This window comes from Neofelis nebulosa, chromosome 8 (genome assembly GCF_028018385.1).
Source record: "Neofelis nebulosa isolate mNeoNeb1 chromosome 8, mNeoNeb1.pri, whole genome shotgun sequence".
In the NCBI taxonomy this organism is placed as follows: Eukaryota; Metazoa; Chordata; class Mammalia; order Carnivora; family Felidae; genus Neofelis; species Neofelis nebulosa.
Genome location: NC_080789.1, coordinates 94,780,408 through 95,357,123, shown reverse-complemented (window position 1 = coordinate 95,357,123; position 576,716 = coordinate 94,780,408). Strand labels below are relative to the sequence as shown.

The 576,716-nt window shown below is 42.6% G+C and overlaps 1 protein-coding gene across 4 annotated transcripts; it reads right to left on the bottom strand.

The window, feature by feature from the left end:
- Nucleotides 1–117,921: 117,921 nt before the first annotated feature.
- On the bottom strand, nt 117,922–534,512 carry GRIN2B (glutamate ionotropic receptor NMDA type subunit 2B). 4 transcript variants are annotated; one of them, XM_058743608.1, is made up of 15 exons: nt 534,402–534,512; nt 533,817–534,053; nt 532,382–532,809; nt 410,660–411,088; nt 302,346–302,944; nt 230,035–230,149; nt 173,322–173,524; nt 172,382–172,553; nt 172,010–172,163; nt 168,502–168,627; nt 165,742–165,971; nt 131,071–131,231; nt 129,029–129,216; nt 125,841–126,079; nt 117,922–123,481 (listed from the first exon to the last, which is right to left on the bottom strand). In XM_058743608.1, the coding sequence occupies exons 4-15, from the start codon at nt 411,068–411,070 to the stop codon at nt 121,622–121,624; spliced, it is 4,458 nt and encodes a 1,485-aa protein (XP_058599591.1). In that variant the 5' UTR covers nt 411,071–411,088; nt 532,382–532,809; nt 533,817–534,053; nt 534,402–534,512; the 3' UTR covers nt 117,922–121,621. The 4 variants fall into 4 exon arrangements, with proteins under 4 accessions (XP_058599591.1, XP_058599590.1, XP_058599593.1 ...); XM_058743607.1 differs by lacking the exon at nt 534,402–534,512 and having other exon boundaries at nt 533,817–534,122; XM_058743610.1 differs by lacking the exons at nt 533,817–534,053; nt 534,402–534,512 and adding an exon at nt 533,486–533,587.
- Nucleotides 534,513–576,716: the final 42,204 nt, after the last annotated feature.

Genomic DNA, 576,716 nt, shown 5'->3' with positions numbered 1-576,716 from the left:
GCACTAATTATTTTTCTCTGTGCAGAACACTTCTTTCACCCTCGTCTCAACCCGGTGAATTTCAGCTCCTCCTTCCAGTGTGGGTGTAAACATCAGTTTCTCAGCTAGGCTTTATCTGTCCCCTAGATAAGATTAATCATGCCTAATCTCTCTGTACTCCCCTTATCATAACACTAATGACTCTTATTGTTACCACTTGTTCAATTATCTGTAAGTTTCATAAAGACAGAGATCATGACTAGCTTATATCCTGCAAGCCTAAGTAGCAATTAGCAAGCGCTCAAATATTTATTGAGTAGATAAATAAAGGCTTGAATGAATGTATGAGTGCGTAAATAAATGATCTAGTAGCTTTCCTATACTATTCCTTATTCCCTCAGTTCTCATCTAACTGGTAACTAAATCTGGGGCATTCTAATTTTCATTATCTCTCATATGTCTCCTCCTTTCAATCTTATACCTGAACTGTGACTATAATCTCCTATTTCCCTGCAGTATGGTGACTTATTTAATCTCCACAGAGATATCTGTAATAGATATCTACATATTTTCCTTTCCGGCCCACAGTGTAAACTCAAAATCTTTTCATTTGTTTGATCAATTTCTGGAGTCCCATTTCTTTTTTCAAGTTTTTTTTTTTTTTTTTTTTTTTTACGTTTATTTATTTTTGAGACAGAGCATGAATGGAGGAGGGTCAGAGAGAGAGGGAGACACAGAATCTGAAACAGGCTCCAGGCTCTGAGCTGTCAGCACAGGGGCCCGACGCGGGGCTCGAACTCACGGACCGCGAGATCATGACCTGAGCCGAAGTCGGACGCCCAACTGACTGAGCCACCCAGGCACCCCTCTGTAGTCCCATTTCTTGCCTATCCCTCCTCATAACTCTAGCAACACTGAATTACTCAGAGTTCTTTAGAATATGGTAGGATATTTCATGCCTTCCAACTTTTCCTCAGCTTCCTTCTGTATTTAGCACATCCCACCCCATTTTGCGCACCTAGAGAAAACTTGTGTACTTTTTAAGACTTAGTTCAAGGTATATCTTCTGTGCAGCTCATCTGAACTCACCTTTCTCTGTTCCCAGATGAACAAATGTCTATCACAGCACAAATACTACTTTTTTGTATGCATTTGTTTCTTCTGGCGTTTCCCACTCTTGGGGATAGAGCTCATATCTGATTCATGTTTATAATCCCAGCAACTAGCCCAAGGTTGGCACTTTTTGCCGATAAGTGAGACGAATGAAGATGATCTCTAACATGCCTGCTACCTGCAGCATTCCATGCATTGAGGAACCTGTCCAAGATTTTCAGCACATTGAATCAGCATCCTGGGGGACTTTTCTATAATCGCTATGAACTCTTTCCCTGTGTTCAAAGCCTAGGTTTGAGCTCAGCACAGCATATATTACTATTGTGAATACTGCAACCTATTTGATAGGGCCTTGCTTCCTGGTGACTCTTGCTAGTGCCTTGTCTGGAAGGTACAGTCTGGAGCCCGTTTCTACCTTTTGATAATACACACCTTCTCCCCTTGTTTCCTCTCGACCCCCTGGAAGGGGGAAACTAAGGAGTGGAGGGTTTCAAAAGGAGCCAAGCATGGTGAGGAAGGAGACTTCTGTGTGTTGGATGAATCACATCAGTTTAGCTGTAGCAAAGATGAAAGGTGCAACGCAATGGTGGACTGGAGGGGGTTAGAAGTAATCAAGGGTCATGAGGGCAATTCTAGAGAGACTGCCCTGGCTATAGAACTGCCCTTGCAAGCAGTCAAATTATGTCATGAGCACCGGTCCAGTCTGAGATGTAGAAATGGCATTTTAGGAAGCTCAGGGTACAAGGAGAGGGCACAGTGTTGGTTCTCAGGGCACAGCAATCCAGGACCTTGGTAGAAGAGCGCTTCTTTCCCGCTTCAGCAAAAGCACTGTGACTGAAATGTGGTGCTGGGGTTTAGCCAGATACCCCTCCTAGTTGGAGGAGAATATCAGAGTTCCAATCCTAATGGGGCATTAAAAGGCAAGCTAGGAACTGGGGCTGGAATGAGGGGAGAATTGCTTTCCTAGAAGCATAGCAGATAATATGAGCACCCGGGTGCTCACTGAGGGAACGTTAGGAGCTAGAGACTAAACTTCGCCTCCACTCACTGGTGGAGACAGCACCCAGATATTACAATCTTTGTTACTCAATGCTTAGGGATGGGGTAGGTCAGCCTTAAGCTTGGAGTGTTTATAATCAGAATTTAACTTTTAAGGTTTTGAAATCTTAAATGGCCACAGGCACGTAATAATAAGCAATCATATAAATTTACGTAGGGATGCAATAATTATTTGGGTCTATCAAATTGGAATGAAGTCGTTTTAAAATATTTTAAGATAAAATCATCGGTGCTGGTGAGGGTATGGTTATACAGACCTTCTAATATACTGCTGATTTTACATTGGTATAACCCTTATGGAAAATAATTTGAAAATTCATGTCAAGCCCCTTAAAAAATGTCTGTTGGTGCTAATTCAGCCCTCATTTTTGCCTTTCTCCTCTTCCTACTGTTAAGGTTTTTATTTGATCATTCATTTTTCTCCAAGGACCCGTATGTTTCAGGGAAACTGACCACTTCCCTGTCTCCCTCCCATCACGGATAGGCTCTGGTGGACTTAACCCAATCAGAGCATCCGAACTCCTGGTCCACGGTCACTGGTTTGTGGACAGGCTTAGGGCCTATATTCCAATCAGGATGGATTGCAAAACTCTGGCTTGAAATGCAGGGACAGAAATGTACTCTCTCCCACTAGATGTAAGTGAGAACATCTGTAGCCTTAACTGTGGCTGGTAGCCATCCTATAACCATGAGGGAAGTCAGCCGAGGACAGAGTTGCCTTTGTGGTTGACAGATGAGAGAGGAAGAAAATGGATCCCTGACTACATCTCCGAATCACTGGATCAGTCAACCTGAAATTGGTCTGCTTCTGGAATTCTAATTAACATGTGACAACAAAATGGCTTTATTTTTAAGCCGATTTGAGTTTTGTTTTCTGCTATTTGCCATTGAAAGTCTGCTAACTTTGACTCAGGAATTTCACTTCTAGGAATCTATTCCTATGAAATAATCATAAATTCATATAAAATACTTAAGTTATACCATTATTTATAAGAGAGAAAAATAGGAAACAGCATGCATAAATGTCCCCAAATGGGTGAAGGTTAAATAAATTATATTGTACTCATAGGAAGGAATTTTATGAAACCATTACAAATCATGTTTCTGAAGCATATTTAATGACCCTGGAAAATGCTCACAGTATAAAGTATAAAAAGTAAGATGTAAAATTGGATTCACATAATGCATTCCCATTATCTTATTTACATATAGAGAGATTGAAACCAAAATATTGACCATTGTTTATGGGTAATTTTTATTACCCTCTTTATGGGTTTTGAACATTTAATGTTTTTGAAATGTGCACATATCACTTTTATAATCAGAAAAAATTTAATAAACATTACCAATATTTTTATAGTTTTGACTCTTTGTCAGAGACCCTAAAGGTTATTAACATATGCTAATTTCCCGTTTTGTTGAGGCATATATTTGAGTCATGCCCTGGGAGGCTAGTATGAGGAAATGCTTTTCTAAACTCTGCTACCCTTCCAAAGGCCAGACCTTTTATAGCCCTCAGCCCTGGAGAAAAATTAAGCTTAGGTGGAACTGGGGAAACATCTGTCACCCAACATAGAAGCAAGCGTCCTTCTCAACCAAAGGAAAGCAGTGCCTTGCTTCCTTCTCGAAGCCAAGCTGAATCTGAAGTTATATTTACTCCTTCTGGACTCTTCCTTCTCCCTCCCCTCCCCCTTGCCCAAGTTTGGGACTATCAGGGCATTTTGCAGATGGGAAACCAAAATGCTCCGGGAAATGACTCACCCCCAGCCAGACTGTGATACAGCCACAAAGAAACAGTTTGGAAGCAGGGCCATCTGCCTCTTCAGTTAGGGGCTTAATCCCCAAGGTAGCTTATTATCATCAATAGTAGAACTATTTCCCCCCAGACTGGTGTTGGGGGCACCATCCTGCACCTAGATGGCCCTGCTACCATTGTTTATCTAGCACAACCCCAGTGGGGAAAGTTCTAGTACTTGAAGTCTGGGAACAACCAGCCCTATTTCTCCATTCTTATCCAGAAATGATCATGTGAACAGGCAATACTTCCTCCCTTAAAGATTCCGGATCCTGGGGCTTGTGTGTGAGAAGCAGGATCCCCTCCTCTCTTCCCCTTCCCCCCTTCCCTTCCTCTTTTTTTCAACATCTTTAATGGCTCAGGTTCCTTAAGGCTTGCCTGCTGGCCTTCAAGATCATTCCATTGCAAAGTAAGATGTCCGCCTTGTCCATTATTCCCTACAGCATAGGCATCTGGCTGACCCAGTCCCTCCTCACTGTTGGACTTCCGGCTTTGGCACTGATGCATCTTCTTAGTAATCATTCCCTCACTGGGGCATAGGCATTTGGAGCCTCCCTTCTCATTTTGGCTCCTCCTAGATGAGGAGCTTTTTCCAGATGAGGCTACCTTCAGCTAAAACGTACCTTGAGATCAGGGCTAATGATGCTGTTAGGTGCTGGGCCTTCTCAGAGCCAACGCCTTCATGTCTCCACAGTTTCTTTCTCTTTCAGAACTGTGATGTACAAAAATCATCCCCCTGCTTATTCTCCAGCAGGAGAGAGTTGTGCCAAGAGATCACCTCACCAACCGCATCTCCCTTGCTTACACGAAATTCTCTCTGTATTAGCAGCATTCCTTAGCGAGGAGACCACATTTTAGCCAGGACCAAGATAATAGATCATTTATCTTACAGGCTCAGAGACTTCATTCCTGAGACAACACTCTTCTGGGAGGAAGAGGAGTCCTGGAGGAATAGAAACCTGGAGCACACAGCTGTAGAGTGCCCTCATGGAGGGCACTGGAACAGAGCAGGAGCCAGCCTCCCGGAGAACCAGGGACAGGTCTGGCTCATCTCGCTTTTTAACGTGGCACCAAGCGCAGAGCTGGGTGCACTGAAGTTAGCCCAATTCAGCCCCCATCTAGCACCCCTTTTAAGAAGAGGTCGTTTGTAGACTGAACAGACACACTTGCGTGTGTGTGCCTTTGTGAATGGTATCTTTGAGAAGCTGCCCTAGAAAAGTGAATCCTGCCTGACTGCCCCATGGACATTGTTAGCCTATCTCTGACCTCAGCTAAAGTAAATGTCAATGCTTTTACCTTTGGGCCCTTACTGTCCTTCAGTCTCTCCCTTTAAGATCAGGCCCAACCACACGCATTGCCTTTGCATCACCTTATCTCTGTGTGCCTGAGGATCTGGTTTCTGCGTGCGGGAGCCATGTGGGCCATAGATGGGGGCTTACAGCATATTGTATTCCCCTCCCTTGTGGAGAGTCCCCATGTCCCTGTGTGCCATGTAACTCATCACACCCCATAGTTATATAACTGCTGCCACCCCTGTTTGCCGTCCCTTCCCTCCACCAGACCTGCTGACAGTGTGGGACCATTTCTACTACTGTGAATGGGTCACCACACCCTTGATGCCTAGCTTCTCCAGATCTCAAAGACGGAACAGAACTTCTGAGGCTTTGAAACCTCCTACTCTCAAGGATTCAATTCTGCATTTACTGAGTGCCTCCACGTTCCAGGCTCAGTGCGAGATGTTGTTCAGCAGCTGTTATCATTATCCCTTGTATAGATGAACAAAATGAGGACTCGAAAAGTTAATAGACTTGGTACAAAATCACCTGGCTAATGGTGGAATGTGATTCAAATGAAGATCGACTTGACCTTAGCACAGTATGCTTCCTAGAGCATAACATGGGTCTATAGTCCTATGAAAAAGCATGATGTCATATTTGAACTTTTCCTACATGATAAGATTTTATGCCTCATCTTCCAGTAGATGGAGTCCCAAGAATGTCTGGATGAGAAGGGAAGTGGTGGTGATGGGGGTGGAGGCCACACATCTGAGTCTCATTTCTACCTTGTCTCTCCCTCCCTTCTTGCAGCTTGTCTCATTTTCCCTGGGGGAAAGGGAGTTGGTGTTGTGTAGTGATCAAGAGCAAATTCTGTGGATTCAGGTCAACGGACTGAAATCCTGGTTCTGTTACTAACTATGTGACTTTAGGAAAGATACTTATCCTTTCTGAGTCTCAGTTTTCTCATTGGTAAAGTAGGTATAATAATGATACCTAGTTCATAAGTTCATGATTACAAAATATAACACTATGTGTACAGAGATTATTACACGTTGCATAAAGAATGCACCGAAAGTTGGTCATTTGTATCACTAGTAACCAGCAGCTGGAATGAGTGTGCCAACTGGTGTACCCACTTTGGAGAACAATTTGGTCATGTCTGGATAAGTCAAAGGTGTGCATGCATAACCCTATGTCCCAGCCACTGTTCTCCTGGGTATACATTTGCATACGTATAGGAAACCCATGGAACAATGCTTGTAGCAGCAGCATCTGTTATCACAAAGATGGTAATATAATCTGTATGTCTGTTAGTAGGAGAATGAATAAATCATGATATAGTCATACAATGAAATATTTTACGTCGGTGAAAATAAATGAGCGGACATTGTGCAGGTCAACACGGATGCATTTCATGAATGCAGTAAAACAGAGAGTTGCAGGAGAATGCGTTGGGTTAAAAACATGTAAAACAATGACTCTGTATTGATTAGGGATACATACATATGTAAAAGAAAAGTGTGGAGGAATGGAAAACACTACATTCAGCATGGTGGGGAGTGGAGGGGTACATAGGGGCGTCCATTTATTAGAATAGGTTCTTTCTCAAACTGAGCGGTGGATTCACGGTGTGGTAGGCAGAATTCTAAGAGGGTCCTCAAGATTCTCGCCACCTGGTGTACACGTACCTTTTCCCAGATATTCAATCAAACACTAATTGCAGTTCCGCTGAGAAGAGATTTTGTAAATGTAATTAAGGTCCCAAATCAGTTGACTTTAAGATAGGCCTTAAAATAAGATTATGCTAAATGGGCCTGAGGTAATCAGCTGAACTCATCCTGGTGCGAAAGATTTGAAGCACGGAAGGGATTTGACGTGACAGGAAGTCTTTGTTGCTGGATTGAAGATGGAGGGGGCCGGGTGGCAACAAGCTGAGAGTGGCCTCTATTGGCTGAGGGTGGTCGCAGTTGACAGCCAGCACGGAAATGGGGTCCTCTGTCCTACAACTGCGAGGAGCGGAATTCTGTTAACAATCTGAATGAGCCTGGTCCAGGAGAAGGACCCTGAGGCACAGAGGAGAGGAACAGTGACGAGTGCGCCGATGCTTTGATTTCAGCGTGGGACCCTAAGCAGAGCACCCAGCCACGCGGTGCCTAGACTGCCGTCCCACAGAACTGTGAGCTCACTAACGAGTGTCGTTTTCAACTGCTGAGTGTCTCATGGGTAACGTAAAACTAACACACACAATCTCATAGTCTTCTTCTTCGTATAATTTTTGCACATCTGAGATATTTCATAATATTTTTCAAAAGCAGCTAGAATGGATTTGGAGCCTCGTAGTATTGTCGAGTTCTGGACCTGACCAGAAAGTAGCCTGGTGTGTTTGGCATACGGTAAAAGGCCTCCAAAATGCCGAATCAGAGGCAATGCATGTCAGCAAGACCCTGCTGAGATGAATTCCACAGCCAGCCAAGGGGTGGTCCACCAAGAAGGAACTGGGCATACACAATGATATTAAACCAGATGAGTAGGGCTCTGTGATATATATTTTTTTAAAGTTCGTGGGATCCAAGCAAATGTTCTATCACGTTGGTCAGAATCTATTTGTCTGTCTGACAGACCTTGGGCTTTTAGGTCTAGTTTTTCCTCCTGAGTGGAGGTTGGGGAGGGGGTCAGATGAGACGTGAGAGATGAAGAAGAGGAGAGGTCTCCCAGAAGTAGCTGTGTCACGACAGCCCGTACTAGTCCCTCATGAGGAAATGAACTCCATGGTGGACCTGCTGTACCAACCAGCACCCCCTCTTGCCCCATCAATCGTCAAGTCCTTGTCTTCCTCAAAGCCCTCCTGATTTCAGAAAGTGATCACTGGAGTTACAGTCTAGGCACGTGCCCTGGAATGTCCGAGTCAGGCTAGAGTAAATGGACTAAAGTGAGCATGCTATTTGAGGCTCTCTCTTCTTCCCAACTTCAGGGATTATTGAGCCACATAGGATCGTTGTACGAAGGAGCCCCAGACCAGTACACCATCTGCCTGCTGCATAGTTCAAACCAGGTGACCCTCTAGCAACGAAACTCAATACTGCCTACAAATGATCTCATTATCTCACCACCCGCCCAGACACTTCCCGTCCGCCATGGGAACGCTTTCATTTGTAACAACACTATTCATCTAGTTTCTCCATTAGAAACTTACAAGTAACCCAATCATTTCAATTCTTTTCCATAGTCTGTTCCATCCCCATTACACCTCTCTAAAAGTTATCACTTTTTTTTTTCTTCCTGGTCTTGATTTAGACTTATTTTATTTACATATAATTTCAAGCTTTCCAGAAAAGTTGTAACCCTTGAATAATTCTCGTATGTCCCGTGCCCAAACTAATCAGTTGTTTCTATTTTTCTCTATCTCTCTCATTCCTTACATGTGTGTGCTTTTCATCTGTAAACCATTCCAGAGTAAGTTGAGGCATCATGACCTTCTACAACTAAATACTTCATTGTGCCTTTCCATATTTCCTAAGAAAAAGAACATTCTTTTATATAACTGTAGTAGAATAATCAAAATTTGGAAATTTAACATTGATATAATAGTTACATTTAACCCACAGTCCGTATTCAAGTGCTATCAATCCTCCCAATAACGTTTTTTGTAAGATTTGTTTCCTTTGGTCTAAGGTGTAGCCCGGGATTATACATTGCATTCAGTTTGTCATGCCTCTTTAGTTTTTTTTCTTTTTTTTCTTTAATCTGAAATAGTTCCCCTGCTTTCCTTTGCCTTGCTTGACCTTGACAGTTTTTCAGAGTACAGGCTAGTTATTTCGTGGAATGTGACACAGTCCGGATTTGTCTGATGTTTCCTTGTAAGTAAATTCAGGCTTGGCCATTTTGGCAGGAATTTCGCTTTGGCAGGTCTGTGATGTCAGTTCGTCCCAATACTAGTGATATTAACTTTGATTATTTGGTTAAGGTGGCATCTACCAGTTTTCATTTCTGTTAAGTTATTGCTTCTTGTCTTGTAACTAGTAAGTAATTTATGGGGAAATAATTTGAGAATATGGCAACTACCATGTCTTTCGTCAAATTTTCACCCAGTGGTTTTAACATCCATTGATGGTTTTCTAGCTCCTTCATTCCTTTCATGTTTACTCACTGGGGCTGTTTAATAATAATCTATTTATATCTGTAAAAACTTATAGATTCTTATTTTATTCAATAGGTTGTAGTCAATTGCAATCATTCGATGCTCAAATTGCCCTGATTTAGCAAGTGGGAGTCCCTTTTAGCTGACTCCTGTGTCCTTTTGGTGTCTCTCCACCAGTCTTTGACAATTTTCTTTCTTACACAACAAGATGTGTCAGGTTCATCTTGTCCTTTGAGCCTTTTCTCCAAGGGACACTTGTTCCTTTTAATGGTGAATAGTATTTAGAAACCAGTATCTGGGTTCTGTATACACTTAATGGTCCTAAAGTGGTCATTGTTTCCAGGCTTTCTCAAGAGACAGAACTAAAATATATGCATGTATATGACAGATAGATTGATATATACATGTATAGTAAAATTACGTGTGCAATAGGACACATTCTTTCTCCTTTTTTTGTATGTCTGATTCTTTCCTCCAAGAGTAAGAAGCCTGACTCTCATGATCTCCGATATATTTACTCATTTTTTTCCAAGCCTAGAGTAAACAGAAAATAACTCCAGAATTCCTAATATGTACAACTGCTAAAACTAAGTTTACAAAGTTGAATTTAACATCTGTTTATAATTTTTTTCAGGTAAAATATGTAAACAGTGAAAATGTGCAGATCTTAAGTGTACGATTCATTAAGTGTTGTCAAATGCTTATGTCTATACCTATAGATATCCTACACCTCTATCAAGAGATATATATCTATCACCCCAGAATTCTCTTAGGCTCTTTCCTAGTCAATTCTGCCATCTCCCATTAGCCATCATTTTTTTCTGATCTGTTTTTTCATCAAGGATTAGTTTTGCCTATTCTAGAACTTAATAAAAATGGAATAATATAGAAATACTCTTTCATTATTTTGCTTAGAATAATATCTATGAAAATCATTCAGAATATTGTGTGTGTCCATAATCCATTCCTTTTTCTTGCTGAATTGTATTCCATTGTATGAATATACTTCAATTTATTTCTCTATGTTCCTGCCAAGGGACATTTGGATCAAATGCAAATATTATAAATAATGCTGCTATGAATATTCATATACAAGTATTTTTGTGGACATTTATTTTTTCTTGGGTAGATACCTTAGAGTAGGATTTCTGGGTCACAGGGTAGGTATGACAGATTGCATTTCCCAAATGTGGCCACAAGAATATCTTCAGTCCCACATCCTTTTCTGGAACTTCCCCTCTTCTCTATCTAGAGATAGAGTCTATGTCTTCACTACTTGAACCTAGACAGACCGGTGTGACAGCAAAACCAAAAAACACCATGTGGCTTCTAATGCTGGATCATAAGATACCATGCACTGCCCTATGTGTATTTTCCTTTTCTCAATGGTCTTGTACGTCCTATTTTTCAATGCCTGAAAAAAAAGTCACTTCACGTATTTTACAGTTGATGGTATTTTTATAATGAGAGAGAAAGTCTAGTAACTGTTACACCATCAGAATGGAAGTCTAAATTCAGTGGCTTAAAAAAATTACTTCTCTGTATGAGAATATCTGAAGGTAAGAAGTACAGGTAAAGAGGGTCACTTCAGGAAATGTAGTTCCTTCCATCCTGCTTCTTTGCCATCCCCCGGGACGTTGTTTCCATTTGCATGGTTGAAGCTGAACACAGTCTAATCTGAGTACCAGTTCAAAGGAAGATAAATTCCTTGTCTTTGAACTTGGAAATGACCTGGAAGACTCATGCATAACTTTTATTTACATCGATCTCATTAGCCTACTAAGCCACAAAACCATGTATCACTGAAAGGGGAATATACTCTCTGGCTAGCTACATGACCATGGGACAAGACTAAAGTTTATTACTTTGAAGAAGAGAAGAACAGAGTTTGGTGGGTTCCTAGTAATCTTTGCCCATTCCTTCAGAAAGATCATTCTAAAATATTTAATGATTGTGTAACTGCTATGCCTAAAATCCTTCAGTGGCTCCCTACTTCAAAATCTTTAGCTGGACATATAAGAAGCAATATGATCTGGGAAAACCCATTCTTCTTTTTTCTTTAAGTATTTACTTTGAGAGAGAGACAGAGTGTGCAGGCATGAGGGGAGGAGGGGCAGAAAAAGAGGGAGAGAGAGAGAATTCCAACTAGACTCTGTGCTGTCAGCACAGATCCCAACATGGGGCTTGAACTCACAAACCATGAGATCTTGGGCCCGAGCTGAGAGCAAGAGTTGGACGCAGAACGACTGAGCCACTCGGGCACCCCAAAGCCCATTCTTCTTTTCAGGCTCAGGATTTCCCTTAGCCCTTCGCACTTCACCACTTAATGTCTCCGCTAGAGTTGATGCTTCCCCACCCCTGTATCTCAGGCTGTTTCCACCAGTTACAGACTCCTCCCCTTTTTCTTTGCCATCAAATTCCTGCCTATTTGTCAAGACCCTTCCCATTCCCCAGGAAGTGGGCTTTCCCCCAGCCCATTATTCTGCCATTTCATTCACTTTTGCCATATCCGGTGACTCGCTGGTGAATGTTTAACAACCGTCTCTCTGGGAGAAAAAAATAATGATTGCCATTTGTGTAAATGGCAATTCCCATTGTGTAAATACTTCCACGATAGCTGGTTTCAAGCTACCAACTTAACGTCACGGAATGCAGAGGTGGGAATGAGCTAGTATGAGCCAGCTCAAGTCACCACTGACTATATAGAGAGAGACTTTATAGCATTTATCCCATTGCCTTTCAACTGTTTGTTTATGGATAAAGGCTGTATCTTATTTATCATACTTTCCCCAACATCTAGAACCTTAGTACAGTAGCTGACACACAGTAGGAGGTAAATAATAAATGCATGCCTATGTGTTTTAGGAGAGGTTGCAACAGGATGGAAGGAACTAAGAAAGAGGGAATACATACTACTCATTAATCTAGTGGACTTTGCAGAGCTGATAGAACACTAGCCACCCCATAGTGCCTCTAGTAAATGAAGGATCCCACCCTTGTCCCTACCTCGGTCTTTCCTTCCCTTCTTACCCTAACTTCCAGACAATTTAGTCTAGACTTACAGTTTCTATCTTCTTCATAACTCTCTCTCCTCATCCAGTCCCCATTTGGTCTCTTCCTGATGACAACATACAATAACAGCCCTCTCTTACTACGCTTCTCTGTGCTGTTTGGATTTGCCCACCACTCCCTTCTAGCCGACACTGTCTCCTTTTTGGCTCCTTGAGTCACAGTCTTCTTGTTCTTCCTTTAACTCACTAGCCCTTCTTTCTCAGTCTTTTTCCTTGTATCCGTGTCATCTCCTGTAGGTTGACTATTCCCAGATTCTGTCCTTGAGGCTTCTCTCTTCTCACTCTTCATGTTTTGCTGAAGAATGGTATGAATTCTGTGGTTTTAATTCCATGCTTAATGTTCAGCTCTAAATTTGCTCCTATGTGTCAGACATATATACATCTAGCCACCTACTGGACAGCGATACCTGGATGGCTTCACCCAAAGATTTTTTTGTTTTTATTTTTTTTAATGTTTATTCATTTTTGAAACAGAGACAGAGACAGAGGGCGAGCGGGGGAGGGGCAGAGAGAAAGAGGGAGACACAGAATCCGAAGCACGCTCCAGTCTCTGAGCTGTCAGCACAGAGCCCGACATGGGGCTCGAACTCACAAACCGTGACATCGTGACCTGAGCTGAAGTCGGATGCCCAACTGACCGAGCCACCCAGGCGCCCCTTCACCCAAAGATATTTAATTCAACACACCCAAATCCTAAGTCAAAATTTGTTTTTGCTTCAAAATGTTTCTGCTCCTATGATTTTCTTTTCTATAGTTCAAATCATCATTCCACAATCTAAGATCTATCCTAAGACTTCTCTCTTTGCTTAATCAACAAGTCCAGTGGATTTTGTCTCCTAAAACCATCTTTTATGTTTTAATCTTGCCTCTGTATCTCCATTGACCTTTACCGTCTGTCACTGGACTGTGACAATACCTCTAACTGCTGTCCTCTCCCCATCTCACATCCTCATCCCTTTAAGACATTCTCTATGGTGCTGCCACAGTGACCCATCCAGAGTGCTGGTCTAACCACCTCATTAAAACAAAGTCTGTGTCCCTCAGCATTTGACATATGTAATGGCCCTTCTTGATGTGGCCTCCGATTCTCTTTTTTGTCTCTCTCCTTCTTTCCACTCAACCTCTACCAACAATTGTCTCCATTTTCTTCATCTCCTATCTTTATGTAGAACAATTTCCCATCATTGTTCCACAATAGTCTTCCAAATCCATTGTCTAGTGTCACCTCGTCTACAAAGTCTTCTCCACTTCCTTCTCTGAAGATAGAATAAATAACTCTCAAATTTCTTGCCTACTTACATTTCTATTCTGGCACGTCCTGTGCTGTATGTGCTCATTGTTTTTATTTGTTTATCCCTTTCACTAGACTGTGGCTTCCTCTTTCCAACACTATCTTTGCAGTTCCTGGTATGGTACCAGTCCATAGGGAGTGCTCCTTCATTCTTCTTTTGTTGTCGAAATAGAGTGTTAAAACCACAGTCAAATGCTGCTCCTATGCAATATTTAAAAACTGGAAATTCTGGCTTTATAAAATGAAAGTGACTGACTGGTAGGGAAGATCTGAAGGATGCTTACAAGCCTTTTATGTGCTTTTTTATTAGGTCTGAGTATCTCCTAATTCATTAATAATGAGGGAAAGGAAGAACGCTGGCAGGTTTTTATCTCAAATCATTATTAATACAGAATATTTTTTTCCCCAAAATTTCTCTGTGTAAAGCACCATTAGATTCTGTTGGCAAAATCAGCATTCAGGAAATGACTTGGGTCTTGACCCAGTCCCTAAATATGGGCCGATGCTGCCGCTTGCCTGGGGAGCCCATTCACCACTCTCATGTATTTTCCCAGTAAAGAGTTGATTCATGTTACAGGTAGAAAAGAAAGCGTCTCCACATCTCAGCGTGTGCAGAACAGAACTCGTCATCTGCCCTCTTAACCCCGCATCCCCTCCTGTGTTGTCTATTTTCGTTAATACATCACCATCCTCCCTGCCACCCAGGCTCAAAATCTCCCCGTTATCTTTGCTTCCCTTTCCCCCTCCCCTGCCCCCAACGGCTTGGCTGTTGTCAATTCTGCCTTCCCGTTACCTCTCACACCTGTCCCCTCCTCTGTTCCCATCGCTGTTGCCCTAATTCGGATGCTTATTACCTCTTGCCTGGACTGCAGCATTAACCGGCTGAATGGTCTCTGCCTCACTCAGATCAGTCTTACATATCAGGTCAATCAGCCTGCAACAGAGCTTTCATCACGCCCTACCCCTGTTAAAAACCATTCAGTGGCTTCTCTATTCCCCGCAGAATAAAGTCCACATTCATTCAAGGTGTGGCCTTTGCAACATGATTTCTCATTACTCCTTTCGTGCTCCCTATGCTTCAACTAAATCAAACTACTTTCTCTTTATTCACTCACTCATTCATTTATTTAATAGCTATTTATTGAACCACTGCGCAAGGCACTGAGGATACGGAAATGAAAGGCAACATTTCTGATCTCAAGCAGCTTACCAGTTCTGCCTCCTTCCCACCTCTGGGCTGTTAACCTTTCTGTCTCTATCGCCTAGAATGCTCCCCCTGCCCCCATCTACACCTGCCCAGATTCCACCCTTGCCGCAACGCTTCCTTTCCCCTGATTCAAATATCACCTTCTTCCTGAAGCCTCCTCCTGCCCCACCTCTTTCTCTCTCCAAGCTGGAAGAAATCAATTCCTCCTCTCAGAGTTTATAGCACGTCACCTGCATTCTCTGAAGGCTATGTCTCATTTTCTAACGAAAACTATATGTTCCTGAGAGAAGGCTCCGTGTCAGCTTCACCTCTGCATCTGAAAGAACATTCAATACAGTTCTGAGCAAATATTAATTACTCAGTTAAATTTAGTTGAGTGAACCAATATCTCACAGATGCACCACGTAAATGAGGCCTCTAAGTCTTAGATTTTAGAACCGGAAAATGGTCCTTTTCTGTTCTTTGCTCCTGATTGTCAAAAAGATTCTGGCTTTTTCACTACCCATGCTTTCTGTCCCGGGCAGAATGCCCAATGCCACGTGGATTGGAGAGTCAATACAAAGGGCCCCTGGCTAGGTTCCTTAAGAGGCCTCCTGACTTTGCATTCCTGGGATCGTGCTCTTTCAGGGCCACACGGCAGCTCCCAGCTCCGTTCCTTGGTAACCTAGATTATTCAGGGTTTACTCCACCTCCTCCTGGAGACAAGGTAGGCTCAGTCATCTAGGGGTCTGCACCACTGCGGGGTCACAAAGGCAAGACTGGCTCGGAACCAGGAGTTTGGGTGCAAAACACAGCTTGGGCAGGTGCTCCGTCCGGGCTTGTGCACGAGGGCAAGGGGCAGTGGCTGTGTGGTCAGAGCCAGAGGCTGCAATTGCTCTGGGACACTCCAGATCCTGGTGGGGGTCCCAGCGAGAATCACAGCTTGTGGGCAAATGGGATGCTGGAAGCGAGTCCCCTCTAAGTCCAGGGCTCCCAAGGGGTGGGGGAACTTCTTTGGCTCCTTCGGTAGCCCTCCACGGATGCCAAGCTCAGATTCACGCCCCTTGGCATTGATTGATAATCTCTGACCTGGCCCCACCTACTTTCCTTAATTTAGCATCCACCACATCTCTGGGAACAGCTTCTAGTACCCTCACAACATACAGCTCTCGGCTACTCAAGCACGGCCTGCTTGTTCGCGCCCCTGGGTCTTTGCCTAAACCGGCTGCCCTAGTACCCACCACCTGCTCCATTCTCGGTCCGTTGAAATCCTCTGCCGCCAAAGCCCTACTCAAATACCACACCCGTTCAGACTCTTGTGTCGACTGCCCCAGTCAAATGCACCACTCTACTTTTAGCACTGATTTCATTGTGCTCTCTCTTGCAGATAGACAGTTGTTGGTAAGTCTGTCTCCTTAAACGGATTATACGATTTTTTTTAAAAGAGCCACATTTTATTCAGATGTGTACCTAAAAGCCTAGCACGGCTCCCAGAATGCAGAAGCCCTGTGGCTGTCTAAGAAATGTTTGCTAAATGGTATCCAAATGAAACATTATCATGCTGTTCAATAGGATTAATATACTTCCGGACAGTTTCTACCTTGTAGGAGGGGTGAGGCCAACACGGATGCCTGTTTCCCCCGGAGCATCTTGCCCATGCCTTGGCCCCGAGGGTGTTTTCTGTCCTGTTTAGTGCAATTCTAGGTCTGAGACCCAATTCTGTGAGCTGTCTTTCTCCTCTGATTCCCTCAGCTTATCCCTCCCCCTGACAGTTTGGGGCTCACCTATTCCCCATCACTAATTTCTTGGGACTGGGTAGGTAGTGGGCATGGGCAAGGGCAGGCACCCAGGCCCCAGGGGAGGTAAGAACACCAAGAAAGCAGACACTGCGTTTCATCCTCTCTGTCTACCTTCCAATCACCTCCCTTGACTTTCACCTTTTCGAAGTGCTCAGGGCCTTTTGTGTCTATGCTGTATGAGGATATTTTACTGCACCTTCTTCTATAGCTTCCATGGTCCCATGCTCATTTACCCCATTCCCAGCAAAGCTGTGAGTTTCCTGAAGGAGAGAATTGGGTCTTGCAATATTCTAGTATCCACAACACAACATCAAGCATAGGTTTCTATACAATGAACATTGTTGAATTTTACAAATCAAGCTTCCTATCTGGGCATCCTGATGAGTCATGGGCATCAAAGCGAAACACTGTGGTCTGTAATTAAAATATCTTCACTGCAATGTTATCATAATAACACATAACTGGAGATAACTTAATGCCTAACAATGAGGTACAAGATTCAGTAAATCACGGTGCATCACTATGGTGGCATATTATGCAGTTATTAAAATGGTAGTTATAATGTGAATGGAGCTATATGGAAAATATAATAGACTGGTAACTGATTTAAAAAGCTTAAAAAAGAGTCCAAAACTAGCATCTTAACTATCAAGTTGCTCGACAACAAACCTGGGAAGGTGATATGGGGAGATGAAGCTGATATTAATGCCGTCAGACTTTAAGTGATTTTTCGATGTCTTTAAGGTTGTGGCTATATTATCTTTTGAATAAAAATGTGGGCATAAATATAATTAACATAAAGAATATATAAACCATTTCACTTGAAGTTTAGGGCCATCAGTAGTGGGAAGTCCATATGGTCAAAGAATGGAAGTGCAAAAAGGTGATTTTGATCAATGCAAGTGTCCTATGCCTTTTTGCCATATACTCTTACCAAATGAGTTTTGGTAACTATGGTGATGATACTGATAACCAAAAGAAAATGTTTCCTTTGATTGTTATCCCGAAACCTGAAAATCAGTATGGAAACTGAAAATAATCATGGCGTCCCTAGGAAAAATATGCCAACTGCAGTAAGGTCAAATAGTTCAGGGCAGAGGGCTAGTCCCACCTGGGGACTGGCTGATCCCTGACTATGTGGCACATGGTGACAGAGTGGACATTCTGGTCCAGTTCTGGTATTAAAGACCCGTGGCATTTTGGGAGAGTCACTTAACCTAAATAGGTAATTTCCTTCATCCAGCTGGCCAGCCAACCCCATTCAACAAAACCCGGTGAGTTTCTACTGGGTGGCAACATTGAGCTCAGCACTGGGCCATCCGTACTTTCTGCCAGAGCAAGTTCACAGGGATAGTGGGAGGATAAAATGAAATAATGCATGTAGAGGCTGTGTGGGAAAGCTGCACGAAATAAATGTGAGCTATTATTAAGAAGAATGTAGAGGCATAGCTGGTCTAGTTAGTTCCACAATGCTAACAGCTGATTCAGATCCCAACAAAATTGAGACAATCAGCTACTAACAAAGCTGGGAAAAACAAAGCCCTGATTAAAATGGGCTGCAGCTGACTTTTCCAAGCGTCCCAGCTGGCCTCATTCGGGTTCTCACAGCAAACCGTTGTACCTCCAGCAGAGTACTGATCACCCTGCCTAGGGCACAGTTCTCTCCTGTGCACCTGTCTCTTTACCTAAACTGTCACCTCATCCTCAAGAGCTGGTTTAAAAATGTTTGTTAAATCTGAAGGCCTGGTGTGTGCGTGCGTGTGTATACAAGAGATAGAAGATTTTCAATCTTGATGAGTAATTTCTGACTTAACACCAAGGATGGGCAGTGTTTCTCCTCTGAGCCAGCTACTTGAAAGGCTGCTACCACTCTCTTGCAAGCTCCGAAATGCCTTTATAAGGAATTTTAAATGGACCTGACCTTTTCCTTAAAATTGTTCCTCTTCTCATTCAGGAAGAAATGAGATGAATTAGTCTAACACCTCACTGAGGGAATGGGGAGAGAGTATGAAGGGGCAATCCGCAGTCAGGAAAAAGAAATAGACAAGAAACATTGGAAAGGCAATCTGGCCCAAGTTAGCAGAGAATCTCGTTTGTAGATGAGGCACTGACCTCAGAGATGTGCCCCCCGTCTCTGAAAAGTGCCCCAATAGGGAAGTGAAGGTGGCATCTGAGGTCAGGTGCTTGGCCCTTCCTTCCCGAAGACAGAGGGCTTAGAAACATTAGTCACAGCTAATGAAGTTTGATTTAATGAATCAATACTAACAATTCCAGCTCTTTCTTCATTGCTGAGTCACATATTGGCATGCCGGTCATTTATAAACTTGCCACCTTCATTGCAACCCCACCGTTAGCATTGTGTAGGGGCAGAAACAGAAGGGTGCTGACTGCGGAATGTCAGGGCCTTTGCAGTTCACCCATTGTGTGCTGCTGTTTGAAGTGGCCAAAGAGGTTCTCCGTCTCTATGACTAGCCTATAGAGACATCAGGTGTTTCTTTTTTTTTACTAAATTCCAAGTGAGGATAATAATTCTATGAACAGAGCTCGTAAATTGACAGCTTACTCTGTCCAGGTAGAGTGCCAAAATCTGTTCCTATAAATTCTGTGGGGTCACAGAGCTAATAAGTTGCGGAGTGAGGATTCAGTTCCTAAGCATGGAGCTGTGAGGTTGATAGGAAATGATCATACTGAATATCTGTCCAATTGTCAGATCTCGACTTAGAATCTACTATAGGAAGTGTCCTGGGCCAGACGTTAGAAGGGACATTAGAAGTTCTACAGCCTGACTCCACCTGTCACCAGATTTCAGGCTCCTGTGACACTCACTAAAGCTATAGATTAAGATACTACATTTCCTACCATTGCTGTCACCATTACTATGACCATCACCTCCAGAATGTTCTACCTGCATCACCAGCACTTCCATCAGCACCATCGCTGATGCCAAAAACATCTGCAAAGCATCCGTTGTTTGCACATGGCCATGTGGCCCTTCTCAAAAGTGGCAGCTGGGTCACAGCTGGGGCAAGCTAAAGGATTATGTGGTGCCTGAGTGAAGGTGACATGTGACAAACTCTCCTCTTAGCCTTGAGCAGACTGCAGAGGCCGCTCTCCCAGGAGTTGTCAATCCAGGACAGAAGACCATGCTTGCAGAATGGAAAATGAGTTTACATAATGTTTTAGGAGGAGTTGATGGCTGAGACTTCAATCTCTTTTTCCGAGAGCCCATCTGTGCTGACTTCTCTCTTCTTGATCAAAGGCCCCACCAACCTGTCACAAAGGGCACCCTATCACATCAGGCAGCGCCTCACCTCTGCAAAACCGGAGGAGGTACTGAACACACCAAGATGGCACCGTCGCGCCAACTACAACCGCTCGAAACACACACAACATGGCAAATGGCAGAACCAGAGCGATAAAGTGAATTCTACGCGGGGAATCAATATATAAAAACATTTCATGCACACAGCCACACTATCCAGATGCATTTATATTCATTACATTACCTTAATCATGGAGCCAAATGAAAACATAGGTGGAACACCATCTGGAAGCCCGTGAATGCCGGAGACTCCCGGAAGCTGGGACAGAGGCCTGGAACCGATTCTGCCTCACGGCGTCAGAAGGAGCCAACAAAGTGATTTGGATTTCTGGCCTCCAGAGCTGTGGGACAATACGTTTCTGCCTTTTAAGTCACCCAGTTTATCATACTTTGTTAGGGCAGCCCCAGGAAACGAGCGCATTAGTCAAACCCTGGGAGGAAACTACTTCCCATGGAACGTCTCTGAGTGTAGCACGCTCCTGGCATTTAACACTCGACCGTAACTCTTTGTTGGCTGACCTGCTATTTGACTATTACTTGATGAGTGGCACTATACTAAGCTCTGTGATGTTACAGATGTGACATGATTTTACGCGCGAGACTCTTTTAGTCTTCGTGGGTGACAACACATCAACTATATGAAACTCTAAGGTGGGATGGAAAGGTGTTAAATAGAGGTTCAAAAACAGTACGGAGAAAGGAACTATCACAGGGAAAGTCTTGTGGACAAGGTGGCAGGTTGTGAAGTGACACAGGTAAAGGTTATCTTTTGCTGCTTGATAGAACATGGGACCCCACTAATAATCTGAGGGCTCCTGCCTGTGCTGCTGTGCTTTACGTGTGCTCAGTCTGGGGTCCTGGGATGCTGTTGATAGGCAGGAAGCTGTAGGTGAGAGAATCCCAGACAGCGTCTCTGTGTTGCTTCCCCTTCTAGAGACTTCTCTGGTGCTAACATGGGATTCTGAGAAAGCTGAGTGTCGGAGCAGACCTGGAGGCTTCCTGCATAGAGTGTGGAAGCTACACAGTACGCCCATCACTTGCTTTCTTTGCTGCAGTGAAAACTCAGTAGGGTCTAGGCTGGGAGAGGAAGTGGAGGCCACCGCTGGCCCTCCACCTAGTGCTGAATCCCAGTGATGTTTGTCATCAAGGGCTTTGGGGATCCTTACGAATCTGCCTTGGTTCGTTTCCCAGTCTCACAAGCTTCGAATGGCCCAGGATGTGTTTCTCTGGAACACAAGATAGAATATGACAAGTATCACAGGATGGGAAGGAAAGTACTAAGAAGCAGAGACAACCGTGCTCCCAGGTGGCTGGTGGGGGGAAAGAGGGGAAGAGAAGGAGTCTCTCTCTCTTGTTTGCCAGACTTTCCCCTGTGACTCCGCCTACCCCAGAGCAAGTCCCACCCTGACCTCCGGTGCTAGTATCTCAGGAAGCACAGGTTCCGAATATTAGTGAGGCCCCTGACGCTGTCATCGTCATGACAATGACAAGGACATGACAGTGACAACAAGCCTGACTCGTCCCACCTGAAGCCTTCCTTGACAATCTCATGCAGAGCTCATGGCTCCACCCTGGCACTTTAAGCTCTGCTTAGCATAATGCCATCCTGCTTTATATTGTAGTTAAATGTTGATCTCAACCCCTAAATATAAGTGCCCTGAGGTTAGGAAACAGGTACAATCCATGTTTTTATCATTCTAAAGGCTGGCATAGTCCCATTTATTTAATAAGAGGTAGCAAATAAATCAACAGGCATTTACTGAGTGCCTATGAAGTGCTGGGTATTGTGCTATGCTCTGGAGATCAGTACTTTGAACAGAAAGTGTCGACAGATACAATAGGATCTGCTCTTGTTGTTGACCCCTATTTCTCTTCAGCCTCCAGCTCTCTGACGTTACTTATCGGCCACATCGGTGGGCTCATGCCCCCTCAGCAGATGGCAAGTAAGATGCTCCCTGATTGTACTGGGAGTTGCCTCAATTTGTAGATTGTGATGCCTTATACCTGTGCTCAGGACCACTTGCTGGGTCCTCCCTGTCCCTTGCTTGCCCCAGTCCCTGGTTCCCAACTGCTCGCCTAAAATTTGGCTCCTCTCATTAGACTTCCTGGCTTCTGTCTTCTCTCCTAACTCTGACCAGAGCTCTGCCTTGACCATCAGCTCTCAGATGGTCCCATGAATCTGGCTGCATCAATCAGAGCCAGCGCCTGGTGTTCACCGTGAGGCTTGTCTCACCATCCATTCCGGGTTTCCAGTCTTTACGACACACATCTGCCTTCAGGCAGGTCTTCTTCTCAAAGGAAGAAAGGAAGGACTAAATTATGAATATGCATTCCATTATAAGTATACTCGATTGCTGAAACAATAGTAACGTAAGTCTGATCAAGTTGAAAAGAGAAAAAAAGAATGAAAACATCCACCAAAAAAACCATATAAGTTGGTGGGAGAAAATGAAGTTAAGTGTTCTAGGGTCTTTATACTATCTGTAATAGACAGGAGTATTGGTTAATTTTAAAAATTATATAAATTATGCATATTGTGTTTTTTATTTAAAAAAAAATTTAACATGTATTTATTTATTTAGACAGAGACCGAGAGCAAGTGGGGAAGAGAGGGAGAGAGAGGGAGTCACAGGCTCCGGGCTCTGAGCTGTCGGCACAGAGCCTGACGCTGGGCTCGAACACACAAACCGCGAGATCATGACCTGAGCCGAAGTCTGAGGCTTAACTGACTGAGCCCCCCGGGTGCCCCTGTACAGTGTATTTTTTAGAGTAAATAGTAGAATAGAAATAGAGTGTATAACTCCCTAACAAATGAAAATAAATACATTCAAAGGAAGGCAATAAAGGAAAGAAAAAGAAACATATTAGTAGGGCAAATACAAGCAGATTTTTAACCCCAAAATATTAGAACTTACACAAATTTAAATGGGTTAAGGGCTCTAGCAAACAACAACAACAACAAAGCTCAAAGATTTTCTGGCTAGATTATATATGACATATATTCCTGTATATATTATTTTCGAGAGACATGTCTGAAAGATAAGGATACCAAAAAGTGAAAGATAAAAGGATGGGAAACATATAGCAGGAAAATACTAATTGACAGTTATCTTGGAAGGCTTCATTCACTGTGAAGCAAAATAGACTAAACATTTTTAGAGATAAAGAGTATAATTTCACAAATGGCATGTTTTAATTAACAAAAATATTATAATTTAAAATATGTAAAAAACCTAAAAAATAAAGCTTCAGAATATATAAACTTAAAATCAACAGAAGTATATGAAGGAAAAAATAACAGTCAGAATGGGAGATTTTAATACACCTCTTTCAGTCATAGATACATCTTACAGAAAAACTCATAATGATAAATTTAAACCAGATAAAATGTCGACCTAATGGCTGGATATAGAGCATTGCATTAAACTATTACAGAAAACATATTCCTTTCAGGCACACATATAATATTTATAAGAATCAACTATTTCTGGATGTTGATTCAATCTCAAATTTTATCGAATTGAAATCATATTAAACATGACCTCCAATAAAAATGCAATTAAGATAGAAATAAAAACACAAAAGTTAACTAGAATATTCTCATTTGATTAGCAATTTAGACACTTCTAAATAATCAAAGAAGTATAGCCAAAAAGAAAGTTTAGTGTTAATTAGAACATATTTTGAACTAAACAATTGTGAAAATGCTATTTAAAATCTGAGACATACAGCCAGTAGCATGCTGGAGCTGGAGCCAATTGTTAAATATTCAAGAAATTTCTAAAAATTCTAGAAATAGCTGGTTGTTAACTCACTAGTAGCTTGAAATCAGTCATGGTGGAGTACTTACAACACAGATACATGGACCTGGCATGCTACATATCAGGATTTTTCCTTTTTTCTTCCTCCCCTCTCCACTACTCTCCTCCCCTCCCTTCCCCTCCCCTCCCCTCCCCTCTCCCTCCCCTCCCCTCTCCTCTCCCTCCCTTCCCCTCCCTTTTCCTTTTCTTTCTTGTAGTTCTTTCTTTCTTCTTTCTTTCTTTCTTTCTTTCTTTCTTTCTTTCTTTCTTTCTTTCTTCACAAGTTAGTTACAGTACACCAAGAGATGCAGTTAAAACATTATATTGAGGGAAATTTATAGCTTCAAAAGGATGAATTAGAAAAAAAAGAAAGGCTAGAAATTCTAATTTCAGGAACTAGATAAAACAAAGCAATACAAAAAAAAAGAAAATACAAGAAAGAAAACAAGAAAGAAATTGATGGAATAGAAAATTATTATACCAAATAGAAATATAATCAAGAAAACAAACAAAACCAATAGTTCTTCAAAAATATGAATAAAATTGACAACTTCTGGTGCAATTGATTAAAAAAAAGAGAAAAAATTCACAAATAATACCAGGAATGAAAAAGTATATATTACTACTGTTACTACACACATTGAGAAGATAATAATAGGCTATATGAACAACTTAATGCCAATATGTTTGAAGATAAATACAAAATGTATACATTCTTGGAAAAATATATATAATATACAAAACCCTTCTCATGAAGAAATAAGAATTTTGAATTTTTCTCTAACCAGTAAAACAAAACCTTCTTATCCAGAACTCTCTAAGCCCAGATAGTTTTACCAAAAAGTTCTATAAATGTTCATGGGAGAAAGATGTCCAATTTATACCCATTCCTTCAGATAATTGAGTTAATGGGGCAAATCTTTCATTATGCTTTATGACACTACCCGTAATCTTGATTCTAACACTCAACTAAGACAAAACGAGAAAGGAAAATTAGAGCCCAGTCTCACTCATGAATGTAAATGCAAAACATAAACTGCAATTAGTAAACTGAATCCAGCAACATGCATAAAAAATACACCATGACTAATTTGGGTTTATCTTAGGCATGCAAGATTAGTGTAACTTTGGAAAAGTGATTCATGTAATTCATCACATTAAAAGAAAAAGTGGGGAAAATGGCATATCACAGAGATGCAGAGAAAGTATTTGGTAAAAGTCAACATCCATTCATAATGAAACTCTTATGAAAATAGAAATAAAATGAAATGTCCTTAATTTTACAAAGGCTATCTACTACAATTTTATTGCAAACATCGCACTAAATGTTAAAACTTTGATAATTCTCATTTGGAAATTTGAAACAAAAAAAGAATTCCCACTTGTGCTCCTTCTATTTAACCTTGTCCTGGAGTTGCTTGCCGGCTCATTAATACAATACAAAGAAATAAAAGGTATAAGAATTAAAAAGTTGAGGAAAATAACTGTCACTATTCACAGATGATATAATTACACATAGAAAATCCAAAGAAACTCATAGATAGATCACTATAATTATTATGAGGGTTTGACATGGTTATAGTACTCATATTCAATACCTAAGCAATAAATTTAATTCATATAATCAAGCGGCAAATTGCAAATGAAATAAAAGAGCGACCATCTACAATCACATAAAGCAAGATGATATCCTTGGGAATAACGCTAACAAAATATTTTTGTCTAAGATGTCTACCAAGAAAATTATAAAATGTTATTGAGAGTCATTAAAAAAGAAAATGAACTTAAGTGGAGAGATAGCACCAAGTTTATGAATCAGATTAGTCAGTTTTTTTTTTTTTTTTTTTTTTTTTTTTGGGACAGAGAGAGACAGAGCATGAACGGGGGAGGGGCAGAGAGAGAGGGAGACACAGAATCGGAAGCAGGCTCCAGGCTCCGAGCCATCAGCCCAGAGCCGGACGCGGGGCTCGAACTCACGGACCGCGAGATCGTGACCTGGCTGAAGTCGGACGCTCAACCGACTGCGCCACCCAGGCGCCCCAGATTAGTCAGTTTTTTGAAAGATGTCACTTGTTCTCAAAAGGTTATAAATTTAATGCAAACCCAAGTAAAACTTCATAAACTTCTGTTGTTGGTGTTGTGGTTTTAACTTAGCAGGCTCATTTTAAAATTCAGATCGATATGCAAAGAGTTCATAAGAATATCCCAGACACTCTTGAAAAAGTAGAACTCACTGGCTTTCCCAGACATCAAGATCCATCGGGAAAGCAAGGATTTTTCAGCAAATTGCTGGGGCAATGGGGTATCCACATGGAAAAAATAAAGTTGGATTTTATACCTCATACCTTACTATAAAAGTTGGTTTCCCTGGGTTGAGAGGTGGAGGGGAGAAGGAAAATCGATAAGGAAAGATACTGTTATGATCTTGGGGTGAGGATTTCCTAAATGAGCCGCACAAAAAACATGAAGTACAAAGAAAAACATTTGTAAATTTTCTCTACATTAAAATCAAGACATTCTCTTCAACAAATGGCAACATAAAAAAAGATAAAAGTATAAACCACACTGCAACACACACAGCAAACAACAGATTGGTACTCAAAATATTTAAAGAAACCCCCCCAAATCATCCATAAGAGGCAGAGAACCCATAGGAAGAATGGGCAAAAGTCTTAAACAGACACTTCACCAAAAGGAAGTATGATTGCCACTTAGCTATAAGGTAAATTTTCGGTGAAATCAAATAGGATCAGGATGGGATTCCTTCCATACTCACTAGATGGACAAAAGCTCTTCAAATCAGACAGGCAAGAGATGATAGAACATTGGGAACTTTCCTGACTGCTGATCAGAGCGTCAGTGCACCCACCTAGAAATCAGTTATGCATTATTTAACGTATTACCAAGAAATAGAAATACCCAGAAATAGAATCCCTAGGTGTATACCCTACCAAATTTTGTTCAGATGCACCGAGAAACACAAGCATATTTATAACAGCACTGTTTGTGGCACCTACCACTTTGATACGACGTAAATACCCACGGACAAAAGAACAGATGAATTACTTTGTAGTTTATTCACGGAATGGAACACTACACAGCAATGACAGTACTCCAACACGTGCAGGTACGTGGATGAATCCCACCAACCCAATGTCAGATGAAAGAGTAGGGAGAGAATAGTCCCATTTATATAAACTTCAAAAATGGGAAGCAAAATTTTATTGTTTACAGTTATGCATACATGAGTGGTAAAGCCCTAGAAAAAGGCAAGGAAATATGGTCATGAAAGCACAGTGGTCATCTCTAGGGAGAAAGGGCAACGGTGTCATCAGGAAGAGGCCCATGGGATCTTCTGTGATGCTGACAGTGTTCCTTTTGTCCTGGCTGGTGGATATTTGGGCGTTCTTTTTATTCATTTACTTGTTAAACATATATGTGTGGTTTACGTACTTTTCTGCGTGTGTACTCGTACATCAGGACTTGTTTAAAATAAGCGCTGGGGGGAGATGAAATTATCACCACTGGATGGTGAGTTCCATTTGCTGGTAGCTGTGGAAGACACCTGACCCACCAAAGCTGTTGAATGGCCTGGCTAAACTTCCTGGTGAGGAATACACGGAAGTACTCCAGGACTATCCATTCGGGAGCTGAAGCAAGACTTTGGGAGACAATGACTTGAATTGGCATTTCCATTCCTCATTCCAGCCTCTTTTGCAAAAGCTCTTGGCACCAGTCATTTAACATTGAGCACCACTAATGTGCCAGGCACTGGGTCAGGTGCTGGGAGACAAAGCCCGATAAATTGTGAGCTTCAAAGAGTTTACCACCCATAGAGGAAATGCAGATCACTGATTACAGCGGGGTGCTAGCTCCTCTAAGCGTGGAAATGCAGTTAGGAGTTAGGTGGGTCTTAGGTAGAGACACCTTTCCAGAAGGTGATGCCTGAGGTCTGTTTCGGAGGACAATTGCCAGGCAAACGTGGAGTAGTGAAGGGAGAATGCGTGGGCAAGTAAGAAACAGCAGCTGCATTCTAGAAAAAGCAAATGGCTCTGCATGTCTCGAGTTGCCCTGGAGCGCATAGGTGGAGTTGATCTTAAAAGGTTTACTGCAGGAACCCCATCCGTTCCTAGCCTGCTGCAGTTATGGGTTAGGTACAATCTTTTCAGCTTTTAGAAAGTATTCCTAGAAGGGATATCCTTAAGGTATAAAAATCAATAGTAACATCAGTACGTTTTTACTGAGAGCCTACTATATGCAAAATAGGGGCTGGGCTGGTGAATATGGAAGGCGGGATGTGGGGAAGTAAGATAAAAAGTATTTCTGTGGGGGCTCACAAAATTTGAAGGTGACAATAATACTTTATGCTTATGTAGCGTTTGGCCATTTACAAACTTTTTCACAAAGATCTCATTTGGTTTGAGGGGGAGAGGAGCCCTGATAAGGGGTTTACCTGATGGTTTTGCCTATGATCAACACCATGTCCTACATGGCATCAGCAACGCATCTGTGGTCATGGGCTGCTGACCTGTATTCTGGGACTTACCGGAGGATGGACGAACATAAGTCACTGTATATTAGCTAACTTGACAATAAATTATATTTAAAGAAAACCCAAACCCCCCCAGAAGCCCCAAAAAACAATGGCCAAATTATGGAAAGAGCTCAAATGTGCATTCACTGATGCATGGATAAAGAAGATGTGGTATGTATATATATGTATGTTTATATATATATATATGTATATATATATATACACACACACACACACATATACACACACACATATATACATACACACACACACACACACACAGCGGAATATTACTCAAGCATAAAACAGAATCAAATCCTGCCATTTGCAATGACATGGATGGAGTGCGAGAGTATTATGCTAAGTGAAGTAAGTCAGTCAGAGAAAGACAAATACCATATGATTTCATATGTGGAATTTAAGAAACAAAACAAATGAACATAGGGAGAAAAAAAAATAGAGGAAAACCAACAGACAGACTCTTGGTCTGAACCAAGAAACAAACTGATCGTTCCCAGAGGGGAGGTGGGTGGAGAAATGGGTGAAATAGGTGATGGGCACTAAGGAGCACACCTGTTGGGATGAGCATTGGGTGTTGTATGGTAGTATTGAATCACTAAATTCTATACCTGAAAAAAAAAAAAAGGAAGAAAGAAAAGATGCTTACCATCACTAATCATCAGGGAAATGCAAATCAAAGCCATAATGAGATGTCACCTCACATCTGCCAGAATGACTATTACCAAAAAGACAAAAAATGTCAAGTGTTGATGAGGATGTGGAGAAAAGGAACCCTCGTGCATTGTTGGTGGGAATGAAAGCTGGTGCAGTCACTACGGAAAACAGTATGGAGGTTTCACACACACACACACACACACACACACACACACACACGCGTGCATGCACGCACACACACACACACACATTAAAAATAAAAATATCATGTGATCCAGCAATTCTGCTCCTGAAGAAAATGAAAACATTAATCTGAAGACCTATGTGCACTCTTACGTTCATTGCAGCATAATTTACAAAGCCAAGATACAGAGACAACCTAAGTGTCCACGGATGGAGGAATGCATAGAGAAGTGATCTATATATGCAACGGAATATTACTCAGCCATGAAAAAGAATGAGATCTTGCCATTTGTGACAACATGGATGGACCTTATTATGCTGAGTGAAATAAGTCAGAGACAAGGTTATATGACTTCACTTATATCTGGAACCTAAAAAATAAAACAAATGAACAAACAAAACAGAAACGGATTCATAGATGCAGGAAACATAAACTGTTGGTTACCACAGTGGGAAAGTGTTGGGGGATGAGTGAAATAGGTGAGGGAGATTAAGAGGTACAAATTTCCAGTTAGAAAAGAAATAATAAGTCATGGGGACAACAAGTATAGAACGGGGAATATAGCCAAGAATATTGTAATAACTTTTTATAGTGACAGATGATGACTAAACTTACTGTGGGGATCACTTTGTAATGCATAAAAACACCAAATCACTATAATGTAAACCTGAAGCTAATAGGAATTGTGTGTCAATTACATTTCAATAAACAACAACAACAAAAGAAGCAAAACAACAGATGTCTGATACTCTATCATACCCACAAGAATGGCCATTATAAGAAGCACAGGTAATACAAAAGTGTTGCTGAGGATTGTTGTGGACGAACTGGAACTCTCATACATTGCTGGTGGGACAGTAAAATGGTACAGCCGCTTTGGAGAACAGTTTGATACGTCCTCGAAATGTTAAACACGGAGTCGCCTTATGACCTAGTATTTCTACTTCTCGCTATATAGCCAAGGGAAAAGAAAACACACAAAAAAGAAAAGAAGTACCCAGGAGAAAAGAAGACCCAAAAGCTTGTACACAAATGTTTGTAGCAGCATTATTCATAATCGGCCAAAAGGTGGAAACAGCCCAAATGTTCATCAAGTGATGAATGAATAAACAAATTGTGGTAAATTTTTACAACGGAATATTTTTCCACAGTAAAAGGGAACAAAGTACTTATACATGCTACACAGAGATGAACTTTGAAAACATGATGCTAAGTGAAAAGAAGCCAGATATAAAAGGCCACAAACTGTATGATTCCATTTCTATACAATGTCCAAAACAGACAATCCATAGAAACATAAAATAGATTAGAAGTTGCCTGGGGCTGGTGGAGAGAAGGGGTTTGTGATGGGGGTGGGGGAAATGGGGAGTGACAGCTAACGGCTACAGGATTCTTTGCAGGGTGATGAAAATCTAAAATTGATTATGGTGATGATTGCACAACTAAAAATCATTAAATTGTGCACTTTAACTGCATGAATTGTATGGTATGTTAATTACATCTAAGTAAAACTGTTAAAAAAAAAAAAGGGCAACAGATATTCCACTAGGTTTATCTAGAAGCAAAGGATGATTGGAGGTAGGCAATGCCTTCTACATGCGGCATGGTACCCTGAAAATAGCACTGATTGGCATTGGTTCAATCACCACGTAGCTGTGTGGCTTTAGGCAAGCTGTTGAACCTCTCTGAGATTCAATCGTCTCACCTGTAAAATGGGGTCATAACCTCTGCCCATCTCAGTGATATGGCATGAAATGAGATTACTGTCTGAAAGGCGTTTCCAATGAAAAATCAGCTTGTCTCAGCGTGTTGTTACTCTGCCCTTTTGCAGGACCTGCTTGGTAGGCCTATTGTCAGGCAGTATTTATTTTTTATTTTGTTGTCTCCTGCCAGGTAGCTCTATATTCTGTCTACCAAATAGCAAATCGCTACATCGGTTTTCTGTTGTTTGACACTCAGGTTCTCAACCTAATCGTTTGTTTACATAAATATTTCAGTCTCTTAGCATTTCAAAAGAGTATTTTTAAACATTAGCTATGGAAAAAAAAAGAAGAGGAAATGGAGGCACAATTGCTCACTTTTCTAGGCTCAGCAGTTACCTATTGAATTATGCACATTTACAGGCAGAGAGAAGAAAAGAACAACAAAAATAAGACGCTTTCATTTGAGAACAGAAATACAGATTATCTATAAATTTGCTAAACTGTGCCTGGCCTTGGTGGTTAATCTTACATACATAATTTCACCCCCACATGAAAGCCAGGAGTGAAAATGACAGTTCCCAAGGAAAGCTTTTGTTACCCTAAACATTGGTTCGGAAGAAGTTTCTGCTTCGTTCTGATGGTCAGTCTTGTTATGAGTGACAAGAGCCCCTACAACTTTGAGAACCGGAACCCAAGAGGTTCTAACTGACCTTGAATTCTAGATCTTGACTTCCTTGTCGTGTCTTTTGTAGTATCACAGCCCCGCTGCGGTTCGGTTCTAGAGGACGTTTGATTAAAATGTTATTTTTAGCTAATACATAATTTCCTACATTAAAATTCGAAAACCCAAGAGGCCCGCTTAGGCTTGTAAATGTGTGACGCGATCGGCCACTGGTGTCCAAGAAAATCTGAGCAAGAGGGGAAGAGCGGAAGAGTCTGCACACGAAAGATGCCCCAGCCTTGAGAGTCCCCGCCTCCAAACACGCCCCCTTGCCCGGTGCTCACCAGAGTTTGTAACCTCGTCTGTGGGAACCCACTGTCCAAGGGACAGCTCCTTTTCCAGGGCAGGGAGCAGCGCTGATGAAGGGCAGTGGCCCAGATGTCAGGCATGGGGCAGGCGGTGGGGAGAGGGGAGGTGGCGAGGTTCCTGCCTCGCTTGGCACAAGGCATCGATTTGCTGCGATAGGATTCAGACAGTGCGCCGCCCAGGACACTGAATATAGCTGCAGCTCGAGTCAGCCTCAGGCCCCGCTTCTTCCTGGCTTTCGAAGCTGTGCGGGGCTGGGTAGCAGCCACGGACACAAGTGTCTCACCAGGGCTCGCGTGCTCCTCATGTGAGATCAAGGTCCTCCTTATGCCTCACCTCTTGTTCCTAATGCGTGCTTTCAAAGAGACATTGGCCCGCTTGGCAGAAACCCAAAAAAGTCTGCTGTCTGTGAAGTTTGAGTAATGGAGAGTTCTCTCTGGTTAATTTAGATTAATAGGGGCTTGGCCTCACCCACTAATAGATGTTATTGTATATAGCATTTGTGTATTTCCAGTTTTCAAGGGACTGAAATTTACTTGCAGTTCGCTTACTATGTTTCTAGCGTTTAAGCTGGTGTCTGAAAGATGTTGAAAATCTAGTTGATAAACAACCCAAAGCACATGAAACAATTAAGAAGGCTTGATCATGAGGGAAACTGGGATTCAGAGAAAAACAGCAATTAGGAGGTAGTTGTGGTCAGAGAGGAGTTTCTGGAAGAGGTGAGGTATCCCCTGGGCTTTGAAGGACCTGCAGGATTTACCTGGCCACGAAGGAAAACACATAGGAAGCACAGGGGGCTGAGAGTAAGAGCATAGTTAATACCAAACCAAGAGGGAAAATAATTTAATCTTTCTTTGCCTGCTCAGAAGGCTCATTTAAGACTTTACAGAACTCCAGAATGCTTCTAGATCACAAGGCGCAGTGTGCAGAAGCGTTGACTAATAGAATGTGCCAGCTGATGGGCGAGCCTCTGAGAGAGGAGAGTGCTGACAGCCTTCATTTCGGTTCCTGAGTCTCCTTTTGGAGACACGAAACTAGGATATTTTAAAAAGCAAATAAAAGAAGCTTTATTTGCTGGCCTAGTGAAAGGACGGGGTATATACATCCGGTTGGGGAACCAGCCTCTTACCCCAGAGCTATCCTCACTCACTTGGTAACCATGGGTCACACAGGAAACAGCTTCATGCCTTAGTGTGAAAAATGGAACTAATAACAGGTCCCCCTGTGTGTAAATAAAACTGCAGCAGGGGTAAGCAGTGTGCATATTAGTCCTTATGCTCTCTGGAAGAAAAGATTAAAGCAGGTTCACAGAATTATTATGATGATTACATACGCCTGGAGACCGGAGGTTGATTTTTCAATTCATTGATTTCATAAGTCATTCGTGTTGTTGGGCTATGGAATCAGAAAGGCTTGGCTTTGAATCCCAGAGCAATCACTTACCGCCTGCACCACCTCTCCTTCCTTCATTAAAGAAACATGTATGAACCTCCTGTTACGTGTAATTCTGATGAATTACCTAAGTTCTTGGAGCCTCAGTTTCCTCATCCATGAGGTAAAGTACAAATCTCTTAGGGTTATGATAGTGCCTGGCACATGGCAGATCTTTAATTCATTTTAGTTCTCCTTTAATTAATGAATGAGGGAATTAAATAAAACGTGGTTACTTAAGGAGCTTAAAGCATGTGATAGGAGGAAAGATGGGGCGGTGAGCGGCTGGTAATAACACAAGGCAGAATGCAGCTGGTGTTCGCGCTGGGATACGAGTGAGCAGAGACTGTCTGGACGGACGGGACAGAATTTATCAAAGGGCTGGGCTGTGGTGGTTGAATGGGGCACGTGGATCCTGACCCTGCTGCTGGTCACTAAGCAAACGGCATGGTGGGAGGTGATTTGAGACGTCCCAAGTCAAACTTCATGTTGTTTCTGCTTAGTTTAACATTGGCCTTTGAGGAAAGATGCTTTCATATTTCCATCTTTTCCTTCATTCAGGTATTCATCCACTGACAACGCGTTTATTACCCCACTTTCCTGTGTCAGGCATTTCCCTAGCACTGGAGATACAACCAAGGAATTTTCAGAAGAAGGGAGAAGAAAGGCAAGTAAAGAGACAGTTATATAAGTCATTGTGATGGACACGAAGATGATCATTGCCCGACTACCTCCTGAGGGTCACACAGAACTGGGTGTTGGCTCTGTGTTCTCCATTTCTGGCTGGGGCATCGTAAGGAAGAGAATCAACTGGTTTTCTCTCCATGTCCTCTCTGCCCTCTAGTTTATTGGTTTGAGGATCAACTGAAATCATGTACTTAAAAGCTCTTTGGAATCTGTATTATGCCATGTACTTGTGTATTTTAATATATTAACCATCAATGAACCCATCATCTTCTATTACCCTACCGGATCTGGCCAGCATTTTAATTTTCTTGTAATAGCAGCAGATTTCATTATCTGTTTTGTTTCTTGAGGTTGCTTCTTTTTGATGTGAATCTCTGTAAACCCTTATGTTCTAGTTCTTTCTACTAATGTAGTGTGTGTCCTGCGTCAAATAGAATTTTAGGAAGGACTAATAAGGTTTTAAACTGTCTTTGGAAAGGGGCGAGGAGACTGATAATTAATGAGGAAAAGATGAAGGCATAAGGATTAGAGGAGGGTCCAGCATTACAGAAAGCTCACAGTAAGAACACAGAGGGTGGGGCTTAGCAGCGTAAGGGGGACAGAGATGCGAATAAAACCTAGAAGAATAGGAGTTGAGAGCAAAAGGCGGAGGAAGAGACAGGTGCAGCCATCCAGCTGGTGGAGGAGAGAAAAAGGTGCCTCCCAGTTTGAATAGCTTATGTTCTCTAGCTGCAATATTTCTGCTGATGTCTGAATAGAGAGAAAAATGTGTGTGTATGTGTTTGTTAATAACAGTCATCTATTTATAGGCCTTAAATTATACGCCATGAAAGCCTCTCTGAGACAAGATGTGTTATTTGGCTGCCAGAAGGAGAAGTTAAAGAAAAAAAAAAAAACGACCAGAAAGGAGGGGGGGGGTCTTCTAGATGTCCTTCTTCCTTTTCCTCATCCTCTCTGTCCCTCTTCTTATGGTTAATGACAACTGTCCCTCTTCTTCTGTGGTTTGGGGTCAAAATCCAAAGAGGTGAAGAGGAGATTATTAAGATCTTCCTCCAGGAGGAGGGGCCTCCAGGGTTTCTTGAGAATGACGTGACACCCAAATCACATCATTTTCCAGCAGAATCCAAAGGGAAATGAAACAGCATCATTTCTAAGATCCTCATTTTTCAGAGGATTAGACTGAGGCCCAGATGGCTTGTCCTGCACAAGGCCTCCTGGCAAGTTAGCAATGGAAGAGTATTTGCTAGTTCATTCTAGTGCTCCTCCTACTAGGGTGCCCATCAAGTCCTTGCTCCTTTTTCAATTCCAGTTTTCTCACTCATACGGGAAACACGAAGGCTCAGTGTCCTTTTTCCTCTGATTTCACCTTTCCAGAGAACAGCCCGAATCCCCTAATGAACTCAAGGTGTCCTTCAGGTAGCAGGACTTCCATACTTGATTCTAACTTCATAGTCACAAGAGGGTGGTTAAGAGCATGGTTTTTGGTGTGAGGTCTTATAGTTGCTGTGGGACTTCAGGGAGGTCACTCAATCTTGACACCTCAGTTTTCCTCATCAGTTCAATGAGGATAATAATAGAACTTCTCTCATGGGACTATTGTGGAGATTGAGTGAGGTAATATATGTAGAGTACTTAGCAAACAGGCAGATACGCAATTTTCTAATTAGTGTCATAATATCCTAATGGGCTAGAAAAGCTAAGATTCCAAGCTAAGAGCTTTCAATGTGAAACCCAAATGCAATGACCACCCCCTCTGGAAGGCCCTTCATGTTCAAGTTGATGATGGAGAAGAGGATGCCGGTCAGTAGCCCACCAAGTCATGTCCAGATGGTCTTATTGAGGATGTCAGTTACTAGGAAGAAGGACAATGGTGGTTGTTGGGTTGGGGGAAGGGAAGTGGGAAGAGCCAGTCCCTGAGTATTGTGGGTTGGACCTCTTCATTTGAGAGGAAAGAACCCATATCTTCTGTCTTCCTTCTCTCTTTACAGGCCCTCAGAGTGGGTCAACTTGGGTGTCAGGAGGAGAGATCTTTGTTGGGGGTGGGGGGGGGTGGTCAGGAAAAGAGACCACTTGCCAAGTTCCTCAGTCTGAAATACTTCCCTCATCTCACATACCTGCCCTCCAACCTCCACCCATTTAAAGTTTGGCTTATGTCCAACTTCTCAATCATCTTTTGCTAAAGATTTAATGTTTTCTTTTGTGAAATATTTATGGCTATTTTTTTATTGGATTCAATGACTCTTCCATGATTTGAGAGAAGATTATAATGGCCATTGGCAGAGAAGTCAAATGCTTTGCCCCAAATCCTGTGTTCAGTAATTGTTCTCTTAGTGCTAAGGAGGGAGGTTATCTTCCTGCCACATCACCTGATGGCCCTTTACAAAAACTTTAACCTTTCTTCAGCTCTCATATTTACATTTGGATGCACATGCACCCATGGTTTTAAAATTAAATCATCAAAGCATTTTATATTAAGAATTTCTGGCTTAGGGTTAAGCTGAACAATCATTCTTTTCTTTCCTTTCCCCTTAGGGGAATACAGCCCTAAAACACGAGTCTGAGAAGATCTATTAAGGGAGGTATAAATGAAACCTACTATTAAAATCTAGCTCTAAGCAAAACATTCCATTCTGACATCTCTTGTAAACAATTCAAGGATGGGGTTATTGTCCTCTATATCTTATCTCCTATGGTATTTGTGACAGGGCTCTGAATTTAGCAGGGTTTCAACAGTGATATCTTAGGCGGGGAGGGAGGGAGTCTCTTGGGAGGCTTCAAATGCTGATATGGGCAGGAATGATAATGGCATTAATAATTACTCACCTGATCTCATAACTCTATGCAAGTAAGGCACATTACAGACACTCTCTCTAATTCTTTTTTTTAAGTTTATTTATTTATTTATTTTGAGAGAGAGAGAGAGAGAGAGAGAACACAAGCAAGGAAGGGGCAGAAGAGAGGGAGAAAATCCCAAGCAGTGGGCACTGTCAGCACAGAGCCCGATGCAGGGCTTGAACTGATGAACCGTGAGATCATAATATCCTAATGGGCTAGAGAAGCTAGCCGAAACAGAGTGAGATGCCCAAATGCCTGAGCCACCCAGGTGCCCCTATCTCTAATTCTTAAAATAACCCCAAAAGGTAGGGATTGTTCCTATTTTACAGTTAGGAAAACTGAGGCTCAGAGAGGTTAAATAATCAGCCAAACTCACCAAATAAGTATGAGGCAGAGTAGGAATCTAGAATTCCCTAGTTTGGTGTGGCTTCAGTGCCACTGGGCCACTGACTGTCATCGCATCGGGTCCATGAAGTCCCTGGCATTTCTCTCCACTGGCAGAGTCGTTTTTCCTCTGTGTGTGTGTGTGTGTGTGTGTGTGTGTGTGTGTGTCTCAGGGAGTGTTCAAGGGGCCCTTGCTGAGACTCCCTTCTGCAGCCTCAGTAGGGGGTGCCATTGGCAGGCTGAGAGCCGTGGGGCCCGCGTGGGCGCCACTGTTGGGAGCACTTGAAAAGTGGGAGGGGGAATCTTCTGTTACTAAGCAAGGACCTAGGAGCTGTTGTCAAGGAAGAATCCCAGGCCTTCCATAAAAGGAAGGTCTCCTTTCCCCTGCTGGCAGGGGAAGTGCTGCCTCAAGCAGTGAGTCTGACAATTTTCCCAGCCCACCTGCATTTGGGCAGCTATGGAAAGGAGGCCCAGGGTGCGGGGGTGGGGAAGTGACCTGGAACGAGAAGGTGGGATCTTTGCTGGAAGGGGTCTGGCAGAGAGCAGCAGGGGAGGCGATGCTCAGAAGGGCACCAGCACTGAGTCCATCAGCTGGGCCAGGTGACCTGGTCTCCTGCCCTCCAATCTCGTCCCCTTTGCTCTGTCCTCCAAGATCTACCTGGGAGATTTCCCCAATATGCCGCAATTCTGCCTCAATGTCCTTTGGTTGCTCCCCTCATCACTGGATAAAACCCAGCTTATTTGGCCAGGCAAGAGAGGGCTTTTTCCTGATCTGACCTTTGCCTACTTTGCCAGCCCATCGTCCCAGTACCCCTTTAGCCATTCCCAAGAGTGCCTCTGCCTCGGAGCAGAGCAGCCTTTCCGTGCCTCTGTGCCTTTGCACATGCTACTTCCGGTCTGGAACGCAACCCCCCCACCCCCCCCACTTACATACACCAAAGCCCTTCTCGTCCTGGAAGTCACACTCACAGCTTCAGCACGGGCATTTCCGGTCAACACCGGGCCCGCCTCTGTCACCAGCTTGTCAGTTACAACACCGTGTTTGGCACTACTTTCTGCTTTCTGAGAGCCTGGCTCAGCACAGCCCCGGGGGAGCTAGACCTTGAAGACAGAGGTGGAACAGGCATGTGCCTGGTTTAGACAGTGCCTCTCTCCACTCCCAAACTGCTGATGAAAAGTGCAAGGTACCAGGGTAACGTCTCTCAACCTCCCTCTGTCATTGCCCCCCCCATCTTTTTGCTGTGTCCCCACAGAGCTGAAGCAAACAAGGGAGGTCTCTGGGGTCTCTTCTGTGAGGGTCCCAATCCCGTTTGTGAGGGCTCTGCCCTCATGACCCAACCACCTCCTGATAGCCCCACCACTTTAGGTGTTAGGATTTAAGGACTGAATTGTTGCGGTGGGGGGGGGGGGGGGGGCGGCGCACAAACATTCAGCCTATAGCATCCCTTACCTCACCTCACCCTGCACCTCCTGGGAAGAGTGGAGGCTATGAGATTTAAATCAAGTTTGAGATCCAAGTTTAAAGCATCAGTGATTTTTTTTAAACCTGAGAATGATGAAGCCCAACCCACAATGTTACCGAAGGAAAGAGAAAAGGAGGTTGGAAGGCAGTTTATATCCGGCAGGGTTGAGACATCCCCCCCCCAGCTGCATCTGATTCTCACTCCTGATTGTGACCCACAGTCAGCTCCTCTGTCCCTTCCACCCCTCTCCCAAATGTACACGGAGAGATGTTCTCCGAGGCGGCGTGTAAATAGCACACATATTTGCGGGGCTGATGATTCATCTGAAGCTCTCACCATAGGTTTCCCTTTACGGACAGCCAGGGAACACCTGTGCTAACTGAAGTATCTTCTTTATGCCGTGAAATCCTCCCAGCCGCCGAGGTTTGATTATGCCTGTTTTTTGCTGATGAGGCTCAGAGTTACACTGTTTGCGCGAAGTCACAAAGCTGGCAATTGGGAGGCATTCAGTCAGAGCCGCATCTGGTTCTCAAGTCCACCCTCGTTCTCAGCTCAAAGGAAGTATTTATTAAGCGCCCACGGGGTACCGGGCACCGCGCTCAGAGCCAGGAAACGTAGCTGAAGAACGCTCAGCTCTTGCCTGTGTGCCGCTCAGGTTATACCGGGGGAGCCATACCGTGGAGAATTCGGTCAATGTGGTGCGGTCAGGGTGGTGGCAGCAGGATGCATTGGGAGCCCAGAGGAGAGACCCTTAAATCTACCACGGGAGGGTGATACTTGAATACAAAGCTGAGTTTTCTGTATGAATTGACCTGGGGGAGGGGGAGGAGATGCGTTGCACTGGAACATGAGCGAGGAGCCCAGGCGGATCTCTCCGTGGGTGCAGACCGTGTGGCTTGCTTTTAAGTCCACCTTCCCTTCCCTACTCTGAGGGCATTATTGTTTGTTCGCTCTTTAGTCCCAATCTGGGTCCATGCCAGGTAGTTTTATTTTTTAAGCTCTATCCCAAAGTAAGGACCATGGCAGGTTGTCCAGAAGAAATTGAAAGACCTCCCGGAGGCTGGGTGCAGGTGGGGAAAGCTTATTTTTAGGGCCAAAAGGCCCATTTCCTGGATTCTAGAAATTATATCCCATACAGCAATACCTGCTGAGCCCGCCGTAAGGCTGGCTCTGTAAGGTGTCATGGGAGAAACACAGATGGTCACCGTGTAAGACTGTGTTAGGGATCATGTGTCTGAATGAAGGAAAAGGCTGGCCTTGTCTCTTTAGAAAAAGCGCTATATAATCAGAAGTTGGATTTACTCAGCGATATTTGGGTTTTATAGCTACCAACTTACAGCTATCAGAAAGGATTTACTTTTGAAATTCCTGTTGGAAAGAACTCTTTTATTAAAAGAGTCTTTTTATTAAAGAGTCTAGTCTTTAACCTGTCTTTCCCATTGAAACAATTGCTCATTCGATACACTTTCTGAACTCAAGGTTTCTTAACCACATGAATAAAATACCATAACTGAAGAGACTTTATGTGATAGAGCCCAATCCTGGAATAGCTTACACATTCACTGAGAAGGCAGAATACACATGAAATACTTAAAATTGCCTAACATTGTTCACTAAGTGCTGCAGCATAAAACCACGTTCGCCCCTGGTCACCGAAGCGCTGTATGCCCATACACGTGAATCTGGTGTTTTCCGCAAGTGGAGTACACGTGTCACCGCGGTGGGACAGTGCTGTCCTGAGGCGGCCTGTCTGGGACCCTTCCTTTAACCGTCTTGGCCGCCTCTCAGGTCCCCGCCCCCCTGGGCGGGAGCAGGTTGCTCTACAGGGCATCGGCAGGGCAGGAGGCAGAACGATCACAGCGTTCACCTCCAGGAGGCGCTATTCACATAGAACACAACGGATGCCTGCGATTGATGCCCCCAGGGCAGCTTACAGGGCGCACACTGTGGGACTGAACGGGAGGAGGATGACGAAGACCAAGGAGAGGAAGCAAATGTGACTGCATCTGGGAACACTTTAGTATCAACTGTCCTCTTTTTTTTTCTGTCTCTGCCTCTCTTGGAGTCTCAGTAAGCTGCCTCTTCCTCTCACCACTCCAGTTATTTCGTTTATTTCTCTCTTTCTTGACTTAATCCATGGAGGAGTCTCTCCCTGATTCCTCAGCGATCACCTATCTCTGGTCCCCCTTTGTCTAGTGTGTTTTCCCCTCTCCTTCTGTTGCCTTTAGCTTTTGTCTCCCTCCCCCCAATATAGTTTCAAATCTTGGCTAATAATTTCAGGCCTTACTGCAAAAGAAGGACATATGTTGTGAAATTTTTGGCAAAAATTTCTATCAGGAGTACTCGTAAATACCGAACTCCTCTATCTAAGAGAATTTCTCTTAGACACATCCATCTCTGGTTCACATCTCTAAATCCCTTGCCGGGCCACCTGGGATGGTCAAGGAAACATTCAAACGTCTGGACCTGTGTACCTTCTCCCCAGACTGTCCCCTGTGTCACCCTGGGTCCTGTGTGCCTCTCTTGCTGACCCAGGCTCTCTGGGATGGATTAAATATCCCCTCGTCCCTGCCCATCTTTCCGCCACAGCCCTCTCTCGCTGTGTCCATGAGAGGTCAGGTTCCTGTGCCAGCGGTCCACAGCCAGTCTTACGACACAGTCAGTTCCTGCTGACGTCTCATGCTTCCTGGTGATTCTTATTCAGAAGCATCAGTCACACCCACAGGAGCAAAGCCTCATGCGGGGTTTCCAAACAGGCCTAATCATGAAAGTCAGAGGAATGTCCGAACAGACCTAAGGAATGTAATGTTAATGCCACTGTGAAAAATCCCAACCTGGTTTAAAGTCACCAGGACACTGGGGGGCAGCAGGAGTTGGGGACAGAGTTAAGGGGCTGGTCTGCAGCACAATGCAAAGTCGCATCCTTCCACATCTACCCCTCCTGGCAGGGTAGAGGGAGGCTTGCCCCCAACCAAAGCCCAGCTGAATGGTTCATGAGATCTGAATCAGCCGGAAGCAGCCGCTCTGGTCCCCAGAACCCATGTCTCAGTTCCACCTGGCATCACCAATTATCTGTGCCTCTGACATAGGGTTTTTTTTTTTTATTCCCTCGAAATAGGGCTGTAATTAAATCCAAAATTGTACTGGAGACTTTATAGTCATGGCAAAAGCAGAACATAATGTCTGCAGACAAAAAAAAAAAAAACCCTCTTTCAATAAAAATTAATTATGCGCAGCTCGTGTCCCAGCCCTGGTGGCGATGTGGGGAATGCATATGAAGGCATGGGGAGGACTGGCCAGAGGCATGGAAGTACGGGAGGAGGATGGCTCCTGCCTACTCCCCGGCCCGGCCGCTGCAGCCCAGCCCTCCCCGCCCCCCCCCCCCCCCCCCCCCCGGTTCCGTTCATGCAAACCCTCACTGCACCTCCTTCCTTTTCTGGGAGTAACTGCTTGTTCTCTGCAGCCTTGTGGATTGCTGGGATTTTTTTTCCCCCTTCAGGGATGAGAAATTGAAAGCAGCTGTAGAAAGGGCTGGGAGAGGTGAGAGAGAGACAAACACAAAAGGAGAGAGAGAACCTGTGATCTGTCATTCCCATTCAATCTCTTTTTCTTTCAAGAGGAAAAATTCTCACTTACAGGGAATATAAGAATCCTGCTGGCAGCGTATGCCTTATGCTTCCCGCCACAGGGGCTGCGCAGGCCCCAGCTCTGGCTCCCACAGTGAGCTCTGGGGGAAGAGGGGTGAGCGGGAGCCGGTGCCACATAATAGCCACGCGACAGAGCCTGCTACAGACCAGATCCCGGGACGTGGCCTTTCCTCATGTCCAGAGTGGGAGTCCAAATGGGCACTAGATTCGTGTACAAGCCTCCTGGGGAGTAAGTACAGTAAGAAATCAGAGAGACAAGGACATGAAAGGGGAGGCAGGGTGGGAGGGTCTCACACTGTAAACCAGTCACCAGATTTGACAGGAAAAAGGAGAAGGATTTGCAAAAGCCAATGTGGGCATACAGCAGGGTTGGATACATTGTGATTTATCTGAGGAGGTAATGACAGAGGAGTGGGAACAGGGCATACGTTGCCCTGTCAGTATCTAGGGTTTCTTCCTGCTTTAGTTTAGGTCTTCGCCACCCACTCTGCCAGCAGGAGGGGTCCCACCAGGTCTCACTGAAACCGGAGATAAGAGTGCCCAGGGATGCACATCATCTAAACTTGCTGATTCGCAGGGGTGCCTGGGTGTCTCAGCCGGTTACGCCTCAGACTTTGGCTCAGGTCGTGATCTTGCGGTTCGTGAGTCGAGCCCCACGTCGGGCTCTGTGGTGACAGCTCAGGGCCTGGAGCCTGCTTCAGATTCCGTCTCTCCCTCTCTCCCTGCCCGTCCCCTGCTCATGCTCTGTCTCTGTCTTTCAAAAATGAATAAACATTAAAAAAATAAATAAAGTTGCTAAGTCGCACAGAGGGGAAGGGGCTCTCCCAACAGGGCACAGCAGCAGGAGGCAGTCCTGGGGTCCGGGCTCAGACACTGCTGGGCGCTCATGAAGGGCAGCTCACTTGGGGCATGCTCACTTAGAGCTCTGTAAATGGCAGGTCCACATTTAACCCAGAAGAGTGGCAGCCAAGAGAACCACGCCTGGCCCGGTAAGGGGTGAGGGCAGGGAACTCTGAAGCTGTGAAAAGGAACGGGCACAGGCTGTGGAAGGGCTGGTGGGATGGTAACCAAGACGCTATTGGATGTGGGGGTGACCACGGTTATCTGCCAACCCCAAGTTTTTCAAGATAGTCTCAGCAACTCATGCCTTGGGTAGAAGATTGAATGAGATGCTCCCCAAGTCCAAGATGTGGTGATTCTGTTGAGTCAGCCAGATTCTCCCCATGTTGGGGGGATTACAGGGCCTCACGCAGGCCAGCACATCCTTATTTCCCACTGACAAGACTTCGTCTCCTCTCCTGATGCAGCAGCCCTCCACGCATAGACACGCACCTTACATCGGCTGTACTACCAGTGGGTGAAGCATGGGCACAGCAGGTCTTCCCTGTGTTCCATTTATGTCAGTGCAAATTCTCCCCTTCTCCCCTTCTCACTCAACCTCGCTCACTCCCCTCCCCGCCTTCCTCAACTCCCTTGCCCAGTTTCAAAGCTTATCAAAGCTCAGTTTTCTTGACCTGGGGAGAGGGGAGGCCCTGCTTTAACTCAGGTGGCTGACAGCTTTGCCAATGCTCCCTGATCCTGGTCATTACACAATGACTCACTCTTCCTGCGTATGGTCAACACTGTATCACAGGTCCCAGCCAGGGCAATAAGACAAGAAAATAAGGTATAAGGGTTGAAAGGAAGAAATAAAGCTATCATTAATTACAGATGGCATAATAACTTACATAGAAAATCCAAAAAGTCTATAGATAAACTATTTGCATTAATGAGTTAAACTCCCAAGAAGGCTGAACTCAGGATCAATACAACATCTTTGTATTTTATGTGTTTGCAACACATTTTTATTTTTTAAAAAAATTTTTTTTTAACGTTTATTTATTTTTGAGACAGAGAGAGACAGAGCATGAACGGGGGAGGGGCAGAGAGAGAGGGAGACACAGAATCGGAAGCAGGCTCCAGGCTCTGAGCCATCAGCCCAGAGCCTGACGTGGGGCTCGAACTCACGGACCGTGAGATCGTGACCTGAGCTGAAGTCGGACGCTTAACTGACTGAGCCACCCAGGCGCCCCTGCAACACATTTTTAAATGGAAATGTATTTAACAGTTACAGTGTAAAAGCATCAAAAACGTGAAATACCTCTGAATGCATCATACAAAGTTGTGCAATTCCACTATGCTGCAGACCATAAAACATTACTGAGGCAAATTAAGAAACCCAACACATGAAGGAATATATTCCAGGTTAATGTACTGAAATGTTGTAAAGATTCAAATTCTCCCTAAATTGGGGGCATCTGGGTGGTACAGTCGGTTAAGCGTCCAACTCTTGATCTTGGCTCAGGTCATGACCTCATGGTCCATGAGTTTGTCCCCCATGTTGGGCTCTGCACTGATGGTGTGGAGGCTGCTTGGGATTCCGTCTCTCCTCTCTGCCCCTACCCTGCTTGTGCTCATTCTCTCTCTCTCTCAAAATAAATAAACTTAAAAATAAATTTTCTCTAAATTGATCTATAGATTCAACATAATCATAGTAAAAATTCTAGCAGGGGTGTGTGTGTGTATGTGTGTGTGTGTGTAAACTGGAAAGCTGATTCTAAAATTTATATAGCTATGCAAAAGGATGAGGAAAGCAAGACATTCTTGAAGAACAAAGCTGGAGCTCTCATACCACTGCACATTGAGTCTTATTATAAAGTACTAGTAATTAAGACAATGTGGTATGGACACAAAGATCAACAAATATACAAACAGAACAGAAAAGAGTCCAGAAAGAGACCACATATATGAGGTCGCATGGCTTACGACAGCTGGGGAGAAGAGAATCCTTGAAGTAGGTGGTGGTAGCTTGATTGGGTATCTAAATGGGGAAAATGAGTTTTATCCTACTTTTCACCATACACAAAAATCAAAAACAGATGGATTATAGATCTAAACATGAAAGGCAAAACTATAAAACATCTAGAAGAAAACATAGGAAAATATCTGCATAAGCAGATAGCTACCAGATGGAAAATGAAAAGCACAAATCATAAAGGGGGAGTAGCATACATTAGAATTCATAAAAAGTAAGACCTGTTTATCAGAAATACTCTTAAGAGAAAGAAAAAATGCAAAACACAATGTGAGAACATATTTACAGTATATTTTTGTATCTTTTCTACATCCAAGATCTACCAAAGACCCCTAAAAATCAATAATAAAAAAGACAACTATTAACCCAGAAAAAAATGGGTAAAAGACACGAAGAGTATTTTTCAAGGATGTCCAAATGGCCCGTTAATCATTTACAAAGGAGCGTTGCCTCAACAATCATCAGGGGAATGCAGCTCAAAACCACGATAAAATCCCACCATATACCCCCAGAACGGCTAAGATGAAAAGTCTTGTGAGTATGTGGCGCCATTGAACTTTCAAAGACTGCGGGTGGTAGTGTACATTTATATGACCACTTGTAAAACTGTTTACTAGTGTCTCCTAAAGTGAAACACGATCTACTTTAGAACCCAGCAATTCGCTCTTAGAGATATACCCAACAAAATATAACCCTACGGTACCAAGAGACATGTGTAAGAAAGTTTGTAGCATTCCCAAACTAGAAACAAATCCAAACGTCCATACACAGTAGAATGGATAAATATTGTTATGTTGTTATGTTCATATAATGGAATATTACCCAAACTTCTGCCCTTCACAACAAACGAATGCATCTCCAATGTACTATTTAGCGAAAGAAGCCAGGCACAAAAGAACACACAGTATACAGTTCTACTTGTACAATGTTAACATAGGCAAACTCGACCTAAGCTATTGCAAGTCAGGATAGTGGTTACCAAGTGGGGTTGGAGTGGGGCTTCCATGGTGCTGGTGAGCTCTGTTTCTGGATCTAAGTGTTCGGTATTCTGGTGGGGCCTCTTTGTGAAAATTCATTGAGCTTGACTCATGACCTGTATACTCTTCTGTAAGTAAGTATGTTATAATTCAATAAAAAGTTGACTTAAAAAATAAAGAACGTTGGTGGGTCTGGGTGGCTCAGTTGGTGAGCGTCTGACTCTTGACTTTGGCTCAGGTCATAATCTCACGGTTTGTAGGTTCGAGCCCCACGTTGGGCTCTGCGATGATAGCACAGAGACTGCTTGGGATTCTCTCTCTCTGCCCCTCTGCCACGTGCACGGTGGCTCTCTTTCTCTCAAAACAAATAAATAAGCTTGAAAGAAAGAAAAGAAGGGAGGGAGGAAGGAAGGAAAAAACAACTGTTGAGGGAAGTCCTCAGAAGAGCATAATTTAGGGAAAAAGAAGAAGAAAGAACTGAAGCTCGAGGAGGTCAGAGGTTCAGGCTAGCATTAGAAGGCAGAAGGGTGGAGACCCCCATGGTGTGATCTGAGAATCATTCTCACATTATGGTCATACCACCAGAAGTCCCAGAACCAAAAATATACCCAATCCTTTGAACTTTCCAGAATCCCGTGGACAGCTTAGACTTTATGCCTGGTCATCAGCTAAAATGTCAGGGAGATTTACTGACTGTTAGCTTTGAAGGCCCAAGCTTCCTGGACGTAGACTTGGCCCCCTTCTAGGGCCCAGGAGTGGGGACCGTATGTGTGAATGGGAGGCAGAGGTGTCCAGGCTCGGGGTGCCTGGGTGGCTCAGTTGGTTGAGTGTCCGACTCTTGATCTCAGCTCAGGTCATGATCTTGCGGTTCACGAGTTCAGGGTCCATGTCTGGCCCCACGATGACAGTGTGGAGCCTGCTTGGGATTCTGTCTCTCTCCATCTCTTTCTGCCCCTCCCTTGCTCCTGCATGCTCTCTCTCTCAAAAGAAATAAATAAATAAAACTTAAAAAAAAAAAAAAGAAGTGTTCAGACTAACATTCTATCATCCACTCAGCACAGCCCCTTACTATGGTCTTCCAGATCAGTCTTTGTTTATTTGCATTCTGTAAATAATTATGTGTCGGCACTGTAGCAAATTACAAATATGAACCAGACAGGTGTTTCCTTGCCCTCTCGGAGCGTGCAGTCTGGTTTATGGGCACACAAAGCTGAATTCCTAGTAGGTGGATCAGCTGACTACTCTGCATGGCAAGAGCCAACCTGGGGCCTCAGTTCCCAGTCCTCTGAGCACCTAACAAGGTGGCCTGCAGGGGCAGGGGCTGGCTGGAACCCCACCCCTAGCATGCTGTTCAAGGGGAGCAGGCTTGATCTCCTTGGGTGCGACTCGGAACATGAAAGGTTACTTTGAAATGGTTGAGGAGACACAGGCACGTCGTCGTATCTGCAAATGGATTCCAGCCAACATTATGAAATTTTCATAATCTCGCTTTATGTCATAATTATAGTGTGCTTGCTCTTTACTGTCATCAGCCAAAAGGGGTTTTTATCAGCGTATTTGTCATTGTAAATTTATGTATATAATCATGGAAGCGTGTCACAGAAGGTAGAGCGATCGTATTCAGGAGAGACACATTACCTGCTATGAAACACAGGACGCGCCACTTAATATGGGAAGGATATACCACAAACCCAGGGCTACAAAGTGCCTTGTCTCATCAAGGCTTTCATGGCCACCTTGGAGCCCACTGCCAGCGCTGCAGCCTAATTTGTCTTCTTAGAAATTGAAGAGAGCCCAATTACCAGGGAGGAGTTCCATCAAAAGAACCAGACTACACCGTGCACGGGAAGGATTCACACTTAACCGCTGACGTATGTGCATTTTGGTTCCATTTTATTTATAATACGTGTAAAGTTCTTATGCTTTAATTAAGAAAACTTAATCATCCTTTCATTAGAAAGCAATTCTATGGGATTGTTTTTTTTTTTTTTTTTTTTTTGGAGAGAGAGAGAGCGGGAGCGAGAGCGAGAGAGCACAAGCAGGGCAGAGGGGCAGAAAGAGAGGATCTTAAGCAGGTTCCACACTCAGCACAGAGCCCACATGGGGCTCCTTCCCACAGCCCTGGAATCATGACCTGAGCTGAAACCCAGAGTCGATGCTTGACCGACTGAGCCGCCCAGGCGCCCCTCTAATGGCCTTTTTTCTATATGAAGGCAAGCGTGACCTCTTTTTATCAACAAACCAAGTATCCCGCACACTATACAGGTGGTAGAGGATGCGAAATAGTTTAGTACGGCATTGTTACCGCCTCACCCTCTAGGCTGCCTCCCGTAGCATCACTGAGCGAAGCTGATCACTCACTGGGCTACAACACACTCTTTTATCATAGTTTGAGGCACTCTGTCTGCTATCATTTCTTCCTTCCCTGTGTCGGGCATCATGCCTAGGGCCAGGGGCCACCCTCCCATGCCACCCACCACTACAGTGAGGGCAATCTCCAAACAATCCCGAACGTGGGCCCCTCCTTCCGGACGCGTTCTCCTCTCGATGATGTTCGTTCTGAATTGTGCACACATACGAGTCTAGAAGCGGCACTCTGCCATTCACCAACCCTGCCCTCTCTCATACATCACACTGATTCTCATTCGCATGGTGCTGTGCCAATAGCCCCTCGGGACATGTTTCCTGGGTTGTTCTTTGTAGTGGCCAGATCCAGACACAGCTCATTTTATGAAGATTTTGTGCTATTAACGTGTGTGCGTGCCTTTCTTGGCCGTGCGGGTAGGCTGTCCACAGTGGATCTCCCTCGTAATTCGGGCCAAATTTAGTCGAGACTTTGCTTTGGGGGAGTAGGTACAAATGCCACAGGACCTGCACATTGTTAAATTAGTACCTTACAAAGGCACGCTGTGCTCCCAGTAACACATCCGGATTCGCGGGGAAAGAGTCCACAGCCTGTAATTCAAGGATCACAACAATGTCATTTCTATTAACACCACCTGAGCAGTTTAATTCTCAACCCTCAGGAGGCAGCTGGGGCAGGTGAGGTACTTGGGGGTTTCCTAAAGCATCCTGGCTTTTTTTGTGAGATGAAGAATCCCAAGATGCCTCAATGATTGGTGCAATGAAGAAGGTGAAGAGAGAGGGCTGTGTGCCCACAGACAGATAAAGGCAGAAAAAAAAAAAAAACCAATGGAAACACAGTGAATCTTCCCCTGATTCCTGAGAAGAGGCCTGATACAAGGCACACGGGCAGCCTTCAATCTTGAGACAGACTTACAAGTGTTCAGTGGGATTGTTGGAGTCTGGGCGGTAGCTACTTTGAGTCTCTACAAATTCATCTGGTGAAATTCTAAATAAAAACAAGAATTGGGTGGACTATAGATGGATGAGGTAGGAAGAGACTTAATTTTAAAGTTAATGTAATCTAGCATCGCTATAAACAAAAGGCCACACAAGTTCAAAGAATAGATGATAGAAATAGCAGGTATAATGTTTTGGAAATGACCAAGGTGATTCAGGCTGCTGGAGTTCACTGCTGCATATAAATTTTATAATCAGCTTAAACACATACTAGAGGCTCAAGAGCTCATGATTTCAGTCTCAACCTACTGAATAACCTTAACCAAATAACCCCCAAAGATAAAAATTTTTTAGTTATGCGTGCAGAGAAAAATGTTGGCTGAGAATCATAGCGACAGACAGTGATGTGGGTCCTGTGAGAGGTGTGCAATGGAGGAGATGCACTGCTGGCCCCAAGGAGAGAAGAGAGAAAACGCTTCACGACTGGACCAAGTAGGAGAACATTTACCCCCAACTGTCCTCTGAGATTAAGCATGGGCTGGATGCCAGTTGCCTACTGCAGGGAAATCAAGCGAGCATTAAGAACCCAAAAGAAGATGCCCAAAGCAAATATCTGGGAGGTGACTGAAAGCAAGACATTTAGCTGAGCTGGCAAGGTTGAGAGCAAAGTAGATGAATACACTTGAACTCTGAAAGTAGCTCTGGGCTACAGTCTGGATGTGCCAAGACAGAAAGACCCCCTAGCTCTACTTCTCCTTCTCTTGGCCCTAAGACTTGAATATTAATTGGAATTTTAAAAAACCCTGAGACAACAACCCCTGAGAGTTCCTGGAAGGATTCTTAGTCTCCATATTCAATGGATAAAATATGTGATTTAAGAATGTATGTATTACAGACATATATACGCACATACACACAGCATATATATGGCTACCTGTGGCTCCATTTATGGTTTTGATTAGCATTGAGGCAAAACTCACCAGGTAATGGGTTAAATGATTATATTGGATCAGTCAAAAAGACCCCGCTGTGTGTTCCACATCTCCTCAGATACACTCCACTAAGCAAAAAAAAAAAAAAAAAAAAAAAAAAAAAAGCCATCCAAGCAAACGTCAGAAGGATCTCCAGTGTGAAGTCCAATTTACCAAAATGTGGCCGCTTCAAAAATGCCTTCTTTTCACTAGATTAAAAGTGGCATTAGGTTAACCAGTGGCATATACATGTGTACACATTTTTACTCATTAGTCTTGAATACATGTAAAACTAAACACTCATCATTAAAAGGAACAAGGGCAACATGAAGTAATGACCAGGTGACTGCAGTTCTGGGGCATGGGAAGTTCAGGTTCTGAAACATCTTGTACCAGAAAGCAAGGAATTGCTCAAAACCTGATGGCATTGTGTTAAAAGTACACAGGAGGCAACTTAAAGGTGGTCATGATGGGCCAAAGTTTGATAACATTAGAGCATCAAGAAGAATAATAGTGACAGATTATAATAATATACTTAATAAAACAAAGAATCCTTGAGCCCAAAATACTGCCTCAAAAAAAGGGAAGTGGTCTCTTCTAATAGAAGAATGTCACCTAATAGATATAGAAAGAATGATAGAATTATAACGTAGCCATTTTATAATCACCTAAGTAAGTTATGCAGGTATCATCAATGGATAATAAAAACACTGGGTGAATGTTAGTGGAATAGGATATTCACAGAGTCTCAAAGTGTTGCTCTACAGATTATATATTAATGACAAATATAAACACGTGGCACCTTGCAATGGGGAAATCCAGAAGGCACCTCCTCAACCAACTGAACCTATTCAGCATCACCAGTAAAGGGGCAAGCTGACGTTCTCTATCTCCTGACTTGAGGTACTAAGAGGTCACGACATCACCTTTGTAGTATTCTTGGGGAAAACATTTAATCTAATCATGAGAAAATTATCACATAAACCTAAATTTGGGGACACTGTATGAAATAATTAACTTGAACTCTTTAAAATGCCATGTGATGAAAGATTTTTTAAAAGGAAGGGGACTAACCTTAACGAAAAGAGGTTATAGAGATACGTCAAGTAAATACAATGTATGAATTTGATTAGATATTCTGGATCAAATAAAAGAAAAAAAGCTATATAAAACATGGGAGAATAGAAGAATTGAATATGAACTATAGATGAGAAGATATTCTTGTATTAGTACTACCTTTTTTTTTTTTAAATAGGCTCCACACCCAATATGTGGCTTGAAGTCACCACTCTGAGATCGAGTCGCATTCTCCACTGACTGAGCCAGCCATGCGTCCCTTAACTTTCTTGAGAACTAACATGGTTGCTTTTAGGGGATAGTTGTTAAAATATTTGAGGGTAAATTTTAATCATGATACCTGCAATCTACTCTCAAATAGTTTGGTGGGGGACAGAGAGAGAGAGGATGGGGATGGGGAGAAAGCAATCATGCATTGTAAAACGTTAACAACTGGCAACTGAGCAACTCAGTTGCAACTCAAGAGTTGCAACAACTGGGCAACTCTGAGCAACTCAGAGTTAACAACTGAGCAAAACAGAGATGGGTCTCCATTGTCAGGCTTTCCATTGTTTTGTAGGCTTGGGATTTTTCAAAATAGAAAGGTGGGGGAACTTTGCTTGCAAGGCTACAGAGTAAACATGAGGACATGCCATTTCAATATAATTTACATCCTTCAGTGTACCGAATAAAATGCTAGCCAAGCAATCAAACACAAGTGTGTGGCCAAAAGGAAAATATTTCTTCTTAATATTCCTAAAATAATAATATCTCACACTGGGGTATTTACATACATGCCAGGCACTGGGTTAAGTGCTTCAAGTTTTGTCTCATTTGACTCTACAAAAACCTTATGGGATGGGCACTCCACTGCAAATGAGGGAACTAAGGCTCAGAGTGGTTCAAAACATGGCAATGTCGGGGCACCTGGGTGGCTCAGTCGGGTAAGTGTCCAACTCCTTCTTGATTGTGGCTTAGGTCATGATCTCACAATTTGGGAGTTTGAGCCCTATGTCGCAACAGTCAGGACCCTGCTTGGGATTCTCGCTCTCCCTCTCTTTTTCCCCCTCCCCAGCTCAGGCCTTCTCATTCTCTCTCTCTCTCTCTCTCTCTCTCTCTCTCTCAAAATAAATAGATAAAAAAATATGCCAAAGTCAAACAGTAAGTGGAGGGGTCAGAACAGAACCACCTGCCTGACCCCAAAGGTTGGCTTTCAACCTCTCTTTCTCACACACTCTGTGGCCGGTACTGGAGGCCTCGACCCTGTGCAGAAAATCAAGTGACATGAGTCTTATAGGTCTATTTGTATGTATAGGTATTCCTAGAAATATACATGAATTTGATAGAAACTGGAAAGAAAGTTACATAATTTTATAAAATTGCGTTCAGAATACCATTAATCTGGGTAGTCATCAGTTATGAAAGAGATTGGCAAGTTATTTAAAAACCGTTATTCAGTATTACCAGTTAAATGCATTATGCTAATTCAGTACTCTGGTCAACAGAGTTACCATATATAACATGGGCTGCCAGTTTTGAAACAAAAAAGATCATTTTGAAATTACATGTGTAAAACTCTCCCAAATAAAAAAGTCCCTTGTAATAGCAGCAATATAAATAACAAGACCATCATTCACTGGCATGTCCCTTTTAGCTTTTCAAAAATGATTTCACAGTTGTTATCCAATTTTTTTTAATCAGCTCTGGAATGTCATTAACATAGATGGAGACAGGTGTCAGTGCCGTAGGAATAGAGCTCTAAACTGATTTTAAGATATCTCCCAAGATTTTCTTTTAAAAAATACACTGCTGTACCTTGTTTGCATAAATGTTGAGGAGGGAATGTGCATCTCTGTCTCTGCTGGTGAGTAGAAAATTTCATTTTTAAGAAACCAGAAAAAGTAATCTTAATATATCAAGAATCTACAAAAATTGAAAGCATTTTGGCCGATGGCTGAGAAAAAGTAAATATAGAATAATTCCAACCAAGTTTTCAGAGAGCACCGGGGCAGACATTTTAGATCTTTAGATTACCTGGGACAAAGGACTTCGACACCAACAAGGCCAAATCTGGCATTCTAGGAGATCGGGCCGCGGTGTAGTTAAGAAAATGGTCCCAGGAGTTAATCTGTCCGATTAAAATTTTGGCTTGGCGATTTTCTAGCTGCATGAACTTACGTAAATTATTTGACTTCCTTATCCCTCTATTTCCTCGTCTAAAAAGTGGGAAAAGTAGGAGCACCCACCTCAGTGCCACTTGAGTTAACACTTCGATGACAAAAAGCCCAGGAATGAGACAAGGGAAGTCGATGCCAAGAAACAAGAACCTCAGAAATATTTCCTTCCACCCAAGGTTATGACATACCACTGTGAGTCCCAACAGTATAGTACAAATGGCTCAGTATGCCTGGCATATCCATGAAGCCAACGTTGGGAAAGTCTTTTGACAGTCGTTGGATGGCAGCATATAAAACATTCTAGACAAAGATTTGGAATAACTGAGAGACTTCAGCCAGATTTACCGTCCTTTGATCATAATTAATTGCAAAGTTATGATGTTTTGCTGAGATATGCTGTAGCCACCCGGGCATGGCATCTCATATGACAAAGTGCCCTATAGGAAGCTTGCAGGAAAAATTCCTATAATTCATAGCTGGTGGTAGCATTTTCAGGAAGTAACAGCCACGTCTTCCCAGGAGACCAAACAATACCAGTAGGGGTTATGAAACAAACAAGCAAACAAAATAAGGGGCTTACAATCCAGTATAAATATCAGAACTTAAATGAAACTGAAAAGTAGGCAAAGTCTGTCTCTGATAATTGCCTTACTCTCCCCCCTCCCCTGTTCAGTCCCGGTGCCCGTGCTGTCTTGTTGCTCTGTAAATATCTGAGAGCCCCAATCTGAGCAACGCTCCCAGGCCGGTCCTACCAGGCAAAACCTGGCGACTCAATAGATAATAGTCTCCTACCTAGTAGGGAACTAATTACATCAAAGTTATTCAGAAGGAGTTGCAAGTAATTGATGACTTTGAAGTTCAATAATTTTGAATTTTAAAGGGAAGAAGTTTCCCTAACGGGGTTAAGATGTGAAGGAGATATTTTGAGAAAGGCACCTACTGGGGACTGCTACAGGCCTCTATAGCTCATACACGTATGACCTCATACATAGAAGAATAGGTTTAGCTTACTCCTCAGCGTTGCCAGACCAATGCCCAAATGATGAGCCAGGGCCACAAGGGAGTCAAAATAACTCAACAGAGATACAGCATCCAAGAGCGATTGTACTTATAGGCAGCTATGGCCACAAAGAGGTCAAATGACTTGCAACCGGCGAATCATGCTGTGTTGTGTTTGGTTCATTTCTTCTGTGTCACCAATCGGTAGGCTGGTAGGTCTGCAGCTAAGACTTCTCCCAGAGTGGTGCAGGACCCTGGATACATCATCCTGCACTTGATCTTAGCCCAAAGGCTGGGAAGCGATGAACACATCATCCCGAATGCTCATCCCTAAACCCCAGTGTTTCTACATCGGTAACAATTAGGTACCGATGAACATTAAGGACAGGCTGGAAGAGGGCTCTGAAGTGACAAAATGGCAGATGAGAAAGGTAGTGGTTGGGAGCAGGGACAGTTCTGCCTCTTTTGCCTTGGTGATAGCAGTTGCATTTATAAACCGATAACATGCCTTTCTCTTCTTTAATGTGCCCTTGTTCCTTACCTCCTGCTTCCTTGAGTCCCTGCCCACCTTATAGTCTGAGCTGAAGGATCTCTGTGCCCTGATGACAAAGGCGGAGGGCACTGTGACATACTTCTATCTCTATCGATGGTCTGGAAAGTTAACCGTGGGTTCCAACTTGCTTAGCATTTTCTCAGCTGTGGCACGATGCATTTGGATTTCATTTGTGATAGGCCCCTCATTGAGCAAGAAAGCTGGTTTCCTTTTTCCTGCCAGAAAATCTGGCTCTCTCATTCGCCATATTTTCTGGGTCTGCTGGACTCAGCTCAAAAACGCCCCAGCAAAGTCTGTCTCTAGGGAAAAAGCAGTCCCCGAGAAAGGACAATTAAAGGTAGGCTTTGTCTTTGATTTTTACTGGCAGTTGTGTGCAGGTGAAGTCCTAGAAAAGGCCACGGCCCACGGCCCACGGCCCACACACAACCCGATTGTGCAACTGAGCAACTTCCCACAAGCGCTTCCAGTTGGAATGGGGGCGTTTAAGGGAGACTCCCTCATGGCATAAGCTGAGGGAGGAAGATATAGGCCATTTACCTACACAATGAGGCAAATGTCCTACTTGCTAAGTCTGGAAAAGTGGGTGGCAAGAGTGGTGGCTCCCATTTTCCTGAGAACACAGTTTGTCTCTTTGGTTCCACTTCCTGGTGTCACCCCTAGACAGGACCAACCTGGAATTAAGGGTCACGACCGAAATCATAGCAGTCAAAGAATGTTCCACAGAAGGCAACTAGTAATATATTCAGTGATGTTTTCTCAGCAAACAGCATCATTGACTTCATTGCTACTGTGTAGCTTAGAAATTCAGATTTGGTTCAGAAAACCCAGAGAAACAAAAGGAAAAGGGTGATTCCTTTGACTACTCACTGAGAGTTAGATAGGGGTTATCGTGGAAAATATTGCCTGGGTGGCTTATTAACAGAAGAGGCTTTGACATCTTTTTATTGTTGTTGCTTACCAGACTCTGAGCCAGAAAGCCCTGAGCACCACTCAAATTTCACATTTAATATAGAAAAGGTATTAAAAAAAAAAACCTCAACACATCAGAACATATGAGTCATTTATCCCGGGCTGATGCCAAGAATTAGTTGTAAGAATAGCATAATCTCGGGGCGCCTGGGTGGCGCAGTCGGTTAAGCGTCCGACTTCAGCCAGGTCATGATCTCGCGGTCCGTGAGTTCGAGCCCCGCGTCGGGCTCTGGGCTGATGGCTCGGAGCCTGGAGCCTGTTTCCGATTCTGTGTCTCCCTCTCTCTCTGCCCCTCCCCCGTTCATGCTCTGTCTCTCTCTGTCCCAAAAATAAATAAAAAATGTTGAAAAAAAAAAATTTAAAAAAAAAAAAAAAAAAAAAAAAAAAAAAAAAGAATAGCATAATCTCTGACATGAAATGTAAAGCCAAAATAAAGATATCAATGAAATTTTCAGCATTTCTTGAGTTGGCAACAAAATAAATACAGGGAAAAATAAAGGTAAAATAAATAAAGGTGAAGAAAACAGTGACCTTTATTATGGGTGGAAAGCATGGGTATCTAGTCCCAAAGTATCAGACACTATTTATTACTTCAAATGTACATTCAAGAATATTAAATCTATGTAGTAGCTATCACATCCCTCTATTAAAGACACTCAAGAGCTGGAGATACACGATTATTTCTGGGAAAGGTATCCTCTTCTCACTTGGTAAACATATTCCTGATTTTGACCTTCAGCATCCCCAAATCATATTGTCTAGCTTTCCAGTGAAATTGTTGACAGATCCATTGGCTTATGGTGAATGCATAAGATAGATACGTTTCCAATGGGGAGGCTTTCTATTTTCTTGGTGCTGTTGAGAAATACAGGGGATCCTAGGGCAGTTCTCCCACATTCCTGTTCTTTGTCCAGAACTTTGCAGCCAAAGCATTCAAAAAACACCAGCTTTCAGGACTCTTCCTCTTTGGCGATACATATCCAAATCCTGCCTACTGTCTCTGTTGATTCGGAAGGTCTTCCCTTCTTTTTCGTTTCCTCTGCCACCATCCGAGGTCCTCGTCACTTCCATCCTGGACAGCAGTGACAGTCTCCTGACTTATGTCCCCATTCCAAGGGTGGTAGACATTACTACTGTTCACTAGTGTCATGCTCCCCTGCACTCAATGTGTCCTTGAAGTAAGGTGTGAACACAGAACTTTCCCTGGCTGGTGAAATAGGAACAGAGATAGGAGTAGATGTGAACAGTATCTCCCGCTCTCCCTCCTATTGTGGAGAATTCTATCATTCCAGAGAACGGAGCCTTTTGCCAGTGGGGTCCCTGATGAGGATGTGGTGCAGCAGAGTCCTCGCCAATGTGATGCGGATGTGTCTAGAGATGAGAAAGAAACTACATCTGTTTAAGCCACCGAGATGTTGAGTTCTGTGTGTTTGTTTTGTTATTTAGCTTAAGCTGACTAATGCATCCAGTCTCTTCCTCCTCTAATTCTCTTTGTAAACTCTTGGCACGATGATCTGAAATCACAGGCTTGATTATTCCTTCATCAGAAGCGATCAGCACTTTACCATTTTCCACAGGTATAAAACGTCAATTTCTGGCTTTGAAGAAACCGTGAGCTTGGTTTTCAGTCTCCTTTCCTAACTTCTCCACCACAGCCATGTCCCAGCCCAATGGGAAGATTCACCGTTGCCTTCAGATTCTCATGTCTTGGCTTGGCATGTTACCGTTCCAGGGTGTTTTGGTTCTGATGGCATTTTCTTGACATGGTATCCCTCTTTAAGCACAGGCTCAAATGGTAAGACTTATCTAATTCCCAAAAGTGGGTAAGTACTCTCTCTTCCTCCTGGGATCTCTCAGCAAATTGTATCTAATATATAGTATTTACTCCTTTCTATTGCATAATGCAGTTATTTGTGTATACATCTCACGTCCCCATTAGATGATAAGCCACATTAAGGAAGATAAAAGTATCATTTATTTTTGCAGTTCTCTGCAATACCAAGCTGTGTGGCTGCTGAATAAATAATTCATGAATTAAATATTAATCTTCAGGGGAGGACTATGGAGTTCTGTTTAAATGACCACAGTTCAGAAAGTGACTGGAAAAGCCACCTGTAGAGCAACCGTGCATTTTCCTGGTGAGCCTCCTTCTTTGGTGGGAGATCTTGCAAGACTACCTCTGGGTGAGCCATCAGAGAGAGCCTGGTTCCCAGGGAGGACTGATTAGGCTTTAGGCCCATGTAGGTTAGGCATCTCGACCTTTCAAAGAAGTTAAAAACTCAAGGAAACCCTAAGGCAATAAAGGAGAAACCTATTTAAAGAACCAAAAAAGGTCTTTGAAAAAAGAATTGGTAATTCCTAGGTTCCGAGGAACCTGCTGTATTGAAGAAAGTTTCTCCAAGGAACACAGCCCTGGCCACTGAAGCCTTGTAGTCACGTGTTAGGATTAAGACAAAGGAAAAAGTAGGAAGGAGAGGCTAAGAAGAGGCAAGCCTGGAACAACTGGTGACCCTAAACAAGGGCAGCTTGAATGGTCAGCTGGGGGAATCTTCAGCCTGATGGCACAGGGCCGGGAGATACACATCAGACAGCCGTCTGGAGAGCTGCAGATGGGGAAAGGTGGTGCCCATGAGGGAGCATTTGTAACTTTGGTGCCATTGGGATGGAATCTTGGTAGTTACAGCTTGAATTGGGAAGGGCCTTTCCCAACTAGAAGATCAGGCACCAGTTCAAGATCCAGGGGGAGCATGTTCCTGAGATGGTGAAGAGAGGCAGAGAGAAACAGGAGGGGTTCACCTGGTCTGGAAGCTGTGCCAGCCTGGATCCACCATCAGTTTGATTATTTTTACCAACTGGCCCCAAAGAAATCCCACAAAACCAAGGATCCCACAGGCAAGGCCAACCCAGCTATGTGTTTTCAAAAGTTAGTTGAAACAAACAGACAAAAATACTACCCAGTTTTAGAAAGTATACATTTATGTTCATTTACAAAATACCATTTTCTGATTATGGTTTTGTTTTCCTAAGAAATGTTTTTCTTAAGGTAGCCAGACTCTGTTCTTCCTGAATTTTGGAAAGGGCTGGACTCTACCGCCCCCTCCCCCAATATACATACCGTGACAGGTGTGCGAATAGTGGAGTGTTTAGAGACACCTAGATTTCAACGTGGTGAAAGCAGACATTACACAGGCTCAAATGGCCTAGAAATGGCAAAGAAAACAGGGAAGCAGTGGGTCGGATCCCTTCTCCCACCGTCTACTTCCTTCCATCTTCATTTCTTAGAGCTGCTCATGCTCTCATGTCTCAGGGAGAACTTTTTTTTTTTTTTTTTTTTTGGTAAACAGGATATTAAGAGATGTTGAAACAATACCTTGAGTCATCTTTGAGTTCTTAAAAAAATTTGACCTTTCTTTGGCCTTGTCAATAAATTTTCAAAGTTGCAGAAAGAAGGAGAAAGGAAGATACAGGCAGGGACATGTGAATAACTAATATATTCTTAGTCAAATCACTGAGATTTTACACGTGTTTGTGTCAGTGGTTATGTTGGGGGTCAGGCTGGACTTCGGGCTCAAAAGGCATTGGAGATATAAATATAGAACATGATAGCCAGAGTTTAAGGAATTCAAGAGGCCAGACCAAGCAAGCAAGCAAACAAACAAACATACAAGCAAACAAACAGAAAACACCAGGACTGAAGTATTTAGAATCCACCACCAGGAGGGGAACAGAAATTAAAGTCACAACAGCACAGGGACTTTGACAGAGCAGTGTGGGGCAATGAAAAGAGGATGGACCTTGAAGTCAGCTTAACCTGGTCCTGGATTCCAGATCCTCCACTTACCTTGAGCAAGTGGCTTAACCTCTGCTACCCATTAGGAGGTACTTGAATCACGAGGACATAAAAGAAGGTCAGAAGTGGATCCATCAGACAGCCACTAACATTCTGAGTTCTCTCTCTACACCAGGTGCTCAAGAAATAGTGATGAAAAAACCAGGAGCCCGCCTTAAAGGAACTCTTAATCTACAGAGAGAGAGAATGACAGTGTAGTACAAAGACAGATGTGCACAAAATATGTGGGGCCACGCTAGGAAAGAAGATGACAGAGAGATTTTGAAGCTTGCTGGAGTACCTCATGACAGAACAAAGTCAGTTTGTTGTTCATAGTTGTCCCAGTCTATTCAAGTTGCTGTATCAGACTACTATCGACTGGGCGGTTTAAACAACAAACATTTATTTCTCACAGTTTTCGAGGCTGGGAAGCCCAAGATCAAGGTGCTGACAGATTTGGTGTCTGGGGAGAGCCTACTTCCTGGTTCACAGACTGCTATTTTGTTGCTGTGTCTTCACATGTGGAAGGGGATGAGGGAGCTCTCTGGGGTCTCTTCTATACGGTCAGTAAGCCCATTCAGTAGGGTTTTACCCTCTTGGCTAATCACCTCCCAAAGGCCCACGTCTAATCCATCACATTGAGGGTTAGGATCTCTTGTGAAGTTAAGGGGGTGGGGGGTGGGGGAGCACAAAAGTTCATTCGGTTCATAACAACATTGTTCAGCATGATTGCTCTCTTTTACCATGCTGGAGCTGTGCAGAGATACAAAATGGTGGATGGCGTGGAGCTAACATCTGTTGACTGGAGTTCCCAAGCTTAAGGGTTGTCCGTGGCTTGAATATCCAGGTCAACTCATTCATTTAAAGGTGCAAAAACTGAGGAAGGAGGTTGCTCAGCTGTTGTTCAAGGCAGACCTAAGACACAGATCTTCCCAAATAGTGCTCTTTCCAGCTCATCGTATTGTCTTCTACTGACAGTATTTCTCAGACACCAGAACTGGTTACCGAAAGATGGTAGGAACCAAGAAATTCCACAAGCATTTTTGTGGTTGGTAACAATTCCCATGGATAGCAAGACTTTTTAGAGACTATGGTCTAAAGCAATGCTGTCCAGTGGAAATTTCTGCAATGATAGAATATTCTATAGCTGTGCTGTCTAATATGCTGGCACCTAGCCTCATGTGGTCACTAACACTTGGGCTAGTGTAGCTGAGAATCTGAACTTTGAGTTGTATTTAATTTTAATTAATTAAAACTTCAAGTTCCTACGTCGCTGTGGCTACCATATTGGACAGTGCAAGTCTTAAGCATTACCTATACCTTTAATCAGTGTGTCACTGGGCACATGACCGTCTTTTTCTAGTTGCCCATCTTTGTACCCTGCAAGCTCACCCTTTTCAGTCTTTAAGCCCTAACAATATATAAAGAACTCCATCATCACTGGTAGGTCTAGTATGATTAGTGTTCTGTAATTAGCCCATTTTACCTACGCTGTATTTCTAAAACAATACTTACCACATTCAATAATAATAAGAATAATAAAATATTTGTTAGTATATTCTATACATCCTTCACTCACCCTAAGTGCAGTATAGGTATTACATCAATTTATCTCTGCAATAGCCCAGTAAGTATGCTCTATTACTCTTAACAAGTGGCCAGAAGGCAAATCCATCCTTCTTCCAAAATCCATGCTCTTTTCTCTATCCCACACTGTGTCTCTAAGAACTGAGGATTGGTGTGTAATCCCCTGTAGCCTGAGCAGGGGTGACTTTTATTCACTCATTCAAAAATATTTATGGACTGCTTTTTAAGTGCCAGGCACCATGCCAGGTAAAGTACATAGTGAGGAATCGAATTATCCCAGCTGACACCAAGTTTGCCTCCCAGTAATAAAATGCTGGTTTTCTGAGAAAGAAATTCGGTAGGTTTTTCTAGGTAGCTAAGAATTCAGTGCTGACGTGCTGTGGACAACACGGAAACTGGAGGCCATTTCTTTGATGTTTGAAATGTGTGGTAATACTCTCTCATGGCTATGATTTTTTCCCCCATTAATATATGATGTTTCAGTCACTCAAGTGTTAAACTCCTAGGATTTCGTTATGACCTCCACATAAAAGCCAGGTTTACAACAGGTCACCATAGAAATCCTCCAAATTAGTGCTGAAGCAGTTGACCACAGTTCTGTGACAATTTTGCTAAACTCTTTTATTTGTAAAATTTAAATGCATGAACGAAGTGTGGATATTGTTTAAGAATCTAAAAATGTTATTGAAGGGGTGCCTGGGTGGCTCAGTCGGTTAAGCGTCCGACTTCGGCTCAGGTCACGATCTCGCGGTCCGTGAGTTCGAGCCCCGCGTCGGGCTCTGGGCTGACGGCTCGGAGCCTGGAGCCTGCTTCCGATTCTGTGTCTCCCTCTCTCTCTGCCCCTCCCCCGTTCATGCTCTGTCTCTCTCTGTCTCAAAAATAAATAAACGTTAAAAAAAAAATTAAAAAAAAATGTTATTGAATAATTAATTCAGACAATGAGGATGGTGAGAGTCCAAAATATGATATGCCATATTTTATCAGATCTAGTGTATCATAAGATTTAAGATATAATGTGATTTTATGTACTAGAAAAAATGCTGACAAATGCATTCGTACTTTTAATTTTTATTTAATACTTTTTAAAAAAAAGCTCTTTTAGCCTATTTAAACATAATTAGAAGGGGTTTTTTTACATTACTGATGTGCATTAGTACACATTTAAATATATATTTAATATACACCAAAAAGAAAAATGTAAGCCAAATAATTTGGTGAGGGAATTCCTAAACCTGTTACACACTGAGAATTTGATTTTTGTTTTCAACTCAGAGTTATCAACATCTATGTTTTTCCACACAAAGACAGCTCTTGCACCATCAGGATAGTTGGGATGCAGAATTTCTTACAAGATTTTCTTCTGGGATTTTCTTCTAAGTTGCTAAAACCCTTCTGCAGATTTTGAAAATGGCACCTCCTGTTTGGTGTATGTCGATCTGGGGGCACACACCAATGACTCCATATAACAGAACTTCGTCTATTACTGGCACCTTCCTTCCTTATGTCTTGTAAAGCACGTGGTGTTGCGTTGCAAGAAAATCAAGAATTGTCATTCTGCCAGTATCAAACATTTGCTTTAATATTATCAAATTTGTGCTCTGTCCTGTCTCTGTACCTTTCTGTGCATACATAAACATTTTTTTTTCAAAGCCAAATCACAGTGTACTCTGAGTAAACAAAGAGTAACTATAACCAGTGAGATAGCAGTGATGCAAATAGCCAAGAGGGACTTAGCAAGGGCACAGAGAATGATAATGAGGTCATAGGCACTGCTGGCCCCACAGACCCGTGAGTTTGTTGATAAGATGCAACATAGTTTCAGATATTGTAGAGTATGGAGAAACAAACAAACAAACAAACCTGTCTTAGAACCAATTCGCTGTGGATCTTTGGATTCCAGTGCTAATGATCAAGCTTATCTATCTTGTTTAACATAGAAAAAAACTTCCCAGCTATGAATCTTTGGAAGCAGAGACAGTGCGTCAAATTCCTTGTGTTCCTAGAAGTAGTGGTCTGTGAAGCAGAATGACTCTTCTCCTTTCAGGGGAAACGTTGAATTTAGTTACTTTGAGCGCTGGAAAACAAAGTCACAATCTGCTTTTCTGGCTTTTTTTTCTGTATTTAAAGCGCTCTTATCCTTGTCACCAAATACCAGTGAGTTAGTAAAGCAATCACAGATCATCCGATACTTAACTATGTTTTGCTGAAAAATGTGATTTCTAGTGTTTTCCAGTTATAGGTATCTTGGTATCTTTTATTCATTTATTTTTTTTAATATATATTTTTTTAACATTTATTTATTCTCGAGACAGAGAGAGACAGAGCATGAACGGGGGAGGGGCAGAGAGAGAGGGAGACACAGAATCGGAAGCAGGCTCCAGGCTCTGAGCCATCAGCCCAGAGCCCGACGCGGGGCTCGAACCCACGGACCGCGAGATCGTGACCTGAGCCGAAGTCGGACGCTCAACCGACTGAGCCACCCAGGCGCCCCTCATTTATTTAATCATACATTCCGAATGTATTTATTGAGTATCCACTCTGTGCTGGGCACTGGAACAAAATGCATCAAATGCACCAAAACCCTGCTTTTTTTTTTTTTTTTAATAATTTATTGTCCAGTTAGCTAACATATGGTGTATACAGTCCAGTCTCGGCTTCCGGAGGAGGTAGAGCCCCATCACTGACTTACAATACCCAGTCCTCATCCCAACAAGTGCCCTCCTCAATGCTCATCTCCCATTTTCCCCGTCCTCCCCCAATCCCCCGTCCCCATCAATGCTCTGCACACAGTTTGTTCTCTGCATTTAAGAGTCTTTTACGGCTTGCCTCCCTCTCTGTATGCAACTTATTTTTCCTTCCCTTCCCCTATTGTCTTCTGTCAAGTTTCTCATACTCTACAAATGAGTGAAAACATATGGTATGTATCTTTTTCTAACCGATTTATTTCACTTAGCGTAGTTCCCCTCAATCCCATCCACGCTGTTGCAGATGGCGAGATTTCATTATTTTTCATTGCTGAGTAGTATCTCATTGCATCTATGTGCACCTACCTACATACATATACCACGTCTCTGCCCGTTCATCAGTTGATGAACATTTGGGCTCTTTCCACAATTTGGCTACTGTTGATAGTGCTGCTATAGACACTGGGGCTCCTTTGATGGATTTTCCAGTACGGTGTGTGTGGAGGCAGAATGACGAGTGAACAAGTCAAATCTATACTCTGCCATAGATGCAGAGTCTGAGAAAGCAAAGCTGAGAGGGATGTGTGGTGTCTACAAATCCCTTTAAGCCTGTCACACTGGAAGGTGACTCAGCCTGGGTTGTCCCTGGCCAGTCTCATAGCTCAGTGAGTCTTCTCCATGAGCCCTGACACCTGAAGGGCAAGTGTGGACTCTGCCTTCCTTCCCAGTCCCTGTGCTGTAAAGGTATCGGGTCTCTTGTCAGCCACCACGTGAGCTTGCTAAGCCCTTTTTTTGTCTGTCTGTTGGAGCCCGCCTGTCCCAGAGCTGTGGTGACCTGCTTGCTGGGGTCTTTCCCGGCTGCCTCACCCTAGCTTCCGAGCATGTCCAGCCTCCAGGGATGAGACCTGCAGCTTGTGCAGTTGGTGACGGAGTCTTTGCAACTTACGGCACGTGCTGAGGATGAATTTCTGCATCTTGGTCCCTCCTGCTGAGCTCTGCTTCCTCCTCTGCCCAACAACCTGGTCTCTACACAATCGTCATTTTTCTTCTTAAACGTTTCTTCTCTCTCTCTCTCTCTCTCTCTCTCTCTCAAAAACTGAGTAAAATCCTCTCCTTGTGTGGCTACAGGAAAGCCTGACATTTTAGCTTGGACTGACTTCACGGCTGTGAGACTGAGAGCCACGAGCAGGCGGTCCGGGCACACCCCTTACTGCACTGTTCATGCCTCCTGCAAGCTGGCCCCAGCCCTCCAAGCCTGTGTTTCCTGGAGAAACTGCTTCGGTGTGGACCGTGTGCAATGAAGAGTGTCAGCTTCCCAGACCCTCTACTGGACCCAGAACAGAAATTGTCCCTCGTCCTCTGAGAAGATCCAAGTTCTTTAGGTAGATTTTGGGCCCCCTCTAAAATTGGGTCTCAAAGCACTTTTCAATTCATAGACGGGACTTAGAGTTCAGTCTTGCCCTTCCCAGAGCTCCCGTCTCATTAGAGTAAGAGGTGGGGTTCTCCCTGCAGGCTCTGGGCGATGGGCCTGAGGTTTCAGAAGCATGAGAAGGAAAGAGGTACAGGGGTTTGCCTGGTGTACTGTCTTCCCGTCTTATATTTACCTGGAATTACCAGAGACCAATAATAGAACTGGGAATCCCGTGGTGCCTGGCCTTCCAAGGGAACGGGCCACACTCCTTGCTTCCCTGAGGCTTCCAGGCTGGAACTGTGTGCTCAGGTTCAGACCTGTTCCTCCGAGAGGGAAGCATGCGGGGAGGATCTTGCAGGCAGAGGAATTCTCAGCTGTGCAGGCTTTGGCCGCCTGCACAAGCCGGGCTGGGCCGCACAGCCCCCCAGCATGCTCTCTGCTCCGTGGCTGGGCCGTGATGAACTTTCTTGAAGCCCACACAGCCTCAGCAGCCCTCTGCTTAAGACACACCATGCCTTGTGGGAGGACGGCGGTGAGGTGAGGAACATGACAGGGAATGCTGAGAGAGGCTGAGGGAGCCTGTAGCTCGGTGCCTTTCGGGAAGGAAAGGGGAGGCTGACAAGCCAAGAGTTAGAATAACGGGGAGATAGTTCCTGGCTGTGTGCTCCCTCGACATGGATGTCATGGCCTTCCCGTGGGGGGGACCCATGCTGGTACTAGAGGCTTTACTGTCACCACATCGATGTCGGGATGATGGGATCACAGTTCTGCCAGGAGCCTTGGGTGTGCTTCCCAGGATCTGGCCAAACAGGAGCGGACACTGGAAACTGAGATAGAGGCATCTGGAAGGTTAAGATACCAAAGTCAATAATACGAATCTGTTGAAGGGAAAGAAGAGGCAAATACCGAATGATACGTTGCCAGCTTCTTCAATCATATCTGTGGCATTAGAGTTCAAGGGACTGTGTGTACCCAATATATCGCTTCTTGATAGCGGGCACAGATGGCTGTTGCCTGGCCTCTTATAGGTGGGAGAAAAAGATAATCCAGGAGGTTAAAACCACACCATAGCCACTGAGCCTAGAGCCAGATCCTCATTCTCCCCAGTCTCAGACCAGAGCTTTGTCCGCTGGCTACTCTGTGGCTCTGGAAGGAGTTGGGGAGAGCAGGTAAGCAGAGGTCAGAGAAATGCAAGCTGAGTCTGTGGAGGGGTCAGACAGCACTGCCACACTCACGGACCAGAGTTACCCAGAATAGATGGCAAGGAGGAGACGTATTTGAGAACTGGATCACACCTGGTGTACTGGGCTGAATGATGTCCCCCCCTGCCCAAAGTCACGTCCATGTGAAACCTGTGAATGTGATCTTTGGCAATAGGGTCTCTGCAGATATGACTAAGTTAAGACAAGATGGGTCCTAAATACTGCTTGACCGATGTCCTCGTAAGAACAGGGACACGGGACACAGAGATGCAGACACAGGAGAATGCCACGTGAAAACAGCAGCAGAGATTGGGGTCACGGTCTACGAGGCAAACAACGCCAAAGACAGCTGCTGGTAACTAGCAGAAGCTAGGAGAGAATTCTTCCCTAGAGCCTTTGTGGGGAGCGTGGCCCTGCTGACACCTTGATTTTGGACTTCTGGCCTCCAGAACTGTGAGACAATAAATTTTTTGTTGTTTTAAGCTACCTAGCTTGTGCTACTTTGTTACAGCAGCCCTAGGACACTAATACACCTGGGCTCAGGGCCCTCTGCAAGGTGCAACGGTGCCGGTTCTCACTAAACTCTTCCTCTGGGGTAAACCAAGGTGTGGGTGATCTTGACGCGAGACCCGTTTCTCTAGATGGCCCGGAAACCCTTCAGCTGCTCCGTCATGCACTAGAGTTTCAGTTCTAACTGTGGGACTGTGGAAGGCTGGCAAGTCACTGGCGCCTTCTCCAGATACCGCAGGGAGGCCTCCCTAATCAAAGCCTGGCTTATTCCCATGGGCTGCGGGGCTTCGTGCCCCAACATGGAGCATTTTGCAAAGGGGAGAAGCCGGAGAGGCACCTGCAGGGCTCACCACGTGCCTTAGCGGGTTCCTCAGAGAAACCTACACCCCATTCCCACGGGGCACATGTTGCCTCTCGGTTTCCCATCAATGCTGATTTGCATGGAGCACCCCCACCCACCTTCATTCTTGATTGCAGACCCACACAAATAGAAACTTCTGAACAGCAAAGCCACACTTCTGCAATCAAATACTCATTTCCTCACTCAGATCGTGGAGATCATCTTTCCCCATCCCCCACCCTGGGGTCTGCCCCCTCCTCTCTCCTATCCTAGCCTAATGTAGTCTTCTCCCTCAAGACTCGTGTATTACAGTATCCCCCACCCCCCACCCCCCACCCCCGTCCGTTGGGATATGCTCCAAGACCCCTAATGGATGCCTGAACCCACAGGTAGTACTGAATCCTATGTATACTATGTTTTTACCTAGACATACACACCTGTGATAGAGTTTCATTTATAAACTAGGCACAGTAAGAGATTAACAACAATAACTAATAAAACAACAATGATAACAATACACTGCAGGACAAGTTTCGGGAATGCAGTCTCTCTCTTGCAGTGTCTCATTGTCCTGCATTCACCCTTCTCCTGATGATGAGACAGAGTGAGGGGAATGGCATAGGCATCGTGAGGTATGTTAGGCTACTGTTGACCTTATGAAGAGACTCGGGATGGTCATTGACTGCTGGTGACTAAAACCATGATAAGTGAACCGTGGATAAGCCAGGGAGGCTATGGTAGCTACCTACCGCTACAAAACAAATTATCCCAGAAGTTAGCAGCTGAAAACAACAAACATTTATTTTTTTTTAAATTTTTTTAAGGTTTATTCATTTTTCAGAGACAGAGAGAGACAAAGCGTGAGTGGGGAGGGGCAGAGAGAGAGAGGGAGGGAATCTGAAACAGGCTCCAGGCTTGAGCTGTCAGCACAGAGCCCGACATGGGGCTCGAACCCCCAAACCGCAAGATCACGACCTGAGCTGAAGTCGGACGCTTAACCGAGTGAGCCACCCAGGCGCCCCAGTAAACGTTTATCTCACAACGTTTCTAATGTTCCGGAGTCTAGGAGCGGATTAGCTGGGCGGTTCTGGCTAATCAGGTTATCAGCCAGGCTGCAATCCTTGCAAGGTTTGACTGGAACTAGAGAGTCTGCTCCAAAGCTCACTACGATGGTAGTAGGCAGGATCTCAGCTCCTTGCTAGCTAGTGACTAGAGATCTGAGTTCCTCACCGCTATGGCGATTCCAGTCTTCTGAATGTCCTCATCACGTGGTAGCCGGCTTCCACCCGGCGCCCACGATCTGAGAGTACCTACAAGAGAGCAACCAGGACGGAAGCCACATTCCTGTATAACCTGTCTTAGAAACGATGTGCTATACTTCTACCTTTTGCCATTGGTCACGCAGACCAACCCTGGGATAAGATGAGAAAGACTCCACAAGAGTCTTTAGACTCTTTAGAGATGAGGATCTCTAGGGGCCATCTTGAAGGCTGGCTACCACACCCACATAAAAATATTTCCTGTTTTCCAAGCATGGAGCAGCAGACAGATTATGGCCCCCACAGTCTGCGAACATTAACAATTCTGCCGTCTTGTCCCACCTGGAGGATCAAATGTCCCCATTTTCCTGTCAGTCTGAGGAGATCACTACAACAGGGTTAGGAAAAGGTAGTGCTTCGTTCATTTCTCTTTGGTCAGAGAATGAACCAAAAGAGATTCAAGTCTGGGATCAAGTCTGGATCGGGATTCAAGTCTGGCCTCCTTCACTTGTTAGCTATGTGATCGTGGGCAAGTTACTCAACTTCTTTGTGCCTCGGTTTTATTATATGAAAATGGGGCTAAACTCCATAAGATTATTGTATGACTTCAATGGGATAATACGTATAGAATGAAGAGCAATCCTAAGTGCTCCTTAAATTATAGTTATTGTCATCATTGTTGAGATATATCCTGTGTTAGGAATCAGAAAAGAAGGAGAAGGGATTACAGAGGGGTGGAACAGTAAAATGTCAAAGATACTTCCTTGAATGGTCTATTGTGTTCTATGTAGCCTTTTGTAGGACTTTGGGAGGCAGCTGTTACTCCAAGAAAGTGTTCTTATCTTCCTCTGCTCCTTCCTCCCATGAACACAATGACATTGATTCATGTGTTTTTTACCGGCCCAATTGTAGCCTGACCTGTGTGTCTATAATTTGGTGAGGGTGATCTATGCCAATGCACACAGAAACCTAATGTGAACCTTTCCGGAACTCAATGGAATTAATTTAAAAGGAAACAAATTAAAAACCAATGAAGTCAATAAAAATTTTTTTGAATTAAAATAAAACTTCTTTATTAAATTCATTATTTTTTAATATCTCTTTGCTGAGTTTGGGATAGTCACATCTGCCAAATTTCAAGTAGGTCAGCCCAAACGCTTTTTATTTGCGATGTAAATAAATAAATGTAAAAATACCCATACCCTGCTGTTTAGAAACCCTTGCTGAGTGGATTGGGTGCTGCTGGTATAAACTCTTTGACATTCACATCCACAGAAACCCTAGTGATTTGGATCAATGGCTTAAAAGCCAGACAGCACTAAATCCTTGATTGGACATTTCCTCATTCATATTTGCAAATCTAGATTTAGAAAGGGAGACTATCACAAACAGGAGTTACGGGACTCCAGGCTTGGTTGGGGGAGAGGGGAAAATGGGTGATAGGCATTGAGGAGAGCACTTGTTGGGATGACCGCTGAGTGTTGTGTGTCAGTGAAGAATGATGGGAATCTACCCAAAAAACCAAGAGCACACTATATGTTAGCCAATTTGACAATAAATTATATTAAAAAAAATAATAATATTTTAAAAAAGAAAGAAAGAAAATGAAACAAAAGGGGGCTCCTGGGTGGCTCAGTTGGTTAAGCATCCGACTCGGGTCTTGATCTCACGGGTGGTTGCTGGGCTCAAGCCCCACAGTGGGCTCCGTGCTGGCAGCCTGCTTGGGATTCTCTGTCTCCCTCTCTCTCTGCCCCTTCCCCGCTCGTGTGCACGTTGTCTCTCCCAAAATAAATAAAATAAACTTAAAAAAAATGTTAATTCTAAAAGGGCCAAAAAACAATGGTCAAGAACCAATCATCCTGCTGGTAAAGTATATTCCCCAGGACGCAATTAACAGTTCTCTCAAGAGTGCTTGAGGAAGGCTATGCCATACCAGTAAAGCGGGCCACTGTGTCACTCCTTGAGTGAGTTTCTGTCAACATTTCAAGGCAACAGCCATAACCACCCCTCAGCAAGTTGTTAGGACAAAGAACCCAGAGCTTCCCTCTGTCTGATGCTTATAGATCAGGGCAGTTGCTGCTGGCAAGAATCCGTGAGTATCTTGGTTAGTCTCCCGACATTCTGACAACCTAGTGCAGAAAACAACGACTGTTTCTCAGAAATGGAAGGTATGGGACAGGTGGTTCGGACTATTAATGGCCAAAAGATTCAGCGGTCAGGCCAGAGAAGCTCTGATAATAAACAAGGTTTGTTTCCAACCAGTTGTCTGCATCATTTACCCTTTTCCTTTCAGAGGCTGCGGCTGCCTGACAGAGAAACTCATGATGGTGGAAAATGGCCAAACTCAGCAAATTTCTCTGAGCAAATAATGATTCCAATAAAGCGTGTTCAAGTTTGCAATAATACTAATAATGAAAATAGTAATATTTTGTACACCTAAAGCGTTTCTCATCCCCTTGCCTACTACTTAATATGCAAGGCTTATGCATTTGCATATGCCCATGGGAGAATGTGCCCCGTGTATACTGGGTACATAAAATGATTCATTGACACATTGTCAGTTGTTTAATTTTCAAAATTTATTCACTTTGCCTATGTTGAAACTTTCATCCCAGATATTAAATTAGCCTCCACTTAATCTCATCAATTTCCCCCGTTTATATTCTTAGCGTCACGGTTGTTACCTATTATTACCAGATAGATGGCTAAGGAGTTGCGGGCATCTTCCCCTGAGTATGTAATGTCTTATCCAGGAGGCTAAAACAGAAGACAGGAACAAACATTGTCCCCTCGTCTCTGTTATCTCTACCCACTCTCTCAGAGGTCAGAAGCACTTGTCTGGCTTTATTCAAATTTAAAAATGAAACCCTAGAAATACCGAGTTCTACAGAGCTGAAGATTCCTGCAGCCACGGTGACTCATGAACACAGCAAAAGAAATGTATTTGATTTGAGTTTTGGCCTTTCAGCGTGCCACATGAATCCCTTTTTTGGCCTCGCCCCGCCTGACAGGGTTCCACTTACGGTATCAGAGCCAGAGCCCTAAAGCTCCGTGAGCTCTTTGAAGAGAAAGGCTGATTCTGTGCAGAGTAGAGGTGTTGTTTTACTAAGGATCCATGAGAAAGGAAAACTCAGCTTCACAGAGGGACTGGGAAGGGCCACTGGTGGTGAGTTGAAACTTAGTCATTATTGGCCCTTCTAAGATCTTTGATCTCTTCTGTGCCAGTTAAGGGAAGTAGGGGTAGGAGATTAGGACAGGGCCCATCAGGAGGAGGAGAGAAAAATCAGAGGGAAGAAATTCGGCTCAGCAGGGGTCCATTGACCTAAGCGCGAGAGACCAAACTCCGTAAATTTCCTACCACAAGAGGACATGCAAATAGAACATTTTAATAAAATGTGCTAAGAAATAGTGTATAGATTTGCTAGGGAACCCTGGGAGAGCGGCGTGGGGCCACCGAGGTCATCATGGGGGTTTTATAAAGAAGGTTTCTGGGACAACTGAAGCCAGAGCTGAGAGTCAAGATGCATAGATGGGAAGAGTGGTCCCGAAAAAGTGACAGCATCTAAGAGAAACGAAAACCTCAGAGTATGCGCTTGCAATATTCTTTTTTTTTTTTAATTTTTTTTAACGTTTATTTATTTTTGAGACAGAGAGAGACAGAGCATGAACAGGGGAGGGGCAGAGAGAGAGGGAGACACAGAATCTGAAACAGGCTCCAGGCTCTGAGCCGTCAGCACAGAGCCCGACGCGGGGCTCGAACTCACGGGCCGTGAGATCGTGACCTGAGCCGAAGTCGGATGCTTAACCGACCAAGCCACCCAGGCGCCCCATCGCTTGCAATATTCTACCGTTTCGTTACTATCAGCAGTGTTGGCGAATGGAGAGGTAGCCGGGGCCAGCTCACATGCCATGCTGAAGACGCTAATCACTCTTCTGTCGCTAGGGCCGTGGCCACTGCAGGTTTTAATCAGAGGAGACACGGGTCTGAACTGTGTTTTTGATAGGCCATTTCACTAGCAGTAGGTGCAGAAGAGGTAAGAGTGGAGGTAGAGAGTCCAGCTTGCAGGCGATTGTAATAGTTCAAGGAAGAGTGGCAAAAGCTGGAACTAGAAAGGGAGTGGCAGAGGGGGATAAATGAATTTGGAGGCCAAGAGCAATGGGTAATCCATCAACCAGTTATTTGTCAGATGGAAGGAAAGGGGAACGCAAGACAGAGGAAGTTTCTGGAGCAGCGGTTCTCAAAGAGTAATAGCTGGACCAGCAGCATCGGCATCACCTAAGAACTCATTAGAAGGGCACCTTTTGGGGCCTTCAGCTGTCCCGGGCCTTCTAAGCCAATAATTACATCACAAACACTGAGGCTGGAACCAGGCAACCTATATATTAACAAATCTGCAAGTGATTCCGGTGGAGCTCAAGTTCAAGAACCAGCCATCCAGAATAACCTCCAGGATTTTGCCTCCAATTCCTGGGTAAATAAAATTGCCATTTGCTGAGATAGGGACTGCTCTAAAAAGAAAGAGAGTGTTTTTGCTTTGTTTGGGGGTGAGAAGAGGGCAGGAAGTATGAAAAAAAAGGGAAAGAAGTGGTGTGATACACTGTGAGGAAAAACAGAAAGAGAGAGAAAAACAGGAAGAGAGGGAAGGGAAACAGAGGTGAGTTGGGTCCCTGCTTGAGGTTAGCAGTCAGCAGAAGGAAAATTTTAAAACTGATTTGTGGCTCCTGGGAGAGCAGTGGAAGGGAGAATGCAGCCTGCATGGTGAGTTAGCAATTTTTTCGAATCATTAAAAAAAAATCTGTTTTCCCAAACTATTGATGGTAACATATCCTGTTTTCTGTGGCATAGGAGCCACAATAGCATGACTTGAGTGAGGACTTCCCCACCTTATTTGGCTGAAGAGATGGAAAGAATATGCAGAAACACAGTACCCAGGTTCCCAGGTACCTTGGTCTGGGTCTCTCTTGTGCCCGAGCATGATTAACACCGCTTGCAGGCAGCAGAGATGATGGGACCTGTAGACCATGGCAAGACTTGGCCAAGTGATCAGAAAAGCCCCTCTTAAGGGACAAGCTATTGGCCCCTGAATTTGTCTGTCACTGTGCCAGGTCAGAGCTCAAAGTACAGCCTGATGTGCCCCCTTAACGAATGCTTAGGTTGACATGGGGAGGATAGTGGGCATGATGGAGGTTGATGGGCAGAGAGGAAGGGTGTTTCTCCTGATCTATGGAGTGCCCTGGACCGGGGTCAGAGATGGATAAAGCCACCGAAGAGAGAGAAGAACCAATGCTTGGGCAGAGCGGTGAAAGAAGAAAGTTCTGCCTGCCTTCAGCCCTGCATAACGTACAGATGAAATAGCGTTCTTATACCTTGGAAATAGAGTTGCTTGCCCAGGACATTCATGTCTGGAAATAGAAGCTTTAATGCACCAAGGAGGCCACTAACTCAGTAATGACAGATGTATGGAAGCTTTTTCTTTTCTTTTTTTTTTTTTTTTTAATTTTTTTTTTCAACGTTTTTTATTTATTTTTGGGACAGAGAGAGACAGAGCATGAACGGGGGAGGGGCAGAGAGAGAGGGAGATACAGAATTGGAAACAGGCTCCAGGCTCCGAGCCATCAGCCCAGAGCCTGACGCGGGGCTCGAACTCACGTTCCGCGAGATCGTGACCTGGCTGAAGTCGGACGCTTAACCGACTGCGCCACCCAGGCGCCCTGGAAGCTTTTTCTTAATATGGTATCTGAAGATACAAGCAGCTCAGAGTAGACACATATTTTAAGTGCTGTCCTCCTAATACAAATCCATCATCAGTTAGCTGTGCTCTTTGACCGGCTTTTTAGCAGCGAGAATGGTTTGTGCTGATGAATCCACATGTTCTGTGCCAACATTTCCAAGGCCTTGGCTTTGTAACACCATGTTCCAACCAACTGTTCCTTTCCCCGCTCTAATTTATTCTCCATATCACTGCCAGAGTGATTTTCAAAAGTAGGTCCCATGTTACTCTTCTGCTTAAAAACCTGCGAAGGCCCCTTCTTACCTCCAAAGTGAATACAAACTTTTCAACTCGGCCAAGTTAGCTGAAATTCCCATCATCAATGCCTCCTTTTCCTCCCAAAGCCATTGTCATCAGGGAACTATTCTAACTTCTGGGAAGGAGAGCATATGCGCTCGTTAGACCAAATGATAATTCAGTAGTGGGTGCATTTAACAGGTGAACAGAAAGCAGGCTCCTGGTGGACACAGGAAGAACATTTTCAAATTAAGCTTTCTTCATGCATTGAGGCATTTCTCGGGATAGAAGTTTCCGGTGGTACATATTCATGGACAGGGAAGAAGGGAAAAGGTCTGGTCTAGGGCATGGTGTGCTGTTTAGGGTCACGAGCCCTGATGAACAGTATGAACAACCTGCTGCTCTAAAGCGTACGTGGACCCTCCACCCAGAATGGGGGTGGATGGAGAAGCAGCAGGAGGGGCCTCCTAAGGGCCCAGGATATTTTCTTTTTCTTTAAAAAATTTTTTTTAATACGTATTTATTTTTGAGAGAGAGAGAGAGAAACAGAGAGAGAATGAGCAGGGGAGGGGCAGAGAGAGAGGGAGACACAGAATCTGAAGCAGGCTCCAGGCTCTGAGCGGTCAGCAGCGCAGGGCTCAAACTCATGGACTGCGAGATCATGACCTGAGCGGAAGTTGGACGCTTAACTGAGCCAGCCGGTCGTCCCAGGGCCCAGGATATTTTCAAGTGAAGTAGATGTATCCTAGCTCCTTATATAGAGAAGATCAAGTTGGGAATTTCCTACTGCAGAAACCCTCTGCGAAGGGACGAGGGGACCCTGCCTCCACCCAATTAGTTGTCTGTCTGCAGCGGGCTCCCCATTGCCTTCATGGACAGACTTCTAGGCTAACTTTTAAATAATAAATATGGCACTGCCAAGAAGCTGTCAGGCACTTTCTTGAAAAAGACCAAACCGGGGCGCCTGGGTGGCTCAGTTGGTTAAGCGGCGGACTTCGGCTCAGGTCATGATCTCGCGGTCCGTGAGTTCGAGCCCCACGTCGGGCTCTGTGCGGACCGCTCAGAGCCTGGAGCCCGTTTCAGATTCTGTGTCTCCCTCTCTCTCTGACCCTCCCCTGTCATACTGTCTCTCCCTGTCTCAAAATAAATAAATAAATAAATAAAACGTTAAAAAAAAAGAAAATGGCCAAACCATGAGTGCACATGCCTTGTCTCCAGGAGGAGGCCAGCAGAAGCATGGTTCTCTGAGAAGACAACAGAGGATGTTCTTATCTCCCGCTCCTGGAGGAGTGCCCTGTGGTCTTGGTGGAGTCACTTACCAGCCTGTGCCTCAGTTGCCTCACCTGGGGACTGGAGATAATGTGATAATAGAGCTCACCGATTGTAGTGCTATAATATATGTGAAATGCTTAGAACGGTGCCTTGTGCACAATAAAGCCTATGTAAGTAGGCTTGCTGTTGTTGCTGCTGTTGCTATGGGTGGTAGATAAGACTGGGTTCTGGATTCTGGGTTCAGATCCCATATTTACCTTGCTGATTTGGGGCAATTACTCAATCTTCTGATTCTTCATCTGTAAGATGGGGATAATAATACTTTTCTCATAAGATTGCAGCAGAGGTAAGTTAGTGCACTTTGAGCAGAGCCACCTCGAATATATTAACTGTCAAATATTAGCTATTATTCAAATTACCTTAATCCTCAATATGCCTGAGTCCTTTGCCCATTATCTCTCTCTGCCACCCCTTCCCTGCACTCATGTGGTTTTTAAAACTCTGGTACTTGTTGTTTTAGAAAGTTTCAGGACTCCCTGAAGACTTCCTTCCCACAAGCCCATTCTGTTTCATTTCTTAGTCAGCGGGTCATAGATTCAGGATTGTACAACCTTGATGCTTGGTTCTGATTCACTTCAAATGTAGTAGGGCCTGGTCATTTTTTTTTTTTTTTAAGGTGCCGGTCTTATTCTAATATGCAGTTAGGACCCACTGGTCCAGACAGATTTGAATCAAAAGAAAGAGAGGAGGGGAGGTGACATATGAGACCACGCCACAAAGTCACAAAAGCCTTTTTCAAAGGAAGTGATCATAGAACCTTGGAAAATACTCCAGGTTGATTTTGGAAGAACTGTGTGTTTGCAGAACTCTTAAATCCTATCAGAGTGCTCTTGGCCTCGGCTCAGGTACCCGGGTAATGCTTGCTGTGAACTTTGCTCAGGTGTTCTGGTGTGGTGGGCAGCAGATACGATGCTTGGGATATTTGGCATTGAATTTTCAGCTGCACTTTTTAAGGGAGAATAGGGAAGGGAGAATAACTCATCTCAGAAGTATTCCAGCTGCTGGACTAGAGACACTCAGTATTTCCTTCTCTATCCAGAGACTGCTTTCACAGTCATTGCAAAAAGTTCTTTGGCACAGGCTAAGGATTTTGAACTCTATTCTGTAAACTTGGAAAACCTACAAGATTTGGGCTAAGAAGACAATAGAAAGAAGCAGAATTTTAAGAGGATGGATGGTGTATGTACAATGGATTGGATCAGGAATGGTGGTATGGAGAATAAATGAAGGCAGGGAATGTCATTAGAAAGCAATCGAAGTTGCCTAGGAAGGAAGACTGGACAATGGGATGCAAGGACTGGGTTCTGTGCGTTTGGTCTGTGGGCGATGAGGCTGGAGCTTGAAGGGTGGGAGAATGGTACTCCTTTTAACTGTCTGTGGCCCCCTTGGAACCTAAATTACAAAGCTCAAAAGCCATTGCTCATTGCTCACGCAGTAAGAAATTTACTTAAGCCCTAGAATGTGCCCTAGTTGTAGGCACTGGTGGCACAGTGAGCAGTGAATAGACAGACGAGCTTGCACAGAGCTAGCTTTCAAGTGGGGAGGAGAAGTGGGGCAGACATAACAAAAATACACTGGATTTAAGTGCCATAAAGAGCATTAAAATAAAGCGGAATGACAGAATAACTTGGTGACCTCAATGGTGGCAGTTATGCTGGGACCTGAAGGACAAGAAGGAGCCAGCTCTGTGATAATTGCTGGAAAAGCATTTCAGAGAGAACAGCAAGTACAAAGGTGGCCATGACCTTGAAAAACCTGAGAAACAAAACAAGGGCTGGCACCAGTAGAGTGTAAGAGCTGGGGGACAAGTGCTCTCAGATGAGGTTGGAGGGAGAGGCAGGGGCTGGGTTAGTTAGGGAACTGAAAATCAGTCTACTGAGTTAATGTATAGGTGATTCCAAGTGTGGTTATGATGGAGAAAAACTGGAGGAGTTTTTAAAAGAGATGTAACATGATCTGATTTGTGTATTTAAAAATTGCGTTGGCTGCTCTGTGGAGAATACACTGTAGGCAGGGCAAAAATGCCAAGAATGACATTGGCTTATATTAGGGTGGGAAGGGTAGAGACAGAGGGGTTGGGCTGATTTAGAATATCTACTAATGATAGATATGACAGGACTGGGTGGTTTAGATGTAGTGGTGAAGGGTAGAAAGAAATCAAAGATACTTGATAGATGTTTTGTTTTTGTTTCATTTTGGTTTTGGCATGAGCAACTACGTGCAATTTGTTGAAGTAAATAAGTTTCAAGCAGTAGCAGGGGATGGGGTAGGTAATCTGAGGTTCTCTTTCCACCATTTTAGGTTGAAGATAATTATTAAACTTCCAAGCGAAGTAGCCAAATAAATAAATATAAGGATTTCACATAGACATGTAGGTTTGGAAAAAATTCAAGATAGCAAGCAATAAAGTTTACGATACAGTGGATATGCAGAGTAGGTAATGGCAGGAGACAGGGTGAAGTCACTTAGGAAGAGTATGTACATAGAACAGAGAAGGGGGTGTGGGACCAAGAGTCTGGACGTATTAATATTTCAAACTGAACACAGGAAAAAGAGTTGACATAGCTGTCTGTGAGGAAGTGGCCAGTGAAGAAGGAAAGGGATACCAAGAGAGGGAGGTATCACAGAAGCCAAGAAAAGAACGCGTTTTCAAATGGAGAAAATCATCAACTGTGTGGATCGCTGAGGAGAGAAATAACAGGCACAGAGGCAACATGGGAGTCATGGCAACTTAGTCAAATGTAATCTCAATGGAGTAGTAGGACTGGAAGTCTGACCGGGGAGGGCTAAAGAAAGAATATGACATCAGGAAGTGGAGAGAGTGGCCTTGAAAACTCTTTCGAGAAGTTTTGCTATAAGGAAGAGCAGTGAGAGTAGTTGATGAGGCTACGGTGCTCGAGAGGGAGTTGTGCTTTATCTCAAAGCTAAGTGCTACTACAGCAGGTCTGTGTATGAACGGTGTGATTCAGTGGAGAGGGAAGAGTAATGAATGTAGGAGAGAGGGGAAAGAGTTGCAGGGCTGGAGTCGTTGAAGGTGAGAGCAGATGGGTCCAGAGCACAAGAGAAGGGGTGGCTCCGGAGAAGACCGGGAGGGAGGGTGAAGGGCAAGGGTAGTGATGCCAGAAGGGTGGTAGACTTGGGGGAAGGCAGATAGAGTTGCTGTCCCATTGCTTTTATGTCCAAATAAAGTATGAGGGAAAGTCATTAATTAAGGGAATTAATAGGGACAGACCTAAGGGTATAGGGTCTTTAAGAAGAGAGGAGAACCATAATCCTAGCAATTATTTCCATTGAGCTTATATGTGCCAGGTGGTACACAGATGCTTTCCTTATCACCTCATTTAATCCTCCTTAAAAAGCCTGGATGCTTCATTGTTAACCTCATTATACAGATGAGGAAACCGAGGCACAGTGAGATTAAATTAACACAACTAGCAAGCGAAAGAACAATCATTTGATCTGGCTCCTAAGACCAAGTATGAAATAGTAATTTTGGGGCGGCTGTGTGAGTAGAGATACTTTGGAAGTGATGTAAGTTTGCCCGTTATCGATGTGTAGTGCCGTTTGAAATGTGTGCTCACGAATTTAAGGTGAGATGGTACAATATATCATTGTTTTTAAGATCTCGCCGGACAGGAAGCAGGCGCAGAGTAGGCGAACGATTTGGTTTAACTAGGCTCAGGCTTTGGCTGGCAAGTTGCCTGGAGAGAGAAGAGGCCAAAGGAGTTACCGGTGTTTGTGAGGGGATGAGGGATGATGCTCAGGCATAGGCTGGATGGAGATGCGTGGGAGTAATGGAGAGCGGGAGAAGGGGCAGTTTCAGCGGGAAGACTCCTCTAGGTCAAAGCCTTGCCTCAATGGCAACAGAAAAGAAGTTCACCAGGAAGTATGGGAGGAGGTGCTCAGATGCTGGAAAACGAATTCCTGAAGAAGATGCACTATTGGTGGCAACAAAGTCTAAGGCAGAAAATCCAGTTGTCCCTATTTCCATTCTTACTTCCTATAATCCTCCTGTTGACTTGAGGCTCTTTCTTTAAATTAGCATTTCAATCTGTCATCTCCATACCTTTGATTGTGTCCTTTCCTGGCCTGGGATACTTTTCCATGAATGGATAAAGAAGATGTGATATATATCCACACACTTGGCAATCAAAAAAGAACGAAATCTTGCCATTTGCAACAACATGGATGGACATAGAAGGTATTATGCTAAGTGAAATCAGTCAGAGAAAGACAAATATATAACTTCACTCGCGTGTGGAGTTTAAGATGCAAAACAGATGAAGATAAGGAAAGGGAAGCAAAATAATATAAAAACAGGGAGGGGGATAAAACGTAAGAGACTCTTAAGTATAGAGAACAAACTGAGGGTAGCTGGAGGGGCTGTGGGTAGGGGGATGGGCTAAAAGGGCATAAAGGAGAACACACGTTGGGATGAGCACTGGGTGTTATATGTAGGGGATGAATCCGTGGATTCTACTCCTGAAATCATTATTGCACTATATGCTAACCAACTTGGTTGTAAATTTTAAGAATTAAAAAAAATAGAAAAAAAAGATTATCCATAAACAAAATCAATCTAAGAAAAAAACAAACACAAACAAACCACAATAGTACTAATTCTTCAAGTCCTTTTTCAAAAGGAATCTTTCTTATTGCTCTCCTCTTCCTACACCCTGATGTCTTCAGCCCGCAGTTACCTTCTTTGTTCTCTGCTGGCGCCATTTAGACCCTCAGTAGGGTATTTATTATATATCGCCTTCTAGTGAGACATTTGTTCTGGTGTCTTTGCTTCTCGACTAGAGTTTAAGTGCTGAAGGGCAAGGACCAGACCTTCACAACTTGGTATTCTGGTCCAGGCTTGGCTGCGTGCCTCGCTACTGGTAGGAGCAGTACAAATATAGAATCTAATCTCTGAAGTACAGAGACTGTGTAGTAAATGCTCAATAAATGTCTGTTTGATTGAATGAATGACTCACCACACGAGGAGCATCATTTTCTGCTTCTCACGTAGGATTTGTGCTCATGTGAATCTATGAACCAGCATTCTGCAAATCCATTCTCTCTTCTTTATGAAGTTAACAGTTCACACCTGGTCTAGTTCTTCCTTATAGACTGTAATAATAATATCATTAGAACTCATACGCTTCTCTGTGACAAGCACTATTCTAAGTACTTGCTTTCTGCGTTTTTAATACGTTGAATTCTCATGATAATGCTAAGAGCTGAGTGCTATTATTCTCTTTGATAGAAGAGAAAACCAAATTTTAGAGAGGTTAAGCAATTGTCCAAAGTCACCCAGGGCGTTGTCAACAAAGCTCATTATCAGTAATATCCAGTAAATTTCACTCTGTTACTCAGTGTTTTCTGACTTTCTAATGGTGACCCATGTTACAGTGTGACCTATGACACATGTACACACACTTCCACATGCACATTCATATGCACACACACATGCATGCACACACTCACACACACGTGTGCACACCCACACACACACTCACACACACGCACTTACACAAATGTGCACACACATGCACACACAGACATACATGCACACACACTCACACGCACGCACACACTCACATGCATGTGCACACAATGTACCTGAAACGAGTTACACAAACTAATCCTTATCTTGGCTGTGTGGAATGTTCTTTGGTATTTTCGGTTTGACTTTGTTCTATTTCATTTCACTAAAAAGGCTAGACAGAACTCCCTAAACTTATTTCACAACTTACTACTGGGTTGAGACACACAAGCTAAAAAACAGTGCCCTAACGTGCCCTCACCGATGTGTTTCACGGCATTTCCTTGGCTGGAATATATGGATGACTCAGTTCTCCAGTTCTCCCCAGCCCCTGGCCCAAGTTTCATTTTTTTAAACACGAAAGTATCATAACTGGAATACACGAGAAATAACATGCACTGAAGCTGCTGTTTAATTACACAGCGTTGAGCATAAGTTAAATGATATATTCCCTTCTGAGTTTCGTGAGTAACCCAGCTACAGAATTGCTGGAGGATTAGTTAAGACAATCCTAATTGGAAAAGAAATATAATTAAGTTCAGAGAAGTCAACGGTCTCTGAGCCAAATCATTCTCCTACCTAAGGATCTTTTCTCATTTGTATCACACTGACTAAGCAACTTCTCGGCGGCTGGAGCCTGAATTCAGTCTTTCTCATTCATTCCTTTGCTTATTTACTGACTCTCCAATTCATTTATTTGCAAAAGATTCACTGAAAGTGAAAGCTAAGTACTATGCTTAGTGTTCATGATGGGCCCTATTCATACAAAGATGTCTGGTCCCTGCCTTTGATTTAAAATTCAGTGTCCTAGTGCTGAAAAGGAAAATGTCCTGGCCACTGTGGGAGGACAAAAGGAGGCAGAAAGGGATCAAGGAAGACATCAACAGGAGAGACAGTGTTGGGACCTTGGACCTCGTTCTTGCCGAGTAATAAGGATATGATAGGGAGGGAGGAGAGAAAGATGGGGGGTAGGATGGAGAGAAAGGTGAGAATGTCCCACGTAGAAGGAAACGTGCGAAGGAAAGATCATGGCACCTGTAATAATACGCAGTTCCACGGAGCGTATGGAGCTTGCTGGAAGTTGACGGTTCACCAGGCAGAGAAAGTGGACCGGACTTGATTGTGAAGAGTCCGTGCTATACAGGGAGTTTAGACTCTATCTTGTAGGTGACAGGGAGCTGGAATTAATGAATGTTTGGCTCTTGAATGACAACAGCGCAGCGTTTCAAAGAGATAGCAGAGAGGCTGTGTGGGAATGGTGGGGAAATGGGGTTACTTTGGAAGACGGGTGAGGATGAGGGGTAGGTTTGAGAGCCACGAGCCAGTCAAGTGGACAGGAGTGGTTGACAGTTCGGTGTGGGCAGTGGCACCTGGATTTGCTTTGGGCGGCCGGCAGATGGTAGTGCCATCTGCCAAGATAGAGGCTACAGGAGGAAGAGCAGGTACAGAGAACAAACTAGTGAGTTCTATTTTAGAGAGGACACATTTGAGGCCACCAAGAGACCTCCAGGTGTAGCACATAACAGACAGGCAGAAGTGTTACCCTGGAGCTCGAACATAGGTTTGCTCACAGGTATAGATTTGGAAACTACAGGTTTGGGTTAGCAATGCAAGCATTAGGTGTAAATGAGTGTGTGTGTGTGTGTGTGTGTGTGTGAACATAAGGGGGCTAAAGGCAGAACCTACCAGTATTTAAGAGGTGGGCTGCAGAGAAGAAACATAGTTGAAAAAATTCCCGAAAGCAGCCCTAATGGCAGGAAGACAATTTCAAGGGATGGCCATTACTGACCCAACAAAGGAAAGGGACTTTGAACAAGGAACGTTCAATAGTCACATAACATGGAGGAATCCTAGAAGGTGTTCACTGGCTTTCTCAGAGCAAGTTCAGGGATGAGGCCAAGGGTAGGGAGGTGGGGAAGAGGTCAGGTGGCAAGAAAGGGCAGCCCAGCATTGCAGCAGGAGAAAGGCAGCGGGGACAGCATAGCACGGTGACTCCAATGACAGATTCACGCACTCAGCTAATACTGATTGAACAGCCACTCTGTATGGAGCATCTGTGTAAGTCCTAGATACATCAGTAAATAAGAAAAAGGGGACAATCTCTTTTCATAAAACTTGCATTCTCAGATGACTTGAGTCTGAAGCCTCACTCTGACACTTCTTGCTTGTGTGGTCTTGGTACGTTATTTAATCTTAGTTTATCGGTCCACAGAATGGGTATGATGATAGGACCTATCTATTGGGTAGTTGTGAGACAAGGACCATAAACCACCTGGCCCATGAATGGTGCCTAGTTATCTCTCAATAAGTGTCAGCTATGGTAAGTGGGGTAATGGCAACTTCTTCCAGAGACTTGTCTATGGTGGGAATTCAGAGAGATTATAGCTAAAAGTGGACCCAGAAATGGGACAAGGCATTTGTCTGCACAGGAGAGGCCTGGCTTGTTTATGTACCTGGGGAAAGAGTAAGTCAGGTTGCAGAAAAACATAATTTGTGGCCTGAGAATCTGGAGGAAACTCCAAGGCCATGTGCTGCCATCCACATCGAATCCAGCACACCACCCCAAGGCTCAGTTAAGGGAAACTGAACGACCCAGCCTTTTGAGCGAATGACCTTGATCATGAACTCCTACGGTTCTTTATTTTTCCCTCTGGGTCTGGATTCTGAGCCGCTTTGTCCACATCGGGAATGAGCCCCCCGTGGGCCGTTGGCACACGCAGCAGGAAGCTGCCCCGTTGCTAGGGTGACCATTCGCCCAAGGTTCCAACACGCTGTTTTTCATATCAACTTGGAATTTCAGCGATTGGTACATTGTGGGGTTTCTTCCTTCTCCAGATTCAGGAGCAGTGGGGGTTGTAGGAGCACGTGAGCTGTGGAATCAGATGGACCTCACAGCTGTCACCAAAGCTGTGGGGAAGAAAAAGGTTCCTTACCATCTCCGAACTTATGTTTCCTCCATGATGGACCCAGGAATAGTAATACCTACCTCACAGTGTGACTGCCTCATTAAACCTGAAAATGGAAAGTACATGACCCACGGCTCGGCACTCAGAAAGTGCTCAAAAAAGATCTGTGTTTCTCATCTCAATTAGCCCTTGAAACACACAGTAATTTAATAATAATAGAAATGATAAACACGAAGACCCGAAGGATATTACGTGGTCATTCAGTTAACAATTTCTCACCTGTGGAACAGAAATAACAATAGCTACGCCCTGACCCCAGCACGGTAAGGATTACATGCCACAGGTCTGTGGTGTCACAGCTTTGTGCTTAGTTTGACTCTTGCTACCACGAAGATAAACATGAAAATGCCCCTGGGTGCTTTCCATCAGCTGAGAAATCTTGATACTAGAGGCTGCAGAGAGGTGGAAAACTGAGATGTGTTCTCTGTTAAAGTCTGGATCAGAATGTTTGAAACGAAGGGACCATGCGTACCTTAAATATCAAGCAGGGCTCGTTGCAGACCAGGGAGCATTTCCAGGAGTGCTGATTTGCACACACTAGACCCCAAGACGTGATCCTCAGCTTTGTGCCATTAGAACTTTCTAGGCTGAGATGTATGGTTTTGTAGCCAAACCATCGGCGTGAAAGAAGTTGGGAGTGTAGCCACATCGAGACAAGTCGAAGGTCAAAGAAACATGGGCAGGCCAGGCTACCTGTGAGACCTTCCCTCATATTGTAAAGCGGGAACCCAAGATTTAGCACCTGGCAAATGTCACCATCGAAGTCCAGCAGCATGGATCCCACTGGCCCGGTGTTGCCGGCATGGCCCTCCCTCCTCCGTCACACCTCCTGCTCCACACTGTCTTGTGTTTACAGGCATGCTCACGGCCCCTCGCTAGGCCAGGCCGCAGGATTTCCGGCCACTCCCTTCGGTTTCTCTGTTCCTATCTGATTTCCATTCACATCCAGATCCTCTGCACCTGGGAATCCGTCACAGGGCCGGGATGCTGAAATGATGGAACTACAGAAAGCCAGGCGGCCATCCAAATGCTATGTTAGCAATACAATTAACTGGTAAATGAGGATTTTTTTTTTTTTCAGAGAAAATAGGCCTTTTATTATATGAGCCAGAACTCTGGTGTGCCTTCCACGACTGGGACCCAGGGAGGGCGACCCAGGGTTTGATCCCTCTGAGTCCTAGACACTGCTCATGTTGATTCTGTCTGCCATGATGGTGAACCTGTCTTAGAAGTCAGTGAAGGTCAAAGGGAGAAAGAGAGAATATTGCATATACTGTTCTTCCTTAATGCCCCCTTCACCCAGTTGTTTCCCCAACACATTGATACACCATCCACTGAGCCTTTGCTGTGGCCATTCCTTCTGCAGAGAATGCTTTTCCCTGCATTCTTCAGGGCACGACCCTGCTGTCTTCAAGGATGCTTTAGGGCTCACTCCCTCTCTGTGTGCCTGGTACCCTCTCAGGGAGGTCTCCCTGATCACTGCACCCAGACTCTCTCCTTTTCCTCCTTCACTTTTCCTCGGAGCATTAATTCCCATCAGGTGCCCTAACTCTCTCTTACATGTTTAAGGGTCATCTCCCAGATGTGAATGAAGTTCCACTAGCGAAGGGAAATCGGTCAGGTGTCATCACTGCTATCTGGTCAGTAACAAGCATTTACCTGGCCTAGCGCGGATGCTCAAATCCTTGTTGGAAGGAAGAAAAGGAGACGAAGGAAAGGGAAATAAAGATATAAAGAAAGGCAGAGTTGCATTTTCTTGCCCCAATCTCTCCATTTCATGTAGCAAGCATCGTTCCAACTTGTACTCTAGGCTGAGCCCCTGCTCACGCCTCCGAGTGTAAAGAAGCATTTAGCAGTGGTCTCTCTCACTGGAACCTGCCAATCTAGCTGTGATCTTGGGACCAGGCAGAAAAAATTGGCATGTGAGAGACGTGGGCATCACGAGAAGAAGGGGCCACACGTGTTGAAGTAACTGGAAAAGACTTCAAGGAAGAGCTAATGTTTGAGGTGGCATTTGATGGGGGTAGATGAAGTGGGATGATATTGTGATTTTTAATAAGAAATAGATATTTGGTCTTTATCCCCATACCTTCACAGAGCTTCTAAAACTCTTGGAATTTCCTAAGGGGTGAGAGAGATAAAGGTATCTTTTGTTATTCGTAACAAGCCCCTTTCTACTGCACCTGAACTGATGTAAATGAGGTGCCTTTTGGAAAGACCCAGAATAACCACGGGGTGGGTGGGGGCTGGTTGCCAGGGGAGCCAACCTTGTGACTGGAGGGCTGGATCTTTCAGACCCACCTTCCTCCCACCTCCATCTCTGGGAAGAGGAGAGGGGCCAGAGATGGACTTAATCACCCGTGGCCAAAAATGTAATCAGTTACGTCTACATGACGAAGCCTCCCCAAAGCCTGAGACAATGGTGTTTGGAGAGCTTCTGGGATGGTGAACACCTGGGGGTGCCTGGAGAGGGCAGAGGAGCTCCGCGCCCTTCCGCACAGCTGGCCCCACACATCTCCTCCATCTGACTGTTCCTGACTTACACCTTTCTATAATAAACTGTCAACAGAGTAGGTAAAATGTTGAGTTCTGTGAGCTGCTTTAGCACATTAATGGAACCCGAGGAAAAGGTCACAGGAAATGCCGGTTCCTAGCCAGTCATTTTCAGGAGCACAGGCTACTACATGGACTTGTTATTGGCCTGGTGGGGGCAGTCTTGTGGGACTGAGCCCCTAACCTATGGGATCTGATGCTCTCTCCAGATACATCGTATCAGAACGAAACTGAATTGTGGTATTCCACAGCTGGTGTCACAGAATTGCTTGATGAGTGGAGACCCACACCTCTGGTCACAGAAGTGTTTTGTGTTGTAGTAGAGGAGAAACACAGGAGTGTTTTTCCTAAACGGGAGAGGTGGGGGTGGGGTTAAATAGGAATATCTGCCTGAAAGTGGGACCTTATCTGCTGTGACTGGGGAATAGTGGATAAATCAAATAGGCTTCAGCTCAGACTGTGTAAGGGAACACTAGACAAGGAGGCTGGAAAGTAAAGCCAGACCATAATGTCAGGGGAAGTGCTCCCATTTCATGCATAGGCAGTAGGGAACCATAGCAGGCTTATGGTGGGGAATGGCCAAGGTTGTGTGGCATTGTGAGGTCAGCCTAGCAGGTCGGTCTGAAGGAGGGATTGGAGTGAGGAGCTCTGAGGCGAGAGGATCCTTCAGGACGCCATTGCCAGTGTCCCAAGGAGATCAGAGGGCAGCGCGGGGTGCATTCAGACAGTGTTCACAAGCAGATTTGCTAGAATTCAGCAACTGATCCGTGTTGGGTAGGGACTCGGGAAGATGACCCAGGCTTTGGGGCCAGAGGCTCAGGAGAATAGAAAGGTGCTTAAGGAGTGAGAGCTCACAGGGAAGGGGGATGCGTTTTTTTCAAGGAGCCTGTTTGCAAGCTGCCGTCAGCTGCCCTCCTCGTTGTGAGGGACAGCCTCAGGAGGAGGCTGCTAAAGTAAGTAATTTTTCCGGTTTTGCCCATCCCATGATGTTGCAGACCACCTGGGATACAGAGCTACACAAAATGGGATGCTAGGCAGCAGAACATGGGTCGCCTCGGGCAAGTCCTTGTACCAACGAATGCCTCAGTTTTTCCCCTTTCTGCTGGAATCCGGTGAGGCTGACTTTCACCAGCCCACTCTGCAGCATGCACGTCTGAAAACAAAATGCTTGTTATGTGCATTGAACTCCTGGCCTAAAAGGAACTGTGGTGGAAACAGTTGGCCTGTCCACACAAAAGGTTACATTAGATGCGGTAGTAAATGTCCTGCTGGGCTATTCATACCGTGAGGAAGTGCAGGGGTGGGGTGGGGATATCTCCGAATAAGGCTGCATTCCAGCCCATGGAATCAAGCTCACCCCAGGGATGGTGCTTCTGCTGCCCTTCTGGTCCTTTGTGTGCAGCTGCCCTTTTGCTGTTGGCCCTCAGCGGCTCTGCTCTGTTCCTGTGCAGATGGCTCGGGCCCACCCTCACCCCCCAGGCTCCATCAGGGAAGGGTCACATTCGTGAGAGGACCGGAGGGGCACTCAGTGGGTCTGAGAGACGCAGGCTGGAAAGCGCTGGGACACTGGGGCATTGCAGGGACCTGAGCAAGGCAAAGTTACTATTTTTCCTTCCTTGAACATCCAAACACAAAGCTACCTGTGGCATCTAGATTGCAAAGGCTAACTGGACCTATTGGCTTTGGGTAGCTGGGGACAGAACGGGGATTGTTATGGGTTGAATGTCACCTGTCTGGACCCAGGCCCACGTGAGTGCAGTAGCCACTGTGCAATGGAGGCTCATGGGACAGTGCCTATTACTTTCCCACGTGATACAGGAGAGTAGAGATTTTTGCCCTCCACCACGGAGGTGGCAAAAAAACTGGAAACATTAACAGTAGCCTGAAAACCAGGGCTCTAATCTCACTGGAAGAGTGGCTGAGGAAGCTCCTGCAGACCGAAGGGATCATGGGTCCAGGCTGCAGGTGCAGAAGCCAGTGTGAGAGGTGGCTGTGGTCTTTCCTGAAGCATCCATGTGGTTGACGCGACTCCAGGCTTAGGATATGGCTCTCTGTTTTTATGGGCCAGCAGTCCCAGGGCAAGAAGTTGGCGGGGAGAGCCGGGTTGGCCTCCTGGAAGTCACGCAGGGGTGACAGCCTGCACTAACATGGAAAACATTCCCTTGAGGTCATGGTGCCTGCCAGTCTGGAGAACTGCCGTCATCTTCTTTTCCAGGGCTCCTCATGGTGAAGCTAAGCCTGGAGCACATCAAAGAAGCAAATTAAGGAGGGAGAGGAAGGTTTGGATTGAAAATAGAAACTTGACCCATGTCTGACATTCACCTTCATGTGGAAAAGGAGAGGGAGATTTGGCTTTCTGTGTTTCTGTTTTGTTTTGTTTCGTTACTGGGAAGGGCGACTTAATCATAGGGAAGGGTGTGTGTCTGTGTCTATATTTGGTTTCACTCTGCCCTCCCTTCTGCCAATCCTCACAAAATCGTGTAGTGAAGCATTCGATCTTTTTTCCAAGCTCTCTTGAGAAGGTCTCTTCCCAAGTGAGTTGTTCCCTCTGCCTCTCCCCTCCTCTCAACTATTTTTGCAATCTGTCCCTTGCAACCTGCTTCTCTGATGTTCACCCTGGCAGGTAAAAGCTCCATGGCTCTGAGCCCACAGAAGACATAGCGGGGTGCAAGAGCAATGGTGGTGGGTGAAGCAGGGACCTTCATCTTCTGAGCATTAGGGGCCGAGGGCTTGGCACCCATGACAGTGCACCGTGGGAGCATCTCCATGGTCAAAGCTGGGTTTGGGGAGGGTGATGTGAATTCCTCCAGTGGCTACGTGGCAGCCTAGAGGTTTCCTCATCCATTTTTCTTTACCACTTAGATAGTCACAGCAGCGAGTTGTGGTATGATGTGGGAGAGAGAAGATTGCCACCCTATAGACTCTAGAGGATGGTTCAGAACCAGTGTAGAGCCTGAAATACCAGAGATTAAAGCAAGGCAGTGCCTCAGCAAGAACCTGGTACGTTTTCCTGCCTGTAAGGGAAACATCTGTACTTGACTTAGCAGGATGGCGAGGGAGCGACACTGCAGTCAGGGGCTCTGGTACAGGCTCAGCTTTGTGGGAAATCAGATCGCAGACCCTCGGAAGTGTGGCTAAAAGGCAGCCTTTGCTTTGGAATTTCCTCAGATGTATCTGTGAACGAGAGAGCAGCACCGTGACACCACGGCGGCGTGGATGAAGAGCCAATCATCAAGTTTTGTGGGTTCATCCAATTCAGTTCTTGGTGGTAAATGTTTAGAAAGGATCTGCCAAGTTGTTTTCTTCATGTGAAGGTAAAAGTGAGTAAACCAGAGTCATAAGGAAGGCTGTGCATCTGTCTCTATATTTGGTTCCATTTTACCTTCACTTCTGTCACATCAGTCTCGTCACCTTATGTTACATTTTTCTCTCCATAAATGTCTGCAATTATCTGTGCCAATCACCACGAAAGTAGCAGGGTGCAGTGGAGAGAGTGCTGGGCTTGGAAAACCCGGAATCTACTTTTTACTCACTTCATGACCTTGGGAAGGTCACTTTCCCCACAGTGTTCTCATCTGTAACATGATAATAATACTATCTGCCTCCCTACTTGTCAGAGATGGTATGAGACTCAAAAAGGCAACTACATGGAAACACTTTCTCTTCCCAAGACACCTACTTCTATCCTCCTCTCTACCCTTATCAACCTCCCAATTCCAGAGTTCTCTCCATGATTACATATGAATGCATCTATTTCTCACTTCAACTCAGGTACGGTTTTCACAATCTGTTGTGGAGGCATTCTTCAAAATGAGTCTCTCTGGAAGAGAACCTCTTCTCTGAAATTAATGCATCCATTCCAGACTCAAAGGCTCATCTGTTTGGGGCCAAATGCAGAGGGCACAGGTAGCATCCTGCCTGGAAGTCAATCCCCAGGTTTGCTGGGGCCACATATGACTTTTCAAGACTCCACCCAAACAAGTACTAACACAGGAGTTCCTTGAGGGCAGGACCTTCTTTTCTGTTTTGCAAGCTCCTGTATCTTTCACTCCTAGAACATTGTCCAGCACATAGTCGACACTCAGTAAATATTTGGACGAATGAATGAAAATAAGTAGAAGCAGAGGAAGCTCTGCCTTTCCCCTATCATCTTCACATAGGACTTGCCCAGGAATCATCTCCACAGCCCCAAAACCATGTTTGTAATCATTGTTAACTTGGAGCAGACCAGCCTTACCAAAATCTGCCAAGTTTACCCTAATCAAAAGAGACACAGACAAAATAAATACGATTTCCTTTTCTCTCCCCCCACCACCACAATCATCAGAATAAATATAACGCATAAAAACATGTAAGCAGCTACTCATATAAATTATATTATTATTGAATAAGTTACATAGAAAATTAATTATAAATTATATATTATGTAACTAATGTTATGTAAATATAATTATATAAAGTTGTCAGGGCGTATGTCTCCTAATTATATGCAGTTTGCAAATTAATTAACTTGAATTCTCCTACCGTTGTGATACAGCAATGAAAGCAAAACTAAAGTCCAACATTAACTGTGATAGAACAAATAAGTCTAGCTCAGGAGGTCTTTTCTTAAAGGCATCAATTGAAATGGAGGTCCATATTTGTTCCACACCCATGAGGTCTGTTTCCTGAAACATGACATCTGTTATTTGTATAACACAGACATGCTTATCTCGGCTTCACGGGGAAGCCTGTGCAAAGCTTTTCCTCCATCCCCATGTTGTGATCTGGCAGCTGGGCTAGAAAGAGAGTGAGTGCTTGGTGCTGAAAACAAATTTTTCAGGTAACCCAATGTGGTCATCGGGGTTCAGTTAGGAAACAGAAACCACAGCAATAAACGGAATTGGGAAACTTTCAGTTGAAGAATTGTTTGCGGAGTAATCGTTTACTGGAAAGGTTGAAAGACAACTCTGCAGAGAAGGACGTCCACCTCTTGCACGAGGGAAGAGTGCACAAGGAAATGACTCTGTAGTTAGAGGAGAGCCCTGCAAGGCTGAATCAGCCGCTGTGGTGGGAACATGGCTGCTGCAGGAGCACACACTGGCTGACTGTGAAGGAACTGGCTGGAGGAAGTTCTGGAACCCTGGGAACTGGCCACCAGTGTGGGACGCATTTAAGGGCCAGTTGCAGGAAGAGAAGCTGGTCCACCAGCCTCCCAGTGTCCCTCTAGCGCCCTCTATCGGCAGAGCCTAATGTCAAGGGGCTGGCAAAGGAGAAAGGGAGCTTGCAGAGACCAACTCTAGTATCACAAAGCCGGGCAAGCAAGGGTCCATGGGGAACCTGGGGGCCCAACTTAATAACTGACACCTCCCCAAAAGACATATGGGGCAAAAACTATTTCTTGGTTTTATATATTCTGGCCACTAATCTTTTTTGTATTCACTGCGCCATAGAAGTTTTGTTCCATTCTCTCCCCCATCTGATGGCTCTGATTTTATATTTTATGGCATTAAATGAAATCACCTTGGAACCTTGGCTCCGTATTAGCATCATCCAATGAGCTGAGAACTTAGCAACTGTATTTTAAAAATCTTCTCAGGTAACTCTGATTTGCAGCCAGAGTTGAACATCTCTGGACTAGGTGTGTCAAGAAGGCAGGTTGGCACACAGATAATATGACTTGGGGTCAGTGTAGGCCTTCAAAGGCTCTCTAGTGGAAAGGTTCTGGGGTAAGATGGATCTGTTCCACCTGTGCAACTCCAGGCAAATTAAATACCCTCCCTAAACCCCAATTTCCTTCTCTGTGAAATAAGAGATGGGGAGGGAAATGTGACCTGTCTCCGCATTCGCATGAAGAGCAAATGAAATAATCTATGCGACATATTTAGCACAGGGCTGGTAATTATTAAGTATTCAATAAATGATATTTATAGTGACAGAGATGATGACTGTTTTCACTTGCAAAGATCATTTGTGTATGACTTTCTCTGAATGGCAACCAACTGTGACACTTTGGACAAAGCAGGATGTTACAGTGTCTAAAGGGACCAGTTTTGCGAAGATGGGTGCCTTAGTGAGTATAAGTAGCTAATTGTAGGGTATCAGAAACAGACAAGTGATTACCAAGCTGCTACTAGACATAATGAGATGGTGTTACATACTCCACAGTTTCCAGAATCACTTTTGCTTATTTTCATTTCATTTCCCGAATTCACTCCTGTTAATAGCTTAGTAAAGCTGTTTGACTTCATGGTGAAAGTGGGGTGTCTGGGATGGGTTTTGTTGGTTTTAAACTGATGATCTTTTACTTAAGAGTGCTGAGATAAATTTCTTGGCCTAAGAGGGAGTCTCTCCTGCCTGGGATGCCACGAAAGCAAACCAAAACTCAGATAAAACTTTGTGTCCCTGTAAATGCTCTGCTTGACCAGAAACACAGCATATCCAGTCAGCCAACCCCCAAATGCCATGCCAGTTCTGGGCTCTGTACTTACCCCTTTGCTCCTTACTCTTTGTCCTGTACAAGCTTCCTGTCTTCTGCCCCAGTTTGCAGGCCTCTGGACCCTTGGGAATGGAGACTGCCCACTTCACAAAGTGTTAAGTTTGTATCACCTACATTGTCTTCTTTAAATTTTTTATTTTTTTAAAGTTTATTTATTTTTGGGACAGAGACAGATAGCATGAACGGGGGAGGGGCAGAGAGAGAGGAAGACACAGAATCGGAAGCAGGCTCCAGGCTCCGAGCCATCAGCCCAGAGCCTGACACGGGGCTCGAACTCAGGGACCGCGAGATCGTGACCTGAGCTGAAGTCGGACGCCTAACTGACTGAGCCACCCAGGCGCCCCTACATTGTCTTCTTTAATCATTTTAAACAACAACTGTGTGGTTTTGGGCAAATTGATGGATCTCTACAAACATCAATAGCAACATTTATGAAATGGAGTTATTAAGAGGATTACATGAGGTCATGAATGAATAGGCCTGGAAGATAATAGGTACACATTAAATGATAGTTTATTTCAGGTGTAACTTGAAGGAAAAATACCCTCTCCTTTGGCATCTGAGGGGTTTCTTGGATAGGCTAAAACTTGCGCTGCTGTGTGCTTTGGGATGAAGAAAGGATATACCCAAATATTAAATTTAATATCAAAAAAAAAAAAAAAGGAAAAGGGAGAGAGAGAGAAACTTGACATTCAAAGCTTTTGTGGCTGTGTGTATTTAAACGATGTAGGTGGGACGCCTGGGTGGCTCAGTCGGTTGAGCGTCCGACTTCGGCTCAGGTCACGACCTCGCGGTCCGTGAGTTCGAGCCCCGCGTCAGGCTCTGGGCTGATGGCTCGGAGCCTGGAGCCTGCTTCCGATTCTGTGTCTCCCTCTCTCTCTGCCCCTCCCCCATTCATGCTCTGTCTCTTTCTGTCTCAAAAATAAATAAATGAAAAAAAAAATAAACGATGTAGGTGGTCTACATGTGTAGAGGGCCCTTCTATTAGTCATTGGTGGGAGAGAGCAGGAGAAAAATCACAACACTGCCACTGCTTTGCTCTGAAACGAGAAATGCTATATCCATGATAGAAACACAACTTCTTTGAGTATGCTGCAGCAGTTAGGAGGAAGGACTAGTATATGCATGTGCATCAAGGGGAGGTGTTAGGGAAGGGGCGGGGAGTGTTGCAGAATTAACTAGCTTTTAAGGTGTGACACGTGATGAGAAATGACGAGGATCATGCTAAACTCAAGAGCTAATACTATCCAGAGGCATCCAAGTTTCAATATTCAAAAGCTGTGCCAATAAAAAAAAAAAAAATCCAGTTTCCTGCTGGAATCAGCCTGCAGGGCTCCTAGTTTTGACCTTCAATTTAGACTCCATTATCTGTGGGATGATAATGGGGGTTCCTACTGGTCAACCTGAAAAACCATCCCCCTATTCTAGTGGGGAAAAGGACGATTGGCTTTGGAGAACTGAGGCCCACCTTCGGTTGTCCTGATGAAGCTCCCTGTGAGGTCAGACTGGTTGAATTACTATGATCATAAGCATGTTCTGGGGGGATTACAATGCCCTAGGGATTGTCCAGCAGATGGGAAGGGGCTAATTCCTAGGTAAAGAACATCATCAGTTAGGATAAGTTTCCCAAACCGAGGGGATGCAGAATCAGAACTCCAGCTATGAAAGGTTGAAAAAAGAGGTGCGTCCTTAGAAGGTCATTGTGGAGTAAACCCAGGAATTATGATATACCCATAGTCTCTTATTATAGGTTTAGCTTTTTTAGTTTCCTTCTATGATCATGGGAGGAGTCATATTTAATGTCCGTTTCAAATTTAAAAATTTGTATGTAGAGTTTCCTTTAGATAGACTAACTTTTCAGTATAGCTACATGTAGCCATGTATTGTGACAGGATGTACTGTTACTGGATTGTAACAGTACACTGAACCTTCCCTATACTCATTCTGCAACTCCAAAAGAAGAGGAAAGAGGTCCAGGAGTTCCAGAGAGTGACCATCTGTGGGGTGGTGGTCTAGAGTGAGGTTGAGAGTGACCACAGACGATAGCTGCAGCATTGAGTTGAATGAGACTATGAAAACTCCTTTCTCCAAAATACACTGACAGTGGTAGTGGTTCTCATTCTGGCTGCATATTAAAATCACCGGGGTGGGGGGTGGTTTTATTTCTTTATTTTATGTTTTATTTTTTATATTGAATAGAATTTATTGTCAAATTGGTTTCCGTACAACACCCAGTGCTCATCCCAACAGGTGCCCTCCTCCGTGCCCATCACCTACATTCCCCTCCTGCCCACCCCCCATCAACCCTCAGTTCTCAATATTTAAGAGTCTCTTATGGTTTGCCTCCATCCCTCTCTGTAACTTTCCCCCCCTTCCCCTCCCCCATGGACTGCTGCCAAGTTTCTCAGATCCACATGTGAGTGAAAACATATGATATCTGTCTTTCTCTGCCTGACTTAGTTCACTTAGCAGAATACTCTCCAGTTCCATCCACGTTGCTACAAATGGCCGGATTTCATTCTTTCTCATTGCCAAGTCGTGTTCCATTGTATATACAAACCACATCTTCTTTATCTGGGGGGTGGTTTTAAAATGCTCAATGCCCAAGCTGCATCCTAGAATAACTGAACAGAATCTTCGGAGGATGAGACCCGGGCATCAACATTTCAAAAGCATCCGGATGACTCCAATATGCAACCAACATTGAGAACTCTAGGTAACCTTTGTCAGGGGACAAGCAGGCAAGTTGACATCAGGGTTTAGAGGTAAGACAACTGAAGTCCGCTGAAGTTGAAAAATCTGTTAAAGACCGCAAACGATAGCTTTGGCATAAGTTTTCTGACAGGCTCCGAGACTCTGTGTCAGAACTGCCTTTCTGGTGGTCTTTCCTGTTCTCTTGTTTCATTCTAGAATTTTGCAAGAAGTTGCTTCCTGGGAATAATTTATATTTTTGAAAGGATTATTTGGGGTTTGTAAAAGGATGAGAATAGAAACATTTAAGCCAAAGGATCAGGGTAAATATTCAAGTGACAAATGCAGAGAAATATCAATCCTGGAGTAGTCTGGGAAGCCTGTCTTTCAGGGACAGTTAGTTGGCTGAGGAGGACATGACTGGGTGTCCCTTTAGCTTGCTTTTGCTAATAGTTCCTTACAGTGGCACTCACGGTGGCATAGGGATGTGAAGAATACAGGTGCTCTGAGCTGTTTTAAGAGCCCCAGGTGGTGGGTGAGGCAGGTAGCATAAAGAACAGACACCTGCCACAGTTTTGAATATTCCTACAGGGTGATCTGATCAGGTGAGTCTATCTGTTTTGTTTTGTGTTGTTTTTTTGAGATGCTCTGATCATGATCAAAGCTTTAACTATGTCCTTACTGGGGGTTCCCGCCAGGATTCAGATACCTTACTCTCCAGCTTCCCTCATTTAAAACCAGAGTCAAGATTTGAGTGGAAGTCTTGTCTCTCCCAACTTGTTTTAAAAACAAGTCTCAGATTTTTAAGTTGAACCTACTGTACAACTTTCATATTCTTGTTAAAGCAATTCTATGGCCCAAGGACAGCTTGGGATTTAAAGAAATATCTCTGTAAGTGAAGAGAATTACTATATCTGGGAGGAACTCTGGATTTATGTTAATGTTTGTCTACTTCCAGGTATGTTGAGAAAGAAAGGAAACTTTTGTTGTTGTTGTTTCAGTAGAAAGGAAAATATAGGAGGAGCCCTTACAGAGAATCCCCCTGAGACAATAGCTCTGAAAAGACAATACATCATCCTGGAAGATGCCCTGAACCAGGGATCAGAAGTGTTGGATTCCAGCTGGCACTTGGCCACACATGAGTTCATTGAGGCTCCTTAGCCATAAAATAGGGTTCTCTGCAAAGTCCTTCCAGGTACTAGGATTATAGGAGGAACACATGACTCTTAACAAAGTGATGCTGGAATGTGCCTTATGATTTCCATTTGCAAAACTAAATATATCTATGCTATTTTCTTTTATTATCAGAAATATCACTTAACTTGAATAACTCAGAAATCAAGAAGAGAAATAATCTGGCACCTATATATACAGTCAGTAACAGAGTTGGGACTAGAGGAAAAAAAGAAGGCTATTCAGGTACATGTAATAGCTCAAAGGACAGGTTAGAAAGCTAGACCAAGTCTTTGTTTCTTGTCTTGGCTGTGGGAAGAGCTGAGTCACCTTGTGACTAGATCCATATTGCTTTGTCCATATGGAAGATGTATGTGACTAGCTAATTCTTTTAAATGTACTGCACATTGGTTACAATGAGGTCCAATTTGCTCTCTTGATACTTCTAAGCAATGGAAGAAGAATGCATTAAAGAGTAAGACAATTATCAATTTACAGGAAATACATAGGACAGAGGAACATGTTAATCATTACCATGAGGATACCACCAGCAAAAACCAACTGTGGGAACCTCTACGGGATAAAAGACTCCTTTTGTTCAACAAATAAATTTCAGGATAAAAATAGAGAATTGAGGGGTAAACATATAGATTCAAACTGAAGTTGAGAAATAGCAACGAATTGTTTGGACCTTATTTAGCTTATGATGAAATAAAAACAACTATAAAACAGTGTTAAATTTGAGACAATTAGAAATTTGAACAGCAACTAGATATTTGCTATCACAGAATTATTGCTAAGGTTTGATGTCATACTGGTACCGTGGTTACTCTAGAGTCCTTGATTTTTAGAGATATATAGTGAAATATTTATAGAGTGAATTATACAATTATGGAACTTGCTTCTAAATAATATGGAGGAAAGGGATAGGATATGGTTGAAACAGGACCAGCATAACTTGGTAATTGTTGAAGCTGGGCAATGGACACAGGGAGTTCATTATACCATTTGGTCTACTTTTGAATATGCTTAACACTTTCCATGCTGAAAAGACAAAAAAGGTAGATGACAGTTATTACGGAGGGAAGAGTCTTCCAGAAACTAAAAAATGGCGCTACGATTACAATCATTTAATTTCGCCCAACCCCCTACCAAGAGAGCACAGCATCAGCTAGCAGAAACAGATTCCCAACTCAACCAGAGTCATGAGTCCAGACTACTACTGACAACCAGAAACTGACTAGAAAATAAATTTTTCCCCACCAACATCTTGTTATAATACATTTTTCTAAGCCAAGTAAAGAAAGCACAAAGACTACCCCCGCCCTCCCAAAAAAAACTCTGATTCTGGATTTTTTTTACCCTGATAATTTGTGGTAGGTTTCTTTATTTTTTGAATATAAAGTGACAGAAATAATTTGCCATTAGAAAAGAGAAAGAATCTTTGACTATTTACAGCTTTTATACATCACAAAGTTTTTCTTGTTTTTATGTTGTGTCTTTTTTTTTTTAAATTCATTTTAATTTTTGTTCCTGCATCATTTGAACAAGCCCAAACTGGAAATCTATACAGCTCACAAAAAAGCCCTCCACCCAAAAGACCCCCCACCCCCACCCAACCCCAATGAGAAACAAGATAAATCAAAAGAATGAAATCAACTTATTTCTTTTTTTTAAGGTAAGTCATTTGCTTATATATATACTTGTAATTATTTTTTTTCAAGTTCAAACACCAAAACCCAAGAGAGAAAGGAAAAAATAAAAAGACCCAGTCATCCGCCCCCTCCCCCCACTCCAGAATCTCAATTGATCCCTGCACGTCCAAAATAAGAAATATATATTTACAGAAAACAAACAAACAAACAAAAAAGAACTTGGAGGTGGATGGGCTGGGGATCTGAGAGTCAAGAGGAAGGAGAGCCGGCCCCAGGGAGGGGGGCGCAGATCTGGGCCTCACAGAGTCAAGGCAAGCCTGAATCTTCTGTGTTTTCCCTGGGGAGCCTACTGCACTGGGGAAACTATGAACGTGTCCCCTCTGCTGTGTGACCTCAGGAGGGGGGCGACTCTGAGTTTGCAACCCAACCCTACAGTGGATTCATATTTTGTGGTTTCCATCATCATCACCCCCTCACAAATACATGTGTACGCACATACTCACGGGCACACACGCACGCCAGTCATTGTGGCTAATGTAATTATGACGCTGATGGAGCACTGAATCCTGTCAAGTGGAAGAAAAGAGATGTGCCCTTAGGGACGAGAGCTCATTGCCCTGTCCCGTCCCTTCTCTGTTCTCCACTGCAATATGCCGCATAGCTCCCTGAAATGTTTCCACAAGCATCAGGGCTACTCTGAAGTATTAACGCTGGGATGGTCATTGGGTAACAAAGCTCCTATGAAGATTTGCCCCTCACTTCCTGCAAATTTCCGTAACAAACAGGCGCGCACAATTAACCAGGTGCGGCAGGCAACCTGAACTAGGGGAAATCTGAGGCAGATAGATGGAAGCCATGCTGTTTTCCGCTCAACTTTGGAAGGTTGCACTCCCAGAGGCCAGAAAGCAGAGAGAGGGCATGATGAAACCATCCCTGGCTAGCTTCACTTGTTTCCTCCTCCCTCCTAAATGGGTTTCTATAAGTCTTCAGTGCATAAAGACCAGATAACCCCTTAAGTTGATTGCAATATCTTTTCAACACAAGAGCCAAGCATGGCATTCAACAAGCCAGGATGAACACAATTTAATCTTTTGGGGGAAAATGCCAGGCAGGAACAAGACTAAGCCAAGGGGTCCTTTTCCTGGTGACAGAGAAGCTGCACCAGTAGCAGCCATCACCGTGACCAAATTCCTGCCCTGTTCCCGAATCTGTGGAGGCTTGGAGAACTAATGCACTAGAAATGGCTGAACAGCTTCTGTATCTTTTTGAATTATGAGAGGTACCCTGTGCAAAGAGCGCGGGAAATGAAATAGAATGAGCACACCATCTGTGTTAGAAGTTTGTGGAATGTTCCTGGGGGTAGACTCTAGGTTGCTCTTGCTCAATCTCCAAAAGCCAATATGGTGGATTTTTGTTCTTGCCTCCTTTCGTGAAATTTCTGATTTTTTCAGGCCCTTCCTATAAGCCTTCACTTATTCCCTTCACGCAGCCCCACTCAAAGTCTTTTTCCTAACTCTCTCTTGCTCTTTCAAACCTTTCCTTCAGGTCTTTAAAAGACTTTCAATCATCTTCTATGCTACTGTCCCCCTGGTCCTCTCTAACACAAGAAAATACTAAATAACAATGATCAGCCAGAGAACACTTTAATTTAGCAAAACTGAACAGAAGGAGATCTGCTTTCCGATCCTTTTACTTTGATTTTTTTTTTAAAAGATAAATGAGGAGAAAGGTGAACAAAGAATTATGATTCCCTTAGGAAAACTACCTTAGTTGGGAGCCTTGAAAATAGGACAAGATTTACTGTAAAAATATGCTCTTTCCAGGGCAAAGAGTCAAAATGTGGCCTCAACCCACAATCACATCTGCTTATGTCTAAAAAATATGCTACGGCCTACCAAAGAGGGCAATAGAGCTTTTAGTGTAAGTTAAAAAACAAAAAAACAAAAGCAAAACAAAAACAAAAACAAAAACAAAAACACAACAACCCAGACATCAGGATTGAAGAAGAGAAGCCAGAATTCCCTGTGCTGCTGGCAAGACCCTATCTCCATCACTTGGAATCTTACCACTTCAGTCTGACAAAGGGACCATCAAGATTGATCCAAAATACCTGTAAGCCTTGCTTGGGACAGTCACCATGAGAAGCCCAAGTCTCATCACTCAGACATTCATTCCCAGATGACCAGCCATTTCCCATCTGAGCTCATCTCCCATCCTTTACGAGCTCCCTGTATCCTTCCATGAATCAGTGGTTCATCATTGGCCACAACCTTGACAACTGCTCTCAGCTTGCTCTCACAGAAACTCGGCTTTTCCTTGAGGGCCTTGTAGCCCTCTCAAGGGGAGACATTTCTTCTCCCACGTTTCCCATACCACTTAGAACCTTCCTTTCTCCTCATTGCTATGGCTGGACCACCACCCCCCTCTCTTCTTTAAAAATCAAAAGAAAACAAGATGAAAAACCAGCTTCGAGGCACATTAGACTATACCAGCTGCTTTTCCTACTTGAAGCAGTTGTTTAAATACTCTAGGATCACCCTCATTCCAGTCTCTGTCTTCAATACCATTCCTGCCATAATTTGTGTTGCCTTCCATAGCCACATAAACCATTGTTGCCACCTCCTGGCCGCTCAGTTCCTTGGCCTCTGCTCCTTCAGTAACCTTTCCCTCCACCTAACCTCTGCCCACAGCCCCACACCAGCCCAGACCATGTCACTACAAATAATTGCAACATCCCTATAGTGGAAGCCTCGAGCATCCACTCTGACTCATCTCCTAATTTCCAGATGAGCCCTCCTAGAACATGATTCAATAATTTGGTGACTCCAGTCTGCATCTCAGTCTCCTCCCCTGACCACACCTCATTGTTTCTGATTCCCTAAAAATCCTCACTTTTCTCCTCACCCAACTTGGACTCCATGGCCAATCATCATCCCTACTTCACAATTGCCCTTAACTGTGTCTTACTGTCTTCACTGCATTCACCCGGTTAAACCCCAGCCCTGCTTAAATTTAACTCTCTAAGCTGGATGGAGCTGAAGAAAATTTCTTAAATTTCTTTTGAACTCACGACTTGAAGAAACTCAAGTCAGTCCTTTCTGTCACCCAGCATGTCTCCTACACTTTCTTTGTTGCTTTACTCTTCTGCTACATGGCTATATAAAGTAATTCCGATCTTTTTCTCTTCCCAAACCTCTAATACTCCTGATATTCAGTCTTAGCTGATCAACTTCCTTTGTATTTCACTAAAAAGACATCAATCAGAAAAGATGTACTCCCACCATCACATTTACCAACCAATTTAGGCATGTGTCCAAGTTCACTACTCTATTACTCTAACAACCTGGTTAGTCTCCTAAAGTCACTGCCCACCTGTGCCCTGGATCTCACCCGCTCTCATTTCATCAAAGACATCATTCCAGCAAGTGTCCCCTCCCCTGGGTCATTCTGGTCAGCCATATACAGGCTGTTATTTCTCCCATCTTAAAAAAAAAAATCCCTTCTTGGACCTCACAGCCTTTACCACCTCCTGCTATTTCTGTGTTCTCTTTACTCCTAAGAGAGTTGGTAGTTCTTTTTGTCTCCATTTCCTCTCCTCCCATTCTTTCATGAACCCACCACTTTCGTGCCTATGTCCCCACCTGTCCACTGATACAGCTTTTTCTCAGCTTATCAGTAAAATGACCTCCATGTTCCCAGATAATCTTATTCTACTCCTTGATTTGCTCCTGGCCGGTCCTCCCAGTACTGCTTTCTCTTCATCTCTGAAGGCTCTGGCCCAGGGACTCTCTTCTGTTTAGTCACTCCCTGGATCCAGTCTCATGGCTTCAAATACCATCCAAATGCCTACGAATTCCAAATTTATATCTTTAGGCTCTACTTCATCCCTAAACTCCAGACTCATATATCCACTAGCCTAACCAGCATTTCTACTTAGGTGTCTGATGGACATTTTAAACCTACTATAGGGCTCTCTTCCCCAATCTGCATTATCTATAGGATTTCCATTTGATTAATGGTGACTCCAAACGTTCCAAACAGGTAGTTGACTCCAAAAATTCTAGGGTCATTTTTGATTTTTTTTTTCTCTCTCTTACTTAATGTCTAATACAACAAAACTTTCAAAATATTTTCAGAACCCGACCAATTTTTCACCACCTCTGCTAACACTATGGTCCAAGCCACTGTCATCTTTTACCTGGATTAATGCAATAGCTTCTTAACTGGTCTCACTGCTTCTCTTGTTGCCTATGCTCTCATGGTATACTCTCAACACAACTATCACCGTGCTTCTTTTAAAATGGAAGTCGGGTCATATCAGTTTCAACTCAGAATCCTCTAGTGACTTCTCAGCTTGCTCTTGGTAAAAGCCCTTAACACTGGCCTACAAGTCCTGTGTGTCAATACCACCCCTCTGACCTCTTCTCTCATATTCTCCTCACTCATTGGCATCCCGGCTCTTCCTCAAGGATGCCAAGCATGTGGTTTGACCTCATGGCCTCTGCAATTGCTTTCTCTTTGTCTGAAAAACTCTTCATATAGAAAGCCCCACAGTTTACTCCCATTGGGGCCATTGCTCAAATGTTACCTTTTTATAGAAACTTTTTCTGTCCATCCTACAGAAAGTAGCAACCCATACCCATATCCTACCCCCCTTAATCTGCGTTGTTTTTCCTCTGTGGCACTTTGAAGTATCTGACATGAAATTTATGTATTTATTGTCTATGTCCTCTCATAAATACGTAAGCTTCATGAGGGTATGGACTTCGTGTTGTTCACTTCTGTATCCCTGGCATGTGCTTTTTATTCAATAAATAGCAGTGCGTGAATAAACCATCTTTGTAAAACATGCTCCTACAGGCCAAATCTCCCAAAAAGAAGACTTTGAGGAAAAAAAAAATCTGAATATTTATTTTAAACTTTAACCAGATTCCTAAATGACAAGAGTAGAATTTACATTCTGACTTGAGAACTCTCCTTGGGTTTGCTACTTTTTTTTTTTTTAATAACTAAGAAATGAAATGACCTTGAGTCTCACTCAATGGCTCTCTCCCCCTCTCCTTCTGTTTTCTAAGTCCTAAATCCATTGTGGGTACAATAGCATTTATAGAGATTCTAATATTTGGGAAGATTACTTAACATCTTGGCCTTTCTGGTTTGCTTAGACCATATGATCTATTGCCCTTTAATAATATTTTATAGCTTAAAAGATCATGTGTCTGAGTTGGTAAAATCCATGTTAATATGTGTAAGACTCAGGATTAAATCAATCCATAAAATGCCTATTTGTAATCTAATCTACCAATTTCCTTCCTGAGGTAAATAGTAATCAGATTAGAAACCTGGTGTTTTCACTGGGGAAGAGAAGAAATAATTTTATTTAAAAGATTTTCTCTCTCAGAGGTGACCTAACTTCGTGATCCAAAATCATTCCAAAATTGAAAAAAAGGTTCCGCTAACTCTATTCCCCTGATATATTTTGTTCTTCACAGTGCCCTTTGGCTTCCCAATTTAAGTAAATGTAATCATAATGGGTCTAAGGCTCTTCTACTCAAAATATTCTTGACTGGAGAATGAAAATCACTTGAGAGAAGCTGCCCTAAAGGTCTGTAGATGAATTTTTGAAAAGTTAAGGTGCAATGTTTATCAATGTCTTCCTGGAAGGAAGCCTATGCCTCTTTCTAAAGTTATTCTGTTGCCGATGTTTTGCACAATCAATAGCAGCAAAGCTTCTCCTTCTGCCAGAGCTCATAGGGAGCAGCAAACACATCATTTATGGAATAGACCACAGCACCTGGATGTTGGTGTCATCATCTCTTCACCCCCAAACCATTCTACCCTGAGTTCTCCCTTCATTGCGTTTAAAAATTTCTAAGCTCAGCGAGGAGCATTTTTTTCAGAGTAAAGCTCTTTGTCTACTTGTTACTGAATCTGTTTCCTATTTTACTTTTCTCTCTCTCATTCCAAAGGAGACACAATATAAATGCTTAAAAATATAATGTACAACAGCTCATTGGGTGAGAGACTTAGAAACTCTGTGACGTTAGGGTACTGTCACATCACCAGCACGTTCAGACTGACACCTGAACATCCCACATCACACAGGGGTTGTGCTTTGAAACAATAAAAAAGAGAGAAGACAGTAACAACCACAAAATGCCTCCATACACACGACAGGCACCTCAATCAAAGCCCTGGTGCACATTCTCACGGAGAATGCTTAAAATTCCAAAGCACACCCCTCTCCACTGGTAGAACTGCAGGCTATCACTGAGGGCACACCATTTCCCAGCACTTGACCTTGAGTTGAAGCACCTGGTAATATGGCCTTTCTTGTTTGCTTATCATTCTCCTTTTTACCTTCTCTATCTTCCCAAGTTAAAATGCTGAGAAAACCGTGAGAAATTACCAAGAGTTGCTTTAACAATCTAATAGTTTAGATAATACTGCATCTTAAGGAACACATCCCTCCGTCATAGGAAAGGAGGAGAGGAGGGAAACAAAATCATGACAAGGAACCAGGAGAGCTGCCAGGAAGACCGAGAGGCGAGAAGAGTTTCCATGTAAGGAACCTGGAAGGTTCAATGCTAAAACTTACACTGAAGTTGCCAAAGACATAGGTATTTTGGCCTATTTCCTGTTACAGCTATTATTCTCTTTGTTCAGTACCAAGCACTAAAACTTGTTTTGGAATCATGGCTGCCAGGAAAGGAAGAAGAGGTGACTCTAGGGGACAGAACAGAACTCCCCAAGTGGCGAGGATTAAATTTCTTTATGAACTTCCATAGCAAACTTTGCCAGTAGGATGTGTGATTGGTGATGGCCAAGTAGATTTCCCCCATGATGTGACAAAGGAAGCGAAAAAGAAACGAAGGTTACCAGAAAACAATAACGGCCCCAGAAGATAGTAGCTTTGTTCTTGGTCTCATTTATCTTTCTGTCTACCAGGCCTTACCCAAACAGGGTTACGCAGATTATTCTTTCATGTAAGCAACAGAAAGCAAGAGGTCAAGGAGAGGTGTGGGCTGCCCAGGTGCCAATGATCAAATGGACAAGCCCGGCTTGGAGAGAAATCAAAGTCACAATATGAGAGGAATTACATCTTGCTCCCATCTCAGTGAGAAAGAGTTTCATGCAGAGGCTGCTGCTCAGTAAGAATTCCTAGGGTCTGAAATTGACTTAACTTTTGTCTGCCTCTCCATAAAACACCTAGCACCCAGGACCACTAAAATCTACCACAAATGGGAAAGTACCCTCATGTTCTGTATACAGTCAGCAGCTTCAGTCTTACGCAGATATGGATTTTATCAAGCTATCCTTTCAAGCTATGCTTCAGGTTATCTTCTTCATTTCTATTATAATCTTGATACTGAGCACAATAGCTCATTGAATAATTCTGTTATTTTATGCCTTTATGCCCCCATGAATCCTCTTATCTCCCCCCACCCCAAAGAATATCGCTGTAGCGTAACAGGGAATGGTCATCTCATGGGATTATGATGCTCTACATGCTCACCAGCGGTTAGCCACGTTACACCATTGATGTTACAGGCACCACAACCCACGTATCTGTAATGGCACTCATGTGAAGGATGACGTCACTGGGGAGTCAAGATAGAATGACCCTGACCCCTCTCTTAGTTTACTATGATACCATCATGATTTCATGCGGCATATGGAGAATCGAGAAGTAGAGAAAGGATATTTGTAATTGGCTGAATTCTAAACTTTGACCTTAAGGAAGATTCTAGTACCCTCCTCTACATCATCCCTCTACATGAGAATAAAACTTACGTCCTCTCTAAGCCCATATTCTTTCCTGAAACCAGGTTCCTGAAGCTGCCTCTGGGAATGACTACACTGTATAATTGACTATATAGAGGATTCCCCACTCACCCATTTAAGGACCTTTCCATCTTCCTACTTCCTGTCCTGTCTTCCCTCTGGGGACAGGATGATCTAACGAAGTTAAAAAAAATCCACATCGAGGTAAGAAACTTTGAGCTCTTTTACTGTTCTTGCTATAAGCAGAATGCTCTCCGTACATGAACTAAAACCAGTTCTGTGGCAAGATTAAACTAAAGACACTATCCTCTTTGGAAAGACTAATAATAACTTCCTGAGCTTGGTATCATTCATCAGTGAACAAGTAAACTGCAGGAGAAATGGTTGCAGGGTTCCCTGGGTTCTGGATGCTAAAGAATTAACTATTATAATCTTGGGGCAAAATCAAGATTTTGTAATAATTCTCAGGAGACCTTTATTGGTCTTTGCAATGCCCACACTTCCCTTCTTCATGATTTAGGCAAGCAATAATGATTGCGCGTCTAGGGGATATAGGGCCTTCCTTCTGAATTCATTGTATATGTGAACTTCCATATACTTCTACTTCTGTTTCCTGAACAAATTCATGCCTTAATATTGGAATCAGGCTTGCTGTGTTTGGCTAAATTATAGGGGTACCCAGAAGAAGGCTCTTGGGGGCTCTCCCCTGAGGTTCCCTCCTGTGGGCTGACCAAAACTGCTGATATCTTTAGAGTATTTTGATTTCCTCACACACACATTCCTGAAAACTTTCTTCCCCATGTTAACACTTTGCAAGAAATCCTCTGCCTCAGTTTTCCTTAAGCTTTTTATTTATGTGGGTTACATGCCACATAAAACATGTTTAATAATAATAAAATTATTCACATTGCCTTACTCTACAAAATTCAAAGACATTTGTCTCGTTTGGCCTTCAACTTTTCCTCGTTACAGAAACTTTTCTACCTCTCTCTCATTTTCAAAGTTCTTGCCCTGTTCTTACCTCTTTGACTTGTCTCTGTAGACTCATGTGGACTCTGGACTCTGTGTGTGTGTAAGGGTCTACAAAGAAGATAAATTTCCATGGGAAAGATCTGGATAAATCAGCTGCCTGGCTTTAATGATTTTTCTCCACTGTTAGATGCTTAACAAAGGGTGAGGGTGGACAATTCAGGTAGCATTACCCAGTGAGCTAGGATGAGGGTTGGAATTTCAGACAACCTTTGGTTCTGCCGAAGAATTTCCTAAATAACCTTAGTTTTGACTAATCATAAAATGTTGCTGTGCTTCAAACTTTTCATCTGTAAAATATTTTCATGCCAAAGGAGGCTATGTGGAAAAAGGGGTTATGGTAAATTATCCCACATTCACAAACCAAGGAAATTTGATTTACTCAGAATGTACCATAGGCTAAATATGGTGGCCAACTAAGTGGGTTGCTGGTGACCCTAGAAACTCTATCCCCCAAGGAGCGGGTAGCAGGCTAGAAACTGCCATAGCTGAGGTCATTTTTACATAATTAAGAATGATCAAGCAAAGACTCTTCAAATTTCTGCTGCTCCATTTCTTGTGCCTGTTACCAAGAAATAACCAAGGTAATTGCCCTGATCAGTGGAGCAATGTAGTAACAAAGTTGTTCTCTCTTCTGGGATCCAAAGTACCCAGGATGCACAAGCAGACTCTGTCCTCCGTCATTAAAGGACAGTGGGGCTGACGGAGCTAGGCTTTTTGGACTCTGGCTTGGAAACATTAAACACTATGCACATGTTCAAGCTCTGTGCCCTCTGAGTGTTATGTGTGCATCATTCAGGACATAGAATACTTCCGGATCTCTAGACTGAGAAAGAACAGTAAGAGAATGTCAGAGATAGTAAGTGGATGAGGGAAACAAAGCTGTAGGAGTCCTGGTTGTCTTCCAATGACATTTGCATCAAAGAAAGGGTATTGTCAATATTTCATGTTTTTCTCAGTAAGAATTCTATCTGGATGCTTCTCTAGTCTCCTTTCTTCCTACGGACACGAAGTCTTGGTATTTTCCCTGCTCCTGACCCTGGAAGAAGAAAAATTTGTGAATCTCCCAAGGCACATATTGCTATTCCTGTCCCCAGTGAGGATAGACCTCTCTACCCTGCTCATAGTGTTGTCAAGAAGAGATGTGGGCACATATGGGTAAGTACGTATCTATGTAACAGGACTATCTGTCCTTGGGGAGACTGGCTTCTGCTTCTCCATCTTCCTAGCACCGATCCATCAACAGGACATCAGAGTTCCACACGAATTCCACAGGGTAAAACAGGGACAAACAACAGGTTATTCCATCACAAACAGAATGCTCCTTTCACATAAAGTCTGGATATTCTGTCAAACCTTGAGCTGTCAGTGGATCCACAGGCTAGGTAGAACAAGAGAGAAAACTCTAGCTTGATAAAGCAGAATATGTCCACCCAGTTCTAAATGAGCGCTTTTATCTCCCAAGGATGTATCCCTGTTCCTCCGTAAGGCGATTGAAATTGGCGATTTGGAATCTGTTAGAAGTGTGCGCACACAAGCAGTGTGTGTGAACTGGGGAGGTGCACACGCATTAAGGGAGCTCATGGCAAAGAGATTGGATCAGGTCCAGTTGTGCTGTCCAGGTCACCATGTGGAAGCAATGCAGAAGTTACTGAGGGCACAGCTCAGACAGAGGCAGCACTATGGCCCAGACCGTGGTTTGCACATGGTTCTTGTTGCAGCCAAAGGGAATATTAAAATAGCCCTTGAATTCAAAAGAAAATGATAAATTACAATGTGACAGTGACATTGGGAGTTAACTACACAGACTATTCTGAGTACGACTGAGGTTTCAGGTAGGCATGCTTTATTTATTTTTTTAAACGTCCCCTTTGGAAGTAGATAACAACCTTATCTAAGAGAAAAGGCAGCTCAACACATTTCACATTCCTGTGGCCACATTCCCTGAAGCTCAACTCCTGTCAGATCTCAGAGACTGCGAGTCTCTTAATATGAGGACAGACAGAATCACAGCCTGGTGGCTTAGATTCTGTGGGGAAGGGTGGTGTGACGGGGTCGCTTCCTCTCTACTCAGGTGAGGATCGGGGGCTCTCTGGGTGCTGTAGTCTGAGGGACACGCCTAAGCACTGGCTCAGGCCTGACATGTGGCCTGACTGCCTGTGGACATTCAGGATCTCATGGATGTGGTTGGATCCAGGTTCCGCACTCACCACTGGTGGGCACAGTTACAGCTGAAGGCAGGTATGATGTGGTTCTTGCTTTCCTGGCAGTGCCCTGGGCAGCTGTTACCTTTCCTGGTATTTTTGACATTGGAGCAAACAACTTCCAGTCCACACATGAGCATGAAGGTGGTCCCCAGAAGGGGCTTTTAAAATTTTTCTTAAAAATTTATTTCCTTTTCTGCTGCATCTCAGGTTACAAGTGAAAATGGGGAACGGTAGGTGTAACTCTGCCCTCAGTCCAATACTGCCCTGGAAATAAGCTCCAAGTTTGCGTCAGCTTTCACTCCCGGGGACTAAAGGAACAGACATCTGGAAGGTCATCAGCTTTTGGTCTTGCCCTTTTCTGAAGCTAGCATCAAAACCAGTAATCAAGGGAGACCCAAGAGACTTGGGTGCAGGCTCCTGGCTTTGTGACATGAAGGGAAACTCCACTGTAGACTTCCTATCCTTTTCCTTCCTCCTATCCTCCCTTAATGTCTCAGATATTTCCAGGGAAAAAAATTGACACAAATATCTCTTGGGTAAAATTGCCTCCTGGATATATTATGACGTCCTGGATTTGTTTTCATTCCATTGGTCTAACAACAATTTATGAATGTCCATTATGAGGATCGCGTCTTCCTACCCTTCTACCTATTATCAGACAATTTGTTTCACTGGTGTGAGTGTGTGTGTGTAAATTTTTTAGATGAGAAATGAAATACACACACACACACACACACACACAGAGGGGGATTTTGCTCTAAAATGTTAACTACCCCATTTCTAGGAGCAGGACTATCTAGACCTAACAGGACTTTCAAGAAGAAAAATTCTCCCTCGAGACTTACATTTTAATTTTCATCAGGGTGCCTCCCAAGTTGCCACACTTTGCCCCATCTTGCCAACCACAATGCCTCTACCTCCCTCCTGTCTCAATGAAGAATGGACTTTGTTCACTTTTTTGAAGAAGAGACTTGTCAGACCTGTAACTTATTTGAGTCCAGTTCTCTATAGTATGCTTTAAACTAGCACACAATGGCAGAAGATGCCTCCCAAAGGAGATTAATTCATGATCAATGACATAATGAGATTTGCAGACGAAGCTGGCCAGGGGAAGGAAACATTATAAGTGAAAGAAAGGACAGTACCAGCTCCAAGAGGTTCTTTTGGGGAATAAACACAGGCTCGCACAGACTACAAGGAATAAGACAGACTGCTTAGTGGCATACCACAGAGGCAGGGGGGGACGTGAATAGGGCTCTGGGAATAAAGGAACAAGAGAGTCATATGGTTAGGGGTGATGTTGTCTTCCTCTAATGCAATGAATCCCTTCACATTTAGAGAGAAAGGATTGCGTTAGAATTCTAAGTCAGCTCATTCAAATTCTAGCCTGCTTTCACTTGCAGTACACAGATCAGAAACAAAGTGCTCAATTATTTCAACACTCAACTTCCCTTTGAGGGAAGTAGTCCTATAGACAAAGCCTCAGATATGGTAAGAAGACAAAGAGTGCAGGAAAGAGAGATCACCACAACAGGTCATGAGCAGCACAGTTTCCCTAAGTCCTACTGGACCTACTTAGGGTCCTACTGGACCACACTTAGGGTCCATAAAACCGTGTGATTACTGAGCCTGAATTGTGACAAGATCCTTCTGGTACGCAAGTTTAAAAAAAAAAAATGGCTACAGATTGCATGAAAACCACATCAATGCCAGCATAGGTCAGGTTGTAAGAGACTCAGTCCAGGAGTGAAGTATCTGGAGACAAGCCCCACTCAAAGCATCTGAAAGCTCCTGATACCTGACATGTGATCAATATCCTCCATAATCTCTCCCTCTGCCACTTATTTCGTTGGTATACATGTAGTATTCCAAGTACTACTAACCATAAAACAGCCACAGAATAACTTCACAGAACAAGGCAGAGCCTCAAAGAATCCAAATTCCCATTTGAAATAATAGTTAACATGAACATGTATACATTCAGCATATTGCTGTAATTGTAGGTAGGCGCAGAAATACAGAAATGTGGAGGGACTGATCCTTAGGTTTCACTGCAGATTCAAGTATCCTGTGGGCAAAATAAAGTGACTTCTTTTCAATTATAATTTATAATACCAAATATTTACAAGTACTTTCCATTTGGAAGATACACTGGTAGGTGCTACAGGAGATAAAAAGATGAATAAATGCATGCCCCCTGACCACCACAGGGAGTTTATAATCTAGCAGGAGAGATGGGATGTATAATTAAGTAACCATAAAATAAGACGGTCTGCAACAGATATCACTAGAGAGATACAATTAAAGTGCTATGGACATTCACGAAAGGCATATTTGTAAGTTTTTCTGGATGAAGGAAGGTAGACATGTGGTACATTTGTTCTGTTCTTTGAAGATCTGTATATAGAGAGATGGATATTATGCAAGAAGGGAGTGAGATGGGAGAGAGGGAGGAGAGAATTTGGGGCAAAGGAAGCAGTTCAAGAAAAAATACGTGGGGGAAAAAGTCAGTATCGGAAAGGTAAGACAAAAATGTGTGATTCAGCTTATCTGCTGCATAGGCACACACACTGGCAAATTACAAGAAGTTATTCTTCCTGCTGGATTGTGGCAAGTATAGCCCATTGGATTTTTTTTTTTTCACTTGGAGAATGGCATGATTTAATAGGAAGTGAATACTGAGAAGAGTAGATTCAAATATAAAAACTTAGAAAATGCTAAAAGATATTGAAATCATCCCAACTAGATGGAAGGACCTGAATGAAATGGGGAGATTGGGAAATCCTTAGGGGCAGGAATTTACAGGCTTTCCAGATGATTAGCTGTGTAAGATGAGGGAAACGGAGGAGGCAAAGTGTCTGGAAAGCTTTAGTTTGGTGACAGAAGGAACAGTGGAACCATTAACCAGAAGGGGGAATCTGGTGATTATGTTCGTTTGCAGGGATTGCCTTGGATATTTGACTCAACAAGAAATCGTCCAGGAGGTGAACGGAAATATCTGCATTAAGAGGAAATGAAAAGGAAAGTGTAGGTGAGAAGATTTGGAATTCATCCCCGGAGAGTCGTCAAAGTGGTGAAAGAAAGAAACATTGCTACAGAAGCATGGCGATAAAGAGGGCGAGAGGGTCAAGCTCAGAACACCATGGCAAGTCAACGCTGAGGGCATAGGAGGAAGATCAGGAACCAGCAAGAGAACATAGAGAGAGGACCAGAGGGCTAGGATTAAAGCCAGAACATGCTGCTTCCCAATGGTAAATTTAGGTTAGCGGTGGGGGGACAGGGTCATTGGATTCTGTAACAAGAAGTTCACTGGAATGTTGCCAGAGCAGTTTCAGTAGAGTGGCAGAGTGTAGCCCACTTTTAAAAATTAAGCCATGAGCATTATTAGGTGAGGAAGTGAAGAAAGACAGGCTACATTTTTGGGATGTTTGGAAAGTGAAAAGGTAAAACGGAGGACAGGAATCCAAGAGTTTAAATAGATGGAGAGATTTGCTTTTAGAGATGGTGGTAGGACGGGGAGACTGTTAGAGATGGTGGTAGGCACGTGTGGAAGAGATGAAAAGCCCATAAGGGAAGTACTGCTGGCTGGAGTGGACCTCAGGACGGGTCAGAGGGTAGGCATCGGAGCACCGGGGTGAGGAGCACTGGGCTGAGAGGGAGGATGGAAAAGACGAACGAAAGACAGCAGGAATTTAGAAATGGAGAGGACTGGTCATGTGAGGACTCAAGAAATCAGGTGTCTTTTCTCAGCAATGCAGTAGGAAAGACCGCGTGTTGGGAGACAGGAGTTAAGGATGAAAGGAAAAATGGAAACCAAGTTTCACAACCACTTGGCAGATGGGACACGGAGTCAACACTGGAGAAATAAAAAAAAGATGTTCAAGCGGGGTAGGGTTCAGGGGGCACCAAACGGATGGCATCTGTGCCCTCAGCACAGGTGGAAGACCCTCCGTTCTCTCAGGGGGAATGGATGACGGGGATGGGGGCGGGGATGCAGAGTTGGAAAAGCAACCGGGTGTCACAAGGCGGCAAGAGGCAGAAGCCAGTGCTGCGGAGAGCATGGGGCGATACCAAAGAGGTGAGGAACTTCAGCCAGGGCGGTTGATGGAGCAGAACAGCACAGGGAGCGTGAAGGGAAGTAGGTAAGATACAGAAACTGCAAGGTTGTGGTCAGAGAGAGAATTCAGAGCTTCAGACCAGGAGGTGGAATGATTCAAAAAAAAAGAAAAAAAAAGAAAGAAAGAAAAAAAAAAAAAAAGATCCAGGCCTGGCTGTGAGAGGAAAAACTGAATCTCTGCGGTGTTTTGTTTTTTTTTTTTTAAATCACATAATGGAGAATATCTTTGACTCACACCCTGACACCAGAAAAAATTAAAACTTGCATGTATAAATATACTGATTTATGCATATCTATTTATACAAACATAATACATACATTTAAATATTTGATACTTTTGCATTCATATATTATATGCGAGTATAATATATTCCATTTGGAAATCTTTTATATTCGTCACAGTACCAGCCCAGGGGCATCGTTTGTACTGCTCAATAGATACTGGCTTAATTGAAATTAACATATTTAATTAGAGCTTTTATTTTTGTCTCCTGCATAGTACTGGAATCTGCGTCACCCCCTACATCATAACGCTATTAAAATAATTAAAAATAAAGAGAGTTCAGGTTTGAAATGTGGAAACCAAACCAAATCTTGAAAATAACCGTTTTAAATTGGGCTTCGCATTGTGCTTTTACCCTCAATCCTTGCGTTGAGTTTCCATTTGTTTCCATTGCCAGAACACGGATTCTACACACCAGAGTCCCAAGGCTATGGGGGATTCTACTCATCCACTCTGCTTGCCACCTTCGGTTCTCATCAGGAGTCCTCACCCCTGTAATCACACCAGCAATTATGTTTTAAAGCACAGAACAGTGCCAGAAACTCCCTGTGATGAGCTGTGAGATGGATGCAAATGGACATCCTGGCAGAGAAATAGGGATGGTTTCTAACTTTTCCCACTTATTCCCAGTACTGCTGTCCTAACCCATCATTCTTTGGACAAAATTCTTTTTCCTTGCAAATTATTTTCCTTGCAATTGGAAATTTGCAATTTCCTTGCAAATTATTCTTATTGCAAATTAGAGTCTTCAGACTTCACTAATGTCTCCAAGGCATGGAAATACCATTGGCTTCCTTTTTTTTTTTTTTTTTTTTTTGGCAGGGGATAGTTTTTTGTCATGAGAATAGATAGGTGTAGATACTTTAAGTGATAGAATCCACAGGGCTCTGGTGTGGTTGAGTCAATGCGGTTGGCATGGGATAGAGGTGGGATGCATTCAGATATCCTGTGATGTTATATCCTATATCGGGACCCCAAATTAGCATGGAACCCTAGGTCTAGACTGGCGTTAGACATTTTCAGACTGATGAATCTACATCTTAGTGATGTCCCAAATATCTGATACGTCTAGGAAAGAACTGCCCACTGGTTAAGTAGCACTTGGTGGTATGGTGGCTCCTTAAGAGTTAGCGTGCGTAGATATCACTGGGCACCCCCTATGGCAGTGAGGACACACAGAACATAGAGCAAGTGCTACATTGGAAGAGTCATTGAACCGGGACAGAGGACAGATAAGGGCAGTACTTCTGTCATCTTAACACTGATTCGACTTGATCGTTCTAGCTGCCTACTCAGTCACCTATACAGGAGGAGAAGCGCCAGCCTTCCATTTTCTATGGGAAGACTCACAGTTCTTCATCTGCCCAACAAGATAATGAATTTAGAGATTCACAAACTACACGCTCATGTGACCACTTATTAAAAACAATTCCTAGCTAGGAGTCCTGTTCTTACCACACATGAGCCTGAAATAAAAGCAGGTGGAAGATGAGATGGTTCCAATGTCTTTATATTCTGGAACCTGTGTTTTGACTCCCTTCTCTGTTACTCTCTGTGTTCTTTGCTCTCTCCCCCTTCTCTTGTATCTTACTATCTTCTCCTGTATTATCATCCCAGGAAAAGAGATGAGACTCCTAATGTAAACTAGGTGTTTAAATGTGTAAATCCCTAATATGGCTTAATATGTCACCCTTCCTGGGACTGTTTTCATTTAAATGACAGACGAGCAGCTCAGTGCTAGAAGAGTACGTCTGTGTAGGAAGCCAGTAGTTGAAAGTGGGGTGGGCAATGAAAAGGAAAGGTCCTCTCAGGACCTCTGAAGCCACGCCATGGATTATATGCCATTTGTAAGGCCAGACCCATTCCATTAGAACTGTCCACTTTTAGCTGTTCATCATCCACAATCAGTTCCTTAGACAGAACGAAGAGTCCCTGACACTCAGGTGAAGAAAGCAAATGCTCTACCGAAGTGTCTGGCGGTCTACTGAGCACACATTTCTTATATGGCTTTGGGCTCAGAAAGCACAGAAGTTATGGCCACAATGGCTGGAAATGCCCAATGCATTCACCAATGATGCAGCTGCATCATGTATGCACACACGGGAATCACTCCTAACACACCAGACACACACACACAGGGCGTCAAGCAACGACAGGGCTTTCTTAAAGAGAAGGGGGTTAAAAGAATACAGTGAGTTCTGGAATAGCTTTTTCCAAAGGCCGTTGCCCAAACCATCTGGTTACTCTGTCCCTAAATCTGGAACTAACTAAACACCAAACAAAGAAACAAACAAACAAACAAACAAACAAAAACAGAAACAAAGAAACCCTAGCTCTTAAGTGAGATGTGCAGGTGACCAGCACGCTGCAGTTTTGGTAATAGTTTCTTCACCTCCCATGCGGAGAATTCCCCCCTTGGGCAACTCCCGATGGCCACGGAAGACTGGGCGGGTGATATTCACCTAATTGTATAGAAGACTCCTATTTTATCACATTACACATGCGTTTGGGCACTACTGACACCACCAACACTTAATGGAATCACTTGGGATTCTTTTTCCCCCAATCACAACATGGCTGTGGCCAGGACGGAGGAATCCACATCAAGGAGGTTTCCCACGTTCTGGCTGAGGATACACAGTGACATACTTTGAAATTACGAGATCCACTGCACATGCATCACTCTGAAGGGTGTGCGCATTCTTGACTCGGGCAAATTCAAGGGGCACATTAACTGAGGTTGGTGGAAATGCTAAGATTTAAGCATTGCCACTGAGAGGATACAGGATCAGAGCCACCAACCCACTTTCTGGTGGAAGGGAATGACAGAGGACAGCAAAGATAGAAAGCATGGATTCTGAGGAAAATTGGAACAATTGGTGCTCTCGAGGGTGTCTATGGAATCTCAGTTTTGGGCAGATTGGGTCTTTGTCCAGGCCCAGTGTGGAATGGATGGGGCTTACTGCTGAATTCATCCTCATGCATTTTACTGGCTTGTTATTTTGGAATGAAGTAATATCTAGAACTCGACACTGCTTGGCCTTCCTTTCTTTAAGCTTTCTTGAGCAGGCCACGAATACTTTATTTGGTCCCAATTCAAACATCCAGCTGAAGAGAAGTGACCAAGGGGCCCAACGAAAAGGTTTAGAAAAATGAAACGATCCAGCTGACAGCTTTCAATGATGGGAGGATAGGACCAAATAGGATGTAACGTCTTGCGTAAACGGATTTGGACATTTCATCCCGTGGTAGATAGAGAGAGGCTGCCACCCTTCACAAAACAAATAATCCAGTGAAAGAAACTCTGTTTGTCTGGTTAATAACCCAAGGTCAGGTTATGAATCCCTGGCTCAAGGCAAATAGCACCTTCCTGAGGGCAGAAACGAGGACAGGACAAAATAAAGTCACTATCGGCACCGTCCCTCACATACCCACCCTTCTACGTCTAAAACCAACTTCTGCAATCTTTCTATGGGCAGATCTGGTCTTTTTTTTTTTTTTTTTCTTTTTTTTTTTTTTTTTTTTTTTGGAGCAGATCTGGTCATCTTTTCTAGAAAAGCATGCATATTTGTAAGACATGTATCCAGTGCTACCTCCCTGTCACCAGATATCACATGCTTCAGAAAGTAGACTTTGTGGGAATTTTCTGCGTGTGCTTGCAGTGCTGACACCTAAGGAGTGAGGGAGGGCGTAGGGAGGTGGCCAGCACTCAGGTACTAGGAAGAAAAGAATTGGCTTTGATATGGTTGTTAAACATCACAAGGGGGCTTCTGGGAGATTTCTCAGGACTGAGCTTCCTGAAACCTCTCGGCCACATCAGGATTGAGGGTCAATTTGACCTCAATTCTGATTTAAGCCCTTTTTTGGAATCTTTCCTACCCTAGGTGCTGACAGGGCAAATGTGGTGTCACCAGCTTGACTCTGCATGGAATGCTGGTCATCCGCGGTCTACCTAGGAGACAGGAGCAGGACCTGGGTTCTGCTTAGGGCCAAGCCGGACCCAGTGCCAAGCCCAGGCTTATGGGCACGGACACTTCTCACAGACCAAGAAGATTGGTGAGGTGGGGAGGCGCGGGCACAGATTACTTTTCCCTGGCATTTTCGCCACAGTGGCCTCCATTCACATACACTTTTCCCCAGACGCCCTGAAGCAAAAGCCATACAAAACAATTCCCCCAATGGAAAATGAAAACCCATAACAAAACACTTTTCCCCTCTTCATTCCCATCCCCACCCCACTCCCTCCAGCCCGACACCCTGAATACTCACAAGAGAACACTTTATCTATACAAAATTAATTAGAAAACAAAATATTTACATATGAAATAAACACCATCTTGATTTCTGTCACCAGTGGAGACCGACAGAGCCCCCTTTGTTCTAGATTGCTGTTCGCTAGGTTAGTTGGTTTGGTTTTTTTATTTGAAAGGGGTGAGGTAAGAGGAAGAGTGAGGGGAGGATCCCCTGACCTCAGACAGAGTCAGGGTGAAGCGATGTTTATATGGCCCTTCTCCTTCTTCCTCCTGGAGACGCCTCACGCCCTCTGTCCTCTCTCTCAAAGTCTTTCCTTGAATCTAAGGTAAAGCACTCCGTGCTCCTCTCTCCAAATCTGTGAGAGGTTCAGCCCCTTGCCCCCAGGTTCATTTTAGAAAGAAAACATAGCTTTACAAGGCCTTCAGTTGGCTTTAAAATGAAAGATACTGAGGTAAAAATCCAGGAGGAGGACAGGGGACAGCAGTCAAGGGCAGGGAAGGAGGAAGGGTGGTGAGTCAGGGCAAAACAGGAAGGCAAAGAGCAGCCCTGGAGGGTGTGACTTGAAGAGGCATGGCAGCTTCCTTCCAGAGGAGGATGAGCACCTTTCTGGTTTATGTGTCCTGTGTGCAACATGGAGATCCTGCAGTCAAGCTTCCAAACAGACCCGGGGCTCTTTGGCTGCCAGCCTGGGTAAGGGGAGGAAGGCAGGACAGTGGAATGGACCCACAGGACAACCCCTCCCTAAGTTTCAGGACCGGCAGTGACGAATATTCATTTCCCTTCTCAAGTTTCCAAGTGAAGGGGGGCATTGCATCTGCCAGTACCCTCATCCCTGGAGTTTTAAATATATATATATATATATGTGTGTGTGTGTATATATATACACACATATATATACACACACACATATATATATATATATTTACATATATATTTTTATTCTTGAATGGTACACCTGGGAGGGAAAGAAGGTTCTGTAGGAAGGTGGAAGGGCCTCTACTGAGAGTGTTCACATTGAGCTCAATGCCACATTCTCAGGGAGCCAGACCCAGTGGGGCAGTGGGGGAGTCCCTCCCCTCCTACCCTCTCCACTTCCAAATCTCTTCCCTTCCCTCCACGTTTCCTGAGCTGTACTCACAGAGCAAGCTCATGCCATTGGACTGTCTGTTCCAGATCAGTTGTGATCAGTTCTGGTGGAGCAAGCTCTCCTAGCTCCAGGTGAAGTAAGAAGGGATCAAAGCATTGAAAACATCCCCCTCTCTCACTTACCCGACCGTAAACAACTCCCCTATACTTCAAAGCTTTACGTAGCTCCTCCCCAAACATTGGCCAGCATCTAAAAAGCTCAAGAAAGCTTTTATAGAATCTTTTGCTCTCGAGTGTGGGCAAAAGAGCCGTGGCTGCTTCCCGTTCCCTTCAGCCTTCCTGGAAAGTTCTCGTTCAAAACTGGTTGAACCGCAGAGGAGTGACTTTTGCACCTTGCTCTCGTAGGATCGTTCGTCACCTTTTTGTCTAGACCGCATCATCGTCCATGTCAAGAACTTCCATTCTCCTCACTCAGGAAGGGTGGAGGGGAGAGACAGCCAACCTTCAGGTAGCATCGGACCATCTCTGTTTGTATATAAGCCAAAAGAGGCACACCGCTTCGAGATGTTGGAAGAAACAGTTTTAGGAGTCCAGGTTGCCCTCTCTACATTTCTAGGCCCCTGACCACATGCCCGTGTAGACTACATGCACGTACAAGTGTACATGGCCATACATGCACATGTCGTCCACCTTCTCTTGCCTCTAGTGCACCATGGAACGTGGCTATGACGTGCTTTCCGTCACCTACCAAAGACCCTTGGTTCCAGTTCACCACCACGGAGTCTCGTGGAATTGAAACATTCTTTTGGCTTATACATAAACACACATGGCCTCCTGCCCTCTGCTTGGCACGTGATCCCTACACAGATGCCACCTAAGTGACAAGAATTTAGCAAAAGCCTCTTTGCATTCACGGGCAGTATGGCAAATGGTCTCATTTGGGTGCTTTTGCCTTCTCACCTAACCATCCACATCAGTTTGGGAAGAGCTATCCTGCGCTCACGTGGCCTCCTTGTATCTCTCTCCCTGCTGCACTCCAAGTTGGGTGGCAAACAGTCCTTCCATGCTCCGAGGAAGCCTGCACGCAGCCACCTCCTTTCTCCACTCTGCCCTCCCGTGCTGAGCGAGCCCACCGGATTCCCTCCCGGGAACGGGAACGACTGACAGATGGAGAGGGAGGAGAGCACTGGAGAGGCGGGGGAGGGCTGGGGCTGGTCACCAGGGTTGCCCTCTTAGAAGGAATCAGAACTCCAGGATTCCGTCAATAAATGAAAACAACAAGAAAGGAGCAAATGGGAACCAAGTTCACCCCCGTCACCCTCCGTGACATGCGCACCACACGCCCACGGCCCCACCCTCCCGTACCCACCTTAAAACCTCTCTCTTCCCTCACTCAGACATCAGACTCAATACTAGAAAGTTTCTCATAAACATGCCCATTGCTGGAGCCATTGAAAGCCCTGGGGTTTTTGTTGTTAGGCACACAGGGGTTGGACTGGTTCCCTATACAGATGTCTTTCTGGAAACGGCCTGGCACAGCCCCGTGAAGGGCCGAGACCACCGGCTTGTTGGTGACAAGGGCCCGGAAGTCTGGCCTGGCTTTCGGCGCCCCCGCCACCGTGGGCTGCCTGAAGAAGTAGGATTTGCTGCCATGGAGCAAGCACTGGTCGTCCCCAAAAGTGGGGATGAAAGGGTTTTGCGTGACCCGGTCAGGGTAGAGCGACTTGCTGAGCATGTAGCCGCCGCTGGGGTTGTTGTGGTGGTGGTGTCCAGCAGTGGGCACTGAGGACTTGTTGTTGGCAAAGGTGCTCTCGCCAGCTGGCATCTCAAACATGTGGGCGTAGGGACTCCCATCCAGGAAGCGGCCCTTGTCTTTCAGGCTCACGCTGCGCGGGGCCAAGGCGGCTTCTTCCTTCTGCAGGTCCACGAAGGTGTCGTAGGAGTGCTGCCGACGCAGCTTGTTCCGGGTCTTCTTCTGGGCCTTGGAGTTGGTCGGGCTCTGGGGGTACTTGGTGGTGGAGGCATTGGACGTCACCGCCACAGGGGCAGCCGGCTGGTCCAGCTCCTGCAGGGAGTTGTCCTCGCTGATGTCATAGAGGTTGCCTGCCTTCTTGCAAGCCTCGCAGCGGATGCACGCCTGCCTGCCCGAGTTCTGCCCGGCCACTGATGCGGAGTAGTTGTGCAGCTTCGACGGGCAGCTGCGGCAGAAGTTGCCGCCGCCCGAGCGGTCCTCCCAGTCCACGTTGGCCAGGTTCTTCTCCCAGGGAGCCGGGACCCCGCTGACCACGCCGTGTTTGTCGCCCGCCCCGTGTTTGAGGTGAGACCTGTTGGTACAGGGCCCTCCTCCGCTGACCGAGTCGCGCTTAAAGTCATCGCCCTGCTCCTTGTAGATATCCGTCAGGTCCACGTGCTCCCAGTGCGGGGAGTTCTCCTTGGTGCGGAACTGGTCCAGGTAGAAGTCCCGTAGCCCTTCCTTGTCCCTGAAGTAGCGCTTGTGGTCCGGGGAGCGGGGTGGCCGGCGGCGGTAGGCCAGCTCGATCTCGTCAAATTCCCGGCGGGACTTGGCCGAGGCCGGCCGCTTCTTCAGGCTGTCCTTGTATTGCTGCTTGCGCCGCTTGGCGGCATTGCCCTCGATGTTTCCGTAGGTGACCGTGTGGGTGGAGATGTCAGACACGTCGGAGCGGATCAAGTCATCGTGGCCACTGTAGCGGTCGCTCTTGAAGGAGAATTTGCCGTACAGGTCGCTCAGCTGGCTGTGCTTGGAGGAGGGGAGGCCAATGTCCAGGGGCTTCTTGCTGATGGACCTCGGCTGCGTGGTGAAAGGCGGGTTGTCACAGTCGTAGAGCCCATCGATGGAGCTGGCACTGCCGATGCTGTGGGGGCGGTGGTGGTGGTGATAGTGATCCTGGTACACGTTGCTGTCCTTCAGCTGCAGGTTGCCAAAAGTTCTCTCCACCTCGCTGATGTAGTCGCTGAAGAGGTTCTCCTCGCACGGCGGGTTGTTGTAGGATTTGCAGTCAGAGTGTGTGAAGCTGCGGCGGTGCTCGGAGATGTCGTAGACCGATGACTCACGCCGGATGAAGTCCAGGGCGCTCTGGGGGGAGCCGTTCACACCAGACAGGTTGGCCATGTTCTTGGCCGTGCGGAGCAGGCGCAGGATGTTGGAGTGCGTGTTGTTCATGGTTGCGGTGGGGGAGTTCATCACGGACTGGCGCTCCTCGATAGCCACCCCGTGGATGCAGCTGTAGATACCCTGCAGCAAGGAGAGGATGACATGCATCAGGTCTCCGGCGAGGCTAGAAATGCCCACGTGGAGGACGCTCTCCCCTCCACCGCTACTAACTGCCTCGCTGGATTAAGAAAAGTCAGGCATGAAACGTGGCACGGTCTTAAAACTCACAGAATGCTGTGGCCAGAAGCTTGCCTGATTTATCACCTTGCATTTGCACAAGATGAGCCAAGCTCAGTGGTCTGGCTCTCTGAGAGGGGACACGGTCACTCCAAGTGACTTGAGTAAATAGATTGGAATCGTAAGACATGACATTCTATGCCTCGACTCCACCATTGCGTTGCACTGACTTTCCTTCCTGTGCCTACGTTTTCCCATCCTAAAAATGAGGTCATGATATCAGCTGATTGCAAAAATGATTGTCAGCTTCCTGGAAATCGATAGCAATACTCCCCAGGTGCTGGGGCTGTTGTGCCCAGGCTGGCCACCCTTGACTGGTGGTATAGCACAGGGGAGCTCAGAGCTCATAACAGCCACTTTTTTTTTCCAGTGGCTTTTAGGATTTTGGTCACCAAATAACAGCTGAGCAGTTCTATTCTTGAGCCAAGCATGAACCAAATTCACAGAGAGAGTTAGGGAGCCCTGGGGTCAAAGAAGGATTTTTCTCCTGCTGTGTCCTACACCGTGGGAGGGCAGAATTGGGACAGACAGCAAGTACTAAGTAGGGACAAATAATTCCCTTGTTGAATCCTCTCACTTATTCTCTCTTTAGCTCCTAGTCTCCTTCTTACACTTTGTCACTCACTTAATCTTATCATACATAATTAATACTGTAACAAATTAGTATTGATTGAGAACTCCCTGTGTACAGCTCCTTGTTCCAGGCCTTGAAAAACACCACCCAGCCCAGGTAATGGGTTGGGTTCAAGTCCCAAGTCAGGGAAACCTGCTAATGTCTCGCTCCCTGCCTTGGAAGGTGGACACGTTTGAGACCTTTTTCCCTGGCAAGGGAAGTATGTGAAGAGGAGGTGGTTTGAATTGGGTCTTGAAAACAAAGGGGATTAATTTGGGAAGGGCAGTTGCCCCAACAGATGGGGATGAGAGCAGAGAAGATTAGAATAGAGAATCACAGCTAAGTGGGGGAGAAGAAGGGGTTAGAGGAAGTGAGCCTCACCATCCCAGAGGGCCATATCAAGACCTAAGATCTTCAAAGTAAGGTTACTGTCCTTACTTTTCTTCTTTCTAACCCTCCTTGGTTGGGGCCAAGAGAAAGCGCCAAGCAGTTTCTTCTGCGGGGGCCTTCATTATGCTTCCGGGTCGTGAGTGGGATTCCTGTTACAGGCCACCAGCTCCCCCGTTCCTTCTGCCATCACCCTATGTTGGACCTCAGACAGGGCTGTACGGTGCAATAATGTGATTCAGGGACCACGCATCCCCCCTCTCCTGCGTACAGGTTCCTGAATGGCCTTGAATCAGCTCACAGCCAGAGAGGAAATTGTTCTGTAGCACTAAAACACTACAGGAAAATGATGAGAAGACAGGACGACTTAATGAGAAATCCATTTTCTTACATAACTCCATTAGAGCCCAAGTTAGTTAGATCTGAAATCTAGCCCTCTATTCTATAAAGGACATCTGAGGTCACTTCTCACGAATGAGTCCCAAAACTTTACCGACAAGAATGAAAAGAAGCCTGCCTTCCCCCCACCCCGCTTCGCTGTGATCCTGTGTTCATATTTAAAACTGAGTTCTGAATCCTCACTTTGGACCAGAAACGGAGAAGAGACCTAGATAAAGAATGACTTAAGAGTTGTACTCTTGTTTCAGTGAAGAAAGTTTCTGGAATGTAAATTTCTTATGGGTCAGTACTTATTTCTGAAGGTTCTGTTAAGCTCTTCAACTCTGCATAACTCACACATGGTTAAAACAGAGTGGAACCGTGGAGCTACCAATAATTTATCTCTGTATGTCAGAACAAGAGAGCCACATTATATTTCACTATTTGAACCGACATGTGATTTTTTTTTTTTAAAGAGAGATTAAATGATTAATACAGCCTATACACAATTAACTAACGGTGACGGAAAGCATTTGGTAGAAGGCCAAAATTTTCGTTTTGACAGATCCGCCAGTTCTTCGTGAGAGCCAAATGCCCAGGCCCCACACACGAAGCTGCCGCTTCTTGAAGGAAAACCAGCACCCCCTGTTGTTTAGGGCCACCTGAAATCCCGTCACCCGACCCGCGGGGGAAAGGTGCACGATGCGGTTTCTTGCTGCAGCTGCACGGGGCTGGAATTAGTGCCCGCCTGGGTCTCTGTGCTTTGCACGGCCCTAGACTGAGCTGTCCCCCGCAAGCTCCCGACACCTCAATCGAGCCACTCACTCTGCTGATGGAGAAGACCATGCCAGGCTTGCCGGAACAGACGCCCATAAAGCAATGCCGGAACTGCCAATAGAAAAGGTGTTCGCAGATGAAGGTGATGAGGCTGAGAGCCATGGCTGCCCCCAGCATGTAGAAGACTCCCGCCATGTTGTCGATGTCCAGCTGGCTGCTCATGACTTCGTTCTTTTCATTGTGGCAGATGCCAGTGAGCCAGAGAGCCTCCAGCTCCTCCATCTCCCCTGGAGACGGGCCGGCAAGGGGAGCGGGGAACGGGGGGCCGAGAGCAGGCAGAGGGGACAAGAAGGGTATTGGGGAAGAGAGAGAAGGACACGAGAGAGAAAGAGACAAGGAGACGGAAAGAAAGAAAAATCAATAGAGAAAATCACGGTAATTTGATGAATACCGCCGTGTATCAATTCATCAACGTATTCAATAAGTATTCGGCGACAACTTAATGTGGGTACTGCAGTGACACAAAGGTATGGGGCATTGCCTCCGCTCTCCATGATCTGTCAGTCCAAACTGTCTACAGATAATCAATATGACCGGCAATGTGCAGGTAACGCGAGAGTTCAAATTCACGGGAGTAATTTTGTGGATGGCGTGACCGGTCAGTTCTCCTGAGGAAGGTAGGACTTGGAGGTGGGCATAGAAAATGGGTGCGTTTTAATTTATATTGCATGAAAAGGCACTCGAGGCAGCAGAAATAGCATGATCAAGGGGAGAGAGGTGGGAGTACACAAGCCTTTGTTTGGGAAAGACACGCAGAACAGCTCAAGCAGAGAAAAAGGGGGCACAGGAAGCTGAACAAAAAAGGTTCATGCAAGGTGCTCAGGGCCTGAGACTAGGTGCTTTGTACCTTCATTTGTAGACAGTAAGAAATCACATAATCAAATAAGAGATTCAGAAAACTGGCTCTTAAAATATGTGCAAATCAGGGGCACCTGGGTGGCTCAGTCAACTGAGTGTCCGACTTCGGCTCAGGTCATGATCTCAAGATTCCTGAGTTCGAGCTCCGCATCGGGCTCACTGCTGTCAGCGCAGAGCCTGCTTCGGATCCTCAGTCCCCTTTTCTCTCTGCCCCTCCCCACTCTCAGAAAAAAAATTTTTTAAGTGTGCAAATCAGATTGGGCTGGGGAAGGAGGGATGGAGAGAGAGAAGCAGAGATTGACTGATCCCCCACTGACCCTCGCACTATCTGATCTCTTGTTGCAGAGGGAAATATTAAGAGTAAAGGGGAGTGAACTTGAATCAAATGAAACCACCAAATTTAGAACTGCCTCCTTGTAACATCGCTTCGAGAAGCTCTGCTTGATTTAATTCATGCCAGAGACAAATAACCTTTATCCACTCCCCTGGATACTAGAAATTAGGAAGGTACAAACCTTAGACAAAAGGAAAATGAAAAAATTCACGTGCCCTTGAATGCATCTAATTCTAGGCAAACAAAATTCTGAAAATCTCATGAAGAAAGCTACCTGTTCTAATAATTTCAGTTTGGTTAAAAATTTGAACTTTGAGTAAACTGACTGGAGCTTTGGTAACTTCTGCAAACAATCTCTACTGCTTCCCTTCCTCATAGACAGAAGCTCTGTTATTGCTTTTAAGTGACAGCTACATGAAAATTATAGAAGCCCTTATACCAACATGGCTTATATGCTTCAGCTATAAGCCTTGAGTCTTTCCAGTGTTAATCAACTCACTTTAAAACATTTTTTGAATGTTTATTTATTTTTGGGAGAGAGAGAGAGACAGAGAGCAAACAGGGGAGGGACAGAGAGAGAGAGGGAAAGACAGAATCAGAAGCAGGCTCTAAGCTCTGAGCTGTCCACACAGAGCCCGATGCAGGGCTCAAACTCACGAACTGTGAGATCATGGCCTAAGCTGAAGTCGGACACTTAAGCGACTGTGCCACCCAGGTGCCCCAAATCAAATCACATTTTACTCATTTCTTTGATCAAACTATGATTTTCCTAACTAGTGGAACAACGGACTTCACCTGGAGTCTGAAAATCCAGCTGTGTTCCTCTGCCTCGAATCTCATCCCTAACAGCAAAGGTTCTGCAGACATAATTTAGACAACCTCCTGGCTGATGGCCTGTGGGGCCAAGCAGAGTCAGGCTGCCCTCCCATAACTGGATTAGTTTCTGGGAGACTAACAGGAAGAGTAGGTACTTTAAAAAACAAAGTGGAGAGGAATGCCGAAGGCTGGAGTGTAATGAAATTGGAGATCTTCTCAAAGCAAGATGGCTGCCTCGGTCTCCTGCCAGAATGACACTGGGGAGTGCCTTATGAGTTTCTGCCTCAGAGGACCCTGTCCCTGCTTCCTATCTCTTCCAGCTTAAAGAGCAAGATGGGAGAGAGGGAAGAATGAATAGATGGCCACAAGTGTACTGGCCTTTCTCTGGACACACAAAAAGCAGAAGCCTTTCCGAAGCTCTCTCTACTGCTCCGGCCACATGTGAAAAGACTGTCTGGAACATCTAATACTAGCCCCTCTTACTTGATCCCTGAAGGTCTAATCATACCCTACAATCCTGAAATGTACCTCCTTGATCAACTACATTAATCCTCCCAAATTTCACCCAGTTATGGGTTGAACTGTGCACCCACCCCGTGACCACCGCCAAATTCCTGTGTTGATGTCCTAATCCTCAGTACCTTGACTTTATTTGGAAATGAGGTAGTTGCAGATGTAATTAGACAAGAGGATATCATGTTGGAGTAGGGTAGGCCCCTATCCATTACACTTGGCATCTTTAAAAATGGGGGGAAATCAGGCATCTACATAGGGAAAATGGTGTGTGATCATGAGGGCAGAGATGGGGCGATGTGTCTACAAGTGAAGGAACGCTAAAGGCTGCCAGAAAACCACCATGAGCCAGGGGAGGGGCATGGAAGAGATTCTCCCTTGATGTCTTCCAAAGGAATCGATGCTGACACTTTATCTTGGATTTCTGGCCTCCAGAACTGTGAGACAAATTTCTATTCTTTAAGTCACTCAGCGAGGGTACTTTGTTATGGCAGCTGTAGGAAACTAATACCTACCCCCCAAAAACTTCACAGTATACCGTGAGATAACTGTCTGGAAGTGCAAGGGTTACAGGAATGGAGAAGAAAGAAAGGTTGGTGTTTTGGACTAGCCGTGAGAAGAGCCCAAATAAGCATTTCCCCTTTCTTTGACTTACCATCTCCAAATAGCTGCAGGATAGCAAGGTCCACCTGGCGCTTCCACCCAGAATCTTTTTGGATGGCAATGCCATAACCCGTGGAAGCAAAGACCTTCCCACTGCCAATGGTCACCAGCTTGCAGCCTTCATCTCTGCCTGCCATGTAGTTCAGCACTGCTGCATCATAGATGAAGGCATCCAGTTTCCTGTGCAAAGAAGAAGCAAACAAACAATCCAATGGAGGAATTTTAGCCCAAAACTACCTATGGGGCCATTAATATGAAGCAATAGGGTTCCAGCCAACTATGCGGAGGACTGGTTCAAAGTAAGGCTCGAGTTGGAACTCAGCCAGAATCTAAAGCCTAAATCGCGGGCTGTTCTTTATGTGATTTCAGGTTGAAAGGAGGAGTTCTTTCCCTCCCACTGGGAATGATGAGAATGTAAGTTGGGCCTGAAGCCAACTCATAAGCTGTGTCTGAAAGGAGAAGGAGTAAAAAGGAATCAATAAAAATAATAACAGAAATAATGAAAAGTAACCATCACAATGATAACAACAAATAGCACAGGGTAGATTTATATAACATTTTTCATTTCTCAGTTCATTACAGTCCAGAGTGGGGATAAGTGTAGGTGTGTGTGTTTCGATAGATGTGCAGTGCTATTTTTGTGGTCAGAAAGGTTTCAATATTCTGTTTTGCAGCACAAGGAGAGAAAGGAGTAGTCGGGGTTGTAGCGGCACAGGCTTACGTTAAGAGCGAATGTGCGCAACGACGGGAAAACCCAACGTATAGAAGAATTCAGGTCTTTCAAGTTCCCAACATAGAAGAATCTCATATTATGTATTGTGCTTCCCAAGGGAGGAATATGTAGGGAAGGGAGTAAGACCACGGGTAAAGGCAGGAAGGCATGGACCGATATTTCAAACCAATCTTTAGACACATCGAAGGTAGAGAAAGAAATTCAAATACAGCCATATAGGTAGGTACTAGAGAGGTCTGCAAGAAAGAAAAGCATGCATCATCTCCTTCAATTGTACAAGGTGAGTTAGCTTTATCCCTCCTTAAGAAAAAATAAGCCCTTTCCGGTATGATAAGATAACAAAAATTTTTAAAAGGCCCACGAGGACCCTATAGAAAAGTGACACACCAAAAAACCAAAACTCTGATATGACGGACAGCTGTGGTTGTACCAGGGGCCAGGCTACCTACCGAAGTGGTCCTACACCCAAGTTCAAGTCTCATCTCCTGTAATCTGCTGTGATGTCATGGTGATAAGACAGAGTCTAACAGTAGTTAAGGAAACATGCATCTGAGTAGCTTTTCCAAAACTGGAGCCACCGGGAGGTCCAGGTGCTGCTAGTTATCATACAACACAGGAAATCAGCTACAAGACCCCTTGACCCCAAAGTTCCAACATCTATAATGCTCAATTGTCTATCTATCTTATCCCACAGCCGTGGCTTTCAGAGGCCAAATGAATAAAGGGACCAATGTGGCTGGGATTATGCAAGCCAAGGTGTTTCCAGTTCATGAGCTCTTCTTAACACACAAATAACTTTCTAGTGTATAAAGCTGGATCAAAGAACACCAATAAAAGCGGGAATTGGAGATCAGTTAACACAGTCTCACTGTTTGTGGTCTAAAAACCTTCACCCTTTTCTTCCTTTATTCCTCCCTTGTCCAAAAGACACCAGAATCATCATGTTCACCTTTTAGTCAACAGGTCTTCATGTCACATGTAATACATGAACCTTAGCCTTGACGTTTCTCTTTTACTTTTACAGCTATTTTATTTATTCCTGGTTCACGGTTACATTGATGCAAGTAGAACATAATTTGTAAAAAAAAAAAAAAAAGTATACATAGAAGTATGTAATAGCATAGGAGTCTTTGTGCACTGGCCTGAATTATATTGTCAAATTCAACTTGGAAATCCACAGAAAGCAAATGCAGTCTTGTTTGCTTTAAGTTTGGCACCCAAGCATGATATAGCTGATTCAGTGTACATTTAATAAATGTGAGAAACATATCAAAGACTCTGAGCTTGGAAGCAGTTCTTACCCTGTTTTCAGGGAGAGCAATGCATCATCTACACCCCTCTGGTTGAACTTTCCCATGTAGGCATGCATTTCTGCATAGTTATTGCGAATATTCCTCTCTGTGCTGCCGTTGGGCACAGTCCCAAAGCGAAAAGGGGGTGAGAAGTCATTGGGTCTCTGGAACTGGAGAGAGAGAAAGAAAGAGAGAGAAAGAGAGAGAGACAGACAGAGAAAGAAAGAAAATGCTTCAGAAAACGTGAAGAGATATTAAGTTAGCATTTAGTGGATTTATAATGGAAGGGACCCAACTACAGTTCACCAAATACAATAGCCCTCACTTAGGAACAGCGGTTGCTAACTGAAAGAGGACTTCAATTCCATGCAATTTAATACATATTGTTGAGAGCTTTCTATTTTCCCAATCCTGAATTTAATCTATAACCTTTGCATGTTCCATTTGTGCATACTGTACAATATCAGTGATGATGGGGATGTGCTGTTAGCTTAACTGCACAGGCTTAGTCACCTTTACACCTGAAAATTATGTAAAATATGGTTACAGGTCTCTTAATTTAGGGGTCTAAATACATTGTCATTGCACCATTTAAGGCTATAGAACTTCAGTGGGATGAACTACATTGTACTCCTGAAAACAATTTGTTGGATATCAAATATATTTTGCTAAGAAATTTTCTTGACCTTCCTTGATGCATTAAAAGCCTATATTTATTCTACATGAGTTGTTGAACAAACTGTAAAATCAAATACAGTTTTCACTATGTTCCTTCCCTTGCTTAAGAACTAAGAGTAGATCTCCAGTGCCTATCATAACAAAGTGAAATTTCTTAGCTTAGATGTGTGGCATCAGCTTATTTCTGGTATTGCCCTGCAATTAATAAGACTGTATGTTGCTTCCTGAACAAATTATTCATTTGTATCTTCATGGCCTCATATAGTCTGTCCCCTCAGCATGAACTCACTTTTCTCTTGAGGCCAATTCATGTCCTTCATCTCAAAATGTAACTCAAAGCAATTTCTTCAGGACACCTTCTGTGAATTCTTTCCTCCATCACGTCTACCCCGAAGTATTTGATGTTCTGGGTTTCTATCATGTTACAAATGCAATTACTCTCTGAATGAACTGGTTAAGTTCTGAGAGCTACTCTTTGATATAGTCATTAGAAGTTTAAGGTCTTAATTGAGACAGATACGGATTGAAGATCAGTTCTGCCACTTACGACCGTGTGATCTTGGGCAAGTGACATGAACTCCATGCATCATTTCCTCATTTGCAAGAAGGAGACAATGATGTCTCGTTTTCAAGGCTCTCGTGTGGATTAGATGCTATAATGTATAAGACGTGACTGGCACAGCACCCTTGCACGCAGTAAGTGCTCAATAAAGATTATATTATTTTAAACTCATGTCTATATTCTGCATTCCCCAGTAAACTTCACACTCTCCAACCTCCCCATTCTAATAGTACAGCAGTGATCAGCTAGAACGTGGCCAGAGTAGCTCCCCGTAGCTTGGCACAGGAAAGACGATATAGATATTTCAAGTCCTCTTGGCTTCAATACTATGGGGATATATTTACTTCAGAGATATATTTGGAATACTCAGGAGTACTCTGAACCTCTGGACTTGTGTGGGCTTAAAGACATTCTCCTTTCTCTTTCCCTTGACCTGAAAAGCTCAAGAGCTTCTCTGAATATAGGGATTTCATAAACCACAAAATGTCACAGCACCAGGAACCACAAATACCGTCTTCAGTGTGCAGAGTTGGCCATAGTTAAGAGCAGAGTCATGCAGTGGGGTTAGGCAATCTGTGATGCATCAAAAGACCACTATTTCTTGACTCAAGAGGCTTCCCGTCTGACTTATCACGGTGCTTTTCTCCATTAAGAGTTTTTGTTTCATTGGTTTTGAAAGCGTTGTGATTTTTAAGTGAATAAAAGAGTCCTAGAATTTTAGAGTTGTATAAAGCCACTCCAGGTTAACCAGTCCACACCCTGCATTTCACAGATGAAGACCAAGGCAAAGAGGACAAGTAATCTGCTCACTGACACACAGTGGTAGTGAAGGCTAACACTATCAGGAATGAATTGGCTTAATTAATAGCACTCTTCTTTGTCCCCAGCGGAGAGTAAGTTTAAGGGGACAGAGACATGTTTTTTTAAAGTTTATTTATTAATTTTTGATAGAGATAGAGAGTGTAAGTGGGTGAGGGGCAGACAGAGAGGGAGACAGAATACCGAGCGGGCTCCGTGCTGTCATCGCAGAGCCTGATGCAGGGCTCAAACTCACGAACTGTGAGATCATGACCTGAGCTGAAATCGGGAGTTGGATACTTAACCGACTGGACCACCCAGATGCCCCAACAGGGATATGTTTTATGGAAGAGACAGAATGCTATGCATATCACAGTCAATGACAATACTTCATTTGTTCGAAAACAGGTAGCCCCCAAATCAAATGCAGAATACATTCTATAGCAGGCAGCAATGTATAAACAAACTCCTTTTGATCAGCGACTCCCCACTTTGCTAGAACGATGACAACTGAGCCTCACAGTGACCAAGATATCCGAGGGCCCAGCATATTTTCTGAAACATCCGTGAAAGTTGAAATCGTGTCAGGTACAATTCTGGTGTAGGTCATTATATGTGTGGTCTTTTTTTTTTTTTTTTTTTAAATTAGCAATCCATGTAAGGTATATGGAATAATTTTGATTCACCAGATAGAATCTGATGTCCAGGGTGCCTCACTTCCTGATGAAGCCAGATTATGGAAAGTTTCTGCACTACTCTTTTGTAACTTTAATTTTTAAATTATCTTCAGATTTCCAGATGTTGTTTATAACCATGTCCTTGAACAAAAACTAAAGAAAGGAGCAAGGACCTAACATAGCCAAGATGACTGCAAAAGAAGAAAAAAAGTTGAAGGACTTATAATACCTGACTTTAAGACTTGTTACAAAGTGACAGAGATTGTGACAGTGTGATAATAGCACGGAGAAAATAAGGAGATCATCTGAACAGAATAGAGTGCCCACCAACAGACTAACACATATATGGTCACAAAGGCAATTAAGCAGAGATAGGAGCGTCTTCAACAAATGGTACAGGAACAATTAGATATCCACATGCAAAAAAAAAAAAAAAAAAAAAAGAACTTCATCCCACACCTCATGAGATATATAGAAATTAACACAAAGTGAATCACATGCCTAAATATACATTATAATATTTCCAGGAGAAAATACAGGACACAGTCTTTGTAACCTTGAGTAAGACAAAGATTGATTTCTAGAGATATGACACCAAAGCACAATCCACCAATAAAGGGAAAAAAAATCAGGCTTCATCAAAATTAAGTACTCTTTGAAAGAAAGTTAAGATCACGAAGAGAGAAGCCACCAAGGGAGAGAAAATATTTGAAAATAGAGTCATTAAAAATCTAAAGGAAATAAATGATAACAGAGCCAGATTCTTAAACACTGAAAGGTGAAAGCATCTTCCGTAAGAAAACAATCAGAGAAACCAGCCAGCACTGAAAGAATGGAAAGGCACAGTCCTTGGAATGCACTGGTCTTAGAGGCAGATAATTTGTATTGGCTTCTAGTTCCTTCTCTGACCAGCTGTGTGAACATGGGCAAGTTATTTAAATTCACAGAGCCCCATTTTTCTGGAAGTATTATTTTTAGTAATAATATATAGGAAACCACTTAACACAGTATCTGGCACATGGTGGATTCTCAAAATTATTGACTGCTTCTCTGAGGATGAAGTTCTAACATCTAAAATTGTCTCGTGTTAGCCAATGTTCCCTAAGATGGAAAACTCTTGTTCTCTCATTTGTTCCTTAAACTAGGCCAGTTCTGGGGACCAAGAGGGTGAGCGCACTGCCCCAGAATTAGCCAAAGCAGAGGCAGAAGTGAGCTTGCCTTTTCCTTTGAAAATTCTTGTCCCAGCTTGAGAGGTTTAAATAAAACTCGAATTTAAAAAAAAAATATCCATCATTGGACATTGAACTTGGCTAAAATTCATGGCCATAGAGAACTGCATGTTCAGTGAGGCCTGTGGGGAAGAAGGAAAGAATAATCTCCCAAATACTTTGACACTTCCACTAAATGCCCTGTAACAAAATTTACCCCAAGCTGTGAGGCATTATATGGCATTTGTTTAACCTGAATAGCAATCAATGCTCTCTGGGGTTTGGGGAAGGAGTATCATTTTGTACTGCCAGGAACCACAAGTCTTAAAATCCACAGAACGGGGTGGGGGATCCCAAGAAACAATTAAAAAGGATTTAACCCCCCCCCCCCCCCCCAATACACCAAGGAGATCAACACTGGATTAAAGAGCTCTGTCTGATTTTTAAGTAGGGAATTGTACACAGTATTCCTTATTGGTCACCTTTGGCCATCACAGGGTTTCCTTGAATTTGGAATCTTTTTCCCGAGTTACCCAGATTGGGATTATAGAAACAGATTTCCCCATATCACAAGTGAGGAAGCTGAAGGCCTAAAGAGACCAAGTAAGTTGTTCTAGGCCACATGGCAAAGCTGGAGGACAAGCTGAGGCTTGACCTCTGGGAGCTGAGCCTTCCCACTGCCGGCTCGTATGCTGGCTGACTAGTCCCTACTACTGCTTACTGGGAATGAAGCCCCACACGGCAAGTGGGGCCACCTGTGAGGGTGTCCTTCCCTTTCTGGCACGTCTAATGCTGACTTGCATTCACCCTCTGGATTCAACACGTGGCTTCCAGCAATTACTGTAAGCACACCTTTGCACAAGGGCAAAACAATGCCGAATGTTAAGAGAACTGTAATCTCACTTGATCCTCCTGGACAGCTGTGGGGAATCAGAAATCAACCCTCTTAGCTGTTTAGACCATCATCTCAGCCCCTGTGTTAAGAACCTCAAAGTGAATTAGTCTTGGCAAGCCATGCCAGGAGAGAGGTGCTAGAAGGCTGGAGTAAAGGTCCCTGCCTCACCCAAAGATGATTGGACTGGAGGGTCGTGGGGCTGAATGGAGAGCCTCTCATACAGCCTGTTGCAGAGAAGGGTAAGGGAAGTGTGGATCTGATCCATTTTGTCTTATTTATTAAATAAATATATAAACTTATTTTCCTATGTATAAGGCATTACTAATTCATTCGTAGCGGTTACTCATATCCAACACCTATGTAATAACTCACATTATCTCCTTTAACTATAGTAATTAAAATGCATCAATTCATTTGGTAAATATTTGCCAAGCATCTCTTAGTGTAGAGGGCTGTATTAAGAACTAAGGGTACGAAGAAGAAGAAAAAAATCAGGCTCTGTTTTCAAAAGGTTTACATATTAAACAGTCAGAGATGTAAACATTCATTCGATTTTCTATTCATTTTCTTTTTCATTCATTCCTTTATTCTTTCATTCATACAGCTATTCAGCAAAGATCTATGGGCATCTGTCATGTGTAGATGTTATTCTCGGTGCTGGGGATACAGTATTACAGAAGAATAAGATCCTGCTTTGAAAGAGTTCACATTATAAAGAAGGGAGGCAAATAATAAGTGACCCCTGCCTGTTAAAGGTGGTGGACTGAGAGCCACCAATTCTTCCACTCCTTCCACCAAAGGATGAGGTCTATGTTCTCTCCCTTTGATTCTGGCCTGTGCTTGGTGACTTGCTTGGCCAATAAGATGTGCAGAAGTAACTACACATTTACTTCTGTGCCTTTTTCTTTTTTAATGTTTATTTAGTTTTGAGAGAGAGAGAGAGAGAGAGAGAGACAGAGAGAGAGACAGAGAGACAGAGAGAGAGACAGAGAGACAGAACACAAATGGGGGAGGGCCAGAAAGAGAGGGAGACACAGAATCTGAAGCAGGCTCTGAGCTGTCTGCACAGAGCCTGCTGTGGGGCTGAGATCCACAAGCTCTGAGATCATGACCTGAACTGAAGTCAGACACTTAACTGACTGGGCCATGTAGGTGCCCCTGCATTCTGGGACTTCTGAGGCTGGGTTATAAGAATCTTTCCAGCTTCCACCTGGACCTCTTGGAACCTCGCTTCAGGGGAAGCAGTCCACTCTGTAAAAAGTCCAACAACCCTGAGGCCACCACGCTGGAGCCATCACAGTCCTGTTTACAGTCCCAGCCTAGCCCAGGCTTCCAATTGTTCCAGTAAGAGTACCAGGTATTAGAGTAAAGCCATCTTGGACCCTTCAGCTGAGCCCAGCTACCAGAAGACTACCACATGACCTCAGCTGATGCCACATGAAGCAGAAGAATCGCCAGTGAAGCCCTGAGCAAATATATGACCCCCAAATTAGTCAAATACCTGAAATGGTTCTTGCTTCAAGCCGCTAAGTGTTAGGGTGGTCTACTGTGCAGCAGTAGACAACTGGAACGTGGACGGTTTCAAATAGTGACAATGAAGTGCTACGAAGAAGCTAGAAACAGCTATCAGACAAGAAAAAGAGTGATCAGTAGAAGAACAAGTTCAGATCAGCTGTCCTGCAAAGGCCTCTCCGAGAAGGTGGCATCTGAATGGAAACCCGCGTGACAAGAAGGATCCAGGCCTGCAAAGACCTGGGGAACGCATACTGGGCCCAGGGAACAGCAGACACAAAGCCCTGACCAGGGGACAAGCCTGGCGTGGTGAAGGGACAGTGAGCAACATGATGGGTGCTAGGAGTAATGTGCCTATGCAGCGGTGGGAGCACAGAGCACGGGGCATCATCCTCAACAGCCTTACAGAAGCGGCAGCATGGGGGTCAAGACCGGAAGGAAGCGTTTTCCAGTTGGACAAGAGGAGCAAAGGGGCTTCTAGGTAGTGACAACGGGGTGCAGTGACATCCGATGGGGAGAGAGTTTGGGCATGACTAGAGATCATGAGCTGCTTGTCACTGTCTGAGCCTCGCAGATGTGGCCGTGATAACTGGAGGCTGACATGGCTGAAGACGGAGACAGAGCCGGGATCACAAAGGGACTCGAATGCCGCGCAAGGAAGTTCAGAGTGCATGCTCTAAGGGAGAAGAAACAGCAGAGCCTCTGGAGCCAAACTGTCTGAATTCAAATCCCAGCTCTGCTGCTTGATAGCTGTGTGACCTGGAGCACCTCACTTAACTTCTCTGTGCCCCGGTTTCCACTTTTGTGCAGTGGGGCTAATAACAGTACCTACCTCATAAGCCTTCTTAGTATTCAGCCAATTAATCTCAGCAAAATATTAGCACTGTGCCTGGCACATGATAAATATACCATATTAGCTATTATTGCTGTCATTATTATTACTGTCAGCATCATCATTATCAGAGGCAACTGAGTCTCAAGAGTGGGTTTCTGTGTTAGAAAGAGCCCAGAGGTGCCAGCACGAAGGACAGGTTGGAGGACTAAGATAGAGAGGAGCTGAGCAGGACTTGAGCTCCCATGATGATCTGGAACCAGGCGGTGGGGGTGGGGGTGGGGGTGGTAAAGAGGAACGGAAACATCATCAGCTACCACCCTCCCTTCTGAGAATATGGAAGATGGCATGTGCACAGCTAGCTAAAATACAAGACCGCCCCGGCATGTACCAGGCATGTTCTCTTCAAAAGAGAAAGACCGGAATCAGCCTGGAAGGCTTCTTGGAGGAGGCTGGGTGTAAGCTGGCGGGGTGAATGGGCTGGGTTTGGAAGGATAGAGATGGGAAGCTAACGTGGGTTTACACCGGAAGACCCCCCTCTGCTTTAAGAGTCCTCCTCCAACACTGCTTAGTTTCCATGGTGAGTGAGGAAATACGTCTGCAGAGAAGTCTTTGCGGCCATGACGCCCGGAGAAAGAGCAGGTTCTGAAAACAAAAGAAAAACCCTCCTAAATACTGACTGGGTCCAGGCTTCTGTGCTGACCACCAGACAAAGCCCGATGAGGTTAATTAGAGCTAGATCCTGTGAATGAGGGCACACAAATGACAGCAGCTCTACTAACATGAAGAGGGTGGGGAGGAAATGCCTTCCTGGGCACTTGGCTGCCTGAAAATGGCTCTTCTCATTCAGCGGGAGTCTGACCAGCATGTGCGGATTGGGACCGGCCAGCACAATGACCTTGCAGAGACGGATACTGTACGTTCTGCTTGCAGGGTCCATCCACACGGACACGGAATCTGGGGGCTTTTGTCCTCAGAGCTTAACAATCCTCCACATAAATATTCATCCCATTATGCCTGCTTTTACATTTGAATCACAAAAAGAATCAATGCCCAAATGCCACTCAGCCTTCCAAGGCACCCGAGGGAAAAGGTGGGAAGGCTTCAGACACAAGGGTGGCTTTTGTGAGGATGTGGCAGAGCAGCAGAATCCTAAAGGGGCCGCTTTTTTTTTTTTTTTTTACCTACCCAGGACCCTCCCGTTATCATTATTATTACCATGGATACCCTGCTTCACTACTAGTTTTATTATCGATATTTATTTATTTATTTATTTATTTATTTATTTATTTATTTATTTTAATGTTTATTTTTGAGAGACAGAGACAGAGTGCAAGCAGGGGAGGGGCGGAGAGAAAGAGAAGGAGACAGAATCCGAAGCACGTTCCAGGCTCTGAGCTATCAGCACAGAGCCTGAGGCAGGGCTCGAACCCATGAACCATGAGATCATGACCTGAGCCAAAGTCGGATGCTCAACCGACTGAGTCACCCAGGCGCCCCGACTTGTATTATTTTAATGAAATGTGTTATTCTTTCATGCATGCATTTTAAATTGTGGTAAAGTGTAACTGACGTAAAACGTAGCATTAATTTTTTTTTTCATTTAAAATTTTTTTAGGTGTACCGTACTGTGGCATGAAGTATATTCACACTGTTGTGCAGCCATCCCCACCATGAAACTACGAACCTGTGAAACACTATATCCCCATTAGTTCTATGCATTTTGACCATACACAGAATCTTGTAACCCCAGGCACAATCAGGACATAGAACAATCCCATCACCTGCTGAAACACCCCCCACCTTTAACCTCTGGTGACCACTGATCTGTTCTCTATCCCCGTTAAGTTTTGTCTTTTCCAGAATGTCATTTAAATGGAATCATACAGCACGTAACCTTCTGAGATGGGTTTTTGCACTTCTAATAATGCCCTTGCGATGCATCCAGGAGGATCTGTAGGTCATTCCTTTTTATTGCTGAGTAGAATTGCGTCGTACGGATGTATCGGCTTGTTTATCCATTTACCCATGTAAGGACATTTAGGTTACTTTCGGTTTGGGGTAGTTACAAATAGAGCAGCTGTAACATTCATGTGCAGGTTTCTGCATGAGCATAAATTTTCATTTCTCTAAGGTAAACACCCAGGAGTGGGAGTGCTGGTTCGCATCTCCACCCCCTGCCCAAAGGGCAACTCCTTTTGCATCTCATTTTTCTTTTGATCTTCCCAATTTCCCCATGAGCTATAAAGGAAGTACTGCAACTGTTCCTGTCTTATTGTTGTCTGCTACTGAATTCTCCCCTCATAATATCCTACGGCCTGACCAGAATGAAGCAGGGGTGTGTCAGGGGTGTGTGTGTGTGTGTGTGTGTGTGTGTGTGTGTGTGTGTGTGTCTGACTTCAGACTCTGAGCCATGTTTGAAGCCAGGAGGAGGTGGTTGGAGAAATCAGCCTCCCCCCCCCCCCCCCACTATGGTCCCTGTTTGACCAAAGGGGGAAGACAGGCAGATGGTAATCTATACATTAGGCTTTCTGAAGGCATGGTCTTCCTCACTGTTCCATGGCCCATAAATGCTTAGGACAGACAGGACAACGAGGCTGTCTCTGCTTACACTGAAGGACAATTTAATGGTAAAACAGTAAGTGTTACCTGTGGGTTACGGGCTCTAGAGACTGAAGTTCAAATCTGTGCTCCATCATTTATTAACTGAGTGACTTAATACACAAGCCAATTGGCTTTGAAACTGAACGGCAACAATGTTCTAAGAGGAGAAGTAAGGCCTAACATCCCATTACAAATCCTCCCCTTCAAAACCTGGGGCCCAGGATGGCCACTCGGGACCCTCCCCATGGAACCACCCGGCTGTGGATATAGTGACAGATTAGAGTATAAGATTCTTCATGAATTATAACCTTCATGAAAGTTATAATCTGGGACGGAGGCGGAAGAAATAAATAATTATTCTACATTTCATTATAAATTATTCATTGGAGAGAATATTGTTCAAATTCACTCAGCAGAGGAGACTGAACTGCAATAACAATAACATCACAGAATGTACTTAGAAGACACAGGTATATAATAAAAGGGCCGAAATTAATTCAGTTCACTTCCTGGGCCCCTGGAGAGCCGGATACCATTCTGTTACTGCCAGAAAGTGAGTTAGCACATACTAAACACTCAACATCTTAGTCACTTCTATTCTTTTTTTCTCTTATTAATATCAGCGTTGTGGTTGTCCATCGTGGGAAACACACAAAGTCTGCATATGAAGGAATGTGCACTTGGATAGGAGAAGCCTGGCAAGTACAGCTTCACAATTCTGGATGCTATGCTGCTGGAGAAGCAGCCCTTTGCCTCTCTGGGCTCAGCATGGAACTGGGACTCTGGACGGGAGGAGGTGGTGGAGGGAACAGCATGCCCTCCGCTGTCACCACCCTCCTGCTGTGCCCCCAGAAAGAGCGTATAGAAAATACAATGTACCAGTTCTTCAGATTCCTGGAATTCGGTTAATTATTAGTTTTCCTCCTAGCAAAACAGTCACCTCTTTTGCAGTTTACAAAATTTAGATATATGAACCTTAATAAATATTTCCTAAAATAGTTCATAAAATCAGGTAATGGCTTTAGAGTTTATGTAAGCTCTCTGAGGTCTGGCCCTGAGCTAGGAGAGCTGAGCAGATGACACAGAAGCTACTACTCCTGTATTAGCTTTGCCAAGTCATACCTGTGCCCCGAAGTCTTACATGTTTGGCCAAGTCTTATGTCTGGCCATAGAGTATCATCATCGGCACACATTCAATGGCTATAATCCATGCATTAAGTCACTAAGCTCTGAAATGAAATAAAGCAACAGATACAATCCCTCCATGACTGTTCAGCTGGAAATTAAAATGGGAAGCAGCTAACGCTTCCATGTTAACGTATCACACAACCGACAGAGAGTAACTCAATCTTTCCATCGACCCTACAAGCTGGAATGGTTATCCCCACTCAGCGGACAAGGAAACTGATGAACAGTAAGTGGTAAGTCATTTGAATAAGGCTACACAGCCAGAAACCAGTGGAACAAAGGTTCAAACCCAGGGTCCTCACGTGACCATAAAAGATACCACAGAGTTCTATCCACACCGAACAGATGCTTGGCAAACACGTGTCGGGTAGGAGAATCCAATGACTAGAGGACTGTGCCAAGTTCCAAACGAGACGTAAGGCAGGCGAGGGCTCTGCGAGTTCAGAGGGAGCAGGGATCATCACGAGGGTGTGGGGTGGGGCGCTAACGAGAGGAGGCAGAGACGGAGCTCTTATAGGTTGGCCAACTTACATCGGCGGAGGTGTGGGGAGGGCCCTCAGGGCAAGAGGAGGGACTCAAGTACTGTGACGTCACTGAAGTTGGAAAGAACATACATGGGAACGTGGAGCAGTGAGTTGGCGCACAGACGGACGCTGTGCAGCAGCACCCGCTGCACGGTCAAGCTGCAGAAGGATGCCACAGTACTTAGGTAGCACTATTCAGCTACAGCAATGTGGCTAGAAAAGCAGAGAGGCTGGAGCAGAGACATTCACTGCAAAATGACTAAGGGTCTGGACTATTTTCAGGGGGAACATCATGGGAGGAATATATGAGAGAGATCTAGAACATAAGCCCTGACAGGATCCAAGTCAGCCTGGATATTCAGGAGGACAAAGGAAGGGAAAAGCGGTGGAGTCCACATCATCCCACCCCCTCATCTGCCACCACGCTCATCCCTCAGCAGCCATACTGGCCTCTGAGCCATTCCTAGAATATACCAGGCATTCCCTAGCACGCTTGTCTCTCTGCTCAGAAAGCCCCGGCTAGTCATCACTCCCTTACTCGGTGGTCTTCTCACCGAGGCCTTCTCTGACCGCTCGACTTAAAATTGCAACTCATCTGCCAATACCATCTCCCTTTTCTGCCTGATGTTAGCAGTTAACGCCTAATATTGTAAATAATTGCTTTTTCAATTCATTTTCCTTTTTCTCCTTTTAGAATGCAAGTGACATGAGGGAGAAGATTTTGTCTATGTTGATCACTGCTGTCTCACTAGTGCCTAGAACAGTACCTGGCATTTAAGAGGCTCTTGGTGCGAATGAATGAATGAATCAATAGCACACTCCTTACTGGTGAGTGCGTTATCATGCAACACAAAGAACACAAAGTTGCACGGCAGTGTTTCTTAGATCCAGTGCTACTGTGGCATAGCTAGTGAATAAGGAGTTAATTTGTCCTCATGCTAGCTGAGGACATCTTTTCTGGCACCTTCTCCATCTTCCCTTCAAAAAAAATATGTCAGATCTGAGATCCCACAAGAGCTTGTCAAATTTAGGACTTGACAATGCATATGAGTATTTCTTTGGCACCAAAAATGTGACAGAATTGGAGATTATTATGGTAACATGCAGATGAAGTGAAACAGAGGTGTAAGGACAATGGCATTTGGTTTTTATCCCGAAGTCATCCCGTGTGTGACAGGTGGCCTTGGTCATGCTCCCTCAACCTACCCTTAGGTGAGACTTACAAAGAGGTGTTACTGCCATCCACCCCCTTTCTCATACCGACCGGGGAGAGTGCAGGGACTGTTGCAGATATATTATAAAAGCTGTGGGTGCTAGCAAAGAGAAGTGGCCTTTAAAGATTTCAAGTAAAGGGTACAGATGGATTCACCATGGAAACTGGGATTCTGGAACTTCAGGAGCAGCCCTAGCAGCTCATACACAGTTTGGGGGAGAAAACCGAAGGTTACTATCGGGACTTTCATATGCCAGATTCCCCAGTGAATTTAGGGGGTGCTCCAGTTGTTAGCATGCTAAGCTGAGGTTCCTAACACGAAGCTGGGGCAGGGGTAGGGCAGGGGTAGGGCTGTCAATGGACTATGCCAGGCAGGGCCGAGGGCAAGTAAGGATCCAGGGAGAGGCACGTCAGGGGGGACAGACACACCTCTGCTTTCCGGGCAATCAATCAGATCCATCAGTTCCAAACCGAGAAATGGAAATGCCAGCATGTGCACACACGGTCACATTGTGACCCATTTACAGCACAGCAGAACTTACGGCTTTGGTCAATAGTCAGCCTTATGCGGGGGGCACTCCAGCTTATAGAATGTCAGTGCTGGGAGGGGGCCTTAGTGAGCCCACAGTGCCTACTGCCTCCCTTTCTGGGGCTCACAGTGGACCCTCTCAGAGGAGGGTTCTGATGAGTCCTTTGGTAAAGAAACTTATTAAACCTGACACAGAACTTTCCCAAACATATTCTGCCATGGATTTTTAAAAAAAAATACCCATTATGTTTCCCAGAACATTAGTGGGCTGTGAAACAGAGTTTGAGAAATGCCCACTGAGAGACTTCTTCCCTGTTTGCAGCCAGAAACAGAGGCCTGGACAGTTTATTAACTCTCCAAGACCAAATAGCCATTCCGTGCTCCTGTCCCCTCCTTTCCTTCTTTCCTCCTGTTACCACACACGTACTGAGTGCCCAGTGGGCATCTGCAATGCGGCTAGAGCCACACCATGCTTTAACATGTAATAGGTCAATGTGCCTACGACATCCTTAATGGGCCTCCAATTACAATGGTAACACAATTATTCTAAGGTGATGGCTACAAAAGTAAAAGATCAACAGCCATAGGGCAGAGGAATGGAATTTAATTTTGCCAGCTGACTGAGGGTAAGCCAAAAAGCCCTTTTACTTTCAACCATTGCGTTGAAAATCATTCTGAACTATGTTAATTCGCGTTCCTTTCTCGGGTTACTCTCCATTCAGACATATTCAGTAAGTATCTGCTTTGTGTCCTGGTACTGGGATGTGGATGCTTATGCAGGGATTTAGACGCAGAAGATCACAGATGGTTTAAGAGGTGACATTTAACATATATTTACTCCAGGAAAATCTCAGAAACTATTTTTATCTCTTAAAAAATTTTTTTTGATGTTTTTTTTTGAGACAGAGAGACAGAACATGTGTGGGGGAGGGGCAGAGAGAGAGGGAGACACAGAATCTGAAGCAGGCTCCAGGCTGCGAGCGGTCAGCACAAAGCCCAATGTGGGGCTCGAACTTGCGAACTGCGAGATCATGACCTGAGTCGAAGTTGGACGCTTAACCAACTGAGCCACCCAGACGCCCCATCAGAAACTATTTTTACTTTTAATAATTCCTTTATATGAGCCTGTTTGGTTATCATTTCTCTCTTTGCCCCTGTGAAAGTGGAAAATGGCGTGGCGGCCATATTTCAGGGTTGGCCACTTCTTGTTAAAGAAGTCATGGGGAAGCAGAAACGTCCAGTGGAAAGCTGGATGATTGTGAAGGCAAAGTCTCACCACTGAGACAACCGTGTAGATATGGCACATGGACCCACTGAGGGGCCACTGTACCCCTCTCCCATGGGACATGGAGAGCAATCGGGGCTTCAAAGAAGACAAGTCCTGAAATCACTTTATAATTTAAGAGCTGACAAACCACAATAGCAGTGCGGTTGGAGACCCCCATTTATTCACCATGCTTCTTCAATACTGCCTGCTCAATTTGGATGACTTGGGAGTAGAAACCACAAGATGAGCAAACCCTGTCTGCTACTATAAATGTCAAATATTTCTTATCTACATTACCTACCCCCAATCCATTAGTTTACGAAACTACCTTCCACTGTTTCTCAAATCCAAATGGCTAATAAAGAAAGAAACACACTGGCTAATCCTGTGAACACTATACGAATTATGTAACTATCTGAGGCATACATTCATTCATTGACTAAATGATTATTCAATCTGTTCTTCAACAAATATTTGAGCACCTATATTTGCAAGGCTCTATATAGTTACTGTGGAAGTACCAGTGAACAGAGACAAAACATCTTGTCCTCAGAGAGATTATAGTATAGTAGGGAGAGGCGAACATTATAAATATGCTAAATACCATTAGTATGTCACATCATGTAACATATAATTTCTATTAAGGAAAAAAAAAAGATAGCAAACCAGAGAGATAAATAAACTTATTTTAGAGCCTCTTCCAGATGTTAGATCAGATGCTTCGGTGGCCTGCCTACAGGATATCCTGAGCTCAGACTGCCTTTAAGGGACACAGTGTCACTGTTTCCTGGGAACTTTTGCCTCCAACAATATACAGTTTATAAGTGCCTTCCTCTTTGAATGTAACCCCACCATCTTGGTCTGATGTGAACTTTCAGAGGGACAATTTCAAGTTTTAATCAGATATACTTTTCTACTTAAAATGAAACCCAAGGTGTATTTCATTCCAGGATGGGAGAAGATACTTTTTGTAGAATAAACGAATGGGCTGAAAGGACAGGATTACTGGCAGGACAGCTCGCCTATGAATTGCAACACATTATCTGGGAAAATAATACAGATGAGTCCATTTCACACTTATATTAGTAAAATCCTGTCCGAGTGGATATCATTAGAGGGAATGTGTGCACTCCCGGGGATACTGTCTCACCCACTTGGAAGCTAAAAGTTTCATTACTGAGTTTCACAACGATTCATTTAAGATACCAGGGAACTGGGTCCTTTGAATGGTTCCAAGTACATGTGTCACGTTCCCTTGGTCAATGGTTTACAGAGAAGATAGCCTACTTTAAAATTATTCTATAAATTCCAAATCAGGAGTCAATTAACAGAATGGGAAAAAATCTTAGCCAATGCCGAAGTAAGCTGTCAAGAAAGAAGTTTTTCTTTATCAAACAAGAGGCCCCTGTGACTGGGCAGGTGGGATTCTTGCTAAAAGGGTAGGCATGGTCAGCTTGAGTTGAGAGTGGGAGATAACTTACTGTTCACACATGGGAGGGTCTCATTTTCCTTAAGAAGTTCAATGATGGGATGGAAAACTTGCTCTTTAAATCTGCTATGACACTAAATTGGACTGGATGGCTGGCCATTTGGGACAGAGAATTAAATAGCAAAACAATAAGTGTGGCATGATGAAAGAGGATATTAAAAGGATGAAGTTCAATTAGGAAGCATACAAAGTAAGTCTCACAGGATGTAAAACCATAGTGCCCTCCAGTGAGAAGGGACAGGAACCGGCTTTGTCAAAAGCATGGTCAAAAAGATTGTGACGCCCTAGCAGACCACAAGCTGCACGGGTTGACAACACAGTGCTGCTATTTAAATAGGGAGCCTATAAAGGGAAGTATGGTAGGTGGGAAGGAGAATATCAGGACCACGGTGTATCACTAGGAGGGCATTATGGTCTCGGTGTGCTCTTTTCTAGAACTCACAATGGAAATTTGAGGAGGTTCAGAAAGTGATGGAAGGCAATGGGAGCAAGTTTTAAGATAAAAAGTTAGGGGCGCCTGGGTGGCTCAGTCGGTTAAGCGTCCGACTTCGGCTCACGTCGTGATCTCGCGGTTCGTGAGTTCAAGCCCCGTGTCGGGCTCTGTGCTGACAGCTCAGAGCCTGGAGCCTGTTTCAGATTCTGTGTCTCCCTCTCTCGCTCTGACCCTCCCCCATTGATGCTCTGTCTCTCTCTGTCTCAAAAATAAATAAATGTTAAAAAAATTTAAAAAAAAGATAAAAAGTTAAAAGATTGGGTTTATTTAACCTTGAAATGAGCACCCAAGGACATTGCACTGTACTTACTACCTTCTGTTTTAAGAATTGGTTGAGTGTCTGCCTCCCTCACTGGACTATGAGACCAGGGCTATCTCGGCAGGTCCCTAATACTTCACAGGTAGGGTCTCCATGACATTTGGCCATACTTCTACTAACATCACATGTGTCATTTATCAGAAATTCTAATTTAACTGGATGTCCTGTATTTTTATTTGCTAAATCTGGCAATCCTGCTCCTAGGGTAATTGGTAGCCATCCAATAAATACTTGTTAATTTCTATCAGGTACTAGGTATTATGTGAAGTGCAGAGAATAGAATAACTTACATTAAGAAAAAACACACAGATGATACAACAGAGGACGCAGTCAACCCAAAGAACAGTGGAAAGGGGTGGGATCCTGGTAAGAGGCAGAATCCAGGTTGAACAAGGAGCTGATCAAGGGTAGGAGGGGTTTCTGGAGAGACCCTTTGAGAGGAAGCAGCCCCACTTATTGCAGAACAAGCCTCTAGGCTTTAGCCATGAGCAGCATGGCAGCTGCGAGGACTCCTGAGACAGACTGTGTGGTTAGGCCCTGAGCTCAGGGCTTGGGCAACAAAGGTTAGCAAGAGCATACCTGCATAGAGCTGTTTGGATCTTTACCCTGTTCCAGTAAGGGGTTTATGGCAGATATACAGGGTCTATCTGTTGAATAAATAAAGATGAGATCGTGAGACTGGAAAGCAATGAAACTGATTAGAGCGCGCTTACATTATAGTTGCATTGTGCACATATGCAGGATAAGGTATGTGTTAAGTGGGAATTGGCTGGCAGGGACCCTCGATAGTTTGGGGGATGGGAAGAGGATGGGAAGAGTTGGGAACTGAGAGGAGGAGCTGTAGGGACTGAAACCGTTGGGTCTCAGGCTCTCCCAAACTCACATCTAACCCGACCTTCTGGGAATTTTCCAAATGGCAAGGGGTCACTGGCAAGCATCAGTATTTCCTTCATTAGTGGGCAAATTATGATAGCATAGCAACTATTTATGACGGTAAGAACATAATTTCTACTACTAAATTAGTCAAAATGGATAATAACGATAAATTAGGAATACTATAAAATTCTCCGGTTTCATCAATAATTTGCAGTGAAGCTAACTAAAGTTCTTTTCCGAGTCTCCAAGACAGCTGAGCTGGGAACAGTTAGGTTTACTTTTTCTGAGCATCTGAAAGGAAAGACAATTCTTTGGCAATACAGACCATGCAAGTAGGGAAGGTTTTGAGAGAAACCCAGTTTTTTTTTTTTTTTTTAAATTTTTTTTTCAACGTTTTTTATTTATTTTTGGGACAGAGAGAGACAGAGCACGAACGGGGGAGGGGCAGAGAGAGAGGGAGACACAGAATCGGAAACAGGCTCCAGGCTCCGAGCCATCAGCCCAGAGCCTGACGCGGGGCTCGAACTCACGGACCGCGAGATCGTGACCTGGCTGAAGTCGGACGCTTAACCGACTGCGCCACCCAGGCGCCCCGAGAAACCCAGTTTTATAATCTGTCCACTCCCATAAGAAATTGTTTGGGGTAGGGCCCAGTAGTCAAATGAAATTGTATTTTTTTTTTTTTTAATGTTTATTTATTTTTGAGACAGGGAGAGACAGAGCATGAATGGGGGAGGGTCAGAGAGAGAGGGAGACACAGAATCTGAAACAGGCTCCAGGCTCTGAGCCATCAGCCCAGAGCCCAATGCGGGGCTCGAACTCACGGACCGCGAGATCATGACCTGAGCCGAAGTCGGACGCTCAACCGACTGAGCCACCCAGGTGCCCCAAACGAAATCGTATTTGAAGTAACTGTTTTCTATCACAGCGACAGGTGACAGATGTAGATTTGGAAACAGTCACTGAATTCTTACTCTGCGCCTTGGAGTGCGCTAAGTGCTTTCTCTCAAAAGACCCAGAAGGATGGCTGAAAAAAGGACGAATGGGCATCTCTTGCCTATGGCAGATAACCTTCTTCCAGGCAGCCTTGGCTCCAGAGCTATTTTCTGGGACCTGAGCAGTGAGGAGTGACCCCTCCATTCTCCCTTGCACACCTTTACAGCCCTGACGTATGACTTGCCCCCCATCAACACCCCCACCCTGAATCTCACTGAAATATGCAAGTGCAGGGAGCCGGGAGGGTGGCGGCAGGACCACAGAGTGGGCTCTGGAGTGGATTAGCAGCAGTTTGTGTCTTTCAAGGCATATGTTAATCATCTACTGGAAACAGCATGGACTTTGTGAGATGGGTTTAGGCACAAAACAGGGTCTGCCATAGGAATCGAGCCCTAACCTTAATTGAGGGATTAGTAGACACCATTCTGAGCACTTTAGAGGTATTTTAAGTCTTTGATAGTACAAAAGCTATAACGTAGGCAACACTCTCATCCTCATTTTATGATTAGGAAACTGAGACACTAAAGGGGTTTGGGAGCCCAGCCATATCGCCTACTTTGCAGTGGCTGAGTCTCAGTTTCCTCTTCTGTAAAACCGAGGTAGCATCCGCCTAAAAGGTTTGGCAGGGTAAGCAAATGAGATAGAATGTAAAGCGCCCAGCCCAGCAAATGCTGCCCATGGTCACTTAAGACTGGCCCATCCTCTGAGGCTGTAGCTACAGACGTAGCTTTACGTAGCGATTAATATGGACAAGGGCCACAGTTGCTAACATCGCGAAAGAACACATAATCCGAAGATCAATTTATTTTTGGCTTTGGAAATGCAACTGTTAAGAGGTCGGCTCCAACCTATGAACAGGTTGTCCTCAACAGTTCATTTATAAATCAGCCGTTCAGAAACAGAAATACATTTCCCCAGAGAAACAATATTGTAAATGGGTAGCTCATTAAAGGCAATTTAATCCATAAGAGAGTGGAATTTTAGTGTTAATCTTATTAGCGTATGTTCTCGGAACATTCATTCACGTAACACGCTTCCAAGACGCAGCAAGCACTGGTCCCAGGAGCTGAACAGTGTGTCTGTTGCCTTAAGGATGTTACAGGGCAGTGCAGGAAACAGGCATCTGATCACTGATTCCAGGGGAGGGTAAAAAGGATGGCTTCCGGCTATTGTAGGAGAAAGGGGTAGGCTATCTGGGGATGTGCAGGGGCAGGAGATGGGTGATGAAGTGTAGAGAAAAGGACAGGAGACTTCCCTCACTTGAATTCAGGGCTCACCCTTGTACTTCACTTTGAATATTCAGATCCTACTTTCTGGGCCCGGTGCTCTCCTAAGCTCTCCTCCAGGGCATCCACACCTGGCAGTCCCTATTTTCCTACATGATCCACAAAATTAAACCTACTGCCTTTTTTCAGTCCAAATAGGCCATGTCTAGCTGCTAAGAGGGAGACAGTCTAAAAAAAAGAAAAAAAAAAAGTGATTAAATCATCACTCAAGCTCCCGAAGATATCTGCATTTTAAGAAGCTGATTGTATAAAACTTTTTGTTTTCTATATAAATGTTTAAACTACAAATATAAGCACATGAAACCATTCCATTAGAAGGTAGTGGTCACTCAGACCGATTGGCCCAGCTCATGCACTGCCTTAGGAACTACTTTCTTTCAGGGGCTTTTGACAAGTGAACCACACATCCTTAGCTGTTGTGAGGATGTCATGGTTGTTTTGTTTTGTTTTGTTTTTGAGAGAGAGAGAGTAGAGGATAGGGGCAGGCGTGGGGGGGGGGGAGAGAGAGAGAGAGAGAGAGAGAGAGAGAGAGAGAGAGAGAGAATCTTAAGCAGGCTCCATGCTCAGTGCTGAGCCTGACCTGACACGGGGCTTGATCCCACAACCCTGGGATCATGACCTGAGCCGAAATCAAGAGTCAGATGCCCCAGCGACTGAGCCACCCAGGCGCCCCCAGACGTCACGTTATTTTCATGTGCACACGGCTGCTCTCATAGAGTCCTGTAGCGTCAAAGGAGGGGGTGGTAGTGGCAGAATGGCTGCGTGTCTGGGTCATCTGTAACCTGGGGGGGGGACTTATCCTGGAACATGGGTGTACAGGATGATGTGTGATTTCATGACACTTCAAATCAAAAAACTGAAGTCGCGTTATGAAGACTATTCCAGGGAGCTAGAAAGCCGCCCGGCTTCGCAGCACCAAACTCCTAGCCCAGCCCAGGTCGGCGAAACCACAGCCGCCGAGCAGAATGCCCCGCTCTGCCGTGCGCTGTGTGTGGCTCTACCATATCCCCAGCAGAGGGGACCAGAGTGACGATCACGTACTTGTGTTAAAAGCCTCTTTTCCGGGGCGCCTGGGTGGCTCAGTCGGTTGGGCGTCCGACTTCAGCTCAGGTCACGATCTCGCGGTCCGTGAGTTCGAGCCCCGCGTCGGGCTCTGGGCTGACGGCTCGGAGCCTGGAGCCTGTTCCAGATTCTGTGTCTCCCTCTCTCTCTGCCCCTCCCCTGTTCATGCTCTGTGTCTCTCTGTCTCAAAAATAAATAAACGTTAAAAAAAAATTTAAAAAAAAGCCTCTTTTCCACGACTTGGGGTGGAGAGGAGAGATTGCAATTCCAACTCAAGAGGAGATTCCGAGGTGCGGAATATTAGAGGCAGCTATTAGAGAAGTTCTCACAACCGTCATTAGTGGGGAATAAAGTATCCCTTTCTCTGCATATGGTGGCTCCTGAATGAACGAATGGCTGAACGGCACAGGCCTTTTCCAAATAAATTAATCTCGCAACGTGAGACCTCAGTGTTCACTGACTTCTTCCTCTGGGTGTGTGGATCGTTTTTTCTGTGTGCTCTGCATGGTGGACTTGCCCCTGACCGCAGGCATTCTGAGTATTGGTACTTTTAGGGCCACACCTGACCCCATGCTTACAGATGCCCACCATGTCCTGTGCCATGTATTTATGGCTGTCAGACCACAGGGGTATTTAAGGAAATCAGGCTGCTCGGTCTACACTGTTTGGACTCCAAATCACCCCGAATCTTGTCAGACCTAGTGGTGACCCTCTGCGTGGGGGCCTGAGTTGCACGGGGGTAACAGGTGCTCTGGGAGCCGGTGCTGACTTTGACTCTGCCCCATCTCCACGGGAAGCCTTCTCAGCCTTCTCCTGTCAGCAGCAGAGGATTAGAACAGACTCCTCTGGCAGCAGCCTCTTCTCATTAGCAACCTGGAATCACTGCTGTGCTGAAGGCTGCATTGTTCTTCCACGTTTGAATATCAATTTGCATAATGAAGCAGGTGAGAGCGCCTCTTGCCCGTTCAGGCAGCCCTGATTGGCAGAGAGAAAGGGATTTGTACATAATTGGCCGCAATTAATTTGACGCGCTTTTATAAGGAGAAAAGGAAAAAGCAGAAAATTGCTCAGTGCTCCAAGTCAAAGCGGCATCTGCACCCTCTGTGGTGTGTGCGTGTGTCTGCAGCGATGGGTGGGTGTGTCATGTACAGGCATGTGAGGGGGAACCTTGTGTGCTCAGCTGCAATTTTTTTTTTTTCTGGGAGCAAGAAAAGGCTCATTCCCCGGAGGTTCCTGTGCCCGGGAGGTCCACGGCTGCAGTGTCCTCCATAACGCAATGCTGTTAGCCATCTTGTTCAATTTGTGTTTGAGGCCACTAGGAGACATCATTAGACATCCTAGCATTCTTTCTTTAGTACCACAATGACACCCAGCTCAACATCTCTTTTGTACTCAGTCCAAAAAAGGCTGAGTCCCAGCTGTCTCGGGGTCTGTTGGCAATCAGTTCTTGCAAGAAACTGAACTGGCTTGTACTTAACTCAGAACACGCTGTAGTGCTAGTGATAAGCTAGGAGATGTGTGAGCAAGTGTTAGGGAATTAAGCATTTGGCAGTTTTAATATCAAGGTGGTTTGTAGAACTTAAGCTACTCATGGTCTACCCCGAGGCCACAGATGCCTCAGAAACAGTCAATAGTGTTCTTGCCTTATTTCCGTCCTAAGATGAAGACAGAGGGACACAGCAGGGCACATTTCCCTCCTCTCCAATTCTTTCCTCTCTGCCTTCCTTTCCGCTGAAGGGAAGGTTCCTGAGAGTGAGATCTTTTCCTTTCTGGCTGGCTTAGGTAAGTCCATTGGTTTCTTCCTAAAAGAGAGAAACTCCGCATCCAAGAACATTCTATGTCTGTTTGATTCGTTCATCTAGTCAACCCTCAATAAGTAAGTGGCTTTTAAATGTGTAAGAAATGAGTTCAGAAACAAAGGCAACAGAGCCTGTGCTGAACAATCTCTTAGATTCGAGTGAACAGAGTCCCTTCTATGTTCCTGTGCACTTACAGCTGGGTCGAGAGTGGTCTAGCCACCCTCTGTGGTCCAATCACCCTCTCGAGAATCCGAGAGGTCAGGGCAGAAAGGGCCCCCGTGACCGGGGGTTTGACGGTCTTCTGCCACCTCAGGCCAACACCTCTAGAGGCACACCCAGGCACACGGGGCTCGGTCAGTGCAGTTAAATGGGACTGCTGCAGGTTTATGGGGTCAGTTCTCCCTAGATCAAATCCCGATGCCCTCACTTCCTAGTTGTAGGATGTCAGTGAATTTGCTTAACTGTTACATGATTCTCATCTGTAAAATAATGTTAATGATATCTAGCTTAAAGGGTGGGTATGATGATTAAAAATATAAACAAATGTGAAGAGTCTCACAACAGACACATTCAATAAATGTTCAATAGGTGTTGAGAAACTCATGCAGATTTGGCCCCAGGAATCTCAGTGACTATCAGCTAGCCAAGATAAAGGGCAAAGTGAAGCCCACTGCTATAGATTTTGTATTCTAGCTGTTCTAGAAGAAGGGGATAAAGGCAGGGGAGCTAGGAAAGGTCCTGGGAGGCAGGAAAGCATTCACTTGATGGGCACTGTGCTGATCTAGCGCTGATGGTCTCTATGCGTGGCCAGAGTTCAAAGCAGACTCTTCTCCTTGTCAGGCAAGTTCATGGGTTCCTCAGAGAGTCTTTCAGAGTGAGAACATTGGTCAGCAACTCCCTGATTGCAGCTGGCTGTTTACATCAGTCCCTCCGGCTTCTCCATCAGATGACACCCCTCCTGTGTATTTCTGTTTCGATTGCCTCATCCTAAGCAGGAAGCCCTTTGAGCAGGGTATCTTTAAAAACACCCCCCTCCGCTCCTGGCCCAGACTGACTCCCTCCTGCCCATGTGGCCTAATCTAGACTTGAGGAACAAAGGCCTACCTCATCACTGGTGGGGATCTGGACCACCCACCAGGCCACTGGCTCAAGCCAAGACCCGTCATCCTCGATCTTCTCAGCTACAGGTCAAATGCCACTGTTTCTCCATTTGAACTGCAGGGGGTGAATGCCAAGCTCTCCAAATGATCCCTTCAAAACCCTTTTAGTGGGTTTGAGGGGAGTGGGAGGATAGGAGGGGATGCCACGGACCTCTAATAACTTCCCCCAAAGTAATGTGCTCTCATGACCCGTCTTACAGTTGTGGTTTCCTGGCCGCCTGCTGGCAGGTCCTGTTAGGTGGGAGCTTTTGCACCTGTACGTTACTTCTACCTGGATGGACAGGGTCCTATTCATTTGAAAAGGTTCCCCAAGTGACTTTGATATTCGTGCTCTGCTCCACCCTGCCCCTTCCCAGGCAGCTACTTCTCCTGTGTCCCCACAACAGAAAGAGCTACTCAAACAGACTAGCCATATAATTTTTCAAGTGAGGACCTGAAGCTCTCATCTTCCTCCTCCTGACTGCCTCCTGCACGCACCGTGATGGAGCTTCTCGCCTGCTTGTTTCCTTCTCTCCGTTCGGGCAGCTCTCAGGATCACACCGGCCTGGAGACAATGCCCCTGATAGTCTGAATCAAAGCCCTCCAGACAGGACTGCATAAAATACCAGAGCAAATACAGAGCATGAGTGGTCTCTTAATGGCTCTGTGTGAGCCATGCTGGAGAAGAAAAACCAATACCGAATTATGAATGAAATGGTTGGGCTTCCCCGGCCTCTGGCGGTCTCAGATCCCTACTGGCCCCAGCACATGCCCAGCTCTGCAGAAAGCTTCCAAAAACATAACAGGTGTTACACAGTCTACTAGGACCCTTGTCTACTCTTGCCATCATGATGGCAAGGAAGGGCACTGGAAGGGCAAAAAAGGCTGAAGCATCCACAGAGCCCAGAGCTCGCCCAGGCTACAATGTTCACTGTGGACACAACTGGAACCTCTCTAAAGCCTAATTAATTTTAGGCCTGATGCCTTTGGCCACATATAAATTGTGATGGCTGCACTAATTTGTCTCAAAGGACTTGCATTTAGTTGCCCAGCAAGAAACACTACTTCTTAATAAATTCTCAACCCACAAGCCGAGATTTAGTGAGCATATAAAAGTTTAGCCCCCTTATACTAAAACACTTATTTCTACTTTGTGTTTTTGATGAGAGAGAAAAGGATGTTGAGGAATTCTCTTATTTTTCTTTGGAGGAAATAAATTTCAAAATGAAGAAACTGCCTTCAGTAGTCAGCTAACCAGAACAGCTCTTCTCCTAGGACCAGAGACCTGGCTGTAAGTACATTCCATCACCCCTGGGAGTCCCCAGAGCGACTTGCCCTTCCCAGCCTGGGAGAGATGGCCTGACAGAGAGAGACCTGAGATGGAAGTCACACAGATAAATTCGGTGATCTGACCAGTTCGAAGAAGTAATCGGCTCCTCCCACTCTTAGAGCACCCAAAGCTTAGGTACGGCCTGCCATGCTATATGCTTTGATTTTTGTTAACTGAAATCATGTGTTGTTTATTGCAAACTGCAAATTTATTTGGGGCCCAGTTCAATTCAACAGAGGTGGGGAAACTGTGAATTCATACTCATGTTAGCTTGTATAGTTGCATTTTTAAAAATGTTATGGCTCCAGGAAGGCTCTGTTCCTCTAATATCTTACATAGGGACATATTTCTAAGAAGAGTTATACAGAGTCCAAGATTGGTTCTGATGCTTTTCTTTGACCTTTCTTCCTTCTTTTCTTTTCCTTCTTTCCTTCTTTCCTTCTTTCCTTCTTTCCTTCCTTCCTTCCTTCCTTCCTTCCTTCCTTCCTTCCTTCCTCCTTTCTTCCTTCTTCCTTCCTACCTTCCCTCCTTCCTTTGTTTCTTTCCTTCCTCCTTCCTTCTTGCCTTCATTTCGTTTTATTTTTACTCATTTCACAGAAAGATGGTTCCGCTCATCAACAGAATGAGACAAACTTTCTTCTTTTGCCAGGTAAGAAAGACAACCTTTCTCAGATCTACATTGTAAAACTTATGGTCTATGTACATGGGAAACATATGTTCCTTATGTAGCTTTGTGTTAAGTTCCTAGCTACCCAGTTATCTTGTTATCCATATGTACTCTTTTTTTTTTTAAATATAATTTATCATCAAGTTGGCTAACGTATAGTGTATACAGTGTGCTCTTGGTTTTGGGGGTAGATTCCCATGATTCATCGCTTACATACAACACCCAGTGCTCATCCCAACAAGTGTCCATATGTACTTTTGGAGGATAGATATACAGTTGACCCTTGGACAACATGGGTTTGAACTGCCCAGGTCCATTTATATGAGGATTTTCTTCTATAAATACAATCTAGTAGTGTAAGTGTATTTTCTCTTCCTTATGATTTCCTTAATAGCATTTTCTTTTCTCTACCTTTTAAAAAATATTTATTTATTTTGAGAGACAGAGAGAGAGCGAGCGAGCAGGGGAGAGGCAGAGAAAGCGGGAGAAAGAGAATCCAAGAAGGCACCACACTGTTAGCAGGAAGCCTGATGTGGGGCTTGAACCCATGAACCGTGAGATCATAACCTGAGTTGAAACCAAGAGTCAGATGCTTAACTGACTGAGCCACCCAGGCACCCCTTCTTTCTTCTTACCTTTATTGTAAGAAGGCAGTATGTAATACATATAAACATACAAAATATATGTTAATTGGGTATTTATGTAAGCATAAGGCTTCCAGTCAACATTAGGCCACTAGCAGTTAAGTTTTGGGAGAGTCAAAACTTATACTCAGATTTTTGACTGTGCAAGGGATTGGTGTTCCTACCCCCACGTTGCTCAAGTGTCAACTGTATATATATATATATATATATATATATATATATATATATATATGTGTGTGTGTGTGTGTGTGTGTATGTGTGTTCATGTGTGTATATATGTATACACACATGAACACACATACACACACACACACACACACACACACACACACACATATATATATATGAGTATGCATTCCTGTGTAGCAAAGAATCTAACAAGGAAGATCCGCTCATCTACATGAAGAGAGAGGACACCTGTTTACCTTTGTTAAGAAAAATGTCACCTGTGCCTTTTGATCAAATCAAGTCCCTTCTAGTTCTGTGATTTGAACAACGCAACACAATCCAGAACATGAGAGGGGTGCATTAATCATATTTTTCCCTAGAAAGGAGTTATGGAAATGATACATCATACAAAAACAGGTTCTCAATCCCCTTTGATAATGTTACTATAAAGAGGTCTAGTAGAAGGTTGTGTGGGAAGTGTGCACACACAATATACTGTGAGGAGCTGACCGAAATCAGGCTGAAGGACCGAGCGAACGGGAGCACACAATGACACTTAGGTTTTTTACTGTCTCCCTAAATAAAATCCACCAGCACGGAGAAGACTTCCGTCACATGTAAAACATGTCTCTGCAAATCTTCAGTGTGATGTAGATCAATTCTTTGAAGCAAAGGAGCTGAACTGGATCCTGCTGTAAGAAATACCCACGTTGGAAGGATGGGGCCGGGTGCTGACAGAGGAGACTGAGACGAGTAAGAGGAACTCCGAAGTTTAACGTCTGCAAGGAGCTCAGAGTGCAGGTGGTAAGAGAGTCACAGAGGCCCTGTAGGAGTTTCCTGTGGCTGCCTTTACAAATTACCATTAAAACAACACACAGTTATTTTCACACAGCTCTGGAGGCCAGAGGTCCAAAATCAAAGTGCCAGCGCTGTGCTTCCTCCAGAGGCTCTAGGGGAGAACCTATTCCTTGCCTCTTCCAGCTTCCAGGTGGTTCTTGTGGCTGTAACACTCCAATCTCTGCTTCTGCCTTCTCCTGATACTCTCTTCTGTGTCAAATCTCTACCTTTCTCTCTTGTCCAAGAACACTTGTCATTGGATTTAGCACCAACTTGGATAATCCAGGATGATCTTATCTTGAGATCCTTAACTTAATTACATCTGCAAAGATGTTTTTTTTTTTTTCTCCAAATACAGTTATTACTCACAGAATCCAGGGCTTAGGATGTGGATGTATCTTTTAGGAGGTGGCCCATTCAACCCACTATAAGCCCCAACAGTATAGCAGAGGTCAGAAGTAAGGAATCCTATGTGGGAAGCCATGGAATGTCAGGAAGCAGGTGGCCAAGGGGACAGGGGGCCAAGGTGAAGCCTGATTCTGTGGAGAGGCACCCAGAAAGTAGAGAAAGGACACTCTGGGCTCCCCTTGGGAGCCCAGCAGTCAACACCAAGCCATGTGCACCCTGGAACTAGGGTGACCACTGCAAAGTCCCACTGGATGCCTTGGTCAAGTCAAAACTGGACTCAGGAATTAGGGTTCGAGTAAAAAATGGACACAGGAATTAGCAAGAGGCAGAAGTAGTCCCATTCTCAAATAAAATTAGAAAAGTGGTGATAGCTGATGCTGATCAACAGAACTGGGGCTGGGCAAGCCCCAAGCTTTGTTCTGGATCTATCTTGACGAAGGCCACCCTGGAAAGAATGAGGGATATTCAGTACTTGGGGTGACAGCCCATGTACAATGTCATATTGGTTCTGGTAATGGAGCGACAAAGGGGCAGGTGCCCCTTCCCCTACGCATGCATGCCGTGTGCCCTGTATTCGCCCAGGGTCTGAGTTTTCTTTTCTTACCACATCCTCCAGAATTGCTCTCGACCAGCTGTTACAAGAGGACCAGTTGCTTGACAGCTCCACAGGACTCCCACGCAAGAAATCACACCCTATTTTGCTCAGCTACCTGAAGGTCCGGCACAGGCCCTCGTTTCTAACTCCCTGGCTAGTTAGTCATGCCTGCCACTTCCCCAAGTAAACTATTTTTGGCTCAGTGTTCCGTGATCTGACCAAGAGGGTCAGGCCCAAGGTGTGACAGATCCTGCTTGAGGTCAGCTGTCTCTCACTGGCTTTCGGCCTAAAATTAATAGGACAAGGAAGACACCTCTGCACAGCGGACGGCACAGCCCATTTTCCTCATGTGCTCAAATACCATCCAAACATTACAAGTTCGTGTACTGTGGTGTAAATATGCTTATCGCTAGGCTGGTTTTCTTCCAGAATGCATATCGAACCTGTGTGCATGTGGATTTAAAAATCCTATACTGTCTGTATTCCAAAAGGATAGGAGATGACTTCAAGATCCTATGAGGCTTCACAGAAACTCAGAATAATCATTATCTAGAAAAGCCATAGGCCCTCCCCCAGTGGTTAGAAGGCTGTCCTGATTATACCTTCCATGCTGCAAGCAAAGGAGGTTGTCCTTGTTAACCAGACAAGCACCTTTTGGACATTTTACAGTTAATAAAAAATTCCTAGGGGCGCCTGGGTGGCGCAGTCGGTTAAGCGTCCGACTTCAGCCAGGTCACGATCTCGCGGTCCGTGAGTTCGAGCCCCGCGTCAGGCTCTGGGCTGATGGCTCAGAGCCTGGAGCCTGTTTCCGCTTCTGTGCCTCCCTCTCTCTCTGCCCCTCCCCCGTTCATGCTCTGTCTCTCTCTGTCCCAAAAATAAATAAAAAACGTTGAAAAAAAATTAAAAAAAAAAAAATTCCTAGGGTTCCTGGAAGAAAAAAACCGCAAAAAACAACGTGGGTGCACATCACATTGGTGGTGAGAATGCGTGAAGCAGGACGCAGCCAAACATGCTTGGAAACCCAATGGTCGGATGGCAGTTTCCAGCGACCTTCAAAGTCTCTGCCTCCTTGCGGGCTTTCTTCACCCCATGACTCCGTAACTGTCCCTTCTCTCTCCTGCTGCCACCCCTCTCCCCTCCTCCAGCAGGGGCTGAAAGTTCAGGGTCACACTGGGCTCAAGCTAAAGTCAATTTGTGGGCCATTAACCTGCACAAGTACTGGAAATCACCATTATTCTCGATTTAAAGTAATGCCTCTGAAAGCCTTCTTAAATAAAGTGCAAATGTTAAGATACTGTCTAATTACTGTGGATCAGTTCATCAGATAGCTGCTTTTTGGTAGAGGAAAGGGATCTAACGTGTTATGCTTTGACAAGGTAGATGGGAGGATAGGAAGAAGGAGGATTAACGGAAACAAAGCACTGGGGTCTAACCAGGATGGAACACTGTTTAAGGGCCCTAGGCAGCGAAGAACATCAAAAGGGAAATTACTTAACCTTTCCCACTTCAGTTGCCTCATCCACAAATGAAAACATTAACAGTGTCATTACATGAGATAATCTAGGTAACATAACTGGCATTCTGCCTGGTTTGTGAGAGCTGAAAAAAACGTTCGCAGAGATATTATTGTTGAAGTTATATTAATAATAACGATGACTGTTATTACCATTATCCGGAACAGAAGTAGGAACAGTAGTCCTGGGGGTGGCGGTGTATGGTGACCTGAGGGTTAAGTGGAACCGATACAGAAAGTCATTAAGTTAGAGAACAGAAAATGAGATGAAAAAGCGGGGGCAGGGTGTCAATACCAATCCTTAGCTACATCGTAACTTGGTCTGGGATGAGCTACGAGGGAGAAATCCTGGCAAAGTGATTTTAGAGCCAAACACCCAGGGACTCAAACCTTGGCTCTGTCACTTGCGAATGTGGGACTTTAGGGAAGTCAGTAAACTTCCCAGAGTCTCAGTGTCGTATTTGTAAAGTGAGAATGATCGTACCTACGTGAAGAATACGCATATAAGATATAGGTAACGTACATAATGGGCCCGGTAAATATGTCCCTTCCTTCACCTGGTGGTCAGGCTCTTTCCCCTCCTTTCTGTGGCCGGCGGGCTGCAAAATGAGAAATCCATCTGGATAGGTGAGAAACAGTAGAAGAAGTAGCATGGTGGGCTCTTTGTTAAGAGGAGAAAGATGTCACCAGCTTCCTTACATTTTCCTCCCACTGGGGGAGCCAAGGGAATGTACAGTAGGGCTGCTAAATGTTAGAACTTGCACCCATATTTAGTTACAGCATGTAGTGGGATAATTCTGAATTCACTGATGTAATGTGCTAGTGCACAGTGGAAGCCATCCAGTGAAAAGGAGCCCCAAAATAGGTTTTCATGGAAACTTAACTCTGAACACTCTGATTTTGTGCCTTACCATAAATGAGATCTGGGAACATTTCTCCGCCAAAAAATTGAAGATAATTTCCTAAAGATATATAAATTTAATGGCTATAAATGTCATCTCCTCATCACCGCAAGATATTCACCATTTGATTTGAGTTGTATGGAAGATACGCCATCCGTGACAGTGAAAACAAGTTTAAGAAATCTCTTCCATTTCAAGTGTTACTTTCCTTGATGAAAATTTAACTTCACTGAAAGAAGAATCTTCAAAATCACCTCATTTCTATTCTCACTGCTGCTGTCTTGACAACTTCATTCTTTACATTCTCTTTTTCTAAATTCACAGAATACACTTGCTGTCATGCAAAGTCAGGCCCAAGACGTTGTTTTCCAAAGGTGTTGGGAAGGAAAACTAATACCAATTTGGGGATTATAAGCGCACTTTCAGAAAACACTCTTTCTGATTTGTATTAGCATTCCTGACACTGATATGCGTTATATGTCATTAGTTACTTAAATGTTTTCTATAATTATGTAAATTATGTCACAATGTCTGGCAGGATGCTTACACTTTACTATTTTGTCATTTGCAAAGTTCTGAAATGTATCTGATAACCATTTTCATGTATTTTCAAATTACACAGTTGTGAAAGGGTTCTTGCTCTCTTGTTGTTTTACCTTTGCCTATAATGCTTAGTCTGGTGTTCTGTGCGAGAGCCTCTTACGTAAATATATCCCATCTCCCCCTCTCCTCACGGACTTTTTTAAAATAAGGATAACCAAGTTATTGCCACTGCCCTTATGGAAGTCATGGTCAAATGGGGGAGATACAGTTAGGTAGAGGCCTATAGATTATTACATGATAATGTGGAAGACAGGTGTTATTAATAAAGGTATGGATGACTGCCACGTCAGTGGAGAGTATGACTCACCAGCCAGATGACCCAAGGAAAGCTCTACAAATGAAGTGACCTCTAATCTGGGTCTGGAAATTTCAGTAGGAGTTTAGTGAGTGAAGTCAAGAGAAGAACATCCCAGGAAGACGCACACACAGAGGCATGGCTGGCAAAGATAAGAAGTCTAGGAGGCCTAGCGGGTAGGCCGCAAGACACTAAGCACTGGCTGACGAGACTGAAGAGCTGGAATACACTGGAATCATATGTAAAGGCCCTGAGAATAACAGTCCGTATTCTACAAGCAAGGGAGCCACTGACGTTCTTTAAGCAAAGAACTGATGGGATCCAACTTTTCAGAACACAGCCAACGTGTTGTGGAGGACAGACAGGTGCACAACCTCTTTGGTTTAAGCAGCCTAGAACGATATGTTCTTTCAAAACCACCGAAGGGAAAACCGTCTCCTTGCACCTTAATTATGCTTAATTCACATAGAAAATCGTATGGTTGCTGCCAGGTGGCTCGTGAATGTATGGGAAAGATAAAGACAGTGCCCTAAGCAATTCTCAGAGATACTTGAAGAAAACCAAATGATAAATATGGTGGATCCCTCACTTAGTAGCCCAGAGCTCCAAGAGGGACTGTGGTCCACGTACCTCTGCCATACTACTGACCGCATGGCGATATGGTCCCACCATATTCCGCGTGGGGACATGATCGACCAAGCCTCCACAGAGCCTGATGAGAAGACACGGTCGGCCACACCTCTGGCAAATCCACATGTGAGGACACGGCCCACCATGCTGCTGCCACATCCATCCGTGTTTTAGGACGGGCACAGTTCACCTCATCTATGCTACATTCAAGCGAGGAGCCCTGAGGAACTAGCTGTTCTTAGCCCTACTGCTGCCCCTGTCACAGAAACAGGCACGAAAATTAGTGTAACAGGAGGTGAAGGGAGGTATGTAATTCAACTTTTCTGAGTCAGGATCATAATGATGAAAGATGTTGACGAAGGACCAAAGAGAAATGTTTAAAATGAACTAAGTAATAAATTCATGAATATATGAATAATAAATCATGCGTTAGAAGAGCGAAGTAAATAAAAACTTAAAAACAAGGAAGAAGAACTACAAAAGAGGTATTATTTTTTAAAATGAAGAAAATAAAGGGGGTGCCTGGGTGGCTCAGTCGGTTAAGCATCCGACTTTGGCTCAGGTCATGATCTCGCGGCTGGTGAGTTCAAGCCCCGTATCGGGCTCTGTGCTGACCAAGCTCAGAGCCCGAGCCTGCTTCGGAATCTGTGACTCCCTCTCTCTTTGCCCCTCCCCTGCTCAGGCTCTGTCTCCTCTGTCTCTCAAAAATTAAATTAATGTTAAATTTTTTTTTAAATGAAGAAAACAAAGGAAGACAAGTCAGAGAAAGAGCTAATATGACAAGGTAAACACAGGGAATGAGCCTCATATGTACATATATATATATATTTTTCCATTCCCTTTCTCACATGCTTTTGAGTGTTCTTGGTGAGCAGAGGTGAGTAGATGGAGAAGTCAGAACCTATGCCCTTCCTTTTAACTCTTCTCAAACCATTTGCCAAGTGTTTAAAATTTTATTTTGGGGAAACCTGCCCTATGTTAGAAATCATTGACTCTCTGACCTATCTGTTCCAAACACAGATCTGTCTATATCTTGTAGTTTCATCCTGGGGAAAGGGGTGGGAAATCACATCCTCTAAATCTTTTTTTTTTTAAGTTTATTCTATTTATTTTGAGACAGAAAGGGGGGAGGCAGAGAGAGAGGAAGAGAGAGAATCCCAAGCAGACTCCGCAGGGTCAGTGCAGAGCCTGACATGGGGCCCGATCTCCCGAACTGTGAGGTCATGACCTGAGCTGAGATCAAGAGTCACACGCTTGACCGACTGAGTCACCTGGGTGCCCTTCACATTTTCTCACTCTTGAGGAAACACAGGGTGGGAAATCTGTTGTGGGTGAGTCTCCGGAATGATGCAGGGGCATCCCCGAGTCTTACTGGCCATTCCGTGGAGGTAGCTCCTATCCCTAGTCTTGGACCCTCCCAGCTATCATGGCCTCAGGGGACAGATGGCCCACAGAAACCGTGAAGCTTCAGGCAGACCTGGAGAGTACCGTGTGTAGGACAGGTTTGGCACATCCTCCTCCAGGAAAGATGCAAACCAGCAGAGACTCTCATTCCTTTCTCGACTGCACAGCCTGGCAGGGGGCCTGCCATGGGTATGGGGGCCACCTATTCACCAGCACCACATGGGGCAATCGTCGAGTTCAACAGCAGTTCCTTCTCTTCGGGAGCAATGTGTACCACCCTCCTGCTGCTTAGCCCTGGGAACACACGGGTGTGCAGATGAACAAACGGAGAGCCCACTGGGCGGAAAATGAAGGCCACAATGGGCCAGCACCCTCAGTGTGGGTCGCCGGGGGCGACCTTCTAATAACACACCGAACAGGCAGCCCTGTGCTGACGGGCCACCCAAGCACATCCGGTAGGAAGTACCATATACTCAGAAAGCCGTGACCACACCAAGCCGCTTATTTGCAGCCCAGGGTGTGCTTTTGCCAACCTTTCACAAATCAGAAGGCGAATGTGAAGTACTATTATTTCAGTAGGGACCCTGATTTTTGCTCCCATATCCCCACGTAAGGAAACACACGAAAGAACTGCCCCGATTCCAAAGGTGGAGAAAATTAACAGGTATGTGAGAACTTTCGAGTATGGCTCAGAATAGGACTGAGGGCAAGATGGGCAGTTTCAAATGGTTCTCTTACCTTTTTGTCACTCAGGCCAGAAACCTGGTCCACATACTCCTCTTGGATCATGAAGGCAGCTAAGTTGGCAGTGTAGCTGGCCAGGAAGATGACGGCAAAGAAGGCCCACACCGACACCATGATCTTGGAGGTGGTCCCCTTTGGGTTCTGCACGGGGACGGAGTTGTTAAACACCAGACCCCAGAGTAACCAAATAGCTTTGCCGATGGTAAAAGATGGGCCACCTGGCTCTGTCATGACGAAAAGACAAGGGCAGAACGTCAAGACAGAATCACTGATTTTATTTACACCTACAAATACACAGAGCTGGTGAGTTCCTGCTCAGAGCAGGAAATACCCCAACTAAGATACAGACTCTTTTAAGTTGACAGCTTGTGCCTCTCTTCTCCCGGGACCCTCAGGAAGGCAGAAGAGGGCTCTTTAGAAGAAAATCCAGGGGTCTGGGGTGTGCATGAGATCCTCCTTCAACTAATGTTCGTGATTCAGCCCGGGCACCGGCTTCCTGCCCCCGTGTATATGAGACCCTCAAGATCACATCAAAACTGAATAATAACAAAGGCAGCTACCCCACTACTGTCACACTTGTGCCCTTATTACTGTTGTTCCTAAAATTTATATTTGTACCAACCAAGAAAGGATTTCAACCTTAAAAAAAAGGTCCACAAGAATTGTGTGGACTCTTCTACCACTGTCATGGACCTTCTAGAATTTTATTCACACTGATGCTAGATGACTTTGAATGTCCTTTATTCTAATTCTTCTTTCGCTTCTAGAGCTTCGCAGTAAATGTTTCAAAGATAACCTTGACCCCAGTCCAATGCCAACACATCCCAATTGTTTCCTATCATGGTAGCTTCTGTGTAAAAGAGTATCAGGAAGCCCAGGGAGGAAGTCACAGACACCTGGCTTTTGCCACACTATCTGAGGGCAGAAAAGTAGACTGTCTTTGACCTCTTCCCCCTCAACCTTTACGCACACCGTGCCAGGGCTTCTGCCCATAGATTTATTGTGGCCTCCTTGCTTTTAGGGCTTGGCGATGGCAAAATCTTGCCATGATGTAGCCCCTCCACTGCAGAAATGAACATCTGCCTGCACAGTTTCACAACACATTAGCACACGTCTTATGATGCTATCTGTGATCCTGATGGCATCTGCTCTGACAACTAAATCAGTGACTACACATGTCAAGTCCAGTGTCTCACTGTGCACACACATCTGTGCATGTGGACCTTATTTCATGGAGCAGATGTATAACTAAAAAGTTGTTCATAAATCAAAGTGTTGTACATTGTAAAATGCCCCAAGGAGACTTGATATTTAAAGTGATCCCGTGTTGAGTTCCTTCGCGAAGACAAGCGTCCTTTGGTAAAATAAGTAATCATAAGCCCTTGCTTTGAATTTTGTGGCTGGATTTTTTGCCTCTTTGATTTCTTCAAGGTGAAGGGACAGCATCCACTAACCTCAGTTCTGGGCACTGTCAACATATGTACGTCCTTGTGTGTTTCTCAGAGGTTTCACTTGTTACTAATGCCCTCGGGATGGGGAGTAGGTTCTGGTTCTGGAAGACCCTTGGGCACAGGCACAAAGTCCCCTGACTGGACCCTATTGTGGAGACATTCAGACCTCCGCTCCAGAATGCATGAGCCAAATAAGAAGGAGGGTCTGCACCCAGAAATACCTCAGGTAGGAGTGGTTTACCTCCTGGACTGTGAAGTCAACAGACTGCCGCCTAGCACCCCAACCCCAAAGGTTCTTATTAAATTGCTGTGGGGTGGGTGGTTATTCTATTATGCAACCAAGGTAGAAAACCACTATTTTGGAATATAGTAGTGGTCCAAGCTCCACACTGGACTTAGTGAATCAGAATATTAGAAAATCAGGTCCAAGCACCTTTGTGTTTTAAGTGCCCACTGATGATTCTTTGTGTGGTGCAGGTTAAAAAAAAAGTCTTTTCTCTTGGAGGCATAATTTCAGAATAAAGCTCACATTCTGGAAGGGAGTAGACTCAGAAAAAAGTGTACTATTTCCTAATTCTGGGGTTTTCAGAAAGTTTTAGAGGATGTATTCACAAGGGTCCCATGGCCCCCTTCAGAAATCTAGTAAATGTTTTGTGAGGTCTCATAAATGCCTCACACACATGGGCAGCCCTCATATCTCTTGACCCACTTAGCCAGAAAATTGGACTGCCCCCGACAGTAGCTATGGGTCAGAATTGCTATCCGTTGGCCATTTTATTTCAAACACCCAATGTCTGTACCCCCTGGAAGAGGGATCTGAGTCAGGGTCACATGCTTTGGAGATCTTGTACCTCGGCGGTGGAGAACTCTTTCAGCCACAGCTACCCTGCATGTACCCTGGGGCAGTCTAAAGTTTTTATTCTTAATATATGGGTATATCTGCCTTGTTAGTCCATCTGTTCAGACAGACTGCTCACCACCTAAGGTTATCAAAATAGTTTCCTCTGACATGTTTATGCCATGCGGATCTCCTGCTAGCTTTCCTCTTGTTTACCCCCGGGGGGGAACTGGGCTTGCTGGGTGAGGCTTCTGCCAGCGAGGGGACATACCGATTCAGACTAACCTCTTAATTGGGGTATTTCTAATGAGTTGCCAAGCTGTTGACATAGAAGGCTGAGGGTTCGTTTTCGGAAACGGATGAGTTAGGGAAGGGGCAGACACCACATGAGGCGTACAGAAGCCCGGAAGTGACAACGAGAAAAAAACAGAACGCAGAAATGCCAACGGCTACAGCTGGCCTTACCTCTGCCATCAGCGAGGCACCTGTTATAACCCACAGGGCTGAAGTACTCGAAGACAAAGACAGCCACGGCTGAGACGATGAGCAGCATCACGAACATCATAACCCATACGTCAGCACTGAATGGCTCTGGGGAAGGAAAGAAAAAATCAGTGCTCAGAATTAAAACAGAGCAAAAACAGATTCTGACTTATTTGCATATCCATTTGCTCAGGCAACATGTGTTTTCTGAGGGGAGAACAAACCACAGTTGTGTTGTGTCCCTTCAGAGAGCCAGGGCCTGGGCGGGGGAGAGGTGAGAGGCTATGTCTGGGTGTCTCCATTCCCCTGTTTCTTTTCTTCCAGAGAAGGAGAGCTTCTTGCCTCTGAACTTTTTGAGATAGTTTCTGCCATGGCCAGCAAATGCACAACTACAAGAATAACTAGATCTGGAGTAAATGAATCATATGGGTGTGGTTCATGGCTTATGGTCTCACCCATATGGCTGGCCACACCACATGACGGAGACCTGGACAAGCTTTCACCAATGCTTCCCAGGCTTGTGTGCAAATTCATTCTCAACAGGCACGGTCACTACTTCCGGTAGTGACTTAACTTGGTTCAGTAATAATTACATCCAACGAACAACTCTTTTGCCCCCTTGCCTCACCTCCTCTAAACTTCCCAGCCTATAGTTACTTTTCAACCCTCTTTATTGTGGTGGATTTTATTAAACATCGTTAGGGTATGAGAATAGAAGTCAACGTCCAAAAAAAAAAAAAAATCCATCCACGTTGACAATCCGTGACTGTCACGGGGGGGATGCAGCAGGTGACAAGGAAACTTGTTTCAGCTGTAATTAACAAAACAACTACAAGCTATTCCCTAACAGTGAGTGAAAGGGGTTGATAGGATAGGACCAGGTAAAACAGCAAGAGAGTGCTTTCTTTCATTTCTTTAATCATTCTTGCTGAATCCCTTCCAGCTGATCCAAACCTCTCTGGCTTAGACGCATTTAGAAATTGAACACCATATTCCAAGAGCCACCTCACTGAAGGCCTACAAAAAGGGACAATTGCTATTCTTTCCCATGATATGATGTTCCCTCAATTGTGTCTCAAAATAGTTCTGGCCTTTTTAGCTGTCACATCGCATTGTAAACTCATAACTAAGTGAATTAACATACTGTTTTTTCCATTTTCCAAATCATTAATAAAGATGAAGTTGAAAAAAGGGAAAAACTGGCTAGAAATTAGGAAATATCTTCTTACTTGAAATCTCTGCTTTACTTTTGGACTTTTGAAGGGAATTATACAAACCCGGTCACTTAACAATTTAAAAAGGACCTCGATAAGACACACATCCACTGTGAAATGTGAAACCTTTCAGTGGCAGCCAGAGATGTGAGGGTAACAGGTTTAATTCAAAGCCTCTATATGGTGGAGTACGGAAGGCCCCTCCCCTCGGCTCTCATGGACTGCGGTCCTATCCAGATTAAAGACATCCTCTCTGAGCTTCCTTCTCCCCCACTGAGGCGAGGGCAAGTTTCTGTGTACAAAATACAACAAGCATTTGTATTGGTCTTTACAATTTAGAAGGTACTTTCACCGTATAGTTTATATAATCCTTATAATGGCCCTTTCATTATGGTATCACCATTTCTATTTTACAGAATGGCAGGGCCAGGTTATAACCTGAGGTACTCTGGGGCAAAGTGTATCTCTGCCCACCACACTGGTTCCTGATTTAGGAGTTGCACTCTGAAATGGCTCCACGACTATTGGAACACAGGCTCTGAAGGCAGCCACCTCTGGGCTTTAATCCTCGATTTGCCAGCTATGAACTGACAGATTGTTGGAAAATTGCTTAACAGATCTAAGATTCAGCTTCCCAAGACATAAAATGTGTATAATGATGGTATCAAGGAGATAATATACCAAAAGGATGTACAGTATTGCTTGGAAAACCACATAATAGGTGTTCAATAAATGTTGGCTTCTTTTACTCTTGTAATTAATTGCTTCTCCTCCGAACACACACACACACACACACACACACACACACACACACCCTGCTTGGCACTACTATGTCATTTTAGGGCTTTGCTGATATATCACTGGCTCTTCCAGTTCAGAAGCTGAGGTTAATGCTATATTGTGGTTAGAATTAGAATGCACTTTTGTCTGTGTCTCTTAATGTTCCAATTATCCTTGCAAAGTAAAAAAGCAAATAAAATACATAAAGCTGCTATGAGGATTAATGCATATGGTGTGTGCTATCTAATAGTATTTCACATGAAATTGGCAGGTCCAGAATTTGCTCTACTCTAAGAAGCCTAGCTGAGAAACTCGAGTAATTTATGGAAAAATTCTATGGAACCTATAACTCTATTTTATAGTGCATTAATTAAAAACTTCCCCTTTCCCCCACTGCCTACCAGATAGAGCTTAAAGAAGTATCAGTCAAGGTCTATTCCAATATCCTCATGAAAAAAAAAAAAGTTGAAGTCCTTCAGAGAGTTTGTGACTCGTCCAAGGGCTTACAGCTTGTTTATGTCCAAGCCAGGCCTCCTGCCTCTTAGCCCAATGTCCTGTTTTCAAGGTGACATTTTATTTTCCAACCCCTTGCTCTCACGGCCTCTGCAAAAAATATGGGGTATGAGCTCACAAAGGACCTCATCTAATTGAAATCTTGGCCTTATCTCACCAGGTCTTATATCACATCTGAGGTTTTGACACATAAGCGATGCTGGAGAGCAGCAAAGTACAGAACGACATGAGGAAGGGCGGGGTAAAATGGGAGCGAGCATCCGATCAGCTGTATCTCTCAAAGCTCTGAAAAATGTATGTGAAAAAAAAGCCTCTTTTGGTAGCACCGACTTCAATCTCTGAAGATAATTAAAAAGGCATTTCAATGATATCTAGAATTAGAAATTATTTTTTCAGATTTTTTTTTTTAATGTTTTATTTAATTTTGAGAGAGAGAAAGACACACAGAGTGTGAGCCAGGGAGGGGCAGAAAGACAGAATCTAAAGCAGGCTTCTGGCTCTGAGCTGTCAGCACAGAGCCAGATGTGGGGCTCGAACTCACAAACTGTGAGATCATGACCTGAGCCGAAGTTGGACGTCCCTAGAATTAGAAAGTATTAAAGCAGGGAGAAGTACCCTCTGAGATCAGCTAGTTGAGATGCCTTCTTCTACAGGCGAGGAAACTGAGTCCCAGGATGGAGCACATTTGCTCAGGGTCAAGTGTTGAGTAAGTTGCAGGAATGAGACCAGAGTAGGAACCCTGATTACTAGCCTAAGGCTGTTTTCTTCCAGGGTCCTACGCTGTCCTATCAATTGTTTTTGGGTATTCTTCAGTGTTTGTATTTGAGAATAATCAATATTTAAGTCCCCCAAATTAAATGGGCTCCTAGCAAACCACCTCCTGACTGAAGAGCTTGGCCACGTGCTCGCTCCTTCACTTAATCCTCATACCAAGTATCTGTCCTTACGTCCATGTCCTTCACACCAGTGAGCATATCACTTACCTAAGAAGGCAGAAGGTGAGACAGTCCCATTGCTGCGTGACACCATGACACTGATGCCGGTCTCTATGAAGGGCACAGAGAAGTCGACCACCTCGGATCGCTCCTCATTGATGGTGAGTGATCCCACGGCCATATAGGCCCTCTTCATGACCACCTGGGAGAAAGGCACAGTGCTTCAGGTAGGGCACTCAGGAAGGCCAGGGGCCACTGCGAGGAAAATACAGCCAGGCAGTGGTTTCCTTAGTATAGTGGGAACAGGAGAGCCTGTTCACGGTTTTGTATTTTCTAAAATTTATAAATGAGCATTTTTTTATATTAACATGACACAAAACCCATGAAAAATGGAAACGGCCCTTACTTTCTGACACTCACCTCTCCAATCATACCATTCCAGGTTCCATTGATTTTCTTCCCATGCTTGCCATTGGTAACCAGGTAAAGATCATAGGTGAACTTCACAGATTTGGAAATTTTCTTAAGGATGTCAATACAGAACCCCTTGCAGCACTTTTTGATGTAACCTGGCTCCTCATCTGTTTTGTTCCTAACCGGTTGAAGAAACGAACAAACGAACAAACAAACAAACAAACAAAACAAGGCTTTATACAAGAGGCAGCTTTTATCCTTTACCATTCAAACTCCAACCCCGAAGCAGGGCCTCCCTTTCACAGCTCAGCACAATGTGTATCAGACCCGAGTGAGGAAATCGATAGACGACAGAACTGCAATTCTTTCATTAGCTCATCATGGTGGACAACGTTTCCTCACAGTTTTTAGTGCTCCTTTGAAGTATAATGTACATTAGGAAAGTGCGCCTGTCCTAAGGGTTCAGTTGGAAAAATCTGTATACATTCAACCTGCCCATTTAACCAGCACCAAATCCAGGTACAGAAAAGTTACCCTCTTCTTCTCTCTTCCAGGCACTTCCCACTCTCACCAAAGAGAACCATTATCCTGACTTCTAACAGTATAAATTAGTTTTACCCATTTCCAAAAATGTTCCTAAATCTCAAAATTTTGGGGCATGATGGCACGAACAACCAATGCAAATTTACATCTCCTAAATTTCAGGTCCCGGGCAAGGCCAAAGACACGTTAGCAGAGTTAGCAGTAGTTCTCCCAGGTCATGATCTGGACAGACCCAGGCATCGCACCACAGGTCTGCTAGTAATTCCACGGCTCAGTAGTAACTGACAATTGAACGTGGTGCCCAATTCATTCTATGCCTCAAGTCCCAGCCCAGGCAGGTGCTGACAGCTGTATGAAATCGGACTATCCCATGCCACCCGGAGCACTGGGGAAGGGGCCGTACTCAGAGACTATGCGTTTTTGGCAGGGGACTGTGTTCCTCATGCAGGTTCCACTCAGAGGGTCCACACTTTCCACAATGACAAAGGGGGCCTCCTCCAGGGTTACAATGCTCAGATGGTCATCCTCCTGTTCTTCTGTCTCAGGACACATTCGGGGCCACACGTAGTACTTCATCTGCAGGGACTTGTCTTTCCACTTCCCCACCTGCACAGGGGTAAACAAAAGACTCAGAAACCACTGGCAGAGACCTAAGCAACTTCTCCTTAGCATCACCCAGGAGGCTGTTAAACAAATAGAAACAGACACAGGCATTGTATGTAACAGAGAGAAAATTCTTTTTAACCTATAACCCAAACGAGACTACCATGTCCATACCTAAGAAAGGTAATATATTCATTTGCTCACTCACTTACCAAACATTAGAAGAGGATCTACTATGTGCTGGGCATCCTTCTCAATAAACCCTGAGGCTCAAAGAAGCATGATTCTGCCCTTTGTCAAGCTCACACTGAATGAAGGAGTCAGAAATGTAAACAAATGTTTACAGTGATAGATGGTAAGTGCTCAAACTGAAGCCTGTATCAAGGGCTGGGAAGATGCCAGAGTTTCCTGACTTGTGCGGCTGGCGCTTTTTTCTACTTAACTGTAACAAGGAGCATGATAGTGAGAGCAGCAAATAGCTCCAGAAAGGTCAACAGAATGACTGGAGCAAATGAGCCAGAAGGATGTGTTTTGGCTTGTAACAGAGGTCCAGTGGGAAGCCATGTGGAGAACTGGGTAAATCTGAACTGGAATAAAATGATAAGTCAGGATTAAAGAACACAGCTCCGCTGGGGAAGGAAGTGTGGTTGGGCTGGTGGCGAACGCCATGGGTCAGTGCAGATATGCACCTGCTGGGTTGGGTGGGGGCACCAGGATCAATCATACAGGTCTTCCTGTGTACACAGGCTGTGTACCCCCACTTCAGGGCGCACCATTCAAACATACTCCAGCGTGAGAGGTGGGTGCCCCCTGGAATCATTCACAGGGTGGCCCTGCTACCAATCATCAGGAGAAATGTGTGAGTTCCATTATCTTTTAGAAGAGCCATTCATTCCTGTTTTTATAATAGAATCTGCATGACTTTGTTGGTGGGTGCCTGTTCTCACTCTGCCCTTGAGTTTCCTGAAGAGGGAATACCTTTTCATCTTCTATAACCAGACATCCTCAATTACCACAGGAATTATGGACTGTAAGCTCCTGCATTTTCCCAATCTATAATTTCCTCCATGCAGCAATGCAAATTAGTAGCATAAGTGAGGCACCAGGACTACAAAACTACTTAATCATTAACTACGTAAATCAACAAGGAACAACAAATGGGCAGTACTTCATGAATTTTCAAGCAAACGGGCTTAGATTTCCATATTCTTACAAAACCAAAATTCCTTTGTTCCTGCTTTTGTCTGCCTAGGTGTCTACCTAGTACCTCCCTAGGGGTGGTTTGTATCTCCCTCCAACCTGTGTAGCAGGGGCTGCTTACGTTCATGCCCGTATTAGGCCTGCACAGCCACTGCCCCGGTTTTACTGCATCACTACAACAACGGACAGCGGTTTGGTGTCCTGGGCCAACCTGTTGGGCATTAGCCTTGGCGCTAGTTTTCTTCCAAGTGCGTAAACCATATTTCGCTTTTGCATTCAGAGTTATGCACTGGACCTAGAGTTGGCTTTCCTTTATGTATGTAGTCTTCTCTGTAGTGAAGGGCCCATTTTGGTGCAAGTCTGTTTTTCTTCATATTGCTAAGAGTACTTATTTCTAAAGCAGAAATATCCAAATAGCTTCTCAGCCACGTGGGGATATGGATGTCTTCAGCTAGTGGTTACAGGGGCGGCGGGACTCGGGGGCAGGGAGAACCCATCGTGGAAGCCCATGATGTCGGGTCACCTCCAAGTCCAAGTAGCCCTACGTATCGCATTGGCCAAACTGGGATCATTTTCTGTGTTCAACGATGGGGAAAAGTTGGGAACCTCTAATGTACCTATTTTTATTTATTTTGTCACTCTTACCATCTTCCCCCAATAGTCCCTGTCAAGTTTTTTCTTTTGAATCCACATTTATTCTCTTCTATCTTTACTACTTATTAGCCTAGTCCCATGGTGCAGCAGCCCATTCTGGGATTACTGCAGGCCACTGCAAACTTCACGCAGGGAACCCCCTAGAGTGCACTGTGGACACTGCTCCCAGGTGATTCTTCCTAAAACATCACTATTCAAGAATTGGAATATCCATCCCTATCCAAGATTTTCAACAGCCTCTCACTGCCCTTGGGATGTGTCCAAACTTCTCACCTAGATGGTCAAGGTGTGTGTGCTGAGCCTAATGTATCTTGACAGAGTTCACTATTTTGAAACATGAATCCTTTGTTCATATTGGAAAAGGAAGTTACTGATATTGACAGCCAAAACAGATTAATCAGGTAGAGGTTTTAACAAGTAAGCTGTGTGTTGTTGACTAAGAGACTTATTCTATTTGTAAAACAAAAATGTTGCAGGCGTAGCATTCTGGCAAAGTTTCAGGACATCCCTGTGGATGGCATGCGATATAATATAGATTATTGTATACTTTGATAGATTTAAAAGGCGTTTAAAATCTATACCCAAAAAGAAAAAGAAAATATTGTTTAATGAATCAAGGTCATCACGGAAAGAGGTCTTTAGTGACACGTCAGGAGATTCTGTACTTGCAAGTGGCCTGAACAATGTTTCATAAAACCAAACAGAAGTAATGCTTACAAAACTGCAGACAACACAAAGCTAAATGGGATAGAAGATATACCGCATTGCAGAATCAAGGTTGGAAGTGATATGAATTAATTGGAATGGACTAAACCAAATGGGATGAGATTTAATAGTATCTATACATAAAGTCTAGCGTTTAGATTTTTTAAAAAGCAACTGCACAGTATTTAAAAGGCCATATTTCAATTAACAGCAGTCTATAAAAGCTATTGCACTAACAAATGGGGTATTTACGGCTTTACAGAATCCAGCACACGTGGTGAGGAAAGGGCACAGACGATCCCACTCGGCACTGTGTTCATCATACCACAGCTGGAAAATTAGATTCTGTTTCTATAATTCTATGACCAAATGATCATATTTACTAAATCATTCTCACCTATCCAATAATAACCTGCACATGGAGTCCCCTCTAGCACACCTTTTCCCAACTTCCTGAAAAAGCTAGCCAGGTCATTCCTTGCTTCACATTAGTTAAATTCAACCAGAAGCAATTGCATGCCAATTTTGTGCCAGGGACGGGGCTGTGTGTTACAGATAACAGCACCAGGTGGCGTTTAGCAAGGCCTTAGTATATGGTAGGCACTGAACATTCCAGTAATCTCATTGATCATCACAGCAAGCTTGTGAGAAACTGAGCCGTCTGGCTCCTGAGTTTGGGCTGTTTCCTCTGCACTGCACTGCTTCTCTGTCAATGAAAGGATAAAACATGACTCCTGTCCTCTGATGACAGTCTAGTGGGGGAAAGACACACTCTATTGACAATAATATCAAATTTTTTAGGCTTTGGTAATTACCCTAATAAAAGGTATAAATAAAGTACTCTGGGATTCAGAATAGAAGTAATTACTTCTGAAAGGGTTGGGGTGATGGGAAAAAAGCTTGATGAAGACACGTCTCTTTGAGCGGGGTACTGAAATGTGACAGTGCATTTGGTGAAGAGTACTTGATCCACTGAGGCAATAGCAAGAACAAAGGGTCAAGTCCTACAGTTGCTCAAAAGAAACATCAAGGATAGTCCTTCACAGCTGAAAGGGTTGATGGGGCGGGGAGAGGGGGGGCGGGAATGGTCTAGCTCAGTTCTCCTCCTGTTTAGAGACCTGTTCATTCCAGCCGGACAGTCTCTATTCTGCAGACAGCCAACTGGATAACACTCGTCTCTCCCTAACTCCTTGTTCAATGGCCTCACACTGGTAGCTTGAAATTGGCTTCAAATGGCATCCACGAAGTTGTCAAACACAGTAATTCAAGGCTTCCTCTGCCCACCCCCACCCCCCGTTGTTAAATATTTACCAGCTCACAAATGGCCAGAGTAACCAAATCATTCATTATGTCATGCTATTTACTGCCTTGGGGACTAACTTTTCAGGTGTCTTGTCTCCTACACTAAATTCTGAATGTAACCCTAAGTATTTTTGTGACCATGGACAAATGTTTAAAACTCTGAGTCTCAGTTCCCATATCGGCAGAATAAGGGAATGATTTCTAAGGTGCCTTGCATAAAATCTCATGGTCCCAGGATCTTTTTAGGATGAAGTTCTCTACCATACTTCCATCTGATCAGAAGCCAGTGAAAAAGTATTCTACATGGTTATTTTCTGAAGCGAGGGAAGGATCTAATTTATTTATACAAAAAGAATAGCTTGTCTTAAAGTCCTGACTGTTTTGTATTGTTTCTTTAAGGATGACTGCAGTGAAGAAGAAAAGTTAACAAATTCCTTGAGGGCTGAAAGAGAAATAATTTTAGGAAAAAAATATCCCTCTGCTATAAATACCAGATTCAAAATGCTGTGCAGTGCCCATGTTAAAGAACACGTTTAGTAACCTCGAATTAGCTACCCCTAGGCAAAAGAGAGCAGGGCAGTTAGAAACAAGTGAACTAAAATTAAGTAAAATAGGAATTGTTTGTGTAGAAAAATAAGGTATGTTTCAATAATTGTTTTAAGGGGGAGGAAGTATGCTGGCGATGTAGATAGGATTGCTTGTCAAGAGTGAGAAAGAATTGGGGTGCCTGGGTGGCTCAGTCGGGGATATGTCTGACTTCGGCTCAGGTCATGATCTCGCAGTTCACGAGTTCAAGCCCTGCGTCGGGCTCTGTGCTGACAGTTCAGAGCCTGGAGCCTGCTTCGAATTCTGTGTGTGTGTGTGTGTGTATGTCTGCCCCTACCCCACTCGTGCTCTGTCTCTCTCTCTCTCTCTCTCTCTCTCTCTCTCTCTCTCAAAAATAAATAAAAACATTAAAAAATTTTATAAAAAAAAGAGTGAGAAAGAATAGCAGATAGAAGCCTGAGACACCAAAAGGGAAGATTCTGAATGCTTTCCTAGAATATCTGAACTGGCGTGAGTTTGTAATACCGGAAATGCAGAGAGTAGTAGGAAATGAGGTCAACAGGAGGTACTTCAGGGAAGATACAGTGAGAAACACTGAATGAAGAATTTACAGCTGAGATTATAGCATGATCAGAAAAAGAAAAACGAAAAACCTTGAGGAAATAATGAAGAAAACATCTATAAAGTGCTCTGAATTCCTCAGAGATAAGCACTAAACAAACATCATTACCGTGAGCACGTTTAACAACATCTGTCTATAAAAAATGCCATTCTCCGCCATGCTAACATTTAAAAAGAGCTCTTGAGGACTGAAGTCATCTTTTTCAAGAGAAAAAAAAAAAGTCTCTGATTAGTTTTCTCAGAAAAAATGGAGTCATTTTTAGGGGTTCTGGTTTGGCACTCTTGGCACAAGCTGAACACCTGTTCAGCTGGGAATCTCTCCTCAAAAGGACGTTTACCTCACAAACCTACAGAATATTATTCCTTAAGCCCTTGCTCATGAAAATTCTAGGGAACCAATCTATGCTGATTTTAGACTTCAAAGTCTTCCTTCTGCTAACAGATTTCTTCCATGACCACTAGTGAAACTGGCACTAATTTGCACCCTGACAAGGCCACGCATGAAAAAAAGACCACGGGGACCATGCTCCCACTGAAGCCCCTGCCTTCATCTCTCTGGTGAATGTGTCATCACGGAGAAGGGAGAGGGGCCTGGGCAGGGCATGGCGGCCGTGAGAGCTGCTGCAGTCCTTGCCCACACAGCAAAGGACATCCGTCTCCCTGGGCTGCCTCTCTCAGCTGCACAGAAAGTCATTTCTTAAGATCCTGGAACAAAAGCACTTATTAGAGCCTCTTTAGGTGTCAAAGGTTACTTTTTGAAAATGGAAGTGTTTTTGTTTCTTGTTGGAGATGGCATCTGGCTCGAATACGAAGCGCTGCTTATTTTACGCCTTCTACTGCCTTTAAAAATGCAAAATGTAAAACTATGTGATCTCCCCGAGCAAGCGAAAGGAACGGGCACAGCGTCTGCAAGTGTCTAACATGCCTCCTATTCTGTCCCCAAGCGGTGGTCCATCAGGCACTGGCTCCTGGCCGTGTGCTGGTGTTGATGCTGCCCCCCGGGCAGGCCCGAGACTCCTAACAGAGCAAAACTCTGAGGTTGGGGAGGCACTCCCAGCTCTCCTCCCCCAAAGCCACCCATCTTGGCTCTGAGGACTGTTAAAGGTTGAGTGTCTGAGAGTACTTCATTTTGTCCAATCTTAATGTTTCCGTACCTGCCCCTCCTACCCTTACCCCCACCATTTGTAACCCAGTGGATATTCTGGTGTATGGCCACTAATTCTCTATATTCATACAAAGTACATATACCTATGTATGAAAAACGGGATAAGCGAGGGTAGACATGTGTGTGTTTGCCAAAATTGTATCACGATATACACAGGTCTCTGCAGCTTGCTTTTCTCGCTTAAGTATATATACATCGTGGACTGACTTCCAATTCAGTAGATAGTAGATCTAACTCCTTTTGTTTATTTAAAATGTATTAATTTGAAAGAGGGAGAGAGAGAAAGACAGCACCTGTGTGTGCCTGAGTGGGGAAGGGGCAGAGAGAGGGGCAGAGAGAATCCCAAGCATGGTCCTTGCGGGCAGCCTAGAGCCCTACATGGGGCCTGATCCTATGAACTGTGAGATCATGACGTGAGCTGAAACCAAGAGTCTGATGCTCAACTGACTGAGCCACCCAGGAACCCCAAATCTAACTCCTTTTAACAGCTGCATAGTAGTCCATAATAATGGACATGGCTCAGTTTATTTAGTCATACCCCTATTGATACATATTCAGGATATTTCCCAAAAAATTTTAACCAAGATATATGATACAGATCTTGATATTTCCAAAGCATTAATTCCCAGGGATGAAAAAAAAAAACAGAATAAAAGGATATTTATGTTTTTAAGTGTTCTGGATGTTGCCAGAATACTGTACCAAAGGTATGTAGTGACTAAACTTCTTGTCAGCAACACACTCGAGGACTCCTTGCTCACGTTGTCACCAGCGCTAGGTTTTTATCACTATTAACGTCTGCCACTCTAAGGGGTGAAAAACGGTATCTAATTGCTTGCATTTCCATCTCCCTGGTTCGCAGTGAGCGAGAGCACCGTGGCACATCTGTGAGCATTTAGATTTTCCTCTTTTACCCTCTAGTCTTATCCTTCACCCATTTTCCGTTGAGCTGTTTGTCTCTCTTATCTATTTGTAGGGAGCTCCTGGTGTAGCAGGATAGTAATCCTTTACCTGTCAGATAGGCTTGAAATGTTGTTCTCCCTCTGAGATCTGTCTTCTGTTTTTGCTATATTTTTTTATGCACAGAATTTTACCGTTACCTTTCTTTTGTAGTATAATGTGCGTGTGTGTGTGTGTGTGTGTGTGTGTGTGTGTGTAGAGAGAGAATGTTTGGTTTTACCTAAGGAAAAAAGATCTACTCTCAAAGTGTTACTTGTTCATCCTTTTTTTTTTTTTGATTAAAAAAAGATGTTTATTTATTTTTGAGAGAGACAGACAGTGCACATGGGGGAGGGGCAGAGAGAGAGGGACAGGGGATCCAAAGCAGGCGTTGCTCCGATAGCAGAGAGCCTGATGCGGGGCTTGAACTCATGAACCGTGAGATCATGACCTGCGCAGAAGTCAGATGCTTCACCCACTGAGCCACCCAGGCGCCCCACTTGTTCCTCCTTTTGCACGGAGCTTGTCCTATACTGTGTGTGCAGACACAGTCCTCCCTCTGTCGGTCTTTCCATGTCTCTCCAATGCTTTGCATCCTTCTCAGGCCTCATCGTTTCCACAATGCTGTCTCCGGTCACCCTTGCTCAGAGAAAAAGCTCCATTTGATCTTCTGCAATAATTTTGTGGGTCAACCACTCCCTTCTGCTGTTACATTAGAACGCTAAGCTATAGTCTGACATACAAATCCCTGTCTGTGAATGTGTCTTGAAGCATCCTAGGGCAGAGACTATATTATTTTACTTCTTTTTGTCCCTTAGACCGGCTTGAACAAGTGTGCTCTTAGTAAATCACTGAGTGATGGCACTAGAGGAAAAAAATACATCGATACCCTCTGAAGGCTCCGCTAGGTATAATTCCAGCGTTCTTCCACAAAAAGGCCTTAGGAGGTAAAGGCTGCCGCACTTACTGCTTCTCTTCAGCCATCCTGATTACAGAGTTGCCCTGGATGGACTCAGTTCCGGGTGGACTGCTGTAAGGGTAATGGCGAAATCTGCTGCACTGAGCATCTAACGAGCTTGACACCCCTTCTCCTAATCATTTGCATACTCAGTGACGTCTAGGTTTAGAAACCCAGCATTTGAAACGTGCATTACAAAGTAATTTCCATATCTAAATTGGATCCATGGCTGCCTTGGCCTGTTACTGCTTCGGCACTTAGTAAGCTGAGGACCGGCAGCCCGGGACACACGGGCCAAAGGGAGGGCCGTCCAGCCATTCTTGCCTGGCACCTGTGTGGGTCTCCCAGGGAGACTGAGACATCAGTTGTCATCCCAGCCTCAGCTGCTTTCCCTGTCTGACGCCTGCCTCTCCAAGAGGGCCGGGGGCTCCCTGGGGACTGTGCATACCCACTGCTGCTGCCAGCCATCCCCCCGTGAGTGATCCTGGTTCTCCGCATCTCCTGCTCTGCAGAGTGAAGGGATGGGAAAGTGGCGAGCTAGAGCGGGAGCTGGGGCCGGAAATGGAAGCTGCAGATTCAGAGAAACAGTTATGGTCATTTCAGATAACTCCACCAACAGATGTGATGAGAAGACTGGCCTAGCAACAGAGAGAGAGAGAGAGAGAGAGAGAGAGAGAATGAAGCCAGTGATAGATACATGAATGAAGCTGGTGACAATATTAGAGTAATTGTAGCTGTTATGGGCTGGACACATGGAGGCACTGCATCCTTTTGTCACTAATTCCCCCAATGGTGGATGTTGTACCCGTGGTAGACAAACAGCAGCCTCACTGAGGGTCCAGGGTTTTATCCCCGATCGTTTTGACTCTACAAGTCCATGTTTCTTTCACTCTGCCCTGTTGCCAAGAGAATATTCCTGACCTCTTCTTCATTGCTCGCTTTACTGAGATCTGAGAGAGAGGAGTGTGCTTCAGCCCTGCAGCGCCCCCACCCTCACCTCTGCTTCCCAGCAGCGATGGTTGTATGTAAAGGCTTTGTGGCAAGTGGCAGCTGAGGTCTGTGGTGTGGGCCTGACAGGCAGGACGCTGGCAGGTGCCAGGAGGAGGCGTGGTGCTGACAAGCTGTGTGACCTTTGGTGAGTTATTTCATCTCTCTGTGCCTGGCACATCTTAGCTCTATGCGAGTATCTGCTATTTTCCCTCCTCCTTCTCCTCCCTCCTCATTATGACTATTACTCCTACGAGTGAAACATGGGTACAACTCTTCAATGTGCCTAACTTCCTCCCAGAAACAGGTTTTTTTTTTTTTTTTTTTTGCTTGCAAGTGGCAACGGAGAAATACTGAACAAACTCCAACTTCTCAAACTTTAACTCAATTTGATAAAAAAAAAAAGTGTCAGGGTAAACTCCACGCAATTCTTTTGGCTTTCTGCACTACCTTCATGTGAAGAAAAGTAGAAATCACAAGGATTAAAGATGCTATGATTCTTCCAGATTGACCAAGGGCCTTGAACCCAAAGAGTCCCATTGAGCCAGGTGCTCCCTCTTTATAAACCCTGACCTGGGATGAGATGAATATTTTAGAAAGGGCATTAATTCTTTCAGGTCAGAACATTTTGTTCATAGTTTGCCACATGGACTCAAACAGGCTTAAAGGTTCAGCGTGTTGTCCTGAAGTATCAGAAAGGGTTTGAGATCTTCTAAGCGTAAGTCCCCGTCCTTGAACACCAACCTCAGAGCCCCATTCTGGAACTCAGGAGGGCTCAGTCACCAATAGCTGAGGTCTACCATCTCCTCTGAATTCCCTTTTGCCAAAAAAGGCCCGTCCTCTGAAGCACCAACACTGAGCCCCGAACCACCCTCTAGGACATGTGGGAGCCAATTAGGGATATGCATTAAACAGCACCAACACTAGTCCCACCTCCCTGAGTCAACTTCCTCCTACATCACAGGGCTCTAGATGGGTGTGCAACACCCCCAAGGCTTTGGCTTGCTCCAGAACACGGCTCAGCAGGGATGCTGGCTGGTAGATGTGGGTGGACTCCAAGGGTGCTGCTTTAATCTGCTTTCGGGGTCTGGGCCACAGGCTTCAGTCATGAACACTGCTTCTCATCAGCTTAGCTTCTCATTACTCTCCACCTTTATCCTCCACTGACAAGCTGTGAGGGTAGAGCAGACGTGCATGTCGTCTGACCACACTGGATTTGAGCACTGGCTTCACAAGTATTTGTTTACATATGTGTGGATGCATGGATGCATGAATGTATATATGTATTCATTCATCATTCATTCATTCATTTCACTACTTCGTTTCATTTGACCATATTAGTTAAGCGCCATAGGCTTTGAAGTCAGAAAGGCCTAATTTGAGTCCTGGTTTTGCTTGTGTGTGACTTGGGAGAAGTTGCCTAACCCCCCTTTTTTTAATATTTATTTTTGACAGAGCGAGAGCGAGAGCGAGAGTGCATGCAAGCAGGGAGGGGCAGAGAGAGAAGGAGACAGGGGATCTGAAGCAGGCTCCACACTGACAGCAGAGAGCCTAATGTGGGTCTCGAACTCACGAACCATCATGATCGATGAGATCACGACCTGAGCTGAAGTCAGATGCTCAACTGACTGAGCCACCCGGTGCCCAAGTTACTTAACCTTTTAAACTCTGCGCTGTGGATGCCTGCTGTTACGTCTACCAACCTGCCATCTTCCGCCTGACTCTTCTAGCTCACTCTCTCCCCCGACCCCTTTTCTTAGTTCAGTCTCCCCTTCTTTTGTGAAACATTCCTTCCTCAACTCCAACTGCATGGTCCTGTGGAAGCTGCCTTGTTGCACCTCCCAGTCTATCCTCTGACCAGAGAGGCGGAGCAGCTGACTGGCTGGATAAAATCCTTGGGGTTTTTAACCTCCGGACCCAAAAGAGTACCAAGTCAGTCTCATAATCTATGATATATAAAATTCAGAAGAGGTAGGCAGCCATGTTTTGTACCCTATGAAGAAAACTGGCCTATGGAGAGAGAAGAATGAAGCCAGTGGCCCGAGAAAAGTAGATACACGTGAGAGAGGGCAAGATACATGACCGCATCAGAGTCCCGGCTTGCAGCTACTCTGGATGCCTAGCCACAGTTCTGGTGAGAAAATCTGGTGTATCCTTTATGATAAATTTGCCTTTTGCTTTTAAGCTAGTTCAAACTGGGTGTCTATCCTTTATAATCAAAGCCAAGTTCTCATCACACACTGTTTATCTCACCTAAGCAAGGCAGTAGATAGTAACTATATCCTTCTGGGGTTTCGGTAAAAATTCAATAAAGTAATGTACATCCCTGCTTTGTGGAATGCCTGGAACATGGAGTGCCCTGAGAAAAGGACAGTAGTGGTGGTATTATTCATCAACTTTTTGCGAACACCTCAAGAGCCAAGTAGTAGGTTGGCTCGCCAGTGACAGGTCCCACCACCATCCTTTTATTTTATTTATTTATTTTTTATTGTTCAGTTACTTTTGGGAGACAGAGACAGAGCATGAGCAGGGAAGGGGCAGAGAGAGAGAGGGAGACACAGAATCTGAAGCAGGTCCCAGGCTCTGAGCTGTCAGCACAGAGCCTGACGCGGGGCTCGAACCCATGAACCATGAGATCATGACCTGAGCTGAAGTCAGACGCTTAACCGACTGAGCCACCCAGGCTCCCCGGGCCCACCACTATTCTTAAGCAAGTGCTTCCCTGCCTGGGGCCAAGGGAGGGAGAAACAGGAGGCCCTCGCTCAAGCTCAGAGTTTTGAATTTAGGTAGGGCCAACCAGCTAGATGGCTTATGACCGAATCCCTTCCATGGCCCCCGATCCTCAGGGGGGTTCCTTGGACAGTCACGGGGTCTACAGTTTCAGTCAATCACACTCAACAGGTCATTTGGCGTCTCTTCCCAACTGGCTTACCTGCCAAACCCTGCTGCCAGGTCCAGTCATTTTCCAGGCCTCCCATCCCCCTTTTTACTCTCCATGCGCCCCTTCCACAAATCCTTCTCCAGGAGGAACAGCTCGTAAGCACAGGGGTTCCGTAAGATCCCTACAGAGGGCTTCCCCAGGCCAAGCAAGTGGTAGAATGGGATCTGAACCCAGGCAGTCTGACATCCGAACCTTTGCTTTTCACCACTACTCTGTATTGCCTCAAGTATTAGAGAAGATGCATAAGAATGATATCAAGCACACAGTCATAACAATGCTCAACAAATGGCCCTCACTGACTCAGGATAGCCCATCAGTCCTGTTCTCCTCAGGCAGCCCCGCATGCCTCTGGCCTGCCATAGCATTAGGGGCTCTCGGAGTCGAGGGCAGCTGGAGGATGAAATGCACTGAGTGGAAGCAGTGCCACCATCTAGAAGGCACGGAGATCTCATGGGAGACCAGTGGGAGCCAGAGATGATTATAGGCTCTTCAAACACTGCTTACTGGCCTGATCCCAGCGTGTTCTGTGCTTTGCCTCCCAATACGTTTCATCACATCCTCCATCATGATCCTCCTTTGAATTACAAATGTGTTCAAGATGTTCAAAGAAAAGGTTATTTGCAAATACACAGGCATCGACGATAGATCTTAGACACACTGGGCTAGCTCCCCTCTGGAGTGTATATCTCAGGACGCTAAGAAAGATGAGGAAATTGTTGCACAAACAAGCCAAATCAGGTTCTCATGCAAAATTTCAAGAGCTAGAAAAGGTGGCCAGGACTGGAGCAGGACCTCATCAGGTGAGACCGTGGAGAGCTGTTTTTAGTGCTACAGGGTGCTCGTGCACAAGGGCCAAAAAGGAAGGAACAGGAGGAATTCTGGAAAAGAAACATATTGCGGAAGTATAATGAGAATGTTTTCCAGACCACAAATCTGAATGTAAACTCCGATAATTATGAATGTGTTTTCAGGGACAATGAAGCAGCACAGTTGAAAATGTGGTCATCCGGGAAATCCACGGCATAAGGTTGTGAATATATATGAAAAGAAACAAGGCATGAACATTGAAAAGACACATAAAAATCACCGAGGCGATGAGGGAGCACAAATGGAAGAGGTCAAAGTCATAGAAAATACATTACAATTTTAAAAGACTAGACCACAAAGAAGAAAAAAGTCATGAAAGATACGTTTCTAGGAAGGTGCCTTGTAGAATTCTTTGAGCAGTTTACTCGCACCTCACGCTAAGGTCACGGACAAGACTCAATCCTCAGCAATATCACTCATTCTTTGTTCTAAAATTTTTTTAATGTTTATTTATTTTTGAGAGAGAGAGACAGAGCACAAACAGTGAAGGGGCAGAGAGAGAGGGAGACACAGAATGCGAAGCAGGCTCCAGCCTCTGCGCTGTCAGCATGGAGCCCGACGCGGGGCTTGAACTCACGAGCCACGAGATCATGACCTGAGCCAAAGTTGGGTGCTAACCGGCTGAGCCACCCAGGCATCCCCAGTATCACTCATTCTAAGATGGTCTGGGCCCTACCAGCCCTCGATAGGCAGGATTGTCCAACTTTGAGGACAAACATACCTGCTAAGTATTTAGAAAATAGTCTTTCTGAAATATTCTGGACTATGCTATCCAAAGTCATTCCTTTTCTCCCCTGAGATGGCTTCCCCAAGCTTCGGAGGATACAAATGGCAGGAAAAGGGTGCGTGGGTGGCTCAGTTGGTTAAGTGTCTGACTCTTGACCTCAGCTCAGGTCATGATCTCATGGTTTATGGGTTCAAGCCCCGCATTGGGCTCTGCGCCTTCAGAGAGACAGAGATTTTCTGTCTCTCCCTCTCTCTCTGCCCCTTCCCTGCTAGTTCTCTCTCTCTCTGTCTCTCTGTCTCTCAAAATAAATAAATAAACTTTAAAAAAATTAGAAGGAAATGGCGGGAAAGGATCTCACACTGGCTTTAATTCTCAGACACTCTGCCTCCTGTCTGGATTCCTAAGTTACTCCTAACTGGTTTCCCCTCCTCCAGTCTTATCTTCTCCAGTTAATCCTCTACCTGGCCCCCAGCATGATCTAAAATTCAGATGTGACCCCATCCTTACCCTTTCCAAAGACTGTCATTATCTTCTCCTTCACCTACAGAATGACATCCACCCTCCTTGGATGCGTACACAGTTATTCCCCAACCTTTCCCTTTATCTCTCTCCTTACCTCTTTCTCTCCCTCCCTCCCTCTCTCTTCCTCTCTCTCTCTCTCTTCTTTCTGGCCTTTCTGCTTTCTTTTTGGCTTATCTCTTCAGGGTTCCTAGCCTTTGCTTTCATCTGACAATAACACGCTATGCTGTTTCTTATCAGAATGCCTTTGCTCTTATTGGGATTCCCTAATTTTAAATCTCTTCTCTTCTGGATGATATCCACTCAACCTTTAGGGTTCAGCTCAGGTAGTATTTACTCTAAGGAGCCTTTCCTCACCACACCCCCAGGCAGGGTTGAGGGGTTAGGTATCCTTTTATTTTCCCCAAATACCTTGTGCTTATCTCAATCATTGAACTTGCCATAGTATACATATTTCGTTGCTTAGATGCCTGATCTCCTCTCCTAGACTATAATTTCCTCAAAGGCGGGGAATGAATATTACGTAGATATGTATATATGTATGTATCTGCAATGTCTAGCAGAAGGAATAGCACCACAGTGGGCACTTAGTAAATGTTAGTTGAACAAATGAGTAGGACTTTAAAAGGAGAACTTGCTCTTGGGAGCTAAGAGTCAGTGATGGTGATTCTGCTAATAATATTAGCTAATATTTGTCGAGCATTCACTGTGTGTCAGGGACCCTGCTAAGAAAGGTACATGCATTACTGAATTGAATTCTCAGAATAGTCTTATAAGCTAGGTATTATCTTTATATCTATTTATGGTAGATCATGATATTAGTGGTGCCCAAGGAATCATGTCCCAATCAATATCTGTACTTGTGTAGTCCCCTCTCTCACTGACTCTAGATTTGGCCTTGTGACTTGCTTTGACCAGCAGGATAGCAAAAAATGTAACACACATAGACACTTGGCGAGTGACAGTGCAATGGGCCTTGCCTTCTTGGAATATTGCTGATGACTCTCAAGAAGCTTGGGCCAGCCTCCTTCAGGACGGGCAGACATGCAGAATGGGGCCCACCTGACAGCCCGTAGCAACAGCTAGATATGCAAGTGAGGCCATTTTGGATTATCCAGATCACCACAACAGACGAGTGACCCCACGTTAGACGAACCCAAGAACCACCCAGCTTATCCCCAACTGAAGTTGCTGCCCCCCGAAACGGTGAGTAATATAATGGTAGTTGTTTCAAGCCACTAAGTTTTGGGGTGTTGCGACACAGCAGAGGTTAACTGAAACATATCCACCTTGGAAAAGGCTACACATATCAGGCAAACATAAGAAGAACATAGAAACAAGAAGACAGAGATAGGATTAAATGACCAACAGCACAAAGTTCTTTAGAGCTCTTTAATATAAATAAGTACCATGCTGCATAAGTCTTTCTTAATTGTAGAACTGTTGGAAGATCATTGAACACAGAGTCGAGTTTCAGGCCCAGCCCTACCACTGACAGGCCTTGTGAATGTGGTAAATCACTGAATCTCTGGGGATCTGAGTTTCTGTACCAGCAGAGTAGGGAGAGATGTAGGTATGTATATGCTACTCATTTCACAGGGCCGGTAGAAGAATCAAATGTACATCAAACTGTCCAAATGTGGGTATTAATATTATTGAAATCAGTTCATAACTTTGGATCACCGTAATTACTAACAACTCATCTGCAAACCAGCAAAAAAAATGCTGGCGGGACAGAGGAGGGCGCTAAGGAATGGGAAATTCAGAAGGTAAAGTGTCAATATCCTTCCACGGACTAAATAATATTTCTCCAGTAGATATTTCAGCACCTTGAGTATCAGTGGTTTCTAATCATTTTCTTTACAAGACACTCCTTGAGATACCTTATGTAACTCCTCCCCCCTTCCCCCCCAGTGTTCATAATCTAGTTTCACACAATCTATTAAAGGTCAGGAGAACACCTGATCTCAGAGCAAAAGCATTAGGCCAGGATTGTGGAGATTTATTTGTCAGGCTCTGCCTCCCACCAGCCATGGGAACTTGTCCCTTAACCTTGCTGAGCCTAATTCTCTGTTAAATATGAGGGTAACAACATTTACCAAAACTCCCCCCAGGGATTCGAGAGCAACACATGTGATGATGCGTGTGTGGAAGTGTCTTGAAAATGGCCACTCCCTGCACAAAGTCAAGGTGTTAGGAGTGCCCCATTGAGCAGAAAGTACCCGGTGCTTAGAAGTGTTTATTTATTTAGAGGTATTTATGCCAATGACGTGCCAGACACTGAGCTAAGCGGTAGGTGTGGTAGGGAAAAAAATAGGGCAACTGACATTTGAGGTGAAAGGTAATTTGCCTGTGGTCACATAATTAAGAAATGGCTAAGTTGGACAGAAATCCTTATCTGTTTCCCTCCAAAGCCTGGGCTTCTTGTATAGTGCTGGGCAGACTCCAAATGGAACTTCCTCAGTCTGCAGGAGAGCGGAATTATTGGCCAGGTAGCTTACCATTAAATGGGGTCACCAGCTTGTGGCTAAAGAAACAGATGATGAAAAAAGTGCTGAGGGAGAAAATGCCCATTTACAAACACAGCTTAATTAATTAGTCAACTCAGATGAGGCAGAAGAGGCGGGTTTCCAGATGCCTGACATGGAGAATTAATTAGGAGAAAGGCGCCAGGCTTGGATTCCTGTCCAGAGCACACAGTAGAATTAAATTACTAAATTGCCTCAGTGTCCCTTACCTTAACTCAATTGCTCCTCAGCTTAACTAAAGCTATCTGACTGGGAAAGAAAACAAAACGCCTCACTCAGAATGACAAGGGAACTGAAAAGGTACCCTCAACTGAAGCTTCAGGTGCCATCCAGAAAAGAAAGTTGTTTCTAGAGTTTCTAGTTTTTCTTTTTAAGAGAGAGACAGAGAGATAGAGAGACAGAGACAGAGAATGAATGGCAGAGGCGCAGATAGAGAGGAAGAGAGAGAATCCCAAGCAGGTTCTGAGCTATCAGCACAGAGCCCAACACAGGGCTTGAACTCAGAAAGTGTGAGATCATGACCTGAGCCGAAATCAAGAGTCTGACGCTAACCGACTGAGCCCCTCTAAGTGTTTCTAGTTTGAGTCACAGAAGGTCAAAATAAAATTAAAGTGAAGTAAAGTTACACCCCACCAGCACTTGGAAATTCCAAAGCTGTACCTAAATAAAATGGAAAACTGGCAAAACACTCAAACTCCTACCAGGTAAAGCCACCACCTTCGTTTCTGTCATCTTCATGGTTGTAGAAGAAGTGAGTCTGGGAAAAGCCAAAGTACACTGGCCACTGCCTCAATTTTCTGTGCCGTTTTGCTTACAGGATAAAAGATTATTTAGGAAAGAGAAGTTCTGTCACCTGAGTGACTTGTTGTAAATATAAAGTATGTGTGAAATCTGTACAAATCACAACAAAAGGGGGTTGGGCCGGCTCAGGAGAATAAATAATACGGAGCTAAGTGTACTGAACTCTCTGTGACTTTATGAATCAAAGTCACTTTTCAGGAATGGGTCCCTTCCCTTCTCTGCTTCTATAGTTCACATTTCCTGGGGGTTCTGAAAGTGCTCCTACTTTGTTTATATTTTTATCAGTGAATTTCCATGTATTCTGCACTTGTTCGGGACTTGTCCTCTGCCTAATTAAGCAGAGGAAGTTAATGAGGTATGAAGTGACTTTGTGTCACAGAGTAAATAGAATATAATGTGCAGAGAGAGAAGCAAGCAATGGGTCAGGGCAAAGAGTCAAGTGAGGCTGGAGACTTGGGGTCTGGGCAGAGGGGGGAAGGGATGGACAGACAGGGTGGGATTCCATGAGAGGGAGGCATAGATGTCAACTCTTCAATCTGGAATTGATCTAGAGAGAATCAATAGTTTTCAACCAGGCTCTCTAGTAGAATCACCTGTAAAGCTTTTAAAATGCTGATTCCTGGGCCCTCTCCCAGACCAATTCTCTTGGAATCTCTAAGTGGGATCAAATCATAAATTTATATAAAGGAGACAACAATATTATTTAAAAACTTCCCAGGTGATTCTAATGCACAGCAGGATTGAGGACCACTCATCCATGGCGACCTCTTCATTTTACTAATAGGGAAATGAGGGAATGAATTTGGAGACGAGAACGAGACAGTGTGGGTCCATGGTGTTGACATTTCACTGAGTTGCCCCGAACAACTTCACTCTTCATGCACGGCTTCAATTACAGCTTTAGTCTCACTTTATGGGAAAGGGAGCACTCCTTGCTGGGGATCCTTTCCCTTGTCAGGCTGTCACACTTGGGCACGTTTGTATGAGGTTGAAGGAGGTTGGACTAGCGGTGCTCAGTGTGGTCTGCAGACCAGGAGCATCAGTATTACCTGGGACCTTGTTAGAAATGCAACTTCTCAGGCTTCACTCCAGACCTACTGAATCAGCAGCTGAAGGAATGGAATCCAAAAATCTGGGTTTTAACAAGCCTGATACATGCTGAAGTTTGAGAACCTCTGGTTTAGACTACCATTTTCCTTCCTTCCTTCCTTCCTTCCTTCCTTCCTTCCTTCCTTCCTTCCTTCCTTCCTCCCTCCCTCCCTCCCTCCCTCCCTCCCTTCCTTCCTTCCTCCCTTCCTCCCTTCCTCCCTTCCTTTTTAAAGGCGCATTTAATTTTTTTTCACTGTTTGTTTTTGAGAAAGACAGAGTGTTAGCGGGGGAGGGACAGGGAGAGAGGGAGATACAGATTCCGAAACAGCTCCAGGCTCTGAGCTGTCAGCACAGAGCCCGACGCGGGGCTCAAACCCACAAACTGTGAGATCACAACCTGAGCCGAAGTCGGACGCTCAACTGACTGAGCCACCAGGCGCCCCTAGAAAACCATTTTTTAATGGATCTTCAGTGGCAGGAAGCAGAGTGGGAGGTAATGGTAGCAGGAGGTTCATGAGGACACTGGCCCCTCCAACTGAGGATAAAGGCTGGCAGAGATTTCTCTGGATTAATCAAGGACTGCAGGGTAAAATTTATCATTGTATACAACAAGGATTTTAATATTTACCATGCGTCACCTGCCTGACTACAGCTAGCTGGTGAAAATAAAATGCCTTTTGTTCCCTCAAAGATATCTGATGCCAAACTGATAAATCCCTGCTTTTGAAAAAGTTCCATTTTTGCCTATGATGGGAGTTTATTCAATACTCTACCCTGGTTTTAACTTAAATATTCCTATTTTGAACTCTTGATTATGTCTCACAATAGCGAATAAGAAAGATGAATATAATAGTAAAAAGAAAATCAGCATTTTTTTTTGCCTGAAGAATGCATTCACAACTCATAACCCAGTCACTGACACAAACACCCACACCCCCCAAACCTACCCCAACTCGTTTCTCATTCTTTCTTGGCTCAGGGCCCTTCTCAGCGCCTACCACACAGCTGTTGATTTGAGGAATGTGCCGAAATGGTAGAAGAGCTAGGTCACAGCAGATAATCCACTTGTGGATAATAAAAAATGTGTGTCACACTTCGCTGACCATGTCAGTTCTGAGCTGCTCTACATACATAAGAGATCCTTCATACCCAAGATGGATTTCAAAGCAAAATGAAAAACCCAGATGAAGTGGCCATGTTCCGACTCATGTTTTTTACATATACTTTTTTGTTTTGTTTTGTTTTCTTCATAAAGTTCATGCTTTTGTTTTACTTTTATTTTTTAATATAATTTATTGTCAAATGGGTTTCCACACAACACCCAGTGCTCATATATAATTTTTTGAAGTTTATTTATTTATTTTGAGCGAAAAAGAGGGAGCATGAGCAAGGGAGGGGTAGAGAGGGAGGGAGAGAGGGAATCACAAGCAGGCTCTGCACTGTGAGTTCGGAGCCTGATGCAGGGCTCCATCCCACAACAGGCGATCATGGCTTGAGGTGAAATCAGCAGTTGGGATTCTTAACAGACTGAGCCACCCAGGCGCCCCATTCCTACTCCTGTTTTAAATCACCCTAGGATAATGGGTAAAAATAAACTCTCTGACCAATAACTAGTTACTGATCACATGTCCTATGCCAGGCTCCCTGTGAGACCCTCCAGGGGGTACAGAAGGTAATAACACAGATTTTGCTTTCAAGGAGCTTATAATCAAATGGGGAAGAAAGAAATATACGTATTAAAAAACAACCTGTAATATCCAGTATATTAGTTGTGGTAGGCTAACTAGTACACCAAATAACTCATGAAATGTAATCCTAATTAGGGGTGTCTGGGTGGCTCAGTCGGTTGAAGCATCTGACTTCGGCTCAGGTCATGATCTCGGGGTTTGTGGGTTCAAGCCCCGCGTTGGGCTCTGTGCTGACAGCTCAGAGACTGGAGCCTCCTTCGGATTCTGTGTCTCCTTCTCTCTCTGTCCCTCCCCTGCTCACCCTGCATCTCACTCTGTCTCTCAAAAATAAATAAGTGTAAAAAATATTTAAAAAAAAGAAATGTAATCATAATTATAACACAACTGAATTTCATTTCTAGTTCATGTTAGTGTACTGATCTTGGTAGGGCAGCTTCCTTTATGCAATTATTTGGGAACCTAGGCCAATGGAGACTTTGGCATCTTCAACATGAGGCTTTCAGGCCCCCATGGAGAGGTCTCCATCCCAGCTAGCCAGAGACGAAAGGAGCATAGCTGAGCTTATGTGGGAGGACTTTATGGGCCAGTCCTGGAATGACACCTGTCATTTCTGCTCACATTGCATTGACCAGACATCAGTCACATGGCCACACCTGATCGCAAGAGAAGCTAGGAAATAGAGTCCAGCTGTATACTTTGGATGAAGGACAAACATAATTTGGTAAATGGCTACAGTCTCTGCCGTGTTAGGCATGACTGGGGAGGATGTGAGAGGCTGGAGGGAGGTTAGTAACAGTTCTCTCTTTTTTTTTTTTAATTTTTTAATGTTTACTTATTTTTGAGAGAGAGAGAGAGAGAGAGAGAGAGAGAGAGAGAGACAGAATCCAAAAGAGGCTCCAGGCTCTGGGCTGTCAGCACAGAGCCCGACATGGGGCTAGAACTCACGAACCACGAGATCATGACCTGAGCCGAAATCAGACACTTAACTGACTGAGCCACCAGGCACCCCAGTGTTTTCTTTATATATGTTTGCCTTGTTTCATTGTTTCCCATTATCAGGTGTTACTTTTGTAATTTCTGAAGATTCCATACTCATGAGACTCCCTTGATTTTTCCTAGAGTCAGTGGAATCCTATACACTGTAGTCCATTCCAGGAATGAGTGTTACTGGGAAACTATGGAAGAATTCCGTGAAAGAGGGATGGCAAATTTCAAATGATGCTACTTTGACCTCTTTCTGTCCCTCCTTTTAGCCAACACCTCACTGCTCAAATGCCAATGCACGGAATCCACTTTAGTGCTGGCACTTATCAGGAAGTGACATCCTTCAGGTGTCTGGGCCAAGAGAAGACCCAGTAAGGCAGGACACCAACTGTTTTACTCAACATGAACATTGGCTCTGGGGTCTGATGAGATGTCACTGTCAAAAGAAGGTCTTAAAATATACAATGCAAAGGAATATGGGGGAAAATCTCTTCACATTGAGAAGAACCAGATGGTAAAACAGGGCACTAAACCGGGATTGAAAGTGGAGAGAGGGTCATTTGCATTTTTTTTTATGATTTCTATAAAGAAGGGAAATCGATAGAGCTTCCTTAAGAGCTCCTTCTGGGTAAAGAGGATTACCTATCTCATTTCTCCCACTCTCTACCCTGCCAGCACTTTCCCAGACACCTTGAGTTCAGGGTACTGAGAGGTGCAGAGGAGCATGGGTGGAAAAGAAGCACACAACCGGATTTGTACCTCCCTTCCCTCACCCCACTTTTCTGCAGAGATAATTTGCTACATGGAATCTGTTGGCAACAGCAGACCTAAGTAGGAATCAAATGATTGAGGGGGAGCACAGAAGATTTAGCAAATATATGAACCTGGGCCCTATACGTCAGTGCCCTGAATCTAGCCATTTATTTGCTTTAACTAAGGCATTCTGCTTCATTTAGGCAATTAGCAGCAGTGAGGAAATGGGTAAGTGTTTGAGTTCCTGTACATTATGCTGGGAAAGGTATTTTATATCTCTGGCATTAGTCATAAGCTTAGGAATAACTTTCCTGTATTGATACCTATAATTAGAAGACAAGTGTTTGTTCATTCATTCATTCATTCATTCATTCAACAAATATTATACATCTATTACGAGACAAGCACTTAGGAATCCCTGCCCTCCAGAAGTTTACATTCTAAGAATGGAGAAAGACAGTAAGTGGATATATAATAAAATGTCAGCTAGAGAGAACTGCTATTAAGAAAATAAAGCCTAGGAAAGAGGATGGTGTATGATGGGATTTACATAACGTAGTCAGGGAAGTCCTCTCTAAAGAGGTGACGTGTAAGCAGAGACCTGAATGAAGGGAGAGTCACGTGACTCTCTGAAGGAGGAGGATTTCAGGCAGAAAACTCTGCGAGGGCAAAGTTCTTGTGATGGGATGTTCCTTGGATTGGGATGTTCCTTGGATGGGATGTTCCGTCTAAGAAACAGCAGGTCAACCGCTTTGGCTGGAGCTGGGAATCCAAGGGAAGGGTGGCAGGAAATGAGTCTGGTGGGGTCTGGAGGAGGTAGATCACATACTGAGGATGTGGATCGTCTATGTTTGATGGAAAGCCATTGCAGGGTTTTGAAGAAACAACTGACATGAACTGTTATGTTTTGAAAGGACTCCTCTGGCTGTGACATAGAGAACTGTACAAGAGTAGGAAGTAGAAGGTGAGTAGGGAGATGAGGGCGATCTGACCACGGTGGTGACAACAGAGAATTGGTTAGTTTCACGATATGTTCAGAAGGCAGAGATGACCAGATGGATGATGAGTTTTACAGTAGGTGGAGAGAAAGAGGACTCTGAGGTTTGGGGCTTTAGCAATGGGTGATGCCATCTACTGAGACCCTGCACAGAGCAGTGACTAGGCTGATATGGACATGGATGTCACATGGCCTCGGACTGATGCCCGATCTGCCCTATGACCACAGGCAAGTTCGCTCTGTATCTGTCTCTATATCTCAGTTTCATCTTCTGTAAAATGGGGATATTAATAATACCTATCTCATGGGGTTGTTATGAAGATGAAATTAGGGAATGCTTGTAAAGCCCTTAGAGCAGGGTCTGGGGTAAAAGAAGCTCTCAATAAATATCAGCTAACATGAGGACTATGGAGAGTGGGAAATAGAAATGCAGAGAAAAACAAGAGTTTGATCTGGGACAGGGGCAGTCTGAGTCACCCTCCAGATGTCCCAGGAGAAATGTCAGTAGGGTATGCACAAGTGTCTGAGTCCAGGTGAGAGTTCCAGACTGGAGATAAATTTGGGGGACATATACACTCAGAAGAAGACTTTGCACGTGAAGGGATCAGAGAGTATCATCTTGCTGTTATCAAGCAAACACAGGCAATGGAAAAGAAACAAATATGTCCTGGAAGCTAACACAGAAAAGGCAGGGTGACAGAGTTATGTACAAGAGGAGGAGCTAACCTAGGCTTGGGGGACAGGCAAGATTTCCAGAGCAAGTGAGGTTTAAGTTGAACCTGGAGGAAGAACTTCCATTCTTAATTATGCTCACTGCTCCTCTCTGTATATTTTTAGCCACAATACTCATGGCCCCTAAAAAATAAAAGTACAGAAAAGGACAATGAGAAAATTAGCTGTGCACCTATGTACATTTCCTTAAGAAAACATCAACTGGTCTTCTTAAATGAGATGTTCTGTCTTCTGTAAAGTTTTGGCATCTACCAGAGAATGGAAATGTCAGAATTTCCATACATTTTGCTTCTGCCGCAAGAAATAGTTCATGGCTTAGTCAGCATTTTCTCAAAATGAGAACAATAATCACGACACAGGGCTTTACCTTAGCTATCAAATCATTACCCTTCCTAACCTATGTGTAAACAGGACCCTGAAGAAAAGGTTTGCTAGTTCTCTTCCCTGTTCAGGACATTAGACCCTCAACACACACACACAGAAGCTATCCAGATGAAGAAGCCTACTCAGACGGTCCACCAAATATTTCAACACTGTTTTCCCTTTCCCTTCTGCCTGTATACCAAATAGGTAAAATCCATTCTGCATCGGGAAATTGTTTCACTAACTCAAACAGAGCTTTGTTAAGAGTCTAGGCCAAAATGATGTCACTGAGCTGTAAATAAGTGTGCAGGTCTGACTGGCAAAGGGGATTTAAAAGACGTGAGATTAGATTTCCCACTGAAGTGGAAAGAAAGGTTTCTACTCTTCAGAAAGACCTGCTGTCATCTTTCTACTGTCCCAGATGGTGAAAGTTATGCACTCCTTGACCTGAGCCAAAGCCGATGTAAGAGAAAATAGACAAACAGACCTGCTCGAAGATACTGAGCGAGGGCCCATCTGCGATGGCTTTAAGCACACGAGCCACAACTTCCCAGACAAGGACACCTTCCCTGACCCTGTTTTCTACACCGTGGTTTACAAGCTAACTAAAAAAAGTCTCGTAAAAGACTAGTCCAAGGTATCCCACAATTCCTGGAGATGACAAGAACAGATTTAAAGGACTTTGAACTCAGGTGTTTTGTTTTGTTTTTTTTTCCCCTGCAAGGAGTAAACCAAGGCCAAGGTATGCCCACGCGCATGCATACGTACGTGCTGAATGAACGTGGATGGACGTGCATTCACAGGCACAGGAGGGTACTGGCAGAGGCAGTGAGGCGGCACTGACCGCTCATCACAGAAAATGACTTCTGGGAAAACCACGCCTTCTGAACAGAACCAGAGCTGCGGTTTGTGGTTTTCAACCTGCCCCCCTGACCCCATCATAACACAGGGAAGCGTCTTCCGAACTTGCAAGTTAAACATCTTGCACTTGAACCCTCATTTCAAAATGGTTCTGTCTCAGAAATGCAAGAATTGGATCACAGATGCCAGCTTTTAACACTGAAGAACCCCTTGGCAGATGGGGGTGGAGGGAGCTTCTAGTAAGTAATGTTACCCAGAGAACATGCACTCATGGTGACCTCAGTACAGCAAGCCCCATCCTGCCCCTATCTATGGAAATGGAATGGATCTGAACTTTCTGGACATAGAACATAACCCCTCTTTTTACCCCAATTACGCTATTCCTGTCTCTTCTGCATAGCACAGCCCAGGATGGGATGAGGTCTTCTCTTCACCTTTGTTGTACCCCAGGGGGAGGGGGAAGGAAGAGAAAGATATCGTTTATGGAATACCTATCATCACCTAAGCCCCGAGGAAGGTCTCTAAATGCAGGGAGGTAAGTTACATTTGCACCATTTTATTGAGAAGGGAACTGACGGTCAGGAAAATGGAATAACTCACCCAAAGTCATCAAGCCAATAAGCTTCAGTGCTAACATTCAAACTCAGCTTTCTCCCACAAAGCCTATTCATTCCAGAGAAGGCTATCTGGTTCTGATCGTGCCTATCCTACTAAAGGTCCCAGTAAAATTTTAGGAACAGTGCTTCTTGATTCATACACTGTAGTGACCAGTCAGCAGCAGACCTCAGTGCCAGACAGCACTTTGGAAATATCATAAAAATGAAAAGATTCTGCAGCGGGAAAGGCAGTAAAAGCTGTCAGTGTTCACAGACACTCAGGTCTGCTCTAATACCAGATAAATCCTGCCGTTTTCAGCAGTCACAGTGTTAATAGCCTTTTCATACCTGAAGACCGTTAATAGGTCACTTATCAACATTCAATGTCCCATTTCCTTTAAAGTTCCCACATGTATTCCATTCACTGCCCTTTTAATCATTCTCCCATTTTGCAATAGACTGCTCGGGTCCTCTTTAACTCCTATAAATTCTGTGGGTCTCAACAGGATCCAATACTCCAGGAAGACTGGAGAAGCACAGTGCATCTTGGAAGAAAGATGTCTCGATCAACACTCGGAATGCTGTTATGAGGATACTGTCCTCTGCTGGGGTTGCACACTTTCCTTCACTTTCCTGCAGATTTTCATTTCCTGTCGTTTACCGATTTCTTCCTATCACCGCTCCTTCTTTTCTCTCCTCTTCTCCTTTCCCTATTCCTTCTCTCTTCATTTCTCTCGCTCCCTTTCAGTTCTTAAATTTAGCCACGTTCTTTTCCTTTGCATTATCCACCTCTTCTTCCTCTTCTCTGCCTCTATTTTGAAAGTCAGTTTAGTTAAAGTGAAAAAACAACAACAGGTATTGAAGCCACACGCACCTGTTTCAAATGCTACTTCTTCCACTTAGTATGCCCTAGGACGAATAACCATCCTGCCCCCTCCCTCAGCATGTGGATATCAACGGTATGCATGTGTAGGTCTGGATAATAAATGACAGAACTTGTGTATATTCAGTTCAGGCCTTTGAATGCAAGTTGGACACTAAAAATCATCAGCAAAACCGCTATCTGTGTCCTGTCTCCTGTCTGGCTGGTGTTAATCCCACCTTCTCTCCCACAACTCCACCTTCCCTCTGTTCCTTCCCAGAGGCACTGGCAGTTAGGGCTCAGCATTCAGCTCGTTTCCCTTCACTTTGCAACAGTTTCTCTTTGGCTGAATTCTCCTCCTGGTCTATGTTCCTCTAGTCTGAGTCGACCGTCAGGTGGAAATAATTAGGAGACAATTAGATATTATAGAACGTTGCATGTAGACAAAATGTTCAAGCATCTCATTGGCATGCTTCTTTTAAAGAAGGGCAGTAGCAACAATATTAAACATCCCTGGACCATTCTGACCTAACTATTAAGAATAATGAGCTTAGAGCCAAGGAATGGCTCTAAGGAATGAAATGTACCTCCAGGAATGAAATGTATGACTAAGGAGGAGCCTATCCGTGTAGTCAGTAGGTTGAGTAGGTAACGACCATACTCATTTCCTACCCTGAGAGTCAGAAGATAACAAAGTTTTTTTTTTTCTAATCGGAAGTTTTTTTAAGTTTATTTATTTTGAGAGAGAGAGAGAGAACGAGAATGTGTACACACAAACACACCCACACGAGTGGGGAAGGGGCAGAGAGACAGGGAGGGAGAGAATCCCAAGAAGACTCCATGCTGCCAGAACAGAGCCCAATGTGGGACTCGATCTCACAAACCCTTGAGATCATGACCTGAGCTGAAATCAACAGACAGACACTTAACTGACTGAGCCACCCAGACACTCGTCCAATTGGAAGTTTAAAAAATTTGTGAGCAATATTAACCACTAGTCCTTATAGCGGGTTACTTCTTGGTGGACATAATCCTATTGCAAGGAGAAGCATTTAGCAGGTAAACCTGCCACAGAAGCTTTAGAATCATAGTTCTTTCCGTAAAATGTAGGACCCTAAACACACCTGACTTGTATCACGGCAAATGGCGGCCCCCTGCTACGTAACCCACATATCTTTTGGTAGCTCTCAGCCTGACCTGCCATTTCCACGCGTCAGACGTTTTTTGTCTTTATTTTCTTTGAGTTCTCGACTCCCTTTTGCCCTTGTCTTTACTGAGCTTCGTCCTGTTAGTTTCTGATTACTTGTCCAATTTGTTGAGGTCATTTCCAATTCTAATCGCATCCCCCAAGGCTTTAGCCTCCACTTTAAATTCAGTCTCATCTGTGAACTTAATGAGTGTGCTACGGCAGCATCCAAGTCACTGATGACAGTCTTAACTAGAAGTGGATCCAGGACGGAGCCCTGTGCGACACCACATTTATGTGTTTACCTGTCAAAAGAAATGGATGTGCATGGGCTTTAATAAGTTCAGTTTAGAAAACAGAAGCCTCTCTCTTCAGAATCTGGGATCATTCAGGTAGAATTTGTGACACTTTTGGCAATTCAAGGCTGTAGCTCCATACGAGTGAAATTAAATAACCAAAGTCATTGCTCAAAAGGGAAATTTCTTTTCAAAACGTCTCATTGTTTTGAATATAAAAGTCACTGCTTGTTTTCACCATTCTTCCCTGGAATCACTCAGAGGCACACTCTGGCCTACTGACGGGGCCCTGGGCAGGGAGGGCACGGCCTTGGCTTTTCGCTCCATCTCTGGCATTCAGCATATGACCTTGGGTGAACCACCTAACCTCTCAGCCTAGACCTTATGCTCATCAGTAAATGAGGGGCTCCGATCAGATGACTGCAAACGTGCTTTCCAGATCCGAGAGGCTGGGGTTCTCTCTTGATGAGGGACTAATTATTCTCAGTGGCATATTACTATACACATTCTTTGCTGTAAGCTTTTCCTATGACATTTCTATATAACATTGTAACTTTGAACACATTTAAGAAGGGTTAGACTAGCTCTGCACATAGTCTAGAATTTATTTGCCAAAATACATATTTATTTGCTTATGGATTCCTTCTACGTGTATTCTCAAATACTTGAATGCTAGCTATGTGTGAGATGGCATTTCCTGGTGATACCCAATATTCTAACAACTAGTATTCTATTTCAGAATTCTTACTTAAAAAATGATAAAATTGAGGCCCAGACTGGTTTCGTGACTGTGCAGAGTCACAGAGCTTGCCTGCGGGGTGACAGAGTTAGGGCTTGACCTTGGTTTCTGGGCACAGAGCTCTGAACTCTTTCTGTAGGTCACCCTCCTCTGGCCACTTAACTTACTGTTCACTCATTAGAGGTTATGTTATAAAAGAAAGTACTCTCAATTATATCAGCAATCAACTAAAATGCCTCGCCACACTGTGTAAGAGCATCTGTTTTTCAATGATGAACGACCATCAACTCAGCTCCTGAAGATAAAAGTAAATTTTCTTACACTGTGGATATGTAAATAATTTTCTTTAGGAACAGTGTAAGGCTATTTTCTAAATATATTTGGCTCCAAGTCTGGAAAGCAATCATAATTTTTAAAAAGACTGGAGGAGAGATTCTGCCACCAGTCTTAAAGAAGCAAACAGTTGTCAACTGCCTACCAATGGGGTCACATGGTCAGGAGCTCCATGTGGCCTTTAAAAGCTGAATGTAGCCTCTAGCCAATACTCAGTAAGAACCTCAGTTGAATAGCCACAAGCAAGTGAATTCTGCCAAAAGAGCAGAATAAGCTTGGAAGTGGCATCGTCCTCACTCGAGCCTCCAGATGAGAACACAGCATGGCCAACCCTTTGACTGCAGGGTTGTAAGACACTGAGTAGAAGACTTAAAGACATGCCTGGCCTCCTGACCCCCAGAAACTGAGATCACAAGTGTGTGTTGTTGATAAGCCACCAGTTTTTGGGAATTTGTTATGCAGCAACAGAAAACCAATATAAGAGTTATCTATATTTCATGGAAAAAGAAAACAAGTTTTGAAGAACTTAGGTGTGTGAGTTTTTGAGAACTTCAGTAACTTTGTTCAAGGTTACATAACCGGCAAGCAATAGAACTCATGTTTAAACTTAGGTCTCCTCAAAGCTCAAAGGTCAAATGGTCAATACATCATGTTGCCTTTCCATGCTTTTCTTTCCATTAAGTGGCATTACTACTGGGATATTAACACATAGAGAGTTGTAATATGACTTCTTGCAGTTAGGGACCAATAATGTACGTGGTCTTGAAGTTACAAACTAAAGAACTCAAACAGGTTTTTCCCTTTCCCCATCTGCCCCTCCCTGGTCATCATGTTGAGGAATGCTGCCCACTCCTCACTCCTGAGAGAGAAAGAGAAAGAGAAAGAGAAAGAGAAAGAGAAAGAGAAAAGAAAGAGAGAGGGAGAGGGAGAGGAAGAGGGAGAGGGAGAGGGAGGAGACAGAAGAGGTAAAAGTGGGATGGAGGGGGCTGCCTTACTAGCATTGGAGAGAGGTTCTCATCCACTCAGAGGGGGAACCGAAGAAATGTCCTCCAAAAAAGAACTGTTCCAATTAGGAAAAAGCTCTTAGGGTCACAATAATGAGCCTCCCACCAGGAATACTCCAGAGGCAGGAGCCTGCAGCTGATGAATAGGGTTCCATACTTTGGGTTAATACGGTGGTAACAATGAAACCTACAGCTTCGTTTCAATACAATTGGTTTGGGTTGGATGAAAGAAAGCTAGCAGTGGGCTGACTGAGTTTGACAAGTCAAGGAGCATTGGTTCAGATATCTTAGGGGCTGTTTGTTTGATGTAGATTATAAAGGCTGAAATTTCACTGGGTAGGCTTGGCTGGGTCTCTCTACTGTTGGGCAGAGTTGGACTGTACTTTATACGTGCCTCAGTTAAATTACTGGAACAGTAATAAACTAGGTGTATCAAAATTTTGACGTGCCAAATGACATGGGAGCATATAGGGAGTAGCATAAACCTTAGCTCTCTCTAGTCCATCACAATGTCAATTTCTAAAGCACGGCTTCAGAGAGAGCTCAGCAAACAGTGGAGAACGTATTCCATGCCCGGCCCAGGGCTGAGTGCTATAAGGAAAGCAGGGGTGAGAGAGACATATAATCCTCACTCTCCCAGAGTCTGTAATCTGGTAAGACAGAAAAGCATGTACATCAATAACTAAATAACCGTCTAGACATTTGGAATTTGCCATCTTTAGAGCAGGCAATAGTGAAAGACACAGCCAGCCCCTGACTTAATGCAGTCAATTAGATGACATTAAGTCATGGAAGACCAGGTGGCAGGTGTGAAAGGCCTAAGGGAACAGACTGTCATTTGCTGTAAGAATTTCTAGAATTTCAAGTTCCCTCCCACTGTCACAAAGAAAATAACTTCTCCTTTGATGAAAGATGTTATTGCAGTTACCTCCTATGATAACAGGTAAGTTCTAGTTGAAAAGGGGGATGACATCAGTGAATACTTCTGGACTTCATCATCTTCACCTTCCAAGTAAAAGGCATGCAGAAAAGATGTGGAATGAAGACCAGAGAGTATGCATAACAAATCTCTGCCCTGGAGGATCTTCCGATCTAGTTAAGGAAAACTAAATTACATGCTAAATTAAGTACCTAAGAGGCATAACAGATATAGGAACCTTGAGAGTCCAGTATCTTCTTTAACTTGTTAGGAGGTTGGTTTTGACATTTACGCATTGTGTGGTTAACAGCAGAGTGGAGAGAAAAACAGAGAGGGGGATAAGAAGAAAGGACCAGGGAAGAACAACACGATAAGTAAAAACACTAGCTTTAATTAAATGCTAGTTTGACTCTGGGCTCTGCCATTAGTTTAAATTGTATGATGATGAGCATGTTACCCACTATCTTGGAACTTGGTTTCCTCATTTGGAGAGGCTATTGCTAACAGACAGAGGGTAATTAGGAACAAGCAAGATAATCTATGCATAGTCTGTAGCACGATGGTTTGCAGATAGTGGACTCTCAGAAGTTATTTTTTGAAGAAAGGAGTGAAGGCATAAAGACAGGCAGAGAAGACAGAAAACAGAAGGAGGAGCACCAGCTTTTCTTTAATTGCCTAATTTCCCTTGATGTTTTTAAGGCTTTCTTCTTCTCAGATTTATCTACCTTCCTCTTTTGCTATAAGAGGCTCTTTTAGTAAGAGGCCAGCTGGTACTGAGGACCGAGTGCTCATGATTACTAGGAGAGTTCCACAGGATTATAGGGACTTAGTAACAAAACAAAAAACGAACGAACAAACAAACAAAAACACCCCACGAAAATTCACGGTAAAAGATGTTTGGAGAAATATTACAGCAAAATTAAACAATTTTCTTCACTATAGGAATTTTAGAGCCTATATTTTTCCCATATGCATTTTAATTTTTTCAAGACTTTGATATATAGTGGACAGCCTCTCCCAAGTTAATTTAAAAGGAACCAATTTTTCACAGTGGATCACGTGAGGCCAGGGTTCCATGGAATGTCCATTTGAGGAATACTGATTTAGATCAAGAGAGCGTACTGTCTGTATGGAGGAAAGGTAGACCTGTTTGGGGGCGGTGCGGAGAAAGCCCCCAGAAGAGGTGGTTGAACAAATAATCTTGAAGAATCCCATCTTCCCCATCAACCACGCTGAACTAATCCTTCAGACCCCTAGCTTTCTGTTTTTTCATTTGTAAAATGAAGGGCTGGAGATGTATATTTTACATACCCTTCTAGCTCTAACAGTTTACTATTCCCACGTGGATGTGAGCTACATGATTAAGCATTCAAAAATTACACGTGTTACAATGCCCCTTCTTAGACAACAAGCAATCCACTTCAACATAACCTTCGCTGACCACCCACCACATGCCATGCTCTGTGAGAGACGCTCTACATTCTCTGGTTCTATCAACCGAATGTTAACGCAAGGACTCTCCTTACGAACAACATAGAAATGGAAAGAAATCACTTTGGCCTGGCAGTCAAGGCCCTCCAGAGTCTAGCCACTGGTACTCTTCATCTCTCAGTAATCCCAGGCCAACTTCACGCTCTTACTCCTTCCACTGTTTCGTGTGGAAGCTCCCCTCCTAACGCCATCATTCTGCTTGTCCTCTCACTACGCCGTCCCTGTGCTCTTTGCCTTCTTTCACAGTGTTATCTTTCCTGCAATCCCCTAACCCTTCCTCTGCCAACATAAATTCTGTTCCTCCTTTAGGACACCAGTCAGAGCACAAGAAGTCTCCCTTGATCCCACAGGAGGGACCCTTTTTTCTCACTTAAAATTCAACAGATCTGAACGTGGGCACTCTTACTAAGATGATGGAAAAGCCCCTTTACGTGCATGTCGACTATCTTTCCAATGAAATCTGAAGGGTTGCAGATTCAGACCTTTCCTCTGGAGTTCTGAACAAGGAAACATATCGCATAACCATCAACTGGCAAACGGGAAAAAAAGTGCCTCTTCATTCAGTTTAGTACCTCCCAATCTATCCCCTCCATCCCTCACGGATGCTTCAGTTTCCTTCTCAATGAGGTCCTCTTTGGCTACTTATCTACCTTCTTTATCTCTTTAGCATTTATCACTATTGGTCATTTTGTATAATTTACTTATTTCCAATGTTTTCTGTCTCTCCATAAAAACACAGTTTTTTTTTTGTTTTTTGTTTTTTTTTTGTTTTTTTTTGAGTCTCCGTGCTAGAGTACTAGATAAGTGCCTGGTGCATAGTAGGTGCTCAGGAAATATTTTTTTTTAGTGAATAAATGCATACAGGAAGTGTCATTTAATGTCATGGGCTTAACACGGCCTCTTACTCTCTGTTTTATCTCCCAGATCTTTCCATTAAGAGCCAAAGCACGTAATGGTAGCTCAGTGAATGTGAGCAAACTGGTGGGCCGGTGCTGATTTTATTGGCATTACTAGAAATTCTGGGACTAAACTAGAGGCCAGCATAAAATCTATCTGTTTCACTGGGCTTCAGGATCTATTGCTGATTTTTCTCACGCAGCCTAACTCTGATACTAGATCATTAGGATGAACTCCCCCCTCCCCGTCTCCTAATCAAGCTAGAAGCATTCTGGATTGAAAGTTGTTTCAGAATGCCAGTAGACAGAAATCAGTCCACTGGCCCACGCAGAATATCTGCAAGGTCTGGACAGATTCCCATCGCTCCATGACTTGATATCTGTGTGATCCTGAGAAAGTGACCTGTTTCCCACAGATCTTGCTTTCCTCATCGATAAGACTGGGACACTATTAAGCAGGTGGGAGGTTGTGAGATTAAATGAGATAATTTAGGATTTTATTCTTTCCTTTAACATTTATTGAGCTTTTACCATGTTCCAGGCTGCATTACGTACTAAGAATGTAGAGATTAAAGGCTCCGTTTCTGCTCTTCAGGAACTTAAAGTCTGGAGAGAGGAGATACGTACAAATGAACAAGGAAATACAGTGTGATAAGTGTATGGGTGAAGGTATACGTCAGTTAGTTCAAGAATGCACATGCACAGTTTTCTAACCAAGCCTGAAGCGACGTCAGGAAAAGCCCGCCAAGGGTGGCAACAATCGAATGGAGCACTGAAGTGTCATTAAGAGTTAGCCAAGTGGAAAAGGTCTGACGTAGAAGAGGAAAAGTCTACCCTTCCAGATAAAGGGAAAAGCACATGGAAGTGTATGGTAGATTCGAAGAGCCACAATCAGTTTCTTGTGGGTGGCACTTTGGGTTTAAGTTGAGGAATCCTAGAAAATGAGAATGAAGAGGCCTGTAGGAGTTTGGAGCCAGACAATAAAAGTTAAACTCCCTAGCGCGGCTTTTGAGTTTTTATCTGGATGCCACTGGAGAGCTATTGCTGAGTTTTAGTCAGGGAACCGACCTGAATAATTTTATGTTCTAGGAGGATCCTTCTGACACTGTGTGAAGGATACATTGGAATAAGACTAGATCAGAGCCACGGAAAAAGCAATTGCAGTGATTCAATGCAATAAATGACAAAGGCAATTAAGAGAGGAAATAAAGAGTAGCAGATCGATAGGAGGCAGATAGATGAGAAAAGAGGAATCATCTAGAATGATTCCCAGGGTTCTACCTTGGGTAATTGGGCAGACTGTGGCACCAAAGTTAATATAAGAAGAGAAGCACACTGGAAAGAGAGAAAGAAGATGGGGAATTTAGTTTTGAGTCTGGTGGATTTGGAGTCTCTGTGGTTCATAAAAGTAAAGGTTTTAAGAATGTCTCTGAGGGCCCAGGAGAAAAAAATCTGGGTATACAGGTTTGGAAGTCATCACTTTTAGGTATGGATTGTCTGTGAAGTCTATGTAGATAGATCTGTGAGAAAATGAAGGAATCAAGAACGGGAGCCCTGGAGCATCCCAATAAATAAGGTCAGCGGGGAGTAAGAGCTAGGACAGAAGGGGCAGAAGGAGAGCCGGTAAGGGAAGGAGACAAACAAACCAGAGAGGAAGTCATGAGAAGGAAAGGGGGGGGGGGGGTCACCAGTGTCAACTATCAAAGAGCGGCCAGGAAACTAGTAGGTCGATTTGTTGGGCTGCGTGCTAAGAAGTCTGTGGCATCAGGAAGGAGAATCGTAACAGAGGCACACAGTACGCTGTTAACTCAATAGACAGCTTTGACTCTGTTCATCAAGTATACACAGTGGGAACTCAAGAACACTGTGACTTTACCTGAACCATGGGAAGTAGGTTTGTCTCAATTTTTTAAATTTTATTTTTAAACGTAAAAATACCATTTTATTGTGCTAAGAACACTTACATGAGATCTACCCTTTTAGCAATTTTTTACATGCGCCATATGTACTGCTGACAACAGGCAGAAGGAGGTTGTACAGGAGATATCTAGGGCTCATTTGTCCTGCATGATGGAAATTTTACGCCCATGGATTAGCAACTCCCATTTCCCCCTACCCCATTCCACTCTCTGATTCTATGAATTTGACTCTTTTATATACCTCATATATGTGGAATGTTTGTCCTTCTGTGACTGGCCGCTTTCACTTAGCATATATCCTCAAGGTTCACCCACATTGTCAAATATTGCAGAATTTCCTTCTTTTGTAAGGCTGAATAATATTCCACTGTTTCAAATAAGTACGTCAATGTCCACTTTCAGGAGGCGTGTTTTGTCTATAACCAATTAAATGGTCACATCAGTTGTTCATCTTTTGTCTCTTCTGCAGTATAGGCCTTGTGAACTGAGTATATGATTTTCAAAAACCACCCAAAAAAAGGGGGTCACCCAACTCTGCTACCGCCTTCCTGCACTCCCCCTGACTCTGAAAGAGAAAAGGCTATGCCCGTGCTTCCAGCACTTTCACCCAAAGGCAGAGGAATGCCACACCAGATGTGGGCTGCTGAACAGCCCTCACCGCTAGAGTGGCTCAACAGGAATCCTGGGTTAAAAGGCATGACAGAAAAGGCAGAGGTTATTTCTGGAATTATCATGATAAGAGACGTAATGAGAAACTCACTGTGGGGCTGGATAGAAAAAAAAAAAAAGAGGGAGGAGCTGACAAAGGAGAGAAAAGCTTCCCTGGTTTCCTTGCAAAGAAGCTGGAGGAAAATACCTGAAAATGTGTGAAAGTCGAGAAGCAGGAAAATGAAGAACGAGAGACATCAGCTACGGTTAGCTAATCCCATTTGCCTGTTTGTACATGAAAGACCAAAGCGAGAATCCTGACATAAAGCACATCTCAAGAAATCTGCAGGTGATGCACTGTATCCTGCGGTCTCTGCTTAAACTGTCCGGGAACAGCCTTGTGGGGCGGTGTTGCCACATATGTGCACAAGGCGCTCTGGGCACTGGCTCTCCAAACTGCTTGCTACCAATGAGGCAACCGGCTCTGTGGCTGACAGTCAATTATCATTTTCACCAAGATGCTGTGCACAAGTGCTGACTCTGTTCTCTTTCGTAACTGGAACTGCTAAGAGCCCTGGAGTCCAGTTCTGGCCGCTCGGCTGGTGTGTGTTTTGCGCCTCTGGGCTGGTATTGTCCAGATAACTAAGGCCCAGGCATCCCCGTCCACCCATTACAATGGCAATTACAATGCAGTAAAGCTAGACTGGCCGTCTGTTTTACAGAGTACGCAGGCTGAGGCTTACGAATAGTTGTTAGGTTGGGGAGGACGCTCTGCCCCAACTTCTGGCTGCCGCCCTGAAGGTCTACAAACGAGAGAAAGAGAAGCTCCCAGCTTCGAGAGAGGGTGGGAACAACAAGAAATAATATTTCAACGGAAGAAATGGAACTGAAAATGCCAGGTGTCTACAGCTTTCGGAGCGAAACAAAACAAAACAATTAGTAATTACCTAAGTGGGCCAGTTGTTTTCCTTGCACAGTTGAAACCTGGAGAGGCTAGACATTAGTGGGGTATTAGCTGCATATCATGTTGAGGGAATCGCCATTCAAACAGGAAAAAGCATCAAGCACAAGACATTCATGGTATCCAAGAGCCACAGAAGTTTCATGTCTCTGGTTACCAGCAAACCTGTGGGCCAAAATGTCCTGTCTTTTCTCAGGCTTATTCCCCTAACCTGGCTCTGCCCAGAATAGAACCACGTCGCCCGACCAGTGGTAATAGGCAAAAGCAAGAATGCTGGATACCTTTGGCAAACACTGAGCATGAGGCTTGGGTTTCAGGGCAGGAAGAACGGATGGGGAAGGGAATCAGGCATCAGAAGACTTAGAAGTTCGTGTGCGTTAATCCATACTGCACTCCCAAGAGCGTGAGAGTGGGGCCATATCTCCCCCTATGCTACGTACGCGGTATTCAGTGTAGTCTCTGGGGTCCAACTGCAAGGCCCAAATCCTAGTTCCTCTATCCACTAGCTGTGTAACCTTCAGAAAGCCACTAAACCTCTCTGGGCCTCATGATTTTTTGGTCTGTTTTTTTCACCTTAAATACTGATTCCATAGGGATGTTGTGAGCTTTAGCATGAGTTAATAAGTAATCTGCTTAGAACAGTGTCTGGTCTATAAGTGCCAATTTATTATAGAAGTGTTAGCTATTACTAATAGTTTATTGTCTGTCAGCCAGGGTGCCTATCACTTTAGACAATCTTCTTTAGAAGAAGAGTTGGCACACACTGGAATTTTGGCTTGCTAAATCTTCTGATTTCCTTCCCCTCATTTCCCCTGCTTCCTGCCCTGGGTGGAGTCTACACTGTCCCACCTCCTTTTTTAGCTTCTCTTGCAATGTCTTCCCTTTTCCTTACCGTCTCTCTTACTTTCTCCACCTATATGTCGATCTTCTCATCTTCCTCACACTCATTTCTTCGAGAACAGCGTTCAACACATTGCAGGCAAAGATGAGCACATTGTTGAATAAACAGTAATCCAAAGCATGAACAGGCAGTTTGGTCCCAGAACACGACAGTGACTTCAAAATATAAAAAGGGGAAAAAAAAGTATGACCAGGCCCTATAAGTTGTTTCTAATTTTAAAGACAGGGATCACAGAGAAAGAGGGAAGCAGTCACTTGCGAAGCAATATCCAGGAATACAGAATAAAAAATAAAAAAGAGGAAGAGCCTGCTTTACAGTGGGAAGTGAGGTAGGAAACTCTGGTGGTCTGTGTGTTCAACTGTGACACACGGATGTGCAGGTGGCACTGCCTGACCCTAAGCACCAATGTCTCTTTTGTGAAGGATACAGAGACGGCCCAACTGCATAAGGCTAAGACAGTCAAAGGCTGTTCCCTGACTTCTTGGTAGCAAGGTTCCAAAGAAGTCTGCTCTACATTGTGATTCCTGCAGATTACTACAAAGGCAAGAGAAGGAGGCCAGTGTAAAACATTCAACCTCCCTTCCCGGAAGGTAGCTGCTCACAAAAGCCCATGAAGCCAAATGACCAGGCTGCCCAGTGTAGGAAATGAAGTTTAAAAATAAACAATTCTTATAGCTAGTTCATGAACAAATAGTTGCCCCTGAAAATATGCCATAGTCAGAACACCGTGGCAAATCCAAACATGTGTTTGAAACCACAGATTGTCTGAACTATAAGGGACCTTAGGGACTTAATGTGACCCTCCTGATTCACAGAGGTGGAAAGAGAAGCCAGAGACATTAAGTGACTTGCTCAAGGTCACCCACTAATTGGTGGCAGAGCCAAGACTTGATAAGCCAAAGGGAGTGGATGCACCTGTTTCTGGGATACTAGGACCCAGTCAAGTAGTAGGCATCCTGCTTGAGTCACGGTAGCAGTGGGGAGAGACTGAGCAGAGAAAGAAATTAAGAATGGGGACGGGGAACATCCATGTCAAACAACTGGTTATAAAGATTCAGTGAAAGTTGAGTCTAGGATTGAAAAACTAATTCAAAGAACAAATAGAGCAACAAAACCCACCAGGCAAACCACTTGCTGTCCTGGAGCGAGTGGTTATTAAATGGTGTCCTGGGGAACTGGGGACGTTCCAAGTATCTGCTCTAAAGGGCCAAATAGCTTTTTCATGTTCTAAAAACTGCTTGAGCTCTCCTTTGTGAAGAAAGGCCCAGGTGCTCATCTATTATTGAGCATGTTTAAAAAGGCATTTAGAGAAGAGCACCAAGAGGCAGATTTGCAACTCCAACGTCAGTCCCAGGAGGGCTGTGCTTGCTTAGAGAAGAAGCAGGGTTCACGTTCAGCAATAAGGAAGAAGCCAACACAGCCAGGTGTTCTAGCTTTCTCCAAAACACCTGTTGGTGTTCTCTCCTCCAGCAGTTCGCCAGAAAGTGAGTGATGCAGAGGGCAAATGCCAACAAGGAAGGGATCTTGCTACTGTCAACACATGCAGACCAACGAGCTACGGCCAAGATTTTACCCCACGTGTGTGGGGAGGCACATAGGGGTGTAGGAATTTTGTGATATAGATACTTAGGTACAGAGTGCTTAAAGAATGTAATATGTGGAGCTAAAAAATTACATGATATATAGATGAACATAAATAGGTAATAGCTACATGGATACTTAATGATATAGTTGACATTGTATTTTATCTTTTCAATGTTTATTTATTTTGGGGAAAGACAGAGTGTAAGCGGGAGAGGGGCAAAGAGAGAGAGAAACACACACACACACACACACACACACACACACACACACACACAGAATATGAAGCAGGCACCAGACTCCGAGCTGTCAGCACAGAGCCTAATGCGGGGCTTGAACCCAAGAACCATGAGATCATGACTTGAGCCAAAGTCGGATGCTTAACTGACTGAGCCACCAAGGTGCCCTAGTTTATACCATATTTTAATATATCAATAATATATATTTGACATACTATTCACAAAGCATCATTAAAAATGTAGATTACAAAACAGGATATATAATACCATCCCAATTTTATAAAAATATGCCCTTATATTTCTAAAGCACATTTATAATATATAAGAACACAGAGGAAAAAAGACTGGAATGACAGAAACAAAATGTAAACAGAAATTATCTCTGGGAGGTAGAATTTGAGGTGCGCTTTATTTTCTTTTCATGCTTTTCTCTATTCTTTTTAGCTTTCCTCTGATGGACCATTACTGTTACTTTTGGATTCAGACACAAATAAATACTGTTGCAGAAAAAGAGAGGTTATCACTCAAGACGGGACGGGATTCCTCCAGTTCTGAAAAAGAAATCCTAACTTTGTGTACAATATGTTTATACCCACATTTTAGGGTGTTTTCCTCCTTTAGTCTCTAAGTGGCCAGTGGTTCAACTGGAGAATATAAATACGGGTGGGGATCCTTGGGGGTTGCCTTAGTGGTTGCCTACCACAGTCATATTCGTCCCTGTATTTTATCTGTATAACATTCTTAAGAGGGTACATTTCTTGAGAACAGGGCATCTTATTTACCTTTCTTTCCTTTCAGCATCTAGCATAGGATCCTTCATAGAGAAGCCCTTCAGTATGTTTATTGAATGGAACTGAATCGGCCTGGAAAAAGAAGTGATAACTCTAAACACGGGAGGTAAAAGCAACACTTTTCTTCCACTGGACTTTGAGATCCTGCTTTCACATGAAAAACAGCAATGCCAGTGGAGATCAAAGAAGAAAGGTTTATCTGAGCTTTGCAGAGTCGGAGAAAATGCTATACACTCACTGTAGTTCTTTGGATACTAGAAAGCTCCATCTTGAGATAGAATGTTTCTAACTTTTGAGCTGGGGTGGGGGAATCTAAAGTACCCTGTAGAGAGACCAAGCCCTCCCCTTACATCCTTATTCAGCACTCAACGCACAGTAAAGATACATGTGCCATTACTTTCATCATTAACGCATTTTTCTTTCTATTCTGCATGCTCAAAATCTCTGAGTGTGGATCTTCTCCTGCCAAGACAATTTCAACCTCTTTTCTTGACTCTGCTTTTTTTTTTTTTTCCTTTCTGTTTCTTGGCTTTGGTTTCATCAGAATAGCATGACAGAAGCCTTCTTGCTTTCTCACTACACTCAGACTCTATCACTCTCTAATTGCTATCGGTTTTCTGTTCCTTCGTTAAGATGTGACATTTGCCCACCCCCCCACCCCCCCAGCCCGCCACTTCATTTCTAATTTCAGCTTTTCCTATTCCACATTCTTTCATTTGCCCACCCCCTTCCTTCATTCTCCTGGTCTCCCGGCTGAGTTTTTCCTCTGCCTGAAGCCTTCATTTCTCCACTAGGAAATGCCCCTGGATCATTCAAATTCCCCTTGAATGCTCACACCTATGAAGCCTTTCCAGGTTATTCATCCAGTTGGGATTATCTGTTACTTTGCCAAGTAAAAAAGACAAATACACACCCTTTATAAGACTAACACTTTTTAAGGCATCAAAAGTTTGTATTTCTGTATTTCACTGTCTCACAAATAGAAAGCCCGTCAGAATAGGTAATTTCTTTTTCCTTCTACAATTGTAAGGTGGATTTGGAAAATCGGTACAATATAGAACTATAATTGCCCAGGACAGGGAGGCATTTTTAGACTGTACTCAGAATTCTCAGCTGCCCCCTAGAGACTCCAAGGTGAACTGCAGCCAGCCATCAAAAGCGCTCCATAAATCCCCAATTCCTTAAAACTTGAATGTACCCATTCTCAAGGTATACATTCTAGATCTTAAGCTGGGACTGAATGTTTTCTGAATTCATTTCTGCTCTGTGAGTTGCAAACTCCCATATCCCAATCAGGTAGGTCATAAATAAAAGCGATGGGACATGGTGGGAGGCTGTATTGAACTGGAGAGCAGGAGAACGTGTATGCCATCCAAAGGAGGCTACACCCCTCAGCTCCAGCCGAATGTGAGCCCGGTGTTGCCACTCTCCTGATTCTTCAGGAAATCCAGAAATCTGGAGATCGAAGGGGAATCTCTAAATATTTAAGTACCCAAAGCAATTTAACCTCAAATACACCTCTCTTAAGCCACATAGAACATGTCTGTGATCCAAAAGCAGTCTCTGGACTGCTAGCTTGTCACCTTTCCTCAAGATCCTCAATAGGTCCTCCTATAGTGTCACATCATGACCTCCAGGGTCAAATGGAGAAAATGGAGGAAGCAATTGCCACAAAAGGTGCAAAAGAGTGGAGCACCTGCACCCCTTGGAGCAGGTGAGGGTAGGCAACTTCCTAAATACAGTTCTTACTAAACAATGAGGCCTAGTAGGTCTTGATTATTTGGAAAAATCAAACATCAATACTGGAATGTTTATAGCCTGATGTGTCAAGTTACAAAGTTCACATCCCAATTCTCCGAAACCTAGAAACAAATGGAAGACCAAATACTACCCACATTCCTCTGCGGCTCAGAAGGGGGTCTATAGTCTCGACACAGTATCTACATACAGTTTAAGCGGAGGTCTTATGGGCATAATATGAAATACTTTTACATCAAGTTGCCAGTTAAATTTCTTACAACTGCCATTGGACGTATTCCTTAGGAATTAAACTGGCAACTTATTTAAGATAATAAAGCCATTTCCAAAAGCCCCTTTGGGGGATGACATCATGTGGCTGAGAGCCATTGCACCCTATCTCGCCACCTCAATAGCACTTGGTATCATCTGAAATGATCCTGTTTATTTGTTACTGTGTTTGTTGTGTGACCTTCCTTAACAAGACATAAACGCCTCCAGGGCAGAGAACTTGTTGGTCTCATTACTGTTTACCCTATGCCCAGAACAGTGCCTGGCACTTGGTAAGGGTTCTGGAGATATTTGCTGAATGGATAAACCCAGACTTCCAGCCTAATATCAGGGAGTTTCTGTAGCGGTGATCAAAGATGACAAGTAATTCAGAATCTCCCGGAGTGAGCGGCACAGGCCTTAACTCTTTCTTGCCATGCTTCTGGATCTGTCCCTCACTTTATGAAGGGGTAAAGATTTTTTACTTCGCAGTTAATGGCTGGAAAATAAAATGAGAACAGAGGACAGTGACAGAGTGGCAGTCTTAAATACCCATTAAACAAATAACTTCTCTCGTTCTCTTGTCCTTGTGAATAGGAAATGTCGGTGATAAACTATCCCTGCATTTTATAGGTCAAAATTCAGATGGTCGGGCCTCATTTTGGGGGCTTCTGAGGTAGGACCTGAGAATCTGCATTTCAAGTAAGTTACTAGGTATGCGGATGCTATTGGTCCAGGGACTGCACTGAGGACCAGCGGCGCAAAGTGTAAAACACTACTCAGGTGTCAGTACTATCACTCCCTTTATAGCCAACCCTGACTAGGACTGTCTTCTGTGGACGGAAACCACTTTCCTCTGTGGCGGGAATTCCTTGAAGGGTTGTGGGCCAATTACTCGCCACACGAGGAGGCCATAAAGGAGGGATTGGCAGTTCTTTATTGTCAACCACAAAGTGGTGGCTGATTACAGTGAAAACAAAACCCAAGGAGATCAAATGGCACAAGGACACACTACAAGCTTTCCTAAACTGTCATCACCGTTTAATGCATTTCGGTTGTTATTCAATAGTTACAGACAACCCACAACAGGATAAGTCTAAGCTGAGGAGGTTTTAAACTCACTGATGTCCCGGTGGCAGGCCCAGTGTGGACTTCTGTGCCATGTTGTGGACTGCGCTGTGTTATTGCCATTATTTTAAGACTCAATTTTTAGAAAATCCTTGTGCAGGGGCGCCTGGGTGGCTCAGTCGGTTGGGCGTCCGACTTCAGCTCGGGTCACGATCTCGCGGTCCATGGGTTTGAGCCCCGCGTTGGGCTCTGGGCTGATGGCTCAGAGCCTGGAGCCTGCTTCTGATTCTGTGTCTCCCTCTCTCTCTGCCCCTCCCCCGTTCATGCTCTGTCTCTCTCTGTCTCAAAAATAAATAAACGTTAGAAAAATTAAAAAAAATTCTTAAAAAAGAAAATCCTTGTGCAAAAAGTTGTTTAACAATAAAGGAAGAAAGCTTGCTCATTACCAATTTATCTTCGAGCAAGTCAAGAATTCTATGTATTTCCTAGCTCCTTCCTTTCAGCGACTAAGGCCAAAATCCAACTGTGTCCTGTGGGTATGTGTTGTCATTTTCCTTCGTGTTCTTGTTTTCTAGAAGCCGGTTTCAACTGTGCTACATGGGTTTTACACTACGTTCAAGTAAAGTAACTGAACATTTGCACAACACTTGCCCCGTGCCAGATATTGTACTAAGAATTTGACATGAATTAAAACTTATTTGATCCTGACGGCAACAGTTTGAGATAGGCACTATACTTCCCATTTTATAGATGAGAAAACTGAGGAACAGAAAGGTGGAGCACCATTGTTGATACTTCTGTGGATAAATTACTGTGCAATGCGGAGGTAAGATATGATGCCTCTTGGGTTTTAAACTGTGCCTCAAAGGTCAAGCTTAATAATCCAAGGTCAAGGGGAGAGCACAAGCAAAGACATGTGGGCATAAAAGTACAAGAGGTTTTGAAGAAAGGTCAGTGGCAATTATGCTGCCGTGCAGACTAAATGCAGAGGGGTGGAGGGCGGAGAAGATGGGAAAGTTGAATGCTGTGACTTGGGGGCTGGTGCAGGGAGCACATTTTGCCCCGAAGACGCACTTTGCAAATTTCACTCACTCAGGTACCACTGCAGCAATTTTCTCCACATCCGTGTATCATGCCGATGGTACTTTTAATTTAATATATGAAATAACCTTCCTTTTAAAATGTATTTTAAAAGTTCACATTACTGTAAATGTGAGGCAACTGTCACTTGCCAAAGACAGACAACTATAAAAATAAACACATGATTAGTTAAATAAAAAAAATACTCATCGCTCTTAAATTAACTCATGTATCACAGTGAAACCCACAATCACATTTGGGGCAACATTTAAGTGGCAGAGATGAATCACAGAAGATTGGTGTTCCTGTTCACTGAAGTCTGCTCTTCCCTTCTCTTTCACATATATATGGATTATATATATTTCATATAAGATACAATGTAATCTTAATGAACCTTCATCTAGTTTTACATGAGATCCCTAAACTCTACTACTCCTCTCTCTTAGCTAGTCGAGTTCATAAAATATTTGGTTGATTGTGTTTTATGTAAAGCTAAGTTAAAATTTCATGTTACTCTCCTACAAAGGTTTAAGGGCTGTTTTGTAGGTCAGCTATTTTAAATTCCCCTTGGTGTTTCAACATTTCTCTACACCTTCAGCGGATGTCTGATCAATGGGGGCTGCATGGCCACAGTGCCACAGCCATGGTGGCTGCATTTGAGAAAATCTTTGAATGCAGAAGAGCACGGGTTCCTAGAAAATCCCCTCTACGCGATCAGAATTGGACAGCTGCTTCTGTAGGTAGTTATGCCTTTGTTATTGAAACATGTTCATCGACACAGTTTTGAGGAGACAGGTTCTTGCAGTCGACTGAAAAGAGGATACATGTATGATTGCGTGTGTGTGTGTGTGTGTGTGTGTGCATGCACATGTATGTGTGTGTAATAACAGTGAGGAGGTAGAGGGAGGTAGAGGAAGGTACGGATGCAGAAAAGCCTTTTTTGTTACTGTTCTTATCTTTCTTTGCTCTCTCCCTCCCTCTCTCTCTTCTTTTTTCATTTTTGCTCGTCTCAGGAAAATGTTACACTGAAATAGCCAGTCACAGTCTGGGCTAACTACTAACTATTCCCCCCTCTCAAGGGTTTCCATGGTGTGATATGTCCTCTGGTCTACACAACTGTTTCCAAGGATATCGCTACACTCTGATCCCATTAGTTGTATTGTTATACTCTTCTGTGTGTTAAGGCACAAAGCATGCTGGATTAAAATGGAGCTGGATGTAAATGCCGACACCTAGTTCTGCCACTCATCTGTGTGGCTTTGGGCAAATCCTGTCACCTCTCTGAGTCTCAGTTTATTTATCTGTACAACTATTTGCCAAAAGTTTAATAGGAGTCAGAATGAGATCATATGCACTAAAGCTCTTCATAAGCCACATTGTTAATAAAATGCTATATAAGTATCAGATGCGCCTGTGGCCAAACCTTAATTCTAGGCTAGACTGTTCTAGAATTGTACATCTTTCCCAGCTCCTATAGGGAAAATAAAGGTTCTGTTTGTTTTAACGTTTCTATAAAGAGAATGCTGAGGTGGCTTAACTACCCACCAGAAATTCTACTTGAGAAGTACTATTCTGTTCCTTTGCCAGCAAGTGCCTTTCCCTAGGGGATGAGTGAAAAAAAAAAAATGGTACATATTAGAGGAATAGCCAAAGACACTGATTTTAGAAGATATCCCACACCAAACCCTTGGAATAGACAAATGTGAAAGGATATCTAGAGGGGTTTGGTGTAAACACGGAATGCTGAACCCCTGGAAAATATAGCCAAGGAGAATGGTTTTCTTCCTCTCAATGTCCATTACTCTCCCCGTGACTCGTGTACATGTGTGTTCTTCTCCTAACTTGCCTCTCCAAATCACACTCGTCCTCTCACCTTCCCCCCCGCCCCCCCCCCCCCACACGCTTAAGTTTAAACCTTCAGAACATTTAGCTGGCAGAGCTAAGACCTGAAAAACCTGTTGAGTCAGCAGTGGGCAGCCCTTACAGAAAGCAGAGAAAACCCGGATTACATGAGGTGAGAGCCTCCAAGCCATCTGAAGTCCTCTTTCTCTCCTCCCACCTTTCTGTCTCTATATAGATACGTAATAGATAAATGTGTATGTATATATACACAGAGAGAGAGAGATGCATATGTGCATATATAACTGTTCCACATATCATGAACTAGATATACAAATACACTAATACTAATATGCTAATTAACTAGAATTAGAATGTTCACCAAATTATGAACAGAGATAATTCTAATAGACAAAATAATAAAACCACCCCAAATAATTGGAGTTCCATGGCTACTGTGAGAGATTAGTATCCATATTTCTTTTATTATTAATAGCTTTCATTCTTTTGTAAAAAAATTTTAATGTTTGTTTATTATTTTTGAGAGAGAGAGACAGAGCATGAGCAGGGGAGGGCAGAGAGAGAGGGAGAAATGGAATCTGAAGCAGACTCCAGGCTGCTGGCAGCACAGAGCCTGATGTGGGACTCAAACTCACAAACCGCGAGATCGTGACCTGAGCTGAAGTCGGACGCCTAACCGACTGAGCCACCCAGGTGCCCCAATAGCTTTCATTCTTAAAGATAATTTATTTTCTTAATGGGCCTACACTTCCTTTCAAATCTTTGTACTGCAGGCTGATTAGCAGCGTTAACATGTCAAGGTCAGAGCTTTTCTCCCCGTGTACATGGATTATGTTTACCCTGCTCCGGGCCAGCTCTCATAAATAGGTATTACAGACAGAGAGGTTGTGTACGGACTAGTACAAATCCATCATCATTGCAGGAAAAACTCAAAGCAGATGATCTTGTCATGCTAGGTCAATAGAGCTTGTTTGTATATGAAGGACATTCAGATATTATAGTTTTGATGTCAAACTTCAGATCTCAGCTAAAGTCAACATGCTGTGAATGCATGCAGAAAGTATTTTCTTTGGTGGAAAATACATAAAAGTATAAAGAGAATAGCACCCTGCTATAGAGGCCTGGGCAGTCTTGAGGCATATCCGCCTACAAATAACAAGTGAGTTTAGCCAGGTGCTGCCCCTACTGGTGAAAGAAGGGGATTCTCCTCCCTTCCTCCTAGTCACTTGTGCCACAGAGAACAGAAATAGCACTAGAAAGTCTGACATACCCAAGAGTTCCTTGGGAAAAGGGGTCTGAATTTTACAAGCTTCCAACTCTCAAGAAAATGATCCCCGTATGATGAAAACTGCAGACAGACACAGACCACACGGCCAACCCCATTCTTTGTATGCTGTATCAAAGAAAAATCTTCATCAGCAAAGTTAGAGGGCTACACACTCAATCAGAAGATCAAAAAGGAAAAAAAAAAAAACCTCCATGAGTCCTGACCGACCAGGAATCACAAAGTAGAGCCTTCCATTCCAACTGGATATGTGTCCATTGGTTATTAGCGAATTAATATAAATAACCCAAGCAATTCTCAATTTAAGGGCTTTCCTTTTTAATGTTTAGCACATTAGATAACAAAAAAAAAAAAGTGGTCAAACCTTGTTACCTTGAAAAGCAGTCTTTATGGCGTCACAGCTGGATTATCAAAAACTCTGAAATTATTTTCATATGAGCATTGCATGAAATATGATATGAATAGTTTCATTTCAGTCTCTATTTAATACACGTATGTTTAGTTATGAGTGACCAGTTTAAAGAAGTGGGATACAACCTTACAATGGAATATTAAACAGTCATTAAGTTTCGCGCTTTGGATATCAGGAAAACAGAAAAAAACATCTACAATATTATAGTAAGAGACAGTAAGAGAAGAAAGTAGATTGTAAGCTGTTGTAAGTTGTATTAGCGATTCTGCCATATCTCATTGCATTGTGTGATAACATGCACACGTAGAACACCCACGGAGAAGAAGCATCAGCAAGAAACAGAGAAATATAAATGCTAATTCTTTGAATGTATATTGTATGTATATTGTGTCTTATCTCCCCCACATGTCTTTTTAAAAAGAAAAATTTTTTAATGTTTTTATTTATTTTTGAGACAGAGACAGCAGGGGAGGGGCAGAGAGAGAGGGAGACACAGAATCTGAAGCAGGCTCCAGGCTCTGAGCTGTTAGCCCAGAGCCCGACGCAGGGCTCGAACTCACGGACCGTGAGATCATGACCTGAGCCGAAGTCGGACGCTCAACCGACTGAGCCACCCAGGCGCCCCTCCCTCAAATTTCTTTAATAAGCATCAATTACCTTCATAATAAGAAAACCATAAATGTTTTTAACCTACATAACCTAGATAAGCACAAAAGTCTTCTAACCAGTATACCACTATTTCTTCTCCATATCACTAATGGAAAAAACGCTATAACCTAGAAATCAGACAGATAGTTCAGGGGACTCAGGAGCCAACCATAAGATAATGGTCATGAAATAAAAATAAAACGTAAACAAGATGGACGTAAGCCGTATTTTAGTTTTGGGGACACATTCCTCACTGCCTTTTGTTAAGCCAGCACTTCAGTCTCCAAGTTCAATTCTGCTTTTTCTTCCCCATCAGCATGGATAGGTTTCAGAAGTAAAGTCAACCAAGGTTATCTTGTTCTTTTATCCCATTCATTCAGTGGCTGATGACAAACACACGGAGACAACCGGCCTTTATGAAATGACATTTCTGAAGTCTCTTCCCTCACTACATCCTGCTCTTCTCTTCAAATTATTTTAGAAACGTACACTGGGTTGCAGTTTGGCATTGTGGACTGAGTCTACTAACACGCGTTGAGACACTGGTGGTTAAGAGTACACTTTCTGCTCCTCGGGGCTGGCCCCCAGTAGTCTCTTTCTGGAACCCCAGAAAAGGGGTTAATGAATAGGGTGGACCATGACTCTGGGAGATCAGTGGATAAGAAGGGAGCACTTGGATGTGAGAGTCCAAAATAATCACAACTCAGAAAGGCAGCCAAAAACATGTAATCCAGCCACCCTCTTTGTAAGCCATGGTCATAAATATATATCAGCAGAGTCTTTACCAACCAAGCAACATGAAAGAAACATCCACCCCATTATTCGACCATATCAAAGAGTAAGATTTAAAAACCACCTTAGGTTACAGAATTTTAAGTGTCACAATGAGCAATACCTTCCTCTTTCTCTTTGCAATACCTTTGTGGGTATGTATACCGGTAAATTTTACCTTATCCTCCACCCCCACATAAATTTAATAAGCAAAATGTCTTGGGGCGCCTGGGTGGCTCAGTAGGTTAAGCGTCCGACTTCGGCTCAGGTCATGATCTCACGGTTCATGGGTTCGTCGGGCTCTGTACTGACAGTTCGGAGCCTGGAGCCTGCTTCAGAGTCTGTGTCTCCCTCTCTCTCTGGCTCTCCCCTGCTTGTGCTCTCTCTCTCTCTCTCTCTCTCTCTCTCTCTCTCTCTCTCAAAACTAAATAAACATGAAAAAAATTTAAAAAATAATCAAAATGTCTTTAGTAAGTATCTCAATAAATTATCTTTGTAAGAAAACCATAAATGTTGTTCTCCTTTTTCCCCCACCCACTAGGAAAACTACGACACTAATTTGGTGGGGTTAATGCTTGGTTCATGGTAGATGCTCAATAATTATGTGTGGGAGAGAAGGGAAGGACAGGGAAGAAGGGGGGTGGGAAGGAGAATGGAAGGAAAACTCACAACCATGTATTTCATGTATTGTTTTTTGGGCTGCACGCTGCAGAGTGATGAGGACATATCCCATTTTTAAGACTTCCAAAGTCATCCCCTGGTGTCATTAACAGTCCTGGTACTCAAAACTTCTATCAAGAAGTTCTCCCTACAGCTAATATAAATCCTCTCTGCTTGATCTTAAGCCCACTTACTCCGGTTCTGTCTCGGAGGAGAAAAACGGAACAGCTGATCTCAACACTTGGTACAATAAGTCTTCATATATATAAAGAGAGTAAGTCATCACTTCATTGCCTTTTCTTCCTCCCCTTAACAGCCCCAATTCCCATAGCCTTTCTCCATGGATCCCGTGTTCTAATCCCTTAATCCAATGATGCATATTAGTACTCAGTTCAAAGTCGGTAAAAATAGCATGTTGTCAAATGGCAGTATCGAGAGGTCCAGAACAAACACCCCCAACGTGAGGAGCTTCTGTTTCACCTCCTCAGACAACCTCTGTAAAGTCTGAAGAGAGCAGGGATGCTCCCTGGCCTCTCCTCCAAAGATGGGTGGTAGAACACAGTTTGTACAGGCATGTTGGGGCTGTCACCAGACATTTACTGGCCTGTTCAGGAATGTCTCGCGCTGTGCTGGGCACAGGCATACGGTGAATAACCAAACGGATGCGGCTCCTATGTCATGAGCAATCTGCCAGTTTGGATGTGAATGTGCCTATGTGTTTGTATGCACACACGCAAGGGAGGAAGTGGAGTGGCTGTTTATTTTGTCTGTCAACAGCTTTTAAGTGGCACCTGCCACAGCAGCAATCAACCTCTGCTGCATCATCACCAAACTGATCATTCTGGAATATGATCACTGGAGTCGTTAGGTGCTCATCACACAGGGCATCCACAGCCTCGAGTTGCCGCTGTCTCCTGGATACGAAGCTATCGGAGGCATATAGCATCTCTTAACCTCTTTCATTCATCCCAGGCTTCAGATGCCAGTAGAACATTCTGTCTTATTATGTTGTTGCTGTTGTGGCTCTTGGGGGATCTTCCTTCTACCAGTTTAGTACCCTTCCTCCTCTCCCACTGTTCCATCCATTAATTCATAAATACTATTATAGGCCCAGCAGTGTGGGCTAAGTACTTTCATTTCTAGCACTCCGTTCAGTGGTGGATGTGGCTGTAATGTCTCAGTATTGCAAGCCTAAGGTGATAACTGGGATTTGGGGAGCCAAAACAATGACCCAGACAAATGGAGAGTGTTTTAGTCTACATAAGGAAGGGCAATTTTCCAGTAGATGGAGGCAGAGAAGAGGGAATGCGGGCTTATAAAATACACCTGTTGTCCCCGGGGAAATGGTTTGCATCTCTGCTTGCCTTACGTCTCCTCCTGTAATTCGGACCCAGACAGTCCCTTTAAGGTCTGTTTACATCTTACAGCCTGAAAATGCACCATCATCATTTCTTGAAGTCATTACTCAGAACACACCCCCACTGCATTTCATTTTTATTATCCCCATTTTAGGAACGATTAAATGGAAGCAGAGAGCGGTAGCAATGAAGCAAATCATGAGAGGCTCTGATAAAGACAGAAGCTTGAATGCTTGCTGGAACTGCTTCTCTGTGCCAGACTATTTTTAATGCAAGTTTATGCAGCTGTCCCCCACTTAGACAGAAGACTTACAAATGAACCCATTCTGCATGCATTTTTCCACCACCATCCCCTACCCTTTCCAACCTATCATGCTATCCCTGCATGCATGCACGTGTGGGAAATGTTCTCCTCCACATTCCCACATACCAAAGACATTACTTGGCTTTCTGTGACTGTAATTCTGATCCAGAGATCTCTGTGCTATTCTAGCTGCCCCCATGCCTCCTTAGTGGCTATTTATACAGGATCCCATTACAAGTTCACAAGAGCAGGTGCTATTTTAAAAAAAAATAGGAGGTTGAGTAAATATATAGAATTTTTATATGCTTGCAGTATGTTCAGAGAAATACATAAGACCCTGGAAATAAGGATTTCTCTGGGGAGGGGCCTGGGAGAACTGAAGATCACAGATAAGAGGATGTTCTTTTTACTGGATACCCTTTTGTACCATTTGACTTATTACCATGTGCAAATGTTACCTTAAAAAAAGGGGGGGGGAGGGCACTGACTGACATTTGTTGAATACTGGCTATGTTTCAGTCACTATTAACTGGTATTTTATTATAAAACCTCCTTTAATCTTTATAACAGCCTTATGTAAAACCCTATTTTACAAAAGGGGAACGGACTCAGGTAGTATGGCCGCTTGGTTTATGCAGCTGATAGACGGCAACAAGGGGCATTCATCTCTGCTCTTTCTGAGTCCAAAACCATGCTCAGTCCCAGATTACGCTGCCTTGACTTCAAGTCTTTCAGAAGGAGCCAGATTTATGAGACAGTAGCTTTGAGACTATGTTTTAAAACCTGAGAGGGTATTCACATGGTTCACACCAGCATCTGAATGAGTCTTCGTCAACCTGAGGCTCCTCGTTGAAAAGTGTAAGGCCTGCCTCCTCTGGGAGGTTGGGCCTCACTGAAAATGGCGCCCACCCCGCCCGCCAGACCCTTGCTAGCACTTGGCCTGCTCACACTAGCAGTGGAGAATGTGCCTGCTCTCCCACTCTCTTCAGTAAACCACTCCGTCCACCTGGAGGCATTTCAGGCAGAAGTGAAATGCCTGGTCAATATACTGACTCTCCTAAACATATGAATTCTTCATTTATTTAACAGCTATCTTTTGAGCCGTCACTCTAAGCCAGATACTCTTCTAGAGTATTCGGCTTATAGAGGTGAACAACGTCCTTGCTCCCAGGAAGCATCTGTCCTGGTGTGAAGAGACAGGTGATAATCAGGCAAATAGGCAAAACATCAGATAAAAAAGTATCCTGAAGAAAATTAAAACGAACTGTTGTGATAGGGTGGCTCAAGCTCTACGTTAGCTTGAGTCACCAAGGAAGGCCTTCTGAGGAGATGATATCTATCTAAATGACAAGAATGACAAATATTGCCTGGAAGCTACTGTCCTTAGAAACAAACTCAGGTTCCTTTTGTATGCTTCAGCTCCCACCCCAGTTCCATTCCAAGTGCTTACTTATTTACAACGTGAATTTTGTAATCCAAGAAGCTAGAGCCAGAAAGGGCCCTAGAAGTCGTCTTAATCTCATGCCATGATTTCAGACATGAAGAAAGAAAGATCCAGGAAAGTGAAAAGAGCAGGTCACACAGCTAGTTAAGGGCATGACCAGAAGCTGTGGGTCTTGTCTGTTGCCTCATTTTCCCCACAAATCCAGATTCCTTCCCCATTTATCTTCCCAGCTTCCATCTCCTCCCTGTCAAATATTCACCCTGGTGCCTGCCTCTCTGGAGTCCACAGACACGAAATCTTCCCCAGAGGGCACATGGGACCCTCTGGAGTGGTATTAGAAATCCTGAGAATACAGAGGGTCCTGGGGGTCAGGGTAACAGTGGAAAAAAAGGTTTGACTTCCCATGGTACAACTTCAGCACATCCCAGATATGCACTAGAGCTGTGCCTGGCTCCTGCCACCCGTCTCTGCCCACAAGGGAGCCCTAACAAGGGGTTCCACACTGGGGAGCCTCCTGGATCTGTGAATTCAACGAACAGTAAAGACCACTCTTCAGCAATGTTCCCTGATCGAACCAAACCGTATGAATATGTGATATTCTATGACCTCCTACCCCCTCCCAAAATGCTTTACAAAAAGATTAACCACAGAATTTCTTTAAATAACAAGCTCCCTTGTTTAAAGTACATTTAAAGTATGATCTATGAAAACTCAATCTACATAACGGTTTTATCTCCCCTCTGCCCCCCAAAAGAGGTATTACATCAAGGGCAATAACGTAAACTTGGATTCTTAATGATGGATTTTCGACTCTTGTATTATGCAATGGTTCTCATTCACCTGACACATACTTATTGAACTGCTCTATGCAACACACTTTTCCAGGTTGCTGGGAGGACAAGACGATATAAAGACACAGCCTCTGCCATCTGGAAGCACGCATCCACACAACTCTAAAACAGGCAGATGGGACGGTGCTACAACAGAGGTAGGGACAACGGTTACAGGGGGCAAGGGAGCGTGACAGATTATATTTTGGTCAAAGACGAGAGAAGAAGACAGTAACAGTTTCATTGGGCTTCAAAGGATGGTTATTATTTGTATAACTGGACAACTCATTTCAGAAAAAGGAAACATGATACATGCTGTACAGGAAGCAAGACATACAGGGAAATATCTTAGAACAGAGAGAGCCCAATGTAGCTTGATGGTGAGACGGGAAACAGCAAGGGAGAGAAGACGGGCTTGGAAAGGTAGACAGGAGCCTTGAACACCAGAATAAAGTTTGGACCCAGTGCATAAACTATAGAAGCTTTGAACAAGGTTTGGGCAGAGAAAGAACATGATCAGAGTTGTGCCTTAGCAAACTCATTCTAGCAGCCATGTCCAGGACTGATCTGAATGGATAAAGGTAGGCATTTATTTAAAAAATTATCACATGCTTCCTGGATCATATAAGGAGGAATAAACTCAAGAGCTACAGCAAAGGTAGAACTGATGAGAAGGGAAGGGATGCAAATCCGAGGGAGGGTGACTAGTTTGGGAAAGGGCAGTAGTGGGAGTGGTCACAGGCCTCAGATTCCAGCCTAGAGAAGTCAGCACGAGTGACGGTTAGATCTCTTTAAGGAAGGAGAGGTGTGAGATGCCCCATCCTTGAGGCAGTAATCGTGAGTCTACTGCGTAAAAGCTACCCAACTGGACATCTCTGATCCATGTACGAAGCCTCAGTTATTAATAACTCCTCTTCTGGAGATATACAGAGGTGCCTATCATACATGAGTTCCAAGAACACTTCTTAAATTATTATGTCTCTATAGCAGCAGTGAAAAGCAGCTTGATTGGAGTGCAGGGCAGGAGCCCAGGGGAAAACCATTTCTGAACAAATGATAACTCAGTAGAGGGAGAGCAACTTTAATCAAGAACACAAGGAATAATCTAAGTCTTATGGCTGTGCCATGATATAAGGAACTCCATGACAGATTGAAGTCTTTCAAGTTTAAGAATAAGGCCCCAGGTTCCCACTACGTGAGCCACACATGCTGTTTCACAGATGAGCATTCACCTAACTACCCTTCTAGGGTTCACGGACAAGACTGTGAATTTCAAGACATTTATCTCTGGTCTCTTTTCCTGGCCCTTCTTTCTGGAAATATATAATGTGGGTTTCATTCCAGTCAGAGTCATGCTGACATCTTGAAGCCTGTTCTCAGCCAACTGAGTGAGTCCATAGAAATTGCTTTAAATTGGTGTTTCCCAACATGTTTTACAGACTATGAATTTCATGAACAAAGGGGTCTAATAATAAAATAAATTTTGAAAATATCAGAGTAAGTAAAGTTAAAGATGGCCCTTTGCTATAGACAGTATTCCTCTGAGCTTCCAAATGTTACTATGCTCTGGGAACCTCCCAGAAGGAGAGCCTGGAGTTATGTCTCCCAACCTTATTTATCTTCAGAACCATTTTTCAGCAAAGAATCTCGAGGGACAAATGACACCTGAAGAATATATACCAGAGAAACACCAGTGCTGACATTGCTCTGGGGAGCATTTGTATTTAAGTAGGAATCGGGGATAAAATCAAAAGCGAATACCTGTTAAGTTTTTACTGTGTGCCAGGCACCTAAGTCCTTTGCATATATTAATCTATTTAATCCTCATAACAACCCTGTGATCTCAGTACTTTTATTTTTATTCTCATTTTATAGATGGAGACACTTGAGGCACAGAGTACTTAAGAGATTTGTACAAGGTCCTAAGTAGACAAGTTTGTGAGTAGAAGAGCTAGGAAGTGAATCTACGTAGTCTGGCAATCACAGAAATTAATTTCTAATGGTAGAGTTTCAGATACTGTGGTCAGCTGTCAGCGGGAGAGATCCTGAGGAGAGCCTTGCATGGCAAGCCTCTGATCACAGTAAATTCAAACCCATGTGCTTGCAAATTACGTTTCATCGGCCTCCCCAGTACACTGTGTAGGACACAACTTCTGAATTATACCACTGATTTGATTTCTTCACTGAATTATGTTACATTATACATGTACACTCTTCCATTAGAATAAAGTCATGATTCACACAGCACCATAACCAATAAAAATGATAATGCATAAAGAAAATAATCTCTTGATTAACCAAAGGACAAGAACACGAAGATGCAAGTTGGAGAAACTTTGAGTTTGAGCTTCTCCTGTACTCTCAAAGTATTGCACTCTAACTTCACAGCTCAGAGACCAAAACTGAGGTTGGGTTTGGTTTTCTTTTAATGTGTCGCAAAATTTTATGTCCCTACCCCATCTGCTTTGCTTGAGAATTGACAAAAGATATGTCCTACCCTCTCCCACTTCCTCTCCTTGTTCAGAAGGATTATCACCAGTTTCGGGTGCATCTGGTAACCATCTTCACTGAAGGACAGATTTCTTCCCTCAAAAGTGACATTGATCAGATATCTGTAAAGATAAAAGAAAACAAAGATTAAAAGTATGAAGAAGGTATGCCAAGAATAAGACAGGAAGACAGAGGGAAAGGTGAATGGAGACAGACACCTAGATAGACATACAAATATCACTGTGAAACTGTTAAGCATAGAGACATTCAAGTTTTCATTTAATAGGAATAATATGGAAAGATAAGAAACCTACTTCATTAGGTTTGTAAGGCTTAAATGAGATAACTTCCCACCGAGGCCTGGGACATAGTAAACCCTCCTTAAACATTAATGGTTATTATTCACAAAGGGAGGCCAATTAAAGGGTGGAGTCGGTAGAGAGAAGAAAGGGGGAGTGTACCAAGACAGCTTTCTGCTAAGAAAGGTGGCACACTGGAGCACAGGGTCTCTTTGCCTCTCAGAGATATGTACACACTTTTGAACTCTTGCCAAGATCCAGGCCATGCTTCTAAGAGCTGTGAGAGGAGTCCAGCAGTCAGGGGTCTGGTTCCTCAGGATACATCTGGAAACTGGGGCTATTGCATTGTGTATAGTGAACAGAAAATACCAGGGGGTGGAGGGGGCTGGAGGAAGGAGGGAGAGATATCTCAGAAAGTATTCCAGGCACAGGCACGTAAATTAGCAGTAACTCTGGAAGTAACTGGAGTCAAACCAATGAACTTATCTTCCCCCTCAACACCTGCACCTCCAGCTCACCCTTGTTCCTCTGCTGGCTGCTCCGATCTGATGAAGAGCTCCCTCACTAGGAATTCCCACAGGCGTGCTCATTACAACCGCATTAGTGCAACTGTGCTGATGGTAATTAATGTCCCTTTACCATAATGGCCCAAGGAGTCAATAATGATTAGCTCAGTGTTCACATGACATGCTACTCTAGAGCCTTGGGTCTGGTGCCGTCGTGAGGTGTCTCTGCTGAGAAGCAAAAAAGGTATCTTGTAATTGCCACCAGGGTTCTAGGGGCTTCGAATTTGTGACCAACAACAGTTTCCTAACACACTGAAGGGAAGAAGAATGTATCAGGAGGCAGCTTAAAGGATCCTGTTTTAAGTCTTCTCATTCAATGAAACTGTGAGGCTCTTTGTTCTTCCAGGTAACATTAGGTTAACTAACAAGGTTGCTAAGATGCAGATCCTTCAGGCACTTATAAAAAGAATACTAGACGTCATGAACCAAACCCGGATGGACCACTTATTATTTCAAGAGCTGCCTGGGCTTTTTCAGCCTGTCATTCTCTGGTCTTACGGTCTTCACAAATGCAATCAAAAACACAGAAGGCCTCAAAAGAATAGAGGCCTCTAGAATCTCAGAATTGAAAGAGACTTTCGTAGTCAACTGGTCCACCACTTCTTACAGTTTATGCTTTCCCTCTCCAACAGAAAATTGGCTCTCTCAGCCCTTCTTGTTATCACTGCACCCTCTATCATCCAGAGTGCCATCTCACTGTTGGGCAGGGTGCCTTTTTTTATTTTTTGTTTTGTTTCGTTTTGTTTTGTTTTCTACTTAAAGTTGAAATCTGCTCAGGGCACCTTGGTGGCTCAGTGGGTTGAGTGCCTGACTTTGGCTCAGTGAGTTCGTGAGTTCGAGCCCCACATCAGGCATGCTGCTGTCAGCACAGAGCCCACTTTGGATCCTCTGTCCCGCCCCCCCCCCCCCCGTCCCTCCCCAGCTGCGCTGTCTCAAAAATAAACAAATATTAAAAAAAAAGCAATTTACTTTCCTGAAACCCCTGGATACTGGCTCCTTCTTAGATATTATTCAGTCTTAGTCTACTCCTTCTTCCACATGAAAGCTCTTCAACTATTCAAAGACAATTATCATGCCTACCTTGTAAAGTAAATGTTAATCTTTGAAGAAAACTTAAGCTCACTTAGTTCTACAATTTTATTTTATGTTTTTAAACATTAAAACAAATTTTTTATTATTTATTTTTGACAGACAGAGCAGGAGTGGGGGGAGGGGCAGAGAGAGACAGGGAGACACAGAATCCGAAGCAGCCTCCAGACTCTGAGCTGTCAGCACAGAGCCTGATGCGGGGCTCGATTTCACAAACTGTGAGATCATGACCTGAGCCAAACGAAGTCGGGCGCCCAACCGACTGAGCTACCCAGGTGCCCCTAGTTCTATAATTTTTACCTGATAGGAAACCGAAGCACTGAGAAGTCAAATTATTTGCCCAATGTCCTACAACTAATTTAGAGCAGAAATTACATTTTAAGCCATATTTCTAGTCCCATGATCTCTAACGCACCAGCCTGACATATGCCACATCAGGTTTTAACATCACCAGTTTCTTCACGTAATTATCATATGCCATGACTTCAAGCCCCCATTCTCCTTATCCCCTGGCTGCTCTTTCTGGACACTTCCAACTGGTAAAAGTGTAGTGCCTCCTAATTCAACTCAACACTCCACACAGCATTTCCTCCATCCCTTGTACTGCCCCTCATCTCTCGGGTCCGTGCTGCTTGCTCAAGCCCATCACTAGTTAGAAAATAATAATCAGGTCTCCTATACTTTACAACTTCAACACTCCAGCCAAAGCCCTATATAATTCATTCCAAGGAACAGAATTACAAAACCACAAAACACTTCAAACTAACAAACCAGAATTTAGGCACCCAACGTAATTAACTTGGAAAATATATTCTTATTGTAATAATACTGCATTGCTTAGAATAATTTCTGGAATTCTTCAGAGAAGGTTAATGAGACATGCAAAAAAATTTAGTTTTCTTTCTCTCTCTCTCTCTCTCTCTCTCTCTCTCTCTCTCTCTCTCTCTCTTTTTAGAGGAAAGGGAGGAGGAGAAAGGGAGAAAGAGGAAGGGAAAGAGAGAGAAATTAGTTACCTAGCTTAAGCACGCTCCTTTTTCACCTGACATGGCTCTGAATAATTCTGACTTTATCTAAAAGACCTTTACAATGTTTTTTAAGAAATGTCCATTTCAGAAAGCAATTATGAGAAAAGTTCCAAAAATAAGTAATAAGAAGCATAAATGCTTCTCAAGATGACTTCTTTGAAGGGGACAGCATTGAATTGGGTGTATAAGTTTTAAAATTCAAACTGTCAGAAAATAAACTACATTCATGGGTAATGTAATCGCTCTGTAGTTAAATTTTTCTAGTTATTCCTGTTGCACATCCTTTTGATTTTTTAAATGAACTCCCTCTGGGATGTTCACTCTCTTCCAGCTCTACGGGTCCATTTTATTCTACCTAGACACTTCTCATGTATTTTACACTTATCAAAAATATTGATACATTTTATGACAATATGCAAAATATTCTTCTCAAAGTATCCCTTAATTATTCATATCCTTCAGCAGTATGCAGATTAATCATTCACATTGTGTTTTTCTGAGTAATTCCCTCTAACGTGCCAACATTTGGCCATTAGTGAGGAGCTTGCAAATACACACCCGCCCTGAACAAGGATGCCCTTTGAATAGCAGAACAAAGCAGTCCATTCACTAGGGACAGCAAGTGTGATAAAATAATCAGGAGTGCGGTCACTTCTAGGCATGGGACTTTGGCATTTCTTCTTCAAAATGGAAACACCATTCTACCTCCTGCTTATCAGAGAAGCCCAATGTGCTAATCAAATGAAATAATGAATTAAAAAAAATCAAATGAAATAATGGATAGGAAAACTACAGAAAACAGGATACAAACATAAGGTTATTTAATGGGAAGAAATCAGAAAAAGAAATATCTTAGTGTCATTTGAATATATAAAGGGAAGAAACTTGCCTCATTTTGGATCTTGTGAGTTAAAGTGTGATAACTACATTTTAACGAGACCCAATTATCAATGGAATACACATTGGAGGAATGGAGATTGCACTCCACGTAGGGAGGGATAAACTAGGTCAAATGGTCACATTCGTCAATTTAACTTTCCATAAGGCCTGAAAATATCCAACCACCTTTGGATATGGCTGCACTTTGCCAATTTTGAGCATTAATTAAAACCCCAAAGCTTCCATGTGTAAATCCTTGGTAAAGGATTAAACTATAATTAAGATGCGACAGACATTCTGTTTTCCTCTAAACGTGTCATCCTCAAGCAGACAGTCAGAAAGCCTAGCTCAAGTGGCAGTCAGATTCAGAAACTCTTCCTGGAAGATTCTAGGCCCCTGGAAATCCCAGCAAGGTTTGATATATATATACATATATATATATATATATATATATATATATATGTATACATATGTGTATATATATACATATATATATATGTATACATATGTATATATATACATATATATATGTATACATATGTGTATATATGTGTGTGTATATATATATGTATACATATATATACATATATATATGTATACATATATATACATATATATATATATATATATTGCTTGATTTGTCTCCAGGATGCAGATGGACCCTAATGAACCTCCTTGTGTCTCATAAAGTTCTAATACTACACAGAACCTTAAACTGTTAGAACCAGAAGAAAATTTAGAAACTACCCATTGAGGGAAGGGGAAAACAGGTCCCAAGATGCTACCCTTATTTTCCAAGGTGACCTGCCCATTCAGGACTGGAGTTCAAGTCTTCTGGTTTTCAGTTCAGTGTTCTTTTCGTTATAACACCGAGTGAAGGTGAAAGCAGTTTTGTGAGCCCCAGATGTGCATTTTAGCACTCTCATGTCACGTGTCATGCCTTGGACTATGTAGATCCCTAATACAGACTGCATGAAATAAAATACATCTCATTTCCTGCTTGATTCCTTGTTGAGAAAGAGCCTCAGAACCCCGATGGGCTCAGAGCCAATACATTTGCTTTATATGGCTAAAGTCATACTCCAGTGGGTTTAATGAGGTCAAGCTGAGGTAAAAAAGCCCTTGTGCCTCTTTGACATTGACCATGCCACTCAGAGCTCATCCACTGCACCACAATGATACCTAAAGCAATGATTTAGCAGGATGCCCTGTGTGGGAGGCATCCAGAAGAGCTCTGCTAGAATTTTCCCAGCAAACCAAGAGCCCTGGCACTGTAATTCTCATTCTGCCCTCCATACTTTTACAAGGCACTCAATTTTTAAAATTAATGTCTGTTAATAAGAAATATAAGTGGTAATGAGAAAGATAAGTCTCTCCCTTCATCCAATCCTTAATTTCTAGATGAAGCGGATGATGGAAGTCCAGAAGGATTTGTGGCTTTACCAAGATCACATGGCGGGGCTGGAAGCAGGATCCAGGTACCCCTACCCAGGGTCCAGCACATCTCAAAAAACAGTAGAATTTTTCATAGCTCTCAGTTTCCATTCTCCAGCTATTTTTTTTTTTTAATTTTTGTTTAACCTTTGTTTATTTTTTTTTTGAGACAGAGAGAGACAGAGCATGAATGGGGGAGGGTCAGAGAGAGGGAGATACAGAATCTGAAACAGGCTCCAGGCTCCGAGCCATCAGCCCAGAGCCCGACGCGGGGCTCGAACTCACGGACCGCGAGATCATGACCTGAGCCGAAGTCGGACACCCAACCGACTGAGCCACCCAGGCGCCCCCATTCTCCAGCTATTAAGAGTGAAGCAATAAAGGAACAAAATTCCAGGCACAAAACTTGAATTCTTGATCCCTTGTTTACAATTTCTAACTCCAAAATTCTGTAACTCTATAACTGAATCTTTGGTGTGTTACTTACTTTCCAAGGCCTTCAGCTCCCTCATCTATAAGACTGACTGGTTCACACTGTCTTCCTTGCCTGATGAGGGAAGTACAGGGCTGCTCCCCTGACATGAAATAGATGATCTATTTCATCTGTTACATTACATTATTATACTCTATAATCTGAACGGCAAAACCACAAATCTTTCTGTCTTTCTCTTGTCTCTCTTAACCACTTTACTATTTCACTTCGTATTCTTTCATACACACATTTCCTCTCGAAATAGTGGAAACAATTTCTCATAGGATTAGAAATAGCAGACTCTAAAACATTTAAAAGCTATCTGATTAGAGACTGGTATTAGGGAAAGGAGGCAAGGATATTGAAAAGTTGGACAGTCAGTGTTATGGTTTGGTAAACTAAATAGAAAACTTCTGACTTTTCCCCACCTTAGAAATTCACAGTTATCAACGTAAATCCAAAATGACCAGTACAGCGCTGTCTACATGGCAAGCCATGGCCAGGGAAATAATTGTCCACTGGACTCACCAATGGGTTCTTCTGAGATTAAGCCCAGGAGAAATATATCATTAGTAAGATATCCTACAAAGCGAAGATTTAGACAATGTCCCAAAATGCTAATGGAAAATAAAGAGAAACAAAAAAGAAACTGAAGAGGAAAGGACTGTGGTGCACATTCTCCATAACCACCTATCACCACTACTAGGCAGTGTAGCATGGAAAGTGTTTTAAGAGCAAGGATCATGCAGTCAGACAACCTCTGTTCAAATTCTAGACCCATCAGTTCCTAAACTGTGTGGCCATCGTTTCAAGACTCACGAATTATTTTATTCTTGCCAGTAATGGTTTTCTTTTTATGGAAAAGGTATTTGAAGAAGTTTTAAAGGTTTCCTCTGACATATAATGTCATATATAGAAATATATTACACCACGCTGTTGAACGGAATAATTAGAAATACCAGTTTCCTAAGCTGTCAAATACAATTCTTTTCTCTTATTTCCGTATAACGACACTTAATAGAGAACCTCAGGAAAAACTAATTTAAAGACTGCATTGTCATATTAATTTAATAATTGCTTGAAAAAGATTAAAAAATAGTTTGTCTTCCAGTAAATTAAACATTTTCTCTGAAATGGTGTTTATATCATTAATCTATTTTGCAAACCATTCTTCACAAATCACAAAAGGTTCAAGTTTGGGTTAGTCCATATTTTAGTGATTTAAATTCTAAATTCCCAGTGTTAAATTAATGAGATAGTAAAGTATCTTGAGGACTGACTGATATAAGTGTAATATACTTCCTCTCACCTGCTGGTGGTGAAGATTGTGCTCTGGCCCCTTAGCAGCCTGGGCTGAACTGAGTTCATTTGAGGAGTAAATGGTGATGTATCAATTCACCATCTATTGCAACCAAGAGGCTTCTCAGGCCCCTTGGCCTAATAGAGGGAAAAAGTGCTGCTTCATGAATGAATGCCATGAATTATTTTCATGTGAAATCAAAGTGGAGAGGCATTGCTGGAAGTTGCTCAACAATCCCTGCTTGAATATAAGAAGACAGAGAACATTAACGTTCCTCCAGAAAGATGTTAAAGCAACGAGCCTATTCTGAGTGGCTATGCCACGAGCTGCAATGACTTCATGCCTACCCACCAGTAGTACCCTTTCACCAAGTCGGGTCGATGTGGCAGGCCATAGCCAGAAAACAACTCTCCTCTGGACTTCCTAATGGGTCCATCTGGATCAAACCCAGGAACTTGTCCTCATTAATAAAATAGCCTATCTTCAAATGAATGACAAAGCCTGGGCAATGCCTCAAAATGCTTTAGTGGTGAGGAGTAGAAAGAAAACAAAAGGGAGAAACAGAATAGGTTAAGCAAAGAGGAAAGGAATGTGGTATGCATTAAATACACACATACACAACAACAACAACCAACAACAACGGGCCCTGCAGTGGGGTGTGTAAGAGCAAGGACACTGGGGTCAGACGAGTTCTGCCCAAGTCTTTGATCCGCCAGTTCTGAAGCTGTGTGATCTCACAAATTATTTAACTTCTGTCTCCATTTCTTCCTCATTAAGGATGTGAATAAAAACAGTACCTACCTCATAGGACTGTTGTGAGGATCAAGTAATTCAATACACAGATCGGACTTAGAAATGCACCTGTCCCCCAGTGAACATTATGTGTTAGCTGCATCTCTTACTGTAATTACCTTTTTTTTTTTTTTTGGTTGCTTAATTATCAGAGAATGTAAGTTTGCAGGGACTTTGGGAATCAGTCTAACTTTTCATATTTAGAACCAAACGCACCAAGGCCTGGGGAAATGTTGCTATTCTTTGGCATGTTAAATTCAGAATCTGAGTCTCCTAATTCCTAGGTCTCTGCTTTTTCCCAATACCACCAGTCCAGAACATTTCCTCTCATTCCGACAATACCCCAAACTCTGAAGGCTCTGGACCATTTGGTTTCTTACTACGATCAGTAACCCTCGTGAGGGTCTGTGTAGTGGGGAATCACTCAAATATACTTCAATATAAAGTTCACTTCCTGAGAAAGGCAAAAGATGAGCTCATATCCCCATAATTTTGGCCTAGAAAAAGTGACTCCTCAAAATGACCCCCATTCTGATCTCCTAGAGCCCTGCTTTCAACACTCTGTAATTCTCTTTAAAATTCCTTTGGAGGGGGGCACATCCTTGTTTGTGTATTCCTTGGAAACTAGTGAGGCCACCCCCCCCCTTTTTTTTTTATTGCTACACCACTTCATTTAATGCTTTATTAGACACACAGTAGGGAAAACAGGTATACCTAATCACAACAGTGAAGTTTACCCCATTTTTTAAAGTTTTTATTTAAATTCCAGTTAGTTAACATACAGTGTAATATTAGTTTCAGGTGTACAATATAGTTATTCAACCTTCTGATGTCAATTAACAAAGTGTGCTGAACAGCAAAGCTGTTTCCCACTCAGGAAACTGTGCACAGAACTCAGTAATGGAAAAGGAATCCCTCCTTGCTCTCATGCCCATAAACTTTAGTCACCTCCACTATAGCTGAGACCTGCTAAAGTGCTAGGGAAATTCAGAGTTACTAGAGGCAGTCGGAAAGGTGGAACTTCCCAGTGGGAAGGAATCAAGTAACTCTTCTGGATACTGTTATTGCCACCTATCTCTTTTTGAGTTCATATTTCCATTATGTACATAAGTTAAACTCATTTTCCTTTTAAAAAGTCCTGAATAAAAGATTTCTTTCCTGTTCCATACATGAGGTGCTCAATATGTTGGAATATAGACCTATAGGCTATCAAAGCTAAGTGGTTGGACCTTCCCAGAGAAAACACCAAGACAGGTCAAAGGCGAGCTGATCTCTGAGTACACTGATATTTCTTTTTTATGCCCACTAATAATTTTAAGGTGAAGACTTGCCTCTCTGACACCCATTTTAGCCCATCAGCTGGCAATACTGCTCAGGGGCTATGCCAAGACCAGCCAAACAATGACTGGCAAAGATTTCTCTAGGACATTCACCTTTGACCGGAAGCCCTTTTCTTCCTGTGAACTTTCAGACTGAATTATAAGAAACCCTGGGCATATATATACCCAAGAAGCCCTTGGTCAAAAATTCAAAGTGACCTGGGAATGGTATCAGGGGAAAAAAATAAGGAGGCGCTTCTTTTCGTTTTTGAGCTTTCTCCATTTCCTCAATTCGTTCTTCTCTATTCTGGAGCCCCTCTCTACTCTCTATTATACTTCAGGTGGTCAACAAAATTAACACATCGGCAGTACCTCCATACACAATGGCTCCCACCGCCTCTGTAGCTACCATAAGCTTAATTTCACAACTCCCTCCAATAGTTCTAATAAGGGGTAGCAAAAAGGGTGAAAAAATGAATTATTGAGGTGGCTTCAGTTCCAGGGATTAGGAGTGGAGGTTATGAGTTGCTGTCATCCATGGGAAAAGGGGGTTATCATTTAGTCTCCCAGTAATGGTTGTCAGATGTCTTCAAATGGATATTTCTAGAAGCAATTATATTGAATGGCAGGGAAAGAGGGTCAAAAGAGGGAGAATATTCCAGGGTCAGGTGATGGTTTCCAACAGACAGAGGAGTCAAGATGCCTGGGTGAAGATTAAGTCTTAGGGGAGATAGGTGTTCCATAATTACATCATGCTGCACATGCCATACGAAAACAGCAGTATTCAAAAACATTTCTCTGTCTTCAGAAAACCCAGGGAGCCATACCTACCCCATGGAGAAAGCCCTTTCACATAGAAGATAAAATGATTTTTTGAGTCTAGGGTCCAGGGAAAGACCAGGGGAACAAAAGAGATGCTAAGTTCAATATAAAATGGGAATGGAGAAAGTGAACCATCAGGAAAGTTGGTCAGCAACTTGGTTAATGTGGCTCCCCCAGCACAGTGTGGAGAAATGGCTTTCCGGGACTACAGTTGAGTGGGAGGACCCATCCCCAAAAGTATGATTGGATTTGAAGGTACAGGAAATGCATACCAGGCAATAGTGAAAGGGATCTCACAGAGTTGAAAACAGTGAGATGAAATGTATATCTAATCAACGAGAACACACCAAGATGGAAACCACAACACCAAGGTGCTGGTCAAAGGTTACTAGCCAAACACACATCCTATGTTTCTAGAGTTTTTGCAAGTGCTGCTCTACATCACAGTACTTTATGGCACTGTTTTCAGATCAGGTTAGGATAGAGAGGTCAGGGAAAGATTAAAGTTTTTGTTTATTTAATTTTAGTTAGCTACTTAAGGCACCCGTTGATCTTTTCCAATATTCTAAAATAAGCCTGACCCTTGAGTCAGAATTTAAAGCAAGGTGAGGGCAAGCATTTATTTAAAACAAACTCTATTTCCCTCTTTGCTTGTCCTCAAAAGGACAGCACCATGAACCCCAACTGTATCCTTCACAGGGAAGCTAAAAGAAACGTGTAATCATTTCTCCCTGCTGTACTGTGTGGGGGCTAGAACTCTGCTGTTCCTTCTTTGTCAGGGGATCCTAGCTCTTTCTCTTCCTCTGTAGGTTGATGTTTCCATGGAAACATGCTCTTTAATGCTTCTGAAATTACTGTGCATTTATACCATTAACTCTTTGTTGACCAAGGCAGGTCATAAAGTGATTTGTTTTCCGATCTCTGAAAAGTAATTCCATTTCCTATCTCATTTTACTTCAAACTGTTTAAAAAAGTTAACTGACACCTGATTGTCCCTTTTCCCCTATCAGACCTCACTCCTTAACCCTTGCAATCTTGGCTTTTGCCTCTATCATTCTACCAGAACTCTTCAATTTACAAGGTTATCAATAATTGAAGGTCAACAAAAATAAAAGCAGTAGGCTTTGCTTCATCATCATTCTCCTAGACATTATACAACTTCTAACAGTTGACACTCCCAAATTTTCAGCAGCTATCCTTTCCCTTGTTTATTTGTTGTTTAAAATAGAATAATTTTTTGATTCTCCTCACACTTCTTAAGTTAGTTCTCTTTCCTTTTCTGTCCATTTTCACTTGAAACCCCCTAGCTTGGGGGTACCCCAAGACTGTCACCCCTGCTCTCTATTCTCTCCCCGAGACTCATTCATAGCCATCATATCAGCAATCACTTCTACACCAAGGCCTCCAAAATCTCCATCAGAGGTCCCATCTCCTTCCTGACCTTCAGTTTGATATCTCTGATTGGACCACTCTACCTGAGTGTTCTGATATCAGGTCAAACATAACAAAGCCAAGTCCAAGTCAAGTTCCTGCCTTTTGGCAACAAGACCACTACACATACAGTGTTAAAATTCTGGCACAGCTTTGACTTCTCTCTTTCTGTTATAATTTCATCTTTGCAACATGAATGAAGAGAAAAATAAGCCGACCGCTCTTATTAGCTGCATTCTCAGAAGCAATAAAATCAGTTAAAATGTCAGCTGTAGTTTAGCATTATGTATAAAATAAGTTGATTGATATTTTTCCCCTTCTCAGAATTTTGTCTCCCCAAGGTAAATGAATCTCATGGATGTCTAGCCTATAAGTGAAATTGCTTGGAAGTTGTATTTCTGTTCTGGTCATTCAATTAAAAAAAACCCCTCTAATAATGCTACTATTTATTGAGTACATGCCAAGCTCTGTTCTGGATGCCTTGCATTATTTTAAATTCTCACAGACATGCTATAAAATAATAGATCACATTATAATGGAGGTCCAAGGTTGGTGGCACTGGCAGTTGATCTCACTTAATTCTGTGCGATTCTAAAACCCATACTCCTTCCATTGCCTCATACTAAGAATAATGTTGTCAAGAGAAGCAACGGGCAGGAGAAAATTTCTAACATGGCAGGACTAAAATCCAAACCCAGATCTGAATGGCTTCACAGCCGGGGCTCTTAATCATTATTTAAACCACCACCAAGCGTCAGTTGCCTTTAATTGTCCCTCGTGCCAGCCTCATAAGGGAGGTCAACAGGGAAGAGGGTGAAACACACTGCCTCTGTACAGCTCTAAGAAAGACTGGAGGCACACTGCTGGTCAGGACACACATACAGAATAACAAGAGAACTCCAGACTCTAGGACTGTCAATCTATCATATTTTACACGCACTAAGCTAAAAAAGTGAAGAAATGGAATTAATTTTCCTTATAGGAAAACAGGAAACAAACCACAAAGTAGTAAGCTTGACTAGACTTACAGAGGAATTAATTCTCAGATCACACTCTGGGAAGAAGTAACTTATGAAAGTCTAGGGCTATATTCTTGGTGTTCTTGTTAGAGACACACAACAAGAGCTAGAATATTTATTTACTTGGCGTGGTTAAGAATTGAAAAAGTTTATCTTGCTTTGGCACAGAATATCTAACCTCTCTCTGGACTTAAAGTACAATATTAAAATACTTATTTGGAGCTACAATCAACTCTCAGTTACCTTCAGTAACGGAGGCAGAACCATACTCATGATCTGAATAATCAAATACGTAGCGTATTCTCGGTACTTAGCTTGCTTCTTCCTTCTTTGCCTTCTTTCCTGTATGCTTTTCTTTATCTTTTCCTTTATTTGAGGTTTTTTTTGGGGGGGGGAATTCAGTAATGGTCTCCGTTCATTTTAGACATTTTCAGGACACGAATTCTTCCTCTAAGTGCATGAATCCCAGTTCTATCCCTGTGGTCCTGACCTCTTTCTCATCTCCCATTTCTATGTCTTGTTGGCCATTTCCGCCTGATTCCCCATTACAAACTCCAAGTGTAACAGATGGGTTTGTTTTATCTTCCCCCTCAAAATAGCTAACTTCCTAATTCCCCTCTCTCATTAGCATTTACCAAGCACTTGGAATATTGCATGACACACAGTAGGCACTCAGCAAATATTAGCTATTAATATACAAATATTTGTTTATCTTGAAACCTCCCAGGTGTTTCTGACTGCTTCCTTTTCTTAGTTTTCCATGCCCAGTGAGTACCCTAAAACATTCCTGTTTTTACAAAATAATTATTGCATTTGTCTCTTCCTTCTTATCCCCACAATTTTCATCCTAGACCAGGCCTTTATCATATCACACCCAGTCCCCTCCTGGGCCCTCTGCCCAAATGCCACTTGAACTTAATCTTGCTAGACTTTTTAGTGCTATGTCACTCCTGCTCAAAACTCTCCAATGGCTTCCCATTCCCCAGAGCAAAAAGGTACCCTCAGTCAAGGCTCTCTACCTCCTGGCCCTATCTATCTATTTAGAGTTCTCTCATCCTCTATATGAACTCTTGCTGAAGCTAAGTGGCAGCTTTACTGTCCCCTGAATGTTTTGTCAACTTTCTTACCTCTCTTCTATTTTCACTCAATTGAGTAATCCAAATCTTGCTCATGCTTATGGACTCAGGTCAAGTCTTACCCTCTCTCTACACCTCCCTGACATTCAAGGTCTCTCTCTCTCTCTCTCTCTCTCTCCCTCTTTTCTCTCCTCCTGCCCTTTCTAGCTGCCAGTCTACATTTCAGTACTTCATCATTACCAACATGACCTGTTTTGTTCCTTTTTATTACTTAACTTTTCATATGTCTGTATCTTGTTTTCCATGATAGACAATACACTATTGGAAGGTAAGAATCAAATCTTGTCCTTTTACTATCCTTTTCAGAATTCAAATTAGTGCCTTGCTTGTGTTAAGTATTCGATAAATATTTATTGATTTGTGTTGAACTTCCAGAAGACTTCTCTTGAAAGTCTCCCTTGTTACTTTTCACTTCCCAGCCCCTCAACATGTACTGCTTCTATCTCTCTCTCTCTCTCTCTCTCTCTCTCTCTCACACACACACACACACACACACACACACACTTAACACTGAGTAAAAATTCATGTGGAAGAAAGTGACTGTCCAATTATCGATTAAAAAAAAAGGTATAACTACAACCTATCTAACTTTTCTGAAAACATGGAGACAAAAAGTGGAGTTGATTTCATTCTTGCTGCATGGGTCCTTTAAAAAATTTCCCCCTTCGGGAACACCTGGGTGGCTCAGTTGGTTAAGCGTCTGACTGGATTTTAGCTAAGGTCATGATCTCATGGTGGGATTGCAGGATCGAGCCCTGTACAGGGCTCTGTGCTGACAGGAGGGGGCCTGCTTGAGATTCTCTCTCTTGGACCCTCCCCCTTCCTCACACTATCTTTCTCTCTCTAAAATAAACTTTAAGGGCACCTGGTGGCCAGTCAGCCAAGCATCCAACTCTTGATCTCGGCTCAGGTTGTGATATCACAGTTAGTGAGTTTGAGTCCCACATGGGGCTCTGTGCTGGTAGCACAGAGCCTGCTTGGAATTCTCTCTCTCCCTCTCTCTGCCCCTCTCCTGCTCATGCCCTCTCTCTCAAAATAAATAAACTTAAAACATTTTAAAATAAACTTTAAAAGAAATTTTCCCCTTTGAATGTTCTCCCCTTTATACTGTCCATGAAAACATCTGTCTGCCCATGAGAATCACAAATGTTATTTCATAAGAAAGAAAAAGAAATAAAACTTTTAGATATTACTGTGCTGGCAATGATTTTTCTTTTCAGTTTAGAAAAGAAAAACATTGGGGAAACCTGAAACATATGTAAAAAATAATATTTGCATGTTCTTTATCAATGTAAATTCACTTTGTTAGTTTAGGGACAGAGAAAAATAAAACTCATTTTGCTGATAACATTGAGATGATAAGGTCTTTATGCTAGTGAAATAAGTCAGGCAGAGAAAGACAGATACCATGTTTTCACTCATATGTGGATCCTAAGAAACTTAACAGAAGACCATGGGGGAGGGGCAGGGGGGAAAAAAGTTACAGAGAGGGAGGGAGGCAAACCATAAGAGACTCTTAAATACTGAGAACAAACTGAGGGTTGATGGGGGTGTGGGGGAGAGGGGAAAGTGTGTGATGGGCATTGAGGAGGGCACCTGTTGGGATGAGCACTGGGTGCCGTATGGAAACCAATTTGATAATAAATTATATTTAATTAAAAAAACAGATAAGAAGATGTGGTGTGTGTGTGTGTGTGTGTGTGTGTATATATACGTACATATATATGTGTATATATATATACGTATACATATATATGTGTATATATATATATATACGTATATATGTATATATATATATATATAATGGATAAGAAGATGTGTGTGTGTGTGTGTGTATATATATATATATATATATATATATATATAATGGATAAGAAGATGTGGTGTGTGTGTGTGTGTGTGTGTATATATATATATATACGTATGTATATGTATACATATATATACATATATATGTATATATATACGTATATATATATATACATATATATGTATATATATGTGTATATATATATATACGTATATATATACATATATATGTATATATATGTATACATATACATACGTATATATATATATAATGGAATATTACTCAACAATCAAAAAGAATGAAATCTTGCTATTTGTAACAATGTGGATAGAACTAGAGTGTATTATGCGAAGCGAAATAAGTTAATCAGAGAAAGACATATGATTTCACTCATATATGGAATTTAAGAAACAACACATGAACACAGGGGAAGGGAAGGAAAACTAAGATAAAAACAGAGAGGGAGGCAAACCATCTGAAACTCTTATTAAACACAGAGAACAAACTGAGGGTTGCTGGAGGGGGGCTGGGTTGGGGATGGGCTAAATGGGTGATGGGCATTAAGGGGGGCAACTGTTGGGATGAGCACTGGGTGTTACATGTAAGTGATGAATCACTAAGTTCTACTCCTGAAACCAATACTACACTGTATGTTAACTAACTTGAATTGAAATTAAAAACAAAAACAAAAACAAAAACAGAAAAACAAAAGGGGGATTTGTTTTTTGTTTTGTAGTATTTTTCAATTTTTGAGAAAAATTAAATATTCTCACTGGGGAAAGGAGATTAAGTTTTTTTTCAATGTTCACAATAACTACAAAATTCATCCATTACCTCTCCTCCCTGCCTGCCCTTCCCCAACTAATCCATCCCATAAGATCAGAAGAGAAACTGAGGGTGAATATTCCTAGTAAGATCTTCTCTACATTTGGCTCAACTCTTGATAACCCAGGATATATCTGCAGAGATGCCTATGGGTCAATGCAGAAAATGCACAAAGTGAATATTTCACAGGTGGGAAATTAAGAGCTGAGGATAGTTCAGACTTTCTCTTTTGTAGATAACACCAGGATGCGAAGTAGTAGTCCAGGTGGAAATCAGAAAGTTATTATTAATAAGTCTCTCTGAACCTTAGCAAAGGTTTAATCCCTGTGAAAGCAGAGGGAAGTTAATTTGATTAACACTTGCCTGAATTCCCTCCTACTTGGGCATCCTACCATAACCTAGAGGAATTTAGCATTTGAGTCAATTTCCTTCTCTCTCTTCCAGTCACTACCGGGTCGCTTTGATTATATAAAGTTAAAACACATTCGATGTGATTGGGGGAGAGGAGAAAAACAGCCTGAAGAAATGCAGTGTTTGATGTGTTTAATTACAAAGGGGGTTAGGGTGGGTGTCAAGAGAAAGAGAATGTGAGGGCGCAGGCACACACTGGAGAGGAAAGAAGAGATGGAGAGAAGATGAAGCGGCACGTAGCATGCTGGATAACATTTCCATGGCAACCACATCACATGCACAGAGAACTGCCAGAATAAGTCAAGATCCAAGTAAGTAGGTGTTGGTGGAAGAGGAGATTAGAACTCGGCAGTGGACAAAAACCACTAGAGGAGATGAATGATCTTGGTGCGTTCAACTCTCCTTCCCATTTCTTCTTCTAACCATACTCAAAGCTCCAGTTTGAGTGAGAAGGCAAGTGCAGTGTGACTGCTGCCCAGTCAAAATTTCATCCAGGAAGGTATCAGGATGATAAGAAAGAAGCTTAAGAGTCCACAGTAAAGCCCAAAGTGAGGTAAATAATTTCCTTATAGCTGTTAGCTTGATTTGACAACTTTTTTTTCAGCCATTTGAACAGGAGGAATAAATTTGTTTTCATTTTTCAGGTGGCTTAAGGAAGGGAAACAACATTAATGAAAATATTATTGGGCATGAAAAGATAGGCAAAGTTCCTGCATGAGTGGTCTAGGCTGCCTGCCCATTGGTGAAATCTACCCCGTAATATAGGGAGAAGGCTGTTCAAAAATATAGTCAAGATGACCCTGGAAAAATTAGGTGCTTGCAAAGATGTTTTTTCTTTTTCCTGAGACATTTAAAATTACCCAGAAAATAATAGCTTTTCCTTTCTAACTTTAGGGCATCACACAGAAGAACCATCAAGAGTGTTAGAGTTTTTGTGCTTTCCCACAGCATTCATGGAGAGCCCAAAGAGAGCATGTTACATGATGCTCCTTCACACAGCGTTATACCGAGAGGCTGAGCTATGTCTCTGATGCTCACCTGGGGAGCCTGTCAAAAATATGGATTCCTGGGCCGACCCCAAAGACAGGGATTCAATACGCCTGGGATAGAGCCTGAAAATATGTATTTCAAAGCTCCCTGACAGTTCTGCTGTATAGACAGGTTTGGAAACCATCCACTGAAGCATACTTCCTTCCTCTCACTTCCCTACTCTCTGCAAAGAGTCAGTAGGCAAGCCTTACCTCACCCCCAGGAGTGGTAGAATCATCAAACCTAGCAGGAGTTGCCCTTCACACACTCACCAGGCCAGAAAAACATCATTCTGCATTAAAAAATTAATCTTAGAATAGCACAGGTCGCCAACTACTCCTGTCTGGGAGAGTCTGCTTTTGGAACCACTCTCCTATAAATGTTGGTGGGTAAGGGGTGAACTAGGGAGAAAAGAGAACAGTTTACACTGAAGAGCTTAGACAGTAAGCACGAATAATTAGGTCTTAAAGTAAAATAAATAGCTAAATTTTGAATGAGAAGTGAAAGCACTCTTTATTGTCCTATCAATCCACAGAGGTACTTCCCTGAATCATATAACCTTGCCATAAAAATCACAGGCAATTCAAATGATCCCTTGATATCACTCATCTCAAAATTCAATTCTTCTACCTTTTAATAACACCATCCTCTGATTCAGATTTACACAACCGAACATTTGAGGAACCTCTTCCCAAACTAACTGATGTCTACCCAAAGTGATATTTACTAGGTGAGGCATCTGACAAGAGCAATATCATGTTATTCAACAAATGATCATTGAGCCCTAACATATGTCAGTCACTGTGAATAGTGAGGAGTAAAAGACGTTACCTGCATCTCCCAAGCACTTACTCTATTAGGTATTTTGCATATGTTATTGCATGTAATCCCATATCACAGATGAGGAAACTAAGTCTCAGAAAGGTGACTCATTTTGCCAAAGTCATACACCTAGTAAATTACAGGATGGAATTAAAATTGACATTTGTCTGATCCCCAAATTATACTTTTGTAACCTGCCACACTAGCTCTTTCCTACAGTTGGGGATACAAACAAACATATATATATAAATTAATATTGCTGACCATATGTCCACTCTTCCCCTCTACTTCAATCCCCAAACTGATACCAAGAACACATGAATTTATCAAGGGAAAAAAAAAAGAATGCCCTTTTTTGAGAAGAGATGAGAAACTTCTGTTCCTTTGTCCAGGGCTGGGGAAAGTGAAGATAGCCTTTCCATGAGTGGAGTAAATACATATATCTATATATAAATATCTATATCTTTGTCTTTCCTTTCATTTCTCCCCTTTGATAAGGCTTGAGACTTTGCCTTTCTTCTACTTGAGAGGCGACAGACTCTGATGAATAATGAGGATTTGATAGATCAAAGACAAGGAAAAAGGAGCTTGTTGTTTTATGGAAAGCTGCAAAGGGATCCCTAAGGATGCCCCACTCAATTATCCAAAGACAGAAAACACACAAGAAGCAGCATTTATCAAGGAAATAAAAGAATTTGTATTTTGGGGTGTGTCCCAACAGTCATATATATGTGTACGGTAACACCAGGAAGTGAGAGCACAGGGGAGGACACACAGAAGCTGTGTGAGAAGGAGCTTATGGCTTCACAAGGAGAAGCTAGTTTAGCTGGGTCTTAAAGAATGAGTTCACCTGGAAGACAAGAGAGGGATGGAGAGCCTAGAGGATACATCATGTGCAAAGGCAAATGTCTGCAGGAATGGTGATAGTGTGATTGAAGGAATAGGATGGAGGAAAGGGAATACCGTCACTATAATCAGGAAAAGCAGTGGCAAGATTTTAGCCTAGAAAGAGAGAGACTGAGGTCATTTATGAAGGTCTTGAACATGATGCTGTATCTGTATAAATAAATATACATGAAAAGTTTCAAACAAGGCAGATAAGTGGATCCAATTAGTTTTTCTAATTAATATTTCTGTTCACCAAAATAATGCTTGGCATGAAGACAAGTTAAGGGGCTTGGAGTCTAGATAAGAGAAACAATGTGATTTTGAAACACAGTAGTGGAAACGGTGATTGAGTACTGGAAGACAATCTAAGAGACTATTGTGAACCAAGCAGATGGATGTGGAATGTGAAATGTAATGATTTAACTGCACCAATTGTTCCTTCTCATTACAGGGAGAAAAAGCACAGCTCTGAGCTCTGCAGGCCACTCTCAAGGTAAGACACCTTGCATTTATGACCTTTATTATTCAAACTGTTACCTTCTTAGGACTTCAAGGTCAGTGATGAACTGACTGGTTCTTATTCAAATTAGAAGAGGAAGGAGAAGGAAGGCTGGGAGAGTCAAGAAGGACAGGGAGCTTGGGGTATTTAATAAAGACCTAAGAGAGGGGGCAGCATATGCATTTTCAGGTTGGAAGGTCACACTGGCAGTAGTGTGGAGACTGACCCGAAGGTGCCAGAACTCCCCAAGTATCCTTTGGTAGGTCCAACAAAAGGAGTCCTTCTTTCTTCAGGTTTGAGAATTCTGCTTTCTTGCCCCTTTGTGGAGACCCTTTACCCATGTTCATTATTCTTGCTCGGGCCCTCTCAAAATCACCGGCAACTCTTTTACATGGAGAGAGAAGATTCTATGATTAACTCAGTAATTTTTCTAAAGTCCACACCCTCAAATGTTAGCATGCAGAGATACCAGTGCACACAATTTGAAAAAGTTGCCCCAGGTGATTCTAGAATCTGCTTCCACCACATAGTCTCACCCCCACTGGAAACTTCTGCTTTAATGTCTGCCTGACCTATGCTGAGTGAGAAGAAAGACTGCACACCAATTTGATACTTCAATGAACTCACATGGACTCAGGCTTCCTCTCATTACAGCATCATATTACAGGACCATGTTTAAGTCATGGCTCACCGCAATTCTGGCTTTATTTTGCAGTCCCCTTCCATTCTATTTTTCTGCAAGTCAACTCTTCATTACCAGCACTAAATGGAGGACAGGGAGGGCATACGTAACCAAAATCAACAGATAACTACAAACCCATATTGAAGGCAAAAGGTTCAAAATTCTCTCCCACTGAGTCTTTTGCAGAGCTCCTATCATGAAGCAAAACTTAATAATGCTTTAGCTGTTCTCTTTGCTTCTCCACACCTGCTAGTGGATGTCCTAACAAGCAGCAAAATGACCAAATCCCAGCAGGAGGGGTAAGGGTGAAAAGCAAAAGACCTAAAAAATTCACAAAGTGGATCATAAGTGCCTGAATGATGGGCTCTTGGAAAATCAGGTCCTGGTTGATGAGGCTTCTTTTTTCCCCTACATGCAATGAAGACAAATCATCAAGCAAGTTTGCTCCAAGATGTAAATTCTGAGTTGCCATGAATTACTCCCACAACTCAGGAGAGAAGCAAAGAATGGGAAAAGCCTCAATTTTCACTTTTTAAATGTGTAACCATAACCTTAAAATTCATCCAATTCAGGAAGCAGCTTGTCTCTGAATGTGATGAAAAAAAAAGTCTATTGAGTCTATCAGGGCTTCTGACACACTCACAGATGGTGCAATTAACATCTAGCTCTGCCTATATTCCAATCCTACCCTTTTCCCCCTTGTCACTGAGCACCACCTGATTTCATCTTTCCTTTTGTTCTGTCCCTTGTTTTCTCTTCTGTGGGTGCTGCCTCATTGGGGGTGGGGGACTTAATTTCTTTTGCCAGTGACATTCCGAGAGCAGGGACCACAGTGGAAAGGCTAGAATGATGGCCCAGCCCCCCATGCTCCTTATCCCTGAAGCTCTTTTCATTCCCCCCAAGATTGTTGGGGGAAGCACAGTCTTTCAAAGAGATCTGAAGCAAATATGGCCCATGGTAACATTAAGTCTGGGTGGTGAATGCATGGTATCTGAGACAGTACTTTCGGCACTTCCCTGTGCATTTAAAGAATTTCGTATTTTAAAAACGTTTCACTGTACGGAACAAAGACAGCAAATCTGTAACAATTCTACTGTTCCACGGTTAATTAAAAGCAGGGAATGTTGATCCTAAGGAAAGTATTTTGCTGTTACGTGGTAGTTACTCTTGTTGGAAACTAGGCTTCCATATCCAACTCAACATGCGCCTCTGAAACATGCACCAAAGTAAGAGATAAGGTTCACTTTTCCATCTCACCTATATCGGGTGATAAATCGACCACTCTCCTCTATTATAGGTCTGTAGCATTCCTAAGTGAGAGGCTGGGACCTTATTCAGATGTAACCATGGTTGCACAGAACAGGATGGTTTCTTCCAGCTTCAACATTTAGCTGGAGGTCACCTCTCCACATCATTATCGGCCTTCTTCCATGGTTTATGAGGCAATGAACGCATAACACACGCTGCTAATGGAGCCACGTGCATGCTGGTCTGTACTGATGCAGCCTGATGTGGGAAGACATAATTTTACATTTAAGAATGTCTCAAGTTCCCAGCAAATTCTTGCCTTGTGAGAACAGTGAAACCCCCCAAATGGAGAGTCCCTAGGAAAAACAAAGCATTAGGAAAAAAAAATCCTTTTGTGGAGGCATGCAAATATTAACTGAAGTTGCTCTGATAGCATAAATTTTTTTTTGTATACACCAAATGATATAGGTGTGTCTGTATACACAAAATATGTTTATATCATTTTTTAAAGTCTGGAGGAAAATACCGAAAATATAATAGTATTAGCTCTGTGTGTGATAAAAATCTTTGTATTCTTCTCATACTTATGTAAATTTTCAAATGTTTATAGATATCTCTATATATTATATATACATTCACATTTTAAAAACCAAAAAGGATTTACTTTGGTCATGTGCCTAGCCTATTACATAGTAACTAAACGCTATTATTGTAATATGTAGAAACTTGGGGAAAAGTCCATCCATCGAAAGATCACCTGAAACACACAGTGAAAAATTGGGTGCACACTGTGGCTTTTTGTACAGAAATAGGTACTCATGAGGTCAAAGGCTATAATAAAAGTACTTGTGTTACAGTGGTGGGAATATAGTGAGTTTTCTTTTGCTTCCAATTTCCCTATTGCTCCTATCAATCTATCAATCTAGACATCATCTTAAAAATACGCAATCATGAGGCACCCGGGTGGCTCAGTTGGCTAAGTGTCTGACTCTTGATTTTGGCCACAGGTCACAATCTCACAGTTCATGGGACCGAACCCTGCACTGGGCTCTGCGCTGACAGTGCGGAACTTACTTTGGATTCTCTCTCTCTCTCTCTCTCTCTCTCTCTCTCTCTTCCCCATCCCTGCTTGCGCTCTGTCTCTCAAAATAAACAAATAAATAAACTTGAGAAAATGGAATCACTACCACAGCTTTCTATGTCAGTTGATTACAGGTTAGGACCAAGTACCTCAAGAAATGGAGAGAAGCTGGCTCCGAGAGTAAACTGGTAAAGTTCAACCTATCATGGCGGATACAGGCTTGCATACAATATCACAAAGGCTGTGCAGTTAGGGAAACCTGAGCTGATGTCCCATCTGCGGTGGCACTTACTATGCAGACTGTGGGCAAGTTGGCCTCTTGGAGGCCCCCTTTCCCCAAATACCCATGGTGTGATGATGTTTATGGGGGGCGGGGACACAGAGTAACACATCTATACTGCCTAGTACTAACAGGTAATTAATAACTGGTTGCTACTTGAGCCTCCTAAGTCAAATACACTAAGCGGAGCCTGGAACTTTTACCAAACTCACCCTAATGGTATAAGAAATCCGTAAAAGAATCAAACAAATTAACATATGCAAATGGTTTAATAGGAATTTCTGAAGAAAGACTGAATTGACAAAAGAAGCTTGCCAGTCTGAAACATAAAAGAACCAATGCATATGAATTTGCCAGTGACTCTTCCAGCGCTGTAGAGAAATGCACCTGGAAAGACACAAAATGTTTTTTTCTTATCCAAATCACATTTGGCAGGTAACACTGGGATTGAGACAGGTACATCCTAACTTTAGTGACACCAGCCCCTCAGACCATGTAATTTGCTTCTTTTCCTATGGTCAACCCCGGGGAAATCTGGTCTACCAGGGAATCTTGTTATAACTCAGCAGTGGTAACTCCAGCATTTCAGTAGAACAGAAGTTCTTTGAAGAGCAGTAACATGCAGTCTGTGTGTGGGGAGATGGGGTGGGAGATGTGAGCACGCTGGACTTTTAAAACATCATGTGCATAATAAACATACAATCTGAGTAAAGCCAGTGTATTTATTTGCCAGAGTTTGGAAAGGGGAATTAATAGGAACTTTAAGGAAGCCAAGTACTATCCCTCTCCCACTGGCCTATGTAATTTAGCTAACTGTAGAACTTTTCTATAAGAAGAGAATACAGCGAGCAATCAACTTCAACAGAAAATCTCTAATGTATTTTTAGTGAATATTGGAAGTTCATTAAAAATGGCTACAGGGCACCTGGTGACTCAGTGGGTGAAGCGACCAACTCTTGATTTCTGCTTAGGTCATAATCTCATGGTTGGGAGATCAAGCCCCATGTCGGGCTCTGTGCTGAGCATGGAGCCTGCTTAAGATTCTCTCTCTCCCTCTCTCTCTGCCCCTCCCCTGTTTGTGCATGTGCACATACTCTCCTCTCTCTCTTTCTCTCTCTCAAAATAAATAAATAGGGCACCTGGGTGGCTCAGTCAGTTAAGTGTCCAACTTTGGCTCAGGTCATGATCTCGTGGTTCATGAATTCGAGCCCCATGTCGGGCTCTGTGCTGACAGCTCAGAGCCTGGAGCCTGCTTTGGCTTCTGTGTCTCCCTCTCTCTCTGCCCTTTTCCTGCTCACTCTCAAAAATAAAGAAACATTAAAAAAATTTTTTTCTAATATAAAATAAATAAATAAATAAATAAATAAATAAATACATACAAATTCTTTGTCACTTGCTCTTTCAAGAGGTAGTCTATGTCTCCCCTCCTCCCCTTTTCTCCAAATTGAGTTAGGCTTGTGCCTGCTTTGACCAAGACAATACAAAAGTAACACTGTGCCAGGTAGAACTAGCCACCATGTCTTGAGGAAGCCCAAGTAGTCAAATGGAGAGGCCCTCATGGAGGAGACTGAGTCCCATCTGACAGCCATCACTGATGGGCTAACTATGAGTATGCCATCTTGAAATTAGATACTCCAGCTCCAGTCATTCTAACTGATGCCACTTGGAACTAAAATCAGCTGTCCCTATTGAGTCCTTCCCAAACTGCAAAACTATCAGCCAAATGACTGTTACTTTAAACTAGTAAGGTGAACTATCTCAGTCTATCATGAGTTTGGTTAGGATGGATTATTGCCCTGATACTGACCAACTCAGAGAATAAAATTGAGATTGGGAGACCAGAAATTCAGTCATATAATCCTATCAAAGTAGAAAGTTCTCTTCAGCTTCTGCTCAAGTACTCCACTGGCCTCCCTCTGCAATTCATTTATTATTCACTTACCTAATATTCACCTAACTAATATCAAACAAATATTATGTGTTAGGCTCTGGGGATCCAGTGGCAAACAATTTAGACCCAGTCCCTGGTTTCACAGTGTTCTTGTTCTCGTAGACCTCAAAGTTCACCTCACCAACTGCAACAGCAGTATCTGCTCTAAGTGAATTTACTACCACTGCATGATCCAGGCCAGATCACAGCAGAGGTTCTGTTCTGGTGGTGAAAGCTGGCCACAGAATGGCACAGCTGAAATATGCATATTGAACTGCTGTGACCAGTTCCTGTGGCTTTTCCTCCAGGCTGGTGCTCAAAGATCCAGGTGAGAACTGTACCCATCCTTCCTGCACACCACCTCAGCTCAGGGTTCTTTGGATGAACAACCAATGCAAAGTAAAGCAGAGGTTTAGAGTTATGGTGAGAAGAATCCTTGAAGGCCTCTTGAAAAATCCACATGCAACTCCTCTACCAAAGAAGTGTAGCATCTTTGCTATACAAATCAATAGTAGTCAATTTGAACTCCAAAAAGTTTTTTTTTTTGATTTGGATAACCTCAGCAATAACAGAACCTTAGCAATTTGTCAACTAATAGTCACTTTAATCAAGATTTGTATCATGAATGTTTTATGATTCATGGATCTCTTCCACATACCCCACAGTTCTTCCAGTATCATTCTCAGGAACTGTTTTCCAGGGGGCATTAGATGAGCCATCATTCCCACAGTAACAGAATTGTAGTTGTTAAACATGTCTAATATAGGGGCGCCTGAGTGGCTCAATCAGTTGAGTATCCGACTCTTGATTTCAGCTTAGGTCATGATCTTGGAGTCATGGGATTGAGCTTTGCATCAGGTTCCACACTTCATGGAGCCTGCTTAAGATTCTCTTAAGACTCTCTCTCTCTCCCTTTGCCCCACCATACTCACTCTCCCTCTAAAACAATAAATAAATAAAAAATGTTAAAAACAAAGTTTAAAGACCTCTACTATATATATATATATATATATATATATATATATATATATATATATAAAATTTCTTAAAAAATGTCTAATTTGATTAGTTCAAAAATATGCTTGCCAGGATCTTTCCCTTGAACAGGGAATCCCAAGTATTCACTTTTTAGCTGATAACTTCTTGGATGCACGCTCTGTCAATCAAAACCACTTGGATCCAAGGAGCACTTCATCACCTGACAAAATAGCCAGAGCACGCACATGGCATCTGTTTGCTCAGAGATCTACTGGTTTCCTTGTGTGCTCTCAGGCTCCTGACTTTGGTGGATCAGTGATAGATGAAAAAAATTTAGAATGAAAATTGTCCTAAGAGGCTATGAAATAGACCAAGCAGCACAGCTGTTAAATGAGCATTAGGATGTGAAAACAGGAATAGATCCCATTAATCTGCCCTCCATAGAGGTCCGCACACCAATAGGACAAGTCTATCCATCCCTGGGACACGATTTTCATTATAAACCACGAAGGCAGTTCCCTTCCGAGGCCCCATGAGGAGGGGCTCCATGAGAATGAACAGACTGCTTCCCATGCACCCATGAACACAGGAGCACACAGACCAAGATTAAGAATCTGAAGTATAGTTTTACATTCCCATCTCCTTCCTTTCTGTTCTCTCAGGCCCTGGCCTCCCAGGTTCCTTTTTTCCCTTAGTTTGATGTCCCATGTTGTTTCAGGCTGTCTAAAGTTTCCAGATTCAGCGCTCTCTCAGGTGTCTTTTGCAAGGTGCAAAATATTCAGTTTGTTCCTCCCTTCCGTTCATACCAGGTGCTCATCAGATCTCCCTGCTTAGAGCCAAGGTCTCAGCCAGACTAGGAGGAAAGCAACCTCCACATTACTGATTCACACCATGGTGGGGGAATGTTGCTTACAAGTGTGCAGCAATGTCCCCGTACAAATGCAGGAAGGTCATCAGGACATGAATGTGGCCAATTAGTGCTTTCATTATGATGGTTTACCAGCACACGGCAGTAAGGGGTTTTGAGGAATGAATACCTTTTTCTAGTTTGCACTAATGTGACCTGTGGGCAAATCGCTGATAAATGCTTGAACTCCCAGGGGTACTGATTTATTCAAATGAATCTCTAATTGGGCAGAACTTTTAGGAGGAGATTTTATGCAGTGGGTGGGCTTTTCTTTTTTTTTTTTTAATTTTTATTTTTGGGACAGAGAGAGGCAGAGCATGAACGGGGGAGGGGCAGAGAGAGAGGGAGACACAGAATCGGAAACAGGCTCCAGGCTCCGAGCCATCAGCCCAGAGCCTGACGCGGGGCTCGAACTCACGGACCGCGAGATCGTGACCTGGCTGAAGTCGGACGCTTAACCGACTGCGCCACCCAGGCGCCCCAAGTGGTGGGCTTTTCTTTAAGTGATTCCACTCATATAATGTGAGCTGGAGGAGGAGGGAAAGACAGGCTACCGGGCCTCAGTTGGCTGTAACAGTGGACCTCTTCCTGGGTGCCCACTCTTCGTTTTAGTGTTGGTCCAAAAATACTGCTGCCCTCTCACAACTTTATGTGTATATTTTATTGTTCATGTATTACATGTTCACTGCAACAAATCAGAAGATGCAGTTAACATATGTGGAATTTAGGAAACAAAACAGATGAACATAGGGGAACGGAAGCAAAAATAAGATAAACACAGAGAGGGGGGCAAACCATAAGAGACTTAAATGCAGAGAACAAACTGAGGGTTGCTGGAGGGGTGTTGCTTGGGAGATGAGCTAGATGGGGGATAGGCATTACAGAGGGCACTTGTGATGAGCACTGGGTGTTATATGGAAGTGATGAATCACTAAATTCTACTCCTGAAACCATTATTACGCTATATAGTAACTAGCTTGGATTTAAAAGAAAAAAGAAAATGCAGTTAAGAGAAAAATGTCACCCTCCAGAGGTAACCACATTATTATTTTAACAATTTTCTCATTTTCATTTTTACATATTTTCCCAGAATATGTAAATGCAATAGAAATATATATCACATTACACACAAGTGCTCTAACCTTCTATTTTTTACATTAATGCTCTCATCTCTCTTTCTTTTTTTTTATTTTTTTTAATGTTTATTTTATTTTCGAGAGAGAGAGAGAGAGAGAGACAGAGTGTGAGCAGGAGAGGAGCAGAGAGAGGGGGAAACATGGAATCCGAAGCAGGTTCCAGGCTCTGAGCTGTCAGCACAGATCCTGATGCAGGGCTCGAACCCATGAACTGTGAGATCATGATCTGAGCCGAAGTCAGACGCTTAACTGACTGATCCACCCAGGCACCCCTCTCATCTCTCTTTCTAGTCACACACACATACACACACACACACACACACACACACACGCACGCACACACACACAAATGTGTAATATTTTTAAAAACCCATAATATCTCATTAACTAAAATTTGATCAATCCCTTCATAATGGAAATCTAGCTTGTTTTCAATTTGTAACTGCTAGATGATCACCCTCCTCTGCATATCTTTGTGCAGTTAACCTTTTCTCTATTTTAAGTAAGGCTGACCACAGCCTCAATCAATTTACTCCCAGCTACCTCTTCCCACCCAGGGAACATATATACATATATACAAAGGGGCACAAACACACCCTTTACTGTGTATACACCTCTATATAGTCACTTTCATTCATAATCATACTCAGATTCAAACTTAAACTTATGAAGAAACCCAGCCAGTATACAGATTCAGGTATTTAGCTTGCCTCTGTGATCCAAAGTGAGGGAGAGGCTGTGGTGGGGGGCAAGGGGTGAGCAAGGATGGAGACAGGGTGGGAGGGGAGTTCTGAAGGTGTGGGATAAACGAAGCCAGGCAGGGATTGTCAGAGACATAAGAACAGTCATGTGAAGAGAAGGCATTGCGGGCCCCAGTTAGGAAAAGGTCTGATGCTGAGACTGGGAGCCCAACAGTGAGGTCTATGCTTAAAGGGCACAATGCAGTGAGAAAGACCTCACCAGATAGCCAGCCACTCACTCCCTAGCTGCGTAGGGCCAAGGCTAGGGCCAGGTGAAAATGGCCTCAGAGAACAGAACCACAGGTGAGAAAAGAGAGGGAATGGAGAAGGGCTGACAAGGAGAGGAAGGATGTCATCCTTGTGAAACACACTGCTCAACTGGCCAATCCCTGACCATGCAGTCTCCCAGCATCTCTGAATGACTCAAACCAAATCCTGCCACAACCTACAGATAACCTCTTATCCTGTATTCATCTATGTTCAGAAATATGCTGAAGTAGTGCTTGTAAGCATTACATATGTCCTTCTTGGTCACCACACCATCCCTCGGTGATACTCCAGCCTGAAAGTATCCATATACCCACCTAATCTGGAGCACTCCCCCTCCCTCAATCCTATTGGTACCATCTCTAAGTAAACTCCTTGTCTGATACTCAGACCCCCCTCCCCCACCAACTGCATCTATTCCCGTGCGATTTCTTCTTAGTCATTTCCATATCTGTCTCTGTCAAATGGAGAAAGAACAGCATGTGCCTCATAACGCTGCTGTGAGGGTTAAATGCAGTCATATGTGTAGAAAGACTGAGAACTTTGCCTGGGATGTTGGAAAAGCTCAAAAATGTAACTATTGTTACAATTATTTCCTTGTTTATAAATAAAATTCATGTCACTGGTACTCGCCATTCCTCATCTTTCACCTAGCACCAAATTTCGAGAAGCCAGTTTGTTCTTGTCTGACAAATCAGTGCCAAATGACTAACATCAGCGGAATATTCCCAGAACTGATACTTCCTCAGATCCTCCTTCTTCAATGCCCAGGTGTCATCCATCACACCAACGTATCTCAACTGGACCATTCTATCCGTCCTCTTCCCTTTCCTCTGATGGTACTATGCCATCTAGACACATCTCTGAATACCCACAGTACAGTGTTTTACACATAGGAGGTATTTAATGAACGCTGAATTTTATTCCCCTGCTCTCCCACCTTAGACAATCCCCATAACCTACGATCTCCTTAACCTCTCCATAAACCACAAAGCCATTTCACGAGAAAAATAAATGTCATACACTCTCTAATTGTTTGTAATAATCATTATGTCTATTATCTCAGATTTTTTGGACAAGGTACTCTTAAATACACGAGAGAGAACACTTCCAAATTGATCGGACAAAAAGGGAATGGCCAATATAGAGCATAGTGCCTTATCTTCTCTAGGTTTATAATTCAGAAGTAATTTCATGACAGGAAGGCACATGACCATGTCCGCAAGGATTTCAAAGAAACATAGGTATAGTATATCACAATGAGATTAGGTCTGTCAAAACAATAAAACATTTTTAAAAAATGCATTGTGCTACCAACATCCCTACCTAAAACCTGGTCCTAGAACCAATTTTACTTCCGTTGAAAATGGCCCATGAACTTCTTCACATTGAAAGCCACCTATGAGATCTCCCAAACAGTTATTTTGCACTCAGTCAAAAATTCTGTTCACTATAGTAATTATTTTCAAATAATGTAGAGAAACTCAATAGTTCAGAAAACTTCAATAAAGATAGATAAAGGGGGAGCCTGGGTGGCTCAGCAGGTTAAACGTCCGACTTCTGCTCAGGTCATGATCTCACAGTTTGTGGGTTCGAGTCCCACGTCAGGCTCTGTGCTGACAGCTTGGAGCCTGGAGCCCGCTTCAGATTCTGTTCCTCCCTCTCTCACTCTGTCCCTCCCCCACTCACACTCTGTCTCTCTGTCTCTCAAAAATAAACAAACATTTAAAAAAAATTTAGGGGTAGCTGGGTTGCTGAGTTCGTTGTGCATCTGACTTTGGCTCAGGTCATGATCTCACAGTCCAGGGGTTCAGGCCCTGCATAGGGCTCTGCACTGACAGCTCAGAGCCTGTAGCGTACTTCAGATTCTGTGTCTTCCTCTCTCTATGCCCCTCCCCCTGCTAGCACTTGATGTCTCTCTCTCTCTCTCTCAAAAGTAAATAAACATTAAAAAATAATGAATGAATGAATGAATGAATGAATGAATGAATGAATATTTCAAAGGGGTGCCTGGGTGGCTCAGTCGGCTAAGCATCCGACTTTAGCTCAGGTCATGATCTTGCAGTTTGTGAGTTTGAGCCCCCCGTCGGGCTCTGTGCTGACAACTCAGAGCCTGAAGCCTGTTTTTGATTCTGTGTCTCCCTCTCTCTCTCTGTCCCTGCCCCCACTCACACTCAGTGTCTCTCTCTCTCTCTCTCTCTCTCTCAAAAATAAACATTAAATTTTTTAATTAAAAAAAAGATAGCTAAAGACATAGAAATAAACCCTTTGATGAACAGTGCAAGAAATTGGAGTTGTATAATGTAGAGAGAAGGGGTAGAAGGTGATGAGATTTTGTCTTCAAGTTCATGAAGTGCTGTTTCTAGCACTCTAGTAATAATTTTCTATCTATGCCCACAATGGGCAAAACAGGAGAAAATAAATTAACTTGCATCAGGAAAGACTTCAATTAGACATAAGGAAGAACCTTCCAGCTGATTAATTACTAGGATGAACTACCTGGGGGAGGCTGTCAGTCTCCATCTCCAGTGTTCTCCAAAGAGAAAGTTAAAAAAAACTCCATCTTGGCAGGCTTTGGAAGTCATCTACCTATAGGCACAATGACCTCTAGAGGTCCTCTCCAATTATTTGATTTGAGGACTCTCACAGTGTTTACTGATCGTATAAATATATTGGAACTGGCAAGGGGCTGAGGATCAATAAAGCTGAAGAAAAGCGAGGATTAGTGGTAGAACTAAGTGCTGAATAGATATCAGAAGTGCCATCCTCCAATATAATCACATTCTAGGGCTGTCAAGATCAAAAGGAAAATGCATCAACCCATACTTTCCCCGTGGGAGACTAAATGGTTAGAAACACAATAAAGTTTCCTCCAGTGACCTAAGCAGAACTCAATCAGCAGAGAAAATTTAAAAAAAGCCAAAGTAGACTCGTTACGTACCACATTTTCTAGTACACCAACATACCTCCGATAGACCTAAAACCCCAGCTTTGTGCTGTACCACCTCGTGGACAGCAGTATTCGGCAAATGAGTCTTCCATGTTTCCTCCTCTAACTTGAGCTTATAATCCACCTCCCCTTCCTCCAGTCGTGTCTGACCATCAAAGTCTTCACTGCTTTTACAATCTCCACTCAGATGCCACTTTCTCTATAAAGATATTTCTCAAATCCCCCAAGCTGGAGTCACATCTCCTTCGCCACATCACTGCATTTGTACCTCTGTCACTGCACCCATCGGTGCTCTGTGAACCCTACTTGCTTTGGTCCTCTATAGCTACAGAAACAGATGACTGGCAGTCAAGTACAGGAGAAATGCTGGCCTGCCTCATCCCAGGCCCAGGTAGCTCCCATGGCTGTCTTCCCTCCCTTTGCTGCAGGCTCCCTGGACACGGTCTCCTTTCCCCTCCACTTAGGAACTTGTAGCACATTCAGTTATCCCTTGTCAAACCTCTTGTTGAGCCTGGCTACGGAAAGGAAATCAGTCTCTCCAACCCTTCACTTCTTGCTGCCCATAAAGGCAGCATATAAGCCCCTTTTTGTTCAAAAATCTTTTCCTTAATCACAATGGGCTTATAAATAAGTGGGAATGAATTTTTTAAAACATCGATTATAATAAAAATGAAAATGTTCTTATGGTTTTGGTTTGGCTCCTTAGCCGTAATTCCCTCCTGAGATGGTAAATGGAAGTCTCATTTGGCTTTCATTCCTAGAGAACCTACCAAATAGCAATCCTGTCACCTCTCAGCCTGTTGATGAAGGCCTTGAGGTCCTTTTCACCCTAAAGAGATTTATTCAAAGGAGAAGAGCAGATCTACCCTAGCATCATTTGGCATCTTGGAAGACCTCCACACTGGACAACACCCAGTTAAGTAGGTCTCCTTACACTCTGTAAAGAACATATTTTAAATGATGGTCTATGACTCTGAAGAAGCTTCTGTCTCCCTTTCCATATTCAATCCCTACATCTTCTCCTTGAATTCAACAGCTATGATACCAAAGAGTAATGAGAGCTGACGACACTCAGAGAGGTCCATTTGCTGTGTATTTATACAGTTTCGAAGACATTAACAGCATCTTCCCAAAGTCTTTAGAATGTTGCAGGCATCTAAAGAAAAATTAAATTGTGTTGTATCAATGAACAATTAAATCAAGGCAGTCAAGGCATATTTTTCAACACTTACCAGATCTCTTGCATGAATATGTGGCAGTCTTAAAGTCTGAAATTTTCATCAAGCATCTATTTGGTGCAGGGCATGGGTGAGTTGGAGAATGTGAGAATATATAAAATGTAGATGCTTGGTGGGCATTAGCGTGAAAGATTTGACTAGTTTAGTTTTTTGTAAATGTTTTTGGGGATACTTCGATGCCTGAAAAGAAAGAATGAAAAAGATAAAACTCTTTGGTTGAGAAATGATGCACTGAGAATCCGTAACGAGTGAAATGCTAAGCAAGGTTATTGGGTAAGAGGAACAGGCTTCTAGGTCCCCCACAGAGCTCTGGTAGAGAGTTGCTCTGGTGTGGATCCAAGCTGAGTCTGCAAGCAAAGCTGGATGACGGATGAATGTGCCATTTTGGTCTGCAGGCACCAAGGAAGTCCCAGGCTTTATACAGTAGGAGTAAGTCACAGTAGGCTGAGATTCATCAGGCAGAGAGTTGTGTCAAACTTAGCCTAGCTATACCAGACCAAAAGGTCAATAGCAGCAAAACTAGTAAGGTTGTCAATTTACCACTGCCCATCAGAATTGGTTTTGGAATTGAGCTGGCAATTATAAGATTCTCCTTGACAGGCTGGGGAATGAGAAGAATGTGTCCTCTCATTACCCCCAATCCCCCACGATTTTTATCCTGCCACACTTAAAACAGCTCTGTGGGAGTAGTATTACTCCCACTTTACAGAGAGAACTGGGCTCAACCTGAGGGAGGTTAAGAAGAGTCACCTATGAAGCCCATATAACTTCAAAGTCTGTGATATTATCCGTTTCCATTTGAAGAGCATTTTCGTTAATAGAGAAGATGGAAGGAAAATAGGAATGGAACAGTTCTGCTTTCACTTGTCAACCATTCACACAAAACCAACAGCCCTGGGACATGATCCCTTCTTTTGGGATCTTTTTTCTCCAAAATCTTCTTTTTTCTCCAAATCTTTTTTTTTTAATTTTTTTTCAATGTTTATTTATTTTTGAGAGACAGAGACAGAGCAGGAGTGGGGGGAGGGGCAGAGAGAGAGGGAGACACAGGATCCGAAGCAGGCTCCAGGCTCTGAGCTGTCGGCACAGAGCCCGACGCGGGGCTCGAACCCACGACCCATGAGATCATGACCTGAGCTGAAGTTGGACGCTTAACCAACTGAGCCACCCAGGCGCCCCTCTCCAAATCTTAAGTTGCCTTCATTGTCGCTGCTTCTGAAGAGGAGTGGAGAGAAAATATGTTTTTGAGCACCTACAATGTGCTCAACACTTTCTACATTTCCCCCTATTAAATATTTTCCCATTATATAAAAGAAGACCCTGATACAAACAGAGAGGTTAATCAACTTACATAAGGTCACAAGTATTGGTCATTCTAATTATCTTCTTGCAATACTGCTATTAGTCCTTGTTTACTAGCTTATTTTTCATTCATTCTAAAATATTTATTGAATGCTTTTGAAAAGTATTTAGTTCCAGACACTGTTCTGAGTACTTGGCATACGTGATAATAGAACAAATAATCCTTGCTCTTGTGAAGCTTGAATTCTAACGGTGGTAACCAGACAATAAGTAACAAAGCCAGGTACATAAATGAATAAGTGGGTTTTCTTTTATCTTGTGAACGCATGCTTTTGAAATTCAAGTTTAGTGGTTCTGGTTCCAGGTAAAATGGAGCAAACGCCAACTTTTCTCTGCTGTGGAACACAGCTATAAAACCTGGACAGAAGGCATGAAACAGATACTTGAGGTTTCTGAAAAGCAAATATCAACAGGCATATTGGGAAGGACACCAAGATTCAAAGTAACACCAAACTTAATGGCTTTAAATGAGGCTCAGAATCTCATAACAACAAAATTCAAAATATTTAAAATGCAATCTAAAGTTACTCATAATACTCAAAACCATGAAGATCTCAACTTGTATGGGGAAAGGTAACCAGCGGACACCAACAATGTGATGACACAGATGTGGAAAGCTTTTAGAACAGCTGTTCTAAAAGATACTCAAACAAGCAATCATGAACACTCTTTGAGACAAAAGTTAAAACAGAAATCAAACGGAAATTTTAGAACTGAAAGATATAATAGCCAAAACAAAAAATGCCCACCAAATGGAAGCAGTGACCCGAATGTCAGTGGCAGAAGACAGAGTCAGTGACTTAAAGGTAACAAGAATATCTGGGGAGTACTTCCTCCTTGGAACTCTAAGTCCCATACCAGATTCATGTGGCACCATGAATATGTCCTTCTCTAAGCTTCTGAATTCTGAAAACCACAACCCTAGCTCCAGGAGTAATAGCTGTTTCTAAAAGTATCACTTCCCAGTAGTCCCTTTTTGTTCCTTCAGCCCTCCAATTTCCTGTATTACATTCCCTCTGTTGACTGCAACACTCGTACATTTATGGTGGGAATGTAAAATTATAGAACCATCTTGAAAAACGGTTTGGTCATATCTTACTAAGTTAAACATATACCTATCCCATGACCTAACAATTCTCTCCCTGGGTATTTACCCAAGAGAAAGGAAAACACATGTCCACGAAAGGATATGAACAAAAATATTTAGAACATTTTTACTCATGATATCCAAAAATTGGAAACAACTCAGATGTTCATTAACAGAAAACAACATACTCTAATATACTTACACAATGCACAATTCACTTAAAAACAGAACTACTGATAAATGTAATAACATGGCTGAATCTCAAAACATTATGTTGAAAGGAACTCAGACACAAAACAATACATATCATATGACCGCATTTATATGAAGTTCTGAAACAGGAAAAATTAATTGATAGTGAAAGAAATCAGATAATGGTTACCTTTGTGTGTTGGGGTGAGGGTAGTAGTGGTAGGTAGGAAATAGACTAGAAAGGGGCATGAGGCAAATCTGGCAATGAAAATACTCTGTATCTTGATAGACACGTGGGTTATACCCATGAAGGCATTTGTCAAAACTCAATACACATCTAAAATACATGTTGAGATAACTAGTTGCTTTGTTTTCATTAGAATCTTATCTTTAGATGGTATTTTCATCTCTGGACGTCAAGTCAAGCCAGTGTTTTCTATCATCGTCTGAAATATCTTTCCATAAAGTATAGGGCATATGTCTTCTAACTTCACAATTTTAAACCCTAAGTTAACAGGATCATTATCTCCCAAGATTCTAGCCACCTTCACATCTTCAAACAGCTCTTGGACACAGCTTCTCTTGGTGCTTAATTTATACTCAGGGTATGTTGTACTATAGATATTTCTTCATTTCAATTTACTTCACTTCAGTAAGTATTTATTGGCCATAGTTGTGTGCAAGGCAAGGTGCTAAGCAATGTAAGAAATCCAAAATAGCATACAGTCCTCTCTTCAATATGCTTATCATCCAGAGTAAGGTAGAATGTAGTTTTTAAAAGCATAACGGGGGATCAACAAGATATAAAACTTTCACAATAAATATGAGAAATGTTAGGTACTTCTTTTAACATCCTTGGTTGAAAGGCATTCTACATTAATAACATGATTTTTTCACTCCCACTCTCAGTCCATTTGATGTGCTACTTTTACGCTTGTAGCAAACATAATTAGCAGACATTGATGATTTCATTCCACCAGATCTCCATTCCTATTAGTCCTAATAATTTTAGCAAGTGATCTTCAAAGAACATTGACCTTAATGGCTTAGACCTCACATATTCAGGAGGTCCCCAGTATGATCATACAACCAGTATGATCTCCCCGCCCCAAAGGGGCACAACTTCTTTCCAACAAAATCACAGAATCTAATTATCCTGAGAATTATCTAAGCAGTATCCATAGCTTTCCAATAAAAAGTCGGCCAAGAACTACTTCTTTCCTAGGAATGAGCCATCAGTGTTTGTAACATACTCTTAATAGAACAAGAAGTCACACGCATCAATATTTCATTCCACACGTAAAATGAAAATTCTGTAAGTGAACAACTCAGAATCTGGCTGTATTTTTTGCTACTTTTTTTTTTTTTTAATCAATGTCACCAACGTTTAAGAAAGAAAAGTACGAAGAGGATGGGACAAAAGTTGGTGCTATACAGCTTACACATTTGGAAATCTGGGTTTGCAAGATCTTTCCTTTTTCTGAACAAAAGCTTGACATCATTACCAATCACACAGAGCTGTTAGGCTGCCTGGCTGGAGAACAATGCAGTGTTTAAGATGCTCTGTCACTAGAGTCTTGTAAGGATTTTTTCCTTCCTCCAAAGGACTCATTCTTATTGCTCCTTTATGACCTAAAGGGTATGTAATTTTCAGCTTCTGTTTAGAACTGACAAGATGGGTAGTGTTTCTAGCCCTATGTTCCATAAACAAAATCTCCAAAACTCCAACTCAGAAATTAAATAGATTTCTAAAAATGGACCCTCTATCACGCAACCAAAGTCTGTCTCTCAGAAAGTAGGTGGGAGTAAGATTCTCTCCTTCCTGTTGTCCCTCCCCCACCCATCCTTGTTGATGGATAAGAGATGTCAGCTTGTCAAGTCTTATTGGGTGCTACCTGATGTCAGTCCACACTCAGGCAGGAAAAATCTGTTTGCAGTCAGCTCTTTTAATAACTCCCAGCAAATAGGAGGAAAGCAGATCTATTCATAAGATACTTCCTCTGATATGGTGGGGGAAAAACAGTCCATGACAGAGGCTTGATATGGAGAAGATTTTTAAACAAAGAACAATTCTTTCTTTAGAGAAACTGGAGAGAAATAGTTTCCCCAGGGATTTGGGGATTGTAAGAAATACTACGTTTCTATGCTTATGATTTAAGGTCACCTAGACTTGAAGCTCTTCGAAAAGGAGGTCATATCTTCTCCATAAAATATCCCCACTCCACAGAGTCCTGCTGAGTTCCAAGCATTCTATGGATTCTGAACTTTGATGGATAGTATTGATGCTGCCCCTTAATCTCAAGCCCAAGGGAAAACTCTGGGAGGGTGCCCAGCGTTCCATCTATCCCAGAATGGATAAGAAAGACTAGAAGATCAAATGTTCTGATGGTATATTTTATGACATAAAGCACCTAATTCTTTAGAGAACCAAATTAAACAGGTTTCTCTGACAGATTTTAGAATTCTAAGAAATATATTTCTATGCACCGTGACCGTATTATTAAGGTTAAATTAGGTGCCAAGCTCCTGAAGACGGTGGTCCATTCTTTCTGGTAAATATTCTCATGTGTAGTGTCTAGAGCACTGCTGGTGGACCATGGGTCTTACGGTGCTAAATACTGAGTGGTAGCGGTGGGTATGATGGTGATAGTAATGAAGACAATCATGTGCACTAAAAAGACTGAGCCAAAATTAAAAAAAAAAAAAAAAGACCAGAGTGCACTGAGAATTATACTGAGTACAATTACTATGTATGTATTCATTCATTCACTTTTCTGAAGCCTCTCAGCTATCATCCTCCAGGTAATATTCACTTCTCCTAGAATAATATAGATGTGGCAGAAAGTGAATTCCTAGAGTCTAGTTAACAGCATTCCAGTTAAACAGAGAAATATTTTTCTTTCTGGTTAGAATTAATAAAACAACTACCAAAGTTCTCAATATCAAGCTATTCAGAAATAGTTTTGCATAGAAGGTTAAAGAGCTGTCCTTGTTCCTCATCCTCCAAGGCAAAAAACATGCAGTCAACACTTAGTAAATGTTTTGAATGAATGCATGCATGACTGTAAATTGAATTAATACATGAATAAGTGAGAAAATGAATGAATGGCTCCTTGCACTGTATTTCTCTGCCTATTAGAATACTTATTGTGTGGGTAAAGTTGCGTTCTAAGAATCTAGCACTTAGGCTCTAAAAGAATGGTCCCAGGGAAAACTGAATGCTGATCTTTGAAGTGAGCAACACAAGATTCTATGAGCTCCAGAAGCATGTTGCAGAAATGACCCCTTGGTGACAAAGGAAAACAAATTGATCATAAGGATGTCATAAGAGCAATTTTTTTTAAGCCAGCATAATTTTTCATGTCTATTTTAGTCAGAAGATTTGTGGAAGCAGAAGGATTTGATCCCTAGACAAAGTGGTGATGGAGGTGTGTTTCTTCCAGTGTTTACTTCCCCTATAGTATCTACTCCCAAATCATTAACCTGTCCATAATGATTTGAGTCCAAACTGAGGTAGCTAACAGCCACAAAATCCCCTCTATAGGGTTAAAAGAACTCTGAAACTGCAACCAAAGTATCAATGGACAGCTGGTCACCTAAACCACTGCCAGGTTGAAAACCCCCAGGAATAAGAATATCTAATTTACTTCAGCATCTACAGCAAACTGAATATAAAGTTGTGAATGGATCAACCTCCTAATAAACATCCACTGATTAAACGAAGAAATGAGCCTAGGGTGATGCAACAGGCAATAAATACTCTAAGTTTAGAGACAAAAGAGCACAGTGTGGGGAGGTGAAGTCAGAATAGACTTCACAGAGGACATGGGACTTAAATAACATGATTTCATTCATAGGTGGAATTTAAGAAATAAAACGAATGAATGAAGAGGAAAAGGGGAGACAAACCAAAAAGCAGACTCTTAACTACAGAGAACTGATGGTTACCAGAGGGGAGGTGGGGTCAGGGGGAAGGGTGAAATAGCTGATGGGGATGAAGTGTGTACTCATCTGGAGGCACCTGGGTGGCTCAGTTGGTTAAGTATCCAACTTCGGTTCAGGTCACGATCTCATGGTTCATGGGTTCGAGCCCCATGTCGGGCTCTGTGCTGACAGCCCAGAGCCTGGAGCCTGCTGCAGATTCTGTGTCTCCCTCTTTCTCTCTGGCCCTCCCCCATTCGTGTTCTGTCTGTCTCTGTCTCTTTCTCTCTCTCTCAAAAATAGATAAATATTATTTTTTAAAAAGCGTACACTTATCTGGATACACACTGAGTAACAGATGGAATTGCTGAGTTGCTATATTGTACACCGGAAACTAATATAACACTGTAGGAATTAAATATTACACTGGGGCTAAAAGAAAAAAAAAATTAAATAGTATATTGAAAGAATGGTCACATTATGAGCCAATACTGAGCTAAGCGCCCAATACGAAAAAGTCCTAAGCTCCTAGGGTCCCTAGTAATCATAGCAGCACCTGACCCCAGGTTTTTCTGACATTCAGTATCTTACTCTTTCAGAGGGACCATGGCTGAACAGGCCACACACTTTGTCACAGTGGATGAAGGCAGATGAAATAGCACAGGCTTTGGAAGGCAACACAGTAACAGCTCAACGCTGAAATTTCAAGGATGAAAGACAGGGGGAGGGAATGAAAGTGAAAAAGAGAGGTAGAAAGAAAGAAGCGGTTTCGATGAGAGAAATCCTCCGTTCTCAAAGTTTCAGGTGAAGGATTCGTCTGTCCTGTGGGAATGAATGCCACGGAATAGTCTTCAAGAAAACAGGAAACAGAGGGGGATTTAGAGCGATCCAGTATCCCTATCATTCGATTCCTGTTCTGTCCACACACGGTGGTGTTGGTTTTTTCATCTTTGGTCTTCAGGACCGAGACAGTCCTTCCTATTCATCACCTCAGAACACTGTGAGTACCCCAGTGGGACTAAACACACAAGGGCTTGGTTCTTTGATCACGAGAATAAGAACTGCAGAAAACTACTAAATTTTATGCAACCACAGAAGAGAAGAGTAAATTCTTATCAGAAGAGGGGATGAGGGAAAGGGGACTGGCATTTCTTATCAAAAAAGTGTATTATACATTCTATTAGGCTATATACATGTACACCCATAAATACCTATATCCGTATATATTTGTATATGTGCATAATAACCACCACAGAAATCCTTAAAAAAATTAATATCCCTTTTTTTTTTAAAATGGTAAAGCTGAGGTGCAGATAGTTTTATACAAGCTGAATAGACAGTAGGGAGATCTGGGATTCCTAATGAGGTCTGACTGACTCTAAAACATACCACAGCTCAGAAAATAGGCAGAGAGCATGGCAATTCCTGGTAATAAAACAAAATTCTGATTTAAAATAAACGCAAAGCAGAAAAGATCATTAGAATTATACTCAGAAGGCCTTACTAGGAATGCCCTTGCCACCGCCAGCCCTTGGACAAGTTTCTCTGAGTTAGCCTCGGTTTTCTCCTCTGTACAATGGTATCACAACAACCGTCCGACAATGCAGCATCACAAACTAGATATGGTCTCTTTCTCAACGTGCCCAACACCGTAGCTACTACGGTAATGCTCCTGGCACATAATCTGAACCTGGTAGTCATTCCATAAATCTGTGCTGGACGATAATGAAGTAGAAGTGAGAAAACCCACAAGAACCACTCCTGTTTTCGAAACTATGACAGATGGTCAACTTATTCTTCAGGATTTCCGATCTCTCAGAAACCACTCGACCTATGCCTTTGCTGTTATAAATCAAAAGTGAAAAATACAAAAACACAGGAGGTGGAGGTGAAAGCATAGCCTGGCAGTGGTTGGGGGTCCAAAGTGGAAAACAAACTCGTCCTTTTTCAACAAATCACAAAGCATCTCTTTGTCCCTGGAGGTAGCTTCCCCTATGACCACAGTTTCCCTTTGAGTGAAAAACAGGCGAATCCCAGAGGGAGCACAGGGGCGGACCCCGAGGCACAGTCCTTAACCAGGAGAGATACTCTCTGGGGCCCTTCCCTCCCATTTTTTTTTTTTTTTCTGTTCCATCTTTCCTCTTCTCTCTTCCATGGCCAGCCTTATTTCTTGAATCTATAATGATGGTTTCCTGCTTCTCCTTATGGAAGGAAAGTCTGGTGGCTCTCATGGGAAATCACCGTCTCTCCTCCCCACCCCCCTCACCCACAATATTCCTCTGTCTCCCTCTGGGTGGGGTTTCAGCTGTGGCAGCTCCTGTGGTCTTCTCTGTAGAAAAGTTTAGGGGGGGGGGGACTTCAGTTCCCAGAACAACACCTCTGTCACCTGCAGGCCACATAGACCGTTCTCCCTCCTCGTCGTCACTCTTAAGGAGAGGGGACAAAGCCTCTCAGGCTCATCATTCAAGAAACTCAACCGACAGTATTTGAAGGAGAGAACCACAGCTGTGAAAGCCCACGGAAGCCTTCAAGTGCTAAGCAAGAAGTACCAGGGAAAAAGGGCAGACACCTGGACCAGGGCAATTTCACAGATGAATGGGTGAGGTGAGGGGGGAGAAGCAGGAGCTGTTGCTGGCTTATACCCAAGTGTAAATTGCTTGTTTTGCCCTACAGCATTTTATGGTGCTGGGAAGCTTCTCTAGGAATCTCCTGTGGGACTAGACATGATAAAAATGTAAATAAGAGAAGCTATAATGCCACCTTGCACTCCAACTTCTGAAGAGCATCCGGAAGCCCCTTTCTTCAACTGCGTGACACCCCTGGGAGTCTAACTCTGTCACATGAGGTTCAGTGTAGTAGAGAGGAGAAAGTTAAGGCAACACAGGGCTATCACTGAAGATGTGGCTTCGGTGTATTTAATTTTAAAAGGGGGTACACTCACTGGTTCCCTTTGTGCCATAAGTGGAAACAGAAGAAAACAGGCTTCGATAAGTACCCACCTCTCTCCAATTCAGCCACACGCATAATGACCAAAGATGCCCTTATCTACCAAGACTCCCACTCCAGAATACAAAAGAGCAGTGCCCTGCCTGCTTGGCTCAGACACATGCTCAGTCACAACTACTCATGGGGTTAGAGGCCACCATCCACCCATACACCTGCTCTCACATGCACGAATCCTCCCCAACAGTCCCTTGACACACTGAAATCCCTTACACATGCACTTTCTCCCGTCACCACTCACCTTCTTCCCTTTCCAGAACCAAAAGCTGACCTACACCCGCCACTCAACGGAGGAGACTGGCACTCCTGTGCACAACCCACCCCACCTCTCTCTCTCCTGCGTACTGATCCACTCGCTTCTTCAATCAATCCCCGGCATAAATACATGCACAGTGCATCCTGTCACTCATTCATGTTATTTGTGTTTGCTTTTTCCCATTCGAATGAACTCGGGTGTAGATCTACTCCTTAATTCACTCATCCATGCTAATCAGACAAGTATCAACAAATCACCCCAGTACTCTGCTATAAATTCCAAAGCTTAGACATAGCTCCTTTTCAGGAAAAAGTGTCTAAGTTCCCCAATAAATTTTAACAACTCTTTGTTTTCATATGGCACTTCGGCCAAGAGAAACCCTTCTTAACAACCCAATGACAGTAACACTCTGGTTTACCACCACATCACTGTAAGAAGCGGCATAGAGTTAGACAAATATCGTATGATCTCACCCATATGTGGAATTTAAGAAGCAAAACAAATGAACGCAGGGGCAAAAAGAGGCAAACCAAGAGGTGGGCTCTTAACTCTAGAGAAAAAAAACTGAGGGTAAATCAGGGGGGAAGCTGTTGGGGGGAAACAGGGGACGGGGATGAAAGAGGATACTTATCATGATGAAAAAAAGAAAATTAAAAGACAAAGCTTTTTTTTTTTATGTTTATTTTTGAGACAGAGAGAGACAGAGCATGAATGGGGGGAGGGTCAGAGAGAGGAGACACAGAATCAGAAGCAGGCTCCAGGTTCTGAGCTGTCAGCACAGAGCCCGACGCGGGGCTCGAACTCACGGACCGCGAGATCACGACCTGGGCCGACGGGACGCTTAACCGACTGAGCCACCCAGGCGCCCCAAGACAAAGCTTTTTACAAAAGGTGACACGGTGGCACCTGATCAGGAGACCATCACACCGCAAAGCTGAGGTTTCTAGCAAAGCCACGCCGACATTTCTGTTCATTATGTGCAGGCTACTGATGCGGGTAGGCTAGGAGATTCAGCAGCATAAAAAATGAGGACGTTCCTGGAAAAATAATTGCATTTTCTCAATGAATTAGAAGGCAGATTTTACCAGCAGTGAGTGCTAGTTAGAGGAAAAGAGACTTAGGTTTGAGGTGAGAAAAGAGAGTGTGAAGTTATTTTGGAGTGGGAGAAAGTGAACGTAGTAGGAAATGCAGCAGGAGCTGGGCGGGACCAAGTCACAACTCGAGATCCGGGGCCGTGTCCTCACGGCTTGCGCGCCTGCAGCCTGGAGAAGAACGGGAGTTGTTGGACTGCCTCGAGGAAGGCGGGACGTAGGTGGCTGCTTTCACTAAGGCTGGGCCCAGGCACCGCCGGGGGTCCCCTTCGCGTCCCTTCACCTCCCCCCCACTCTGCCAAACGTGGACGAGGCGACCATTTGTGCCCGGGCTTCAGCCAGCTTCGGGCGGCGCCTCCTTGCGAGCACATCCTGTCCCTGCTGCGCCGACGCGGTGGTCCACGAGCCAAGAATGACTTGCAACCCGGCAGGGCGGAAGACTAAATGGGGGCAGGAAAATAAAGGTTCCCCCCTGTTGTCTTTCAGCCCACAGTTCTAAGATACTTTTCAAGGCTCCTTAGAGGATTCTGGCATGATGAAGGATCACTCGCCCTCAGCAGCACTCAACCCAATAACGTATCCTTGTATCCATTTTCCCTCCCTCCCTGTCCAATTCTCCTGGTCCCCAACTCCTGCTTCCCTTGGAGTCGCTTTCAAAACCGGAAACCAACAACAAACCAACCAACCGACCTCCACAGAAGTCTTTCCCTAAGGCTCTGCCTTCACGAGAGCTCGGCGTAAGATGACTGGTGACAGCAGCGGCTACAGCCGGGATTACGGATTTCAGCAAGGACCCCACTGCTGGGTGTGAGTGGGGTGGTCACACCTCCTGGCGTGTACCGGCACCACAAAGACTAAGACTCTCTCGCCTGTGATGGACTGGGGGGGGGGGGGCAGGGGTGGAGGCAGCGGGTGAATGTATCAGGTCGAGTGGTGCCTCTGTCAAATATGTGTAAGTCTTGGAAAAAGAAACCGGAAGGGTCAAGTCGGCCAACTATCAACTTGAGATATCCTGTGAAATCCAGAAGGTCTGCTAGGACATATTTAAGGAGACGAGCGTCTCCTGCAGCCATAGGGCAGACTGCTGGAAACCAGACCCAGGAACTAACTGTAACAGTAGCAATGCTACAGAAGAGACTTAAGGCGCAATGTTGGAATGTCCTCTATGGGAAAACCCTAATAAAAAAAAAAAAAAAAAAAGATCGGGGGCGGGGAGGCACCTGGGTGGCTCAGTCGGTTAAGCGTCTGACTTCAGCTCAGGTCACAATCTCACGGTTTGTGAGTTTGAGCCCCACGTCAGGTTCTGTGCTGACAGCCCGGGGCCTGGAGCCTGCTTCAGATTCTGTATCACCTTCTCTCTCTGCCCCTCCCCAACTTGTGCTCTGTCTCTCTATATCTCTCAAAAAGAAGTAAATGTAAAAAAAAAAAAAAAAAAAGCATGGGATCCTGAGACCCACAGGGGAAAGTCTGGGTACACAGCAAGGGAAGATTTTTCCTACGATCTCCAAGGTGGCAAGACAAGCTTCTCTCCCATTGCCAGAGGAAACAAACTTGACCTTAGAGACCTTATCTGAAGCAGATGCCTTTCAACAGGACTCCTGTCCTCCCAGATATACGCCCCTACCTCCCTCCACTCCCTCCAGGCCAATAACAAAAGTCAGGTCATGCACAAGTAGAGCTGGAAAACACAGCTCCTAGCAGGAGGCAAATAGCTAAGAAGAAACAGCTTACATACTGAAGGAAATGCAATGGAAAGACCTGGCCTATATAGATCTTCAGAAAGCAGGGAGCACATGTGGAAGTGGATTTTGAGGGAGTAAGAGGGGGATACAGAATTTATTGGCTCGGGAGCACTTTCTTGTGAATTATAGGTCAAAGGTCTGGCAAAGACTCCTGGAGGCACTCCTGACATGCTCCTGCATGGGTGGCTTAGTGAATGAGGCAGTAGATGATGGGATGACCTTGGCAAAATATTGCAAAAGGGGCCAAAAGATGAGGGAGGTGGGAAAGTTAGGCTGGAAGGATTCTGTGAGACTGAGGATTGGTTACCCGATGTTCTGAGATGCATTTCGTAAGTAAGACTCTCCTAGAAAGGCCCAGTGGGATTAAGCACCAGCCCCCACCCAGGTCTATCAGCTCAATAATGCTCCTTTCATTGGCCTTCCTCTTCCCCTGCCTCAGCCTCCTTGTCCCTAATTTCTGCTCCCAAAGGTTGTTTCCCACAGAAAGTCCTTGTGCAAAAGACTAAGACAAGCTATTTCTGAGGAAACGAAATTATAAGCAAGCTAAAAAATCCTGAGACTGCTCCTGGACCTACCACGGACTCCAAAAATTACTGTCTAAATTAGTGCATTCTAGTAGAGTGTCTAAGTGGGTCCTCCAGAGACAATAAGTTCCTCCTCTCCTCTTCTCCCTTCACCTGAATCTGTAAATTAAGGTGGCAGTTAAGGGCAAACGACTCCTTGAAACGGAACAATAACGCAAATATAACCACTGCAATCTCTTTCGCTCTGCGCAGACCAGAAGCCCCTGTGAACACGCTTTTCCTTGGGCGTGACTCGGCTTCTCATTTCTCAGTACACTGTTTCCTCCATTGTCACTATCTAGCCTCAGGACAGCAGTGTCCCCTGGAGGGTTCAGATCCCCTTCTGGGGAAATCAAAGAGCCGATCAGGAATTAGTCACCAAACTGTGCCACTTTAGATACAAGGAAGAGAGGAAGAAGGAGGGGAAAGGAGCTGGGAGGGGAGGGGAGAGAGAGGGAGAGAGGGGAGAGGAGGGTGGGCAGGTGACTGGGAAGGGGAGGAGTAAGGCAGGAGGGGGAAGTGCTGTAGTTGAGGGGAGTTCACACTTTTATTTAATTATCACAAGACATGTGCAAGTGTTCTCCTGTCACAGAGATGAGGAAGCCAAGGCTTAGGGTCCCTGTTTTAAATAATGGATTCTTAGACTACACGGACAGCTAGGGGCTGTAGGTTGAGCCCCAGCATAAGCAAGAGACAAGACTTGACAGAGAAGGAGGGAAACCGATCAGATCAGATACACAGACGCCTGCAGGCTTCTGCCTTCTTATAGCTGGGATTTATTTTGATACACCAATTTATGGGGAAAAAAAAAAAAAACTTCACAGAACTGGAATGCAGGCAACCAGAATATTTTCATTTTCCCTCTATTTAACAAGCAATGTCTGCCAAGCAAGCGCATGTGAAGCAATTTCCTGGGAGGAGGACCCGAAGGCTTGAGGAAAAGCACCAACCTCACTGGACCCTGAGTTCTGACAGTCCCCAGGATGAGGGAGCCGAGAGCCAGAGTGGCCCTCTGGAATGGGAAGAGGCAGATCAGCAAGCCAGCTGCTGTTAACTACAAAATGAACTTAACAATGACACCCTCAGGCAGCTGGACCAGACCTGAGCTTCTTGTAAATCTTCCAATCGCTCTGCTTTGTGTCTGGAAGGTCCAAAGCGTGACAGCACCTCCCTCCGTTTCCCTAAGATCTTTGCCCATGCATATCCACCTATGCCAATGCAATAGCTAATGTTTTATTACACTATATCCCTTTCTTGAGTTTCCTGCTGAAGTCATCATAACGCTGTGCCATTTCAGCATTCTCCTTTTCAACCAGCCCTTTGTAAATTGTACATTCTTTCTCCATTTCCAGTAATAACTAAGCTTCAAAGGCTTATAATACCACGGAGCTGGGGGCGCCTGGGTGGCACAGTCGGTTAAGCGTCCGACTTCAGCCAGGTCACGATCTCGCGGTCCGTGAGTTGGAGCCCCGCGTCAGGCTCTGGGCTGATGGCCCGGGGCCTGGAGCCTGTTTCCGATTCTGTGTCTCCCTCTCTCTCTGCCCCTCCCCAGTTCATGCTCTGTCTCTCTCTGTCCCAAAAATAAAATAAAAAACGTTGGAAAAAAAAATAATACCACGGAGCTGAAGGGACCTTTTTTTTTCTTTTTTTTAAATTCAAGAAACAATTATATAGCATTTATCCTAAGCCACACACTGCTTCTTTACTTAAAATTATTAACTTATTGAATACTCATAACAATTCTAGAAGTTAGGTACAGTCATCCCCATTTTCTGGGAAAAGACCCCTGAGGCTCAAAAAAGACTAGATAACTCGATTCGGGTCAACAATTAAGTAGAAAGTAGAAGAGCCAGGATTTGAACCAGGCAACCTAGCTCCAAAGTCTGTGCTCTGAACCTCGGGGATCATTTTATTTTACTCTATTTTCATTCCTTTCATTTCATAGAAGAGGAAACTAAGACACAAAGCAGCTAAGTGGCTTGTGCAAGGAGAAGGTGGCGTGTGGGCTGGCTGCAGGGCTTCTGACGTCCAGTTCGACGTTGCTGGCCGCGGTTCCAGCCGTATTCACCTGTAGGCTGCCTTCCAGTGGTGGTTCCCCATGAGTTCTTCAACTGATCTGTAGATGTACAATATCGCAGTGGAGCTTTATTTTACCAAGACTGCGTAGAAAAACATTTGGAATTGTGAGGATTTGCACCTAGTCTTTAGGGGCTTTAGAATTGGGTAACACAGGTTCCAGAGCTTCCATAATTAGCCGTGAGACCACAGTATGCTCCTTTACCTTTCTGTGAGGTCTAGCCGGTATATGGGATGGTGCCCTACAACCTGTCAGAAGCATATCAATCCGGTTCTTACAATAAGAATGGTGATCAGTCCTGTTAACAGCATAATGTTTTACCTATTATTTCTGCAGTTTGTGAAATGGTGACAAGGATATACACTCGGATGGTCATTGTTTCTCAACGAGGGAGGGTCTGGTGCAGAGATGACTGCTGGGGATGGGGAGGCTGTGGCTCAAAGCTGGGAAAGGCAAACCATGTTCCTGTTAACAGCTCTGAGTAATAGTGTTGTGAGGCAAAATGCAAAGCTGTTAATAAGGGAGAAACCGGGGCTCTATAGAAACATACCTCTGCATGTTCTCCTTCCCCTGGGCATGGGGTAGCATGCCTTCACCTACCCTTCGTATAAGCCCTTACTGTCACTTCACAGAAAAGCCTCATGTAAAGCTGACTGCATCTGGTATATTGGCTGTTTCCTCAACCACGTCTGTCACTGGAGATTGTGTGTCCTTCAAGGACAGAAAACCCTGTCTTTTATTTCTATCTACAAAGCTAGTAGCATGGTTGGCCCTCAGTAAACACGAGTTGAATGGTTAATGAGTGAATGATTTTTCAACTTGATTGAAATGCAACCATTTTGTTTTCATTCAGCAGCCCGGGACTCAAGTTGTCTTCTAAGAACAATGCACTAAGTAGTGCCCCCGCCCCCCCCCCCCCCCCCTTGACTATGTGTTGGGTAGGAGTAATACTGAAGCATGAGAGTCAATGCACTTTTCCTGAGTGGGAAGACATGTTGAGGTCTGGAACATTTTTAGATCCAGGTTTTGAGAACAGCGGTCCGATACTTTTCCAAGATGTTGTCAACCAATCACCAAAGGGTGCCCATAACTCCCTATGCATCAGAATGTGTCCTATACTCATTACAAAGCAAAACCAAAATCAAGTTTTTTAAAAATCTCAAGCTAGCATTTTGTCTTGTTAACACTTTAATCTCTAAGGAGACACTTAGAGCTGTGTTTTTTGGTTTCAGAGACAATTTTAAGAAAGGAAATGTGGAGCAAAGGCCCAGAGAGGGAGGATGCCAATTCATATATTTTTTGTGTGTGCTTTAATATTGAGAATATTGAGGATTCTTTAATGGCAGAACGCAAGTTGAAACTTGGTAGGTCTCCCACAGCACCTCGCACTGCCTATGCACACAGCCTATGCTCAATTAAAATGGGATGGATGGGTGGATAGATGGACAGAATATAATTTTCTATTGCTACCATTACCAACAATCCCCTGTAAACTAGCATAACTCTGGTCAGTATATCCAAATATCCTACCTCTTTCTTACCCATCATTTCTCTTTCTTGACTTTCTTTGCACATAACTGATAGCTGATATTGTCAGTTCTTTATTCAAGCATTCAGGAAAAAACAAAAACAAAAAACCAAAAAACCCTGTCTCCCTCATCAGCCAACAGTAAAACCTCTACATACATAAGGGTCTTCTCACACAAATCAAAGAACAAAACGCAGTGCTATTTTCATTGGGGTACTGGTCTCCATCTGAGTAAGAGGTGAAGTCAGCAATGTGGTTAAAGTCTAAGACTGATGCTTTGGTTTTCCCGTCATTTATTTGGCACTAGCTATCCTGTGCTTCAAAACAAGAGACCGAAACATGCTAACAATAACCTAACATTCACTCCCTGCATGGCAGTGAGGGCTCATGTAAACCATTCCCAGTGAGTCATGTCATAACTCTTCGTCCCAAATAATTCACTGCCATCCCTACAGCTGCTTCTGGCTGCTCAGGTCACCTTTACCCATGTCCAAACTCAATCTCCGAGACCTTCTTTCCTTCTGTCCCTCCCATTTTTGGGTGGTTCTCTGTCTGCCCTCAATTATCAATCACGAAGATTTCCAAGGCCAGATTAATTCTTGGGCCGGAACTAGCCAATTCGTGGAGAGACCATCTTGGAGGAAGAGGAGAGGAAGAGATTTAAGGGGAGACACTTGAAGAGGCCAGGGAAAGAGAACAGTGCCACATGAATTATCAGAGGAAAAAGAAACATGGGAGAAGTACAACAGAACATGTTAGAAAGGACTATTTCCCAGATCTCTTGCTCATTCCAGAACTTTTCAGAAAATAAATAGCTGAAGACAGGGAGAATGTGTTTGGGGAAAGTAATCCTATCTTCTGTGACAGGATTCATTTTGTTACTGAAGGGAAATAACCTATGAGGAGGGAGAGACAGAAAGAAACCAGGAGTAGGGTGGGCGAGACAAAGAGGAAGACATATGGGGAGGGGGGTGGGAGGAGAGAACATGGTATGCAGTGGGAACACTGTTGGAAACATGAGAACCGCCCCCAGAAAGAAAATGCCAGTATCTCTGGGCAAAAATCTAAATTGTCAGCACATGCATCTTTGCTCTCAGAAAGATACACTTTTTTTTTTTTCTCTCTCTCTCTCTCAGGATGACTCCCCATTCCGACATCAGTAGAACAGTTCACATCAAGAAACTAAGATCATTTCATTCCTCTCATCGTATAGCATTTCTAGGCCCATCCCTCAGCTTTCCTCACAAATGTGCAGTCGCCATGCTTTAGGCTAACCAATGCTGGGAGCCTGTGGCGAGGAAGATTCAAGAGCAAGTAGCTGTCCACATTTCATCGAGATTTAGGTCTTACAAAACTTTAGTGGAAGAAATATGTCCCTCTTGGAAGGAAAATACAATCTTCAATGCATACACCTTATAAATACAGTTTTCCATTTAATTCTCAGTTGTTAATGTCAATATGAGCAGGGAGAGCAAAAAACAAGAACAAAAACAAAAGGTAATAAACAATGAGCACTTTCTTTGTATCCGGCCTCTGCTAAGAACTTTGCATACATTCTCATTTGACCAGCACAAAAATAACAGGTAGCCTTTGGTGTTAACTCTGTTTTCACAGCTGGAGATGCTCAGAGGGATTAGGTAACTTGGCCAAAGCCACTAGGCTGACAGGTATAGCGGCCAAGATACCAAGAGACCCCTCTGGCTTCTGATATTGTACAAAGGGCCCTAATTTCACTTTACTGACAGTGAGCATTAATAAGCACCTTCCCCACCAACCTTTTCCCATACCTGGTAATAGAGGACAATGCTTACATCCTTCCCTTCCCTTTAATTCTTTCCCTAGGCTGTTTAAAAAACAATACAATGATTTAAAAAAAAAATTAGGCAATGGACCTGAATAGTCCAAAAACAAATCAATCCTCGATTGCTGGTAGTTGATGGTATAAAAGAGGAAATAAAAGGTACGGATAGTCCACAAATGTCGGCCCTCTCTACCCCATTTGACACTATTGACCCCCTTTCCTTTCTTAAAAGTTATTTCTTTGGACTTCAGTAACCTGCCCCTTACAGAGCTGACCACGATCCTCCCTCTACCTCCACCAGGCCGGTGACCTTTGTTGAATATTCTGCCCCCTCCTCCCTTCCAACTGTTGTGGGTGGCTCAGGAGGAATCTCACTTTGCTCTTCTCTGTATACTCCTCTCCTGAGAGAACTGATCTTTTCTCAGCTGGCCACTGGCAGTCACATCAACACTATGCTGATGAATTTCAAACCCATAACTTCACATTCCAGGCCATACAGCCGGAGGCACTTTGAGATCTCCTCACATGGCCAGCCCTCAGCTCAGAATTTAACACATCTTCTGTGAAAAACGAGTTCCCACTTCAACTTATCAAATTCCATTGATCCATCACCATCCTTTCTATCTCAAAACTGAAAAGCCAGCTTTGACTATCTTATCTCCTCTATTATCTCTATATAGGATACTACCAGATCCTGAAGAAGCAGACTTCAAAATTCTTTTGCAATCCCTGAGACCACCAACACCCTGGCCCTTGTCACCTTGCATTTGGTGACCCACCTTTGGGTAACTCTTCCCATTCCTTCATATAGTGGTACACGATTAATCTTCTTAAAAATGACCATTTCATCAGGTCTTTCCTATGGCTACCTCCCAGGATAAGGTTAAATGACATTAACCTACCTTTCATGGTTTTCCGTGACTTACCAGTTAGTAGTGACACTCATTTAGTCCAAGCCAGGGATTCAAGAACTAAGTATGCTGTTTTCATAGAGAGAAGAATCTAAAGGGGACAGATATGCCAGTGGTGGCTATTTCAAATCCTTTACAAAAACATAACATAGAATAATAGCTAAAAGCTGATGTAATCCTACCTTTTACTGATGCTTGCTCTTTACCACACTTTTGGGGGGGGGTGGGGTGAGGATGACATTTAGAGATTACAAATGACTAGATTAAGGTCACACGATGAGATGCCAACTCCCGATATGGTGCTTTTCCAACTATAGGATGTTGCCTTTCAAAAAATCAACTCTGTCCCACTGTAACCCCCACACTTATTTTTCATTACCTGTCTGTAATTCCATTCAGGTTAAGCTGATCTCCCCATAACCCTCATATGATCATTCAGTGTCAAGTGTCAAATCCAAATCTTCGTTCACGCGATCATTCTCACTTAGAAAAATGTCACCTTGCTTGGATCTCTACATTCCACATTCCTCAAAGCCTAGGTCAAGTTCCACTGTCTCCAATTCCTCCACAATGTTTCAGGGCTGCAACTTCAGCCCGCATAGACAACATTCCTTGACTATGGCATATGAACCGTACTGTCCATTTGAGTCATTTTGTCATATTCTGTCTTGCACTTTTACTCAACATTTTTGTGTGTGCAGGCTTTGCTTCAACTAAAATCAAATTCTGAAGAGAATCAGAACATGTCTTTTCTGCTGTGTTGTCCTTCACACTGAGTACAGCTCTGTGCACAGAGTAGGTGCTGCACTATTTGTTGAAAATCTAAGGAATCTAAGAATAGAACCTGAAACAAAGTCTGAAATAGATAATCCAAAGGCCCAGAGGAAATCAAGTCTTATATAATCCAAAGCTTAATTTTACAATTAGCTTAAGTTAATTTACTCATTCAACGAATATTTAATGAGTGCCTGCTCTGAGCCAATTAAAGTGCTAAGCATTAAAATGCAACGGTGTGTGAGACTGATGCATTGCTGCCAACATGGAGCTAATAGTCTAGTCAGAGGAAGACACAAACATCAAACAAATAATTGTGTGTGTGTGCATGTATGTGTGTCTGTATAATTTATCTGGAGCACTGAGTAGACAGAAATATATTTTACTATAGAATCAGTAAAATCAGAAAATTGATTAGATTAAGGGGTGAGGGACAGGAAAGAATCAAAGAGTACTTGTTAATTTCTAATACATGTAACTGGAAAGATACACATACCATTCCCCTGAGATGGAGAAAAGTACTGGAGGGCAGGGTTTATGTGGTTATATCACAAAATTCAACTCTGGCATGGGGAACAGTTCCATTAGGAGAACCCGATCAAATAAGAACAGCTGACAAGAAGTAGTCTGAGGCCCATATCCTGACCTTGACCCCACTCATCTTCAGGTGGATTTCTTAAAAACGTAAACACTCTACCAAAAATTAGTCCTGAGAAGAGGAAGGCAGATCCCAGAAACTCAACCTAGAATTGGGTAACTAGACTGTGAATACCTGCAGGTTAGTGTTTGCTGAGGCAGGGAGAATAGAAAATAAATCTTTTGAATCAAAGAAAATCAAATCTGGCCCATTTATTTTCTTTATCAAGTGAATCAAAAGCTTGGCTGAACGAAAAACTACAAGTAATCTGTAAAAGGACTGCTCCCAGTATTTTGTGTGTCCGTGCAAAACCATTCCCTTTCTGGTGCTGTCGGCTGGTGTAGAACAGTGTGCTGGGAAAGACGCCAAAGTTCTGGATTCAAAACCTATTCAAACTACTTCATTGATCAGAGGGTTGGAAGGAAACCTATAAGTTCAATACCTCATAAAATCAAAGAATCAAAGGACTCTGGAATCAGAAGGAACATAGGGCTCATCTCTTCCAAATTCTTTCCAAGAAAGCACCCATCCTAAGACCTTATTTTACAAATGAGAACACAGAAGTCTGGAAAGGTAAAATGACTTGTTACACAGCTAATGAGTAGCAAAGCTGGGAACGGAGAACCATGTTTTCCTGCCTCCCAGCAGATTACCTCTTCCAGTCTATGGACCACAGTGGCTGGATGGGAAAGAGAAGGGTTTGGTCTAGAAAAGTCATCCCTTTTGGAAAGTAACAGGAGAACAGGTTTGGAGGTCAGGAATTTGATATCTGGGGAGGTGGACTGCCATGCCAAATTTCAATTTGGCTAAAAGAAGTCCCCACAGGACACTAATTACATGAGTAAAATGATCCTAATGAAATCTGAAAATTATAAATGTGATAGGGAGTAAAATACTTTTTGTGACATTAGAGAGACACAGAGCAGCTTGTTCTAGGAATCCGGGCACAAGCTAACGAGGCCAGTGGATATGGAAGCAGAGAGGACAGATGGACGTAACTTAGAGGCCATGCAGGAGTTACCGGGGTTTGACTGATGGCATAAAGAAAGGGAGTAAAGGGCACTGAGGAATCATCTCCAAGTATGTCACCGATTATAGGGCAAAAGACCATGTGAGTGCTCTCTGCACATAAAGCAGATGTTGAAAACTGGTTCAAAGCCTACTTTTTACTGCCAATGAATCAGAAAAATCACCTTCACGTGAAGGATAGCATACTTAATTTTTAAAAACGAATATTCGGGGCGCCTGGGTGGCGCAGTCGGTTAAGCGTCCGACTTCAGCCAGGTCACGATCTCGCTGTCCGTGAGTTCGAGCCCCGCGTCAGGCTCTGGGCTGATGGCTCGGAGCCTGGAGCCTGTTTCCGATTCTGTGTCTCCCTCTCTCTCTGCCCCTCCCCCGTTCATGCTCTGTCTCTCTCTGTCTCAAAAATAAATAAAAAACGTTGAAAAAAAAATTTAAAAAACGAATATTCACTTTTTCACTCCCTGTGCACAAGCCCCACCTTTCATCTTTATTGATTCATTCACATTTTCATTCAATAAAACATGTAGAAGCCTTCTGCACAACGAGTCCTGGGGTAGCTACAAAAGACATTCCCAACCTTAGACGCTCCCCGATATACTTTTAAAGTTGAGCCGCTTGCACATCTAAGTGTTATAACAGAGGTATGAACACGGGGCTACGGGAGCACAAGAAAAGAATGACTAATTCTGCCTAGAATTGTTAAGAAAAGGCTCCATAGGAGAGAGGACACTTGAGTCTGAACTTTAAGGACATTCATGTATTCACCTGGGGAACTGAAAGAGGAGCATTGGTGAGAATAGCCCATGCAGATACATAAAGTAGTAGAAAATGGTCACATTTAGAGAATGGCCAGTTATGTTTTCCGAAACTGTTGCTGGATCACAGCAGAGTATGTTGGGGCACGGTAGAGAGTTGCAAGAGGGACACAGATAAGCCCGATCATGAAAGCTGGGCCCAGATATTCAAAGGACTTTTATGGCTTGCTAAGGAATACACAGCTCATCCAGTGGATAAAAAGGAGCCATCGGAGATTTGTGGGAAAATGAGCTTTCTGCTCTAGATATCCGCTTCTTCATTCTTCATGGCATACTAAAATCTATTTAATTCAGTAAGCCATGGGCTACAACTCCTTCCTCATTCCCATTTTGATTTGAGAAAGACTGCATTAGCCACTTTCGGGTCTTCAAGGACAATGTCTCCATCCAAAAAATACAGATGCCCAGGTGATGGGTTTTTCATCATCCAAGGCAACCACCAGACATCCTCTTCCTGGAAGATGCTGGCTGGGGCTGTTGTCATGCTTTTGGAACCGATGTCTGATCAGGCCCTGGTTCTTTCTCCTTTGTAAAGGAAAGCACAATATGTTTGAGGGATCTTGAGCACGCACCCCTCCTTCACCCTGAATTAAATTCACAAAAGCAGAGTTTTCATTTTCTTATCAAGGCACGACACTGCTACGTTAGGGCAGATCGTCCTCCTGTTGTAATGCCGTTCTTCCATCCACAGTATCTGTACTCTGTTAGGATGGACCACCTGCATGTTCTGGGGCTCTGACCGGGGGCTCAGCACCTAGGCATTTCAGGATCATGCCCTGCTCTTTATTCATTTCTGCAGGGTCTCCTTCCCCTCAGATAGGCCCCATTCCTTCTTTAGGTCTCCTGTCAATTTCTGTTTTTCATTTTTTTTTTTTTTTTTATAGACACATTTCCCTGCTGCTTACTAATAACCAGAGTGACTGATTGGACAGCTGGTACAATCAAGTGTGGAGAAGCAGGATCCTTTCCCAGTGCTCAGAAGGAATGGAAGAGCTAGGCATTTCTTTTTTTTTAGAAAAAAAAATATAAGCTCGAAATCTGAAGCACGTGTCACGGCTAGGGCTGACAGACTTAGCATGTGTGTCCTTTAAACGGGACCCAAAGGATTTCAAAGGCTGAATCAAATGCTGTACTTGCTTTCTTTTCCCACTTTCCAATTTTACCTTTGTGACAGAAAAAGAAATATGCCTCAGTCTTCCTGATGACACTGAGATACATGAACTATCATCTCCCACAGAAAAGGGGGGAAAAAGCCACCAGGTGACCACTCAACTCTCGGATGTACCCTCGGCTCCTCCAGGAAAGCACGTGGATTTTCGGGGTCACCCCTTTGACTTATCGCAAGAAGCATGGTGGGAAACACAGTGAGATGCTCTGGAGAGATCAACTATCGTGTCCCTTCCCTTCACTGCCGGGTTCTTAACACAACACCAAACAGCCAGGAGGAAATGGAGTTGACATCACTTGAGGTGAGATGAAAACAATGCCAGGAAGGGAAAGAAAATCCGTGTAAAGAAAAGGGACACTAAGAACGGCCATGCCTCTCAGGCACTAAGATTCACAGGTCCGTAATTGTTTGAGGTCTGCAGTATAGTAGTGATGCCTTTCATCCATCCTTCACCTCCAATGCAAGACCGAATATGGCCTTGTGTGCCCCTGATATGAAATCTAGAAAAATCTCTATATGCTTTGAAACAAACAGCTAAACATGTGATCTGACTTACGGCGCCAGTCATTGGGCATATGCAAAACAAGGATTCGACTGTCTGCATAAGACATTTTCAATTCAACCTTGAGGAGCCAGCTCAATATTAGAACATGCCTTGTTGAGCCCAAAAGAGGAAAATGCATTGTGCAGCAATTAAAAAATGTTTCTTAATAGTGATTAGTTCCTCTCTCATGTTATGCTATTGTGAAGAGACGCCAGAAAGCTCCATATAACAGCTCAGATCTGGAATCTGGAGTCTGGGGAAGAACAAATGTTTGGGACTCATTCTCTCCTGCTCACTCAAGGAAGCTCAAGTCTGATGGCCGTAAGGACAGGAGGCAAAAGGCCACCTGTTCAGCCAGGAAGGCTAAACTGTGGGATAACTCTTCCCACAGTTATAACTGTGGGAGAGATGGCTGGGTAGGTGGAAGACAGGGGTTAAAAACAATGATAAGAATCATCTAATAATCACCTACTTGGAAAGTGTGTCTGCAGATTGTGCCATGGTTCTTACAAATCACAAAGAGCTTTAATAACGATAACGGGGTACTTCTCTCTTATTTCTTTGGACAAACAGGAAGTTTCCTATGCCATGCAAAGTCTTTAATCAGATAGATGGCATTGCTCTCTTATACAAAATTATGCCCTTCCTTAATACAATTCCAAAGCTATGCTTTGGCCTACCCTCTCTTGCTTGTTCACAGCAGCCAGAACCCCAATAATGCCGCACGTTATCAAACCACCTGCAACCCCCTGCCAGAACATTATCAAGCCCAATTCAATTGGTTCCCCTGAAGGAGGGCTCTCCCGGACTCCAGGTAAGGGTTGTGAGACGGAGGCGGCCCACCGTTTCTTTTCTCACCTTGGCCCTCATCCTGCGTCTTCCTCATTCTAAACTGTTTTCCCTTTTATTTCATTCTGTGGCACTTTAGGGAGCAATTGCATTAACTGTAATAACAGTGTAGTAATATAAAGAACATTATTTTCTAGTGTTAATAACTTTCATTTTCAAACCACTTGTACGCTCTAAAATTTAGCAAAGCATAAATTTCTCAAGGCTAGCAGGCACCAAATTTGGAGCTTTAAAGTTCTGTTTCCTTGGGGTTTGTAATCAATCTATGTACAGAAGAATTGGAATGCCATTTAAAGTCAGATTTGATGCTCACGCTGCTAGCTTTACTAATGGAAACTCATCTCTGTGCATAAAATAGGCACATGGAGCGTTGGCAAAAGGACCAAAAACCATATTAGGAAATCATGACCACCTGGAAGAGGATCACCACTGGTGAGATGTCTATATCCTATCCCTTTCCAGAATTTGAATTTCATAGCACTAACAGGGATCCCAACTTTAGATTGGTCATCAGGAAAGAACCAAAGGAAAGAATTCTTTCATTAGTATCACGTTCAAATTTATGCAGAACTATCACTGCGTTCCATCTTATTCTGGTCACTGGGACCACAAAAATGACAGCGGGGTCGAGAATGGTGATCTGCAACCCTGGCTACCCCTTTACTATCAACTTGGGAGCTTTTAATAGATGTCACTTCCCAGGCCCCTACCCACCTCCCATCCCACCAAATCAGAATTTTGCAGGGTGGGGCCATAAGATCTGCATAGTTTCTTAAAGTTCCCCAGGAAATTCTAACCACATGGTCAGGACTGAGATGCACGGACACTGGGAACTGAAGACAGCACGGGAGTAGTCAGCACATTCACACTTCCCTGAGGTTGTTGAATCAGTGATACATTTTAGAAGGCTTCTTTATCTGAAAAAGGAAAATGTTAACTTCTGACGATCAGAGCAAACACTTTGTTTGAATTACCTCATTTGTCATCACTACCTCTCCCACCCAGTTTCCCTGCAGCAGCTAAGTGTTCGTGGGATGCGGATCTTATTTCCCCGGCAAGACCGTGAACTATTAGACGGTTCTCCACAGTCTTGGGCACACAGTAGGTGCCACCTGGTTTGTTACTGGTAGCCAATGAGAAAGATTCTGCAGAAAGCTGACCATGTGGAGAACGTTTCAGAGCACACAAGTGTTCAACTCTTCTAGCAGGGGTTAATTTTGGACTTGGGCTGAATGATCGGAGAAGGAAGCACTTCCCTAAGGATTGTGCCGCTAGAGGCCGCTCTGAACCAGATCCTTGCTAAGTGGCTTTCCGAAGTACAAGCACATCCAAGGGAAAGAAGGCTGCTGAGTAGCACAGGGAGTCATGGCAACATCAGGGTTCCTATTTTTAAACTTGTAGGTAAGCAAGCACACAAAGTGCGTGTGTATACCTGTGGGGGAGGGGATTCTGGTATATTTCCAAAGAATATTCTTTTGAGGTTTTGAGTTTGCAGGTGGCTAACAACCTATGACCATCAGGTCAAAGAACTAAACTAGAATCTGTTCTATTAAAATGGTTTTTTTCTCTTCCTTAACTCCGTTATCTTGTTCTCCACCAGAAGGGACCATTTATGGCCTCGTGTCCAGAAGTACCGGGGGATTTTTGATACTTTTAACCACCATATTCTGAAATTCTGATCTTTGTTTCTTAGACTTGTTCTGCTAGCCTCTTCGACAACTCATATGGTATTACAAGAAAAATAGGTCCAAATCAGCAAGTTAAAAGAAGTTTCTCTGGATGTCCACACTCCTCATGAGGCCAAATGGATGATATATATTGTCTGTATCCCCACCATCTAGCACAGGATCCAGAACATGGAGTCAACATATCTAGTGAACGTGTCACTAATTCAACTACCAGTGGATGGAATATTGTGAGGCACAGAAGAGCAGCGCCCCCCGCCCCCAGTATATTTTTTTCACTCCCAAGAGCATCATTTTTACTTTTCTCCAATCACTGGCTACGTTTCAGCCTTACACAAATCCAAACTTCTCCCACTTGTCAAAAATGAATAGTGGCCCTGGAGGACATTTGTAAATCATGACAGAGGCCAAGGTCTTGTTTTGTTTTATTACATGTCCTTGACAGTATTTTCAATGGGTCTGTAACCTCCAGGCACTTCAGCAGATCTTAGAACAGAAAGTCAGCTCTCCCTTCAGTTCCAAGGAGCTTTCAGGTCTACAAAGACTACAAGTTGCTGTTGTCCCAGATGTGGGCTAGAGGACTTCGGAATATACGGGAATAACGAAAAACTAAGCATCCTTTCCAATCCGGAAAGCAAGGCAGAAGCAAGATACAGCAAGGCCGGTAAACAGAGATGCGACGTGCTTCAGGACAGATGGAGAAATAAGCAGGCTCAGACTGGGACACCCCTACCACGCGTGCACTGGACGCTGTTCCCAGAGTGATTCTGGATTTATCATGGCTTCGGGACGGAAATTCAGCAGAGGCCAAGAAGGGAAACTTTATTACAAAACCACCCTGTCTCTCTGGCTAATGGTGTGTTCACATAGGTCCCAGTCCTGCCTAACGGACTCCACCTCCCATCTCTCTCCTTCTGAGAGATGGCTCTCAGAAGGGTGGACAACATGGGGCAAAGTACACCGGGAATCCATAAACACGTGAGTTTGAAACCCAAGTAAAATGGGCGAGTGACTTAAACTTCCTGGATCTCAGTTTCTTCCTCTGAAAAATGGAAGTGATAATGCCTCCGTACAGTACATTTTAAGATTCAATAAGGCCTTATAAAGCACTTGGCACATAGTATTCACTCAATAACCTTTTTTAAAGTAAATTTTCTAAATTGCTGAAGCTTAGTATTTTTAAGTACCAAGCTTTTTCTTGATTATAGGAAGCCGTTTAAATGGAAAATTTTAGAAAGGTATTATAGAGTTCTCTGACTTCTTAAACCAAAGATAATCAATATAATTTAAAGCTCTTAATAATGACCTAACAATGACTATGCTATTCTTTATACAGGGCTGCCTTAAAGGGGGTATATGCTTCCTGGGGAGTACGCGGCAGTTTGCCCCCAGTGGTCTTAGACAAGTGTTCCTTTCACGGTCTTCTGCTGGGGTTTTCTAGTACTTTATGCGCTTTATCGTTCTGTTTGTTATTTCTTAATGCTGCCAGCTGGCCTGAATGATTCCCATCATGTTCATCATTTCTAAGCTGTTGTCATCTGGGAGATCAGATAAGCAAATATCTCAGATAGCACTGGTTGCCTACCGAAGTTATATCCTTGACCACCTCTCTGGTTAACAGAACTTTGATTTTTAACTGGGCGTCTTACTGCCCAGGTAAAAAACTAAACTTGTCAGCTTCCCTTGCAGCTAGCTGTGGCCATTGACTGATTTCTGTGGACAGTCCCATACAGCAAAGTATGGGACTTCTGGGTAACTTCCTTCAAAAGAGCTTAGCCTCCTTCCTAGCTGTAATCTGTTGCTTGAAACTGGAGTTCGGCAGCCATATTGGGCATGGGGGTGAAGGCCACACCCTACAAACAAAAACGTTGAAAGGTAGCAGGGATCCGGGTCCCAGCAATCATGCAGCTACCATACCAGCTCTGGACAGACTGCCTAATTATGTTTAGTAACCTGTTTCAACTTGGGTAGTGACACTGCATGCCATGTCTAATGTAACTGACTCCACAAGCTGCTTCTTAGAAGTACGTACAAAGGTAGAGTAAGTGAACGTTAAGTTAACATAAACCACGTTTACTTTAGGACAAGAATTTCGTGCCAGTGATTTCAGTCCAAAGCCCTTTTCTGCTTTCTTCATGGTTCTTGGTTATGCTCTGGATACATAAGGCTGCTGCCTGGGTCACCTCTCCTCTCCCAGGTAGCAGAGGGAAGACTGTGCATGGACGCACATGCAGTGGGTAACAGAACAGTGAGAATAAAGACCCTGGGTAGCCTATGGGGTCATGATTTTACATCCCAGGCTATAACACACGCACGTACACAGATATCTGGCTTTTTCTCTAGTCAATAACGAGAGCAATTTGACATATTAAAATTTATGTAGTAAACCACATTATCACATTCTATTGTGCTTTTTTTTTTTTTTTTTTTTTTTTTTTTTTTTTTTTTTTGCCTAAACAAAAACCCTCGGTAGAGGTTTGTTCAAGGGTGGGGGGGGGGAGTGGGGGAGAGTGTCTGGAAATACCCCTGAAGAAAATGGAAAGGAAGTTAAGTATCTGAGTCTTCTCTATGCAGTGAATATAAGAAGCCCTCACATGTTTGTAGTGATGATTCAGTGAGATTATATAGACGAAGATTCTCTGTAGGAAAATGGTCACTTTTATGATCCTCCCGATTAGCCAGTGTAATGAACTTGAAGTTTGTGATCATCAGCCCTTAAGTCAAACACGAAGTGTATTTTGACACACATCCTCATCTGGACTCCTTCTGGGAGCTCTTTCAGGGAATTGTGAAAAGAACTGCTTAGCAGGAATATAACATCGTCACAGCGCGGCTGCCATGGCTTTTTCCTGTTGCTTCGTCAGGAAGAATCTTTCATTTAGAAAAAGACGACATTTACGGATTTCTTAAAAGTATGTAGAACCACTTGACGACGGAGCGTAACTCCTTTGCCCAAACAATGAACGTGCTGGGATTCTTAGCACCCATCCTTACGCTCATAGGGACTTCAAAAATGGAATTTAGACTGGAAGGAAATACCTTGTTGGTATTCACAGAGCCAACTCCAGGCAAGCCATTTCAAAAGGTTCCTCCCAACTTCTATCCCATACACAACCCTTCTCAGGTGATCAACTAAACAGTCTCGGTGGTAAGAAGAACTGGGGAATCTGGTACGTAAAAGCGTTTTTATCTAGTTCTTCTGATACGCTCCTCCATCCGACAGATGTAAACGTACACGCGTGAATAGGTGCTCTGTGGATGGAGAACACACGCACGTGAATGTATATGCATGTGCATGCGAGCACTCCACATATGGTCCTTGGTGAACGTTGGCAGTTAAAGGCAGGAAAGGCTTTAAAGCTTTTAAAGGAAAGCTGGTGAGAAGAGAGGGACAGCGAAAGATCAATGAACAGAACAACCCATCGAGAAAGAGATGGGAAAGAAAGAAAAAAAGAAGGAAGGAAAGATGGGGGGTGGAGTGAAGCAGTGATGAATGAGGAGAAGAGAAAGCCCGAGCAGCGATGGAGGCAGCAGGCAGCCCCCGGCCGGCTGCTGCTGCTGGAAACCGGACAAGGGGGAACAGATTTCAGCAGCGGGGAGCTCTAATCTGTCAGCAGCGGCTCCTTCATGTGTGACCAGCCAGCCCAGCTCGGGGACTGGTGCCAGTCTGGGCACGCTAACGCTAACCCCACCAGGCCCTCCCGGAAGAGAAGGAGCCACTGGGAAAAACCGTGAAAGTCGAGGGAAGGTTCCTCTGCCTCGGCTGCTGCCGCCACCACCCTCCTGGCTTCTCCACAGGCCCCTGTCTGTGGGGCTGGTTCAGACCCCTCAGCAGCCCCTCGTGAAGGTCAGTCATGCTGAACAGCCCACTCCTTCCAAATCCTCATCAGCCACATCAGGTCCTGGAGAACTCCCTCCCCAGGAGATGACCACCTATGTACGCCCGACAGCTCCACTGGAGAGGAAACAAGAGATGGGCTCCAACCTGGATCTGTTTGAAATGCGTGAGGTCTTCTATAGAGGCAAAAGCCACTATCTCTGCTCTCAAGAAGCTCATGTTAGGCTGACCTTGGCCGGCTACGGTCCAGCCTCCACTCAGGCTTCCAGCCCATATCTGTAACCATAAATGACAGCACTCTAGCTTTCTGGCAACTCGCCTCCATCCTTACCTCCACCCGGCCAGCCTTTATTCTCTGGTGGGAAGAGAGAGCAGATGGAGAAATGACTCCCACTCAATTCCTAAATAACGCCAGCTTCAATTCCCATTAACTGTGAATTTGCACCCTTGTCTGGGTGAGAACCAGGGGAGCAGGAATCGTGGGGCTATTGCCAGCCCAGGGCAAAGGCTAACGGGATAGGCCTGGCTGCCTGCCAGCCCTTCTGAGGACCCAGTCAAACAGGCAGCGTGCTCTGTGAAGAGTGTGGCTCCTCCCTTCAGGACACCTGGGTCCTGTCCTCACCCCACCTCCAACAGACAAGCGACCGCCCTAAGCCTCTGATCCCACATTTGTAAAATCATTCATCATTCTACCATCTATTCTGTGAGAATACATGTATTAAAAGGGTTGGATTAGAGGAGCACCGAGGACCTTTCCAATTTTGATTTTTAAGGGAAGCAAAGGGCTCTTTGAGCTTGGTTAATGTGCAGCAGAAGGAGAGGCTGAAGCCCGATCCCTGAGGCAGGGCCAAGCCAGATCCTGACATCACATAGCCTAAGCTGGGGGGGGGTCCCTGGGCGTCATGTCTCTTAAGAACATAAAATGAGGACATTGCTTCTTATCTTCATTCGTGCTTTTATCTGCCAAATATTTATCAAGCGCCTATAATGTATCAGGCATTGTGCTGGGAACACGGAGGTTAAAAAACAAAATCCTGCTCTCATGAAGACTGAATTCAACTAGGAGGACGAAGACAACAAAAATACTTAAGAATAAAACGTATATGTCAGATAAGGGCTACCAAGAAAAATGAAGCAGGGGACAGTGAGCTCTTGGGAGGGTGGGCATACAGCTGTCCTTTTAACGGAGGGATAAGGAACATCTCCTGGAGACATGTGCATGGGTCAGGATTTTTGCAAGGATCGTATCAGGTAATCGCACAAGGTCTGGTGCGCAGGACGTACTCAGAAAGACACCAATGCCGGACTTACTAACCCCCACAGGCTGGCTGCCAGGGGAGCTACTTTTGAGCACAGACTTATGACTCCTTAACCCTTATCATTGCCACCAACCCACATCCTTTCTGAGGCAGAATCTGCTATTCAGAATGGGGCCCGTTTTCTCCACTGAGAGCCTCTGCCCTCTTCTCTTTCTTCTTTCCTCTCTGAGACCATCCTATTCCTTCCCATAGACCATGTACCGCCCGTGTCTTCTCTCCCAGCACAGACGTGATCTTCTCCCACCTCACACTTGTCCTCCAGGAAATGGGATTCTTCTCCCATTCACTCTCGCTTTACCCCCGGCCCTCTCCTCCTCCAACTGTAAACAGTTTTTTGTTTTTTTGTTTTTTTTTTAAAGGAGGAAGAAGAAGAAGAGCTGGGCGGAAGGGGATGAGGAAGAAAACAGAAGAAAGAGGAAAGAAATACCAACTAGGTCACGGGTATGTTTTAAATTTTACAAGCCAGCCTCAGAATTAAACAGTGATTGTGGGAAGAATCACGTAGCGGTCCGCAGGTTAAGTATTTGCGAATGCTCTTCACAGGTTTGAATTTCAGGGAAGGAAGCAAAGATCACTTACTGAACTGACTATACATCTGATAGGAGAATATGGAGGATGAGAAGAAAACGGAAGAGTCTGAATAATCCTCAATTTAGTCATTCTTCCATGGACAGTTATAGCACTGAATAGATCTTTTGGGAGGGTTATTACATTCCTCAGTTATTCCTCCTGCCCCCCAATTTCTATCTCCATCTATACCACTGAGCAGATATAATCTCTCTCTTGCTTTGCTACATATTCCATATGAAAATGTAGCTTTCCTTAGATGCCAGTCAATTTCTTTAATCGGGGGAAGGTCCACTATGCCTGACAGCCTACTTCTAACTATGCTTTTGCAGAACCTTTTGACTGTTCACACATAAATTATATTAAATAATTACATTTAATACATATTTGCCTTACCAGAAATCTGCCTACGCTTGGCACTCCATGAACATTTACTAAAAGATGGGTAATAACCAAGCATCTCTTGCCCGCAGTTGTCTAAAAACTAACAGACTCAATTTCCTGTTTATTTCTTAACTTCTCAGTGCTTTTCAGGCCAAGAGAGTCAAGTGGGCATCCCAGCTACTACAGTGGGTCCAAGGATAGGGAGTCTGCCCCAAAGTTAGAGGAGGATAGTGTTTACCACGGTTCTTTTAGGAAGAACTTAACAGAGCCCCTTTCTTCATATCAGCTATCCTTGCTTCTCAAAGGCTGGGCCAGGAGGAGGATTCTGGCCTTTTGAGACAGCAACTTTCACGGGGAAAGAGGCTACAAAAACAGGTGTTGGGTAGGAAAACTGAGGACACCAGGGGGAAATAATTAGGCAAGATTCGTAAGAGGTTTGCTTTGTTGAGATCCAGCCATCTCCAAGAACATCTACTTTTTTCCAAAAGTGGGGAACATGAGTCCTCAGGACAGACAGCAAGCCCGGAGGTCAGTGGCCAGTATGCCATCACCTGAGTGACAGAAACAGACTTAGCAGAGTATTGGAGCGCACATTCCAAAGGAAAATAACCATTAACTGCTCCCCTGGGGAAGTGATAAAAGAAAAATCTAGACATGTGCCTACTAATAGCTAGCAATTCTTCTCTAGCTCAGGGGAATAAAGACAGGTTTAGACAACTAGCCTAATCACTTTCTAAACACTTTCAGATCATCTGGTACCAAAACGTTACGACTTTTCTCAGGAACTAAGAAGATCCTTCACTTAGACAATACATGACAGAAGAAATTATTCAATTCTTTCAATCAAATAAAGTTCCCAGTTGGAATAAAATTCTCTCTCAGCATGTCTTGGGCAACAGTATGAGGCACTGTACTACATTTACTAATAAGGCATATATGAATGCTACGAAGTCCCAAAAGAAAATTAATTCTTATTAGTGTACAAGAAAGAAAGAAAGAAAGAAAGAAAGAAAGAAAGAAGAAAGAAAGAAGAAAGAAAGAAAGAACGAAAGAAAGAAAGAAAGAAAGAAAGAAAGAAAGAAAGAAAGAAAGAAAGAAAGAAAGAAAGAAAGAAAGAAAAATACAGGAGCCCCTTTTAGAATCAGTATGTCCCATGCAATATTTGGGAACAGATTTTTGCTAAGAGAATTAGCTGCTGTTTATCTAAAATTCCAATTTAACTGTGTTTCTGTACTTCTCTCGCAACCTGTTAAAAAGCCTTGTCCAGCAGCCTAGAATCCATCTGGAGATAGTCACCCAAACCGTATCTGGCCAAGTTCCAAGGAGCTAAGAAGTTATCAGTAAGGAATTTGGATTGACACCTGATAAATAATGTTCATTTCAAGGATCCTCTCTGAGAATGCTTACAACACTTCCTTCGGTAACTAACAAGTGAATCACTTCCAACGTGTGTCTCTCTTTGGGTTTCGGCACTTAACACAGAACCTCCGCCCCCTGTCCCCTAAATCTAGATTTATCAACCTCCCTCACATGGAAAGAAAGCCAGTTTGGTCAGGTATAAAGGAGAGCTTCACCTCCCCTTAGGAGGACAGGGCCTATTCATGTTTCTGGGTTTTCAGGAAAGTGACAGGAGAAGCCATTTCCTGACTGTGTATGCCTGGTGTCATCCTGGGGCTGGGTCGTTCCCAGATACCTCCTGAGGAGGCTTCTTCCCACTGCTGCTGCTGCAGAGACATGAGCAGCAGGCCAAGGAAAAAGTCATCCTCATAAAACAACCAACCATTTGCAACAATTTTATTTGCAAAGATTTCCTGCTGTGGCTAAATGATGTGGCTGCTTGGTTTGTTATTTAAAAGAGTGACCCTAGTGAGCCCAGAGCTCTGAAGGGGGGAAAGAAGCTGATTTCAGACCAGGATAAGTAAGAGGAGCTGGGACTGAGCGTGCCTAATTGAATTCCACTGATGATTCTGAGCACCGTGCCACATGATAATAGCTTAGACTTTGAGGACAGCTCCTTATAGTCCCTGTTAGGCAACCCCAATCCTTTCGGGGTCCTGATAGAGAAGGTTATTAAAATATTCCCAAGAGAGGTTAGAGATTGGATTCAAGAGCCCTGAGGAGCTGCAGTTGAGAGGATGGAGGGAAATGATGGGGTGCACAAGGGATGGAGGTATATGGGCAGGGGAGACAGCCAAGAGAAGAGGTCTCGCAGGCAGTAGATACAGAACCCCAGGAAAAAAAAAATCTGGGAATTGGGGCGGAAGAGAAAGTTCAGAGAGGAAAGATCTTAGTGGAGAAGCACTCTGATGAGTCTGAAGACACTGTGTACAGTAGGGGAAAGTGGGAAATCACGGTGGACTTTTTCCCGGACTCTGGTCCTCAAGGAATTTATGAATAATCTGTGTTCCCCCTGTTCTTTTTAGGAGTCCAGGGGGACTGTGTCCCCCCTGTTCTTTTTAGGGGGGCTACACTTTCAAAGATGGAGGCGGGTATTCGTGGCCATCTTGACAAGAATATCTGAGGAAGGAGAAGAGAGGGCTGAGGAGGGCTCCCTTTCTGAGCGGCCACAAGACATGGTAACAAAAGTTAGAACCAAGCGTGACTCTTAAAGGTGCAGTGGTCAGAGACCAAACTTCAGAGAGACTGCTTGCATTCTAATGTAAAGTAAGCCAAAGGGGAAATGATAATATCCGCAGATGACTGTGTACCCAGAGGAGTTTTAAGATCAAAGCAGGCATTCCTGAACCAAAATTTATGGACTTTAACATCCATTTGATTTCCTTGTGTGGTTTGGCAGACATTTTGGCCTAAATATTTTTCATTGTTAGCATTGGTTTTAATGGAGAAATATTTGGTGATCTGCATCAGATTTTAACTTAACACTAAAGACAGTGGGAGAAAACATGAATGTAGAGAACTGAATAAATAGTAAGTTTTTTTTTTATCTTTAGGAATTTATTTATTTATTTAATTTATTGAGAGAGAATGAAAGAGAGAGAGAGAGAAGAGAGTGAGAGAGCAAGAGAGAGCGAGAGAGAGAGCGAGAGACAAAGAGAACACGAACAGAGTAGGGGCAGAAAGAGAAGGGAGAGAGAATCCCAAGCAGGCTCCACACTGTCAGCACAAGGCCCGATGCAGGGCTTGAACTCATGAGCCATGAGATCATGACCTGAGCGGAGATCGAGTCGGACGCTTAACCACCTAAGATACCCAGGTGTCCCATGAATAAACAGTAAGGTTTTAAAGGAAATCTCCATGATCTCGCAGAGAGGAGCAGAACAAGAAAGGTCCTGTGGAATAGGTGTGCACTAGGCAGCTCAGCATCTTGGAGGAGGTCATTCATGAACTCCAGGTGTCCTTCTTCCCTCTGCCACACAGGACACTAAGAGTGGGGGGACGTGGAACTAAGGACAGAAAGGTCACTGCTTTCACTGAACTTACAGGGACAACGGATAACAAAGCATAGAACTAGAACTGTTTGAAGAACTGGAACTGGCTGTATTGGGGGAAACAAAAGTTGCACTGAAGGCAGGTAACAGGGCCCCATTAGTCCAGGGTCCAGGAAAGCTGCCTCCATGAAAGTGATGTCAGGACCGAAGCCTAGGGAATGAAAATGAGGCAGGTGAAGAAGCTTCTGCATTTATGTTCTGGTGGGAAGGGGCTCCTGGGGAATATATTCAAGGCAGAGAAGAGAGCTAGAAGCAAGAGAAAGAACATGGCATTTTCAGAGAACCAAAGCAGGTTCAGTATTGCAGGAATGGAGTGTTTGAGGGACAGCATGGCACCAGACAATTTTGGAAAGACAGGCAGGCCTGTGCAGTGGAAGACTTTATAAACCATATCAAGGAGATGGGACTTTATTACAGGAGCAATGAAAAGCCGTTGAAAGGCATTATGCAGGAGACTGATGAAATCACATTTTCATTTTAGATCACTCTGGGTGCGGTGTAGATTGGAAGGAAGCAGTACTGGGAGCCAGAAGATATTTACGAGGCCCTGCAGCAATGCAGGTAAGAAGAGCCGAACTGGGACGTGGCGCAGGGATGCAGACAGCGAGAGCACTCCAGAGGAGATCTGTGGGGAAGGCCATGGTCAGCAAGGAGATGGCGGGAATGTGAAAGCCAGGACACCTTTGGAATTTTTATGTTAGCTAACTGGGTACTAGGACGTACCCTTTGTAGGTGTACAGATTTGTCTGCAAGACGATGGAAGAGTAACAGGAGAGAAAGCAGTTCAGCTTTGCATATGGTATGTTCTAAGGCTCCGTGGCATCCAAAGGAACATATCCACTCAGTTGGCAATACAGACTGGGGGCTCAAGGGAGAGGTTTCAGCCAGAGAGGTCATTTGGGAGAACTTAGTTGTATACTTAGTTTGGGAGAACTTAGTTGTATACTTGGCAATGGAGGACAGAAAAGGAGGGTCTAGGACAAACCCTGAGAAGCACCACCATTGAAGAAGAGCCTGCCAAGGACCTGGAACGGAAAGACTAGAGAGGTCGGAAGAAAATCAAGACAGTCTGTACCAAATAAGCAGTGACAACTAGGGATGGCAGAAAGCATAGATGAAGGTGGGATAATATTAGGATTGGATCACAGATTGCGTTAAAAGTAGCTTTAGTTTCAACTCTGAGTTAACAGCTTAGCTGAGAGGCTTTAGTCCGGCTCCCTTCCAGAGGTTAAACTAGTAGGTACACCTTCAACCTCCACTAAATGTATTTCAACCTTCCCAGAGTATACTTTGGTATTTTATGTAAGCTGAATGGTATCCGAATAGGTGTTTTCTGCATACGTTTCTATCTGTTGGATGGAATTCATAACGAATTTAAAACGGATGCCCAAAACATACTGTTGAGTAAAAGAAAGCTGGGTCATCAAACAGCAGGGGTAGTTATATTTCCATTTATATAAAATGATAGATTTATATGGATGTAGGCATACACGCACAGGGAAATACCTAGATGTTTCTACAATGATTCTCTCTGGTTGGTTGTAGCGAAGGTCATTTTTTCTTTCTCTTCCGGGCTCTTCTGCATTGTTTGAGTTTTGACAATGTTCTTGTGCAGCAGTTTTATACAAATCACGGAACTACAGAAGCCTAGTATAGAATCTTCTGCCCTTCGTGGTCACACAATACCCGCAAGAGGAAGTGCTGGAGGTGTGGCTGGATTAGGAGGTGAGGTCAGGGGAGCCGAACTCCACCTAGATCTTCTTCCTACTGAAGAAATCAGACTAAGAGCAACTATGGAAGCTGCCTCTACAGCACCACCTTCGTGCTTAAGGGCAGAGAGGAGAAGCGCAGGAGACAAAATCCAAGGAAAGGACCCTCTTCATGTGCCTACAGACCCACGTCACCTGTTCTCCATTCCTTCCCAGTACGGCATCATTTCTAAGGTAAGGGGATTGGTAGGTCCTCATGCCTACGTGCATGGTGTCTTTTATAGTGATCAAGTACGCAGGGCCCACAGAGGCCCGTGTACAGCTCCAAACTGAACCCCTTACTTGCAGAGTGACCATGGACAGTATACTCCTACGAACCTTATTCTCTTGTATCATAAAATGGAAACGGCTCTTAACACCTGCCTAATAGAGTATTGCTTTGAGGTTAAGGAGGTCAAACACCCATAAACACTTAGAGGAACACCTAGCACACGGTAAGTGAACAATAAGTGGGAACCATTTTGTATTTCTTAGAACAGGAACCCAGCACAGCGAGCTTTGGATCTGAAACACTCCCACCATCACAAGCCATGGCCATCCCAGTGGCCAGCCTTCAACCTCTGACATCTTGAACTGCCCTTCCCATAGTTTCAGAACCTCCTCCAACCCCAGTCCTAAAAGCCCTCCTCGGACCTCTACCATCAGTGTTCCACACTCACCTATTCAGCATGTTGGACTGGTAGATTCTCTTCTCATGGGTGTTGTAACAACTGCTCTTGGGCTCAGGGATGAAGCTGTGTTCAGACAGCATATCGGAAGCAGCGGTGGTGATTATGGCAATTCCATCCCTCACTCTGGCAGGGAGGCCATAGTCCCATTCATCATAGGACACAGAGATGAGCCCAGTGGGGAACTCCGAGGGCACTGTGTCTGTATCCCCTGCCACCAGACTAGGCACAATCCACGTGTAGCCGTAGCCAGTCAGCCCTACTGAGTTAGCTACTTCAAAGATATAAGTGGCTTCTTCCTTCGTACAATAAAGAAGAATGATGGGGCTCTGAAGTTTCTTGAGCTGGTTCTGGATCTTAGAATCTCCATCATCCAGGGACATGTCCAGCAGGAGGACTTCCTCTAACTCCCAGCCCACGAAGCTGTTCTCGATGGTGCTGCGAATCTTGTTTACAAAGTCCTGGTAGCCAGGGAAGTAGGTGGTGACGATAGAAAAGATGTACCAGTCATACTCTTCCATGATGTTGAGCATTACGGAAGCTTGCTGCTCAATTGATGGGCCAAACTGGAAGAACATGGAGGATTCATCCTAGAATAGTAAAATGTAAAAAAAAGAAAAAACCAACGATGGTAAGGGAGAGTTGGAATCAATTGGGTACAGAGGTTTGTGTTCATTGTTTACTTTTTCACATGATGCCTTTTAAAATGGGATGTTTGCATTGCAAACATTTGTAATACCTCTCTTCCTAAAACTACCTCCCAGATTCTCTGGAAAATCAACATAGGTGTATATATTCTCATTGTCTGAAATCCTTGGAGCATAGGGCAGCTTCCTATCATCAAATACGTTAGTATTTCTATTGCAAAACACATAAAGAGTTGTATTAGATGGGACAGAGACTCTAAATGGCCTCACATCAGCTCAGGTCAGGTGTCACTGTCAAATTGAGTTCTAGGAACACACACACTTTTCATTTTGTGAGCCTTCTGAACTTATCACAACGGTGGATGTACATCACTCAATCAGAGTGAATAAATGGAAATGCCATCAATCTGTCCTTAAACCTATTGGTGGAGGCAGTAGAAACGCACTGGCCTAACAGGTGGGTGGTACTCAGGTATGGATGGCCAGAGAAAAGCACATGGTAGCAGAAGATTTAATCAGTCTATTTTCTAGAAAAATATAATGGATGAATTAATAGCACATTTAGTATTCCATCTTGCGCTGTGACTATGAGATCTGCAAGTTAGAGTAAGGCACACGTAGTGTATCTGAGCTACATGTTAGAAGGAAGGACTTGGACTCAGGCTCATGTATGATTAAGGTTTATTTCAGAGCAGCACACAGAAGACTGTTCTTTCTCTTACTTGTTTAATACCATGGGTCTCGGTCTGACCAGTGCATTATACACATAATCTTCTGTCAATTCTGAGAATCTTCTGTTTTCTCCCTCCTTTTGAGGGAGAAGCCATTTTAAATTTCTCCCATTTTATTTCACCTGCTGCTCTGAGATGTCAAGCCCTGCATTTTATCTCTGCCTTACAGCTAAAAAAAAAATCTAAGACCACAAAATGAAGACCCTCTCGGCCTTGTCCTTCTCCCTCAATCCACCTTCCCCTGACTTCCTCCTGGGTAATGGCATCTCTTTTCTTGGTCAGTGCCCCCTATCTTTTATCTGATGGTTCATCTCCATTTTAGAACAATCCAGGCTAACAAAATTGTGTCCTTCTAAAAGGGGCAGTTCTTTCTCATCCCCAAACGAGAGCTTCAAAGTACAGTCACAAGAGACCAGGCTTTTAAACGAAATTATATGGTGATTTCTTAGTTCACGAACATAGTTGTGTATAGCTGAGAAATTGCTGCATATTTTTTGGGTACCCACTATTGAAAAAAAAAAATACAGGTTGGGAAATATCCAGCTGGTATCCAAAGACCCTGATTCGGCAATGAAAGCTGCCAGCCCCTTGGCTCTGCCAGAGCTATGATTGCTTCATGTGGCTTGAACTTTTCACATTTCCCACAGGCAATCCAGAATGAAACAGTAGAGGCTTTGTCATTGGAGGGCAATTCTTTCTGCTAAGGGTGAAATGGTGCTTATCATAGCTCCCTCCTCTGGCTTAAACATACAGTCAAAGAGGAGCTTCACAGGACCAGAGAATTCGGGGAAGCAGAGAAGGTAAGGCAACAAGAATGGGCAGGAAGGAGTGGGATTTGATTCAGAACACAGTAAGGGCTTCATGTGTGTTTCCTCCAAACTGTAACTGGCCCCTGCCCGTGGTCTCCTACTACAAAACAAGTACTATTCTTCAGGTAACATTGATTTTGTCCTCAGGTTATAGGATTACAGTGGGAATCTTGGTTAAAAGTTTATTCCAAGATTTGTCAGGGAACCACAACAGGGAAGGAAGGCCAGTGACAGAACCTCCCACCCAGAATGGCTTTAGAGAAATGGCTATTTGTTTTCCTTGTTACTGCCAGATAATGTTTCATTTGAAGATTCCCAAAATTCCCCTTTTCACTTGAGTTTTCACAAAGCCTAGTGGATATAACAAAATGACAAAATCTTCCAGATATACCGTAAAATGTATAGACTAAGAGGGCACCTGGGTAGATCAGTCGGTTAAGCATCCGACTGTTGATCTTGGCCCAGGTCATGATCTTACAGTTCATGGGGTCGAGCACCACAGTGGGCTCTTTGCTGTCAGTGTGGAGCCTGTTTGGGATTCTCTCTCTCCTTCTTTCCATGCCCCCCCCCTCTCTCTCAAAATAAATAAACTTAAAAAATATTAAAATAAAATAAAATGTATAGGCTGAGGATAAAAGGGATCCCAATTGTAAACAAAGTAACTCAACCCATTCTATGATAAGGGAACCTCTCATCACAAGGGAGTTCTTAACACCCACAACTCTCCATCTATCATGAGACCACTGGCTGGTTCAAATAGACAGAGAGCATGCCCTGAGAGATAACCCATGAGGGTCCATAGTAAATGAGTCCATGCTAATGAAAATAAATTAAAAAAAAATTCTAAAATACCAACTCTACCCTCTCCTCTCTTAGTCTTTTCTCTCCCACCCTTTTATAAGCTTATTTATTTTGAGGGAGCAGGGAAGCAGAGGGAGAGAATCCCAAGCAGGCTCCTTGTTGTCATCAGGGTTCAATCTTACAAACCATGAGATCAGATGAAATCAAGAGTTAGATGCTTAACTGACTGAGTCACCCAGGCGCCCCATCTCTTAATCTTCTCTTAAAACTTGCTCACAATTACATATGAGCTCCTAAAGAAACCATCAGCTACTATGTGAAGAAATCCAAGAATATAAGATGAAAGTAAGGAGAGAGAAAAACTAATATGGCTCTATCTCACCCCCACCATATCCTCCTCTTACCTAATTCTATCATCCTCCACAACCATCCTTTCTGGCTCCTCTCTCCCATCAATGCCCAGTTCAACTGTTTTGTCTTGCCAATCCTTCATTAAATAAAGGATGCCTTACATGACCATTTTATTGTGGCACCAAGAAGAGGTTAATGAAGCCAAACAGAAATCAAGAGACAGAGTTATAGCTTGGGCAAATGTTTTCTGGGATAATGAGCAGTCCAGTGTTATTAATTTAGTTGACACAGCAATCTGGTATACAGCAGTTGGGAATGGGACAGCTCTTTTTCAACAAAGCTTTGGGCTAACTATAAGTTGCAAGCAGTGACAGGCTTTGCAAATTATGGCTGAAGCCACAAATCAAAGAGCAATCTTCATGTGTGCATGGAGTGGAAAGGACTGGTGGCCACACATCCATCTTTACAGGCACCCAGCATGCATTGTGATCACCACAAGAAGTATCATCTTCTAGGATGAAGGACAGGGATATAATTCAGTTTGCAGCTCACTATGCTTCCCCACTTACATTTTTATCTCCTAATGAAGATTCCCAGCCACATTTATTGCATGAATGTACTTCTTCACCTTGCCTTTCGAGCAGTTTTGAAGCATTCACATATAAAGGGCCACCATGACTGAGATAATTAACACAGGGAAGGTACAATTGTACATTAGATTCCATCAGTCTAGAACCATTATGTTGAACCTCTATCACTGTGATGTTCATGGTGTTTATTTGCTAATAAAAAACAAAAACAAGTACTTTTTCATTCTATTATTGGTCTCCAAAATAACTGCTGAAACAATTAGCAGTGTGTGAGATTCCTCTTCTGTATCACCCTGATGCCCTACAGATACACTTCAGAAATAAAAAATTAGGAGTACCTGGGTGGCCCCGTTGGTTGGGCATCCAACTCTTGATTTCGGCTCAGGTCATGCCCTCATAGTTCCTGAGTTTGAGGCCCACATCAGGCTCCATGCTGACAGTGCAGAGCCTGCTTGGGATTCCCTCTCTCTCTCTGCCTCTTCCCTGCTCGTGTGTGTGTGTGTGTGTGTGTGTGTGTGTGTGTGTATGTGTGTGTGTGTGTGTGTGTGTGTGTACGCGTGCGTGTGTGTGCGCACACACACGCGTGCACTCTCTCTCTCTCACAATAAATAAATAAACTGGAAAAAAATGATGAGAAATAAAGGATTAACTACTGCAGCTGTTGCTGCTAATGCCCCTGCCAATAGGTTTCAGCTATCGGCCCACTTTGGGAATTGCATCAGCTGAAGAGAACCATCTTGCCCAAAGTCATGCCCCTTCCCAGGATAAACTGCCCTGAATGACTGGCCATCCTGGAGCATAAAGACCTGGCCCTCTTGCCCTGACTCTAGACAACTCTGAAGGATCAATCGATTTTCAAAACTTCCCAAAGGGTCAGCTGGAGCTCCCTTTCAAAGTGCCTGGGTGACTCGGTGAAGCGTCAGACTTTGGCGCAGGTAATGATCTCACAGTTCATGGGTTTGAGTCCCGCACTAGGCTCTCTGCTGTCAGCACAGAGCCCACTTCGGATCCTCTGTCCCACTTCTCTCTCTGCACCCCCTACTGCATGCATGGGTGCACTCATTCTCTCTTGCTCTCCCTCACTCTCAAAAATAAATATTAAAAAAAAAACTGCATCACACCTCGGGGCACATGGGTGGCTCAGTAGGTTGAGTGTCCTACTCTTGATTTCAGCTCAGGTCACGATCCCAGGGTCTTGGGATCAAGCCTGTTGTCAGGCTCCAAACTGAGTGTGGAGAGAGATTCTCTTCCCCTACCACCATTCACTCTAAAATAAAATTTAAAAAAAATGCGTCACATCTCTACTTCTCCCTCTGCCCAATCTTCTCTTTTCATGGCAATGATCTCAAGAACGCTCTCTGAAGAACCTCCTGTATGTTAACCTTGGTTTCAGTGTCTGCTTCCCAGGGAACCCAACCTGAAACTATTCAGTCCCCTTTTTCAACATGGAAAATAGATGGCCTAAAAGAGAACATAATATCTATTTTCAAATACAGAAATGACCTATATGTGAGAAAGACAAGTCTTTGCCCATTAGCTCCAGAAGAGAAAACTGGGACTAATGAGTAGAAATATTAAACATCATTATTCAGTTCAATGTAAGAAATAGATGTGCAAAAATTACAACTATTTAGAAGAGAATGAAACTCACAAGGTTTCTTCGAACTCACGTGAGTTCTCTGTTGCTATACGCATTTGAACAGGAGCCAATTTTTATTTTAAGTTTATTTATTTATTTTGAGAGACAGAGAACATGTGAGCAAGGGAGGGCCAGAGAGAGAATCCTAAGCAGGCTCTGCACTATCAGTAAAAACTCACAGACCTGTGAGATCATGACTGAGTCAAAATCAAGAGTTGGACACTTAACCAACTGAGCCACCCAGGCGCCCCAGAGGCTGATTATTTGATAAAGGGATTCTCCCCAGTACTCGGCCTGGAAAACACATGCTGACCTTTAAGGCCTAGTTCAAGTGTTAGCTTTTCATGCATAACATCTTTCCTAAGTTCCCCAGGTAAGTTAGTTCTCTTTGCCCTCTGCTTTTACAATATTTTGTATGTGCCTCTATCTTAATATTTATCACACAGGAAGGATATATCCCTCTTCCCATAAAAAACATCTTTCTCAAGAGCAGGAACTGTGCCTTATTCATCTCGGTGTATCTAGGTAGCATATGAAAAAAAATGTTTTTGTATGAATAATAAAATGATTTATTGGGTATGAGATTAACTGAACTCTGACAGTCTAATTTGGTTCCAAAGTTCTATGTTGATATCACATATTGACCTCATAGTCAGCAGCTATGCTTAAATAGTTATATAAACTGCACTTTTATAAAATGTGATGGGATTCCCTCTTGGAACCAGGCAGAGAGGCAGAAAATACTAGTGGTCACTTCCTTGCCCCTCTGTGACAAATTCCTTGAAAACATCACCTATACTCCCTTCCTCTAAATCCTCTTCTCACATTCTCTATCACACTGACTCCAACCAGACTTTTGACTTCATTGAAACTCCTCTTGTGAGGCACAGAGGTGACCCTGATATTGCCAACTCTAACATCCACTCACACTTACTGTTAGAGTCACTAATGTACCGTCCAGACTGAGAAGACCCTTTGACACCAAAAAATGAAACAAACCACTCTCTACTGTTTACACAGAGTTTTGTTCATAGTAACTCACTGAGAGGAGTGGACAGTCCACAGCAGTACACAGCTATTCTCCAGCCCTATCCAGACCTTAATCCCTAGCTTTTGTGGAGTGAGAAGCATGGTGGTGAGGTCACAGGGTAGTTATCTAAAGTGGCGACGTCTGTGCGCAAGAGGATCTTTACTAGTTATCCAAAGTGGTGCCACCTGTGCGCCAGAGGGGACCATAAATGTAGGGCCAAAGATGGAGTTGGTGTAGGAGTCAGCATTCCTACAATCCATCCTTACCTATGAGCAGCATTTGACATGGTTGATAATTTGGCTCCTACCTATGCCTTCCTTGGTTTCCGGGGCTTCACATTCTCTTGACCTTCCTTCTACCTTACTGGCTGTTATTCCTCTGGCTCCTCTGCTGGCTCCTCCTCTTCCTTCTGACCTTTTAAAGCTTTGTGTCCCAGGGTTAATCTTTGGTCCTCATGCCTCTTCTATCAACATTCACCGCTGCTGAGATCTCACCCAATATCCTGATTTAAATCCTATTTATATGCCAATCACTCTCACACTTCTTTCTCCAACACTTCAAACTTCTGTATCAAACTACCTGTTCTATATGTCCACTTGGATATCTTAGAAACGTGGCCAACATTTCCAAAACTGAACTCACCCTTTCCCATTTCAGCTAAAGGCAGGTCAGTCCCTCCAGTTCCAACTCCTCTCTTTCTCTGGAGCTCTACATCCAATCAATCAACCTTACTGCCAACCTTCATAATGTATCTAGAACACAGCCTATTTTCACCAGCTCTGTTTGAGCCACTATCATCCTTCACCCAGTCACTGCAAGAGCCTGCTAACTGGTCTCCCTGCTCTGCCCCCCACCCCAAACCCTCTATAGTCTGAGCTCAACAAAGAAGCAGGATTATCCTTTTAAAACTTAAATCATAAGATGTTATTCTCTGCCCCAAATCCTCAATGGCTTCCCAAGCCACTAAAAAGAAAAAGCCAACACCCTTGCTTTGGACCCCAGTCGCCCCATGGACCCCACACCCTCCCACCCTCCCTCTCACTCTATCCATGCACTCTAACCTTTCTTGAGCACACACACTCCTGCTCCAGTTGTTTTAGCTATTTTCTCTGCCTGGAACACTCTTCTTCCAGCTATCCACAGGGCTAACACGCACCTATTTCAAGTCTTTGCTAAACCTCAACTTCTCAATAAAGCCCAATCCTGATCCTGTAGTAAAATACTAACACCTGCCCAATCCTATCATCCTGCTCCATTTTTTTCTTGTTGCCATAGCATTTATCACCATCTAACAGACTTCATGAGTACTTATTTGATATATTTATTATAACTCACTGCCTCTTCCCAATTAGAGTATAAACACCAGGAGGGCAGGGACCACTGTTCATTGCTGCCTTTTGGTACCTGAAATGGGGTCTCAGTAGATGTTTGTTGAATTTAAAAATGTAGAAACTGATGTTACAACCAGATAATCCTCAAATCCTCAGTTTATCTTTGTTGGCTTTCCAATAGAAATTTTGTTTTCCTAGTATCACAAAGCCTTTCACATTATTCAAATCTGATTGCTTCATAACATCATAGGGATTATGATCCTGCTAGAACATTAACATAGAATCAGAGTAAATAAATCTGATTTTCCTCCTAGTCCCTCCTCCTATTATAGGAGTAAAGAAAATCTTTCTGTTCTCCTTCTCACTTCAGTTCTTAAGGAGGATCTGTGTCTGATAAAAGGCTAGGACCGCTAGAGTGTCACTGAAAACTCCACTACCACCAGATTTAGAAAACAAGTGTGCAGATGATGGGGTCAGGGTTACCCAGCTGCCTAACAGAAGTGCTGGCCATTTCCTCTTTACTTCTTCCACAGTAAGCAAAGTAGAAGCAGAACATGAAGGACAAAAATCTCTTTTCTCTCCCAAAGTAAGGGAAGGATTTTCTCTCCCCACCTAACTCCGACCCCCACCCCGACCCCACCTTTGAGGGCTAGAAATTCTGATTCCACACTATCAGTTTTTCAGGTGACTAAGGCTGCTGGTGTTAGCTACTGCGGGTGAATTTCAATAGTGTCAGAGTTTTGTGAGCAATGCCTTGCAAGATAGGGAAAATGCCTGATGTTCTCCAGCCTTGCTATTAGTCAGAAATATCATGACTGAACCACATGCTGGAAGCTCACTAGCGGAGAATCATGATCTCTCCTGCCCATTAAACGCCAGATCCATTCTTTGTTAAACCTTTGCACACAAAGGAGAACACTCTGGGTTTTCAAAAGCCCATGAACAAAAATCCAAGCAGATTTCGGTTAGTGTAAGAGCCATTCTAGATAACTAAACAACTCCCGAAGAAGCCAGCATTCTTTTTCTTATTTGTTTGTTTTTTTTTTTTCAGAAGATAATTTGGCTTTCTCCTTGAATTCTGTCCCATTTTCCTCCCTGAGTCTTCTTGGATGCGCTTCAATTACAAAATCGAAGTCACAGCTGAGAAGCAAACGGCAGGTATTCACTTTGAGAATGCCTACAAGGTTCTTTCTAGTCCAGGTCTCAGAGACAACATAATAGCAAGAAGAAAGCTTACGACATAGAGGGGGCAATAAGAGGGGAAGAATAAAAAGGCAGATTTCCTCTCACTAGAATACTCAAACGAATTACAGAATTAAGGAAAGGAGCAGAGGGCTTGGCGAGGACTAAGAGAACTTCTAGAATGTGTTTGTGCTCCCCTGTAAGGTATCAGGACTGCCAAAACCTTAGCAAGGCTATTTCATTTCATCTTAAATTAAAATTCCTCTCTATGGCCTACTCCATTATGCACATCAAAACAACTCTCAGATGGATGGGCTTGTATTTTTATTAAGATGTTCTTTTCTATAAAAGAGCAAGCTGACAAGTTCAGCAACAATGAAGTTTGGCGACTGAATAAAAGTACTTTTAAATAAATGCAAGGGAAGAAGGTGGAGGAGAGGAGAAGTTGGAAAAGAAAATGAAATGGATAGAGAAAAAATAGTGTAAATATTAAACTAAGAGTATTAGGCAATAGGATTATCAGTGCCAGACACAATTTATTTAGGTGAATTTATAAAATCAGGTGTGGAGGCAACTGGCTGGCTCAGTTGGTGGGGCATGCAACTCTTGATCTTAGAGTTGTGAGTTGAGACCTCACATTGGGTGGGGAGCCTACTTAAAAAAAAGCATGTGTTCAACACTAATATTGATCTGGGAATTTTATAGGATAAAAAGAAAGGCAGCGTAAGACTAAACAATATAACCAAGGGAAAAACAGAAAAGTATTAGGTATGAAATACTACATCCCAAACTGTCTATGCCTCCAAAGTGCTCCCACCTCACTTAAGCCAAGGGGGTAGAGTTTACAGAAGAATTGTGATTAATTTTTTAAATTTGTTCTATTATTATGTTTATTTACTTTGGGGGGGGGAGGGGCAGAAAGAAAGGGAGACACAGAATCAGAAGAAGCGGGGCTCAAACCCACAAGCCGTGAGAACATAACTTGAGCCAAAGTTGGATGCTCAGCTGACCGAGCCACTCAGGCGCCCCAGAAGAACTGTGGATTATTAATGAAAGGACAGGGTTAAATACAAGTGGGTCATACTACCTGACATACTAGCAGTTTTCTTTTCTTTTTTTTTTTAATTTTTTTTTTTAACGTTTATTTATCTTTGAGACAGAGAGAGACAGAGCATGAATGGGGGAGGGTCAGACAGAGGGAGACACAGAATTGAAACAGGCTCCGGGCTCTGAGCTGTCAGCACAGGGGCCCGATGCGGGGCTCGAACTCACGGACTGCGAGATCGTGACCTGAGCTGAAGTCGGCGCTCAACCGACTGAGCCACCCAGGCGCCCCTAGCAGTTTTCAAAATAAAGATGTTGACATGTGTCTCAAATAAATTAACATTCCCATCTCTTCATACATATTTGATCATAACATCACATTCACATACCAATGGGAGCAGAGAAGTGGGAAGGTTCTCACAGGAAGAGAAGGATAGAAAAGGCATTTTATATTTGATCAAGCGACGAGTGTTAGCACTTCATTTATTGCTGAAAATAACAAAAGCACCAGTTCTAGATACAGTGGTTATGTCCATACACATGTGTCTTTTCAAGACATCTCTGGAAAACAGAGACTTATTTGTGCTTCTGTCCCTGCTCCATATAGAAAGACAAAGCATCGGTGAATTTAGAATTGGGACCGGTCATTTGGAATAAATTAACAAGCCACTGTCTCCAATGGTGGAAAGAAGTTTTCTGAGAAAGTTTTTCACACCAAACATCCAGTGATAGGTATTCCTAAGTCCCTGGATTGGAAAACTGATCACTGCTTCCTCACATCAGCAAAGTACGGCTGTTCACAATCAACGCGGCTTTGAATTTATTCACATCTCCCAAACCAATTTGGTCCTCCATCTAAAAGAGGCAACGCATCTTGAAGGGCTCCAGAAATGAAAATAAAATTGCATACAGGCATTTTAAAAATATATATATACATATCCTCAACAGCTTGTCAGCACCTGCCTGTCTCAGGCTCTCTCAATTGTAGGACTTAGAACGTAAGCCACCCAGGCATGCCTTCCACATTTTGACTGGGACTGGCCAAGGATTATCCTCACCTACAATATCTTCTAGAGCTGACTGGGCTCCTCTAGACCCAGAATTTGGTGAACCTGATGGGAGCCTGGCTTAGTACAGACATATCCACTCAGAAGAAGCCTTCCTTCCTAACAGCCTCACCATGGGTCCAATCCAAAGGACTAAGTGTCTTCCTCATGTACTGAAATTTATTCCATCTCTTTTGGATGAGGCTCCCTACTCAGAACCTCCAACTGTTCTGCACAATCCCTGACAAACTGCCAACACCCCCAATGTTGGCCTTTGCTCCCTGTACCTCCAGATGCCAGCTGAGGTCTGATGCCCCTTTCCTGACTTTAACAGAGAGATGATTAGCACATTAGTTGTGCCAAAGGTTGCTACTTTGTCCACCAGTAGATCAAATCCCTGCATACCCACACCAGTCTGAATCACACCAAGTGGGTTATTTGGTCTAAAAGAGGTTTCTTGGAGCTTCTTGGCCCCCTATGCTGTGATAGGCAGCCCCCTGAAAAGGATTAGTCCAGTATTCCCAGATCTCTGACCTTCCCTAGACTTACTATTCAGTTTCCAGTATGCATGGCCTCAGTAGAGTGAAATTGATGTCCAGTATGTGAGTGGGTGCATCCAAGTTTACTTGAGATTTTCTTCATTTTATACTGAAAATTGCTTGCCTTTTCCAGAATTATTCAACTCCTACATTTGCTATGCCTCATTTATGCCTGCTGTTTATTAGCACCAAAAATGGAACCTTAAGAGTCTAGAGTTCCTAATTGCTTACTTTTCATTTTCTTTTCCTCATGCTCTTGATGGCATGGGTATATAAAGCCTCACTGAGAGTACAACACAATCTATTAGAATCAAATCCAGCTCCTAAACTGCTACAGGGAGAACCATACTAAAACTATTTTTCTAACCATACAATCTTGTCCATATTCCTTGAAAACAACATATTCAATTTTTTATCTATATAAGAAAAGGAATATTTGATTTAGAAGGCACAGAATACTTCAGATTCAGCTTCTAATCCAGTCAAGGGTCACTCTGTCCCAGCCTGTGCCCTCTGACTCAGTGGTACCAACTCAGCCAACCTTTCCAAAAACGATTTTATCACTGCTATAGTCAGCACTGAAGTCAAGTCTGAGGCTTTTTCCTTCTTTGCCGCCTTTTCCCCATAGTCCTAGTTCAACAGATAAAGACCCCATTAGAATGTCCTACGTGGCTTATCCCCTTAGTCCAATCAGTGTTTCTATTCTCTCTGGAGCCTTGGGGAAGTGAAATGCTGTCAATATCTCGACCCTATTCTGGAAGATTCGCCAAGCAAGGACAAGCAGCAGCCTTACCTCAAAAGAGATATCAAATTGGCAAGATCTTTCCTGCAAACAAGAATTCTGCAAGCAAACAGATGGCCCATTTATGCATTTTTATTTTGAAGTTTGTTGATTTGTTTTTAAACCACGTTTCCTGGTCTCCAACATTTCTATAGCTCATAGCATTCCACCTGAATACTTTTCCTGCGATGGGAGCGTGCAAGCAGAAAAAAAAAGAGAACTCTTTAAAAGAAGATGCCAGTTGGCATATCAAACTGCAAGAAGCTCAGAGCTCTCTGGAGAAGAGTCATTGTCACAATCAGATGCAGCATTTATTAATCTCTAATCTGGATCCTTCACAGAGGGGCCTCTGCCCATGGATGAATCATCCCAGACAAGTATGAGTCTTACATACAGTCTCATTATCTTTAGAACTGGCAGTAAAGCAACTCACCTGAAGCTATCAGGTTCACATTAGCTGGCTGTGAATCCTGACCCATGCTAACAAAACAAAATGGGGGCAGCCTTATGGCTCAGCAATGACATTTTAATGTTAATTCAGCATTGCTAAAAGGTGTCAATATGCTTATCTTTTATAAGTACAGCTTAAACTCTCTGTTAAATAATGCCAGCCCAAGATCTCAAAGAACAGACATCAAGCAGAGTGGCTTGAGAAGACACAGGCCATCTTAGGAAAGAACTTCAATTAAACCAGTTTAGGTGAATGTGAGGTGGAACTAGAGTATTTTCCAAGTCTTCAAAGAAAATTCCACAATTTTCCTCAGTTACATAGGCCAATGGCAATCCTGACTTTCAGAAATTCTTCTGTACGTCTATCTTGATTCCATCATGCTGCAGATTAAGCCTTTTGGCTCTCATGCTTTCCTTGATGAAAGATAATATGAGAGGCCTTCGAAATTTTTATGGAACTAAATCAAACTGATTTCAAGACAGATGATGGTTTGGTTCAAGAAGGATAGGGTTCCTATTATAATATGTGAGTGGCTTATAGTGTTCTAGAGGCTGTACATGCACTGTATCAATTAATACTCACATTCTTATGAACTAAGCCCTATTACTCTCCATTTCACCAATAGAGAAAGTGAGCTTTAGAGAAGTGAAGTAACTCACCCAAGGTTACTGTTGGTTTGAGAATCCAGCTAGGTCTGACTTCAGAATGCAAACCACAACATGATGCATCTTCAAGCTTCCTTTAGTCATCTCTATGGCTCCATCTGAACCATCTACATCTCCTATATTAATTGTGAACCACAGAATGATCACAGTTATCTAGTTAAATTCTACCCCTGCCTAGTAGTACGGCTTTTTCTCATGAGGTCTTTAAGCTTCATTCCTGTGCATCCATTCACTAGCACATGGGTACTGCTAACCAGTGATGGATTTGGTGTATGTTATTACCCTACAGTATTCTTCTAGTGGACATCATACAACCTGTTATTTATGATCTTATTGTTTTTTGTCAATCCAACATTTATTAATACCTATCAGGTGCTATGGGAGGTAGACATGAAGTGTAAGTCATTATCCTCATCCTTAGGGTGAGCTAACTAGAAGATAAGATGAAAATGTACAAAATAATTGATGATTTTCCTAAGTTAAATGATAACATGAGGTTTAGAATATGTCATAGGAATGATGAGAACAGAGGGCAGTACGGCTGGATGGCTATATTTTGTAAACTTCTTTTTACTTATCTCCGTCCTTGACAGTTCTCCCACTATCAGCAAATTAAACAGCCATATATTTCAATCCAAATATGACTGTAGGTAGAAATATAAGTAACACTGGCTTTGAACCTTAGATTTGTCTTCAGGTGTATGATGAGCCTCTGATGCCCACCATCTCAGGCAACAGTGTAGGGGTTGATGGACATACCATACTGTGTCATATCCACAGCACTCTACAGTCTAAACGAATTATATATAAATCTTTCTCCTTGATCTCTCCAGCCTTTCATTTTCATCTCAGAATATTAGATTAGTATGACAGGACTTGTCCTTTATGAAGCTAGCCTATCCAGTTAAAAAACTTTCTTCTCTCCAAATAATTGCAAATTGATTTTGTTAAGATTTCTTTTCAGTGTTCCTTCAGAAAAGCTAAGGGAATGATAATTCCTAGTCTTTCCTCTCTCTCAATGTATTTGTTTTCTTTACACTGGTTTTTTCCCTTTGGCTCTCCAACAGTTTTCAATAATTGTACACATTGGGCAAGAGATCAATCATTTCAGTGTTTCTTACATAGAGATGACCTAGGAATGCAAATTTATATCCAAGCAACTCACCAAAGTAGCCGATACCAAATTTCCTCCAGTTCAGTTTGTTAGTCCCTGTGCCCATTCACTTAAAAATAGATGACCACCTAAAGGCTATCAGTTCTCAAAACTGCCCCAAAACTTATTAAGAAAACATGATATTTTTTATTACCTTCTTACTGATAAAGCAAATGTATATTCTAAGATATTTTACTCTTGGCCTCATGAAATTAAATGAATATAAGTAGCAATGACATCCCTGAGAAATGACATAGTGACACAGTTTGCCACCTTTTTTTTCAAAAAAAAAAAAAAAAAAAAAAAGAGGACACGATCTGAACCAGAGGTTCTTCCAGGTATAAATGAGGTGGCATACAATGTCCTTGGGAGCTCAATAAGGGCTGAAGTTCAGTAAGGGACTTTGATGATAAAGGGTAAATCTCTGGTGATGAAGGATAAATTCATCTCTCCTTAATTCTCTCAACTTCTTAATCCTTTCCTACTGTAAGGTAGAGTAACTTCCAGATTCCCCTCTCATTTCCTTCTCATAAAGGCAGAGATCTGCTTTGGTCACAGTAAAACTTTTCAAATACTTAATTGGCTCTATTTATTAAATATATTCTAGAAGAGGGTTTTCATGTTGCTCAGTGAGTAACTTCTAGAGGCAGAATCAGTTAGGACTCTTTCTTTGATATGTCAAGTAATATATCAGTCATGCCTAATTTTTCTTTTAGATCAACCTCCCTTGCCCACAGGCTCAGTCAGCTTCTTTTTGCACAGCACAAGTACTATTAACCAGAAGTGGGTGCCTGGCCAAAGCAGGCTGTCCTTAAGCAGTCTGGGTCTGATCTGAAACAAAGAGCCCAGCTCATCAGACTCTCTGTCTCTCTCATGAATCTGAACCAAAAACCGTGAAAGAATGGTCAGGTCTTTTATCTATAACATGAACTAGATGGGGGTCCATGATAAACCATGGTCAGGAGCACCGTGAAATGGTGAGAAAACAGAAACTATGGGATGGCAGAGGAAGCCTGAAGTAGAAGTCTTAAGATGCATGTGAGAATCAGAAAGACTTTAAAATACAGACCACAACAGTTCTTGAGAGATCCAGTAGGTAGCCGGTCGTGGATGGTCTTAGTTCCTTATAGCTTTCCAGCTCTCTCCACATAAATCTCATGATAAATTTCCCAGTATTTTGTTTTTGTTTGGTTTAATTTTTTTTAATGGGATAACTTAGTTGGTCTTTTCTCCTACTAATCAAAAGAGCTACCATGAATTACTATTTTCTTGCTTTTTAGCAACATCCTTCGAATATTCTATAGTTTCCCATTTTCATGAGGAAAATATCCTCCTAGATGACCTTCACCTTGATGAGAATCAGGCTTAGTCTCTAGCCTGATACTGCTGGAGCATAAAGGGTGGCTAGACAGAGTCCCCTTTAGTAATCCAAGGTCATTCACATAAAACCCTGGCCCCAAGGTTCTATGTTATGGCTAACATAGAACTAGGCATAGCAAGTAGGTACAACTCACTTGGAGATAAAGTAAAATAATGTACTTGATGACTTAGAGTTTCCTTGGAAATAAAGACTCTCTGATTTAGCAAGCTATGTTAGATGCTAACAAAACCGCGTCCCTTTTACAGACATTGAGAGTTAAGAAGTTCATTGCAAACATGCCCCCCAAATACATACATACATACATACATACATACATACATACATACATACAGCTGGCAGGTGGCATCAAGTACCACAGATTATATGCAGATTATATATATAATGAAAAATAAGCAGCAGAACCACATAACACACAGTGATGAGATCACGACTTCTGTGTACTCCTGCAACATCAGGCCAACTTCTAACAGTTCAGAAATTGAGCTATTTATTTTGCCTGAATTTCTGTTTTGCTTGAATTTCTTTTTTTTTTTTTCAATATAATTTATTGTCAAATTGGCCAACATACAACATGTATAGTGTGCTTTTGGTTTTGGGGGTAGATTCCCATGGTTCATTGCTTACATACAACACCCAGTGCTCATCCCAACAAGCACCCTCCTCAATGCCCATCACCCATTTTCCCCCTCCCCACCTCCCCCAACAACCCTCAGTTTGTTCTCTGTATTTAAGAGTCCCTTACGGTTTGCCTCCCTCTCTGTTTGTAACTATTCCCCATCCCTTCCCCTATGGTCTTCTGTTAAGTTTCTCAAGTTCCACACATGAGTCAAAACATATGGTATCCGTCTTTCTCTGACTGACTTATTTCACTTAGCATAATACCTTCCAGTTCCATCCGTGTTGCTGCAGATGGCAAGATTTTATTCTTTCTCATTGTCAAGTAGTATTCCATTGTATATATAAACCACATCTTCTTTATCTATTCATCAGCTGATGGACATTTAGGCTGTTTCCATAATTTGGCTATTGTTGAAAGCGCTGCTATAAACATTGGGGTACATGCGTCCCTATGAATCAGCTATTTTGTTTGAATTTCTGCATATGGCTCCTGGCTTCTAAAATATTAACTACATCTCATCCTCCACAGTTTTAAGAAATGAAACTTCTCCCACCTTGTCCTTCAGTACCGTATCGATATACCCTGAACAAAATTAAATTGATCCCAGTCTTCAACTTTTTCCTCATTGTACCTACAGCTGTCCTGCACTCTGTTCAAATCAATTCATTTTCCACTTCCTTTGAGATGGTTTGACTAACCATCAAACTTGGAGTCCTGTTTCTTCTGAACTCCTGGGCATTCCATACTGACCTGTCTGTCCATGATCACTTCAAAAGAACTCAATGTTCTTTGACTTTGACCACATTTGGCTCATTGTAAGGGCACCAGAAATAAGGCAAAATATTAAGTTTATCCTCTGTAAAATGGTGGCTGAGTAACTGTCAAAAAGACTAATTTCTGAAATATTTAATAGATTTCACTGAAATTTCTTGTGTAGGAGGAGGTTACAGTGCTGTTAGCATTGAGACCAAAGGTCAAATAACTGTACCTTAGCCCTCAGGATTACCACTTCAACACAAAGCTGGCAACTGGAGCTTTATGCACAGCCCCCAATTTATCAGGCTCACCTCTTGACAGCATTCTTCTATCTTTCTTTCATCTATCCAGCCATTGGTGTTTATTCAGTACGTAAGACTTGGCTAACAGAGAACTGGGCACAGCAAGTAGGTACAATGTAGTTGGACAAAAAGCCAAATAATTTACTTGATGGTTTATAGTCTACTTGGAGATTAAAAACTATTTGCTTTAGCAACCTATGCAATAGATGCTAACAAAACTACATCCCTTTGTTTAGGCATGAACTTACATGGTTTTAAAAGGAAGGTTTACTAAATAGCCAAGGTGAAAAAGCAGCAAGTAAGGGAAGATGCATACTAGGGCTATGGAAAAGAATCGGATTTGGAAAAACAAAACAAACAAACAAAAAATCTCACAGTCAAATCTTGATACTTCTTAGGTGTGTGATCTTAGATGGTTATTTCACTCATACGACCATTATTTATTTTCCTCTAAAAAATAAAAGTACTAATTCTTAATTTATAGATTTGAAACAAGGATCAAATGAGGCAATACACACGAAGCTGCCTAGCACAGTGCCTGGCACACAGTCAATTTTCAGACACATTAAGTGTGACTATATTCACAACATGCCATGGCCAAAAACATAAGCAAGGAAAACTTTTGTTTTATACATATTTACAAACTGGTTGACAAATTCATCATTATTTTTATGATCTTCATTGTCTAAACATCCATTCTATGTGATCAAAGATAACTTTCGAGTTTGACTGGACCTTTAATATAACCCAGAACAACATGGGCTCCTGGTTGTCCCTTTCCAAATATATGAGAACACTCTATACACAGAATACCTCAACTAAGAGTAGAAAGAGACATGAAGAAGTAATCAATCAAAATTCTAAATATCCAGATCATTTAAGACAGTACACTTTCATCATAGGTAATGGAGCAGCGTTGTAACAGGTTTTTTTTTTTTCTTTTACAAATCAACTAACTTCTAAATATCTTCACAGGTCTATAAAAATAATCACATTCTCCAACAATATTCCTCGTCATCCAAAGCACCTCCAGCTCTCTACCTAATGTATTCTCATTTAGCAAAGTCTCAACCTCCATTCTTACCAACACCCTCAATGGTAAAATAAATTATCTGAAGTCCATTCCCTGGAAGGGCCCAGCGATGTCACTGACTCTAGTTGTGAGTAAATTTCATACTCAAAGACTAGCACAGTAGGAACTCTTGAACAGCTGGAGTACAGTGGAGGTATTGGGTTGGAAATGGATGGTTAGAACTGCAGAAGTGACCAGTGTTTCCATACATGCATCCTCAGGCACACACTCACAGGCATAGACTTCATAAATTCCTTCCCATCCAGCCATACTGAAACTGAAAGTCTCTATGAAAGACAGAAAATTTTATCGATTCAGAGGCCTACATTTTCCTTGTTTTTTCCCTAATTCAATTTTTACATTGTCTGAAATAGCTAATGCTCTCAGTTGTGAGTTTATACATTCATACACCTGCATAATACTGTGTGTGCATGTGGGAACAAGGCAGAAGTGAATCAACACAGAAAGATCTGTATATAAGGAAGACACATCTGTTAAATACACATGAAGCAGGTCATTGTGAGATAGAACATGGCATGGTTTAGTAAAAGCTGTTGGCTGCTTCTTCAGCAAGGTGGACACGGAGAATCACTTTGGAAAAGAAGTCTGCATCTTCCCAAAAGCACCCAAAGACTAACAAACACATCCTTTCCTTGGGAAGGAGTAAAAGACTTTTTTCGAGCATAACAAAAGTATCATTCTTGGTATGGACAACAGTGATCTCTGGAGAAGAGGTGGGTCAAAGATCCTATTGGACCCTATTGGGAGGGGTCAAAGGTCCTATTGGGAGAAAAGAGATTGTTGACACCTTCAAACTTCTTCAAACTTCTTCAAAGTTACTAGAAACTCTTCTCTAGATTAATATAGTTCAGACTGAAACCACTGACAGAAAAGGAAAGTTGTGGAATCTTCTATAAGATAATGGGGCTTCTGCAATATGAACCCAGATCCACATAAAGAATTAGCGGTTCATGGAGGAGGACCAGTTTCAACACAGCCTAAGGCTGATTTTGGAAATCCTTCCAGACATAAACATCCCAGAAGAGTGAACCTATCTTGGAGTCAGTGAAAGAGAAAACAATTACACCATGAAATGCTGCAAGCCAAAGACAAACTAGGAGAGAAAAAAAAAAAAAAAAAAAAAAAAAGGTCAGGGTCTACTAGTAGATTATTCAGAATGTCCAGTTCTCTTTCCATCTGAGGTCTAGAATCAGGCTGAACCACGACCTGAGTAAACTCTCAGGATTCTTGAGAAATCTGGCATGCATATTAGGGAGACCTTCAAAGGTGAAATTGTTTTCCTGTTAACGTAAAAAGGAATTTTAACAGTAAATCCAAAAACAAAAGATGTGACCCTTCTTTTTACCCAAGCTGACGACTGATACAAATGACTACAAAACCAGTTACAGATAAAGACAGAACATCTTGGGGTGCAAAATTTAGTTAATTTTGCAGATGAGTTTTTATCAAAAAGTGAAAAACCAGAAGTATAATGAGTTGAAAGGTAAACATCCAGGAGGGTTAACTACAGCTCATTAGCCCACTGTGGTTCCAAGCCAACTTGATCAGAAAACTCATCCCTTGGGTGGAAACTGGGAGTTATGTGGATGGGAATAATGGAATTGTTGAGTCTAGAACAGGCATTTAGTCTGATCTTTTAGGCCTTAATTGGGGCACAGGGGCACAGCAGAAGGGATTAGCACCCATTTGGCTACGAATCTTACAAGGTCAAATGTACAAAGTAAGAGTACAGAGAATTTAGAAATTTTAAATTTATACAATGGTGCCAATAATGCAGTGCTTTGCTGATGTCTTTTTACCAAGAGCTCTAGTTGGGGAATGGGTTTTATGAATTGTCTAACCTTATATATTTACTTCTAAAGACATAACATGCATTTAATTATTCCTGAACATGCACTACTTGGAAGACCCTCTCCTAAGCACGAAGGAGGATACAGATGTACGGGAAACTCTCCCTGATGGAAAGGATTTTGTAGGTCTGACACCTGGAATATGCAAGCAACAATAATGCAAAGTGTAACATCATTATCACAAAGTGAATGAAAACAAATGTCACGGGGCTTACAAAATGAAACGATCACACATGATCAAGAACCAGGAACATCTTCCCAGAGGACAGGGAAGATGGTGGTGGTGGCGGTGGTGATTACCAGTTATTAGTAGGGTGAGAGGCGAGGGTGGGAACAGTTTACGTGTAAGTGAGGAGTTAGCTCTGAGGACAATAAAGGTTCTGTTATAGTCTGTTCCTCTAGCAGATATTTATCAAGGACCTCATAAACATGAGACACTAGAATTGAGGCTGGGGACAGAGATAGGAGCTTCTTGTTGAAGCTTTCATGGTCTCACAGAGGAACAAAGAGTAAACAGAAAAATAATGTAATAGGTAAGCACTATCCTGCATTACAGCCTAGCGGTTGAGAGCAGGAACTCTGCGGTAAGACTGCCTAGGTTGGAACAGAACTCAACCACCTTATGCAAATTTGTTACCTATTTGTTATCTTCTGCAAATTACTCAGCCTCTCTTGCCATGGCTTCCTTACCTATGAATGGGTCAGCCATGGCACCTGCCTCACAGGGTAAATGAGATGATACCTGTAAAGCACTTAGCGTAGTGGTGGACACAGTAAGTACTTAGTAAACAGTACTGGGAGGTATATACTTGTTTCTGCTTCTCTGCATATCTGATGTTACAATGACAGTCTCTTAGAAGTAGAATTAGGGAAGAATCAGTCAGGGATATTAAGTTTTTAAAAATCATTAATCCATTTTTACACAGTGTTTTCCAAAATTGTCCTATTGTTTCACACTCTCGTAAGCACTGTATGAAAGTGCTGATCTCACTATACTCCACAGTTAATACAGTCTTTAAAATTCTTGCCAATTCGGTCGGTGAAAAATGAGATGTCATTGTTGTTTTACTTTCCATATTTTTCATTAGACTGAGGCTAAACATTTTTCATGTTTATTAGTCACATATATTTTTTCTTTACATAAATGGTATTCCCATTTTACAAGTGGGAAAACTGGGAATTCTGACTGCAGAATTTGGACTTAACGAGGTAGGAAATGAGGAGTCCTTGAAAATTAAACAGGAGAAGGTGCCACATCATTTGGTGCCTTTCCATCACTGGCACCTGGGGAAATTTCTCCTCCAAAGTCTGGTTAGCTTTTCTCCTTTGTTGCCCTTCCTCAAAGAACACGGATATTCAGAATATATGCAACAGATATTTAAGGAGCAAAGTATGTGCTTGTAGCCCACATGTCAGGTGGTGCCTCCTACTCTTGGGCAGTCTTATTGACTTTGGTCCAGATATCAATTCTCGGGCCAGAACAGTCAAAAAATCTTTCCTAACTTCTTACAACTCCTGTGGGCTTACGCTCTCTCAGTCTCCCTTCAAGTTGCTACATCTGTCCTGATTCCAGACATAGAATACCCTTCCATGCAGCCAACTGAAATATGAAGTCCAGACTTAACTGGTTTCTACATAAAGGGGAAAAAAAATCTACCTCTTTCATCCATCGTGTGAGCTTAGTGCTTTCATGTAAGGTTTGGGGGAACCTAGGGAAGGGCCACATTAATTGTCAGGGTGGACTTGTATCATCTCCGTGACTGTTCCACACCCTTGCTCTCCCATCTCTTCCTCTCTCACCCTCCTCTTCTTGGGAGATTTTGTATATATGTTTTCATTTATACTTTACTCCTGAAATTCTTATCAAATCAAGCAGAAGTTTCTTCAATTTTGGAGTCCCCGAAACTCCGCTTCTAGCCCAGGTGGATTTTTCAAGTCGTTTCTGGTGAAGAATAGAATCTATTATTCTCTCTGAAAAATATTCTGGAGGATACATCTTTCTCCGATCATGAGAATACAACTTTCTCTGATACGTGATGGTGCAAACTATATGAAAGTAGAGATGTCACAGGTTATAGTTTCTCTTAAGCATGGATGAGGTTCAAAATATGTAACAACCGGTATTTTCACCTACCAATCAGCATTAAAGGTGGCCTTAGGGACAGAGTAGGGTCTTGGACCCCTGGTCTGCCAGGCATTAGCCCTTTATGCTGAATGTGGGAAAGCCCGGAGGAAGGACTGGTACACTAGCAGGCTTCAGAGCAGCGATACCACGACCATATATCACCTGTTACCAACTAGAACAGAAGTAGTTCCATAGTTTAATGACTATACAGCCACCCTGGCACTCCCCAGCTGAACCTTGGTCTGGCAGCTCATCAAGGACCATCCACTTGATCCTGATCCCACTTTATTCAACTGAAAATACGGCTCCATCTCTCCTCAGGCCTCCCTGTTGTAAAATCACCCCCAAACCCACTCTTTTGGGCCATCCTGCCCTTAACTTGATTGTTTACTTTGGTTGAATGTATTTTGGTCCAAGACCAGTGCCCTGAGGTTTTCTGGTTTCTAGGAAACCAGTTCATTCTTGACCAAATATTTTCTTTTAATTTCAGGGAGAAATAAACCCCTTCACTGTTACCCCAAATTGTCTCTGTGTCCTTTTCAGTTTCCAAGATAATATATCCTCCCTTCTTTACAGGACCCGATACAACTGCTCTGCTCTGTAGCTTTCTTCATTCCTCGTTAACTTTGTGGATATTATAAAACTCAAGTTTGTTTATCGGGTTGTTGCTAAACAGCAGTCCTTGAGAGTTAAGTTCCAGCAGGGCACCATCCAACAGAAATATAACCTGAGCCACATATATAATTTTAAGCTGTCAAGTAAACGCATTAAAAAGTAACAAGAAGCAGGTAAACATGGTTTTTATATTTTATTTAACTCAATATATCCAAAACAATATTTTAATATATAATCAATATAAAAATTATTAATGGGATGGGGTGCCCGGGGGGCTCAGTCAGTTAAGCGTCCAATTTCGGCTCAGGTCATGATCTTGCGGTCCATGGGTTCGAGCCCCACTTCAGGCTCTGTGCGGACAGCTCAGAGCCTGGAGCCTGCTTCACATTCTGTGTCTCCCTCTCTCTCTCTCTGCTCCTCCCCTGCTCTTGCTCTCTCTCTCTCAAAAATAAATAAACATTAAAAAATTTAATAAAAAAATTATTAATGGGGTAACTCACATTCTTTCGTTTATATGAAGTCTTCAGTTCCAGTGTACCTTTTGTACTTACAACACATCTCCATTCAGACAAGCCACATTTAAAATGGTCACCTGAGGGGCGCCTGGGTGGCTCAATCGGTTAAGCCTCCGACTTCAGCTCAGGTCACGATCTCACGGTCCGTGAGTCCAAGCCCCGCGTCGGGCTCTGGGCTGATGGCTCGGAGCCTGGAGCCTGCTTCCGATTCTGTGTCTCCCTCTCTCTCTGCCCCTCCCCCGTTCATGCTCTGTCTCTCTCTGTCTCAAAAATGAATAAACGTTAAAAAAAATTAAAAAAATAAATAAAAAAATAAAATGGTCACCTGAGACATGTAGTTACTGGCTACTGTTTGGGACAGTGAGGCTCTATAGCCAGGCTGCCTAACGCAGCTACTTAGAGCCCCACCACGTCTTGGCTGTTTCATCTTGGGTAAAAAAAAATGTCGCTGTGTCTCAATTTTTCACCTGTCAAAAGGTGATAATAATAGTACACATCTCTTAAGATCGCTATGAGAATTCAGTGGGAAGGTACAACTCCTGAAACATAATAAGACTTCAATAAATGTTAGCTATTGTTACCACCGGCATGCCTTTTGCTATTTCATCTCCCCATACTACCATCCATTTTCCAACTCTGTATTCAAGATCCAAGAGAACTGGTGTCACCACATCAAGAAACTCCTCTCTCCCAAAGCATAAGAGACTCTTAAAAACTGAGAACAAACTGAGGGTTGATGGGGGGTGGGAGGGAGGGGAGGGTGGGGGATGGGTATTGAGGAGGGCACCTTTTGGGATGAGCACTGGGTGTTGTATGGAAACCAATTTGACAGTAAACTTCATATATTGAAAAAAATAAATTAAAAAAAAAATAAAAAAAAAAAAAAAAAGAAAGAAACTTGTCTCTCCAAGAACTTGCTGCCCAGCCATCGCCTTTTTCCAGTTGGAGAAATGACTTAGAACAGTCCCATGTCTTTAACTATTTAGATGATGTCTATCCTGGCCTCGATAGACCAAGGGTAACCCAAAAGTGAATTCAGCGCAGTACGGCCCAAGCACAGAGACAGCGAGAAGAACAATTTTTATTTATCTGGTGTCTGAATACTTACTCACCATAGAGCTACTTTTTAAACCAGTCTCCTCATTTATGTAAGCAGCTTCTATCTCTATGCCTGAATTCGAGCCAGTATTTCATGACAGTTCATCCAAAGAAAAGCATTTACCATGGTTTACCTTCCCAAATATTACAGAATGTTATTTATGTGGCCTTTAAGCAGGTGCCATATCCATCCTCAGTCATGGCTTCATTTCAACAATAAATGGCAGATGCGCCATGTTTCCCAAAAGTCTTTTAAAAACAACTCTGTGGGTGCCAAGAGATACAAGAATATTAATGACTGGAAAGTTGGGATTTAAGGGATGTATGTAGAATGGAGGGAAGGGAAGCTAAAGGACCCCGTTTTATTAAGAGTGAAACTGGTAACAGAGAGGAAGAGTTCATAAAACTATAGGACAGGAAAATTCATTGAGGGGAAAGTCAAAAACCAAGAGTCAGAAATAATCTAACAGCAAGAATATTTTGTATGATATCATTTGTAGAGAAAAACTGATTGTTTTCAAGGCTCAGAAAAGGTGTTGTGAGAGCAACTTTGGCAAGAAATATGAAAGACGTTTGCATAGGTGAGTGGTACGGTTTATGAAACTTGCAAAAGGAGGGAAAAACATGGCAGCACTTTTGTACACATGGTAAACACCTTAGTTTCTTTGTCTCGAAAAGAAACATTTCCTGATCACAGATGTGGCCAAATATTTCAGCAGGACATGCAACAGACACCCTTACAAATTCCCGGTGAAAAGAAGGAGAAGTAGCTTAAAGGACTATCTCTGGTGGATATCCAAAGGATCCTTACTGAGTCCTGTTTTAGTTAGCATTTTGGGGGAAGAACACTTCAACAAACTTATAAAATCTGCACATGACAAGAAGACGGAGGTGTCAGAGGGAAGAATCAAACTTCAAAAATGCATGGGTAGGCTATAAAGATGAGATCAACTGAAGCAAATGGTACTGAACTGAGTTAAATTTAAAACCAACTGCACAAAGAGAGCACGGGGAAGGCCTGGCTTACTTTGGATCTCAGATAATTGTGAACCTGGGAAACCAGGCTGTCAAAGCAACGAATGCAATCTTAAACTGCTTTAATAGAAAAGCAGCATACCAAACAAGGGAGATGATCATTCTATTGTATTCAACATTAAACAGGACACAGTGATAAATTGATCATCGGTACTTTGATCCAATGGCCAGCATGAAACATATGACAATCATCGAATTTGAGGACCAGGTGAAGAAATATATAGGCTTCTTAGTATGAAGGAGAAAAAAAAACTCAGGGACTTCCTGCGAGTGATCATAATGTACCCGGAGGCAGCCACATGGACAAAACGGTGAAAAGTAACTCTACAGGGGGAGCATAGGACCCTCAAAGTGGCAGTTATAGCACAAGAGATTTTGTCTCAATATAAAGAAAATCTTTCACAATCTGAATGAAATGGATTCTCTCGGTCATCCAGCTAAGTACCCTGCCACCACAAATGTTCCAGCATTTTCCAAACAAAAACAGCTCAGGGCCCCCTGTCAAGGACTCCTGAATTGAGTGAGATGTTGAACTAAATGACCTTTAAGGTTCCTTCAGAGACTCTATTAATATGGTATCTATGTAGTAAAATGTGAAAAAATTGAGTCAGTTCTGTCTGACACTATAACATAAATGTGAGGTAATTACACATGCATACCCCCATCACAGAGTACGTGTTATTACTAGAGTTACACCTTAGCTCTTCAGTGTCTGTGGATCAATTATGTCAACAGAGTTATGTGCTGGACTTTGAGCTAGTGAGGCTGAAGGTAAAACAGGGTCAGAATTTATTTGAGTTGATGAAACAGGCTTCATTTTTCCATAACTGGAAAGCATAGGCCAGTCAGCAGGTCTGTTGAGGGAAAGAAACGGGCTATAGAGAAAAATGAATAGCTTTTAGTTCTTCTACCTCTGTTGGCAACACAGGGGAAAGGAAGGGAGGGGGTGCTTAAGGTACACACACACACACACACACACACACTCACTCTCCTGGTAGTAACCAGGGACTAGGCTCTGTGACTGTCAACATTTCCAGGTAGCTTGCGAGAAAATGTTCCTCTTCTATATTCATATGATCTTTGCTATTGAGGTTATGAACAGAATTATACTTTTCCTCCTCTCAAGGGATAAATATGTCAGATTGTAAGATACCATTTTTGTCTTTGAGTTGAGGCTACAATAAAATACAAAAAGAAATCTAGATTATCTCTCAGCTCTTCCAGTTTTAAAACAGATGATTCAGTGTGGCTCCCCTTCTGACAATAATGTAATGAGACTCATTTCTTGCAGATCTGAGAAAAGAACCCGCACTACTTTATAGTTTCACTTTGTACATCATTCTTGAGCTATCTTTCACTTTGGTGGAACCAGCCTCCGAGGCTCTTTTCTCTAGACCTGAGTCACCCTGTATTTTTACTTCCCCATCACACTCCTACCCTCATCCTATCTCTCCACTAAAAGTCAAAGCTGCAGCTCAACAGCAAGCCAGAAACTCTGAAGGTACAGATATGAAAGGTGTCCATCGTCTAGTCTGTGGAGATGGAGAAAATGGATCTGTTCAGTCTTCACAGGAAGGGGTACGTACTGTGTAGGCACTCAAGCTCTCCCACATTTAGAGAGTACCAATGGCTTGACCCAAGGATATGGTGGTTCCCAGAAGAAACCAAACTTTTCCAAAGGCCAAGAGGGAAATTTAAAAACTACTATTAATATAAAAAAACTGTAATTTGTATAATCGGTGTCTCATTTAAATAATATAGAAATGAAACAAGTTTATAATATGCTACCAAAAAATAAGAAGAGTTTCCCTTTACTCAGTGCCTTTACTGAAAATTCATTCAGATCTCTCCCAGGTCAGAGCATCCTTCTCCCACTCTGGTAATCAAAGGGGCAGGATACTAATAAAAACGGAAGGACTCGTGCACCAGGGATACAGAAGAGAATACGTTAGTGGTTCCATGTGCAATACCTACTTTCCGCTGATAGGCAGGCAACAGGACTCCCTATGTAATGAGTTGCAGACATTCTATTGATCTCCAAAATATAGGATAAGAGGAACACCATCATGAATGGATTTTTTGAGGACCGTAAGTAGGCAGTAGGGTGAAACGCAGCTCTTTGTTCCAAGCAACAGGCAGAGTTAAGTAGGCGTTAACAGAGAAATATTTTAAAAGCCAAAACACCACGGTAATAAAGATACCATGATCTAGACACACGAATCTGGGCCACATGGACAAAGGTAGCTGACTGAGGTCTGTAAATACCTGGAGTGACTAATGAAGGCCTTTGGGCCCTTCCAAGAGACAAAGTATGCTGCACTGTAATAAAGCAAATGATCAGAGGGGAAAAAATGAAATAGAATTATTTTAAATGAACAAAGAAGCCCACTCCAAGCAGCAATACTTTAGAACCTGCTGGTTATACTTAATATAGCTAATGCTCAAAAACTAGGAGAGGCCGAGCCTGAGCCCGAACCCAAGGGTTCAATGTCTTCAGAATTTGCACCTTAGCAGGAAAGGGGAAGGTAGGACTGAATGTAGAACTAACGAAGAACATATCCCTTTGTGTCCTAACCAGGAGCATATATGTCTGTTTTCCTGATCAGTAGGAAGCTTCCTGAAGGCAGGAAAGGCCTGGAGTAGTGACTAGAATATAGTAAGTGCTCAGCAAACATTTGTTATGTGAACACAATAGTGCGATCTGGGCTGTCCTCACGTGATAGACTGAATGTGCTAATGGCTTTGATTGATGGCCTCCCCGGACCCACTTTTTTCCAGAACCTTACAGTTCCTCCCATCAAGAGGTAGAATCTGTTTCCTTACCCCATGAAATGAACTTGCTTAATGACTCATTTTGGTCAGTATGATGTGGAAGAGTGTCACTGTGCTAGTTCTAAGCTTTGACCTCAAGAGGCTTGACACGTTTTTTGCTTTCTTCCTTGGAAGCCTGCTGTGATTTGAGAATCAGCCTGGGCGAGCCTGATGGAGGATGAGAAACTCCATGGTGAAGAGCCCAGCTGTCCCAGCTGACACTCAGGCATGAGAGAACTCAGCCCAACCTGAAGCCTACATGAGTGAGTGGAGCTGAGACCAGAACCATCCAGTTGACATGTAGGCTCTTGAGAAATAATAAAGAGGTGCTGTTTTAAACCACTAAGCTTTGGACAGTGTATTATTACACAACCACAGCAAACTGACACACCTCACTAAATGTTGCTTTTATGTTCCTTATTACCGATGCTGTTTTTAAGTGTTTGTGATCTATTTTAGTTTATCATAATTTACTTCAAAGGAAAAAGCGAAAAGATTCCTTATCCCTAATTCAATCATAACTTCTGTCTAAATGTGTCCTCTCTCTTTTCCCACTAGTTACCACTACCTTCTTTAAGTCCTCATTTATTTCTCAACTTTTCTACGAAAATCGGTCCCTAGCTGGCCCCCTGGTATCCATCCTTATTCGAACCCCATCTGTATAATATATGTAAGTGTTATCACCATGAAACATATGTGTGATCATGTCACTCCCCTTCTCAAAAAGTTTAAACCTTTCACATCATGCACAGAACAGAATAAAGTGTGAACTATCCAGATGGCCAATCACATCCCTCACATTTTCACCCCAACACCCCTTTCCAGTTTGGTCTCACAACACAACCCCCACATACCTTCTGTCCCAGCCACACCAGTCTGCCTCCACCGCCGTTCACCGACCTGTCTTCTACGTTCCTACTTGCACATTTCTGCCCAACTTGCTTCCCACCAATTTCCCACCAATCAAAATCCCACTCAGAGCCACCCACTCTGAAAATCAATCCTCATCCTCCACTACATCTTTATGTAATAAAAATGAGATAATAATAGCAATACCACCGATAATAATATAATAATATTTATTAAGTATATAGTTTGAGCTAACACTGTGCATTCTCTTAATCATCACATCAATCCTACGGCACGGCTACTATGACTAATTCACGCGTTCTAGGTGAACAAACTGAGGTTCAAAAGGTTGAGCTAAATCAGTCCAGTGTCAAGTATCTACTAAGAGACAGAGCTAAAACGTGAATCTGGGACTCCAGGAGTAGATACACTATGCCACATCATGTTTTCATTTGAACTTCCCATATTTATTGTAATCAATGAAGCTAAAGTACAAAGTAATTAAATGACTTGCCCGAAGCCACAGAGGCATCAGCAGTACAAGATCATGCATCAGATATTTTGAATCCCCCAATTTTACGCTAATTTTTTGCCACCCAGGAAAATGTAATTGCTTGCCCTCCCCGGCAGAGCTTGAGAATTTTGCCTTTGCCCATTTTTTTTTTTTTTCAGTTCAAGTGCCTGAACCAAACTCAGCAGGTAAATTTCACTTTCTCCTGCTACTGTAATCATCCAGAGCTCTTCAGCCAGGATCCCAAAGCAGAGGAAGAAATTAAGTCTAAGACCAAATTAAAAGAAGTTTTGGCTTACTTTCATTCAAATGTCAGGAAAAGTCCACCCAGGAACCCTGTCAATATACAACTGAACAAAATCTCCCATGTTCCCAACTGTGTGCAATTCTGTCGGGACCAGCACTGATGTCTGGACCATGCTAATCTCCTTCCTTACTACTTTACATACTGTTCTCCCAAAGAGTACCACGTGGCTGAACTTACTTGCTTTTCAAAACTGCCACTCCCTTTTAATTACAAAAAATGTCACCCAGGGAACTCCCTAGCCCTGGTGGCCACACTTACACAATTAGGAAAGCAGTCTTGCAACTGGCCTGCGGTTATTAGTCTCCAGAGGCTAGGGGCAAAGAAAGGCCTAGGGAACCAGGAATGGGCCTGGTTTTGCCCAAAAGTACCAGGGCTGAGGGAAAAAGAAAAAAGCCCGGCTGAATACAAATCCAGGTGAACCATGTAAGCTTAGAAATAGTCCTTTTACTAACGCAAAGGGGAAGAAAGGGAAAGTGGTGTGGCTTGTTTTGCCGCTGTGCCTGTTGTCCATTCCCTTTCTTCATCAATGCAGCCGCACAGCAGGTTGGGGCAGCCACAGAGAGCGGCAGGGGCTGCAGAGGGAGCAGAGAAAGGGCCTATTCAAGAGCGCTTAGTCCTCCCAGTTTGAGACTCTCCACAAAAGAGAGGCAACAAATGCAGACTTCAAAGAGAAAAAAAATGTTACAGTCATCCACCTTCTCCAAGGACCCTTTGATGGACAGCTCTTCCCTGCTGTTTTTTATGTTCATCCTCTACCTCCCCAAATTCCGATTCATCTAAGAAGTGTGTGTGTGTGTGTGTGTGTGTGTGTGTGTGTGTGTGTGTGTGTGTTTCTTGAGACCTATATAAACAGGCATAGCAAATGACTGGATGAAGAACATGGTCAGGCCTAACTTAGGCCTGGAAAAGTAACCACTGATGATTATTTAAAAACTTTCTTAAGTTTCTGAGAAGCCCCTGCATAAAAGAAGATGAACTTCAGTTGCATTCCTGATCTCTTCAGCCATTCGCTGCTTATCTCACACGTGTCATCAGAAAAGGTGAAGATTTTATTTTACACGATCTAGGACTCGAGGGAGATAATGGCAGGTGAGATGGGTCTTTGCTTCCAGGAATGCCCTTACATAGAAAAGAAGTCTTCATGTCTGAGGGCCGTGTATCCACCTGTCAGAAACATCTGCTCTATTTCAAACGTTCTTTCCTCAAAGGCCAACTTGACAGAGCCTCTGATTCTCCCCCAGCCCCCTCCCATTGTGCAATGTTACAGCTTATTATAAGCACCTCTGCCCAAGGGCGGCGGTACAAGTGAAATGAAACACAAATAATAGCCAATTCAGCTAGAAAAAGATCTCAGGGGGCATAGAGGAAAAAATACGAGCTTTCATAAGGTTTGCAAATTATCTAAAGATTTCATAGATCCTATTATTCTCCTACGGCCTGCAAAGTAAGAATACTAACTCAGGTAACAGACTCAACATGTTTGAAGACACAATTCAGGCTGGTGGGAGCAACTTCTGTAAATAAGCAGCCATACTTCTAATCCCTCAATACAGGAGAGAAAGGAGGATGGTAGACAATTGGCATAAACATGGAACCCACGTAGCTAAGAATAAAGATCTCACCTTTATCTCCCTCACTAGCTCGATCAGCCCCTCATCTACAAATACATCACATTCCATATTGTGAATACCCATGAAGCCCCCTTGAATCTGAACACCCTTCGGGACAAATATCCTGACATCTAAGAGCTAAGGGAGATGGAAGGAAGGAGAAAATATCAGGTGCCATCCGGGCCGTGACTATGGCAGGGTGACAGCTGCAGAGAGGCTCAGGTAAGAGAGGTGGGAAGAGGTAAGACTTCTCCCAAAGTCAGGAGACATCAGAGGGAGGGATATGGTGTGTGATAAAGTTTTCCACTTTGTTCTTAAGAAAAGATACTCCGGGGGCGCCTGGGTGGCTCAGTCGGTTAAGCGTCCGACTTCAGCTCAGGTCACGATCTCGCGGTCTGTGGGTTCGAGCCCCGCCTCGGGCTCTGTGCTGACTGCTCATAGCCTGGAGCCTGTTTCAGATTCTGTGTCTCCCTCTCTCTCTGACCCTCCCCGTTCATGCTCTGTCTCTCTCTGTCTCAAAAATAAATAAAAACGTTAAAAAAAAATTTAAAGAAAAGATACTCCGTTTAGGGGACAGAACTGGGCTCTTGGAACATTAGAGAGGCCACTACAGCATTCGACAGAATGTTAAGTGAAAATTTACTATTTTCAGCAAATATAACTATTAAAATAATACTATTCCTGTTATTTCTACTGATTATAACCATTTTATACTAATTATAGAAAGATACAATATGAAAGTCTTGTAAAGACCTTATCATTACACTCAACTCTTGCCAAGAATTTGCTAGAACCATAGAATTTTGGCACTTAAGGGAAGCTTGGAGGTCATCTATTCCAACACCCTCATTTTAAAAATGAGTTCATCAAGGTATGGAAAAATTGAGTGACTTCTAGAAGATACTCCAGTTACTTAGACACAGAAATTACCTGGTGCTCACTGGGAACACTATTTCCTGTGCCTCTTAGATAAACTTTGGTGCCCCTTCTTTGAGGAGCCTCTAATTTCTCTCTATTGATGCTTCCCATGGGAGTTAAACCCTCTCCCAGCCCAGAAGGCTGTTTATCTGAGGGAAGGTGTTAATAGTTGCAGCCCAAACTTCTGCTTTTGAGCCTCGAAGGCCCTGCTGGAACTACCTCTGCTGCTAGGAGAAACCATTTCTTTTTTCTCCAAGGGAGGCCATCCTTGGCCCTGACCATCAGCCTTCTGCATAAACTGCCTCTAAGCAATTGGAAGACAGAACTGGTGATAAAGCAATAAACCTCTGCAAATGTTGAGCTCACTTAATTTGCTGACCATCTGATTAATAGCTCATCTCCACATTTCAAGTCAACCCCAGCTAAACCTCTGGAGCTTCTTGCCAAAGGCTTCTTCAAGAGTCTTGATTTTTTTTTTTTTCTCTATGTCCACTTAAAAACCTCATTAAACAAGAGAGAATGTTTTTAAAACAGTCAAATAGTGTTTTATCCATAGCCTTGCATGCCGGAGGTTATAAACTCTTATATTCAACAACAGCTTCTATAGGACCCACGCCAGGGTAGGAGAATGATAAACCACTAACAACAGTGCGATAATGATATCCTGTCACCAATGGAGATCTTAAGTGGCAATAACCGCAAAGGGATGTTACTATTAAACTAAATGTGCATGCCTTCTCTACTGCAGCAGAAAGATTTTGGAAGATAGCTTAGGCTTACACTAGTTGAATGGGAATAAAGGGCGCTATAGCTCAGGATGGCCCACTTCTTTGCGTCCCCTGGGCCAGTCCTTGTCACACCTCAAGAGACCCTAAAATGAAGAATATTTTGGTGGTAAATGCCTTCCTGTTACACCTGAGCATCAGCCCAAGATCGGCTTCCTGGTGGCTCCGAATATTCAGAGAAATTTTCTGACCTCAACTGTACATAGGTGCTAATAACGGTGCCTGTGTACAAGGGCTGTTGGGAAGATGAAATGAATCTGGGCTAGGCCTTAGAATTTGGCAAGGCAATGAGAACAACAAACAAATGTTCCCTCGGTGTTAGCTATTATTTTATCTAATTAAATAGGATGTCTTTCAGCATTTCCTGTTACCACTGGTACCAGTTGAAACTGCCCTGCTTTTGCCATCACCCAGGAGAGAAACTGGGGCGAGAGATCATGGTGGTGCTTGGGGAAGCTGGGGGTGCAAGAGGCAACTCTCCCTCTTCCAGCGGGACTCCTTCCCTCTTCAGGCCACAGGCCTTCTGATGCAATCACTTATGTGCGCGACTGGCTTTTACCAAAAGGCAGAAGGGCTCCAGGACATACATGATCATAGAGGTGAAGCAAATCAGAAACAGAGTTTCATGTTCGTTTGCAAAGCCTGGCATGAGTTTAAAGCAGGAACACATCACCAGCACCATCCGCACACAGCACCTGCTATACCTGATACCTGAGGTATCAGCTGGGGATGGCACTTCTTCTGGGATGTCCGCCCGGCATTCAGACTTCTGAACTCCTATGGAACTCAGGGAAAATCTATCCTCAGCTTTCCTGGGCTCTACCTGCCTGTCCATCACAGACACGGTCCCTCTGAGCAAATCTCTCTCATCTTCAGCCTGCAGGACCTTTGGTCCCTCATGCAATGTCCCTGCAGGGAGACCCGGCTCCCCATCTTAGCAGCACCCCATCTTTCTGTACCAACCTTTGCCCCTCCTGTGCCCTCCTGCCTCCTCTTGTCCTCTTGCCCCTCAGGCTTCCCTGCCCCACTCATCCTCAAGCCCTTCTGATCTGAATCATCTGAGTTCACGATCTCTGGTTTTCCTTAAATACACAAATTCATTTTTAAAAAGAAAACAAAAAAGACCCTAATTTTTTTCACTGCTCCCTAATCATAAGTCCCACCTGACCCAGATGAAAATGTTTTTATTCCTCCTTTTGAGAGATCCAAATAGCTAAAGACAGCACCAACAGGCCCACAGAGGCCTCTCATTATGTTTTCCATAACTTGTAGGGTAATTACGTTTTATAGTACTCATCTCCCATGAACGCTCTGTGGAGAATCATTTCTGTTTTCTGGGGTGCAGGGGGCATTGATGGAGTGGCGGCAGTGAACAGCACCACGGGCAGCGATCTTACAAAATATGTAGTAGGAACCTCAAACGTAGAGAAGATTCCCACTCCTGTTGCTGAAGCTGTTGATGTGAAATTAGGACCATTATCAGGACCCAATCCAGTGCTGGAAGCAGGACCTAAGGTAGGTAGTTTAGTCTGTGCAACACTAGGGCCGAAATAGGAACCCAGAGAGTAGGGCCAAGAGTGTAAGGCAGAGCAAGGCCAGAGGCTGGGATCGGAGCAATAGGGACAAGGCTGGAGCTCTGCCCCAGAAACAAAGCAGGAGGGACAAAGGGACACAGGGGTTAGAGCCCAGGCCCCACATCAGGGAAAGGAGAAGTCTGCACGGGACTTACTTATGTTCGCACAGGTCAGTATGTAATAGCTATAGCAAACAACGACCGTGCAGAGACCACGGAAGGGACTTAAATGGCATCTGTTCATGACAACAGACTTAACGTTCTACCTCTTGTGAAAGATTCACAAAACTTTAAATGACAAAAAGAACCACAAGATTGTACCTTGGACAGTATACTATGCTCCAATTCTTATTAGGGCGCCTATAGTTTGTTTTTTTGTTTTGTTTTGTTTTTAATTTTTACAATTTCTGAGTTAACCACAAGATTACCACTCTATTAGATCTTCCATCTTCTCAACAGCCTTGTGAGGTAGGAATTTTTAACTCAAATGTATAGGTGAGGAAACTGAAGCTCAGAGATACTAAGGGACTTTCCCAAGGCTGGAGAGCCGGTAGTTGTCAGAGCTATGATTAGAACACGCATTCTGACTCCACGCCCAGTGCTCTTCTCAATAAGCCTCAGGTGCTCCCACGACAGAAGGGAGGGTCTCTCACCTCCTAAATGGCAGTCATTGGCCTAGGACCAATGAAGAGGGTCATGTCCCAGCTGAGCCAGGACTGTCATTTTGAGTGTTTGGGCATGCTTTGGAAACGGGAGGGGGTGGGCTCGGCAGAGGTCTACCTTCATGGGAAATGAAGAAGCCTAAGGAAAGAAGGAATCAAATATGTTCATTCTATTAACAAAGCAGTAGTCAGAGGATGGGAAGAGTGGCTTAGAAGCCACCTTGAGAGCTATCACTTGACCCTCTCTCCCAGCCTGACCTGTGTGTGTCCTCAGGGGATAAGGAAGGAGGACATGAAAGTAAAAAGTGAAAAACTGTTTTCTGTTAAAGCCTTTGGAAGAAATACACCACGAGCATCCAGCTTTGGTAATGGTATGTAACATAACGGGCGAAAGAATCTTTCTCCCAGATACTTCACCACAGACAGTGTGAAAGCTCTTATGAAAGGCATTATGAAGACTCCAGTGCACATGAGGCAGGAGCTTAGTGGGAAACTGCTATCCGCAGGGAGACTGTCGTCTCAATGGGAGAAGACAGCAGGGTCTGAGAGAGGCTATGGTGCAAGGCTGAGGTTATGGAACTCAACTCAAACATCAGCCATGCAAATAAAACAGGAGGAAACGGCAATGGTACCAAGACAGAAATGGGAAACCCACAGAAAATGGTAGCCATTGCCAGCAAATAGAGCACCAGAACTGTTTGGGAGCCCTGTCACATACCTTCCTGGGAAGTCGCCAACGTACGCCTGCAGACGACGGCTTTGTGGGGGACTGTGGTCTCGAATGAGTAGGAAGAAATAAGAACCAATGCAATTTGGACTGTTACTGATATTATGCATGCACAAAGGGGTGAAGCCTGGGGAACTTAGTGTTACATGTAATATTCCTAACTGCATTTGTGATGTCTGTAATTCAAACTAATCCCAAAGTAGACCTGAATATTTTGGATAAAGTTATGCAACTCACAAATCTTTGGTCCTCAAGAAAATGTCAGGCCACACTTACCCGCCAGCCAAACATGTGTTCAGGACCTTCCCTCCTTTCTGAGGGAATGAACTGAGCACTAAGGACCTCATGAAATGTGGTCTTCTGTTTTTCTCCCACCCTTCTTTGGCATACGCTTCCTTGTTTGAACCTGCTCCCTGCCAACTCGCAAAGGGCTCCAGGAACAAAGCCTCAGCACTGCTCCTCACTGAAAGACACGGGTTGGAAAAGCCCCCTCTGGCCCACCTTTCTCCATGGTTTGGCCCCTTATTTGAACGGTATGTTCCAACGGGGCTCTCCAAATCCTGACTCAGCACCTGGGCACAATCAGCAAGTTCCTCTGTTACCATCAGACTTTATAGGAGATAAAAATGGAGGGGGGCACGTTTTTAATTCCTCTGAAATCTATGTCTTCAACTCCTTAATGAAAGTGGGGAAAAAAGATAAGGCAAAGAAAAAGGGAGTAGCTTCCATACTTCTGTGTTCCTGAGTAAGGACCCCCCCCCACCTTGTTTCTATGACAACAGGCCAGTAAATGTTTCTACACAAGCAGGTCCATTTCACTGCATCTGCAAAGACACCTCTCTACTAAATGAAATACCGAACTAGGATGAGTAACCACCAGTACAAACTTTACACTTCAGCTAGTTCCATCATTAAGACATCACCCCCTCCCAAACCCAAGAGGTCACAAAGATTCAGAGACACCCGAGAAAATAAAATATTTTTGCACCGGTACATCTCCAGCAAGAAATCCCTCTACAATTGTCTGGCAGACATATCACAAAGCGGTTCAAGACAATTCAGTAATCAGAAGAAATGAGGCTAAAAATAAATAATGTTAGGCACAGAGTGGAAAGATAAATCTCCACAAAATATTGGCAAGTGCTTCTCTGCTCGCCAAGGCTCAGAATACATAAATGCCCTTTTTTGTTCAGCCATGACAATCTAATTCAGGTTTTGGCCTCCCAGAAGGTGATCACTGAGTCCAGATGGACACCACACCATCTCGTCTTCCTGGGCACAGAAGCCAGACTGCACTGCAGGTATGTGCTGAAATTCAGTCCCATTTCTCCACTGCCAGCTAGCCTGGCCAAGAGAGGAGCTGCCCATCCCTGGAGCCAGCTAGCTCCTGGGTTGGCTGCGCAAGGCCACAGAGCGGTAGGATTCCTTGGGCCACTCTGATGTTTCAGGACTTAAAGGGGCAATCAGAACACTGCTCTGCTCACCCCGCAGAATACCGAATGACTGGAGGACAGAATCGTGACATGAGCAGAACCAAGCAAGTAAAATTAACAGAAACAAGTGCTGTTTAATACAAAGAAGCCGAGCCAATCTGTATTGAGCAGAGGAGAAAAGGATCCAGGAATATTTAGCAGACAATAAGCTAACTGAGTTAGTAATGTAACGAGACTAAGAAAAAGTCATATCAAGATGTCTAAAGTTAAGTGTGCAGAGTAGACATAAGAGGGTGGCTGCCACCATTAAAGTATGACCGCTAAAAGTTCGACCTTTTCTAGACAAAAACATCAGGTTTGTGCAGTGGCCAAAAAAAAAAAAAGGAAAAAACAAAAAAAGGAAAGAAAAAAAAGTGGGCCTTACACTGGGAAGAACTGGATCTGACCTTGCCATGCACTTCACTATGCTACCTAGCAATAACTCTCTGAGCCTCCGTTTTTTCAACTGTAAAATGGACATAATAACAACGTATAGCTCCCTACGTTGAACCAATTCAATGAGATAATAGATATAAAGTGCTTTATAGTATGTGACAAGGAATAAGGGTCCAACAGATGTTAGCTACTAATGGAACATCTATTTCTGATATTGCCAAAAAAAATGAGTGAAAATGTGGAAGGTTCTTGGGGAACGATACATATTTTAAATGTTGTAACATGTGTCCTCACCTGAAAACTTGACCAGCTACAGACCCATAAAACGAAGGACTAGACCCTCAGAGTTCAAGCCTCTAACCCATTCTATAAGGCTGAGCCTGGGGATCAGCCAGACTCCTTGGCTATCGTCTTTCTCTTCAACCTCACTTGATCAGTGTAGGAAAGAGGACTAAAGGGGAGCCTGATTGCGAGGACAAGGCACATGCAGGGACCAACAGCGGCCGGATTTGCAAATGACCAGACAAGCCCTTCCCCAGTTCAGAAAAGCTTTTAGAACCATTTGAAACTGAACTGTCCATTAACCTTGAAAGCAGGCAGTTAGTAATGCAAATAGCAAGTCACCTTATAAAGAAAAAAAAAGAAAAGATCAACTCATCAGGAAAAAAAAAGTTAGAGAGGGAGGGAGGCAAACCATAAGAGACTCTTAAGGACTGAGAATAAACTGAGGGTTGATGGGGGTGGGAGGGAGGGGAAAGTGGGTGATGGGCATGGAGGAGGGCACCTGTTGGGATGAGTCCTGGGTGTTGTATGGAAACCAATTTGACAAGAAATTTCATATTTAAAAAATTAAGAAATTAAAAAAAAAAAAACCTTTGTGAGATAAACAGGCTTCCTGCCCCACATCTCGTCTCCTCCATCTGGTCAGGCAAACGTTCTCGTCCATCACTCCACCACTTGCTCTGCCATTTCGTGAAGGCTTGGGAGCGACAACAGGAAAAGACCTTAAAGTCCACCCAGTTCCGACCTGGCATTTGCACAAAGGAACTGAAACCTGAAGGCATTAAGGCAGTTTCCAAGAACACAGATTTAGTGGCAAAACTGGTACAAGACACCGGTTTTCCTAATTATCTGTCATACCTGCCTTGTTCATTCTCACCTCAAAGATTTCATTGTGACAAGAAACACGAGGCCTCCACTTCTCTGTATTTACCTAGCAAGCTCCTTAAAGGAAGATAAAGCACCCAGCTTTGGCATTTCTCACTCACAGCCATAAGCAGATGATTCAAAAGACGTATCAACTGTACCTTTTACTAAAATGACAGTGGAAAATAGAGGAACCGGTTCCCATTTGGGACAGGGATTGGTTCATTCTGCTTGAGTCACTGTAGGCATGATTGTGCCATTAATTTTGAAAAATCCCTAATGTGGTTCTCAGAATATGAGTAGGACCTGTCTAGCCATTTTCAAATAAGTCTAGCTTCATTTCAAATGGATAGAAACTACGTACTTGGAATAAAGTAACAATCGGTCTCCACTTCCGTAGAGGTTCAAAAGCTATTTCATAAAACTGCAACAGAGTTTCGTGATACATGAGACACAGGTAATGTCCTTATTTCTGGATATGAAACTAAAAAAAAAAAATGACTTGGCATTATCTTTATTCTTAGAAATCTTATAAAACAATACTGGTCAACTTGAATGGTTCAGCTGTTCTCCCAAATGAAGACACAAGCTGGAGAGCTACCCTCCTGTGATCCTTTCTGTCATCTCTGCTGTATTATTACAGTGATATTCTAGGAGTGCTTAATTCCTTACCATCCTTTCATCTCCTACCTCCAATAACTTTCAGACTCCAGTTTGTGAAAAGCCTCCCTCTTTACCCAGTCACGTCCAGCCCATCTTTTAAGTCACAGCTGTGATTCAGAAGGTCTGGGGTGAAGCCCAAGACTCCGCATTTCTAACAAGGTCCCTGAAAATATTGATGCTGCTGGTCCTCAGACTGTATGTGAAATGCCAAACTCTAGAGTATCCTGCAGTCAACTGCACCCCACCTGGACCTGGGATAGCTCCCTCTTTCCTCAGGTGTGACTACCCTGACCTGAGTGTTGCCCTAAAACTCCAAGAGTGTCTACCCTGACCAGGGATGTCTCCCTAATTCCCCAGGTGTGACTTCTGTGACCCGCGATTTGCCTCTAAATGACCAAGGTATGTCTGCTATGACCTGGGATGTCTCTTAACCGCACGTAAGTAGGATCATAACCTACCTGCTATGGCCTGCCTGATAACCCAGGTTATTCCTGACCCATCACCCTTCCTCAGTAACCTCCTTACTAAAATGTCTAAAATGGTTTTTGTGGGCTTACTGTGAAACAAATACATGATCGCAGCGTTAGAGAAAAGAGCAAATGAGGTTGTCATTCATTCACTCAGTTAAAAAAAAAGTGTCAATGTTGCAATATGGTATATGCATCATTCTAGCCCCTATAGGGATAAAAAGACGAATAACATACAATCTAATCTGAAGACAGATGTCTTGGTCCCACAGCATACGAGCTGGTTGACCTTGGAAAAATTAATGTTTGTATTAGTTTTTTCCTCTGTAAAACGAAGATAACAATGTTCATCTCACAGTATAAAATAGAATTATATACATAAACTCTTAACATTCTTGAAAATATACCATAAAAATGTATGATGGGCTTATTATTATACGTTCAGGCTCCCCTCTTACACTGTCAGCTGCCTTAAGATGAGAAGTACCACCTTATCCCTTCCACCAAAACTAAGAGTTTAGCATAGTTCTTTACACTTTATGGAATACAAACTCTTCTTTCATGAAATTTCTTATCTCTTTTATTCCTATCCTTGGATAAGTAGTACGTCTAGAACATTTCCACAAGAAACAACAGAACCGGATGGATTTTAGGACATACCCTTCAGAAAATCTCTGTTCTGCACAGTTTATTATTCCAACATTAAGATCTTCCTTGAATTTAACAAGGTACTTCATTTCCTTGTGGCCCCTTTCTTCCACTGATCTCAGAACATTCCCCATAATCACCGGCACTCAATAAATATTCATTGAATGACTGAATTAATATTAAGGTTTGACATCTGTTAAATCTAAGGATATATTGACAGGTTTGGGAACTGGGGCCAGAATCTGTAGACTTTCTTCCCTTCCTGAACAATTTCATTGCCCTGGGTCAGGGCAGTCTGGAAGCCACCTGAGGCCTTTATACTGTGCTTTGAAAGCACTTATGATTGATAAACCTGTTCCTTCAGAATCCTGGCCACTCATGTAATTGACACTAATCCACCCTTCCCGCTCCGGGCCCCCACACAGGGCTAAAGGCTAAATAAGACCAAACACATTCTGCCTCTGGGGGTGGTTGAGGGTGAGTGACACTTCAGCAGAGAGGGTGGAGAGGAATTTCGAGTTCTCGCGGTCATTCCAGGGGTCTCCTTTGCATTGTGCCTGCATTTCCAGGGACTGCCAATGAAGCACCATATCTACTCAGGCTGAGGCACAGCCACCACGAGGCTGGGTCCAAATGCTTTCAGATCATAGGACACCTGAGAGATTGCTAAACCATGATCTCAGGGTAGAACCCCAGGGCATCTCTTGCCCATTGCCTTCTTCTCCAGGTGCTGTTCCTGCTGCCGCCACACAGACAAGATTAACAAGAAGGTTATATTTAAACTTCCAAGAGGCGCTGCTGTGCCATTATGGGTCTATTTAAAATCCTCCAGGCAGCTGCAGTACATAATAACAAATCAGCAGGAGGGAGGGAGGAAAGGGAGGAAAAGGAAAGGAGGAGGGGAGGTGGTCAGGAGCATCACAGATTGTTTCTGTGAAAAACTGACTGTCAAGATGGCAGGGAGTGCAGGCAAGTTAAAGATGTCCCCCATGGTGAGAGAGGGAGATAGAATGCATCAGGAGAATGTGCTAAGCAGGGATGGGGGGGGGGCGGGGACCTAGGATCCTAATATGAAAATCTACCAGACCTGAAAACTTGCCGCCTTCCTGAAAGATGTTAGAACTCCAGAATACTCTATTTCTCCCAGGGGACCCTACTGAACAACACAAGCCATCCGTTTTGGTGTTGATGAAAGATCAGCCCCAGAATGTAAAGAGCTCTGGTAAGGGGAATACAGAGCTGCTCCCTCAAATCTAACCAAAGCATGCCATTCTGCTTCTTGATTCAGCATCCAATACTTCACCCGGTGGGAGGTCCAGCTCATGTTCCCTTAAAGAACATTTCCTACTGCACCAGCCTTAAAAGCAAATGACTTACCTACAGCTGGGCTCAATTTTGACCTTGAAGTCCCACCCCACTTCTTGCTGTCTTTGCTGGGTGTGGGCATAAGTCTTTTTTAGCCTCTACTTGCCTTCTCCCATCAAAGTCTTGTGGGTACAGTGGAATATTCACAAGGTTTCCTGAACTGTGGAGCAAAATCATATTCACTTTCCTCTCCTGTCCTCCCTTCATCGGTGGTATTTGTCATTCTTAGTTTGACTCACATTATCCAAACTCCTGACCATTTTTATCACTCTTTGCTAAACCTGCTTCAAAGGTACTGATATTTTCTTGGTTTTTATTTCATGTACAAATTTACTAAAATCTCCACTAGTTGTTTAAACTATCACTCTTTGCCCACCCTTGGGGCTTCCATATGGCATTAACATCTCTGGTTACAAGATGGTTACATCTCTGGTTACAAGAAATTACAAGATGAACCCAACATGCAATCATGGGCAGCATATTCTTAATTTTGTTTTTGAAGTTACTAATTGATTCACTTTACTTCTATGAATGGCCAAATTGGATGTCACGTGTTCAAAAACCATTTACCATGAACTTAAGTTATAAGACTTGGAAATCCACAAGGATCTAATGAACCAAGTAAATGTCAAAAATTCACTTCCTACTGCATAGACATATTTTAAATGTTATGTAATATTCTGATATAAATATATAAGTAAGCTATGTAAGATCCAAGGCCTATATATGTTAATTATCTCAAAAAGAATATTCTAGTAGGTCAACAAATCTCAACAGTTCATACAAATTAAAAATGCATTCCTCAAGGAGCTTTATCTTCTTTTTGTTTTGTTTATGGTTGAATGCCCAATAAGTGGGAAACTTATTAAACAACAGTCTCTACTAAAGTAGTAATTGACAAACAACATGTATTTTATAATTATGTTACCAATCCATAATTTGTTACAAAACAAAATCTGCCATACCAATATATACTTATTGATAGTGGACACAGATTTAGAATTAAGTCTATATAAGTAGTAAATGTTCATTAATATATTCACAGTGTTCATGAAATATATTGTGCAAATATTACCAACATGCACAGACTGTATAAAACACTCTGTACTCTGTCCTGACATGTTTAGATCACAATATGTGACTCATATAGCAAAACTCTATAAGAGTCTACAAAGGACTTGTTATCTAGGATCAATGTCTTTCCTTTTTTTTTTTTCATTTCTTTTTTCTTTTTAATATTTATTTATTTGGGGGGAAGCGCAAGTGGTGGAGGAGCAGAGAGAGGGGGACAAAGGATCTGAAGCAGGCTCTGCACTGACAGGCTGACAGCAGTGAGCCCGAGATGGGGCTCAAACCCATGAACCACAAGATCATGACCTGAGCCGAAGTCAGACGCTCAACTGACTGAGCCACCCAGGCGCCCTTCTTTTTTTTTGAATTTCTGTATCTTATCCTATAAATACAGGGAGCTCAAAAGATAAGACTTCCAGAAAGAAAGAGTAAGAAGGCAAGAGAGCACCACCAGGACACGTCACAGCACCAGGTCCAATCTCCAAATGACTGAGGGGACAGAGGACCCGAAACAGCATCCCAGTCAGCCTGTAGAAATGGCTCCCCCGTCCAATATGAAAACAAATGGTCTTGGCTGAGTGAAAATGACCTTCTCAAAAATAAATACAGCAAGAATCCTTTATACTCCAAAGAGTTCCTTCTGGGTGAGATGATCGATGAGGAAATCAGATAGAACAATTCCAAGGTGTCAGACAGGAAAAAAAAAAACAAAAAAACAAAACAAAAAAACTTGAGAAAAGAAAAGAAATGCAGCCCTGTCACAGAGCCATCCCTCGTGCGGCCTCCACCTGAACCTGTGCTCACCACTCAGTATCAGAGCTCCTGGCCTCTTTACTCACTATATTACAGTCCTCCCCCTTTCGCTGAACTAAGCCTTCTTCTGGTCTGGCCCCTGGGAACAGCTCTGAACTTGGTACAGAGGGTGTCTTAGATGAGACTGGCTATCCACACTGGCCAACTGTGTGGAGTCTGGGTGAGCAGACAGGGGGCGCCCCCCCCCCCCCCCCCCGGCTCAGCTTCCTGCGTTGACACCCGTCCTTCTGTGTGCTTGGGGCCCATCCATTCACACACCCACCAGCTGTTTCCTGAGTCCTTACTTGTATTGGGTGCTCAGGACATAAAAAAAAAAAAAAAAAAAAGAATAAGATGATGCTTCCCTGAAGAAGCTGGAAGTCAAGGCAAAGTAACAAACATGTAAAGAAAAATGAACAACTTTTTAAGTAAAATCACGAGGACAGACACAGGGGGAGAAAACAGCTGCCATTTTAAAGGACCTACCAGAATCACAGAAGATTCACAAAAGCAAAATAAAAATCAAGAGGCTAGTAGGTATGTTTTAAAAGCTCAACCTCACTAGTTAACTAAATAGAAATTTAAACAATAACATTTTACCTTCTTACATATGCAAAAAACATTTTTTTCATTATTGCAAAGAAATAGTGCTATTGATAAGTATGCATACTAGTTTAAAATTTCTGGAGATCAATTTGATAATGTATATCAAACTGTCTTTCCTCAATGTTGATACTATTTGACCAGGCCAATCCAGTTCTGCAAATTTATATTAAGGAGATAATTTAGAATAGAAAAACAGACTTCTCTGCGAGGATGTCCCACGATTATATGATTTGTAAAACCCCTCAATTTGAAAATCTGGGTAAATTACATAGTTCTACACGGTCATTAAAAATGATGCAGAAGGATGTTTCTGACAGGAAGAATGACCATCGTACATTGATAAATAGAAAAGGCTGGACATGAAACAATATGCATAGTATGACCTCATTTTTATTTTACATAACACACAATGAGAGATGTTTAGAGTACTAACTACTATCTGGTGAGATGATGTCTGCTTTAATTTCTCCCTTGTCTTCCAATTTTTCCCCAATGCACACGTATTGCTTTTGCAGTAAGAATAATTAAGTTTGTAGAAGAAACTAAGCACAGGTCTTGTGTGAGGCACTGGGCTGGGGTGTATATACCACTGCAAATTTTCACAGCTTTGCAGAGGATGACCGATAGTGAGTGACTTGTCTAGTTCAGACAGCTAGTAACTAGCAGTCGAGATTAGACATCACGTTCCAAAAACCCGTTTCCCTCCCAACTGGCTAGTCTGCAATACTTACTTGTTCCCTAGAATTAGATTTTTTTCATTGATCTTACTGTGATGTTTTAAAAAGTTTTTCCATAGGGGCGCCTGGGTGGCTTAGTCGGTTAAACGTCTGACTTTGGCTCAGGTCACGATCTCGCAGTTTCTGAGTTTGAGCCCCGCGTCGGGCTCTGGGCTGACAGCTCAGAGCCTGGAGTCTGCTTCAAGTTCTGTTTCTCCCTCTCTCTGCCCTTCCCTCACTCACGCTCTGCCTGTGTCTCTCTCTCAAAAAATAAATAAACATTAAAAAAAAAAAAAACTAAAAAAAAATGTCCATATATACTAAACTGAAACTTTTTTTTAAATGCAAAAACAAAAATAAAATGTAGGGGACTGTGAAAAGCACAAAACCACTTTTAGAAGACTTCTTTCACTTTGTATCTGAGCATGCAGCAAAGCACCCTAAAGCCCATGGTGAGAGGGGAAGGGGCAGGGCCAGTGGGGAGCCAGAAAGAAACACACTCATGCAGGAACAGCAATTCACCCATATCCAAGTCTCGACTGATGGAGAATCAACCCAGATGGGCATCTGCCTTTCTGCCTGTGAACCTGCAGTTATGTTTGTTCCAACCAGTCATTTTATGCCCCTCTGGTCTATGTAAAGTACACTACACGGAATTATATTGTGCTCAATATGAGCTGTCACTTCACTAAGTGCTTTATTCATTGTTTGCCCATTTTCATCTTTCTCTGAATCTGCCAAATTCTATCTTCTCCCTGGAATGTGGATTCCTAGGTGGTCCAGTATGAGCCTGTCAAACTTTCGCCTCTTCTTTGATATCACCGTGTCTTGTGGCTTCTACAGATTCTTTTTGTTAGAGAGACATTATATTTAGATAAGAAACCTTTTAAATGCCTCTTTAATCCTCCATGGCTTGTTTTGTCCACCCTACCCTGTGCATTACTTAGGTTTTATTAAACTGATTTTCACTCTCTGCTCTTCTCACATCCCAGAAAGATCAGTGCTTTGTTAGTGTTTTAGGTTGCTATTCCTAAAATTTGCACTTTCATACGTTTTTATGCCTTTTAAAAGGGCTCTCCACAGTCATTTGTGGCTCCCCATAATCTCTCTCCACCTAGGTTTTAGTCCTAACTATTCAACAGAAATACAAAAGAAGATCTCTAAACGCCTCTTTCTTAAAAATTCATGCATTTTCATATTCGGCCATGCTGGTCCTAGACTCCACCTAGACTGCCCTCCCTTTGCCCTTGTCCTTACCCATGGCAATCCATGAAATTCAAATACCACCTCCTTAAGAATGCTTTCTCTGATCACACTAATTAAAACACCCCTCTGCACTCATATATAACACTTAGTTTTACAGCTCCTGCAGCGTTTCTCATAGAGATTTACATTATATACTCTTGGTTATGTTTTATCTCCTCCAATAAATTCTAAACTCCATGAGGTCTGGAAGAGTGTCTTGAAGCAATAATGCCTTGCCCATAATGGGTACTCACTAAATATCTGTTAAATGAATGAACAGGGGCGCCTGGGTGGCTCAGTCAGTTAAGCGTCTGACTTCAGCTCAGGTCATGATCTCACAGTTCGTGAGTTCAAGTCCTGCATCGAGCTCTGTGCTGACAACGTGGAGCCTGCTTGGGATTCTCTCTCTCCCCCTTTCCCTTTCTCTGCCCCTCCCCCACTCTCTCTCTCTCTCTCTCTCTCAAAATAAATAAACTTAAAAAATAAATAAATAAATGGTGTGCTTGGGTGGCTCAATGGGTTAAGTGTCTGACTTTGGCTCAGGTCATGATCTCATGGTCTGTGGGTTCGAGCCTCGTGTCGGGCTCTGTGCTGACAGCTCAGAGCCTGATGCCTGCTAAGCATTCTGTGTCTCCCTCTCTCTCTGCCCCTCCCATGCTCGCACTCTGTTTCTGTCTCTCAGTAATGAATAAACATTAAAAAAAATTTTTTTTAAATAAATAAATGAATGAACAGGTGGGGCCAACCATATTTTTCTAAGATCCTGGTCATGAAGGCCAGGGCTAATGTGCACAGTGGTGTCCCGTTCACATGCAGCTCACTGTGCCAACCTAAAGTTCACATGGGTTTCCTGAGCATTACGTTGTCCCTCTCTTATACCCAACACAATACGTGGCCTTGCTGCTTGGGTGTTAATTTCAGTCCGGTTTGGTCTTAGTTGAATTTTCCTTACATACATTTTATTTAGGAGCCCATTTATTTCATCTTCTAGTATTTATTTAGTACTTTACATGTGGGAGGAGCTTTGAAATAACTTATCAGTTATTCTTCGGTGAGGTAGGTCAGTATTAGCACCCTATTTTACAATTAAGAACCTGAAGCCAGAAAGGCTCAATGACTCACGGAGAATCAAAGATAATGTCAGCGTCAAACCCTACAGCTTTTCAGCTTCTTGCCCACAGAATCATACACCTCACCGCATTTCCTACCAGGGCTCACAGATCAGCATAAAATAACCTCATAATCTAAACAAGGCTGGATCAAGAAAAACCTGAAGCTCAAAATTCCAGATAGTCACGCTAAACTACAAGACCGGTGAGATTTTTTTTTTTTCCCTTGAAGGTAATACCGTTCGATGCTAAGTACAGCACAAGAGGACAGAAGATGCCTGAGTCCCCATTGTGAGGTGTTTGCTTTTCAAACATACAATAAGCATGCACGGCGTTATCATTTATGTTATTAAAGATCTAAAAATATTCAGTTCAAACTCTAATTTGAGCAACTTGGCCCGCCACTTAAATATACTGAAAGTGCCTTGTAAATTATAATACTTTATACAAACATAAGGCCTCTCACCATGTTTGTTTTCCTGCAAATCCCATGAGATTGCTTAAGCTTCTTGACTTTCTGGCCTGAAATTTTGCTTGGTATTAATGAACAGGACACAAGTTCCTTAACATTTCTGGGCTGCTTTATGAAAAGAGGCAGGTGGATTAGAGGACCACTCTGGTAGTCTTCTGCCCAAACCTGCTGCAGCTACATGAATCTCTACGACGATTCCTGATGGAAACATTTTAGGCCGGTGAGTGGTCACTGCACCGAAGATGGCACGAACTACGTCACACCACTTCTAATAAGAGGCCCTAGAAAATTCCTGTCACTTTTCTGCATTTGTTCACATTTCACTTCATGTGAAGCCCTTCCCCACCCCCACTCTCCCTTCCCCTCCCCTCATCTTCATTGACCACGTCACCTTGCCCGCCCCCCCCCCCCCCCTTCTAGTCCCAGTAAGCAAGCTTTACTAGGCCAGGACGGAATCTCGCCACTGCGAAATTTGCTTCCATTTCAATCAGCTACAGAGTGGGGGAAAGTGTCCAAATTAGGCTGCTTGATTACGGAAATTAATCTTGTCATTTAGCGTCCCTGTTCTGCAGAACAGGGCCTTTGATTAGCCTCCTTGTTTCAGAATATTACAAGCAGACGTTTATTAAGCAGAAGGCATTTTTTGCCGTCAGGCAAGTTGGAGGGAAAGTAAAGGTGCCAAGAGGCTTCTAAAAGCCAGGGCACCACATCGAGGACCCTCAACCTGCTTCCGCATCCCTGTTCTCTCAGAGAAGACTGTCCCAGAATCAGGGCCTCACCCAGGGCCACCCAGCTGTGGACTACTCCTCTGATGGGATGATGTTTAAGAAGCAGAAAGACAACACGTGATCTTTTATCCTTTAAGAAATAGAATGAGCCTCTTGACCTAGAGAAACAAATGATGACCACAGAAAATGCTATAAAGTTAAACGTGTGGAGAACCTGCTACCTTTAAAATAGGGCCATACACTGTAGCAGCTCTGAATTATGGTAATGTCTAGATTAAGAAAGCCATAAAGATTGTATGATGTAATTTTCCTTTTTTGGGGGGGGGGCAGGGAGACAGGGGTCATTCTGTCTCTCCCACCAGTGTGTATCAGCATTTTAAACCCTGAAGGGGTGCTATCTGGTAGAGAGCAATTTGCTTACTAGACCATGTTCTAAATCTCAGAGTTTCTGGGCTCACTTTGAGTTTGGTAGTGGGAAGGAGTTAGGGTTGACCTGTTCCCAATTCGCACAACTTCCTGGCGGAAGGAGTGTTTCCAATGCTGACAGCTTGACCTAAACCACCCCAGAGGGAGCTCAGCATGAAGCAATGGGGAAGTTCAGTTCAGACATCCCAGGAATTCGCTAGAATGGCTCAGAATGCCTGAGGGCCTCCTGAGCCCTAAAACCAGAGCCTAGGCTACCATCAAAGACAGATAAAATGGTGCTAGAAGACAACCACTTATTGACAAAAACAGAACAAAACCAAATACTGCTCGGTAACAAGAGTCTTCCTTCTCTAATTGGAGAAGTTTAATTGGAGAAGTTTAACTTCTCCTTAGAACAAGAGCAAAGAAATACATTCAGGGTGATACCTGATGATGTATACTCATTAAAGTCATGAACAGATCAAGAATGCAGAAAAATAGCTCTGAAACAGGATTTCTGAACTTTGGCACTATTGACATTTTGGGCAAGATAAATCTCTGAGAGAGGCACCATCTTGAACCCTGTAGGATGTTTAGCACTATCCTTGGTTTCTACCCACAAGATGCCAGGAGCACTCTCTACCCCAACTTGTGACAACCAAAAATATCACCAGATACTGCCAAATGTCTCCTGGGGACAAAGTCACCTTCCATTGAGAACCACTGCTCTAGAATACCAATCTCAGAAAAACCAACTTTCTAACTTCTCAAATAAGCTCGCTATGCTCTTCAACTCTGAGCAGAGATGGTGTGGTAGAAAAACCATGTGGTTTGGAAGCTAAGAGGCCTACGATCAAGTCTTAGCTACTGCGTATGAGCATGTGGCCATGACTGCATCTCTTTAAGCTTTCAGGTGCCACCTCGTCACAGAGACCTTCCTTACCCATCTTCTCTCTATAAGCTCACTCCCCCTCCTTCATTTTTCCTTTATCCCCTTACCTTGCTTTACTTTCTTCATACTACTAAATTCTGTCTCAAATTATATTTTTGTGTTCTCTATTCTCTGTCCCTCTCCCTCATGAAAATGTGAGTTTTTTTTTTTATCAAAGCAGGGACTCTCTTGTCCACTCAGTATTCTCAAGGTCTAGACTACAATGGGCACTCAGTACATAGGAGTTGAATAAATTTAGTTGAATAAACACATGATCATTCTGAAAGATTGTATTGCTGGTGAGTGAGCCTGTATACTTTGTCAGCAGCCTGCCTCCCATACCATAGGCCCCAGAGAAGGAGAATAATCCCTGATACTACTGAATGAATAGTTTGTATGTCAATATCTCATTCTGGACTATAAAAATCTTAAAGGCAAATTTTGTGTCATTCCTAATAGTTTTTTTGCATTCCTAATGCTTAGTACAGAGTCTGGAACACAGTAGGTATTCAAAAATGTTGGCTGCTTCTAACCGCCAAATGAATCAGAGGAAAAAGAAATAATATTCCTTCTCTGCTTCTGTCAATAGATCCAAACCCTGGGCCAGCTGCTCACACTGGATGACCAGAAGATCACAGAAAGCCTGTCTTCTCCTTTCTACTACCTCTAAAATATATCCACAAATAATGGCTTGCCATTGTGTAGGAAAGTCTGACCGTATGAATTGGATTAAGGTACCAGTGGGCAACAAAACATTAGCTACATGTCACATCGAGTAGGAAGAATGTATTGAATCCAGTAGCAAGATTCATCTCTCTAAGCATTAACCATTGACACCTATGGTAATTGGCCAAGACCAGGAGCCTAACTTCCGTAAATGGGCACTGGACATGTACAGCTGTGGAAGGAGATAATGAGGAAGATGTCAAAATAAAACACAGCTGTCAGTATAAAAACCAAACTCTCCCTGTTGCCCCATTCCCACTCTCTAAGGTAAAGGCCCTATTTACAGATGATACAGTGTTGTAAAAAAGATGGTCATTATTGTCAGAAAGAGGCATCCTCCCTATGCCTGCACAACGGCATTCAGGGCAATGTGACTTATTTGAGTACATCACAAGGGATTTTCCTTCATTAAATGGAATAATCTGGGCTTACTATATAAAGCTGCAGGACTTGGCCACTAACACAGTACCTGACTGGAGGGCAGAAAGTAGACGAGGACATCAGGACTTCTGATTTGGAATTGGGCACAGGGTCCATCTTTTAATGGAGATAAGGAATGAGGAAGATGTCAAGGGAAATAAATATATGAATATGGAGCAGGGATGCTAAGCCTAGGGTTCATGAACGGCCTCAAGGGATTCACGAATCTCCTGAAACCATATGCAGAACTTGCACGTGGATACTTTTCTGAAACAGGGGTCTCTAGCTTTCTCTACATTCTTAAAAGGCTCCATGACCCAAGGACACTGTTTTATAGAAGTCTCAGAAGAAAAAGAAAAAAAAAAAAAAAAAAGGAAGTATGCCCCGTGCTCTTAAGATACAGTGGTGTCCATAGGCAGGGTTAAATTTTCCAGTTAATCAGTCTATCCAACCATCAAAAAATCCATAATCCATTCAACAAATATTTGCTAAGCCCCAATCTGTGCTCAAGACACTGTGTACCACCATTTCTAGGGGTATGCCCAACAGAAGAAACTGCAAGAATATGTGAGCATTCTTTTCTTCTACGTGGGAACAAAATTCTCAGCAAAATGTTGACTGAAACAACTTTGGGATCAGGCATTTGAACAGACTTTTATTCCCCTATTATATTTGCATTTCCCCCCTACTTACTCTCCTCAACCTCTATTTTCGTCTACACATACCTTTTTTTTTTTCTTTTTCCTTTTCTCATCTGCTACTAAATCTATTTCGACTTTTAACACTGTTAGCAAGATCCTGCTACAGTGTTTGGCATTCGATGAAAGAAGAACAGTATAAAATCCAACAAATAAAAAATGCAAATACGTAAAGAATTCAGTGCTTTACTCTATTAAATCTGAAGTATCTGCAAAAGATTAAATCACAACGGAAAGAAATGGAAGTGATGAAGAGAAAGTTAATAGTAAGATAGACATGTTGATCAGGGAGTCCATCACAGAGACATGATATTTAAAACCATGAAATCATTTGCAATGGGAATGGAAAGATAACAGACTTGCCCTTAAAGCGACCACAGTAGAGAGATCAGTAAAGGCATTTTGTGAAGCATGGTAAACTGAGACCCAGACTACAATGAGGTAAGCCACTGAGAAGTTTAGGGAAATTTTATGTAACACTGTAAATAAACCCAGAAAAGTAAAGACCAAGCAACAAAGCTATTTAATTTTTCTAATGTTTATTTATTTTTGAGAGACAGAGCACAAGTGGGGGAGGGGCAGAGAGAGAAGGAGACACAGAATCTGAAGGAGGCTCCAGGCTCTGAGCCATCAGTGCAGAGCCCGACGTGAGGCTCGAACTCACGAACCGCGAGATCATGACCTGAGCTGAAGTTGGATGATTAACTGTCTGAGTCATACAGGTGCCCCAATAAAGCTATTTAAAGAGTCACCCTTTTCAACACTGAATATGAGAATTATAATATAAGGAAAGAATGAGAGTGGGCAAAAATGAGAACCAGATGGCCACACAAGCATGTGAGAATACCATAGATTCCAAACACTACTACACTCTGGGACGCTGGGTACCGGGAGTTGGAAACAGGGTGATGATTAAAAATTTTGCTGGCAGCCGTAACAACAACAACAGAAGCAGCAAAATAAGAGTATTCATAATAGCTAAATTATGAGCTGAATAATGCTAAATAATAAGAAGTTCCTAGGCACCCGTGTTTTACACACGTTCTCATTTCATCCCAATGACCACTCTACACTGTTTTGTGGCAAATGAAGAAACTGAAGGTAAGATTAAAGGCACTTGCAGAGATCATTTATGCAGGGCATAGACGCCAGCCTGCCTAAATGCTAATTTATTCGACAAGGTGTAGAGTAAAAGTCACGACAAATTTAGAGTGCATTTCTTTTTTAAGTGAGTATACACAAGTCAGTAAAGTTCGGTCCTATCTAACAACACAGGTAACAAAATTACCCTTCTCAGACGTTTGCAGGTTTCTCTCAACCTTGCTTTAATTAAGCCGTACAGCTTCACCTTTGGGGACACGTGAAAATCACAAGGCTGACAGTGTTTATATCTCTGTGTACATGTGTTGTCACGTGCCACCAGTTGAGTCTTGGGATCGACGTGGGCAAATGACTCAGAGGCTAAAATGTGAATGTGTCACCACTAAAGGATTCCCCCAAACGGTTCCTTTTGGATGATGACAAGAAAGCTGCCATAGATTAAAAAAAAAAAAAAAAAAAAAAAGTCATCAGGAAGGAGACAGCAGAGGTTTAGAGCTGGGATCAAACATTTCAGTTTCCGGGTAACCTGGAAAGTGTTTGCATTTAGGAACATAATGCCTAAAGTACAAAACTCTTTCAAGGGATGTGAAGGCAGGCAAACGGTAGCCTTGCCCTTCTGGGTCTTCCTCCATGCGCACTAAAAAACTCTGTGCTCAAGGAACCATAAAGAGAAAGACAGACTTCAAATGTTACATTTAGCCATTAGGGTTGGCTGAGACAGCTAGCAAAGGCGAGAATCACCGCGCAGGCAAGTGTTTTCTTAATGTGATGCTTATTTTATGTGTTCTGGGGTTTGTGACCGATTTCACTGGGGCCACTAACAGGAAACAGCTACAGGGCTTAAGAAGAGAGCTAATGAATTTCAGTGAATAACCAGAACCTCCTCCAAGTCACCAAACCTTTTCTCTACCTTGACAGAAGTTTCGGGAAGTTTCGGTTCTCTTGACGTGTTCTTCAGTGAGCAAGTTCCTCTATGGCAGCAATGTTCAATACAACTTGCTGCAGGGACAGAATAGTCTGTGTCTGTGCTGTGCAATCCGACAACCACCTGCCACATGTGACTACTGGGCAATGAAATGGGGCTCATACTACTAAGGAAGAGGGTTTTCATTTTACTTAGTTTTAACTAATTTAAGTTGAAACTAAAATGGCCACATGTAGCCAGTGACTGCAGAAACTTGAGTGCACTAAGAGGGTCTGGATTCTCATTTTCAAGTTCCTCCTGTCTGTCGCTGAACATTTTTTCAACTCCTCCCTGAACTTTCATCTCTTTGGTTAAAAAAAAAATGTTTTTTAAATATTTATTTATTTTCTGAGAGAGAGAGGGAGAGAGAGTGCGAGTGGGGGAGCAGCAGAGAGACACAGAATCTGAAGCAGGTTCCAGGCTCTGAACTGTCAGCACAGAGCCTAACGCAGGACTCGAACTCATGAACCATGAGATCATGACCTGGGCCGAAGTCAGATGCTTAACCGACTGAGCCACCCGGGCGCCCCTCATCTCTTTGATCTTTTTAAAATCTTGTTTTCTTAGGTCTTTTTATTCTGTATCTTTATCTGGAAGCATATAAAATTACCCCTTAATAGGTCAAAAGGAGTGAGTATCAGCAACCCATATGATTCAACTTTGTATCTTAGGCTTCTTTGGTGTGACAAATACATGGCATGACACTACGCATATAGGATCCATCTATGGTTGCATGAATGGAAGGGTGGGTGAAGTAACAAACAAATGAATACTGGGTGAATACGTGAATGACAAAGTTAGGTGGGCAGTAGATATATAAGCATCACTTAAGGTACCTTTTCTCAAATCAGTGGGCAAATATACTGGTAATGAGGTTAAACCACAAGGCAAAACCCCCCTCAAATAAAAAACACATGACAGGAATACATTTCAGGACTGAATCTAGTATCAGGCCCCATTGACAATGGACAAAAAAATATATATACAGGAACTTCTGACATCGTAAGAACTAAGCAATCACTACGTATCCAGGGATTCACAAATTCTTTGCGTAGAAAATGATTAAAAATAATTAAGGGTGGGTTGTTTATTGAGGAGGGAAATGGAGTCACTAGAGAAGGGAAATCATGTGCTAGAGACATTTGAAGGGACTGTAGGAAAGATGTATTCACAGTCTAATAATGGGCCTTTGGGAATGTTTCTGTGTAATATGAGAACCAGAGAAGTAAAAAGAAGAGAAAAAGAAAATATCACCAGTTTTTAAAGTCTAACAAAATAAGCTCTCACTGCAAACTATACTGCCTGGTGGTGTTCATTAAAGCCCACGATGCCTATCTTTGAAGTGGAAAGGTGGGCCAAAATACTCATGTATTTTCTATCTCCCTTCCAAAAATGTGCCTAAAGACTTCAGCATTTTTTCTTCTGAACTGTATTCATGGGCTTCATTTGACGTCATTCCTGACACCAACAATCTTCCCATTAAAAGAACACAAGTAGGTGATAATTGCAAGTGTAAATCAACACCCTATGTCAGGAGACCCAACACACACACACACACACACACACACACACACACACACACACACAAATGCAGTTCTCAACGTATGAAATGATGCTGTAAACCCTCTGCCAGCAGTGAATGCACCTGAGAGACATTTGCAAAGCAAAGAATCACTTATGGTCCTTCATCTGGTCCCCATTTATGAAAATCAGCACATATATACAGGTCACATCAAGGATAAGATCACCACATGCGGCTAGATAGGAGATGACAGATCCTTAAAGAGACAGATCCCATACACTTAGTCCAATAAATTTTATATATATTATATTATATTATATTATATTATATTATATTATATTATATTATATTCATATGATATTATATATATAATATCATATATATATAATAGGTATAAGGAGCTGATACCTATAATACTCTGGGATTTGACAATATCATAAAATGGAACCCAGAAAAGTGGATGCATATGGAAATGACAACTGATGTACAGTAAAACTCATTTTTTCTCTCCATCATCCTGGAAAATGCCCAGAAGATTTAAGGTTTAGAGTTTCAATCCGTGATTTGGACTAGGTTCCTGTTTTTTCCCCATTTTCCCCCATCTAAAGAAGCCAGAACGTAGGTTACAATGAGGTTACGATGATAAAGTCACAGTTGGGATAAGGTGCCAGCAGGGATTTTTTTGGAGCCCATGCTATGTGAAACATGGAAATTCTACTCTGAGAAGGAGTGAGCGGCAGAACCTGGTTTCCATAGCACTGCCATGGAAACAGCTCTCTGTGACTCTGCCTCCAGGCCCTCTGAAACTAAAGCATCTCTCCCTTTTTTGCTCCAACACCCACCCACCTCTGTATCACATGCCCCCAACCCCTCACAAATGATTAAAGGGTATGGTGAGAAAGTGGGGCCCTAACCAGGCTTTTGCCTAGTTATATTAATACATGTTAATGTTCGTGAAAGAAAAGAAAAAAAAAAATCTGATGATTCGTTCTCTTTTATTGAGGGTGGAAGGGAGGTGACGGGTGAAGAGAGAGAAATAAAAACCTAAAGGCCAAAACCCCAAAACCTAAAGGTCCAAAAATAAAAATCTGGCCAAGAAGTATATTAAAGAGACAGGCCTACTAAACCCACGCACTGGGTTAGTATACTCTCTTTTGTCTGCCTGGGTTGCCAGCATAGAAATATGAAAGATTTACTTAACTATTATAATGTGCTAGAAGCTCTCTCCTAATCTTTATCATTGGTGGTCAACTGGAGGTTTGGTAGGATTTTTTTTTCTGTTTCCATCCCTTGGTCATGAAAGTAGAATAAAAGTTTAAAAATGGCCTTCTAGAAGCAGGTAGGAAATCCCAACAGAAGGAAGCATGGATTATTTAGCAAGCTTTGTAACCCTCATGCCTCTTTCTCCAGTCCCTGCGAGGGGGTGACAGCCAGCCAGTGGTGCACTGGTCCGGAATCTGGCTCTGAGACGCGTACTCTGGTTGAGCTGGAGCGATGCCCACTGACAGGGAGCGAGGGAAAGGTCAGGAAGCCTGTTAGCCAGCAGATGCTCGGAAACCTGACAGGGCATAGCACAAAAGCTCCTGGTCCAGCCAGGAGACTGCAGCTAGGACCCTCGGAATCCCATTCCTGTTTTCAGTTCCTTCTCTACCTGATACAATGGACTTGGGACACTGACCTTACCACAGGTGGAATGCACAAAGGCACAAAAGCATCACGCCTTTGAGAAGAATCTGAAGCTACAGTTGCTGGTAAAATTGTTGAGAGGGAACATAATAAAACAAAAGGGCCCCAACAAATTGCTGCCTGGAAAAAGGAGGTGATGTTCTAACCTCTTCAGAATAACCCAACGATGGGTAGGCAGTAGGGAGAGCCCACACATATAAGCCAAGAAGATGAACAGTTGGGCCATGACCTTCCAGCAGCAAGGAATGGCTCTTCTGGGGCCAACAATTAAAATGCTCTATGTATTTCTAAACCTGAAAAATTCTCCTCCACCTGACTCGCCGAGGACTGTGAAATGGAAAGCAAAGCCGGCATCAGTCAGAGGTAGACAAGGGGGAGTGAAATAAGACAGGAGTTATGAATTATTCATTTTTATTTATGTGTTGTGGTGGCAATTGTTACAGTTTTTTGTTTCTCCTGGATGTTGAAATTATAAAAAGAGGACTGAATAATTCAGCATGACTCAAGAAAACATAAATGGAGTATGGTCTGGGCAGTGAATGCCTATGAAATGGATTCACTTTGTTTTTACTCTTAACATTTGTATGAGCACTGGCTTATAATTTAATTAACGACCTATGATAGCTCTAATGAATGTGAGAATATTTGTAAAGCACTTCAGCGTTCTAAATGTGAAAGGGACCAGAGAGGCCTGCGCATTTGTACCAAAGGGCAGGAAGGAGCAAGGGACCCAATGGGAAAGAAAGGGACACTCTGCAGCCAAAGGCCATTCCAGGAAGACGTCAGAGCCCCACATGCCAGAGGCACATTTCTGGCACTAATTCGTGCCCTGGCTGTTGGAGCACTTGTGCTAAGCGTTGCGTGCAATTTCATTTCCTACCACTGTAAGCCTGGAGGCAAGGTAGGATTTATTTTTAAAAAGGACTGGGGGCGCCTGGTGGCTCAGTCACTTAAGCATCTGACTCTTGATTTTGGCTCAGGTCATGATCCCCACGTGGGTTCAAGCCCTTGCATCGGGCTCTGCGCTGACAGCACAGAGCCTGCTTGGGATTATTTCTCTCTCACCCTGTCTCTTTCTCTGCCCCTCCCTTGCTCTCTCTGGCATGCACACTCTCTCTCTCTCTCCCTCAAAAATAAACATTTAAAAAAAGTGGGGGGGGGGCTGCTAGTTCAGTCTAAGAATCACAAGTAAAGTTGAAGAAACATAAAAAGCGTAAATTCCTCATCATTCCTAGAGACTGAAGGGCCAAACTCCAATCTAAACTTCATATAGTTAAATCCATTTTTTTCTTTCTATCTGCTTCGCAAAGTCCAGGAATAATGTTTAACGGAACCAACTAAAATGTAAGTAAAGAGGGGACAGTGTAAATCTGTTTTAAGATGAGAATGTTCATTACTTTAAGATTGCCGGGCCTCAACTTTCCATCAAAGACAAAACCATCATGGCAGACTGCAGCCCAGGGATGAACCCACACCTTTCTTTGGGTCCTCCCCGAGTGTGTCACACCAGAAAAGTTGTTGGCCTTTTGGGCAGATGATTTTTCATCATGCAGGGCTCTCTTTTATACCACAGGCAGTTTAGCAGCCCTGGCTGCTCTCCATTAAGTGAGAATAACACTCTACAGTCATTGTAACCTCCAAAAAATATATTCACACATTTTCAAACACCCTGTAGGAGTAGGATAGGCTGAACTGTTGTCCTTATAAAATTCATATGCTGAAGCCCCAGTCCTGGGCACTTCAGAATGAGAGACTGTATTTGGAAAGGGAGTCTTTAAGGAGGTGATAAAGTTAAAGTGAGGCCATGAGAGGGGCGCCTGGGTGGCTCAGTCGGTTGAAAGTCTGACTTTGACTCAGGTTGTGATCTCACGGCTCGTGAGTTCGAGCCCGGCATCAGGCTCTGTGCTGACAGCTCAGAGCCTGGAGCCTGCTTCAGATTCTGTGTCTCCCTCTCTCTCTGCCCCTAACCCACTCGCATTCTGTCTCTGTCTCTCTCAAAAATAAATAAACGTTAAAAAAAATTTTTTTTTTACAAAGTGAGGCCATGAGAGTGGCCCCTAATCCAATTGGACCACGGTCTGTATAAGAAGAGAAGACTGGATACCCCAAGACATCAGGGACATGCACAAATAGAGGAAAGACCAGGTGAGGACACAGGATGAAGGTGGCCATCCGCAAGGCAAGGAGAGAGGCGTTAGAGGAAACCAAACCCACGGATTTGGAGGTTTGGTTTTGGAGTTGAGACTTTGGTGAAATAAATTTCAGAACTTTGGTGAAATAAATTTCTATTATCTAAACCACACAGTCTGTGGCATTTGTTATAGCCTCCCTATCAAACTAATATAGGAGATAATACTACCTTCAGTTGAGAAGCAAAACAAAGTTTCTACACATCTTCAAAATTCAACTCAGGTGAGGGGATGAAGAAGTACAATTTTCTAGTTATAAAATAAATAGAGACATGGGAATGTATAGCATAGAAAATATAGTGAATAAGCCTGTAACAGCTTTATACGGTGACAATGGTATCTGGGCTTACTGGGGTGAGCATTTCGCAATGTACATAAATACCGAATCACTGGGCTGTACATTTGGTACTAACACAACATCATATGTCAGTTATTCTTTAATTAAAAAAAAACAACAAAACTCAACTCACACTCATCTTGTCCAAAAGCCTTTACTAATCTCTAAAAGGAAATATAAATCCACAATCCTTAATCTAAAACACTAGAAGCAGAGGGGTACCTGGGCGGCGCAGTGGGTTAAGAGACCCACTGTCGATCTCAGCTCAGGTCACGATCTCATGGTTCGTGAATTGGAGCCCTACATCAGCTCTGTGCTGATGGTGTCGAGTCTGCTTGGGATTCTGTCTCGCCTTCTCTCTGACTCTCTCCTGCTTGTGCGTACTCTCTCTCAAAATAAATAAGCTTTAAAAAGAGTTTAAAACACTAGGAGCAGGATGGAGCTTGATAATTTAAAAATTTTCAGGTTTTCAAAAGTAATACAGTAGCACGGTTACTGAATGTTATCTAACATCACCCTATAGGTATCTGGGGCAAGACCCTATAATTAAATACATAAACGTTTCTTCCATAAAACATAAACACTTTTAAGGTTAAATTAAGCTATAAATAGCTTCACATCACTTTAGGTCATATTTTGCTGCCAAATAAATTCATATTAGGTCAGTTTTTAACAATAAATGAACTACAGAAATGCTTTGTTTTTCAGAATTTGTTGAATTTCTTAGTTGCAATTAAGAGATCAGGGACTTAGTCCCCCTTCCTTAATAAGATGAAATACTGAACTTTCAGAGTTGAGAATTATATGGAGATTCTTCTGGTGAATAGGAGCAACCAACACTCAATATAAACTCCCTGCCCTGGGGCTTTATCTTCCTCACAGGTTTCTCCTACTTTGGCTCCTAGCCCTGGGTGGACACTTGTCTCCTTAAATCTCTGGCCCAAGTTTAGACAGAAGCTCTCCCTTAGTTTCCCTTATCTCTGATGGAATAAGCTAGGACTTTCCAAAAGACTTTACTAAATCCTAAAGGATAACAAAGGGTAGACAAACAGAGCTGTTCTGACCCTACTCTGGCTGGCTAGCTCTCAGAGGCTTGCATCCCCCAGTATAATCTACATGAGCCCTATGAGAAAAGAGGAGACAAGGTCTAGAGCCAATTAGTGCCATCCTAAGCCCCACCACCCAGGGGCACAATCTTAAACACTTTCCATTTTCAAAACCAAGAGAAAGACCTCTTCTCTAGCCTACAATAAAGAGGGGAAGGAGTTGTAATTCTTCTGCCCATATACCTCTTCATCCAAGCTCAGATATTTATTCAATAAATATTTATTAAGCACATAGTAGGTCCCCAACTCAAAGGAAGCGCTAGGGGCACCACAGTGAGTAAAACACCGAATTTACCCTCATGACCTTCTTAGAAACCTTTTTTCTCTGTATTCCTACAGCACATACTGTGCTTACCTCTGCTATAGTACTCCCTGCATTGCATTTTAATTGTTAAATGTCAACCTTACTTACTGAACTTTGAGCTTGTTAGAGGAAGGAGCCATGTCCTATTTACTTCTCAAGCATTTTGCACAGTGTTTCGCCTACATTAGGGGGCCAGATAAATGTTGATTGAATTAATGAATAAATGAACCAGCATGAGGGAGAACTTGGTCACTAAATGCTATCCATTCTATCTTTTAATTACCTAAAAGGCAATCCTTCTTTCTCTTCTTCCCCACTGCTGTGCCTTTACTATGTCTTGACTGATTACTGCAACAGCCTGATAACTGGTCTCCCTGACTACCAAAACTCACCCTCCACATTGCTGCCAGAACTTTCTAAAACAGAAATCTGATCATTCCCCTTTTTCCATTTTTCTGAACTAGAAATTTAATCATTCCACTCGCCCACAGGTCAGACTCCTTTGAATCACATACATGGTCCTTCACAGTCCAACCCAGCCCAGCCCAGCCCATTTTTTTGTCTTACTTTCTTTGCTTCTCTGTTTTTTCCAATCTCCTTCCACTTCCTACGATGCAACAGTTGCCCCATTTACCCAAGACTACTCCATGTTCCTAAAATATACCTTGCTCTTTCATCTCTGTACCTCTGCCCAGGCAGTTGTTCCACTTTTCTGTAATGTTTTATCACTGCTCCTCTTTCCCACCTCCGTCCCTTACCCCAAATCACCTCCCCACTGGAAGAAACTCACTGTTCATTGTTCAGGGTCCAGCTCAAATATCATTTCTTACATGGAGCTTCTCCAGCTCCTCAGGCAAAGTCATTCTCTTCCTCTGATACCAAGCGATACAGTAAGAAGTGCCCCTGGATGAAGGCCTCTGTTTATCCCTTACACACACCATATACTTGGCAGAGGTTATTCCTGACCCCAAACTTAGACTATGAAATGCATCCCTCTTAACAAGGCTAATCTAATGATTGGTTTATTGTTATCAGGGATTAGTTAATAGCCAATTGAATAAGAGACATGGACTGGTGCTAGGGAAGAAGGCAGAGAAAGAAAGAAAGAAAGAAAGAAAGAAAGAAAGAAAGAAAGAAAGAAAGAAAGAAAGGGAAGAAAAAGAGAAAGAAAGAAAGAAGAAAAAGAGAAAAAAAGAAATAAAGAAAGAAGACAAAGAGAAAGAAAGAAGAAAAAGAGAAAGGAAAATAAAAAAACAAAGAAAAAAGAAAAGATGAGAAAAGGAAAAAAGAGAAAAGAAAAGAAGAGGAAAGGAAAGGAAAGAAAAGAAAAGAAAAGAGAGAAAAAAGAAAGAAGAGAAGAAAAAAGAAAAAAAAAAGAAAGGTACTCCATAAAAGGAAATGGGAAGGACATAAAACCAACTATCCCTATTTTACCATTTGCCTAGGATCAATCCTGGCCCATGTAGTAACCAGAAACCCTTGATCATTTGGTTATTTAGAAAAAAAATTAGTACCAGCCACTGTGAAATGTTCCTTAGGAATCATATATGATTGAGTAACAATCAAGTGAACTACTGAATTCACAAGAATTGCAAGCCCACTATCCTGTTGGGTCCAGATTTTTTTTTTTTTACCAACCAAAGTTAAAATGAAGGAAATCTATTCCTTAGAGTTTTTAAGGCTTTTAAACATTACTACCTTTCTCCATTATAAGAACAAATATGGAAGGTAATGAAGCAATAAGAAACTGCCTATAAATATTCTAAATCCTAGCCATGAAATATGTCCTAACTCTAACATATATAACAAGTCAAATGAAATCAGGGAATGAGATTCCAAGAGATTTACTGTGCTCTTTCTATTCTTCTTCCTGTACTGCATTTCCTAAAGCGTTGGGCCTGGGGTCTTATGAATTAGTAACAAAGGAGCTTCAGAAAGGAATCTGGATGTGCAGGGAAGAGTTCTATGAAGAAGTTACAGAACCACACATAAAATATTCAGTTAAAAATAATGGCACCACCCTTCTAATGATTTGGTCAAAAGGAGCCAACCAATTGAACAGATTCTGCAAGGCATCTTTAGGGCAGTTCCACCGGATCAGTCAGTTAATGTAGTATTCAAGGATCTAAATGTATCAGGCACTGGAGGATGGTCAGAGGAGCTATCAATAAGTACACAGTTCATGCACTTACAACCTATTGGGTATGACAAAGTGTGCTCATGAGAAAAGTAACTAAAATACAACAGAATCAGATAAAAGTTAATGAGATAAACAGTTAAGAAATGAAAGTATGGGGTAAATATTAAAACTTTATTTATTGAGAAGATTCTTTGTGCCAAGTACTTTACAACATGCCGATTAAATCTTATGATAACTATAAAAGGTCACTATGGTAGAAGTCCTTTTGTCTGACAAGATCAGGATAGGCAGAAATCTGGTGAGAGCAAGGAGTATTTATTCCTTACACATCTTATTTTAATCTAAAATGATGTCTATCCATTTGCTAATATTTTGATATAGAGAAAGAGCCTTTTCTTCGATTGTTGATTTGATGATTACAGTTCTAATCTTTCTTCCATAAATGACACCCAAAGTACATAATCCATTATTTCAATTTTCAGTTCCTTAAAGATACCTGGAAAGGATAAGGATAATGAATATACAATTTTTTTTCCATAAACTCATATGAATATACAATTGGTCCAACCTTTTGTGAAAAGCCTTTTTCTTCACTGAATTTCCCTAGCATCTTTAATGAAAATCAACTTATATGAAGTACTGGGTCATTTATAAGCCCCATTCTGTTCCACTGATCTATATATCTATCCTTATGCTAACAGCACACTATCTTTATTACTGTAGTAAGTTTTGAAATCAAGTAGTCTAAGTCCTCCTCCAACTTCATTCTTTTTCTAAATTTTATTGGCTATTCTAGGTCCTTTGTATTTCCATAAACTTATCAATTTCTACAAAAAATTTCCCAATCAAATTTTGATTGAGATTGAGATGATTCTAAAGATTATAGTAAAAAGAAATGAATCCTAAAATATTGAATCTTTTGCACCATGGGCACAATATATTCTTCCATTTACTTATGTCTTCAATTGTTGTGAGCAATGCTTCTTAGTTTTCAGTGTAGAGATCTTATACACATTTTGTTACATTTTCTGTAAGTATTTCATGTTTTTAAGGCCATTGTAAATAGCATTTTACTTATGTTTCTTAAATTTCCAATTGTCTTCTGACAGTATATAAAAATACAATTGAATCTCATATATCAATTTTTTTTAACGTTTTATTTATTTTTGAGACAGGGAGAGAGAGAGCATGAACAGGGGAGGGTCAGAGAGAGGGAGACACAGAATCTGAAACAGGCTCCAGGCTCTGAGCTGTCAGCACAGAGCCTGACGTGGGGCTCGAACTCACGGACCGCGAGATCATGACCTGAGCCGAAGGCGGCCACTTAATCGACTGAGCCACCCAGGCGTCCCTCATATATCAATTTTAAATCCTGTGACCTTGTTAAATTTGTTTGTTCTGGTAATTTTATGTATATCCCCTAGAATTTTCTACAAAAAAGATCATGTCATGTGAAGAATGATACTTTTAATTCTTTCTTTCCTTTTTCATGACTTACTGATTATGACAACCCTCAGTATAATACTAAGTAGAAACAGTAAGAGCAAACATCCTTGCCTTATTTCCACCATTTAACATGATGTTAACTGTAGGTTTCTCATAGATAAGTTTATCAGGTTTAGGAAGTTTCCTTCTATTCTCAGTTTGTTGGGATGTTTTATCATGAATGAGTATTGAATTTTGTCAAAATGATTTTCTGCATCTATGGAGATGATCATATGTTTTTTTCTTTTCTGTCAAGATGGTGAATTACACTGATTAATTTTCAAATGTTGAATCAACATAGCATTCCTGGAACAAACACTTTTTGGACATGATGTATTATCCTTTTTATACCTTGCTAGATTTTCTATTTACCACTATTTTGTTGAAAATGTTTGCTTCTATGTTCATGAAGAATATTAGTTTATAGTATCCTTAAAATATCTTGTCTCCTTTTGGTACTAAGATAATACTGGTTATGAGTTTTAAAAATGTTCCTTCTTCTATTTCCTAAAAGAATTTGTGTAGAATTTATATTATTCTTTCCTTAAATATTTGGTGGAATTCAATAGTGAAGTCACTTGGGGCTAAGGTTATCTTTGTAAGAAAGATTTTACATAGGTATTCTATGTCTTTAAAGATATAGGTTTATTCGGGTTATCTTTTCTTCTTAAATGAACTTTGATAGTTTTGTGCCTTTCAAAGAATTTGTCCATTTATCTAGGTTGTCAAATTTATCACCTATAAAACTTAGTTTAATTCTACTTTTTATCTTTTAATTTCTGTAGGATCTGTAATGATGGCCCTCTTTCATGCCTGATATTGGCAATTTATGTTTAATCTCTTTAATATGTAGTCAGTCTTGCACAGGTTTATCAACTTTATTGATCTTTTCAAAGATTCAGTTTTGGGTTTCATTGTTTTTTTTTTTCTTTCATTTGTCCATTTTCCATTTCTTGATCCCTCTCTTTATAATTTCCTTTCTTCTGTTTATTATGGATTAATATTGCTTTTCTTTTCCTAGATTTTTAATATAGAAGCTTATTTGATCATTGATTGCAGATCTTCCTTATTTTCTAACATAAGCATTTAATTCTATAAATCTCCCTCTAAGCACTGCATTAGTTATTACTGCATAAATTTTATTATGTTGTTTTTTACTTTAATTCAGTTTAAACTATGCCCTAATTACCTTTGTGATTTCTTTTTTGACTCACGTATTATTTAGAAGTTTACTGTTTAATTTCCAAATTTTAGTATTTTCCAGATACCGTTCTGGTAATTCTGATGTGGTCACAGAACACATTTTGTAAGATTTCAATCAGTTTAAGGTTATTGAGACTTGTGTCACAGCCCAGAATATTGCCTATCTTGGTAAATATTACATATGTACCAGGAAAGAACATACATTCTATTGTTGAATGAAGTATTCTACAAAGTCAACTAAGTCAAGGTAGTGGATAATGTTCTTCACATCATCTATACCCTTACTATGTTTTGGCTTACTTGTTTTGTAAATGACTGAAATAAGTGTTGAAATATCAAACTACAAATGTAGTTGTCTTTTTTTTCTTCCATCAGTGGTCCATCAGTGTTTGCTCTATGTATTCTGAATGGTTGGCTGCACATACATTTAGTATTGTTACCTCATCTTGAAAATAATGGGCTCTTTCTCATTATGGAATATTCCTTCTCACACCTGTCAGTATTTCCCATCCAAAAGTCTAATTTTATCTGATATCAATATAGCCTCTTAAGATTTCTTTTTTCTTTTGATTAGCACTTGTATAATATCTTGGTTTATCTCTTAACTTTTATCTATGTCTACATTTAATGTCATTTTCTTGGTTTTCATCAAATCTGACAATCTATGCCTTTCATTGGAGTATTTAGGACATTTACATTAGTATAATTATTGATATGCTTGGCTCTAAATCTACCATTTTGTTATTTGTTTTCCATTTTTACATTCATCCTTTGTTTCTTTTCTTTTGTTTTTTGTCTTTTCTTATACCAACTGGTTTTTACAATAGTTTGTTATCTCCACCACTGGATTATTAGCTATATACTTCTTAGCATTGTTTTCATAATTTCTTTGGGATTTGCAACATACATCTTTAAATTATTACACACTTTCAGGGCACAAGGGTGGCTCAGTCTGTTAAGCATCTGACTTCTGCTCAGGTCATGATCTCACGGTTTGTGGGTTTGAGCCCAGTGTCAGGTTCTGCACTGACAGCATGCAGCCTGCTTGGGATTCTTTCTCTCTCTCCTTCTCTCTCTCTGCCTCTTCTCTACTCACACTTTCTCCCTCTTTCAAAAATAAATAAATAAATCTTAAAAAAAATCAAACAACCATAAAAGGGTGCCTGCGTGGCTCAATTGGTTAAGCATCTGGCTCTTGGTTTCCACTCAGGTCATGATCTCACGGTTTGTGGGTCTGACACCCGCATCAGGCTCTGCACTGTCAGGGATTCTCTCTCTGTCCCTCTCTCTCTGCCCCTCTCCTGCTCTATCTCTGTCTCTAAAAAAATATATAAATGAAACTTAAAAATAAGTAAATAAAATAAAATAAAAAATAAGAAATAAGTTATTACACTCTGTCTTCAAATAATGCTTTGCCCCTACACAGGTAGTATAAGAAACTTACAACAGCAGATTTTTATCCTTCCCCTTATTATTAGGACTATATTATTATCTTACATTTTACTTTAACATGTATTTTAAAATCCATAATACATTTTTTTTGCTTTAAACAATTATCTTTCAAAGATATTTTTAAATGTTTATAAATTCCCACGTATTCACTATTTAGAATATTCTTCATTCCTTTGTCTAGATCCAAATTTCCATCTGTTGCCATTTTTCTTTGGCTGAAAAACTTTCCTTAACATCTCTTAAGTACAAGTGTATCACTGATTGATTCAATTTGTTCCCATGAAAGTCATTATTTTACTTTCATATTTAAAAGATATTTTTGCTGAGTAGAGAATGCTTAAAGGTTTTTCTTTCAGTATTTTAAAGACATTGGTCCATTTCTCCTGACTTGCATAGTTTCTGATGAGAAGTCTGCTACTATTCTTATCTTTGTTCCTCTAAATGTAATACGTCTTTTTTCTCTGGCTGTTTTCAAGATTTTTCTCTTCATCAGTAGTCTTCATCTATTTCATTATCATATGCCTTAAGTGTAATTTTCTTCATTTTTTTTTGTTTGGGATTTACTGAAATTCTTGAATCTACAGATTTATAATTTCCATAAATTTTATTTATCAAATAATTTCATATAGTTTTCATCAACTGTGAAATTCTATTTTAGGCATTAATTCTTTCAATATGTTTTTCCTTGCCTCTCCCTGTAGGTCTCCAATTATATACAAATTGGACTGAATGATATTATCCTACTAGGCACTGCAACTATTCATATTTTACTGTCTTTTTTTCTCTTTGTGCTTCCTTTTGATAGTTTCTATTGCTATGTCTTCCAGTTCCTTTATATTTTATTACAATGTCTGTTCTATTAATATCATCTGGTTTACTTTTTAAATTCAAATATTGAGCATTTTATTTCCCCTCTGTTTAAATTAAGTTGGGTCTTTTAAAAACATATTCCATTTTTCTTCCTCATCATGTTCATGTTTTTCTTTACATTCTTGAACATATTTATAATAGCTCTTTTAGTGTCTTTCCCTTGTATTTTAACATCTTATTTCTGCATCTGTTTCTACTGTTTTGTTGTTGTTGTTGCTTTCCTGTTTACAGGTCATACTTCCTGCTTTGTATATGTATGTAAGTGTGTTTGTAGTAATTTTGTAAATTACTACTAGTTTTCTGGCAAAGAGTTACTTCCAGGTTAGTTTGTTCCTTTTTATAGCATTCTTGAATAGCTTTTATTTTAGCACTAATTTATCTTCATTTCTAGGACAAGGCCTTTCTGAGATTGCAACGGAATGTCCGTGTATTCAATGAAGTCTTTCTTCTCCAGCTTTAGGGAACTACAACAGTCCCTGGCCCCATGGGAGCTCTTGGAATTGTTCTTCTTATGGCTCCTTGATAATTATTTCCTCGGAAATTGTCCTTGCCCAATTTGATACAATTTCACCTAAAACATGCACAGATTGATATTTGGACAAAGACTCAAGAGGAATTCTCTGCGTATTTCCAGACCTCTTTCTCATTATGTGTATTCTGTCTCACAAAAATATTGCCCAGCCTCCCAAAAGTCTAATCTCTGTTTCTTTAACTCAGTGAGACTGCTGAACTCTGCTTCGGTTACCACTCCCTGTACCTCGTCCTGGAATTATCGCCAGGTAAACAGCTTCAGATAACCTTATTTCCTTTTTCTCAGGAATATTATTCCTATTGTACTTTTTTCCCCAATGTCAAAAAATAGCTGATTCTTTGTTTTCCCTTCTAATTTTCTAGTTATTTATGGCGGGAAGGTAATACCAGATTGCCTTACTCCCTCATGGCTGGAGGTGAAAGTCTCATACTTTTTAAAAAATATTATCAGATCATATTGTCTGTGCTTATAAACCTCCAAAGGGCTTCATGTTACATGTGGAATTGAGTCCAAAGTCCTTATCATGGGGCTATAAGGATATAGATGATCTGGGGCTTATTTTTTTTTTTAACTCAACTCCTACCACTCATCCTCTGCTCACTATATTTCAGCCACATTTGCTTTCTTTCTTCTCCACATTTCCACATCAGAGTCCTTATCCTTGCTGTTAATACTTCCTAGGCCATATCTACCATAGATATTCACATAGGTTCCTCTTATAATATAATCTCAGTTAAAATTTTATCTCCTCAGTAGTATCTTCACTGAATATATAATCTAAACTTGCTACTCCCCTAGCCACCCTGCATTAAGATTTCATTTTATTTTCTTTATAGAACTTAGCCACCATCTTGAATTATTGTGTTTATTTACTGACCATCCCTAAGAGCAGGGGATGTAAATTCCATTAGATGGAGACATGTCTATTCATCCCTGAATATCTACCACCTAGAAGAGTACCTGCATATACAGGGTACTCAATTAACTACTTGTTGAATTAAATAAAACTGTTCATTTTTAATAAGATTCTGAAAACATGGGAGAAAAAACTGTGGTCCAGAATGATGAGAAAAGACAGTGAAGTAACTAAGCTCAAAAGGATGCTGACACCCTTTCTTTCCAATTGTTCTTTCAACACTCCCACTCCTGATTCATTACTGTAGGCCTGATCTAACAGATAAATTTGAGAAGACCTAATGATTATGTGGATGTTACTAAGACATGTTTGAATATTTGAGATTTACTGTTATTGAAATTAAAATTGGAATCCTTGGTGATCCCAGTCTTCAAGAAGGAGATGTGAGAGGTAAGGAAACACCAGCCCTGGTGGGTCAACCTGTCCAGATTTCAGGAAAGCTCCCTGTTTATTTCTCAGATGAGGTTATCCCTGAATTCAGAGGAACAAATGGGAGCATTCCCTTCACAGAAGCAGCTGTTCCATGCTTGTACTATGGAACCTCTGTGACATAGCTCTCTCTCTTTTTTTTTTTTTTTTAACATTTTCTAATGTTTTATTTATTCTTGAGAGACAGAGAGACAGAGCATGAGTGGGGGAGGAGCAAAGAGAGAGGGAGGGAGACATAGAATCTGAAGCAGGTTCCAGGCTCTGAGCTGTCACCACAGAGCCCGACATGGGGCTTGAACTCACGAACACGAGATCATTCCCTGAGTCGAAGTAGGACACTTAACAGACTGAGCCACCCAGGCACCCTGACATAGCTCTCTGTCTTAAAGAAGGAAGCCACCTTGAAGAAAGTGTCCTTTCTATGAGACAAGAATACATGTGGTAGTTTCAATCCACCCTGCAAAGCACCTGAGACCCACTATCTGGCAGTCAGATGGTGAATCTGTCACTGTGTCATCAGAAAATGTTTGAGGTCTATCAACAAGCCAGAGTCCCTTTAAATTCCCACATAAAAGATATTTGACAAAAGCAAGGGATCTTATAGAGGGAAGTATCTAAAGTAAGGGATTACGACTCAGGCAGAGGTCCAAAACCAAAGCAAGACAAAGTCAGTAAACTCATTTTTATAGCTTGTGTTATGACTGAATTGTATTGTTTTTTTCTGACTTATTAACACACAGACGTATTTAACTAACACATAGACTCTTCCAGATAAGAAAACCATCAGTATTGAAAGAAATGACACAAATAAGGTTAACTTATTCATGCTTCTACCTTAAGGAATACATTTGTTGTTTGTTTTGTTTTGTCGACATCTGACTAGCTTTATGATTCTGTAACAAACATGCAGAGATAACATTTCTTTCATTTCTTAATGAAATGAGAGTTGTAGAGAAACTACAGAGAATATAATTGGAGAAAAAACAAATGTCTTAATCTTCTCTGGAGCCAATACAGGCATGGGCTTATCTTTAGAATACCCTGTAACAGTTGTATAGTGAAAAACTCAGGTAAGTTGATTTTCTGGTTCCCTATCACACCAGTGCAGGTAAATTCTAAGTTGCCTCAAATGACAATGTCAGTGGTGGGAGAAATCTCTCTGCTCACTAATGCCTGGTGATCCGCTCTTTCAGATGGGGCGCTAACACCCTTTCTGGCTACTGGAAATGCCAGCTGAGGCCCTAACAGGCGTGAAGGCATAGGACCGGTGAGTAAAGCCAAGGTCATAGAGAGTGAGACTAACATAATGCCTGCCGCTGTACAGCGACACTCCATAAATGTGATGGGTTGAAAGGGATTGAAATTGAGTAGGAGAAAGGCAACAGACTGGGAAGAGACAAGAACAGGAGAAAGGAGAAAAAAAGGCTCATGTGGGGGAAACCGGGTGACTGCCCCATAATTTCATCCTCCAGATCCAGTCAGCAAACCAATGGTACAGGCCCCATCTCTGAGCCAGGTCAGGCCAGGCCAGGCTGCCTCATTGGTTAAATATTTTTAGCCTCTTTTCTTCCTCAACCTTTTAAAGACTGTGCTGACTTACCCAGAAACAAAAAGTAATCTGACTGGCTTAAGAGAAACAAGCCGGCAGGCCCAAAATAAATTCAATAAGCAGCACTCTACTTTTCATTAGTTTTCTATAAGGTTTTCAGGGCAATTTGCCTTTGCAAGAGAAGCCCATGCATCTGCTGCAAAATATGTACATGCTTTCCATATGTAGAGGTGGGTTTTTCCCCTGGTGAGGGGACATGTTTTGTTAGTTTCCTTATTGGTACTAGCCAGTGGAAGCAGGGGGACAGACTTGAAGAAAGGCAGTGCTAGCAAATGAAAATGGAATCCATACAAATTTAGTAAGTTTCCTAAGACCTCTTTTTATAAATATCTATCCTTATTGTAAGGGTATTCAAATGTCTAGTATTTGTGGAAAATTGGGGAATTACAAAGAACACACAGACCATTTACATCATCCATACTCCAGTCAGAGAGAAGAACTTATTCCTTTGTTGTCTGTAGATCAACCTGTTGTAAACGCCCACATCTTCACAGTATGTGCATTTGTACATACATATGCTGCTCCTCCTGAGCTCACTCTGCACCCCCAGAAAAACACACACCACACCTGATAGCGTCTTCCAGAGTACATCAGTGGCTACTTCCAGTGAGTGTACTGGAGAAAATCTTCAGAATGTACACTTCCTCCATTCCACTGGCTATAACCTTCTAGAGTTTAAGGTCTGTCTTATTTACACTCTATCCCCAGTATCTAAAACAGTGTCCTGAACATAGAAGGGACTCAATAAATATTTGTTGACTATGAAAACTTGAATTCTTCATTTACTTATAGAATATGATGTTCTCCCATTTCCTTGTTCTTTTCTTCTACAAGGCAACTTTTAGTGGCTGTATATCTTTTATACCATGACTCAATTTAAGCAGTCCATCACTGAACCTGTAAAATGGTTCAAATTACTCACAATGATAAATAATGCTAATGACCATATTTCAGATAAATACTTTTACATAGGATTTTTGTCCTAGGATCAGTTTCTATGAGTCGAACAGCCATAACGGGTATACATATTTTTGAGGCATTTATTGCCAAACTGTCTTCCACAAAGGTCATTTCGATTTATATTTTTACCATGAATGTATGAGAGTGTCTATTTCTTCACACTGTCACCAACATGAAGCTTGTTAATTAAAAAAAAAATTGCCCCCTGATGGATAAAATATAGTTTCTCATTATTGTCTGAATTTGAATTTGTCAATGTCAGTGAAATTGAGCTTTCTGTACTCTTCTGCAAGGATTCCAAAATATACTGCTTCCTGAAGAACAGAGTCAGTTCTGGGGCACCTGGTTGGCATCGTAGACCCCACTCCTCCTTCTGCCTCATTTCCCTCCACTCCAGCTCCACCCACAGAGAGCCTGCCCATCCTTCAGGGCCCCTCTTCAAAGACAATTCTCACATTCCCCGAAGCAGCATTCACGAAGAGGTTTCTTGCTCTTTCCTATCAGATGCGGTCTCTCCATCACACAACTTTGAAAACAAACTGTCTGTCGTGATGGCCTCCTGTCTTGCGTTTTTCTTACTTGTATCCCTGACTTCTTGGCTCCAGCCACACAAGCCTTGTTCAGATCCTCATATTCGGTCATATTTGCTCTCCTGACATGGCCCCTGCACCTGCTATTTCTCTGCCTGGCATTCTCTTTCCCAGTCGGCACTACTCATCCCAACTGCATTCGGGAACTCTGTGACTAGGTAAAGTCTTCCTCACCCCCTATACTTCACATTCCTAGCACTTATTACAGTTGGAGTTTTAGGTTTACTTGTGATTATTTAATGACCCGCTCAGCGGCAACCTGCATGAAGAATGTGACTCTCTGTGTTCGCCGTAGCCCCAGTGCCTAAAATGTCCGTAACAGGTGTTCGGTAGATAATTACGAAATAAACTAGTGCATGAGTAAATGGTTTGAGGAACAAAATGCGATAATGTGAAAATGACTCTGTGTACCATATGGTGTAGCAATGGTCATTGTTAAAGTTGTAGTTATTGCTGTGGTTGTAAAGCTTCTTGAAAACAGTGCCTAGCGCAATTTTTGGCATATGGTACGGTATAAAAACCGACTATCCCTTGAATTGAAAGTAGATAGGGGAGGTGGATCTGTATTGAACCTGGAAGATGGCTGACCAGTAAGACACTGCACAGTTTCAATTAATCAATCCATCCAGAGAGTTGCAATATAAGAACTGCTCAGACGATTATCCAGGCTGGGTCCTCACGAGGGGATAAACACATCAGAACCTGCCTTAGGACAGTCATGATGGGCCTCAGAACCTTCCTCCTCTCTGTCTCCCCAGAACTTTGGCCCTTTTCTTATTCCAGTTTTACTCTATAGCTTTTCCCTGATTGCTAAGTCCAGTTCTTTAAGTAACTAAAAAATGTGTTCTGTTATACATTCAGTTGTTTCCTCGTTGATTTTCTTGAGTGAACCCTGAGATCACGATACACAAAATGTGGAACTCCTCTCATCTGGCTTATTTGTCATCCTGGTCTAAGATGCGGCTGTTGGGGCACCTGGGTGTCTCAGTCAGTTGAGCGTCTGTCCGACTCTTGATTTTGGTTCAGGTCATGCTCCCAGGGTCATGGGATCTAGCCTCTTGTCGGGCTCTGCATGGAGACTGCTTAGGATTCCCTCTATCCCTCTCTTGCTGCCCATCTCCCCCACTCACTCTTTCTAATAAAATTAAAAAAAAAAATAAGATGGGGTGCCACCATGTTGCTACCCAATAGGTAACTTTTAGCAAATGACAGATTCCAACGTGAGACTGAGGGAATAACATCCTTACAACTGAAGAGACCCTAACAGCCCCCCTCACTCTCATCCCACTCCATGTTGTAGATGAGGAAATGAGGTCCCCAGAGGATACGGGACTTCTCCACACGATCACACCTTGCTACTGACAAAGCGGGTACCAGGCCTTTCCTACAATCCCGTGATCCTTCTCTAATGGAAATTATTGAGGAAAAACCAAAAGAAAACAAAACTGATGGTCATTCTACTGATGTTTCCGGACTATGATCAAAACTCTGTACTTTGAAGCTTCACTACCTTTTGCTATACTTTGTCCACTGCCCGCAGGCAAAGGCAAGAAAAAGGTGAAAACACAGCTTTTCTATTGGATACCATCTAGAACTAGAATACACTCTCCATAGGAAGTTCCCTCAGCAGCTTTCCGTCAAGCTCTAGAAGTAAATCAAAATGCCCAGTCATGTTTCTCTCAAGCTTATCACTAAGGGCATCATCTTTGACCTATTTGTGACCACGACAGCACATTCATTTCCTTCTCCTTGCCCTCACATTAGCAACCCCTGATACCGCCTGGCTTCCCTTCTTGTCACCCCCATCTGCTAGGAAACCTTGGCCCTGTGACAGCTCCCACCTGTTTACCTAGCTAATTGTGTCGGTGTTCTCCCTGAACCCCTTTAACAGGTCAAAGAATGGTCATGTTCCATGAGGACCTTGCATTTTCTAAAAGTGATACGTAGGACAGGAGGGTGGGGTAGAACTAACTAAACCTGACAATTATGTGCCTCTTCTCCTCAAGGGTTTCAAAGATGGCTACTAGACTGCCAAATGTGTGGAAACCATCATTTCTACCTTCAAAAGACAATCGCCATCTAAGCCAGTAAATCTCAACGTCTATTATACATTAGAATCACCTGGAGAGTTTTTCTTTAAAAATTACATTTGGGTGCATCCCAAAACAATTACATCAGACTCCCTGTAGGAGGGACCCAGACATCTGTATTTTTTCAACCTCCCCAGATGATTCCGACGTGCGGCTGACTTTGTGTGCCTCGGCTCTAGGGGCCAAAGAAACCTTTACTAACTGTTATTTATGTGCCAAGGACAGCACCAAGGATGAAAGTGAGAGAAAAGAGAATTAAATCTGTCTCCTTTTTTTTTTTTACTCATTTTCTTCCCCCATTTTCATCACAGACAGTAATTCCAGTGGCTCAAAGAACCATCTATAATCTATGATGCAGAAATAATCCTAAGGAATGGAACACCTCCATCTATCGCTTCCCTGCTTTTTAAAGCATTGACCAATTTCTGTCCTTACTCTCAGATTATAGAGCATTCTTGACTTGAAGCTCCTATTTTTCCTGGGATCCCAAAATGAGTTACAAGGGAAAAGGCAAGGTGCGTGTACCCTCATTTATCCAGAGCCCCGTTTTCTCATGTGGACATTCCCTAAAATGATCATGTGCCTAGGAAGACATTTCCATGAAATGATATTTAACATTCAAGCTACAGCTGTCTTTTCCTTACCTCTTTCCATTCACAACTGGTTTGTATGTAAAATGGAAATGTATTTGCTATCAGACCAGCCCAGAAGGAACAGGAGTCGGGAGCAAAGCTAGCAGGCAGGACTTCCTGAAGCCCGCTGAAATGGCATGACCGCAAACACAGCCCCACATGGAGTGGGACCAGGGAAGGTGGGAGCGACTCAGGGAAGCGCCTCCTTGGGCTGAGGGCCTATCCAGTCCTGGGGACAGGTACTTAAATTAGCATTCCGGGGGAGAAGGAGAAGGAAGGATTTAATGTAGCAAAGGAGTTGTGTGAGAGAGCAAACATATCACATTAAAAAAAAAAAAAAAAAGGCAGCAGGAATATGTCCTAATTTGGAAAAACAGGCCACATTGCCATGGCAACTCTGAATCTCCACAAGGCAGCCAGGCATGCCTTTAAACATCGTGTTAAATAGTTCAACTACGAAGAAGAAGAAAGGGAAGAGTGTAGGGGGCTTGGAAGAGAAAGAAGAGGCCCGAAGCCTGCCGGGGGCCACGGGGGGATGCTGCCCAAAGCACAACCGTTCTTCAAGGGAGATTTCAGACAGTGAAGCTGCACATTCAGAACTGAATCCTTCGTCTCTGATTATCTGGGCAGGCTGGGGACTGTATTTGCATTTAGTTAACCTGTATCTTAAGAAAGATTTTCCCAAAGGCATACAGATGCTAACCTAGTACTTTCCAACCTTTTTCCAGAAAACTATTGCCCCAGCATCAAACCTGCAGTGCTCAGGCCGCCTCCCGGGCCCCCCCAAGGGGAGTGTGGTCTTGTGCCACAGGAAAGAGGATTATTCGGCAGCCCGGAGGGGCTGAGCAGAGGAATGATTTGGCCACACCTGTAACCCACTCATGGCACAGTGGTTGTGGCCATGGTGAATTCCGACCAGGGAGGAAAAAAAAAAAAAAAAAGGATTTCATTTATTAAAAAAAAAATTAAACAGCCTCCTGGAAACCATGCCTAAATGTAGTTATGCCATGTGTGGTACTTTGGGATCAAGCCAGTGATGACGGGAATTCAGGAAACAGTTTACTGAGTGGCTCTGAACCTTTAGAAAATATGAATAAGAATATAAAACTGTTCTCCCATCTGGAACATTAATTACGCAAATTATGCACTTAACGTTCGGCATTTATTTTACCTTGCAAGGAATTCTCAACCACACTGCCTTCCACATTACTTCGTATCCTTTTCTTTTAATTTTTTTTTTAACATTTATTTTTGAGACACAGAGATAGAGAGCATGAACAGGGGAGGGTCAGAGAGAGAGGGAGACACAGAATCTGAAACAGGCTCCAGGCTCTGAGCTGTCAGCACAGAGACTGATGCGGGGCTGGAACCCACAGACCGCGAGATCGTGACCTGAGCCGAAGTCGGACGCTTAACCAACTGAGCCACCCAGGCGCCCCTGTATCCTTTTCTTTTCAAAAGCCTCTCTGCTGATCCTTTTTGGCCTTCTGGCCTGGCGTGCCTTTCTTGATTCCTCCTCTGCTGGGGCCACAGGCTCCCCCAAGGCAGAGCAGAGTGAGGGGAGCAGCTCCAGCAGGTGAGGGTCAACCCAGAAAACAAAGAAGAAAAGGTCCACACGCCTGCATCCCACCCAGACGCCCAAGGGTAGAGCGGTGCACCTCACAGGTAACCCGGGGAGGAGGATGCCTTCTCCTCTTAGTCTGACAACAGCAATAATAAAAGCAGATAGATATTGTTGTCGCACGCCTCCTCTCTCCCTTTTTTTGTTCGTCGGCTTACAGCGAATCGTTCTCCGTATAGATTTGTTCTTGGCATCGGAAGCTAAAATTTCAACTTGCTGTGCTCCGCTGTCTCCGGAAGCTTCCTGCTCCATGTGCATCCCAGCCCAGGACGGGCCCTTTCTTGTCTGGTAGGGCCGTGACTCACGGCAGGGGCCTCACTAGATCCGGGACTATGGGAAGCCACGCCTCTGCCTCCCAACCCTCCCACCCCACGCCACGAGGAGAAGGCACAGCGCCTGGCCCACGAGCAGGCTCTAAAGTAAAGAAGGCTCCCAGCCCGGCCAAGCGCTATAAGGAAGGCATTTCTTTCTCTGTCAACCCCACAAGTTTGGTATCATTATCCTGATGTAACATGAGGAGCCCAGGGTTCCTGGGTGGCCCAGTGGACCAAAGCATCAGACCTCGGCTCAGGTCATGATCTCACAGTTCATGAGTCTGAGCCCCGTGGGCTCAGGAGCCCACTTCTGATCCTCTATCCCCCCCTCTTCTCTGCCCTTCCCTCTCTCTCTCTCTCAAAAACAAACAAAAAACAAAGTTTTAAATGAGGAGCCTAAGGTTCTAAGTGGTTAACTGCCTAAATTCAAACGGCTGGGAGTGGGCAGAACCTGGCCTTGACACACAAAGTCACGGCTCTTAACCACAGCCCTAACTCTCAGTGGTGGCGCAGGATTTCCACATAGAAGGGCTTGGCCTTGGCAGTCTGATTCAGGAGTTGTGCTGAGGAGGCACTTCGTGGCAACAGAGTCTGCATTCAGTGTGTATGTTTACTTGGGTAGTAACTCCTGTGTTGGGGGAGGAGGATGGTTGAAAATTGGTGAAGGGGCAAAAGACTACCGCCCACCCCCCCCCCCCCCGAGCTTTCCTTAGTGTTGCCACGAACACACTGCCTTTCTAACAAATGAGAATAAATATTTAAATAGAAAATATACTGTGTATTCCTTTTTAATTTTTCTAATGTGTACTTATTTTCGAGAGAGAGAGACAGAATGTGAGTGGGGGAGGGGCAGACAGAGAGGGAGACACAGAATCTGAAGCAGGTTCCAGGCTCTGAGCTGTCAGCACAGAGCTCAACGTGGAGCTTGAACCCATGAAACGTCAGATCATGACCTGAGCTGAAGTTGGATGCTTAACTGACTGAGTCACCCAGGTGCCCTGTCTTCCTTTTTTTTTTTTTTGAAGTTCATTTTGAAAGAGAGAGCATGCACGTGTAGGAGGTAGGGGCAGAGAGACAGAGAGAGAGAGAGAGAGAGAGAGAGAGAGAATTCCAAGAAGGCTCTGCACTGTCAGCACAGAGCCTGAAGTGGGGCTGGAACTCACGAATCGTGAGAACATGATCTGAGCCGAAACCCAGAGCTGGCTGCTTAACCAATTGAGCCACCCAGGTGCCCATATACTGTGTATGCCTTGATTGCAATTCTGCTTTTCCTCTATCTTGATCTCCATAAATTACCAAAGAACTTAAAAATTTAGGAGGGAGATACAAGAGGAAAAGTGAAACCAATCATTGTTACAAACAGTAAAGGAGCAAAAGGCTGCATGTGAGAGGGCTGAGAATGGGAAAGAATGAGCTAAATGGCAAATGGGGAAAAGGACTGGAAGACCAAGTGTTGAACAAACGCACTTCATAACATCCCTCTTACTGCCAAGCCTGGAACACAGCCAGCCATGGTCCGAAGCACCTGGGTGGTCCATTTTCCACCCGTGAAGCCCTTGAAATTCCCCCAGATGCCTCATTCTTAGGAGGAAAAAACTCCTGCTCTAAATTCATCTGGTCCAGAGAAACTTCCATATCCGGAGCACCCCATCCCCTAGAACTCAGACCTTGGCCTTATTTGTCTTGCCAAACTCTTTTATCTGTCATATCTTACCTTCTTAGTTCTCTCTCCATCCGTCAGTTGAATTAACCTGCATTTTAAAAACGTCTGAATGGTACATGCCTGTTCCGTCACATTACTGAAACGGCCTCTTGTGACAGCAGTGCCGACCTCTGGGTTCCCGTCTCCTGCAAGGTCCAGGGCTGTCTCTTCTCCCCCCGCTACCTACTCCCTCACCTGTCACCTCTTCAAGGATTAATAGGGTCAAAACACGCATTCAACCAGCAGTCACATGATGAGGTGACACAGGAAGATTTCTAACATGGCCTCAAAGCTATTTAATAGGCAAGGCGTAGCGAGGGAAATGGTTGGAGAAGCCCACAGATGTTTCGCTCAGGAGGCCAGCGTATTTCAGGGGAGCCGAACAGAGGGAATTGCCAGCTTATTCCTGGTGTCCTGCTGACGCAAGGTGGCATGGAAGCCATCACCTTCCCCCACTTTGGTGTTATTCCAGGCACCCCAGCACTCACACACTCACCTTCGCTGACAGCCAGACTCGCTCAGAAACGTTCCTCTGGGAGGTCATGGGATCTGCATTCATTTAATGGGGCCCCCCAATGCCTGTGCCACTTTTTATCAGCCCTTTCACCCACTCACTCTGCCAACATGTGGCAGAAAAGGTGCCATCAAGGACTCTGTGTATAACGTTTACTGTTCGCACTCTCAGGCTAGGGACACATATGCAAAAAGGTGAATGAATCTACAAGAGAAGCAGCAAAGAATCCAGTGGTTTTGACAGCAGCCTGGCAGGCTGATTTCCCATCATTTAAAATTAATTACATGGCGGGGCGCCTGGGTGGCTCAGTCGGTTAAGCGTCCGACTTCGGCTCAGGTCACGATCTCGCGGTCCGGGAGTTCGAGCCCCGCGTCAGGCTCTGGGCTGATGGCTCAGAGCCTGGAGCCTGCTTCCGATTCTGTGTCTCCCTCTCTCTCTGCCCCTCCCCCGTTCATGCTCTGTCTCTCTCTGTCTCAAAAATAAATAAACGTTAAAAAAAAAAAATTAAAAAAAAATAAAATTAATTACATGGCATAATGTACACAGACGTCCACAAAACAAGGGAGACAGGTTGGATAAGGGCTAAGAAGTAACTGAAAGAGGGCGATGGGGCCCAGGAGCAGCTTTACCATGATTTATTTACACAGCAGGAAGGTTTGGGCCAGAACCTTTCCCAGATGATGGCAACTTGAAAGTGGTTCAACCGGATGAATTGTAACCACATATGCAATCATCGTGGTGAAAATCCCCGAGTTCTTTTCGATTCTTTCTAACCAGAGGAATGACACCACCTTATGCTTGCATAGTGCTTACAGCTTAACCAAGCACACTGACGTATATTACCTCATTTTAATCATTACATCATCCATTACCATCTATGGACAAAGAAACTCTGGCTCAGAGAGGTTCAGTGATCTGCCCAAGGTCATGCAGCCTGCAAGGAGCAAAGCCAACTGGAAGACCCACGTGTCAGACAAAGGTCTTGTGACCGCACGCCTCAGATTTATGCCACTGCTGTCCACAGTCCTCAGAGAAACAAGGACAGGCACAAGAAAATCCCAGAGCCAAGAATAATGTGCACACTAAAAGCCACCCAACAGCAACAACTGGCTATTGAAAATTCACCTTTAGTGAGTCAAGAACCAGGTCAAAAGCTCTGGCCTGATGGGATGGGCCAACACGGCTCATTCAAAAAACACAAAACATCTCCATAACAGAAAATCTGCATATGTGTGTGTTTATATTACTTGGAGATCATGGAATATTTTTATACTTGAATCCTTCAGAATACAGTGTTTCTCCCCACCTAGCCAGGGGAAGAAGGAGTATTTCCTGCCCTGAAGGACCAAATCACATGTAATTCAAACGGTGAGGCATGTTTTACTTCCTCTCTAAGAGGACGCGATGCACACGACCACAGCACATGATGCACTGCCCTATTTCATTCTGCGCCTCTCAGTTCTGCCCCACTGCACCCCTCCATATCACCGGGACCAGCTTTGCTCCCTCTGGAACCTCTTCATTTGGTAAGAATCCCAGAGATTCTAGCAACATACAGCTGGAAAGGAATTCAAGGTCATCTCCTTGGAAAGGAAAAGCAGCAGAATAAGACAGGAAAAGAGATTCCAGGGCTGAGAAAAGCACCTCGGACCCTTACTCTGCGTTCGGAAGTGACAATGAATGAATGTATCAGTGCAGGGGAATCTCATGATTTGGAGCCAAAGATGCTGTACCTCTTACCGGATGTGCAACCTTGACAACCACTTAGTCTCTCTTGGCCTCAGTTTTCTTCTATATAAAATGGGGGTAATAACATCTACCTCATAGGATTATAGTAAAAATCAAAATAATGTCATTAAGGTAATATGTTACATAATTCAGTTAAATGCTATAAACACATATAATTAAATAAAACATAAAGCACTCCGTGAAGTACCTATCTGATTCAAGTTATATCACTTTCCACCTTTTGTATGTCCAAAAATCACTGGGAATTTCTTGGTTGATTTAATTTAAAAATAATACTATAGGGGCGCCTGGGTGGCTCAGTCAGTTAAGTGTCTGATTTTTGATTTAGGCTCAGGTCATGATCTCACGGTTTGTGAGTTCAAGCCCCACATCAGGCTCTGCACTGACAGCACAGAGCCTGCTTGGGATTCTCTCTCTTCCCTCACTCTCTGCCCCTACACTGCCTGCTCGCTCTCTCTCTCAAAAGTAAATAAATAAATTTTAAAAAATTAAAAGAATAATACTACATGGCTGATTTTTACACTTCATATACTCAATCTTCTTTCTCCCTTCCTCTCTGAGCCTTGAATTATTTGTCCCATCTTTTTTTATATCTTTCTAGAAAGTAGATGTAGGCACAACTCCTTTATCTTGATTCTCCTGGAGGCGGAAGAAGAAGTTCAAGAAAATCAGTCCTCACCATGGGCACGACATATTGTCCCAGGCACGTATTAAATATTTGTCCATGGTATTGTAGCAGCATGAGATAACCATACATCAATGAAGTGATATAATGTTAACTCAAAGCAAAGAAACATATAATCCTCCTGGCCTAAGCAGCCTAGTTGTAGGTAAATACTGGTGGGGTTTTGGAAGACTGAAGATAACTTGGTGAGCCCCAGGGGATACAATTCTCCATTTACAGATGAGGAAACTGAGACCCAGTGAATGAAGCGTATCACACGGCATCACACAACTAGCCGTGACAGAGCCCGAACTCTTACCCCGGATAAGCCCTTTCTCCTCTATAACACAATTTTGAAATAACCTTCCAACCAGAAAGCTGTGTCTGTATTTTATTTTCTTGGATTATTGATGAATATGTCATACAGGACAGAAATAAAGGCTCGCTAACGTGAAGACAGAGTACCTCGCTCACTCCCCCTCAAGCCCTGAGCCTCATCAGTCAGCCGCCGAAGATGATGATATACCGGAGAACCTCGGCACTACACTCTGTTGGGAGGCAGTCTCTGTCAGAGAGACAGGATATGAGCAGAGCCCCCAACCTGTCAGGCTCCAGACCAACAGTTCAGGGGACGCATCTGGATCCACAGCTCTTAGAAGTAATTTCCTCGCTAATGCTGCCTCTAGCAAGAGTATCTACATCAGTGCTTCCCAAAGACCAGTCCATGGATCAATGACAATTCATGATAAAGTTATCACTGGCCCACGGAGAAATGAGAAAAATAAGAACAATGCAGGGGGTGTTGATACAACTAAATGTATTCAGTTTTAAAGGACTGTCCTTTATACTGAGATTATGTACTTCCTAGTTTCGTTTTGTTTTGAATACCCGCTTAAATGTCCCTGAGTTTAAAAAAAACAAAAACCTTTAATTGGGAAAATAAAGACATCACGCTTTATCACGCCACCCTGGCCATCTTCATTACAAAATAACTAGAATCAAGAAACCAGGACATCTCTCCTGTAAGCAGTGGGCAGCAGAGGCTGTGTGCCTGAAGCACTAAGGTCCCCCCTGAGCCTGGAGCACTCCCAGCAGAAGGGGAAGCCTGGGGCAGGGACTTGTCCGGCAATGGTCCAGGAGATGCAGGAGGCTTTAGGAAACCATACTCTAACACGACACTCAACCCCGTTTCTTCAGCCTTCAGTCACATGGGGTTTGCACCGTGTTGCATTTAGGCTTTTGGTTTTAATCTGTTGGCTCCCATTTTCCACATTCAAGTAACACCGATGAATGCTCTTACCAAGTACCTACTAAGCGCCAATATCTACATCTAGTTTTTACATGCGTTGGTTTTCCAAGCCCTAGAACAAGCCTTTAAAGGATTAAAGGGGACCTCACCTGGGTTTTGGAGCTGAGTGCTGCAAAGTTTTTATGATGGCTTCCTGATCTTTCTTTCTCAAATTTGGTCTTCCTCATCTCGCGTCTGTGCCATTTACCCCTTTACTGAAGCATTCTGCGTGTCACTAGAGATTAAAATCCTACTTATGTCTGTCTATTTCTCCAACTTCACTATTTACTCTGATTTGCTCCATGTCAACCCATACTAGATACCCACTTGCATTTACTGAATGAATAAATTCATCTGAGACCACTTTTCAAGGAGCTAATCATACAATAACTCAATGAAATTATTTAAATGTTGACATTTTTTGGTGTGGAAATGTCCAGGTAAGGAAAGCTAACTTCTATAGTTCATTATGGAAATCAAATCAAAGTTAGGTCTCGGGAAGTGATGGTTTCTCATCATCAAAAATAATTAAAAGAATTATAACGAGATAATATACATAAAGTTCTTACACATAACAAGTATTCCATAAATGTTAACCTTCTTCCCTTCCCAATTCATTTCTGATGAATTGCTCATTGAAATGCTGCAGTGTTTATTTTCCTTTATCTAAGGAAGTCTGTTTTATTGTGGTCACAACACAGCTTAAAAAAAAATAAAAATAAAAAACTATAGTATCAACACCGGGCCAAGGAAAAACACCTTGGAAATACCATTACACCATCTGTTATGTTCTCCAGAATATACAGACACGTGCACACGCATGTACACACACCCCCAAAATTTTGGTTGCCATCAGGTTGCTGATTACTCTGAGTATAATCTTCCAGCCACCTGTGTCCACATCAGATATTTCCAGGAGCCATTCACATTTGATCCAGTTTTTACATTTTCCAATTTTTCATGGATGATCAAAATCAAAACCTCCTTCAAAATAAAGATTAAACATACTTTCTTTTCTCTCTTAAAATATCTGCGCCTTCAGACTTTCACAGTGTATTAAATCAGTGTGGCAGGACTTCTAGAAACACCAGAAAAGCTCCTGGAAAGTAAACAGTATCTAATTCTAAAACATCTGGTAATTGATAAATATTAAATAGCCAGAAGACATCGATTAGGGCTAGAACATTTCAACATTTCAAAAGTCACACAAGGGTCTATTTTTGAAAGAGGCATTTTTAAAAACATAACAGGTACAAGTTGTAAATCTATCAAGATCTCATTTCCGGGGCGCCGGGGTGGCTCAGTCGGTTGAGCATCCGACTTTGGCTCAGGTCATGATCTCACAGCTCAGCCCGTAGGATCAAGTCCCATGTCGGGCTCTGTGCTGACGGCTCAGAGCCTAGAGCCTGCTTCGGATTCTGTCTCCCTCTCTCTGCCCCTCCCCTCCTTAGGCTCTGTCTCTGGCTCTGGCTCTCTCTCAAAAATAAATATTTAAACATTTTTTAAATAATAATAATAATAAAAGATCTTATCATTTGCCATGTCCAACATGACTCAGATTCGTATAAGTTGCTTGCAGCAAATCACCAAATCACGGAAATGTGTCATGTTATGCTGGCATGCATCTCTCTTCCTGTTTGTGTCTATGTGTTCTATTTACGCTGCCCAGTGTAAAATGGTGTTTAATATACATCTTAGAGCCAATGTTATCAAAATATATTTCAGCCTACATTCAACAACTCTGGAGTAGGCCAACAACCTAGTACATTTTCTCCTCATTATCACCTCGGTAAGAGTCCCTTGCCAGGATCTGGCTAGGAGGCTTATATCTGACAAAGCTTAATGAAGTGTTAATGAAGGGAAAATGTACCAGCCCATTCTGGGCTTTGTTCAGAACAGGTTTAAGAGTATTCTGGTAAAAAGCTTTAATAGTGGATCTTTTCCCCCACCCCAAGAGAGGACAGAGAAAGGTGTACACTTGGGTTTGCCATCTTTTGCTTGAATGATGTTGCCTGTTGTTCATGAATGCTGAAGTTTAATCCTTGTCCGCATCTTCAAACTCCTCTGCGTGGGGCTTCACCTGTGAATTCTCCATCCTGGATACCTGCCCGACCTTTCCAATGGTCTGGGTTCTTCAGCATATAGATCTACTATAGCCAGAGCTTCTTTTTCTCCCCTATAAGTAACCGTGTGATCTCTTCCAGTCCCATTTGAGCTCTTTATTCCACTTAGATCTCATCAGCCAAAGTCCACAAAGAATTCCCGGCCAAATCCTCTGTATCCCGTTTGACTCCCCTGTCCTGATCAGGCACCACAGGTTGCTCATTGCCACTAAACACACTTCAGCGTGCGTTACATGGTTCTCTTCTCCTACAGGCATTCATTACACTGGGGGCCCAAAGACTTAGATTCTAGTCCCAGATCTGCCACTTATAATTTCTCAGTCTTTGATATATCAGTTAACTTCTTGGAGTCTTAGTTTTCTTCTCTGGAGAATGGGGATGATGATAGAAGTCATCTTCACTTCTCAGAGAGACAATCTAAGGCTGTATTTCCATCTTACACAATTATTGTATCAAATTAAGACAAGGTTGGGGCACCTGGGTGGCTCAGTCGGTTAGCGACCGACTTCGGCTCAGGTCTTGATCTCATGGTTTGTGAGTTCAAGCCCCACATCAGGCTCTGTGCTGATGACTCAGAGCCTGGAGCTGCTTCAGATTCTGTGTGTCTCCCTCTCTCTGCCCATCCCCTGCTCATGCTCTGTCTTTCTCTCTCTCAAAAATAAGTAAACATTAAGTTTTTTTACAAAAATAAGACAAAGTACATAAGTTCACTTTGAAAAACATTATAAAATATAAGATTTGGGTATATTTAAAAAATCTCCAACCACATATATTGTGGAGGTTGTTTTGTTTTGTTTTGTTTCTGATCTCTCTCTTGTTTTCGCTCTTCTTTCCTTCTAGAAGCCTCCTTGCTCTTCCAGTATGACTCTCCAGTTGCACAGAAATTTCCATGCATACTGGAGTCTCTCTGTCCTAAGTATCTTAGTTGGAGGAATACTATAAGATGGGAAGTGAAAGGGTGACCTCAGGGCTCCATTTCTGGAAGAAAGGGAAGACCTGTCTACAGCCTGTAGGTAGTTACTTTAATCACAGAAGCGTCTCAACCAGACAGAATTGACTTTATCCAAATTTGCTTTCCATCTGCTTGCTCGTGGTTATCATAAATTCATACAATACCGAACATATAGGTCTTCCATCATATATAGTCCAAAAATTAGTTCAATGATACTCACTTTTATCATTATCTGACAGATTCATTAATATACTTTCAATCAATTGTCTCAGGCCACATTGAGTGCAGATACAAGAGAACCAGGAAAAAAGATGTCATTCTCTCCCTCTCTACCCTAATTTCAGTTTGCTTTTGTCCCTCACCTCTAATCAGGAGCAATTCATTATGTCATATTTTCTGCTATGCTGTGCACTGCTATTAGACAGGACTGGTACTTTGCTGAGGTAAAAGTCCTACTAGAGACTGACCTGGTAATCTGGGAAACTAGGCCAACTCCAGGAGAGAACTGAGGTGGGGCCTCAGGCAAGTCACTTAATCTTTCTTGGCCTCAGCGTCCTTTACCATGACGTAAGGGCACCACACTAGACCCTAAGATCCATTCCAGGCTGAATGGTGCAGCACAATGACACATTCATCCAGACTTCTGTGAAGGGATTAGGACCAGGGTGGGGGGAGGATGAGGACACAGCTCTCCTTCTCAGGACACCCCTCTCCCTTCTTCACTGCATATAAGAGCTGTAGCCTTCTCTTGCAGCCCTCCGCATGCCAAACCTTCAGCAACTGTCAGAAAGGACACAGTTTAGAAGCTCATAATGTGACAATACAGGTTCATAGTTTGCCACTGTCCCTCATTTCCCTCTACTTTTAATCTACCGATGCCAACTCCTTTTTTAGATGTCCTCCCCCTATTCAACCGCTCCCCTTTGCTTCAATCGATATCTTCTTCTCTTAGACATCATGTCAGAAACTTCTAGAATGGATTTTCTGCCTGGCTTTTCGAGCTGACTACTGCAAACTCCTCATGATGGTCTCCCTGATCTTAGTTTGTAAAAAAAAAAAAAAAAAAAAAAAAAAAAAATCAGTCCTTCTCATCTAGTTTCTGTGCCATTTTCTCCTTTAGTGAAGCTTTCTATGTGTTCTAAATCTCAATCCCTTCACTTTGCAGATGAAAAAAGTAAGACTAACAGAGATTAAGCGACCTGACCGGTCAAACAGCTATTGCTGGTTATGAGCAAGGAAGAGAACCAGGCTTCCTGACTGCAGTTTGGGTTGGGCTCTTTCCACTATAGCCCCAATGCCACTAAATGAATATTCCCATTCAACCCCATAGAGGAGCCAGAAGGAGGATAAGGTTTCCACTACCCCACCCCAGCCCCCCAGAAATAAGCAGTAGTATTCAATCCACTATACTACCTATCTGATCCAAAGTGAACTTTTAAAACAATATCCCCAGGCCCTCTTCCCTCAATTAAGATACTGGTGACACGTACCTCCCATTTTATATAATCCTTGCTGTGTATAATTGCCAATTGTGGGATTCTTTTTCAGTTCTTTGACATATGAGATTAAATCTTCTATAGACTCTTTATAGCTGCACCCTCCCCCAAACCCACTTAAACCAATGCTTTTCCTCTTATCGAGCGAGTGTGCCTGCTGATATGCTCCAACGCCACCTTCACCTAGCCCAGCAGCTGCTATTAGTATCTATGTGAAAAGTAATTAAATCATTTCTGCAATTATTCTCTCGTGCTTATAAATAATTAAGGGTTGCACATTCTCCCGGAAGCCACAAAAGTCCCAGGAACAGTGACTGACGGGAGAGATGGATTGGGAAACATGTCTTTGAAAGGAAGTGAAATTCAGTGAGGGGTGATGATGGAGGAAGCAAGAAATGGAGAATGAGGAATGGGCTAAGAGTTGGGAAAATGGAAACAGAAGCACAAAACAGGGATAAGAGAAGAATGGAGGAGGGAATGTTCCAGAGATATTGGTAAAATGAAAGAAAGAAGAAAAATAGTGTACTGGAATAGACTTAGTAACAAAAGAGGAAAAGGAAGATGTGCAGGCAGAGGCAGACTGAAAGAGGCCAGTTCTTTTTTATCACTATTTCACAGCTAAGGAAAGTGAGGCAGAGAAAAGTTAAGTAACCAGGCTACGGTCACAGAATTAATGTGGAAGAGAACCAGAATCTGAGTCCAGGTCTGTCTTGGTCTGAATCCTATAGATAATCTGTGTACAATATCCTTAAGCCTTTAGAAATATTAAATGTGAATCCATAATGACCTCAAAATAAAAATTTTAATAAAAAAACATGTTATTACTGATGTCTCTTATCAACAGATTAGCATTGGTCCATCCACAGCACCTCAGTCACACACCCTCTGTGACCAAGGGCATGAAAATGAAAGCTAGCGGCTGGAGGGCATCTCTGCTATGAGGGAGAAAGCTAGCAGGGTTCCACAAAGATAGGACACAAATATCCGTGGTTGGCCTCGTTAAATGCCAAGTCCTAACCAACTAAACCAACTTGCCACAGACTGTAAAACTAACGTTTGTCAGCTCCAAAAGTCGAGGACAGACCGCCTGGGAACTCTTAACTATGCCAGGTCCTAAGGTAGGCCACTGAGGGACCGCGACACTGACGGGATGAAGCGTGAAGATGGCTGTGTGCACCACATAAAGTCTAAGTCATGTGCAAGAATGGGTCACGGCAGATGGGGACAGGATGAGGGGAGAGAAGGACAGAGAAACATGAACCAGAAATGAGATGATGGGGGAACAGGAAGAAGAGAGAGGAGGGTAAGGAGGGCAGACAGAAGGGGAAATCAAAGGATCTAAGAGAGGGAGAAACAAAGAAGGGCCCAGACACAGACAGGTTAGAAGGGGAGTTTGAGAGGGCAGTAAAAGGCAGCTAAGAAGTCTTCATACAAAATAAGGTTTGAGCCCTCTCCACATGGTGTGCAAAATTAAAACGGTCTAAAAATCCTCAGAGTTCACTGATTAATCTGGGCTTCCTAATTCTACTTGATTCTATTCTCCTTCCCAGAATGACTTAACAGCATAACGCTCTCCAAGGCTCCTGAGCAGGTTCTCTGCCGTCCCCTGCTCAGCCAGGGGTGACCTACACCCTTCTCAAGGGGCTGCCCTTCAGCCTTTCTGTTTGCAGCAAGGTCTCCCAGCAGAGTCTCACCTCAGGATTGATGAGGCTGCCCATGAACAGCACGATTTGCAGGAGTCAGGAAAGTACCTTCTGTTTTAAACATGTATGTCCCTTATGGCTCAACATGACATCTGAAATTCCGCTCGTACGCATTTCTTCCTCTGCGTTAAAATATAAATGCCCATGGAGCAGGTCGCACATTGGTTGCTCTTATCTATTCAGACTGTGGCAATGACTTAATTATTTAGACTGTCTTCCAGTTTGAAATGGAACAGGGGCCCATCAGGAGGAAATAGTGGGGGGCTGCACGGAGGACAGACCCAAGACTGAATGACATAGTGCTCCTTGGGAAAGCTCCACCAGTGGACAATGCAAGGAGCTGGGGGCAAGCAAAAGGGAGTACTCTAAGCAGCCAAGAGGCAGAAAAAGGACACTGGACAACTAAACAAGGTAGCAGTTATCAAGGGGAGGAAGGGGCATGGGGAAGGGGAATTTCAAAATGATTAAAAATACATTCTTTCCCAATTGTGTAACTTTTCACAGGGCTGGCCATTAAGATGAGGATGACAAATGTAGCCATGCTTGCCACCTGGAAGTCCCCCAAGCACAGAAATGACCCCCGTTCGAGCTCTGCCACTACCTTCCATCAGACAAGAAACCAGCTCCAGATATGTACAACTCACAGAAGCATCAGAGGCCCCTGCTGGTGTGACTGGGGAGCCTCAAGACTGGAGCAAAAGCAGGACAAGGAACACATCAAAAGGAGAGGAAGTACCCTTCTGCCAGAGCAGGTAGAGCATTCAACCTCTGTCCAAATCCCCCTTCTCTGGCTAACAGACTAGTTTTCATAATATCAGCTGAATGAGTCTCCGGGAAGAACTGAAATGATGCCAGTAACTACTCAAGGTTAGTTCCCTTTCATTAACCAGTGACACCCCCGTGGGCCCAGAAACAGAAGGGCCCAAAGAAAGAACTTTCAGAATCTGACGGGCCGCACAACTTTCCTCAGTAAAATTTGCCATCATCAGTCTCAGAGAACAACAATGATTAGAGAGCAGACCATTCACAACACAAGTGTTCCTGTCTCTTAGCTCTCTCTCGTATAGATGTGCTAGCTATCTGTGGGGGAAATCGTATGGCGGGAGGGCAGGAGGAGAGCTGGGACTCTGGGTGCCATGCTTGCTCTCCACCCTACAGAGCCCCGTCTTGCTCAGTCTGAGAAAAGCTTCCATGGGCAACGTGTGTGTAACCAGAGCTACCGCTGTTGCTGCTGTTGACATGTTCAGCAGAAGTTCCCCACTCCTCTCCTGCCTGCTTCTAGTAATCGGGCACTCACACTTCCTGTCCAAATTCCTCTATCCCTGGGCTCTGACCCTGGGACACAAGCCTTTTTTCCTACTTCCAGTATCAACTTCTGTTTCCAGAACCATCCACCTAGAGTGGGAGACCCTCTCTCTGTGATGTCTATTCAGAGGGGCTGTCGGGGAGGGCTCTGGCAGAGATCCCAGGCAAGCAGCCAGCAGGGGCCAAGGGGAAGAGAATTATTCACAGGATCACAGATGTTAGAGATGAAAAGAACTTGCAAAAACACATCTCACTCATCCATCCCACCTTGCAATGTAGGCCCTTTTCCAAGAGCATATGGTCTGTTCCCATCTGATTTCAAAGGATCTATCATTACCAACAAATACGCACCGAGCACGCTCTGTGTGCTCTGTGTTGTCCCAATCATGAGAGGAGGAGACAAATGGGCTCTCCCCCTCTGGAACGGGCTGCCATACTGACAGATAAATCTGCCTCTCACATGTGTTGCCTCAGCCCACCGCCATGACACCAGATACCTTTCACACACCTATCATTCTTGCACGTAAACAGGCCTTTGATCGTCGTGGAAACTACCAGGGAGAGTACATGCTGATGGCCCAGCAAAAAGAGAGGTCCTTTGGGTACCACCTCTAGGAACTGGATTTCAGTCCAAGGTAACAGTAGTTACAGCTGACACGCTAAGACTATTCAGGAAGTAGAAGGAGATAGTTTGCTCCAAGACGTATAGCCATGCGGACAGTGAGACAAAGATACTATTACTTCTTTGTCAATTTCTCATCTGCTGAGATGGGAGTCTTAGACTGACGTACATCTGATTTCACTTTCTCCTGACACACAGCAAGCTAGGAAAAACACCCCCCGCCTATCCCAGAAATATCAGTGAAGAGTTTGATCTGACCTAGAAGTCAAATCCTGGGGCATCCACTTGGCAGTGTCCTGGGCTTCAGGGTCTCAGGCCCACTCTTGAGAGTTCAGAGTTTGGAAAGAACTCAGTCCATCAGACTGGGATTGACCCGGCAGTTTTGCTCACACCCATGTCCTTCTCTCTTTGAATGTTCTTTCCCCTTCTTCTTGTCTCTCCTCCCATTCTCCCCTCTCTTTAAGAGCTGTGCTCTTGTTCTGAATGTTTGGGTCTTAATCGAGATGGGCTGGGCAAGGGAGGAATCACTTTTGCCTAAGCTCCAGTTGACTACATTCTGGACGGCTGGGATATTCCCCTCCCAGGTTAAGCTAGATGTCCCAAGAAGACCAAGTAAATGAAGTGTTCAAGAGGAAATGTAACACACTGCTGGTGTCCATGGGCTTTACTGTCAGTCAGGCAAGTGGTTCCATTTCCATTCGGCCATGGCCAGTGTGTCACCATGAGCCAGTTACCTTCCTTTCCCATCCTCAGTCTCTCCATCTTGAAAAGGAGAATAATCCTACTGCCTAAGCTCTAGGGCTCCTTCAAGGGTTAAACCTGCTAAACGCAAGTAAAGCACTATCTCATATAAACTGCAGTACTAACATGTAGTGGGCATTTGGTTTTTTTTAAAGGAGAAAAATAGGAGGAAGCTGGCTTCTTAGGAAAGCCCAGATCTAGCCACCACCCAGGTCTCTTACCACCCAGCGAAAATCCAGGATTCCAAACACACCCCAAAGAGCATGTCAACTGAGCCTACACCAAGACACTTAACAGGCTGCATTCTAACTGAAAGTCAGAGACAAGGGGATGGTTGATTTTCCCCATGCCCAATTCCACGGCCTCTCCTTATCACTTCCACATTGCTCCCTTCCTTCTGTTTCCCTTTGCTCTTCTCCTCTTCTTCATTAGTGTCTTCCCATCTTCTTCCAACTCCCCTTCCTGCGTCTTCACCGTTATTAAGCAGCCACATGAGTGCATTGCACTGAGGACCATGAGCAATAAAGCTCAACAGGTAGATAACTGATTATCACAAAACTCTATAATCGAAACAATATGCTGTGTTCTACTGACTGGGGTCCCCAAACCTGGTGGTATTTCAGAATCCCTTAAGAGAAATTTGTAAAAATAGCAATTAGTGGGGCTTGACTCCAAAAGGGTATTTGGGTACGGAGCCAGAAAATCCATATTTCAACAAAATAATAATAAAATAAACTCCTCTGTTGATTCTCAGGGCCAGTCCCTTTAAGAACTACTACCACACAGGGGCGCTGGGGTGGCTCAGTTGGTTAAGCATCTGACTTTGGTTCACCTCATGATCTCGTGGCTCGTGGTTTGTGTATTCAAGCCCTGCATCAGGCTCTGTGCTGGTAATGTGGAGAGCCTGCCTGAGATTCTTCCTCTCTCTCTCTGCCCCTTCCCCACTTGCTATTAATAAATAAGTTAATTAATTGATTAATTAATTAATTAAAAGAACCACTACCTCATATTGTACAACTAGACTACAGAAACTCTATCAAGCTCCTCCCTCCCTTTTCTGGATGTTTCTTAACTCCCTCTTTCCAACCATCGCTTTAGCTTCCTAAATCATGCAGCTTTATATTTGAGAATTTACAATCTTTGCTTTTATATAAGCAGTGGGAACACTGCAGTGGTAAGAGAATGAAGGCCAAGGGGTTGGAGGGAGAGCTGGAAGGGCCATGCAGACAGTGGATCTGTGAAGGCAGAAGGAGCGAGAGGACAGATGGAAGGCCGTGGAAGTATGGGCAGGCAGAAGAAGGAAGAGGGAGGGATGGGTGGCAGCCATAAGCAGGAACTACAGTGGAGCCCAGCTTCCTGTGGAGTCTGTTGTCCTAGCAACACGATGATGCTCAAAGGTTGAAGGCTGCCGCTCCTTACAACTCTGGACAACATGTTGTCAAGGTAACAGAACGCATCCGAGACACATGGTGGCAGGCCAGGAGCACTTGGGCCGGTGCCAGAAGTCTTCAGCTCAAGGCAGGCGGCACTGATTGGCTGTGCTGTTACACTATCTCCCATTCTCAACACCCACACCTCTCACCTCAATATCTCACCCTGGTTGCTCCATCTTCTCAGTGCCTTTACCCCCATTTGGGAAAAGGGACAATTAAATCAAACTGCCACTACATAGACAGTCTAGGAACTGGCCTCAGGACACGGTGCATGGGAACTCCAAGAACTCAAAATGAGAGACAGCTCTTTAGTCAGGGTAGAGCCAATCACTATGCTTCCTACAATAATTTGCTCATTTGTTTACAGGTCTGTAAGCAACTTGTGTGAAAACAATGAAACAGAACAGAAAGCTACTTAATCCATAGATCTATCAAAAAAAAAATGATGCCTGATTCAAGAGGAATTTGTATTTCAATACTACTAGAAAGGGCAATAGCAGCCATTTATTCAAAACCAGGTGTAATGAGTCCTTTATAGGTTATTTTGTCTCCTAGTAACTCTTAGAAGTTGATGAATATTAACTCCTTCATATCGATGAAACAAACAAACAAACACCAGATCACAGTAGTCATACAACGTAGCAAAAGGGCACCCAGCTTCTGAAAGGTGGAGACAAGACTTAAAACGGCTCTAAGGTATATATTCTATCCACTCTACTGTCTCCATCTGAAAAGATGCTAAGTCAACTTCCATCACTCCCTTCTTACACCTTCTAGAATGAATTGCAAAATAGCCAAGTTGACGCCAAGACTCTCAGGCCATACATGATCTGGCCTCATAGTACCTTTTCAGCCTCAAATTCTACCATTGCCCCCACTGCCCACCACCCTCCAACTCAGACCATATGATACTCACCAAAAAAAGCCAAAGAGCAAAAACTTCCCCCCTTTGAGGCCTCCACACCTGCTCTTCTCTCTGCCAAAATGCTGCCCCTGATATCTTCATGCATCTTGATCCTTACCATACATCTCTCAAGTGCTATCTCCCCCTGAGACCTGTCCTGAAGACCCTAAGATAGCCCTACCTGATACCCCTTCCTGCTATTTTCATAAAAATATTTACCACTACCTAAAAGAATATTGTTTAATTCATATCTTTGTTTATTGTCAGTCAGTGCACCATGAGGATATGTCTCTCTTATTGACTCTATCTCCAGGACCTTGTACAGTTCCTGATATCCAGCAGATACCTAATAAATATTTTTTGAATGAATGAATAAGTAAATGAGAAAGGATGATGCTTGCTAAAAGAAGTTTCAAAATCTCCTGCTACTACCTCTGGAAATTTAATTGCACTGATTAAATTTAGTTGGTGATATTTTGCTGATTAGTATGTCAGTTGAATCGCATGTGTTTATCTTTTGGAACTTCAAGAAAAAAAAAGCTTATTTCTTTCTGCTCCCTCCTTTGAAAGAAAGCTAATAAAAGTCCAGATTATCACTGGCGCCCCACTGCTTTGCATTAAAGGTTTTCTCTGCTACTTCAGAAGGCACCCCTAACTTGAGGCAGTCCTTTTTCCGTGTCTGGTTGCTAGAAATAAAGTGGACATGAGTGTTAAAACTCTAAGATGTGAGTGCCGAGTTGTTGACGGCTGGTATCTGGAAGATGTGAGGAAGAGAAGGGTGATGGAAAGAACAGCCTATAGACAGGTAGAAATGTATTTTCCAGCAATCAGAGATTAATTCTCACATCCATTTCCATTTGGATTTAAAATACTTTTCTTTTAATTGCAACTGACATTTGCTGCAATGAAATAATTAATTCAGTGATACATTTAACACGTATGTATTAAAGGCTTACTATGAGCCAACCAGTATGTTAGGTTCTGAGGATACAAAAATGAAAGAGACAAAGTTCCTGCCCTTAGGAAGCCTACAGTCTAGCAGGGCAGGGCAGCTAATAAAAAAAGCTATTATGATGAATTACAGTTGTAATAAGGACTATGAAAATTACACAATGAAAGAGAATAAAAAGGAAAGAAGCAAGGGTTTTGATCTACAAGTAGAGAAGGATAAAAATCTGAAAGCACAAGGACTTCAGACTGGGAGACTAGCCCTAGCCTGAGAGGTACCATCCTGGGCACTGAAAAGGCTAAAGAGAATAGCCACTACATCCAAAAGCATACAAATGTGCACACACACACACACACACACACACACACACAAGCGTACGCACGCATATGCATACAAAACAGAGAATCAAATACAAAAATAAGGAGAGAGGAGTGTGTAAAGGGAGGTCCCAGGGCTCAAAGACAAGCTTCGCTGCCCTGTAGTTCCATCAAAGGCTCCAGCAGGGGGGTAGCTGCCAAGAACACTGACTCTTCACCCTTCCGGCATTGTCCCAGGCCCCGGGGGTCGGCCAGAATGTCAGAGCACCACCACCTTGGGACAGAACTCCCAGAGTGCACACCTAATGACCACACAACTAGGTGAGTTCCCATCAGTATGATGGCTCGGGTGCCTATTTACATCCTCCTCCTCACTCCTTCATTTATTCACATGGAAAACCTCTCATAGACACGCACTGGCTGGCTCCTACTATTTGCCCCATCTTTTCCAAGCACTTTCACTAACCTTACTCAATAACCTTAAGAAAATAGGAGCTATTTGTATCACCATTTAACAAGGAGGACTCGAAGGCTCAGAGAAGTTAAGTACTCTGCCAAAGATCACACAGTCAATGAGTAAGCCGGGAAAGCACCTAGGCAGTGAGATTCCAGAGACACCCCCCCCCTCTTAACTATGGTGTGGATATCACTTTCCTAGGGCCGCCATCACATGTTACCACACACTCGGTGGCTGAAAACAACAAGATTCATTTTCTCACAGTTCTGAAGCCTGAAATCAAGGGTGTTGTCAGAGTCATGCTCTCTCTGAAGGCCCTAAGGGAAAATCACCCTTTGCTGCTGCCAGCTTCTAGTGGCTTCCCCGGCACGTTGTGGCTGACTCCAGCCTCTTCTCCTCTTTTAAAGCCCTCTCCTTTGTGTCTAGGTCTTCTCCTCTTCCACCTCTTAGAAGGACATTTGTCACTGGATTTAGGGCCACTTGGCTAATCCAAAATGATCTCATCATGAGATCCTTAACGATATCTGCCAAGACCCTTTTTTCCAAATCAGGTCACATTCACAGGTTACAGGAGTTAGGACATGGACATATCTCTTGGGGGGACCGCCTCTCAACCCACTACAGTGTAGAGAGTGCACAGTCTAATAACTGTTCGTTGTTCATTAAAAGTTAGCTATTACTACGCATCAGACATTATGGCATGTGCTAGGAATACAAAAATTAGTAAAGCATAGCCCTGGCCTACAATGAGCTCATTGTACAGCAAGTGGGACAGATAGGTAAATAAGCCAAGTTATAACAAAAGCATAAATAGGACACAGGTGGAGTGAAAAAAAAAAAAAAAAAAAAAAAGGTCAATCCTGTGAAGAAGAGAGTCAGAAAAGGGTACACAGAAGTGCCACAACTTCTCTTAAAAAGTGGGCAGGTGTTTCTGGACGGACAAGGAAGAAGATATTCTAAGGACAGGAAGTAGCACAAACAAAGGCACAGAGATGCAAAACAGCCAGGACCAGTGAGGGAGCTATAAATAATTTAGTGTGGCTTAACATTACTGTTCAAGGGCGGGGAGGTTAAGAGAAAATCCTGGAGAGGTAGCCTGGGACCAGATCAAAGAGGATGTCTTATTCCAAGCTGTGGGAAGTCAGTGCAGAGTTTTAAGCAAAAGTGTTGAACAATCAGATTTGAGTTTCTCAAGAATCACACAGGTCAGCCGTGTGTCAGGGCAGACGAGAGAGAAGGAGTGCCAGCACTGAGGTCATCACAGTGTCTGGAGGGACGAAGAGGAAGGTACCAAGGCTTCCTCACTGTTTGCTCGACCATCCTGAGGGGGAAGGGAGTGTCCTGGGTTGATTCCCAGACTGGCTAACTTTAACCCTTCCTAGAACACTCTCTTGGTTTCTATAATGCCTCTCTGTCCTTGTTTTTCTCGTTCTTGTCTCATCTCCAATAATTAAGTACCTTCGCTCCTTTATCACCTCCACCCCCTCTGGCTATTCCTCAAAGGTAGTTCTGTCCTAAGGTAGTTTTGTCCTTGACCCACTCCCCTCCTCTTTCCACTTGTTCATTCTGAGCCATCTCATCTACCCTCCCGATTTCAACTACCCTCGCTTGCTAATGAGGTTCATATCTTTATTTCCAGCCCAAATCACTCCCTTTACCTCTAAGTCTAAAACCAACTGCTTACCAGACATTGCCGCTTGTATGACCTACCCATGTTCTAAACTGTACTCATCCTCCTTCGTACTGTCACCAAATCTATGACAAATCTAATTACTCTTGTCATCATAATTTCTGGCATAGCACTAAAAGGGTCAAGTGTTCAATGCTGCAGAAGGTCAAGAAAAAGAGAAAGTCCATTGGATGTGGCGTTTTGTAGAAAGTGAGAGATGAGGAAGTGAAAACAGCAATGTAACTACTCTTTAAGGAACGGAACTGCCAAAAGAAAGAATGAGGGAGAACTGGGGTCAAGAAAAGCTTTTGTGCCTCTGTTTATTAATATGAGAGTGATCTGAGAATGTTCAATGAGGGGAGAAATGTATTTTGGATAGAGCTATTTTTGACTGTTAGGTACTATCATACATACGGCAGGACACCAAACGTGCCTAGTTGCCAGGCTATAAATGCCAGAAGCACACACACACACACACACACATACACACACACACACACTTTACAAAAGCAGTCATTACTATATCAAAAACCTCCCCGAAACATGTCCAAACATCTCCCGAGGACCACTAAGCTAGAAAAAAAAATGTCAGTGGAAAAGAATAAATTGATATTTAAGGGGAAAAAGGAAATAACTGATGAGCCAAGGTCCTAGTTCTGGAGGAAATGTGTGGAGATTAGACCAAAGGCACAAAAGCAGGGCTTAGTAGGAACCAAGAGAAATGACACATGAGAGATGTCTGGGCTTTGCAATCACACAGGCATTGGTTCAATTCCCAGACTGTTCCTTACTTCCTTTGAGAGATACAACTGAGGGAACTACTGTCCCCAACCCTTTCCCCTTTGCCACCTCCCCCAGGTGGCTCAGAGGCTCCCACAGGGTTGACCATATGACATTGTTTGAGTTCATGACATTAGGGACATGGAGGAGACACTCCCTGATCTAATACCCACGCACCAGCTTTTTCTATGGGCATGATGCCTAGAACTAGGGCAGCATCCTTATAGCCATGACAAAACTGCCACGGGAATCCCAGAGGTCAGCCCTGGTATCACTACATCACTGAGTTGCCGCCACCAGACCCTGTCTCCAGGTGCCTTATTCCGAGACACCAATAAGCACCTATTTGTTTAAGCCACTATGGGCAAGTCACTAAGCTAAAGGTCTTGGGCAAAACAGTTAACCTCTCTGATCTACCATTTCCTTATAAAGGACAAAATACATGCCTCATGAATTCAAGGAAGGAATTCAATAAAACAGCATTTTTAAGGTCATATAAGGTGACTAGCTCAGAGCTTGGCAAAAGTCAATGACCAATCAATGTTAGTTCTTTTCTCATGGCAACCTCCTAACAACCCATGATAATTTGGGTGTTCTCTGTCATAAAATAGAAAGGTAGCAATGATTTTTTTGTCCTTGGAAAAATGGAATCAAACTAGCCTTTAACATTACTCTCCTGCATGCTGGACCCTTAACCACAGAATCAAAATATGATTTTGAATAAAATATAGATCTAATGCCTAAGAATAAGGCAAAGAGAATCACAGTAGTCTCAGAAAGGGGAATAAAAATGTATCCTCTGTGTAAAAATCATAATCCAAGGCATTTTTCAAGAATATCAGTATAATCTATTTTTTTTTTATTTTTCTATATATTTATTTATTTTTGAGAGACATAGCGTGAGGTAGGAGAGGGCAGATAGAGAGGGAGACACAGATTCTGAAGCAGGCTCCAGGCTCTAAGCTGTCAGCACAGAGCCCGATGCGGGGCTTGAACTCATGAACCGTGAGATCATGGCCTGAGCCGAAATCGGATGCTTAACTGACTGAGCCACCCAGGAGCCCCTATCAGTATAATCTATTAAAAGCTGGCTGGTGATAGTAAATTAACTGCCCTCCTGTATATATATATATATATATATATATATATATATATATATATATATATATGTATATATATATAACATATCACTACTTCCTACCCAGTACCTTTAATATGTCCCTTATCTAACAATTCACTTTTTCTTACATATAAACACTTCCAAATCTATGAGTGACCCTAGATTCAAACACTATTTTATTCTGCTTTCTTTTTTAATGTTCTTGAGTTATCTTCATTGCTTATATCCTGTGTGTAACAGTTTATTGAAATCACTGTATGTCCCTGCTTTGAAAATCTTGATAAGTCCTGATCATGTCACAATCGGTAATTATGTCACCACAGAGGCAGAACCCACTGAGATGCTGCTTATCCCCAGGCCTAAAATGAAGGGTATTAGCATCCCAAGGTTTTCTCTTTCAGTTAACAGGAAAACATTTAGGATCCCATATTCTTCAAGTGATTAGGTATGGTCTGGTACATGAAAAGACAAGAAAACGTAAGGCCTACAATTTATCAAGCATTGTCTACCGTTCTTTATAAAGCTTACAACCCACTAATGAAGGTGTTATTTTGACGCCATTTTGTGAATGGAAGTTTCGAGACTCAGAGAGCTTAAAGAGCACAACTAAGGTCACATGGCTGGCGAATGCACAGAACTCAAGCCGATCTGCTCCAAAGCCCGCATTCTCTCTGCATTGTGCCACAGCCTTCCTGCAGACACACTATCACTTGCCTGGAAGATGTATGAGAAACAGGATGGCTGGTGCATTACTTTCTAGCACCAAGTACTTTCATGGCTATAAATGCCTAAAGCAATTTCTGGGGCCTCCGTTTCTCCAAGCATTAAAAACCGCATCTGTATTGGGGCACCTGGGTGGCTCAGTCGGATAAGTGTCCGACTTCGGCTCAGGTCATGATTTCACGGTTCATGGGTTCGAGCCCCGAGTCAGGCTCTGTGCCAACAGCTCAGAGCCTGGAGCCTGCTTCAGATTCTGTGTCTCCCTCTCTCTCTGCCCCTCCCCTGTTCACACTCTGTCTCTCTTAAAAATAAACATAATTGGGGCACCTGGGTGGCGCAGTCGGTTAAGCGTCCGACTTCAGCCAGGTCACGATCTCGCGGTCCGTGAGTTCGAGCCCCGCGTCAGGCTCTGGGCTGATGGCTCAGAGCCTGGAGCCTGTTTCCGATTCTGTGTCTCCCTCTCTCTCTGCCCCTCCCCCATTCATGCTCTGTCTCTCTCTGTCCCAAAAATAAATAAAAAAAAAAAGAGTTGAAAAAAAAAAATAAATTAAAAAAAAAAAATAAAAAAAAAAATAAACATAATTTTTTTTTTTTAAACCTGCATCTGGATTTCAACTGGCCAGTTTCTTGAAAGCAAATCCTAGCTCCATCTTTAAAATGGAGGGTGTGCTGGCCAACAAGAAACCTATTCCACAGTCACAGGTGGAAAGGCCTGGAATCCACACAGACCTAGGGCTGCACCACTGCAAAGCCTATAGGGTCTTAAGAGAACTGCCCACCCATCTTTCCCCAAAGTATGGTTCAAGGCAGAAGGGAAGATCCCAGCATTCTTCTGACTCCTCGGTGTGTGGAATGGGAGTCTCAAAATCAGCCAAAAAAAAAAAGGTTTTCAAGTCAAACATACTTGGATTTGGATCCCAGTCCCACTATTTTTCTAACGGTGTCACTTCGGCCATGGTACGTAAACACCCCAATGTCGTTTGAACTAAAACAAGTACTACCACTTATGTCTCAGGGTTGCAGAAGAATTAAAATACTCATTAACATCGTGCCTAGCACCAAGTCGGCACGCTCTATTAGCCTTTCTGCCCTCTTGTCTTCTCCAGTATGTCTTCACTGTACTCATCCAACCTGAAACGCCACGGTTTGCTCTTGAAGTGTTCAGTCCCAAGGAATACCAGAAGACAGACAACTAAAAGCAAGGTAAAAACACTGAAAGACACCCAATTCAAGGAAGAAGCACAGAGCGAAATATGAGTAGCAGAGCCATCTTGGTTTCAAGATTGGGCTGAATATGGAAACCCACATGAGCAACTGGAAGGCAACAGTCTATTTACAGTGTCACACATCACTGCTGGCTCACTCTCTGCAAATACATTGCATCAGATGCGTGTTGGGGGAGGCAGAGGCAATAGGGGGGACAGCAAGAAGAGATAGGGCCAATGAAGAGTAGGGGCCATCTTCTAGCCCCAGTTGGATTCAAACTGTGGCATTCTGCACAGAAAATGAGAGTGCTATTCAAAGCATCAATCCTCAGCCAAACAACTTAGAAAGGAAAGAATCATAGCAACAGGCTCCAGAGTAAGATATTTTCGCATGTCCTTTAATTAGGAACAAGTTAGGAATATGGTACAGATTACTGCCAGACCCTGACCCTCTACTCAGCATCCCCTCTTCTCTTCCATTCTTGCAGCATTACAGATTGGATCTTGTGTTCTCTTGTCTGATCCGACTGTAACTTCCACTTTCTGTTCTCCTTCCCACCTCTTGCCTAAACTATTTTCATTGACCCTCGTGCTAATGTCAGTAGGTCTGTCATTCCCTGTCACACGGCTCCTTAATCCCTCACCTGAAGAAAACCCAAGAAAGATTTCAGCATATCAGCAGAGAAACCTCCTGAAAAGAAACAGAAGTACATCTAGCTTTAGTTCATTATTTGGACTGGGATGGGCATCCTAAATCCAGGATCTCAGGGAGAATAAAAGCAATTATAACAAGGCAAAATAAAGTAGGCTCTTTATACTCAGGTGGGGAACTGCCAAAAATCACCTCATCCATTTTTAAATGGTCTCCGTTACTATTCTAAACAGTCTTGTGTTACAGGCACCTAGCGGTACTTTCCTCGCTAAAGCTCTTCCATAGCCGAACATGCCTTTTTTGGCTGTGGCATGGCTATACCACCAATGAGCTTCAGCTTCCTGGTGGGGAAGGACCAAAGGTCCCACCCCACGTGTCAGAGCTCCTCCAGATTTTCACCTGAGCTCTCTTCTTGGACCGTGTCCAGCTCAGCAGTGTCTCTACAATTGGCCATGACTCTATTCAATTCCCCATCCTTTTCCTGTATCCTGAAGCCTCCTTTTCTTCAAATTGCCCCACAGAACCGTCAGCTGGGCCTACAGAACGCTGTGCTGGAAACTTGGTGAAGCTCTTGGTGAAGCTATGTATTATCTCACTGAATCGTCAACAACTCTACAATACATTCTGGATTATTGTCCCCATTACAACAGGCAAGGGAACCAAGGTTTAGAGTAAGTGGTCAGCAAGTGGTCCAGATTCCCACATCTAGAGGTGGTGGTTAAAACCAGCCCTGACTCCCAATTCTGAGCTTCAAACAGCTCTACTCTTCTAGCTCCAATGCTTCTTTCCGCCATGGTATAAGGTTCATTTCCTCATTGGGAAAGTAGAACCCTCATTCATGTTTCTACTCATTAATTAGCATATGCAAAAAAAAGTGAGTACAAGCTATTGGGCCAGATACTGAACTTGTGCCTCTCTCCACTTTGGTCAAAAATCTTCGTTAACAGTGTTTTCTTCTGTTACGAACTCCTTCCATCAGGGACTTTATTCCTGTAATAGAATCTTCCACAAGAATACCTAATAAGTGGGCCTTATATGCAGCAAGCTAACAACAACAACAAAACTAAGGTAGAAACTGAGATGGTAACTACCCATCTCCTAGAAGGGGGAAGCAAAATGGAAAGCTTAGTTATCATCCTTCAGATGGTACCTGTATCTCAGAGACTAGGCCTTAAACGTGGCAAAGCTGTATTTCTTGGTCCCATTTTCAGATGTTTTGTCCTGTGGCCGCACAGTTGATTCATAGTTGTCAAACTCTGTGTCCTCATTCTATGTTTGTAAAATATGGTCATGGTACTTAAAAATAAACTTCTATTTAAAAAAAAAAAAAAACTGGCCTTAGAATTTGAGATGTTTTATTTTTGAAACTTGCCCCAAAAGCTTGTTTCTCTGAGATCTGGGGGATCTTTCTGTTTGCCTTCATACGAATCCTTTAAGCCAACAAATGGCCCTCTGCACAGCTGCTGGGAATCTTGGCCCCACAGCCCACTCAGCCGTGCTGGTTCCTGCTCTCCCTCCCCTGCAGCTACCAGCCATTTAAGTGCCTGACCCCTTAGGGCTAAGCCTCCAAACCTCCAGCTTCTGTGGCATCAGGACTTCCTTCCTTCTTCCTTTTCCTCTTTCTACTCACCTTTTGGAAATCTTTTCAGGTCAAAAGTCAGTTTGATATTTTTAGGCTATTTTAGGAAATTTCCTAAAAACCACTGCTTCTCCCCCTTTTTTTGGGGGGGGGGTGGAGAGAGAAAAAAGATAAGATGGAATATTTGTTTGTCATTCCATGGTAGGGAGGTGACGGGGGTGGGGGAGCATCTCATTACAATCACTTGCCTTCAATACTCCCTTTTACCCCCAGGGGTAGTCACCAGTAGGCCCGCTGTGGACTCAGGTTATACCTAAGGCTATACCATGTCATCTCTTCCTTACTGCTCTCCTCTGGTCAGATCCCAGTATCGCCATTATGAATGAAGTGGTGGGTTACTTTTAGTCAGGTAACACCTACCACAGCGCTGTATAATGGAGAAGTAAAGAACGGGAAGGTATGCGAGACCTTGACTAGCCTCTCCATTTTCTTGAAAGACAACAGAGCACATGGCCTTTGGAGCCAGCAACCCATGTTAAAGTCCTGGCTGCCACTTACTGGCTACATCATTTCGGCTATGCTTTTTAATCTCTCAGGGCCTCAGTCTCCCCAACTGTCAAATGGAGATAAATAATATGACTTAGCTCACTGAGTCGTTAAGAGTATTAAATACGATAATGCCTGCAAAGAGCTGTGTGCTCAAGCAGATGGTAAACACTAAAGCACCTAGAACCAATCAATGGACAAAAGAGCCCAGTCTTTGCGTCTTACCTCATATTATTATATCGTTATTATGCATTTGTAAGAGATACAACAGAGAAGCAGCTGAGCAGTGTAGCCAGTAACCTCTTCTAGTGGGGCAGGGGCAGGTTATTATGAAATAACGTAAGTTGCACAATAGCCTGAATAACAACAACAACAAACTATTTTCATTTGTCGTGCTCTCAAGATAAGTATACACTTATTTATGACTCAAAAATTTGGCTCATCCATCTTGGCATTCTTTCAGTGCAATACCATGCCCTCAAAATACCACTCCTAAAATATAATCAGTGGAGGAAAATGATGTTAAAAACGTCTACCTGAAGCAAAAGCTCAAAGGGTTGGTAACAGTTAGTCTACATTTTCCCTTCTGCTTAAGTTTATCCCACTGTCCTTAGCATGGGTTTCCGGTGCCAGAATGTGTTTTCTAATATCTCTTCCTGTGCCCATGTGAATGGAACAATACCTTTTTCATATGCAGCTGAGGTCCCTCCACCTAGTACTTCATTCAACTTGACCTTTCCTAGACTGAATGAAGGAAGCTCCAAAACAGAAGTGAGTCATCTCTGCCTGCCGACAGATGGCAGTAATGATCGCGCACGGTTGTTTTAGCCTGCTAAACCCTGCACTGTGGTGGTTCTTGGCATGCTTGTGGTGTCTGTGCTAGCTTTTGGGGTGTTTACAAACATCATTAACCCCACAGCATGTCTTTTAAGTACGAAACGAAAGACGGTTTCAAAAGTAATGATAAGAAGTGGAAGATGACAATGCAAAGATAGGGACCCTTTAAAAAACCCAACGTGATGGAAAACAATAAAAATTGCACTGGGGGTGAAATGAATCATTCTAAGATATGAATAACCGCGAAGGGCAATACATATGTGAGAAGGGCTGTCCCTAAGCAATGAGCTGTAATCAATAAAGCAAGGGAACATATCTGAGTAAGTGGAAAATGTCAAAACAAAACATAACCACAAAGAAAACACTTTGTGCAATTAAAGAATAGGCATCAGTGTCCGATGATAATTAACTTGTCATAGAACAATTAATCTAATGTTAATGTACAAGAGTCTACTATTTATTTGAGGCCTTAAAGCTGAGGTGCTCAACCTTAACCACACACTAGAATCACACGGGAAGCTTTTGAGACTCCGGACGCCCAGGCTGCATCTGGGCGGTTCAGAATCTCTGGGGGAAGGATTCAGGCATCAGTAGTGTTGAGAGCTCCTCAGTTGATTCCAATGTGCGACCCGGGTTAAGAACCATTGCCTTCAAATCTAAGCATGGAGAAAAGGCAGCTACTACTGGCTCCGTGGATTAAAATCCATTCCAATGTGTAGATCCATGTGTGGTATGCACGGACACCTTAGCAAGAAGTACCTCCCCGTGACATCTGTATCTTCAAGGGGACAACTAATCCGCCTGAAGGGATTTTTCTTTTTATAGTCTTAAAGCTGGGCAGGGGGAGAATTTGTGTTACCAAAAAAGAATAGAGCACACCTTATTTTAAAGTTTTGAAGGAGCTATTCATACACATACTTACATATTTGAAGAAAATGTATCACAGAAAGAACTACAAGCTTCAACATCTCTTAGTCATTGCAGTAAATCCATTTGCAAACAAATGGACACACAAACCTGTTCGAAACTACAGAGCTCTAAATACCAGTATCTTTTCCTCACTTTCATCTCCAAAGGGAGACACTGATTCCTGATCTATCCACTTACTCCATGCATTCTGGTTACTTTCTTTCATAATCAAGTTTTGTATTCAAACACACACATCATTTAGTTCTCAGTACAACCCCCCAGGTTCTCCTCCCTGACTCCCTCCTTTACCTTATCCGCCATTATCATAGAGGAGCCTCCGTGGATGCCCAGGATGGGGGTGAGTGTCTGGGCTGAAATGAAGTCAAGGATCTGGGCGATGGCCTCCTGATCTGTGTCATCGGCAAACACCACGCCCTGGATCTTCCGGTCGGACATGAGATCACAGATGCGGGTGATGATGCTCTTTGGGTCAGTCTCATTCATGGCTACCAGCTCCACACGGGGTACCACGGAGAGATGGTGGAAATCATCTTTCTCGTGGGCATCCTTGATGGCCACCTCGTCTGAAGTGCCCACGAGGATGACAGCAATGCCAATGCTGGGGGGGCTCTTCTGAGAGCGAGCTCTGCTGCCTGACACGGCCAGGACAGCCAACACCAACCAGAACTTGGGAGAACAGCACTCGGCTCTGGGCTTCATCTTCAACTCGTCGACTCCCTGAAAACACAAAATGAGAGGGGTTAAATTAACGACCCTCCTATGTGACCTCTCTGGGAAGGGGCTGGATACTGCAAGTCAAGGGCCTTATCTCCCTTCACTGATCATCAAACCCAACTCCTATCTTTGAGCCTTGTCCCTGATCTCTCGTGTTTGTTTGCTCAGCAGAATGGAAGGGAAAAAAAAAAAAAACCTTCAAAAGCATCAGAAATCCTTAAGCAAGACAATAAAAGCTATTGCTATAGCCATCAGCAGCAAACAGAGGCAAAAGAGGATGACAGTGGTCCAGGCAGTCATACCAAGGGCACAAATGCAGGAGTTTCCAAGAGGGGGTCCTGCTGCTGCTGTGTGATCCCTGGTACTTCTGCCACAACCCATCTTTGAATTGCTCTTGGGCCAAGGGGATGGCAGAGACTGGGCAAATGAGCAGCAAAATGGACTCAGCAGAGGCTAGCAACAAAACACGGTCTGGGCAAGCTGGCCATATACAGGGAGCTACAGAAACATAAGGCCCTCTACTTTGTGTTCACCTCAAAGAGAACAAGAGCCCAGAAATTCTTTAGCAACTCTTTTAGTAAATGACTTTTACTACTTAAAAAAACAACAACAGTGGAGAATACTTTTAAAAACATCTTGGGGCACCTGTGTGGCTCAGTCACTTAAACATCTGACTCTTGATTTCAGCTCACGTCATGATCTCACAGTTTGTGAGATCGAGCCCTGCATCAGGCTCAGCACCGTCAGTGAAGAGCCTGCTTAGGATTCTCTCCCTCTCCCTCTCCCTCTCCCTCTTTCTCTGCCTCTCTCTCTCTCTCTCTCTCTCTCTCTCACACACACACACACACACACACACAAAATAAATAAATAAACAAACAAAAAATCTCAATTGATCCTGACACTCTCCAGGAGGGAAGTAAGAAAGTAAGTAAGAAAGTAAGAAAAGTAAGAAAGACATTATTTTTCCTATTTTATAGATGTTAAAGGTAAGGCTCAAGCTAAGAAGTCCAAGACTATACCAATTAAGTGAAACAGACATGAATCCACATCTTCCGGCTTTGAGGCCAATTTGCATTCCATTGCATTATGCCACGCTGTCTCTCACAGTATCAATTACTACAAGGAATAGTTTCATTGTGATTTGTTATACATCAAAGTATGGCGACTTAGACAAATACTATTGGTATCTGTAGTGTTAGAACCACTTGAGAAAAATTTTCCATGGCATCTTACAGCAGCGACTTCCTCGAGACGACTGGCTCATATTTGAGCATAATTCACCACCTTTTACCTACAACCAACTCGTTCTTGTGCTTCCACATATGGCCCTAAATCTTACACCGTGCACCAGACTGAGGACACAGCTCCCTACCGAGCTTGGTCATTTCTCTTTACATTTTGAACCATTCTCCAAGAGGTCTTCTTATTTAAACAGAACTGATCCTGCTTATGTTATTTTGATTTAAGTAATCATTTACTGCACATCTGTTAGACCCTGTGCGCTATGTTAGGCATTTCCTTTTATACAACCTCTTTTGTCCTCATAGAAACTCTATAAACTAGTCATCTTTTATCCCCATTTCTCAAATGGAGAAACTGCAACTCAAAACAATTATGTACTTTTCCCAAGGTCAGTGGTATTATAATGCCAGTGTGCTAGTATGTAAACATGGCATTTTTGTTCCTGAGGAAACATTCTACCGGCTGCACCCAAAACAAGAACGAGGGATTCTCATTCTCCTACAAAGGTCAAGGATGAAAATGCTGCTTAATATCTTCTTGTTTGAAAGAAAAGGCGAGATACTAGGATCTAAAAAGTCTGAGAGTTCAACTAACAAAAAGAAAATAACAAGGATGTTGAAAAGAAAGATAAGGAAGTATTTGGTCTGAACAGACCAACTCCAAAGGGCATTAATGATTTGGGGGTAAGATGCTGGGGACATTTTGTGGCTGGAGAAGCAGAAAATCCATTCTAGTTCTTGGCAGAAAACATTTTGGAACTCGTAATGTTGTAGTCAGCCCTCCACACTGCCAAGAAGGAGACCTGTATTGATTGTCCTGTCTGTCACTTGTGAATAAGACGAGTAGCTCAGTGGTTCACACCTGAGCGTAGTTCGCTCCTGACGGTTTTCTGACAGTTTTCTCTGTGTCCTTGTGGAAACAGGGGAGTGGCTACATGAGCCCTGGAAACCCATGCTGATGAACTGTGTCCAACTTAGCAAGAGATCCAGGGCCCGCATTCCGTCTCCTAGAGCTTAAGGCAAAGCAGCGCTTGCTATATGGAAGTGAGCAGCACTGATCATCCAGGGGAAGACAGATAGCGTTAGCGCCTCAAAAAGCTGTTGACAAAATAATAATTATAATAATAATCTGTTCAATTTCAAAGACCGGTTCTCAAGGAGAACCAAAAGACTGAGAATTTGGCAAAAAGAGCGGCTAACTTCATTCCAGTGAGATTCTAATCCTACAGTTACAAATCCCTAAATCAGATTCCTTCGCATTGAAAAGTGGCCCACTCTGCCATGACAGTTTATTAACTTTAATGCACTCTACACTCTCCTACTTTGATGTTTTATTTGCTCTTTTTTTAAAAAAAAATATCTCCTGTGTTCCTCCATTTCTTCTCACACAATATATTACACTTTGTTATGCAATGGCTAGTTGTGACACTGAAAGAATAGAATCTGGCTTTACTGAGCATCTCTTTTATACTCAGGATAGAGCAGAACACTTTACAAAGCAATACATTAAGGGAGATACCAGCAACAGACGGACTGGGAGACAAACAAAGAAGCTGCTTTGAATACAAACTCAATTTCACACATTAGAAGGGGGTTAGTTGAAAGCAAGCATGCTGTCCAAGGCAAGCAAATTGCTTTTGCTTTCTTCCACAGACAGACCAGAGTTAGTCTTGATGCGGCAGCTCTATGCGGCTTTACACCCAACCTCGCCCCGGCCTCCTGACATTGGACTTCACTCTCCCTCAGTAGAATGGAGCACTGTTTCCTTTGCGCTCTCCCGATAGCCTGCATGTATCTATACTTAAATACCCTTAACAGTGTATTACGATTGTATGGTTATGTGACTGCCTATATTAACTAGCTGGTATTCTCCATGCAGGCGGGGGCCCGTTAGGCTCAGTAAGCATTTATGGAACACGTACTGCCCAGTAAACATCGTTCTTGGTAGGGGGATGCAACAGACACGGGCTCTCTCCTCCACAGTCTCAAAGAACATACACACAAAGAAGACCTCTTCTCACTTCTGTTTCCATGCCTGGGGTCGAGCAGGGCCTCATATACAATAGGGAAGGACTCGATACATGGTAGTCACCTAGTTTCTGCCATTATAAAATTGTCAATATTTGGCCATTGCATACCTATTACAGTAACCTATTTTACATATTATATATTTATAATAACATTTTACCCATAACTTACCATGTGCCAGACACTTCTATTGCCAGATAATTTTCATGTATTGTTAAATCACATACAAACATTATGTCATAATCTTTCCCTATGTTACAAATAAGCTAAGTACATGACAAAGGGCCACATAGCTAATCAGGGGGTGGCATTAAAGTTTGTCTACCCCCAAACCCTTGCTCTTTCCTTTCTGCCTCCTCTTGATATAATAAGAATATATGAATGAATGAATGAATGAATGAATGAAATCTCCAACCAAAACCAAACTGCATTCTAATACCAGGTACGCATTAACTAAGCACCCTAGGATGGGCATGTCACCTAATCACCGTCACCATTTCCTCGGCAGTGAAATCAGGATATATGCCTAACCTAAATACCTGAAAGAGTTCTTGTGAGGATCAAATGATAGTATGTATATGGAAGTGCTTTGAACACAGTACTCTATAGATGCAAAGGATGTTACCTTTAAGCTTCTACAAAAGTTGTTCAAGGAGACCAGCTATTTGTGAAAGCAAAAAGTCAGCATGTGGGAGGTGGAGTGAGAGAAAGGCAGACCAAGGCTGAGAGGAATATTAAGAGGAGCCTCACAGGGGGCAAGAGATATTAGTTCCCTGACCGATATACCTCCCCGAAGAAGATGCCACATAGTGGTCTCAGGGTAGCAGCAAGCCCGGCCGCTGGCTTGCCAGTCAAGTGCAGCAGAATTCATTCCAGAGTCACTCAGGCCAGGGTCACTAATGGGAATCGGGGGAGCCTGGCACCCCCAAATCCTGCTAGGAATTCGGGCACCAGGGTGCACAGCAGAACCAACAGCAAAAGAGCAGGATTGGAGACGTGGCTGTCCACCTCCTGGCCCTCTGCCTCCTTGAAGCGCAAGCTGAGTGGTCACCAGACGTCTAGCAAGCAGAGGACCACAGCAGCCTGAGTTACGCCTACAGCTGGTGCAGGGCAACTATAGCAGGAACCAGTCTCCACTTTGCCCACAGTGACTCCAAGGGAAGACACATTTGAGTGAGGAGCTGGGCCAATTCTGTCCTCAGAGAGAACTGAGTCCTTAGGCAACACCAACAGGAAGGATAAAATGTGATTTAATAGATGATTAACTCAACTTTTTCCAAGCACCATCCTACAACGCAGTCAGGACGCTATTTGGAGTGCACCAATTAGGGAGGCTGTGATTACAATATGATTGGCAATGAGAGAAATGAAGATTAAAAGTGCCAGAACTGTGTATCAGGTCCAGTTTCCCAAGCTAGCAATCAAAACAGAAAGCCAGGATACACAGGCCTTAAAATGCGTAACATTAGAGAGTAGGGAAACGAGGAGTCTCGTACCATGCAAGTCAAATGAAGTATAAATGAGTATAACCTTCTCGGAAGTGGGAATATCTATCGAAATTTTAATATCAAGATAAAATAACAGCCAAATGTGAAAACATTAGAAGTAACAATGAGAGATGTCACATACTGGTACCAAGAAGATACAATCAATAATCATCAACATATGTGAATCTTAACATCTAGGCTTAACATGTATGAAGCAGTCACTAAAACACCTGGTGAAAAACAGGTAAATCCGAGACCCAAAATACAAACAAAGACATAAATGATAAAAAAAATAAAATAAAATAAAGCCTATGTAATAAGCCTGTACTCGTTCTAAGATCCAGACATACATGCGCAACAGAGAATGCATACTCTTTCTAAGTGTATGGAAAATATTACATTTACAAAAATGCCTCAATATAGTCCAAAGAATCAGTGTGAAACAATTGCCATTTTTCTATAATGCGACTAAATTACAAATAAGTTTTTAAAGGTAGCTAAAAAAAATTACATATCCAAAAACTTTTTAAAAACTTACTATTAAATAACTCTAAATTTAAAGAAGGAAGAAATGATAAACGAAAAAATTCTTTGAACAGGATAACAATGAAAACACTAAATATCAAAATTTTAGGAGTACAACTAAACACTTTACAGAGAAGCCTATACCCTTAAGCAAATTTATGAGAAAATACAAAATGAAAAATAATTAACTGTAATTAAATTTTCACTTATTGAATTGAACAATTACCTGAGTCAACCCTAGGGAGAAGTTCAATAATATAGAAAAAGGCATAAATGAATGAAACACAAAGCAAGTAAAAGGAAAAAACAAACCCAAAAGCCGGCCTTTAAAAAGACTACCATAGACAAAGTTCTGACAGGACCAATCACAGAAAAAATAGAGAAAATGCAAATTAAATTAACAATGAAAAAGGGAAAATAACAACATATCCAATGGAAATATTAAAATAATCAAAGTATAGGGGCTCCTAGGTGCCTCAGTCTGTTAAGCATCCGACTCTTGATTTCGGCTCAGGTCATAATCTAACAGTTCATGAGATTGAACCCTGCATTGGGCTCTGTGCTGAACATAGAGCCTGCTTAAGATTCATTCTCTCTCTCTCTCTCTCTCTCTCTCTCTCTCTCTCTCTCTCTGTCCCTCTCACCTGCTCATGCTGTCTCTCAAAAATAAAAAAATAATAAATAAAATAATAAAAGTATATTATGAAAACCAATTGCTTTTAAACTTAATATATAAATATCTAATAAAAACCAAAACAAGGTTCAAGAAAATGTGGAAGATTTGAATATAATAATAACCATTAAAGAAAATAAAATGGTTATCAAAGGCCTCCAGTTCTGATTCACCAAAACCACCCCACCCTTGCACCGCACCTTTGCCAAAATAAAACAGGCACATGTGGTTTTATAGATGAAGCCTGCCAAACTTTTGAGTAAGAAATGGAGAGCCTTGGGGCGCCTAGGTGGTTCAGTTGGTTAAGCATCCAACTTCGGCTCAGGTCATGATCTCATGGTTCATAGGTTCAAGTCCCGTGTCGGGCTCTGTGCTGACAGCTCAGGGCCTGGAGCCTACTAAGGATTCTGTCTCCCTCTCTCTGTCCCTCCCCCGCTCATGCGCACGTGCTCTCTCTCTCTCTCTGTCTCCCAAAAATAAATAAAACATTAAAAAAAATTTTTTTAATTAAGAAAAAATGGAGAGCCTTGTTCATGCAAGTTGAACAAAATAGAAAAACAAGGGAAGTTTAGTCCTAAATCCAGAAAATCATAGTACAAGAAAAGAATTATCATTGGTCCCTTTTACTTACAAACATAAAAGCAAAAAAAAAAAAAAAAAAATCCTAAACAAAATATTAGCTAAACAAAATAAATAATATTATATTTTAAAAATAATAATCATCATTATCAAGTATGGCTTATACCAGCAACATAAGGATGGCTTAACTTTAGAATATAAATCAAAATAATTTATCACTTTAATGGACTAAGGGAGATATTTACATGAATATCTCAAAAAAATGATGGAAACACACTTAAGGCAAACATCTATTTATGACATAAATGTTAGCATATGTTTTAAAAAAATTCTTTCATAATAGGAAATTAAGAAGACCATCAATCTTTACCTGGTATGATTATATACTAAAAACTTTTTTTTTAATTTTTTTAAATGTTTCTTTATTTTAGAGAGAGAGAGTGCAAGCAGGGGAGGGGCAGAGGAGAGAGGGAGACACAGAATCCGAAGCAGGCTCCAGGCTCTGGGCTGTTAACACAGAGCCCGACGTGGGGCTTGAGTTCACAGACCATGAGATCATGACCTGAGCTGAAGTCAGATGCTTAACCAACTGAGCCACCCGGGTGCCCCTATACTAAAGACTCTTAATCACATTTCTTTTGGCATTGAGAAAAAGGCAAGGTTAGTGCTATTCCTGCTACTGGATATTCTGGTAATAAAGGATGTCAAGAAAACAAAAATTTTTAAGAATGGGGATGAAACAGGAAAAAAAACTAGCATTATATGAAGGTATTAAGATTATCTACATCGAAAATCCAATGGAATTTTAAAACTAGTAGTATTAATATGGGTAGGGTATGATTGATAGATAAATAATACTCTTAGAAAACATCAATAGCTCTCTTTTAACCAACCAGAAAATATGATAGTCATAACAGCAAAAGCAACTAGAAATTATTTAGGAATTAACTAAGAATACACAAGACCTCTGCAGAGAAAATTTGAAACTCTATGAAAGGGTTATGAAAAAAGGCCTGAACAATGTAATCATATTCCTCATTCATGGATGTGATCACAATATTACAGAGTTCTATTTTCTCCCAAATTAATCTATAACTTCAAGTCAATTCCATCAAAATAACAGTAGGATTTTTTAAGGAATTTTATTAACTTATTCTAAAATGTATATGGAAGATAAAGGTCCGGAAAGAACTAATTAATTAAACAAGACATCCTTATCTGAGCCAATAATAAAAGTATGCCATGAACTGAGAAGTATGATTAACTCAACTCTGCAGAACAGATCCAAAATAAAAATTTTTAATTAACATAAATTAAATTTAAGTTCCAGGTCAATTTTGAATTTTAAGTTAGACTTTCTAAATTCAAATTTATAGAGCAGAGAAAATGTTGAACCAGAAAGGTACTTTTGACTCAGAATGCTTAGCTTAGGCAATAAATGTGTTCACCAACCATCTGATGCAGTAAGTGTGAGTATTACAGATATCAAACATGTACTATCTAATGCCATTCTGAAATACAAAACTAATATCTCTTTCTAGCAAATGAATTACAATGTTATCTATATATTCAGGGAATTTGGAAACCCAATTTCAATCCCCAAATGCATTTAGGGTCTGCTAAGTATCATCTAAACATCATCTAAATCTGCAGAAATAACACACAAAAGGCATGACTCTTTGATTTCAGTTGACTTAGAACCAAAAACTTCTCTCTGCATTGTTATTCTCTCTGCATTGTTGTTCTCCTCCTTCTCACACTATTACCATCATCCATAGCTCTCTTAGAAGCTTCTGAACCCTATTGCCCCTGCTCTTTCTTCAGAGAGAAACATGGTAGGAAATCCTGGTAGTCTAGGGGGTGGGGACAGGTGCTGAGACTGCGCCCATGAAACCAGTGATGAAAGAAAAGTCTACCTGGACAACCTACAGGCACACTGAATCCGTTTTTAATGTAGTGACCATCACGGCAATAAACAGTGTTTCCTGGTCCTGTTAGGGTATTTACTTATCTAAATACACTCCTGTGCGGAACCAACCCCAAATCCATTCCAACATACCATAGCCACAACAAATATAGAAAATCAAAGAAAACAGAATCTTAGTTAAATTGCTTCTGGGAAAGTGTTTGATCAGAGAAGAGCAGGACAGATGGGAGAGGGAAAAGACACAGGTAAACCCTTGACCCAGCAGATGAACCATCAAGTCCTCCTACATAATGCAGCCAAGAATGCCCTTCCACAGACTACCAGTCCCTTTGACCCCTACGAGAAGATACCCTTATCACTGCAAAGGGCAAATGTGGCTTGAATTCCTCGGCAGCAAAATTTTATTTCCTAGGATGTCTAGTGAATAGAAGTGTTTTTGTTCTTATTTGGTCTAAGCAGACCTACCACCTGAGCTCCCTCCTTGTTCTACAACACTTCCAGTGGCTCCATCTAGGCTTTTCTATCCTCAGCAGGTCTTTTCCTGCTTTATGTACAAAGGCAGAAGGATCACTTCTACTGTCACCCAAGTTCTAAACACAAGGGTTGTAGAGATAACTAATAAAGGATTATAAATCACTTTCTGTGTGTGCGTTTTAATAGAAATTTGTAATACAAATGTAGATGACTATCTGTACTCTCACCAGCAACAGTCACTCATGGAGTTTTTCCCTTTAATATTCTGCAAGAGCGGACACCAAAATTGTTCAAAGTTTCTCATCTAACATCTGCACATGGTTCTTAATTATAATTAATTTATAGGCCTCTAAGGACAGTGTGGGCAGCCCTGCTGAAATCCAAACCTTTTGAAACCTGATTCTGATTACTACCATTGGGCAGCAGATTAGGGCAATTGCGTGTATTGGTTTAACAGCAAAATATCATTTTCAAGTGTTAATAAAAATTATTGGCTTGTCACTGACTATAAAGGGGGGGGGGGATGAGCAGTGAAAATGGGTGATGGATGATAAAAAGAGAAGCATAGGAACAAGGCTGCCAGAAGATCTCAACGGGGAAAGGAGGTCAAAGGAAGATGTCAGGAGGACAACCGTGAGCCAGGGATGGGGCAGGGGCCACGAGATCTGTAGACATTTACCGGGAAAACACTGGTGTTCTCAGATGCAGATAAACAACCTATGCTAAGATCGATCTACCATTTAGGTGTTGAAAAGGCCCTTTCCAAGTCCCCCAAGATAACCTGCTCTGCTGCCTAACGATATTCCAAGCCACCCTCAAAAAAAACCCGTACTGCTTAAACCCCAGTGCCACCAACCACAAGAGTCGTGCTGTGTTGTGCTGGACAGAGGAAAGCTATGGAGTTGAGAACACATGTTTTACATGTACTCTTAACTTGCTGTGCAGTCCTGGATCAGTTTTCTTTACCTCGCCGGCCCCCATCCCCCTCATCTGTAAAACGTGACATAGTAACTACTTTCACAGGATTACTGTGGAGACTGACTTATCCGACAAGTGTTTACTGAATGTTTTCTAGGTGCCAGGTAATGTGCTTGGAGATGAGATCCAACACTGAATGTGATCCAATCTCCAAGGAGCCTATAGTATAGTGGCCAAGACAGACAAAAAGACAGGAGATTACGGCACGATGTGACAGGAGCTATAACAGAGCAGGCCCTGTGCACCACAGAAGCCCCCCTAATTCTGCCTGAGATCAGGAGGAAACGATACACTGAAATTGCAAAATAACAAAATATTAGTTAGAAGGGTGTTAGGGTGCAGTGAAGAAAGCAAGCTAGTGACGCTTGCCGCTGAAATTTACATCCACAGAAATGTGTTAACAATCCCATGGAACTTTGCTTTAAGTGACACTATGCGTGCAGAGTTCATTTCTAGTTCTTCACAGAACTGCACTTAATTCTTATTATTATTCTTGACTTTTTAAGGGCGGTGCTATAAGAATATGTTCTCTCTTACTGTTAAAATCCAATTGCATATGCTTTAGAATTTTCTAAGACTGTCCTTTGGATCCCATAAATATGAATTTTGATATAGTAACAGCTAACAAAATGATACTGAAATAGTGCAGGGAAAAAGATCTAGAAATCAAAAAGATCTAGAATTGAAATTTGGATCTGACATCTTGTGGGGATGGGGGGCAATAACTTAAATTGTCCAGACTTCATTTTCTTCATTATAAAATGGGGATGATATTCCTTACCTCACAGAGTTGTTGGGAATATTAAACAATCTACTTAAAAGCATCTAGCAAATAGCGGCTACCTAGTATTTATTCATTGAATGTGAATATTTAGATGTTCATTGAAAGTGAATGTTTAGATGGAGATAAGGAATTTCTTTTGCCTCGAATTACTTAGTAAAGAGTCAAAGACTCCTTTTCCACCACTCTCTCCAGCTTTAGTACAATTTTTACTGACCTTAGAAATGGGTTGTTTTAAAAAGTTAGCTAACCTCTCCACACTTATGAGAATGGCTCTCTCTCTCTCTCTCATATATATTACATATATATGTATATGTATGTGTGAATCTACACACACACACACACACACACATACACACACACACAGTATATATATGCACACATACATATATACACACATCTTATATATCAAGTGCTGGCAAGGATGCATAAATTCTGTGGGAATCTCGTACATTTCTGGTGGTTATGAAAATGGTGTACACATTTCAGAAAACTGTTTCTAGGATTTGCATTATGTTTAACAAGTTTACCATAGACCTAGCACTGGCACTCCAAAGTATTTACCTAACTTGAAAATTCTGCTATATAAAACACTGCATGCAACTGTTTACAGAACATATTTTCACAATTGCCAAAAGCTAGAAACCATGTACATATGTTTCAATGGATTAATACATCAAACATAATAATGACAGGACTATACCCAATAATAAAGAGAGCTGGTGGTGCACACAACATGGGTGAATCTCAAACGCAAAATGGTGAATGAATAGAGTCAGTCTTAAAATCTTGCATAAAGGGGCACCTGGGTGGCGCAGTCAGTTGAGCGTCCGACTTCAGCCAGGTCACGATCTCGCGGTCCGTGAGTTCAAGCCCCGCGTCAGGCTCTGGGCTGATGGCTCGGAGCCTGGAGCCTGTTTCCGATTCTGTGTCTCCCTCTCTCTCTGCCCCTCCCCCGTTCATGCTCTGTCTCTCTCTGTCCCAAAAAAAATAAATAAATAAAAAAAACGTTGAAAAAAATAAAAATAAAAATAAAAAATCTTGCATATGGCATAATTCCATGTATATAACATACTCAAAAACGTAAAACTACATCAGTGGAGAATGTATCAATGGTTGCCATATGTCACACATATTAGGGTTTGGGGAGGGTGTGGCTACAAAAAGGCAGCAAGAGGGAGTTCTGAGGATGTATCCTAATGGTGCTGGTGAATCCAAACTTAAGCGTTTTAAAAATCACAGGCCTGTATATCCCCCCCTCCCAAAAAGTGAATTTTACTGTATATTCAATTAGGAAGTCAAATAATATTATTAAAAGTGTTTTTTAAAAAGCTAGTCTATAAGAAATAACCTAATATCCAATATAAACAATATTTTAAATGGACTTTAAATTCTAGAGCCAGGTAGCACTACTCCCCCTTCTCATCAGTCACCAAATTTTGTGCAAAGTAATATGACAACTTCAACTACATCAAAATAGCAATTTATTATCCTTGGAATCCATATTTTCACTCACTCACAGTGATTCTCCCTACATGGAGTATAGGAGAGGCAAACCCAACTCTCCCTACTTTGGCGCTTAAGATACTTTTCTTGCAGACCCTAACTAAGTGAGAGCAAGGATTACATCTACCTTCCTTATCTGTGTCCAGTGCTTAGCAGAGTGCCCAGCATATGCCAGGTGCTCACTAAACACTTATTGATGACAACCCATGAATGAACCAATGCATAAGTACCTAAGAATACCAATAATGAGTTGCCCCTCTCCATCAACATTGACACATAAACGAAGGCACTGTTCTAGGTCTTTCACTCCCTAAAGGTTATAACATGAAGGAAAATACTGTAAACACCAATATCATTTATAATTTCTTCATATTATATAGGGATCATTCCTAGGTCGATGTTGCTAGCTGATAACTGCTTATGTATCCGAGTGTTTATTTGCACGTGTACATACCGATGTGAATCAACGCCTCCACAAGTGATTTATATATATGTGTACAAATTGCCCTCTAACCCTTGGTCTCTGAGTTCTAAGATGGTTCTGCTGATGAAGCCTGGCATCCACACATGATTCAGCATTCACTCCAAGCCTAGGTTTAAACCAAGACGCTGAGGCCATAAAAGACTTCAAAGAGAGCACAGCGGCAAGGCCAGAATCAATAGGGAACAACAGCTATGCCATTTGAGCTGGCCAGTTATTAAGCCAACTCTCAATGCAGTCATATATTCCTTAATATAAAATGCCATTTTTTATTATTGCCATCAATACACACATTTGTTAAGCGCACGACCAATCATAACTGAATTCTGAACTCATTTAAATCCCTCTGATGTTACATTTGGAAGGGAGCATCTATTCAGAGAATTAATCGTAAGTGGAAACAAAACTCTAATTTCACTTGCCCTTCCTCCTCTCTCCCCCCTCCTCTCAAATCATGGTGCAAGAATGGTGTAGTAGAGGGACAGGGAACTGAGGATCAGGAAATCTCAGGCCTTAAAAACGATTCTGCCGCCAACAAGCCATGTGACTTAGAATTATTCAACCTCTCTTTCTTTATCAAAGAAAATGGACTGGTTGTTCTCAAAGTCTCTTTTAGCTTTAAAAATCTGAGAATCCCTCCATCTTCCATTTCCTCCTCAAGATCAATGCTCTACTCTTCTCTGCTTTGAGTCCTGGGGGGACAGACCTGTTTGGAGCACATCAATGGGCTTCCTAGTCCTCTGGCTTCCAGTGGGTTTGACCAACAGACAGCACAAGCAGGAGCTCAGGGGAAACAAGAAGACCAATTCTAGGGGTTCCCTCCCAGAGGATCCACTGCGAACTGGCTGTATCACTTGACTAAAGGTCACAGCTTTTCCATCAAATGACCCTCTCCACACGGCTCTCTCCACACAGCACCCCCTCCAGATTCCAGGAACTGCCCCCACTTTCCTCCTTCAGGACTACAGGTATTGGTAACTATACCAAGTTGCTTCCGGCCCCAAGACACTTTACTATTTCTTGTAGTTTCTGGGCACTGCCCACACCTTGGTAAACGGTCCTTCTTCTAAACTCTCTTCAAATTAAACCGATTCAGGCTATCATCTGTTGCCTGCTCTAACCATAAATAATACAGATTCCTCCCGCATCCCACAAAAATGCCTGGGAGCCTCTCTTAGTTTCAAAATGGCAAAAGCAGGACCTGAATTCTACCACCACCCACCACTACATAAAGTACAGCCTCTCCTGGTAAAACTTCCTGCTTATCCTCAGGTCCTGGTTACCAGCTTCATAAGCAGCAACGCTTTCCGAGTGCCTAGCCCTCTGCAAAGAATGCGTAAACATCTGTAGACTGTTTCAAGAGAACGGCCTTCAGAAGCCAACATTTTGAAAATGAGGAATATAAAAAAAAACATCGGGAATCAGAAAAACATACCAAGCAATTATCAGAATGACTACAAAGTACAATCCAGAGAAAGGCAGAGCATTTTCATGAAAGAAAATGTGGTCATTAAATGGGACTTCACACGACTGAAGAAACAAACTGGTTAATGAAGCCCTAACTTCCTTATTTTTTTTTATTTTCTCTTTGATTCGGCTAGACTCTGCTTCAGGAAAAAAATCCAGATTTTCGCATTAATTTTCACTGACAAATTACGGGCCAAAGTACAAACAAAGAAATACAGCCACACAAGAAAACACAAAGGTGATATTTCAAGTAAATACATGACAGTTAACTTTGCAACTTTTCCTTAATATGCAGAAATTGAAATAGTGAAAAAGAACAAAGAAAACTATTTGTGAGTCCTCGCTGTAATAATAATATAGTTGCAGTTTGGTCACCCTTCAAATTTTATATTGTTTTTAAAAAGCAAATAGGGGCACCTGGGTGGCTCCGCCAGTTAAGCGTACGACTCTTGATTGTGGCTCAGGTCATGATCTCGAGACTGAGCCGCGCGCTGGGCTCTGCGCTGACAGTGTGGAGCCTGCTTGGGATTCTCTCTCCTTCTCTCTCTGCCCCTCCCCCCTCTCCAAATAAATAACAAACATTAAAAAAAAAAAAAAAGCAATTAGCCACTCTCTCTGAATCCAGCATTTTCACACTGTTGGAGCAGCATGTACATCAGGCCTGAATTACCGTGTCCGCCATCGCCACAGAAACTACAGGGCAGGGACAGCTGGCACAGGCCACACTCCATCCCCAGCCCAACTGAGGCCAAATGAAGCTCCTCTCTGACTCAACTCGGTTACAAGCTGTGCCAGAATCCACGGGCAGAGATCTGTACATCCAGATACAAGGGATGCACTCAGGGTATCTGTGACTTTCCAATTTTAAACTAGAGTTTGATACATGAGATGATGGATGTTAGGGAAACTTATGTGGTAATCATTTCACAACATATGTAAGTCCGGTCCTTATGCTACATACCTTCGAGTCAATCACGTCTCGATAAAAGTGGAAAAAAATAGAATTTGAAAGCAAAATCTTAACTTACACTTCATACTAGAGCTCCTACCCCTTTCCCCTCAAACATCCAATGAATCGGGGCACCTGTGTGGCTCAGTCGGTTAAGAGTCTGACTTCAGCTCAGGTTATGATCTCACCGCTCCTGAGTTCGGGCCCCACGCTGGGCTCTGTGCTGACAGCTCAGAGAGCCTGGAGTCTGTTTCCGATTCCGTGTCTCCCTCTCTCTCTGTCTCTCTCCTGCTCACGTTCCGTCTCTTTCTCTCAGAGAAAAATAAACGTTAAAAAAAAATTTTTTTTTAAAAAATCCAATGAATCAATAAATCCTTACTGAGGCCCAAGGTGTGAATCACAGTGAAGTGTCCCAGGGAGTCTAGACCTGGCGTCTGCCCACAAGGACTATCCGCTCGGGCACAGAGACAAGACACACTCAGCACCCCAACACTGGACCGTCACAGGGCTTGGAGGTGAGCAGGGACAGACGGCCTGGGCTTGGGCACTGAGGACAAGTTCATCTGGCAGCAGCTCTGAGGGTATGTAAGGTGAGGACGTGGGCTTGAGCGGAGGCACAGGAGTGAGGCGGCACCGAGGCGGGGAAGCAGTGAGGCACAAAGCTTCTGGGGGACGGGAAGCCGTGTGGCCTGGCCAGCAGCTAGCATTCATGGAAAGGGGAGTCGTGAGCTAAAGCTGAACAGATACGCAGAGGAATGTGGGTGCTCAGCTAAGGTGCTTGGACTCACAGCTGGAGACGCAACCAGAGGAGATAAGAGAACGGGGGGCGGGGGGCGGGGGGCAGGAACAGACCTCCATCACTACATCCAGTTCATTCTCAACTTCCAAGGTGAACGAAACCGCAGCTGCCTGCGAGCGCTGCTTGGGAAATCAACGAGGCTGGCTTATTACAACACGGAAATTCCTGGTCTGCCTCCGGGTAATAGCTGTCACTGTCAGAAGTTAAGACCCCAATTTTATAATGATTAAAAAACCAAAGTGCTTATGAAACAGCAGTCACTGAAGTGTGTTTGATTGAAAGGGGACTCGCAGAAACGTTCTTCTCAACAGGAACTCTTCCCTTGCGGTACCACGAAGCTAAATACGGCGGCCCTGCATCTGTCCTTGTACCCAGAGACTTCTCTTTCCCATCACCTCCATCCCAAGTCCACTCCCCCAGCTCCTCCGCTCGTTCCTGTCACTTGTGCATTCAGTCTCGGTGAAACTCTCCCTGAAACCCTTCATCCTCAGGCAGCCTTTGCTCGGATCTCAAATTCTCTCTTGCCTCACGCTGGCAGATGAGTAAGGGCACACGCGTGTGGTGTGTGCGTGTGTGCCCGCGTGTATGCGTGTGAAGGAGCGAAAGGGTATCCCCTCTTCATTCACTCTGTCCTGCCTACTCCATCCTTTTCATTTCATTCCTCGCCTTGCTTCTCAAAGTGTCTTCTCTTGTTCTTACCATTTCCTTCTCTGGAGTTCTTTGTGAGCGTCCTCACACTTGGACCCACCCCGTTTGAGGTGGCTTCACCTCCACCCCGAATTTAACCACGACCCCTCCGCTTTGCCTTCCCGCAACCAAGCCCGTGACTCAAATCTTAATCATTCATAAACTGTAAAGGCCTAGTTTTACATTTATTCCGTCTGTTTAGTTAACTGGCTTCACTTCAAGGTTAACATGTCTGCAACGTTTCCACACCTCTTCATGTGCCCTTGTCCTTTTCTTTTGCCGAATTTATAGTCAGGTCTAAGTCAAACCCTCTATTTTAGCACCAAATTCCTTCTTCATCACCTGATGCGATGTCCTAATGTTTTCATACAACCATCTTTTCCTCTGGCTTATCCTCGCACTCCACAACAAAGCGTCCCCATCGGAGTCACTTTCTTCTGCTCGCTAAACGACATTTTTCTCTCTTTAAAGCCTGACATCTTCCTTCCCGTTCTCCTCTTCCCTTCAGAATCTACTTAGGTAGCGGTGTAGTCCGACAGAACATAACTGATCCAGTCTGGGCTCCACAGAGTTTAATGAAAGGAGCTTCTAAGCCTTTACCCCTGCACCTAATTAATCATTCATGCCTTGAAATTCACTCCTTCTTCCACCAGCCGCGTGATTGTTCATTCCCACACCAATTCTCCGAATTTCCATCTGTCTCCTCGTCCAGAGTCAACATGGCTCTTTCTCACACAAATTTCTCTAGGAGATAGATGAAGAAAGAATGCAGAGATCAACTAGCTACCTACAACGCAAATAGTATCTGTCACATTTGCCAGGAGGAAGGGGACACAGTGGGTGCCACGAGATGGCTCTGCGCTTATCAAGAGCATTTTCTCAGGAGACCTGTATTTCAGAAAAAATGGACAAGCTCTGGCAGAGGATGTGTGAGATAAGGGAGGGGGCTGATCGAAGCATGTGGAGGCTCCTTAGAATTAGTATGAACCAGAGAATAAGTATAAGGCACCAAAGCAGTAATTCCTAGCTAATGCAGGAGAAGAAAGGGCAGCCAAGTAAGCCAGAAAAACATTTTTTTTTTCAAAATTGGCAAATACGATCTATTTTTTTTAAAGTAGCATTGACAAATAGTGGAAAAAGCCCTGGATTTAAAGAAGACTTCCTATGTGACCTTAAGCACATCACTTAGCCTCACTGAACCTCAGAGAAGTACCTCATCTCCCAAATGTGAACAATGCCTATTTCTTGTGGGACTTACAAGAGAAAACAGGTATGAACATAGCTTACAAGTTGAAAGGTACTATGCAAATGTACAGGTTTGTTATCACTAAACGGTACGGATAAATAAATTATTCATTCATGCGCACACCAGCATGTAAATTGCAACTAAACATAAAACTTTTTTGGTCCATTATACTGAGGTATGAGTTGCACACATTAAAATTTTCCCTTCCTTGGGGCGCCTGGGTGGCTCAGTCGGTTAAGCGTCCGACTTCGGCTCAGGTCATGATCTTGCGGTCTGTGAGTTCAAGCCCCACGTCAGGTTCTGTGCTGACAGCTCAGAGCCTGGAGCCTGTTTCGGATTCTGTGTCTCCCTCTCTCTGACCCTCCCCCATTCATGCTCTGTCTCTCTCTGTCTCAAAAATAAATAAACATTAAAAAAATTTTTTTTTTTTTTAAAATAAAATTTTCCCTTCCAGGTGTACAGTTCTTTAAGTTTTGACAATCAGATGCAGTATAGAACCACCACCATAGTCAAGGTATAGAGTATCACCATCACCCCAAAAGCTCCCTGAACCCCTTGTAATTAATCCCTTCTGCCCTTTCCCATGCCTGGCAACCACTAATCTAATTGCCGTCCCCATAATTTTGTCTTTTCTAGAATATACTGTACATGGAACCAGACTCTAGGCAGCCTTTTTAATCTGGCTGCCTTCACTTGAAATAACAGCTTTTGAGTTTCATCAATACTGTTACATGTATCAGCACTTTGTCCTTTTAATTGGCAAGTGATATTCCTTTGTATGGATGTAGCACAATACATCTATCCATTCACTGTTGATGGACATTGAGGGTGTCTCCACTTTTGATGCTCATGAATAAAGCTGCTATAGCATTCACATGTAGTTCTTATTGGAAACCTATGTTGTCCTTTTTCTTAAGAGGGTACCTGGGAATGAGACTGCTGGGTTATAAGGTGAAAGTAATTTTAACCTTCAAATTGCCAGACTTTTCCAAAGTGGCTATACTGCCAGCAGTTCCTCCATATTCTTACCAACACTTGGTCTTACGGCTTTTTTCTTTCCTTTCCTTCCTTTCGTTTTCCTTTTTTCTTCCTTTCTTCTTTCCTTCTTCTTTTCCTTTTACTTTTGTTCAAACTTTAGCCATTCTACTAAACGGTTAGTGGTATCTCACAGTGGTTTTCATTTTTTTAGGTTTATTTATTTTGAGAGAGAGAGAGGGAAAGAAGCAGAGAGAGAGAGGAAGAGAGAGAAGCCCAAGCAGGTTCTACACTATTAGCACAGAGCCCAGCACAGGGCTTGATCCCACGAACTGTGAGATCATGACCTGAGCCGAGATCAAGAGTCCAACACGTAACCAACCATGCCACCCGGGTGCCCCTCTCAGTGTGATTTTGATATGAATCTCCTGTCAGCTAATAATGTTCAGGATCTTTTCAAGTGCTTATTTACCCTCTGTATCTCTATTATGGTAAAGTGTCTTCTGCCCACTTATTAATTGGGTTGTTTGTCTTACTGTTGGGTTCTAAGGGTTCTTTATATATTTTAGACACAAGAAATTCATGTATGTATTTTGTACATATGTTCTCCCACTCTATGGCTTATCTTATCATTTCCTTAACAATGCTTTTCAAAGAACTGAAGTTTTTTTTATAAATGAAACCCAATTTATCAATTTTTTTTTCTTTTATGGTCATGCTCTTTGTATGCCTAGGTAATCTTTGCCTAAACCAAAGACACAAAAATTTTTCTCCTGTTTTCTTCTAAAAGTTTTTTAGTTTCATATCTTTACAGTTATAATTCTATGATACATTTTAAGTTAATTTTTAACATAGCATAAGGTCCTCTTTTCTTGTCAAAAATAAATTGACTATACATGTGTGGGTCCACCTTGGAACTCTCTTCAGCCTGACTGATCTTTATGTCTATTCTTATGACATTATCACATTACCTTCATTACTGTTCTTTACAGTAACTCTCATAATCAGACAATGTATGCTCTCCAACGTTGTTCTTTTACTCAAATGTTTTTGTTTTGTTTTTCAGTATAAATATTAGAATCAGCTGTCAAGGGGAGCCTGGGTGGCTCAGTCGGTTAATAGTGAGACTCTTGAATTTGGCTCAGGTCATGATCTCGCGGTTCATGAGATCAAGCCCCACAGTGCACTCTGCACTGATAGCTCAGAGCCTGCTTGGGACTCTCTCTCTCTTCCTCTTTCTCCGCCCCTCCTCCACTTGTGCTCTCTTTCTCTCTCAAAATAAATAAATAAACTTAAAAAAACAATTAGAATCAGCTGTCAATTTCTACAAAAAAAGCTTGCTGGAGTTTTTATTGAGCTTGTATTGACTCTATATCAAAATTTGAGAACTGACATCTAAATATTGAGCCAGATATTTTACAAAATTCATCCCTAAAAATCTCTCTTTTTTTTTTTTTTTTTGGATTGGAAAAGATTTACTATAGGAAGAGTAACCAAAAGATACTGGGTATTTCTTTTCCTTTTTTTTTTTTTTCAGAGGTATAACTGACATATAACATCATATTAGTTTTAGGTGTAAAACAATGAATGATTCGCTATTTGTATAAGAATATACAAACGTATTTGTGATATCAGAAACTTATTTTTTAAATTTCAATGCCTTATTGTTCTTTGATAGTATATATAAGTATAATTAATTTTTGTTCATTGACCTTGTATCCCGTTACCTCACAAACTTCCTATTCATTTTGGTAGGTTTTTGGTATATCCTTCGCTACCTTCTACATAACTGATCACAAATAAAGAGTTGTATTTTTTTCCTTTCACTTCTTTTTCTAGTTTTATTACACTGGCTAGGACTTCCAATACAATTTTTCACAGGAATGGCACAGGGAACATCTTGTCCTGCTCCTAATCTTAGAGATGAAGCATTCAGTCTTCCAGAATTAAGTAGGATACTACTTATAGGGTTTTCATGGATGTCTTTTTTCAGATTAACTAAGTTCCCTTCTATTTCTAGTTTGAGGAAATCTTTTAGTTGTGAATACATACCTATAATTGGTTTTATAGTTTGTTGGTGGTGGTGGTTTCCTTTGCTGAAAATACTTTTTCCACCTTTGACTCAAGATTCCTTCTATGAGCTTGGTTGATCATAGAGACTTCAGAGAAAATAGCAGTGCATTTAAATGAGCACCTGTAGCAGGTTACTTTGGTTAGCGTCTATGAGATTGACTGAGGGATAACAAAAAGTAAGCAGCTCCCTATGGAGGTTACAGCTCTTCACTAGGAAATAATCAGGCCATAAAAAAACAAATGCTGGAGAGGAGATAATAGATCTGAAATTGATGAAGAGTAAAACACAGTAAGAGGCAGAGAAAGTGGGAGTCTAAAATTGTATTAAAATTGCCCTCTACACCAACATTTGGGAGGAAGTCAGTGATGGGAGACAATTGTGGAAATAATTTCCAAGTGTCAGCACTACCGACTTGTAGAAAATCTGGTCGACAATCAAAGATAAATACTAAACCACAGAAAAAGAGTAGTCAGGGCCAAAACCAAAAACCAAAAACCAAACAAACAGAAACAACAATTGAAGTGTCAACTACACGAAGTCTCTCGAAATTGAAAATACATACACATGTCCTTAAGAGATCTTTCTGACTACACGAGGGTGTGGTCAGAAACCCCAAAACTAACTTTTTCTCCCCATTAATATGAGGATTTTCACTCTTTCTTCCTTCCTGTCTACTTCACTCTCCACATAAATGCTTCATTGCCTAGGTAAGGGCCCTGTCACCACCCCCAGCCTGTGATTCCCCACATCATTCACACCGGCTATGGGGTCTGGGAAGTGCTAGTAACAAAATCTAAAGGAAAGCTTAACTGGGCTTTTTATGTTGGCTTAGGGATCTACCAACCTTCCTAAAAGAGATGGGATTCTTCAGTTTAAGCAAGGGTCTCAGAAGCTGATTTTTGAAATACAGTTTGCTCATAAGACAGAGTGTTCATGCACAGAGGGAAGAAAAGTGGGAGCAAAGTATATCATTTATTAGAGAACTCCCACCTAATGCCGTGTTTGTCTACACGTGGTCTGCAAGCAGCTTGCCTCAGAAGCACTTGAGCACTGGGTGAAATCTGCAGGTAGGCAGGCTGAACCCCAGAAAAGGTGGTGCCGAATCTCTGCAGATGAAAGGTGAAGATATGCGTCTTTCACAAGTGCCCTGAGTGACACTGCTGTGCACCACAGACAGAGACGCCCTGAACGGAGGAGTGCGGAGAAACCAATCGTTCCCCAAGCCAATCCACCGCTACCCTCAAGGCTCGGAGAGCAGTGTTTCTCAAACTCTGGCCGCGATCCACGTGTTTTAGTGGACTGCAACGGACCGGATGAGTTCATCTGAGGCAGAACTCTTACCAAATCAGTTCATCTCATGATGAATTCTGCTTTGAAAAGCCACGGAGAGGTTCAGGTGAGACACTGCCTCGGGAGAAGCACAACGTTATCGTCTGTTCCCACACTTCCACGTCGTCCCGCGGGCCCCAGCTCGCTGAGCTAGGGCCGGGTCCCTGACCAAGGTTTTAGGAAAACTGTAATGTGAACTCGGAAGAGCTGCGTAAGTTAGCTGTGGGCAACGGACTTGTGCTGCTGAACAGACCGCAGGCTGAGGCACTGCTTGGAGTGGGTGAGTCTGAGCTGGAGTGCTGAGGAGCATGCAGGAAGGGCCAGGAGGCAAAGAGAAACAGCAGATTGGCACAGAGAAGCAGAGACAAGACATCAACAGTTCTTAACAGCCAGCGGCAGGGAAGGAGATAGGCAAGAGTAGCTGCCTGGGTTCCGGCAGGGGTCCAATACTCACCCCCAACCCCAGGGTCCACTGGAGGCCGGTTAATCCTTGCCCTGTAATAAACTTCCTCAACCCAAGCCAGTTCCAGAGGCCTCAGTGCTTCTCAACCAAATAATGTAGGGAGCGCTGGTACCGTAACAGAGGTGCACAAAAGAAATCCTCACTCCTAAACGCGTACATAGCACTGACTGTGTGATAACCACATTCTCAGTGCTTTATATGTACTAACTCACTTAATCTTCATGCAACCCAATGAGGCACACACAACTTCAGCCCCATTTAACAGATGAATAAACTGAGGTAAACAAAAGTATAACTCTTAAGTTATACTTTTTTGAGTTACATTTTTATTTCATTTATTTAAATGTTTACTCATTTTGAGAGAGAGAATTAGAGCACGAGTGGGGAGAGGGGCAGAGAGACAGGGAGAGAGAGAATCTCAAGCAGGGCCCTTGCTGTCAGTGCAGAAGCCGACACTGGGCTTAATTTCATAAACTGCAAGATCATGACCTTAGCCGAAATCAAGAGTCAGATGCTTAACAGACTAAACCACCCAGGCGCCCCTTTTAGTTACACTTTTAGTGATACGGTTTAAAGTTAAGTAACCCCAGGTTACATAGTTATTTCTAGCAGCCCTGCACTTAATCACTACTCTATACAGGCTCTCAAATGCCAGCACAGAAAAACAATTACATTTCAAGCAAGAAAATAGTTACAAAAGTAAGCTTAAATGCTTTTGAAGAAACCTTCAGTGATATAGACAAAACAAAAGCATGGATAAAGAAAATAGATTAGAAAAATTTTAATAACGAAAGTGACTTCTTAAAAACTTTATTAACAGGTAACATTTACACAGACAAGAACTTACATTATGAGTGTATATTCAACTCAGTGAATTTTTATAAAGTAAACATCACTGATGTTTTGAAACGCCTTCATAATTAAGTGAGTATAGAGAAATCCTCGTGGAAAACAAAAAAGCCATGCTTGCTCTGTCCCTGAAATTAAATTTAAAAAAATTAATATAAAACTGATACATAACACTATACATAAGGCGGAGGGATAAGGCACAGAATTCAACAGAACTCTTACAAAAAAGATCAGCAAGAGACAGCATGAATGGAAGTGGAAAAAAATAAAAGAAAAAGAAATCAAAACTCCTAAAAGAATAATTCAATTCTTAGTCAAAGTGACCTGCTTTCAGAATACTTTGGGGATTTGCTGCAGTCTTACTTACACTTACCCACTCATCCAGGACAAGCAATAATTATGCAAAGTGAGTAATGAAGACTGAGGGTTTGTGAATCTCATATATTTTATTTCTTTGGAGCAGTTGTGAAGAGGTAAGTGCCAATAAGTACTTCTCTGGGCCAATAAGCTCCCAGGTATTTCCTTCCGAAGCCTGTTTTGTGGCCAAGGATTGCATTTATACAGCACCCTCCCTCTGAGATGGAAAGGAAACCATGTCACGTCCTCGGGTGTATGGGGACACCGGCTCTGTGTGAGTGGCTGTGGACTTGGTCCCAGGACTAACAAGGACCTTCATCTGCCTATACAAGCCTGCTGGCTCCCTTGTCCTAATTGCAAGTCAGGTGAGCAAACAATGAAATAATTGAACCGGCATTGGAAAGAGAAGGCAAAGAAATGAAAGAGGAGGACAGAATGAGTGGAATGAGTACAAAAGGAGACAGTTGCATTTAACCCCCAAACTGATGTACATAACATCTCAGGCAAAGAAAACAAGTTCACCACCTATTAGCTTGGGATAGGGCATGAAGAAGCTTTTCTATCTGAGTCTGCCGAGGGGATTTTAGGTGGGCGCAATATAATTACCTGACTTGATCACGTCAGAGCTCCATCTTCTAACCACTTTCTAACCTTTACCTAATTAATTTCCACAAAACCTCTGCAAGGTTTGCATGTATTAAACACCCAGTTTGTAAATGGCCACACCAAGAGCCGGAGGTTAAGTGACTCCGCTGAAACTGAAGGGAGAGCCTGGCGCGTGAAATCAGAATGTGAACAGCAGTAAGGTATTTCCGTTCCCCAAGACCACGCCAAACCGTTATTTTTCGAAACTGCTTGTGTGCTCAGCCTCGTAGGGCTTATGGAATGGCACCAAGGATGGATGTTTGCACGGGTGAAATGGGCATACACCTGGCTGTCATTCAAGAGATGAAAGGAAGTGCATTTCCCACTTCCTTTCATGAGCCCAGCAGCTAATATACCCACCGGCAACGGGTACAATGATGTACAATCAGGGGAGCAAAGCTCCCCACCGGTCGGTCATTCTTCAGCCATGCTGATTAGCATACTTTATCTTTTCTAGGCTTCTCAGCAAAGCCTGATCAAGGCAAGAGTCTGACACTCCGGGCAGTGGGGACTGAAATGGTCTACCTTAACTCTGTCCTCACTGTGCCTGAGACGAATTGAGACCCTGCTGCTGACCAGCAGCCCCTGCCAGGCTGACCCTGACTATACAGCCAGCTTCCCTGATGGCTCTGCAATCCCCTACTACAGCTGGAGCATTGCCTTGAACTCCAGCTCGCCAACCAGATCCCTGACCTTCTGCTTGACTCTTGTATTTCTTCCTTCTAAGTGAACAAAAGCCCTGCAGATTCCCAGAAAGGCCCTGAGTTCCTTGTGTCTCTTTAGATCCTATCATCTGGTGCATCCTCCACCCATCTTTTTGAAGCTATCTCGACTGCTGAATCAGTCCTGCCTTCCCTGATCTCACCCACTGTCTTCATCCCTTGCCTTCCCCTGTGTCTGCGGTTAAGATCCCAGGACTTCTTACAGTCAAATCTTCATGAACTAAGCACTTTAAACATTAAAGAAAATATTTCAACACTGATGAGGAATGGGTGTTTTCCCAGCCTTTCCTGGATATTCTGCCACTCCTTATTATCTGCGTATCACTACTTCCCTCCCGTAATTTCCTCTTGCCCCATCTGTCTCTTCTCTCAGATCTCTTTGGTTTTAACACCCTGTGAAGTTTGCCCACCTAACTATCACCTCTAGAAAGGAAACTACTTCAGGACCGGCTGTACTCAGAATCTCCTATGGATTACTCTATAGCTTCTGAAAGCCATATTGGGGATTTGTAAACTGCAGAGCCTAAACCGGGTCTTGACGTCTGACCGTCTGCTGCTGACTGGTGGGCTGGTACCACCACCATCCCCTGGGCACAATGGCAGCACTAGGAGGAGAAGATTATTTAGGAGAAGCTTAGAGGCAGCAACGCAGTTGGAAAAAGAAGCTAGGGGACTATCATAAAGTAGCATTTACACAGCAAACACTATTTTTACTTGGTGTATTTATCTATTAAGAGGAGAGGGTGCTGTAGGAGGGCTTGTCAATATTATGGGATTATGCTTCCCCCACATCACTTTTTGTGTCATTGCTGTCTCCTAAACCAGGTTAAGTATAGGTTTCTAACACCAAACTGGAAGAACCAGTGAAACTGAGGGCACGGTGGCTATCAGATCCGGAGCCCTGCTCACCAATGTCCTGTACCCAGTGTGACTTCTGCCCAGCCCAGGGTCAATTTAAAAGAAGACAGTGCCCCTCTGGGCACCATGCAGAGTTTCCACTTTGGGAGGGAGGCGGTACCCTGGGCACCATGGTCTCTGAAGCTGCAAACTCCAGTGGGTGCAGGATCCATCCAATCAGGCTTCCTCTGCAGGCGAGGACACCTGAGGGCAGTGACTTCTTCAGTCCTGTCCTCTAGCCAAGCCCCACTGTCTCTGCTCCCTATCGGTACCACTGATGTGCAGTCCCCTTTAGTTGATTGCCATCTTTCATCTTCTGGAATGTGATTTTTAAATGTGTTATGTATTTCATTTGTGCAATGCCCAGGATACTGGATTGGAACACAATTGCAGCAGATTACACTATTTATTTTACAGACTTGAAGATACAGCCTCTTGAACTCAATATGCAAATGCAAGTGAAGAATATGCAAATCTATGTTTTCTGCCAAGACTCTGGCATTTTTCTTTTAATGGGACTGTGATTTCTATTCAAGAAGGAAGAGCATCTTCCTCGCATCCCCCTGCATCAATGCTCTCCCCCTCCTCCCTTCAAGGTCCTGACCAGCTTGTAACTTCACTAAGCTTCAAAGCCCAGAGAAAATTACAGGCTCCACTGAATTACATTTAAACCTGTAATGGTCATTCCAAGACATTACTTAGTGCCTTTCAATAGGTGTGCTACAAACGCAATGAGGGTCACACTACTTCACTGCCAAATTGGAATTTTATTCTTAACTTCATGAAATCAGACAGTCTCCTTAGTAATTCTAAATATAAATGTTCTCACCTACTGTAGGGATGCAGCCACACAACCTTTCTTTAAAAAAAAATGCAGTTTACAAAGCTTTTTAAAGTGAAATTTACGGTGGTGCTGGTAAAAGGTGTCAGACTGGCACCTGCAAACTTGAATCCTCTATTTAGCCTCAGAATAGTAAATTACACGTATCTCACACAGGCGGCCAGAACCACCACCACCCTCATCACTATAACCACCACCAGAGCTAGGAGTGAAAGATGTGCTCAAACCCAAGAAAAGGTACTGAAGAAACAAATCAAATCTAAGTTATTCACCTACAACCTACAAGGCAGTCTTCTAAGTTGTCAAAAACATAAACGTAAAACAAGCCTTGCCCTTTAGAAGTGTACAATCTAATGGAAATTATGACAATCACTAATATTCACTTGTACTTATTTTCACCAGGCACCATGCTCAGCACTCAACATGGGCACATCATTGGTTCCTCATGACAGCGATATCTGCCCAAGATCTTCAAGTTTAAAAATAATAGAGACCAGAGTCCAACCCAAGGAAACAATCCTAGTGATTCACATATAAATAATCATTGAAAGGAACTGAACTGAAATTTCGTAGGCTAAACACAACTGTCCCAAGAACCAAAATGAGAGCCTTAAATTAACTCTCAGAAAAGGTTTTCATTCGGGGCTATAATAACATCGCGGAAGAAAGAAATCAGAAGCTCCATCTCCCAATGGCCCAGTTCTAATTTGTATTTTATGCTTATATGTCAAGTTCAATAAAATGTCCTCATGGTTCTCTAGTCCTAGTCCCTTTATAAAGAATATTATTTTTAAAACTATTTCAAATTCTCATAATGAAATGTCACACAGGCTAGATTTGTCCCTCCTATGTTGGAAATGGAATAAATGAGATCCCCTAAGTGACCCAGGGGCCTGTGAAGCCGCAAGATTCCCAGGCACTATAAGCCAAAAGAGTACAACAGGCCGAAATGAAACTATATTCTCTACTCTACTCCCGTTCTCTCTACTCTTCCACAACTTGCTTATTCCTTTTGGTTCTGTAGGAGTGACAGAGGCAAGGCAAAGACCGTCACCTTGTTTAAAAAGAATTCTGCGTGTAAATACAAGACACTCTCAAAAACCTAGTGGAACATGAGAATTTGGCAGAGTGTCAGAGCTTCAAACAAGAGTCCCAAGAGCCAACTCTGGCCCATCTGAATCATATTAGCTCCCCAGGAAGATAAAATGTTACTGAAGGTCTAGAAGTGAATCCTCAAGCTTGCTCCAAACTGATGCGTCTGACATCCTGAAAGTACATTCTCTTTTATGGAATTAGTGTGTTCAAAGCTCAGAGCCACAGCCATCAGGGATAAGAACCTGCAGTCAGAGTTGAGTTGTGGCCTGACCAAAAACATCCCCTATCCCTTAAGAACCGTTCAAGTGGTTGTGGACTTGTTCAATATTCAAATGACTTGATCACCATTGATCAATGACTAGCACTTGGCACATAGCAAAGTGCTTTTGTACAAATAAATTTGATTAACTTGTTTTGAACAACTTTTGAATTACATCTGAGCAGCCATATTTTAAAATAGCTAATGCACTCTATCTCACCACAGTTATCAATAAAATATTCATGGGCCCTGTACATACATTGATTTCTAATCATATGGCCAACATGCTGAAGTGTGTGTCCCTGTTTTTCCTGTACTGGCGAAGAATAATGTGCAAGACAGATGCTGGGAGTGAGGGAAGGGTAGTAGGAACCATCAAAAATTCTATTTCCAAAGGAGTTTTTAGTAACATAGAAAAATCCTCAAGTTGTGATGTCAGATAAAAGGAGCAACATGAAAAAAAATGTTTATTTTTGATTTTGGTAATCCACAGATATAAAAGAAGAAATACACCAAAATAGTAGATAAAGAACATTCATTAAATTCTTCGTTTAACCCTTATTAAATAATGCCAAATTACATATACTTAAGAAGGTTACAGACCACATCAGCTACCTGGAAATCAATGAAAAATTATACAGAAGCATATGTCACTTTAGTAGATGTGTGCCTGAAAATCTATACATAAAACTCAGATATCTGAAAGCCATCTACTCAGAAGCACATCATGACAGCTTGCTATTTAAAACTACAATTTTGAGAAACAATGGCCAATAGAAAAAAAGATCAACCAAGGACAACAAAAAAAGCAACTTAACACAACATTTTTAAAGGAAGCGGGAGGTGTGCATTCATCTGATTTATAGACTGACGACACAAAATTATGTTCATATATATATATATATATATAAAACAAGGAATTGAAAATATGCTGCAGATATAAGCAGAAGATTTGCAAAACAGAAATTACAAATGCTTAACAAACATAGAAAATTGCTCAATATCACTGGTAATTACAGAAATAAAAATTAATTTAGCAATAGTGCATAATTTTTACCTACCAAATCGTAAAGACTATTTGTTTAGTTTTTAAAGAGGAGTAGACAAGGATGTGGTAGAAGAAGGCACTCTCACATATTACTACAGGGAGTATAAATTGATAAAAACCATTTTGGAAAAGCCATTTGGCTCCATAGATCAAGAGCCTTAAAAATGTTCCTACCTTTGACCCTGTAAATTCAATTTCTGGGAATCTATCCTAAAGAAATAATGTAAAATACAGACAGAAAAGCTTTATACACCAAAATGTTCACTGCAGTTTCATTTATAATAGTGAAAAATTGGAAGTAATTAAATGGCCGACAGTAAGAAGGTGGTTAAGTAAATTATGCTATAGCTATATGACAGAATGCTAAATAACCGAAAAAATTATGTTTACCAAGAACTTTTAATAACATAGAAACCCCTTATGCTGTGGTGTTAAATTAAAAAGCACCACAGAAAGTGGTATGATGCAATCTATATACAAATGAATAGAAAAATGCTGGTGGTAGAAAATACAACAAAAGTTAACAATAATTACCTTTGTTAGAATTTGAGTGATTTTTTCTTCTTTCTGCCAATTTTCTCATTTTTTCCAAATATTACACAATGAGCATATGATACTTTCAATCAGAAAAAAAAGTTGTTAAAGTTATATATTGCATATGTTTCAAATATTTGTACCAATTTGTACTGACTAGGAAAAGATAAAGAAGGGAAGAAGAATAAAACCAAAATAAAGCAGAGAAATTAATGAAGTATCAGCCTCTCTCTGTCCCCTTTTAGGTACTGCCACTAAATTTTTTAAAGCCATGTTGTGATTTAGCAATTACAAGCATATGAAAAATTTACCCTGTTAGCTGAATAAAAATAAGTTAAGTGCATAAATCTGTCTAGGGTCAGATATTTCCCACTTCTGACTTAAAGGAATCACATAATGAATCATTCTGGAAAGAATCATTTCTATAAAGTGAGAGTCATGATCTAATTCTGAGTTATCAAGTCTGTTTAAAGTGCTGCACACCTCTTTTGTGTGCACATACAGGCACATGTACACTGTGTAAATATTGTGAATGTGTGTGCACCAGGAAGACACATAATATAGAATATAACAGCAACTAAGGGTTGTACAGTTTGGCTTAGTTCAACCCTCTCTCTTACTAGAGGAAAAAACTGAGGCCCAAATAAATTATGAGGCCTCATATTTTAGTATAAGAAATTTTTATTATAAAATATTATTTTATATATTTATATATAAATATTATTATATATATTTATTATATTATATATTATATATTAATATATATTATAATATATTTAATAATATATATTATAATATATATTATTTTATAATATACATATAACATAATTATAAATTATATATAATATAAATATAATATATATAATATATATTTATATATATAAATATATTTATATATAATATATATATTATATATATTATATAATATAATATATATTATATATATAAACATATATATATATATAATATTATTTTATATGTTTAAATTTTATTATAAATTATAAGAAATTTCTTCAGGGTCTCATGGCCAGCCAGCAGCAAAGCCAGTGTGGCTGGCCTACCAGTTTCTCCGAACTAATTTACATTGCCAAGGTTATATCCCTGTGCTACGACTGTAAGACACTGGAAAGCTGAAATAAAGTGGCAGTAACTCCTGGCTCTTTCCCTACCCGGGAAAGGAACACCTTCACTTGAACCATTTTGTATTAAGGGAAGGACTTCAAAAGCTGTTGAAAGTGGGTGGCTGAGCTCTTTGATCTGTGAATAACTGTCCTGGGTGGTCGCTAATCGCTCAATTAGCAGAATACACTGAAAGTGGAGGCTACAACAGTATTTGTTTTGTTGGTGTGCTAGGATCAAAACAGCTCTTTTCCAAAATTTCAAAGGCCAAGAATTTCAGAAGTTCCTGAGAAATGACAGAAAAGTGAATTAATAATGTAAACTGAACTCTGCAGACTATAAATATTTTACAGCTCTTGTACAACATTAGGCTAGGTATCCCTGCTTTGTGATTCTTGGTGGCTGTGATTAGCATGTGTAAAGTATTTCAAGGTGACTTATTAAGCTTATTATCTGAGGGCTTCAGAAAAAGTTTTTAAATGTAGATCTTCAGATCTCTTTCATGCTATGTCAGTTCCCCTAACTTTGGAATACTTGTGCCCATTAATTAGGATAATATTGTATGTAGCAGACGCTAACTAAATCAAGACTTAAATGGCCTGGGCAGAACGCCTTAACTCCCTTCTTTATCCAATGGGATTTTCACCAAATGTATGTGTCTGTATTATAACATATGTGTTTCGTGTTTCATCCATACTATTTAGGCAAATTCCACATGCCAGTATTTTCTATGTAGAGAAATACTTCTATGATAATAAAGTAGAAAATGATGTGTGCAAACGGGATTATAGTGTGATTTCAGAGGAGAGATGGAGTGTAACAGAGGGTTCTACCACTGCGGAGGCTCCTTTAACTGGCAGTAAACTCAGAGCTGAGAACAGCAGGATAGTGCCAAGGGAAATGAGTAATAGTGAGGAAGACCGGGACAGGAGTGCAGGCCTGACGAAGGTAAGGCGCAGGATGAGCTTGGCTCTGACAAGTCCACGGAGGATTGTAATTAAAGATCAAGGCAGGCATTTGGAAAAGAATCAAGAAGTGGATAGGGTGTCCGATGAAAAGAGCAAAGCGATGGCGTCAGTCCTTCGGAAGGCCTGCAGCATCGCCACTGGCCAGTAGGGGCATGCAAAGAATCCAATAAAGTTATGAGAATATGAATGACTTAAGAGAACTGTCACAAAGGCCACAGTGGTGTCTGTAAAATTCGAAATTCGTCTCCAAACTGGATGGACACGGTAACTACATGCAATAATTCCCCTAAGTCATATTTTAAAAGTCCACTCCATTTTTTAAATTATACTCACATGGTGATCTCATGGCTCTGTGGTCAAGTGAAGTCCTTGAAAAAGCAAAGTCCAGAATATAAAACGTGTTTGAGGGGGGCCTGCAGGACTCCAGATATGAAGACTATTATCGCTTTATGGGCAAGCTAGACTACACACTACAAATTTCACTGTCCAGCAAGGACTGTAGACAGACCGGTCCTGGCTTTGACATACGCTAGCTGAGTGACCCTGAATAAGCTGTTGAAACTTTCTGAGCCACAGTTTTCTCATCTGTAAAGTGGAGATAATACCTACCTTGCAGAACTCTTGGGAAAATTAAATGAGATAATGTATGTAAAGTACCCAGAAAAATGCCTGGCACATCTGCCCTCCTAACAGATGCTATTTGTGATAATGATTATGATGAGGAGGATGTTGCTTATTTAAAATATTGCCAACATTTAAATTTCTCCATCCCTTGCTCTTTTTGATTGCCCTAAAAAGAAGCATCATGCTGCTGCCTCCCACCTCCCCGCAACTCTCGGAGAAACGGACAAGAACTAGGGAAAAGCCTGATGTATCAGAAAAGTTTCTCGTTGACAGAGCAGATTTCCTCAGAGCTTCTCAGGTTAGTCAGCTTCACTCATGCCTCTTTCATGCAGGAAAATCAGAGCCCCAGACCAGCAAGAGCCCTGTTTCTGTAGAAACTATCCAAATCGTTCCACCATCTTCTGTCAGTGTGCTCTAAATCAAAGATTCGCTATCCACACCCCCTCTGCCCTGGTAAAGCCAAAAGTTACAAACAAGCAGGCACAGAGGGGAGAAACACCACCAGGTAATGAAGAGTAGAGAAAATGAGCAGCTCGGAGACTCCCAAATCTTTAATATTTGATAAGAAAACAAATTAAAATATTAACCTCCTTTCTTATCATTTCCCAAGAAAGGTCTCCTGAAGGCTTGTTGAGTTCTAAGTCTGTTTTCAGTCTGTAGCAAGTGTAGGCTTTCCCACTGAGTTGGAGCCCTTAGACCTTTGGAAGTAAGTGGCTAGGAGATCTCAGGCAAGATAATTATCTCTCTGGGCCTAGATTTCCCTTCTGGAAAATAAGGATGCTGTATTAGCTAATCTTGAAGGTCCATTCCAGAGATAGATAGATAGATAGATAGATAGATAGATAGATAATTAGATAGATGATCAAGAGATGACAGATGTATAATGAGAGCACATCTTTATTAGGAAAATAACAATAATTAAATGTGGTTAAATTATTTAGTTCTACTGAAGAATTATGTCCTGGGTCCAGATTACTTTAATAACTTTGTCCTTACTGAAAATAAAAGCACAACATGCCAAAGCTTATGAGATGTAGCAAAAGCCATGTTAAGAGGGAAATTTATTGTGGTAAACACTTATGTTTAAAAGGAAGAAATATCTCTAATCAACAATCTCAATTTACACTTCAAGGAACTAAGAAAAAAAGAGCGAACTAAACCCAAAGTTAGCAGATGATAAGATATAATGAAGATTAGAGCAGAAATAAAATAGAGAACATAAAAACAGAAAAATCTCAATGAAATGAAGAGTTATTTTTTGAAAAGATCAATGAAATGGAAAATCCTTAGGCAGACTAAGAAAAAAAAAGAAAACTCAAATAACAAACATTAGAAATAAAAGAGAAGATGGGGTGTTTGGGTGGCTCAGTTAGTTAAATGTCTGACTTCAGCTCAGGTCATGATCTCACAGCTCATGGGATCAAGCCCCCATGTCGGGCTCTGTGCTGACAACTCAGAGCCTGGAGCCTGCTTTGGATTCAGTGTCTCCCTCTCTCTCTGCCCTCCCCTGCTCACACTCTGTCTTTTTCTCTCTCTCAAAAATAAACATTATAAAAAAATTTTTTAAAGAAACAAAAGAGGAGACATTATAATCGATGTCACAGAAATAAAAGTTATCATTAGAGACTACTATGAATAAATATACACTAACCAATTGGAAAATCTAGGAGAAATGGATATATTCTTAGAAATGTACAGCCTATCAAGACTTAATCATGAAGAAATAAAAAATGTGAACAGACCTATAACCAGTAAGGAGACTAAATCAATCGTCAAAAACTTCTAAACAACAACAACAAAAAAGCCAGATGGCTTCACTGGGGAATTCTAGCACACATTAAAGAAGAACTAACACCAAAAAAACTGAAGAGGAAATACTTCCAAACTCACGTGGCCAGCTTTAACCTTGATACCAAGACCAGACAAACATACTACGAGAAAAGAAAACTACAGACCAATATTCCTGATGAATGGCGATGCAAAAATGCTTAACAAAATCTAACATATCAAATTAGCACATTAAAAGGATTACATGTCATGACCAAGGGGGATTTATTCTTATAATGTAAAAACAGTTCAACATATGAAAATCAATCTCTATCATAAACCACATTAATAGAATGAAAGACAAAAATCACATGATCATCTCAATAAAAGCAGAAAAGGATTTGACAAAATTCAACACTCTTTCATGATAAAAACACTCACAAAACTAGAGATAGAAAAAAAAAAAAAACCTACCTCAACATAAATACCAAACCCACAGCCAACATCATACTCAACTGTAAAAAAGTGAAAGTTTTTCCTCCATGATCAGGAATGAGGCAATGATGCCCACTCTTGCCACTTCTATTCAATAGAGTAGAAATTCTAGCCAGAGTAATTAGACAAGAAAAATAAATAAAAGGCATCCAAATTGGAAAAGAAGTAAAAATATCTGTGTTCATGTTCACAGACATGATCTTACATAAGAAAACCCTAAAGATTCCATAGAAAAACTGTTATAACTAATAAGTGAATTCAGCAAAGTTGCATAATACAAAATGAACACACAAAAATCAGCTGGAAAGGAAATTAAGATAATAGTCCCATTTATAATAGCATCCAAAATAATAAAATGCTTAGGAATAAACTTAACCAAGGAGGCAAAGACTTGTACACTGAGAACGACAAAATATTCCTGAAAGAAATTAAAGAAAATACAAATAGGGGCGCCTGGGTGGCGCAGTCGGTTAAGCGTCCGACCTCAGCCAGGTCACGATCTCACGGTCCGTGAGTTCGAGCCCTGCGTCAGGCTCTGGGCTGATGGCTCAGAGCCTGGGGCCTGTTTCTGATTCTGTGTCTCCCTCTCTCTCTGCCCCTCCCCCGTTCATGCTCTGTCTCTCTCTGTCCCAAAAATAAATAAAAAACGTTGAAAAAAAAAATTTAAAAAAGAAAATACAAATAAAGGGAAAGAATGCCACGTTTGTGGTTTAGAAGACAATATTGTTAAAATATCCATGGTATACAAAGCAATCTACAAACTCACTGCAATCCCTATCAAAATCCCAACAGCATTTTTTTTTTTGCAGAAATAGAAAACCATCCTAAAACTATATGGAATCTCAAAGGATTTGAAAGAGCCAAAAGAATCTTGAGAAAGAAAAGACAAAGCTGGGGGCCCCACACCTCCTGATTTTCAAATACATTACTAATATATTCCAAATGAATTACAAAGCTACAACAACCAAAACAGTATGGTAGTGGCATAAAGACAGATATATGGAACAGAATGGAAAGCCTAGAAGTAAATTGATACATATAAGGCCAAATGATCTTTGACAGCATTGCCAACGGTGTCAAATGGGGAAAGGATCGTCTCTTCAACAAGTGGTGCTGGAAAAACTGCATATCCATATTCAAAGAAAAAAGATGGACCCTTACCGTACACCATATACAGAAATTAACTCTAAATGGATTAAAGAACTAAATGTTAGACCTGAAACCACAAAACTCCTAGAAAAAAAAAAAAGGGAAACACTTCATTACATTAGACTTAGAAATGAGTTCTTGGATATGACACCGAAAGCACAGGCAACAAAAGCAAAAATAGACAAATGGGACAACATCAAACTGGAAAACTTCTGTGCAGTAAAGGAAACAATCAACAGAGTTAAACGCAGGAGACAATATTTATAGATATATATAGATATATATAGATATATCCATTTATATAGATATATAAATGGAACAGGAGACAATATTTATAGATATATACCTACAATATATAAAGAACCTTTGGAACTCAACAACAATGACAACAACAAAAATAACCCAATTAAAAATGGACAAAAGACTTGAGTGCACATTTCTCCAAAGAAGATATACAAATGACCCACAAGGATATGAAAAGACATTCAACATCACTAATCATCCAGTAAATACAAATCAAAACCGCAATGAGTTATCACCTCATACCCATTAGGATGGCCATTGTAAAATAATTAATAATAATAATAGTGATAACAATAATAAGTAGTAGTATTGGCAAGGAGGTGATGTGGCGAAATTGGGACCCACGTCCACTATTTTACACTGCTGGTGAGGATGTAAAATGGCGCAGCCCTATGGAAAACAGTACAGTAGTTCCTTAAAAAATTACAAACGGACCTACCAAAGTAAAGAAATCCTCTTATATTCTACAATATGGATGTCTACTTTGAGGACATTACGCTCAGTGAAAGAAAACAGTTTCAAAAAGACAAACTGCATGCTTCCACTTATCGGAGGTACTGAAAGTAGTCAGACTCTTAGAATGGTAGTTGCCAAGGGGCTGAGGGAAGTGAGGAAAGAGCTGTCCTCCAAGGAGTACGGAGTTTCAGTTTCACGTGATGAAAAACTTCTAGAGACGTGCTGCACATCTACATGGCTGCTGGTACTACTACTGTGCTGCATACGTCAAAATAATTCACATGATAAATGCTATGTTGTGTGCTTTTTACCACAATAAAAATCAATAAATAATTTGGTCCTTATTTGTCTTCCTAACTCCCCCCTCCCACTGCCATCCTCTTCATAATAGAGAAAGAGCTATCTTAAACTGCCCTGGCTTTGAAAATAAGGCTTGTTTTTAATGAAGGGAAGAAGAGAGGTGGAAAAGAAATGACAATAAATGCACACAAGAGTTGCCTGTGTTACTGTCTCTCCTTTGTGAGCTAACCAAATCCACAGGCTGCAAATGGGACTCATCAGGGTCACGTACTGAGATCAAGGGATTTTTTTCAGTTCATTATTTCTAGCACCTTATATTCTTGATTACTAGAACTATACCTAGGGCAGCAACGATAATAGATAATGATTTGTTGAATACGTGTCAGCCACGATGCTATGCCATTTATACATACAACTGTATTTGAAATTCAAAGCTTTTGAGAGATAGGTTAGGTTACTAGCCAAAGGACACACAGTGATAAATGGCAGAGTAAGCATTTGAACCCAGGCCTGCCTGATTCCCAGGTTGGTGCTTTTAACCCCAGGGGAGAGAGCCCTTTGTTGCCACTGTATGGCCACTACATGGCTAGATCATCCTGCTTGCTGGGTGTGGGGAAAATTCAAGAGGCAGAGCACAAATGTAGTCCTTCCTTATCTGCCCGTTGCATTTCCTGGTGTATTCCCTAGTGCAAATAATAAAAAATGACTACTATTACTACTACTCTGTACTGTTACCACTACTTACTGAGAATTAGGTTTTGTTAGATACTGTGCTTCTGTTAGAATTATTTTCCTTCATTTTATAGAGGAGGAAAGTTAAAATGCAGAGAATCCAATAATTTGCCTCAGGTCAAATTAGCTTATAAGGTGAAGGCAAATTTAGAGCCCAATATTATCTGTCTCAATGCAAAATATGTTATTAAAGATTTGGAGGCTGGAATCAGGACCACATTAATTAAATTGACACATGACACTAACTTGTGCACAGCCCCTAACTCTTTCAAAGTAAAGAAGGAAGGAAGGAAGGAAGGAAGGAAGGAAGGAAGGAAGGAAGGAAGGAAGGAAAGAAAGAAAGAAAGAAAGAAAGAAAGAAAGAAAGAAAGAAAGAAAGAAAGAAAGAAAGAAAGAAAGACAAAAGAAAGAAGAAAGAAAGAAGAGAAAAAGAAAGAAGAAAGAAAGAAAGAAAGAAAGAAAGAAAGAAAGAAAGAAAGAAAGAAAGAAAGAAAAAAGAAAGAAAGGAGAAAAAAAATTGGATAATGTTAATGTTCAGTAGAAATAAGACAAGGCACTATGATATGACCTGGCAAAAGTAAGTGGGTCAGTGCCAACTTCAAGAGTGTTTAGTCTCAGGACAACTGGGGAGGTGGCTTACGTAAGCCAATGTTCAATCCAAATGAAAATAGGCAGGAACGTCCAGAGGGGTGTCTCCTTTTGCCCCAAGAAGTTCTTCTAGGCAACAAAGCATAGTTGTTAAAAGTGCCAGACATAAATTTAAAAAATCTATAAATATTAGATATGATTATTTCTACTTCAAAATAGTAAGTTAAGCCAAATGATTCATCTGTAATTAAATAAATCAAATGGGGAAACTGCCAACTATCCACATCCTGTTAGGTGATATAAACAAAGAATAGCATGTTAAGATGTTGAAATTTTTTCTTATTCTGTCTGATGCTAATGGGGCCACAACTAGGGTTATATTTTCTTTCAAGAAATCCACAGATGTGCTTTGTGGAAGATGATGTATCTATGAAGACTTTTTTTTTTCTTTTTTAATTGTAGAATAATTTCAAAACAGTTTCCAGTCTAGGAAAATCTCACATGATATACACCTAACCTGTAACAGCCTTATTTCCCATCAATTTCCCACCTTCCCCTAAAGGATGGATAGGACTCAAACAGGTATGTCTTCCAAGTTCCATGCTGTTTTCATGATGTTCCAATCTTAGAGTGATCTTTCCCCGTCTCTATTTGTTGAGTGTATTCATAAAACTTTTATTAAATATCCCTCTTCTCTACCTCCTTTTCAAATATGCTCAGGAAAATATAAGCAGCTCAAGCCTTCCTTTTTTTTTTATGATTGTGGAATATTCATATAAGAAGCTCATAAAATATTTATGTACTCACTCTTCCAAATACTCATTCTTCCAAATAATTCTAGAGCAAATACCTATTATTACCACCCAGAACAAAAAATAACATAATAGAACTCTTCCCCAAGACCCCTGTGTGCCCTTCTCTTGTTACAACCTTCTCCCTTACCAACAGAAGAAACCACCATCCCTACTGAGTATTATAATAATCATTTTCTTCCTTTGCTTTATAATTTGCACCTAATGACACATCCCTAAGTAGTATGGTTTAGTTATTTGTTTTATAACATTACATAAATAGATTCATACCATATGTATTACTTCACATGGTGCTTCTTTTACTCTATATCACGCTTGTGAGATTTAGCCATGGTGTTGGGTACAGCTGTGATTCATTTACCTCAATTGCTATATACGGTTCCATTCTATGATCGTACTTCAATTTATTTATCTACATTGGAATGTAGATGGAATGTAGATCAGACTTGTGGGTCAATTCCAGTTTGGAGCTATTCTGCCATGTCATTTCTTGTTCAAGACCTGGTACAAGCATGCATGATATTCTCTAAGATTTTTAACCTACATGTAGTATGCACAGGGGATATACGCATGTATATATACACATATATTCTTGCCTATGAATTTCAAACTTATCCCCTATATATTTCAAATTTAATAGAGAACACCAAACTACTTTACCAAATCAGGCCAATTACACCTCCACAACAGTGGAGTTCCTCTTAATCTACATTCTTATCAACACCTGGTATTGCTAATTTGTACAATCAGTTGAATATACTGTGGCAATTTGTAATGGCTTTAACTTGTATTCCTCCACTTCCTAATGAGGTTGACATCTTTCCATATGTCTACTGGCCATTTAGATAGCCCCTTCTGGGAAGGGCTTCTATGAAAGCCTTTTTACTCCCCATTTTACTACCAAGTTGTCTACTGTATTCAAATTAATTTATATAAGAATCTTCATTTCTTTATAAATTACAAACACTTTATATAGAGAGACACTATACTTTGTATATTCTGAATCTATATTTCTTTTTAAAATCTAAGTCAGTGCTATCCGGTAGCCGGTAGTCACATATGGCTAACGAGCAGTTAAAATGTGGCTAAAGAATTGGTTGGAAATTTTAGTTTAATCTAATTTAATTTAAATAGCCACACATGGCTACTGGCTACCATAATGAACAGTGCAATCAATCATAAATATGAGTCTTTTGTTAACTATATATCTTATAAATATACCTAACCACTCTCTGTCTTTTCAGTATCTTTATGGTATAATGATTAAAATGCAAATTTAATGTAGTGGAACATATCAAACTTGCTCTTTATTATTATAAATATTTTGCTTTATTAAAAAAAAAGTTTCCCACTCCAAGTTCATGAGATACTCTTCTAACTTCTATGAGGTTTATAGTTCTGCCTTTCACATTTACATCTCAAATCCCCCTGGAATTGACTTTTTTTTTTTTTTTTTAATTTTTTTTTTTCAACATTTTTTATTTATTTTTGGGACAGAGAGAGACAGAGCATGAACGGGGGAGGGGCAGAGAGAGAGGGAGACACAGAATCGGAAACAGGCTCCAGGCTCCGAGCCATCAGCCCAGAGCCTGACGCGGGGCTCGAACTCACGGACCGCGAGATCGTGACCTGGCTGAAGTCGGCCGCTTAACCGACTGCGCCACCCAGGCGCCCCATGGAATTGACTTTTGTATGTGCTAAGAATTGAGGAACCGATTTCATTTTTTAAAATACATAGATGCCCAATTTCCCTCATATTAATTATTAAAAAGACTATCTTTTCTCCAAGAATTTGCTGAGTTTTGGTACTGAGACTACATGAGCCTCATTTTAAAAACATAAAAACACCACACCAAAACAAACAAAAAAAACTAGGGACTGTCATCTCTTTTTGTATTCTCTGCAACAGTTTATATGAAAGTTTTCTTCCTTTAATGGTTGACAAAACTTGCCAATGAAGTCCTCTGAGCCGGGCATTTTTCTTTTAGGAAGATTTCTTTTACTACCAATTAAATGTTTTACAGATTATCCCAATCTTTAGACTGTCTACTTACTTGTGAATCAGTATTGCTGAGTTCTATTTTCTAATAATTTTTCTATCCAACTAAATTTTCAAATTCATCAGCACACAGTTTTCATAGTAATTTATCTTTTTATTTTATGTAGCATTTATACTGTTATCCTCTTTTTCATTCCTTAGAGTGACCACATGTGCCTTTTATCATTCTTTCATGATCAGTATTGCTGGACGTTTGTAAGTGTATAAGACTTTTTTTTTTTTTTTCAAAAAAAACTTTAGACTTTGTGAATATATGTTTACTATCGTTTTCTTTCATTTATGCTGTTATCTTGATTCCTTCCTACTGTCCACAGTGTTCTAGATTATCTTTTTCCCTGTATCTAACTTCATGAAACAAATGTCTACTAGTTTTCAACCTTTTTTGAAAAATACAAGCTAGGAAGACCATAAATTTTTCTCTAAAGACTGTTTTATCTGCACCTACATGTACTGATTTGTTATTGTTCAATTAAAAATAGTTTCTTAACTTCTAGGGTGATTTCCCCTTTAACACGTAAGTTATTTACCCCAAATATCTAAGATTTTCTGGTTATCCTTTTGCTACTAATTTCTAGCTTAATTATTACACTGTGATCAGAAAGGATAAGGTCTTCTGAACTTGATTTCAGTCCTTTGAAATGCAAAGAGATGTGATTTAAGTTCTGGTAAATGATCAATTTCTTAAATGTTTCATATACACTTGACAAAGAGTTTGTACTCTGTACCTTTTTACTGCAGTGTTCTGCATATGTCTGTTATGCCAAGTTTGTTAATCACATTGGTCAAATCTTCTAGGTCGATACTGATAATTGCTGGCTTGTTTTATCTGTGACAAAGAGAAGTATTTTTTTTTAATTTCCTATCATAATTATGAATGTTTTTATTTTTCCTTCAGCAACCATTAATTTTTATATCATATATTTTGAGGTCATGTTACTAGGTTTCACGTAATCTTTAAGTTTTATATCTTCTTAGTACACTAAAATTTTAATCATTGAAGTGACCCATTTGTCTACTAATATCTGATAATAATACAGCTATAACAGCATTCTTTTAGTCAATATTGCATGGCATATATTTTCCCAACTTTTTATATTCAGTTTATCAGTATCCTTATGTTTTAGATATGTTGCTTGCAAAGAACATACCATTAGATTTTTTAAGTCCAATCTGATAATTATTTTTGTATTTAGAGCATTTTTAGTTTCTGTAATTAACAGGATTAAATTATCTTGTGTTTTCTATTTGTCCTCCCTGTCATGAGTTTCTTTTCTTTTTCTCTTTCTTGTCCTTCTTTTGGATGATTGAGCACTTTTGTCACTGGTACTTCCCATGTGCTAACTGTAAGTTATACTCAGTGTCTACTGTTTTAATGGCTATAAGAGAAATTAAAACATATCTATTTATCAGAGCTTGAAGTTAACATCTTTACTTTCTCTCAGGAAACAGCGGAATCTTAAAAGACAGTTTAGGCTCATCAACCTCCATATTTAATTTATATATTTTTGTTATGCACTTTTCTCATTTTTAATTATATCAGTATCATTCATTTTTATTTTTGTTATAAATGGTTAATACTCATTTAGATTCAATACTCGCTCTTCGGTGTGCATCTCAGACCTTTTATCTTATGCTCCTGTTCCTTCTGTTTAAAATACAACCTTCAGAATGCCCTTCAGTGCTGGTGACTAAAATTCAAGTGTTTACTTTGCTTGATTTTTTTAAACTTTTACTTCATTCTTGAAAGATGTTTTCACTGTTACGAAATTCTAAGGCACTAGTTATTTTCTTTAAGCACATAAACTTTCTACTATCTTCTGGATTCTATTGTTGCTATTGAGAAGTCAGGAGTTAGTCTGCTGGTCATTTCTTTATACTAACCTATCATTTTTAGGACTTCTTTTAAAATATTCTTTATGTAGTTGATTTTCTGCTGTGATATTATGATACCATTTTAAGGCAGAAGTCATTTGGAAATCTAAAGTAAAAATAAATTCATTAGTGTTCCTTAGTATTCATTATACCTCTTAAATCTGTACATTTGACCTTTCCTTCTTCTAAATCTGATTTATAATGCAAATATAAACAGATAAATAGAACTATTTTAAGGTCATGTTTTTAGGTATATACATATTCAAAACTGTTACGTAACTCTGGTAAACTAAACATTTTATCCTTCTGATGTGATTGATCATGGGATGTATGCATGCAATCTGTGGCATTGTTTTTTAAAATATATTACTTCTATTTATTTTCTCTTACCACTCCTAGAATTCTGATTATATGCAGAGAAGATCTTTACCTTCTCGCTCTACCCTCCATGTATTTTAACATCTCTTCTACATTTTCTTTTATCAGAGGGGACAATGGGGAGGGTCTCTCCCTGCTGCCTTCTGGATACTTCTTCTGATTTATCTTCTAGTACACTAATCCTCTCTTCAGCTGTATATAAATCTGCTGCTAAATCAATCATATGAGGTCTTTCTTCCAGTTATTTTATCTTTTGCTCCCAGAAGTTCTACTTGGTGCTTTTTTCCCAAGTAAGAATGGTCTCTGTTTTTTATTTTTTATTTTTATTTTTTTTTTAATTTTTTTTCAACGTTTTTTATTTATTTTTGGGACAGAGAGAGACAGAGCATGAACGGGGGAGGGGCAGAGAGAGAGGGAGACACAGAATCGGAAACAGGCTCCAGGCTCCGAGCCATCAGCCCAGAGCCCGACGCGGGGCTCGAACTCACGGACCGCGAGATCGTGGCCTGGCTGAAGTCGGACGCTTAACCGACTGCGCCACCCAGGCGCCCCTGGTCTCTGTTTTTTAAAAGTGAGTAGTCGAGCTCCCAATTCAATCACCCAAGTGCTTTTCCTCAAGACAAACACGATTACTTCAGACAGCTTTATACATACGACCCATTTCATCACAGAAAATATTTTAAAAGCACACATATTCAGGAGGAGAGAGTTAAAATCGATAGCATTTTAATACTTCATCAAGGAAAGGGAGTATGACTAGAATAATTTTTATTGTGAGTGCATAGTGGTGCCCAGTACAAAAACTCTAGCGTAGCTGGTACCACTGTCTTGATTCATACTCCGGCATTAGCACTTTACCCACCATTTCTTTTGCATCCTCATCACAAATATCAACATGGTGAAAAAGGCAAATAGGATCTTTGTATCAGGAGGACAGTCTCCCAGAGAGATTGACAAGAGAGTCTTGGGAAACTGTTGCCCTAGGGCAACGCTTCCATTTTTTTTTTAAAAGCATACGTTTATCCATGACACGTATGTATTTATGTTTGCATATACCCGTAGACTGTGACTTAGTCTGTACTGAAACCCCAGATCGCCGTTTGCCAGCTGTGTGACTTTCGGTGAATTAGCGAACCGCTATGAGCCTCCGTTTCCTCAACTATAAAAAAAAAGAATAGTAACAGTGCCTATTCATAGGCATTGAATGAGATTAATTTATGTGTCGCATTTAGCACAAAGCCTTACAAATATTAATAGTTTCATAAAAATTAACTGTTACCATTAACAATTCCCTTTTAGGTTTTTTAAACCAATTAAACTCTGAAGGTATGTCTTCAGAATAAAATGCTACGATAGCCTCTCCTCTCAACAATTTTTGACATTAAGAACTAAGAACCCTTGGCCCAGTTTACAATCTTAAATAGTTTGCCATTATGCAATTTTCATAACTGATTATACTTTCATTCACGTTTCGACAGCACCATTTTCAATACTGTAACTAGCTAATTTAAGCCTATTACCTGATTTATGAACAGGTTGGGTAGGTAGCTCCTGGTTGAGCTATTATAAAATGGTGACACCGTCTAATGTCCAGTACACTTCCCAACCCAACTACACTGGCTGACTACAATGTCAATCCAGAAATTTTGTTGATACTGACAAATAACATCCAATATATCCCTGAGATGGTTGTGTACTTTCAGAAACACAGGTCTAGACGAAGTCTGAACCATAAGGAGCTATCCAAAGATCTAGATTCAGGATGAAAATTTACGGGTGAGTCAGCCACTGGATTTGATGCTGGGTTCGTGTAGTACTGATTTGTAGACTTGAATGCAGGAGTAATACCTGAGTGTGTCATTCTTTATTCCCCTGAAATACAAGCTGAGGTTTACCCTGTTCAAAACATTTGCAATTTCTGATTTTGAACTTGATATCTCTCCAACTCATGGTCATGGTCATCATCTTCAATCTCTTTTAATTTCTTCTGCCATGGTCCAGCTCTTCTTCACATTTCATAAACGGTTCTGCCATTTTTGAGTAACTTTGGATGAAAAGCGTTGTGGTCCATCAATTTGCAGAGCTGAGTTTCTGTAAACTGTCACCTAACTACTTGTGACTCCAGGCAAGGCATTAAGTTATATCTCAGTTTTCCTTCATTTTCTCCCATTGAGCTGTCTTATTCTGGTTTAATTTGTAGGTACCAGGCACTGAACCAGGAGCAGAGCTGATCCATAAGAAGGCAGAGGAGGAGAAAGACATGCATGAAAACCCACTGAAAACTGGGTGATGACAGGGGCTCCCATCATGGAGCAGGCTGCTAAGCCATGGGTTAGGTGGGACTCTCCTGGAGCCAGCTCTGCCCTCCTGCAGTAGGCTGGGGGACAGTCTCCATGACTCCCGGCTCCCTTCCTTCCCACTGACAGGAGATGGGCATGGGCGTATGTGCCGTGAGGCAGGTCCTGGAGGGGTGCAGCTGGCCATAAGCCAGCAGCCAAGGCCCTGCCTGGCTGGGGGTGCCCCGCTAGAGGTACCTATCTACTCCCCAGCAGTCCGGGCAGTAATCTTGAAATCCCTAATGGGTTCTTTCACAAATCTTCTAGAATACATTCTATACTTTTCTAGTTCCTGGAGATATTTTTAGGTTTGCCTTTGACTTCTTTAAACAAAATAAGGATAATTATCTATAATAAATGTCTGATGACTCCAAAGTCTGGAGCGTTTGCTGGTCTTTCTCTACACTATGGTGTTTCTTCTGGTTCATGTTGGTTTTGTTGTGTGCTAGTTATCTCTGATGGTACTGCTGACTACCCTTGAAAATGCACCGGGGAGGTGGGTCCCAGTAGTCTAGGATGTAGGTGTCTTCCTTCAAATTAGTTTTGCATTTGTTTTTGCCAGGTGCCTAGGAGTACCAGGAACCCAGAACCACCTCAAACTAAATTCCCTGCCAGAGGGTTCTTGACCATCCATTTATGCAAATACGGGTCCTAAGTACACTGATGGGTTGAGCTGGTTGTGGCTACAACTTCTCAGAGACAGGTTTTCATTCACTGTCCCCACCTCCAGCCCCCTTCTGCTCAGCCTCAAGGCAGCTCTCCTGAGAATGTGATGCAGGTATTGTATTTATAATTCCGAGATTCCAGCATAATAGGGGAGGGTTTCCCTAGGCTCCCCATTTAGACTGCATCCCAAGTTTTGTTTTCTGCTCTCTCCAGCCAGGCCATCAAAACTGCAGCTCAATTTTGAAGATCAGTAAATTCCATTGGGTAAATAGAGTTCCCAACCCTTTTCCCTGTCTTGGATTTCAGCCTCCTGATCCCTTATTTTCTTATAGCAATTCGATGCTTTTAAGACATCCTTTTTATCCAGTATTATATTTTTTTTTAGCCAGAGGGTCAGGCTGATTAGCCAGACTGCCATATTCCTGAAGAAGAAATGGCATTTCTTTATACTTCTGTCATTTAATGCATTCCATCTTGTGCATAGCCTCCTAGCTACAAAAAAATCCATGGGAATTCCAGACCCTACCTCCTATCCTTCAGTATCGAAATTTAAAGTCCACTGCCCACTAAAGGGCAATGCTTTACCACCCTTCCATCTACTCCCATGTCTTTATTATACAGCTTTGCTACATTCAATCAATTTCAAGAACAACACTTTGAGTTTCAGGAGCAATAAGGTTGTGGAGAGACAATTACCCACTTGAGGACATAGAGATGCATGGTTATGTTTTAGGATATGCGTGGTCTTTTCACATGGTCTGTTGTAGGTGGTGTATGTGTGCTTTTGAATGTGTGTGTGAGTGTGCATGTGCACGTCTGCACACAAGAGAGAGATAGAGAGACAGAGAGACAGAAAGAAAGAGAGAAAATGTGTGCACTTAATATTTATTCCAGTAGAAGCTATCCCAGTTTTGTTGTGCATAGGGCTTTATGAATATGAATGGGCATGGTGACAAAGAGTTCCTCGTCTGGGTAATCATAACAAACATCTAAAAATGCCATTGTCAAAATGTATATACAACCCAAAAGCCAGTCCCATAGTGAACAGGATTAATTTGTATCATAATAATTTGTAATTTTAAATAAATCACATGTTCTATGCATAATTTAGACACTATGTGCATGACTCTTACTGAGAATAATGTTTGCAATCGATCTGTCTCTGTGAAGGGACCATGTTACTTGGCCATTAGTTATCTATGCAAATTACTTAATATCTTTGGTTCAGATGCTTCATTTGTAAATCAAAGGACGTGGGCATGAAGTTGTATAAGACTCCTTCCAGCCTCACATTTCTTTCAAAGATTTATTTGTAACATAGAAAGCCATTTAGAAATAAGAAGCTTTTTGCATAAACCAGTTACATGCAAAGATACAAAAGAATTTCACAGATAAGATTTTGAGCAAAAGCCACCAGACACTAGAGTACCTACTGCTGGATTTCCTTCATATCAAGTTCAAGAACAAGCACAACTTATCTAATGTTGACAGAAGTCTGAGTAGACTTAGAAAGGGCATGAGGTAACTCTCTGGCTTGTTGGCAATGGTTTATATCTTTATGGGGTGGGTGCACAGATGTATACGTGTGTAAAAATTCACCCAACTACACACTGATATGTGTTCACTTTATGTATGTTATGCCTCGATTTTTTAAGTGTACAAAGAATTCAAGAAATTAAAAAGGATAGACTTTATTATCTCACTATCTCCGTGTTTCCTAAAATTCAGGATAAAGTAACTCACCTCTTCCTTTACAAAAGTAAATGGCATTTTACTTATTACTGCCTATGAATGCCTTACACAGAAATGTGCACAATGTATTTTAAAACCTTAAAATTTCATTTCTTTATTTAAAAAAAAAGTTCTTGGGGCACCTGAGTGGCTCAGTTGGTTAAACGTCTGACTTTGCGCTGTTAGCACAGAGCCCACTTTGGATCCTCTGTCTCCCACGCGCATGCTCTCTCTCTCTCTCTCTTAAAAATAAACATTAAATTTTTTTTTCTTAAATCTTAATTCAACTTTCGCCAGACCACAGTGGCATCCTTATCCATTCTACCCCACGCTCCCATCTACTCCCCTTCCACTGTTCTGAATTCACGACACTGTATATTGTATTTTCCCTAAACTTCACAGGAAATCTATACCATTTAAATTATTCTGGAAGCTAAGTAGTTCTCTATCAATTTCCCTCAGCCAAGAAAAACATAAGAAAACCACACATAAATATTCCAAAAAAATTCCAAATTTGAAAAAAAAAAAAAGTTATGATGCTCAGTGGTAATAGGAAATATTGCCAACAATTGTTAAATCCGTGTACTACCTTGAGACGGTCCAGCCCATTAATAACTGCCAGCACTATCAAGCATTCATTGTGCATCATGATAAGAGCATTTAACTGGCACTATGTCATGAGATAACTGTAACAATTCAGAAGATAGATACTAGTATTATCCCCATTTTACGGATGAGGAAACTAAAGATTAGAAGGGTTAAAAAAAATTAACCCAATTTTCTATGGCTGGTAACCAGCAATGGTGGATTTAAACTCAAGAAGCTGGATTCCACCACAAAAATCCTTTTTAAAAAAGTTTTTTTTAACGTTTATTTATTTTTGAGAGAAGACACAGAGGGTAAGCAGGGAAGGGACAGAGGGAGAGAGGGAAACACAAAATCTGAAGCAGGCTCCAGGCTCTGAGTTGTCACCACAGAGTCCGATGTGGGGCTCGAACTCACGAGCCATCTCAGACGCTTAACCCACTGAGCCACCCAAGCCCCCCCAACCCCCAAAATTCTTAACAATCACACTCTAAAGTCCTTCCCTGTGATGAATTGAATGTCTCCCTTCACCTTGCACCTAGTTCCACTTCTTGGGGACACACAGAACAACTTTAATCCCCTTCCACATGACAACATTTCACACACTTGAATGAAACTCATGCCTCGCCCTATCTCTCCTACAAGTTAAAAAAACCACCTCTTACTTCTACAGTTTTTTATATGACTTGTTTCCAGTCATGTCACCTTGCTTAAGACTTCTCACAAAACGTACCCCAGTGTATTCACTGATTGCCTGGAATTGAGGAAAGTACATTCAAAGTGGTCTGATAAGAGCACAACACAAAGCACACTGCAGGATTGCTCCAAGAGAAGGACCACTTCAATGGAATCTAGAAATGCTTGCTAAGTAGTGGTAAGTGGTCAGGAGAAGGAACCTTGGGATTATGTGTACACACAGCCCATAGCATCATCGGGCACTGGCTCATACTCTAATGAAAGCAGACTCCAGGATATCAGCATAAAGATACGACTTCCATCTTTCCTTCTATCTTCCTTAAGCTAGGTCAAAGCCATTGATCCTAGAGCAGCACAGAGGGCAAATTCTACAGCTCCAGGTTCCGTGGTCCAGGCAAGCCATGTTACACAGATCTTCATTAGAGTTGACCTACTATTTTTTATATGTGTAGAAGTCCAGATGAAAACCCAAGACTGGCTGTGAAACAACCCAAGTAGATAAGATGCACACTCCCCACTCATGAGAACTCACCTTTGGTAAGGACTACCCGGATTCAACACAGGGAGCCCAAAAGCCTAATGTTCATATTGCAAGGGTTAGTAATAACACTACCCTCAGGTTAGGGCCACTGGATATGTGCTGTGTATCCTCATGACACAAAGCCCAAATGCAGGAGGAGGGCCGGAAGTATTGACTCTTGTTCTTAAATCCACCAAAACTATCCGATCAGGCTTATCAGAGCCCCAGAGAAAAGTATGAACTAGATGTATCATAACTGACAGGGGCACAGCATGGTCTGGCCCCCAGCACTGATGTACTGTGAAAATATGCTGTATCCCATGGCCTGATGGCTGAGGTCTTCCCGGTCATTAAATTGGGGTAGAGACTAGGGAGAGCAGGAAGAAAAAGAAAAAGCAGAGGGTCTTAAGGTACGGAGGAACACCAGGGAGTAATAAAGATAAATGTGACAAGGAAGTAAACACAAGAGAGAAAAGAACGTTGCAAATAAGACACAAACTAACGGTAGCTATTCTGATTTATGCAAATATCAGAAAAGAGAACAGGAACCTGAATTAGAAAATACCAACCATCTTTGTAAAAAGCTCTGGTTTTAAAGACAGGTTGATTGATCGTCAGAGATTACCGAACAACAAAGAAATGCCACCTCCTATATTTTAGGAAACAGTCACCAATTAAGCCAGCTGAAATATTTACCGAGGAAAACCAAGAGCAGAAGCCATTCATATTATAATTCAGGAATGGGTTTTAATACGTTCAAAACTTCAAATTGAGATTTTTCTTATGAAACTTAAACTCAGCCAAACTGCTTCCAAACCTACTTACTCCTTCACTGACAAACAGAATAATGCTCCTGGGGCTCAGATCTTATTATTATTAAATACTTATTAAGTACCCCTGGTGTGCTGAATGTAGCACATAATAGATGGATAAATACATTGTGTGCCCTCCCTGGAAGAGCTTAGAAGTCTTAGAAAGCTGATAGGCCACACAAATAAACACCCCCAAATTTCTTCCAGAGAGTATTTTCAAGAGTCAATGCCACTATCATGCTTTGGTGTGAGGTGCAAAGAAGAAAACGGAGTTGGACTTAATTTGATGAAATGGGAGGAACACATGGATATTATTATTCTAGCAACACACACCCTTCTCTCTCCCTTCTCCCCCACCCCAGGCAAGGTGCAGCCCCCCACTCCCGTCCATAGCTAGTCCCTTTACCCAGGTCTCCCTCCATCTCCTCTCCCTGCCACCAGTCTGTCTCAGACCTTCATCATTTCTGGCCAGGACCACCACGAAGGCCTTTCCACGAGCTCCGCCACCAGGTCTCACCACTCTGAGCAAATCCAGTGCCTCGTTTCCCGAGGAAAAGAATTTTTTTTTAATAAAATGTAAATTTCACAGTGTCACTCCTCTGTTTAAAGATTCTTCAGTAGATACCCACAGCTCTCAGGATATAGATCAAATTAATCCCTTACCGTGACATAAAATGATCTTCGCGGTTTGCATTTCCATAAATTTTCATTCTCCTCTCATGGCATGACCCCTCAGGAACCCATCTACTCCAAACCCCCTGCTTTTTATTTGAAGATCTCCAACTCGGTCGTGCTTTCTCGAATCTTCGTGCCTTAGCTCCTGCTGAAGGGGGCCGGGGGCCAGCCTGCCCTCCCCTCCTCATCTAGCCAGCCCAAGTACCACCTTTGCTTAGAAGGCATTTTCGACCCTTCCTGCATCTCCCTGGGCTGGCCCTCCCCCTCCAGGCCCCTATCCATCCTCGTATGAGATCCTACAGTGCCTCTACTGGGACACTGTGCTGAGTCTTGTCTGTCTCTTCAAGTAGACCAGGAACTCCTCTAGAAAACAACTGTAGCCCATCCCTTTTTATACCTCTAGCATTTGGTACAGAATTTGTAAGAAAAAAGTGAGAGGTAATGAGTCTGAAGCAATAAAATGATGTTTTCAAGTAAAGGAATGAATGAAGGATCACATGGTTGGTTCAGCCTGGAGGGAAAGGACTGGACTCCAAGCCTCAACACCGAAGTCTCGCAGGAGTTGGAGGTGGGAGTGGGGGAGGGGAGAACCCCCAGAAGTGAGCTGAAAGGGGGCCTCGGCCAACCGGGAGAGCAAATCAGTTTCAGCAGCCTGCTGTGCCCTCACAGCCTGGGAACCAGGAACCAACTCACAACCTTTGTACAGTTCGTATCAATATCTATTATTTTTACACAATTCTTGGCTACCTGCTCACCTCAGGCAGTAAATCAAAATCCTATCTTCTGACCTTCTGGAGGGTCCCCTCTCTTCCCTGGCTCGGAGGGAAGATGATCTCTTCTCCCTCTGTCAGGACTCCTAATCTAGGCCCTCCTCCACTCCAGCGCACTCACAGGCACCCCCACAATAACAGGGTGCTGGCAAAGACTTCGCATAGGACGCCGGGGTTGTGGGGGGGGGGGTGGTCAGTCACGTGCTCTCTCCCTCGCAGGAGGTGGGGGAGCTGTGGACGCACCGAGGAAGGTATTCGATTACCCATTCACATCGGGCTCTTTCCTTCTCCTCCTCCTCGGTTTTTTTCCACCTCCTCACGGAGAAAGTGTTCAGCTGGAGAAGGGCAGGCTTGACTGCCCATGCCGTCAGGACGGTGAGGCTCGGCCCCACTGTGCGGGGCCGCAGACAGAGATGAGAAAGGTGCCCGGTGCCCCACACGCAGGGCCAGGGGGTGCGCGCCCGGGGTGGCGGGAATTAACCAAGCCCCACGTAAGCCGCCGCCCACCCCTCCCTCTAGCGTCTGCATCTGACACGGGGAGGGTGCTGGCCGTGGCCGCCCCTTGGTGCTCCCCTGCCACGCAGGAAGCATGGGGGGGGGGGGAAGGGGGGGCGGGCGGCGGTCATCAAGAGCCGACCCCGTGGCACTTCCATCCGAGGCTGACATTCACTCTGGATGCAATTTAGCAACCTGCATGCAGTGAATAATAACCCACTGGGGTCTCTTGCCCTCACAGAGAAACGGGAGGAAGAGAAGAGCAAAAGAGAAGGGAGACAATCAGGTCAAAGAAGAAGAAAGGAGGAAATGAGCGATACATAAAGCGAGAAGGGAGAGTGAATTACTTTTCATATGTTTAGTGATTAAAGGAAATGAAGTGTGAACAACACGGTGAGGAATTAATACTCCTATTGAAGCTATGTATTTAATATGATTAGCAGGAAGCCCTACCTTTAAGGTGTCGGAGAGCATTAACAGGATCGCCTGAGCCTCCTGCTCAGTGCTGTGTACTTGAGGGCGCAGGGTCAGGACATGAGTGACCCTGGACAGTATATGGCATCTCTCCAAACCTCAGTTGCTTTAACCACAAAATAGGGATAATAACAGTATCTACCTCATAGGCTAGTTTCACGGATTATGTGCGTTCCTCATGCAAAATACTTAGAACGGTATCAGGCACACTGAACAGTAACTGCTACCTAATTATTATTATATTTTCATCTTTGATTCTAGATTCCAAAGATCCTCATCCCATTCATTAAGTTCCCATGGAAGAAAAATCCACCTTAGCATCAACCCTTGACAAAAGACCCTAAGCAGCTGGTTGAGCACTAACCAGGCTCCAAGGGACTGCTGGATGGAGCAAACAGGTGGCTTTCTTCAAAATTAATGTCTCCCCTTTTAACTAATGGTCCTTTTGCCCATCTGCTCCCTACACCCTCTCCCCACCCCTAAAGACAGAGAAGCACTGAACTTAAGAGTTAGAAGCACTAGGCTCCTACTACCGTGTGGCCTTTTACATGTGACTTAATCCTCTGAGCCTCGGTCTTCTCATCTGTAAAAAGCAGGCAAGTAGCCACTATCTTTGGGGCCGAAGTAAGGTAACAAAGGTGAAAGGGACCAACAACATAAGTCCCGCCGTGCATTAGTCACACAGTAACTTAGATTCCGGTTTGAGTCTCAACCACCCCACCTCCTCGCTCTCCACTAGCTGTGTTTCAAACCCGGTAGTTGCACCCAAAGGCATCACCCAAGCCCTGGCCACAGGCAAACAAACATTATTCACTGACCTCCCTCTCTATTTTAAGCTGCACCTCCCGGGACTGCTCCTGGCCATTCTGGAGAAGTCAAGCATCTTGCAGATGTAACATTACAGGCTTCCAGGTCCTTGGAGCAGCACTGCCCAATAGCACTTTCTGCAATGATGACAATTTATAACTGCAGTGTCCAACACAGCAGCCACATGTGGCCAGTGAGCACTTGAGATGCAGCTCAGCAACTGAGAAACTGAATTGTTATTTCATTTCATTTTAATTCATTTAAATGTCACTGGCCACGCGTGACCAGTGGCTACTCTGTTCTGTACGGGACAACACACAGCCTTAGAGCCACTGCCACTTATGGCCAAGGTGCTAACTCTAGCCACTCGTCCGAAGAGCAAGACATCCGAACCTTCCAACCACCTGGCTGGTATCTCTATTTGGCCGCCGCTACCTCCATCAAGGGCTGTTCGGTAGAGCAGGAAAATGAGGTCGCTCAAAGGCTATTTCCAATGCCCTTCAATCACAAGACAACTAGAAGACTTGTTTTTAAAATGCAGGTAAAATCAACATTTCCCCTGGTTCATTGTATTTGGGGGAATGTACGTAAATTGCAACTGTCTTTTTAATGGTCCCTAAGGGTTTGCCCTGCGGTGGGATTACCTTGTGAGGTATCTCACCAAAGGGCAGAGCTTTTAGACCAGCAACAAAAAGCCTGTGCACTGACTTACAATGAGGGGCAAAACTCTGGGGACTTTTTTGAAAATGAGATCCCTGGCATTTCAATTTCACTGAGTCAAAATTCCACAAGAATTACTTCACAATATTTTTTACATTCATCTTGCCAAGATCAGATTCCAAGAAGCAATAAAGAATATTAAGTTAGCTTTTACTTTAAATCGGAAAGTTTGTTAGGTTTGAAATCATACACAAATTATCATCTTTGCCAAACTGAGATTGGCCCTAAGGGATTGAGAGAGAGAGGACTCATCCTCTTGTGTGGAATGCGTGAGCCTCGCGCACTTTCATGACCTTCGTTACAAGGTGCTAAAAGTGTTGTATGGATTGTTCTCAGCCACTTGCCCTAGACAAAAACAAAACAAAACAAAACAAAACAAAAAATCCCTGGTCCAAGTAAGAAGTGGGGATGGAAGGGAGAACCCATCTGCTCACTTGATAAATATGTATCTAGTCTTCACTACGTGCCAGGAAGACACCAGTGACCATGGGGCTCCAAGCTCAGTTACAACAAATACATAAACGAGCAATGCTTGGACCAGGTACGCTGTCCACACAAGCTGTTTGGGAACACAGAGAATAGAGCAGCACATGCCACAGGAAGGTCAAGGAAGCCTTTACCAAGAGGTAGCCTTTGAGCTGGGACGGAAGAATGCATAGAAATATGCCAGGGAAGAATGGGCAGAAACAGGGCAGCAACATTTCAGGAAGAGGAAGTGGGAGGAGATCAAAAACACAGAGGATGAAATGAACCTTCTAAACTGGGGACAAGCCCCAAAACTGGCCCCATTTCATTTTGGAGCCTGTCAGTCTTCTCAGTCTTTCCTAGCCCCCCTGGCCCTCTTCCAAATTCATGCAGCCAGTCCAAGAACATCATGTTCCTTCGGGTCCTACCCCATTATAAAAAGGCTCCAAATTGGGTCCTGCACACAAAATCCCATGATCCTACTAATTGTAGGGGCTAAGGGCAGGCCACTCCAAAACGTGCCACTTTGGCATGCAGATTATTTCAAGCTAAAATCAATCAAGGCCCAAAAGACTCGGGAAGAATTCTGCCTAACTGCCTAAAAAGAATTTAGATAAGAAAACCTGCTCCAGGAAGAGAGCTATCATCATAGATAACTACAACATAATATGAACTAGGGGTGATAGGAAGGAATTTGACAAAGTTACCCTGTTAAAGTTCCTTTGTATGTCCCATTGTTTTTGAAGACCAGCAAACATTTATTTACTAGACATTTACCTTTTTTCATCTTCCTATGAATTGCTCTCCTTCCTTTCAAAGTCCCAGACCCCTACCCCCCTTTCCTTAGTTCAGGATGATGAATATATCCCATTTTTCCTGACTGCCTTTGAAATCTCATGTCTGTGCAGATTCCCTATATGTACGATATTAAATTTGATTTTCTCTTGTTAATCTCATTGTCTCATGTCAATGTAATTCTTAGACCAGCTAGAAGAATCTTGAAGGTAGAGAAGAATTTCTCCTCTCCAACACAATCAAGGCTGTTGCTGCTTTTTACAAAGCCCCAGCAATCTACCATATATGTGAACGGTGTTTGCTATTTCTTGGAAGAGACGCCCTAAAACAACTGCTGCAGATAGCCAGCTCACCATAGGATGATGATCCAATGATTTTAGAGAGAGCTGGTGGCCATTAGAGTGAACTGATTACGTTGGGAAGTGTTGCAGTACTTTAAAAAGAGAGGAGACGCTACATGACAGTGAATTTAACGAGAGGAATGTCAGGACGCTAAAAGCAGCTGTAAAGTACAGTACGACAGAGTGATGCAGGTGAAGAGAAAGGAGACAGCAATGACCAAGGTAAATGTGGGCTAGCTGGAAATTTTTCTGACATGCCATTAAATTCTTAAAATTGATCTTCCTGTTTTAAGTTCATTTATTTGAGAAAGACGGAGACAGAGAGAGAGTGTGTGCGCAAGAGGGGGAGGGGCAAAAAGAGAGGGAGAGAGAAAAACCCAAGCAGACTCCATGCTGTCAGCACAAAGCCTGACTTGGGGCTCGATCTCACGAACTGTGAGAACCAACTGAGCCACCTAGGCGCCCCTTAAAATTGATCTTCTAGGCCACTTTTAAGAGACCAAGTTTTAAGAAGGTAAATCTAAACCCATTCAGGAGGAAGCTAGATATTCACTGGAAACTATGTAATATTGCAGATGAATATACATTCAAAACTAGCCTATAATGGTTGGATGAAAAACATATGTTCCATTATGCGAGAATATCTCATTTTAAGGGATAATTGCAGAATATACAAAAATGTTTCTTTCTTCTTTCTTACTATTCTATACGCTAGAAAAATATCAGATTTTTTGCAGGGTTTTTTGGATCCTCTTATAAATTAGGTCACCTCACCAGGCTTTTTGGACATGCTGGGTGGATTTTCCCAAATAAAGACATCACAGTGGTCAGCTGGCAATATGAGTGATAGAATTCAGGTCCCCAGAAACTGGAACCAAGTAGGGCAGCACTGTGAAAAAAGCACTGGACTAGCCATCAGACATCCATTAGGCTTAGCTTTGGATACCAGGTCCCCCTGTTTATCCTTGTGTGCATTTAAAAAGACAGGTCTCTTAACTCTCCGGACTTCACTTTTCTAATCCGTAAAAGGGGACCAGTGATTAATTTCATAAGATTACTGGGAAGATTAAATACAATGATACAAGTTAAAGCACTTGAAAAATATAAGTCAGTAAATCTTAGTTTAATTGAGTCTGGTAATGCCATTCATTTACCCATTAATAGGAGAATGAGGGTGTGCAATCTGAACATGTTGAGTAAGATGCCCACATAGCTATTAAAACTCCTGGCTTCTGACCCCTCACCTAATTATCAGTCACAAACAGCACTGACCAACCCAGTTGCCTTTCATTTACTGTTCATTTCACATTCTGCAATGAGACACTGATTATGGGAAAAGAAAGTATATTAAAAGGCATGGTTACTTGCTCTCTCCCCTATAAGCCTGTGGATAATTGATTCGTAGACTACCCATTATGAAGTTGGGGTCTCCTTTTTCATACAGGATTTGAAGCTCCAAAATGAAGACTTTATCAAAATAAAGCTGGAAAAGGCTTCCTTAATCCCTCCCAACTGTAATGTCTTTTGGAACAACTGACGTGAAAGTCAGCTTTCCTTCTCCAGGATCCTTCTCACTTCTTCTATCCATTCAAACTACTGGCAGTCCAACCAACTTATTTTTATTTTACTTATTTAATACCTCACTTTTTCTCAAAGAGACTTCTAATTCCAGCTCAGAACAGAAACTCACCTGTTTCCGAATCTCCACTCTGGGGAATTCCTACAATAAGCCAAGCTCATTGTCTATCACATGCAGAACCCAAAAGCTCTACATTTACCTGCTTGATTTCAATGTTATTTAACATGCATATAGCCAAACCTTCCCAAAATAGGCTGTAGACCCGGCCATCCTTATCTCCAATCTTATGAGTCAGCGTGTCTAAGTTTGGTATTTGATGACCCTCTGAATATAGCTTATAAGTTAGAGTTCTAGGAGTCCAAATATACAAGCCATATGGAAAGCAAACAAAACCAAGTTAAAGATTATAAACTCCTATTCTTCATAGCTTTTATTCCAACTATTCCAACAAAACACTTACTCATATATATCAAAGCATTTGTTTCTCTCACAACTTTCTAAAATTCAAACTCCTTCCTAAACTAACATTCCCTAACACACATTTATGGAATGGTCCCAACATTTTGGAAATACTATCCTTGTCTGACGTGAAAGATGCCAAATAGAGGCCATATGGCATTTGTTTTCTTACAGGCTTAATGTCAACTATAAAAATAATAACAACAACAACAACAAAACGTGATAGTCTTTTAAGATGGTCTATCACCTTAAAAGAATTCATTTGCGTAAAAAAAAAAAAAAAAAGGGTGATACTCATTTGCAAAAAGGCAGGGAAGCATCAAAATGAGCCAAAGAAAATTTCCGACCAAGATCTTGCTTGAAAATTGGGAGGTGAAAAAGAAAAAGTCTTCTGAAAAGAAACTGAAAGCCCCTCACCCCGTTCTGAAGGCCAATGGGAGCTCAGGGACTAAGAGAAAATAGACTTTCTTCTTTGGGTTCATATCAGAGGCATCTTGAAAATGAGATCAGTGATGTTGCAGATGAACTGGCCGGAGCATTTAACTCCCTTCACCACAGGAGAAAGATCACATTCCCACAGAGGAATACACTACAAATCCTTTCAATCAATTCAGCTTTTCACCCTGTGTCTCCCCTAAAGAGCTTATCTCTGGAGAGGCCTAGGATGATAAAAAGCCCCCAAAGGAATTGAAACACAATCCTGAGACTAACAGCCTTTCTCCTCCCTTAAAGAAGGGAGTGGGGGAACCAAGACAGTAAAGAGTAGGAAAGTGACATTAAAAAGGAGGAGAGTCAATAAAACAATTTCCCCAACTCTGTTATGCTTGTTATTCAAATATCATTTCCTTGGTACTTCAGCTTCTCAAGGAAAAGTTTTAAAGGGATAGGGCTGCAGCAGGGAAAACAAGGAAGGAGATGATAATTGCCTTATTCTGGGCCAGAATGTCATGTTTTAATTGCACAAGATATTGTTTGTTGGTCCCCAGCACCATTCTTATCTCTAAGCTCTCTCCTGCATGCCAGGTCTCCAAAGCCGAGAAACTACCTTTCCTAAATGCCCTTGCTGCCAGGTTTCTGATTAGATTCCACCAGCAAGGGGCACTAGAGTAAGAGGAGGACAGCAGAATGGAAAGAGAAGCCACTGCACTCCAGGTACAAGTGGAGGCAAGTACCTGGGCATTGGCACATGCCGGTAACATCAGGCATTTCTTGAGAATCACTGCCCTCCCCCACTCCCCCTTGCTCACTGCAGTTCCCACACTTAAATTTTTTTTGAATGGGGTTTCCCTGGCCTCCACTCCCCCAACTTTATGAAGGTTGAAGTTAGGCTGGCCTCACCCTTTCAATTCCCAGCGTTAAACCACTTCCTGCTCAAAATATTCATGGTGGCTTCTGTGGATACTGACTGATACACTGGTCTATCCAATGCTTCACAAACTGGAGTACCTGTACCAACCCCAAGGGCACCAGGGGTGCCCTCAAGCATATGGTACATGCTTGAGAAATAGGGCACATGTGCTTGAGTCTTACTTTCATAGTATCTACTTTTAGGAATTTATTTGTATATTAAAAAGAATCACTGAAATACTATGAAGGAAAGGCATTTTAAAATAAAATTTTAGATATATACAAAGCTTAAGAGAAAAGAACTCTTATAGAAGGGCACTCTGTACTCTCAGAACCTGAAGAACATGTTTCCACCCTTTGCAATGATGAGTACCTTGGTGGAAAACTTAGAAACACAATGCACATCTATCTATCCTACCTGCCTACCTACCCACCTATCTGAGCATCTCCCGTGTTCTATTCCAGAAAAGATTCTAGATGATATAGCAGCACCAGGCAGGTTGAGTCTATACACTTTCCATGAACTGCATAATCAGGACATGCAGTGTTCAATTAATTGAGTTTCTACATAGGTCTTACCTTACTTACTCGAATGCAAGATCCCTCACGGCAGGCAAGGCACCATGTTTTAAGCTATGTGTTCTGTATTACGTGCCTCCAACAGTGCCTGGCCCATAGTCAGCAGTCAACATACATCTCCTTCACTGCATTGAGGAATCAGTGAATAGACGAGTTGGTGGCTGAATACTTAACCAGCACAGGTGGCAACACACCATAGAGGTTAAAGCACGTAAAATACGCTATGAAACTCGTAGCCTGAAACAAGTTATTTTGCCTTTAAGTCTTAGATTAAATGAGGATAAGGATTGCACCTATTTTACAGGGCTGTGAGGGCTGGGGTGAAAGTTCAAGAGAGATGATACGGGCAAGATGTCAGGTGTCTAAGTACCTAGCATGCTCCCCCATAAACATCAGCAATTATCGTTACCTATTTTCCCCGGATTCGAAGAGCCTAAAATCGGCTTAGATTATACAACTATATGGAGTCAGGTTCAACCTTTCCTCAATGGTTCAGAGAGCACCGAAGTGCTTCTGCGGGTCATTTGAAATAGAAATTGTGTCTCCAGTTCATTAGCCGGAATGGCAGGGAGTAGCGTGCCCTGGTTGTCCCCGCTCAGGCCCTCACTCACACGACCAAAGCTGGCTAGGAAAAGCCGATGCTCTGGCCACGCGGCAGCCTTCCAAACCGAACTGTTACTTGGGGTAGGATGACAAAGTTAGCAGGGAGGCAAGAACACAGTCAATGAAATAACACGTTTTGACTCTAAAAACGAAACTGATCCAGTTTACTCCTTACATGAAATTCAAACTGGCAGGAGTGTGAAGCGGATCACAGAGGCTAAAACCTGACTAAAGGCAAATGAACAATTATCAGTGATAATGGACATGGTCAGAGGAATGCCCGGTGGGGAGCCCGTGGCACCCGTGGTAAGTCCGGTTTTATTTAACATCTTAGTTGATGATCTGGAAGAGAGATAAACAGAAGACTAAAGACAGATGCTGAAGTGGACATCTGCTGGCTTTCCTGCCAGGCACCCGCCCTCCTGTCAGTGGAAACAACACCCAAGTTGTGTTTTGAGAAACCCCCTCCCCCAGTGAGTAGAATCTCCATGGGACTGTCAAACAAGATGGCCCATGCTGGGCCAAAAAGACGCCCCCTCCCTGGACTTTAAATCGTAAGCAGGGTATCACAAAAACTTAGAAACCATAGAACCGTCTAGAACCATACCTCACCCCACCCCTTAAATTAGTCAATATCATTTTCTGTGGACCGCAACCAAAAAGCCCAACGACTAGAGATGCAGCTCGTCCTAAATGCACGTGGAGTCCGCATTTTGTTTATGTGACCCTTCAGCAATTCTGAAGATACTTTGCAGGCACGGGTGTAAGCAATGCCACTGTAGATAAAGCAAGTGACTTAAAAATTACAGTGTTTCGATTCAACTCGAAAAAAATTCACCATGACATTTTCCTGGGAAAAAGAAAGGATTCTGATATTCACATAACCGAACGAATCACCCAACCTTAGAACTAAGGTGAAAGCAGAGAATCAGACAGGAGATTGCAACGAGATGAGGCACTTTTAAATGCCATTAAAGTTCTATATTGCATAAAGTACAAAACATCAGACATTAGCAAAGTACAACCATCGTAAGTGACCTCTATGGTACATTGTCTGAATTATTAGGTACATGCTTTCTTTAAAGAGAGAGAGTAGGGAGAGACTAAACCCAATGGAGTTTAGAGAAACGTAATAAAAAATGAATCAGGCTATCCAGGGTAAAGGGATGAATGCTAACGACATACTAGATTTGTTTTCCAAGAGCCCTGCTCTCCTGGGTGGAAAGCATGTAAGGAGGCCACCATCTTTGCTTGAGGCCAAGAGATGCTCAACGATTAAGTGCTTCAGCCCAACTGGATGTTCTCTGTCACCCAACCAACCCTATACTGCCTCCATGACAATTCACCTACACTGCCTTTGGGCCAGGGGAACAAGCTTTCCTGTCAACAACTAAAAAGCCCACTCACTTGCAAGGAGAATTTGGAAAGAAAAGAGGAATTCTCTTCTCATTATTAGACAGAATCAAGATCCATTTCCTAGTCTACAAGGAACAGGGATTCCTACCCCTGTTGTTCTTTCCTCTCAGAATCTCTGAGCAATACCTGTGATGGAACGAGCCAGTGCAACATCCTGCCTGGTGATTTAGAAAGACCTAAAGTATACATTGCATACAGCATATAAAAGGGGTACGTGGTCACAGGTATATTAGATAGGTATAAGATAACTAGAATTGCATCAGAAGGGTCCCAAAAGAAACAGCTGGCAATCCTAAATGGGGAGACTGAGGCAAATTTAACAGAGACTATTTATAAAGGTGTGGGCAGAGTCCAGGGAAAACAACAAGGTGGTTGGCTAAAACACCTGGGTATGGATGCCTAAAGAGGCAAGGTAAGGGAGCTAGTAATGGAACCCTGCCCTAGGGTGACCGTGAAGGTATTTGTGGCCTTTGGGAGAAAATGGCAGCCATCAGCAATCCACAGCATGGTAGAGATGAAAGAGTAGGGTTGAAACTGGGGGGGCGGGGGGGGGGGAGTGGCCATCCAGCCTCACCCTTCCAATGCTCTCTCTTCCCATGCATCCCATTGGGTAATCCTAATGGGGTCACTGGGGGCCCAGCGATCAGGTAAACCAGGTTCAGCCTCACAGCAGTTAAAGCAGGGGGAAAGGACAGAAAGTGGATCTGGAGTGTGGATCTGTATTGACATCTGCGTCTATATATCTCTCATGTCATAATGATTTGCCCATATTCCTCCCAAGTACTTGATGTCCATATGTTAACTCTTCTCTTTCTGTACAAGATCTTCTTACCCTCTCTAAGTGCTAATCTACATTCCCCTTAATTTCCTTAGTTAAAAATTAGGAGTTAGGGTGCAAAGGTGGCATTTTCTTATTCTCCCCCATACATACCCAGGCACAGACATAGACAAAACCTTCTTTAAGACTAGAATCATAAAGGAAAAATTAAAATGATAAAAATGCTGCTAACTTCCCCTTAAGAGCTCAGAGGAAAAAGGACATCTTTGCTTTAACAACACATAAAGGGCAGAATCCATGTATCCTATATTGTAAGTCTAAAGCACAACCGCCCTAGACTAAGAGGGACAAGAAGCGGCTGAAACAGCAGCCTTGCCTTTGTCTCCCATCGCCTACTTTGTCTGCAGGCTCCCCCTGGAGAACAGCTCGCAGCATCTCCCAGTTCCTGACCGGAGACTAAGTTAAAGGTCTCCTGTGTGACTTGACCTACCCAGGACCCCAGTTTCTGCAAAATCCTCTTACACAGCATGTGACAGAGCAGGAATAACAGGAAGAAATTAAAGGGTGATTCAAGAGTACCGTGTTAGAAAAAGCTCGAACAAAATGAGATCTGTTATGTCATGAAAAGGTCTGCAAAAGAAAGTAGGACATCTGTCATTTTTGAGATGTTTGCTGACAGAATCTTCAAAGCACGGCTTCCTTTTCTGATTTCCACCATTTTGAAAAGGAACATGTGCACAGCTCTCAGCAGGTCAGAGCAGTATGTCATCTACTTTTTCTCCGTCCTGACAGTGGCACCAGCAGGCATTTTTAGGAGAGAACTCAACTGCCTGTCCTCCGAGACAACCCCACACTTTTGGAAAGGACCCCCCAAAACCCTGAATTTCCCTTGGGACCTTAAAACCAAAGGAGCCCAATAGTCATTTTGTTCTACCTTTAATTCCTGACTGTTAAAATTCAAGCATTCTGAGCCAGTTTCCAAAGCTATTAAGGCTATTAATAGTGAGATTTTGATGAGCTAGTTCAAAGTCAGCACTAATGACCTGTTGATGATTTTAATGGTTCTTGCAATAAGTACTGTTGAATGACCTATTGTTAGAATACAGAGCGACTTGCTTTTCCATTAATCCATTAACTCTTCTTGTCTCATAAATCTTTCCTGACTAAAATATTTTCCCCCTCTTAATCTGAAGCGTTTAAGGATTAAAAAAAAAAAAAAACCTGAGATATACAAAGAATAAACTTTCGTGACTGAGAATCAGAGGAAGCAAGGAAAAAGAGGCAAGAATTAGCAAGATTCTGAATTCCCATTTGTATGAAGCTGTGCTTTAGAGAGGAAATAAATCTAGCAGGGGCACACTCAGACCAGGGAGAGGGCAGGGGAGGACTACCAGTTCAGAAGGCAGAACCTTTGAAAATGACAGGGACGGAACAATGGGGTCAGGGCACAGGTAGGATCCGGCATTTTTAAGGAACTGCAACCTGCACACATTCAACTGCAAAAAGCAACTGCAAAAACCCTGGTCTGTATGCGTGCCTTCCAGGTTTATCGCTCTTGTTCTGGACTTAACGCCTGGGCTACTGAGCCTTCCCTTTTGACATACTCTCAAGCCACCATCCACACCTAAACAACGTACCCATCCTTTCTTCCCAGGCTGCAGAAACAGCTGCTCTCCTGGCTAGTTTTTTTCTTACTCTAGTTGACAGCATTCACTCAGAGACCACCGCCTACAATGACTCTCTTGCCCTATCTCCTCCCCAGTATCATCCTGCCTGTGGGTAGGGGGAGGCTGAGTGAGAGCAGGGAAGGATGGCCAACAAGTGAAGCCTAAGGAGTAGAGCGAGTCTGCAGCAAATGAACAGTCAAGGATTTTTTATCTCCTATCTGGTTCTGCCTGTAATTTAAAAAAGACGAACTTGAATAGAAGGCATTTAAGGAGGCACAGACATGTCTGAAAATTCACAAACCAGGATATATTATGGTTGAGAGTATTTGGATGAAAGATAAAACAAGACAGAAAATAATAACACAGTTAAGAGTAGACCACCAAGCATCTTAGCCTGACAGAGGATATTGAAAATATTTCCTGAAAGAGATCACAAAACTGGCAGAAAGGCAAGATAATGTTAGCGATATGAGATTTCAATTGTTTAGACATGCTAGAAGTTTAATTCTTTTAAAACAGGGCATCTGATTTTTCCTTCTGACAGCAGTGTTTCTCAGAGGGGGAAGAAATCTCTTGAGGACAGCTGCCACAGGGGGGTTAATCTTCCTCCTCAAGGAAGCTCTAGTAAGGATCCAGCAATTTTTTTTTCCCACAAAGTGTCAGAGAGTAAATATTTTACACTTTGTGGGCCACGTGGTCTCTGTCTCCGTCACAGCTATTCAGTTTTGCCCTTGTAGTGCAAAAGTAGCCATAGACAATGTGTAGACAAATGGATATGGCTGTGTTCCAATAAAACTTTATTTGTAAAAAACAACAGACCATTATATGGCCTGCAGGCAGTAGTTTGTCAATCCTTGTCCTAGATGCTTATGTAGAACTAAGGATATTCTTGGGAGGGAATGACCACATTCTACTGGAATTTGTGCTAGCTAAGAAAGGGATGATGTGGAAAGTAGGATGTGTAATCTGATAAGATGATTTCTGATGGAAAATTCGAACTTGGAAATAATGAATTTGAGCCTACGGACATTTCTAAGAAGGAAACGTGATTCAAAAGAGATGCAATGTCAGGGCGCCTGGGTGGCTCCGTCGGTTAAGCGTACGACTTCAGCTCAGATCATGATCTCACGGTTCGCGGGTTCAAGCCCCACATTGGGCTCTGTGCTGACAACACAGAACCTGGAGCCTGCTTTGGATTCTGTGTGTGTCTCTCTCTCTGCCCCTCCCCTGCTCACACTCTGTCTCTCTCTCTCAAAAATAAATAAACATTATAAAAAAATTTTTTAAAAAGAAGAGATGCAATACTTTAAATGATTTTATTCTGGCTGTATAACAGCTAATAATCCTAATGCAGAAGACGCTTAAGAAAGACAATATGGATACCCAGAAAGTTCTCATAAATCAGATTATATAACAAAATGTATGAAAGGATATATTCATAATATATAAAGACATGACAGTTATAAAACACATAAGGCTAAACTTGCAAGGAAAGTGGCTAAAGCCTAGGGGGCAAAATAGCAAACAACAACAACAACAACAAAACACTAGTTAAAGCTATGCTCAAAGAAAAATGATCAGGAAGTGGTAGAAACACCTTTGTATGATGACGGCAAGTTAAAAGATGACAGAGAGAAGGCAGAGGTACTCAACTTTTATCTTGCGTTTCATCTCTTCCTCCAAGGAGCACGATCCTCAAACTGAGAAGGGAAAGGCAAATATGGCTAAGAAGGCTTATATGAGAAAAAGAAACTGTGAAGAAGCAGTCAGTCATTACACACATCAGGTACTGAGCCAGGACAACGGCAAGTCACCAACAGCTAGTATTTATTGACTTCTTAGGAGGCAGCAGACTGTGTGCTAAATACTTCAATGCATTAACTAATTTAGTCCCCATGACCATATTACATAGAGTATGCACTATCGTTTTTTCCCAGTTTATAGATGAATAAACAAGAGGTTAGTAAATGTATCCAAGTTTCCAGTTACTAAGTATAGAGGCAGGTGTTAAACTCAGTCTAGTTCAATTGAACTAGGTCTGACTAGTACAAAAGTTCTGTTTTTAAGGACATTTACATAACCTGAAGATTTATTCAGGAATCATTACCACTAATCCTTCAGAGGATTGGACCTCTAAACTAGACAGTGGCATATGACCAGCTCTAACTTGCACAGATTCATAGAAAAACTCTGTTAAAAGAAAACCACATGCCCAAAATGGAGTCACTTATGCTAAGCCAAGTGAGCAAAAGCAGGGCTTAATATCTAACCTAACTGCAGTTTAAACTTCCTCTAAAATTATCTTCTTAACCAGTCAGTAATTTTCTGGTGAGCACCAGTAAGGTATCAGTCACATGGGTCCTCTCCATCCCCCAAAGGAAGATGAAGCGTTCTACCTAATAAGACCTTGTTCCGTACTCCCTAAGAGAAGGTGACCTTGCCTGAAACAATCCTGTCTTTTCTCTTGCCAATGACCTCCTTGTACCACCTCCTTATCATGAAAACCTTCCATATTGTACAACTCCTTGGAGCTCTCTACTTGCTAGTTGGGATGCTGCCGGATTCATGAATTACTTAGCAAAGTCAATTACTGATTTTTTTTTTAATATTTATTTTTGAGAGAGAGACAAAGCATGAGCGAGGAAGGCGCAGAAAGAGAGGGAGATACAGAACGGGAAGCAGGCTCCAGGCTCTGAGCTGTCAGCACAGAGCCCAACACGGGGCTTGAACCCGCAAACCGCGAGATCATAACCTGAACCGAAGTCGGATGCTTAACCAACTGAACCACCCCTTAACCAGCTGACCAGGCGCCCCTTAGAAAAGCCAATCAGATCTTCAAATTTACTCAGTTGGATTTTCTTTTTTAACAGCTCTCAAACAGTCTCTGCCCAGCCCCCACTGGGAGTCTGGGAAAGCCAGGCCCCACGATATGCTAAAGGAGAGCGTCCCCACTAGCGATGGCTATCTGAAAACAGGCTTCTGTCATACACCTGGGCAAAGCTCTGAGTGTCCACAGGAGCATCAAGCGTCAGCTTTCCTCTATTTCCTATCTCACGGAAACACCAGACTGCCTCAGCGACCAGCCCAGGCTTCCATTTCCCGGCTCCTATGTCAGTGGTTTGGATCCTGGTTCTGCCACTTATAAGCACTCGTGAAACCTATGGTCAGCTACCTAACTTCTTTGATGATCAGTTCCTTCACCTGCAAAACAGCACATCCTAGGTAACATAGGTTATTGTGATGGCTCAGTGAGAAACCATACATCAAAGCACTCTGAACACCAAAATACAGTAAACAAATATTAATTGTGACAAGTTATTATTAACCTGATTTTTTAAATAACAAATTTATTTTCTTGATTAGACTACCAGACTGGTGATGCAGAGAAATGAAATATAAAGAATATAAATGAAATATAAGGAATCTTAATTTCAGTGGGGCATCTGGCCAAGTCTCCCATGAGATCTTTGAGGCCGCGACAGAGGATGGTGGGCAGAATAATGATGCAGTCCGCAAGGCTCACAACTGGATGAGATGAATGGACCAACCCAGCCTGGAAAGAGCTTTGGGGAACTGGTTCAGACACACCCAGGTATTAAGAGCATCCGCCTGGCTCTGATCTGAAGCAAGTAAGAACCAGACCCTCTAACTTTGTGTGGCCTCCCTCACGGCAAATTGTGTTCTTTAAAAAGCCTTTGGCCTGTCTACATTTATATTTACGTATCAGAAAATTATAATTTATACCCACCAACTTCCACAAAATATGTGAAAGCAAGTATCATGCTTATTAATGACTTGAAGGCATAGGAGCCTTCTTCTAAAAAGATGAGATCAATCCCCGAGTGACAGAATTTGGACCCAAATTAGACCCTGGCAAGCCAAATCAATAAGGTGAAGTACAACAGTGACAACCATCAGGTACAGCACTTGGATCCAAAAGAAAAAAAAAAAAAAACTGTGATAGGAAGAAGTAGCTATGAAAGTATACGTGTGCTAAAGATTTAGAGCTCTTAGATAAGTTATCGATCAAAAGTTCAATGAGGCTGTCAAAAAAAAGAAAGAAATGCAATCTGTCTTAGGCTGCAATAACAGATGTAGAATACCTAGAACGAAGGGAATCACTTTCCTGACGTATTCTACGTGGGACAAATCACACATGAAGTTCTGGACTAGACGTAACTAAGAAACACTTGAGCTCATTTAGAAGTGGTGTGACCGGGAAAGATTGAAAAAAAAAAAAATATCTAGAAATCTAAAAAGTATATCATGTTAGGAATAGTTGAAAAAAAAAAAACAGTATGTATAATGCGTACAAAAGACGACCAAGACTGTGGTATTCATCTCCTAATACTTGCGGAACACTATGCACTCACATTCTATTCTCCTTTTAACCCTCTGCTGAAGCTGCTTGTATAAAGGTCACCCATGACCCCCATGCCACCAAACCCAATGGCCAATTTACAGTCTCAGCTTCCTCTCGCATCTACCTTCAACAATGTTGACTATGCCCTTATTTGTGAAACACTTTCATTGCTGGCGTCAGTAATACTGCAGTATCCTGGTTTCCTCCTACTTTGGTGGTCAGTCTTTGCTATCTCCTTCCCGCCTCTCCTCCCTTTCATAATTTCTGAAAGTAGAATGCCATAGGCCTCACTCTCTGACATTTCTCCCCCAGCTACCTAGGCTCACTCCCTAAGTGATCACATCCAAATTCATGGCTTTTAATCTCATCTCTCTACTGGGGGGCTCCCAAATTTATATCTCCAGTCTCGAACTCCTCCAACCCGAAGGCTCAAATAGACGTCTAAATCAGAAATACTTCACAATAATTCAGACCAAAAACTACTGCATTTTTTTTTCTGCACCAAATGTTCTGCCCCTGGAAGTCTTCCCTATGTCAGTTAATAGCAACACCATTTACCCAACTGCATAGCCACCCATGACTCCTCTTTCCTTCAACCCTTTCTTTTTGCAATCCATCCTCAAGTTAAGTCGGCACTGTAATAAACATATGCCTAGAATCCAATACTGCCCACCACCTCCACAGCCTTAATCTCCATCATTTACCACCTGGATTATGAAACAGCCACCTGAACGTGTCTTGCCCCTTACGTACTATTCACACTGTACCTAGATTAAAATGGAAATCAAAGCATGTCTTCCAATAACTTTCTTTCACACAAAATAAAAACTGAAGCCTCTTACCATAGCCTAAAGGCTCCACATGATTTGATCTGTCCCTCCAATCTCATCTTTTAATATTCTTATGTTCATTACACTCCCATCACATTGACCTTCTTGCTACTACCCAGACATGCCAAACTTGCTCCTGTCTTTGGGCATTTGCCCTTGCTATTGGTTTCCTCATGGACCACTCCCTTTGATTTAGCAGGTATCTATACCACTGCCACTCCCTCCAAGGTATTCCATGACTACATTATCCAAAAGAGCCTTAAACCCCCTTTATTTAACCTATCTAAAATTATATAATTCTTTTACATGATTAAAATCTGTGCCCTCCACTAGCAAATCGGTTGTACTTTTTTTTTTTTTTTAATCACTGTATCCCAGGACCTAGAACAATACCTACCACTTAGCAGGCAATAATAAATGTTTAGTGAATGATTGCCCTATAAAGGGGAAATCAGACAAGCTCATAAACTCAAGAGCCAAATTCATTCATCTGCTAACTTTTTAGCATCTTACCCAAACTCTGAATCAATTGCTTCCTTATTTGTCTTATTTTTGGGAAAATTTCAAAAGTCCTTTTTGGAATCTTACTGTTCATGCTTATCTAGTACATTGTAATAACGGGCACTCAACTAATGTTTGTTGAAGTGAACTGAATTGAACGAATAACTTATTCTAGAGAGAGAGGGGGAATAATGAAAATTAAGGATTAGAAAAGCTGGAAAGAGGTGTGTTTGTGCTGCATATAAGGAAGAATGGTCAAACAGTTACTATTACCTTATCAAGCACCCATCACCCCGGGAAGACTGAACGTAGGATGAATGGCCATCTATGAGAGGTATATACAAAGGGCTCCTGCATCAGGCCAAAGAGGAAGATAGATGATATCTAACATCCAAGTAGACCACTGCTTAATTCCGTGTAGGATGGAGTGGAAAGAGAATAAGCACTGCTCAGGCACCGATAAGATCTAGAGAAGAGGACAACAATGACAGAGTTCTGTTTCAATAAATTGATAGCAACAGTAGCGGGGTTGTAAGTGATTAATAGGTGAGTGGATACTGAGGAAATTATTCCAGCCAAACTATGTTTGTCCATGTAAGGGAGACAATGATAGCTCAAAAGGCAAGGTCAGGTTTCAGGGAGGTTTTTAGAAGGAGACTGAAGCATGTTCAGAAGCAGCAGGATGGAAGAAGCTGGTGAAAAGAGACAGCCTGAAAGTGTCAAGGATGGAGCATGGGCTCCGGACTCTGGGCATCAGGATTAGCCCAGAGGAGCCTGGGCTCTGAAGCCAGGATTTCCAGAGAAGGGGTGTGTTGAACTGAGAAGGAAATAGAAAGCCCCAGTCATGAATCTCTGCGATGGTTTTGTTTATATTTCGTTCATTCATTCATTCATTCACTTAAGTTTATCTGTTTTCATGAAAGTCTCTATTCTAGAAGTATCATGCATTCAAAAACTGGATGGTATCATGGAAGAGAAGTCCTGAGGTAGGGGAGGCAGAAAAGCCTTTCTTGCATGCCTACCCTAAGCTTCCACCAAAAAGAGTAGGACTAGTTTTGGGTGATTTCCAGAACTGGGAAAGATCCAGAGAAATGCTGAAGTTAAGAACAAAAGGGTCAGGAGAACCTCAGTTTTAGAGTTAGAGGTAAAACTCAGGATGAAATAGAAAGCAGTCTGCCCTTAAGACTGTGAAAGCCGAATTTCTATGCTATCCTGATAAAGTGAGTAAAAGACTGCATTTAAAACTATTGACATGTGTTTGTTGGTACTCCAAGGTGATAGTAAAGTGGTGTTTGAACTCAAAGGGTATGTGGGGTGGGGCGGGGGAGGGCTACAGTACCTGCTGGGCAGCCCTTCTCCCATAGTTACACTTCTCACCAGTTTCCCTCTGCTTCTTCCTTTAGCCAGGGGTGATAATGGCTTCCAGCTGTTACTAGTCCCTGGACCTGACTCATTGGTTCGACTGCGTCCCTTACTTCTTCCCATACCACTGCACATAGTCGCTTTATCAAATTCTTCAATTAAACATTCTGAGTATGCCAGTGTCTTCCTGCCAAGAGCCTAACCGAAACACTGAGGCCTCAAAGATGGCTCCCTTCCCTGGGGCAGCTCCTTCTATCCAATCAATTTAACCTGACAGCCATTTATCTCCTTTATTGGTCACACTTACACTCCGAGTCCAACCACAATCTGTTTTTGTTTTGCTAATTACCCATTGAATCACGATTTCCCCAGGCATCTACCTGATGCGGCCCCATCCAAATATCCTCACATTTATAATTCTATCCTAATTTCACTTTCTACCTACCCTGGCTTCCCAAAGGTGTCTACATCCTTTCCCCAGCATAGCTCAGGTATTGCTGGTAACTCTGCAGAGAGGGTATCACCCTACCCACAGAGCTAAGGCTCAGATATGGGCTCCTGGCCCTGTAGAGGAATTGTAACATAAATCAAGAAAGCACAGTAGAAGCCTCATGGTGGAACTGGACAGTAAGTGCTAAAGGAAACGCGGCAGGTATGTGGCCCAAGTCTACTCAGTTTGCCGGACCCCAAGCCTGGATCAACCTAATTTGTGACAGATCCGATCAGCTGGAGGGTTTAGAAGTACCTGCCTTGGAAAAGCCCAGCTTGGGAGAGGAGCTGATATAAGCTGACAGAATGAGGTTCACCCTGCCTGAAGATGAACAGAACTGGTGAAAGTTACAGTGGATATTTACCTCCTCCTCGAAATTTCCCCTTACCCCTAAGTGTCTCCTAGTCAACAACCTACTCAAATTGCTGACTTTTCTGAAATGTGTTACCGTCATTCCATCTTAGCTTTTGAGGAGACTCCATGCCTAGAGAGGATGTGAACTCTGCGTCCTATTTCTGCTATGTTTTCGACAGCATCTGGCTCAAGGCTGAGCACCAGAACTTTAGAAAATGTCTATTAACTCACTGCCTCATCTCAGCAGCCCATTTCAGTTGTTCTCACAGATTCAAACCCTAATACTCCTTGACAACCCATATCTGCCTATGCTCCGCCTCTGTGAATGTCCAAATCTCCCAGGCAAATGGTTCCATTTATATTTTTTTTCCAAAAATCAGGATGCGCACAGTAACCAAATTGCCAGAAGCTGCATGCCATTGACTCTCTTACACTCAGAAAACTATTTAGACGCTAGGTTAGATAATACAGTTTTTATACACGTTGTTTCATTCTCTCACAAAAATCCTTAAGGTTGGATACAACAGATATTGTGATAGCCATTTTAGAATTAATGAAACCAAGGCTGAGGACATTTAAGTAATTCACCCAAGATTACAATACTTGCAAGTGATTTTAAAATCAGAGTAGAATCCAGGGCTTTATCTGCTACCTTACACTGCTACTCTGTTAGCCTATCTCTTCCCCTAGGTTAATCCCCTGTTCTACAGGGCTCTTAAAGATTATAACATCATGGGGAGACATAATCGGGCATCTGGCCAAAATTCACAGCTGCATCACTGGTGAGGAGCCAAGACCCCAATACATACACATAGCTGAGTCCTAAACCTTGGTTTCCCCTTGCTTCTTCACATACTTGAGAGTAATGCTTAGCAGCACTTTATATGGAAAGCATGGCTCTCAGGTCTGATGTAACCAAAGCCCTATGTACTCACACATTCCTATCGCCTGGTCGTCTGTCAAGGCAGCTGTGAACAACAGCCAGGAAATAGAGTCTGCTTTGGTACTCCCCTAGTCTCCAGCTAAACACCCCAACCAAAAGGCAATAGTTTGAGGTCTTATTTCTCGTGTTCTTGCCTCACCTGAATAGGTGAGATGCTTGTTCCCATTTGCCCTCTAAAAAAAAAAAAAAAACCCAATGGACAGCCAGGAACTCCTGGAACCTTAAGACAAAGGTGATAGAAGGAACAGGCAATCCAAAAATGAGAAAAGCATATGAAAACACAACATAATGATTGGGGTTTTCAAGAGCCATGGCTGAGTGAGTTTGGCTCTGCCTCAGCTATTCAAAAGACTAGTTATGTGTGACCTGTAAGAAATTATAAGCCCTCTGTATCATACAAACCTTAAATATAAGCAATAGTTAGCAACTGTTATACCAATAGGACTTAACAAAACTACTGGACTGCACACCACCTTCAGACCATAACATGGCCACAACTTCTCTTGAGGGTTCCCATTTGAATAATCTTCCTTGCATTCATGAAGTACTTCATCTCATCTTTAGAGGAGGGAAAATACATTCCGTGTGATAACAACAGACACGGAGTGATATTCCCAGAGCACTGGCTACTGTCCACTCAGGGAGTCTGTTGTCTAAAAGCATGAACTCTTAAGTCAGATTGCCCCCTGTGAATCCAGACTCTTGGGCACTTGCTAGATGGATTTCTTGCCACATGTTTCTTAACCCTCTGCACATTGTGATAACAACAGTACCAACTTCATGGCACTACAGTGAGAATTAAAAGAGATAACACACACAAAATAAATAGAAGAGTACCCTGCACAAGGTACATGAGTACTAACCATTATTAAAGATAAAAGTAAGTAAGGGGCTTATGCCATTTGCAATGATGGAGAACCTGGTATCAGACCAGCCCTCCTACTGGAAACGAGTATCAAACTGGACAAAATATATGAGGCAACTGTTTCCAGGCAATGGACAGAAAGCAGCATAGGATTTCAATTCCTGCAAAGGGGGAAACGCATGAGATCAGCCTGTGATCACCCTGGCCCCTTGCCTAGAAACAATTTCCTGACCGGAGTACAGGGAGCTGAACTCCCAGCACAGCAGAGTGGTCACACATGCTGGGGAGGCAAAGGTCAGAGTTGCTGGCAGCTAAATAGGCTGGATTCTGCAGGGTGGAGTGTCAGAGAGAAAAGTACAGGAAGGGACCCCATAAGTTCAACATGAGATCCACTATGAGTCCATGGCTGAGGGCTGAGTATATATCTTGAGTCAACACACCCGAGATTTTCTAGACTGCAACTACAGGGTTGAAAGGAAAACCCAGATACTGGAGGTTGAGCACTAGTCAAAAAGGGAAGTGCTGGAGATTGTTGGACTCCTAGCCCTGCCAGGGTAGAGATTCCAGAAATGCCACTCCTTAGGAATAAGGACCACACCACAAAATAAGACTTACCCTGGTCTCACCCTGGTAAAGACTAAATCCAAACCTCAAAGAGATTCATAAAAAGACAGAATTTGGACTGATTTCCACCAAGTTAGAGGGACTTGGGAAATGCCATAGGCTTTCCACAGGTATGCAATAATGAAGCAGAAAACCAAACTTGCACATGTTCAAGGTGATGAGCCGTTGTAGTATTCAAACTGCAAGATAAAACAAGAATTAACACTCTTACAAGGAAAATTACAGAATCTAGAGTCTCTGTTAACAAATTACCCAGTGTCCAGCATTTATTAGTAAAATCACTTACACAAAGAAAATAGAAAAATGTGATCCATATTATGGACCTAGCAAACAAAAATCTTAAAGCAGTTATTATTAGCTATTATAAATGCATTAAAAGAAGTTAAGAGAAAATATGGTCAAATAATTAAAGGAAAATATGGTCTTAACGAGGGAACGAATAGAAAATCTCAGCAGAAAAACAGAAATTACAAAAGATGCAAATGAAAGTTCTAGAATTAAAAGGTACAATAACCAAAGTAAGAACAAAAATCAGGGGTACCTGGGTGGCTCAGTCAGTTAAGCATCCAGCTTTGGCTCAGGTCATGATCTCACGGTTTGTGGGTTCAAGCACTACCTCAGGCTCTATGCTGACAGCTCAGAGCCTGGAACTTGCTTGCTTTGGATTCTATGTCTCCCTCTCTCTCTGCCCCTCCCCCACTTGTGCTTTGTCTCTGTCTCTGTCTCTCTCAAAAATAAATGAACATTAAAAACAATTTTAAAACAAGAACAAAAATAAATGTATGGGCTTAACAGAAGATTGGAGGTGGCAGAGAGTTGGTGAACTTGAAGACAGATTAATAATATCTTTGATTTACTCTTTCCTTTTTTTCACTCTGGCTCACTGCCTAAACACAATTTCCTGACTGCAGTAAGGAGAGCTAGTGTCCAAGCCCAGCACAAAAATTTAAAAAGGGGTGAGGGGAATTGAATAAAAATGAAAAAGCTGCATATTGATATTTGGCACAATATCAAATGATATAGCATACATATAATTGGCGTCTCAAAAGATAAAAAGCATGAGATTGAAGCAGAAAATAAAAAAACTAAAGAAGTAACAATCAAAAACTTCCCAAACGCAATGAGAAACACTGACTTATTGTTCCAAGAAGCTCAGCAAATCCCAAACAGGATTAATATAAGCCCAAAGCAGACTCATGTGTTGGTACACCATAATCAAACTTCTGAAGCTAAAGAAAATGACTGTTAACCAGAGACAATGGAACAATATTTCTAAAGTGATAAAAGGAAGAGGGAACAACTATTAACTTAGAATTCTATCACTAGATAGGGCACCTGGGTGGCTCAGTCGGCTAAGCTTCTGACTTAAGCTCAGGTCACGATCTCGCGGTTCGTGGGTTCGAGCCCCGCGTCGGGCTCTGTGCTGACAGCTCAGAGCCTGGAGCCTGTTTCGGATTCTGTGTCTCCCTCTCTCTCTGACCCTCCCCCGTTCATGCTCTATCTCTCTCTGTCTCAAAAATAAATAAACGTTAAAAAAAAATTAAAAAAAAAAGAATTCTATCACTAGAAAAAATATCATTCAAGAATAAGGGTAAAATAGGGGCACTTGGGTGGCTCAGTAAGTTAAGCATCCAACTCTTGATTTCAGCTCATGTCATGATCTCACACTTGTGAGATGGGAGCCCTGCATTGTGCTCCATGGTGGGTGTGGAGCCTGCTTAAGATTTTCTCTCTCTCTCTCTCTCTCTCTCTCTCTCTCTCTCTCTCTCTCTCCCCCCCCCCATCTCTCCCTCTGCCCCTGTCCCCTGCTCACGCTCTCTCTCTAAATAGAAAAGAAAAAGGGGCGGGATGGGGGCACCCAGGTGGCTTAGTTGGTTAAGTGTCAGACTTCAGCTCAAGTCATAATCTCACACTTCATGAGGTTGAGCCCTATATCAGGCTCCAAGCTTATGGTGCAGAGCCTGCCTGGATTTTCACTCTCTCTCTCCCTCTCTCTCTGCCCCTTCCATGCTCTTTCTTTCTCTCTCTCAAAATAAATAAATAAGCTTAAAAAAAGGAATAAGGCTAAAATAAAGACATTTTCAGACAAATATGTGAAAGGAAAGCTAAGTGAAAGGACAGAAGAGAAATAATACCAGATTAAAAAAAAAAATACCAGATAAAAAAACTTAGATCTATAGGAAGAAATGAAGAGCACTTGAAGTGGAAAAGAAATGAGTAAATATAAAATGGCTATATTGTCATTCTTTTCATAATTTATATAGCATTCTTTATTAAAGCAAAAATGATTACAGTGTAAGGCAAGGTTCGCAACATATGTAGAAGTAAAAAACAGGACAACAGTCTTACAATGAACAAAGTGGATAGTTAAAGGAAATTTTGCTGCTGTGAGGTTATTACATTTGTGAAGTGGGAAGTATGAATCAGAAAACAGAAAGTGGGAATTGGGAAGTGACTGGTGTGAGGTAGGGAGTGAAAGAGGGAAAGAGGAAGTATGCAATGTCATAATGTGAAGTATGAAGAGATACAATATTGATTCTAAATAAATTACCATAATCAAGAATGCATATTGTTAGTCTTAGAGCAACTACTAAAGGAGGAAAGAAAATGGAAAGAAAATGGAAAACACTAAAGAATACTTTATCAACCTTAAAGAAAGCAGGAAAGAAGCAACAGAGAAAGAAAAGCAGATGAGACAAATGAAATCCAAATTGTATGACAAGAGACAACCACATCAATAATTACATTAACTATAAATATATTAACCTTCCAATTAAAGGGCAGAGACTGTCATGCTAGATAAAAAAAGGAAGACTCAACTATATGCTGTTTATAAGGAATACACCTTGAACATAAAGGCATAGTCAGGTTGAAAGTAAAAGAACAACAACAAAAAAAACCTATACCATGCAACAATATGATCCAGCATTTCTATTCTTAGACATATGTCCATAAAAAGACTTGGACATGAGTGTTCTTTGCGGATTTATTCATGATCACCCAAACTGAAAACAACCCGTATGCCCAGAAACAGGTGAATAAACAAATTATGGTATATTCATAAATAAAATAATATTCAATAAAAAGGAACTATTCATATGTATAAAAATAATATAGACAAATACCACAGACATTTGCGTAATGTCTAATTCCATTTATATGACATTCTAGAACACAAAAAACCAATCTGCAGAGATTACAAATTAGACTGATGGTTGCCTCGGGTAGGGAGTTGTGGAGTAAAGTGGACCACAAAGGGGTACAAGGGAACTTTCTGAGAAGACTGAAATGTTCTTTGATGATAAGAGTGGTGGTTAGGTGGTTGTATATATTTGTCAAATGCCACTGACCTGTATACTCAAAACTTGTTAATTTTATGTAAATTTTAATTAAATAAGGTTGATTTAAATTTTCTTAAATAAAGGTAATTGAATGTTTCTCTCCTTTTTTTTTTTTTTTTTTTTTTTTTTGGCCATCAACATCAAACTTGACCAACTAATATCTACTCAGGAAAGAGGGAAGAAATTTTGAAGTAGAGGATTAGAATAAAATAAAAACTCACCTCAAAACAATTGTACTGTTCCTCGCCTCCTGTCTATTCTGCATGTAGTCTTTGTTGTTGTTGTTTTAAGTTCATTTAAGTAATCTCTACACCCAACCTGGGGCTCAGACTCACAACCTCAAGATCAAGAGTCCCAAGCTTTTTGGACTGAGCCAGCCAGGCCCCCCGATTCTGCATGGAGACTTTGAATTGCCACCTATTACTATGATTGTTACTGACTGACTTTATTGATCTGTAGTAGTTGCCTAAAATCTAGTTCCTAAAATTTTCTGGTGGATCCAGGGCAGTTCAAAAACACCAAATGTGTTCTTAATCCAAGAAATATCTCCACTGTACATGGGGCACATTGAATATAAAATGAGAAGGGCTTGGGGAGCTTTTGTGTTAGCTCCAGCCTTGAGGTGGCAATTCGAGGTAGCTGGGAAGAAACTAACACCACCTGAGGACCCAGGAACGCAGGCTGGTGACCCAGCAGAATGTTTGCTGCAAGCTTATGAACCTGTGGAGAACAGAGTTTAAAATCCACAGATTATATTACTAAATTTCACCAGTCCCCCGAGAGACTTAGTTTCACGGTCATAAATGACACCAAGATTTAAATCATTTGCAACAGGGCCTGCCTTTCAGAGCTGTGCCATTCCGTTCACCTCTCATCTCTCCATGCTACTCACACACACTGCATCTGCTGGGAGAGTGATCCAGCCACTCAGGCCCATTGTGATGAGGTTTGCCTCAGAATGCTTTATGATTTACGGAAGAGCAGAATAAGGAAACTTCCTTACCTTTAAAGAACTCCACACAGCACTGCCAGAAGGCATTTTTCCCCAAAGTTGTTGTTTTTTTCCTCACCTTCTCATTGGCCCTCCAATCCACCTCTCCCCCATCACACACACACACACACACACACACACACACACACACACACACACACACACAAACAGGTCAGGCTCCAAATTACCAAAATGATGAAGTGGCAAAAGAGATTGATTTATGAATATGGTACAAGGGGTACAACTAGGAGATAATGGGGTGAAACTGAGCAAAGGGAAGTATAGACTGAGTATCAAGAAACATTTGAAACTCAACAGAGTGTGAAGTAAGCTCCCAGGAGAAGCCAGAGAAGCCCTATGGCTGGAAATCATTAAACACTCAGCAATGGGAAATAATGGGTTGTGGCCTGGCCAGGTGGACAGAGGGAGCAGAAGTGAAATTCGCATTTCACTAATATACTTAGAACCCTTCTGCTAAATAAGTAATTCTTATTTACTTATTAATAAGTGATGAGTGACTATTCCATTTCTATATTCATATTTTCTCTGTTTCTCTCTCTCTCTCTCTCTCTCTCTCTCTCTCTCTCTCTCTCTCTCTCACACACACACACACACACACACACACACACAACTCACAAACATCCAGACTCTCCACACACCTTCCAACATAGTGGAAATAGGTGACTCACTATGTACTTTGCACAGCCTGCAAGGTTCAAGTTCATACTGATTCTTCCCCTCCTCACCTCCCATCACTCATCCTGTTCACCCTCTCTTCTCACAGATTCCCTTCACTCCTCACAGTTTTTTTTTTTTTCATAAACCACTATATACATGCTGATGTCCCCTCTGGGAACCACTGGCCCGGAGAAGGCAGCCATGCCCATGAGAAGGTGGGTGAGAGAGAGCTGAGTTAGGGGGAGATTCACACTCTTCTGTGGCTTTCAGATAAAGCTAAGCCAACTGCCAAGAATGATCAGAACAATATTGCCAGCTATTGAGGATTTTATATTCCAATGCCTCCTCCTGTTTTTACATTATGCTCCTCTATTTAGCCTAATCAAAGGCAAAAATTGTCCACAACTAGCCCACAACTTCCCCACAGACCTTGGGGTGAAAAAGTTCTCCAAGAGAAGAGCCAATAATCCTAGCCATATGAATGATAAGGCTGGAGCGAGCCACCAAAGCTTCCTGCTGTGAAGATGGACAAAGAAGGAAAAAAATGATAATGCTTCTCTCATTTCAAACCCTGTATAAGGCACGGGATAGGGTGTGACCTTTTGTTTCTAAGGTATAGGGCTCTACAGTAGGACGGAGGATGCGAACTCTCGGCAGCATGATTTGCTAAATCTAGAAAAGTCAGGGATAGGATAGCCACCTCAATGGCTGAGAGAGAGCAACATAATCTGCCCTTAAACTTGATCCACTAGGAAGTAGTAATAACCAAGGCCTGCAGCATTCACGGCATTAAACATAAGAAAGCATCACTGCAGATTTCCAGTCTGTTAGTATCCTAAGAACGGGTGAAAAATGTCACTTCCAGATCTGTATGTGCGCAGACCACGGGAGACAAAGGTTGAAACAACTAAATGTAAAATTGAATGTTGATGAGGTGAGAATGAAAATGAGGCTCAACTGTGACTAATTCTGTACAGGCTCTCACAGTGTCTATTAAGGACAACTGGAAAAGCTTCAATGTTAGCATGTTACTGCCCTCTCCTGGGCAAAAGGTCAAAGACGGTGCACATATGTGAGTTACAACTGGTTCAAGTTTGTCCCAAGGCCTTCAATCTTTAAACCACTGGTCTATAAACCTGTGAATTGGGACTGCCTTTGACCATCTTCCACGTGCAAATCCAAATCTGTCTCCCCTAACCACAACCATTTTAGCTTTCCCACTGGAACCAAAGGATTCTGAGACCCCAGACTTTGTTGGGGGGTTATCGGTGGCTGTGGGCAAAGGACTGGACTAGTGATGTGACTGGGAGCAGGGAGGACAGCCCCAAATGTCTTAGTGATCCACTTTTTAAGCAACAACCCCCATCACTGTTTATTTTCCTGGAATTGTTCCCCAGGGCCTGAGAAAAATTCTTCTTCCAATCCTTACCTCCCTCCCCCGCATACCCTGTCGACTCTTCAGCCATATGCCTGAGCATTTACTGTTTTGAACCTAAACTTGTCCAACTGAATAATGTTAATTAAATCTAATTCGTTTGCAATTTTTAAGGGCTAGACTATCTTATCAAAATTAATGAAAACTGAAATCTCTTGGAAATAATTATTTTATGACTTTTAATGGCTGTACAAATAATATTTTAAATGAGGATACATGTGAATAATAACTAAAATAAAATGAGGCAAATTAATTAACAATGTCCTGATAGGCCTAAATTAGGTAATCATCTATTTTTTACAAAGTCTCGAGGTAAGTCATTTAGTTCCAACTCTGCATTTCATACAAAGTACAAAGATCAGACCCGAATTCACAGGACGTAAAGGAACCTAAATTAATGGGAATTTATAATACAGTATCCTTCAACAGAGACAATAATCACTTTAAAGGATTCTCATCTCCAACAAATATTTATCCAGGGCCTGCTGCGCACACAGCGCTATACTTGGGGGTAGAGCATGGTCTCATTATCACATCTCCCTGTGAGGATAAATCACAGAGGATCCTGAGCCCTGCTGTCATAGTCACCTTGCTAGGCTTGCACTTTGATCATGTCCCTGACCCCTCGGGTCCCTGCAGAGGCGCTCCCCATCTCCATTCATGGGCGAAGCACCTCCTCAGTGGTAGGCAGTGCTCGGTGGGGGTGGAGGAAGGAACACCCCCGGGGCTGAGGGGGCCTGACTAATTCCTCTCTGATAAGAAGGGCAATGGCCAACTGCGCACTGAGCGCTACTCCATGGCTGCGCCTGGCCGTGTGACATCACTTCGGGGATATTATTTCATTTAACCCTCAAAACAGCCCTGCAGGTAGATCTTACTATTATTGCACCATTTTAAGGATGAGAAAAGAGAGATGTACCAAATTTAAGCATTCTGCCCAAAGTCATAAAAGCCTTAAGAAACAGAGTCACGATTCAAATGTGATTCTGTCTGAGCCCCAAGTCCAAGCCAGTAACTGCTGGACTATACCACTTCCTTTATATCTGAAATGGAATTAACCCATCAGGCTTGCTGTGCAAATCAAACGACAATTTATAAGACGGGCTCCTAGATGATAATTTGCTTACATAAAGGATCATTAAGTCAGATCATGTTACATCCCTATTCAGAAATTCTCAACTGGTTCTCCACTGAACTGAGAATAAAATCCCAAGTTCTTGCCACGGCCCGCAAAGCCCCACGTGAACTGGCCCTTGACTGCCTCCCCTATTTCCACCCCATTTGCTATTCTCTCCGTGCAGCCTTCTTGCTTTCTCTTAAACGGAAACATATATTCCCGCCTCAGGGTCTTTGCGTTTGTGCGCTCTCTGCTTGAGACGCTCTCAGCCCAGATAGCTAGCTACATGACCCACCTTCTCATTTGGTTCATGTCTCTGCTCAGTGTCACCTTACCCAAAAGGTCTGTCCTGCCCGATCTATCCAAAATTGAAACTTGTCTCCTCATCTGTCTTCAGTTTTGTTGACAGCACTCATCACTCTGTGATATCGTTATACCCGCATCTGCTTATTGTCTCTCTCATTCCAGCACATTCTCACGGGGGCAGGGCCCTGGCCCCGCCTGCTCACTGCAGTGTTGCTGGCACTTTAACGGTTCACAGCACATGGCAGACACTCAGTAAATATCTATCAAATTAATGAATCCATGAATGAACCATAAATTCCTTTATCAATACGTGCAGATTTGCCTACTTGAATTTTCACTTGTAAAACCAATCTAGAAAGGACAACCTCAATTTGATGTCGATGTGCCTGCTCATCACCCACCTTTATTTTATTTTCTCTACTCCCTCTCTTGTATCTTTCCTCAAATATAAAAGGTCCTCTGAACTGCCACACAGCACCCCCTTCCCATCAATGCCTTTAGTCATCTCCTAAAACCCTTCTCTAACCACATACTGCCGAGGAGAGGTGACCATGGCAAGGCCACTCTCTCAGTCACACAACTCACCATATCACAGGTGGAATGCTCGCGCCTGTCCCAACACAGCTTCCCAATAGCAGAAGGGCCACACAAGTCAGCTGCCACTTCTTACAGCTGGGTGGTCTACTGTGGGCCAGGTTCCAGCACGGTCCCATGTGCAGGGGGTACCAAGACGCCTCCCAGGAAATGCTAACAGCTGCTCAGCCCCTACTTTGCATTTTATACTCACTTTCTCTAGTCCTCTCAACTGCAAAGGCAGACCCTGGGTTCTTCATTTCACAAATGGCAAAAGTGAGCATCAGGAAAGTAAAATCACTTGCTAAGGTCACAAAGTTAGGGCCAGTGATATAAACCCATGACTCAAGATCTGACTTGACTTCAAGAAAGAAACATTTTTTTTTTGGTTTTAAGAAATAAATATTAAGGCTTTTACCTGATTATCCAAGTAGTTTCCACGTGGCTACTAGGTGCCTCAGATGGTGATAGGTAGTCTAGAATACAAAAGTAACATATAGGTTCTAAACTAAGAGAGAACGCTGTGGGCCAGCACACGGGATTGAACATCGCTTCAGTTACCTGTTTTCTTGTAAGCTCAGAGCTTTAATTTTTCCATGATCTGGACTACTGGGTAGGTTAGTTTGTATGGCTCCTCTAAAACATGAGTTATTTCCTATATGTCACTCCACTTCTCAGATGGCTACGGCTGGAAAAAATGAACTGCTTTTCTAGCATTACGTACTTTTCAAGAATACAGTAATTATTATCACTAACAATAAGTAGACCTTAGAGGTCTAAGGTCTGCAACAAATTGGGGCAGGGCAGAAAAAAAAAAACAAAAAACCTACAAGCTCACCAAACAAAATGCAACTAAGTACCTGGTCCTCTTCTTGTTCCAGCTGCTTAATCCATTGAATGCATCACTATTATGACATTAGAAAGCACGAGAAGTGGCAAGGTAAGCATTTTTGTGAAGTGTTACAATTCTGTAACTAACCTACACTTCCTTTCTGAGGGCTGTGTTTTCTGTAACACTGGATTCTTGTTGTCTTCCTGGGTGTTACTGGTTGAGTCTGGCTCTGCCTGTGCTATCCTGAAGAAAGCTCCTTTAGGAACTAACTACAGTTGCTAACACCAGAACCTCTGTCTTACCCGTAAGAACAGGGCTAAGTTCCCGTGAACACAATGGCAGATTTTCTGTGCCCCACCTCCACTCTTCTCTCTCCAGAGCTAGCCTTTCCACAGAGCGAGGGAGACAGCACCAGTGCCCACGGGTACTACCAGCACCCAGAGAGACGGGTTCTATGACCGCCAGTGAGGGTGAGGGCTCAGACTCCCAGGAGCGCCCCATAGCCTATTTTGCCAAAGGAACAGAATCAATGGTGTAAGGGCAGTGGAAAAACAGGTTAGTCCACCCCCAACTGAAGTCTATGAGATCAGGTGACACAAGCAACTGGTTCTTCACCTGACTTTGATTTCAGAAGCACAGTATGAAGCATTGGTACTTGGAAATAAACCTTCTATCACAGACTTACTTCCCAGGAATGACTATGCAGACAGATAGATGCCCAACAGGGTAGACCAGGACGCCCAAGTACTGCCCATATTGTAATAATGCAGGACCGCAAGGAGGTGGAGGAAAAAGCCTAATTTGGGAATGGAAGAGCTGCTCTGTGGACATTTCAGAGTATGACACGGACCACCCCGGGGAGATACTGAGTAAAAATATTGGGGGGTGGGGGTGGGGAGGGGTCAAAGCAGGAAACAAGGAGAGTCAGGTGTTGAAGTTAGTATAAAATACATACAAACTCAAGATGGAGGAACACGAATAGTATCTAGAAACTTTGTTGCTCAGTTACCCTCTAAGAGGACTCTTAAACCTATGTACCCTGTATGTAAACATATGTAAATTGACATTTACATTTTTTTCCATGGTAATTGAAATGGCTGCCAAGGATATAATTGCTGGCATACAGTAAATACTAACATTTTGAAATAAACTGTTATGTCACTGTTTTAAATGTATTTAATGGAATACAAATGCCATAGTAACTTGATATCAACCACCATCCACTTTTGAAATCGATGATTCAGCTCTTCTTTAAATGTCATAAATTGCATATCATTCCTTTTTTTCCCTCACATTGTATTTCTCTCTCATTTCCCCCACAAGATTTTGTGGTAATGTGACATATATATATATATATGTGTATGTATATATATATATATATATATATATATATATATATATATATACACATACACACACACACACACATATATGTATATATATATACACACATATATGTATATATATATACACACACACACATATATGTATATATATACATATATACGTATATATGTATATATGTATGTGTATGTATACATATACGTAAAATGCATGCAGGTACTGTAATGATCACTCTCTATCATACCACTTTGCAACCACAGGACATATATAAATTGAAGTTTATGCTTTTTTTGTATTACCTGTAATCATAGGCTCTATGTGTTTACCTGTTCTTTTCTGGATTGAGATATGACTACAAGTATTAATTGTAAACATTTGGTGAAAAGAACATACATACTTTATAAATCTGGACAGATGAGCATTAAATAGTAAAACCTTAGATTTCATTTTATGTATATTTTACCACAATTTTAAAAATAAACGTAAAAGATCTTATTAGAAATAGATCCCTCAAAAGGGCACCTGTTGGGATGAGCACTGGGTGTTGTATGGAAACCAATTTCACAATAAATTATATATATATAAAAGAAAGAAATATATCCCTCAACAATCTGGTTACAAGAGTAGTGTATGGGGTCTTGCATAAAAGAAGTTCACCCTAACACGAATATTTCGAATTGTGCCTTTTATGTAGCCCCACTAGAAGTTCTTTCACCTTAGGGCAACGTATACACTAAAATTCTGAGTAAATGAGAGATATGCTTTCCTTTTGTAAAGTACGAAAAGAATTACCATGAAGGGGGGGGGGGGGGAGGGATGATGACACTTGCTCAAGCAGATTGATTTTATGAAGGAATACTAGAAAACTGAAGATCTGGAAATTAAGTCCCTTAAAATTATCCATGCCTTCATATTCCTTTAAAGTCTTTACATATTCAGGAAAATAGCTGTTCTCCAGTTTGCAGGATGCTACGTTTGAGAACTTCTGGAACACTGCAGTCCTGTCACTTTTCCCACTGACTATGGTCTGGTCAGCGTAGCTAACAAATCACCAAGTTGTAGCGACATATGCCCTCACTCTATATATATCCCCATGAAGTAGGGAAAGGCTGAGGCTCAGTATGTGAGCTGTCCTAGGATTACACTAATCTAGGCTGCATACTGCTTTCTTCTCTTCATTATCTCCCAAGAGGGAAGAGTCAACAGCTTGGTCCAACAAGCAGCTAAGCTCTGGAACCAGCTCCTGCCAGGGCAGTGGTAATACAGGTCAAAGATCAAGATTTCCCTCACTGAAGGGCTGGGGTCAGTGATGGGAGCAAAGACAGCCACAACCCCACACGTGTTTTCCCTGCACACTCAATAGCAATCCTACCCCGCTTCCTGAAACATAATATCTCCACGGGTATTCTCCATCCTGTATCTTAGATTTTCAATAATCCATTTATCCTCTCCTTTCCACCTGTGGCTATGGCTCATCTCTCAGATGCAGCCCAAAGCCTCTGCTGATGACACCAAAAACATCACCATGGCAACCATCACTGACATACAACGCAAAGCTGAGGATGAGGCATGAATTCTTCTCTGAATCACTTCCACAATGTTAAACTCATGTCATCTATCACCCTGTAGGCTTGCTGGCCTGTCCCAGAACCAAGGAAGCGGCGGATTTTGTTTTTGTTTTTTTTTTTTACTCAATGATGCTTCTTAATAACAGCTATTTTCATTATAAAGTCAAATTAAACACATTTTAAGCCTTTAAGAAAGTGGAAAGAAAAAGGTTACTACAATCCCACCACAATGGACTATTTACTCTTAGCAACGTGGTCTTTGAAGCATCGCATTTTAACCTGAAATTGGCTTTCCCTCTCCTTTAAGACACCTCTATGCGAAAACTGTGATGAAAGTTACCATCGTACCACCTGGATCCTGAAAGTATAGCACCTATTCCCTCAAAAGCCAACTATCCTTCAGTTAAATGTAGACAAAGCGCTGGAAGGAAGGAGACAATACCCAAAACTGGCACATGGGCAAATGCGATACAAAATGCTGGAAGTGTTGTTGAATGGAGACAAAAAAGAAGGTTCTGGGACAAATATAGACACATTGCCTCATAGCAAAATCCTAAAGAAAGTTCCTGCCAGGGGGGGATCCTTCGGGTAAATGCTTTCTTTTCATAAGGATCAATCCAACCCTGCCTCATATGTTTCAACGCTAAATTCAAAACCGCACTGCAATCAAAGAACAACAAACCTTTGTCAGCCCTCTGGAGGCACTAAAGATACTGAAATGTGTGCCTTGCTGAGACAGCACTGTAAATAGCAAAGAAGTCCTATTTACCTTTGTTCGCAGACAAAGCACAGCCCTACCGATTCGGGTCCCAGATTATATATATATCTATGGTCTCAAGTTCATGTTTGCCACAGTCATCCGGTTCCATTCTGAGGCCAAAGACTGGAACACGGTTGGTGGTGGCACAGCCAGCAGTGGGGACTTAACAAAGGCTATTCATTCAAAAGCCATGTTTCTGAAGCAAAGAAGACCTCAGACTTAAGAGACCTGGATTCCGCAAGAAGCAACTGTACATCGAGTTCTAAAATGTGAAATTCCGCTGAATGTAGGTTACATCAATCCCATCAGCATACCAGAGATAGTGCTTCTTGATTCACAGCACAGATCCGGACTTGTGGTCCTCAGAAAAGCACACTGAATGTAGGGACGGCAATCAGTGGGTAATGGGAATTCTGTGGACACATCAACCATCTGGAGTCACTGGTACTTTGGTTCCTGTGAACTGACCGGCAGCTACTCAGGAAACCCAGAGACCACAAACTTACCATGATCCCACAGACTGCTTTTTCTTGGAAAGAACTAAGTGTTTGGAAAAGACAGTTTGGGTAGGTCAGCCTTTAAGGGTTGCTCCCAGAGGTCCTACTGATTTCCCCATATCTCAGGTCCCTAGAAGGGCAGGTCAGTAGTCTTGCAGCAGGTGATGGCAGAACTATGTGTGGTTGCTGGACATTGGGGGATCCCTTGCTTCAACCCCAAGAGCACTTGGGGATACAGACTGAGGTTGAGTCCGCTGGTGAAAGATAAAAGATGTCTCTGATAACTCTTTCACCTAGCTGAGGTTTGCATGCTATCCAGGCTGAAATGCAGATCGGCATCTACCTTCTCCCCGATTTGTCTCCAAGAGTTTTGAACTCTTTAACCAGTGGACTCAACCCCGATCTGTATCCCCAAGTGCTCTGGGGGGCTGAAGCAAGGATCCCCCAATGTCTAGCTACCACACATCTCCAAAGATCCTGGATGCTACAGAGAAATCTCAAAAAGAGAGCTCCCAAAAGCTCCAAAGCTCTCCCACATCCTATAGGACACTGCAGATCAATGGCAGTAATTTTCTTTACCCTTTTCCTGACTTTTTTTGCCGGGGCTGCCACAGGTTTTCAAGACCCTCAAGATGAACACTCAATCAGAGGGACAACAGGGCCTCCTGAAGTCTTCTAAGGACTGGAAGCATGCAAGCTGCAGAGGCATTCTGCGGTCAGTTCAAAGCCACTGACGTGGGGGCCCTTCAGCTGTGAGGAGCTCTACAGTCTCATGATCACACTACATGTGACGTCTACGCTGCCAGTGGCCTCTACACCAGGGTGTCAGACATTCCCTAGAGGGCCCAGGATTATTAACAAACCTTTTATTTGTGTACATGTTCAGTAATTGTTGAATATGATCACAGACCACCATATCAAGAAGAACGTAGTACACACTGGTGTGCAATGAAACAAACAAGAGCTGGGTATGACTCCAAGGAAATCAGCAAAACACTACACACCTTTGGATAGGTACCAGGCTATGCTGTAGATGCAGGAGAGAAGACTGCGAGATCCAAGCCCATCAAATACATGCTTACTAGGCATTTCCTACATGTAACTGAGAAGGAATTTGAAAGAGAGCAGCAAAGAGTACAAAACATTAGGAAACAGGCGCTCAAATTATCTTTGATCGTGATGTTGATTACAGAACCGAAAAGACTGAGAGATGGCTGGAGAAAAAAAAAAAAGTTATCACTTTATGTAAAAGATACTGATCATTTTGCTACTTCCACTGAAGCTAAGGAATGTTTTTTTACTGTGAAGGAAAAACATCATATTAATACATAGAAGAGTAGTCTGTCAAAATGGGGCATCAGACAGTACAAGAAGCTATTGAAGAGGTTGTATCAATCCCTCCTTGTTAGAAATCATTAAAACAGAATAGACAGATCAACCCGCAAGCATTTACTATCCCCAGGTCTATCCCCACGCAGTGGAGCATTATTGTTGAAAGTGGGTGTTCAGGGCACTGGGGTGGCTCAGCCAATCAAACATCTGACTTTGGCTCAGGTCATGATCTCCCAGTTTGTAAGTTCGAGCCCCACATCGGGCTCACTGCTGTCAGCACAGAGCCCACTTCAGATCCTCTGTCCTCCTCCCTTTCTGCACCTTCCCCGCTTTTGTGCTCTCTCTTAAAAATAAACAAACATTCCAAATACATATATATACGTATACGTATATATATACACGTATATATACACGTATATATATATATATATATATATACACGTATATATATATATGTATACGTATATATATATACGTATATATGTGTGTGTGTGTGTGTGTATATATATATATTAAAGGGGTGCCTGGGTGGCTCAGTTGGTTAAGTGTCCAACTTCAGCTAAGGTCATGATCTCACAGTTCATGGGTTTGAGCCCTGTATCGGGCTCCATGCTGACAGCTCAGAGCCTAGAGCGTGCTTCAGATTCTGTGTCTCCCTCTCTCTCTGCCCCTCTCCCATTCATTCTCTCCCTCTCTCAAAAAAATAAATATCTAAAAAATAATTTTAATGTATACATTAAAGAAAAAAGAAAGGAAGTCGGAGCTCTATCAAACTAACTGGAGTTCAAATCCCAGCCTGGCCACTTACTGACTGTGTGACCTTGGGCAAGTTATTTAACCACTGGAAGCCTGGTTCCTCACTTGGAAGATGAGGGTGGTAAGAGTACTTAGGCCATTAAGCTGTTGTGCAGGTTAAATGTGAACATGCATGGAAAGCATTCAGCACGGTATCAGGCATGAGCAACCTGCTTGTAAATTACTGCTACTGCCTTTAGTTGACTCCTGGCCTAGCTAGAAGTTACTTGCCCAGAGTTTCAGTTTACCAGATCATGGTCAAAAATGAAGAAATAAATAAAAAGAATTTCTGATCTGTCAGATTCAATGTCTCAGACAGCTGCAGTGAATGATGCCCTTTGCTCCCGGAGCCTACACTCCTACCTCAGACTCTTGCTTTGGGACCGTTCCTTATAAAGAGTGTCCACTCTAAGTTTACGGAGCAAAGTAAGTTTTAGGCACGATATCACTTTGGTAGAAGCAGTTCAACCAAAGGCCAGGTTTTTAATAGGACCAGCGTCCATATCAGAAGTAAAGCTTGGCACACTTGCTCTAACTGACAGGCCTAGCCATGCACGACATAGAAAAAAAGCTAAGCTTGATAAGCAAATAGGAAAATGAAGGACAAAATCTCCACCCCAGAAGTGGTGCTCCTAGAGATAAAAGTTGCAAACACTTCCCACTGCCTTGTGAACATTCCAAGAGGAGTGAAGCCAGAGAGGGTAGTGATATGACTTTCCAGGTAATATACGGGACATCCAGTTAAATTTGAACTTCAATGATAAAAAAAAAAATACTTTTGGGAAAAGTACACAAATATTGTAATACTTGCAACATACTTTACTAAAAAATCGTTGCTCATCTGAAATCCAAATTTAATGGAGTGCCCTGTGTTTTAATTTGCTAAATCTGGCAACTCCAGACATGGTAAAAAGAACCTCCTATAGGGGCGCCTGGGTGGCTCGGTCGGTTGAGCGTCCGACTTCGGCTCAGGTCACGATCTCACGGTCTGTGAGTTCGAGCACCGTGTCGGGCTCTGGGCTGATGGCTCAGAGCCTGGAGCCTGCTTCCGATTCTGTGTCTCCCTCTCTCTCTGCCCCTCCCCCACTCATGCTCTGTCTCTCTCTGTCTCAAAAATAAATAAATGTTAAAAAAAAAATTTTTTTTTTAAAAAGAACCTCCTATATACAGAGTGGCCAAGGCCAGAAATGACGTTGAAATACTGAAAAACCAGAGTGATCCCCAAACAGTCTCTCTACTTGATAGACAGGCTAGAGAAAATTTATTCCAGAGGTAGATAGGAACCAATGTGAAAAGCATTCAGCCTAAATGTAAAGGGTGAAGAGGTCCCCTTAGGCAAATTAGCTTGTCTCCTTAACAGGATATTCAAGTCAAATAATCCAGTCTGTTTGTAGAAAGCACACTGATTCCAAAAGCCAGGTACATGCAATTCATGGTTGGTACAGCTGTACAACTGCCCCACTTACCAAAACTCCAGGAAGACCTCACGGAAACTAGGTGTCCATCCCTCATGTGCCCATGCACGCATTACCTGCTTCCTTCACAGCACTCACCACGCAGAACATAATTATCCATTCATCTGTCTGTCTCTCCCTCTAGACTATGAGCTCCTCCAGGGCAGGAGCAGAGTCTAATTTCTATAAACCACAACCCTAACATTGGCTGGCCACCACACAATGCAGCAGCTGGTTGACTTCACGGTTCCAGTAAGAGAATTCAGAGCAAGACAGGGCTAAACGGATTTTATTGGGAGTAAGTCAGAAAAAGAGAGAAAAAGAAAGAAATCCATTTGTATTAATTCTCCTCCACACTCTTAGATTAGATATGTTATTTGTACAGGTTTTACACATAAACACAGTTTATGTTAACCGTAGTCTGTTTACACACAGCAATAAGAAAGAAAAAAAACAAAGATATTTGTTGAGTGTTGTTTTTTTTTTGGGGGGGGGGTAAGAGCAGTGAATAAAGAGGTCTACATGTATGTAATGATATAAAAATTAAAATATACGTAAAGACCTTAAGTATGTGTCTGTATGTGCATACTGGGTGCACATACAAAATATACCAGAGGTTCCAGGGAATAAGACTGGACCCAATCTCTTCCTAAAACTATTAAGAACTCAGAGGCACTCAACTCTAGAGTCAGCTCTCCATAACAGTTCCCGTTGTGTTCATGAAACTGTAACACAACATCCCTATCCACTAACCACTATATAGCATCGGCAGGAATCCACATTGGGATATGATGCGGTCTTCGTGCATGTCGTCACAGAAATGAAACTACACTTTCTCAAAGACTAATACTGCTTCAGAACAAATCTCTACCCTGCCTAAGAGCCCTGTTTTCCATCTCACAGAATCTCTCCATCACCTGTTTACTTGTGTCCCTCCTTACTGCATACCTTCATTGAACACCTCCCCAACATGGCCTTCCCCTATCTATCACTTGCCCCACCAATCTCTCTTCCTCACAGATTGGTGAGGTGCTCACTGGCATCTAGAGGACAAGAAATATCATATATTTCTGCCCATGTATACAATGTATACAACTATGTGTGGTCTCCAACAGCCCAACAACTGGGCAAGACCATTCAATAGGTGTGGGAAGAAAAGGTAAGAACTTGTATTTACATTTAGCTTTATCTCACCCATATTTCATTTCTGGTTTTGTGTGTGCTTCATAATGGCTACAACATATTAGTATACACATAACTGTGTACTAAATAAACATCCTGGTCATTTGTGTTCCAGTGATATATGGGTGCATAACAAACTGCTCCAAAACCTAGTGGTATTACAAAAAATGAAACAAAACAAACAAAAAACCAACCATCTTATTATATGCTCACAGATTTTGACAGTTAGGAGTTTGGAAGTTGAGAAGACTCAAACAGCTGGGAGGTGATTCCGAGGGCTGAGCGCTGGAATCATCTGGAATTTCTTAATTTACATGGCTGCCACTGGGCTCAGCTGGAATTGTCAACGTGAGCACCTGCATATGGCCTCTGCGTGTGGCCTCTCACAGCGTGGCAGCTGGGAGATCTAGAGCATAAGAGAATGAAGGGGAAGCTGCGTGGCCTTTTCTGACGAGCCTCAGAAGTCACCTAGTGTCGCTTTCTGCATACTCGATCGGCAGAAGCCATCACAAAGCTGCCCAGATACAAGGAGGGGGGACGAGGCTCCATCCCGTGAAGGAGAGTGGCCAGCTCACACTGCAGAAGAGCATGAGGGGTGGGAGATGTTGCAGCCACCTCTGGAAAATAATCTGCCTCAATTTTCCTCTTGTGAGCTGCTCCCCGCCTACGCCGCCCTCCCCACCCCCCCACACTGCTCTCTAGCATGGGAGCAATCCCCTGTAGGCCACGTTCCCCAGGTTCTGTTGCCAAAAGACTCTTGGTTGGGTTTTATTTTAACAAGTCTAGTTAGGTTTAAACAACAAAGGCTCTACCAAGAGACTGAGGGGCTACCAGAGGGAGGATATTTTGCTTTCATCAGCATCTGCCCAGTGATCGTTTCTCCTCCAGGCTTTCCATTCCCTGCTAAGCAGCCATGACTTGCTCTATCTCCCGATGGACAACTTCCATCTTGTGACCCAAAGGTAGACACTAACTTCCCGCTTTGCTGACCTGAGGCCGCGCCCCAGGTTGGTTCTGCCCTGTTTAGCTTTTCAGCTCTTCCAACCCCTTTGTAACTGACTTCCAACATGAAGTTCTCCCCTTCAAACCACCTGATGTGGACCCGGTCTTCCCGATTTCACATACTGGGGATAAATATTCCAAAATGTTTTACTCATCAAGATGTGGGATCAAAAAAGCATGTGGATCCTTGATGGAGTTTTAAAAGCCTTCAGAGGGACAGAGGGACAGAGCTGACAGAGGGACAAATGCAGGCGGCCCGAGTTCCAGCCCGGGATGAGGCACTAGCTAAAGACTTTGGCATTTGCTTAGTGCCCGGGCCCTAGGGTCCTCAACCACACAAAGTGTTGTCCCTTTCAGCACTCACATTCTGTGATTCTGTCTCTCAGATATAATTTGCCCACTAGGTCCAGGCCTAACCCCCACTGACTTTGATTCCAAAAGTGTCACCTCAGCACAAACAAACACAACTGTGTTTCACAATTCAACAAAGGGAACCGGCTAAGCTAGACAGTAGGGGAGCCACGTCCAGCCCCCGAGGTGGCGCTGAGACTGAGGGTGAGGCAGGCAGCATGGAGCCCAGCCTCAGGTTAGTGTGAGAGGTCCATTCCCACACTCTGGCCAGTTCTGACGCCTCAGCCCCAGGTATACGCACGACGGTGTCTGTCACTGGGACCCTCACAAGTAAGCTTGACCACCTGCAGACTGAGCCCCATCCAAGTTCAGTGGAACCACTCGGGGACATTCAAAACCACTTGCAAAAAAATAACTTTTCCTTCTGTGAAGGGGGGGGGGGGAAACCAGCCTCATGACATTTAAAAAACAAAACAAAAACGCATCGTTTGTTTCAAAAGTGAAGAAAAAGATCTGAGTCTGCCAATTACCTCATTTCCTATTTCCACTTTAGAGAAATGCCTTCATGATAGAGCTGACAGAGGGACAAATTCAGGTGGGTGTTCTTTTTTCTCTCAGGACGCATAGAAATGATTCTTCTTCCCAGCGCCCATCCCCCTGTCTCTTTTCCATCCCAGGGGAAGAGGACTTAACAAAATTGATTGTAGATTTAACAAAACATCTCAGACATATTTGAAGGAAATGCAATACTGCAATAAACTACGAATAATTTGACCCTAAATTTTAACTCCAAAAATTCCATTCCATTCAATGTTGTGCGAAACGAAGGGGTCACGTGTTTTAAACCTGGCATTCTTTCGTGCAGAGGGATTATTATTTTCAAACTACTTCTTGTAGCAGGATTTGACCTGTAAATAAATGTAAATGCCAGTTAAGAACATGGTTCGGGAAAACGCACATTCAAAATACCCTGACATAACAAAGACACGGGAAGGCTAGCAACAGGGCCTGAAGTCTCCCCACACGTCCGTAGCCAGCTTAGCATCAGGCCTAAATTGCTACCCTGGTTCGTCCACCAGAGCAGAACCCGTGAGGCATTCAAATCCGCAACTTTACTTTGATGATTTGAAAAGGGTGAGAAACAAGCTGAACCAGTTCTAACGGAAGCAAACGGTATTTATTCTACTTCCCTAAAATCCGTTCTGCACCCAAGTGATTTTGAGATGAACTGAGGAGAATCCATCGTGTACCCAGGGGCAAGTTTCTTCCTTCCGTCCATTTCACATGTGGGGCCGTACATAGGACACAGTACTTAGAGATGATGAGCCTGGTATGAAAAGCAAATGGAGAGAGAAATCTCAGCAGCTGGCAGCTTCGGTTAAGAAACCAAGAGCAATTGCATTGAACATGCCCACTTTTCTAGACTCCACGCAGAACATGAAGATGAACAAGACGCAGCCTAGCCCTCCAGGGGCCTACCGTCAAGTGGCAACATCAGACACATACATTAATAACTGAAATAAGACTTGGTGGTGACAAGCACCATTGGGAACATAGAGTGAGATATAAAAATGTGGGAGGGAGAAATGTCCGCCTGTTGGAAGGGTATGGGAAGGCTTCTTGGAGGAAGTGGGATTCCAGTGGGACCTTGAGGGACAGCTAGAATTGTGACAAGGCCAGGGTGGAAGGGGGGTGGGGGGAGTGCTGTACCTGAAGGGACAGGGGAATGGCTTGAGCAAAAAAGCCAAGGAAGTCGGTCAAGGGCACGTGCTGCAAACACAGATGACGAGAGCCGAAGAGAGAGGAGACAGTCATGCAGTAGGCAGGAGGCCGCACGGGCCCATGAGAGCCAAACCTCATGCGTCTGTGCACGCCAGTGGGGGACAGCAAGGACTTCATTCTACACGCAATGATGAGCCATTAAAGATTTCAGAGAAGGCAGATGAGATCAGATCTCTGATTTAAAAGGCAACTCACGGCAATTTGAGTTACGTTCTTAAAATCCATATTCCTCAGAGAAAATTTTGCAAAACTCTCTTATCAGGGCAATGACTCTCTCCGTCACAACTGCCCTGAATGCTCAGACCCTCTCGCTCTGTCTGAAAAGCCTCGGTCTGAAAACAAGAGCTTGTTCTCCAAGTCAGTGCCTCCAAATGTTCATTCCATATGGACTCTGGATGCCCTGTGTGGTATCACATCTGTCTGCCCAGCAACGAGCTGTGACATCATGGGTGAAGCCTGGAGTGTCCCCTGAGGGTTCACCAGTAAGCCCATGAGCTATGGTGGAATCAACTTCTACTTTCCTATAAACATCCATGGCAATGAAGAGCAAAGGATAAAGTTTTCCATGGATAAGTAGCATCCATGTCCCTTGAACAGTTAATTTCAAGGTTATCTTATTCCACAATTTCTCTGGACTCGGAGAATCAGAGCTCAGAACCCTCCCTCTAGGACCATAACTAAAGGCTGAATTTCTAAGGAAAGTTCTTTCTTCCTCTACCCTTCATTTCCACGTGTTAACAGACCCAATTCACCTAGGGTGAGAGCTCCAATGCCTTAAGTCCCATAGGTTAAAAAGAGGTCAGTAAAGGGGCGCCTGGGTGGCTCAGTCGGTTGAGCGTCCGACTTCGGCTCACGTCATGATCTCAAGGTTTGTGAGTTCAAGCCCCACGTCGGGCTCTCTGCTGACAGCTCAGAGCCCGGAGCCTGCTTCAGATTCTGTGTCTCCCTCTCTCTCTGCCCCTTCCCTGCTCATACTCTGTCTCTCTCTGTCTCTCAAAAATGAATAAAAACGTTAAAAAAAATTTTTTTTTAAATAAAAAAAAAAAGAGTTCAGTAGTTATTTTTCCCTGTACGCATAGATGATGAATTAGATTAAGATCTAAGTTGAGCAGAACAGGTGAACAAAAATGGGGGATGAAGCAGGCAAAGAAGTCAGACCCTACTGTGTCATACTATCAGCCCATTGCTTCCATTAACTACTCTCTATGGTGGTTCCCATCTCCGGGTGCTTCCACTGGATTCGGCAGTAAAAAGTGTGCACGTGGAGCCTCTTCTGGGGGTCCAGCCTCAGCAAATACAGTAACTAGTATCTCTGAAGCAAAGGAAGTTGTGGGAAGAAAGATATGCGTACACACACACACACACACACACACACACACACGAGAGAGAGAGAGAGAGAGAGAGAGAGAGAGAGATGGAGAGAGAGAGAGAGAGATGGAGAGGGAGAGCTGCGAAGAGAGGTTTCAACCTCTAGATACTTCTGCGGTGTTTCTCAGTGGAAATTAAAGACAGAAGCACCAAATGAACTCATTTACATCTCCTTAATAACCTTCCACTGGACCACACAGACAAGACTGACTGGCTGCCACAGCACCACGTCAGAACCCCCTCCACACCAACTTCTGAAAAACACCTCAGCTCCCTTCCTCAGCCTGTCTCCCCCAAGAGGCCAGAAGCTCAACAGGTTTGAGTCCAGAGGTCACAGGCAGGGGGAGGGGGGGCACTGGGAGGGAAGAGACCTCGGACCTGGTGGTATCTCTTCCCCAAACACCTCCCACCAAAGACAGCAGTCAGTCTTTTCAAACAAGAAACTGTCTTCTCTCTCTTGCAGATCACCCAGGCTCCCACATTCTGGCTCCTCACAGTTTACTGTGACCCCACCAAGAGGTGAAAGGGAAAGGTAGATCAGGGGGAAACCCAGATTAGGTAAACTGTCAATTCTGACAAATATAATAAACTAATGAGGGGTGCCTGGGTGGCTTAGTTGGTTAAGCGTTCTACTCTTCATTTCGCCTCAGGTCATGATCTCACACTTTGTAGGATCGAGCCCCGCCCTGGGCTCTGTGCTGACAGTGAGGAACCTACTGGGGATTGTCTGTCTCCCTCTCTCTCTGTCCCTCCCAGCTTGCTCATGCACATGCTCTCCCTCTCTCTCTCTCAAAATAAATAAACATTATAAAAAGAAAGAAAATAATGAGTCTAGAGCTGTGGTGTCCAAGGTGGAAACTAACAGCCTGCTGTGACTACACAAATTTCAATTTTCCAGGTTCACTGGCCACACACAGCCAGAGGCTATCACATGGGAATGCACAGATTCAGAACACTCGCATCATGGCAGAAAGTTCTGTTGGACAACGCTGATCTCCAGGCTGTCATGAAGGCATCTATCCGTACCTTGGATTAAGAATAAAACGTGTTGGCAATAATGTGAAAAGAGCACTAATCAGGGGAGTTAATCGGAGGCCCAGCTTTTACTTATCAAGAGTTTTGATGGCATCCGAGAATCACTTAGCAGCCCAATCTGTAATATCAGAATACTGAACCAGACAGGTGACCCCTAAAGCCTTACTGACAGATGAGGTGGTATAGACGCAACGAGAAGAACCCTGGATTCACAACAGTCGTGAGTCCCAGTGGCCGGTCACCTAATCTCTCCCGGGCTTGGCTTCCTCAGCTGCAGAATGGAGTTATCAATCATCTACCTCATACATCAAACAAGAGAATATATTTAAGACTGTCCCATTTGCTGCCGAAATTCCAAGCAGCTAGGTGTTACCTCACAAATTACAACATCCAGAGTGCCCGGTGTTTGAAGATTCCTATTTCTCTCCTTTATCCCTAGGAAGGATCTCCCTTAGCAAGTGCCCGGGCTGCGGCCCTCGTGTGTGTTTCCCACACCACAACCTTGCTCCCACCAGCAGCCCCTTTAGCAGAGCCACCAACACAACCACAAAGGGAAGAGCCAGTTATTTTAAAGTCACTTATAAAATGTGCCCATTGGAAAAAAAAAAAAAAATGACAGTTACAGAGACATCATTTATCGAAGCCCTGCTATATCCAGTATACTTCATTTGGGCTGTGGGAATTAGCTTAAAAAAAAAAAAAAAGATGCAGGAATGAAACATACACATTTGGAAAAGCTTTAAAAATACTTAGGGATCCTTTATACACATCAGCAGGTGTAAATTAACGTAGGTTGAGTTTAATAAGTACTTAAGACCAAAATGAGATATTGAGTAATAGAACAAGGAGAATCTGGTGGGTTCTTCAGCAAGGTTCCCTTCAGGAGTTCAAAACTGAGCCAGCTTTTGAAAGAGGTGACAGACACGGTTTGGCAAAGAGGAGAGAAGAAGGCATTCCAGGGAGGGAAATTGTAACACACCAAGACGTACGGGCAAGGACAAGAGGAGCTCAGACAAGTGAGCGCCCGGCCACTTGGAGGGACTCTCACAAAGGCCGCAGGCTGCCAGGGTGGGGGCCCAAGGCGACAGGGAGGTCAGGCCATAAAGGGCTTCATGGGGGAATTTCCTTTTGCTAATAAGTGGTAATGGAGAGCCACTGTGGATTCTTGAGCAGAGGAAAACAGTGTTTAATGAAGACCATTCCAGCAGCTGTGTGGAGGATGGCAGGGAGGAGGGGAGGCAGGGAAGCCAGCCAGAGCCCTGTACTGAGCAGGAGCCGCGGAAATGGAAATGAGGGTCGGAGGAAACAATGCAGAGAAAGAACTGGCAGAAATGGGTGTAGACGAACAGTGGGGGCTTTGGGAGAGACAGCCAGTGGGAACCAATGCCAAGGCTGTGTCCCACTGGCAACAGTAGAAATGCTGGGAAAGGATGGCCATTTGAATGGAGAAGGGAGAGGAACACAAGGTCTTTTTCTCCACCGTTAACATTTTCCAATATGGAGAAAATATGATCGGGAAGTGTGTCCTGAAACACCACTGGAGATACAATCGGGAGGCGGGAAATGTAGATTCCAGAACCCCTGAAATCACTTTGTGACTGGAACCACGTGATGAAGTGAGCCTTCCAAAGGGTTGAGGACTGAGAAGAAGGACAGAAATGGACACGAGATTACACCTTGAGAAAACGGTGGCCGTTGCTGGGGCCAAGATGTAGAATACTACTTCTCGGCCTTCACACTACTGAGGTTTGGGCTGGGTGACCATCACCAGGGGCTGTCCTGGGCACCGGAGGACAATGGAGCAGCATCACTGGCCTTTACCCACTAAATGACAGCGGCCTCCATTTCCCCTAGTCATGACTCAAAAATGTCTCCAGACACTGCCGAATGCTGCCTGAGAAGCAAAATGATCCCCAACTGAGAACCACTAATAGAGGTAATAATAATGTAATAATAGAGGTAACAATAATATCTAACATGATTTTGCTGAGCACTCACAATGTATCAGGCACTGTTCTAAGTACTTTGCAGCTATTAATTTATTCAAACCTCAAAACAGCATTCTGAAACAGCTACATTATCTCCATTTATACAAATAAGGAAACCAGGACTCAGGTATGTGGTTTTTCAAAGGTCTCACCACTAGGAACTGACCTCAGGCACTTTGGCTCCAAGGTCCATGATTTTTACCACAAGGCTCTACTGCCTTTCGGTGGAAAGGACGAATCATATGCAAAGCGCTCTGCAGACAGATTCCATAGGATCCATCAGGGATTGGGGAAAGGGGCTTACGGAGATGTACAAGATCCCTTCAGGGCCAGGCCTGAGACACTGAGAAAATGCTAGCACTAGGCAAGAAACAGGGACCTCAGAAAGATGGGTTCGGTTGAGGAAAAAAATGGAATTCTGTTTTGAATAAATAAAGGTTTTAAGGCAACCACTGAAAGCAGCAGTGAAGGATCAGTAGTAAGACAGATTTTCATGATGTCAGGAAAGGTGGGGGCCTTGAGTATAACAACAAAACTCCAGACAGAAGGATGGACTGGGTCAGAGAACAAGGCTGTCCCAGTTGTGAAAAGATGCAAAGGCCCCTCTGAAGTTTCCAGCAAACAGTAGATAAGCATGAATGTTTATGCCAAAAAGAGAATGATTATGGACACTTACACCAGAGTGTTGGGGAGCCTGGGTGGCTCAGTCGGCTAAGCGTCCGACTTCAGCTCAGGTCATGATCTCACAGTTCATGGGTTCAAGCCCCATGCTGGGCTCTGTGCTGACAGCTCAGAGCCTGGAGCCTGCTTCAGATTCTGTTTCTCCCTATATCTCTCCTGCTTGTGCTTGGTGTCTCTCTCTCTCTCTCTCTCTCTCAAAAGTAAAATAAAACATTCAAAAAAATCACCAGATAGTGTTGATTTTCTCAGCTAAGTGTGATGAGCCCATCTACTGTAGGCAGGAGTATGGAGGAGAGAATGCTCAGGGAGGTGATGTTTTAAGAACTAGATGAGCATGTGATTCTGGGGCTCATGAGAAAAGGCTAGGCACCCCATCTTTCAGTGATGATGGAGTCCTGTAAGAAGGACTCTGAAGCAGGCCAGGTGGACTCACTCTGGGACTTCCTTCAACTGCCCTCAATAGCATGAGTGACAGGACGGCAAAAGCAAATATGACTACAAGTCGATGGCTCAGTAACGGAGAAATCAGAGTGTGATGAAACATGAAGCGGAAGAACAGGCAAGGAAGGAAGCAACAAGGGATTCCACACGGACAAGTCAAGGGTCAGTGATCCAAGTGAAGTAGAGGAAGCAAAGCCTGAAGGTCATGAGAAGGGTGAAGACCCAGGTCTTTGGGGGACAGGGTAAGAAAGACACTGTGAGTTAGGGAAGGAATGTTGCTAGAGATCTGAACAGAGGTACAATGTGGATGATCCACCTTAGCCAATAAGTGGTTGATGTGCAATGGTAATGGGCAAGAATCCAAGAATCCAACATACACAGTCTTTAGTGTAAATTTTGAAATAGCAGAAAATGGAATAGAGAGTGAAACTGTTGACTATGTTAACTGAGCAGCTAAATAAACACTTGCTTTATTAAAATTAGAGAAAGTTCTTTCCCTCTGGGCAATCTCAACAATCCACTTACAATGAAAAATCTGAGAATGGTTATTTCCACAGCACGAGGAGCTGTATGCATAAAATTACAAGGTTAAGAACACTTATTTAATCAATCTACCATGCCTTCTAAAACATGGGTCCATTGGACTGGTAGACAAGAATAGGAAATCGGGGCTGTCTTCCTCCCTTAGAGTGGATGTGGCAAGCAGAACAGGGAGGTGAAGCGTAACGATGCACATACGAGACAAAGGAGCAGGTGTGGGAGAAGTGGGGCAGAAGGTCTGGAACAGCAATTCTCAAGCCTGGCTGTACATTAGAACCACCTGGGCATCATTTCAAACATACTGGTGCCCGAGTAGGAAATCAGGATCGGTGCCCTTGTGAACATTCTCTAATGTTTCTTGTATCCCGAGATGGAATAATGTCTCATTCATCCTCTCATATTCTCTTTCTCTGTCTGTCTCTCTCTCTCTTTTACACACACACACACACACACACACACACACACACACACATGCACGCACACACACACATGCACGCATGCACGCACGCACACGTGCACTAAGCTGGCTCTTCCACAGCAAAGCAGCGGGGAGCACGGCTTTACTTGGCAGCAGCCTCGCCCGCCAGCTGCATCTGGGCTGGAGCCCAACTGCACCGAGGAACCAGGCAGGAGCAAAGGGAGGCTCTTCTTGCCTCCACACCCGCCTCATTCCCACCCAGTTCCGACACCAGAGGGAGACGGGGACCCACTGCTTTGAATATATACCATCCCTTCTCTAATGGAAACAAAAGGGTTTCACAGAAGCCGATATCCCGCCAGCCTGCAGTTATTAAACTCAGATCTCAGCAAACCGCATTCATTATGTGTGAAAGCAAACCTGAACTGCCTATGCTACTGGTCGGCACCATGGTACAAATAACCTAAAACCAAGAAAAATTCAAAATTGATTTCTCTTTGCCATTTGAATGCTTGACATTCTGTAAACTCAGAGGTCTCAATTCCTTCCCAAAATGTCTGTTTGCTACCATTTAGAGGAGGGAGTAAGACAAAGAAACGTACACAGAGCAAGTTACAGACAGCGCGTATCTGCGCAGCAGCGTCCTGGACGATCATAGTGACTGTGACACCCAAGTAAGCCCGGGGAGGGGCTGGCAGGCAGGCGGGCTGGCTGACCTCCATAAAGAGGTCGCAAACACTCCCCGGAGTCCAGACAGTACTTCCCAGGGTGGCAGAACAGCTGTCGCTTTCTGACTCTCCTCCGGAAGTGTGCCAAAGCTGCTGCTGACTCCGTCCTCCCCATGGGCCAGGCTGGGAGGGTGGCTCGGGCTGGGGGGGCAGTGGGGACCGCCCCTCTCTCGGGACTACAGTCAGAGAGGCACTCTGCACTAGACCCGTCCCCACTGGCCAAGAGGTGGAAACCACCTTACGGCCCACTCCCCCTCTACCCCTTCCTTTCTTCGACCCCTTCCTCTTCCACTTGGCTCCCTCCCTGTCTTCTTTCTCCTCAACACCCTAGGTAGAGAAAAAGCCAAAGAACTTGGCTGAAGTCAATGTTCTGGTTATGGCGCTTTCCTCTCTTTCCTTTCATCAATCTTTTTTCTCTCTCTCCTTCTTTCCTTGTTACTGCCATTGTCTCTAATAACTCAAGGATCTCAGCCCCCAGCCCTCCCCAAATTGCCCCCCTAGACATACCCAATTTAAAGACTTATTTCAAAATATTCCCCATTCCCTGGGGCACTAGATTCCGTACTCTTCACTCCGTCTCCCTCACAAGCAGAAACAAACAGGTTGGGCTTCTATATTTCTTCTCTTTGCACTACAGCCAAAGAGAAGGGCTGTTGAGAAATTGGGGTAGACACCTGGGTGGGAAAAACAGAAAATGGAAAGGTGAGCAGGGATCATCCCTCCTTCTCCTGCCCTACTGAGAACTCACCAGCATGGCTCATGGGATATGGATGGGAGAGGTACAGTGCTAAGTTCTGGGCACTTTATATACCTTATCTCAACTAACCTTCATGTAACCTGCACTTTACAGAAGAGGGAGGCTGACGGCGGCAAGCAGCAAATTGGGATTCTGAACCCAAGTCCCTTGGACATCAAAGACCTGGCTCTGGAGTCCCAGGGGCTGCTTCTCTGAGCAGTGCTCATGGGGTTTCGGCCCAACTCTGGATCTACACTATTCACAATCTAGGTTTGCCTTGGCTTAAAAGCCACAGCAGCACCAACCCAGAAATGCTGAGGATACTGGTAACGAGGCATCCAGGAAAGGGACTACCTGACATTCGGGAAAAAAAACAGAAACAAAGCTCCAATTGTAAGAACGGTAAGAAGGGAACCTAAAAAGGTTATCTCCACTGAATGTCAACCATGTTGAGAGGTGAGGGGGATACCATCAGAAATCAAGAAAGCAGCACTCTGGAGTCCCAAAGGAGAGTTCATCTTTGGCTAGAATTTGTTCTCAGGGCCTTAGACCAGAGTCAAGGAGGCAGCTGGGGTAGATCAGGAGAGGGCTATCACAGTGGGACAGTAAAGAAGCTGGTGTTCCTTTATGCCAGTTTCATCTGAATTCCATTCATGCCTTCCAAAGCACTTCAACCCAATTCCCAAGCGGCTGCGCTGGCTCGCTCATATCTGAGCCAGACAGCCCGCGTTCGTACATCACTTGGTTTAGACCACTTTAAGGATACTTCAGTTCTGCCTCCTTCTCCAGCCATATTTGCCCAAGTCTCAGTTCCTGGTATGTCAGCTTGTAGAGGACAGGCATTATGCCCGACTCCACAGCAAAAAAAGAAAAAAAGAGCCCAGTGCCCTGCACGCGCCTCCATAAACATCCTGCAAATAAACCCATGAGGCTGGTTAATCCGGGAAGAACAAAGGAGCTGGGGTCTCGAAGAAAATTCTCCCCCATGGTCCCCACCTTCCAGAGACAGATAATTGGAGGAAAATCTGCCAGGGCGGGCCCTGGACACATGATCTAGAGCAAGGGTTCTTAACCTGGCATCCATGGATGCGCCTCGGGGATCCCAAACCCCCTAATACTTTGTGGGGAACCGTGGGACCATTTACAAAAGGTGGGTTTTTCTGGGAAGAGGGTCCAGAGCACGCATTTTAGGAATCGCCGATCCCGCGCAATGTGTGGACTGGCAGGGGAAGGCGAGGCAAAGACACAGCAGAGAACTGGCTCGCATCGTGGCCCGCAGAGCCCAGCCTCAAAGTCAATCCTGACACAACACCTCCTCACTGCTCAGCCAGGATCACATTGCTTCGTCCCTTCGGACACGAAAGGCAGGCATAACACTTCACTGTCCCCACATGAACCCCAGTGCCCCCCAGCTGGGAACAACCCACACTTGGACGGCACGACCTCTGCTGCCAGCCGCTGCCCAGGAGGCTCCACTGTAAGCACCGCCTACTTAGCCCACCCCAGTTTCCGGGTTTAAAAACTAGACTCTCGGGGGAAGTGAGATCTAAAACTTTCATTACTTTTTCTTAATTACATATAGCAGTTTCCTACAGCCTTCCAAGCCTATCCTTCTCATAAAACCACAGATCTGATAGGGTTTGTTCCCTAAAAAGCCATCTTGGTGGTTACTGTGCCCTTATCTTTTCAAGGTTTGGGTTACTGACTTTTCAGTTCAGTGTTTTTTTCCAATTTAACAATTATGCTTCTTCATTTATAAATTTCCAGCCATCATATCTTTCTTTAAAAGGTTTTAAGCTGGCCCTCAGGTATCTTTCCAATCCTCTATGATTTTCTCAAATGGCGGCCTTTGGCCCTGCAGTGACCATTTGTTAAAGGCATTTTAGACTCTGTCATTAAGGCTCAAGGCTATTTATTACACTCTTAATGGATGTTTTAAAATCCTCTCCAACTTCAACTGGGTTTTGTGTTCCCTAACCTATGCGAAAACCCAGATCATATACACATGTACCCACACACACCCACAAACACACGGGTGTGTGTGGCTATATTAGTAACCAGTTCCCTATTGTATCTCTAAGAAAGTAAGACTACACCTCCTGTCCTTATGCAGACGACTTCTACCCCCTTCCATTTATCTAATTCCTGATAGAAGTAAAGCTCTTGCTTTTGTTTCCCACCTCATCTTTTCCGAACATGAACACAATGTGCTGTATCGCAGAAATTCTGGAAAGTGCAGAGAAATATAAAGAGGTGAAATAATAATTTTCATGCCCCAAACCCTTCTATTTTTGCACCAGAGGTGACCTTATCTTTTCAGGGAACATCTTCCCCCCACCCATCAAAGTCATTGTTTTCTTTTTAGAATAAATTCTTTGTTTAACCAATTAAACTTCCTTCAAGATTTCTCAAGGTAACATGCTGCCCTCGAGGGCTCTCTCGAGGCAGAGGCAAGAGAAGAAAGAGCCCTGGATTTGGAATTTAGAAAAGCTGAGACCAAGTTCCAGCTCGTCTTCTTGACTGACTGTACCATTTTGGACAATGAGTAGAGCACTTCATACCTCAATTTCTTCATCTGTAAAATGGAGTGAATAGTTCCTGCCCAGAATTCCTCCTAGTGGGTTCTTGGGAAGATCAAAAAATGTGTTGGGAAGAAAACCTCTGAGAAGGCCCTTAGTAAACTCTAAAGTACTCCAGAAATGCAAACGATTGCCATTATTGTGTCCAAGGTGGTTTATGTCTGCCTGGGTTACCTTCTTTCTTTGAAAGAATTCTTGTCTTTCTTAAGATTTACATTTGGCTGTTTGCATGCTTCCTTACAGCTTTGCATTTTATCCTAGGTTGGATCACTTCATGGCCACTTTGCCCAAGGCTCACTTCAATCCTTAAATCCTAGATTAACTGGTGCCTGTTGGTGGGTCTCTTCTGCACTTTTTGCACTACGAATTCATGTTCTCTTGACATTCTAGGAACGTGTCAGCTCACGGCCATACCTTCTTCTCTTGCCAGTTATGATTTGATGAAATACTCAAAGAAGGCAACGCCAGCGTTGCTCTGGAAGCCTTAATTCAGACACAACTGCCTCATGCATGACACCCTGCTACCCAAACTGGTTCTAACGTGGTTGGGGCCAGGAGCCATCAAAGCAGTTACTGCTTACTGCATGCTTACACTGGAACAAGTACTGTTCACAACGAAATAAAATAACGAACTTCATCCTCAAGGTAACTGAAAGGCCGGGATCATTAACACCTCATCTTAGAGACAAAGAATCTGGGAGTAGAGAGAACTGAAGACATTTGCCCACTAAACTAATGGGGCAGAACAGAAACCCTGACTGTCTGACTCCTGAGTTCTTGGTCTCTCTCAGTGTTTTCAACACGTGCCACCATAGTAGAGTGCAGCAAGAATGCACACAAAGGCATGCCACGCACACCAGGAGCACCACCCCCAGCACCTCCAAACGTGCCACTGGAGGAGCTGGTAGCCAAGAAAACATAAGAAACCAAAAGGAAACAGCCAGCAGTCGAGAAGCACAAGTTCTGGAAATAACAACCCACTTCATGCAAAACTCCACAGTAATTACACGGATCCCATGCCCCTGCATTTCTGGAAGTCCTGGGTGCGTCCCATATTTAATTAGCACATCAGAAGAATGAGGTCCACAAATATTCATACAGCTCCAAGTCCTAACAGCTCTTCGAATTCTGCTGTGCACTCTCTTCTCTTCCCCCGTCCTCATTACGTAAAACCAGACACACACTACGTTTCTTCTAAGTCCCTGATCGTTCAAATCAACCATAAAAATTTACTACAAAGCTGCAGGGCATAAAGCTTCAGAATGTGAGCTTAAGCCAGACAGCTGGGTTCAAATCCCGGCTCGGGATTGCTTGAGCTAAGCAAGTTTCAGCTTCTCCATGCATTAGAATCCTCCTGCATAAAATGTAGGTAATAATTTTACCTACTTTCTAGGGTAGCTGGAAGGGCTGAATTCATAAATGTGTGTAAAGCACTGAATACAGGGCCTGTAGGCCCTCACACCATGTCAGCAGCTGTCTATTACGTGGCCACCATAGGCCAGCATTCTGCTGGGCATGCAGAGGGTCCAGAGTAGAGGCTGGTTCCACCCTGGAGAAATTCACATCAAAGGTGGGTGGGATAGAGACAGGGGTCCTCTCAAACTGGGGAACCACGGGGGCCATGAAGAGAGCAGGGCCTCCAGCCTGAGGGGACCAGGAAAACCCAGAGCAGAGGATCCCTGAACTGACTTGTGAAGGCAGAACGGGACTGAGAGGCAGGTGAGGTGAGGTGGGGAGGGCACTGCAGAGAGAGAGGCAGGAGCAGAGGCCTGAGCGTAAAACGGCCTTTCATTTGTCATTGGCTTGGTCACCATCTCCGTCTCTACTCTTCTTGGATCACGTGAAGATAAAAGATAAGCCTGGAAAAAAATAGTTCTATACGCAGAGCTAGAAAGATTAGTCTCGTTCTCCGTTCTGACAAGTTTTTATCTCGTTTCCTAGGTAAACACTGTGACAGAGACCTGAGGAGATACAGACCAAAGATTACAAACCACAGGTCACAATGCCTTGGTGCCACTCCGCATTCAGAACACGGGTGACTTTGCCACCGCGTGCCTGTCTTCTCCAACAAATATTTTCTATTCCCTTGCCTATGGGGAGGGGATTACCGCACTAAAGGCCACAGGAAAGCTGTTATCCTGAGCAGGATGGAGTTAATAATATTGTACGGGCGTATGTGTGTATATTAAATTTATGGTTTAAGGGGATTCTTTACGCTTCCTCATGTGATCCACAATACAATAACTGTCTCCCCTAAAAACCTCATTTTGCAGATGAGGAAGGAAGCTCAGCAAGGTTATGTAACCTGCCTGAATCACACAGAGCTGAGGTGAGGTCGGGAAGAGGCCTGGTTTCCTGGCCCGTTGGCCACTGTTTCTCTTTTAATACCGCCGTACTTGAAGTCACTGAAAAGTAGTTTAAAAATATGCACGTGGCAGAGTGAAGGTACCAGAACTCTTTGTGGCACCAAGAGATGGTGTCTTTCCTTAGATGGAAAAATAGAGACAGGGAATTTAACCTTTATAGTATATGTTGACACATAAACCGCTCTCTGTGTCAAACGTTAATGCAGGTAGTTGAAACAACACTAGGTTCCTCAGACTCCTTTTGGAATGAGGTAAGTCTACCTCATAAAACAATAACCATGATTCCATTAATAATCAAAACCCAATAACAAAGCAGTATTCTTTTAAAAAAAAGAATTAAAAAAAGAATTTAAAAAAAATTTTTTAATGTTTATTTGTGTTTAGAGAGAGAGAGACAGAGTGTGCATGGGGTAGGGGAAGAGAGAGGGAGACACAGAATCCGAAGCAGGCTCCGCTCCAGGCTCTGAGTTGTCAGCACAGAGCCCGACGCGAAGCTCGAACTCATGAACCATGAGATCATGACCTGAGCCGAAGTCGGAAGCTTAACCAACTGAGCCACCCAGGTGCCCCCAAAGCATTCTTGACTGCCATTCTCTAACCATCTGTATCCACCCAAAGTAGTAGTTGAAAAGAAACAGGTACAAGAAAATGAACAATTTTCAAAACGTCCACAATCGTGGAAAGTACCGTTCCACGATTAAGTAAGTAGGAAAGGACCGTTTCCTCTTAATGGGAGAAGAGTTCAAGTTTGGAGGTGAAGTGTATCTAAAGAATGGCAGGCCCAAGCTAAGAACATGGTGCCCAAGCTTCAATCAACATGCGAAATGAAAGAGATGCTGATTTCCAGTGCCATGGATTTCTCCCCTTTGTCTTCACTGAATTACATTAAGGTCTAGAAATTGGCCATAGGGATCCATTTTTTCATTTGACGACAACTTTGCTTTTCGCCAAAAGCAAAACGCAAAGAGAAGTGATCTGAAAGAAGTCACTTCAGCTGAAGTTTCAAAGTACATGCTACTTACAGGTTCCTCTACATACAACATGAAGCCTTATGTTCTTTTACAGGGAGGCAGCTCTTTATAATTTAAAGAGAGAAGGCTTAGAAACAAGGATGTAGCTGGAAGCCTGGCTTGCTGCTCACAGCTGTGTGACCTTGAATTCTTTAATCCTCACTCTGTTCACCTGAGAAAATGATGTCAGCCTTATGGTAAGGATTAAATGTGATAACATATGTTAACATAATCCTGGATATCATGGGCACATTACAAACATCTATTGCCCTAATTCAAGGCCCAATTTCAACAGAAGATTGTCTTGAGCAAAGGCAAGACAATTCCTTTTGGGTAACTATTATATTTGGACTGACAGGAGTAATTCTCAGCAGGTCCATCCCACCGTTTATCTCTAAAATGATCTAAAAAAACTCTGGCTAATTCCAGGACCTTATTGCACCTCTCCCCAACCTCTGTCTCAGTTGCACAAATGCAGATTTATCAACAAACTAGATTCTCCACCATGGTGACTGAAAGATCGTTCATACATTTCAGAGCTAACCTTGAATTTTATGTTGAAATCAAAGCATCTTTGTAAATAGTGCAGAAGAGAAAGGAGAGATTGGAAGGTGAATAACCATGGTCCTATTCATTCCACAAAGCCCAGTGCAGTGAAGGTGACTGGGGGATAGAGATGAAAAAGCCCCCAAGGGATTTGTCCCAAAAGCCAGCGTAAGAAAAATGCTACAAACAAAGGGAGAATAAAAATAGTATGTGAACCAACAACTTGGGAGAGCTTATTTCTACCTGGGAAGATCAAGCAAGACATCATGGGTGAACCAGCCATTGAGATGGACTTGAGGAATGGACGGGATTGACATGGAATTTGGAGGAAAGGAGAAAAGCATAATCAGCGATGAGTAAGAGCTTTTTGAAAAAATACCCCTTATTGAACACAATGTAAAATAAAGATCAAAGAGGTGAGACACTAAGAAATGGGCGTATTTTCATTCTATCGGCCTAGAGTTAGCATGAAAAGATACTCTCAACCATTCAACTCGGGTAGAATTCACCCAAAGCATCAAGACATGCTTGGATGGCAAAGAAATGGAAACATTAAAGGCATAAATATGTCAACTTTATCCTCAATACACATTCATTTTCATCATCATCTTTATCGACAAGCAGCATTTTTCTGAGCACTGCCCAAGTGCAGAAAGCATTCTGCTAAGCACTGAGGACATAAAGTGACATAAGGCATGAATCTTGTTCTCATAGAAAACTGACAAATTAATCAACAAATGAAAGTGATTTCTCTTCCATATGCAGGCTCGAAGAAAATCCATTCAGTGTTTTTTCTCCAAAAATCCAAGGGATCAACATTATTCTACCCAAGAAAGACCTTCCACATCTGAGCACCCATAGGTAGCACCCAGGGGAGGATTTCTTCTGTAGTCCTTCTTCCTATGTGAGCTGAAGGAAAAACCAGGACACAGACATAAAGAGAACCAGGTAAGGACTGAAATCGTTCCCTTTCCCCCTTTAAGCCCAGAAACGGTCCCGGAATTTCTAACAAGGTGATAGAAAGGAGAGCCATAAACCCTGAAGGTACCAATTCTGGCTCCTGATGAAGCTGACCAGCAAAACAAATATAAGGGAAAAGGCTACAGTGTCTTAATGATTTGGATGCTTTGCTTACACACAGCCAACAAAGGTTGATCTAAAAATTCAGATCGGTGTGCACACTTCTTGGGTCTCTCCTAAACACTTAGTGCCTCACTCCTCAGCACATCCCACCAAACCCCAGTGACAGTCCAAGCCACACTCATGACCTTTCTCTCCAATCTCTGATCACTATTAGCTGATGTTCAAAAAAAAAAAAAAAAGAACCAGAGTTTTTACTCTCTTATGGTTTGTCTTTTTTTTTATTTTTTATTTTTTAACATTTATTCATTTTTGAGAGACAGAGAGAGAGTGTGAGCGGGGGAGGGGCAGAGAGAGAGGGAGACACAGAATCCGAAGCGGGCTCCAGGCTCCGAGCTGTCAGCACAGAGCCCGACGCGGGACTCAAACTCACAAACCATGAGATCATGACCTGAGCCGAAGTCGGACGCTTAACCGACTGAGCCACCCAGGTGCCCCGTTACGGTTTGCCTTTTTAAAGGAACACAGATTCATAAATCTGCTCTTTTCTTACCTCTACATTTAGGTTCACATTTATTTTTAAATGGGCAGGGAGGGAGCCAAAAAGGAAGGATGTGAGAAAACTATTAACTCAGCTGGCCTAATAATCAGTGATTAAAGTTACAGTCAGAGAAGAACGGAGCACAATACCTCCTACCCTCTTCCTCCTCTTCATGCCCTTAATATTCTACTTCAGGCACTGAGAGGGAGGGTAACGTGGCTAGTGAATTCCAACCAGCACTAAGATAATTGTACCATTCACACCCCTCACCAGTCAATCAGGGTCTGCTCATCCAGCCTCATTTATTAATAGTTTCCCTACACTTACACTGTTATAAAGGAATGCAATGAGGCTTTCTCTCTGAAACAAGAAATGGGGCACCGTCAATAAAGACTAAGTGGAAGGAACGATGTTTGCAGAACCAGGGGCCGTGCACCTTATTTCACAGCCACCCCTGTTTCAAGGGTGTCGAGGAAAGCAGCTCCTTGACTTCTCTAACTTTCCACGCCAGGCCTATGTCAACGTTGAGAGCGCTCGGGAATAAGCACAGCCCTGCTCCTAATTCAACACCAGTTCCACCCCTTGTATGCACTCTGCGCACTAAATCCCCTCATATTCCAACCACTTCCTGGGCCTCTGGCTCAGGGACCCTCTGCCCGTCACGTAACTGTTTTTAACAGCGATAGGGTCTCACTCTACCTGCTAAAACGCTAGGACCGCAGGACATTTAGAGAGACCAGGTGCCTTGTCAATCACCTTGCCCCCTGGCTCACAAGCATGGCCGCACATTAGAATCCCCCCTGGGGCATATTTTTAAATGACCTCTGCTTGAATCCCTTGTGGAGAGATTTAATTTAACTGTTTGGAGTACGGCCTGGGCACGGACATCACTGTTGTTATGCTGTTGTTGGGTTTTTTATATTTCTCTTCGTTGAAGCTCTCCGGGTGCCTTTATTATTGAGTTGGGATTAAGGAGCGCTGCATAGCCTGTCTCACAGATTCAGAAATGGGAAAATCAAGGCCCAGAGGCAATGGCCCGCACACAGTCACCAAGTGCAACAACACGCACAAAAAGAGAAAGAAGCTTCTGACTCTCAAGACCACCACTGCCTCCACCACCATGTAGACAGCGACTGGATACCCTGCAAAAACTGAACATTTCTAAAGACACATCAAGCAGCACCGTGAAGGGCTCTGAAGATGTGTGGATGAGCAAATGCCCAACACTGGCTGACTTAAGAGACATGCATTCCAGAGGGGCCAGTGGGGCAGGGCAGTGAACGGGAAAGCAGTGAGAAGAGAGTCAGTGGACGTGGCCCTCCCCCACGGCTGTGTCTTTAAACTTTGGAGCTATTTGCACAGCTTTAAAATGGTGGTTGTAGAGATCAGATCATCTTCAAGGTATTAATATTAGTATTAGAATTAAGTCTTGTTAGTATTAACATTCTTGTCCCATGTCTCTCTCTCTCTCTCTCTCTCTCTCTCTCTCTCTCTCTCTCTCACACACACACACACACACACACACACATACACATACACATTACTGTACCTAAACTGCACTGATACATTTAATGCATTTAAGATTATTTTTTACTATTGTATTTGGTAGGTAAGTCACTATACACGTATGCCCACACACACACAAGTCAGGCGTGTACGGGTGCATGTGGTGTGCACATATTGGGATGCACACGGAGCACAATGATTTCTAACCCAAAGACACCAGCAACTGTGGAAGCTGAGTGACCAGACTGCTTCAGAACACGCACGCATTTTTCACAGAGGACAATCAGCTTTTGAGAAAAGGATCAAAGACATCACCTCAGCTTTGGGTTTCTTCTGAGCCTCTCTTCTCCCCTCCCTTGACAACGTAGTGCTCTTATCCCACCGTCGGTTTTAAGTCCCGCTTCTCAGAAAGAAACAGGATCTCTGATTTCCTAAGAAATTCTAACCAGCGGAAGCCCTGGCAGGGTCCATATAAAGATTAAACTGGACATTTCTTTCTACAGAAGGAAATGCACGGTCTTGGTGAGGCGGTGAACAAAACGACACGGAGCATGGCGTGTGTAGAGCATTGTCTGGTTTTCAGGAGTCAAGTGAGTTAATTAGTCAAAACCTTAAATTATCCTAATCTAGGAAGCTCTCTTCTTCAGACGTCCCCCTCCCTGTAGGGCTGGACTCCAGGCAGGGTCAAAACCTGTCCTTCCGTTGCCTTCCACATCTGCCACTCCCACAGGGCCAGCCTGGCTCCCTCCCCTCTCCCCTCTCCTGTCCCTCTGGTCACACAGCCTCAGCTGCCCAGCCCCTCAAGTTGCCCTGGAACATTAGTCCCTCAAGTCAGCCCGTGGTGCCATTTGTTCATCCACACACCTTCAGACTCACACTGCTCTCTTTATATGGAGTGGATCTTAGGGTTACGGGAGGGGTGGTGGGAGGGGGGATGGGCTAAATGGGTAAGGGGCACTAAGAAATCTACTCCTGAAATCGTTGTTGCACTATACGCTAATTTGGATGTAAATTTAAAAAAATAAAAAATAAAACAAGTTAATAAAAAAAAAGGCTTCAAGCTGAGCTTCGGCTTCTTTTGCTAATGAAATGAGTATGAACCACAAGACACAGAAGACTGGTGGAAGTGGGGGAGGGGCAAAGAGCAGAAGGACAGGCAGCAGAAAAAGATGCAAATAAAATTCAGGGTAACGTGCATCTCAAATCCATCGTCCCCTCTTAAGCACCCCTGCTACAGGTCCCTCAAGTGGTGGCTGAAAGTGCCTTCGCGTCACCTCCACGCCTGGGCATCTCCATGAAGAATGCTTCTAAAACACCAGGCCACCTAAAAAGGCTACCAAAAAGCATGCGGTAAATTCCCTGGCAATAACTGAGCCCCTCGTCCATCACTCCCCTTTAGAGAAAGCAGCTAGCGTCTGAGTGGCGTGGCAACTCTCTACCTCTCTACTTTAGAAACACATGGGGCTAGGCTGGTCCTTCATTTCGAGTAGCTTGGCCTGGGCTAGGATCCAGCTCTCTCCTTGGCTACAAACCAACTAACAGCTGTCCCTTTCTTTATAATGGCCATCAACAAAGTTAGTTGCAATCCAGTGGCCTGACATGAAAATGGTATCATTTGCTCCAAAGGCAAGCCTAATAAACAGGGCTAGGATTCATTAACTGTAGAATCACTAAAGCAGAAATTAGAGCCTCTGGCCTTTCCTTTTAAGAAGTCCCTGACTTTATTCTCTGGCCTCATCGTTTGGAGTCTGAAATTCCTAATCAATGAACCAGCACATTCCTGTGTTGCTCTTCTCCCCAAGTTCAGGGACGCAAGGAGGAGCAGAAGGCTTACGGCTTTTATACCAATTTACCTCTCCATCTGCTCTCCATCCTCCTACAATGGCCATTCTCTCCTTCTCTTACATTTTATTTTTAAAAATAAAAACACAGTTTGAATGTCGACACCTCATTTTCCCAGGCTTCCTTCCTTCTAGATCTTACCTAAGTATATGATGGTCTCTTTAAACATGTCTCCCCCATTCAATCATAAACTACTGAAAGGTACAAACCAGAGCTAATTTTTTCCTATAGCACAGTTTTTGACAAATACTGGTTCTTAACAAATGTTTGTTGGATAACTGAGTAGACCAAATGACATAAAAATAGATGCAGTTAAAAGAAGAGTGTGTGAAAGAAAAGAGACAAGGAGACATTAATAAGTAGATAAACACTATCTAGAGGAGAAGAACATAAAAAGAAAGAGAAGAATCAATTATAAGAAGGGCCAGAATAAGAATACACAGAGAATGAAAGGGGAAGAAGCAAAAAGACGCACATAAAAGACGTTGAAGAGTGACCGAAGAGGGGAGATGGGTGAACTTGGATACACGGATTGCTCTTGGGTCTTTTCTTCTTTAAGAACAAAGCAGAAATTCTAAAAGTTCCAAGAAGAGAATATGTATGTGGAGCCGCCAGTGTTAACCATGATGTAGAATTAGGTTCAGGAATGAGACAGACCCCGGATGCATGGCCCGGGCAACTGTGGCATCACTGGAGAGTGTTAGGAGTGTGAAATCTCAGGCCCCACCCCAGACCTAGTGAATCAGAACGTATGCTTCAACAAGATCCCCAGGTGATTCCTATAAACAAAAAAGTTTGAGACGCGCTGATGTAGACATCTGACATCCACAGGTAACCCCAATGGTGTGGTGCACAAAGCATTGCCAGTAAGCAGCCACACAACCTTGAGCAAATCACTTCATGTCTCTGGATTTCCGTTTCTTCACCTGGGAAATGAGAAGGTCAGAGCAAATGCATTCTGAACAGTCGCAGAGCTCTGATCTTCTTGATCTCATCCAATAGCATAACTTCCAATCGTTCCTATACCCACCAGAACAAACAACAAACAGCATTATTTACTAATTAATATTTCACTTCCTCTCTCCACGCATTCACTTGGTATTTTTTCAAGTATCTGTTATGTGCCAGGCACCGTGTTAAGAACAAATGTGTTAAGAACAAACGTCCCTCCCTGTCCTCAAGGAGCTCACAAACTTGTCAGGGAAACAAAGCATCGAAACAAAATTGGGATAAAGCGTGCTGATCATCATGAACGAGCACTGGCGATGCACAGAAGGCAGGGCAAACATTCTGCTTGGGGCAGTCACGGAGGATTTCAACAAAGGGCCAACATATGGATTACGTCCCTTTCCTGCCAGCCTCAGCTGCAAGCACTAAAAAGTGAAGAGACAAAAATAAGGTGGTTGGAGAGCGTCAAGGAACCGACCAAAGGCTCCTGAACACTCCTCTCTGGGTTCACAAAATGCCAAGACCACCGCACAAGAGATTTTGTGTAGTGGCCGCAGATAACGCCATCCATAGCCACAGGTGCCCCCTAGAAACCCACCTCCTCTGACTTACGCCTTTTCCCTCGTTCCGACTACATTTGGTTCTCCTAGCATCTGCGTCCCTCTGAAAGGCAGTATCAATTCAACCACTAATGTACTCTCCCTAGAGACTTCTTCTGTGGTTTCAAAGAGGGGATGCACTTTAATAAATGTGAACAATTCATTAGACCAGCAACTCCTTTGATCTCTATGTATTTATAGAGACGACACTGGTATCCGACTGCACACACAGTAGCAGAGACTGAAAATGCAATTTACTGAAAGGAGGAAATTTCTAGAATTCCTAAGGAGGCTGGAGAATGGCAGTGGTGAAAAGGAACCTCACTTGCCGGCTTATCCGCTCCTGACCCCCAACGAGTTACATGAGATGAGTGGCTTTGCCAGCCCTAGCCTTCCCGATTAAGGAGAGAAGGCTGTCGCTCAGAACAACAGTTTGCCAACCTTTAGAACGGTGGGTTCCACCCTGGCTTCCTTGCTGGTCCTGACTTCTACAGGCTGATTTGTTGCTACGGTTTCTTCCCGCACAACCTGTCCTCTCCCCTGCCTCCTAGATTTCCTACTCCATAAATATTCATTACATTTGCTTTCACTTGTTAGCAGTGGTGGACACATCACCTTCGTCTTCATCTTGCTGACCGAGAAAATAGGGGGGAAACCCCTGCATCCTGGGTTCATCGTCTTCATGGAGGAGAAGGGAGAATGTTTTACAAGGCAATGATGATGTGGCCAAGGGCTGGATCAGCCCAGTCCGTTTTTTCCCCCTGTCCAGCACCACTCATCCCCCCCCCCCACCCGCAACCAATTTCAGTCCATGTGTCCACCTCCCAGGCACCCATGCCCCTCCCCACACAAGGCTGGTGCATATACATGAAGGTCACACAAGATGGCGGAGGTTCTGAGGCCATCTTTCTGGAGGTGAAGCAGGAATACAAAATCAAGGTACCTGCTGTTCACTCCTTCACCAGAGGAAGTCGCTCTTCTCGCTCAGCCTTAAAAAGAAAGGCACTTGATGTGCAAAGTAGTGACTAGAGAAATTTTTTTCTTCCTCCTCCTTTCCCTTCATTTTACCCCCTTACTTAGTCTCTGCCTCTCTCTGCACCTACCCCTGCCATAAATTACACATATACGGTGGCAAAGAAAGACTCTTCAGACAGACAGGCTTCCTAGGAATGGAACAGAGAGTGGAAATTACACCATCCAGGGGCACACCCTGCTCCTCTCTTTGCATGTTAACAGGTATCTCTAGGCGGCCATATCGCTCTGTGTTCACAGGTCCGTCATGCTTTGCTGCACCTGAAGCATAGAGATAGAAGGCAACCATGTTGTTCTGCTGCCCTTCAAATCACCAATCTAAACTCCTTAACCTTGCTTCCTTGGGAAGTCTTTATTTCCCATCAGGTTTTTTTTTTTTTTTCCCCTTAATTGCACATCACAGAGGCTCCTCAACTGAAATTAAATTGGCTCTTCCTCCCACCAGCAGCCACATTTCCTCCCCATGGAACCCACACTGTAAGGGGGGTGGCAGAAGGAGAGATGACAAAATAGAACCTAGTCAGCTCTTTGTGCCATGAAGGAAAAAAAAAAAAAAAGAGGACGGTGGCCTGGAGCAGCCCAGAGCCCCACGGAGTCACGGCCTCACCAAGACTGCTCAAGAGGACAGGAAAAGCCTGCCTCATCAGGGTTCCAAATGGCTTTGGACATGGGGGAGGTACAGACCACCTGTGGTGATTCCACCTGGAATCCTCCGTAAGCCACTCACTACCAGTTGGAATGTCTCCCCTTCTCTTTGTATCTTTCCTACCCTGGAGTCCTCAGCACCCTCCCCTTTTAATCTCTTGTCCTTCGCCTAGTTTTAGGGCCAACCCATGATGGCCTAGAACCTGGCTTACTCCCAATAGCATTCTGGGAGAATGTGGCTGAGACTCTGTCAAAAGCTCTGCTGTCAACCTGGTCACCAACCAACATGACGAAGGACCTAGTCACTGTAGAGCCCTGTCGCAGGCACCGGGCACGCAAAAGGGGCATATGCCCTACGGACACCCACCTCGCCTTGTTCATCTGCACGTAGGAAATCATTGCACATGGAGCTGCTTTTCCCACCCATACCTCTGTTCTATTTCGAAGTAAAATTAAGAATACATCCTCCCACTCGAAGGAGTAGAAGCAGATGGAGAACTAGCCCGGGTGTCTATAAGGTGAGCACACACCCGATAACCTCAGCTGTTTGTAGATATGGTGAGAACGGGGCTCAAAGTGGGATCCCACTCTCTCATTCTGATGACACCATGGTTACAGATCGCCGCTTAACGGATAAAACCTCAAAAGAATGAAACCTGGAGGAGAGGAGTAGCGAATGTGGATTATGTCCATCCTTTCTGGACAATGAAGAAATATCTTCTGGTGTGATGTCGAGTGACAAGGATCTTCTGCTACTTCCCCCACATCCCTTTGGTATTCTGGACCGTTTCAAAGTACAGTTATTAAAAATGCCAGAATAAAAAAAAAAAAAAGATTTGGGGGTAAAATGCTTTCAAGAAGACCAGTGATGTAATGATTCTGCTACGTTATTTTGAAGATCTTTATCTCAACCTGATTTCTGCATCTGGGCACTTTCCGAGTTTGGGGGTGTACCGTCAGTGGACCAACGAGGAGAGCACCAGTCACCAGTTCACCATCATGGCCCTCCAGCCTGTGGATGATCTGCCTTCCTCAGGAGTTGTCTTGGATTGCATGAGCGACTAGCTGAAGAGTCATTAGCTAAGTCTTTTCTGTTTCTCCTGCTATTTCTCCTTTCAAGCCCCTAAAAATACTGCCTCGCCACCTTCCATATGCCGTAAAAATTGATCAGAGGGGGGGAAAATAAAGTATTAATTCTCTTTTGAAGGTACAAGACTAACACATGCAAACGGCACATCTCTTTGTTTAACACAAAGACTCACGTGTCGAATTCTGCACCCCTTCCACATGCACAGCATTTCAGAAGTCTGCAAGATAGCCATTTTGCAAGAGTGTGGAAGTAACAGTTTGCTTGGAGGATGTGTGGGTATAAATAGATGTGTAGACAGAAGGAGAATTTTACAGCTCAAAAATAATAGCACATGAAAAGATATAAATTAAAAGGAGACTATTGACAGAATTCCTTCTTTCCAAGCTTAAGATTTCAGTCCTTTTAACCTGCAGCATCCTTCAATTCCAGGTGTTCTTAGACCAGCCTGATTCCCCACCTAGACCTGTCCCTCTGCAGTAGGCCTCCCGGGATCTCTGGGCCCGGTGTCCATGCTTTAGACAGCAAGTGGACTTCAGGGCAACAGCCACAGTAATCTCAATCATCATTTTCATTTTTTAAAGGGCATTAAAAAAAAAAAAAAACCCTAGGAAGGTAGGGACAGGAGACAGAGAGGCATGGAAGTGTCAAGGGGGAAAAGCTAGCCTGAAAAAAAAAATTTTTTTTTCTAGATTCCCATAAAAACCAGAGCTTTAGCCCTGGGTGAATAAAATGCTATTTAACTCAAAAATCACACAGGTCTCCCATGCATGTCTACATACATCAACCTTTATGCCATCCAACATCTTCCATCCTTACATACATCCACCCCCAATGCCTCCTAAAAATCCAAAACCTGTTTGATGAGGAAGGAAAAGGAATAACATGGGAGATTTCCCCCTTAGTAATAAGCCCTTTTTTTCCCCCAAACCAGCATTATTTTATTATCTTGTCACCGTTTCTTCCAAAAATTCCACTTGAGGGATTTGAAGAGAGAGATAAACAAGGAATCCCTACCCCAGGTGAGACGAAAATAAAATAGAATTTGCCCTACCTTGGTTTGTAGAAGACAAACCTCTAGACGGACAGATTAAGGGAGTGAGCATGTTGGGAATGTCCAGTCTCCTCTTCTCGCTGGCATATCCATATAAGAAAGACGAAGGATAAATGAAAGGAAGATAATTTAAAATCCAATTTTGCGTGAATTTTGTTTTAATCTTGTGTCTTGAAGAGATGCAAATTCAAAGAAAAAAGACTGAATTCAGAGGTAATTCAGGATATGGAGAGCAGCTCACAATGCAGAATCCAGAGTAATTATTCCATTTGCATGTGAGGTTAGTGGCTGGGCTATTTTTTTAATGCTTCTTCTGGCAATTACGGTTTTTGATTTTTGGAGCTTTAGTGGAGGAGGCTCTGTGTAGAGAAGCTGGGGGCCGGCTCTGTCCCTCCGTGGAGCATGGTCATTCCCAAAGCGTCCCCTTCCTAAGGGGGAAAAAGAGGCGGTCAGGGTTTGATTCGAGTGTCCCCGGAGGGTGAGAAAAATGCATCCCGAAAAAGATATCAATTCGTTTGAAGGAAAAGGGGGAGGAAACCCCGCATTTCCCACAGAGTGCACACGAGAGGAATTGAAAACAGCTGGCACCGGTCTATAAATAATTCAGAAAAGGTCTGGCTATACCATTCCTGGGACAGGCATGGATGAGAGGTGGGAAAGCCAACCTGAATGGAAGAGGAGAGAGGGAGGGAGGGAGCAAAGGAGGGAAGTGGTAAGGAAGGAGGAAGGGAGGGAGAAGCGGCACCACAGAGCAACACAACACTCACACTCACACGCAGAAACACAATCCCCACTTAACTCGCCAGCAAGTGCGGCCCCCAGCCCCATCTGCAGTGCTGCTGACATGTCTGTCTCGCTCTCCCCATCGCCTCCAGCAGCAGCGCCTCCTCCCACCCCGGGATTGTGCTGAATGGGTTCTGATTGTGCACTAGGTGCACACTGGGCATTTCTTGGAAGGGGCACACTGACACGCGCGCACACACACACACACGCCCCCGACGCGCACGCGCCCCCGCGCGCGCACTCACACTCACCCCCGCGCACACTCACCCCCGCGCACACTCACGCCGCCGCCGCGCTGATGTGCAGCGCACGGGGCTTCACCTGCAACGTGTCGATTGGACGGATGGTCGCGGCGCGTGGCTACGGCCCGGGGCACCGATGCCCAACCTCTCTGCTCGGTAAGGGGATTAACCCTCCCCAAAGACCAGAGAGAGCCCTACCCCTTCACCCTAAAAAAAATAAAAAATAAAAAATAAAAAATCTTTTTTTTTTTTTTAAACCACGTCCAAATTAGCAAGTGCCGGTTCTGCTGGATTTAAGAGCTTCACCTAACACCAGGTTAGTTAACGGTTCACCGCTTCGACCCTTTATCTTCCTGACACCCCCAAACCCCAACACTGAGACATGAGACTCCAAAGCGAATTTTACGTACCGACTCGGAGCGCCTCAGCGATTGCAGAATCTCCGGAGAGGGGTGGCGGGGGGCAGGGGATTGAGGGTTTTCCTTCCCTGCAAAGCAGGATTGATAATCCGTGTCGGGGGTTTTGAAGTTCACGACTCTTCTTGGCCAAGCAAAAGAAAATGCATTCGGACGCCAGCACTTCTGGATTGTGGTCATCAAAAATCACCCTGACGAACACTTTCGATAGGAGCAAAGCCCCGAGATTTCCTAGAGGTGAAGAAGCCGAAGGAAGTGGTTTTTGAAAAGGGGTGGGGGGACCTTCCTTTCTCAAAAAAAAAAAAAAAAAGGGGGGGTGGAGAGGCAGGAGCCCAGATTCCAGTTGGTGATGATCGGAGCCGGGGGAGGGGAAGCGGGCGGGGGCAGGCTGTGCAAGTCAACCGCGCGGCAGCGGGAGAGGAAGGGGAGGAGGGGGAGGAGGGGGAGAGTAAGAAAAATGGGTATTAATCACCGGGGACGGGGGCTGGGCGGGAGAGCACAGGTTGCCTGGTCTGGATTTGGGTCTCACACCCAAAAACGTGTCCCCCCGCCCCCCACCCCCCGCCCATACACACCTACCTCACACACACTGGCTCTGGTGGGGGGAGAAACCCACGAAGCCAGGGAAGATGTTTCTGCTCCCAGGCTGTGTGTGTGCGCCCGTGTGTCCTCTTTCTCCACGCCCCCCACCCCACCCCACCCCCAAACCCCTGCACCCCCTCACTCCTATTGCTAAGACTCCGGCGGAGGCAGCCTTCCACGTCACGTGCTGGGGGAAGTGGGGTAGGTAGGGGGAAAAGGCTTAACCCGAGTCCGTGGCGCCTCCTGCCGGCCGCAGTGGGGCACAGCAATGAGAAAGGGCTGCTAAGGGGTGTGGGGAGCGAGACAGTGCCCCCGGTGGGCGGCCGCACTCGGCTGCAAAAAGCGTCTGAAAGGCGGAGCTGCAGTTTGAAGTTTAAGACCCTTGCTCTCTTTTCCACAAATCAGCCTTGGCTTCCTACGGGCAGGCCATGTGCAGGACGCAGTTTAAAGCCGGGTTCTTGCCTTCAAGGAGCTTAAGATCTATTTTGAGCACACGAGGCTGACGGGAAAACAATGGGAAACAAAGAAAGGCAAATGTAATAAATTAAGGTCTAAATTGTGTAGTACAGACTGTATGTGTGCTTTGCTGACGACTAGCAAAGGTTCGAGGTGTTTGGCATTTTTTTTTTTTAATTAAAATAGACCCTGCTATTTAAAGACATTTGAGATGATGATGGGATAGGGGAATGATCCTTAAATTAAACTAGATAGCATGGCATTTACAAACCCACCCTCTCGTAAAAGGTAAACATCCATTCGTTTCTCTCCCTCTTAAACTGCTTTCTGTTTTAATAGCATTCCTCACTACCTGTAGTATTGTTTATTTTTAATATTAATATCATTGTGTATGCATCATTTTTATCCTGATCCGTTGTCTCTTCAGAGATCCAGAATATTATAGTGATGGAACGTTTTCATACTGGTTATATTATGAGCTTCTCACCAATGTTCCTGAGAAGCAGCCATATAAAACACACAGGCAATAATCCTATGTAAAGTGGCGACACCTGGTCATTTGGAGCTTTGATCTGTGAGGAATCCATCAGATCTGTCCCGCGGCCCTATAGACCAGGAGGTAGTCATAATATATCTGAACTAATTCATGGTTCCTAGTTTCTGTTAGGCTTCCTTCATTGTTGCATCTGAGATTTTTTTTAAGGCACTCACAAACACATAAGCATTCTATGAAAACACAAATACTGAAATTATTCTCTCTCAGTAATGGTATTGCTGCTCTTCTAAGACAGGGTAGGGTTGATCTTCCAACTCTTTGGAGAACTACAGAACCACTCCAGAGGTGCTGTGCCCCTTGAGACACAACAGCCACCCCAAGCCCCTCTATGTGCAGGTGTCTAGGTGGTAGAACATAGATTCCAGGGCCCCGTAGATTCCAGAGAGCAAGGGCCCCATGGGAGTCTCCTGAAATGCTTCCTTGAGTCTCCCGGGAATGCCAGTGCCTTCAGAATAATATCCAAACTCATTCAAGGGTTGGCCTTTAACCTACTTAAAAAAAAAAAATATCAGAGCCCACCTTCCCCTTCCTACCCCAAACCCCTTTCACCAAAACTGGGTCATTCTTTTCTATTTTCTTTTCTTCCCTTTCTGGACCCAGTAATTCCATTCCAGTCTGTTCACTTTTGCAAGTACAGAGGGAAGGATGAACTCTCCGAGCCCCCTCTCCCTAATTAAGTCCACCCTCTCCTTTAGTTTCTAGCTCAAGTCCCACCTCATCTGAGGATATTTTCAGTCAACCAAGCATTCCTAAATTGATTTCTGTAACAACTGCAGGACTTTTAAAATGAAGTATGACACCTTACCCCCATTCCCCTGCCTCCCACCCCCTGCATTGGGAAATGCGTAGAGGAATTTGTATGGTACTGGCGCGTATGATGCACACACTGGAGGAGATACTACACACACCAAAAGGGTCGTCTGGTCCCACGTCCTGAAGAACTGGCCCAAAAGGAAAATAATACTTCCATAAGCTATTTATGTTGAACCATATGAAACTGCTGGTAATCAGTCATATGAAACTGCCAGCCATATGAAATAACCATTATTGACCTCTAATAAAAAGGCCATTTCACAAAGCTAAACTTAAAATTGTATACTTATGTAAATCTCCTGCCCTTTCCAATTACTTAACTACTTAAGGAGATAGACCGGCATAAACGTTATCCATGTGTTTCCAGCACCTGACTGTTGGTTAGCAACCTCAGGAGTTCACCTGGTGAAATTCTAAATTGGTTCCTGGACACAGAGAGCAAGGAAAGACTGAAGAAAGAGACAGACCACTCCAGATTGGTAGGTGGCAGTTTTAATAAGCAAGACAACTTACTACCTCGTCTTGGGCAGCCACAAGATGAGTGGATCTCAACACCCGCCCACCAGAATCTTAAGAGTCTATATAGAGGCCATAATGGGGTTCAGTCATGTATGCAGTTCAGCTGGTCTCAACCCATTACTCTCTAAGCTGTATCCTTGAAGTGGCTCCTAGCGCGAGAACCAGTGGGTAGAATGTACATTCCAAGGACAGGGAAGGGGGGTGAGGAGTTTCCAATTGCTCAGTCCAGCTTGTGGGTCAACTGGCAGTCACATCCTCTCAATGACCTCCTCTAACAGTGGCACAATCCCAGACATGAGGCCTCAGTAATTTTTTTTTTTTCATGACTATTAGAAACCACTTTCCCAAGTAGTTTTGCTAACTCTGGAAGAGCTAATTCTAGGAACCATGCAGCTTTTGAGTGGAAGGCGGCATCTCTTCACCATGGTGTTCTTTGCCTATCGTCCATTCAATGGAAGACCTCTCTCCTTATTTCCTAGACTCCCTGTCACTTCCCTGCACTTCTCATGAACAACCTTCGCCTCCAAGGACCACAAGCCTTGCAATAAAACTGTTTTCAAGAATCACCCAGATTCATAAATTTGGAACACCTTTTCTCAACATTGCAAATATGTATTTCCTAACTCCTAGTCAGGAAGCACAAAAAGCAATATTCTAAAAAGACAAGATGTTGAATTATATTTCACAGCATAGTTTATTGAAGTAAAAGCTCTTGCCTGAGGCCGCTCATGACACTGATGCAGGTATTCTGCCAGCTCTCTTAACCAGAGAGGATCCTAGGGCGCCTGGGTGGCTCAGTTGGTTAAGCGTCTGACTCTGGATTTTGGCTCAGGTCATGATCTCACGGTTCATGAGTTCCAGCCCCACATTGAGCTGCACTGACAACAAGGATCCTGCTTGGGATTCTCTCTCTCCCAATCTCTCTGTGCTCCTACCCCACTCATGCACTCGTGCTCGCTCTCTCTCTCTCTCTCTCTCTCTCAAAATAAATAAACAATAGAGAGGACCCCAAGAGATGCAAACACTCTTGTCCATGGCCTCATCAGTAGATGCAAAACCCATGCCTTGCTCAGCCAAAAACAAAAAAACAAGTGGGTGGAGTATATTAATCTCACAAAATCTGTCATATCAAGCCCTGGTACCACAGGGTAGGGCCTGAAGTTTACAATTTGGGGTTCCTCTTTAAGGAAAAAAGTAGAAATATTGAAAGTGAATATTTACTTAAAATGAGAAAATAAATCACAAATAAAAAATTATTTGATACTTATTAATGCTGCAAAATATTTTTAATTAAATAGTAATTGTAGGGGCACCACCCACTGACTGGGTGGCTCAATCAGTTGAGCTTCCAACTCTTGATTACAGCTTAGGTCATAATCTCAGCGTTCGTGGGATCAAGTCCCACATTAGGCTCAGCACTAACAGCATGGAGCCTGGTTGGGATTCTCACTCTCTCCCTCTCTCTGTCCCTCCTTCACTCATTCTCTCTCAAAATAAATAAATAAACACTTTAAAATAAATAAATAATTGTATTAGCTATTGCCTGCCTGTTCTATAATACTTATTTTTCTATATTTTTTGACTTCATACTCTTCATATTATGATTTATAATATCATTTCTATGGAAATAACAGAAAGAATCCAGTCTATCCTGTACCGTGGTTGCTCAAAAATTGTTCTTCATTACTAATCACTTAGACAAATTTCTTATTGGTTGTACTGCAATGTATGTTTTTAGAATTGCTGTCAAATTAGGGAAAACCTTCATCAAATTTCTTTATTTCTTTTATGTATAAGTTGTAAGGTTTCAAGAATTTCAAGTTTTCTTGAACAGTGATTAATACTAAATATTCCTTGAGTTGATGACACTCATTAACCAGTTTGCAATATATTAAAAGTTTTGCATTATCTTCATCAATGTTAGTATTTTCTCTCAAACCTGCTAGGAATTTAAATCTTTTTCCAGTGTATTCATTTGGTTCACTCCTCTTCTATAACTGGATTATCGAACAATTCAGTTTGATAACAATTGATAACAGTTAATAACAATTCAGTTATTATTCAAAATGTCTCTTTTCTTCTTAAAGAATTACAGTTTTGGTATGACTTGAAAAAAAAAATGTTGCAATTTGCTTCTTAATGTCATGTTGATGTCTATTGATGTCAATGCTAATTGTCTTTTTTATTTTACATGCATTAATTGTTATGTGACTTTTCTTAGTTTTCTAATAAATAAATGTATATAATAAAAGAAAGAACTCCTCAAATATGTTCCAAACAGCAGTCTATAATTTCTCACTCGTTTTATTAAAATGTCCCCAAATGTCTTTCCAAACTGCAGATAAAGTGGCATCATCAAGCTTTATCAACTCTTTGAAGAAGTGTTTTAAATGTTTGAAGAAACATCTTTAAGTCTATGTTCAGGTTTCCCTTCCCAGCCTAGGAAAAATTTTAGAAGCTTAATGTTGATGTCCTCATGGTACAAAGCTTGAACAGCTTTCTAATGGGAAGCATTACACTTGGATTCTTTAAAGAAAATTCTAAGTTGTCAAATATTCTATTTGTGAGACAAATCTGAAAGGGAAAAAAAAACGCTACAAAATACAAAAGTGGGCTACAATTTCAGGGAGGGTGGAGGCAGCTTTTTCTCCAACTAGAATAAGGGGATGAACCACTGAGCACACGACCTGTGAGACCTTCCATGTCACAGTGCTGGGGGAGGGGGCACAAGGAATCTTCCTGGAAGCTATTCCTTCATTGAGAAAGCTGGTAGTAAGTTACCTCTATAGGGAACTGATTGCAAGCCGCATAAATATATCTCACTAAACCCAAGTTACATCATTCCCAACACCAACCTTCCCCTCTCTTCGTCTCAAAAATGCTCGCCACCACTCCAACGACACCCAGTGCGAGAGGAAATCAGATGGAGAAAGTTGGAGTGGAAAGAGACAGCAGTCTTAAATGACTGCAATTAAAATATGCTACTTTTGCAGATTTTACTAAAACATTTGGACACATTATTAGGGCCTCTCCCACAGCCTTAGAAGAAAGGGCCCCAAGTGAGGGGCTGGGAATCTGAAGCTGCATTAGCTTCAAAGTCAGTCTGCCTCTGCTCGTTACCTAATGTAAAACAGGATTCCTGGTTTCTAGAGAAAATATTCGAATTTTATCTTTGAAAAAATAATTTGTTAAAGGCTCAGTTGACAACATGCATATTAATGCCTTCCGCTGAATCCAATCCATCTTCTTTTGCTTGCAATTCCTGGAGTGTACAGGAAACACAGAGCGTTCAATTTTAATAACTCTTACAAGCATACGAAGATCCTGATTCTACCATCATTACTCTTGTAAAAGAATCTCTATTTTGTTCTTATCATAATGATATTAATTATTCAACGCGGGCACTCTGCTTTCAAAGGGATAGTTAAACAGCCTTCATCCCCTCCCCCTTGTCTGAAGTCCTGCCTGGCCTCCAACAATTGAAAAAGTCTTCAACATCCACTGCGTTTTCACTGAGCCTGTTGTGTTCCTCGTAACAGTTCACTTCTACACATTCACATCAGATACTCAGGGCAACGTTTCTTTAATACTTCCCTAAATGGTCCTTTTTCTTTTCTAAAATACACAATGGGGGCAGAAGGAAGGAGAGAAAGAGGAGAGGAATAAATAAGACTTTCAGGGAGAAGAATCATTGAATCCAGAAAGTAGATAGAAGTTGTGATATGATAGTAAGTTCTCTGTTAAAAGAGAGAGAGAGAGAGAGAGAGAGAGAGAGAGATGATGGGTTTTTTTTTAAAGAAATCCTTTAGAATCTTGATTTTTTTTAAGTTTATTTATTTTAAGAGAGAGAGAGCAGGGGAGGGACAGAGAGAGAGAGAGAGGGAATCCCAAACAGGCCCTGCACTGAGCATGATGCCAGGCTCGATCCCACAAACTGTGAGATCATGACCTGCGCTGAAAATCAGGAGTCGGACACTTAACTGACTGAGCCACCCAGGCACCCCTGGAATCTTGATTTTATCTACCTGAATCGGTTTTGTTTTACTTTTCTTTTTTTCCACCTAAATATTTGGGGGAGGGGGAATGGTCTCTATTTTCACCGTTATGATGTAGGGAAGATGCTCCCTTGGTGTTTCGCTATCAGATTGATCAAGCTTCTTGAGAAATGTGCCCTAATTTCTTTTACGACAGACAATACGGATGAGAGATTCTGTCTCTATCTGAAGGCATTCTGAACCACCTTACCAGAGGCAGTCAGATAATGATGTAAATGGTAAAACAAAATGGAGATAAATTTTGTAGCCCTCCTCTCACAAGGTCCCTCCTTTCTCATCACATCATGCCTTTTCTCCGAAGGTTTGTAAGGTGTTTTCTTTGTGAGCCACGTATCCATTCCCCCGATATCGTTTTTCCATTTTAGAATCTGCCTCCTTTTGTGGGCCCTTTATTCCTGGAGTCATCACCCTCCAGGCACACACTACCCCTTCCTCATGCCCCCTTCACAGTCCTTTTATCCTCCAGAGTAGCTTTTAGTGAGAGTGACTTCTGCCCACTTCGCACTGTCCCTCTGCCCCCATCCCCTGTCACCCTTCGCATTGGCAGCCAAGAGACCTTATGCAGAGACCAGTGAAAGGAAATAAGGACAAAGCATAGGGATCTCCTGCCTTAAATAAGGGAAAGAAGACCCAGTAGGAGACCTGGGCAGGCCGTTGACGATCACATGCAGAGACACTGGTCCCACAAAATAAATGTGAAATTATGTGAATTAAGCTGGATCTCGTTAAGCTGGATCTCCCCGGAGAGCATGCAAGTGTGCACGCACATGCACACACACACACACGCACACACACGCGCACGCACACACACACCCTAGCATGTTGACGGAATTCTGAGGTGCCAATATGAGGCAAGGAGTGGTTATTCCTCAGTTGTTCCAAATCCACACAATCACCCTGAGAAGCGCGTAACGTAAGCTCCACCAGGGCAGGGGGCTGGTCCATTTGTTCACTGCAGCACTCCCAATACCCAGCGTGGTGCCTGAATGAATAAATGTATGAATAACTTCTAAGAGGATCCTAAGAATGAGGTCAGTAAGTATTCAAAGAAGGACTTTCTCTACCTCTGTCAGAGCTGCATTACAGTGACCCTGCTTGAATGCTCCCCATGCTCCCCACCGCTGGGGTTTAGTTCAAACTCCCCTTTGACACTCCGGTTCCTTCACAGTCCAATCCCAAACTCCCTCTCCTCTGTATCTCCTCATAACATGCACTCATTTTTTATTTTTTATTTTTTGTTTCTCTAAGTTTATTTATAGGGGCGGGCGGCAGAGAGAGAGGGAGAGAGAGAATCCCAAATGGGCTCTGTGCTGGTAGCGGGGCTCGATCCCCTGCGCTATGTGATCATGAACTAAGCCGAAATCAAGGGTCAGATGCTCAACCGACTGAGCCACCCAGGAGCCCCTTCATGTTGTTTGCAAACTGAGATGTATTTTCTGTTTAAATTTAGATTTGAGTTTTATCAAAGTGATGTAAGCGAAGTTTAAAATAATCGGGTTGTCCAACAGCAGTCCTCAGACCTCCTACCGCCACCTCCCTAAAGGCCACCACATTCAGCTTTTTTTGTTCCAACTTCTGGCACTCACCCTCAGTTAAGATACTCTTAACTGTCTGTTGACATCCTACTATGGAAGGTCAGAGTGTGTGTCTCTTTCACAAATAAAAACAAAAACTAAGGTACCACATAGTACACACCACATAATGTACTTCATCGGTGCACATTTCCTACTCTCATATCCTCTAATAGGTATATATCATAATTATACTTAAATCAATATTCAGAGTTTACAGTTGTCCCATAAGTGTCCCTTATTAGGTTTAGTTATCCTTTCTCTTAAGTCTCCTTTAGTTTAGAACGGTTTCTCCATCTTATTTTGTCTTTCATGACACTGACATTTTTGGAGAAATTGGGCCAGTTATCTTATAGAATACTTCATAATCTGGAATTGTCTGATTCTATTCCTCATGAATAGATTAAGGATAAACATTTATGACAAGGTGCTTTTGCATTAAATTAGCAGGAGGTACATAATGCCAGTGCGTCCCATTATCGATTAGGGCAAATGTGATCATTGATTTGGGGGTATCTCAATTGTAAAGCTATATTTTCTTCTTTGTAATTACTAACTTAAGACTGTAAGGACTAAAAGGACCTAAAAGCTATGACTTCCCAGTAACTATGAGCACACCAGGCACCCAAATCCAGGTTTCTAAATACCATTCTCCAGTAAAAGAAACCAAGAAATACAAGGTGGTCCCAGAACATTTTGTTTGGCCTGAAAGCAGGGAAGTGGTTCTAAAACTAATGGGAACATGTCAACAGGACATATGATCCAGCTGAAAGGATTTCTTGCTGGCAGAATTTGGGACTATTTTAGCTCGAAAAAGAGTAACGACCGTATTGATTATGAGACATTGAATAAAAAAGACTCCATTAGTCCATAGGGACACTCAAAGGAAATGGTGGTGGGCACAGGGAATAAAAGCTCTTCTTTACAAATATCCTAGCTAATAAATGCTGAAGGAGTAACAGAATTAGAGGCTCACCATTTTACAATCTCCAGTGTAATAACCAATCGTCAGTGAGAACTGATAAATGTTTTTTTGATGATGATTTTTGGCAAGCCACAATTATACAACGTGCTTATTCTTAACCTATAAAGATTATTATGCCCTTTTTTAAAACTTCAAAATGTATACTCTCACATCTTCCAAATACCTCTTCCTCTTCATCCATGTTTACTCATACATTTCGTAAACCCTTCCAAATTTCCTTCTCTGCAAAATTTTTTCTTTTATCCATTGGTGGATTGCTGTGAGCACTGATTCATATACAATTTAGTGACTCCATAGAGAAAAATCGTTTAGCCTCTATTTAGGAGCAATATCTGAATTTCTTCTTTTTTGAATAAAAACACTTCACAAATCTCTTTTTACAAAACGGTAAAGCGTATCTCAGAGCTAGTTAGGTAGTGTACTCCAAATTTTAAAATACTGATTCAAAAAAACATTAACCAAACACTGTCTATGTGTAAAGCAGAGTGCTTAAGTCCTGTTGGAAAAATAGAATAAGTAAAACACATCTCCACCTTCTAGAAGTTTAGTCTAAAGAAAGGAAAAGAGTGTTTATGTAATGAAACAATAAATGCAGAACTATTTCACTCCAATAATAGAGATAGAAGTAAGACGCTAAGACCCCAGAAGTAAGATCCATTCTTTCCAATAGAATGTGGAAGATTGCTTTAGTGGCCCCAATTCTTCATCTCTTCCTATAACCACACCTTTGTCATGTAACTCTGCAGTCCCCTCCCACAGTGAGAGGGCCATCCTTGCCTACACTTTGACTTTGAGTTTGGCAGTGTGACTTTCTTTAGCCAACAGAATGAGGCAAAATTGATGGTGTGTCAGTTCCATGAGTAGGTCTCAAGAAGCCTGCATATTTCTGCTTGAGCTCTCAAACCTCTGCCGTTGCCATGAGAAGAGCATGTCTAGGCTAACATGTTTGTCCTAGTAGGAAAGAAGAGACAGGCAGAACAAAATTAGACACCCTAGCTGAGCCCAGCCTACTTCAAACAATCTTCAGCCAACCCCTAGGTCTGTGAGAACAAGTGCTTAACGTTTTAAGCCACTGAGTTTTAATGTGGTATATGGTGCAGCAATCTTATCGCAATAACAAACTAATATGCAGAGGGATGGAGGAAATCTTGCACCCCAGAGGATGTGGTATTAGTTCTGAACTTAGAAGGAGCAGACCTGTTTGTTCAGCTGTAACTGACACATAATATTACATTATTTTCAAGTGTATAGCATGATTTGATATTTGTGTACATTGCAAAATGGTCACCACCATAAGTCTAGCTGACATCCATCACCACACATAGTTACGATCTTTCTCTTGTGATGAGAACTTTTAAGATCTCTCTTAGCAACTTTCAGGGATACAAAACAGTATTATGAGCTATAATCACCAAGGAATTAGACCATTCTAGGTTGAAGGGAAAGCATAGGCAGAATCTCAGAGGCATATTCAAGGAACAGCAAGTGATGGAATACAAAGCCAAAGAGGAATGTAGTAAAAGGATGAAGGCAGGTTCTGGAGCCTATTGAATTCCATATGAAGGAATCTGCATTTTATTTTTCCCTCCATGGTTCTGAGGAAGAGAATAATTTCATGGGGCCTAGACTTTTGGAAAATAATGTTAGCAACAATTTGGGTTAAATGCAATGGAGAAAAAGGAATCAAATTACAAATGATTGATTCCCTAGGATGTACTGAGTGCTTTACCTTAATTATCTCATATAATCTCTCAATAATCCTATGAAGTAATTATTGGTGTCCTTTCATACAGATGAAGAAAAAGACATAATGAGATTAAGTAACTTTCCCCAAATCCCTCAGCTGGCAAGAGATAGAGTTGGGGTTCAAGGTCAGGTTGCATGACAAGAAGATCATATTATCCTCTTTCTACTACGATCATTCTGCCTCCCAAATACTGGATACAGGCAGCAAATCGGGAAGCTATTGCAGTGGTTATGAATTATGACAGTGGCAATGAGAAAAGAGAAGAAGGGATAGATTTTAGATTATACAGTTGCATTTATTTATTTGCTTGTTTGTTTATTTATTTATATTGCCAAAATAAAACTGTCAGGATATAGCAATTGGCTGAATATGTCTGGTAACAGGGCACGATAAGAAGATCCCACATTTTTTAGCATGACTAACTGAAGTGTTGTGATGCCATAAGATAGGAGACAGAGGAAAAGCAGATTTGATGGTAAGAAACCAGACATTAGAGTTTAATTATCATCTTAGGAAGCTTTCTGATCGATGATAATATTAATAATAACGCTCATTGAGCACTGTTCTTAGTGCTTTGCATTCAGTAATTCACTGATCCACACAACAGCCCTATTAAGTAGGTGTTATAATCCCATGTTATTGATAGGGAATCTGAGGAATTGAGAAGTTAAAGAACTAGCAACGATGCTTGAATATAAACCAGACAATCTGGCTCTCGTGCCGCATTCTTAACAACTGCACTCTTGAATCAGTCCGTGATGGTTCTTCTAACATGCCAGACCCCAGTCCTAAAAACTGTGTCAGTCAGGATAGTCAAGGTCATGCTGCCATGAAGAGCCCCCAAACAACAGACGCTTAACACAACAAAAGATTACTTCTTGCACTTTCAAAATCCTGCAGATTCCAGCCAGCCTTCAAGACCTAGTTCTGTGTGTCAAGAAAACACTCTCTGTTGCCTCAGTCTTAGGTCACTTGCATGGCAAAATGTACTACCAAGATATCAGCCATAAGGAAAGAGAGGAATTACGTTTCTTGAACTGGCAGTTAAATGTTTTGTCCTAAAAAAAAGAGACACATCTCACACCTGCCTATGTCCCACCAGTCAGAACTAGTCCCATGGCTAAGCCCAATTTCATCGGGGCAGGGACAATTTTATCTAGAGCAATTCTATCTAGAGCGAGCAGAGCCATAAATATTGTTGCACAGCATTGATATCTACTTCCTCAACTATACAGCTTCTTGTAGCATGGCAGTAATTAGACATTTGGGTCTTAAAATTCAAATTTAGGAGAAAGCACTATTTTGAAACATACTTAGACAAGCATATAATACAAATATAATACAAATCTATAATACACCTATAGATCGTAATCTCTAACCCCCTTCTCAGAATCCAGGGCGTTCATGCTCTGTTCCTTGTTACCACTCCCACTCCTGTCCAAAGAGATGGAAAAGATCAAATGACATAATCCATATGCTTTGCACACTTTAGAGTACAATGCTAATTGTATCATTCTATCTGATGGTAGGCTCTTTATTTACCCTCAGTTATCTATTAGCCAGTCATTCAATAGTCATGGAGCTTCTAGACTGAAGGCATTCTACAAGGCACTGTGGAAGATACAAAATGACTTAACTGCCTATCCCTGCCCTCAAGCAATTACAGTTGAATGAAGAATCCTGGCTGTGTCCATGAAATGTTAATAGATATAAGCAAAGCAGCAGAAAAACGTGGCAGTGAGCACTTCTGATGGGAAATATTTGTTCTAGAGATCATTGAAGAAAGAAATGTGGAATGTTTTGAAATGTTTTTTTTAATGTTTATTTATTTATTTTGAGAGAAAGAGAGAGAGAGAGAGAGAGAGAGAGAGAGAACAGGGGTGGGACAGAGAGGGAGGGAGACAGAATCACAAGCAGGCTTCATGCTGTCAGGGCAGAGCCTGACAAAGGGCTTGATCTCACAAACCGTGAGATCATGACCTGAGCCCAAATCAAGAGCCAGACACTCAACCAATGGAGCCACTCAGGTGCCCCTGAAATGGTTTTCAGAAACTATCTTTTCTCTTCTTTTTTTTTTCCCCCTAAATGTTTGCTTATTCATTTTTGAGAGAGAAAGAGAGCAGGAGCATGAGCAGGAAAGAGGGACAGATGGAGAGAAAGAGAAAATCCCAAGCAGGCTCCACACTCAGCACAGAGCCCTACATGGTGAGGTTCAATCCCATGCCCCTGGGATCATGACCTACACCGAAATCAAAATGCTCAACCAACTGAGCCACCCAGTTGCCCCATTTCTGAGAGCATCTTAACAGTTAAAGTGGTGATTCAAATGCACAAAGTAGCCAGGGGTAAGGATGGTGGGAGCTCTGGTGAATTGAAAGGTATATGTTCTATCAAAAGGCTTTCAAATTCTGGGGGGAAACACAAATACTGGTAGGGATCAAACAAAATACAACTTCTTGGCATTATCTAGACTATGACCTCTGGTTTAAAGAGCTTCTTCCCCCGGGGATATTTTTGTGTTGGCCGATAGCAAATCCTGACCTTTTTTATGGGTAAATTTCAGACAGGACAGTTCATGTGGATAGACAAGAGACAAGGAAGATTGGAGAAGAGTGGTTTTCAGAACCTCTCTGTTGTCCCTGAGAAATCTTGCCACAGGAGAGTTTGCCTGAGCTAGTAAAACTAGTCAGTATGATGTTAATGCATGAAGAGCTAAAACACATCTTGCCTAAGTTATCACAAGTTTCAACTTTGTAAGGTCAAAATTAATAAGGTTTTTCCGTACTTTGAAATCACATTTGATGGCATGATAAATGTTAGAACTAAAAGCCTAACAACTATCGAATAATGTCAACATCTAAAGGAAGAACAGGGGAGAACAATTAAGTGCCATGATTGCATAAGGAACAATAGGTTGGCTTAATTAAGGCCTTCCAAAGATGCATGCTATCACAGTATAGATTTTCTGAGTTTTTTTTAAGAATGTACATTTACCCTTGACACTAAGACTCTCAGAATTTAGTTAGGCAGAACATGCATTTTTATGTCTTATCTTGCCCGCTGGCCCCTAAAAATGATTGACGATCCCATTTAATTTGAAAGGAACTTAAATTTAAAACAACTAATAAAGATTCAAAACTATTTTCTTCTGCATTAGTATCCTTACTTAATTTTTTATTTAAAGAACTCTTTAACCTATACCTTAATTCAAAAACACTAGCTACTTATGTCATTTTTTTCAAACTTTTATAGGTGTATATGTCTGCATTTAAATTTTATGTAATTGTAAATATGTGATGTTACTTCTGTAGTCTATTTATTTAAATCTACTTTTTATGTAATTTCCTAGGTATCTACAAAGGTCACTCATTTATCAGGCTAAGGGTTATAATTTGCTAATCCATCTCTTAAATTGTGTGTCCAATTTTTTCAATATGATGAGTAATTTACTATAAACATCTGGGTAAAAAAATACCTTTTTTTCTCTTAGAAATATTTACTGGGGCTGCATCCCCAAAAGTGAGATTATTGATCATTGAGTATTATCATATTTATTGCTTTCATTTCCAATTTTTTCTAGGAATATTTTACGAGTTTGCAAAATCTTACTTGTACTTCTTCCTCTACTGCCCTGAAAACTTGGTATATATTATTTTATTTATATCTGTTTATATAACATATAAGAAGGATCATCTCCAGGGTGCCTGGGTGGCTCAGTCAGTTAAGTATATGACTGTTGGTTTCAGCTCAGGTCATGATCTCACGGTTCATGAATTGGAGCCCGGCATCGGGCTCTGCACTGGCCTGCTTGGGGTTCTCTCTCCCTCTCTCTTTCTGCCCCTCTTCTGCTTATACTCTCTCTCTCTCTCTCTCTCTCTCTCTCTCTCTCTCTCAAAATACATAAATAAACATTTGAAAAATTAAAAATAAAAAAAGAAGGATCATATCCTATGGTCTTTAATGTATTTATCTATAGCTATGATCAAGCTTATTGATTTATTGGTCATTCTTTCTTGTGTGTAAATGGTTTGCTCCTCTTTGGCCAGTCTTTCTGTGGAGAAGAAATATTAGCTTTCTGTATCTATAATTATTCTCTTTACATTTGTATATTCAAATTATATCCATCACACTTATTTTATATATTTCCCCTAGCATAAAATCTTAATTTTGAAGATTTTTCTTTTAAAACTATTAAAAAAAATTCTATCACAGAAACACAGAAATTCCTAACTGCCATACTCTAAACTCCCAAGAAACTGATTCACATTGGCCTAAGTTAGTCTTGATCCAGTGCCAAAATTTTGACCAATTCCAACTTTCCTTCCAGTGTATCTTTATTTTCCTTTTATTTCCTTCCAATGGGGCTTAATTTTGACTTCATGAATTACCCAGGCAGACCAGTATTATAGATATTGAGTAAGGTTGGACCTGATACACAGCCAGGGTTTATGCTTTTATGAAGTTGACAAATATAATGTAGGAAAGGCATGTCTACAGTAGCTGTTCACAAAGCAGATCATATGATTTATAGTACCACATAACAGCCTAAATCCACATATTATTCCAAGAATACATGAGTGGGCCATACTTTCAGAAGCCACTCCAGAGCATGTAGGCCAGGATCTCAGCAGAAACAGAGATAAATTAACATTCATAATAACTGAGCACCGTTGAGGAAAGGGCCACCTGTTCCTTTTTTGCAACAATATTAACTATCTTTCTTTTTTCTGACATTAGTTATCCACCACTTTCAAGTTAAAGAAACAAAAGCTTCATCTGGAGAAATCCTCTGGGCTTTCTGAAGCTTCATTTTTATTATGGAAAAAACACTGCATTAGGAAGTTCACTGAAGTGATACTATCACCTTTGCAAGAATTTATTTCCTACTGAGCTTCTCTACAGCCATGATTTCAAACACCAACTGTACCATTTCCAAATCTATATGCTAGACCAAACCTTTCTTCTGGACTTGAGATCCACATTTTTGAATGTTCTGGGGACTGCTACTAGATTGTTTTCATTCAGGCACTGAACACTCAACATGTCCCACACTTATCCAGAGTCTTTCTTCCCTCGCCAAACCTGCTTCTACACTATATTCCCTATACTGTGGGTAATATCAACATTCTCCCAGTTGGCCAAGCCAAAACTTTGAGAATGAATCTGACTTGTCCCTCTCACACCTCTCAGACTAATTCAGTCTTCCTTGTAATTGCCTCTTGAATGCTCTTGAAGCATCCTTTGCTTCCTTGTCCTCATTATTTCATTCCAAGCTTTCCAATTGCTTGCAATGGACTCTTGAGTGTTCTTCCAGCTTCCAGACTCAACTCCCTCTCATTCATCTAGCACACCATCCCAGAGGGATCTTTTAGGAACATACATTGATCAAGGCACCTCCCACTTTAAAATTCTTTAACTCATCCTTTACAGGACAAAGTCTAAACCACTTAGCGTGGCACCAGCTTTTGTAGGATGTGTGTTACTTGCAAAATCCTACCAGAGGGCAGATAAAGACTTGGATTGTTGATTCTACAATCATGATGAATTATACTATATCACTCACACCCTTACATGTCCTCAAGCCCTATAGTTGATAACACAGATCTTATATGACTAAATGGAAACAAGAATGCAGTTGATGATTGCATCCCAAGTTTTTCTGCGCTCTCATTTTAGGAATAGAGTTATAGTCTCTAATCCAACCCCTATATGTTTTGGAGTGGAAGCATATGCAATGTTACATAAATTATAATGATCTTTACTAACTCAATAGTGGATGTGTTTATGAACACATTGAGCTTTAATGTTGTGGTCATTTAATATGTTATAGATACTGAAAATGCATTGACTATATCATGGTGATATATGTGTCCAAATCACACAACACAAAAATTCTACTAATTGCAAAGAAAAATCAATGGGTCTTTAGATCACAGTTTAAGCCTGCAAGGACTAAAGAATAAAAATAAAAGTAAAATAAAAATAAAATCTTTAAAAATTGGTTGAGTGTTTTGTCAACTTTTTTTTTTTTGGAGACAGAAAGAGGGAGAAAGAACATGTGAGACAGCACACACAAGTGGGGTCGAGGGAGGGAGAGAATCTTAAGGAGGCTCCGCACTTAGCACAGGTCCCAACACGGGGCTCCATTCCACAACCCTGGGATCATGACCTGACCCAAAATAAAGAGTCAAAGCCTCAACTAACTGAGCCACCCAGGTGCCCCTTGTCAACTTCTTTGTACTTACATGATCAGGCCTCCAAAATGTATTGCTAGTTACACACATAAAATTTTTCTTTTAAGATATCGTTAATTTCTGCAAAGCAAAACTGCCTTTACCCTCCTCAAATTTTATTCTAAGAACACTTCTAAGACTTCACTTCTGCCTTCTCCACTTAAATAGTTTTCCATCTTCCTATTTATTTTCTTAAATAAAACATATGCAAAGAACTATCTCATTCAAGGACCAGAATATGATAAAATTTTTCTTGTGCTTAAACATTCATATTTTGCATATTCAGAGGCACCTTTCAGATCATTTGTCTCTGAATGCACCACAGAACGACACATAATAGAAGCTTAGTCTATATTTTCTAGGGTTTTCTTTATTCTTGCCATTTTGCCTTTTTTTTCTTGTGCTCGTTTTAACAAGGCAGGTGGTACATAGGATCTGAGAGAGAAAAAATTTCAGGAAAAGCTGGCTGACCCTGAGAGTGATGTTCTCTCTGCTCACTCCCCCTCTGGATTCTCCTGTCCCTATTGTATTTTTTAATATGAAATTTATTGCCAAATTGGTTTCCATACAACACCCAGTGCTCATCCCAACAGGTACCCTCCTCAATGCCCATCACCCACTTTCCCCTTCCCCCACCCCCCCATCAACCCTCAGTTTATTCTCAGTTTTTAAGAGTCTTTTATGGTTTGCCTCCCTCCCTCCCTAACTTTTTTCCCCCTTGTCCCTATTGTATTTGAGGATGGTTTCCCTGTTTATGTTGAAGAAGGAACGCCACAGAGGGCTACTCTCCTCCTTCGTGGAGTTATGTGTCCTGAGTATTATAAGAATTTGCAGCAAAATCTTTCTATAATATTGTCTCTAAACTTCAACTCCTATTTTACTCTTCAATTGGTGACTTGAGGCTCAATTTTTTTATAAAGATGTAATTTAAAATTGTATCCAGAGCTGCAGCTATCTTTGAGGCTGAAGGTCATATTTTCATTAAAAAGGATGCAAATGTGCCCTAAGAGTGTTAGAACTATCTCTTGTTCCTGAACATTACTCTCTGTCACTTTTAAAAATAATTGTCTCAGGACTGAGGATAGTATCTTCCTGGCAATTCCTACTCACTACATACATGTGGTGTGAAGGATAACTAATAAAGAATGTTACAAAGTCTTCTATAAGCATTGCACATTCTACATATGCTTAATAATTTTAGCATTAATAATTCACAAATGGAAGGTTATAGCAAGAAATGGAACCCACAAACTTTAGCGCCATCCCAAATTCTGAAAGCCAATTGTAACTTAAATATAACCAAGCCCAATAGAAATACTAATTCAGATCATAAATTTTATAAATCTATTCATCATAACATTTCCTTTTTAATTCCTACATTTAATAAGTAAATGTTGATCTGATATGAATTTTAAGAAAAAAGAATGAAAAACATAAGCGACAAAAATAACACAGTTGGCAAAAAGGACAGCTTTGGGCTCGTAAACTAAATTACAAGGTTTCAACAGGGCCACAGTTTAGGAGTGTTACTTGTGTTCAATTATTAAGGAGATGTTTGAAAAAAATTTTTTTTTTTTTTTTTTTACGTGGGCTTGACACCCAGCACAGAGTGCAACACGGGGCTTGAACTCACAACCCTGAGATCAAGATCTGAGCTGATATCAATCAAGAGTGCGATGCTTAACCAACTGAGCCGCTCAGGCGCCCCCCAAAATCATTTTTAATCATGGGACGATGTATGCAGTTTTTCTAAAACAGGTGATGGAAAATCTGGTTCTGGCACTGTTTTAGTTAATGGTTTGGGGAAAGCCATTTGACCTACTTTTGCTTTTATGATGTTTTCAAAAGAAGAATTAGAGCCACTGGATCTTTTTCCTTCTAGAAAAGTGAGATGCCGGCAAAAATTCTTTTTTTCACTCTCTTGTGCTATCTGCTGAGCCCCAAAGTTATTCAGACTCCAGAGAAGGAAAAGAAGACAAAGAGAAAGAAAACTTTTTTCACATTAGCTTAAAGGTCTTCCTTCCTACCTTCGTGAACTATAAGTCCTTACATATACTTTCCTTTTTTTCCTTCCACCTTCAAAAAAGCTCCAGATGTAAGAATACCATACAATGATCAAGAGAGATACCTGGAAGAAAGGAGCCAACAAACCCATGTTCATTGCTTTATCTAGCTCACTAGAAACAATAGGTACTTGCTGTGTTCCTTGCTCTGTTGAGAGAAGTATAAAACAATTACCAGGTTTATCAGTTCCAACTTGGAGTTGGGAGTTTCAAATATCCTCCCAATGGTTGGATGTGCCTCACTAGCCCATTATCTCTGTTGGCATTCCTAACTGGAGACCTAACTACATTAAACCATCAAAAATGGCTTCCCAATTCTTGTGCTTCAGGCTAACACTCCCAGGCATACATCCTACCTAGAAAACATGTCTCTGGATTGCTTCCTCCCTATTCTTTAGAGAAGGGGAATTAATAACAATTTTTAGAACTCTCAGGTTAAAAACACATAAAACTCACTATTATCTTGTCTAAAATAGTCTTTCCTAATATCTTATGTCTCCCTGTAGCAGAAGAAATAAAGATTTTTATTATATTTAATCCAGAAAGCTGTAAAGTAGGCTAGATTTTTCTCTCTCGAATTTATTTCTCTATGTCCTGCTTATATCAGGTTACCCTGGGTTTGGGGAAGGCAAAGGAAACATACACTAGGGTAAGTCAGGAATTTCAAATTCCTTGAAATAACTGATTGTTGTAAATATTATGTTTATCCCCCCCAAAAAACCCCACTTATTCATTATGATTGAATATAAATAAATTTCTGATCTATAAATAAACATTTCCCAAAAATATTCATTGGATCTTTCTCTTTTAACTGAAGAAGTACCACACTTGCTCGGTAGCATGGATTTTAAAATGTTATGATTTAGGAAATTGGGGGATTCAATAGGTTGTTATCACGCCCCAGAATGTGTAAGTTACTCCTGAGCCATTAAATAGATGCTCACGGAGAGGAAACACATCAGCAATGGCAACAATCACACCAAGCTGCTAGTTAAGAGTGGGCGGTACAAAAGTGGAGGCAGCAGAGAGGTCATTTTCATTTTAATATCATTTTATAAGAGTAAAAGGGAAGCTTCGCTAGCTTTATGATACCAAATATGTCTTAGTGATCTTTTCAAACCAAGATAAAGCTTGAAGAATATTTAAATGAGATGGGAAGGTTAAGACCACTTTAATCACAAGAAGTTTGAGAATAAGATATTTGGTTTGAGGAGGGCACTTGTTGGGATGAGCACTGAGTATTGTATGGAAATCAATTGGACAATAAATTATATTTTTAAAAAAAGAGAGAATAAGGTATTTGGTGGTCGTGGGAAGTAGATTTGAGGATGGAACTCTCCTTACCCAATGTATATATCAATATCTTCTCACCCTCTTTTGAGGGAAGTAAGTGAATGCACTGGTGTTCTTACAACTGTTTGTGAAGCATGTGTCCTTACATCACCTCTTAGATGTTCATCCCTTGTTTTTAGCAAAGTCTCCGTACAGGAGCTATGATGACAACTTATTATGGTCGGCAGAAATCTGGGTCGATCCAGAAGCATGAAAACCCATAATTGTTGCTTCCTCTCTTGACCCTCCTCTACTCCGCAGTCCTGCAGAGACATCCCAGCCTTCTGGCAGGCATGAGTCGAAGAAGGGCAATGCCTTCCCCTCCTTCCCAACTGGGACCTGGGATCCAGGATATGTGGCCAATGTGAAATTAGAAGGTACTTCTCTTTCAGGCCATTTTGCCCTTATTACATTTGCACAGAGAAAAATTCATATGTATAAATCACAGCCTAATTCTTGGCAATTCCCCCAGTAGAGCTGATCCTTCTTTCCACTTTCCAGTATGTGGTACTTGTGCAGAACCGAAGTTGCAGCCTGTCCATTTTAACACAGATTTGAGGGGACCTTATCATTTGGCATATACCCCCATTTTTTAGTCAATAGTACTATAAGTAAAATCTTTCTGGAGAATTAAGTACTCCTAATATTAAAACTACCCAAAGATATAAAATCACAGAAGGACATTTGTGTAATGAAAAATGTACTTAAGCAGTAACTGGAATGTAATCTTACAGAATAATAGGTGCTTCACTCTGGCTCACTTATCAGTGAATGCCACATCCTGTACACTGTTGAAGCCAGGGGCCATGTTCCACTTTAGAAAAAAGGCCGAGATTTTAAGAACTTTCAGGTTTGCAGTTTTCTGACATGCAGAGCAACCAGAACTCATTGTTCTGTTAAAAAAAAAAAAATGTTAAGTGTTTTTAAATTCTTTGAATGACACCAGCACACGAAATGGTGTTATTACTGCTACAATCCTTTTAATGTTTGGCTAAATAGAAGTACCTCCTAGAAAACTCGGGGGAAGAATAATCCTCCTATCCTATTGAAACTTTCGGTGCTACTTCTTGAAATAGGGAACCTCATTTTTGTACCCCTAAAGCCTGCCATGAATTTTGTACTTCTACACGGAATTATTTCACATTTGAGAAACAGGGTGAAGACAAGTGAAAAGAACTACATAATTCTGAACAGTGAATAGGCTAAGAGATGGTTTAGTAACACTATTCAAGTGTATAAATGTTTAAACTAAGAAAGATGATGTCGAGCCTCACTTCAATGCCCTCAGGACAGGGTGAAAGAAAATGGACTTAGAACTTCACCAGAAAAAATGTGTTGTGTATGCATAAATACTCACATGGACACACAAATACTGGACATGCACATATACACACATAAATATAAGCAGAGTCTTCATAAAACCCTGTGTATTCTATTTCTTTTCCTTGTGCATCTGAAAGTTTAATAACTTAGTCTGGGGTTATGCTATAAATAACCTATTCAGAAGTTCAGAAGTGAATTTATAAAACTGTAGGACAATCATATTATGCAGTTATTAAAATATCTATTCATTGCAGATCCTGTGACACACTACACAAATGGCTGCCATAAACAAGAAGATAATGGATAACGTTGGCTGTAGAATTAAAATCCATATCACTTTTTAGAGGATAATCTCTTTTGACTTTATGTGATACACATACTTGCTTCTGTCTTACCTACTACCCAAGTTGTTAAACTTCAAAAAGCTGTACGAAGTCATTACAAAGTACCTTTGTATATATAAAAAAAAGTCCCATATAAAGGTTGAGTCTAAAAACAAGTAAAAGTTTGTCAACTTCTTAGAGCCCCAAGTAAATTTTTTAAAATATTTTTAATGTTTACTTATTTTTGAGAGAGAGACAGAGTGCCAGCGGGGGAGGGGCAGAGAGAGAGGAAGACACAGGATCCGAAGCAGGCTCCAGGCTCTGAGCTGTCGGCACAGAGCCCAATGCGGGACTCGAACCCACGAACCATGAGATCATGACCTGAGTCTAAGTCAGACACTTAACTGACCGAACCACTCAGGTGCCCCCCAAGTAAATATTCTGATGTTCTGTGATCTCAATATTTTTTGAGTAACCATGCTATGTCCTAAAACTATTCATGACACAATACGTTTTCTTATATCTTCTCATGTATAATTCTTCCTCAACCTTCTTGGAAGACTCTTCCTCCCCACCATGTCCGTTAGATATTGAGTCTTAAAAGATAAGTAGGTGTCCTCCTGGATGTGTGAAGATGGAGAAGCACAGTGGGGAGAAAAGAGCGTTCGAAAGAGATGGAAGAGCTCGATCCAAAGTCCAGGGATATGGATGAGGACACGTTTAAGAAAATGCCAGTACTTGGGCGTGGCCAGAGTTCCCATGTTTGTTTAGTGGGGAGCAGGTAGTAAAAGTGAGGACGTGATACTGAATAACAAATAAGGCCACAGGCACACAGACTAAAGAGGCCTTATTTACGACACTCGGAAGTTTAGAGATTTTTCGTCTCAGTTAATGATGGGTTTTAAGCAGAGCATTTGGGTCATCAGATTTACGTTTTAGAGAAATCATTCTTGCAATGGTGTGGAGAATTCACTGAAGGGTAAACAAGACCATAGGCAGAAAGGACCGTTTGGAGACTGACCTACAGAAGTAATGGAGGGAATGGAAAAGGAGGTCGTCGGAAAGAAATTGAGAGGAAAGAATTTATAGGATTTACTATTAATTGAATGAGAAGTTAAGTGTGAAAGAGGAAACTAGGATGCCCCTAAGGGTTCTCAGTTAAGAGATCATGTATTTGAGGATACCACACATTGAGACAGGGACTAGAACAGAAGCAAAAATAGAGAAGGTAAAGCATGGGAGGGAGAAATTAGTTCTGTTTTGATCTCTTAGATCTGAGGTGTTTGTGGGATGCTCATCAAGTTGAATCTCAAGAAAAAGACAGATTCTAGGAAACCACTTAGAAAATCTGATGTCAGTGAAACCAATCCACTGATGCCGCACTTCAGAGCTGAGGTCCTTGACAATACTCTTGTGAAATGAGAAAGGGAGTGCTTCCTGTTTTTAACCCTCTTAGGGCTCCACACCAAAGGGCTCTAAAGCATGATAGATTTTACCATTATACCTCCTTTATATCATACACATAGCCATTTGCTCTCAAGAGTACACCCACCTTTTAAAGAACCTGTATATCACACTTAATGTGTCAATTTGGCTAGGCTATAGGACCCAGTCATTCAATTAAATATTAATCTAGGTATGTTATACATATCAAGTTATGTTATACATGTAGTTAACATCTACAATTAACTGACTTTAAGTAGAGAAGATTATCCTTAGTAATCTGGTGGGGGGTGGGGGGGGAAGGATGACAGTGGTCATTCAATCAGTTGAAAGACCTTGAGAGCAAAGCTAAACCTACAACTAACACCATACTTAATGGTGAAAGAAAAGATGCTTCCCCTTAATATCAATTATGAGACAGGATGTCTGATCTCCTTTGCTTCTATTCCATGGATTACTTCACATTATAGCTATAGAAATTAGGCAAGAAAAATAAATAAATGGTATCCAGACTGGAAAAGAAGAAAAAAACTATCTGCAGGTGACATGATCTTATATGTGGAAAAATCCTTAAAAATCCAGTAAAAAACTACTAAAACTAATAAGTAAGTTTAGGAAAATTGTAGGATTCGAGGTCAATGCACAAAAATAGATTTTATTTCCATACATTTGCAATGAGCCATCCAACATAAAATTAAAATAATTCCATGCATAATAATATCAAAAAAGAATAAAATACTAGAAATAAACTTAACAAAATAATTGCAAAATATCTGAAAACTACAACACATTGTAAATAGAAATTAAAGATCCAAATAAATTGAAAAATATCTCATATTCATGGATTGGAAGATTTAATATTGTTAAGATGGCAGTACTGCCCAAAATGAACTACAGATTCAATGTAATCTTTATCAAAATCCCAGCTGTCTTGGTTCAAATTGACAAGCAGATTCTAAAATTGATATATAATCACAAGGGATTCACATTAGAAAAAACAATCTTGAAACAGAATAAAGGACTCACACGTCCCAATTTCAAAATGTATATACAAAGCAATGGTATAAACAATAGTATAGACAAAAATAAACATATAGATAAATGGAAGAGAAATGGAATAGAAACAAGAGCTCAACAACAAACTCCTATACCTATGATCAACCGATTTTTGACAACGGTGCCGAAACCATTCAATAGGAAAGAATGGTTTTCTCAACAAATGGTGCTGGGTCAACTAGATAGTCACATGCAAAAGAATTAAGTTCATGCCTCATCTCACACAATATACAAAAATTAACTCAAAATGAATCAAAGACCTAAATGTACGGGCAAAACATTTTCTTAGAAGAAATATAGGGAAAAATTTTCATGACCTTGCATTTGTCAAAAATTCTTAGATATGACACCCAAAGCACAGGCAACAAAAGATAAAATAAATTAGACTTCATTGAAATTAAAAACTTTTGTGCTTCAAAGAACACTATCAAGAAAGTGAAAAGACAACCTACCTAACGGGAGAAATATTTGCAAGTTATATATCGAATAAGAAAGAAAAGATGCTTATAATATTTATATAATATATAAAGAGCTCTTACAACTCAATAATAAGACAAATAGCCCAATAAAAAATGAGCAAAGTATCCACATAGTCATTTCTTCAAAGAAGATATATTTTAGCTCCATTAAGTACATGGAAAAATATGCAACATCATTAGTAAATTCAAATCATAATGAGATACCATTTCACACCCACTAAGATGGCTAGGAAAAAAGTAAGATAACAAACGAATGGTGAGAATGTGGAGAAACTGGAACCCTCAACAATACCAGCCATTTTGGAATACAGTCTGGCAGTTCTTCAAATGATTAAACACAAGTTTTTATATAATCCAGCAATTCTGCTCCTAGATATACACCCAAGAGAAAAGAAAACATATATCCACACATAAAATTGTACACAAATGTTTATAGTGACATGATTCATAATAGCCAAAAGTTGGAAACAACCCAAATATCCATCAATGGATAAATGGAGGATAATTCATCTTAGAATCCATTGGAGTGAAGTATTTATACATGCTACAACAAAGATGAACCTTAAAAATATTACGCTAAGTGAAGGAACCCAGCCACAAGATCACATATTATATGATTCCAATTATATAAAAGTTCAAAACAGATAAATCTATAGGGATGGAAAAAGTAGATTAGTTGTTCTGTAAGGCTGTGGAGTTGGGAGGAATAGATGTAGGGATGGAGGGACAGGAAAGAATGTGGAGTTTCTTTTTGAGATGATAAAAATAGTCTAAAATTGACTGTGGTAATAATTGCACATATCTGAGAATATACTAAAAATCATTGAATTGTACACTTTAAGTGGGTGAATTATATCTCAATAAAGTTGTTTTTTAAAAAGGAGCAAAACTGGTATTTCCCTGAGGAAGAAGAAAATCTGCCTGCGGATAGTAGCTTTAGCTCCTGTCAGAGTTTCTAGCCTACGAACATGGCCTACAGATTTTGGACTAGCCAACCAGCACAATCAAATAAACCAATTTGGGGGAGGGGGGCATGAGGAGAGAATGAGATTTCTGTACTTCCCACTGTTTCTGTTTTTCAAGTAGAACACTGGTTAATACAGATTTTGACATTCAGAAGTGGGGTGCTGCTGTAACAAATACCTAAAAATGTGGCAGTGGCTTCGGAATTGGGTTATAGGTAGAGGCTGAAATAATTTCAAGGTGCTTGACAGAAAAATCCTAGATTGTTTTGCAGAGACGACTGGTAGAAATATGGACGTTAAAGGTACTTCTGGTGAGATCTCAGTAGGAAACAGGGAACGTGTTATTAGAAACTGGAGGAAAGGCAAACCTTGTTAAAAAGCAGCAGAACTTGGCTGAACTGTGTTCTACTTTGGAAAAGCAGAACTTGTAAGAGATGAACTTGAATATTTAGCTGAGGACATTTCCAAAGTGTTAAAGGTGCTGCCTGATTTTTCCTTGATGCTTAAAGTAAAATGCAAAAGGAAGGAGATAAATTAAGGGAGTACTGTTAAGCAAAAAGGAACCAGCACTTCATGATTTGAGAGGTTCTCAGTCTATCCATATTGCAAAGGATGCTAAAATTAGGAAATTCACTGTTGAGAAAACCTGCTCTGTAGAGAAAGCCAAGAGTGTAGCTGGACAGTCTTTTGCTGAAGAGATTAGGTGTGTGACTCATTTTCCAATCAACCATCTCAACAGAAGCCAAGAATAGAGATGAGGTCATCCAGGAAGAATCTGTGGAGAATCCTCTTGTCTGATGATGTGGATCCCCTTGGGATACACAGGAGGCCCACAGATTTTGATGGTATTATACCAGCACAAACATTGCCAGTTGGACTGATAGGGACAGAGACTGGACCACATGGAAAAAAGGTTGTATACTCCTAGCGTTCTGCAGGCAGGAAATGGGTTTATAGAGCTACCCAGCTGCAAACATGTGTTACCCTTCAAGAAAAAGTTAGAATGACTCAAGGCAAAATTGCCATGGGCCCAGAGGCCAAGGACAATGGAGTTGCCAGTAAGGATGCAGAGGATTATGGAGCCATAGGCACAGAGGAAGGAGCCTCAAGCCACGGAGGATTATTCTTAAGTCTCAAAATCTAATGAAATCTGCCCTGCCAGATTTCAAACTTGCTTGGTACTGGTGACCCCTTCATTTCTTTTAATGTCCCCCTTTTGTAATGTGGATGTCTATACTCTACCTGTCCCACCATTGTACTTTGGAAGCAAATAACTTGAGTTCTATGTTCACAGGTTCACAGATGGAGAGGAATTCTGTCCCAAGACAGATGATGGCCCAGAATCTCACCCATACCTGATTTAGATGATCAGATTTGAGTGCCTTTGAGTTCACAATATTTACTTAAGATTTTAGACTAAGAGTTGATGATGTAATGAGTTGAGACTTTGGGCAATATTGGGTGGGGTGAATGTATTTTGCACGTGGAATGGACATAAATTTTGGGGAGTCAGAGGGTGGACTCTAGCGGGTTGAATGGTGATCGCCCAAGATATATGACCATCCAGAGTCTATACACATATAACCTTATTTGGAAAAAGGGTCTTGGAAGATGTACTTACTTAAGTAAAGACCTTGAGGCAATCATCCTGGAGTAGAGTGGGCCTTAAATCCAATGATTAGTTCTCACAAAAAAGAAAGGGACACAGAGAGGTGAAAACACAGGCAGAGACTGACATTGTACTGCCACGGGCTATAGAATTCCAGGAGCCACCAGAAGCCAGGGGAGGCAAGAGAGGATTCTTCCCTAGAGCATTCAGACAGAGAATGGCCCTGCCAACACTGTGTTCAGAATCTTGGCCTCCAAAACTGTACGAGAATAAGTTTCTGTTGCTTTAAGCCATCAAGTTTGTGGTAATTTGCTACAGCAGTCCAAGGATATGACTCCACGGGGCATGGGTGAATTCTGTTGCCAGTCCATGCTCCCAGAACCATCACTCCCTTCTGATAACTTACATCTAGTGAATGAGCCAAATTCTCTGTCACAGACTTACCTTTACACTGTGGAAACTGTATTCTCACATATCCCATTGTCCTTTCCTGCAACCAGCTTCAGCTAAAGCCACCTCCATACAACAGGTGGATTTTATATCATGGAGCTTCAGTTGGAAGATGGAGTGGCCAGGGTACCAGCTGAGTGTCTCCTAAGAGAATTCTCCACTCCATAAATTTGTGGATACCCCTGCTGGGTAGAAGGTACCACTTTCAGATGCCAGACTACCCAAATCTAAATAAATGGATGGACTACTCATACCATTACAATATCTGAATCCCAAAATGTTCTGTGAAATTATTTTGAGGGATTTTCATTTTAATTATGTTTTATCTTTGACATACCATGATTATGAATACATATTGCCATCATAATAATTTTTAAATAAATAGACTAAAATATACTAAGCACAGTGGTAGGCACAAAAATATTATTTGAATTAGGTCTGAGGATCTAATGTATAACATGGTGACTAAACCTAAAAATGTATAATTAAAATTTGCTGAGACAGTAGAATTTAAAGGTTCTCACTAAAAAAAAAAAAAAATGTGAGATGATGAATGCGTTAACTCAACAGGAGGAGTCTTTTCACAATGGATACACATATCAAATCATCACGTTGTACACTTTAAGTATCTTACAATTTTGTCAATTATACCTCAATAAAGTGGAGAAAAATTTTAATTAAGATGTATAGAATGGAATAGATGGAGGTTTTAGTAGTTTAAAAGATATCTTCTAGGGGCGCCTGGGTGGCTCAGTCAGTTAAGCATCTGACTCTTGACATCGTCTCAGGCCATAATCTCAGGGTTTGTGAGGTCGAGCCCCTCGTCAGACTCTGCGCTGACAGTATGGGTCTTGCCTGGGATTTTCTCGCTCCCTCTCTCTCTCTCTGCCCCTCCTCCACTCATGCTTTTTCTCTCTCTCAAAATAATTAAATAAACCTTGAAAAAAAACCGGAAGAAACAATTATTCTAAACAATATAGAACTAAATTGTTTCTCCCTGAAATCTCAAAGAAGGTATATGTAGACAGACCAGAGCCACCAAGGTTCATTTTTAAAGTCTTTAGAGACCCAGGTTGACTGTATCTTTCATCTCAACCCTCCTATTGCATAGCTTCCATTCTTAAGGCTTATTCACAGTTTCAGTATGGCTGATTACTTTCAACTATCAAATCGCCATGAAGAAGGAAGAGAAGAAAGAATGCGCTTCCCTTCACTTCTAAGGAGCCTTCCTAAAAGTCTTCCTCCACTTATACCTCATTGGCCAGGTCAATGTGCAAGGCAGACTGGAAAATAAAGTTTTCAGCTGGACTCATTGCAAGGATTTGGTTACTAAGGAATAAGAGGATGATCCACTTGCAGAAGCATTTACTAGCCTGTGATACAACGAGTTTCAACACATGCCATAGGTCAATTTCTGAATGTCAGACTTAAAAATTACAATGATTGTGCAAAATACACCTCTCATGGTGGTATCACTTACTTCTGTTCATCATCTTGCTTGAGCTGCCACACTCCAGAAAAAGGGAAGAAACTCTTCCACTATCAAAATTGTAAACAATACATTACAAATTAATTTTATATTTTAAGCTTCTGGTATTTAAATGAAGATACTTTTAACAAGGTAAAAAGAAATGGTAGGTCTAAGAGTTAAAGTTAAAAAAAAAAGTCCATTGTCCAAAATGATGTACCGGGGTCTTCTTAATAATGATGGTGAGGTTCCAAATGTAGTAAATAAAGAGCACTACTGAACCATCACCCATTACTATGTTCAGGCATATCTGAATGTGATTATCAACTTGAGGGAGTAGCCTGAGAAAAGTTTATTTTCAGGGGGTCTTAAAGAACTCAGTGGCAGGGAAGAATACAAGCATGGCAAGAATGACCTCTCAAGTCAGAGGAGAATAGGGATTCTGAAAACAGCATGGCCGAGACTATGCAAATCTGCTCCCAACACTGCTCCCCTGGTACAGGTCTGAATCCTTAGGAGAAAGGAGGCTATGAGTAAAACTAAAAATCTCTCTAACACTCAAGCATCACTCCTTAAGGCACATCTAACACAATGTAACCCTAAAGGTAGGAAGACGTGTTCTCCAGTTCCGCAGGAGGGCACCCAAAAGCTTTGCCATGCTGGGAGCTTTGTGCAGCCACCAGGATAGCACTGATAATGGCCAACACCCAGTGGTAGAGAAGCACAGACTAACAAGGTCCCTCCTTGCCCCCTCTCTGCCTGGCCCAGTTGTTTGATGACACAGATCTGTGGTGCTCACTCAAAGTACTGCAGAGGGCCAGCTAAGAAGCACCATCTCCCATACCTGCAAGAGTGAGAACAGCCACTAGCAAGGAAATCACTCCTTCCAGAAGAGCAGTGAGAATGTCAGGGGGACAAATTGTGTTCAAGCACATGTGAAATATCCCCTGGGCTGCTGAGACTCGATAGAGACTGCAGGACTTCATAAAGGTCTACATAGTTGCACAGTTAGTGGTCCATAACTAGGATAATTTGAGTTACATATGTATTTTTCCTGGCAAGAATACTCAGATGTCAAACTGCAACAAAAATTTTAAGAGAATGCTCTAAAATTACAATGCAATTTTAGATATTACTGAAGCATGGAGACTAGTTTTTGCTGCATAGTAGATACCAAAAATTATAGAGTTTCAAGACATCCTTACTTCATGTCATTCAAAAATGTTTATAAAGCACCTACCATATATGCCCTATGCTAATTGCTAGGGATGTAGAGCTGAGCCACAAATATGTGGATGATAGAGTCTAGTCAAAGTCAATGTTAGGTATGGGCTGTAGAAGCTAGCAATTCACGTTTGCCCCAGAAAATTCACCAACATATTTTATTTATTTGAAAAAAGTATATTTGGTTACTATGACAGGTTGAATTATTGTTCCATTTTTTTTCACTTTCTTCTTCTTATATAATTATACATTATATACTTTTTGGCATGTGACTGTTTATCAGATTTATTGAAGTGTAATTTATATGCCATAACTATCACCCATTGTAAGCACATAGTGCAATATTTGGTAAATTTATAAAGCAATGGAGCCATCATCACAGTGCAGTTTTAGGACACTTGTCCTACCTCAAGAAGTTTCCTCATGCTACATGCAATCTATCCCGTCTCCTATCCCCAGATCCAGGCTATCATCCCTCTATATTGTTTTCCCTTTTTAGAAATGGGATCACTTAATATATAGTCTTTTGTGTCTGGTTTCTTTCACTCAATATAATGGCTTTCAGATTCATTCATATTATTGCCTGTATCAAACTTCATTCCTTTTTATTGCTAAATAGTATTCCATTGTATGGATATACGGATATACCACATGTGCTTACCCATTTCCCAGTTGATTAACATCTGGATTCTTTACAAATTTGGGCTCTTAAAAATAATGCTGCTATGAGTGTTCACGTGCAAGTATTTGTGTGGCTTCATTTCTCTTGAGTAATTACAGAACAGTGGAAATGCTGGACAGTATTGTAAGTATATGTGTAATTTGTCAAGAAATTGTCAAACTTTTCCAAAGTAGATGTAACATTTTACATTCTCATGAGCACTGAATAAGTAATTCAGTTTGTCTACATCCTTGCCAACACTCACTATTGTCAGGCTTTTTGATAATAGATCTATAGGTCTGTAGTGACATTTCATTTTAGTTTTAATTAATCTTTCCCAAGTGTTTTTATCTTTTCATGTGCTTATTAGCCATTTGCATGTGATTGGTGAAATGCCTATTCAAATCTTCTATCCATTTTTAAATTGGGTTGTCTTTTTTATTATTGAGTTGTAAGAGCTATACATTCTGAATATGTCTTTTATCAGATATCCGATCTACAAATATTTTCTCCTAGTCTGTGGTTTGTCTTTTCATTTTCATGATGGTCTTTTGAAGAGTAAAATATCTTAACTTTGATAAAGTCCTTTTTATTTATTTTTTCATTTACAGATTGTTTTCATGTCAGATGTAAAAAAGTGTTGCCTAACCTAAGGTCACAAAAATTTTTCTCTTATTTCTTTTTTTTCTCTTACTCTCTTCTAGAAATACTATAGTTCTCACTCTTACATTTAGGCCTTTGATCTATTGTGAATTAATTTTTTCGTGCGCAATGTAAAGTAAGTTCATTTAAAAATTTTTGCATATGGATATCTAATTGTCTCAGTACAACTTGTTAAAAAGAGTATTGTTTCCTGATTGAAGTGTGTTTGCATCTTTTTTTAAAGTAAATTTACCATAAATCTTAGAAGTTATTTATAAACTCTATTTTGTTCCACTGACCGATACGTTTATTCTTATACGATACAGTCTGATGACTGTAGGCTTATATTAAGTTTGAAATCAGACAAGGTAAATCCTCCAACCTTTTTTTCTCCAAAATTGTTTTCCTAATCAGTTCCTTGCATTCCCATATAAACTTTAGGACCAATTGTCAAATTTTACAAGAAAAAAGCCTGCTGGAATTTTGACAGAGATTATATTAAATCTATAGATAATTTGGGGAAAAACTGCCAACTAAAAAAGTCTTTTTTTTTTTAATGTTTATTTATTTATTTTGAGAGACAGAGACAGCACAAGTGGGGAAGGTGCAGAGAGAGCCCAAGTAGGCTCCATGCTGTCAGTGCAGAGACCAACATGGGGCTCAATCCCACAAACTGTGAGATCATGACCCGAGCCAAAATCAAGAGTTGTACGTTTAACCAACTGAGCCACCCAGGTGCCCCCATCTTAAGAAGTCTTATAATCCATGAACATGGTTTATCTCTCCATGAATTCAGATCTTCTGTAATTTCTCCCAGCAATGTTTTATACTGTTTTAGCATTTAGCTCCTGCACTTTTATTATGTATATTCCTAAGCATTTTTTCTTTTTGCTATTTTTATGAATGAATTCCTTTCTTAAATTTATTTTCAGATGGTTCATTGCTAATATAAGAACTAACATTGATTTTTATATATTCATTTTGTATCTTGCAGCCTTGTTAAGCTCACTTATTGGTTCTAACATACACATACATACATCAGTATAATTTTAGGGCTTTCTACATATAAAAGCATAAGGTCGTTATTTTCCTTGCTTTATCACACTGGCTAAAACGTTCAGTAAAACTTTGAAAAGAAGTTGTGAATGGGGACACCTGGGAGGCTCAGGATGTTAAGTGTCCGACTCTTGATTTCAGCTCAGTTCATGATCTCATGGTTATGGGATCAAGCCCCAAATCTGGCTCCATGCTGAGCATGGAGACTGCTTTAGATTCTCTCTCTCCCTGTCTCCCTCCCCCACTCACTTGTGCACTCTCTCTCCCTCAAAAAGTAAAAATAAAAATAAATAATTCACGAAAATGGATATTCCTGCCGTATTCCCAATCTCAATGGGAAAGATTTGTTATTTACAATGAAGTATAATGTTAGCTATAGATTTTACATACATGCCCTTTATCAGGTAGGGGAAGTTCCTTCCTATTCATAATTTGTGGAGAATTTTTATCATCAATTGATATTAGATTTTATCAAAGCCTTTATCTGTGGCTATTTAAAAAAATTATGTCACTTTTGTCCTTCATTCTATTAATACAGTATATTCATTGATTTTCAGATATAAAATCATTCTTGCACTCCAGGGACAAATCTTATTTGATCATTGTATATAATCTTTACCTATGTTGCTGATATTTTGCTAATATTTGTTAATATTTGCTAATATTTTGTTAAGGATTTCTGCATTTATGTTCATTAGAAATAACTGCTTCATAGTTTTCTTTTCCTGTGATAACTTTGTCTGGCTTCGGTTTTACACTAAAACTGGCCTTATAGGACAAGCTGGGAAGTATTCCCTCTTCCTTTTCTTCCTAAAAGCATTTGTATAGAATTGGTATTGCATCTTCCCTAAATATTTAATAAAATTTAGTAGTGATGTCACCTGGGCCTTGGTTTTTCTTTGAAGGAACATTCGTAGTAATTACAATGTCTTTAGGCATTTCAGGTCTATTCAAATTTCATTTTTTCCTGAGATGGTTTTGGTAATTTTTATCTTTCCAAGATATTAACCATCTTAATTTAAGTTCTCTAATTTGTTGGCATAAAGTGGCTCATAATAGCCTCTTCTTATATTTTTAATTTCTGTAAGGTTTTTGGTGATGTTCTCACTTTCATTCCTGATTTCGTTAATTTGTCTTTTCTCGTTTTCTCTCTCTCCTTTTTTAAATGTTTACTTATTTATTTGAAAGAGCAGAGTAAGAGCACGAGCGGGGGAAGAACAGACAGACAGAGGGAGAGAAAGAATTCCAAAAAGGCTCTGTGCTGTCAGAGCGGAGCCCAACATGGGGCTCGATCCCACAAACCATGAGATCATGACCTGAGCCAACATCAAGAGTGGGAGGCTTAACCCACCAAGCCACCCAAGTGCCCCTCTTTGTTATTCTAGCTAAATTTCTATCAATTTTGTTGATTATGTTAATGAAACAACTTTTGTTTTCATGGCTCTTTCTCTATTGTTTTTCTGAATTTTACTTCACTTGTTTCTTCTCTGGTCTTTATTATTTCTTTCCTTCCTTTTATGAGAGGTTTAACATGCTTATCTTTAGCTTCTTGAAGTGGAGGCTTAGACTGATATGAGATCGCTTTACTTTCTAATATAATAAAGTTTTAAGTATCCCTCTCAGCACTCCTTCAGCTACATCTCATAAATTTTGGTAATGTTATGTTTACATTTTCATCCAATTCAGCATATTTGCTAATTTAGCTTGTGATTTCACCTTTGACTCATTGTTTTTCTGAAAGCATATTGAGAAATTCAAAATACTTGGAAAATCCAAAATTGCTTCCTGTTTTTCATTTCTTATTTAATTTTGTGATACTCGGAAAACATATTTTAAGTGTCATTTTATATCCTATAGTATGGTTTACTATGAGAGTTCTATGTGTACTTGAAAAGAATGTGTATTATGTTATTGCTAGGTGTGGTCTGCTATGTCATTTATGTCAAGTTGGTTGCTAATGTTGTTCAAGTCCTGAATATCCTTATCGATGTTGTCTAGTTCTTCTGTCAATTACTAAGAGAGTCATATTGAAATCTTCAAGCACTACAATATTGAATTGACTACTTCCTTTAATTCTGCCAGTCTTTGCTACATGTATTTTGGGGCTATGGCTCTGGTGTTAGTATTTATAATTGCTATTTCCTCCTGATGTACTGAAATTTTTACCATGATTAAATGTTTTCTTTTATCTTTAGTAGTATTTCTCATCTTAAAGTCTATTTTTATATATTAGTAAAGCCACTCTAGGGATAGCTGTAAACCAACTTAAAAAAAAAAAACAACTTAAAAAAAACCATTCCAGTTCTTCAATGGTCACTCTTTGCTTTTCCAGCCTTTTACTTTGAAACTACTTGTATCTTTGAATACAAAGTATGCCTTGTATAGACAGCATAGAGTTGGATCTTGCTCTTTCCTCCCTCACAGGTTGGTTATATTTTAAAGTTTATTTTCTTAATAGTGCATCTAAGGATTACAGTACACCTTTGCAATTTATTACATGCTGCTTCAGGATTATCATCATCATCATCATCGCCTTCGTCATCATAAACAGCAGCTTTGCTCTGGCATATTTCCTCTCATTTTTAGTGCTAGTCTTGTCATACATATTACATCTATACATATAAACCCCCAATATAACATTATGATTGTTGCTTCAAATGGTCCTTGCTTTTAAAGAAGAGGGGAAAAGATACAACAATAAAGAGCGTGTTATATTTATTCACATATTTAACACTTTCAGTGTTCCTCATTCTTTCCTCTGGAGTTGAGTCACCATCTGCTACCATGTCTTTTCAGCCTGAAAGACAGTCATTAGAAGTTCTTACAGGACAGGTCCTTTTTTGTTTATCTGGGAAGGTCTTTCTTCTGCCTTCATTTTTGAAAAATGGTTTTGTTAGAAAGCTCTTGGTCAACGACTTTTTTTTTTTCTATTAACACTTTGGATATGTTCTTCCCCTACTTTCTAGATGCCCTATTTTTATGAGAAATCAGCCATCAGTTGTATTGTTGTTCTCCAGACATGATGAGTCATTTTTCTCTTGCTGCTTCAAGGCTTTGTGTTTGCCTCGTTTTTTTGTAGTTTTTCTTATCATGGGTCTAGGTGTGGATCTCTTCGTGTCTATTCTACTTGGTGGTCACAGAGCTTCTTGGACTATAAATTAAGTTTTTCATCAAATTTAGCAGCTTATGGCTGTTATTAAAAAACAAAACACAGTTTCCCTTTCTCTCTCCCCACTCTCCCTGGACTACCATTATAAGTATGCTGATAGGTTGACATTGTTCTATGGGTCTTTGAGTCTCTGTTCATTTTTCTTCAGTCTTATTTTCTTTTTGTTCTTTAGGTGGGATAATTTCTATTTAGCTATCCTCAATACACTAATTATTTTCCTGTCTTCTCAAATATTCTCTAGACCCATCTAATAAACTTTCCATTTCAGTTATTGTATTTTTCAAATCTAGAATTTGTTTTTACAGATTATATCTCTATTTAGATTTCCCATTTTTGAGTCATTTCCACCATATTTTCCTTTACTTCTTTGTACCTGGTTTCTTTTCATTCTTCAAACATACTTATAATAGCTGTTTTGATATCTTTGTCTGTTAAATTCAAAACTTTGGCCCACTCTGATTGTTTCTATTGAATACTCATTGTCCTGAGTATGAATTTCACTTTCCTGTTTCCTTGCATTTCTCATATTTTTGGTTGAAAACTGGACATTTTCGATAACATAATGTAACAATTCTGAAGTTTTATCTATTGAGTGATTTGTCTGAAGGGTATTTTTAAGTAACTTGAATGAATTTAAACTGCAAAACCTGTCTCCCACAATGTGTATAGCTCCTAATGTTTCCACTTAAGTTCTGAAATTGTGTTTCTAAAACTATTTTTCAGCTTGCCTTATTAGGGCTCACCCCTGTGTTACTAATAGCTTAGTGGTCAGCTAATGATTTATGCTGAAGTGTGCTGAGATACCTCAAGTCCAAAAGCACTTCCAACCTCTGCCAATCAATCTTTGTGTAGATTGGGGAACACATTCAGAGCTCAGATAGTTCTCAAGTATGTCTGGGCTTTTACTTTTCACTTTTTGGTGTCCTCTGGCCATGTGCATAGTTCACAATCCCAGTCAGCCAGAAATGTGTGGAATGTTTATTAAGGCCTTTTATGGCTCTCTCTCACTTCCAGAAGCTCCCCATTAAATTGCTAGCTGGTCTGCCACTTGCCCCAAATAGGATCAGAGCCTCAGGCCAACAAAGCTGTAGGCCTTCCCATTTGTTTCCTACTGGGCTTGCCACCTTTCAATGACAAAGCCATGGGTTTTTGTCTCCAGCCCCAAGTTGAGACTACCCACTCAGGAAGCAAAACTGCTGGCATTCATGGCCAGCACTCCCCTCATAAAACTATAGCTTTCACCAACCAGCCTGGGTTAGGGGAGGTATGGAAGCAGCTCCAACCAGTAAATAAATAAATAAATAAATAAATAAATAAATAAACGAACGAATGAATGAATGAAATAATTTTTTTTTAAATGGCTGCCAATGGCTGCATATTCCCACAGTCTTACTCAAAATTCTTCAGTTTTTTTCAGTCAGTACTTCTCCACTATTATCTGCCTTTGTTCAATTTCCATAACTCTGAAATGAATGTTATTGAAAATTTTATACAGTTTTATATCTGATTTTGTTTGGCAGAGAGGTTTCACTGACTTCTTCACAGCTGGAGATACATGTACTGTGTGGCTTTGTAGTACCTCTCCCTAGTGGCAAAAGTATATTTCTTTGCCCCATCAATGTTGGGCTTGGCCACGTGACTGACTTTATCCAGTGGCACATTAGCAGGGGCTTTGAATGTACTCTCATGATGTGCTTGGTTCTTGCATTCCTGGTATGCATCACCATTAGAGCATACCTCGGATAGTTACTGGTCCTAAAATAAAGAAGTGGGAAGTAGATTTATATCCAATCTTGAGCCTTAAGCCAAGCCCAGCTGAGCTTGGCCAAGTTCAGCCAAACCCCAGCTTAAACCCTAGTGACCTACAAATGCATTAATAAGAAAATAAATATTTATTATTATAGGCAACTGAGATTTTTGGCATTGGTTGTTATGCAGCAATGTTGACTTATGCAGTCACCTAAGAATAGATAGTACCCTATCTAACCTGTTCCACATGAACAATAAAAGAAAGTAGTCCCATGCCCTGCTTTGTACATCCTTTTAAATGGATCCAGGCTTAAGGGTAATGTCTAGGTTACAAGCATCATCAAATGCCATGGAGAGATAATGAAACGAGTGGCATGGATTTATCATAAAATTCTTTAGAGTCAAGGGAGAGCAATGTGCCAGGTGTAAGCCTAAAAGAGCCATTTACTTCTGAGAGTTATTGACAAACAAGTAGAGAAGTACATGAAAAATGTCATTGTGCCTTTTATCAGCCTGCCAGACCAAGTTTAGCGCTAACTCAGCATTACTCTCTTACTCTGCATTACAAACTGAGGATCCCTAAGCAAGGATGCATTCTAAACTTCTATTTTGCTGAAAGCTCTGTATTTTTTGCACACAGCAAACAAAGCTTCTTGAGCAGATTCATCAGTTCAGTTTAATTCAACAATATCTGCAACAGAATACCTCCACCATTACAGGGCCAGCACAAGGCGTCCTACTATCCCTCACTTGAATGGTAGAACTCACCAATAAAATGCATGTTATAATGTAATGTGAGATGGGTCATAACAGGCATCTATGTGACAATAGCACTTCCCAGATCTAAGAATGTTAACTTAAAAGTCAAATCTCTCACCAGCACCATAAAGAATATTGTCAGTCTTAGCACTGAAATAGTCCTCATATCGATGTACCCCTGGAATGTGTGTATGCAGAGAATGGAAGACAGCAGGACACTCAAAAAGCTATTGTATGAGAGAGCCAATGTCAGAAAAATCACAAGCAAGGAGAGCAGGATAAATGCTATAAGAACATATCAAAGCACAGCATCAAGCAATGCAACAGAGCTTGGACTGCTGGGAAATAGCAGCAGTACACAAAACAGCCCTGGCTGCAACTGTAAGGAATGTGAAAAGCCTTCGGGTGAACAGCTAAACAACAACAGGCTACAACTACTCACCCAGGTACAGATTTCACATGTGCATAGCTCATTCTACATTAGCCTGTTTAGCCACACCTCTACACAGCAATTGTGGCTTGGACCCCCAGCCCTCTCTTAAAAAACAGAAGTCATCAGAATAATTCCCTATCAACCCCTTGTATAATTTTATGTGGTTCCCCCCCCCCCAAAAGTTGTATACGTCAACTCTAATGTCATTTGAAAATGCCACACTGTAGGTAATAGATTAATAGGAGGACTTCTGGCAGCCACAAATATCTCATTCGTAACCACTGGCCCAGAAGCAAAAAAGATCTTTGCCTTGCAAGAAAACCAGCTATAATAAAACCTATGAACTTTACCTACAGAAGAAGCAGAGCCGACCATGGGCCCTTACACTTGCAATTCTGTAAAAGCTACAGACCTTATAAACTACTTGTCTACTTTCTCTGGAAAACTGTTAGGTTTTCTTAAATGATCAGGGACCTATAGGTTGCACTGGAAAGAGCAAAACAGTATGCTCAAGAAGCAATTACAAGCATTGGGAAAAATACAGTCAAATTCCTAACTGTAGTCACACATCAACCAGTGGCCATTTTATATGACAGCAATAGCCCTGTAAGTTTCACTTCCTAAATAACCCATTAGGGCATCAATAACACACAATATTAAAAAATGTTGAGCTTCATGTGATGACACTGACTTATCAAGAAAATGCTATATTAAGTTGCTTTCTCTGATTAAGAAGATGCAGGGGCACCTGGGTGACTCAGTCAGTTGGGCGTCCGACTCCGGCTCAGGTCATGATCTTGCAGTTTGTGAGTTCGAGCCCTGCATTGGGCTCTGTGCTGACAGCTCAAAGCCTGGAGCCTGCTTTGGATTCTGTGTCTCCCTCTCTCTCTGCCCCTCCCCTGTTCACACTCTGTCTCTTAATAATAAGTAAACGTTAAAAAAAAAAAAATTAGAAAAAAAAAGAAGATGCAAAAATATAGTATATTTAAGAAGACTTTCACAAAAATTATTGACACAGTGAACATTTTAATGTTTAAATATATCTGGAAAATATACACATGCAAAATATTTTATTGCACAATGGCTCTATATCACCACCGTTCTGTAGAGATATAAATGTGAGCCATAAATGGAAGCCACATATGTAATTTTAAGTTTTCTAGCAGACGCCTTTTAAAAGTTTTTAAAAGAGTAAAATTAATTCCAATAATAAATGTAACTTAGCCCAATATGGTCAAAATATTATCATTTTAATATGTAACCAACATAAATGAAATGTTTGCAGATTTTATTTGTACTAATTCTATGAAATCTGTTATGTGTTTACACTATGGCATATCTCGGTTCATACTAGCCACATTTTAATTGCTTAGTAAACACATTTGGCTGATGACTACCATATTGGATAGCACAGATGTCAATAAATGAAGCTTTACTGAAGAACTGAAATTAAGGCAAATGTAACCTTGGTATTCCAATCCAATATTCAGAAATACTAGAAGAAATGCAGATATCAAATCACATGTATTTCCCGAGTTTCCCCAAAAGCTCTATAAACAAGGATGAGAGAATTTATCACATGTGTCTGATAACCATAACCAAAGCAAAAGAAGATTAATACTAATTCCTTGTAAGGGGAGGGGCAGAGTTATAGACTCTTAGAAGTTAGAATGAGGAAGAAACTTTCTCTGTAAAACTTTCTTGAGCACTCAGAAATTAACTATAGCCTTATGGTAAGCATAGCATAATATAGAGTTGTTGAATCACTATGTTGTACACCCAAAACTAATGTAACATTGTGTATCAACTGTATTCAATTAAAAAAATGAAATAAAATAATTTTTAAAAATAAAATGAAGTGTAGCTTTTGATGCCATAGTCCTTTTCTCATTTGCAGAGGAGGAGAATTGTAAGCACTTAAAACCATTTGTACAGTCATTTCTGAGATTAATAAGAGAAGTCCAATTTTCAAAGCTGTATCTCTAAAATAGCTAAATTTTCAAAGATTAAATTTCAATCTATGTCTAAATCGCAGTAAAAAACAATCTACTAAATAAATCTAATAAAAGGTATTTGAAAGTAGAGCATGTTTTGCACCAGATGTGTATTGATTTAGAATCATTTGACTGTACAAGTTTAAAATTTTGTGAAAACTTGATATTAATATTTAATAATTACATTCTAATTTGGGACTATTAAAACAACATGCAGATTTCTTTGTGTTTAATCGCACTCTAAGATAAAAAGAAATGAAAAAATCTTATTAATGCAGCATTAAAATTAAACTTATTTTATGCACAAAAGACAAGAAATGTTAACAAAATGTTTCTGAGAAAGTATGCTTTCTCACTCACCTAATTCAGGTCTTGTATCATTCTATTTCTTTCCTACAGATCCTGGTCTCACCAAGGACTGTGCCCTATGGAATCCTCTGCTCAACTTCCTGTTATATCTCCTCTTTCTCATTGGATGCGAGCAAGGACAAAACTTAGCAGAGGCTTAGACAAAGAGGAACTATAAAGCGTAGGCCAGGACCGACTGGTAGGAAGGGAAATTCTTAATCGTTAGGTCCTGAGAAGCAGATTAAGGTTGAATCTGTGATCTTACCCCATGCGGTGGTAATTAAGAGCCATTAGAAGCTGGAGAAGTTTGGGGGGGCAGATTCTGGAGGCACAGTAGTATGGAGAAGGAACGTCTCTCTTTGAGTAAACTGAGGACTCAACGGAGGAATGATTGCAAGAATGAAGCCTTCAAGGTTATCACAGGGTTTTATTTACCATGAACTTAATTCATCTAAGTACCTTCGTTTTTAATGAATTATGGATATTATTTATTTTTATGATAATAATTATAATATTTTCTAGCAAGGCTAAATGATCCTAGATCGTTTCATCTTCCTCTGTGACTCTTGTAGTCTAATACTTGATTTCTCTTATCTGAACTTTCTTGAGGCTTTCTTTCTTTTCTAAGTTGTTGAGGCTTTTAGTACAAATCACAATGTCTACTAGAGTCTAGCTACAGCTGAGTGCATTACCAGAAAAACCCAATGGTCCCAACATTAACTTGCTCTTATAAAACATCTTTGTGTTACAGGTTGATTTTTAAAATGAAACTACCGGGGCGCCTGGGTGGCGCAGTCGGTTAAGCGTCCGACTTCAGCCAGGTCACGATCT

Excerpts from the sequence above, each read along its gene's own strand:
- GRIN2B (XM_058743608.1), bottom strand. The coding sequence starts at position 411,070 with ATGAAGCCCAGAGCCGAGTGCTGTTCTCCCAAGTTCTGGTTGGTGTTG. Across the intron at positions 172,554-173,321 it reads CAAAAACGCATAGTCTCTGA|GAACAAAACAGATGAGGAGC; the intron begins GTACGGCCCCTT and ends TCAACCGGTTAG. Across the intron at positions 131,232-165,741 it reads CTGGCCTGAGTGACAAAAAG|TTCCAGAGACCCAATGACTT; the intron begins GTAAGAGAACCA and ends CTCTCTCTCCAG.